The sequence below is a fragment of the Maylandia zebra genome, linkage group LG2 (assembly GCF_041146795.1).
Source record: "Maylandia zebra isolate NMK-2024a linkage group LG2, Mzebra_GT3a, whole genome shotgun sequence".
NCBI classification, from domain to species: Eukaryota; Metazoa; Chordata; class Actinopteri; order Cichliformes; family Cichlidae; genus Maylandia; species Maylandia zebra.
In genome coordinates this window covers 45,346,048-45,922,763 of record NC_135168.1, presented here as the reverse complement: position 1 = coordinate 45,922,763, position 576,716 = coordinate 45,346,048, and the positions used below count along the sequence as shown (strand labels likewise).

General features: G+C 40.0%; 21 protein-coding genes and 1 non-coding gene across 58 annotated transcripts; 14 read left to right on the top strand and 8 right to left on the bottom strand.

Moving 5' to 3' along the window:
• The first annotated feature begins 54,416 nt into the window (after window positions 1–54,416).
• On the top strand, window positions 54,417–75,264 carry xpnpep2 (X-prolyl aminopeptidase (aminopeptidase P) 2, membrane-bound). The gene is made up of 21 exons (XM_004545744.3): window positions 54,417–54,572; window positions 55,214–55,275; window positions 55,718–55,828; window positions 55,921–55,984; window positions 56,920–57,024; window positions 58,587–58,673; window positions 58,841–58,984; window positions 61,215–61,316; window positions 63,260–63,341; window positions 63,509–63,710; window positions 66,076–66,165; window positions 66,322–66,431; window positions 66,605–66,682; window positions 70,206–70,277; window positions 70,370–70,430; window positions 70,605–70,674; window positions 70,822–70,926; window positions 72,288–72,347; window positions 72,421–72,497; window positions 72,599–72,688; window positions 74,776–75,264. The coding sequence occupies exons 1-21, from the start codon at window positions 54,524–54,526 to the stop codon at window positions 74,974–74,976; spliced, it is 2,022 nt and encodes a 673-aa protein (XP_004545801.2). The 5' UTR covers window positions 54,417–54,523; the 3' UTR covers window positions 74,977–75,264.
• A 6,757-nt stretch (window positions 75,265–82,021) lies between these two features.
• sash3 (SAM and SH3 domain containing 3) lies at window positions 82,022–90,506 on the top strand. Its single transcript, XM_004545743.2, has 8 exons — window positions 82,022–82,243; window positions 83,730–83,825; window positions 85,965–86,099; window positions 86,744–86,879; window positions 87,906–88,063; window positions 88,509–88,721; window positions 88,807–88,951; window positions 89,789–90,506. The coding sequence occupies exons 1-8, from the start codon at window positions 82,187–82,189 to the stop codon at window positions 90,046–90,048; spliced, it is 1,200 nt and encodes a 399-aa protein (XP_004545800.1). The 5' UTR covers window positions 82,022–82,186; the 3' UTR covers window positions 90,049–90,506.
• Window positions 90,507–94,640: 4,134 nt separating this feature from the next.
• Window positions 94,641–128,102, bottom strand: zdhhc9 (zDHHC palmitoyltransferase 9). 2 transcript variants are annotated; one of them, XM_076875459.1, is made up of 9 exons: window positions 127,941–128,102; window positions 114,873–115,033; window positions 108,151–108,309; window positions 105,563–105,700; window positions 105,309–105,355; window positions 104,554–104,658; window positions 100,348–100,451; window positions 100,120–100,192; window positions 94,641–97,383 (listed from the first exon to the last, which is right to left on the bottom strand). In XM_076875459.1, exons 1-9 carry the CDS (start codon window positions 127,967–127,969, stop codon window positions 97,201–97,203), a joined length of 999 nt encoding a protein of 332 aa, XP_076731574.1. In that variant the 5' UTR covers window positions 127,970–128,102; the 3' UTR covers window positions 94,641–97,200. The 2 variants fall into 2 exon arrangements, with proteins under 2 accessions (XP_076731574.1, XP_076731573.1); XM_076875458.1 differs by lacking the exon at window positions 127,941–128,102 and adding an exon at window positions 123,753–124,597.
• A 49-nt stretch (window positions 128,103–128,151) lies between these two features.
• tyw2 (tRNA wybutosine-synthesizing protein 2) lies at window positions 128,152–133,348 on the top strand. 3 transcript variants are annotated; one of them, XM_076875457.1, is made up of 8 exons: window positions 128,152–128,348; window positions 128,484–128,652; window positions 128,755–128,953; window positions 129,052–129,202; window positions 129,291–129,400; window positions 129,665–129,822; window positions 130,214–130,583; window positions 132,572–133,348. In XM_076875457.1, the coding sequence occupies exons 1-7, from the start codon at window positions 128,296–128,298 to the stop codon at window positions 130,577–130,579; spliced, it is 1,206 nt and encodes a 401-aa protein (XP_076731572.1). In that variant the 5' UTR covers window positions 128,152–128,295; the 3' UTR covers window positions 130,580–130,583; window positions 132,572–133,348. The 3 variants fall into 3 exon arrangements, with proteins under 3 accessions (XP_076731572.1, XP_004545794.3, XP_004545793.3); XM_004545737.4 differs by lacking the exon at window positions 132,572–133,348 and adding an exon at window positions 131,535–131,650; XM_004545736.4 differs by lacking the exon at window positions 132,572–133,348 and having other exon boundaries at window positions 130,214–131,650.
• Window positions 133,349–133,520: 172 nt separating this feature from the next.
• On the top strand, window positions 133,521–149,450 carry sytl4 (synaptotagmin-like 4). 2 transcript variants are annotated; one of them, XM_004545738.5, is made up of 17 exons: window positions 133,521–133,768; window positions 134,967–135,156; window positions 137,889–138,104; window positions 139,974–140,083; window positions 140,214–140,325; window positions 140,411–140,596; window positions 141,439–141,553; window positions 141,629–141,719; window positions 141,834–141,928; window positions 142,803–142,895; window positions 143,359–143,537; window positions 143,912–144,014; window positions 144,757–144,918; window positions 146,638–146,743; window positions 146,818–146,926; window positions 147,040–147,248; window positions 148,761–149,450. In XM_004545738.5, the coding sequence occupies exons 2-17, from the start codon at window positions 135,038–135,040 to the stop codon at window positions 148,907–148,909; spliced, it is 2,154 nt and encodes a 717-aa protein (XP_004545795.2). In that variant the 5' UTR covers window positions 133,521–133,768; window positions 134,967–135,037; the 3' UTR covers window positions 148,910–149,450. The 2 variants fall into 2 exon arrangements, with proteins under 2 accessions (XP_004545795.2, XP_004545797.2); XM_004545740.6 differs by lacking the exon at window positions 133,521–133,768 and adding an exon at window positions 133,898–134,134.
• On the bottom strand, window positions 149,247–161,665 carry srpx2 (sushi-repeat containing protein X-linked 2). The gene is made up of 10 exons (XM_004545741.5): window positions 161,374–161,665; window positions 158,745–158,816; window positions 157,590–157,781; window positions 156,590–156,766; window positions 156,134–156,257; window positions 155,926–156,047; window positions 155,663–155,842; window positions 152,007–152,140; window positions 151,792–151,913; window positions 149,247–150,360 (listed from the first exon to the last, which is right to left on the bottom strand). Exons 1-10 carry the CDS (start codon window positions 161,417–161,419, stop codon window positions 150,180–150,182), a joined length of 1,350 nt encoding a protein of 449 aa, XP_004545798.1. The 5' UTR covers window positions 161,420–161,665; the 3' UTR covers window positions 149,247–150,179.
• A 2,972-nt stretch (window positions 161,666–164,637) lies between these two features.
• On the top strand, window positions 164,638–174,662 carry tspan6 (tetraspanin 6). Its single transcript, XM_014412539.3, has 9 exons — window positions 164,638–164,768; window positions 164,876–164,982; window positions 168,596–168,784; window positions 168,866–168,940; window positions 169,261–169,353; window positions 169,587–169,742; window positions 169,855–169,938; window positions 173,863–173,947; window positions 174,039–174,662. Exons 2-8 carry the CDS (start codon window positions 164,896–164,898, stop codon window positions 173,929–173,931), a joined length of 753 nt encoding a protein of 250 aa, XP_014268025.1. The 5' UTR covers window positions 164,638–164,768; window positions 164,876–164,895; the 3' UTR covers window positions 173,932–173,947; window positions 174,039–174,662.
• A 2,801-nt stretch (window positions 174,663–177,463) lies between these two features.
• On the top strand, window positions 177,464–179,192 carry mid1ip1l (MID1 interacting protein 1, like). The gene is made up of 2 exons (XM_004545735.5): window positions 177,464–177,621; window positions 177,957–179,192. Exon 2 carries the CDS (start codon window positions 178,029–178,031, stop codon window positions 178,503–178,505), a length of 477 nt encoding a protein of 158 aa, XP_004545792.1. The 5' UTR covers window positions 177,464–177,621; window positions 177,957–178,028; the 3' UTR covers window positions 178,506–179,192.
• Window positions 179,193–196,341: 17,149 nt separating this feature from the next.
• Window positions 196,342–230,896, bottom strand: bcorl1 (BCL6 corepressor-like 1). Of its 9 annotated transcripts, none has more exons than XR_013093679.1 (13): window positions 215,354–215,817; window positions 210,962–211,047; window positions 208,250–210,859; window positions 207,850–207,979; window positions 207,159–207,623; window positions 204,833–205,020; window positions 204,387–204,653; window positions 204,122–204,288; window positions 203,487–203,632; window positions 200,171–200,248; window positions 199,030–199,201; window positions 197,496–198,079; window positions 196,342–197,035 (listed from the first exon to the last, which is right to left on the bottom strand). XR_013093679.1 is itself a non-coding variant. In XM_076875371.1 (13 exons), the coding sequence occupies exons 3-13, from the start codon at window positions 210,965–210,967 to the stop codon at window positions 197,734–197,736; spliced, it is 4,575 nt and encodes a 1,524-aa protein (XP_076731486.1). In that variant the 5' UTR covers window positions 210,968–211,047; window positions 221,697–221,810; window positions 230,760–230,818; the 3' UTR covers window positions 196,342–197,733. The 9 variants fall into 9 exon arrangements, 8 of the variants coding, with proteins under 8 accessions (XP_076731486.1, XP_004545791.2, XP_023010605.2 ...); XM_076875371.1 differs by lacking the exon at window positions 215,354–215,817 and adding exons at window positions 221,697–221,810; window positions 230,760–230,818 and having other exon boundaries at window positions 196,342–198,079; XM_004545734.4 differs by lacking the exon at window positions 215,354–215,817 and adding an exon at window positions 230,760–230,896 and having other exon boundaries at window positions 196,342–198,079.
• trnav-uac (transfer RNA valine (anticodon UAC)) lies at window positions 226,963–227,035 on the top strand. The gene has a single exon. It is a non-coding gene; the product is annotated as a tRNA-Val (tRNA).
• Window positions 230,897–230,923: 27 nt separating the features above from the next.
• cstf2 (cleavage stimulation factor, 3' pre-RNA, subunit 2) lies at window positions 230,924–246,289 on the top strand. 4 transcript variants are annotated; one of them, XM_004545727.5, is made up of 14 exons: window positions 230,924–231,068; window positions 231,317–231,395; window positions 231,511–231,680; window positions 231,769–231,905; window positions 232,789–232,908; window positions 233,040–233,156; window positions 235,764–235,881; window positions 238,070–238,129; window positions 243,845–243,944; window positions 244,492–244,688; window positions 244,772–244,896; window positions 245,277–245,360; window positions 245,750–245,892; window positions 246,018–246,289. In XM_004545727.5, exons 1-13 carry the CDS (start codon window positions 230,972–230,974, stop codon window positions 245,873–245,875), a joined length of 1,530 nt encoding a protein of 509 aa, XP_004545784.1. In that variant the 5' UTR covers window positions 230,924–230,971; the 3' UTR covers window positions 245,876–245,892; window positions 246,018–246,289. The 4 variants fall into 4 exon arrangements, with proteins under 4 accessions (XP_004545784.1, XP_004545785.1, XP_004545783.1 ...); XM_004545728.5 differs by having other exon boundaries at window positions 245,750–245,902; XM_004545726.5 differs by having other exon boundaries at window positions 230,925–231,068; window positions 245,750–246,289.
• A 4-nt stretch (window positions 246,290–246,293) lies between these two features.
• On the bottom strand, window positions 246,294–254,894 carry nox1 (NADPH oxidase 1). 3 transcript variants are annotated; one of them, XM_004545723.3, is made up of 13 exons: window positions 254,660–254,894; window positions 254,068–254,163; window positions 253,049–253,159; window positions 252,290–252,374; window positions 251,412–251,557; window positions 250,835–251,028; window positions 250,619–250,745; window positions 250,446–250,538; window positions 250,125–250,366; window positions 248,547–248,709; window positions 248,109–248,255; window positions 247,869–247,993; window positions 246,294–247,244 (listed from the first exon to the last, which is right to left on the bottom strand). In XM_004545723.3, the coding sequence occupies exons 1-13, from the start codon at window positions 254,702–254,704 to the stop codon at window positions 247,118–247,120; spliced, it is 1,701 nt and encodes a 566-aa protein (XP_004545780.1). In that variant the 5' UTR covers window positions 254,705–254,894; the 3' UTR covers window positions 246,294–247,117. The 3 variants fall into 3 exon arrangements, with proteins under 3 accessions (XP_004545780.1, XP_076731508.1, XP_076731507.1); XM_076875393.1 differs by lacking the exon at window positions 254,660–254,894 and having other exon boundaries at window positions 253,049–253,139; window positions 254,068–254,086; XM_076875392.1 differs by lacking the exons at window positions 254,068–254,163; window positions 254,660–254,894 and adding an exon at window positions 253,271–253,297.
• A 176-nt stretch (window positions 254,895–255,070) lies between these two features.
• On the bottom strand, window positions 255,071–267,131 carry xkrx (XK related X-linked). Its single transcript, XM_004545719.6, has 3 exons — window positions 266,781–267,131; window positions 260,474–260,733; window positions 255,071–256,745 (listed from the first exon to the last, which is right to left on the bottom strand). The coding sequence occupies exons 1-3, from the start codon at window positions 267,128–267,130 to the stop codon at window positions 255,880–255,882; spliced, it is 1,476 nt and encodes a 491-aa protein (XP_004545776.3). The 5' UTR covers window position 267,131; the 3' UTR covers window positions 255,071–255,879.
• Window positions 267,132–267,571: 440 nt separating this feature from the next.
• On the top strand, window positions 267,572–285,448 carry arl13a (ADP-ribosylation factor-like 13A). Of its 3 annotated transcripts, none has more exons than XM_004545721.5 (10): window positions 267,572–267,707; window positions 282,417–282,533; window positions 282,709–282,779; window positions 282,866–283,118; window positions 283,252–283,357; window positions 283,485–283,690; window positions 283,767–283,875; window positions 284,394–284,661; window positions 284,749–284,865; window positions 284,979–285,448. In XM_004545721.5, the coding sequence occupies exons 2-10, from the start codon at window positions 282,475–282,477 to the stop codon at window positions 285,032–285,034; spliced, it is 1,245 nt and encodes a 414-aa protein (XP_004545778.2). In that variant the 5' UTR covers window positions 267,572–267,707; window positions 282,417–282,474; the 3' UTR covers window positions 285,035–285,448. The 3 variants fall into 3 exon arrangements, with proteins under 3 accessions (XP_004545778.2, XP_004545779.2, XP_004545777.2); XM_004545722.5 differs by lacking the exon at window positions 267,572–267,707 and adding an exon at window positions 274,598–275,699; XM_004545720.6 differs by lacking the exon at window positions 267,572–267,707 and adding an exon at window positions 279,272–279,885.
• Window positions 285,449–288,275: 2,827 nt separating this feature from the next.
• On the top strand, window positions 288,276–290,785 carry tmem35 (transmembrane protein 35). The gene is made up of 2 exons (XM_004545718.4): window positions 288,276–288,521; window positions 289,458–290,785. Exons 1-2 carry the CDS (start codon window positions 288,402–288,404, stop codon window positions 289,821–289,823), a joined length of 486 nt encoding a protein of 161 aa, XP_004545775.1. The 5' UTR covers window positions 288,276–288,401; the 3' UTR covers window positions 289,824–290,785.
• A 2,116-nt stretch (window positions 290,786–292,901) lies between these two features.
• cenpi (centromere protein I) lies at window positions 292,902–308,264 on the top strand. 2 transcript variants are annotated; one of them, XM_024805580.2, is made up of 20 exons: window positions 292,902–293,189; window positions 296,375–296,512; window positions 296,999–297,117; window positions 297,670–297,777; window positions 297,957–298,005; window positions 298,148–298,194; window positions 298,421–298,510; window positions 298,598–298,726; window positions 299,060–299,203; window positions 301,559–301,679; window positions 301,947–302,041; window positions 302,189–302,306; window positions 302,555–302,619; window positions 302,797–302,906; window positions 305,247–305,382; window positions 305,753–305,877; window positions 306,348–306,396; window positions 307,056–307,271; window positions 307,618–307,659; window positions 307,829–308,264. In XM_024805580.2, exons 1-20 carry the CDS (start codon window positions 293,027–293,029, stop codon window positions 307,961–307,963), a joined length of 2,199 nt encoding a protein of 732 aa, XP_024661348.2. In that variant the 5' UTR covers window positions 292,902–293,026; the 3' UTR covers window positions 307,964–308,264. The 2 variants fall into 2 exon arrangements, with proteins under 2 accessions (XP_024661348.2, XP_023010601.3); XM_023154833.3 differs by having other exon boundaries at window positions 307,053–307,271.
• A 1,376-nt stretch (window positions 308,265–309,640) lies between these two features.
• drp2 (dystrophin related protein 2) lies at window positions 309,641–483,008 on the top strand. 4 transcript variants are annotated; one of them, XM_014412664.3, is made up of 25 exons: window positions 309,645–310,091; window positions 370,873–371,044; window positions 409,443–409,617; window positions 428,945–429,101; window positions 436,959–437,079; window positions 437,645–437,756; window positions 440,968–441,124; window positions 443,357–443,503; window positions 449,780–449,858; window positions 451,685–451,745; window positions 454,032–454,093; window positions 454,606–454,680; window positions 456,007–456,208; window positions 459,367–459,452; window positions 461,226–461,383; window positions 463,378–463,544; window positions 464,771–464,882; window positions 465,729–465,865; window positions 467,070–467,135; window positions 472,883–472,948; window positions 474,772–474,918; window positions 476,854–477,106; window positions 479,071–479,188; window positions 479,359–479,445; window positions 479,884–483,008. In XM_014412664.3, the coding sequence occupies exons 3-25, from the start codon at window positions 409,571–409,573 to the stop codon at window positions 479,901–479,903; spliced, it is 2,637 nt and encodes an 878-aa protein (XP_014268150.1). In that variant the 5' UTR covers window positions 309,645–310,091; window positions 370,873–371,044; window positions 409,443–409,570; the 3' UTR covers window positions 479,904–483,008. The 4 variants fall into 4 exon arrangements, with proteins under 4 accessions (XP_076731471.1, XP_014268150.1, XP_014268148.1 ...); XM_014412662.3 differs by having other exon boundaries at window positions 479,068–479,188; XM_014412663.4 differs by lacking the exons at window positions 309,645–310,091; window positions 370,873–371,044 and adding an exon at window positions 404,406–404,584 and having other exon boundaries at window positions 479,068–479,188.
• A 121-nt stretch (window positions 483,009–483,129) lies between these two features.
• Window positions 483,130–495,459, bottom strand: LOC101472616 (uncharacterized). Its single transcript, XM_004545714.5, has 8 exons — window positions 495,251–495,459; window positions 492,591–492,770; window positions 492,032–492,220; window positions 491,231–491,407; window positions 489,862–490,003; window positions 485,761–486,371; window positions 484,934–485,075; window positions 483,130–484,327 (listed from the first exon to the last, which is right to left on the bottom strand). Exons 1-8 carry the CDS (start codon window positions 495,344–495,346, stop codon window positions 483,594–483,596), a joined length of 2,271 nt encoding a protein of 756 aa, XP_004545771.2. The 5' UTR covers window positions 495,347–495,459; the 3' UTR covers window positions 483,130–483,593.
• Window positions 495,460–501,058: 5,599 nt separating this feature from the next.
• On the bottom strand, window positions 501,059–510,768 carry taf7 (TAF7 RNA polymerase II, TATA box binding protein (TBP)-associated factor). Its single transcript, XM_004545713.6, has 12 exons — window positions 510,390–510,768; window positions 508,931–509,007; window positions 508,757–508,835; window positions 508,399–508,532; window positions 508,095–508,215; window positions 507,893–507,951; window positions 507,299–507,371; window positions 506,161–506,274; window positions 503,828–504,022; window positions 502,384–502,496; window positions 501,722–501,781; window positions 501,059–501,328 (listed from the first exon to the last, which is right to left on the bottom strand). Exons 1-12 carry the CDS (start codon window positions 510,406–510,408, stop codon window positions 501,284–501,286), a joined length of 1,089 nt encoding a protein of 362 aa, XP_004545770.1. The 5' UTR covers window positions 510,409–510,768; the 3' UTR covers window positions 501,059–501,283.
• Window positions 510,769–511,403: 635 nt separating this feature from the next.
• On the top strand, window positions 511,404–530,666 carry slc9a6a (solute carrier family 9 member A6a). 3 transcript variants are annotated; one of them, XR_013093648.1, is made up of 18 exons: window positions 511,404–511,834; window positions 513,161–513,354; window positions 514,541–514,618; window positions 514,817–514,893; window positions 515,072–515,184; window positions 516,162–516,267; window positions 519,908–520,049; window positions 521,137–521,242; window positions 521,454–521,542; window positions 521,907–522,020; window positions 522,468–522,579; window positions 522,721–522,874; window positions 523,209–523,239; window positions 523,341–523,426; window positions 523,800–523,905; window positions 524,198–526,922; window positions 528,911–528,955; window positions 530,577–530,656. XR_013093648.1 is itself a non-coding variant. In XM_004545711.3 (16 exons), exons 1-16 carry the CDS (start codon window positions 511,543–511,545, stop codon window positions 524,468–524,470), a joined length of 2,073 nt encoding a protein of 690 aa, XP_004545768.1. In that variant the 5' UTR covers window positions 511,404–511,542; the 3' UTR covers window positions 524,471–528,249. The 3 variants fall into 3 exon arrangements, 1 of the variants encoding a protein (XP_004545768.1); XR_013093649.1 differs by lacking the exon at window positions 528,911–528,955 and having other exon boundaries at window positions 530,577–530,666; XM_004545711.3 differs by lacking the exons at window positions 528,911–528,955; window positions 530,577–530,656 and having other exon boundaries at window positions 524,198–528,249.
• On the top strand, window positions 530,489–542,882 carry fhl1a (four and a half LIM domains 1a). Of its 2 annotated transcripts, none has more exons than XM_004545709.6 (6): window positions 530,489–530,670; window positions 539,280–539,461; window positions 540,420–540,597; window positions 540,930–541,099; window positions 541,186–541,372; window positions 542,262–542,882. In XM_004545709.6, the coding sequence occupies exons 2-6, from the start codon at window positions 539,306–539,308 to the stop codon at window positions 542,414–542,416; spliced, it is 846 nt and encodes a 281-aa protein (XP_004545766.1). In that variant the 5' UTR covers window positions 530,489–530,670; window positions 539,280–539,305; the 3' UTR covers window positions 542,417–542,882. The 2 variants fall into 2 exon arrangements, with proteins under 2 accessions (XP_004545766.1, XP_004545765.1); XM_004545708.5 differs by lacking the exon at window positions 530,489–530,670 and adding an exon at window positions 536,608–536,739.
• Window positions 542,883–543,230: 348 nt separating this feature from the next.
• On the bottom strand, window positions 543,231–571,471 carry map7d3 (MAP7 domain containing 3). 11 transcript variants are annotated; one of them, XM_004545696.3, is made up of 20 exons: window positions 571,338–571,471; window positions 561,179–561,280; window positions 560,763–560,843; window positions 560,199–560,362; window positions 559,821–559,932; window positions 559,295–559,378; window positions 556,857–556,964; window positions 556,019–556,120; window positions 555,496–555,594; window positions 553,609–553,734; window positions 551,683–551,822; window positions 549,595–549,722; window positions 549,283–549,500; window positions 547,776–547,905; window positions 547,176–547,461; window positions 546,920–546,973; window positions 546,755–546,824; window positions 546,420–546,567; window positions 545,767–546,053; window positions 543,231–545,680 (listed from the first exon to the last, which is right to left on the bottom strand). In XM_004545696.3, the coding sequence occupies exons 1-20, from the start codon at window positions 571,381–571,383 to the stop codon at window positions 545,673–545,675; spliced, it is 2,493 nt and encodes an 830-aa protein (XP_004545753.3). In that variant the 5' UTR covers window positions 571,384–571,471; the 3' UTR covers window positions 543,231–545,672. The 11 variants fall into 11 exon arrangements, with proteins under 11 accessions (XP_004545753.3, XP_004545754.3, XP_004545758.3 ...); XM_004545697.3 differs by having other exon boundaries at window positions 551,683–551,798; XM_004545701.3 differs by lacking the exon at window positions 553,609–553,734.
• Between the last annotated feature and the right edge of the window lie 5,245 nt (window positions 571,472–576,716).

Genomic DNA, 576,716 nt, shown 5'->3' with positions numbered 1-576,716 from the left:
TCGGTGTCATTTTCTGTCAGGTAGTCACACTGTCATGCCGTTTTGATGGCAAAGGCAAAAAAACGTTCCCTTATTGAATGTGGTCGGGTTGTGGAACTGCACGAGCAGGGTCTCTCGCAACGTGCCATCACTGCTGAGGTGGGACGCAGTAAGACAGTCATTTCTTAAATGATCCTGAGGGTTATGGAACAAAAGAGTCAAGTGGAAGACCCCCCAAAATTTCACCAGCACTAAGGGTCCATTTGGGTGTCTGTCAAGACACTGGATAATCCCTGACCCAAATTAAGGACGTTACTGGTGCTGACTGCAGCCCCATAACCATCAGAAGACATCTCAGACCGAAGGGCTTCAAAAACAAAGAACGTCTTCAAACGTCTCGTGTCCTTGAATGCCACTGAACTTTCCGTTTGGACTTTGCAAGAGAGCACCAAACATGGGACATTGAAAGGTAGAAGAAAGTTTAAATCTCCGATGAGAAAAAATTGAACCTTGATGGTCCTGATGGTTCAGGAGGTGCAGGGGCATTTAACAGCTGCTGGCTATGTCCAGATGTTGCATGACTGTTGCATCACCCTCGTCTGTGTGGTAACGGCTGGGTTTTTCAACAGGACAACGCTACAGTACACAATGGCCACAGGACAAGGGACTTCTTCCAGGACAATAACATCACTCTTTTGCACCATCCTGCGTGTTCCCCTGATCTAAATCCAAATAAATACCTTTGGGGATGGATGGACAACAGTTCCAGACAGTAGATGCCTGTCTTGGGGCCATCTTCCCCACTTGGAGAAATGTTCCCACTCACCTCATGGAAACACTTGCACTTTGAGAACACTTTTGTCAAAATCTGAAACACTTTGTTGCCGGGAGTTGCACCAGTGGGTGTAACAGGTGTATATGACTTCACTCAGTCGTAGCCAATAGGATGGCTTATTTAATTCGTGCGATTGAACTGTTGCTCCCAACTCATTATTTTTAAACTGTATTATGATTATAACTGTATTATAACTCTTATGAAGGGATATATGTTAACCTAAACCATGATGTTTTCATTAACCTAATCATGTAATTTTTGTACCTAAACCTAATCAGTAAGCGAAAGCAGGTTTTCAGCTGCTCCCTTATCTGCAAGGGTTTAAAAGTGAGCAAGTGAGAAAAAAAGCAAAAATAAACTGCAAAATACAAAATTACCAAAGGTCTCGAACCACAATAGCAATTTGTTAAAGCCACTAGGATGGCTAATTTACACAAGAACTATGTGCGTGTTGTAAAGCAGAGTGAACTGTGACTTCTAACACATCATTCGTCAGTGAGCAGGGTTACTGTTGTGTGACCCTAACCTTAACCTAGTTTTAAGCAGCACCTGAACCCAATAGACACTAAAAAATGAGCATATAGTATGTAAGTGCAAAACACAAAACTCCCAATGGGGCCTGAACCAGGATGTTCTGACTACCAACACTTGAAAGTGTGACACCATCACCTCAGCCTCTTCATGAGGACTTTGCACATTTGTCAGACATTGATGTTACCTGTCAGCGGCTAAAATATAGCTGCAGCTGAAGTGTTAGAGCACCTAACATGTTGGCTTAAAATCTGACAAAAATCTGGCACGTAAACAGTTCAAAATGTGTTTACACAAGAAGGAAAATACACTGAACATGTGCATGCGCATGCTTGTTCGTGAAGTATAACACAGTCTAATTCGGTGACCACTGAAAAAGCTTCCTAAAACTTATCCATAAACAACAGTTCAATTTAAACTCGCATCCATCACTGCTGGTAGAAATCTGCGCCGAAGTTTCCCTGCTCATTTCAAATCCTTGGCTTCTTTAGTGCTCAAGCAGGTATGGCATCACATGCTACAGCCCAAGGGCAAACAATGATGGGGGTGGGTGGACAGAACTTTGGTGTGGGCCATCTGTGTGCTATTTAGTCCAGTCCCAGCAGTCATGGTTGCTTAATTCAAAAACTGTCAGAGAGTTTCATTAGGTGCAGCCATTTAAAAGCTTCAGATTTCATTAGTCACAGGAAGGGCCACATTACCCTCAGGATTAATGTCAGGTTTTGCGGTTCAATGCTACATCAGCGGCTAGCATTAATCTGATTGGGTTGACCCTCTTGTTTAAATACACCCCAGCTCATTAAACATTATGTAGACTAAGAGCAGCGCTTGAGCAGTCAGTGAATTATAGACATGTTGTACAGGCAGCATTCCTTTTACACCTCAAAAATCTGAACAATCGCCCACCACTTCCTGCAAAGCTTAAGATTCGGTCTCTAAATCTTCAGCTGAGGGGAGTTACACACAGCCAAATGTTTTGTTTATACTCTTAAAGGCAGCGTTGCTCCCAGTGTTGCATCATCATGGCTGTTTCATAAGTTGTGCTTCCTGGTGTCTTGATGATGTGGGGTGGGGGTGGCGGTGACGCCATAGTTAACATGCCAGGATCTGTCGCATCAGGAAGCCTGAGCCACAAGCTCGCTATCTAGAGGAAAACATGGAGAGCTGAGTCATGCAATAGTGAAACGTCCAGAATATGATAACTCATTGAGGATAAACCGAGTCATCACTCTTCTTGCTTTAATTAGGTAAAACGGGCCCTTCGGCAGCCAGCGACTGTAGATGGGGAGTTGTGTTTGTCAGGCAGTGAAAGCGTCTTGAATTCCAGCAGCTCAGTTCTGTTTTCCTCAGTGTTACATCCAACATCCTTTGCTTAATAACAAACATGAAACTGTCAGCACTGGAAAAGCAAATAAGACTTAATCTAGCAATGTGCAACACTCTCTGCCGTTCTGCTACATTGTGTTGACATCTTTCCAAGGCTGAAGGTTTTGAAGGTAATGCATTCAGTCCTCCTGAGGGGGCGGCAGCACTGTTTGTTGTGGGGTCACGGAGCCTCTGTGTTTCATCACTCACCAATACATCACACTGTCACCCAAGCGCCTGCGTGTCAGGACTCTCAGCATGCCTTACCAGGTGTGAGAGGGCTCTGAATTCTGGGGGCTCCTAATCAGGAAATGATCACAACCAGCCGAGATGCACGGTGTGGTCTGGTTGTCATGCCATATATGCTGGGCTGCAGAAGCAGCATCTTAAGGTTGAAATTTACCGTGCGCTTACGGTCCTGGGAGCTTTACCTGCACCGACGGGATCAGTTTTCTCTGCAGAGCCGAGACCTGATCTCACTTTCCAGAGTTTTGACAGATCTCTAGAGGCAGAACAATATAAATGTTTGAAAAGCAGTTTGGATTCGATTCTCTTTCATCTTTTTTCCTTGACACAAAACCTGCAGACTGTTTTCTGTGTCAGCCAGAGGGGGTTAGACCTCTGTGGAGGAGTAGCAGGAGCACAGCCATACTGCTGACTTGGCAGTGAATCCATCTTTTGCAATTAACACGTTGTTTATGGTCCCACTTTGTTGCCCAGTAGGCTCTGAAGTAAGCACATAATCCTTAAAGTGGAAAAGGGGCATCACCGTTTAATGCCCTGTATTACTCAAGTGCTGCTCAGTCAGTAACCCCTCTGCAGCAGAGCATGTCAGACAAGTATGCAGTTGATGTTAAACTTTAAACACATCACTGTTATTTCCAAAGAAGTGGAAGTGGAAATAAACAGAATGGCAGGAATAATGTGTTTTTGGTTGCAAATGATTGTCCTCCTCTGTTTGATGTAAATGTGTATAAATGACTGTAGACTGGGGAAAAAACAATGCTGTGGCTTGAAAGAACCTTGACCCACTTTTAAAAAGACAAATCCCTGAAATAGGAAATGAATGAAGACACTTTTAAAATAGAGAAACAATGAAAGAAATACACCCAAAAGCAAACAATGCGAACGCTTCCTTACTTTTGCCTACGTGTTGGTGATGCCAACAAGTCTTGTACTGTTCACTAAAGTGGAAAAATCCTAATGATGACTACACTTAAGTGTGAAGAGCTTATTGAGTTTTCCCTGGGAAGCCTCCCCAGTGCATCGTTTGGAGCTGTGCTGTAGGCAGTCACTGCAGAGACTCCAATTACTGACCAAGTCCCACTTGGCTGCCTTCTAACTGTGACCAGCAAATTAGAAAGAGAGAGATAGAGAGAAATGGCATTTAAAAGGCAAGGTGAAAGTTTTTGGTTGCAGTGCGATAATGGGCAACAAGAAGCCAAAAACGACAAACGTCAAGCAGAGTTTAACAAGTGCATTGCCCGAGCAGAGGGAGAGATAGGCCGCTCTTTGTTCATGAGTTGGAAAAGCGCCAAATGCCTGCTTCTTAGGATGTTCTCCGATAATCCAGCAGCGAGCAGCTGATGTATGACCAGCATTAATGTTCTGCCTGAATTTCCTGAGCAGAATCTTCCAAAACACATGGAGAGCAAGTAAAATGACAACTAACCAGAATGTTTAACGTTTATTCAAAAGCATGGGTGTCGGTGCGTTAAGTAACACCTGGGGCAGTAAGTCAAAGTGAGATTCGAATGCTTCTTATTTTTTGTGAATATATAAAGGTTAGCAGTATAACAGCTTCTTTACACATTTTAATTTTCCTCAATTATGCATTTTTTTGGTGTGTTTTTGTTGTTATGTCATTTTAAGCTATGTCATGTCGAGTGATGTTACCATGTTGACCGACTGGTCCATCAAAGACTTCGATTTGGCCCACTGGGCAGCTTTGGAAAATGTGAAGAAGGGCATAAATTTGGGACTTTTAACTGTATTTTCGAACGTGTTACAGCTTCTCTTGCTGATAAAGACATTCACCTTGGCCATTCATGCTATAACAAAGTAATTAAGTAACAGATAAACAATAAATTGACACAAAACGCTGTTTTTTCACTACTACACAACACATATGTTTTTTTTTTAAAACTGACTCACATTAAAAATATATAATTATGGATTATCTACACAATGAGCTAACAGAACGTTTTATACATTTATTACATGTGTTACAACTTAACACCAAAGAGTTGTGCTGACAGAGTTTTTTCCACAGCATATATGTGCAAGTGTTGCAGTGTTGTGTCCTTACTTGCTGAAGCAGAAGAAAGACACGTACAAGCACAGGAAACACTAGTGCTGGAAGTGCTGGTATTATACCTCCTTGTAACATTGGTACTTGTTAATCAACTTTTCATAAAAAATAAAGGCTCTAAAGCCAATATATGTTATTGATTTAAAATTGCTTTTTAATGAAGGAGTTTGAGGGATCAACACACTGGGTAATTCCACATCAGCTACAAACGTTGTGCAGCCTTGTTGAAACCTCTGATCTATCTAAGAAAGCTGAACAAGGCGTCAGCACCATAAAATGAATATGAAAGATGGACATTAACATTTTTTTCTAATTTTGAATCTTCAGTGTTACCTTGTAGCTGCCACCATGTTGGTTTTTTGGAACCAGAGGTTAAGATATTTTGGAGGACAGACAAATCTGGTAATTAGTGCCCAGAATGACAAACTTCTTGGATGGTTTAGTTAAAAGAAGACATCAGTAAAACTTTTCGGGGGGCTTTTTGCCTTTATTAGACACTGCAGTGAGGGGAAGTCAGGAAAACAGGAGAGAAAGTGGGGAAAGACAAGCACCGGAAAATCTTACTTTGGGGTTGAACCAGGTCCACTGCATTGAGCCCTGCGGCATATGGGCACCTGCTCAATGCTCAACTTGGCGCTCAACATCTGTAAAACTTTTGACACTAGATCTCCAGCAGCAAACAAGGTTAGTTTTTATTCCTTTATTATGATGTATTTTCAGTGTATGGACGTTTTACGATTTTTAAAGCCCCTCCAGCTTATCAAAGCGAATTACATCATAATGTAACAGCTCACTCAGCACGTGAGGTATTTTTTGTGAAAGCGAGCAGGACCATCCCGTCTTAAGCCATGGCTTAGGACTAGATGGGAAACACAGTAGCAGGGTGTCTGTTAGAAATGTCTGCTCTTAGATATTAAAGCAGCCTGAATTTTATATCCTGCTTCCACAAATATAAGATTCTACGATTCTTTAAAGTACACAAATGTTTTTCCTTCCTCATATGAAAAGTGAAATTATAACTTCAGAACAGATTTATGCCTGCTGTAGTAATGACAGCAGGAGGTCAGTGTAAGATTTCACTCATTGACTACGTGCAGCTCAGTGCATGGTGTGGTGCACAGCCAAAACTAGGAGCCTGTGAGATAATACTTCCCGTCTGTTAAAACACCTCATGTGTTTGCAGCATGGAGTATTAAGCCACAGTTGTGGTGAAAAATTGGATGGAAGAATGATTCAGCCTCTGCAAGCAAAACCAATTATCTTGAGTTTCACGGGCCAAGACCAGCTGCCTGTTGTATTGTAAATGAAAGCAGAGGACTGTCATCCTTTTTTTGTGACACTGAGCACTTTCAAGGGATCCCAGGCTCTTTCAGCCTATAACTTATTTCTGTTTCTCCACTGTTTTGACGTGATATCATGTTTCCCAAGACAGGAGCTTGTACACTTGGGAGTGGAGGTGGATAAGAGTGGATGTGCTGCGTTTTGACACCGAAGTAAGATTACTCTGTTCTCTGCAAGCAGACACATTAACCAAGTGAGAGAGCAGGGGAGCAGAAAGACACATGAGAGGTAGATGTGTGCTTGTGCACTTCCACATTGGGCTTAAGAGGCAGAAAGGACAGCTGGTTCACTCATCCACGTTCCATCTAAAGTCCCCAGACGGATTGTTTCTACTACAAAACTGATGCGCAACTGTTTAAAAATGAAAAACACGATTTTCTATAGTACCTCAGGGGGTTTTCTATTTTGGTAGTAAAATGGTTTAATTAACAAAGTGATGTTAGCCTCAAGATGTTAATCATTACGTGTGTAGCTTGTGTGTGTATCTCAGCTGTGGGTGGGCTTAAAATTCCTTGTAATTTTTTAAATAAGACTTAAACTTTAGCAGATTTGATCAACTCTAACTGATAGCTGCATTTTGTTGTAGTTCTCTATCTTTCAAATAAAGAAATTGCAGTTGTTCTGGTATTATACTGTAGAGCTGGTATAGTACTTAGACAAGATAAACAAGTTTAACTTTATTTTAGGACAAAGTCAAATGCATATTGCAATAGATATAGAATAATGACATCATTAAAATTTAAAAGAGCAGGGTCTGTCTACCCCCAGCTATGAAACCTTCTGGGAGACCAGAGGTTTCACTGTGCAACTAACATGCAACAAGGTTACTGCTTTTGTTTTCCCTGGTATTAATGATAGCTTTCCCCAGCCACCTGAAGTGACGGACATGGAGTTTTTGTGGAAAGAGACTCTTTGTCAGAGGAAGCATTACAGCAGTGACGTAGTAGCTTACTTGGCCCATGATCCATCACAACTCACAGGTTATTCTAATGTGTGAAGTACACAATGAAAGTGATGGGTTTCGTCACTGTCTGACTGTATTGCACAAAATGATGAGGAATAAAATTCCATGAGAGTGACAAATATGACCTTGAACTTCTGCACAGTGAAGATGCTTTAAATAGTCATTGGATGAAAGTTTGACTAAAATCTGACTAATACTCCAGGGAGAAGCAGCATTTCTTGCGATTATTAAACTGCCTGTAAAATGCTAAATATGACTTTGACCTTGAGCACAATTCAGGTGACTAATACTGTCGGAGGTGTAGCAATTATTGTGACCTGTGGACGGATGGACGGATGACAGATGCCTCGCTATGGCATAAGCTCGCTAGTCCTTTGCCTGGATTAGCTAAAAATATATTCCCAGAGATAAAACAAAGACACTGAAACAGGATTTAAGGAAATAAAGGCATACAAAAGTGATGATGCTGCATTATCAAGCTGTCTGAATATTATTTTATATCACTTTATAGTTCCTGTTAGTCAAGAAAATGCAAACTGAATAAGTCTATGAAGGTGTGTCCAGTTTATTCAGCTCATTAGAGTCTAGCTAGCTGACTGCAGTAGGGACTAAGGCAGCTGGACAGCAAATGATACTGCTTATCGTGTGTGGAGTTCAACTTTAGTGAAGCATTGATTATAATCTTTAGTACATAATGCATTTCTGTTGTCTAACAGACCTTATAATGAACTCAGCCGTACCTTTTTAGAGGCTTACTAAAATAATTTCTAATTATGATGTTCTATATTGCTTTGTGTAAACTATGATTCTTCATAACTGCAAAATGCTTCAAACAAGTCTAAGTTTCATGAAAGCATTTTGGACGAAGGATGACATATTTTCATATTTCTCTTGCTTATATTCCACCTGCATCCACTCTTCGTGACAGCTTTAGTTTTTCACTCCCACATGATTTGTTGACACTTTGATGAATCTTTTGTTATCCCGCAGCAAATGTTTCACTCTCGTTTGAACCGCTGTTTACCTTTACTGTTACAGATAGCCTAAAAATCCCACGTTTTTCCATGGGAATACGTTTGGAAGAGCATCTTTGCTTTAGTGAGGTTAAAGAAGAGGAATAAATTTAGATTTTTTTTCTTGGATGTCTGCATCTTGGAGATTAAAACCGTGCTGCTTGCCAGGTACTGTATGTATGTGTTGAAAATCTGCTGTGAGCATTCAGAAAATCTCTTCGGGTTTTGTAACATTTTCAGCGACTATTTGAAGAGGAGCTGTGGGTATAGCAGATGAGTTTGACTGACCTGTTGAGGTTACCACTCTGTCTGTTGTCAGTGTACCTCTCCCAGTGATGAAAACATCCTATCGGCTCCTCACGCTTGGCCGGCTCAGACCCATCACAACAAGCCTGTCTCTCTCTGTGCCTGTCAGACGTAGTGTGTGTATGGGTGAGATGGCGTGGAAGACGAGGGAGTGATGGACCAGAAGTGACACATGACCCCTGAAACAGCCAAGGATTAATGGCCTCAATAGGCAGGCTCCTCTAGAAAGATGTGGATAATGAGGACTTCCACAAGCCACGCAGCATTCATACATCTGTTTTTCCGGATCCACGTTCTCCTGCTGCTGGAGCTTCCAGATGTGAAGCCACCTGCCATGGTGGCAGGGGAAGACTCCTCCAGAAAATCGGTCTGGACTTGACATTCCCCCGGTGGTTTCAGTACAGGGCATAGCATTTTTCAGTCAAGGGCACTTTTGGTGGTCTGGCGGTTCTTAGGTGAGGGCGACCTCACTTGTGGCGTGACAGCTCACACACACACAGGTTTAAGAGGGTGCAAAGTCTCCAGTCAAGGAAAATGAAAAATGGAGCCATTGGGGTATTCTGACACTTTGCACTATGAGTGAGTCTGAAAAGGTTCAAATGCCGACTGGGAAGTGAAAGCGGCAGGTATGAATATGAGTCACCTTCATGAGAAGGCATGCTATAACCCTTCAGAACTGTTCATGTATATATACATATTAATCAAAGGAAACTCACCAACGGCCCGTTTGGCAGCCTTAAATTTCGTCAGAGGTGTTATATTTAACTTTTTACTCTGTTGGTCAGAGGGGATGTATTTTACCATCCGGAGTTTGTTTTGTCTGATTTTGACCAAAAGTGGAACTTTGGAAATTCCTTCATTTCACAATATGAGTCAGTGTGCCCATATTGCGTGTGTGGTATCTTTTCATTAACCGGAAAACTTTTCTCTTACTTTTTACAGTTAAGAGTCTGTTCAGCCAACTCATACAGACACAACCACATTTCACATTCCTTTTCACTTAGAGTCAGTGATCATTCTTTGTGTTTTGTCTGCTGGTGTTTTTGAGACTTCTGATATCAGTTTTTGTCATTTGGTTGAAAACTGTTAACTTGGGACTTGTTTTTTACCTTTCTGGGAGAGAGTCCTGCCAGTTTATAAGTAAATTGGTCGTCATTTTGGATTGGGATGGAGAAGAATTCACAGTTAAGAAGATTGAGGGAGATAAGCTGTTGAAGAAATGGACTGAAAATCAGATGTTATTTTAACTGGAGAAAAAAAAACAGAACTCCTTGGACAAAAATTGTGTAGATTTGGTCCAAAATCTTCATTGATCTTGGCTAGTCCACTCAGTTAACTCCCGAAGATACTTGTGATTCTTTGACCCCTACTTGGCTAGAAGTGGACTTTGAATCCGAGCACTGCTTGGGCTGTGACATTTCACAAACCTGCAAGACAACAGCCCGTCACATTGTTCTTCAGAGTAGTCCATGTTTACCTGTTGACTCTGTGGCCTCAGACAAAAATCACAAGACAGGAGGCAGATGAATTTGTTTCCATAGGGCATTAAAAGTGCTAGGAGTGAAAAAATAAACACCTGCTGTTAAGATCTCCCACTGTCAAAACCAGCAGGAACACACAAGGTCAAATAGCCGGGGCAGCACTTCATGTCCGCTATTGGATTTTCAGATGCTCTGCTTTTCACCGAGATCAAATCACTTCCTGCCAACCTGATTAGAAATGCTGGTGGGGGGGTGAGGTGAGGGTTAATGGTCTGATATTAAAAAGGATCCATGCTGTTGCTTCTGTCTTTGAACGAGACAAAGCAACATTCAGGAAAGATGGTTTCCCAAACCTGTTCTGGAGAACATCTGACAGAGAAACTTTAATTATGGCTCCAGTTAAACTCAGTGTTGTGTCTGCTTCTTACTTGTTTGGTGCGAGACTTTGCTGGTACGTCTGGGGTCATTTTTACACTCATGGTCGAGCTTAGTAATCTCTTTACTGAGTGTTGTAATCTAAAGCCATTACACTACAAAAAATATGACAGGGACACTTCAAAGTGAGCTAGCTTACGATTACAATTAAAATTTAAGTTGTTTATAAAATGATTTATAACATATCTATTACTGATATAAAGAAATCAATCGGTGCATATTAGAAATAAAACGTATCACCTTTCTTGCAGTTAATCCAACTGATCTATCCACACCTTATCCACCAAGTCCAAAGATCACCCAAAAAAGAAGATATTTGCTTAAAATGATTATTTAGTCATCCAAATCATTTGTAAGATACCTTTTTACTCTTGCCATTTCTGAGGCTGTCTCTTGAATTGAAAGCACTCCCTCAGTTTTCTTTGCTTAATTATAGCATAGCAAATAACCCATTGGGTCTAGTATAACATAGACCATGTTATGCTACACGCATTTCAGCGTATGTTTAGTTTTTTCCTTCTAATTCCCTGTATCAAGGCATTTGAATCCCAAAAATATCAAAATGCAGACATGTAAAAACTTAAGCTATTCCATACCAGCATATGAGATCTTTACCAAGGTAAATTAGCCCGATATAAGCCAAATTACCAAATGTAAGGAGGCTTGTTTCAGTGTTAGAACGTCATGTTCTCTTTGTAATCTTTTTCTAATCTAAAGTGTTTTATCATTTCTGGTTAGTCTTTATCCTGGGACCAATTGATCCCTCTTAACTAGTTATTTATCTAATTGTTTTAAATCCAGACAGAGAGTAGGAAGACCCGAGTCTTCCTCCTTCAGCTCCTGAGGAGCTCACATGGGGTTATGGCTTATGCTCATTAGTCCCATTGTCCTAAATCCAAAACAACACCAACCAGCAGTAACCCTCAAACAGCACTGAGCAAACATACTCATAAAATAGAAGCTTATGTTTGGCTAGTGAGCTTCAGCTCTCCAGTCAGTTTCACTCATGTATATCTCCTAATGTGACGATGGGTCTGCGAGGATAACGGGCAGTGGGGGGGATTTCAAAGGCTATACAGACACACAGATAGCAAAGTGCATGGCCAAGGCCTGGCCCAGGATGTCAGTGTTCAGGGTGGGTGACAGTGTTATTCCCTGCCATCTGTTTCCCAGGCGGCGGTCCAGCAGCGCTATGTTGAATGCTCCGGCATGAGGGAATAGGGAGCAGCCCACCATGCCACACTACAGGCATTGCAGCATTTGATATTAACATAACTGTGTGTGCCGGCCTCCTATGTCTGTTTGTAGAGGAGAAATGGGTTCAAGCTGCACATAGATACATAAAAAAAGCTCCCTTACACTCAGACTGCCCATCTGTCTATCGTCTGTCTGTTTTTCATGTCTGTGACACTCTCTCATATCAAAGGAGGACTGGCACTGTCACAGTTTCCTCAACACTGCTGAGCTATAAAGTTACAAAATGCCCAGGGAGAATGCAGCAAATTGAGATTATTGAATTAGTCTTGTTTGTTTTATGTATACATCTCAGCTTAAAGCCATAAAGCTCTGTGAATTTCCCATGAAAATCCACTTTAGATGCGTAGGGATGGTGAACGGCATCAGTGTTTGGTGACACTGCAAATGGCGTAAATGGCGTATCGTTTTCTGTGTGGCTGTGTTACCCAAACACCAAAAGGAATGTTATGAGAGCAGTCAGGGTCTCATCACTCAACCTTTTATGAGAAGACCTCACAAAGGCCCGAATCAGTCTTCCTCTTCGTCTCCGCTGTCACCCTGAGGAAAAGTGAGAATGCCGTAAATCACTTTGGCAGCTCTGTGTTTTGAAGCGCGAGGCTGCCTGTAGCCGGCATCATTTTATAAGTTCTCCCTCTTCATGTTGTAGAGAGAAGGGCTCTGAAACCGCGTGATTTAAATGCTGATGTGTTTGCTTAAAGCGGTGTAAAAGGGTTAGGTCTAGGGTGGATGAATGAAGAGACATACACAGAGGCAGCCCGAAGTTCACCAAGGAACCTCAATCCAACCTTTGTCCAGAATCTGAACCTCGAGGAATTCAGCTAATGCTTTGACTATGGAAAGTAGAGGCTTTATTGCATTCTTTGAGGATGTCAACCTGAACGTATAAGTTAACTTGCATTAATGTGAGCTTTATGTACAATGAATTACATTGTGTGAGGCCTCAGGGGAGGAAGTTAGGGAGAAAACTGGGCTACCCACTAGGAGAGTGGCAAGGGCACATATCACGTGGGCACAAATGTCCTGAGTAGCTGATTCGATACATGTTCTTCCCCAACTAGCCCCCCCCAAAAATCAGTCTTAAAAATAAGAGACAAAACTGTAGATGATAGCACTAGCACAGTTTACAGATATCCTGTAAATACATAACTTACAGTCAAATATAAAGTTACTACTTTGAAAACACTACAGCTTTAAATCAGGTGAAATAAAAAATTCAGATGAGAGGTATATTTGAAACTTTCTGTTTATTTTTTTTGGTTTTTCATGAATATAATTCAGGATGGATGAGCCTGCCTGTGGACTTTGTGTTTATTATTTATTATCAGGATTGTCGTTATGGACGGGCCTCGATGGTCCAGGCCCTAGCTAAATTCCACTCATATACTTCAACTATGTGTTACACTGATTCATAATAAAGCAGATAAGTTATTGCAGTGCAAGCTCAGCTTAACTAATCAGTTCATAGTAATTTAAGGCTTTTGCAGCAATCATGTAAACAGCATGACACTGAGCAGATCGGCTTATGCAGGTCAGTCTTTGGGAAGTACCCTTTATCGCTCTTTCACACTTAAAATAGGTCATTCATTGATCAGCTTGTGCAGCTACTTTTAATCCACGAGGCTACTCAAAAATTGCAAAACAAATGAAAATGTGTTGAGGATATTGTGCACTCACAGTCGACTGCCCTAGTGTGTGGTGACTTCATTCATCCACTTCTGCTCCGAAATAAAATGTCTCCACTGTTTGTCTCCAGGTTTGCTTCTGCAACGTAAGACAAGTTCTTTTATGACTTTCGCCCATTGTGTCCGCTGTGTATGTTTGGTTGTAATTGTGAGTACTTATTTTAAAAATTGCAAAGTGACATGAGCCGAACTCCTGTCAGAGTTGGTCTGTTGCCGACCCTGTTAATTACTGACGTCAATGTAACATCCGTAGAGCAATTATGCATTTCAAATTTCAAATGGAGCTTAACCTTTGGATTTGCAATAATATAAACATTTATTTGAAATGAGATGTATTTCCACAGTACTCTCAGTTTCAACCTGCCATCTTGCAAGCAGATTGAAACTGGAACTGGAAAACTCGATGTGAAAACTTAAATATTTAATGTGAAATAATCTTAAAACGTCATAGAGGATGCTGTTAATCAAATACAAACAACGAAGTGGTACAGGAAGTTTGGGAATCTTTTCAGTCTCATGTGTTTACATTGTGAACTTAACATGTTACAACCATTGCTTGTCTTCTCCCAATATCAGCATCATAAACCTTGTGATGCTTGTTATTCAGTGTCAAGTCAGTTAGCTCCTAGCATAAGAAATGGTGTGACAGAGTGACATAGCCTGAGTCATCCCTGTGGAACATGCTTTTCATTCTTGCCACAATGTGCATCCTTGTTAGAACAAGAAGAGCACTGAACACATTCAAGAAGTTTGCTGCGCTGACGTTGAGTCTTGACCGTGCACTTTCTTTTTGGAACTGTTTTTCAATTAACAATTAGTCAACCTTGAGATGTTTTCTGGGTTCATCTGTTGCAAAGCCAACAAGCTGCGAGTATCTAATAAGATGCCTGCATCAAGGTTTTCCAGCCACAGGTAGCAGCCCAAGTGCATGACTATAATTCAGCAAGCTGATATTATCAGACATCCGACATCTACCATGTCTATTTATGGGCCCGGTCGCACAGGCATCGAGACTGGCAACTGCCTGGTAGCCATCGGTTGCTAGGGAAAAATCATATGCCCTGTATACTGGCTGGTGAACAGTTGTGGGAGGGGCTTGCTGCCCTTGGGTGAATTTGGTCGCAAAAAAGTGATGCACCAAAAAGCTCCTTCTGTTGCTAGTTGCTGCTGCACATTCCTGTAGTTTTGTATGGAAGACCCTTACTTGTCTGCAAGTGGCAGTGAAACTGAACATGCAAACTGCAACACCTTCAACCAATAGTCAAACCATTGGGGAATACATGTTTTTCTCCAGTAACTGGTGATTGTCAGGGTCACCAGTTGGTTTCAAGGCCTGTAGGATGGTTTTGTAAAGGTATATGAGCATCCACTGCCCTGAACCCTTTTAATTTTTCTTTCATTCATCTAGTAGTACTTACTTGCCGGAGAAAGTAATTTGTTAGTTAAATTACTTTCTCATTACTCTGACCTGAATCACATTTTCACATTATCACCAGTTAACATTATAAAACTGAGGCTACTGTAACCAAACTTACGAATTATTATTAAGAATGACCAAACTCCCACTAGCCAGTATCAGAAGATCTAGGATCGGCAGGAGCCCAAGGTATAAACACCAATAAGGAGAGACCACAGCACAATAGACTGTTCACAAATTTGTTATATTTGACACACAGCAGCTGCAACAATTGTAATGAAAGCAATAAAATAAAATACTAAATATTTCCCCCAAAATAACAAACTAAATAAAAGTGCGCGCATACAGCTTTCTCTGAGTCAATTGTATGAGTGATTAATGTCTGATAACTGAGGGATCGTTGGGGCCCGTTCAGTTTGTTTAATGTTTGTCCTACCACACTCCGATGAAGGAAGAAAGTTCGTAGTCCTGCAGGTATCTGAAGCTTCAATGGGAACGAAACTTTGGCTTCAATAAAACCTCGGCAAATCCTATTCAATTTTGGGTTGGCTCGCCATCCAGTTAACTGGAACTGTGGAATCACTGCTCCTCGATGGGGCTTGCTTCAGACTGGGTCCGTCTGTCGAGTCATCCTTTTACCAGATAACAAAAAAACCTGACCGATGACAGGGTGAAACTCTGAACGACCAAAAACAACTGCAGCAGACTTGCTTTTAACTCCTAGCGATTCGACTTCGGGAACATTAGTTTCTCTGGCACATGGCATTGTATGAACAGGAACGAAATGGCAACACAGGAAATCATGTGATCAAGGTCAACAGCAAGGGTCACTGGAAGCTCATTGCTGATTGGCCAAGTTAAATGACAACAGATAATCTTATTTGTCCACATCTTCCGTTAAACATAAAAGAAAAAGAAATGACTAAATTATTTACATCATACACGAAAAAAACTACTTTCCACTGCTCTTTTTTTCTAGCTGGGCTACACTACAGTCCCACACACCAACTCAAATCCCTATCCTATTGTACAGACATGCAGTCTTTGTTTTTTGTTTGTTTTTATGAATGAACAGAAAGCTAACAATACAAAGTAAAGCTAAAAAAAAACAGCCTACAGAGACTTCAAAGTGATCGGCGCAGTGATTAAGTTTAGCTCAATTTTATTAATATTTCACAACACCAGTCACCTCAAGGCAATTTATATTGTAAGGTAGAGATCTACAATAACTCTAATTCTACTTTAGAAGCATGAACAGGTAGAAATGGAGACTCATCGCTACCTGTTGAAGTTCAGGGTCTGGCTGCTGGGCTGGGGTTAGCACACACGTAGCTTCATCATCATTATGTGTTCTTGGCTGGATTTGTGTTAGCATGCAGTGTGTGCAGAAGAGCCAGACTTCTATTAGCAATACAGTATATATATACAGTTGTTTCTGTCCTGGATGCAGTTTGAACTTTACCATCGTGTTTTTGTCCTTTTGTACAATAAAAATTAAAGTAATGTGCACGAGAAGAAAAAAAAAACATATTAGATTTTTTTCCCTTCTTTCTATCTACCTGGTGTGCAGATAACTGAAGCACCTTTGTAATGCAAATAAAGTCTAAATTGTAGACTATTGAATTTAATACAAAAAATGTAATGTGACAGTAACAGCAACATCCAAGTGATGTTTAAGAAACACGTCTAAGAAATGAAGGCAATGTGATGTGTTTAAAGTTGGCATGATTTTTAATGGGCGCAGTATTATTGTAGTTTTTAATCTTTTAATAAGTTTTTTTATTTATTTATTTTTTATTTTACTTTTATTTTAGTGGAATAAGGGCCACAGTCAGTAAACAGGGCAAAATAGCATGTGAGTGCAGTCCCTAAATAGATGTGTGGTTAGTTTTACAAGTGATTTTCAAAAGTTGCGCTCTTTTCTAAACCGCATATTCTGAGAATGATAAAGAAAGATTACTGCACTCTGAAGTTAAAAATCCCTATTCTAATTTTCTCCATTTCTTTCACATGTGTGTAATGTATTGCTGTTTGATTTGTGTCCAAAACATTTCATCACTGAGATAAAGTGTCATAAATGCATGCATGCTTGCATGCATAAGTCTACAAAAATTCCAAAACACGCTGTTCAAAAGCTGCACTGAGAACAAGTCGGATCATTACTCCCTGATGCCCTTTGTTTGAAGAAAAAGGTGTTGACTGACAGCCGAGCTCCTAGACCCTACTCAGCCAGGGTTCAGTGCGGATGCCTGGCTAATGAGGTCGCCTACAGGGATTATAATCGGACAGGGAATATTAGTGTTCTCAAGTGTCAGTCACAATGACAAAACCTCCCAGTATTGCAGCGTGAAAGGGAGATTTTCAGCTTCCGATTGGTTCATATTCAGCATACAACAACACAGAGTCAAGTCGCAGACTCCCCAGGGTGGTTTTAAGACATTTTACGCCTATGACAGTTAATGGAGGAAGGAGTTATGGTGGGAAATCTCACCATGAGTCCAATTCTAGCCCCGTGGACAAATTATCTCCTGTTGGCTATTTGGCAATAAAATGTGGTGGTTTTAATCTTTAATCTCAAAATAATCAGATAGATAGTCCTCAAGCAGTGCCCGCTTTGCACTAAAATGTATTAATGGGCATCAGATTTGACCTTTTCCACCTTCGGAGGTGCTCACCTCTCCCTCCCTGATCAAGTGGTTTTAAAGAGCAAAACAGAGAAAGAGATGAGAGATGGAAAGAAAAACATTTAAAAAAACGCACCGGCTCAAAAGAGCGATGTGACATATGGAAGTCATCACAGGCCTGGACTCCCATCTGTGTCGGCAGTCGTGGCCTGCTGGCACCCAGCAGTCACTGCGCAGGATGGGAATAATCCAGGAGAGGATCCGTGGAATTGTGATAAGAGGAGTCAGAATCCCTTGAGTACAAGACTTCAGTGTCGGGGGGGGAAGGGAGGCAGGGTCCACGATTTGATGGTGTTATTGTGAGGTGCAAGAGATTTCTGCTGGTATTTGTTGGAAACAGGTGCCCTGGCAGCTCAGTGGGGTTCACCCGGGTTTAGTAGCGCTAAGTTTCTCACGTCTGTGCCCGCAGCAAATACCCCGAACATAACTGAAACAGCAACACTACCACCTCCTTGTTTCACATCAGTCTGTAGCAAACTGTAAATGTAAACGACACATTCCTTTACCATGAGACTGAAACAGTTTGTAGACTGTGGCGAATGCACTTCCTGCCCTGCAGTCGCAGAGATACATTTGATTTATTTCTCTTTGATTTGTGTTTAAATAACAGCAGCGTTTTTTTGGCAACTGTAACAAACTGAGAGAAAATGAAATGAAAAGCATAATTGGAAAAGGAAATTGGTTTCTCCTCTTAAATGTACATGTTTGCATTGTTGAATTAGCCCAGAGGAATGCTTTAAAAGCATGTTATTGTAAGCCTCTGCATTGAATGGAACAGTAATTTAGGAATCTCCTGACCACATTCCCTCAAGCTTTTTATCCTGGTTCACTGACGATGTAATCAGCAAGCCGAATTATATTTGCTCCCTCGAGCAATCTTCTGTTTTGATCTTCTTCTTCTTTAAATGGCAATACACACAAACAATCAATCAAGAGGTGATTTAAGTTCATGCATCACTGAAAAGATAATATTCAATTAATTCATTAATTAATTATCAATAATTCTAAAGAGTTGTTTTCTTAGGATTTGTAAATCCGCCCAGCATGAACATCTTCTTTCCTCGACCTCACTACCTGGCACATTCTAAGTTTGTTTGTTTTTTTCAGTGAAAAATTTATTGTACGGCGGTAAATTTTTTATCACCCCCATTTCAGAGGACCCCTGATGGTAGGCTGTGGAGCTGTATCAATCTTGAGAGTGAATGCCCTGTAGCATTTTCATGGGCATGCATCTCAGCGTACATTCAATACACAAGCTTCACGGCACTGTGAAGACCTGCATCCTGTGAAATGCCCGAGTCCTTACTTTAAATTTCAAACCCACAGAATAAATGCAACATGTGATCTGGTGTGACAGTGCAGTCGGCTCACATGGGTCCTCCACCCTGCGCTGCTCAGTGCTGCCCTGAGGGCATAGAGGGCAGGACCCTTCAGATTTAACACCTCACAGACATGAACACATGGGATTTATTAGTGAGAGAGAGCCAGTGTGGCTGCATGCAGATAAAAAGTCTTGGCCTTTGTTTCAGACAAAAAAAAAAGTTGCTACTCTCTTCCTGTTTCCTTTCTTCTTCTTTACCTGCATTTCATGTGCCTCCCTGCTGCTCATACATCTTCAGGGGTCTTGTGGGGAACAGGAGGAGTCTTTTCAAGCTTGACTAATATGGTCGAGATAGCGTGCAGGCTGACGATGGGGGTGCACCTTGATCTGGGCCATACTTTGTTTGTCGTTGCGCCTTTACCTCCACTCTCCTTTTTTCCACTCCTCGCTGGTGCTCTGCTTCAGCAATTCAGTCAAATGAAAGAGCAGCTGCCTGACCTCCTTTCATACTGGCTGCCGTGGTCTAGATCCTCAGGACAGAACGTCACACGAAGGCCATCTCCAGCAGGATGTAGGCCTTGTCATCGCTGTGGTCAACAACTCTTGCCTCATCTCCTGTCTGTTCCCTATTATTGAGGCTTCTCTTATCATCAGGAAGCATTTCTATAGGAGATATGTTTTGTTTGTTTTGCTGTTTTTGAACACATTTATTTCTTTCAATGCAAACAATAAGACAACATCCTAGGATGAGGAGGCAAACGTGGAGGGGCCGTGTGCAGCTGGAGGTGACACAGCATGCTCTGATACAGTAATAGAGTCATCCATCACCCAGGATCATTAAAACACCTTGACAAGCCAGCTGAGACCACTCCAGTGACCATGGTGACCAGTCTAAAGGTTGATGTTTGCTCTCAAACTGCAGCTTCAGGAATACTCTGTTTAAAGAAAACACAATTGAAGTGGAACTGGGAACTTGTGTGCTAACCTTTGTGTGACTAGTCCTCTTGTGTCACTATAACCAACTGAATATACTTAGCCAATATTTCTTTTTTCGGTTTCGGTGTGATCTTGCTTGCTCTACTTTGATATATACAAAAAATGACTTTTTGCCACTAAAATAAGACAAGAGTCCACTGACCATGAGTTTTCATATTTTTTTCCACAGTCCAGAGACATGCATTGGCTGTGGTATGTTTGTCTGTCTCTTCTTTTGTTAGCACTGCAATGGACTGGGGACTTGTCTAGTGTGTATTTTGCTTATTACCCTTCTGCCAGCTGGGATAGGTTCCAGTTTACCCATGAACCCAAGTTGACTCAGTGGTTAAAAAAATGGATTGTTGGGGGAAAAACAAAACCTTTATAAAACTATATGTATATGTATTTTTATGCAATGACACTAAGGGGACATCTATACAGTAAGAGGCTAAAAGCGATGTGGTAAACATACTGTAGGCCATGCACAGAATCAGTATTATCAGAGTCCGTTTTATTGACCAAGGATGTGTACACATACAAAGAATTAGACTCCAGCTATTTCAGTGTGTAGTATATGGAGTGTCAATGAAAATAACTCTTAGCAATCAAAGTTGAACTTAACTCAGAAGAAAACAATTGAAGCAATTACCCATAGTATTAAAGGATACCATGCATTACAATCTGAACGCATGGTAAATAATTAGATGGGCAAATATTTCCCAAGAGGCCACGGCAGAAGCTGGGACTTTTTTTGGAAGGCCAGACCAATAAGCTGATCTCATGTCTACTCACTGTTAATTGTATCTCTTTATGAACTACTACTAAAAGTATTTGTTACAATTAGGCAATAAACACAAGAAAGAGGCATAGTTAAAGTGTCAACATTTGCCCAAGCCACCTGAAACAAACGTGGTAGCCTCTGTCACCATGTTTAGTCTCCTGCTCCTTCAAAAGTACAACAAACTGTCTTCGACTCAATGTTCTGATGAAGTTTATTATTTTAGTTACATCAACAGCATGGTTGTTTTTTGTTGGTGTGCCACTTTGTCAAGCATACACTTACCTAAATGAATGAATGGTCCCTTTCACTGAGCAAATACCACCCAGGTCCTTCATAATCTCAAACTCTTTGTAATCTCATGTACAAAGATGAGTCACTGAGCTGTGTCATCACATACATCCATCATCACATCACAGCTCTCATTCAGAAATTTTCCATAGGGGAAACTGGTTTCCCACTCACAATAAACATCCCTGCATTTGCTTTGTAATGTAGCCATTCAGAATAATAAAAATCTTTAATATCTGTAAACAAAAGATTTCTTCAGTGCTCTCCAAAGTTACCCTACAGTTGTTCCATAACTGACAGAGTTATCACCTCTGTGTTAATGGTTATTAACAAAAAAGACTTTGTAAGAGTTGGTTGTGGTCACGTTTAAGGTTAGGAAAACATTGTGGTTAAAATAATGGACTCTAAGTCAAGCCCATTGACCTAAACAACACTGTAACAGTGTCACAATACATCTGGCTTAGCTACTGAGACAAGGCTGTCATTAATCGTTAAGAGAAAATGTAAACATGGCTGGTTTTAAAGGTTTGTTGATGCTGTAGTTTTTCTCTTGAGGACAGATTCAGATACCAGTAACAGATGCTGTTTATCCAGCAGGCACAGGGCGACTTACAAGTCCTATTCCATTTCTCTTTGGTGCAGGATGGCCAACTCAGATTTTATATTTTTCACCTTTAGCACTGGTTTGGTCTGCCAATTCTTGGAAAAATTAATAGGTATCTGAGTTTTCTAAACCTTTGGCTTTTTATACTAGTTTTTTCCCTTCACTTCAGTAATGAATAGTAGAATAATCAGCTCATATAAGCAGGTTTCCAGCTTTTATATATTTTATCTGTATAATTAGTAACTTTCCAGTTTAGGGTTTTATTTCACATCTGGTAAAAGCAAAAATATCATGTGTTTCTCAGGTCTGTAGCCTCAGATTATAATGAGCACAGCAACAGTCCTCATATATTAAACTGTTAGAACTCACTTGCATTCCGAGACAAAATTGCCTTTTTCGCCTTGTTCGTCGCTCTTTAAGAGCTTTTTGTTTGTTTCTTGCACTCTGAGCCCTCTGAGAATTCACTCACACTGAGCCGGAGCAATTATGTGCAATTTCAGCTCTCAAGCCCATCTTCAGCAATCACCATGGCAATATTTTAAATGTGGTTACAGTCAATCGAAACAGACACAGAAAGTAGAAATATATTCTCGTTCCTGATGACCATTTTTTGTTCTTTTTTGATGTTTCACCGGCTTATAAACAAATGCATCCTTCTTCAAATCCACATGGACAAAGGGATAAAGAGTTACCAGTTAGTGTGTTTATGCACGAGACAAACACTAAATCCTTAAAAGCCCTGGAGAGTTATTATTCCTACAGTTTATAGGTGTATTTTTATTAGGGCCCAGCTGATAAAAAGTCCCCGTGAGCCCCCAGCGTGTAAACTACCTGCAACAAGTGATCAAGATCCTATTCAGAGGACCCTATCTTCTCCATCTGTGGCATGTCGACAGGCATCCTCCTGCATTCCAGTCCTTTTGTTTGCGGAGGTAGGGGAAGGACATTAATGAGTCCACCATTGACTTTACATCCTTGGAAAGTCCGCCTTGGCCTCACACCTGCTGCCTGCACACTGCTGGAATCTCGGCTCCATCACTGCTGAGGATGTGCTGGCTGGAAAAAATGCGGGCCGCTCAACGGTCCGAAGGCAGCGCAGCATGCGTCGAGGAAACGTGAGGAATGTGAACCTGTGCATCACCTCCACATCCACCAGGACAGCCAAGAATGTGGCTATTGTTTAATGAAAATGGGCTCTTCAGCATTGATATTGAGCAGCTGTAGACTTAATATACTTTCAAGATTCATTGTGCTCTTGTTGTTGTTGTTTTGACTGGGATGTGGAGGCAAAGGTCAGAAGCCAGTTGTGTGAGGACAGAAGTGTGATTGATGATTTATTATTTATTAATGCACAGTGACAAATTATGTGTCTGTGAAGTTTGCCAAGATAAACATTCTTCTACAATTTTGACAAGTGGCATCCTGAAAGTGCAGCCTCATCCTGGCAATGACGCAAAATGTAAACATCCACAGGGTAACAAAACACCAGCTTCATGTGTTTCCATAGTTACTTTACAGGGAAGAAAACGGTTTATCCTCTCACCTTATTCCACCCAGGTTAAAGGAGTTCATCCATCCATCCACTGATGGATCGGTCTTGGGGACAGCAGTCTTCCTTCTAATTAGCCACTTCCTCCAGCTCTTCTGAGGGGATATCAAGGCATTCTCAAGCTAGCCGAGAAATGTAACCTCTGCAGTGTTTCCTGGGTCAGCCCCAGAGTCTTCTCCCAGTGGGACATGCCTGGAACACCTCACCTTGGAGGCACCCAGACGCCATCCTAGTCAGATGCCAAACCATCTCAACTGGCTCATTTTGATGTGAATGAGGAGCGGCTCTACTATGAATTGAAGCTCCTTTCCCTATCTCTAAGGCTGAGTCCAGACACCTTTTGGAGGAAGCTCATTTCTGCTCCTTGAATGTATGATCCCATCCTTTCAGTCCCTACGTGTGACAATAGGTGAGGGTTGAAAAAGATCAAAGGGTAAATTGACAGCTTCACTTTCACACTCAGATCTCTCTTTATCCCAACAGACTCATACAGCATCGCTGTAAGTACAAGCTTCAAATAGCTGGCACGCTAACTTGTAGGTGCTTTAAAGATGACATCATCATATCATGTGCTCAAACACCACAAATGATCATATGTGCATGTATAACATGCCTGATGCTTGAGGGTTGCAAAATGTTTTTTACGTTGCTGAAAATCCCCTGAAACAAAGCACTGTAACCTTTCAGCACGGCTCCGTTGTGGAGCTCCTTTGTCCTCTTGGAAACTTGAATTACTGTCTAAATAGGGTAAAAAGCAAAGTGGGGTTCAAATCCTATGTGAAGCCAAAGAGTACTTATGCAGTGAAGCATGTGCTTAATTGGTGGGAAGGAATTAGAAAAGGAAAGTGAGAGTTGCAGGACAAGGATTGTCCATTTAAAATTTTTAGTTTTGATTTATGTTTTGTCTAATAAATCTTGGTACATTTCTGCGGTGATTTCACAACTTTAATGACAGAACTGCAGCAGGTAAGAATTTCATATTCAACAATAACTGTATTTGTATTCATATCACAATCAGAACTTGTAATGAGAAATAGGGAAATAGTTTTCAACACTCCAGACATTAGATTTAGAGTGCCTCACCTGTGCTTCAGATAAAGATGTGCAGCTTTCTGCTTCCACTCTGAAAACATGCGTTTAAGCATTTGGGATGATGACAGTCAGATGACTGCCACTGTATTAGACTTTGATATGTAATGGCACCCATTCTAAACCCAAAATAAATGCTCATGTTTTATCCAAGCTACAACAGCTGCTACTGTACATCTGATCATCAGTGTAACTGACTTATCAGGCCTGGCAGAAGGATTACATTCTAACACTAAAGAGTCTTCTATTAAAGTGATACGGAGCATAAAATTTTAAAGCTATCAGCACTTAAATCCACACAGGCCTTAAGACAAGTGTTTAAAAATTGCATTAGAGTTTAAATGGCAATAACAGCTCCACAGACACCTGGTTCTGTGATCTGGAGCCAGTTTATGTTACGAGTCCAGATAGACTCATAAGGCATTCTCATGAAGACTCTGGCAGCTCTGTAAAGCTCGGGATATGGCTAATACCTGAAAAAAATGTTCTTGTGAATAGACAGACAGATATATCTCTTTACCAGTTTTTCAAGTCAAAACAAATACTTTATCACTTTCTCTGACAACATTTCCTTCACTTTGAACTTGCCTGTCTGTAACATGGTAGACATGCTTGCCCTGCGCTAAAAGCATGTTACACACTGCAGGCTGCCGCCAAAATTGCTGAAAGGTTATACATACAATCAGGAGATTCTCCATGATTGGTTGCAGAAGCTCAGCGGGGATTCGGACATCCTGCTGTTTCTGTGTCTTGGCTCTCTTTTTCCTCCATGACCTCCAAACCTAGAAGGTATCACCCTGCAGAACTGAAGGGATTCAAAGGATCTCAAAGGGCCTCCAGTAGATTTATGAGCGCCATACTCGTGTTTTGCCAAGGTGTCCCGTTTATTTTTGCTTTACTGTTAGAGACTTTAGGTTGAGCTAATGAATCAACAGACACACTGAAGTTACAGATCCACGGAGAGTTGCTCTTCACTGTTCACCTGGTTTCATGATTTTGTTCAGTTAGCTGTGAATTTGTTTTCATTTAGGAAGAACAGTTCTGCACAAAAGCTCAGATGAAATTTATAAAATTGATAAAAATTCTCTTATACTAAAAAAATCTCATGATTCAATATTTGATTTGGCATTGCTTTCGTTATAAAGAGTATATCTGCATCTCGAGATTGACCTAGTGAACAGTAAATTTTATTCATACACCTTCATTAATTTGCTCTCATGCTTTCTCAGTTTTAAGATATGCTGTCGGGATGGCTTTGGTATGACAATCCTAATAGCACGACAGTGCAACTTCATAACATTATTAACACTAAACAAATAGCAAATACAGAAAAAACATACATATTTACACAATTGTTAGGAAGCAAAGATGCATTTAACCATAATGCAAGAAAAAAAGAAATACTTGGCAACGGTTCCTCAGCAGCACTGATGGATAGTTGATTTAAGATTTTAAATAAATTACTATGTGACTGAAGTGCACACTTTAAACTTTAATACAAGGAAGTTTACAATTTTCCATTAACTGTTTAGGAATCACATAATTGTTTATACATTTTTATACACACTACACCATTTTAATACACTGGACAGACTAGCATCATTTTAAATATAAGGTTTGTTTTTAATACTTTGCTGAAAATCATTTGTATTCAATGACTGCCTGAACTCTAACTCCTGTTTTTGATTATTTGATTATTTGACATAGTCATGTAAAAAGCTGCTACAGAGGCAAAACTACAAAAATGTTGTCAACAAATCAAGAACCCAACTGTAACTTGTGTTGCTAAGACGATGAATTCATGAGACTTAATTCTTCATCCTTATCATGATGGAGTGTGATAACTTTGGTGATGTCTTCTCTTTCCATCTAAAATTAAAATTTGCCTCATACTTTCTTATATAATCAAATAACTTCTAACCTGTTGTGAGAATATCAGCAGATACTTGTTTTCTTTCTCTGGTTAAAAGATTGTTAAAATTTGACAAGCTGCCAAATCTGAGAGCTGATCCAAGACCTGAAAGTGAATGTTTGCCTTTTTGCTCTTCTCACTAGGCATTCGGGATCTATTTCTAATACACGATATGCATAGACTCACATGATTGGTACAGTGAGGGAAAAATCTGAGCTGCAGGCAATAATTGGTCCAATTTGGTTATCAGAGCTTTAGAACTTTCATGTTTTAAAGTTAGTTTACTGAAGAAGAAGAGGAAGAATGCAACCTTCTACACTTAATAAAAAAAATTAAAAGTGAATTTAAGATATTTTTGACTGTCCGATAAAGAAACACACTGTTGGAAAATAATCAAGAAATGCCAAACATTTGCAAGTTTCTCAAATAATATCATTTGATGGTTTTCTATGCCGTACAGTCCTGCAAAAAACTATTCAATAGCTTGTAGAACCACCTTCCTATACGACTTTATTAGCATCTCACGTTATTGACCCACTCTTCTTTAAAATGTTGCTTCAGTTCATTGAGTTTTGCAGTCACTCCTTTATGCACAGCTTGCTGGATCCTTTAAGGTGTCCAGGTACGGTGGCTACAAAACAAGTCCAAATCATCACCCCTCCAGCACCGTGCTTGACAGTCGGTAAAGCTGTTTGTGCTTTCTAAATGTGCTGTCATGAACTTTAACTGAGGCTTGTAGAGTCTAAGATGTAGCTCTTGGGATTTTTGCACTTAATATTCCATGATCTGACCTTGGGGGGAGTTTTCTGGGATGTCAACTCCTGGGAAGATTGTGCTACGCTCATAATTGATGATCATTATCTCAAGTGCATTTTATTCCGAGCACCTGGTTGCTGGTTGTTGGAAAAGAGTAAGGTTGTTTTTTTCATATGGCTGTACATCCTGCCAAATACACATGGGTAAACAGGATAGAGTAAATTTTCTTGATTTTAAGCCTGCTGTGCAGAAATAATCACGTTTAATCAAAAACACAGTGAATCTGTGACATTGCAACACAGTAACAGTTTTCAGCAATAACCTCTTTAGCCACTATTTTTCACTCCAGTCTTTGAGACTGTAGTTGGTGGTGGTGGTGTAGCATCAATGAAATGTATCCTGAGACACAATACATTCTCTGTTTCTTTCTTTCTCCTATATATTCGGTGTTATGCTTGGCTTGTCAGGCTGTCAGGGGTTGGCAGTTTTTAAAGGCTAGAATAACATTTGTTCACAGATAGAGCCTGGAAATGTGGGCTGTTTTAATCACTTTCAAATGCTAGATAAGGGTACAGTGAAAGGTATATCTCAGTAATAACACGGCTATTAATAGCATTTGCCATCTGAGCTGGGAGAAGAAGGTGTCTGAGCTAACAGGCAGGCTGGATGATATGTCGACTGAGGGTCAGCCTGTGTGTGTGTGTGTCTGCGTATGTGTGTGCACGCGCTTCATTTTTCCACTGGTCACTGCTGACACCCATAAAAGTCCTGCACATGACGGGGTTGCAGCAGCAGAGTCACAGCAGTTTGTTTTTTTATTCTCCTTCCAAGAGAGGCTTTAAAATCTCTCCTTTGGCCGTGACACGAACTGAATTTTATATGAATCGCATTTTTCGCTGAAACTGAGATGAAGTGCTCCTTTTGATTAAAACTTTTATAATGCACAGTATATGTCACTTAATATTAGATTTTTGATTGTAAATGATCCAACAGATTAAAACTGTGTTCTTTTCTGCTCCCAATTTATTCAGAAGCAAAATGTTATTTTTCTTTGAGAGACTGTGACTCATTCCTAACATTTCATTCTTACTTTTAGGTGATGCAGCTTTCTTTCCAACTTAGTCTCCAAGTTTGCTCATTATATTTTTCTTGTAACATAGCTGCTTCTATCGAGGGTAATAATGAGCGTTTCCTCTTTTCAAAAACACAAAAAAGAGAACTGGCATTATTGCTCCACCTAAAGTCTCCCCCTTCCTTTCAAATATGTCATTTCTGCATTAAAAAAAAAGTTGCCTATGGAGCTTGAAACTACATGTGACAGGAGCCTCAGCTCTGTTTCACTGTTTGCCAGAGCACAGCTTAACCCCCAGCAAAGTGTATATAATGGGCAGACCTGACTTGCAGGGTTTGACATGCAGTCCTCCTTTTGTAATGAGAGGTCAGCGCCTGCCACGATGGAGCCGTTTACAAGTGTCAGAGGCGAAGAAGCATCTGTGGGGACGAGGCAGAAGCCCCTGCAACTGAGACGTGGTTGTTTTTTTTCAGCTGCTGTCTGCACACAGTCGTGCAGGGGTCTTATTCAGAGGGGTCAAAAGGTCAAGTTAAGCATCGCACTAATCCCTTCACAAGCCTATTATGAGACTGAATGTGCAGACACAACATGTGCAATATTTTAAACTCTTAGTAAAGCTTGTGACATACTCCTGGTTTTCTTTTTAATTAAGTTCATTCTATTTAATGCATCCTTTGTTGCTATGTAAGATGGTAATGTTGGATATTCTCCATCTCCAAAGGATGAAAAGTCAGTCATACCCTGACTGTATTTTATAAAAATAAATATCAAAAACATCTATCAATGTAAAGTTATGGTATCTTTTCAGGGCGTGGCTAGTTTCTGACCAGTTTGATTGACAGGTTTCTACACTAGGGTTGACCATGGTGTTTTCATTTTCTCATGCACGACTAGCTTCTTTAGACGTTCTATAAAGTTACATGTTCAATGGTTTTCTATAAATATGGCTTTGGTTGAAAGTCTATTTTTCAAATCCAAGCTAGTATCGGACATAGATAGAACATGCTTATGCTCACCTGGATGTAATCTAGAAGCTCTACAGACATAAATACCTGTGGCACAAGCCTCATACTTTCTGTTCCTTTGTTGTGTTGTTTCATGCTGGCTCCGTATGCTCACCCTAGTCCTCACTTTTTAACTGGCTTTGATATTCAAAATATTTCATTGGAATTTATTTTAAAAGCAGAACTTCATGGTGTTTCAAAAATAATTTCCAAAAGCAATTTCTGACAGTATAGAATTTAAAAATACTGAATGCATTTTTAACCTTTGTAGCAGCATTTATAAGTCTAGCTAAATAACGAGCATTTTCCATTGTTTTCAATGAGCTGCTGTCTGTGATGACACACGTCCTAATTTCAAGTGTGAATCCACTGAAACATGTAGCCAGCAGCAACATTGTAGTGTAATAGTAGTGGCACAGCATTATATCCAGGGACACCAAGAATATATAAGTGTATAAGGCAAAATTTTCCTGGAAATTTTAAGTGAGGTGACTGCATAACAGTTCTGTTTGACAGTAACTAAAGTAACTTAACCTTTTAACTCTGCAGAACGCACAATACTGTCACAAAACAAAACTGAAAAATATTTTCTAACTGGGATCCAGTGTCTTGGGTTGATCTTTTTAAACCGCTGCTTAAAGCACTGCCTTTTCACTATCTAATTGCATCAGTAATTTCCATCCACTGTTTGCTCTTTCTTTTTTATGGGCAACTGACAATACTTGGTTAACTTGTTTACCTTTGGGACAGAGGGACAATAATGACAAGTACTAACATTAGAAAAACAGAAAGATCTAATTGCTACATGAGGTAACAACTGGTAAACCGAGGACTAACCAAAAATATTAATATAACAATTAATCCAAAACGTTTAAATGAAAACAGGAACAAAACTCATGTAAGTCATTGTAAGTCAAAACAAAAAAAAAACAAACCCCACCATGAGTTCAAAACTCAAAGCCTTGGGACCAAGACCCAGGAATCATAACAGTTTTAAGCTCAAGTGGTGAAACAAGTTTGTTGTTTACACGCTCAGCATGAACAGTTGTATTAGCTCCTTTATTTTGGTGCTAAATAGTCATTGGAGGCTAACACATGGCTCTTGCTCTCAGTCATGCCATAGTTTATCTCGTTCTGCACACTAGCAAATGTAAATGCATGGCATTGCTATAGATTTCATAATATGACACTTTTATATCACATAGAAATTAGCACAGCATTAGCACACAGCACAGCCCCAGTGTGAACAATCATTCTTTTTTTACTTGGAACAGGCTGGGTCCCTGGGTGCAAGTACCAACGAGACACTGTCTGGTATGGAAAAGGAAACATTGTGCTGGGATGATTGTTGATTATGTTTTCACTACTTGCAAACCAGGTTGATTTTTTGGAAACCAACAATAGCATAGCAGTCCATGTAATATGTAGTAGGATGCAGCTGGTTAAATCTGCAAAGAGTAAACCTCAAAGTCACAGCAGCAGCACAGGTCAGCTGATCTACAAAGAAAACAAGTCCACTGGAGCTCATGGTACAAATCAATTTTGGGAGTTATTTTGAGATGAATCATTTTTTCATCACTGCAGTGCTACACCCAATCTTAGGGTTCACCAACTGCAAAGTTGAACCTCTGGCTAAAGTTGTATTTTCTTTCCCCGTTTTAGTCTTTCACCCTGATGTGTATGTATATTTAACTATATTTAATTGAAGTACTTTACTATGTTCAACAGTCGTTGGGGCAGGTTGTGTGTGGTGGAGTTTTAAGGTCAGGTATTTTTTCTCTGAAAACAGTAGAAAACAATGCCAGAAGGAATGAACCTAAACATAAAAGTAGTGAGCCAGAAAATCCAAATAATGAGCTGAAAGTCCCTAAAATGCTTTGGGTGATCATTTTCTGCGTATCCATCATTTGGACTAAAGCCTTTGTATTACACATAGTAATTTGATCCTCTGTAATTATAAAGATATTGATTAGTTCAGTATTTTTGGCTCATTATCCTGGACACCACATGTTCCCACTGATTTCCCATTAAATTTTTCCTCATTTGCCTCCAACCTGCTGTCCCTAATTTGCTTAAAACTTATCCATGATTAGGGATTTGTTGGAAATATCCACTTCTAATCAAGCCACAGGAATTGAGCCATGTAATGTCTGCTGCAGGGGCACATGTGTTGGTGCGCGATCACGTGGTCACCCAAACAGATTAACACAATAGCATTCTTTCACACACACTAACATCCTATGTAATTAAAAAGGAGCAAATTCTGAAAGAGTGATGCCAATTATAGAGATCATTGAACAAACAAGCTGACACAATGACAGATTGACTGACTCGCACACATAAACACACACACACACAGGATGTCCGAAAGTAAGGAAGCAGTGTGTCAATAGGAAACAACACAGCGTGAGCCGGAGTGTGTCCTGTGTCCCTGAAGTCACCGTGCACTGGAACCAGGTGCCTTCCTCTGTGTATTTTCCTGTTTACCAACTCGCCCGCCTGCTTGTTTGGGTGTTTTCTTTTGCTCCCTGAAGTCAATATCTTCCTGTGGGCCATGTAGCTTTCCCCTAACTTCACTGCTCTTTTCTGGCCACCGGACGTCATTAGAAAAATGCTGCACATATCAGCCAAGGGAAGTCTGATGGAGTCCACTGTGCGGTGCATTGTTTTGAAATCATGCTGGTTTGAGCTTTAGCTATTTCTGGAGCCACAGAGCTGCCTCCTGCACATCATCTGCATTCAACTGTAAGAAGTAGTTATTTTCCACCTACGCCTTGATTGCCAAACAAAACAATGCCATTTCCAAGGACTTCCTTTAAGTATAAATTCATTTCCTCTCTGCGGACTGACAACTTTATTAGTCACTCAGATGCTGGAAATCTTTGTCAAACTGCTGTGTGAAATTCTCTGAATCGTTTTTCACACTTAAAATACAGTGAGTTTATTTCTTTAGAAATATTGACCAGTTATTGATGAATTATTGAGAATAAATGCCTGTCAGCATGTCTCTAATGCTGGTAGAGTGCAGTAAGACAGACCACAACTTTACTGTTCAGGAAATACTCTTAGAACGTGTTAGCAGGGCCTGCACAGCAGCAGACGCCTGTTCAGTAATGTTCTCCTGCAAATTAACATTATTTCTTATGTGGATGAAACTCATGCTTTTATTCTTTGGAGCTTGCAGTCGTTCTGCATTGCAAACTAAATGACTGACGATAAAATGGTTTCCTCTCTATTAAACGCATATTTCAACTAAAAATCTAGCTTCAATCAACCAGCACTACAAGGATTGTATCATACTGAATGTGTCTTGTAGCTGAAGCACAGCTTTACTGCAGCGCACTTCTTTGTTTTAGTTGTTTTGATGCAAGAACGATTTTGCTTTGAACACCCACTAATTCCTGTTCTCTGTCCTCAGTTTACTATCAGATTTGGGATTACGCTGAATCCCCCACAAATCCACAGACATTTCTAAACCCGAATCTTCACGACCTTTTTGACCTTATGTTTGAGATATTGCTCGCATGTGTTTTTCGCACCCTCAGTGTGAGCTTTGAGACTAAACAGTTTTGGGGACTCCCTAAATATAACTATGCACTGGGGTGGTCCTGCAAGAATTACATACTTTTAGGGGCTTTTTTTTCTCATTGCATTTGCACCACCAGTACGTGGTGTACATTGCACCAGTATGCAAAGTGATATGTTATCCAGCAGGCTACAATGACAACAAGAAGTTGGTGAGCACATAATTCAAGCTGTGTATTTGTTGTGTGGTCAAGGTCTCATGATAATAACAGAAAGCACCTATTATATGCTGTTTTAAGTAAATATGCAAGGAGCCACTAACTTTATACAGAGGCTTCCAAAAGCCTGACTAATTAAATCCTTGCTTGATTATAACAAAAACCATAATCATCATTATTTAGGCCAGTGATTAGATTGTACTTATCTTTTTTTTTTTTTATCAAGTTACAAGGAATTTTATTGTCCTTTAAATACAGTTTTTAAAAAGAATAAACCAAATAAATAGGAAAAAAAGACGTGCACATAGAGGATGATGCATGGTCATTAGGTGGGGAATTATACTACTAACCACAAAGCCTGTCCCACAATCCACTGCCTACTCACAACTAAGCCACAGACAGTCTCCACTGCAAGTTGTCACCCGGTGGAGGCTGCAGCATACGTGCTTGTACTCGCTCTTTTTGAGACACTGAGTAGCCACCTCAGTCACAAACCACACAAAGTGGACTGGGTAGGAAACCCTCTGAGACAAAGCTAGGAGTGACTCGTCTCACTTAAGAAAAACTTTCCGAACTTTTATTTCTTCTTGATACTTTTTTGATTGTTGACAAAAGGCATTCTTTCTGCCTTCTTGGCTCAAGCTGAGCTAAACTGTGTTAGGTACGTATACAATGTCAATTTATAAAATCCAACATCTATCCATGCAGTCTTGTTTTACATAATTTAGTGGAAGACTGGGTTATTTTAAAGAGCTCACTAATCTGAATGTAGTGATATAATAATAATTAGATAGTATTTGCTCAGCTGTAATTAAACAAAAGTTACTGTGGTCCAAAAAAACCTAGTATGTGTGTCAGTCACAGGTCCTTTACAATGACCTTTGCCTTAAACAGGTTTTCAGAGACAGCATAGACTGCACAAATACGCACTACTCTGTCTGTATTTGCAGTGTTACGCCCCAGATCTCTGCTGCTTTCATGCCAGCCAAAGACAAACTCTATGATAAGGAAGGATTAGCCGGTCTTGTGCTGAATTGCTCTGCTGACTCTTGACATATCATGCGCTTTCTCCAGCCTTTATCGGGCTACTCTACCACTCATCTACTGTACTCTCCACTGATATTTCTTCCCTCTCGCCTGCAACAAGTTTGGTTATTCCCTCATCGGTTTGGAATTTGAGACTCTGACAGACAAATGGAAGCGTAAGATGTGTCCCATGTTACCGTCCAGAGGCCTGCAGCTCTGGAACAAGCCTCTGTCACTTCACACCACACCAAGCACACACTGTTATCATCCTGTACTCTGCCAAATATGCCACCACCTCACCAGCTGCACTTGTATCAGCCAGCATTTTTTATCCTCTCTAAATGACAGCAGCTCATGCCCTTGAGAAAACCACCTCGGCAACAGAGAAAAACTACTTAAACTTCAGAACAGACCCAGTTCAGAGGTTTTCCATTTTACTTGAGTGGCTTTTGTAATTTTACACTGACCTCAGTCTGGGTCAAACAAAAGTCAGTCATAGCTCCCAAACTAAATCTTTCAATGTGGGTGTGATTATTGTCAAACTAATCCGAACATTATGTCTTAAATGTGATCTGACCAGGATGAAGCCGAGAGCTGAGCTGTTGTCTGTGGGTTACTCCAGGCTTTTTTTGGTTTTACGAGGTAATCTCAGGCTTCACTGACTTGAGGTGGTTTCACCAAATTAAATACCTTTCAAGTATTAATCCTTTTCACAAAACACCTTTAATGATCATGGATTCTTTTACCAAATACTTTCTGACATATTACGCCACCATGCTTCTACACTAGAGTATTTACACAGAAGGTATTCATGAGGGTCTGTGGTCTACGGAAAGGAGCAGATTGCATGTGATGGTCTTGTTAAGAAACATAACTCAACCGTGGCACAAAGTTCTGCAAATTGCTTTAACCATGCTATCTCATAACCTAAAAGTCGATTACATTATTGAAGACAGACCTGAGAAATTGCAGACTGTAGCCATTCGTTCCCCAGAGCCCTGCATGCTGCGTTACTGTAAAATGTGATACCTCTTCATTAATCCTGCTGATTGGAGCACAGCCCAGTAGGATGTATGCACTTTGAGACCTGACTGTACAGCTTGACTTTGTGTGTGTGGGCATGTGCACACATAAACTCACATCTGTTTTTTGCGAGTACATGCATGTATGTTCATTCACATCTGAGCACATGTGCGCATGGTAAGTGGAACACGGGTGCCTCGAGACTCCCATCTCTCCACCTCTGAGCGTGTTTGTGTGTGATTTGAGCACCAAAGGAGAAGTCTTGCATCCATCTCATCTGACAGCTCCTGACCTTCTGGTAATCCCAGTATTTCTCACTATCTCACTCCCTATTACCTCACACATAAATGAATATATGCATGGACAGAAGGCATGTGACCCACTGCAGCATCAAAGCCAGCCAGTTCATTCATCTGTAGCTGAATTTACATGCAGTCGCACTCAGTTCTCCAACGTCAGCGACTGGCCGAAATCTGCCGTTGTTCCATCTGCATTCCGGCTTTAAACTTTGGAGTCTTATTATGTCATCTCAATAGGCCGAATCTGAAGAGCACTTTCATTTGTCTTCAGTCACTGGAGAAATGAGAGAGTTCCCCATGATGGGATACAGTTTCTTCAGTGGTTTTGTTTTATGAGCCCAGCTAACAGCTTGTTTTGTTTGCCTGTCAGTGTGTTCACCAGTTTGGTTCAAACTGAAATATCTATGTCAAAAACAACTATCCCATGAAGTTATTCCGTGAAATTTGGCGCTCATTCTCTCACCCCCGATTGGTCACAGTAGATGGCTGTCCCTCCGTGAGCCAGTTTTCATTCCCACTGTTGCCAAATGTTTGCTCATAGGGGGTCTTTTTTATTGTTGGGGTTTTCTCTGTATCATTAGAGGATCTTTACAACATTAACAGCCTTGAGCCAACTATTGTTGTAATTTTGCACTATATAAACTATATAAAGAACATTGAATTGAATTGAATTGAATTATAGAAATTTGGGGTTCCTAAATTAACTCCAGCCAGCCAGCTAGCGATTGTCTTCTGCTTATCCAATTCTAGGTTGTGGGGGAGCTTCAGTCTAATAGGTATTCAATGCGTTAGCTTCAGTCCCCTAACCAACCACTTACAGGAATAATGAGACCCGTCTCATTTCCAGTATTCACACAGGTATGACGCTTGTTTGGGAAACACTGTTGTGACATGTAGTTGCACTGGATACTAGAGGTGGGAATTATCAGTATATCCTACAGTGGACAGTGTATTATCCTACAGTATATTATAGTGATATCATTACACATTTAAACATTTTGCAATATGCCGAGTATTGCAATTGACACATATTAAGGTATACTGTGATTTATCACAACTGCAACTTGTACCCAAAAGTCCCAAAAAGTTGATTCTGTTCATCTACACGTACATCCAGATAAGCAGAATCAACTTTTGGGATTTCCTTACCTGGATGATTGGGCATGCATCAAGACGAGCCCGTTTTCACTCCCGGGGCGTAGCATATCGACGTTTTGTCACGTCCCGCGGCGTTCGTGAGGAACGCGAAAGGTTATGGTACGCGCCGGGTAACCCTAACCGTATTCCTAATCTTAACCAGCACTGAAATGACGTAAAATAGCATTTTCCAAAGCGATTTGAAGAAAATGAACTAAAATGAGTGAGTCCAAACGGTTCTTATGTTTACTCATTTTTCCGATGTCGTTATTTAGGAATGTGTTGGGTACCCAAAAGTGTAAAATGTTGACGATTTGTCACCTAGCGTAAAATATTACGCTTAGGGAGTGAGAACGTGTTGTCAAGACATATATCCCAAAAGGTAACCTTTGTCATTATCTGTCTTAACTGTTTTATCAGTTTGCATTACAGTGTAGTCCAGCTTAACTGAACGCAAACATGTACGGACTAGTGTACTACTACGGGTATTTTGAATGCAAGATAGTACTTCCAAGTTCTCTATGAGATAATGAGCTGTCATGAATCCACAAGCTGTGATGTCAGTGCATCACAAGTTAATGCTATCCTTTCTGCTTTACTCAGCAGAACTCCCTTCTATGTGTCCGTGACTCAGGGTGTGACCCTGAGCGTGCATTTCAGCGTGCATTTTCAACATCTTTGCATGGATGCAGGTCTTTGCACATAAAGTAGGTGATGGATTACATTATTTAACTGGAAGATAGCCTTGTCAACCTAAGGGTGTCAGGGTTGGTTGTTTTTTTGGGTTGAGCTGATTTAATGTTAGCTTTACTGTCCTCAGGTTGCATTAACCCACATGGTGCATGAGATGGACCCTCATGTTTGTAGTGTTCCCACTGTAATGTTTTACTTCCCTATGAGATTCCATGCAAATCCCATTTATCAAACGCATCTCTTTTGTCCTAGCCTGATTTAAAAAATCCAAAAGAAGGTCACATATTTTATTTAACTGCAGATGTTGCTTTTCTGATTCCCTTTGTTCAGTTCACTGGTTTGATGTGCCCCTAGTTTTCTCAAACAGCTGGAAAAGTAATAACACTGTTAAAGAGATGGTGTACTGTTAGTGATCATCATATAGAAAATCCCCCTAAATGCTCCAATCTTGTTCCCTATGGTATGTGAAATGTGATTTGCCCTGTATTTTTCATGCACATAACTGTTTGTAAAAGGATATATCTGCATGTTCCAAAAACCAGATGTAGCTACAAAGCCAGTCCTATTAATACGTAACAGACTGAGCAGACAGAACTCAATTTGTTAATCACATCTGCACAAATACTTGACACGGATGAACAATAGTGGTTTTATTTCCTTTTATTGTCTAAAATTACCCACCCTTGAGTACAGCCTAACAGCTCCTATAGTTTTGTTCCTCTCTTGAATGTGATCATCACTCTAGGTTACGTTCAGAAACTTGCCCTGAAAGTGGTATATGGGGGAGCAATGAAAACATCACCAGGCCATTATACATTTTTACAGTAGAGATAACTCTCATAGTTGTTGCTACTGCAGGAAGGTGTTACTCCTGTTCTATATGTGAATCCCTGGCTGCAAAAGTTTGTCTCAGCGGTGCCTGATTTACTGCCCGTTATCTTCTGTTTCCTCTATCGCGCCGAACAATCTGGTTTCACTCGGGCTCCCAGCTCTATTCAAAAGCACTTTGTCAACACAATGAGAAGAGGCGGTATTCCTCCCAGCCAAAGCACCCAAAATTATGTATCGTCGTAAAGAGGAGGGAGAGAAAAAAATGGTAAGACTTGTTTTATAGAGCTGGTGCTGAAATTTCCTAATTTCTTCAAGATGTTGGGATCTTTTGTGGAGGAGATGAAAAGAAGTTGCATTTTTCCAAAAGCAGCATATGCTTGGGATCGCTGTTTGTCTCGTATAAATAAAAAAAAATATTTATCAAAAACGAATTGCTGAGGGTAAAAATACAACTCTAATTATGGTGATCTATTCTGCCTAAATAATACCCAGTGGAGCATTTCAACTGATTAAATGAACTAGTAAGATGGGTATAAGAACTGTAGTACAGAGAAGCTGGGTCTTTCATAAGTAAAAATGGGGAGGGGACTGGATGAGACTGAGGTTTTTAGAAATACTATTTGTCAATGTGATGTTGCAAAGGGCTTTGAGTTTCCAGCATGTGCATTAAATAATACACCTAAAAGGTTCAGAGAAACCTGAGACATGGCTGTTAAATGGTGATCTTGATGCCTGTGTTGGCTTTTGTTGTGGAAACTATTTTTATGCACTCAGAAAAGCTTCTGATAACTACCTCAGTCACTTCTTCCACAAATGCAAGTAAAAATTCCACCATGCAGAGAAAAGTAAAGACATATGACCAAAACCCAGAACCAACACAAGACCGAGATCATTTACGAAGCTCTCGGGCAAAGCGGAAAGCTCACTTCTAAAATGGAGTGGTACAGCCTAAAGATGATGGTTTGTTATCAGCACACAGTTCTAAAGCCAGCATCTTTGATAATATGACTGCTGCAAAAACAGCAATGCTAGCTGTCTCAAAGAAAATGGCAGAAGAAGTGGATAACACGAGAAGGTCAATGCAAATTAACCTTGAATTCTTTGAAGAGATCTGAATGCTGAGTTTGGTCAAAATCATCTTAATTATGTCAGACATCGTTTGTGTATTGCCATTTGCCACTCAGATATATACTCAGCTTTTACTGTCCTTCTTATCAACAAGTCAGGGCGGAGCTACTGACAAGAGGATGGACCAGAAAACCTGCAGGTGCATGTTGCCCGCCTTTACTTCTGAAATAATTGCAGCTTCAGTATATACGCTGCCTACGGTACCTACATACAGCACTAAAAAAAGAAAAGAAGCAAATATCGCTGTGTTGTCAGAATTTTATTATTGATAGACGTCATATACACCAGTTTCAATGAGATGTCTTCGCTAATGAGTGTGCAAAGTGATGACTGCCTTGTTAGACTAGTCAGTTATTACCTATAACTTCTATAGTTTGCACTACACCTCATTTTCTTTGGATTTGTTTTCTTTTTACCTTGAAGTGCTTCTACATAGATTTTTTCATCTTTATAATATAAAGTTACCTCTTTACAAAAGATAACTTTAGTAACGTGTATTTTCAGTGTCACTGTAGCATATTATGTATGTATATAGCACTATCTCTGCCAATGACAAGACGTAGTGTCCAGTAATCACTGTTCTCATCACACAGTAGTGTTATAAATCTAACTTTCTGCTCTTTGTTTTGATTTGGTAAATGGATTGGTACGTATAAAGCACTAAAGCACTTTTCTACTCAGTGGAGCACTCTACTACAAGTTTCATTCATTCACTTTTATCTAAGTCTAAGCACTTTTTGAAATTCGCACACTCTCCAACTCCAATGGATGCAATGCAGGCAATTCGGGCTCAGCGTTTTGCCCAAGGATACAACATCCTAACTGGAGTAGTCAGGGACCCACCGACGTTCCGAATGATTAGTGATTTATGAGTCTCTGTTAAGTTGGAGACAATACTCTGGCGGGGAAAGTGTTAATGGCTACTGTAACATTAAAAAGTCACAACCATCCACATAATGATGATATTTGTGTTTGTTTTTTTAATTAATAAGTAAAAATAAACCTATTTTAAGATTAGTCTGAAAACTTTCCAAAAGTTTTGCAACTCCGTCTTGTGTTTGAATTCACTCAATATTAATGTTTAATGTGAGATTTGAAGCCTTTAGTAACCAGCAAGAATATCTAGCGTTAGCCAACCTTGCTAGGTTTTCTATTATAATATTGACCTTTATAATATTGTTAACCATTGATTTTTTTTCTGCCCTTTTATTGATGTTGTTCTATTACTGGGAAACTGTGTTGCGGTTTATAAGGTCATAAAGCGGCACTTTGTACTTGGAGTCTGTTCACTCTGGGCAAATATGAAGTTGGACAATCTGAACGGAGCAGTGCAAAAAACAAAACATTAAACTGTAATATAGCTGTAATCTCTGGGAAGTGGCGAGATTTGTAATCAGCTTTGCCAGGCCTCTGCAGTAGAATGGCAAACAAAAGCAGCTCAAAGATTGGAAGTGAGTGACCCTAACTTGGAAGTTCGAGGTTTACTTTCTACAGCGACTGATGGCTGCATACTGGACTGTACTCTGTATACGTGACTGACATCACCTCTGATGTAACTGTGTGACAGGACAGGACTGCTTTTAATTAACTCTTTTCTCTTTAACTTATTCACAGTCTTTGCCTTTTTGAATGAGTTTCCTCATTATAATTCACTTTATTGTGAGCTATTGTCTAGACCACATAAGAAGTGCTAGCAGGGTTCTGGAGGATTTATATCCAGCTGGTAAATCTAAAAATCTATTGCAGCCATTATGGTCACTGTAAAAATACCATCCACTCCTCAGAGATACACGAGAATACTGTATGCATCACAACCCACAGCTCACACCAACCATCCCAACACAGGGGAACACCCATGCTGCATTTCCACCTTCATGTAGTTGAAATTCAAGCACTGCTGCATAACTCACCGAATGTAATTTCTTTGGTTTATAGTGACCAAAAACTAACAAACAGCTGAATCCCTCTGCACCAAAACCCCCAAATGAGTCCTCGGCTGTAAGCACTCATGTTAGAATCTTGATTTGATTAATTTTGCCTGTCCTCTTGTTCTGCGCAGATGTGACACTGGTTCATAGCCAGGTTTGTTGCTGGTTTTCAGAGAGCATCCGTGCTCGGCCACGGTGCCCTGCCTTCCCCTCTGCCTGAGCTTCTCTGACTCACACACTGAACACTGTTGCCAGGGCTACCATTTATTAATATTGGTCCATAACTTTAAGCCTCATCTCCAAGCTACAGCATGGCTGATGGCTGACAAAGGCACTAAACCCCCTGGCATATACACAGATCAATGAGCATGCAAACACAGGCACAGAAATGACTGAAGGTCTGATTGATGCAGATTGTGAATGAGAGCTCCCATAATGGAGCAAGCTTTCTGAAAAAACAAAACAAAACAAGAAGAAAAAAAAACAGGGTGTTCACTGAGGATGGAGAGAGAAGTGGGAATGCAGAACACTGAACACCAGTGACCCCCTGTGGTTATGTTCAGCAAAGTGATCAGTTTACCCTCACCATGCTGAGATCAGGTTTTTATATTGGACCTATATATGAAATACGTAGCCTTAGGTTCACAGTTAAATAATGTAATTCATCAGCTACTTTAAGTGCAAAGACCTGCTTCATACAAAGTTGTGGAAAATGCAATCTGAAATACTGGTATGTGACACGGTCGGAACATATTTTCACGGTCACACCCTGAGTCACAGACACAGAGAAGTGAGTTCTGCTGAGTAAAGGAGAAAGGATTGCATTAACTTGCAATGCAGTGACATCAGAGGCTGTGGAGTCATACAATATGGCATTATCTCACAGAGGACTGGAAAGTGCTATCTCATGTTCACAGTACCAGTAGTAGTATGTATGTATGTATAAGTTGTACGCATTTCTGCATGGCTGCTTTGTCTTTTCGTGAGCTTCTCTTACATATAGCATGTGTCCATTCAGACCTGTTAGCTGCCTAGATTGTATAGGTTTTTCATGAGTGCCAAATATTTTCGGTTTGCTATACATTGCTATACAGCAATGAAGGACTGCTAGGACTACCGCTCTGTATACTGTGCACTTCATCTCCAGGTTCAATCCCCTATCGCTCCATACTCTCTTTTAGAGTCTGCTACGCTTGCTTTAGCGATGCATTTGGATACCTCGATATTAAGACTTTCGGAAGCCAAAAGACTTCCACCAAGATAGGTGAAGTCAACATTATTAAGGTCTTTGCTGTCAGTCTTTATTTCAGGCATGTTTGCTGTTCATTCCTTTGCAGGCTGAAGACTTCAGTCTTCTTGGTGCTTATTGTGAGTCCAAAGTGTTTAGCGGCTACAGACAGAGAATCTGCATTTGAATGGGGTGTGGCGTTACAGCGCTAGGTGCTATGCACATAGGTAAGTTGCTTAAATCTGCAGTCGCCACCAAAGGGCGATACCTGTGGTTGCAGTACTATTAAATTTGGTGGGAAAACAGCTCTCTGTGACTTGAGCTCTCTAAACACTTTTGTGATGAAGGTATAGGCTCATTTACTCACTTTGTATCATCCATTCACTAAGTTTTGGTCATAGCCAATGAGTGTGTGGTTTCACAGTCAGACCTACCCCACTCTCATTACATTAGATGGCGTCTATGAAAGTGCATGTCTGTAAGCTAAAAGATCAGCTCTCATGCTACTATATATGCTCCATATAAGGTTGTTTGTTTGGTTTTTTACTTCAGTCTACTGCTGCTATGGCGGGTATAACGTGTTACAAAGCAAAGTCTGTAATCACTTTATATTTTTGTTATGATACTGTACTAAATTTACAACTTACAACTTTGCAGCTTTCATTTCTTCCTATGCCTTCTACTACAGAATCACAGTGCCCAAGATCTTTCTTTGAAGTGGTGTTTCTTCTGTTTTCCACCAACATTTTTGTTGGCTTTCTGCTAAAACTTGAACACTAAAATGCAGCGATCTGAGCAGATGTCCAATCAGCCAACAAAAAAACAAAATATAATGCCTTTGGGTGCCTTTAAATCTCTGAACAAAAACACCTTTTCCCATTTAAAATAAATTTTTGACGCTGTAATTCCAAAGATTCGGTTTTTGTAGGCATCAGTGAAAACAAGTCGTTTGTCTTTTTCTGACAGTGCAAATATATTAGTGTGCATTTCAACAAAAACACACACATTAAAACTTCACAGCCTGGAAGAAGGTTTGTTCGAGTTTGCAGAAACATCAAGAAACAACATGAAGCACTTATGCCCCCAAATGCTCATTTGAGTGTACTGCTAACAGAGCTTGTGTCAATATTCTCGGTCAACACCAAGGCCGTGAGAACAAGGGGTACTGCGAGTGCTGCAGCACCCCCTGTCGGAAAAGGCTAAAACAGCACCACCTGGCAAATAGAAAAAAAAAGGTTTAGAAACATTACAAACACTATCTGTCGGTATTTGTTTAAGAAAATTGTGATATTGTGAAAATTGTGATTTCAAAAGCAGTGATAAAAGCAAATATTCTTTGCTTTTCATCCCATATTACACACAATTAGGTAGAAGTGGAGCATTATTCAAAATGAGCTATCAGCCAATATCACAAGCTATCACAGTGGTATGAACATTAATTTCTAGTTTTTTTTAATGTACATATATATTTTGTTAACTACCGTGTTATAAAAAGAGTTGGAGAGATGTTTGTTTTATCACTTGGCAACACATATGTCCACGGATGTCTCCACAAAGAAACCTATTTAATTATTTATAAATGTAGGGCACTGAAGGAGGAAAAGAAAAGGTTATATGAATTTCTCTGGTGTAAGTTCTGTGAGTCACAGTGATGGCAAAAGCATATTATATATATATATATATATATATATATATATATGGTAATCGGAGCACTAGGTGCGGTGACTCCCAAGCTAGGCGAGTGGCTCCAGCAGATCCCAGGAACAACATCGGAGATCTCTGTCCAGAAGAGCGCAGTCCTGGGAACAGCTAAGATACTGCGCAGGACCCTCAAGCTCCCAGGCCTCTGGTAGAGGACCCGAGCTTGAAGGATAAACCGCCCACAGGGGCGTGCTGGGTGTTTTTATATATGTGTGTGTGTGTGTGTGTGTGTGTGTGTCTTTAAGTATGTATATTAATATATTAATATATTAATAAGACCTCACAGGATTACAGATTTCCTCATGGAGTATTGTCGTCACCCAGCCAGGTGGACAGGAGAACAGCTGGATGGGCGGTGTGGACACCCAACTGTGAGAACACGATAACGCTAGAATGAGGTGACATAGGATTTTCAAATTGATATCTTAAATGTATCTAAACACCAAGAACAGACCTGTAGCCACTGCAGCCAAAATTGAGGAGTTGGCAACTTGGCAACAATCGGCAACTTAGGATACGTGTCAATTTATTTTTCCACAGTCTTTGCATCTCAGTTGCTGAGGATTAAATTGGCATTTGTGTAATTTCATTTGAAATAAGGTGTCTGTACACTCTGACTACATCACGCCTTTTAAGCATGCGTCATCCTCAGCTCAGAAAAGATTAAGATGTGACAAAGTAAAACTTCCCCTGGGGGATTTTGGATTTATAGAGTGCAGACAGGTGTTGTGTACTCGATACTTTCACTGACATTCAAAAAAATGGTGCAGAGGATGAACTTATTAACACTGCAGCTGTCACACACTGAATTGATGGCATTATTTTAATGCATGCTGCAAATGTGTAGTATGATGGAGAGAGGTCATATGCTCTGAGAATGACAGCAACCCACTATGCAGAGCAGAGCTAGAAGAAAAATGTTCCCCTAAAAGAAATCCATGTACAGTTAATGCAAAAGTCTTTTACAGTTAATATGAATGCAAACAGCACATAGTTAACAGGCAACAAAGACTAATTCACTGTGCATATTAAGTGTACAAGAGAAACAAACTGCCAGGGCGTCAGCTTCAACAAGCGCTGTATCTTAATGATATCAAAGAGTAATCTCTGCAGATAACATTCAAAAAGTCATCACTTTGCCCCAGATACCAAATGCAGATGATCAAAGAAAACTTCTCTTTAGTGGGCCTGGAATCATTTAACAACACATGGCAATAATTGTTCTGTTTGTTCTGCCAGAATAGTTAAGCATGTTTTAGAAAACATCTGCAGTGATGGACAAAATATTATGGATATGGGTCATCCTCAAAAACATCTAAGATGATCTTGTTTTTTCCTATTTTCTATTATTTAAACAAATAGCAGAAATGACTCCATCCATACACTGACACATTCATTTATTCCTGGGGTCATAGAGGCATCAGAAGTGCAGAAATATCTTCTGCCTGTGCCCATTTTGGGGTTTTCTGGGTGGCACTGTGGTTCTCATCCAGGTTGGAGATTCCCCAAATTACCTGACCAGAAAGGCATCCAGGAGGCATCCTGTCACTCATGTAGGGCACTATCTCTATCACCTTTAACTTTAGTTAATGTCAAATTTAGTCACCTTTATTAAAAAGTTTAAATAAACCCTTGAATAGTTCGGCTTGCGCAAGCTGAAATGTTGCAGCAAGTATTTCTGAATGTCACAGCAAAACTTTGCCTAAAGATGATTACAGACTTTATGAAAGGAAAATAAAGCCGTGACTCATTTTTCAGCAGAAATACATGTCCTGAAGGACCGCTGAGGGTCTCTGGACACAGCGCACTGCCCATCAACAGTTTACAGGGTTCGAATAAAAGTTGCATAACCATTTTTACTGCTTGTTCATCCACCTCTCTGTGTTTTCCCTGTGTTATCAAGATATTATGCAAGCTAAACAAGCTTTATGGGCAATACTAGGTTTTATTGACCCATAAGCAGATTGCTATTACAATGCACAGTGACAGATGACAGCCAAACAGCTTTAGCTCAATTTACTTCTGTAATGGAGGATACTTTGGACCAAGGTCAAAACAGGATAGAGGCTACATTGAAGTCATCATTAAAAAGTGTATAGTTACAAAACTAAAGAACCCGAGACTTTTGTGGCTTACTTGGCAGTACCAGATTCAACTATTAGCAGATTTTTTTGCCAAGCCACAGCCCAGCTCTATATTACTTTAATTTACCTCAACCAGTAAGAGAACTAGGGTCATATTCAAACAGGGCTTCATTTACAGCTCATAAAAATGTCATTTTTAAAGTTCCTGTTTTCCTGTTTTCATTTGTTACTTATGAAAATTCAGAACTTTACATGTTTATAAATTCATGATGTAATAGAAGAAAAGTCCTTTCAAACTTGTCACTCTCCTTTAGTCCATACAGTGCAGTCCTGAGACAACCGTGATTTCAGAAAGTGTTCATCTGCTGTAGATAGTATTTTAAGCCTGTGACGTCTTCTTTCTGTCCTCCACTTGTCCAGTTTCCTCAGATTTTTTAAGGATGCACTGCGCAACATGCAGAGATATGCCAGGTTTTCAGCTAATAGTCTTTGGATGTCGTCGTCCTTGTTTCTGAGTTTTTTGGTCTTCTGATATCTTTTTCTTTTATTATTAGGATTTATGTCCACTTCTTGATTTCTTTATTGGTCACAATTTGAATTTTAGTTTTGACTAGCCTTTGCCTTTGTCTTTGTTTAGTTACTTCCTGTTTTATTTTGGAGTCCTGATCAATGGTCATGACAGTTATGTAAAAGTTAAAAATTGACCTCACAGCCCGTTGTTTGTCAGTGGTGCAGCTGAAGTCAGCTGAAACTGAAGAAGTCACTTGGATGAGTGATGAAGTATTTCTTCCACTGAAAATGCTACATGTGGATTTTGGTTTTCTTTTGGACTTTAAATCAGTCAAAATAAAACATTTTTGTTTTTCAGTATTATCTATATATCTATATCTATATATATATATATATATATATTATAGCCTTGTCTAGTCTTGAGTCCTCACCTTGCCGTTCATGACATTAGGAATAACCTTGTTAGTATAAAACAGTGATTTCATGTCTGTCAAACTGGGTTATTCTTGTCATTTTTCATAGATTCAGCTGAAGAAATGGGAACAAACTATTTATTTTTCAACAGGCTTCTAGTAACAAAAGTGCCTAAAAGTACTATTTAAAATCAGTTCTTTGCTACATTGTCTGTTACATGTTGCACTAGTTATTCCTGAATGATTCATAGGTTAGTATTGAGTGGCTTAACATACAAAAACAAAATGGCAAAAAAAAAAAAAAAACAACAGCTGCCAGATGCCAAAGAGCAAGGGACAAATTACCAGTCTGTAGCAAAAAGAAACACAACAAAAACATCAGTCTAAAAGTGGTCAGGAACAAGGACTGCACTGAGAATGAGAGTAAAAAAAAAACAGCTAATGTTCCAAGTAAAATTTTTAATAATCAAAACCACCAAAAAATAACAAGAAAGTCTGGCTCCGTGGAAGCAAAATATAAACGAAAAAGAGGGGTTGCTTAAGATCTTTCCCCAGTAGCAAATTAAGTGTTTGCTCATTCTTGACATTGCCAGATGTTAAATGTGATACAGCTTTGCTGCAGGAAATAGAGGGCAGGGCAGGAATTTGTGGTAATGTTTCACTGTGGGCAAAAGTCTCTACAAAAATGACCCAGAAACACTAATGTGGAGCTGCTCAAGCCCTTCAGGCTGATCTCTGTCACGTCATTGTCAAAGTCAGTCGAGCTTATGTCATAATATTAAATGCAATAAATACATATCGTCCTCTGTCTTCCTCATATTACAATGAAAGATTCAGTTTTTGTGTTTTTTGTCAGTATGGGATGTTAAACAAGAGCTACACTGAGTGGTGTGTAATTTGATTGAAAAACCCTCACAAACATCCTTGAATACCAACTCAGGCTTTTACACTGATTATAATCAGACGGTTTTCATGGCTCTTCACTGGATCAGATAATAAGACGTCCAACCTAATTTCTGGGTCACACGATCTAAAAATACTAGACAAGATGCTTTGAGTGTGACATTTAATTGTAATAGAGTCGGAAAGACTCGTTTTTCACAATGGATTTAAAAAATACTGTCAATAGAAAATTGTACTTAGTAGTCAGTATAATCTTTTAATAATATAAGTTTATATATGGTAGTGATAGGATGTGCGATCCTTAATAGTCTGCAAAAGCTTTGCGTGCATTCCAGAGTGCTCTGGCGTTCACACCCAGACCAGCAGGTTAAGGGAAGTCGGTTATGGGGTCACACTCTGACACACACACACACACATACATGTACACCTCCACATTCCAATGTAAGGAACAAACGCCCACTAAAGTATAAATAAAGACCAGGGCAGTCTCAGAGTTGCGAGTCTCTGAGCCTCACTCTTGTGCGAGCGCTCTGGTGGCTGCCCTTGCTAGCAAGAGAACTGTGTGTTTCTCCTCTCTGATTCTCAGCTGAAGAAGTGTTTTAGAATACATCTCTTAATGTTGAAGTAGCACATAAGCAGCATTCATGCAATCCATGTTTATTGGCTTTAGTTTCATTTATTTTTTTAGCAGAGAAACTGCTTGTTGCTTTAGCCATGATGAGAACAAGACTGACTCACAAAACAAATATTTTCAACTTCCCTCCTACACTGTCGGCAGGTTTACATGAGTGTCTTTCACTGAAATGTCTACACATTGGATGTATTTGTGTACACATTAAATGTTGTGCATGAATTATAATAATACATTTATTCATATAGCACCTTCAAAAACAGAGTTTGTTTGGCTATTTTGACGCACAAGCGAAAGCAGAAAATATCAACATAAAGCAAGATCACACTAAACAGCCAAGAAAGCCAATAATATATATACTGACCAGCCACTTTTCATTTGTTAAACCTGTAGTAAATGTCAAACCTAAATATCACCCATCTCAGTAAACGTAGGCATGCAGACATGTTCAAGACTAGCCTGCCAAAGAAATTGCTGATCTGCTGGGATTTGCCCTCACAACCAGAAACCATCGTTTACTGAGAATTATCCAGGGAGCAGCAGCTCTGTGGGTGATATTGCCTTGTTGATGTCAGAGGTCAGACATTGATGTTGTTTTGAGTTGATAGGAAGGCAACAATAAATTAAATAACTACTCATTACAATCAAGATTTGTAGAAGAGCATCTCTGAATGCACAACGCATTAAGCTTTGAAGCAGACAGGCTACAGCAGCAGAAGACCACACCAGCTGCCATCCCTGTCAACTGAGAACTAGAAACTGAGGCTATAATTTACACAGGTTCACCAAAATTGCAGAATAGAAGATGTTGCCTGACAGACGATTTTCTGCCACAGTCTTTGGTGGCATCAGTATTTGGCGTTCAGGTTGGTTTAATGGTGTAGGGGAAATTTTCTTGGAACACTTTGCACCATATCAGCTGAGTTTGCCTAATTCTGTTTTGCTGACCATGTAAGCCAATTTATCGCCAGAGTTTATGCATCTTCTGATGGGTGCCTTCAGCAGGATTACAAAGCTGTCATAGTCTGGGTCGTTGTGATGTTTGGAGTGTGTTTTTACCTGCCTCTGAGTCCAGATTGAGCTGGGTTCTCCTCTCTTTGGGGCAGAGCCAGCATCCAGCTCTTGCCAAACACACCTGTGCTCCATCAAGATGCAATTAAGCGCCTCCACTTGTCACCAGATTGTCTGCTACCTTCCAGTGGTAAAGTGACTCCCTGATGTTGTTGTTATCTTGATTTTTTTCAGCACTAAGCTTATTTTCCTGTTTTCAGTATACTCCGCCCAGGAATCAAAGTAACCCTGCTCTTCTGACCCCTAGTGAACCCCTGGTGCTTCTAATCCTTTTTTCTCAATGAAGTTCTTGTACAAAGTAAAGCGAGTCTGCATTTGAGTCCCGAATTTTGGTACAGCCAGCTCGGCCCCTGACAAAAGCTCAAAACTTCTGTTTTCCTGAACATCACAATGAGTTCATTGTACTGAAATGGCCTCAAGAGTCACAAGATCTCAATCCAATAGACCACCCACTGAATGTGGTGGAATGGGAGATTCATATCATGGATGTGCAGCCAACATATCTGCAGGAACAGTGTGATACTATCATTTCAACATGGAGCAACATCTCTGAGGAATGTTCCCATCACCCTGTCAAATGCATGCTGTGAAGAATTAAGGAAGTTCTGATGGTGAAATGAGGTCCCAGCTGATAAGGTGTAGTACTAACTTTATTACTGCATTAGGTAAACCTCCATCTAAGTGCTCATCAAGTTCAGGATCACAGGCTACACAAATGCAACAGTGCTGATCACTACACAGCTGTGTTGCCCTATTAAACCGTATACCTTCGACTCATCAAGCACAGCTTTGTAACCTTGGAGCAGCTAGCTATTCATTAAAATCACAGGAACCTTTGCTTTCATATTCTCTGATGTTCCAGCCTAAGAGACACTCTGTGATCCCTTTACATTACCCAGTGTTATATCATAGGCTTTTTCTTATTCCAGCACACTGTGCTCTGAATGTCTGTCAGGTTTTGAAGTCATGTTCAAAGCTAATGGATCCCAGAGCACCATAGAGGTGTTGCATCTCAAAAATATATTCACATCAGGTAGTTATAGTGTCAGTAAATCATGGCATTGGCTTGTTAAACAATCAGTAGCAGTGGGCAGTGAAGCACTATGTTATTGCGTTGTGTACTGACTACCCCCATATCTCATGAATGCCAGAGTCCTTCTGTCAACATGACAATGACAATCCTTCCAAAGGTGTGGTAATTGTTGGATGGCCAAGAAACACACGATTTTAGTTTCTCATTCAGTGAGTCAATAACGGTTTGGTTTACAGCAGTATGTTTCTGATAAACAGTCCAATGTGTGTGCTTGTCTGTGTGTTAAACTATGCAAAAATAACAGAATTGGATTTGTTGACAACCCGAGGTGATAAAAAATGTTTAAAAAGACAATGTAAAGAAACCTTTCACTCTATCAAATGAATACATTACTTTCACACTGACAGCCTGTTGAAAAAAATATATCAGCCTTCCTCATCTTGAATAGCATGCACTTGAACCTGCTGCACAGCTGGTAGAAATGACAGTCATGCCATTATTAATGGGTTTGTCTACATTTCAGTGCTAAATTATTAGCAAATTGCACATATACAAACCAATGTGTGACCCAATGACTGGGTCATTTTAACACCCTCTGTTGCAGATTTATGAGTATGCTTGGGATCATTTTCCTGTTTAATGTCCTACTTCTAGGCAAGCTTTAGCTGCTGGAAAGATGACCTCAGATTTGAATACTTTGGTATACAGATCTGTTCATGGTCAACTCAGTGAATGCAAGGTGCTGAAGTAATGTGGCTGCAAAACAAGCCAAACTCCTCTCTCCTTGGTATGAAATGTTATTGCTTCGTCTGGTTTTCATCAAACATTCAAACATCTCCACTTTGGCCTTGTTTATCCAACAGACATTGTTCTAGAGGTCTTGTTGTTTATCCAGATGTAACTTTGCCATATTTATTTTAGACAGAAGAGGCTTTCTTCTGGCAAGTCCTTCCAAAAGGCATGTCCTTACTTTCTATGGAAGCATTAATGGTGTACTGAGCAGTAAAAACTTTCTTTCTAATTAAGGCAGAAAACAGTAATTCTGTCAGGATCAGAGGGAGCGTCTGGCTTCCACTGCCTTCCTGTGTCTACCTCTGACCGCCTTCTGGGCGGAGCCCTGTTCCCTCAACTGCCCTACTTACCTCTCATCCATTGGCGACAATCAGAAAGGCTGTATTTAAGACCAGCGCAGTCTTCTATTCTCCACCAGTTTGTCAGCTAACTCGTGGTGGTTTTCATTGCTACTTGTTTTCGTGTTCATGCTCTGTACTTACCTTGATTTCCTTGTGCCTCCAGTTTCTTCATGATATCACTGCTTTACTCCCCTGCAGCTCAATAACCTGGTCTCCTTGGCAAGATTCTCCACACCTCTCTGCAACCCACTCACTGGAATTAAAACTGCTTTTACCTGCTTGTCCCCCTGCCTGTCATCTCTTCTGTATTATGAGGAAAACAAGGTTGGAACAAGAGTCACTCACTCACCTCTCGAATGCTCACTCGGCTGCCCTCCTCAGAGCCTCACAACCTCCGCCTGCAAGCCTGCAGAATCAGTATTCCTCTCTCCTCCCTGCATTAACTCCTCACTCTCATAACCTGACCTAGCTCTCGCTGTTCCAGTGCCTCCCCGATAGAGACTCCCCACTATGTGCCCTCATCTTGCCATTTCTAATCTGTGTTCACAACAAAGCTTGTTTAAATCTTATCGGTGTTCCACTTGGTGTCTGTATTTGGATCCACATCCATGTACCGGCCTCCAGTGACAAATTCACAATGTAAACCCATTACGATGGCATTTTCTGTGGTCATGAAGTTTACTTCATCTTCTTACAGTCTGATTTTTTACTGAAACCACAGACGTTACCTTTGATGTCGATTCAAAACAATACAGGGTTAAGGCACTTCCAGAAACAGATGCTGCATCCATCTTTTATTCATGTATCCTGAACATATTTTAGTTTGTCCTAAAGACAGACCGGAGGGACACATGTGGCCAGGCTCTGTCCAAAGGAAACATCCTCTCGACTGCAAGACCCAAGAAAGTCAATGTGCTCAACCCCTAAAAAATAATCCCCCTTTCAATTTCAGCTTTTGTGCAGCTTCATCAAATGAAACGTATGTTAATTAGTGAGCTATCCAAGTGTTGATAGGTGAATTTAGATGGTACCTTCATTTACAAACACACCATCTGTTTCCCTGTGGCTTTAATTTGATTATATTACATAACTCACAACAAGAAAGCCAATTTATGTCTTTGCATAAATATCAAACTATCTCTTCAAAATGAAAATGAAATATTTAAAAAAAATTGAGAAGCTAGAAAGATATTCGAAGACAACTTAATGTATTGCTGCTGTAATTATTCTCCTCATACATTTCCCTGCTCCTTTTACCTTCCTCTTCTTCCTCCTCCTTTCAGCTAAGTGGTATTATCTGTTTGGCATGAGTTCAACGATTTAAAAATACCAAAGGGGGTTTTTTTTGTTTGATTTTTATGGGAATCTCTGCAGAATTACAAGTAGTCTTGGTGTGCAGACACAAACACGACCGCATGTCTTTATTATCTGTCCTCAGATAAATACTGTCATGGTACGTCAGTCCTCGCCGGTCGATCTATTTTTGTTATGTTCTCTCCCAGTCCCCTGCTTCCTTCTATGTGGGTATGTGTGTGTGAGTGTGTGTGGCCTGTGTGCTGGTTTACAGGCAACACCAGGCCTAAGGAGTTCCCTCGCTGAAGCCAGCCATATCTTCCACCAATCAAGATTCACGAGCTGCAGCTGATGATCCTCGTCAGCAGTCTAACAGAGTGGCTGGACTTCAGTTGACGCTGGAGTGACATCGTCAGCACAGCCCCGGCTCTGAGGTGTCTTTATCCCTCGTCCTGGAGAAACGTTAATCTAATCGTCACATCTTGTTTTGTTAGGAACCTGGGAAAGAAAGTTTGGCGGGAGCAGAGCACACCTGTAAATATTGTGTGTGGGATTTCACCACATACCACTGACCAAGAGCACTGCACAGGAGTCAGGAGTAACCACGAACAGAGTCACGACTTTGGAACAGTTTGCTTTTCAAGTCTCACTGTTCTTTTCACTCTTTGTGGAAAAGAAAGTGTACAGACACTTTGTATATACTTGTATCGACTTCCGCTTACTAAACAAAATCACAGTTAAAAATAAGTACCCTCTGCCCTGTTGTCCTCAGCCTTGGAGTTACTGCAGGGGACACCATTTTCACCAAACTTGAGCTTTGCAACGCGTACCATCTGGTTGCTTACCATCTGGTTGCGGAGGTTTTCCAGGCTCCGGTGAACGACATTTTGAGGGACTTCATGAATCACTTTGTTTTTGTTTACCTTGGCAACTTTCTGATGTTTCCGAAGACCCTGTCCGGTCATGAGAATCCTGTTTGCTTTGTTCTTCAGTGGCTACTAGAGAAACCTCTGTTTGTAAAAGGTGAGAAATGCAAGTTCCACATTTGTTGGTTTCATTGTAGAACAGGAGCAGCTCCGGGCGGAGATGGCCGAGATTAAGGCTGTGGTGGAGTGGCCCGAACCCCAGATTGCAGATTGAGTAACCACAAACTGAGCCACAACTTTTTTGAACTGTTTATTTTTTACCCTTCACTTCTCACTGTAAATAAATTCACTGCCTCTAACCAGGAAGTCCTGTGTTTGGGTCCTGTTCTTGCCTTCCACCTGACAAATACTCTCCAATCACACAGTCACAGAATATAAGCAGCTTTATCCATGTTGTTCAGTGTAAGACTGCTTCTCTCTTCTTATATACACAATAACAATATCAGTAGTGTTCAAAAATGCACAAAAGTGGGAATTTCTAACCCACAGCCACTGAATTACATCATAATACAATCAAAACTGTTGAGTCAGATGCAAGGGAAACAAAAAAAACCCCACAAAACAAACAGGTGGGTGTTTTTCATGGATGGATGCATATTTTTGGTCAGGAATTTTTCCAAGTACTAAGATTCACTTCCAGTGCCACCACACAGGATTCCTATCAGGGAGATAATGAGTGGTGACAGTGGAGGAGGAGAGAGAGGGAGCGAGAGAGAGAGGGCAGTAATGCTTTTACGAGCAACACCCCCACACACTTTCACACATACGCTGCATGCAACATCAGATCCTCAGCCACTCCGTGTGTGGATCTGTTCGCAAAGGGCTCGGAGTGTCAAGATGCCTTCTTTCAGCTGGCTGCTGGCTCTGTATCTTGCAGCACTAACAGGTAAAAAAAAGTTCCTCTTTATCCTCTTTGATTAAGATCTGCTCTCTGTGTGAAGACTTTTATTGAGCCACTGTGGCGATCAATATTTCTCTTTGTTTACAGTACAGAAACTGTCAAGTGGCGAACAGCTCACATGTAGGAGCTGCTGTTATAGGGACAGTTACAGTCTGCATGTACATACACTGCATGATTTAAGCACTTAGACCATTTAAAGAAGACTTGCATTTAAAGAAGTATATGCATTCTCCTCTGTCTGTGCCGGGTGGTTTTACTTGTCTGTATTTCTTTGCACAAAATTTGACTGCATAAACTCTGCGGAGCGGTTTTTGATCAGCAGTAACTTGGACATGACAGAATGGAGTATCTTGATTGATTGCACTTCTCTTGCTGGATGAACTGTGGTTAATGGGATTGATATAAACTCTGTGTGTCCAGTCTGACTCTTGTCCTCAAAGCCTTGAGTCACTTTGGTCCCGCAGATTGCTGTGACCTTCAGATTGTCCGAATAGATTTGGTACAATAAGCCCCTTTTAAAGGGAAAGATTACTTTAGACTAATCCAAAAACGTGCCTGCATAGCTCAATTCAGTCACTTGTATCACTTTTCCAAGGTCTTTTACCTCTGTGTGCATGCAATTTCAGGAAACACTGATGGTGCTGTTGCACGAGAATCAACTGAGAGGAACTGCTCTTTGACCCCACCGGTAAGATTAGCTTGTCAACTGAATGTCTATATAAGGGGATACTGTTGATTTCTTTGCTAAAATTACACAAAGGAAGCTGAAAATAAAGCTGAAGTCAAAGATGTGACTGATCCATATGGAGGAGTAGAGGCAGGCTGAATAACAGACCAAACCAGGGTCCAAAATATCTGGAAGCTTGTTTTTCACACCAATAACAATTGAACAAATGATTTTACTCAGCAAAAACTAAACATCAACTTAAACACTAACTAAAACTTCCAATCCCAGAGATCAGGACATGTTGCATGAGATTTGTGCACGTAGTTAATGATTGCAGCACATGGACTGCAGTTAATGATTATGGAGGGAAATACAGAGATGGATGAATCAGCAGCTCCTCGAGTTTTTATTCAATCTGAAGATTTTTACTCTTGCTGTGTGTGTGTGTGTGTGTGTTTTGTAGTACCTCCCCAGCACAGCAGTAAACACCTCTCTCCAGCTGGAGGAGCTACGAGTGCAAATGCGTGCCATGAATATTTCTGCCTACATTATCCCTGCCACCGATGCTCACCTGGTACACATGCTGTCCATCATAATTATGTCATCTGAGATTAAAGCTCGTGTGTGTTTGTTGTGTTTGAGTTTGTGTATGCTTTTTTCCATTAGAGTGAATACATTGCACCACGTGACGCCAGGTTGGCCTTCATGACTGGTTTCACTGGTTCTGCAGGTACAATCCTTTTCTGTCTCGTCCTCCTCCTCCCCATGACTCACTCCCGACATCTTCGGTCACGCAGCTCCTCTGCTTTCATCCCACATCCTCGCCATACATCTCGCTCCTCATTCATTTGTTTTCCCTGCTTTCACTTGCTGCACGACAGCATGTCCTCAAATGTAGGCACTCGCCCTCGCAGTGGAACTTCCCTATGAAATGATGAGCTCTGTTTTCACGCTTTAACTGTGAAAGAATAAGAAATGGTAAATGGCCTGTATTTATATAGCGCTTTTACTAGTCCCTAAGGACCCCAAAGCACTTTACATATCCAGTCATCCACCCATTCACACACACATTCACACACTGGTGATGGCAAGCTACATTGTAGCCACAGCCACCCTGGGGCGCACTGACAGAGGCGAGGCTGCCGGACACTGGCGCCACCGGGCCCTCTGACCACCACCAGTAGGCGGGTGAAGTGTCTCGCCCAAGGACACAACGACCGAGACTGTCCAAGCCGGGGCTCGAACCGGCAACCTTCCGATTACAAGGCGAACTCCCAACTCTTGAGCCACGATCGCCACAGAAAGTGACAAGAAAGCAGATGACAGTTCAGTAGAGCGCTGATTACACTCCATCAAACCTATGTGAAACTCTATTATGAGAAGCCATATTGTCTGGGTTTTTATTAAGATTCATTGATGGGTATTTGTGATGTGAGGGTGCACCAGTGGAATGATAATGTAAACCCTGATTATATATCCGCACCACATTACCGGACTGTTATCACTGTTTCTTGCTCACCCTCTCATTCAATCACACATACATCTTTTAAATTCAGATTAGCTGTCCAGTCACACACTGAGTCAACTCTGACATTTATAGTCATTTGTAATTCACTGTTGCTGCTGCCCTCTCTATAACGCAGCTGTTTTCCTGCCTCTCCTCAGGCACTGCTGTAGTTACCCTGAACAAGGCCGCTCTGTGGACAGATAGCCGCTACTGGGTTCAAGCTGAGAGACAGATGGACTGCAACTGGGAGCTGGAAAAAGATGGTAGGAGTGGTCCTATTTTGCTTACTTGTTATGACAACACAGCAACCATTCGATTCCAGTTAAATGTTTCCTTTTTTAAAAACCATTATAGCAGATTTAATATCAATAAACATCGCTCATTAACAAAAATCTTTAACACCAAAGCAAAAATTAAGACACTGCAACTAATGGGACTTATTACTTTTTTTTATAGCTTTTCATGACAGCCAATGTCATTCAAGGATTGCAGAAAAAAGAGGCCTGTAAAGGGCCACATACACTCACCCACCACCAGCCACTTCATTAGGTACATCTGTTCATCAGTGCGTTAATGAAAATATCTAGTCATCCAATAACATGACACCATTGGCTTTAATCACCCAAGCATGGTCAAGACAACTTGATTCAAGTGACATTGAGTGTGGCATCGTTGTTGGTATCAGACAGGCTTGTGTTGGTATTTCAGAAAGTCCTGATCACACCAAACACATCAAAGCTTGAAGCAGATGAACTATAGTAGCAAAAGATCACACCAGCTGTTCACTCCTATGATCTGAGAACAAGAGACTGAGGCTCAGCAATTTACACCAGCTTCACAAAATTGGACAATGGATGATTGGAAAAATCTCTGTTGGTTTGCTGAGTCTCAACTTCTGCTAAGACATTCAGATGAATTGTTGTATCTGTTTCTCATATTACTTCTTTTCTTAAAAGGCTATGGTGGGGTTATGTGATATCTTCCTCTACTGCTGTGTATATGATACACATAATAAATATACTTACATTACAGCCATGTATGTATTAATCCACAGCTGCAAGTGCTCAGGATTTGCATTCCTGGTCGGGGAAACATTTGCTGAAACAGTTTTAGGAAATTACTGAGCAACAAATGCTTCTTAGGCTGCAACACAGAGAGAGGTAGGGGAGGCTGAAAAGTACTGTCAGGCAAATACGGGAAAACACATTAAATGCATGGCTCTGAATGTTGATCTGACCTCTGCTCTTCAGATAAGCAGCTTTAAAATTCAAATTCAGGAAGGATTTGCTAATATTAAGTATTACAATGAAAGGAGTTTATTCTTTACAGGAAAAATTCAGAAAACAATTCCTGCAGAGGTTCAAAGTTCAGGTGGGATTAAAAAAAAACAGCAACAAAAAAACCCAACAGCTGCAAAAACTGACCACTTTTTAGTGGGGTATTTCCAAATATCTGACTTGCATAGGCCCATCCACTGTTGCAAATGCTGTTAACCACATAATTCAATTGCACTGCAATAACTTAAGAGTGTTTTAAACATCATCATCAAGTCAAGTGAGCTTTCTAGATGGACCTTCACCCCAAAGAACCCCTTCTAACACCGACATTGAACCAGTTCGATTGGTCAAAGTTTGCTTTCAATGTTACAATGTATCATTTCATTGATAGAAACTGTATTTTCTGATTAACATTATTTGTGCTCATTTTATTTTATATTCTTTTATAAACCCAAAAGTTGGTTTTAAAATTGCTACAATGTTTTCCACCTTCTGCATCATTTTCTCAAATAACCTGACTGCGGTCTGTCATGTGTGATGCTCTGTAGTGTCCATCAGCAGTGTGGCAGAGTGGCTTATCTCAGAAGTGCCAAAGGGTGACGAGATCGGCTTTGATCCCTTCCTCTTCTCTCTCAGTGAGTCTCACGTTTCTTCCCCACCTGTCAGTCTGGCTTAACATCAATAAAGTGCTCACCTAAGTAGATGGGAAAATTATTGACAAAGCCTCCAGACGCCATGCAGACTGTTTACTTGTGATTGATTCGGTTCAGCGTGTGTAATCATCTGCAGTTTCCTCCATTAGAAACGCAGGGAGACTACAACATCAATCTGGACTCGAGCGATCGCAGCCTCAAGTCCATCACAGAGAACCTGGTCGACAAAGTGTGGAAGGAAAGACCGTCGGTCCCGCCTGACAACCTCACCCGCCTGCCTGACCGAGTCATACGTAGGTTTCCTTTATGTGAACGTGTGTTTACGATTGTACTGAGCACACATCTTTCAGTCTGTTGGTCTACCTGTGTGTGGTCCTTTTTATCTGTGTGCTGATAAATACCTGCAAACTGGACAGAGTGCAATAAGCCGCTCGCAAAACAGAGCCATAAATAGCATGTCGATGGTTTTACAATAGGCTGATGGATCAAATACCAACTTAGACTGGATGAGCATATTGTCCAGTTTATGGTCAGAATAGGCACATTGAATAAATGGAGAGCACCATAAACCTAATGGACTGTATGTGACTACAAGCTGCACAAAAAAGAAATCCATATAGCATGCAAATATTGTCTCATAGTTTAGACATGAAAGCTCGTTCTTCTGCTTGGCTAACTGTCTGGAAGAAGTCCATTAAGTAATGAGAAGCTTGCACGTCAGAGTAAAGGACCTATTTACTAGAAAGGCCTTGGAGTAGCCAAAGCATTATATTTGAAAGATCCATCAATCCATTTTCTTCCGTATTTCCAGCTTAGCATCACGGTTGAGCTGGAGGCATTCCCACCTGTCATAGGGTATGATGAGGGGTACACCCTGAACTGATCACCAATCTATCGCAAGATTAACAAATAGAGACAGGTGCTGCTGATCTACAATTCTAGTAAAACATTTAAGAGCTACAAGTGGAGCACTGAAAGCAATTTATTGATTTAAGATCATAGTAGTTAGTTGCTATAGGAAATAAAGTGAAGTTTTATGTCTGAAAAGCACAGAATACCTCATAAACCTTTGCTTTTGAGATCTGTTTAGAGTTACCAAAGATGCTGTTTCGCCATGAGACTGGTTACTCCCACAGATGGGTCACAATGTGTTGGATGCAACCCCATCAGTGGTATTCGGCCTAGATTCCGCAAGGTTTTGAAAAGACCAACAAGCCCCTGGATGATTTTGTAAAGAGAAATTGTCTACTTCTTCTAAACAGTGGAAACTGTTTGGATGGGATAGGATTTTTTTTCTCCCCATTCAGTGATTCAGTTTGTGTTGCTGTACCCTGGTTTAGTGCATCTGCATTTGTCCTTATTGACTTTGTCCAGCTCTCCACAAATTTCTCACCTTTCTGTGTAAGTCATTTCAAATGCTGTGCAAAGTAGACTTGAATTTCTGACAGAATTTCAGTAAGTTAGCAGGTCTTTTACGTCTGTTAACAAGACATTTTTGTCACTTACAAGCAGCGGAAGGAACTGCAAAAACAACTCTGGCATGCCATTAACTTCCTAATAGAGAAGGTGATCTGGTTAGCTGTTAGGTTTATATGGTTGATTGTCATTTATGCTTAGAAATATTCACTCATATATGCTTGGTTTTATTATCGATTGCATAATAATGGAGGTTTGATCCGTAGTAGTCTGTGGAGACTCTGTGCGCCTCCCAGAGCACTCTGGCATGCACACACAACTTAAGGTCAGGAGAAAGGTTATATCTTCTCTTACTGATTTATGGTATAGCAAACACAAGTATATCTGTTTTAGTCTAAGTGCCTTTTGTTTAGATGAACTGCTGGACTTCCAGACCAGCAGGATTAGGGAAGTCGTTTATGTGGTCACATCTTGACCCCCCCCCCCCCCCCCCCCCCCCCCCCCCCCCACACACACACACACACACACACACACACACACAGATTAAATTCTCATAGTAATAAACACCCAGATATTTACTGTGTGAACGAGCAGTGTGACGATAATCTGTATTGATTGTTTGACCTAAAAATGAAATACTGTTAAACTGTTAATAATCAAGAGTTGTGGTTAAAGACGTTCTGTTCGAACTATTTTGGCATTATTTGCTAATAATAACATTTGTTTTGTTTAAACCACATTATTTGTGAAGTGAAAATGTTAGAATCCCAGTATGAACAATTAAGTGTTATTTTTCTTCACATGCCCTACTCTCTACAAACTCACTTTGAGCAAAAAGCACTCAGACAAGTCCAAGTTAAAATTGTAGCAAGCAAGTGCTTTCTATATAACATTCAAACATATTCCTACTCCAGTGGATGCATCAGAGAGCGACGTGGGCTTAGTATCTTCTAGATTGAACCATCTACCTTCCAATTAGCAAACGGCCTGCTCTACCTCCTGAGCTACAGCCACTCTTCGAGGATGGACAAAAGCACACTGTACGACAAATTAGCATCAAATGTGTCTCACTGGATGCAAATGAAAATTAAATATGTATATTTGTAGAGAGGACCTGGCAGGAGAAAGTGGAGCACATACGAACTCAGATGGGGGACAATCCATACAAGCCCACAGGCCTCCTGCTTTCAGCGCTGGATGAAACGGCTTGTAAGTAACTGCAATCTTATATATCTTATAATTCTGTTCAGAAATGCCTTAGTTAATTGTGGTGCATATTTATATTGAGCTACAACTGGATCACTGAGAAAAGCACCTGAGGCATATCCTGCTCTAATGCATTCATTGCAGGTCTTAGACGCTCTTCACCACCACGAGGGCAGAATTTAAATTCCCCCCATTTGATTCAAGCTTATTTGAATGTCCAGAACTACATTCCCCTATTCAGCATGACAAGAAGGAAATATCAGTTCATTTTAAAGTCCCCCTGAATAGCTTTCCTTATTGCTCTTTTACTTGCCCAACATCCTGTCCCAACAAGCTACTCAGCTGCTGCATATAAATTAACCTGAAAATGTCTCAGATCTGTTTTAGATGTGTTTGTGGTCCTAACTGTTCAGTACCAGTAACAACATGCTGCCTACCAGTGACATGCAGCTGCACTGCATATTTGTTTGCTTCAGGCCTTGTTTTCTACAGTGTAACAGCACAGCAGTCAGTAGAAAACTGACTTTTTTTTTCTCATTTCTAATTAATTAATTTCTTTAATTTAAAAACCTATGAAACACTACTAATATCGTGATTAAAATAAGGGTTCACTAAAGATGATTTGATTGCATTTTAAGTAATATCCTTACCTTTAGAGGATCTACAAATATTAAAAAAGACACATAGCAAGGATACCTTTGTCTAAAAGTATTTAAATAAATAATAAATAATAATAAATAATTACTATAATAATAAATAATTACTGTTGCTAAATAAATGTATTTGTTTTTCTGTCACATTCGTAGACTCTAAAAAAGCTTTTTTCACTTCCATTAATGTTCTTAAAGTATTGCTAAAGTACAATAGTTTATTTTAGCAGTTTTTGTGTTTTAAATACTTAATCTTCCCGTATGAACTAATGGTGAAGAAGTTTTAAGTTCTAAGAAGTTTTAACTTGTCGGTGTATTGGGCTGATCAGATATCAACTGAAGTTAAACTAGGGCCAGGGCCTGTCTTTCACGTCATGACATGTACCAATATGAAGCAAGTCAGTGTAACCTTTATTGGATGGACAACCAGCCAAGTAATCCATCCATTAGGGCTGGGTGATATGACCACAAATCACTCAATGTACTGGCAGACCATTGGGATCTCAGGTAGCATGTCTACTTGCAGAGAGCACCTATTGCCTGATGGAGGCAGTGTCGAAAGTAAGCCGGCAACACGTTTTTGATTCTGGAGAACTCCAGTGTGGCTCTCTTTCCTGTTTCAATGGACACAAGCACAATAAAATACAGATGAGCTATTTTTGCCACTTGTTTCTCAATTATGACCCAAAATGAGTGACTGAGCACAAAACCTCATCAGGAGAGTCAGCTATCGCCCCCTGCTGGCAATCAAAAGAATGCAGTTTTAAGGTACATAAACTTTATTTTCCATCTTCCGATCTGGAAGCCATGTCCATCTTTTATACTGTCTAAAGCTACCACTGGGTACAAAATCTTCACCCCACTAATGAACATGTTAACTTTAAAGAAAGTAATTGCAAAAAAAGAATCCTTTAAGATAAAGAATATTAGGATTAAAAAAGAAATCACTTAGAAACGTATTCAAACAATTTCTCTATATGTCAGCCTAAAATCACTCCTCCAGCTCCATCACTCCACACAGGTTAAATGATGTGATTGAATCGGAAATAAGCAAGATTTCTGCAGACTGAATTATACAAAGGCAGTCTACCCACAAACCAACACAGGAAGGGTACCATTCGGAAGACTGTTCGTGACTCCTACTTGAATTAGAGCCTGTTTTGAAATAGCAGCTACACAGAGAGAGTCGCGTAAGTCTCACAATAGATGCAAAGAGCGCTTCATGGCCCAAATTGATCCCAGTGAGGAAATAAATGAACTTGCTGACAGTGAGATGTTTTCTTTGTTTGTTTTTAGGGCTTTTCAACATGCGTGGCAATGACATCCCGTACAACCCTTTCTTCTACTCCTACACTCTACTCACAATGGATGAGATCTGGTAGGTTCATTTTTTTAGACACTACACTTCACCGAATAAAAATCGTTTTGTATTTCCTTATTTCCTATAATTCCCATCACAAATACCAGCTGCAAACCTATTATCAGTGGTTTATATATTATGTAAAAGGATATGCAGTATTTATTTCCCTTCACGTCATGTAACAGGCTCTTTCTCCACGTGGAGCGGGTGACTGAAGAGTTGAAGGTGTACTTGAATGCCTCTTGTGAAGGGGCCCTCTGTGTGCAGCTAAAAGGTTATGATACCATCCTCGATCATCTGAAGAACTATGTGACCAGGCCTGGGGTTAAGGTGTGGATCGGTACAGAGTACACAAACTACGCTCTTTATGAGGTCATTACACCACAGGTATGCAGACCTTTTATTTCCTTTTATGTGTTGCACAGCATAATTATGCCCACCGTGATAGTTTTTTATTTATTTATTTTTTATGTCTAACAATCTGTTTGCACTGCTGTTCTCGATGGAAGAGCTGTTGTAAATTATAAAGCTGCACTAATCAATTCTTTGGATCAAATGACTGTTTGTCTAATGCGTAATATACTGAAGAGAACACAGATTCATATTTTCCCAGTAAAACTGTAAAAAATAAACTAATGCATCTATTTTATTTTTTATTTTTTTGTCTGCCTACACTTATGGTGTCAAGGGCTCAAACCTGTCACAGCTCAGATAGGATGATAGTCTGTGACAGGGCTCCTTCTAAATTTACAGTGTGCTTAACTGAAAATATTGGACAGATGACCTATAAAATAAAACTGCAAAGGTTTATTGCTTTATGCTCATTGTAAAGTTGATGGCCACAGACTTCAAGCTTTAAAAAGTTGAGGAAGGACTAGCACTTCCTGAGCTATGAGAATCAGAATCAGAATCAGAATCAGAATACTTTATTGATCCCTGGGGGAAATTATTTTTTGTTACAGTGCTCCATTTTAAACCAACATTAAGACAAGACAGACAATACGCTAACTAAGAATAGTACAATATATACATATATATATACATACATACATACATAAACATACATAAACATAAATGAGAAAGATAATGCTGCAGACATAGTGTCTAGTTTTCACACACAATGTGTTAGTGCGCACTCTTTGATGGATGATCATTTGAGCTCCTTCCCAGGACAGCTCCAGCCACTCTCACACTCTCAGCCATCTCAGACTCCTTTCCACACACCAGCGCACTACTGCGTAAAATATCCTCCTGAGAACCGAGGGGGAAATAAATCTTCCCATTGACGTTTTTTGTGATTTCTTTTCTCTTTGGAGCTAAAAGAGGCCACCCAAGAGGCCAACACATGCGATATCAATGGAAAGCCCAGGATGTCCTCTATTTAATACATCGGGACTTGGTAGAGTAGCTCAAATAAATCAAAAGATACAGACTAAAAACAAATATCCATGTTCTCATGACAATGACAATAAAGTTTCTGATTCTGATTCTGATTCTGATAGATGAATGGGCTTGTTCTCAGGACCTGATTAGATCATTGCTGTCAGCTGTCCTCACCTGGCACTGCCAGAGCCACGAACCACTTCCCGCCACCACGTAGCAAAATTGAATTAACCCAGGGAGCCGTATGGCTTAACCTACAGCCCCCCTCACGAATTAGAAAGGAAGTCAGCTCCAGCAATCTGCACCTCCCAACCTATGGACCACTACTAGGTGGTTACTAGCAGTTAATCCAAGCATTGGCATCTTTCATGTTATGAAACCACTGCAGTGGGGCGTGGAATGAGCAGAGGGTGAATGGGCATCCCAGGAGGTAATAACGAACAGAGTCAACCCCCCATTGGATTGCCAGGCACTCTTTTTTGGGGGTTGATGCCAATATATTCAAGTGGGACTTCTGTTAACAATGAGAGGCACAAAAGGCTTCCTTGTTTAAAAACTTTTGGAAAAGCAAAAAATACGTCTTTAGGGGGGAAAGAGGCACAAAGGGCACTGACATGCGAGTGCTGTGGCCTCGAACATGTTAAGCAAGAATTATTTGTCATGTTATTTGCATTGGCTGCATGGGCTGTGGGTCTGACATGGAGCGTTGGAGTAGTTGGTTGCCAGTGTAGCACTTCCTGGGCTATGGGAAACCCTATCAGAACACGACACACAAAGTGTTTGCTTTATTGCGAACACTTTGATAGGTGATCGCATTTGAGCTCTTTCCCTGGACCGCTCGAACCACTCTGCTGCTACCTCAAACTAATGTGGCAAAGGGTGAAGGCAGGATCCTATCCTTAAATTTAGTGACTCAGGAGCCATCAGAACAGTGACAACCACTTCCTTCGTCAGTCACGGACATACTTGAACTCCATCGCTTGGAGCAACCAGTTCCTGACCCTAGAGTAAGCCACTCCACCCTTTTCCAATTGAGAACCATGACTTCAGACTAGGAGGTGCCAATTATCATTCCAGCCATGTCACACACAGCTGCAAACCGGGCCTTCACAGATGTGAAAAATAACTATTCTCTGTGCAGTAACGCCCCCCTGATATCACATATCACTATGAAGATCCCCATGTTCTTTAGTCAGACCATGTGGATTACATGATTTGAAAAAATGACTGGTCAGGCTGAGTTTAAGTACCCCTGGGTCTTGTTTCCACCTTTTTAAACAAGGCCTTTCTACTAATAAATATGTAGAATTTTACAAAATGGGTAATAAAAAATAATAATTAATAATCATTATTTTTTTGCATCATGTAGGACAAACTATTGACAAGTTCCTACTCTCCCGTGCTGACGACAAAAGCTGTGAAAGATGAGACTGAGCAGCAGATTTTACGGGATGCTCACGTATGTCATCCACTCAGACACGCATAATGCCTCCAAAGGAGATACTGAGTAAACATACATCTGAGTAAATGCATTACCCCATTCAAAGGTGCCTTTCAACATGCCATATGCATTTTTAATCTGCATCATTTTCATTGTCACGGTGACTCTGTGCAGGTGAGGGATGCCATTGCTGTTATCCAGTTCCTGATGTGGCTGGAAAAGACCGTGCCAGAGGGGAATGCGACTGAACTGACCGCTGCAGAATACGTCGACAAGTGCCGCAGGTGGGTGGGAACAGGGACGGCTGACATGAAGTATTTGAAGCCAACTATTTAATTTGAAAATGTAAAGTTTAAAGGAGTTGTTACACATGAAAGATGAGAAATTTTAGAAATTATGAAACTCAAACTCAAATTTGTAACAGTATAATTAAAGAATTATGTGAACGTCATTCCAGCAAACAGAAGGACAGCAGAGGCCCAAGCTTTGCCACCATTTCTGCAAGTGGACCTAATGCTGCTCTTGCCCATTACAGGTGAGATTAATTTTCATCCCGACATCTTTATACTCATTTTTGCATTTTTAAGGATGCATTCAAAGAAGATTACAGTAAACTATCATGCTGGATGCCAAAAATGACCTAAATGTTTGCTGAATCTTTTTAAATCATTGTGAGGTGCTCAGATATTCAAGATTTCATTGGTGCACTTTTTTTTTAAATGGATTATAAGATAAAAAATCAATCGGAATTCAAGTGTAGGCTTTTCCATTATGACCCAAGATGTTCAAACCAAAAAAAAGAACACAAACTAAACAACAAGGTCCTTAAAAAGCATAAAAGTTTAAGGTTAAAAAAGTAACAAAAGATTTAATTATAGGTCCCTTTAGGACCTTATATGATTGTGTAAACCTGACATTACGCATCTGGATTTGTAATTGTCTGTAGTTCCACAACAAGGCAGCATTGTAACATTTTTGTGGTATCATTAACTTGTTGCCGCTTTTGTTGGTGGTTGTGGTGTACTCGCAGCAGTCTTAACCTTCTTAAATATTTCACAACCAACATGACTTTTCCAAGGCATTTATTAAATGAATATTGTACCTTAGTATTTTTGCATGATGTTCTGTAGTTCTCATAGCTGTAAAAATAGGATAACATTACTGGATTTTTTTAAAAAAAGAAGGGGAGAAAAAAAACACTTAAAGCCAAAACAGGAACTTGTTTTTGCTGGCATGCTAAATCTCTGGTAGAATATCCTAAATATACATCCAAAATCTTCTTTTTGCATGTTTTTTGACGGGATCTTTTTACTCCTAAAAGAACTACTTAGTTTTCCCAAATATACTGAAAGCTGGTTGAGCTAAGATTGTCACAAACTCAAGAAACACGTTTCCTGGAAACAGTCATGCAGAATCATCACCTTTCATTTTACAGCTCCTACAAATTATTTATAAACGTCCTCAGCTCACATGTCACATACTCGAGTTCTGATAATGCGTTCAGTTATATAAGGTGCCAGTCTACAATAACCATCATCTCAAGCCCCCCGCCCCGAATGTTATCAAATGAATACCCTACAATATTATAGAGAGAAACCTCTACAGTCAGATGATATGACAAACAGCAAAGCATTTTGTAGTAAACTGTGGCTTTATAATTTTAATTCAGTGTTTTGTTTAGTTTTTTTTAAGGGTCGAGTACAGGAAAAACACTGTCACAGAAGCTGATTCAGATTCACTGTACTGTGGGCAAGTCCCTTGATGGTGATGGTGATTGATTCGTAGTGTTAGACTGTTTGCAAGTCAAGCAGAATGAGCGGTTTTGTTAATCGTGAATTAAAAAATAAATAATAAATAAAACTAGAGTTAAACCAAATGACAGATTGTATCCAAGTAAGCCTAAACCTGCTCAACCACTGTGCATTGAAAAGTCTTGCTTTTTAAAACTGATATTGATGTCTGATTTGTATTGATGTTAAAAAGGGACTGAGTGTAGCACTTTTCAGTTTATGGGGAAATCTGGAGTAATAGTACAGTATGAGTAATTACACCAGAATACTGCCTCAGATCTTCCTGGAACAAGACTAACTGAATGAGGCTTGTATGCAGAAACTGAAAAAATGTTGGAGTGCTTAGACTGAACACGCAAACACATTCAATACACTCATTTAGTTTTTTTGCATTCAGACTGACATCAAAAGATGAGTCACTGTACTATGTGGACAGAATACCTGTACTTTACACCTGTCTGTGGGAAGTTTTGCCCATTTATCCACAAAAGTATCTTTGAGGTCCTGGCTCACAATTGCCATTCTAGTTCATCCAATCGGTGTTGAGCTTTGTGTGGACCCATCAAGTTCTAATCCAACCATGCCTCTGTGGGACTTGCTTTGTGCACTGAGGCAAAGACATGCTAGAAAAGGGTGTTCCTCAAAATGTTACCACACAGCTGAAAACAGAGAATTCAACAAACCCTGACCTGGTGTGGCATTAGACTGCCACACAGAGAAGTATGACTTGACACGCCACATAACTCAACTGCACCACTGTCCAGTAGCATCATGCTTTATTCCACCCCAGATGCTTACACAGGATTGTATAAGGCTTGTATGCAGCTGCTCAGCAATGGAAGCCCATTCATGAAGCTCCTCTCACACAGTTTTTGATGACAGAAAATGTTTAAAACTATGAGATTATCGCGTCGGCAGTAAGTTGGTGACTTCTACACACAGTTCCTTAGCTGTAACCTAGCTCTGTAAGTTTATGTGGTCTGCTACTTTGTGGCTGGGTTGTGGTGGTGGTTCGTTAACTGTAGTACCCCTTACAGTTGATTGTGTGACATCTAGGGGGGAAGAAATTTCACACATTGTTGCAGCAGTGGCATCCTATTATCGAACCGCACTCTTTAGAGTGACTCATTGTTTCACGTTTGTAAAGCAGACTGCATGGCTCTGCTGTGGCTTTATACACCTGTGGAAATGGGACTCAAAACACCTGAAATCAAATATTCAAAGGTGTGGCCATTTAGTGTAAATGTGCATATGTATTCTTAGGGGCTGTTTATAATAAATAGAATAGGTGTCAGGAGTCAGACACTAAACAGTCTTGTTTTTAAAAACTGATTCTGCTCTGTAATTGCAATCATCTGATTTGCATTGATTCGTAAAAAGGGACTAATTGTAGCCCTTTTCAGTTTATATGGTGAGCTAACATTATTATTAATGGGTAAGTACAGTATGAGTAACTACACTATGCCTCACAAATCTGACTGGAACAAGATCAAAGCTAACCAGTAGTCCCTGAATGAAGGCTTGCATGCAGAAATTGTTGGAGTATATAGAGTAAACTGTGGTGTTAGAATGAAGGCATTTTCCTTACAACTTATTTGTGGAGTTATTTTCTTTATGTTGCATTCAATCCTCACATCATAACCGTCATTCTCAGCACTCTTAGAAGTAGCAGATGCCCTTGATTTGAAGCAAATAGAAATGCATGCTCTCAGTCTTGTGTCAGGAATGCCTGGTTACACACAAGCATATATCACACAAATAGGTGGTGCGAGTGGTTTAGAGAGAGGTGCTGGTTCCAGTAAGGTTTTGATGAAAACATAAAATTATTTGACTGAAAGGTTTTTAGTCATTGGTTGCAGAGTTAAAGTGATCGAGTGGCTTTGCATGTGTTGACACTTTTTTGTCTTTTATAAAAATGAGTGTGTGTTGTGAGAGATGTTTTGAGAACTAAGCGTGAGGACGACTTTCCTGATGTGAGACCTGCATAAAAGGCATCGAGGAAAATCTGTAAAAGATGAGTAACTGAGAATATTTTTCTTTCCTCAACTTTTGTGCCTCACAAAATGAGGCCCGCACGGTCTCATTATAAACAGCCTGATTATATCTTTCTGAGCCTTAGAGCCCTGCGGTTATCACAAAATAACAATAACATTATTATGTTTTTGGATTTTTTGCATGAAGGCATTTTTTTTCTTTTGCTAATAGTTCAACACATTTGAAAAACACCAGCAAGCAGTGCTACTATCATTTCCTGTTTTTGTGCTACAGCCCTACAAAAGAAACAAACCGGAGGTTGACAGTTGATGAGATGTACCTGGTTGATTCTGGTGGCCAGTATCTGTGAGTAAAAATGATCTCTTCACACACTTCTGTAGTTTCATTTTATGTCACGAGCGTTTAAAATGAGTCACCGTGTCTCTCACTATTTTCAGAGATGGCACCACTGACATCACTCGGACGGTTCACTGGGGAAAGCCCACAGAAATGCAAAAGGTATTACTGATAGAGAAGATATGTTAATATTTCCTTATAATCAGTCTAATCAGTCATATAGTAATCAATCAACTTTGCTCCTTTCTATTTTTTTCAATATGCTAATTCTTTAATTCTTATTATTTTGTTCAAAACACAAGTTTCCTATCATTTACCACATGTCTTGCTTCACAGGAGGCCTTCACTCGAGTGCTGATGGGAAACATTGAGATATCCAGAACCATTTTTCCCTCCGGGACAAGAGGTGGGAATGAAAAATAAACACATCTTAAATGAAATCTTTCTGTTTCACCACTAGAGAGCCCCCTTCCTCCACCATAGACCATAGCTGTGAGTAGATGTAGCGTGTCTGGTACAGGATGTCTGACTGGAGGTTTTTGTTCATCAACAGGTGTGAACATGGAGATGCTGGGTCGCCGGGCATTGTGGGAGGTGGGCCTGAACTACGGCCATGGCACAGGTCACGGTGTTGGAAACTACTTCGGAGTTCATGAGTGTACGAACCTTTATTTGGAGATGACTTTGAGATGCCAAATATGCCGCGTGCTGTTTTTTGAACACTGTTTTATTTTTCAGTGCGTACACTTGCATCTATGCATCACAACAATATCTCAGAAAGGTTTCAGAAAATGGGCTACACTGCGAGAGAAAGGGTTTATGCATTTAATCTTTCCAGTAGTAGTTACTAAGTATCTATCTGTGGATGAGAGTCCATGTCAAATGTGTCCCAGGTGTACAAAAACTTCGAAAAAGCCACAAAGTACAAGAATTTCAAGGAAACGTATAATTTAATAAAAAAGAGAAGTGGCACCAAATCTTCCACTAAATCAACCATGTTGAAACTGAAACAATTTAACGGTTATCCCACTTTGTCTTCTGCATTATTACAGATGCAGAAGACAAAGTGGGATAAAAAAAAAACCTCTGAAAGCTTTACTTTTATTCCTTCCAGCCTCCGCAAAAAAGATGCTAGAGGGTATTAAAACACTTTGTTTAGTTATCACGCTTTGCTTACTTCTCTCCACCTTCTGAGTTAAAATGAATAAATAAATAAAATCATACAGTGTGTCAAGGATAAATAAAATTGGGCTGATTTTTAAGTGGCTGGTCCATTCTGTGCCCCAAATGGTGTTTAATTGTTTTTTAACAATATCAGGAGGAAATTATTCCTAATAGGGCTGAAGGTAACAATTATTTTCATCATCTCTCAACTGTTTAATATATAAAACATTGAAATGTCAGTCAAGAGTCTGTTGATCCATTTATCCATCCACTTTCTTCCACTTATCCAAATCAGAGTTGCAGTTTGGCTGGAGCCTGTCCCAGCAGTCATAAAACAGAGAGGCAACCATTCAAACTCACATTCACATTAATCTAACATGCATGTCTTTGGACTGTGGGTGGAAGCCCAGGTACCTGGACAGAGCATGCAAATCCACACAAAAGGTCCCCGGCCAGCTTACAGCCTTAGCTAAATGCCTGAGATTACTATATTATGGATATCCACAGCGACAGTAATGTATGACAGAGATACAAAAATCATAAAAGCTCGCCTTTAACTTTCCAGAAAACTATTCTCATCAGTCTCAGCTGTATGTTCCACCACATTAACAGGGTTAAAGAGTAAAAAAGCTGAAACTGAAGTCTGACATTTTGGCTCATGAATAATGACCTCTGATAATTCCTCTTTAATACTTGATATCCACTGACCAGCATGATCATGAAAATACACTTTAGGTTGCATGATGTTCACAAGCTTCCAATGTATATATTGTAGAGTAAATCATGGAGAGGTTTATTTGTTTTTCTGTAACGTAACTTGCATTTTAATCATGAGTTAATGTAATGTATCCCCAGGGCCTGTTGGCTTCCAAAGCAACAACATTGGCTTCAGAGCCGGCATGTTCACGTCTATCGGTGAGTTTTATTTTGTAAAGTTTTTCTGTGCAAAATGTCAAAATCCTGAAAAATCGCTTGATTTTGCTCATAGAACCTGGATATTATAAGGAGAATGACTTTGGGATCCGGATTGAAGATGTTGCAGTGGTCGTACCGGTTCAGACAAAGGTGAAAATTAAGTGGTGCCTTATTGATAATCTGGAATTATATCATTTTTTTTAATGTAACGTGAAGGTAACGTTATGTGGATTTTCTTTTCTGTCCTTCAGTATGGAAATAACTACCTGACCTTTGACACTGTATCACTGGTTCCATATGACAGAAAGCTGATTGACATGTCACTGCTCAGCTCAGAGCAGGTAAGAAATTGCATCTCATTGCATAATCAACTACAAGACATTTGCCTCCAATTTCTGAAAATGAGATACAAATATGTGCTGACGTGAAGGCATAAAATGAATGCTCGGCTGCACCTCGGTGTGAGTTTACTTCCCCAAAACTAATTTCTAGTTTTAATTTGTAAATACCTTTGGGTATACAAACCTGTCATATCAGAGGCTCTTTTGCCTGCAATACCAATGCTGGTTTCCTCTTAAAATCCCCCATTATACGCTTTAAGCTGCAGTTTGTCTACGGTTCACTGATCAAAACGCTCTGTAAAGAAAACAAAACCACGTGTGAAATCAACTTCTGTGTTTTGGCTCTTCTTTAGAAGTAGAAAATGTAAGAACTTGTTATGCTGCTTTTTTTTTTTTTTTTTTCAAATCAAGATGACATTAACTTTTGATAACCACAAACAGATGTTACTTTTGTAGAGTTCATGAACGTTTAAATCCTGGTATTATTTAAATCTAGTGTATTTTTGTGCACTTTAAAGCAAATATCCCATGAGCAGCAGTTCCCTGGTTAGAAATGTCTTGTTGATGTTAGAGAAGAATTGTAAAATATAACCACTACAACCAAGATATGCACAAGAGCATCTCTGAATGCGCTTTGAACCATAGAGCAGATGGTTTACAGGTGCAGACCACACAGAGTGCTTGCCAGGAGACGAAACTGAGGTTACAAGTCACACAGATTCACCAACATTGGATAATAGAAGATTAGACAAATGCTGTCTGGTCTCAATGTTTGCTGCAGCATTTGAATGAATGCATGAATCAGTCCTGTCTTGTATCACTAATTGAGTACACGGGATGGTGTAATAGTGTAGGGAATTGTTTGCATATGTATTCTTAGGGGCTGTTTATAATAAATAGAATAGGTGTCAGGAGTCAGACACTAAACAGTCTTGTTTTTAAAAACTGATTCTGCTCTGTAATTGCAATCGTCTGATTTGCATTGATTCGTAAAAAGGGACTAATTGTAGCCCTTTTCAGTTTATATGGTGAGCTAACATTATTATTAATGGGTAAGTACAGTATGAGTAACTACACTATGCCTCACAAATCTGACTGGAACAAGGTCAAAGCTAACCAGTAGTCCCTGAATGAAGGCTTGCATGCAGAAATTGTTGGAGTATATAGAGTAAACTGTGGTGTTAGAATGAAGGCATTTTCCTTACAACTTATTTGTGGAGTTATTTTCTTTATGTTGCAGTCAATCCTCACACCATGACCGTCATTCTCAGCACTCTTAATGCAGTTCTCAAATCAGGAATGGTTTTTGCCCACCCATCCCAAAAGCCTTCCTCATTTTGAATTGTTTCCGGGGCCCCACGGTATGAACTGAGCATCGTTTAAATCCAAAGCCTACCTAAGTATTGTTGCTCACCATGTTCATCCTTCTGTGGACCTTTATGACAGTGTCTCAAAATCTCTCACATGTTGCCAGATAGCAAGGCTCTGTACCTTTGAACAGCAGTGTTTTAAGTACAGTTTCTTGTGAAGCCCCTTAAAACTGGAGTGTACAGCACAGACATACAGCACGCAATCGATGGTTGCCCAATCGATGGTTTTGTAGATTGTTTTGCATTTTGCCACAGGAAGGATTGTTTTGTAAGTCCTTTAAAAATGGATCACGTCATTTGACTGGTTGTGCAAACTGAATTTCATCAGAGCCGGAAGTCTAAGTCGTCAGTTTCACAGACTTCTTACTGAAAATGATCTTTTCCAGAGTCCATAACACTCCAAAATGAAATAAAGTGGTTCATCTGAGGAGCAATGACGATACATTTTTTAAAATTTATAACGCTAAACATTTCTGCGTAATGACAATAGGCTGACTGTGAGGAAAACTGAGGAACCACAGGATGTTCATCATGTGTTGCATAAATGAATCATTACGTGCGAACACTTTCATAATGTGCATTTATTTCTTCACTAAAACAAAAAGGAAATTCTGTTTTATCCTTGTTAAGCAATTTTGGTTACTTTGGAATAAAGCTTATTAAATTCAGCTGGAATATTAAACAGTAAACATTCAGTAAATGTTCTTCTCTCACCAGCTTCACTGGCTGAATAAATACTACGAGACAATCCGGAGCCTGGTGGGTGCTGAGCTGGACAATCAGGGCCTTCATGAGGAGAAGGACTGGATGCTTAGAAACACGGAGCCTTTCGCTGAGATTGGCTCGTCTGCCTCCGTCTCTTCGTCCTCGCTGACCCTCATCGCTCTGGCTGTCGCTATGCTCCACAATATCGTCTGAGCATCTCCATCTCCACTGCACTTACTCCATTCGCAGCAGACTTGCACACTGTTACTCCTATGCAGTCTCAGTTGAGCAGCTATACCGGGTTGAGAGATGCAATTTAACTTCTTTTTTTTTTTATTGAAAGATGTATTTAATAATTGAATTATGTTGGTAAATGTTTGATGTGGAGTTTTAAATGATTTGTTGTGATAATTTAGAGGTTTTAAACTGGACATTTGTATGACCAGATAATATTGTTTCTATTTTATTAAAGTAAAGACTAAAAAAAAAAGGGTTTGTTAAGGAACTTGCAAAGTGGTTTTATTTGTTTCTCACCAGTCTACACTGAAAAAAGGGACCATGTTGGATTTACTTAATTCAATAGTGGACATTGGTTGCACACAAGTGTTTTTCTTTGGCAGAAACTTAAACAACTGAGTTCAATCAACACAACTTATTCATATTCAACAAACCCGTGCATTTTGTGTTGATAAAACGCGATTGAAACATGTTTAGATGAAGTAAGGTGAGTTCTTGGAATATTTTAATCCTTTGCAATTTTGTCATTTTATTTCAACACTATTGAATAGCTTTTACCCCAATACTACATGGTCACTTACATACTACTTAAATACTTAAATACTACATGTTGTCTTCATATTACATAATGTTCAACAAAGTCTAGAGTCTGGTTAACATAGGAATTGAATGGATCTAAAACGACTAACGGCCTCCTTGCTGCAGAATTTCCATTTTTATCCAGGTTGCAGGGGAGGTTTGGGCATAACCCAGAAGTGATAGGATAAGAGGCAGGGTACAGCCTGGACAGCTCACCAGTCTATCACGTAGAGACAAACAACCATTTGCACAATAAACACAATAAATAGCAATAGCATACACGTGGCGTGTGTGTAGTTGTCTGCCTCGTATAACTCCAGTGATTTTCCTGCAGTTTGAAATCTCCTGCGATTTTGTGAATTTCATGAGTCCAGCAACTAACCACTCTTACTAGATTGTATCATGTGATCTCAACAAGAACAAATTAAGTTGTTGAATTTCATACAGATCTTACATGATTTAATTACATTCAAGATAGAAATGTGAAGTTTTTGCATTCAAATTACAAGGTAGACTTTTTTAATGTAACAACCACCCACCGAAAAAAGTAGAGGCGGCTGCTCGACTTGACTGAGATGGATGCCTTCCTCAAATCACGATCACCCAGAGAATACAGCACAATGAGGCAGCAAAAACATGGAGTGTTCCTGTACTGAAATAATACACTGAAATATCCTATTTATATACTGCAAGTGTTCAGACCCTTTGTTATGACACTGAGCTCTGGTGTGACCTATTTCCATCAAAGGTCATTGATATGCTTTTACAACCTCCAGTGTCTAATTAAATTTAGTCAGCGCCAGCTCTAAGAGGGTTTGTGCCAAAGTAAAAAATGAGCTTTGAGGACAAGAAAATTGTCTCTAGATATAAGAGATGAGTTTGTCAAGGCACAGTTCTGGGGAAGGATGCTAGCATCAGCAGTATGTGGTCCAGGTAAAATAAGTAATTGGGACAGAGGGCCAATGCTGAACCCTGTGGTTACAGTTGATGAAATACAAGAAGAGGAGAGAGAAACCTCCAAAAGACAAGTGTGCAGAAGCATGATGGACACCACCAGATGTTAAAGTTAACAGGTTACCAGGATGTTTTTATTTTACAGAAGTAGTCAGCCTACCTTGCATATATTTTACATGTAAATGTTTTATTTAATATGAGTTTTTACTGATCAACAAACTGCAACAGTGACACAAAAAGAGTTGACTGGTGATTTCATACATGTTTGTCTCTAATTTAGAACATAACCAACTCTGGAGCAGCATAAGTTACCAGGTTGATATACCCAGGTAAGAGGTGATTTAGTTAGTAGAGAAACCCAAAGATTAACTGTAAAGCTACGCTGCTTTCTTGTCCAAACTGCTGATTGGTACCCAGGAAAATAAATAACAAAAACTTAAATGGACAAGTGGCACAGAGGTGAGTTTTTAACACACATTTTGGAGACAGTAGCTCATATTTGTAGTTATTTTAGGTTGCATTTGGCCTGAATTGGTAGCCCTGATGCAGTGTGAGTGCATAAACTTAGCCACAGGTCAACCTCATATGGGCCAAATGTCAGCTGTGCTGTTGTGTGTGTACCACATCTAGCCCACGTAATGTTTTTCAGATTCAAAACTGAGCTAAAAGTGAGATAAACAGCTCAAACTTTGCAACTAGAAGAGGTTCATCAACTGAATAAAGACATAAAAGAAGACTTTTATTTTGAGAAACGTGAATAACGAATGCAACAAAGTGACAACATGGTTTCTGAGTATCTGACTTCATGAAATCTCTGAATCTTTTTTGCCAAATGCCATTACCCTGGACACACAAACACGCACACACATGATTTCGTTGTTGTGGACTCTCCTCTGGGATGATGCGTGTTGGTGAAAATGCTCATATGAGTGCTTCACAACAAAACTAATCACGTGATGTGATAATGACTATGTCCACCTCTTTTTTTACTATGTAAATGTGCCATCTTAGCTCACTTCCCCTCCGTATAAGCCAACGTTCCTGTAACTGGCTGCCACTTGCAAACAGTATATATGCTGTGCTCATAAATATGGCTATGTGACAGGCATAACTGCATTAGGGAAAACCCCAAGGGATGTGCACGATATTCAAATATTTAAGTAGTCATTAAGTTATTTTTTTGTTTTTTTAAGTAACCATTTATGCAAATGTTTTTTGTTCTTAATGGTGCCTGGCAGACATTAGTTTGCTACTATCACACAAACATAACAGTAATGGACCAACAAGCTGTTGGGCAGCGACCAACAAAAATAAAACCAACAAAAATAGAGTTCAGCATGTGTGACATTGTGATGAAAGATATTTCTATAAATAGGAGAAAACACAAAGTCAAAGAATGAAAGCTGTCAAAAGTTTTTTGTGTGAAATCCTTCAAAGAAACCAACAAAAAATGAGGTCCAGTGTAAACGCAGGTGAAACATGACTTTCAAATACAGCTCTTTGGGAATTTAATCGATGACACAAAAATATAATTAATTAAACTGTTAAACTGGATGCCACTGACACTTTTCACAAATTCAAATAAAGAAATAGGAGTGCATGTTGTGTTTTGGTGACAGGTGTTGCATTGTGATTCGCTCATTTTTTTTATTCCACTATCCAATGGATGATCATCAGATCACTCTGAATTTTTCCAGAGAGTTGACTTGACTGTACCTCAGTTTTTCTAACCGCAGCATAAAAAGCTCTAATCCAGTTATTTAAAGATGTAGACTTATCTGCTTCTCATTAATCATCTTATTAATGAAGCTAAAGCTGTGCCTGTTTCTTTCACAGAAACTGTGATCACTAAAGGGAAAACCCCCAAAGTTGGAGATGTATGAAAAATGTACCACCATTTTTCCACACAAGTGTGAGAGGGCCTCAAAAAGTGTTGGCAGGGCCAAAACATGTGAGCTACAGTAGTAGTACCATCATGGTGTTGTAAAACTAACATAGGATGTGTTTTTTTTACATGTTTCTCACTTGAGCAGTATAAAAGGTGCAGTATTCTAATCTGAAATGCTGTACCTATTTCCAGTTTTTCTAGCAGAATACAAAGAAATGAGGAGGGACTTGAGACGTTTGCACAGTACTGTATTAAAATTAACTGATCATATAGGTGCACATTTAATGAAGTTACTTCTCCAGACAAAGGCACAGGAAAGTAAACAGTGGCTGTAAAATATATTAAATGAGAAATATGCATCTACAAAGAGAATCAGTATTTGACTCTGAAAAAGTCACAGAATAACTGATGCCAAAAAGGCTACTTAGGGCACACAAATTCCCAATGCATGAAGTTCTTCATTAAAAAATGACAACATCTGAAATCGAATCATAATCAAATTCAACCTGCAGCTTCACATAACTGGACTCGTGGTTCAGCAGCTTAGAGCCGCTCCTGCTGGTAGACTTGGGTTGCTGGGCAACTGTTCTGTCAGCGTGACTTGAAGGTGTGAAGACAAGCGTCGACACTTCGCACCCTGCATCTGCATCTCTGGTCATTAAAAGCACATGACGGAGCCTTTCAAAGACAGAGTCTGATTGCTCTCAGAAAAGGCGTTTTCATCCACTTTGGTGAGCTTGTGGTGAAAAGAAGAGAAGAGGAAGAAAAACTATGCGATCATTGTTCTCTATGATAGAAAGATCTTTTATGTTTACCATGTATTTACTGTTAAACACTCCCATATTAATTTAACACAAGTCTTCCGCTTATCACTACAATCCAAGTAGTGCTGCGTATTTAAGTTGAGGTACATACACACCTGTGGACTTTGATCTCTTAAATCTGACTATGAGTAGTTATTCACCTTCAAATAACCCGACCCTTTAGAAGAGCTCATCTTGGTGTAGTTCCAGACTAACTGTGATTCAGTGAAGGCGTATGCAGATGAAGTTATGTCAGGTTGAGGTGCAGATCTGAGCTACAGCCAAGCGTGGTCTGTAATCTGGAAACACTAAGAGTATAAAAGATGGATGTAGCCACCTCGATGTCACCCACTGCTTATTTATGTCTCTTTTCTAAGAGCATTTCCTTTGTTGCTGTCTTGGTGTTTTGGCTGATCTCAGTGTGGAAACAACCTGCTGTTAGCAAATGAGCATTATAATTTAATGTTTTAGTGAACAAATCTCATCAGTAAGCAGCCTGAATATTTGTAGATTTCACTTGGATTTCTCACTCTTTGAAAAAATGTTGGAAAAAAACTCATAATAGATGGACAGGCTTGTCCATTTTTTTTATGTGTGGAAGTAGAAAGTTGGCACTCAAGAACCAAACCCTAACCCTTGTTAAGGAAGAGAAATAGGGAGTATTTAAAACCAAACCAATTTATTTCTTAATTGTGATTTAACATAACATGATCTTCCATCCATCCATTATGGACCTGCAACCTATCCAGGTGCCACGTGCATCCTTATGTTTGAACATGGTGTTCATTATGGACAAACTGTTATTTGTACAAAAAAAAACTTCACAAAATTCAGGTTCAGATGAAGCAAGCCATTTCTCCAAATCACACCTGTTCTGTCATTGAAGTCTCCCAGTAGGACAATGGAGTCGCCAGATGGAGCATCCCCGAGCACCTGGGCCCCATGGACTAAGGCCTGACCACCAGGCGCTTTCCATCAAGTTCTTGGCTCCAGGCCTATCTCGGGCAGGGTACACAGGTCCCTTGCTCTTCTTGCCTGTCATTGGTCCATTGAATCGCTCGTTGTCTGCCTCCTCACTCAGGACCAATTTACCTTGGGAGACCCTTCAAGGAGGCAAAGGGATCGCTGGGGCACACAAAGCGCTCCACCATGTCACGGTGGTGATTCACAGAGGGGACAACAGCAACATGGCTTTCATTTTGTAAATTATCATCTCCATTGAAGTAACCAGTTCAATCGTTCGTTCCCTTTGGCTTATCCATATCTGCTCAGAGTAAATAAGATGATAAATCAGACTGCACTGCTACCAAATAAGAGAGTCCCATGGTTTCTCTGTCAGATCTGGTTGTCACTTGTTACACTTGGTTACAGAAAAAGCCAAAAAACAGGTGCTGCCCTAGTTCACTGTGGTTGAGCTAATAACTATTACGCTGGAAACCTGCAGGAGCCTGGATTCGATTCTTGGATCATTTCAAAGCTTTTTGATTTTCCCTTTTGCTTTCTGAAATGCTCTTACAAAAATGTCCAAAAAATTATTTAAAAAAGCATCTTCACGTGTCCGTGAGTGTAATCATAACAGCTGCGTCCGTAATAATGTTTTGTTGTTTTCTTTACACAAATTTCATTATGCATGAGTGTTTTTATTTTTTCGTTACGTTAAACATGTGCTAAGAGCTCTTATTTTGTTATCTCTGCAGCACTGTAGTCACCCAAACGTCTGAATGTTTCTGACACTACTATGTGTTAGTTTGCACTGTCCAAATCAGCTGTTGCTTGTTGTTTTCATCCCATTTGAGATCTTTTGCGAGATTGCTTGCCAACCTTTAACCGACTGACAGGAAACTAAAATAGGGCATCCTCTTATCATGTGGTCTCCCCCCCCCCCCCCCCCTCCCTCCAAAATAACAAACTAAACTTGACTTGCATCGTACTTCCCTCTTTACATTTACTGCCAGCCATTTACTTCGCCTTGTCCTGCCAGCTCAGTGCGCACTCACAAGCGCACACATTTCTGAGTCACACAAGTTGTTTTTGTCTCAATGCTCCATTTCTATCCTGTCAGGATGTGTCTGGCCGTTTTTGTTTTAACTCACTTGTCCCATAAACCACTTTGTGAGTAAATATGTGAGTTTTTGGGCAATCTGATCAGCAGTTTGTGATTTTTTGATTTTTTATGGCCTCCTGTAGCTGCAGCTGCAAAGCTGTTACTGAGTTGCTAAATATGTCAGCTCTAGCTGCCTTTCACTTCCACACTAAAACTGAAGCTAAACGACAGACTGCAAAATCAAAACCTTTTATTTGTCCTCAACATCGTGAGCACACAAAGGAGCCTGACAACACAGATGTTAAGATACACAAGAGAAGTTTTTACAGCCAGTAAATTTAACTGCAACTTTTTGCAGAAGTTCAAAGACGGTGCAGGGGTAGTAATGTTGTATAAGTGGCTGCGGGATGTCACTGCAGCTGTGACACTGCAGCAAAAGATCATCAACATCTTTTGCTGATTAATATTCCTCCAGCCAGCTTTTACTTGACTTAACTTTTATCTTTAAAACTTTTTTTAAAGATGATGAGAAACAGGTGATTTTGCACCATTTGATATGTGGTAACAGTCAACAGTGTTGTAATGAAATACTCATTAAGGTTGCATGTATCATGTTCAGTTTTGAGCCACAGAGAGCAAATAGCATGCGCTTGTGAGCAATACTTGTAACAAAACCACGAGTCTCCGTGCAGTCACCAAAAACAGGGTTTGCCTCTTCAGTTTCAGCATGGCCACGTGACTTCCTGCTGGCTTCTGCAGTTCACTCGGCAGCAACACAGCACACAACAGGCTTCCTCAGTTTTTTAATCAGACTCGGGCTGTGACCGCGCAGTCACAGAAATCCTCAGGTGATTAAAGCGGGTCCAACTTTCCCACAGCTTTCTGTCCGGGGAGATCTGAGGATCACAGAGGGACAAGATGTTGAGGCGAAGGCCATCAAATGCCTCAGAGAAGGAGCAGGTGCAGAAGAAGAAGGTGAGTTTTTTTGGTTGCTGTAATTCTTTGTTTTGATGTGTCTGTGCAGCTACACTTAGAAATGCTTATATTAAACAGAAAGTCATAGTTTTTATATTTGTTACTTTTTGTAGACTTTTGTTGCCACACACACTTGTTTGCACTTCGACATCAGCTGTCTTCTTTGTGTGCACATCTTTTCAACACAGGATGTCAGCTTAAGTTAGTTCAGACCTTTGCGGTTAAGCTGAACGCACACGAACACAGACAACACTTGAGGTTCAGCAGCAGCTTTTTGCCTAAAGCAGAATATTTCCTACCTTTTCTAACTACCGTTTTGGCTGCAGCCTCGGTACATTTTTAGAAAAGTAAAGTTCCTCTATTCTGGCAGGGTGAATCATTGCTGCAGATGTAGTTTGAGTCAGAGAAGGCTTTGTGGCTTCTGCTGACTTTGTCTTCAGCTGCTATCAAGATAGTGAACCTCCTACACTTGACACCAGTGCTCTTATTTTCCATCCAGCTCTCCACCCGCGGTCGTTTTCACGCCATGTCATTACACAACTCGCTGCGTTTGTTCTTCTCATGTCACTGCTGCGGTTGTCGGCTTTAATAGAAGATTGATTTAGCTGAAAGGTCTGTGGCTGTTAAATAAAAACTGAGGATGGGAAAAGAAACATTTGCCACCAGAACTTGTCATATTAAATGTCACTGAGGCCCAAGACTGCTGAAGGTTAAGCTTTGGTGGTTAAACTTTACAAGGTAGACCGTAAGCCACCGGTGCTGGCTGGATGTCTGCAATGATTGGCTGGCAGCAGTTGCTAAAGCTTTGCCAGTTTCCTGTGGTTTGAGCAGAGAAAGAAGGATGAGCTGCGATAAGATGTTGCACGGCGGCGTGGTTAAATGGAAAATTAGACAAAAAGTTTCCACAACAGCTACAAGAAAGTCTAAATCTGGAAAATATGCAAAAAAATGAGTCAAATTTGTCTCTTTTGCTCAAAATTACTAGAGCTTTGCCTTTCTGGTGTTTGAACTAAAAAAGAATAAAAAAAAACAATGTTGTTGCGAGGATGAAATCATGTTCTTGTATATATTTTAGCTTTGGTGCTCCTGTCCTTCCCCCAAGGTCTTGTGTATGCCACTTTTGAAAACACGAGCTATTTATTGCAGAAACCCTAATGAATCTAGCCGCACATCATTTCCTTTGTGTTTCCTGCTAAACAGCTGCAATACCTTTGTAAAACCTTATCAGATGCAGCCACATCACCGTGCAGACGTTCAATTAGCCGTGACTTCAACTTCGATAACAGTGTGTGGAGAAACACTGGCACACATTACTTCTAAGAAACCCCTTCTGTTCACAAATTTGAGGAGATAAGATCGTACTGTGTGCACGACCGCAAGTTCAGCATTATCAGTTATTCCACAGAAAACCACTGAACAACTGTGTGATCCTCTTTGCTGTTCATGAGTTCATGATATTTAAGTGCAATGCACATTTTGTTTGCAGCTCACCCTGCAGAGGTCCAGCAGCTTCAAGGATTTCATGAAGCCCAAGCCTACCTCTCCTGTTGTGTCAGAGAAGGAGTTCAGCTTGGAGGAGAATGTAAGTTTCTTCCCTGGGATTTGCCCAAAACAAGCAAAATATACAAAACATTAGTTTATAAAAGTAAAAATACCTATTTTATCTCTTCTTTTAACTTCCTGAATAGCAGTTCCTCCAGATATTTTGTTACATTGTTCCTCGTCTCTCGTACTGTGGCCTTCTCTAAATAACGCATCCACCACAGGTCAAGTGGAAGCTTTTTTTCAGTTATGACTGTTACAGAAGTGCCCAGTTGGTGCTTCCTGATTTACACGTGTGAACAAATGATAACACTTTTAAAATTAACAGAATATATTAATAATTTCCCAGCAACATTCAGGTTACTGAGTGGAAGTTAGAGAGAAATGATTACAGAGGAAGTAAGAATGAGAAGCATTGCACAGAGCCCCAGATGACAACAGCATGCAGACAGGATGTCCTCCGGTCTAGTCAAGCAGAGAGCCTCTCCGTCCGAAAATCATAAATGGTATTCCCCCGAAGAGTGTATCCATTTAAATTTGGCCTTATTATTTTTCATTTACGTCAACTCTGAGCTTAAAACTTTCTGCTGAGAATTCATCTGTTACACCCCTGTCAGCGGTCTCTGCAGACGTGGGTTTGCCATTGTCATTGTGGTTACTGAATGTTTACACTGCCAATAAACGGCAGCGTTTCTTCATGATAGTGTTTCATTAAGAATAAGTGCACGACAAGCTTTGAGGGCTTCTCCAGGGCCAAATTATTTCATATTTGTACCAAAATTGGCTTCAAATCAAGACATTTCTCACTGAATATGAGGGAATGGAGCTAAATGGACAAACTTGTGGTTAGTTTGCAAATCTAGTATTGATTTTTAAATCAGGGAAGCCAAGCTTGACCCCCCAAAATTCTGTTAATATCAGCTGACTAAAGTGTTGTATAGGTTATGCCAAATACAAAGATAATTACCAATCAGCACATCACTAATAAATACACTAAAGTCTGCAAAAATATCAAAACATCATCAAATAAACAATAATACAAATAAATAAGACCGCATGATAAAACCCAGGAAACCTGCTCAACTACTACACGACTCAACTTTGAGCGTGGATCTAGAAACTTCTAAAAGCAGCTGGTTTACAGACCAGGTTAAGTAGGATGGCACAAAACCACTCGGGCTCATGAAAGCAAATAGTAAAATTTTAAACTGGATCCTGCAATGGACTAGGAGCCAGTGCAGGGAGGCCAGTACAGGTGTGATGTGATCGCACTGTTTCTTTCCTGAGAAACGACGAGCTTCTGTGTTTTGTACACCCTGCAGGTGATAAAGTAACGATTGGTGAAGAAATAGAAATAATTACAACAGTTTAATCAGGAGGTAATGTGGACAGATGGTAGACTTCATTGAAAAAAGCTTGTCTTAATACGACATGCTTCAAAACTACACCTGAGTAGCAGAACCAAAACAGAAACCTGTGGGTATTATTAGTAGAAGGTTATGGTGGTTGAACGTGACCACTAACCAGGTGGGTGCTGTTAGGAATTCTCTGCTGCTGCTCTTCATAACTCACCTGACAAATCTATTTTACCTACAGCAATTTAAGGATAAAACTGCATCTGTTGTCTTGATGTATTCTGTCTATTTGGCACTCTTTTTAATACTTAATGTTAAGTTTTTGGGCTACAGCTCTTGACTAATTCACAAGCGCCCACTGTTGCTTTTTAGGATCTGCATGATACTAATAATCACTGTGATTAAGCTATGTGCCAGTCTCTGCTGTTAACTACCTCAAAAGCCTGAAAACTACATTTTTAGATGTCAGTAATAAGCACGCAATTTCACACAGTTTGTCTGCAGATGGAGTCTGGTAACACTCTCTAAAACTGTGCTTTCAAGCACCACAGTAGAGCGCTTGTGTGTCTGTGTGTTCGTGCTACAGAGAGACAGAGAAATACTTTGTGGATGGCAGTAACATGTGCGCACGCAAACCCCATTACCACAAACGCTCTTCTTAGTCTGTGAGAAAATTTTTATGACCTGGCTTCCATGCCACCGAGGAAATTCATGTCAGTGGCTTAGATTTGAATTTTTTTTTACTACTCTCAACCTTAATTCCAGTGACTTTAAATAACACTGAAAACTCATCTGGTGGTTTTCCCTTTTCTCCTTTTCTCCAGGTAGCAGATGGTGTGACTGCAGAGGAAGCAGTGAAAAGTGGCAGCAAACTGGGGAAGAAGTGGCGCAATGTCATTTCACGCACCATGACCCGCAAAACGTCCAAGATGGTGCAGAAGGCTTTAGCTGAAGAAGGGGTAAAGACTGTTTAAGTTTCACAAAGTAATCCAAAGGTTAACACGTGATGCATACCTAAAAAAAAAAAAAAAAAAGGAAAAAAAAAGTTCACACTACTACAAACTTGAATCTGTCTCCACCTTGTGGAGAAATCCATGTACTGCAGAGGGGTTTATTCTTTTACCTTGCACAAAAACTTGCATGCAACGTTTTCTAGATTTAACTAAAATACAGCATACTGCAGAATTTAATGTTACAGTTCAGCCAGTGCTGTGCACTCTTCTTGTAATCAAGTATTTTAGATTTGTGGGGATGCTGATGTTTGGGTAAAGAGCCTGAATAAACCCTCTTCCACTGCTTCTGCTTTTTCATGTCTATCTCCTACCAAAGTTTGGTATAATGCTCACTCAGTTCAGAGCTCTAAATTTAGCAGACTGCCACCAATCTGTCATTTAAAAATTAATGTCTGTTAGCACAAAGACAAGCCAGACCGTGTTTTTAAAGAAGAATTCACTTTTCTGCAAATCAATGACAGATGCCCAAAAGTATTTTCCAAGGTAATGAAACAAGTTTGAGACAAAGATAATGAGACACTTCTTTGACTTTTTTATTATGTATGGGAGGTAAATGTGAACTGACCTCTGACCTGCACTGTTGTCCCCAGGGGGAGAGTGGTGAAGAGCTGTCTCCTGTCCCTTCCGACTGGCTTCCAGATCTGAGTGCAGGCCAGAGGACGTCGGTGTGCTCCACAGGCTCGGAGGACACCATGCCCAGCCCCATCAGCCGCCAGCTCTCTGGCAGTAAGTGTGAAAAAAAATCACTACTTCAGGCTGTGTGAGAGGAACAGGAGGTCCGACTACACAGATGTGACAGACTGCGTGTGGCCCAAGGATACACTGAATACTTTTTTAGGGTGATATTAATTTTCTTTTAACAGCAAGACAATAATTATAATGATAAACTAGATTCTTGACTATCGAATTCTTTAAAGGAAGGATTTTTACTCAAGTAAAAACAGGAAAGGCTCTCCTCCCCTAAAAGTGTATTTTAATTTTAGATTTAAAGGAGGTCACTGACTCAGTCGACCTGATTTCCTCGGTCAGATGCATAGAGAGTCTTCGGCATTATAGCTGTTAAAACAGTGTTAAAATGTTAGACCAGGCTTAACTTTGCTGTTGGAGTAATTTAACAGAGGTAGAAAAGTTTCCCAAACAGGTGCTACTCAATCCCAAAGCTAAACTAAATTGTGAGTGCCACCGCTTTTCTTAATTTACACAATTTAAGGGATTTCATAATTACTTAACAAGCAAACGATGCCTAGTTTGATCCCAAGAGGCGAACCCAATCCTTATGAGGTTGCGTTAGGAAGGGTATAAAAAATCTGCCAAATCAAACATGCGGAGCTACCCGCTGTGGCAAAACCACAGGGAGCGACTGAAAGTAGCAAGTTGATAATTTTACAGATGACTGAGAAGGGAAGTTTTCCCAGTAAAATGTTCTTGTAACTGTTCAAGTCTTCAAAAGGCCGTGTTTCCCACTGGAGGAAAAGTGCTTTGACTTAATTATCCAGCATTCATAGTTAATAAGTCCAACCTAATATTATATATTTATGTTACAAATGCTATTTAGAGGTCTGACATCTTTGTAAAATGCCATACTACTTTAATAAAAGCCTGAAAACCCCTTTTATATTGTATAAAGGCCCAGTGTCCCATCAGCATGATTCCTGGAGTCATACAGGGATGTTTACAGTGTGTTTAAACCTCTGGGGCAGAGGCGAAGGCCTCAGGATGAATCTGACCCAGCTTCTTATCTGTCCTCCTCAGACAGCGACAGACAGAGCCTGGACAGTGGATATAGCCAGAGGGACAGCATGCGACTGGAGGAGAACGGCATTGCTTACAACGGCCCATTCTGCGGCCGCGCTGTGGTCCACACCGACTTCACCCCCAGCCCCTACGATGTGGATTCGCTAAAACTCCAAGTGAGTCTCGGAGGGGGGAGTCTTCCTCACTGGCTGCGATTTGGCCTCGTTTGCTGTCTCACTGAGGCGTCCTCCAGGGAGCTTGTTAGCTGTGTAAAAGAAGACCGGTCATTTTGATTATCATCCGTGAAGGAAGAGTTTAATCTACAAGACCCTCCATTACTGGTTACCCCCTTTGATAAAATATCATTTCAGTGCAGTTTATACAATGATGTGTGATCAGAAAAGTCTGCTTGACGGGGTTCTTAAAATATTTATAAACTCATATTTTCAAAGCTTTTACACTGGTGATCATTATCTTAAATCACTGGATAGATTTTTGATCAGATATTGAGCGAAACTTTGAGATGATCGTAGACTTTAATTTAAACTCATAATTCTGTCTTTTGTGAGTTTCTTTTATCTCCTGTCAGGCTGCCAGTATTAATGCTCTCTCTTTTCATAGAAAGGGGACATCATCCACATCATCGAGAAGCCCCCCGTGGGCACCTGGACCGGGAAGCTCAACAACAAGGTGGGCTCCTTTAAGTTCATTTATGTGAACCTCCTGCCCGACGAAAGCCCCCCGACCAGGAGGAAACGCTGCAGCAGAAAAGCCAACCGAGCCAAATCCAAACCCAAATCCCTGGAGGAAGTCCTGGACAGCATCGGCCTGATGGTGAGGGAAACTGCAGAGCAACTGTTGCGATGGTCACCTCTGTCTGATCGCAGAGATGTAAACCTTATTCTCTCTCATGTTGCAGGAGCTGAGTTCTTTGCTGTCCATGCATGGTTTCCAGACTCTGGAGGACTTTGCAGGGCTGAAGGAGTCTCACCTGAATGAGCTGAACATCACAGACCCAGAGCAGCGCTCCAAGATCCTGAACGCCACTGAGCTGTTGAGAGACTGTAAGTTTATACACTGTGATGCTGCAAAGCTCATAATATCTAATCAAAGGATGCTGATTTCAGGAGCACTTTGTCATTTTTTTATGCTTCAACTACACAATCAGGTGCACTTCATGGCTCACGTTGTGTTATCAGTGCTTCGTCTTAATATCTTGGCTCATCTTTGCTGCAGAAGGACAGTTTGTGAATTTAAACTTTCTTTAAAATTCACTCAAAACCATTTCATATGAATCAGTATCTACTTCCCCAAAACCGCAATAACCTTTATTTGTATTATTTTGACCACAGTGATGACTGTCCATGATTCCTTACTATTAGAGTTGTTGCTCATTGAAACCACTGAAAGTAATTTAACCTGCAGCATATTAATTTATTTTCATACATACTACAATAACTTTGGTGAGATGTGAACGGATGGAAGTGATTATCTGTGCTGAGAAACCTGCAAGTGTTTCTTGAATCTGCAGCTGTTTGAGCATTAAATACTAGTAGTTTTGTCTCTTTTTTTAGCCATCTGACCCACAGATTTACTGTTTTGGTTCACTCTGCTGTCCCACCGTATTTATGCACTAACACAGCAGCAAATAACAGTCAGCTGCCTGCATGTAGTGGATTTCCCTCAGGAGGTTTGAGAGAACATAAACAACGCTGAACAGGAGTGAGCTAGGGTTTAGATTCACCAGGTGGACACAAAGTGACTCCGGATGAATGATTGTGTTGTTCCTTTACTGCTGGATGCTGAGCGAGATGAAAGGACCTGTCAGAGTTCAGGAAGAATAAAAAGGATTGGCGTAAACCTCTATATATTAAACTGTGATTGTTTTTGTGCTTGTGTAGCTGAAGAAGAGTCAGAGCCAGAAGAGGAGGAGGGGGAGAAGGAGAAGGAGGAAACATCTGGGGAGGACGCCAAGGAGCCGCGGGATTCGGGTTGTTTTGAGAGCTCAGAGAATCTTGAGAGTGTACGCGAGGAGCCAAAGATGGAGGAAGAGGTAGAGAACCATGAGCCGGAGTCCGAGCAGCCACAAGAGAGCCAGACGGAGCAGCTGGAGAATGTGCAGGAGCAGCTGGAGGGGCTGACAGTGGACGAAGGATCCTGAGACGTGATGGACAACTTGTCAAACTTCTCTTACTCCTGGTCCTCTGGGTTTCTGTGGATGCAGATTTAATCCCACTGAAATATCTCTTCATGGTAGAAGAGCAGACTGTATGAACACAATAGTCACATAGCCATGGACTGTTGAGCAAGTGGCACAGTTTTGGTTGTTTCATCTGTCCTAGCTGGACACATTATTTTAAATGAATGTTTTTTTGTATTGTGTTGTTTGATTTATAAAGTTGTTTGTCATCATTTATCATAATGTATCTGAGCGTAATGGTACATATTAAAACCATTTTCATGGGACGTAGTCTCTGAGACTACGTCTAAGAATGTAAAATACTTAAATGTAACTTGAATACAACTGCTGCAAGTTATAATGTATATTACAGCAGTTTTTTCATGCTATTAGGATGCAGTGTTGTAAATATAAAAAAATTAAAGAAAATTTGTCATCAAGATGTGGATTCTGTAAGCTGTTAATTGCTACTGTTTCACATTTGTTTTCAATAGCTGTCTGTGAGTCTGTCAGCGCACACACTGTATCCAGAGGCTTTTGCAAAGTTATCATCATTTCATCATTTGTGAAGCAAATAGTTTCGCTTGCCATGTTTCAATTTAATTTTCAATTTTAATGTTTACTTTCTTTTTTTTAAAACATTTGGTTTTACTTTTAGTTATCCGATTAGTTTGTATTAGTTTTATTTTAATAGGCACTCACATAAAAGTACAAGTTTCAGGTTGGACTCTCTTTTGCTTTCAGAGCTGCTTTCATTCTTGAAGCCACAGATTCAGCAAAGTGTTGGAAACATTCGTCACAGGTTTTGATGCGTACTGACACGATAGCACCAGAGAGTTGCTGCAGATTTCCTGGCTGCACATCCATGATGCGAATCTCTTGTTCCACTACATCCCAAAGGTATTGTGTTGGATTGTGATCTTGTGACATCACCACCAGCAGCCTGAACCGTTGATGCGTGGCAGGATGGATGCATGCCTTCATGCTGTTCATGCGAAATGCTGATGCTGTCATCCAAACATTGCAGGAGAAATTGAAACTCGTCACCCAGGCAACATCTTGAGCCCATATGAATTGTAGTCTGATAAGAGTTACACCTGGTGTGGTCTTCTGCTGCTGGATCTCCTTCAACATGCTCACATTTTGGTTGAAACAACTGGTTGCAACTGATTATAGTTTTCTATCAACTATAAGCAGCGTGGCCAATCTTCTCTGGCATCAACAAACCCTTTTTAAGCTCAGAAAACTGACGCTTGTCTTTTTTCAGACCATTCTCTGTGAATCCTGGAGATGATTCTGAAATACTCGGACCAGCCTGACTGCTGCCAACAACCATGCAGCATTCAAAGTCACTCAAATCACATCTCTTCCTGATTCTGATGCAGCTTTTGAACTTATTTTCATGTGATTGAAACAGGTGTGCCTAATAATGTTGCTGGTGAGTCTATCTGAGTTATAGATGGTAGTATAATAGTATCCTGCAATATAGATTAGTATATAGATGGTATTTGTTTAATAAGTTGGACGATGGAGCAGCTACACTACTGATGCCTTTTATTTGTATTTCATTTATTCAAATTTATTTTCTCACCTTCAGTTTTACTTTTAGCTTAGGTTGAATTAACTGTGATAACCTTGATGCCCCCCCGTGCGGTTGTCATGACTTCCACAGTGGATATCTCCGTGACTCCAGCAGCTTCCAGATGTGGAAATAAACTGAGCGTGGGTTATCAACTTCCTCAGAGGTTTTATCTGTGCTGACAGAAGGTAGGATGTAGATGTTTGGACTTCAGGGCCATACTGCGAGGTGACAGTGAGGTCGGTTTCTTTTTTTAGCGCTCAGAACAGTTTTCGGATTTAAGCTTAGAGTTAAAATAAATCCACAATTCGCAGCAAACCCTGTCATTAGAACATGAGAGCCATGGCTTCTCTTTAGATGAGCGATTTGCCTGATCAGCAAATCATTTCTTGTGAATCACTGAATCTAAAAAATGCAAAGTGGAGACAATAATCCACCAAAACAGTGACGGCAAAGAGATGGTATGCAGTTGTTCAAAAAGGGCTGTTTTTGTAGAATATTTGTCCGTTTAATGAAAGTCTGCACAATTTCACCTCCCTGCAATGAATATTTTTTGTGTTACACACCTTAAATTATGTAGAGGAAGGCTGAAGATTTGCATCTCTTGATTTTAGCCGTCATAGCTAAAAAGTACATGGGATAGTCACATGAAATTCTATGGCTGCTAAAATTAGGACTATATCAGTTTTTCAGCAGTAAAACACGCCAAATTCAATGTTTATAATGTAATAGAGACACTTGTTTCTGTTTCTGCCCTCCATGTTTTATCCGTTTCGTGATAATTCAGTGAAAAAATATCTCAAAAAGTGTGATTTGGGTAAATCTTAAAGGATCATATCTGCCTGTGGGATAAACACGATTTATTTTTCCCACATTTTGGTCTTCTAGCTGTGAGTCCTTGTGTGAAAACCATTTTCTCGTATGTTTTATACATAGCATATACATCTGTGGGAGTTTACACCCACGCTGGCAGCTCTGTGCGGCTGCTCAGCTGAGGAAAAGGACAAAGTTTAATCTAGTCATGCTGTAGTTTGGTGTGCAGCACATCTGCTATTTGATCTTTATATGAAAAGTGAAACACTAGTTCTAAATGATGAGGACACAATTTAAACTGTGTATGAAGCAACAGATATTACCACACTGCATGTGAATAAGAAACTACAACATCTAAATATCTGTGTAGGTTCTCAGGCTGTCCAAATGGAAACGTGCACAGATGTATCTGTGGGACCATAAATTATGCTTGAGGACACAAAAAACATGAATAGCTTTTGCTCACATTTGTTATGTGTAATTATTTATTTACTCATTTATTACTTGTTATTTTCTAACTTGTGCCTGATTCTGATTGGCTGTTGTGTTTGTGCTCGTCCAGACTGATTTGTTCAGTTTAATTCAGGTTTATTTATATAGTGCCAAATCACGAAGGTTGCTTCAAAGTACTTTATATTGCTAGCTAAATGCCCTACAGTAATTTGAGCAAAGCTCGAGCAATCTGACGACTCCCTATGAGCAAGCATTTTGTGATGGTGGGAAGTAAAAACTCCCTTGTAAGAGGAACAAACCTCCAGCAGAACCAGGCTCAGGAAGGGATGGTCATCGGTTGTGACCAGTTTGGGGAAAGAGAAGAGAAAAGCACACAGGAAGATGGGACAAAACACCTACTGTTGCAGAAAGAAGACAGCATTTAACTATGTCATTAAATTTAAAATCAAATTAAATAAAAACCAATAACTGTGACACACTGCAGTGGCAGATAAACAGATGGGAAGTGAAAAGTGGTGAGTGGAGTCAGGGAGTCACATGAAGAGTCTATAGCATAACTAAGTGATGTTCAGGGTCACTTGATCCAGCCCTGACTGTTAGCCTCAAAGAGAAAAGTTTGTGTTTAACCTTTAAAGCAGAAACATGTCTGTCTCATGTCTGTTTGTTCAAAATCCAAACTGAGAGCTGGTTCCACAGTAGAGGGGCTGATAGCTGAAGCCTCTGACTCCTATTCTACTTTTACAAACTCTGGGAGACGTAAGTAAAGTAAGCATATTGGGATAAAGTACTTCATAAACAGTAAGCGTGGCGTAAATTCCAGATCATAAAAATGAAGCCACAAAGAGATGCAATAATCGCGCATTTTATCGGACAGGTCACTAGATGGCGATATCTTTGGTTCAGCTCTATAAATGATAACTTTCTGATTTGACCCCAACAACGTCAGCTAACAACTTCAATTAGAAGTCATTAGCCAATGAGTGGGAACAATGAGCAAGCTCTGGCCGGTCCTCCTCGTCACATCCTGTTTTTTTGAAACCAAGATGGCAAAGATGGAAACGCTGCTCTTGACTTTTCCAAACTGGCCTACTTTCATTTTTTATTATACCATCTGTGACTGCCAACAGCTTGCAGATTGCACTCTTCAATTCAATTCAGTTCAATTCAATTTTATTTATATAGCGCTAAATCACAACAAAAGTCGCCTCAAGGTGCTTCATAGGTACAGAGAAAAACCCAACAATCATATGACCCCCTATGAGCAAGCACTTTGGCGACAGTGGGAAGGAAAAACTCCCTTTTAACAGGAAGAAACCTCCAGCAGAACCAGGCCTCAGGGAGGGGCGGGTCCATCTGCTGTGATTGGTTAGAGTGAGAGAAGGAAGACAGGATAAAAGACATGCTGTGGACAAACGGTGCAACAATAACATTCACAGCAAGCTAAAATTTTGAATCATCTCAAAATGTATTAGTTAATAGTGAATTTTTTTTTTTTTTACATAAACTGAAATTATGACTTATGATGCCAATTTATTTATTTCAGTGATATAAACAAGCTTCCATGAAAGGGTGTTTTTCCCCATCTGTTCTCTTTTTTTGTGTTAACCGTTCTCTTCCATGATTCAGCGGTTTGTGATTACCCTGCATATCAAACAAATCTCCCGCTGAATGCTTTTTAAATAAGAACAACTGAGCAGCCTCCCACTGACAGAAGAAAACGTTAACAAAGTTATAATAAGACAACATGTTTTGTTTTTTTATTTACCAGACACAATGATCATGTAAAAAGAAGTGAATAAATTGAATGAAATACATATATCACAGTGTTGATAACAAACAAAGTGGACATAAATAAGTGTTCCATCAACGGTATAGTACTGTATCTGTATACATAATGCAATGTAATAATCAGATCAGAGCATTCACGTCTGATCCCGCTTTGAAAACAGGAATAAATACAAGAGCTCGGCCTCTCTGTGGTCTGCAGACTTTCAGCTAAACCTTAAATTTCATCCTCCCTTTGAACATCACGAGCTTCCCTTTTTTTTCCCCCCTTCTCAAAAATCGAACATCATACATTCTTGCTTCTCGGTGACAATTAAATACACCAAACTATCTTTAAATACTTTCCACAAGAAAGCCCACTAAGTTCAGCTTTAGTTGAAAACAAAGAAAAAAAAGTCTCGGTTTACTGTAAATTTTAGCATTTCTCTGAGTTTTCCAAACAAATACTCAGTAATTACACTTCTTTACACAACTACACACTTCACAGCATCCTCCAACAGAGACGTGTCAGGGATTACCTGAGAGCAGGTAGAAAGAATTCCTCAAGAGCTGAAACAGTTAGAGAATGAACGAGTTAATGAACCGACAAAATATTGGTTGAAAAAGTTTTAATGCTTTTACCCCATCAAGTTTTTAAAGCTGTAAAGTCTGACAGTTAAATAAAAATGATGGCATGCCCCGTCCTCAATTCACCCTAAACTTTATTCTCTACCCTTGATTTTAGAGTCTGATACGGTGCTAAAACTTCTACACAAGTGTATTTCACAAACACAAACTCTGTCTTGCATACGGCACAATCACTAACTCTCACTATCAGCTAACATCAATTAATACAAAGGATCTGCTTGACTCCTTCTCTGATTGGTCTTTGCACAGATGCTGTACCCTCAGGCGATCGTTGTGACCAAAGCAAAATAAAAGACACGTAGGGGGGTGAGGATAAAAGTTTGTTTTTTAAAAAAAAATTCTCTGCGATAATGAGCCTGACACAGCTGGTTGCAGCGAAAGCTGCGCCGGTCGTGGGCGTACTGTACAAAAAAAACTGTGCAAGTAAAAGGAGGAGAGGAGTAAGATATGAGACTTTTCTACAGAGGCAGAACACGGCAGGAAGAGAGAGGACTGGGAGGAAGATCAGGAGGAGCTCAAAGACTGAATAATTAACTCTGGCTACACACTTCGTTCTTTCATCCTCACCCAGCAGCTGAGTTTTCAGCACATCTATCGCTGCTGAAGCAACCTGCAGTTAAAAGATGGCTTTGCTTAGTTGTTTATTTCTCACAAGCTTTTTCAGTGACCTGCGATATTTTAAAACGCAGCAACATAAACTCACCACAGGGCTCTGTGATCCTTTCAGCTAAATAGTGATTATTCCTTCTCAGATTTGGAAAATTCACAGTTTGTCAACAACATAAAAATTGTAGTGTTAAGTAGAAGATTCATGCTTTTTCCTTTATATCACCTCCACAGGTTAGCACTGGATTAATGATTTGAAGGGCTCCTCTGTTGGTGAACCTCAGCTGCTACAGATGGATGCAACCGTTACATTAAGGCACTGGTACTACGAGTGTCTCTACGCTCATCAGGCCTTTTCTCACATATGAGACTTTAAATGTGCGTGACTCAGTGTCATCCGTTTCAGAGCGCCGATGGCACACTACATCCTTGATTAGATAAAAAAGAAAATAACGTAAAAAATGAAAGGACAGGCGTTGGTCTGGATGAGATCACTTTGTTAAGAAAAGATGCACATCAGTGACACCAGTACTTGAATGCAGCAGTATCAGAGTACAAGGTAGACTTTGCCTGGAAGGAGCCTTAAATGAATTTCTCAGCTAAGGATTCACACGTTCTCCTGCTGCCTGGACATCAGGAGCTCCGACTGAAAGGTGAAACCCTTTATCACCACACTCTTCTCAAAGCTGCTTCTCCAGCCTTCTTGTGGTTTGCATAGGGCGTGTAATATATGCACAACATAAACCGACTGTATGTATGAAGTTGTACACATGTCCAGAAGTGATAGCTTCTGTTTTTGCCAGAGACTTGCAAGGATATTTGAACTGGCCTCTTATAATAAATGTCATTACGCTATTTTAAATATAAACATACTTGAGTACTGACAGTCAGAGGAAGCCCACGGGCGAACTGAGGGGCTGTCGAGAGCTTGGGGAGTGTCTTTTCTGCGGCACCCCAGCAGCTTTTTCCCCCCTATGCGTTTTTTTTTTCCATGCAGTGTTCAGGAGACGGGAAGCTGCTGACTTTCCATTTAATTACTTCTCCTGCAGGAGTGAATGTCAATCAAACTCCTCTGCAGCTACCAGTGAGAAAAAGCAGGGAAGAGGAGGAGCTGCAGCAAAATCTCCGCTCTTCTGAGGGATTGATGGGCAGGAGTCGGAGAATAACTGAGTCCTCCTCACAGTAGTCAGACATTGATTATTAATACTTCAGTTCCTGACCAGGCAGGATGCTGGAGGAGCAGCCCCGATGAGAGCCGCCCTCTAATGCAGCTAATGGGCCCTTTCCTTGGCGATGGAAGTCTCTGCATCAGTCTCAGGTGAAGCCAGGGGTGGGACTTTCGTAGCTGCAGGGTGCTCCTCTTTCGGGGAGGCGTTCTTCTCCGCAGAGGCAGCAATGCTCGGCTTGGCATCATCAGGTGTGTGCTCGTTGGGGATGAGCGGAGCTGTGGTTTTCTGTAGGGAGAGGACAATGAACATGGTCACTGAAACTGTGGGGTTTATAGCAGTGCCAATATTGCTGCAATCAGTGGTATTATCAATGCTGTAATATTATTTTGAGTTAGAATAAAGTGAGACTTGCACTTGACTTGGGTGTGCAAAAGCCTGACTGCCACCGGTTTGACAGCAACCCCCCCAAAGAAACAAAAAAAAACAACAAAAAACCCAAACACGCCACTGCTATTAAAAGGAGCTGTTAGACTTGGGCGGCACACAGTTTTGATAGATTGAGCAATTTCGTACCAGCTATTAACTGGAATTGATGTGCAATTCTCTTCCCTAGAGGACAGCAAGCTGAAAAGATGCAGTAACGACAAACTGATCTGAATCAGATGATTAACAGGAAGAAGAACATAAAACAGGCGAATCTTTCTTTTGTTCCAGACTGGGTGGAGACAACACAGTCGCTCCTTTTATATTAGAAATTCATATACTATTATCACATTTACATTTTCTATATTAGGAAGAGATAGAGAGCTGCTAAATTAAAAAACAAAAAGATAAAACGGCGTGCTCTGAACTCATGGTTTGGACCCCACCCAACTCTGAATGCCGCCTTCATTTTGATCTGAGCTGCACACCTGCAGGTTTTGTGCCTGCATCTTGCTCAACTGTGATGCTGTGACATAAAAACACCCGCTAAAGCACTCAGAAGCCTTTGTGGTAAGACCGAGTACAACAGAGGTCGTTATTGCCATCACAACAGATTGTAATGAAGCAATAGCAGCGATACACTGAGTCATTCCATCAAAACATTGTCGGCTGACGCTCATTTCCAGTGGAAAAACGGCTAAAATCACCACTTATAGTTCAGCTCAGTGACGACAGAGTACTAAAAGGTCACGCGTTACTGATATTGTACTGACTTCCTTTGGCTCAGCTTTTAATTTTTTAAAGACTGAAGTCAAATTCAAAGTTGAAAGTTGTGTTGTTTTATTTTATTGGTACTACAGTAACAGCTTATTCTGGGCTTTGATGAACAAACGTGTGCCTCATCACATTTTCCGAACCCAGTTAAAATCAGTCAGATAATAAAATAAATGTAGAAATATCAATGTAAAACAATAAAACCTGAAAAAGCTCACAGAGAAGACACCTACCCAATGCCGTGAAGTGCTTGAGTACTGCTGGATCGTTTATTGGTTTACTTCAAGTGCAAGCTGTGGATTTCCTCTTTAGTACCATTTTTAAAACTATATAATTTATAAAAATCTCTTTGTGATTCTTCTTCCTTTGCTGGAACTAATTCCTTTATCAAAAACAATAACTTCAACAATCTTAACTTTGATTTTTGGTGTAATTTTGAATCCATCCCTCAAAGGGCTTGGTGATTTGGGTTTTCACTGACCGCTGTCTCATCATTTTGTATGCCAGTAAAGATTTTTCAACTTGAGTACTTCATCTAGATCTTTTTGAACACCATGTATTTGTTTCGATGTCCATTTTGAGATCTCAGAACACATTTATTATATAGTATACATGATTTCATATGCAGCAAAACACACTAATCATCCAAGTGCATATTCAATTCAGGGTCACAGGGAGGCTGGAGCCCATCTCATCTGTCACAGGACAACCTGGACAGGCTGCCAATCCACCACAGGGCTAGCACGGTGATGCAGACAACCAAATCATGTGTTTGGACTGTGCAAGAAAGCAGGAATGCCTGGAGAGAACCCATATAGGCACAGAAAAGATCCCAACACACCATTTAAAAGTAAGTGCACTTCCAAAAATGCAATTATTGTTTGCAGCACAACTAGAAAAGTATTAAACCACCATGGATGGACACAGCGACAGTTACAGGATTTTTCACTTGGGCAACTTTAACATTTCCAAGACTTAAATGCCTGCTCTGTATAGTGTTAGTTTAAGCAGGTGTACAGGACGCCGGTTTAGCCAACTGGATAGAGCAGGCGACCCATACGCCATAAGGTAAAAGCACCTCGAGGCCATTTGTTGTGCACCTTTCCCTGGTCTTTCCCATTTTCTCTCCACTGTCCTACATTATCAAAAAAAGCCTAAAAAGCCCACAAAATATATCTAAAAGTAAAAAGCAGATCTTGAAGTCAAGCTCAGCCTCAATCCCAGCTGATCACGTGATCTCAGTGAAAGCACATGTTAGCTAATAGTTCAGCTGATACCTGTCCACACATACAAACAACAAATCTTACACAGGCTGCGCTGTTTAAGTGGCTTTCACCGGTCCTCAGCTGCTGTGCATCTGCAAGCCACTTTGTGACCCACTTGCGCTTCATCTCCCCCTTTCATGCTGTATTTGGCTTAACCAGAACCAGTGTTCTATTCTGTGCAGGTCTTGCTGCTCCATTTTTGTACATAAAAGGGCGAGGAGGTCCCAGAACAGAGCTATAATACCCAATATAAATTACTGCAGATGGAAATAATCCTGACTAGTGGTCCTGTTCGCATTTAAAGCAGTGGAACAAACACAAGTGAATGCAAAACGCCAGCATCTGTATGCTAAGAAGAGGCACAAAATGGCCCTTCTTTGACACTGACACACACACACTTCCTTTCTTCTCTCAATTCTAAGTGGTTTCAACTGTTTTATGTCTGCTCTATATTCATTATTCTGTGCTTTGCAGCCTCCATCCACTCACGAATCGGTGTGTCTGAATGAGGAGACTACAATGAGAAAGAGTGCATGTGGGTGTGTTTGTGGGCACTCACCGTAGATTGTGGCACGGGGTTGCTGGAGGAAATGAGTGTATCCTCCTGCAGTAGTCCTCTTCTGTCCAAGACGCTGTAGGGTGAGACGAAGCAATCATTCTGCTCATTAGTCACCAAAACAAAGCAATGCCACCAAGCTCAGACAACAGTGCGGGAAACAGTCTTGCACTGACAAAATGACCAAAAAAAACCCAAAAACTGTGAGCCTAAGATACAATAAGCAGTTACCTCGGGTATGTCGGGCCACACAGCACCTCACAGCAGTTTTTGATGATGTTCTTGTGGCTGTAAGGGTTCTGGCCTCTGTTCTTTCCCGACCAGGATCCTTTAATCTATGCAAAACAAAATTCACCACAACAAAAATCAGTGAAGAAGCAAACCCTACCAAACTATCAATCGTCCGCAGTAGCACTCACTTTTCTTTCATGAAGATTTTCCCTGTGCTTATACCTTATTCAAAAGCATACTTCCATTTATAGAAGTTATCCCCACAGTGTTGGGTTTGACCCACTAAAATCTAGCTTGTCAGGAGTTAATGAATACTGATTTACTGGGAAATCTATGTGCTGATGGGTACAAACAGGCAGGGCAATGGAAGATTAGAACCACTTTATTCATTCATTAAAAATCTGAGTTCATACTAAGGTTTTCTTCTGCAATAAAACCACTACACAGCAGCTTTTTTGGGGCTTAAGGGGTTAAACGATTATTTTACTTATGCATATATGCTATGCTATGCATATATAGCTGTTTTTTTTTAATACAAATACAAATCTGTGCATCATTTTATTGACACCGCCTATAATTTTTTAGGATCTTTAGGAATATTTCCTGCAAAGACAGATTTTAAAACAAATTTCTTTTAAATACCTGAAAGAAGAAATCAAGGACACTGCTTTCATATATAAGAGAAACCTGGACCTTAATCATGCACAAGTTTATAGTCTATTTAGCTCCAAAATTAACATAATTTTCCATTAAATAAGACCTGAAACAAGCTATTAGATACTTTTAATACAGCTCATTTTTGGAACCAGAGGAATCACCCCCCTGCTGCATTTACTAACAAAAAGTGCAATGAGTGCAGATTTTTAAAAAAAATTCTCGTGTGAATAAATCTGGCACAGTTACACAACATCATAAAATAAAATACACAAAACAGAAAACAAATATTTCCATTATAATCCAATGACCTTCAATGTGGACAACAATTATTTGCAGATTTTGCATTAGAGCCACATTAGATTTGATTTTTTTAAAAACAGGAAACGTAGATAAAACAGACTCTGAATGCATCTGTGAGTGCATCTGTAATAGTTGTAAAGGCTCGTCTCTTTGTTCGCAGCAGAGCATGCACTCCCTGACCCTCCAGCAGGACGGACAAAAAGCTTTATTTTAGGCGTCATAGATGTAGGTCAGGAGCCTGCACACAAGGCGCCTCACACATGCCTCCGTGTGTCTGCATGTGTGACACACTTCATCGAGCATGCGTCGTCCTACGGGGAGACCAGAGCAACCATAACACTCAAGGTGCCTTCCTTCCCCTGTTCGCCTTCTCCTCCCTCTCTCCTCTCACTCCCCCTCCTCGTCTCTGCCACAGCAGTGTTTCTGGCGCCGTGCCCGGCCCCTGCAGGTATCGATGCATCTATTATTAGCCCAATCACAGATATTGAAACAGCTGGGCTGACAGCTATTGTTTCAACTCCTGAAGCAACGTTACACGTTTTAGGTGCACATTCCACTGCTTTATCACAGATTAAATGGGGAAAAAATGAGGCCAGCCATCCCACAGGAAAGAAGAAGGGGAATTATAAATTAATCATTACAACAAAGTATGAGTGCACTCTCTTGCTTTCAGCCATCTAGAACCTCCCACCACATCGCTGCTGCTGCTTCTCATCAGAGCCTCTGCAGTTAGATCTGGGCTAACAAAGCCTCCATTAAAGAACACGTGCTGTTTAATGTCAGTATATTTGCACAGACGCAACGCAAATTACTCCCTTTGTGAATTCATCCACCTGCATGTCCGCCGCTCATCATCTGCTTCGCATCAGCCTGACTCTGTGTTTCTGTGTGCAGTGACTAAATAACGACTCAGTGCTAATGTGGCCAACCAATCAATACTTTTTTCCTCCTCATTCAGCCGGAGAAGCTTTTTCTAAATGTAGTTGGCAAGCTGGGAGAAAGAGACCGGCGCGTCTGTTTTCGACTTATTTCAGCTTCATTTTGTCAGTGCTTTTATTAAGTACAGAAGCTTTTTGTGCATATTTTTAGATCATTACGCTCCATCAGCCTGCTGGTTGGCTGAGAGGAGTCCAACTGCAAACAATTTGTCGCATGGCTGAGAGTCTGAGCAGAATAAGCTGCTCCTGCTGGTGGTTTTCTGTCTCAGTCTTCCTGATTTAGATAAAAAATAAAGCATTAACCTTTACAGAAAAATAACAAACAAGCTGGTGAATTCTGTGTGTACAATCTCTTAAATGAGAGTGAGTTAATATCTCATTTTTTTATGTCTCTGTTTTCTTCCTGTTGGTCGTCAGACACTTTATTTGCTTTTCTTTTGTTTACAATATACCAACCTTGTTTTAACGAGCTACAGTTTACCAGCCCTCTGTCCTTCAGCACTGAACGAGGAGGAGCTGTTGTCAAGGTAACAGCTCTCTGGTCTTAGAAATTGTAGTGTTGGACCACGGTGATGCATGTTTATCTTTACAGCCACAGGAAGCCAATCTGCCCGATCACAATGTTGCTAAAACTGTGATTTATCCTAATTATGTATCCACCTGACCATTACCTTCAAGATATAAACCAAGACCTCACCAGAAAACACATCTAACCCATCACTCTTAAAAATCCGAGCATTACTGTAATATGTGCGTTTATCTTCATCTCTATTATTGGTCAGTGGGGTTGGACTTTGTTCAACCCCGAAGCATTTGAGTCCTCCTAATGGGGCATTAAAGAACTGAGAATAAACGCCTCTCCATATTCCCCTCGAGGGTTTCTGGCAGGTAACAAACAGCTTTAGCTGTATTATCGCCTTCCTCTGAGCTGAAATAGTCGTACACGTTCCTCCAAAAATGAGAAGGCTGCAAAGAAACACAGAGACGAGTAAATGTGTCTCTGTGTTAATCCAGATGCAGCTTGACCAGATGTGTTAAGCCACATGTGGATTTAATGAAATGTAAACGTAAACTGGTCTGAGCAGCGGTTCACTTGGACTAAAGTCTATGAAACCCACTCGAACACTAAACTGATGCTCCAAACACTGTGTAGGATCAGCTTGGCAAATGCAGCCTACAGAGTAGGCAGCTCACTGGATTCTGCCAAATATCGATTTCTGTTGTTATGTGACAAAAAATAAAGTTTGAAGAATCAGAGTATAGTTGCAGAAAACTTGGAAAAATAAAATAAATGAGATAATAGTCTGTCAAAGTGTAAGCAGAATAGACTGTACATAAAAGATGGACAAAGCTCAATCTGTATTCTTGTAATGACTTGCAGTGCGTCACTTCTTTGGTTCCAAAATAACTCAGATGTCTGCAGGATCGCCTCAGTAAACACTTTCCTAATGACTGTATGGCCTCAATAACCAACAAGTGTGAATGGAGTTAGTGGTCCAGTAGAGGTAATGAGTGACAGGAGAATGGTGGCTAAACTGTCATCACACGTTAAACAACACCTCCCACCCCATTCAAGTCACTCTGACAGCTATGAGCAACTCCTTCAGTGACAGTGTGAAGGTGAGATTTGGGAGGTGTTTTCACCCAGGTGCTGTCAGACTCACTAAAGGTACACATGTGTGATACTCAGTATTTGCTGCTATTAACATGCAGCCACTGCACTATGAAACATTCAATTTTTGCTGCTACGAGGCATCTAAAATGTCAGTTGTATTATTATTAATGCATATATTTCTTCTGCTTTTTAGAGCGTACATTTTTCTTCTAGTTGTTTTTATATAGTATTTCTGTTGTTAGATTATGCTACACCTATTTATTCCTGCTCTGTCCACTCTACTGCTGTGAATGTCCCAGACCATCTCGTCTCATCTTACATGATGTTAATTTGCAAATTACGGTCTCCATTCCAGTGAAAAAAGATGACAGAGCACGAGATGCTTTAGCTGGGACCTGCCTTGTAACTGAAATGTCGAACCATATGAGCATGCAGAGTTCCCAGTTTTCTCACTCTCAGTTGTTTTAGTCTTTTATGGGTACAGGGGAACCAATGTTGTATGTGCGCTCATAAAGCAATTGCTGCCTAATTATTTCAGGAGTTCATCTGTCATTTTCCATCTTCATTTTTTATGAAAACAATAAATAATAATAAATAATAAAGAATGGACTGACTGAGACTCGACTCGAACCAAAATGAACTGTAGACCTGAGCAGTTATTCAACAAAAAACAACAAGAATAAAAAAAGTACTTACATCCTCGTTGGTGGTCTGGTTGAGAGAAATCAGGTAGGTATGGAAGCCAGTCAGTCCCACCACTGACCACAGGGTGAAGAAACACACCAGCACCTCCAGCACAGTGAGCTCCAGTTAAGAAAACAGTAACAGATGTTTCTGGCTGACTCGAGGTTACTGATTAAACCGCAGACAGCGTAGCAAAAAAAATTATGTAACATGATTAAAGGCAGTGAATGTCAGTGGAAGAACACAGAGCGATGAAAGAAGCGGTTTTACCTTCTAACTGTGCAAAAAGGAGAAAAAATAAGACCATTTAGAAATAACTTAATTAAAACAACTTTAAAGATTTTTTTCCATTAAAATTTCTAATATTTCTGTAACATGAGAAAAGGCAGATAAACAGACACTTATTTCTTGCCTCTCATCAATGAATCTGCAGGTTTTAACGGGCTGTAGCTAGGTAACTACAAGCCTAAGATTATCCCAGTGTGTGGCCTGATGCCACAGTCTCAGGATGATTTTAGAGTGAATTATTTTATAATGAGAATCTTGCAGAAGGGTCTGTGCAAAATATGAGCAAGTTGTAATTTTTTTCTTTTTATTTGTCACAGTTTAGCGGCTTATCTTCAATTGCAGGATGAGTTTTTGTCATTCAAGTAATGAGAGTTCTGTTAACTTAGCTATGCTAAGGTTGGGCAAAGGCTGTACAGTTTTTGGTGTTCATGAAAATCCAGCAAACATATCACCCACACACTCAGTTTTAAAGGATATGTTCCAGGTGTTTCCTTCAAAGTGTTCAAAAAGCCACCATTCATTGAGCCTGTGGACAGGGAAACAGAAATTACAAGGTCATTATTGTTATTAAGGTAATAAACCCAGAGCTTATCATCCATATGAAGAAATACTCTTTCAGTTTGTCTGTCTCATCCTATGTTCAGTAAAAGAAGGAAGCAGGATGATGTGGTGTGGCTACAGATTAGGCTCATGTGTTCTCTCTGATTGGCCAGTTGAATGACAGGATACTTACGCATGACCACGTGGACGATGTCAAAGGTGAAGATATAAATGGTGAGCAGGGAGAGTGACAGGGTGAACAGGTAGAAGTATCTGTAGTTTCTCTTGCCCACGCAGTTGCCCACCCATGGACAGTGGTGATCAAAACGGTCTGAGGGAAAGAAGAAGAAAAAAAGAACAAAAGGGGAACTATAAATATGTAAAATGTTCCAGAACCTGAAAAACAAGCCTTCTTGGAGAGTAGACAATTTTGGGAATCAAAGGAATGTTAAAAATACACAAATTTCAATAACAGTCTTTCAGTCAAAGGCTGCTTTATGCCTCAGCTTCTGAATCTAAATATAGTGATCGCTTCCTCTTTGTGGCTGCTCCTCTATCAGTTGGAGGAGAGCCATATGAAAGCAGGGCAGGGTCAAATGGACAATGAAAGTAAACATCTTACTTTACACTTTCCTCCGCAGCCGACACCGCTGCAATCCCCAGATGAAGTTTCACAACAATATCAAGTAAACACGGAGGCAAACAGACAGGATGTGAACCGGTTTGTAGATTCAAGTGGACCCGTGGATGATTGTTATATTTAAGGAACACAATGCAAATGTTGACCCAAGATGACTATATTTGTATTCCAGCTGTTTTGGGATAAAGTAGTCGCTAAATGTAAAGCAACGAGCTGGAAAGGAATGATAGGAGTGTATAAAACGCATATGAGTAGCATGACTCTCACTGAAATGTCTTAACTCGTAATGGAGGGATAATCATGAAATTTAGTACAGACGCACAGAGGATGAAAGCTAATGTTTGTGGTGATCTCAAAACTTTCACTCTAGCACTTTTTTACCCACTAAAACCAAAACCCTCAGCTAATCTACGATGGTAAATAGTCTGTTACATTAGCACAAATCCTAAATCTCCCATTCCACCATATTCCAAAGGTGCTCTGTTGGATTGGCAGGATGGATCCATGCTTTCATGTCATTTAACCAAACTCTGACCATATCATCTAAATATCAAAGCAGAAATTGTGCCAATGTTTTTCCAGTCTTCTCCTGCCCAGTTTTGGTTTGCCTGTGCAAATTGTTGCCTGGGTATCCTGTTCGTAGCTGACAGGAGTAGCACCCAGTGTGTTCTTCTGCTGCTGTAGCCCGTCTGCTTCAAGGTTCAATGAGTTGTGTTTTCAGAGTTGTTCTTCTGCATACCTTGATTGTAATTATTAGTTATTTGAGTTACTGCTGCCTTCCTGTCAGCGTGAAACACTCTCCCCTGACATCTGGCAAGACTATAAGTCACTTATCCATAAGTCATTTATGCAAAGAGAACTTCTATATTTTCTCATTTTCTGACCTTAAATCGCCTTTATTCTTTGTTCTCATCTCAGTTTGAACCTCCACAGCTCATTTTGACCATTTTCTAATAGATGAAAGCATCGTGGTGCCGCCACGTGACAGGCTTATTTGATATTTATGTTAACAAGCAGTTGAACAGGTGTACCTAACAAACTGGCCAAAGTGATATATAGATGCATCCCTACTGAAACCCAAAGACAATATAAGCAGACAGAAAAGTAGCTCAGGTAAAAGATAGATTTTAGCAGTTATTGGGATGCAAACAAAACAGCAAACAAGTGTAAAAAGACCATTTCATATGGACAAACATCAGCTTCCATTTATGCATATTGTGTTTACTTTGATTGCCCCAGATTTGTAGGTTGCATATGGAGTGCAGCAGCATAACAATCATCCACACTGTTCACTCCATAATAAATCTATAAGCACTTAAACTTGATTAAAAGTCTCACATATTCTTTTTCTTTTTGCAGCGCGAGTCACTGAATAAAATATGTGCAGTTATTCAGAGACCAACACCTTCACCCCAGACTTTATGTGCAGGACTACAAAACTGTGCATTTGCATCTTATAATAGTGGAGTGGCTGTTTTCTCTCTGAGACTTCCATCAGTATGAGCAAAGTTAAGGTGAGGAGGGAACAAAAACCTCTGCAGTAAAAGAGGGTCACAGGAATGCAGTTGTGTAATGCTAGCGCTGGGAGTGTGTGCGTTTCTACAGCAGGTGGACACAGATGAACCAGTGTTCACAATGACTGAGCACTTATTTCCTCACTGAGCCTCCACTGTCTCCTCTCCCGTCGCCTGTGAGTCTACGCTCCCTTCAAACGCATTCTTCATTCATCGGCTACCAAATCACTGCTAATCTGCAGGGCTGTGAGATGACACAGCTACACACACGCGTCACGTCACAAAGCATCACAATGCACCACAAATTCACGGCCTTCAAAACTTAAAGGGCATTCTAAAAAATAAAAATAAATCCCCTCACGAATGTTTTTCTAAAACTTTTACATCCCGTCCGCTTCTGCGTATATTTATAAAGCTAACATTTCTTTTTTTCACCGTGACAAACGAATGCACGGAGGTAATTAAGGATGAGGCATCAGTAATCGCCATCATGTCAGCGAGCTATTTTTCTCCTTGCTCACCTTTCTATTTCTGCACGCCTGAAATAAACCCATCTCATCTTTCTCCTTTTGTGAAGCCTTTCTGAGCAGCGTAACAAACGACGGCAGATCAGATGAGACTTCTTACCGACGCAGTTGTCGCAGATGCTGCAGTGGGACGCTCGAGGTGGTCGGAAGATCTTGCACGTGTAGCAGTACTTGAGCTTGACGATCTGATTATTGATCTGAACGTTGCGGATTCGGGGCGGGGGTCGCTGCCCTGCGGGGACGTTCCCATTGGCAGCCTCTGTGGAAGCGAACAGAAAAACATTAAATCAATGTGGATGACATAATATAAATTACTCTAAGAGATCATATTTAATCACAGTCAGCACAACACAGCAACAAATGAAATCCTCAGACAGTGTTAAACATGATTTGTGCATTGGATTGCATTGGACAGGAGCTCTAATGTGAGAATTAGTGACATAAATCACGACAGCTGAACCTTGAGGATGTCATTCACCAAGAACTGTCGCTCAGTACAGTATAGGTGGGCTGTTTAACTGTCAATATTTTTATTTGCAACTATAAAGCACCATATCTTTCTCCATTTGGACAGCTTTCTATCACTGGAATGGCCATATTTCACAGTACAATCTTATGCCAAACAAATGAATTCTGACATACTATTTGCTTGTGACAATTTGGATGTTTCTGATTATCTTACACTCCGGGATCTGGAGATTATACGTGCAAGCCGATGATCACACAGTTGAATAACCCCGCAGAGTAGCTGCGAGGAAGAAATCTACCATTAACATGTCGCAGTGGACAGGCGTGAATGTGGAGTTAATGGAAAAGAGAAAGCGTACTTATTTGACTTCCTGGGGATTCATTAAGATTTTTTTTTTTTTAAAAGTGCTTTCTGTGGAAATGAAATTATCTGGGTTTTAGAAAGTGTTCAGAGATGCTAAGGGGCAAAAGCCTAAAATGCATACTTATCATTTGTATAGAGTCCTAAATGAAGATCTCTTAAGTAAAACAAAGCAGTTTCTGCACAAATAAATCAGTGAAACGAGCACATTTTCAGGCTTCTATTAAAAACATCCCTGGGACATAAATTCATAGATTGTGACAGCAACAAATACTTGGCATCATGCACCCACAGAATGTGGGATTTAGTGGCTTTCAGGATAAAGTAGTGAAGAATAAATTTATGAGTCACCACTCACAGGGAATGATGCCACTCCCTTGGGTAGCAAAGCTCAATCTGCTCGTGGCATTATATATTCCGAGAAGATGCCTCTCCTCGTATTAGCTTTCCCCCTGGGGACTGCTGCTAACAGGCAGAAGGGACAGAGCATCGGGGCTGCAGAGGCTTCTTTAACATCCCTGCTCGCTTGCTCAACTGGCTTTTAGCACTCCCACACTTACAACAGCCATCCTAACACATAAAAACTAGGGGTGCAACGATATTCGTATCGATATTGAACCGTTCGATACAGTGCTTTCGGTTCGGTACGCATATGTATCGAACAATACAACATTTGTAATTTATTTTATCAATTTTCCTTCTGACGATGCTGTCTGTGTGGAGCGCTCAGTGAATCTGCGTTCGACTACTCCGCCTAGGCTGCACTGTCGAGCGCAGATCCACTGAGCGCTCAACACAGACAGCATAGTCAGAAGGAAGAGCGAAGGGCAAGCTAGCAAGACAGAAGTTAAGCTCTCCTTGCAACAAGCAAATTGAACCTCATTCAGATCTGGCGTTTGGAATTATTTTGGTTTTCATGTGACGTATGACCCTGAAGGTAAGCGAGTCATGGACTAAAGTAAAACAGCATGTTGGATGTGCCATGCAATGCTCAATTACATTGGTGTGAACTAGTGTGTTAGCGCAGTTAGCTCGTTAACGTGTTGGCCGTCTAGCCCCATGCACAGAGCGATCCGCGGTAGCTCGTTAACGGAGATTTGCCGTGTTGTGGCGTTAAGGTCATTTCAACGAGATTAACCTGAAAGCACTAGTGGGAACACAACGAATATGACTGCACATTTACGCCGACATCATCCTAGTGCAAAGACAAAAACAACAAGCATGCTACTAACTTTAGCCGAGTCATTTAGACAGCTGTTAGCACATGATTCTCCTTATGCTGCTGAGAATATAGCCCAGAAGAAGCGGATAGTATAGCTTTTATTTTGGAAAGAGACATTTCTCTGTAATAAACTCTCTTTTCCAAAGATGATGTGATTCCTCAATCAGATACAGGGCTTGCAATATCGCTAGCCCGACGTCCCGGAGCTAGCGATTTTTTCAGTCGGGCTACCAAAATCTATCTCTTCCCTGCCCGTCGGGCTATTGTAGGAAGGAAAAATATATGTCAATGCTTTTGCATTCTTTCAGAAATGTAGCTGGGTAATTATGTCATTGGCATCGGTGAGCCACTGTCAATATGTGACATATTGAAGTCGCGTTTGAATTTGCGCTTGTTTTTTTGCTTTCACTTTGCAATCGTGCGAACTGTGTATAGAGAGCGACAGCACTGATCTGTGAGTGATGATAATTTGTGCACCAATTCCTCTGACATCGTCTTATTAATCGTTAGCTTACTATGCAAACATGACGAGTGAAATCTCCCGCAGCTTAAACATGTGAGAGGTTGATCGCGCAGAGAATCGCTGAGCTTATGTGAGTGCATGTGTAAAAGCATTTCAGTTCTGCTGAGCCAAATAAGACAGGTCAGGGTGAAGAAGTGACAGCCAAAGAAAAGCTTACCACAAAACGGAGAAGTTATGACAAATCAGACTATAAGGCAAAAAAGAAAGTGCAGCTTTATGGTTTCATGGACAAAAGAATCTCTGTGGCTGCGATATGACGAGCTAAATAACCAGGGGTGCACATAAGTGGTCCGCAGGTGCGCATTCGCTGTCAAAATAAAAAACACGCACAAGGGTTAGGGTTAAATTTAAAAACTGTACTTTTGAGTTAAAATATATATTTATAATTTTAATAAATGACAAATTAAAAATGCATGAACATTTTTTTGTATCGAAAAAATATCGAACCGTGACACCAAAGTATCGAACCGAACCGAACCGTGAATTTTGTGTATCGTTGCACCCCTAATAAAAACATACTGTTTAATATCTGAAGGTGTGGGCTGATGAAGTTGGTACCAAACTGCGTAATTTAAGCTGGCATAATGCGGTCATGTGACCTGCTTAAATAGTGTTTATGTCAATAACAGCTTCATATTTGAAGAAGGTTGCCGAGATGTCTTATGTGGAAAGGTACAAGGCTTTGGGAATGCTGTGAGAGGATACATACAAGGTCAAAGAAAACATAAAGCAAGTCTGCTGCAAAAGAGGGGATGTCCAGTGAGGTTATTTAAAGGTATAGATTTACCTTTTCGGAAGTACAGAAATTATTATTTTTTACCTCAGGTTAAAGAAAACTGACACTGCTGGCAGCATATTTGAAATGAAACTACCACAAACAGATGCTTAGTTTGTGGTACTATAAAGACTGAAACACAGGGTAGCAACTATCAACAACTCGAACGCCACATTCCTGCACCTCGAAAGCTCACTAATTAACATTTTATAACTTGTCTATTCAATCTGAAATGTAAAAATCACAATTGTTCACTGAGAGAGAGAAAAAAAAAGCTAATAAAAACTGAATATGAACCACCCAGTAAATTAGTTTGGTGTTTGTCACTCAAGACAAATTAAAGCGACGAAACATCAGAGGATCGATGTGGTATTGTTGCGTAAAGAAATGACTCAAATGAGTAATAGATCACTAAAATAGGCAGCGAATTTTCCATCCTTTGACTAATTGTTTCAGAGCTAACAGCACAAACATGCATGCGTTTCAGGTTCTCCATCAGCATCATCGAACGAGCACGATGAGTCACGGTCATGATGACAGCAGCACTTGATGCCAGCTAACCCAATCCCAGAGAGCCGAGTGCCCTAGCCTTTTTTTATAAGCCTAATCTGTCCTCAAAAGAGACCGGTCCACGCCCATGCTTCGTACACAGAGCGAGGGAACACGCATGCTGGCTGAAGGATGCTGTGAATCTTTAACAGAGACAAAGAACATTGAGCAGCCACACGGGGAGGGAGGGAGGCAAAGAGAGAGCACTGGATACTAAACAAATATAGCAGCATGAAAATACAAAAAAAAAAAAAAATCATAAAGAACAAAGGGCAATTTCTCTTTTCTAAGAGTGTTGTATGTTTTGGATACTGTGAAAAACTGTATTTTAAACTAAGCTCTACATTTGTGGATGAGCACACCCAACTTTTAGCAATCTAAAGTATAACAAGAATAAATAAACCAGCAGATTGAGGCTGTCTGCTCACTGTTTAGCAAACATATATAGTGAAATATTTTATCCCTCCTAAATACTTTAACTACTTCCACCTAGTTTGCAATCCACACCTCTGGGTGTCCTTTGACACACAGACACGCGCCGCTGTGTGCAACACCCTGGATGACAACGATGTAAAAGCACCTGAGCTGCAATAACCACTAGACACGTCGCTGACTAAACATTTAAATGTATCTAGATAAGAGACTTGTGACTATGGCATTATCAGCACTGATACTGAATAGCTCTGCTTACAAGGGCAGGCGCTGGACTGCCACACTTGGCAAGGTGAGGTCACATGCTACTTTTTACTATTTATTACTTTGAGGTTTTTTTAAATAATAAAAACTTTACAATCACGTAGCCACTGTATTTTTGAAATTTGTGTCAAAAGCCAAAGGTTTGAAAAGATACCAGAATACACCTGTTCAATTGCTCACTAATACAAATATCTAGTCAATCACACAGCAGGAACTCCAGTGCAGAGGGGTAGACCTGGTTACAAGGTCTAGCACCAGAATGGGTAAGTAAGATTTTTTTAAGTGACTTTGAAAGTGGCGTGGTCGTTGATACCAGAGTGGGCGCTCTGAGTATTTCAGAAACTGCTGATGTTCCTGTACGAACATCTGTACAACAAAGAAAGACCCCCTGAAAAAGAGCAGTTTTTCGGGCATAAATACCACATTTATGTCAGAGGACAATGGCCAGACTCCTTCAAGGTGATAGTAAGGCAACAGTAACTCAAATAACCATAAACATGCAGAAGACCATCTGTCAACACATTGATCCTTAAAGGCCCCAATCTGGTGCTAGCAACGTATAACTAACAAAGTGACTAATGAGTGTATTTCATGCAAATAAAGCCTCTTCAAACATTCCCAAAAATATAATTAAATCTGCAACTACACCTACAACTGGCACTAGCAACAAAAAACCTTGTTCGTTTCTTAATTAGCAACAATACTGTTCACATGGAGTCGTGCTTGTGTTTACCTGCCAAATGTAGGTCAGGTTCTTGCTCCTCTTTAGGCTCAGCCTTTAGTTTTCAGCTGTGCCTGAGGCTCTTTAGCTGCTAAATGCTACACAGCTAGTCACTGGTCGTGTCTCTCCATTGTTTGCTAGTGACAGGTAGTGCTCAAGATAACTTACTTGTAATAGTACAAATAAACCCAATTGCATAGCATGTGGTTTTGTCAGGCTGTTAAGGATTTGTCAAAGCTGCAATTTAAACTGGTATTTGAAAGACATAAACGCTGCTCTATCTTCTTGATCTAGAGTGTTGACATTCTTCTGTAGATGTAAACACTGTTTCCTTTAACAGTTTCCTGTGTTTGTGTTTATCCCTGAGCTCTTCTCAATTGTTAGAAGTGGGCAAAGCCATGTTGCAAACAATTTAGTCCAGACTGAGAAACATGTGGATAAGATAATGGTAATAATGGTGATATCGCTTTTAATCAAATGTGATCAAACAAAACTTTGACCGGGCTATTGCAACACCTTGATTTTTTATTTCTTCTTCAGCCATTCACTTGTAGATTTGCCGCTCTGCTTGGGATCTTTGTCCTGATGAAGGCCCCACTTTCAGCCCAGCTTTAGCTGTCAGGCATCACATTTGACTCCAGAATAACAATGATAATAATAAATGTATACTTTATTAATCCTTTAGGAAATTGTTTAGTCCTCTGCATTTAACCCATTCACTCATCGAAGGAGTACCAATCCAGCTTGCCTCAGGATAGCCGTTCAGTGGATTTCAACCCCCGACCTTCCAATCATGGGGCGAACACTCTACCTAATGAGCTATCCCTGTCCCCAATAATGGCAGCGGTGGGATTCGAACCCACGCCTCCAGAGAGACTAGCCTTAGACCGCTCAGCCACGCTACCCACAAGTGCCCAGCCCACAAATGGTATGAAGTGCTGGGTTTGGTCTTTGGCACTCTTTGCACTTTATGGCCAAACATCTCTATGTCGGTCACCTTAAAGGACATAGTTCTAGAGGTCTTGAGGTTTATGCTGATGCAAGCTAAAGCTGTGCTGCTGTGGTTTTAGTCAGAAGAAGCTAACTCTTGGCATCACTTCCAAACAAGCCATACTTCTTCAGTCTTTGTCTGATTGGGCTGTTATGAACTTTAATATCTAACTAAGGTGACTAAGGCCTGAGATGTAGCTCTTGGACTTTGTTTTGGGGTTTTTTTTAGTTTCTCTTAGCATTGCACAGTCTGACCTTGGAGCGAATTTGCTGCAAAGTCCACTACTGGGAGCATCGGCATTGTGTTAAAACACACACCTGAATTTTCCAGACCAGCAGACTTACAAATCTTGTGCTTTTACAGAGATACCCACACTTGCTGTTGATCATTTAATCACCTGCAGTAAGGGTGTACTTAATTTTTCATAGGACAGCATAGAGTCCTGTGAAAACCTTTTTCACATGAAGTTATAAGGGAAGCAGTGGAGAGTGTCTGTCCGCAAATCCTGTAACTTACCAATTTCCATCTCAATGAATGTAGCCTCTTCCGGAAGGGCCCTCGGTAGCACCCCGGGGTCACTGAAGCTGGTCCTCAACAGCATGGCCATAACGAAAAGGAACAGCAGGACAGCAAAAACTGGGATGGCGGGACAAAGATGAACAGCCAGGTACGGACATCTGCACAAGAAAAAGAAAAGTGTTTTTAAAATGATGTGCACACAACAGCTGCTTTCTTTTCTACATATTCGCATCTGCAAACTTGACATCATACAGGATTGAGGAAAAACATGTTTTTCTCACATTAATTAATTAAAGAAATCCTGTTCTACATTTCTCCATCATAGTAATACATGATAACTACGGATAATCTTAAGAGAAGCGGCAGAGCACTCTCAGGAAAGCCATGAGCACAGAGGACACAACAAAACAACACCACACATATTTTTAACTGGTGTTCAGAGCATAAGGTCACGAACCACAAGACCGAAGTCGTGGCCTTGAATAAATAACACGATGCTGCACTCCCTACACCTTCTGTACTAGTGGAGAAGCGTGGATCCATTTGCCAGGCCATTGAGATTAGAGCCAGCTGGGCTCCTCCAAAAGGGCCGGCTGCACAATCTGATAACAGATGTGAGCTGCAATGCAAAGTGCTGCAACAGAAGAGCGCAGCAGCAGCAAAAAGGCTTCCACACGCAGTTATTAATAGTTTAACTCTATGGCCTCATCGCTCTCCCTTGAGGCTGAAATCATATATTCATAATGTGACTCTAATGTTGCACTACAGGATTTTAAGGGACTGAGGAACACTAACTGTAGTTCAGCATGCCACGCATAAAACTGCCCACACACAAGATCACCAGACTACACTTTATTTACACAGTATTCTCTTTTGTTCCATTAAACAGCATCTGCATACAGTGCATCTGGAAAGTACCTCCACATTTTGTCATGTTACAGCCTCGCCTCAAAACTCTACATGCGATTCCCCATAAAGATAAAGTGAACAAACAGTTTGCTTGAAATTAACGCAGATTTATTAAAAATAAAAAACAAAACATGTACATAAGTGTTCACAGCCTTTGCTGCTAATTTGGCAAAAATTATCACTTAGAGAGAACATCAGAAGCACCAAGTGCTTTATGTTACAATAACATAAGAAACATATTTATCTCAAAAGTTAGGAAATTACTATTTTACAGCAGCCAAACCATAAAAAAACATCTTAAAACAATACAGCATAATAAAAATATAAAACAAGCGCCAAACATTACACTAAATTAAACAGAAAATGTAAAAAAGCCCACGATAAAGGAAAAAAATGGGGCTTAAAAATAAAATAAATGAAGGTGTTATTTTATTATCTTATTTTTCTTGCTAAACCAATAAAAAACCAATAAATAAATAAACCAATAAAAAAAGTGCGAGGAGGACTTTTCTGTTGGTTGCGACAGAACAGCAAGCTACTGTCTTGTGGTTTACTGCTAAGTCCTTTTCATCTAATATAAAATCCAGTGAATGGTTATACAAAGCGGCTGAATCTAGCAACAAATTTGCTAAGGTAGCAACAAAGAAATGAGGTGCAGGATGATTGCAGTGACAACAGCGAGGAGGACAAACTAAAAACAAATATCAGAATCTACAAACTGAAACTCAAATACAACACAAGAATATCCAAACAGTTAACATTTGGTTATAGCCAACACTCTATTGTAACAAAAACAAGTAGCCTATAACACATGAAAAATATGGAGGGTAAAACTCTTATTTTTCATACTGTGGACGGTTGTTGACTTAGTTCAAATTTTGCTGATCGGAGTTGCTCTTCTATACGATCCAATGCGCTCTAAGCCAATAACAGAAATCTGTACATAGGGGCACCATTGCACATCTGTGATCTCATAATTAAACCTGAAGTGGCTGCAGTTATATAACAAAAAGGGGAAAAGAGAGAGAAATCAGCAGCCATTAAAAAATAAATTGCTTTTGCCTGTTTTATTTAATTTGTTTAACACAGATAACCTCACACAGGTGGCCCGGATGTCAGCTACTCATCTACTACAGTGTTACCCACAGTTTTGCTTCATCATCATGGTCGGTTTTCTGTTCTCACTATGCAGACATACAGTTAAAAGTGAACAAAGCGGACTTGTTTAATGTCACCACGTACATGAACCCTGTCAGCATACCTGAGCTCTGACAAGACAACAAAGCAAACACACACACACACCTGCTTGACTTGTCTGAACAGTTTTCCGGCAGCGCATTTCAAACATTAATGGAAACAAGGAGCGGAGATCAAATCAATAGAAATTTCCACTGGCAGGCCTGCGAGGTGTGTTTCCCACAGCCGTTTGTGCAGAGGCCGCACAGAGCGGGATTCAGGCTGAGGGAATGCAGTCTGTCGATGAAGTGCAATTCCCGTAACCGTAAACTGGAACATATTCAAGGAAGGCTTCTCTATCATTGCTTCCCATCAAGCCCCCCTATCTTTCCTGGATGTGACAATTTCCTGTGCTGTGCAGGGTGGAGCTGTCACGGCACCACTCTGGTGACTCCGTGTTCACCAATCACCACAGAAGCAGCAGGAAAAACTGGATCGTCTACGAAGGGATATCTGTCAACTGACACGCACATGTTGCTAACAAACCCTCTTCCTTAACCAACTTACTTCATATTTATGAAATATCAGTTTACTATTCTAACAGCATGTCTTTGTGAAGGTGTGAAAACAACCTGTGTGGAAATTATTTCATGAACTTGAGAGGTGCTAGAAGGCAGATTTCCTTACCTTTGTACAGAGACAGGTATGCCACAATATCTAAATTTTATGCAAAGCTAAGCTTACCTACTGCTTTATATTTAGCAAAATAAACAGTAGTATAATTCATCTCATGTAATGCTCATCGAGAATACATTACAATACCTTCTATTACACTGAAATGCTACAAATACATGAACTACCTTTAGAGATAATACATTTGTAATAGAGTGCCTTTTTTTTTTGTTTTGTTTTTTAACCAACCAGGAAGTTAGAAAACACCTCGCCCTTGATACACAGTAGAATTTGTCTGTAGGCTTTTGGATTATTACAGAAAATAAGAAAAGAATAATGAAAAAAGGTCCTCGGCCAAGCTGGTCACCCCACTGTCTCGACTGAGAACCAAGGGTGATCACTCTTTTTCTGTTAGGAAACCCATTTTTCGTGATAATCATCCCGAGGAGATCAGATCACCAAGCTCACTTTTGTCTTTTAAATCCTTCTTAAAGACATATTTTTTCAAAGTAGGCTTTTTCTGTGCCTCCATTTGAAGTTTATTTCGATGTTGTCCACCTCAATTGTTTAATCGCCTTCTCCTAGTTATAATTTCAATCTACGTTCTACTAGCTTTTAATTACCTGTTGTTTTATTTTTAATTTTCTTTATTCCTCACTTTTTACCTCCTTGTGCTGCTAGTATTCCTAAGCCAAATGTTGAGTGACCTTTGCCTTCTCTTAGATGTTTTATTTGCTGTTTCTTATCTTATCTTGTTAAGCACTGTGTAACTTTGTTTTTGAAAGGTACTACATAAAGAAAATGCATTGCCATTACAATCCAAACAGACTGTGTTCTCATAGTTCTTAGCAAAATTGTCTTCTAATTAATGAGTTGCACACTTATCTGTGTGTGCTGCATAACAAAAGGCAAAATGTAACCAGATTACATTTGTTAACCTCACCCCTTATATGCGTATTAAACCATTCCTGCATTCTTCCAATTTATTAAAAATAATAATAACAACAACAACAAAGGAATTTAAATTGTGCCACTGCCAATTATATGAAGGTATGAGATGCTAAAACCTCTTGTTTCTACAGTGTTTATTTTTTTTGCACAAGTTGCAGTAGTTCATATTGGTTACTGATTGACCCAGAGGAGGCCTACATCACATTCAAAGGCTGTAATCTTATTAACCATGGCACAAAACTATTATCACAATTGAGTTTACCCCTTGACTTAATAGGCAAATAAAGCCTTGCTGTATGTTCTTTGGATTATTTATTGGCCCCTAATTAAATCTTAAACAAATATCACAGAGTGGGCATTAGACCCCGAGTTTTACCGAAGTTACACCGAATAAACTTTGTTTAATAAAAGGGAACTCGTTTAGGGAAAAACCTGGTGGTCATAAAAGACAATAAAGGCATTAAAATAAAACAATTAAATCTCATTACACAGGAGACAGATAAACTACCTACTGCTGCTCCTACTGTCATGTCTGTGCCTGGTGTGGGTGGGCATTAGATGCTTTAAGGCGAGTCTTCTGCAGACGTTTAGTTCCTTCTTAACTCAGAATGACACAAGCTCAGAGATGAAAAGCTCCTAAAGTAGTGATATCACCAAATTAGAATCACTTCAGCGTCTCAGCCACACCGCCCCTGAACCCGGGATTACGACGCCACACATAGTGACTCATGACATTTTACCTTTGTCGAACATTTCAAACCCTTCCGTTATTAATACTTAACAGCTGTAAGCTGTTGCAGGCCTGCTTGACTCATACTCCAAATGAATTATGCACTTGCTGTGCAGGCAGCTCAACAGTGGGCCTCAGTAACAGCCTTCTGTCATACAAACATCTGCAGACTGTGCCTGGCTGTTTCTAGGGCACTGCTGAGGGAAAAAAAACAAAAGCTCTCAACCTCTGCTTGCCCTCTCTCCTTTTTAAGATACAAGCAGGAAACAAGTCGATATCAGAAAAGCTTTCGTGGATCCTCGTGCTTTTCCCACAGCAATAAAACTGCTCATGCTATTCTCATAAATATTCAAAAAAACGAAAGCCTGACGAAATCCAAAAGCTCACTTAACATTTACTTCTTATCTAAGAATATTTCAAGAGTCATCCAAACGATGCAGATATCAGCACCTCATACATTAGTATGCGGTATCAAGCCGTGACTGAATTTCCTGCTTCAGGTAGACAAAGATGATACATGTCCTTGCTCTGATGTCATGGGAGCTTGCACCCCCTGAACCTGAAGCTCCAGACTACACTCACTATACTCTGATGCCAGGCTTAAATCAGTCGTCCTTGTTATGCAACATTTAAATACCAAACGAGAGAGATGAAACATTAGAGCCTGGGTCACGGAACGTTTAGTGGGATTAAAGTTAGGATCACAGATGTTGGGTCATATAATATTTAGCAAGTGAACTTGAGACTGATGAGAAATGTGTTTATTTAGCAGTATCTCTGTCACATTTTTGATAGCAGTGCATCTACTTCAACCCCACCCCAAGATTTATGCAAATATAATGTGGACTTTCCTTCCTTGCATGAAGCAGGCTCGCAGGCTGTGAGCTATAGATTTATAAAATCCACCCTCCACAGAGGAGCGGCTCTCTCCTTCTGATAGAGAAGCTTCCAGAGAACAAAGCCTTTAGATCATGGTTGCTGTAAATGGAGCGCGTACTCTGAGTAGGGTATAAATCATGTTATTGCTCATTTGGCCTTGGCCGGATGCCGCTTTCCGATTGGTTAACAGGGAGACAGGGTGGAGTTAGATGCTGAGAGAGGCTTGGGGGGGTTGACTACAAGAGCTCTTCTGACTGCAGCCACTCGCTCTGCAGGCTCATCCCTGTATACCTACTTCTCCTGCATCGCTCCCATTACTGCACACATACAGCACCGATACCCAGAAAAGAAGATCGTCATGCACATATGGTTTTCTGGCCTAGTGGCTAAGTGTCCTGTGGTGGACAGACAGATGACACACTGTCCTTATGTTCCAGTTTCTTGTTCCTTCCTCCAAAATCCATAGGTGGCAATCCGCATGCACATATGCACACACGTTGACAAAAAGCAGCAAATAGAAACCAAACCTGCAAACATCTATCTGCAAGTAAGCCTTCTGCAGATATGTACATGCTAAAGCCCTCTGTACACACACACACTGAATGCAATACCCAGTTTAATAGATATGCAAAAAGGATCAGCACAAATCCAATAAGGTAAGGATGTAAAGACTTAAAATTCTGCCCAGCAAGGGAAAAGAAAACTAAAAAGGCTGGGCCCATTTCTTCAGTGACTAATTTGTTTACTTGTCCCTAATGCATCTTTCCATTTGTGTACTCAGCCACTGGTTTCCGCAATTTAGCACAAATTAAAACACGGAGGGGTCTCCCTGCACATGATGCCGGTGGCTGATGATAAAAGTGAGATGTCTGCTCCCCTGGTCTTGGATATTAGCCAGCTCACGCCATGACATTGCCCTCCCTTGTTCTGCCATCAACGTCACGGTGCAGCACACTGCCCAACCTTAAGCTCACATGTGAGGAAGGAATTCTCAAAGATAAAGAAACAGCAAGACGTTGCCCTGACAGGCAGCTTAGCTGATTATACTGATGCAGCGTCACACAATCGACTGCAATACAGTCTTTAATGTGTTGCAAGCCTTTATACAAAAATTACATTTTTGATCACTGGTTTGTTTTTAGTGTTTTTAGTGTTTTAGAGCAGTGAAATTCAACAAATATTAGTTTTGCAGATTAACTGATAATTTATTGGCTTCTGTTTTATACCTTTTTTTCCCATTTTTAGCACAAAATGAGCCAGATAATCCTAACGTCAGCATACTGATTTATACTCACAATGACAAACCTAACAGATATTTATCCACTAGCGTGCCTTAGTTTAGCAGCTTAACACGATGACATTTCAAAAGAGAGCAGCAGCTGTTACAAATGTGATCAGTTTTGCAATGATTTAGTCAGAAATCAAATCACAGTGGTGGCTAGAACATCATCACGACATCATCCAGTGGGGGAAACTTAAGAGGCGTTTTCTGAGGGAGTGCTCAACGGTTCATGCCATTTGGTCTCCAACTATGAATGCAGATTATCTTAAAGCGGCTAGAAGAAAGTTGAGTCATCTTCAAAACATATCTTGAGACCTTGAAAGTGCAATTGAATGCACCTTTCTTTTGCTGTCCACGTGGTCTCTCTGCATGTCTTACACATGACTCCTCAATACCTGCCACACCAGGAAACCTCCATCACCAAAACTCTTGTCTTTGCCAACAGATTCTAGATATTCATATGCAAATATCTGTTTATAGAGATTCAAGATTTGGAGTTGGAGGATTACAATTGGTTTCTTTTGGGGAGCCTGAATGTCTGTGCTAAGTTTCATGATTATGCAATAGTTGTTATTTATTTATGGGTGACAAGCGATGGGAAGGTTTTTCAGTCGGGTTTTAAGATAAAATAAGTACTCTGAACAAGCAGTCTCAGACTCTGGAAAATGCAGAAAATGAACATAATCAACAGCAGATGCATTAATTATGAAAACAGCTGTTACTTACAGCGCTCGCACTAGCTGACAAATAATTCTACAATAGCAAAGAGCTTAGACTTGGTGTTTTAATGCTTCTATCACTAGTTAAATTGGCATTTTGTGAATGCATTATACCTCAGAGCCTTTCTGCTGATGGCTTTCACCCTGTCATAGCTTCAATGTATCAAGTTGCCATGTAACTGAATTTAGCAATTACCCCCATGTTGCTCGGGCCCAACTTCAGTAGCTGTCCCACCCAGAAAGATAATTATATTGTGCTGTAATATGAACATAGCAAGTTAACGACCCTCTAGCTATCAGTTATCATAACGCCTCCTCCCAGCTCTGGATGCTCAGCGTGAGCAGTATCATCCTTTTCCCTCTGTGCTCTGAGCCGGACAACAGCTCCTTCTGTGCAGACTCAGAGGAAAGCAAGAGGCCATTAACGTGCAGGCAGACAGAGACGGGAAGGGCCTGGCACTATGCAAGAGCAGCTACTTCTCCTCGCCACTATGCTCCAAATCCATTTGGCCTGGTAGCCGCATACACACCCACAGTCAACGGAGATTACTGTGTTACACAGCAGGATTTTGTGCCAAATCATTGTGTTCTGTGTGTCATTTAAAAACTACCAAGAAAGAAAAGAGGAAATAACAAGGACGTGGACAGAAAGTGTAAGCAGCACTGCTTTATGAGCCACGTCCATGTTCTTCATTTTATTAAAAGGCACTCCTCAGTACAGCATGAACTGATGAGATCTGGCTTCACCAGCAGCATCCGAGCAGGTCGACAGTGCTTGCCTGGATGATGAGTCCAATGGGTTGTGCAAGTAGTGGATTGGGACAGAACTGCTGAGACCAAAAAAAAAGGGCCGCAAAACCAAAGCTGAATGACTTGTGTCATTAAATATTGAACAACTCAGTATGTGGTCAGTCATAACCATCTTCTCTGTCAGGAAGAGAATTTAGATCAACAAGACACGAATACGAGGTTATCAAAGTGAAATTGTTGCCTGTTACAAAAGAAAACCATAAAAGGAGGTTACATTTACTGCTCACCACCGAGCCCAGGATCACATTACCATTACGTAGGTTTAGAAAGGTAACAAAAATCCAATACTCCCTTAAAGAAATCATTTTCAGATCAACTACACATGACTGAGATGAGGATAACAGTAAAAGCTTGATTTGGTGATTTAACCTAATCAAAGGTGAGGACTTTACGTTACTCTTTGTGATGCATTAGGATATTCAGCTAGTTCTGAGTTCTGAGAAGGTGGATACTGCTTTCCAGATCAATCAATCAAAATAAATTGTTAATGCATTTCATGATCAAATAACCTATATTCTCAGAGCGGACATCTCTAACACGTAAATTAAGCAGTGATGGATGTTTTTGATTGAAGCTAAAATATTTATTATGTGAGTTTATACTGATTTTATGCACCTCTAAAGTTGACAAATGTTGGATAAGGCTATAAGACGTGATATTTTGGCAACCGGAAAAGGCATAAGAAGCCTAAAGGGAGTTGGAAACACTTTTTGGAGCAGCTGATAACTTTGCCACGGGGTATGACTTACTCGAAAGCGAAGAAGAGGGCGCAGGTCCCGGTGATGAGGAAGAGGGTCAGGTAGAAGACGCCCTTCTGCCGGGCCATCATCACCCGTCCGTCGCAGCAGAAAGTGTTTTTCCCCGGGAGCTTCTCCCATTTTCGCACCTTTCGTGTTATCATCACCGCCGACATGGTGTCCTCTTCTCAGATCAGCAGTGTGCGCTTCTTTGGGTCAATACAAGTATTTATACTGCAAAGGGATTCAGACAATACGCCGATGGCTCGGGAGGGGATCTGCGCACATGTAGCCCCTTCCCAAAATACTATTTAGTCAAAAACAGTCCAGTTAATGAGTGATATTAAAGACTTGTGCGCTAAGTGGCGGCTGGGAAGCATTTTCTGACCATTCAAAGTGTCGCAGTCACATCATCGGCGTTTTCTAATCCATATTATTTCCCGTCTTTACTGCAGCATGTCATTCCCACAGTGAGCCTCCCTCTCCGCTCAAACAACCTCAATCCCTTCACGGTCCGGGCACCTCTGGAAATCAGGAGAAATTCATCCAAATGCGTGCAGCAGATGATTCCCACCAGAAACCTGAAAATCCAGCTTTTCGATCGGAAGAGCGGACCTTGACCGACTGACATTCATGTCATCTCGATAAATCATAAATGGTTTTACGGGCGAGCAGCTGCTGGGTCTTCACAAACAGGCTGTTAGACTGTGACTGCACTGCTGGTTCAACAGCCTTCATTTAAAGAAAAATAAAAATAAGAAAGAATCGCCAGTGTGTCCAGGAATATGTAAAGCTCTTGGATATGCCTTTCCCCCCCTACAGCCTGCCAGCTCTCGGTTTCAGTCAATGGTAGCAGGAAACACGCCTAGATTGAAATATCTAATCTTAAAGGGGCAGGACAGGTGAAAGAAAAGGGGAACAAAGGACACAGGAACAGGTCCTGTCTTGATCACATTAATATGCTAAATTGCTCGCCTATCGTATTGCCCAAGGGAGCAGAGCGTGAAGTGTTTTATTGGAGTTAATTGGTAATGGAAACCAGAGGGATTAATCCCCCACGAGAGCAGAGATAAGCAATGCAGAGGTCTTTTTTTGATCTTATTTCTTCTGCATCATACATGACAGTTTGACAGGCTAAAACAAACCGATACATTTTGAAGATTTGACCACATGAATTGTTGCACTGTGTACGTAAGCTATATTAGTAATACGCTTGCATTTCTAACACCATGTGTGCACAATGGTGTGAAAAACTCTTTGTCCCCGCCCTCATTTATTATTTTTGGCATATTTTTCACACTTACATGTTTCAAGCTAATTGCAAAGTATATAAGCATGCATATATATATATAAATCTATATATATATATATATAGATATATATATATAAACCCTCCACATGGAGGGTTTTCCAACATGAAGTGTTTAAGGTCACGCCAAAGCATCTAAGGTCAGACCTTGACTTGGCCACTCCATAACCTTCAGTTTTACTTATTTGTTTATTTATTTTAGTCATTCAGAGGTGGACTAGCTGTGTTTCAGATCATTTTTCTGATGCATAACCCAAGTACGCTAAGCTTCAGGGCACAAACTGACAGCTTGACATTCTCCTTCATGATTTTCTGGTAGAGAGCAGAATTCACGGTTCCATCAAGTAAAACAAGTCGAACAGGTCCTGAAGCAGAAAAGCAGCCTCAGACGATGGTCTGGCACTACCTCCACCGTGTCTGACTTTTGTTATGATGCTCTCTTTATGAAATTCTGTGCTACCTTTATGTCAGATGTAACAGGATGTAAACCTTCAAGAAAGTTAAACTTTTGTCTTAATAGACCACCGTTTATTTTCCCAACAGTCTTGGGGATCATCAAGATGTTTTTGGCATATGTGAGGTGAGCCTATATGTTCTTTTTGGTAAGTAGTGGTTTTTTTCCTTGGAGCTCTCCCATGGATGCAATTTTTCGCTCCGTCTCTTTCTGATTATGAAATCATTAACAGTTACAAGGTGTATCCATTTGTGGATTAAAGCTCTCGCTGTTTGCTGGAGTCCGAAGCCTTATAAGAGGCTTTGTAACCCTTTCCAGACTGATTAATGTCAATGACCTCTCTTCCTTGATTTAAGATTCAAGATTCAAGTAGTTTATTGTCATGTACACTGCAAAACACAAAAGGTTACGCAGAGTAATGAAATTCTTACTTTGCAGGTTCCCTTCACACAACTAAAAACACTAAAAAGAAAGTAGTAATAAGTAAAACAGTGTAGATCTTGTAGCTTATGTGTGGGTGTAATCAGAATTTAAAGTGCAAGTAGTTGCAACACTGTCACAGTGATAATATATACAGAGTATGCAATACTACAGCATATATGTAGAGATACGCACAAAAATTGCAAATCTACAGGTTAATATAAATGTGCAAAATTGCAAATTTACAGTTATGGATAATTATAGTTTGATAGAGTTTTTAAGTTTTGAATAGATGTTGTCGATTGTGCTCATAGACAGTCAGGAGAAGGACAGCATTTTCATTAGATGTGTATTTCTTCATAAGAATTATTAGTGTTTTATTTATATAACAAATGAATATTTATATAACAAATATATAACAATTTTTTAAATTATAGTATATATATCATATGTTACAATGCTACAATATTGCCTCAGTTCACTCATGCTGCTTTGATAACATCTCCAACACCTCATCAAACACAGAGATGATGGGTGATGTGTCAGATGTAGCATTGACCCACCCGCCCTCTCAAGTTCAAATGCACCCCCAGCTGCAGACAGCTTAAAGTCTGAATTTAAATTCAGATGACACGTTTCGTTAGATCTGTCAAACAGGGCCGATCTTTTTTAAGGGGAACGCTCAGTGGTGGCATGACTGATCTAACGTCATACACACTAATAGACAGATAACGTAATCTCGGAAGAAAAGGAAAATTGTCTGAGATAGGCATGCCAATACTGCCTCCATCTTTTGGGCACTAACAAACACATACTCCAAAAGGCTATTACAACTCATATCAAACTGCAGTTGTTTTTGGGACTGCAGCCCTGCTAATAGAAGAAATTTGGAATTCCTGGCCATTGGACATCTCACAGGTGCATACTATCATTTTCCTAAATTTGCAGTCAAATTTGTCCTTAAATTTGTTTAGCAAAAACTTAACTGCATTTAGGCGTGTAGACATGGTCCAGAAGACCTGCTGAAGTTCAAACCAAACATAAGAATGAGGAAGAAAGGTGGTTTAAGTGACTTTGAAGGTGGCATGGTTGTTGGTGCCAGATGGGTGATTTGAGTATTTCAGAAATTGAATTTTGCTGCAGAGCCATCTCTAGGGTTTACAGAGAATGGTCCGAAAAAGAAAAAAATATCCTGTCAGTGGCAGTTCACTGGTTTATGCCAGAGGTCAGAGGACAATGGCCAGACTGCTTCAAGCTAACAGAAAGGCAACATTAACTCAAATAACCATTCAAATAAACACTTGTTACCACGAAGCTTTGCATAAGAGGATCTCCAAACACAAGATGTTGAACAGCGAAGCAGATGGTTACAGCAGCAGAAGACCAAACTGGGTACCACTCCGATCAGAATAGAAAAGCAGGTGACATTTTGCAGGGACTTGCTAAAACTGGACAACAGAGCGGTTCCTGGTCCTTCAAATGACAGGATGAGGATTTGGCTTGAACAGCATGGAAGCATAGATCCATCCTGCCTTGTATCAATCATTCAGTCTGGTAATGGTGGTGTGGGGGGACATTTTCTTGGCACACTTTGGACCCTTTAGTACCAAGTGAGCGTCATTTAAATGCCACAGCCTATCATGAATGTGCAACCAATAAATCAACAGCAACTGTGTGACGCTATCATGTCAACATGAACTAAAATATCTGACAAATATTTCCTGCACCTTGGTGAATCTATGCCATGAAGGTTTGCAAAGGTCTGCGGGTACTAGTAAAGTGTACCTAATAAAGTGGCCTTTGAGTACACGTGTCTACTGATGCGTCTGTTGCATTTGTAAACGCCTACAAAATAACTTGACTATATTACACAAATACAACATAAATAAAGGCCCACTAAGAATAAACCCAAACAGTTGAATTTTTTTATATCTTATTATAGATATTAGTTTTAGATTGATTCTGGAGGATTTTTAGTCTGCTTTACATTAAAGTTGCTTTACCTTCCGCAACTTACCCTCTGATTTCTCTTCCTTTTGTCTCCATCTATTGGGCTCCGTGAGCAACTTCTCCAAAACTGGCTATCACTTAATGGTTTTTGGCCTCGTTTAATTGAGGAAAAGCTGTAGTTTTCTAGCAGTAAAAGAAATAGAGACAAAAATATTAAAAATGTGTTCGCCGGGTGCTGTTTTTGTTAATATATTTTTGGTTTATCAACTGCTTGTTTTCGGAGTTGTCCGTCCGGCATAACAGTCCGACTGGAAACACGGGTTGTGTGTAGTAGGGAAGCTTCTACCCGGTTGTTGACGTGCATCTGGTCTTTGTTTGCATCGTAATCTAAACGTAAATAGAGCTGATTTGTTTGTTTACAGATGGACAGTGTGCCATGCCTTCGTGTGCCTCAGTGTCAGGCTCAGAAGCTCAGGTAATCCACGATTTGGTCATTGCTATCAACGGCAGCTAGCAATTAGCATTAGATCAAAAGGAGCTGATTGATTTGAACAAACAGCCTGTTTGAAATAACTTTGACATTATATTTAACATGCATTTTATTTCACAGGAGGTCACTACAGTCCAAAGGGGCTCTGGACCTGAGTTTGAGTTTAGTGAAAGACTCAGATGGGACAGTCCTCCTGCCCATTTTAGCATCCTGTTTGTCCCAGCTCGATCTTCAGTCTTTCAGGACCACTGTGGCTTCAGATGATGATTTTGAAGTAGTTTGGAGTAAGGTAATTAAAGCTGAACGAATTATTATTAACAGCAAGCTTTAAAATGTAATAGCTGTTTTTTTTTCTGTGAATATTTTCATTTCTGTCCTGCTTTCATCACAGTCTGCACTGCAGTCAAAAAAAGAGAAAGGAAGGGCGAGTAGTAGTAAACTGGAGAAAGTCCTCCAGGAGCTGTTGGAGTCTCATGGTGAAAGATGGACAGAAGAGCTGAAGAGAGACATCCCTCGCAGTTTCCAGCGACATGGAGACCTAGTCCTGCTGGGAGACACTTGTTTTGTTCTGCCATTATGGGAAAACATGGGTAGCTACTGATCTCAAACTGCACCACGTTTTACTTTACCGCTAAATGTACAGAATAATTCATGAGGAGGCTCACTGGCTACTTTTTAACTCATTTAGATCAACAGCTTTGGAGCACAGTGGCCAGAGGACTGGGAGCAAAGCGCCTAGCAAAGATCAGGAGGATTTCAAGAGATGGATTTAGATCTCCTGAGGTGACGATGCTGCTAGGAGAGCACAGCTGGGTCAAACATGTAGACAATGGCATTAGGTAATAATCAGTCATAGATTTCAGCACTTGGGGACATGCTTATTAGACTAAAATGTGTGTGAAAATGTGTGCTTCACATTTGTTTCAGTTATGAGTTTGATGTTACCAAGTGCATGTTCTCGGCTGGAAACATAACAGAGAAGCTCCGGGTGGCTGGATTTGACTGCAGAGGGGAGACTGTAGTGGATTTATATGCAGGTAATAAAACTGGAAAATATATTATATGATTACAATAAAAGGAATCTGTGGTAAATGTAACTTTTTGAAGGTTAAAAGGACCCATTTTAGTAGATATGAAATAAAGTTACTGACTGATGTCGTTTCCTTGAATTCTGAATCAAATGGAGGTGCAGCTGAGTTCACTGCTCATGTACTATTGCTCTTACAGCTGTGTGCTACCTAAAAGCAACCGAGTTATGATGCATATTGTTGTTTAATTTTCCCATTTGTGCCTTACTTCAGGTATTGGATACTTCACTCTCCCATATCTGGTGCATACAAAGGCCAGTCACGTTCATGCTTGTGAGTGGAACCCCAATGCTGTCGAAGCTCTAAAGAAAAACCTCGAGGCAAACGGAGTGTCTGACCGCTGCACGATTCACCAAGGAGATAATCGCCAAGTAAAGTTCATCGATTCGTTATATCTTATGCCGCATGTGGTGTTTATATACTACAGTTTTAGATTGGTCCCTTGGGAAATGATTATTTCATCAGAGAAAGTCCACCTCTAATAAAAACTATATCTATTTTAACTATGAGATAGATTTCTCAGGACTGTGTGCCGTACCTACACCCTTACTTACCCTTAATTAAGAAGGCAAGTATCAGCCAGGCACTGCTAATTAAATCCTCTTGATTAAATGATCATCAGCAAGTGTGACCAGCAAGTTTCGTTTGAGTTTTTACCATTATTATAAAAATGTAATTGCCTTTTATTCCGCTTTAAGAAAAAAAGATACGCTATACAGGTTTTTGTAATCACCTCTTTTTGTCTAACTTTGGTTTTTCCAGCTCCAGCTGTGTGGCGTCGCTGACCGAGTGAACCTGGGTCTCATACCAAGCTCTGAGGACAGCTGGTCTGTCGCCTGTCGACTGCTCAGGAGAGCAACAGGAGGCGTTTTACATATACACCAGAACGTTACCTCACCAGTACAGCACAGTACAGCCGGCGATGCCCCCCAGAAGGTTTCTGGGAAAAAAGCAGACAGAGAGGTGTGGCAGGCCTGGGCCGAAGACACGGCAAAGCACTTCGCTTCTCTTTTAAAAGACTTCAATGGTACACAGTGGACAACAAATATCCAGCACATCGAGCACGTTAAGTCATATGCACCTCATGTTCACCATGTCGTGCTGGACTTGGAGTGCAGGCCTTCCTGAGAAAGTAATCATCACAAACACTAAACAGACACTGTGGTGTTAAACAAACAGACGTTTCTGACCAAACCCTACACAAGCTGGTTTAATCATTTGTCAGGCTGTGACAAACCAACCGCAACCATCATTTATCCAGAGGCCTGCACTACAAAGCAGGATTAGTGGCTTAGCAACGTAACTTTGGGGTTAACCCTGGGTCTCCAGTCTTGCAAAGGTGGTTCAGTTCTTACTCTGGGTGCGTTGCCAGGTTAAATTATGCTGCTGACCTTACCTTGTGGAAAAGCCCATGGACTCATGGACGTGCGCAGGTAGAAGGAAGGTCTAGTTTTTGTCTTTCCTCAGTGAGCACGATTAAGAAATGTAGATGCTCAGGAGAAACTGTAGTCATATGTTTTTGTTTCTGTTAGCTGAAAGCAGTTCTAAAGCGTTTTTTCTAATCCTTAATATTGTAATATAATCCTAGAACAGAGCAACAAAGCTTTGTACTTGATAAGCTCACATAAATTACAGGTTTAAATTGAATATGTTTGTGTAAGTTCTCAGTCATCCAGGACATGGTAGTCTTGAGTGCTTAGAAAGGAAACAACTGGGCGTCTTTAGGTTCATCAATACCGTTTGTCTCTCATCCAGGAAGCACCTTTAGTTCTAAAACAACTGCTATAGAATCCCAGGTATTTAACCCCTAGTTAGGATTATCCCCTTGGAGGCGGTCCTGAGAATCCTTGACCCAATCATGTGAAAAAGGGCCTGACTCACTGGGGCCAAAGTGTGAAAGACGCTGTCCCACTTAACTGTCACGTGAGCTACTGAGGTCACCTCAGACAATTTGTGAGTGGGGGTTGAAGCATCTGGGAACGGATCTCAAGATGCATTTTAGGTGGTTCTAGGTTTGTTGACAGTGGATGTAGATGCCTCCTTTAACACTGTGATCTTTAAAATACTGTCCTTTTTCCTTTAGGTGCAGATGTGCTGAGTTCTGATGAGGTGGCGCCATGCATTTGTGTAGTGATGAAAATGTCTGGGCACTAAGAAATCTATCTGCCTTCTTTTTAAACACTCAATCTTTAAATTGAATTTTTTTTTTTTGGTTTAAATTTTTTTTTTTATTTACTTACATTGAACTTGCTATGAAAGAAAGAATACGGTTTAAAATCATCTTGCACACATCAAACAGTAGGTGGTTAATTTAACAGAATATGCAGTTGTAGTCATGTGAGACTCTTGAATGTCCTGGAGCTTTAATATTGATTAATCTTTGAATTTACACATCTTGTAATACAGCACGTTCCTAATACAGCTGCTTTGCCTGCAGTGGCTGTATTACAAGACGCATTTGACTTCATCATATGTTTCTAATATTCTACCTTGCTCATCTTAAAATATGCACTCTTCTGGCATGTGAACATGCTTGTAGCTGGATTATGAGAAACACTGGGTTGACATGTTGAGTTTATAACCACCTTCGTAGGTTTGCCTCATCTTGTGGCTAATGTATGGAGATGTGAACTTGCTTTGAACGTAGTACAGGCCTCAGGTTTCCTGCCTCACTTTTATGCAAGGGACTTATGACCGGCGCTGGAAATTCCTCGTTCATGGGAATTAGTTGCAATCCCCAATCCCTTTCACGAGTGCACCAGAGTCACAGTGTCACAGTGCAAGCAGCTAAACAGTCAGGCTGTGCCTTGCTAAAGAGCAGCTCATTGTTGTGTTGTACTATTTCTCAGGTGTGTTTGATTACTAGTACCATTGAGGGTGGCTGCATTGGAAAGCAAATACACTATTATCACTGTTATTCTGCATTAGTCATAAATCTGCCATGATTGAAGATCCACAACCCTCCTTGTTGTTGTTTTTTGTTTGCTTTAAAGGGGGAATGTTTTACTACCATGACCTATATGCATGACATATTAAAGGAAAAGCCTGAATAAATGTCTGCAGAATGCAGTTTTCATACATTGAGAAGTTATGTGAATCATATGATTTGGCTTTTTGCAGGCACGTGGTCTGAATCCAGTTAAGTTGATACGAGAGATTTGAACCTTAATTGGGGGATATGTTCTGCACGGATGGATGGGTCCATCCTTCCTGGAGAAATCAATGCCCTGGGGCAATGAAGCTAATCTGGCTTGTGGTGCTCAAATGTGTCATTTATCCTTCTTTATCTGTCTGTTTCATCCTATTTCTCTTTATTTATGTATTTAAATGTGTTAATAATATTGAAGCACTTGACATGTATCAAAGTCATGGTCTAGTTAGAATAGCAAGGTAGCATAGCTTGTTTTAATCCTATAGATTTATTAGGTTTGCCTTAGATTGAGGTCACTACCACCGCCCAGTTATCAAACAGACATGAAAACAAACAGAACATTACATGTACTGAAAAACGTATTAACCTAAATAATAGTTTATGCAGGGATAAGTGGTGATAAATTCAATCTTATAATCAAAAATGCGTTTACTAAGTAAACATTTTTTGGGCTTTTACAGTAAAATAAGACATGAAACAACAGGAAGGGGAGGGGTTTTCTTCCAAAAAGGACTTTGAAAGTTTGTTGTTGTTGTTTTTATTTTATTTAAACGACATGTGTTTCAGGCTTAAAAGCTGCTGTCATTTTTTAAAACTCAGAAATCATTTTCTTTATGCTCTGCTCTCTTATGGCTGTGCCCTAACAACAAATAATAGCCCGGTATTACAACTATGTGTAACTATCTGCTGTGCTTCTCTCTCTCTCGTTTGCATATTGAATTTCACACATTTAGGTGCAAATTTTACTGAAAAGCGCATATGCATGCACTTTCTTTGTTCCAAGTTTCCAAGGATTAGAAAAAAAACAGCTTGGGGGGAGAAAGGAAACCAAGATATGGGCGAGATTTTCCACACCCAGCCCTCCTCCGGTAAATAGAGCAAAGGAAAAGCACCTGTCATGGAAAATGTGGAGAGAGAGAGAGGCGCTCCTGAGCGTCTCCTGCGAACTTTACTTATCTTCCGCCACAAAATCAGCAATTAAGGAGACTCGGGCACGGTTGTGTTTTAACCACGAAGCAGAGTACAGCTGTGTGTACCTACCCGGTGGTGTGATTGTGAGCGCGCGGTGAGCTCGCGTGCTGCTGGTATCACTTTTGCCTGTCTTTTCTCTCGGGAGTGAGTTGCGAGTCGTATAGTGGCTGTTCTCCGTGGACTTCTACCAACAGGTGTGTTTAATTTCCTTTAATGAGTCCGAGCCTTTTTTTAAATTATTTTTATTTAGTAAAATTCGCAGCAGTTGTAACGTGTAGAGTTTACAGACCGGTCTGTGCAGCAGGAAAAAGGGAAGTCTCAGGCGGTCTTTTGATGTAACGTTAGCGTTAATTAGACTTTCAGATAAGGCGCAGTTAGCGACTCATAGTCGAGTTCTTTTTTTAACTCTTCCAGTCTGTATTTAAATCTGTCAGCGTTGTTTATTGTTTTTAATGCTTTTACCTCCTTTATGTTTACGATTGGTAAAGAATTACGTGCTCACTAACTCAGAGTATTGACCGTTTCCTTGAAGCTTATTCTCTCACTAAGTTGCCCTGCAGGTATTCTTCAACCCTTCATCATAATAACAGGCTCCAGGCATTCAAACAATGAGGAAGAAGTTATCACGTTTTCCACGCGTGCTTAGAAACGGGAGCTTTCTCACAGCTTGCCTCATTTTGCTCCTGCCTAAATCACCCTGCGGGGAGTTTAAATGGAGCATAAAGTTTCAGATGGGGACATGACAGATGACAAGGCTGATGCTGGGTTTAAATTAATGTTTCAGCTCCTGAACTCCACCCTGCTCTCTGTATCCTTAGAGGGTGGGAACCATGCACCGTAGCCAAGTTCATGTTGTCTTTTGCTTTCACCGGGGCAGAGGCTTTCTGTGGGATTTTAAAATCCTCTCACATCCTGGTTCTTCTTTAGGTCATTTCAGCCAGAAACTTCCAGAGTCGTCTCTTGAAATAGAAAGTATTCCTGGTTGTTTTATCAGTATTCCCACCAGGCAAGCTTTGCTGTTGATGTTGGCATGAGATTTAAATAATCCAATGAGAAATCTCCAGCTGAGTTATGCAGGATGGCATACTGGCAGCAGCAACTTCCCTGTATGGAAGCCAACAGGAAGAAGGAAAGGTCACTCAGTCGTCTCCCAGTTATTTGATTAAAACCACATAAACACAACTGTTTCTGTCTGGCTGTATTGTCGTCACAGGGATTCGAGTCACTAAGTTCCTGTTTTCACTCAAGGGCTCTGGTGAGCTTGCATTACAGGAGATCATAGGAAAGCAGGTTGTCCTGTAGTAAAGTCAAGCATTAGTTGGAAGGTTTAATTAAAAAAAAAACACTTTATGCATAAACGCTCAACTCCTGATGTTCTTGCTTTGTCCTCAGTGACATCTCGATGTAAAAGTGACTCGATTGAGCCAGTTCACCTGCACTAAGGGTTCTTGGATACAGACGCCATGCCAGAGGCTGTTGACATGATAAACCTGGGCTTCCTGTCTGAATCCGAGCGGGAGCTGATCCTGGAGGTGCTGCGACGAGATGAGAAGCTGAGACAGGCTGAGGACCAGCGTGTGCGGTGAGAAGAGGCTCCTAATTTTTCCACACCTGTCAGTTAGTCACTTGTTATTTAGTTGTTAGAAGTACCAAAATCAACTCATATCTGCCGCTTATATATTTATTTTTTTACTGCACTTCTATTCTGTTTTATTTTTAGCCATTTTTACTTCACAAAAGTATTCCCATGCGTTATATTCAACTTTTCAGATAGTATTTTAATTATTTAGAAATTTGCCCAGTTGGCATTTGATACTTGTAGGGACTTGATATTTATTGTCAGGGTTCAACTAAGAGCTGGATGATAGTAGCTTAATCCAGTTAAAGTAATATTGGCATGGTGGCTTTGTGGTTTTCATAGATAAAAATAATAGACAAAAATAGGAGAACAAAAGATATAGATATTGTAATCTGATTTTATTTTTAAAGAAAAAAACAAAACAAAAACACTGTCAGTGTCACTGTTGTTAATGTGTTGGCTCTAGATACTTATTGCTGTCTCTTACAGTATTAGATGCATCTGGATTCATTGTTTGACTGTTGCTGATTGTTTTGTTTTTATTAGAATTCCATTTAGTTTTAACAAAATGCACATCTATTCAAAATATCAACGCTGCAAAAAGAAATGTAATGACAAAACTAATACAATAAAATAACAATAGCAATCAAAAACTGTAATGTGTCAGTTGCAACTGGATTAAAATTCCACAGATATTGCTTTAGTCGCTTTCTGAATGAGCCTCTGTTTTCATCTATTTAATATTGTTTGGAAACCTTGTCCATAGGTCCCCCGTCTTGCATCATTATGAAGAAAACACTATGTAATGTACTTGCAATGTAGTGCTTTTCCACACTTACTGTTCACTCAGAGTGCTTAAAACTAAAAATATATTTGTAGAGAACTTCATTCTATACATGTAAAGCGTTTTATCTTACATCAGCTGATTTCGAATCGCCAGTTAACCAAATGTGCATGTCTTTGGACTCTGAAAGGAAGTTGAACTACCTCGAGTAACAAATGCAGACATGGGGAGAACATGCAAACTCCCTCAAAGTAGGGACCCTGTTACCATGAGGCAACAGTGCACTGTGCAGTGCTAGATATCATTAAGTCATTCTGGAGCTATTGGCGCTTGACGAGCATCTTGAAAAGTATCTGAGACTGCTCACTTTTACTTCAACTCATATTTATCCATAGAGCACCAAATCACAGCAAGAGTCACCTCAAGGCACTTTTGTACTGTAAAGAGAAAAGAAGACCACAAATTTAGATGAGCTCCTATGAGCAAGCACTTGGTGACAGTGGGAAGAAAAAATCTCTCTTTAAACAGGACAAAACCTCCAGCAGGACACAGGGAGGGGCAGCCACCTACCATGACCCGGTTGTGAGGAAGGGGAGAAAGACAAACGTAAAACACTCTGTGGAAGAGAGCCAGAGATTATTAATGACTAATAAATACAAAGTGGTGTACATACGAACAGAGTGAAGAGGTGTGTAGAAGAAACACTCGGTGCATCATATGAAGCATGGAGTGTTTCTACTTCAAAGCTCCTTCTTTATAAAAGGAAAAAACAACAAAACTTTGCACTTATATTAAAGTATGATCTACATTAGCATTGATGTGGTCACCAGGACATTTTAAAAACTGCAACTGTATAAAATTAGCAGTCAAAAGAACCTGAAGAAGCTAAAGCTCCGGGAATACATACGGTTTGTTTATCTGATATGTTTCATGTTGTGGCCTTCATCTGGCCCATCATAAAACATATTATAGACAACATATTTTAAACAGTATAGGTGTTCGGTAAGGTTAAAAAAAATGCATGCATGTTCTGTTTGATGCAAGTGTTGTTGCAGTTTAAGTTCTTCTGTTAAAGAAAAAGAACTTAAAGCCTCGTCTGACTGTGCACTTTGGAAGCAGGCGAAGTCGTTCCAGAAACCTCTGCAGAGATTTCAGTGCAGGATTGTTAGACTGAGGACTCGGCTATAGAGAACTGAGGCCAATATTTTGACTGTATTGAGACACATTCAGTATTTTGCTAAGATGTTTAATTTCTAGTGTTTATAATGTTCAGTCTTCATTGCTTAAGTTTATTCTGTAATTTAAGATATTTAAGCCTTTTAGGCATTTGTCCTGCTTTTGTAAATCTTTTCTGTTGTTGTACACTGTAAGTCGTAAACATGTGTTGGGGTGGGTTGTACATTACAGATTAGAAATTTGTTCAAAACTGACAATTTACCAAATTGTCAGTTTTGCTTAATGCAGATGAATTTAATCCACCTGCCCTCTGAAGTTAACATATTTTGCTGAATTGAAGTATTGCAGTAAAGTCTAATCTTGTTATCAGCAACAATGTCTCATTTTATTTGCACAAGTATTTAAAAAAATTAAACAACATTCCGCCCAAGTTCTTTAATGCACAAGACAAATTTACACTAGAAGCTGAGTAACAAAGACACTGTACATATTATTTTAATTTCATAATTCTTGTCTCGCACTATTACTTCTTTATATCAGGCTTTACAGTAATTGAGTAATATTTATGGACTACACCTTGATAATGACCACAAGTTCTGAAATAAAATTATACTTTAACATTTACAAAAAGTATATGTTTAAAAACTTACTTCATGTACTGTTTGTTTTTGGGTTGTTTTGTTCTTTTAAAGAAATCCAGCAAAATGTTTACTTTGCCATATGACTGTTTAAGTGAAACTGACTATGTGGCATTTGTGTGGCGTGTTTGGCTCAGGAAGTTGAAGACAGAGCTGCAGGATGTTAAGAGGAAAGGGGCCAAACGTGCCAGTGAAAAATACAGTCAGCATAGCTGTGGCCGATGCCTGGAGCCTTTGAGCCGACTGACTGTTTTTTCCAGCCAGTGTAAGATGTGCAATCACGTCGTATGTCGCAACTGCCGGATGGTCCTGCCCGATGGATCCTGGCTGTGCAACGTGTGTGCCAAAGAATCGTAAGAAACGTTTTAAATGAAACAAATATTGTATCTTCAAAGAACAGGGTGTGTGGGGTTAGGTTGATGTTTTATATTTGAGAGATTTCCATCAAAGCCCAAGTAAGATTCCCATTCGTGCTTCTGAATATTTAAATACTTAAGCAGCCATTTCTCAAAGCAAACTGCCTTGACAATTTTCAGCTGTAGATTTTCTTCCACATTTTACACACAAACGAATATTTTTAGGACAATGTATAAGATTGGTTCAGAATAATTTAAGGTGCCCATTGTGGCTGAAAAGAAATATTTCATCCTTGTCCAAAATCCTCACCAACTTTGAGAGCAGGTTGTGTAGTTTTGAATGCAGATACTGACCAGAAAATTATAATGGTAATTTTTTAATCACATATTAAAGCAATTAAAACTCTATTGTCATTTTTCTCTTTGGTGATTTGAAGGGTAAAAGATTTTTATTGATATTTTTATTTAAATTGGCGAAACCAGTTTTTCCTGGTTAAGCCAATTCTTAACCAGGAAAAATTTGGTTTTGCCAATTCTTGAGTATGATAGCCCACTGAGCTTTAAAGTCTGCATTGCCTCAGAAATATGTGGCCTTTCAATTCATTTCTGCCCATTAATTAGCTCAGTTATGAATATAGCTCATCATTGATGCAGGTTTGCAGTGGCTTACAAAGATGCTATAGGATTGGTCCTTCAGGTTTCCAGGTGACACAGTGCCAGTCAGCTGTTTGTCTTCTTGGGTGTTCCTACATGTCAGGCACTTCTATGATACATGAACATTTTTGTGTAACTTGGATAGGTCAGCGGACAGCATCTGGGAGGTTTTGACTAGCCACTGGAAGAGCTGCTTTTGGTATTCATCCAAGTTCAACAGACACATGAATTGCTCTGTCACGTGAAGTGACAGCGCATGAATTGCTTTTGAGACTAATGATGATTTGCTAGGTTTTATTTTGCATTGTGTATAATACAAAGTGCCCCCAGCAGCCTAAACCTGTAACAGAATTACAAAATTATGGTTCAGGTTCATCTGATCTGGCTCTAAATATGAGCTTTATCAAAAAGTTGTAAACTGATCTTAAAAGTAGAGAGGGTGTTTCCTGAAGATGAACTGAGATCTGGTTCCAAAGGAGAAGGGATTGGTACCTGAAGTAAGCCTGCAGTCTGAGTTGTTTATAGGGATAATATGATACTAAGAGGTCTTTAAGATGTGATGGGACCTGACAAAGGAGAAATATGATCTCTCCTTCTAGCTCCTGTTAGTGCTTGTTGTGGTGTTTTTGGACCAAAGGCTTTCTATGAGCTTTTAGAATAACCTGATAATGGGTAATTACAATAGTCCAACTCTGGAGTAACAGAGTAATTAGATGTTATGTCATTTTTGGCCGTACTGAACAGATGAAAGAAGGCAGTCCTAAAGTTTTGTTTTATGTGTGCGTTAAAGGACATCCTGGTGAAAAATGACTCTAAACTTTCTCACAATATTATTGGTGCCATCCAGACAGAGTATCTGGTTTAACCCATTTGTTTTAGATTTTTACTGTATTTGTCAATATAGTAGTAATAAATAACCAAATATTTGTATGAAAAATCACTGTTGGTCTTGCAAACCACATCTGTTGATGATCAGCTATGCAGTGTGAAATGTATCTCACCACTCATCTCTTCCTCTCCTCGTTGTCTTGCAACATTTTTTGGGCATTAACAGAAACATCAATGAAAACCCAGAACTGCTTGTTTTCAGGATAATCACTATATATGTCGTGTTCTGCACTCTCACATATTGGTCACATACTGCTCACACCTTGTTGGATAACCATTAACAAATCTGTTAGTTAACTGATGAATATTTATATGGGATTCTAGTGATGTCAAGAAAAGAACGGGTGACTGGTTCTACAATCAGCGGGTCAACCGTTTCTCTACAACACCTGGGCATGACCTAGTGAGAGTCTCCCTGAGAAAGAAGCAGCCATGTGAGTACAGTTAACAGGAAGTAGAACTGTTGAGCTAGTTATGTAAACATCAGCCGGCCTGCAGTCAGAGCAGTGACGTTACAGTTCACTTTTTTTTTTTTCTTGTTTGTTTTTTGTTCTGTGTTTATAGCGAAGAAACGAGAGACAGCAGGTGAAGTCCTGTTGAGTAGTTCTGAAATAAATTCAGGTCCTCCTAAGTATCCGTCTCTGACGAAGCAGAAACTTCAGATGGTTGACAACAGGTGTGCTGTCACTCTTAACATCAGTTTTGTCTGGTTTTAAAAATGTTCATTAAACCACTTCTCAAACTCGCATTTTTGTTGACAGTAATTCAAGCAGTTATATTGGATCCATCACTTCAACGGCATCATTGGAATCAAAGGAGGAGGAAGAATTAAAGGTCCAATCAAACTCAAATCGCAGTGACACGGAGTCTGTAGAAAGTTCCAGTATAGCCAGCGTTAAAACTGAGACGGAGTCTGGCCGTGTGACCCCCGAGCCTGAGCAACCAAGGTAAACCCAGATGTAGCTGATCAAATAGCAATTTTTGAGACCGGAATAGCAGCATTTAGCTCTCTTCTACATGGTGTTTAGCTCCTAATTGAGTAGAGTATTTAGTCTGACACCGTTAAGATCAAAGTGGGGTCTGATCATAAAAGTTGAAAAACTCAGACTGTATTTTTAAACTAACAGATAATGATATTTATGTGACAGCGTTATGAGAAAGTAGAGCAATTAAAGCCATTTTAACCTACATTTGATTGTTATTAAGCCTGAAATGTTTGTGTACTAAAGAAAGAACTTATTACAATGTAAATATTCTCAAAAGTTCAGTGATGTTGCAGTATAGTAAAGCAGCATATTTAATCTCCTATATTCACCTAGTTGTTAATCATTTCTAAGTTGTGTTGGTACTTTAAAAAAATGAGAAACTATTGCAAAGTAAGGCCCTAGTATATCTAAACAAAGTTTCCATCATATCTGACCTTGGACTTCACACTTGTTCGTGTTACTGTCAGTATAATTATGTGTTGATTTGTGCTATATCCTTAGAAATGGGATCATGAACAGCATAATATCCCATCTAAATTAGGAAGCCCAGCTGGGGGCTTGTTTCTAATACAGTTTTCAGTTTGTATGCTAAGTAGGGTCACAGGCCTCAAATATCCACCAAAGTAGTTTTAATTAAAGTGCTCTCCCATTCTCGATTTCAGAACTGAGGTCACACAACTGAAATGAAACACAAATCTGAGGCTAATGGGACTTCTTTACAAAACGAAAAGTTTTTATTTGTATATTAGAACAAAAAAGGTCTTTATTGTAGTTGTTAAATGTCTGTTTCTTTTGCCAACCAGGAAGGAGAACAGCTTTGTTCGAACCAGCCCAGTAGGATCCAGTAATTCCAGTCTGACTGTCTCCATCAAAGCAGATACTGTCAGCAGTGAAACCACCAACGCAGAGATCAACACTGTAAGATAGTTTTCATTGTTTGAAATATTTTCGCCACCTTCTTCTCTGACTGCATCTTGTTTCTGGTCACTTTAGGCCCCAGAAGTAAAATCCTCCACTGTAAACCCAGAGCTGGATGTTGATAGACTCTTTAAGAAGAGCATCAAGCGAGGCACAAAACCTGCAGGTTTGTATTGTCTGTTAACATGTGCAGTGTTGTTCCCCGTAATCACAACAAAAATGTGTTTGGTTTTTTTTTCTGTATTCATTATATGTATTTAATTGCTGGTGTGTTCATTAGAGTATGCATCAACACTGGACCTGCGTAATGAACGTGACACATCAGAGGCATCACTGGGCAAAAGGAGCAGATCTGTACCAGGCTTGGATATACAGGCGAGTGTGTGTGTAGCTGCTTAGATTTTATAATGTCACATTAAAGTTAATTACCAAGGATAACATTGTTTCCATCAATGTAGCTATGTGAAAGAATCATCAAAAACGGATCCTGCAACCATTTTATTGCCTTCTTTTAATCCCCAGTGCTACCTTTCCAGTTTCAGAGGATGTTTAAGTATGTCTAAGGATGATTTTTGACAGCAGAGGTGATGACAAGGGCAGAAGAAGTGACATTCTGGGCTGTTAGATTTGATCAAAAGTAGTTGTTCTCGTGGTGGATATCAACAGCATTCAAGCCAGATTAACTTTCACAAGGTTGAGTGGCAAAGGCAGGCGAGAGGTGGCATTCTGTTATTTTAAAAGAGCAATAACTGTGAACATTTTCAAAGACGGTCCCTCCAGATGAAATCTTGTCTGTCTGTTAAGTGATGGAGGCGGTTGTGTAATAACTTGCATAAAGGTGGTGGTTGGGCATGCAACAGGAGGCTAACCCCTAAGCCTCTCACGTCTACATTGCTAGCCACTCACTTTGTGAAGTGAGTGTAAATTGGAAAGCTAGAGAAACTGTTGGGCACGCCCTTCATCCATCATTGGAGATCTTTTTTGCTGGAAAAGTGTGCATTGTGTTAGCAAAATCCAGGTCAATCCATTTGGTGATCAATAAATTTTGATATATTCTGCCCTTTAAATTAAAATGCCATTGGTTTGATCGGTAATTTGGTGGGTATTTAGTCAATAGCTAAATGGTTATTAAATCAACTTTTATTTTTCTGAAAACCTCAAATACCTTTTTGAAACTAGATGATTCTGCTGGGTCTCAAAGTCTGTGTGTGTATGATAAACTTGCTAAGTGTGTATTGTGGTGCCGCAGGAAGATGAAGAAGAGGAAGAAGATATCGACAGCTTGGTTAGCTTTCATAGAAGAACGATGAACTCAAATTCCTCCAGCCTGCGTGGCTCAAAGGTAAAGTAATGTCGAACTCGCATTAGGTCTCTCAAGTAGTTTTTGAAGTGCAGCTCATTACGTGTCTCATAACAGAGCTGATACTTACTTATCTGAACAAGGATCTTTAACCTCAGGAAATCCTCTAGCGCGTTAGGAAGTGCAAAACCGATAGTGCGAGTCCAGCAAAGTGTTTCTATAGTTACCAGAGCCTGAATAGAAGGCAAAGCTGTCACCAAGACGACTTTAATGCTATTAATATGGATTTACGAAACATCCTGACAATGCTTAACTCAATTTGTCCCTAACAATCTTTCTGTATCTTTGTAGAATTTTTCTCAATCTGTAGCTTCTTTGTTCCCTTGCTATTACTTTTTAAACTGAAGCACTGAGTCTGTTTCTCCACTTATTAACTAAAATTGAATATTTGTCATCAACTTGAAACAAATGCAGGCATCGTTAATGATCGTTTGTTATCATGCAGAGCACACTGGGCAGCATGATGAGCCTTTACAGTGAAGCTGGAGACTTTGACAGTGTGGAGGTGAAGGGAGATGTTGTGTTCTCTGTAAGTTACGACGAGAGCAGCCAGAGCCTCCAGGTCTTCATCAAGGAGTGTCATCAGCTGGCTTATGGCGATGCTGCACGGAGTGTCTGCAACCCGTAAGAGCTTTCACTACACTCCAAACCTACATCGATCTCCAACTGGCAGAATTTAAAATTAAAAGCGAAGTTTAGTCAAACTTTAACCTTCAGATTAAGCAGCACTATTGATTGTGCCTAAAAACTACACATTTTTCTACTGCGCACACACCCCTCAGTAATGTAAGCAAAGCTTTGATCAATGTCGATAAGAGGTTACTGTGTTTACTGAGTCTCAGTAAACACATCCCAGAGCTGATTAGTTGAGCTTCACAGGAAATTGAGTGTCAACAGACAAACATTTTTCTCAGCATTTAGTCAGGAGATACAACAGATGAGCAGTAATAATGACAGGGAGACTCATGATTTGACCTGCTTCTGTGTTTATGTTACAGCTATGTCAAATGTTATCTGCTCCCTGACAAATCTCGCCAGAGCAAAAAGAAAACCAGCACCAAGAGAAACATTATAAACCCAGTCTACAGTGAAACTTTAAAGGTGATGATTTATCATTTTTCTCATGCCTAACTGGACTCCAACTGTTGATCTTACCCTGTTGACTTAAAGACGCTCCCTTATTAGCGACCTTGCGCCATGTCTGCTGCAAATAATGACCGCACCTACGGAGACCTTAAGGTTGATATTGACTTTGCAGATTAGAGTAGCTGTTGTCAAATATTGATTTTAGTCCCAGCCTTCAGTATAGAGTCAGCTTAAGCAGAGTAGCAAACTGTTGACAGGGAAATTAACCAGAAAGATCCATCTCAACATGTTTTGTTTTTTTTGTTGTTAAATAATCTCAATTTTTCACGTCATAGTTTGTGTTCCTGTCTACTTTTAAAAGACTGAAATGTCCACATTTGGAGGTTGAAGCAGTAGCAGTGGTGTGAATTATTTCACCACCCACACCTGAGATCATATTGTTTAACCAGATTGTAAATTATAATTTGAAACTACAAAGCTGTTTCAGAAGCAGATCAGGGTTTGGCTTAAAATGGGCATTTTGGGTCAATCAGTTATGGGTCAATACATATTCAGTATAAAAAATAAAAAAAAAGGTTTTTTTTTTGTGAATATTGCACATTTCACTGAAAATGTGAGCGGCGAATAACTGTGTGGGTTGTGGCATCCTGGTGAGCTGACGAGATTCAACTATGGGCTAAAAAGCTCCTCAAAGCCACGCGTTGGAGAATTATCTACCAGGCTTTTGATCATCACGTCTCCTCTCTTCTTCTACCAGTACTCTATCAACCGCTCTCAGTTGTCCACTCGCTCCCTCTCGATATCAGTCTGGCATCATGGTCGCCTCAGCCGCAACGCCTTCTTGGGAGAGGTGGAGATCCCCTTGGACTGCAGAGACCTCGACTCCCCACAGGAGGAGCGCATGGCTCTCCTGGCAAAGGTAGAGCAGAGATTCTGTGCTCTTTAAGGAGTTTTCTTGTAGCTATGTTGAAACTCAACAAATGGCTTGTTTACCCATGAGGTCCGATGCAGAGTGTACATCTGCGTTGTGCTGAATAGGTGGAGTTTGCACACATTTTAAACTGCGTATCGGGGGCGTGCACTGATGCCCCACCCAGTTTAAGCACTGAAGGAAGCCTGAATGACTACCTCGACCATGTGACTAATACAAACAAAGCTGGACCATTTTAGATGAAACAGTTAACAAATTAAAATATTGATTTTAATTGGTTTATCTGCAAAATGCCAGCAGGTGTTTGCTGATAGATTCCTCTCTTAGTGACACTGTGACCTTTAAACCTCAATTACTTTAAAGTGAGGAGACCTCACACAGGCAATGTCTCCCTTCTATTTGAAACATTTACTCCTTCCTCACCACTCATCATCAGCTTACTGTTTTATCCAGAGCCATGTAACATTTTATGAATTAACTAGAATTTGAATGAAGGGTCTCTAAGCAAAGGAGAGCTGCACCAGGTAGCCCCTTCCTTTATCAGGCTGAAATAATAGCCTTTGTACTAATTTATAATTCTATCAACGCTGCTGTGAATGATGTCTCTTCCTTTATGAATTGCATCATACGGGTATCTACAACATGGACAATAAACTGCAGTTGTTTGGGTAAAGTCACATGATCTGTGAAAACCAGTAAAACCTAACTGCTGTGTTATCACAAGATCCAGTTTGAGCTGTTTACTGTAGAAATTACCTTTGGTTGAGCTGGCAGTTGCTGTCTGAGGTTTAATTATAGAAAGTTCAGTAAAGAAATCTTAATAAAGCTCATGTAACTTTAATTTGATCTCTAAAATATTGATCATACCATGGGAGTCTTTGTAAGCAGCACTGTAAAACCAGGTGAGGGCTGATTTAGATGAAGCGTTTGCGCTTGTGCTCTATTGCCCTGCATTTTTGCTGGATTTATTTTTCTTTATTACTTAGAGATAAAGCCACAGTGAACACGCTTTACACGTTGTCTGCATCCACACTAGCAGTCTTGCTCTGTGGACTGCTGCTTTTCATTGAGGGCATTTTAACACCTATAGTTTGTTAAATCTGGTCAGAATTCATTGATGAGTTTGTAGCTTTTCACTGTGATTTGATTTGTTTTTACACAAAGAAAAAATCCAAGTGCACTCCAAGCAAAACAAAATGCGTCACTAGATAGAGAGTAATCAGTCTGCTTATTGGCCTGATGTGTCTGTGGCAGAAGCAACAACAGTAAATGCAGAAAGGAGGTGTTGTGTTCTGGACTGTTGGAGAAGATGAAAAATTTATTTCACAGCTAGATGCTAGCCCGTACAGACCCTTGCCACAGAATACAAAGCATAAATGGACTAAACACTGCAGGTGGGAAAACGCCCTGAAACTTATTGACCTGTAGATCAGTGCATTTGGATGAAAGCAGTGGCTTTTGTGCAGGAGACTGGACAAAATGATGGCTTCAGCAAGCAGCAAGAATAATAAAAAGCACATTACAGACCAGAGTGAGCAGCCCAAATGTCAATCAATTTAAATCAAAGCAACAGTATTGATTAGCTATGAAGAAAAGAGCCTGGCTGTTACAGATGTTGTCTTATATATTTACAGGTTTGAGTTTCCATGTTGGTACATTGGCATGTGTACAAATTAACTTTTTTTTTCTTTTTGTCTTTTCAAACAGGCAGCCTCTGTTGTGCCACCTTCAGCTTTTGCTCAGTACAAAGGGGAATTGATTATCTCCTTGAAGTTTGTCACACCTAAAAAGCAAACAGCCGAGAAAACCAAAGGTAAAAAAAAAAAGTGGCTGTTTCTATCTCTGGCTTTGCTTCAAATTTCTGAGCTCGTCTGTTCTCCCGTTCAGACAAAAAAGCCAGGGTGGAGGAAGGAGGAGAGCTGCATGTCCTAATAAAGGAGGCAAAGAATTTGATGGCAATGAAGTCAGGAGGCACATCGGATAGCTTTGTGAAGGGGTTGGTGATCACCTGTCCAATTCTTAAACCAATAAAAAATAAATAAACTCACTCATGGTTTTTAAACGGGAATTTGTATTTTTTAAATTAGTTTGGTGTTTGTGGCTTTGCAGCTACCTGTTCCCAACTAAGGCAAAGAACTCAAAGAGGAAGACTCCAGTTATGAAGAAGAGCCTGAACCCCCACTACAATGAAACATTCGTGTACAAGGAGCTGACTCTGGAGCAGCTGAAGGAGATGTGTCTGGAGCTGACTGTGTGGGACAAAGAGTCCTTGCACAGCAATGAATTCCTGGGAGGTGTCCGCCTCAGCTCCGGAGAAGGTAAATGATCAAATCTATGAAGTCCTGGTGTCGTCTTTTTCACCTGGCTTTTAAAGCTCATATGTGAGATGGACTGTTTTTTGGGGGGGGGAGATAAACTAGACTATTTTTTTCTTTGCTGCTGTCTCCAGCAAGTGGAATAAATCATTAAACTACAAAGATTTTGAGGTTCGCAACCATTGTTACCCCTCACCTGTAAAAGGCTGATGGGGTATTTTCATCACAGCAACAGGCAGGCGCGCAACATGGACGCCCAAGTTTGTTAATGTGATAGTTTGAATCTCAGTTATTTCAACATCCAGGTCAGAAGTTTTCAGAAAAATCTTGGAATGTGATAACTCGAGAAGAAAGTCGCCTAGGATTTTCAAATTTGTACCATAGGCACATCCATTGAGAGACTGGGTGGTAGCTATAGCAGCTGCCAGTATTTTTTTTTTTTTTAATTATTTGTATTTTTATATATTTTTTTTAAGCAGTTTCCTCTTCCTTTAGTATTACCTGTATTTGTTAGGTACATTTTGTGGGTGTCTTTTAAAGTTGCATGGTTTTTGGGGGGGGGGGGGGGGGGTTTTGGGGGGGTTTTTTTTTATACAAAAGTCCCTCCAGTCCCCCTGCACTTCAACAAGGAAAAGCAAAGAGGAAAAACATCTCTGACTCTGGAATATATTTAAGTTTGAAGAACTTTTGAATGAAAAATGAGCACAATGAACGTCATCTCCCATTTCATGCACTTAAAACTGCACATGCACAAAGGGATGTGAGTCAGTATTTAAAAAAACAAAACAATCATCTTACAAAACATGAAACCATAACCTGTTAACAAACCAATTCATTTGTCAGATATTATTTATGGGCAATCGGACAGGAGTGACCACATGGTCCTTTATGTGGGCCTGCACAGCATTTTTATCTCTCGTCCCCCTCACCTCTCATACTGAGATACAAATTTTGTTTTCAGAAATCAACAATGTAAAACAAACTGTTCTAAGGTCTGGCTTTCATTGAAAGGCTACTTCCTCCTGCTAAGTAAAATGTTACCCTCTTTGTTCAAGCTACACCCAGCATTGGGAAATTTGACCACAATCACACGCTATGCAGAACTTTCTGGAATGTAATGGGAGAAAGATGTGCTGTTGATGGATGTATCCCCAGCAAAATCAAATGATTAAAAGACAAAACAACAGAAATAACATCCTTAAGACTAAGCTTTAGCTTCCTTGTGCTATATTTAGTAGCAAGGGGTTTGGGAAATTTGCATTCATATAAAATATATTTGTCCTTGAAACTCTTTGCTCTACATTTAGTTTGTTAACATTTGGTCAGCCTAAAAGCAAGCAATATGTCACAGTGGAGTAAAGATGACTTGAATTGAAATTCATGCCAATATAATGGGTTTTACAATTAAACAAAAATACAAAAATTAAGCATCTTTGAGAAAAAACAGTTGTAGAATTTACTATTATTAATGAGAAAAACAGATTCTGCAGTGACTGTGCAATCTTAACCCTGCAGGCACAGTAAAGGTGGGAAAAGAGGAGGTGGAGCTGGACTCGGTTGGAGAGGAGATTAGTCTCTGGCAGAAGATGATGCAGTACCCGGACTCATGGGCAGAGGGCACTCTTACACTGCGTTCCACTATGGGGAAGGCGAAGGGCAAATGAGGACAGTACACGCCTGAGATGATGAGAAGCTGTGTCCTGTGAGACTAACATGGGATTGTGGATTAATTTTATTTTCTCAAGCTTGTCACACCAGAGCAGGCCGGTCTCTTGAAGTGAGCGGTCACCCAGTTTGTTGTCGTGACACTCCACAGCTGCTCACACCTGCTCTCTCTGCACGGGGTTCATCTTTAACACGGCCCCCAAACTGCAGATGGGTGTTAACCTTTTGGAAGCGTGCCAAAGCATCACCACAACAGATTTATTTTGTTAAAGCAGTCACTTTTTTAAAAATTCAAACTGTATATATATTCTAGCTATTCAAAATCATGCACAGCACTTGGCAGTTTCTCACAGTTCTCTTTATTTGTGTCGAGATGCATACTGGTGTGGGAAAACAATTTGAAACAAACTGGTTATGCAGTATTTCAGCTGTCGCTTCTAAGAAATTCTGCTTTATTTAATCCATACCAGTGCATTTACATTACTATTTGTATAACTTGCATGAGAAGTTTTTCAATAAAGAACATTTTATCTTTGGTAACACTGTTTACCTCAATGCTCTCTCCACCAAAAAACAAAAATAAACTAAACTCAGACATTCTTTCGCTTTCTCCACTTTAAACTAAAGATAAAAGAGAGCAACACTACACACGCTACACTTTTTTTTCCGCTTTTTTTTTTTTTTTAAATGTTGGTAAAAAATATAACTTTTAGGAGATAAAGCTTTTATAACCTTTAGAGCAAAGTTGGCAGTAGATTATATTTATCAGATCTGACTTGTTATGCATGCAAGTTTATATCCTATTGAATTAAAGTTGATTTATATACTGCTTCAGACTAACTGCTCGGAAGCATTTCAGTGTATGGATGTGGTGAAAGATGCTTCTAGAAGGAATTTGGTTACATCTGAGTCCAGCTGGGAATTGTCTTTGATAATAAAGAAGCTCCATACAAATACATATCTACATTTCTATATGTGTGTATATACACATATTTGCTGGTGTGTTTTACTTCTAATCTTAAATGCTAGATATTCTGTGGCAAACGCTTTCTGCTGTCAGCACCCCTTTGGCTGATGATTTAATACAGAGCAAACAGTGCTTGCACTTCAGTGTTGTATAATCACATTTTAAAACAAGGAACTGCTGTCTTGTCTTTTTTTTCCCCGCTTCAAATGTTCCTCTGAACCTGGTTTCTGGTTGTTTGTCCTTACTGTGTGTTAGTAATACTGATGAGTGCATTGCTGTGGCAACGACAGAGGTTTATTAAATTAGTCACAGAAATCGCTGCGGAGCTCCAGTTTCTCCCGTTCCTCTTCGTCCAGCAGGAAACTGTCGATGTAGGAGAACAGCTCATCTGAACCCACGGGGGAAATGAAGCGCTCTCGGTCCAGACCGAGCTCATCCAGGAGCACCATGCTGAAGTAGCTTCTGGATATTCTGAATGCTTGCCTGTGGAGAAACCCAATAAGAGCCATTAACACATCCTCTACAGTGAAAATTACAAATAATTCATCCTTGTAATATTCTGGATAGCTGGATATTTATAATTGGCAAACGTTGCTTAAAAAAGTCAACTTTTTGCTTCAAGGTTTGCCTTCTCAAAGTAGTCACACATCATTCTTTAGGTGTTCAAAATGATCAGATTGGAGTATAAAAGCTGCATTATCTATTTTAGTTTTGACCACTTGATTCCTGAATTTAAAAACATCCATCCGTTATCTTCCACGTATCAAATTCTGAGTCCTGCAGGGCCTCCCAGCCTCTCACAGAATAACACCATATAAAATTGTTACAATAATGTCAGGCATGTTTTTTAGAGACTTGAGAAATTGATTCAAGCTTTACAGCTCTGAATGCCTCAGGGTGTTAGCATAGCAATAGACTAAGAAGCAGAGCATAGCAATAATAAACTCTTCACAGAAGTGCTCATATAATTAGCGCCAGGTTGCTTCCACCCCAAGAAACACTGTATGTGAACACAGATCCTAAAATATTTCTGGTTTGTGGTCTCAATCACTAGTTTCATGTCTTATTTAGTACAAAAAATAAGTGAATGATGATCCCATTTAAACTGGAATAACATTACTGCCTTGTGATGAATATATTCTCAGAATAAGCTGGTGACAGCCAAAATGTTCAAAACAAGTCTTCAAAATAGGATTTAGCGAACCAATGGGTTACAGCAAGGTAGTTACAGCCATCATTTATATACAGTCTATGGAGAGTGCACGATCACTGTATTAAAAAGAGTATTGTTCAGTGCAGCTTTATACTTGTTGGCTTTCAACTCATTGCTTTCAATTACAATTAGATGTATTTCCTTCCAACTCTAAGCTATGTTGAGATAAAACATGTCCCTTTATTGATGTCTGAATTCCCCTGATGATTTGTGCTCTGCTCACTCAGTTTACCTCAGTACTCTTTAGGATTTGTGTGTCTGCAGTGAGACCTTAGGTTAGGAAGAGTTTCCAGTCTGGAAAAACTGAGGAATGCTTCTTACTCAAATTGCACAGTTGTAGGAAAGAATCTTTATCGAGGCATTTCCTAAGATGAATTATTTTTTAATGTTTATTTTTACTGCAAAATTCTCAGCTTCAAAAGCATCGCAGTGCTTCTCAGGGAAACCAAAAGCCAGATGATTATTACTGATGTTTTGTCGGGTCTGTTGAAATCCCATCGAAGTGATTATTATGCTATATTTAGAAATGTTAATCTTTGAATGGAGACTCTCTTTTTATTAGGAGACTCCTGACATTTAAAGTTTGTGAAAATAACTCCTGACTGTTAAGTGAAATGGAAATTTTATAAAGTCATTTCAGGATGGATTTTTTAAAGTCCCCATAAAAGAACCATAAAACTGTTGAACAAATAAATTATTACCTTAAACCCTCTATGACTTGAGGCTGAAGAAGACTTTCTTTAATGCGGCCAGTCTCACGAGGAGGAGAGCCCAGAAGCTCGATCACGGTTACGTGCCGGAGGGCTAATCCACAATCTGCTTTCTGAATCAGGAAAAGGGGAAACACATGATTGGGTTCTTGTTACTTATTAAACGGCTTCAGAAGCTTTACTGGGCTGATCAAGTAAAGTCTCACTTGTGTCATGATGTTCTGGAGCTGGTAGTCAGGGTCCGACATGTTGGGTGCAGACACGATCAGCAGCCTCCGCTTTTCATAGAACTGATCCAGGAGAGCTGGCGCTGTCTTTACATCGGCTTTAATCTCAATTGCTACAAACAAAAGGTCATAGTTACATCCTCCACTTATACCCCTCCACATGTACATAAGCACATACAAAAGCATTCTGTTATGTATGCAGTGCACTCCATACTGTAATAATGTATAGATTTCAGATGTATTCTCTTCTATCTCATACTTTTTGCTGCCAGCATGGAGACTTTAACCAGATCCCCCACCTCTGGCTAAAATCTCCAAAAATTTAAATTTATTAATTTTTTCGCTGAAGCGTAAAATCGCACGAGCTGTTCAAGATTAAAGCAGCGCTGTTCAGCCTTTTCAGCTCTGACCTTCTTAAGAAGAAAGTGTGTAATCATCACTCCTCATCAACGCTTTTAGACACCATCAAAAATGTCCTGCCTCTGAATATCTGTCACAACATGTTAAGGATTTTTTACTGTTTTATTTGATTATGCTTCAAATGTTATGTTATGCTTATGTTCACATATTTCACCAGACACAGCTTTCTGAAGAAACAGGAAGCTGACCCTGTGACCCTGTGACATTTACCGCAAGAGATCAGCACAGAAATACACATCCGCAGAAGTTGACTTGCATTATCTTATTCTTAGAAATTGACTTGTAGCACACACACTTTGTGACACATACACACACAGCTTACACACAGACAGCATCAGGACCTGCGTAACAGGAAATGTGATTATATTTGCGATGTAACCTATAAAAATAAACGAATACTGCAGTTCGGTGTGTCTCTCTGTCTGAGATTCACCCGTGCTGCACGTTATCAGTAACAAGTGTCTCAGTGTTGTTTACTCACCTGACTGTTTGTTAACTGTAAATCTCTGACACAACATAAATAACAAAAGGACAGAGGAAACTGTAAAGTGGAACTTTTTATTCCTCTAATAATTATCTTTGTGGGGTGCCTTCCCCTTATGTCAGGAACCACTGGACTTTACTACCTCACTGTATATAAAATATTTGCTGGTTGATGCAAAACAGCCATGATAAACAACTGTTTATTAACTATACTAATATACTAGTGCAAAAAATGCAAGTATCCTGAAAAGTTACTTTCATATAGTCATTTGATGTGAAGTGAAATCTTACAAGCTTCATTTCTTTTGTTTGAATTTTGATGATTGTTGGTTACAGCTCACAAAATCAGAAGTGCAATATCTGGCATGGGCTCAAAATGTGGTCATAAATATTTTGTACTTGTAAATCAGTTTCGTATGTGTAAAAGGAATTTGTGTGTGCGTAAAAAAGATGTGTATGTGTAAAAAAGATTTGTGTGTGGACTTAGCCAAAAAAAACCCTGCAAGTTACAAGTACGAATTTTGACCCTATTTTTCTTCCTTTCATCTGATTGGTCAATGTCATGTCAATCACAAATGTAACAATCCAATCAGAGAACAGATGGGTTTGGCTGTCGGAGGGGCGCTTTTTTGAACTGCAGGTCCTTGAAGGGTGATACAGTTTGAAGCTGGAGGATCTCTATATAAATATCCGATAGCAGCTAGGTCCCCTAACTTTCAGCAGCTGTTGAAAGGATAAAGTTGTGGTATATCAGTGGTTAGAAATACCATTATTACTTTAGGATTAGTTTAACACAAAGTCAGGGCTGACCCGGGACCATTGCTGTGAGTCACAGTGTGCAGCATAAAAGTCCTTTCACATCGGACGCAGGATGTGGTGCTAATGCTAACTGCTAACTAAAAGCAAAGGATCCAGAATTTTTTGCGCTGGCTGCTGAGCTCTGTGGGTTTTTGCAGCAGCTCTACCTGTACTAGATGCACCTGCTCCGGAGCAGGTGCATCTTTTCTATCTCTGACTTTATGTCCTCTACAAGAGTTTCTGTTTTTATTTTGCTAGTTCTTCAAATGTTCAATAAAAACATGTATGCTAATTCATAACGAAGAAAGCTTTGTGATGAAGACTGTCATTTCCAAAACACTGCCCGCCCCACCCCACGGTCCGCAGCGCTGTTGAAAAGGCTGTGGAAGTCCCTGTATTAAACACGTAGACCTGTGACACAAAAATCACCAAACTCGGACGACCACAGACTGTTTTCCTTCGTGGTGATGAAGGAAAACGCTGGGTTGGCATGTAAAAGGGCATTTATTCCCTTCAAAGACCTGCAGTTCAAAAAAAAGCGCCCCTCCGACAGCCAAACCCATCTGTTCTCTGATTGGATTGTTACATTTGTGATTGACATGACATTGACCAATCAGATGAAAGGAAGAAAAATAGGGTCAAAATTCGTCCACACACAAATCTTTTTTACACATACAAATCCTGATTTACAAGTACAAAACCGATTTACAAGTACAAAATATTTATGACCACATTTTGAGCCCATATATCTGAAATGATTTGAAGATTTCATTTTGAGTTTGAATGAATGAATTTTCAAACATTATAAATACAATATACCTCTCAATCTAGTTTAGAACACACTACCACAACACTGCTGACTCGACAGTTGTCCAGATGACGATCATGGGGAGGGTAAGCCACAGAAACTTATGGCTGAAAAGGCTGGCTGTTCACAGAGTGCTGTATCGAAGCATTTTAATGGAAAGCTGACTGGATGGGAAAAGTGTGGTAGGAAAAGATGCAAAGGCAACAGGGACGACCGCAGCCTTGAGCAGACTGACAAGAAAAGTCGATTAAAGAATTTGGGAAAGCTTTACAAGGAGTGGAATGATGCTGGTGTCAAAGTATCAGGAGCCACCACCCACAGACGTCCTCAGGGAAAGAAGCAGTCTTAATATTAAGCTACTCCTGAACCAAAGACAACATCAGAAGGCCTCTCTTCAGATGAAGGTAATTTTTGCATTTCATTGGTAAATCTAAGTCCTAGTGTCTAGAGCAGGGGTCCCTAATCCCAGTCCACGAGGGCCGGTGTCCCTGCAGGTTTTAGATGTGTCCTTGATCCATCACAGCTGATTTAATTGGATAAATTATCTTCTCAACATGTCTTGAAGTTCTCCAGAGGCCTGGTAAAGAACTAATCATGTGATTCGGGTGTGTGGACCCAGGGTGAGACCTAAAACCTGCAGGGACACCGGCCCTCGTGGACTGGGATTGGGGACCGCTGGTCTAGAGGAACAATGGACAGATAGAGAATCCCCGGTGTGTGAAGTCCAGTGTAAAGTTTCTGCAGTCTGCGATTCATCTGCCGGTGTTGGTGGTGGTTGGAGCCTCAACTGAGTACTGACTGCAGTCTTTGGCTCTTTTCCACAGCATGTCTTTCTGTCTTCCTTCTCTCACCCCAACTGGTCACAGCAGGTGGCCCCGCCCCTCACTCTGCCAGAGGTTTCTTCCTGTTAAAAGGGAGTTTTTCCTTCCCACTGTCGCCAAAGTTCCTGCTCATACGGGGTCATATGATTGTTGGGTTTTTCTCTGTATGTATTATTCTAGGGTCTACCTTACAATATAAAAATGTTTTTTTTTACTCTATTTATTATATTGTTGTGTCAGTCTGGTACATTTGCCACTGTTATACAGTCATCTTAAAGTCACCTATTTGCAGACTCAGTACTCACGAACACACTCAGCAGGATCTCCGCCCCAGCTTCGGTTGAATTGGCAGACACGACTCGACACCCCCCTCCGTTCGTATCCTCCTTCGCAGTGGTATTCACACGTTGCACCATAGTTGTTCCCATCGGAGGAGCAGCTGAGGTAACTATGCAAGGGTGGAAAGAGTTCTGGACATCTTCTCACTGAATGTAAAACAAAATCATGTAAATAAAATACAACAGTGATAACAAAATAGTAACTCAAGAAATCCGGTTTGGCAGCTTACCCTCAACACGCACTATAAACTTGCAGGCAGCTCTGTTCCTGGCCTGATCGTACACTTTATATCGGATAATGTGAAGTCCCTCTTTAAAGTCAGTGCCTGGCTCCTGGCCCACTAATATCACACTGCAGAGAGACACAGTAGCCAACAAAATGTTCAAATCCATTTAAGAATGAACAGGAAAGGGAAATAAAGGAAGTCTGTGACATACTCGAGTGACTTGTGAGCAGTGTCTGTGGCTGTCGGAGGGTCCCAGGTCACCTTGGCGGTGAGCTTTCCAGGCTCAGCGACCTTGAGTCTAGATGGAGGACACTTTATCTTTGGAGGATCAGTATCTGAAATAATGGCAATGTAGCATTAGAGAAAGGAAGCAGGCATGTTGTCAGCATTGCCCAACTGCTACAGCTATAAAGAGCAGAATTTAATTCAGAAAGCAACAAGCCACAGTTTGGATTCAGTCCAGAGAACAGACGAGGAGGAAATATGCTTGTTTTTGTGAGACTGTAAAAGGAGCCAATCCTGTGAAGGAATGAAGGATAACCACACCAGAGCAGATGGCCTGATTTAAAGTCCATGTATGGCATTAAGTTAAAAAATATAGCTGACAGAATTTCCAAACATTTGGTCGGCTTCACTTGGATCTACACACTGAGACAGTGCTGCGTACCTGAACACACCGGCTGTACTCCGCTCCATGACCCCCTGTGCTGGCAGATGCGTGATGGTTCTCCTTCAATGCGATAGCCAGTGTCACAGGTAAAGTCACACCTGGAGTCCACCATAAAGCCCTGAGTGCAGGTGTACCTGCCATGGTAAATGAGGGGCAGCATGTGGCAGCGCATCTCTGATGGGCACACAGAGAGTATGTTAAATGGCCACAGTGGTGGCTGTTCATATTAAACATGGTCAAAATTGTAACTAATGAGCTCAGTGTATGTTCAAGTAAGAACCAGACTGCTCTAAACATTTAGTTTTAGATTATTTTATTCTCTTGGGTCTATATAACATCACTGACAGCAGATATCCTTAATATGGACACGTCAGCTTCACACTTTCCACTGTAAGCACAGAAGCCCCACCCATCTGCTTTTCAAACCTTCTGTATGGGAGGGGGCAATCAAAAGAAACTTTCCTTAAAGGTTAAAATTGTTAAGCAGTCTGCTTCAGAGTATTAAAAAAAGAACAATTCATTATTTTGAACTGTGAATCATAAAAAGCCACCCCAGGAAAGTCCAAGAATTAAAAGGTTTGGCTGGTGATTTTTTATTTTTAGTGTCAACAACACTAGCAGTGTGAGCACGTGTGAAGAAAATATCTAAAAACAGGATTTGATTTAACTCTCCGAGCTGTTAAAAAGGCTCAAACTGGGAACTGCATTTTTAAGCAACTATTACTCTCAAAGAGTAAAAAAAAGTGTAATTGGGGACTATTTTCAGCAGTGGATTAACACTTACATGTGGTGCCAGTGAATAAAATTAACAACTCCAGTGCTCATGGTAATAAGGGAACATGTGAACTGAACTGATTTTATAATTCCTGGCCAGTAAGAATGAGATGAATATTTTCAAATAACAGACACTCACCGTATTTGCTGATCGATTTTCTTGGTCAGAAAAACAAAGAGTGTCACCAAACTGATCACATGTTAAGTTAAAATCTCCACATACTGCGGCAGTAAGCAGTCCCAGACCAGCGGCGATTAGCGAGGCACATAATGGAGCGTCTTCCCAGCAGCTTGTACCCTCGATCGCAGCTCATCTGGCAACGCGTTCCCAATGTGCTCCTGTAGGCTCTGCCTCGAGGGGAGTGGCAGGTCACCTCACCGTTGGTCAGACCCGGAGGATGGCACCAGTAAGGGTCTGTTTTTAAAGAGCAGCCAGAATCAGATTTGTGTGATTCCTTTAGACTCTGAGTGTTGGACTCAGTGTTCGCTCATGGGAAAAGTGGGATTTCAGACTGTGCTTGTCTATATCAGTTAATCAGTCTTTATTATAGAGTTCAAAGATTCAAACTTCAGCAAGAAACCAGATGAAAAGCACCACAAAAATTATTATTAGAAAGAAGCATCTGAGCAAACCATAAGACTTCTGAAACAGTGCCCAGACAGAGGACACAAAAGTGGAAATGTTTGGCTGTGATGCACAGAATCACATTTGGAGAAAACCAAACACTGCATATCAGCATAAACAACTCATACCAAGTGTCAAACACGGTGATGGAAAGGTGATGGTGTGGGCTTGTTTTGCAGCCACAGGACCAGGACACCTAGCAGTCATTGAGTCGACCATGAGCTCCTATGTATAACAGAGTATTCTAGAGTCAAATATGAGGTCATCTGTCTGACAGACCTCAACACAATTAAAATGCTTTGTTGGGAATTTAAGAAAGCTGTGCCTAAACAAATGCCTCCAATCTTCAATGAACTGAAGCAACGTTGTGAAGAGGATTAAGCCAGACATCAAGGCAGCAAAGAATGAATAAATAAATAAATAATTACACAAGTTTTTTTTTCTAATGGCTTTAACAGCAGTGACTGACACAAAAATCAAAAAACCATTTCATCTGGATTGCATAACCCTGGATCCAAAGAAGTAAGCAGGCTATAAATATCTATATTCTCTTTATCATCTGGTTTCCTAGAAGAGTCTTTGAGCAAAAATCTAAAAGTTTACAGACTTTCTTACTAAGCTGCTTATTCTTGACACCAGATGTGTTAGCTACCGTCATATGAGCGACAGAGGCCAAATCTTTAATAGACACTGTTTGATGGTATGTTCTGACATATGGCCCAGCCCCAGTGAGTGTCTGTTGTCCATACGCACTTGTGTAGTCCAGTTGAGGAGTCGTATCTTCCTCTGTAAACTCATTTTCGTATACTGTAGTCCCAGAGCCAGCTGAAAAAACAACCAGACATGTCACATGTGTTTATGGTAGATAGACTGTCACTCAAATAGCACTTTTCTACTCTTTTTGAGCTTTCTTACTACAAGTATCATTCACACGTATTTAAAAAACCTAAGCACTTTTAACCTAACATTCACACACTCACATGGAAACATCAGGAGCAACCTAACCCCTGGACATGTATTTAAGCCAACATGTAGAAAAGCCTAGGGTTCGAACCCCAAACCTCCTGAGCATCAGCTGGGGTGAAATAATACGACTGAAGCACATATTATGTAGGTCACACAGAAGCAGGCAGACACAAACTTTTCTCACCGCGCACTCTCATTTCCACAACCTCCTTTCAGCTTCCTTTAGCACAACTCAAATAATATTCCACCTGGATTTCCAATCAGGAAATGGAAAATCCTGGGGCTCTTTGCTTTCTTGAGGTGATGCATGTAAATGGCCTTGGTTATGTTTTGAAACTTTCACTTTAACTCCACCACACATCAGGACAAACAGCATGTTTTCATTGCCCACTTGGCGATTGTGTCTCTTACTCACCAGTTTCCATGTTCTAACAGTTCTTGTACTGTACTTTCTGCACAATAAATCACTGTTACTCTTCTTTCTCTGCAGTGGTGGCTCAGGCACAGTATCCTGAAAATGACTCCGTGTTTAGAGCTGAGTGCCAAACTTTCCAGTCTGTCAATCCCCCACCCCCCATCCCAGCTCTCAGTTCCTGCTCTGCTTCCTTTGCTTCAGCTCAGCATTAAACTTAGTCTCAAGCTAATAAAGTCCACTTTAAAGCATTTTATTAGTAATGATACATTTAATTTCCCTACTCTGCTCCAGATTCTTCCTAAGACAAGCAGATTAAACCCACCGTCAGTGGGTTTTTTTGTTTGTTTTATTTTTCTTATAAAGAGCCCAATGTTCCACACAATACACTTCCCCAGGCTAATATTTCCCCTCACAGAGAATTAGTCACACAGGAAATAACAGGCTAATCACTGCAGTGTTCAAATATAGAAATGGACATTACTGCAAGTGGGGTGTACTATCATGCACATGGGAATTAAAATGATATGTGAGATTATACATGGATAAAATTGAAACGGAGGTTTTCTATAGACTTAAGCTGTTTTTCCTAATAGGCAAACATAACCTTGGAGATTAGACTTCTTGTTACTCATTCAGCTTTTGTGATAATATGTATGAAAATAGTCCCCTCATAACTTGTTCTCGGACCCAAAGAGAATCCATTTTTTCTCACGTATGACAAAGAAAGGCTTGCCCGACTGGTGCTTTTACTCAAACGCTGCTTCTGATGACTAAGGGGTGCAGAATACCCAGACACTGACACACATTAGGCAGATTTTACTGCAGAGACATGCACACTGCAGGCAGAGTGAGACCATGCAGCAGAAATGAGTCAGACCACAAAGAAGCTGCTGCTCATCTGACATTTCATGTCTCTAATGACAAAGCTGAGAGACCGAGCATCATCCTTTCAATCACTCCTCATCATCGCTGGAGTTCATATGTGCTGCCGAGGGGAATCTCAGGTCATGTCATTATCTTGCAGGATTAAATGAAGGCTTTAGCACGTTTGGCCCGGAGGGGGACTCCTCAGTAATTAACTGGAGCTGAGCCGTAATTAAACTGCTTGGTCAGCAAACGGGGAAGGAACACCTGAAGAGAAATGAAGCTCAGCTCATTTTTAAAGTCATCTTATCCTGGATTTTAGCCAGTTGCATGTTGGGAGATGTTGTGGAGGCACAAATGGAGCAGGAACCTCCATTTGTACTCATCGATTCACCTAAAAAATGCAGCACATCTGGATCTAATACCAGTGGCTTTACTGCAGAGGAGGTATTTCCCAGCTGCAGGGAAGATGAGTGACTTGAACCTTGGCCAACCATCTAATATATTACATATTCATGCAAATTTGTCTTAGTTGAGACTTGCAACAAAACCAATGCTTGAATTTATACTAAACTTAGACTAAATAACTTTTCCTTTAAAAGAAGATCACTGTCAGACAGATGTAGTTACTTTAGATTACTTTAGATAGCTAGATAGCTTTAGTCGAACAACTGATTGATTGAGCTAAAACAAAACAATCATTATTTTAAGTTAAAGTTATTCTTTACTTGCCAAAGATTTCATGGTTTCTCTCTCTTAATAAATATGAGAGCTTGCTGCTTCCCATTTTTTATCAGAGATGTCACTTACGCTTTGGAAATATGAGTTTTCATGGTTACTGTAGCTAAACAGAAGCAGCAGATTGCTCGTTAGTTTCAGCCTCTGTTTCAACTTCACCATCTAGTTTCTGCTAACAGAATATGCACTATCCAAAACCTTGGGAGCAAACGTTTTTGCATTGGGAACTTAAGGAGTAGTTTTACTTTGTTGATTCTGTACTTTTCCTTTGATCACAGGAAAGTACATCGTGCACTGTAATCACGTGGTACTTTGATGAAATCTAGCCCCTAACATTTGAATTGTTGTTTATTTTTGTTTTCTTGTCTCGTACACGCTAGGTTTGTCGCATGGACTCACCTGTGAAGAACAAGATGAAGACAGCAACAGAGCGGCTGAGGCGCATGTCAGAAACGCAGAGATGACACTCCTGGATGAGATCAAACTTTTTTTGTACAACTCCAAGAATCTCAGAGTCCAACACAGACCTACGAAGCTATAAAACTGAGGAAAGCTTTAAAAAAAAAAAAAGAGTTGTCTGAATAATCCCCACAGTCAACAACGAGCGCTCCTTTCACGCAGCAGCCTCCTCAGCTTTTGTTAAGGAAAGATTCTTCTAGTTCATCACAGAGACAAAAACCACTTGGTGGCACTAACGGGCTTCTAGTGTGTGTGTGTGTGTGTGTGTGTGTGTGTGTGTGTGTGTGTGTGTGTGTTTCCACCCATCGCTGCATTAAACATGATTAAAAATCTTTTATAAACTCCACCCTTCAACTCATGCAAGAAGTAGGCCTATACGCTAATTCACTTGCAGCAGCAGATTTTTTAGGCTGCCATCTGATATATACAATGGCACTGGAGTTATCAGCTGTTATGGATCTTTATTTCATAATCTCATAATATTATTTCAGTGACATCACGCCTGATGGGTTTTTGTTTTTTTCGTTTTGTTTTGTTTTAATGAAACGGGCTACTTTCAAAATAAACTTACAAAATGCTCCAAATATGTCCCCCCACAATACACAACACTTACAAAGAGCTCACGGTCTAGTAGTAATTAAATGTAGCACTATTTAATGCGACGCTTTGTTTTTTTAAAAGGATCATCACATGTAATTTGTTTAGAAAATCGCACGAGGAGAGCACGATGCAAGTAGAAATTCAATTTGGAGAACGAAAAAAAGCATCAGTCTTTGTGTTTATCTTCAACTAAGCGCATATTTACAAGGCTGCTCTGACTGCTGTGACGCGTGTGTCACATCCACATCAGCAGAAGGAAGCTAAGTATAAGGACTGTAAAGACCGACTGCAGGAGACAGGAAGTAGCGGTGCTACTGTCAAAATAAAAGCACGTGGACACAGCGCAGCCCTGACAAATGTGAAGCAAGCAGTGGTGTTATAGTGTGTAATAGCTTATTAATTAATAATTGAATAGCACTCTGTTCTGCAAGCCAGCAAATCTCTTCCAGTCTGCACCAGCCTGTCTGCACCTTTTTAAGCCCTTAACATTAAATGTGCAGTAAAATACTGGCTGCTGTTTGCAAACTGCAGGACCATGTCTTCAGGGGGCTGGTGATGTCATAGATTGATATACAATTTTCAGATTAATTTTTAAATTATTGATTCAAAATAAATGATTTATTGTTTCATACTGAGCTTCTAGTAAAGTGTATATTTGTTTCAATAATGCCTTAGTTATTCCAGGACGAAAACAATGAGCCATTGTCCTTCTACAACAAGGTCATACTCATGTGAACATACCTAGAAAACCAATCCAGTTTATAGGCCTCAGAAGAAAGCTGTGACTACTGAACTGTAAAATTGTAGCTGATCTCAAACCTTAACTCATAATATACCAAAGACAAAATAATCAACTTCCGGTGGTGTTTGAAATAAGATAAATGTGAGCTTTGTTGAAAAGGTTGAGCACTGCAAGGGTCGGGAAAAATAGTTGAAAAACAAACAAATTAACAAAAAACATGCTTGTCTGTAAACTTGTGGAACAGTCAGAACAGGAGAAAAATCTATATGCTAGTATTATAGTAAAACTGGGATTTCTTATTTATCAGTGAAAAATGTAAAGCAGCACCATCTCTGTAAAATCTGAACACCTGGTCTGGTCAAGTTCTTAGAGGCTGAAAAGCACTCAACAGATTCTTTAAAGACAAAAAAAGACATTTAGAATTAAGTTTATTAAAAAAAATGTCCTTATTAAATCTCTGGTCCAGCCTTCAATGAGTGATCCACACTTTGTGTCAAGATTGGCTGTGTGGCAGGCAGGCAGGCAGGAGTGGTGGACTCAAAATGCAGGACTCAGACACGGAAGTTAAACTTAAGCGCAGCTTTATTGCTGGGAAAAACCTCGTATTAACTAAACTCACCAAAAGACCAACAAAAGTCTGAACACAGGACGGGAACACTGGAAAAGAAATACTAAACTGGCGCAGGTGATTAAACACAGAAGCAGAACACACAGCTAGCTGAGGGTACGAGGCGACAGAGAACGCAGGAAAACACAGGGCTTATATACACAGGGGAGTAATCGGGGAATGGAAAACAGGAGGGAGACACAGCTGGGAGGGTTTGGGCTAACGAGACACGGGGAGCTAGACACACTGAGATGAGGCACAACCTTTCACAATAAAACGGGAAACAGGAAACAGACACTGAACTGAACTTATACTAAACGAGAGACACAACCTAAGAACTAATCCCTCACAAAGAATAACTGAAACATAGAATAATACTAATAAACAAAGCATGATAAAAGGATCAGAATACAAACCATAATACAAAGGAATATAAGAACTGAAAATGCTGGGTCAAAATGACCCAGGACCGTGACACTTTGCAAATTTGCCTCAGACCCAAACGCTACACAGCAAGTGGATAACTCAGTTGATCAAAATCACACTATAAACCCTGCACAGCCAAAAAGCCACAATCATGAATACCACAGCAAACTGGGACAACTGCAATTCTTGGAAGTCAGAACCATTTCTTATGGGGATGGGATGTAATTAGCCAGGAATTGCTAAATTTATGAGCTTCTGGGCTCATGCTGCAGCCTGTTTTACAAAAAACAAATGGCCTTATGAGATAACAAATGATTAAGAGATTAAACATACAATCATTAGAATAACTTGGTGACAGGTCTGTTGACAGGACTCCTCCACCCCTATGTGTGGGGTCTAAACACAGAAACAAATCCTAAAAAATGGTCTATCCTGGCAAGGAAAATGAAAACTACTGCTGCACAGGCAGAATCACTCACAGGTAAACAGCCATTCACTAACTCCCAGTCCCTCACTAAGTAAAGGAAGCACCCAGCCTCTCCTCCATGCGCAGGAACAGCTGGTAACACTAAAAGCTGTGAACATTTCCCACCGCTTGCACCTCCTTATGGTTCCATCAGCTGGTATTGGTCTAGAAATGCTTGCCATACAGTATCACTCCTGTGCAGGAAGGCTAACATCAGCAGAAAACAAGAAGAAATTAATTATATTGAAAAACTGAAGCAGTAAATGACTTCACATCAAACAGTCCGAGTGGGACCCTGTGGCGGCCCAATTCTGCCCCCGGACCGCATGTTGGACACCGTCTCCCTTAAAAAAAAACACACAAAAAAAACCGTCGCAGCTGGGCTTTTATTTTGATAGCTGTTTGCGCGTGTGGTGTTTTACCGCTGTCGCTGTTGCGGACTTGACGCTAGTCTGTCCAGCTGAGCTGTTTATCCTCCAGGAAAGTGAGTCTGGGTAAGTGACGACACTTCCCCCTCTCTCCTCAGATCCAGAACTTTTTTCCCTTCTTCTCTCTTCGTTTCTGGACGCTGGGAGGTGAAGTTTTTTCCTCTTTTTTTCAGTTAAAAAACTAAACTCCAACATGTCGCCACCGTCTCGCCGGCTTCAGACGAAGCCAGTGATTACCTGCCTGAAGACTTTCCTCATATCCTACAGCCTAATTTTCTGGGTGAGTCGCCGGACTTGCAAAAGGGAAGGGGAGTAGGGGGCTACAGGCTAACGAAGGAGCAACAATGGGCTCCGAGCAGCGGCTTTGCCAACGAGGCTCACGACACGGTTTCTTGAAATCACTGCACAAGTTAAATTTTCTGAAAAAAATGTCCACGAGTCAGAGTAGAGATAGTTTTATGTCGACGGTAATAACCACTTGTGGAAAAAAATCCACCCAGTGTTCGCCTTTATTACCCCTGGAAGTTGCCGTTAGCCGTTAAAGTACACTAATAAAGTCACTAATGCACTTCTCAAACCTCAGTGTCACATTTTATTTTGTTTGTTTGTTTTTGTTTTTTTAACGGATATTTAATAAAGTAAATACATTACATCTTATGTCTGACTGAAACTTAATTAAACTTAATGTTTAATTAACTACGAGGAAATTAATATTGTGACCCGATCCCAGGTGACTTGTGGAAGGCTTTTAATTTGACTGCATTCCTCCCGTTTCTCCGTTAAACTGTTAAAATTGTTGACCTTGTGCCACATTACTGCTAAACATTCGGGATGCATTCATATATCTACTTTGAGACCATTTTTTCTTGTGAGATAACATATCGTGACTTGTGTAAACTAGAGCCAGACAAAGTGTGGGACAAGGCACCTGGTCGCCTGTATAATCGGCTATAGTGGTTATTTTGCTCATTTACCAGTCCATCAGTAGAACTAGCAAACATTTTGGGCAGTAGTCGATGCCATTAGATGTATGTTGTTGGTTTACTTTGTTTTTGTTGCCACACTCTCATCACAGTGTCCTTTGACCTTTAGCCAGTGTAAAATTGGTGTTACACAGCAGATTGACCGTCATCACTCTGTGATCAGTTACCTTTGTTACACCCCTTGGCAGATAAATCAGTACACTGCTATTAATGTCTGATAAAAGAGTCTTGCAGTAACTCTGGGGAATAAAAACTCTCAGTTTGTGTTGCTGTTAACCTGTGCTGCCATATAGTGATCATCTCATCCTAGCATTTCATCTCATCTAGTTCTCAGTTTTTTGTTCCCCTTTTCTTTTTAATGCACAGCTGTTGTTCAAAACCTCTGCATACTTCTCAGATTAGAGGATTTGATGTACGGCTTCAACTAGTAATTTTTCTTCCACACAGTTTGCTGAAACTGTTATTTTTTTTATGAGTAGATGATTAATGGTTTTGTCTGAAAATGTCAGAGATAATTTGATGATTGCAGCTCAGTTTCATATCATGATAAGATGACATTTCATTGAAGCTGGGTTTTTATATACACGTGCAACAAGAATACTACATGAGATGATTTATGGAATAAAACCCAGATTGGAGTGCAGAATAACTCTTCAGATTTCTTGTTTACTCTAAACAAAACTGTTTAAAGCTCCACAGTTAATCATTTAATTTTGTACATAGATTATTTCATTTGATCTAGTGCTAATTTGCAGCTGTGGTTGGATGGTTTTCCTTAGGGAAGTACAAATGTTTAGAAGAAAAATGCAGTTTTTCATTTTTATTAATGAATTTATTTTTGGCTAGTTTATTTTGGGCCCCCCCTTTTTTTTTTTCTTTTTTTTTTTGTGGTGGGGCTAGTGAAAAAGTGCATTGGGCAACTTGTTGCCACTTCCTCTTTTTGTACCAGTGACTGTGTTTCCACCAGCCACTTCCCCTTTGAAGCAAACTTTTAAAGATGGTGATGTTTTTAGCTTCTCCAATCCAAGCCGGTTTGTTTTACACCGTGACAGCGAAGCTGAATTAGTAAGTGTTTAATTAAAGATGTGCGTGTGCAAACTGCAAGCTTAGACTCTCAGATATTTGGTTAAACTTTGCTGTAGGCTCACAGCAGTCAGCGTGTCTCCAGCAACAATAACAGCAGGGATGAGCCTACAGGGGCTCAAAGCTTACTTGTTTTTGTTTTTTTTGTTTGTTTGTTTTTAACTAGTGGTATATAAATTAACTGACTTTTGTGGGCCAATTTAAAAAAAATAAATAAATAAAAGGGCACAAAAGTCTGATATAGTGGCCTACAGAGGATCAACTATTCTGTTTACAATGCCTCATTTTAATATAATGACCCAACTTTCAGTTAACACACTGTCTGAAGAGTTAATCAGCCAAAACAGATCAAATTGATCTTCAGTGTCTTTCCTGCATTAGAAACATGTTGGCAACTCCAAATGACAATGTAATCTGATCATAATTAAAAACATTTAAATAGGGGTTTCATAAACTTATGCATAAAATATTTTTTTTACTAATCAGATTGCCAGAAGTTACAGCAAAATGCACTGTTTATCAGTAGGGGGGGTGATGACGTTGATCAAAAGTGGTTTTACTTTGATTTCCTGACTCAGGTTAAAACGTGTTTATCAGGAACAAGTAAATGCAACTACTTAATGTTGTTGCTTTAACTATACACAGGCTTATTTTGAAGTAGGAAAAACCCTGATCTAATTTGCACATTTTTAAAAAGCAGAGCAATTATCACCTGTTATCATCTTCAGGTAATATATCAGTGAAACCCTGCTTCCCTTTGTTATTTACAGGAGTAAAAAAACTGAATATATCTTCAAATTAGAGCTTGTGGTTTAAATTTCTGCAGTTGGGAAATAACATGTTTTATTATTTTCACAGTTTAATAACCAAAAATAAACGCAACAGTAATTTCTTGTTGCCGGACCCATTTACGCTTAAATCACGTTTCTTCACGAAACAAACACAAGCTTGTCTGTGGAGGAAAACAGATGCTTACAGTTGTTCTCAGTGTTAGTCTTTGCTCTGAGCAAACAGCCCTGTGAGGCTCCTGCTTCTGCTAACACAGAGTTCAGGGCTGTGCTTTTATCTGACAATTTATTGCTGCTGCCTGGCTGAGCCGATGCCTCCCCTCAGGCTAATGACTTGTGTGGGGGAGCGTTAAAGGAAAAGCTGCTGAGATTGAGATTAAATCACAGACTGAGGCTCGAATCCCAGGCGTGTTCTTACTAAAACACGCGAGGCGAGTAGATGAATAATCCACAGCATATTAAGCGTGTATTGTGAACGGAAAGGCTGTATCCTGTTTGCCTCAGATACAATCTACCCCCTGCCTCATCTACATTTGCTCCCCTGAGATCAGTGCAGATTTAATAAAGGAAGTCGCTAAGGGAAATTGTGTTTTCTCTGGATGCAGACCGACACGGTTCTCAAGTAAAAGTGAGATTCAAGGTAGATCACCAGTCTGTCAGAGTACATACACATGCAGAATAATAGATTTAAAATGTTTTTAAGTGTCTATAATTACCAAAAAATGGTTTTATTATCATATGTGACAAAAAAGAGATCTTTATATTTTGGAAGCTGAAGTCAGTAGATATTTCCCCCCCTGGTGATCCACAGATAAATTAATTAGCTTTCTCTTTCTTTAATTAAGCTGCTCATTGTTTATGATTTTCCCTAGAGCTACATAATAAATTGAAATGAAATGATTGTGTTCCTGAATGCTAACCACACTCTTAAGTAACTGGTTGGGCTTGACCCGTATCAGTCACAGGTCCTAAAAGCCTTCCTTGCGTTTCTCTGTTGATCTTTGATTCTTGAGCTGACTCGCTCTTCTGTTGTCTCCAGGTCACAGGCGTGATCCTGCTGGCCGTTGGCGTGTGGGGGAAGGTAAGCTTGGAGACCTATTTCTCCCTGGCTGCTGAGGAGAGCACCAACGCGCCATATGTCCTCATCGGGACCGGAGCCATCATCGTTATCTTCGGACTGTTCGGCTGCTTCGCCACATGCCGTGGCAGCCCGTGGATGCTCAAACTGGTCGGTGAAAGAGCAGTAGGAAACATTCCCAGTCTCAGAAATAACCTTACATGACTGTTTTTTGTCTTTTGTGTTTCTCAGTATGCCATGTTTTTGACCTTGGTCTTCCTGGCTGAGCTCGTGGCTGGAGTTTCAGGCTTCATCTTCAGGCATGAGGTGAGGAAATGGAAATATTTTTTGACATGAGGTGGGTTAAACTTACAGTTGGTACGCTTGAATCAAAATGAAACTGTAACATGACACTGAGGGAATGTTTGTCATTTATTTTCATGGGTGAAAGTTTCTTGAAACAGGTTAAAACAAGTTCAACATCACAAACGGTGAAGTCGTGCAATCACATGAGCGTGTGCAGCGTCTGCAGCGAAAAGATGAATACCACTATTGTGATACCCGTTATCTCTGTCAGGTTTCAGCTAGCACAACTCAAAGTCAACCCCTCTGTTATGTATGTGACGCCTTTATTTTGAACTCATCAGATCAAAGCCACACTGAACAACGGCTATAAAAACGCAGTGATAAAGTACAACGGCACGGAGAGCAAGAATCCAGTGGACACCATCCAGAGGAATGTAAGTGGGAGATTTTCCATCACCCTAGTGGCGTTGCATTTATCTGACTTTGTTTCTCTGTACACACCAGAGGGCTCTTGTTTATATGAACATTTTAAAGGTCAACTCAACACTGAACGCACAGGAGCACTCTCCTTGAACCATGTTGCTCTCATCACTGTCTTCTCAAAGGGAGAATCCACAACATAGCTTTGTTTTCTTTTCTTTTTTTTGTTGTGACTCTTTGCTTTTAGTTGCACTGCTGCGGGGTGTATAATTACACAGACTGGAACAATACAAAGTACTTTCAAGAGAAAGGCATCCCGGTCAGCTGCTGTAAAGACAGCGATAACTGCTCACCAGAAACACTGAAGGATCTTGCCAAGGCTGAGAATGTGGTGTACACAACGGTGAGTTTGGAACAAGCAGTTCATCTCAAAGATGGTCAGCTGTATTTGTAAAAGGTTTTGGTTCAATATAACTTTGTTTAATTCTGAGGGGTTTTTTTTTCCTGTTGTGAAGGGCTGCTTTGTGCTGGTAAGCACCACAATGGAGAACAACCTGGGAATAATTGCTGGGATTTCTTTTGGAATTGCCTTCTTTCAGGTATGTCTAATATTCTGTTATATGGAAACCGTTTGTGGCTACAAACCAAAGAAAAGCTGAACAATTGAAGCCGGATGTAGGAACCAATTAGTATTGTTTTTCTTGAAGTAATAACCAACCTATGTTAATTCAGTTAAATGTGATTTATGTAGTGCCAATTCACAGCGGTCACCCCAAGCCACTTTATATTATAACGTGAAGACCCTAAAATGTTAGAGAGAGAGCCCAACAACCAAATTATCCTATGAGCAAGGACTTGGTGACTGTGGGAAGAAAGAACGCCCAGCAAAACCACCCTCGGGGAGAGGCAACCACAGAGAGGCGAGGACAGAACACAAACTGTGGGAGAGTAGACAAAAGTTTGTGACGTGCAGTATTGGCATGTAAACACGTCAGGATTGAAAAGAGGAGTGGAGAAAAATCCTCACTGTATTAATGTGACTATGGGAATGTTTCAGGCTCACCTGATCCTGCTTTAACAAAAAGGAATGTTTTAAGCCTAAGGAATCGCAGCAGTCTGCCTCAAAGTAATAAGTATAAGAAAAGGTTTTTCATCGTCACTTTGAGACAGGATGTTTCTACTCTCTGTTCTATTAATGAAAAAGCTCAGTTTTCACCACGTTAGGATGAAAATAAAAGGACGGGCAGATCAGCTGGAGGGTTTGTCTTGAATTTTTTTTTTTTTTTTTGCTGTGACCCACCTCTACTAACCAACAAACAGGAACACAGCAGGAAATGATTTCCAACAGTGAGAGAAAATCTAGTTGAAATGTGGCAACATAAGCTTGTTTGTGTGATGTGTTCTCCAGCTGTTCTCAAGACTGCACCAAGGGGGACGTAGCATGGAGACCTAGAGCAGAGCCACAGCGGCTGTGCATCTTGGCTCTGATTCAGCAGTTATTCCCCTCATACAGTCTACATTCTGATATCAGACTCAAGTTTATTGAGCCACGTTGCCCAGTGTGCATTGCTAAAATCACTTGTACAGTGGGGCAAAAAAGTATTTAGTCAGCCACCGATTGTGCAAGTTCCCCCACTTAAAATGATGACAGAGGTCAGTAATTTGCACCAGAGGTACACTTCAACTGTGAGAGACAGAATGTGGAAAAAAAAAAATCCATGAATCCACATGGTAGGATTTGTAAAGAATTTATTGGTAAATCAGGGTGGAAAATAAGTATTTGGTCAATAACAAAAATACAACTCAATACTTTGTAACATAACCTTTGTTGGCAATAACAGAGGTCAAACGTTTACTATAGGTCTTTACCAGGTTTGCACACACAGTAGCTGGTATTTTGGCCCATTCCTCCATGCAGATCTTCTCGAGAGCAGTGATGTTTTGGGGCTGTCGCCGAGCAACACGGACTTTCAACTCCCGCCACAGATTTTCTATGGGGTTGAGGTCTGGAGACTGACTAGGCCACTCCAGGACTTTCAAATGCTTCTTACGGAGCCACTCCTTTGTTGCCCGGGCGGTGTGTTTTGGATCATTGTCATGTTGGAAGACCCAGCCTCGTTTCATCTTCAAAGTTCTCACTGATGGAAGGAGGTTTTGGCTCAAAATCTCACGATACATGGCCCCATTCATTCTGTCCTTAACACGGATCAGTCGTCCTGTCCCCTTGGCAGGAAAACAGCCCCATAGCATGATGTTTCCACCCCCATGCTTCACAGTAGGTATGGTGTTCTTGGGATGCAACTCAGTATTCTTCTTCCTCCAAACACGACGAGTTGAGTTTATACCAAAAAGTTCTACTTTGGTTTCATCTGACCACATGACATTCTCCCAATCCTCTGCTGTATCATCCATGTGCTCTCTGGCAAACTTCAGACGGGCCTGGACATGCACTGGCTTCAGCAGCGGAACACGTCTGGCACTGCGGGATTTGATTCCCTGCCGTTGTAGTGTGTTACTGATGGTGACCTTTGTTACTTTGGTCCCAGCTCTCTGCAGGTCATTCACCAGGTCCCCCCGTGTGGTTCTGGGATCTTTGCTCACCGTTCTCATGATCATTTTGACCCCACGGGATGAGATCTTGCGTGGAGCCCCAGATCGAGGGAGATTATCAGTGGTCTTGTATGTCTTCCATTTTCTGATGATTGCTCCCGCAGTTGATTTTTTCACACCAAGCTGCTTGCCTATTGTAGATTCACTCTTCCCAGTCTGGTGCAGGTCTACAATACTTTTCCTGGTGTCCTTCGAAAGCTCTTTGGTCTTGGCCATGGCGGAGTTTGGAGTCTGACTGTTTGAGGCTGTGGACAGGTGTCTTTTATACAGATGATGAGTTCAAACAGGTGCCATTCATACAGGTAACGAGTGGGGGACAGAAAAGCTTCTTACAGAAGACGTTACAGGTCTGTGAGAGCCAGAGATTTTCCTTGTTTGAGGTGACCAAATACTTATTTTCCACCCTGATTTACGAATGAATTCTTTACAAATCCTACCATGTGGATTCATGGATTTTTTTTTTTTTTTTTTTTTTTTCCACATTCTGTCTCTCACAGTTGAAGTGTACCTCTGGTGCAAATTACTGACCTCTGTCATCATTTTAAGTGGGGGAACTTGCACAATCGGTGGCTGACTAAATACTTTTTTGCCCCACTGTAGGTCATTTTTGCACAAAGCAGCAACAGGAATTACCCCAAATTCTTTTCATACCTCCACTTAATAATGATCTTTCACAGATGCTATATTATCGACTGGTTCTTTGTCATGCTGAAGTTTTTGTATACTTCTTTTCCACCATTGTAGCACAGGTGTGGAGAAGGATCTTCCTAGTTCTTTCAGAGTGACTCACAGTGTAGTTAATGTTTACAGTTACTTGTAGCCTGTCTGAGCATTAGTGTGGCTGCTCCATGCAAAGCTCTGACTTAGAGTAAGTGAAGGTTATAAGTGGAAAACTGTGCAACTTGTGGTTCTGCGGTATAGCCACAGTTTTCCAGTCATACGAGAAGTCAAGTCACTTTTATTTAAGTAGACTTGACCCAAGTGCTTTCCAGTTAAGACAAATGTAAAATCTTTCCAAGTCTCCAGAAACCAACACAAAACCTGAGTAAACAAACAACATTGCTACAGTAATGGTGAAAGTCATTTAAATACCCAGTTTAAACAGCCCCTAAATCAAATGGGTCACTATAATCACCCATGTTTTAAATTTATTTCAAACATGAGCCATAAGGAAAGAATAGTTAGAAAACATGTTTAAATTACCGTAACATTGTCTGATTATTCATCTAGTAATTTTTTTTTGTCACTGACCTTGGTTGTCGGGGCAGGAGTCTAAGCATAGACACCCAGACATCTTCTCCAGCTCCTCACAGAAGTGTTCTCAAACCAGCTGAGAGACAGTATCTGTCAAACATGTCCTGGGTCTGCCCCCTGGCCTCCTCCCAATTGAAAGTGCTTGAAACACCTCACATAGGAGGCGTCCCAGGAGGCATTTCTAATTCCTGTCTCTTATATCCACGATGCCCACAGCTCGTGGACATTAGTGAGAGCAGGAACGCAGATCGACGGGTAACTGAACAGCTTTGCTTTTACATTCAGCTCTCTTCTCCTCAGCAGATCAGTACAGCTGCCACGTTATCCAGCATCCATCCACACAAAAATATCAAAACCCAGGAATTAACAAAGTATAAGAAAGAGAATCATTTAAACGTTGACTTAAAAAAAAAAAAAACTAAAAATGGGACAAAAGAACAGAATAATTTAATGCAGATGTCATGCGTCTTGCTAATGAATACAAGATGTAAGTAAATCTGTGAAAACACAAAAAAGGAAGTAATTGTTGCTTGTTTTGTTTTTGTTTTTTTTGTTATGTTTTGTTTTTTAAGTAATTTAAGGTTTCAGGAAGCCATAGAAAAAAAATTTTCAGATGTCAGTTTGGGCCACAGATTGAAATTTGTGTACTGTGGTTTCAGCTCATTGGGATGTTCCTGGCCTGCTGCTTGTCTCGATACATCACCAACAACCAGTATGAGATGGTCTAACAGTCACCTGCCACAGGTATGTCTTTTATGAGGGAGTTATCATAACAGCAAGTCATACAGATTGTTCTGAGGAGGATTTGTAATGGTCTTTCTGCTTCTATTTGCAGGTCACTGATGAGCCGGTCCTGGTGCGAACTGAGTTGGGATTTTAATATTTTGTCTTTGTGTTTCTTATCATGTAATTTTAGAGATGGAAGACACTCACCGCTTTTTCTTTTATTCAATCTCACCAATGCACAAGGGAATCATGTCTGCGGAGCATCAAAAAGGGAGAATACTCGGAACTTGGTGTGACCAAAGATAAAACATTTCACAGGTCATTTGTTATTCTGGGAGTAAATTAGGGAAATTACATTTAGTGTTTATGTTGTGTATTAGTGTCACTTTTTTATTTGAGTTAATTTGACAGCAACATTTTCATTTCTTGTTTCGCAGTTGCCTTGTGTTATAATTTTTTCGCTAGTAGTCTGTAGCTGAGCAGATGAAATGTAGACAATAAGCTGTTAATGTTAAACGTCTGTATCTTTATGTGTGAAGCCTTTATAAGCCCTGGAAATGGACAGGTCACCTTCCTGAAATCAAGTACAAATGATTTATAGGAGCTGTGTGGGAAAGCCAGCCCTACCAATTATGTGTGCCAACTACACCTGACTTCTTACCACAGTTTTCAGTGTTAGTGTTATTCTTGTGTGGATGCATGTGAAATACTTGAAAATAAAAGATGAAATCCAGTGTCTCTGACAGTGTGCGTTCTTAGCAACTGTCTGTACAGCTGTTTGCTCACAAAAAAAGAAAGAAACACAAATATTCTGGCAGCAGGTGATTTTTGGCAGACAAACATGCCCTGGATATTTGGGGCCTTTAGAAGAATGCTAATAAACTTCAAGATATGAAAGCATCTCTGTTTTTCAGTGGAAGACAACTTTATGGATTTAAATAGCATGTTTGATGTGCGATTAAAGTAACTGCACATAAAAATACTAAAAATGCCTGAATGATCAAATAAGAATTTACCATCCACTTTGTCAAGATTCCCTTTTTTTTTTTTTTTTTCCCATAATGCACTCGAATTGCATCTGTAACGTAAAGACCTGTCACACAGTTACACTATTAAACTACACACTAAAAACACAGTGCGGCCTTGAACTTTCATCCATGGCTGTGGCTGACAGCCAGGAAAACCAGACTCCCCTTCATTACCTAACTTCTATAATTTGCAGGGGTGAAGTTAAAGGGTGAACACCACATTGTTCTTCACTTCTACCACTCAGCATAGTAAAAGATGTAAACGGCTGTAACAAGGCTACACGCTGTCAGCTCGATCACCTCGTTGTTGAATCTCGTGCTTCACTGCAGCTGTTGTATTTTCTCTGGCTAGTCGTTTCTCCTGATGTGTATGAAGGTGGTAGGTCTTTGCACAATGGTTTGATATTTCATTCAAATAAACCTTTTTTCGTTCTAAAAAGCCTTGGGGGAAAAAATTATTATTGTGGCCAAAGAATAAAAGCACAACCTACGTCTCTTTAATTTCAGGTTTAACTGTTTGCACAGCAAACGAAACAGTCACTGGGTGTAGCTGACATGATGTGCATGTGCAGGAGGTATAACCACCAGTTATACCTCTGTGCTTTGGTAATATGCCGTTGTTGACAAAATAAATATCAACACAGTCTATGCTGATTGAACTCTAAACTTCTACAAAGGCCTGAGAGATGTTGCTCATTTGCAGTTTGTTAAATAAAGTTTCCTTAGACTTGGTGCGTAGTGCTGTTAATCCTACAGCGTCACTGAGTTAGATGAGCAGTAGTGGAATGTAACTTAGTACATTTAAACTGTGTTTCTGAACTCTGATACTTGACACTGCTTGTTTTATGTTTTCTGGTGCTCGCTTGCTACAACTTGCTTAATTGCATCATTTAATACTTGCATGAACTCATGTTAACTTACAGGATATGAGCACATAAATATTTTATGGGAGAAAAGAATGTGTTTGGGTATTTGGGCCCCATTCCTTCAACAAGGAGAGTGAATTTGAAGACAGTAAGTGTTTCATGAAGTTCCAGAGAATAGTTATCAATGATAGGCACACTCGGACACACGGAACCATACAATCACACATTAAATGCTTCTAAGAAAATTTAGTTGATGTTCATTAAAATAAAAATGAGCATATGTAGAAAACTGTGACATTTTAGTGCCCTTATAGCGCTTTATTGCCCTGAGGTAACCAGTTTCTGGTGGGGTCAAATTTGATTTGCATGATGTTTGACGCAAGGACACAGACCATTTCTGTAGCTTTGCCTCTGTACACCAACACATTAGACTGTAAATAAATAATTGAATTCATGCTGATGAATACAAGCAGGCTTCTATAAATATGTATAAGCTTTGGCTATTGCTCACAGCTTAGACACAGGCAACTTGTGCCATGCTTTTCAAAGCACTGACTGCTGGTTTTACTCAGGAAAATTGCAGGTGAAACTAATCCAATAATGCAGGGATGTCAAACTCATTTTACATGACGCACCAAATGCAGCTCCACTTTGATCCTTAGTGTGGCAAATGAATGAAACTCTGCCCTTTGTCAGTGTAAAGAAGTTTCAACTTCACATTTAATCCCTTAGATATCTTAATATAAGAAAAATTTGTGCAATTTCAACAGTTTTTCTACAAGATAAAGAAATGCTGCTGTAGTAAATAAAAAAAGTCCGCCAGCATGACTCTTTGGGCTTAAATTGGAAGAAATAAGTGTGTAAATTCACAGTAAATTATCCTGTAATTATAAAACAGAAAATTGTTATTTTACAGAAAATGTCCTTTTTTGTTTGGATCTTTTTTTCTTCTTTTACTGTGGACCTAAACAAAACAGAAATGTCTACTTTTCTGTGATTTTATTGTTTATTTATTAATTAAATTAACTGCTGCACTAAGATTGGCATCGAGGGAGATCTTTATCAGTGGGGAAAGCTGTAAAACTCGTGAAAATACAGCTAAAAGCCTGAAATTTATGCCAGACTTTTAGGGACACCCGTGACACAGTGGATGCTCCACCTGGTGACACGTGCTGCTCCTGGGGTCATGTGTCGTTTGGATGAGTGTATTGCATCAGCGAGGACGCTTCAGTTGAACCGACACAACTTAACCGCCAGGCGGCAGTGCTGTTCAAGATATATACAAACCAATAAAGGACGGAGAGTGAGCGTGTGTGGGGGGATGGGGGGGATCACACTATGCTTAGTTGAATCTTAAACCATCTATGAGTTCAACTCTTGACAAACCCGACGTGCAAAGAGCTGCACGGAGACTTACACCAGTGTTGCCTTCAGGGGACAAACGGCCCGGAAAAGATGAGCAGTAAACAGGGTGCAGCTAATCGCAGGCGAGCCCAGAACAAACATGTTTGAGTGGCTGCTGCCAGATCTCATTTCATTGGTCAATTTTGGATCAGACGCTGCAGAAGCCCCGCCTGCAGTTGTCATGCAGCCCAACTGGCTCTGCAGTAAAACCCAAAGAGGCCGGACTTTCAGTCCTTCCTACCGCCCAACCCGGCTGCTGGGTATAAAAACAGCGCTTATCTGTCAGTCAGCTGAAGAAATTTTTATTTTTCTTCCCAGCGGGTGCTGTACGCTGCCTGAGAAAACTTGAGTTAACCAACCAGGACACCAGGCAAGCTTTCCCTCAGGTTTCCAGGTCAGTCTTTTACTCAGTGCCTCTCTAACTGAAGGGATGCTTGAATTTCAGCAGCAGGAAATCGAGGTCATAGTGATGCGCTTCGGGCATGATGGTATAGATTGGAAGCATACGGAAGTCTTATTCATCTGTTTTCTATTAGAGATGTCAGCTCGCGGTGTCGGTCCCCTGCAGCCAGGCTTTAGTCCGGCGTGCTGCAGGTGTTTTATTGTCCGTGCTGATTATGTAAAGCTGTCTCAGAGGGATTTGCCCTTGCTGTGCTGCATTTCTGCAGAGTCTGCTCAATCTCCCTGCACCTTTCCTGCATCCTAATCATCCCTCCCTTCATCTTGCAGATCACCAGCCAAACAGCTCTGCCTTTAAAGATCCACCCGTCTGCGCTACACTGTAACCTTACAGCCTTCAAAATGATGCAGATCAGCAGCGACTCCGTCGGCAACAAGCACTCCCTCATTAACGTCATGCACCGCTTCATAGCGGCCACCAACAACATGGACGAGACCATCATGGTGCCGAGCCTGCTGCGAGACATGCCGCTGGACGAGCAGCAGGCTAACAACAACAACGAACCGCCGTGCAGCAACAAGCAGAGGGACATGTACGAGCATTACCTGCTGCTCAAGTCCATAAAGAACGACATGGAGTGGGGCCTGCTGAAGAGGGAGGTGAGCAGCGGTGCCAGCTTCCTAGAGATGGCGGTGAAGCAGGAAGAGCAGCAGGCGGTGAAGGGAGACATACACGTGGATGACAACGCTGACCTGCAGCATCAGTTTCATTATCACCTCAGAGGACTGTTTGGCGTGCTGTCCAAGCTGACCATGCAGGCAGACCACCTCACCAACAGGTACAAGAGGGAAATTGGAGGAGGAAACTTCATGAGATAGAAGTAACTGCATCTGTTTTCCTCGCCCTTTTCTCCTCAAACTGACTTGAAATAGTGAGGTGTTTTGTGATGGGTCAGATCTCTTCCAAAACTCTCAGATGGACAGTAAACTGACCAGGGCAACCACTCCTGGCTTCTCCTGCTACTGAATAACACTCAAACTTCCATCCTGCTCCTCCGCCCCCTCCCATCAAATGAATAAAATAAATAAATAAACCAGTGATCCCTGCGCATGTCGTCAGCCTGCCTCTTCTGGAGAGGCTGGCATGTTCGTGCTTGGTGGAGGTTTACTGAATCAAGTCCTGATGAAGCACAGCTCTGATTTTAGGCAGAACGTTTTCCCTCACGTGATCTGCATTTCAAATTTACATGAATTTCAAGTTGAAGTGAATAAAGTTTCTGCCCATAGGAGATATTGAATGCTGGCTATTCTGTCCCTCCTTGTAAAAATGGTCATTTTATTAAAGCTGAGCTGAAGGGTTCCTGCCTGCAGAGGTTTTAAAGCGTTCCACTCAATGCTACAACAAGGTGTGCCTTGACTTTTTGTACCATACCATGTTCAATTCCTTCCCACATTGTCACTGTAAGTTGTTCATTATATAGCTTAAATGTTTGTCTATGGAAACTTAATTTGAAAATCCAATTTTATATTGATGCAATAAAATGGAAATAAACATGAAGCTAATAATGTTTGTCTTGTCTGTCATTAGTAACAGGAAGGATGTTCAGACTCTCTCAAGTAGCCTGCCTATAAATAGATGTTTACCTCAATCTCTGCTCAGATGTAAACTAGTCTCTGATGTGACATTCCTGGCGAAAGATGATACTTTAGCTAAACTTCTGAGGGGAAACCCTTAAAACGTATAGATGTTGGTCCGGCCTGTGCAATGTTAATATTTTAACATGAGTATGCGGATGTTGCAAGATAATTCTAGAAGGGTTTTAGCTGGGCGTGGCAATTTTGGCACTAAATGAGTAAGCAGTGCTGGGATCTCAACACCATTTAATCTTGTATCTGATGCAACTTGCCTGGAGTCTGTTTTAAGCACTTCAGTATATCATCTAAAGTACATGGGCACAAGTTTATATTTTTTTAAAAGTGTAATTGGACTCTTACCTCAATGCATATTCAGGCCAAGTTGCTTAAATCTTAAACTAGGCAATTAAATCCTTAAAGTTGACTTGGCTGAAATCAAAATGCCAACAATCGGTTTCAGAATGTTAAACCCTAAACTTTCCCATCAGAACTGAATAATCCTGAAACAAAGTTCAAATCTCACACTGTACAAATGGTAGCTGCAAGAGGACAAGTGGCAGTAAAGCAAACTGAGCCATCACGGTTGATAAGACTTTATTTGGGTGAGACAAATTTGATAAATAATAAAACAGCAAATGGTGACAGAGAACATGGTCTGAACCTCAAGTAGTTTTGGAAGATTTGCTTCATCACATTTAGTTGATCTAAATGTTAAGTTGCTCCAACCAGAAGCCCATCCATCCATCAATCCATCCATCGCTGAGTAAAGCCCTCCCCTTAGCAACAGCTCCACCAAGAGCAGCCAATCCAGTTGCAGAGACTCCCTCCCCCTCCCTCTTTTCTCTCTCAAAGGCACAGCAGTGATTAAGAGATTGTAATGTGGTGAGGGCCATCCAGGAAGCAATGGGTCCAACACACTGGCGCTCCTCTGGCGAGCAGCAGCGAGGACGCTGGGGTCAGGGAGTTTGCATGGAAAGTGCTGTGGCGAGAGGCTGCAGTTCTCCTCTGTCTCCTCTCACAATGGGCCTCACAGATGGCTGCGAATCAAAATGGCTGTGCTGGTCAGTGTGCCTCAGCCCACTCAGATAAACTGGGTTAACCCAACTGGTGACAGCTGGCCACATGGGGAATTAAAAAAAAAGAAATGCAACCTTTACACTGATCTAATTTATAACTAAGAAATAAATCCATGGGCATGTTTGCCTGTCTGTTCATTTATTTTTATTCTATTTCTAACTTTGCTTTAATTTGATGCTTGTAAAAATCCACTGTACACACCATCAAATGATTAGAGATTAGCTTTTAATATAATGGAGTTCTTAGCTGGTACACAGTAAACAGCTGGTGGAGACCGAAAACTGAGCTTTAAGAGTAGATATTGGAATTACAATGTCCAGTTATATACAGTTAGGTCCATAATTTGTTGGACAAAGACACAGTTTTCATAGTTTTACCTTTGTAACCCAAATCTGGAGGTTTTGCAAATGTTTTGAATTAACTGTTCAGGAGTTATTGCACAGCACTCCATTTTTAGAGGCTCAAAATTAATTGGACAAACTAATATATTAAATATGAGGACTGGTTTTAATTCTTGGATGAAAATCATTTGCAGACAATGACTACCCAATGTTTGAAATCCATGGACATGACCAATTGCTGTGCTTCCTCCATTGAGGTGCTCCTTTTCCTCTGCCCGGCTTCAGTTGTTGCTTGAATTTGGGTCTCTCGGCATTCACTTTTGTATTTAATGACTGAAAAGCTGTTCTACTGGCCTCAGATCAGGTGAGTGACTTAACTATTGAGTATTATCCCAGTTCTTTAATTGAAAAATTCCTGTTTTGCTCCGTGTGCTCCTGTGGTGGTGAACAGTAGCACCAACAAATTGGTGTCTTTTGCCTGGCAACAAATTAGTGATCTAACTGTGCAAACACAGCTACAGTAATGTTGCTCTGTGCCCATGCAGACTTCTGAATGTCTATATAAGCAAATGTTTGCTCAGAAGTTTGCTTGTTTTAACAGCTTTGCATGTGGCTACAAAACAAGTGTTGCAGGTTTACACTATGCCGGCCACTTGGTTATGGTGTTCCATGTATGCCCTGCCTGCTAGCATCTTGCACCCTGCGGTTATGTGCAGGATTGTCTCAGGGGCATCTTTACACAGCCTGCACCTGGGGTCTTGCATCGTGTGGTAGACCCCAGCCTCTATGGATCTTGTCTTCAGAGCTTGTTCCTGTGCTGTCTTTGAGTCCAGCTCTGTCCAGCCACTGGTACATTGAAGATATTTATATTTAACCCACCCTCCATCATCCATCCTTTTAACCATTTATCTACTTATCCTGTTGTGGACAAGAGGCAGGGTACATCCTGGACATCACAGATTTTTCAGATTTTAAGGATTTAGCTTGTGAAATATTTTAATCTCTTAGGTAGGAGCAGGTCTTAAGTAACCTCTGACACCAGGGAAACTATCTTTTAGCACTCAAACTGTCTGAAACATATTCTATTTTACAAAATCAAGGGTTTACTACACTAAATTATTTGTTTAGTCAGACATTTCTTCCTGTAAACTAGTGAAATCCTTGTAATGTTGTTTTCCAGCCAAACAAATCTCCAATGGTCTGAACCATGACACTGATATTCTGTAATACAGCTCGGACTGCAAAAGTCTCCCAGGTCACGTTAATGTCTTGAGAAACCCGAGAGCAAATGGTTGTGACCGCTGAGTACACTGCAGATTTCAAGATGCTCCACAGCGGTGATGAGGAAGTGCTGTTTCACCAGGCGGTGACACTTTATGCTTCACTGGCTGGGTTATATTTCAAATGTTAGATGGCTCTTTGTGTTATATAATCTGTTTTAATTCATCATAGTTGTGTCTATAAAAAGGAACCCCAGTGTAAATGTTCTTCAGATATCTGATATTTTTGGCACAGGTGGGGTGTTCCAACGTGTTTTTGGCAACGTGACCGGCAGACCTAGGGACATGGCAGTCATTTGGTGTTGAAAGGACTGCTTGGATGGCAGATCTCTGCCCAGCTCCGCTTGCCAGCATGAGGCTGCGTGACTGGAGACGTGGCAGCGGCTGCTGTCACTTCTCCCAGGAGCAATTTCTATTGCTCAACAGCTGTAAAACTCCAGTCTGACGCAGATAAAGAGCCAGACAGAGCAGGTCAATTTAACCTCACACAGGCACAGGAGCACCAATGATCACAAATATAGCCTTAGATCTGCTCTTACAGTACCATTATATACAATATCTCCCTGGCGCACCTACAACATGTTTGCTCTTATCACTTCCTTACCTGCATGTTGACGTTTTTATGGTGACAACATTGCTCCCTGAGCAAACACCTTAGCACATTCACTGTAATGTTTGCTTTAATAGGCCAGCACGTTTCAAAACCTCTGAGTTCTCACCAAGGAAGCATTTATTTAAGTCAAAGAAAAGGCCTCACACAGGCTCTCACCTTTCTATCAATGGTGGAAGAAACATTGTGATTTGCTCAAAAAGAACCCACGCTGTAGTTTTATTCTTCATGGGGTTTTTTTGTAATATATATGCAACTCTATTTTTAATTTTGCAATATGACCCACAGCATGCAGCTTCAAATGAACATAAAATAAAATAAAAGGCTGTAAAAATACGAGATGCAGATATGAAAATAAGTACGAGGTATCAAAGTATAAATATGAATCACACAAAATATCTTCACAATACAAGTATATTTACAATTATTACAAGCTTTTGAACCCCAAGTTAATCACACATCATTACTTTGAGTGCTCAGTAAGATTAGAAAAAGCACAATATAAATGCAATTATGTCACCAGGAGAAACTAACGAGAGGTTAAAAGCAGTGTTACCAGCATCTACAAATACTCTGCCGTTCAGGTTTGAACTCAGGTAGACGTACAAAAAGTACAGAAAGTAAAAGTGTTCATCAGACAGCAGAAGGTGCGAGATTACTGCCGCTGAGACTTCAAGCTGAAATCAGTGTATTTATTGTTCCAGCAGGTTATAGGTTAACCTGCATCACGCCAGCTGATCTTGCACGTAACCCTGCAATAAAAAGGCAATCTCGGCGGCTATATCTACTGTCAGCATGTGACCCACGTCACAAACCTCGCTAAGATATCCACGAGGACATATTTTAACTCTGAGTTTAAAACATCAATGATAAATAAATGTGTGAAAAAGTGTTCAAATTAAAATTAAAGTGCGTATGCTGCACCTTAACTCAGGTGCTTGAGTCATTGAGACTACATTTGAAGAAGCCCTCCAGCATGTTTGCAGCTGGTCCCAAAGGTAACAGTTGCTTGTTATCCAAACAAGTTGGCTGTTGTTGATGCGATGCGGTTGTATGTTGCCTGCATGCAGCAGAATTACGGTTGCTAGGCATTGCCCTGACGTAAAATCGTCTCATGTGAAGCCCGCGTCGAGACCTACAATGCTCTGCCTTGTGCTGCAGAGATAATGTGAACCGGCACGTTCACTGATGTCATTAACATTTCTGCGTGTGCGACTTCTGCCTGACTGCACAAGAGGAGCGTGGTCGGAGAAAACATCCACGAGGGGGGAAAGCGGGCATCTCTAAAAAGTAACATTGTTCATAACTCACGACAGCGCTCTTGATCAAGTTTGCACGATGTTGAGCAAAAAGGAAGTTACCACAGTCGCAGTCGGTCAGTCATTCAAGGAGGTTTGTATGAAAGTGCAGCTTTGGAACCAGGCCACAGTCAACACTGTAACCACAGAACTGATTAAAATGCACAAGGTGATGAAAAAACGTGACTTCTGTTGTTTACCTTTATGTTATCTTTGAACTGTTGTTAATTAGGATATCAGTGTTTTAATGTCTGAATATATTCACCTTCAGTTAATGGCTACGGCTTGTAGGCTCAAGACTATTTTCAGTTATATATTAGGCCCTGGTGCATTCAGGGACATTATTACTGGTTACACTGTTTGTTCAGCATCATGAATTTATGTCAAATGGAGACATCGGAGTTCCTCTGTAGTTGTTTTTTGTTGTTTGAAGACATTTTGTGTAACTTTGTGATCATTTTTCTGTGTTTTTGTGGATATGTGTGGCTGTTTTGTGTGTCATGGAAATCATTTTATGTCTATAGTTATAATACGTATTTTTTATTGTCATTTCACTTCTCTTTGTTGTTGTTTTTTTCATGTATCTTTAAAGTTATGTGTTGCTTTGTGGTTGCTCTATGTCACTTTAAGACATTTTGTGTCCCTATGTGGTTCTGTGTAACTTTGTTGCACATTTGTGTCTTATTTGTAGTCATTTTTGCGTAACCCTGCGGTTGTTTTTTCTCTTTGTGTTCCTTTTTTTTTTTAATAAAGTCATCATTTCACGATATTTTTTTTCTTTTTGTGGTCACTTTACATATTTTTTGAAGCTTTTTTCACATTTTTTCTGGCTGTAAAGTCAAAGTTGAAGTTTGTCGTTGTTTTCTGTAACTTTATGGTAGATTTGTTTGTCTGTTAAAAGGTTTTGTCTAACTTTGAAGTTATTTTGTGTCATGTGAAGTGGTTTTGCGTTTGTGGGTTTTTTGGGGGTCTCTTTGTGGTCATTTTTGGTGTTTTTTATTTTGTAAAGTCATTTTGTTGGTTGTGGTTGTTTTGTGTTTTTTGTGGGGATTTTTGTCTGTATAAAATCCTTTTCTGGTCTTTTTTGTGTAACTTTATGGGAGCCTTGTGTGTCCTTGAATAAGCTTTGAGTCACTTTTGTGGTTTTGTTTAATTTTGTGGTCAATTTCTTTAACTTTGTGGACGCTTTGTGTCTCTTTGAAGCCTTTTTGCTTTACTTTGGAGTCGTTTTGTATCTTTGAGGTCAGTTTTTGTGTCTGTGAACCTAGTGTGTCTTTTTGTGTCATACTGTGTGAATAACTTACAGAAATACTGGTTTTAGCAGTCTGTTCACGCAGACGTTTGGTCCAGAGACCTTTGGCCTAAACCCAAAAGCCCTGTTTAACAATCCATGCACAATGCTATCAAGACAGTTCTGGGAGAGGGTCACTGGGGACACGCTCTGATCCCAGTCCACACTAAATGAGATGAATTCAGTAAAATGGTGCTTTCACAGCCATCAGGTAACAAGATGGGTTAGGCAGGTTTACATTAGAAATGTATGGAGCCAAATGTACAAAACATGGCCACAAAATGGCAAATTGATGGTGTGATGCTCAAAAAGAGACGGGATGTGGGAACGCTGGAGCTGAAGCTTGTAGCCAGAGGCCTGAGGTGAAATAAGGACAGAGGACTGAGGATGGTGGCAGGCAGAGAGTTAGGGGAAGTGTGAATGGTAGACGGAAAGCTCACACTGATGAACCACAGAGCATGTTTATGACTCACATACACAAAAACAAAACAAGGCAAAAAGAGGACCACAAGATTCACAAGGAGGAGATGTGAAGTGTGTAAGACATTACAAACATTAACCACAGCTCTCTGATTTGTCAGCATGGGGAAGCAGCTGTGACGTTGGGAACACCATGTTCTTTAGGCGGAGGCTTACAGAAGTACCATCCACTTCCTGTTTTTTTCTTCAGCTGCATCGAAACCCTTGCGGTTGATCTGGTTAGATGCGTTTGCCGATTTGTAGGGCAAAATATCAACCTTTGTGTTGTTTGGGTTACGAACGCTGCTGCTGCTGGTGAAACTGACACACGAAGTGAAAATTCCTTAGAGCAGGTTAAAGATTGTTTTAGTTTTACTCGGAATACAGCTCTCATGGTGCTGCACTGCTAAACCACATAGTAGACGCCACTCTGCCTTTTATCACTGATTCCCACAACATGATTAGTATGTGCCAGCCCTGCACAGAACACACTGGGAAGGATCGTATGAGGTTACATAAGAGCCAAGTGGGTGGGTGTCGAGTCCAGCTGGAGCAGCTTACAGCCTGACACAGAGTGTCTCTGTGAGTGAACAATCCCCTCCACCCGGCCGTGTCTGCTGCTCATACACGCTTATTACTCTGTCGCTTTATATGCTGCTTATGTAGGTCAATACAGGCTTCTGTCGTGCATATATGCATGTAATATCAGAAAACGTTTGCCAGCTTCCGTGTATCAGGCAGGTTTTAAGATGCTCTGGATGCTGTAGTAAGCTTCCTGTGATAGAATCAGACTGCGATATCAGTCAGATATCACAAACCACAGAAGCATAATCAGCAGAAATGTACTTAAGCATTTAAAAATAAAGCATTCGCTGGGCAAAATGTCCCTGTTTGTCTGTTCTGCATGAGACGTTTTATTCTGTGCAGCTATCAGATAAATGTAGAGAACTAAGTAAAAAGCAAAAAGTTCAGTATGTGCTTGTTTCAATGTGGTCAAGTAGAAGTGAAGAGAAGAAATGGAAAAACTACAGTGGGAAGGCTTTTTCCAGCTTTTGTCCGGTGCTCTGTTAAACAAAGAGTAGCTGAATGGATGGCTTAGCTTTGTACAAAAGGAGTTGAATGAGTGGGAAAAGAACTCCTCCTTACGCCCTTGAGTGTTTTACTTTGAAAGTCTTTGTATGCTTTCTGTAGATGATAAAGGTTTAACCATCAAGTGACTAAGCTAGGTCATTCATGATTCACATAAAGAGTCATATACTATTTTCATTTTGTGATTGCAAATATACTGCACCTTGCATTTTTTTTTTAATTAATTAATTTCACAGGAATAAACTCAGTGGTGTGGAAAGGATCATGGAAAGCTGTATGACCCTTGAAATATTAATAACATTTTCCATTACACTGTCATGTTTTATTGTGAAATATGGCTAGAGTACATGTCAGGGTAACATGGTGTTGTAGAAACTTTGAGGGGGACCCAAAATGCCCCAAAACACTTCAGTTGACAGAATCAGGTTAACCTGTTTTCCATAACAATGATTGAAAAGCAGAATTATTTCCCATTAGGTGTGAAAAAGACAAAGAAGTATTCCTCTGTCATTTTAGTCTCTTTAGTTACTAAATTAAATATATAAAATATAAAATATATAAAAGAGACAGTTACAGTAAATACAGCTGAGGAGTACAGTTTAGTCAGTCATAAAGGGCAGCGATAAGATTAAAGCTGCCACTTTATCCACCAATCAGAACTGCTCCAAGTCTAATCAGTTAATCAGAACGATCAGTATTTTAATAAATGTTACAGACTCTCATAGTGTGTGAGTCTCTAAACTGACCACCTAATGACTCCTGAGCAAAGCTGCACTAAAGCAGTATTCAACAGTTTAAACGTTTTAGCTTCAACTTTGGCTATGCACTCAAAAAACTGGACTTTGTGCTGCAATGTAGAAAATAGAGGCAGTTAACCTCTTAACCTCCATCAGGACATCACTGCCCTGTTTACAAATGCAGGACTTGTGGTACCAGGTCTGCGGTTGTCTGTATATACATTTAAAAAGAAGGATTCTGGGTAATCAGCCTAATCAGACTGCCACTAAAAAAGCGGTTTAAAACAGTTAAAAACAGCTAGTCTATGGGCTCCTCTTTCTTGTGCTGTTATAAGAGCAAAGTTCTAACAAAAATCTGAAACCACTGTCTGCGCGTATCATGTTGTGTTCTTTGATTTCTGATGTTTCTCCTGTTTGTGATCAAATCCACTGTAGCTCCTATTTGCATTCCTGTCCATTTTTTGAACCAATCAGCACTTGTCCTATAGTGTCAGCCACTCTGAGCTATGTGCCGCTGGGTTTTTGGACTACACAGACGCACAAGAGCATGTTTACCTAAGCTGAAGACCCCTTTCCATTGGCTCTGTATGAGCAAATAGCGATCGCAGTGCTTTATGTTAAGCAGCAGTCAAGTGCTAACAGGTTAAAACGTGGGCATAAACAGGAAAAGGAGCGACAGCTGAGTTCACCCATGAGACATCTTTTCAGAGCTTTCACATTGTGTATGATTTCACCACATAGAGAGACATGTGCAAAAAATAAATACAAAAATACAAAAAAACCCCAACAAATATTAAAAAGGAAGCATGCAAAACACAGACAGTGATTGTACCTGTTATTGGTGTTAACACTGCCGGCTGTTCCCTATATTTGGGACAATGGCTCCTGATCACAGTAACACACCTCTTATCCTTTATATAACATTCAGATCCTTTTCATCTTCATGGTTTTCCCAAATTGAAACCACAGCACTCTAAGAGACAAAAGTTCTTTCAGTTTTTCACAAACAACCTCAAGGCTAAACATTACTCTTGTTACTCTTCCGAGGGTTTTTGCTCAAAAGGTGTCAATATGTCTGCTTAGAGGGTTGCCCTCTGACAAAAGACACATTTTAATGGCTATGGTGGAAAATAGTGAAAAGAGTCTATCCTTGCAAATTCCTCCTCACGGTCAGCACTGAGCATTTAATTTTGAAGATAGTTTCAATGCTCAAACCATTTGTTTGGTTTGGCAAATTTTTTTATACCATCTTGATTCAGCCCTTCTTTGAACTGAAGACCTCACATATTAAGAAAATATCAGTATCTATTATCTATTACTCAAAGTAAAGATATATTCTACAGTTATTGAGTCTTTCTCATGTCTCCAGTTTACTCTAATTATAAGTTAGGCAGGTGATAGCAATCCTGCCAGTGAGCTAAAAGAGCTGAGTTCTGTGGAGGTTGTGCATCCATCGCTGGTTCTTCTGAATTAAACTGGGGGTGGGACAACAGCATGGCTGTTTGTGTGAGTGTATTCACTGACATGAAGGCATCTATTGTCAGTGGAGCCGGTGCAAACCCATACATACCTCAGAAAACCCATGATCAGATTTCAAACATCAGTGTTTGTAACATGTGGCTGTTTTAAGCCAAAATTTTTCAGAATCTCAGCTGCTTTTGTTTTCTACAGAGAAACGTGACGTCAAATATGATGCAAACAACAGAAGTGCCTTTGTGTATTGAATTCATTTAAACTTGTAGCTATGAATACAGCGTGCAGTCTCTCAGGTTTACTCGGATGGCACTTTAGTTAGTTTTGAGATTGGTAAAATTAAATTAAGGGTTTTTATGAGTTAAAATAAGGAACGTCATCCAAGTGCAAGCAATATACAGTGTAACCCATTTGAAGTTTTTTCTGTTCTATTATAGGCTCTTCTGGTAACCTTTGTCTTCTATTTGTACTTTTGTCTTGCCAGTATGTGACTGTATTCTAATTTCCCTTTATAATGACACCTTCTGTACTGTTTCTAACAGCCTGTGGATTTATTTCCATGTAAAATCCGGAGGATGTTTGGTTTATACTCACCTCAGAGCCCCTTGTCTCAGTGCTTCTCTTTCACTCCCCCACAGGGCCTCAAGCAATACTAGCATACATGTCACTGATGGACTCCAACCCAAACTTAAGGACAGAGAACAAAAACCTGATCTGGCTTCAAAGAGTATTATGCTTGCTGAACAAAGGAAACTAAGGTCAGCTTCTATATTACGTATGAGGACTGCATTTAAAAGATGGACATCACCCGCTGGTTTGTGAAGTCCTACTTTTGAAACTCAAGCTGAGCATTTGGGCTGTCGCCATGACCATTTTTTAAAATCAGGTAAACCAAGGACACGTCACACATGTATGGTTTTCATAAACAAGCTAACCTGACCGAAATGATACCCTGCTTTGGTGATAGTTTTTACACTACTGTGTACCATAATTTACTAAATGAATGTGTTGTATTAAACATGATGAAGACCATAAAATAAACAGGTAAGTGTTTACTGTAGCATGGATCAAGGCAGCAGTATTTTCATATATTTCTAGCTAATGTTACTGCTAGCAAAATGTATATGCTAATTGGTTAGCTTGCTAAATAACTTCAAAACTTATAACTCAACTAGCTTACCAACTTATTTTTTACTGTATGCCAAACAGTTTGTATTTAGCCAACATTAATTATGTAAAGGTACCAATAAAAGGTATAATCACTGCAGCTCTCTATAGTGCAAGTGGAAAGATCCCATCTAGCTGTAACCTGTATACCATGTTTTTGTCATTGTCATTAGCTTTATTGTCATTTTACTAAATACATGTCTGGTGGAAAAAAAGAAAGTTCCAACCCTCATTTAATTGAATAAATATAAAATTAAAATCAATATGTTTGGTCTGGCATCAGGTTACTTAATGTTAACTAATACAGCGAGAAGGTTCTCATTTCTTTAACAACCATCTCGCAGGACATATCGAGTGGCTGTTCAAAAGATGGTAATCCATGGGTTGGAAGGATAGTGGTAAATCACCATCTCCGAGGAAAAAATGTGGTTGTAAAAAAAATCTTGATTGATTGTGATTGGAGATTGCTTAATCAACATCTGAACTTGTGACTAATAATAAAAGTTAAAATATTTCCACTTGAACAGTGATGCACCCATCATAAATGTGGGGGCAGTGTTGTGATCTGGAGTCACTCCAGTTGGTCAGGCGTAGGTTCAACGTTATGTGCCTGAAAAAATTAAGAATACCTGAATATACTGAATGTCCAGGTTTTCCATCAGTGGATTTCTTCTTCTCTAATAGACGTATTCCAGGGTGACAATGCCAGGATTTATTGGGCTCAGTTTGTGAAAGTGTGTTTCAACATCACTTTTCCATATGGATTGCCCATCACAGTCCAGAGCTTAAACCCATTAGAAATCCTAGGAATGTGCTGTCGAAGACTTTACGCTGGGATCCGACTCTTCCATCATCAATATAAGATCATGCTGTCGTCAAATCTGAAGGAAGTCCAATGGCTTTGTTAGGTGAGGCAGTGTACTTGGATATATATACTACATTGGCCTCACAGTCATAGCGCAACATATATGGCATACAGCACAAGTAATACTGCAGCAGTACAGCACAGTATTGCAGATGTCTCAGTGCTTGCTCACGTAATGGTCACAGTGATTGTGATGTCGAGTTCATTTGTGGAGATTTGAGACTACCATTATCTACCATAAAACCACTGGACTGGCCAAATGATTGCCAGTACTCAATAAAATGCACGATAGCTCACTGGGAGTTTGCCAAAAGGTTTCTGAACTAATCTGATCTGATGAAATAAAGGATGAACTTTGTCCAACTTTTCAATGCTGTAAGAGACAGGGCAATAAGATGGACTCAGCAATACCGTCTACAGTCAAGCGAGGTGGTGGCGGCATCATGCTGTGAACATGTTTTACTCTGAACGGGCCTGAAAGAGTAGTCAGGACTATTAGTCACAGAGCAATTCCAAGTGGAAACCTTTACCACCATGCTGCGGATTTCAGGCTCAGGCTGAGATTAACATTTCAATAAGCTAACGACCTGAAGCATACCACCAAAAAGTACAGGTGTGGTTTTTGAAAAGCTCCTGGTTCATTCCTGATATTATTCTGTGTCTGGGGTGATAAGACTGCTGGTCATCCAAACCAGTACACCTACATAGGTCCTACTACCATCACCAAGTCACTAGGTGCAATAAACTTCATGTTAAATCCACACCTGTGGCCTACAACTCCACAAGAAATTAAATACAAAGAATACCTAGTAAAATATATTACATTCTTCTTACATCCAGTGACTTTGCGCACCTCCAGTATAAAAACATTCAACATTTACGATGCAGGAATTGACAGATCACATTTTATTTCATACTTTAGTCCTCGTTTCACAAGATGGAGAAATCTAGGCAGCGGTAAACTACCCTCTACTAACTAAAACTTTTGCAATGACTGTGCACTAACACTATTCTGACATAACTTCCAGAAGAAATGTGTGCCAAACTTGTATTAAGATTCCCAAGAAGACTCAATGCACTGCTGACAAAGGTGCTTTCACTGAGTTCCAAGTGAAGAGTCTGAATACAGATGTAGATTGCATAACTCTAAGGATTTATTCCTAACAAATCTGATGAAGAATTGTCTTATTTTAGTCTGTTGTCTACAGACTGAAAGACAAACACATTTTTTTGTATTTTAAGATGAATCTGAAACATAAACTGGGCAAAATGTGACACAATATTCAGGATGAGTCACCACACTGTAGTCTCCTGGCTTATTTGACCTTTATGTAGCTAAAAGTTCAAAGTTCATGGTTTCTAAATTGTAACCATATTTCATTAATACGTCTGGGTGACTGTGTTCCAGACGTGCATGCAGCCTGAAGTGTTGGCTGCATGCAGAAGCAGACTCAGATATCTGGACAAGGTCAATCTCTTTGCAACACAGCAAAGGGGCAATGCACGACAGTGCTATTTTCCCCATTGGATTATATTTAGAACCGCAGGGGTCAAAGCACTGAGTCGGGAATTAAACACCACTGGATGTCTTCACATCAGCGCACAGGACATTTAACACCTGTTCTTAGAGAGTCGTTTCAAAATAGGCCTACTACAATTTATCAGTACGCTTCAACACGGCCATATACAGACACACGGAGAAGACTCAGACTGCAGACAGTGAACACGTTAATTTAAATCCTACTGATCATAACAAAAGGCCTGGCTGTGCAGTCTCACGGGATGAAAGCAGGTTTGATCTGTCTTGAACACTAAAACAATCGCTAGATAATCAAAGCACCACTTGGACAGATTAAAACATTTATTCCTGCACCTTTAAGATTCTGGTCAGCAGTTTTGTTTTGTTTTGTTTTTTAAAGCAATCTTTTAAGGAACCTATTTCAATGGGGACCGAGAGAAAAGGAAGTATCGAGACAGAGCCTTACATGCAGACTCATTGAGAAGGACTTCCCTCTTGTGCCTTTTTGAAAGAGGGCTGTTACATAACCTGATGGAGGCACTGTTAACAGACAACAGATGTCCTCAGTGAACCCAAAGGGAGGCAAGACACTTTCATGGGAACTCATTTTCATTACAAATAATACACAGGAGGGCAAAATAATCACCAACCTGAAAAGGGGCATGCTGGCAGAAGGATCATGCTGTAATTTAAATTAAATAGAAAGACCACCCAGCCCCCTGACATTCACACAGTTAACTCGTAATCATGTACCTTTTCTGTCATGTCCCTTTGTGTTTCCATGTATAAACCTGGCCTTGCTTCCACTTTCCATGTTTGTGAGTAGGTCTTGTCCTGACTTGCCCTCTTTTTTTATCCAATCAGTTTGCTGGTGCACAACGGGAGCCCAATGAGCATTAGGGGCATGGCAGGGGCTTGGTGAAGAAGGCGGACCTGAGGAGAGGCAGCTCCAGCATGATGCAAGGAGGCCTGATTTACAAGATTCCCCAATACTCCAGAAAGGCTCTGTGAAAGGATCACTTGGAATGCAGTGAGTCATCCAGATAAAGTTTCCATGACGTGACAAGTAAAACGGTTAAAAAGTCTAAATTCTGAAACTTCAATTTCAAACCCACAAAGCATTTTCTTTTCACTGGTGTCAGATTTCAGTCTTCATTTTTAAAAAGAACATTACCAGAAAAAACTTATAGTTATGAACGCACACAGAACGTGCTGTAAGTCTGGCAGCCGCCACATGCTGTCACTGCTGGGAGATAAAGCCCAGTCGCAGCAGTATTTGAACTACAGTAACCCTGTACAGGACTGTACAGGTTACAGTGCAGTTAGGACCATCTGTACCCAGAGGCCCTGCAAGGGGCTGCAACTGGCACGCTGAATATCAGTATAATAAAATATATCTGCACCGAGACTTGAAACGGAGTCCCATATGCTCCAGGCAAACATTCAGTTGCTGTATTATATTAGTTCTGATATTCTAATATTCCTATCAGTGCTGTAGCAAGAATAAATATGGCCCTTATTAACTAACCTTTGATTTCCATTCTTTCATTTTATGCAGATTTTTAAGAGTAAGTAGCTGTAATCTCATAAAGATTAAAGTGATGACTTGGATTAAATTAGATTTAATGGCTCTTTTATGTCAGTTTTAAGCATTTTTGCTGCTGCTTTTCAGTACTGCAGGGCTGATAATAGAAACATGTGCCCACTCCCTTATGGAAATGGAAGTTGTTGTTAGATCCATTTTATCTGGAGTTCAGTGACCCAGTGCAGGCGTTCCCATCATGAACAGCTACCCTACAGGCTAAGCAGGAGTTGTGGCACGTCTCGCACGATGCCACCTTCTGGTATTTTGGCTCAGCTGCGTCATAGCACAAGCACCACCATGTCCTCAAAAGCAGCGTTAGAAGAGATAAGATGTGGTTTAAAGAAGTTTCTGTCTGAAATGTACTGTTTTCATATGGTCCTGTGATCATGCTGAATGAGGAGGGAGCACAGACGTCGGCAGGATGGTTGTTTTCACAAAGGCTTCTTTTTGCTGTTGTGGTCTTAAGTTTGCATTCACTGATCATTTTTTTAAACAGTTTTTAGCTTTTTTCCGGGTGGAATGATTGTACAGCCGATATTGGGAAAACCAAGCTTGAAGGTGTTGATTTTGTAGCAGGAGCATCTTTCTTTGTCAGCACCTTCTCAGTACACAGATGTAAAACTTGCTTCACTCTGGACAGTGACGCTGGTGATCCAGCAATTTCCACTTCCAATTTCCTCTAATCCGAGGGTGACAGTTTGGGACGTCTTTCCAGATATTGGGAAAGTGATGACACATCAGAATAAAATGTACTTACGTACAATTGCTTGAACTGATGATCTTGGAATCTGCAGTTGTTTAGAAAGGTCTCCAAGAGATCTTCAATTCTCCAAGAGAATTAATCAATCAACCAATTGATTCCTAATTCAAAAACTTCTCAGAGCTTCACAGAGGCCTTGTCGAATTAAAAGACAGTGGTGCTGAGGGTTCTACTATAATTAAAACATTTAAATGGGTTTATGTAACATTTGAACCTCTGTTGATGTGAGAAAAGCCCAAATAAAGTCAAACCTGTGCACCCAATCATTCCACCTTGATAAAAGAGCATTTAAAATAAATCTTTAAAAGCTCAAAGTCCCACGATATTCATGCCCCTGATGACTGTTTGACAACTGCATCTAAGCCCTATGATTAAAAAACAAAGAAAAAAACACAACATATGCACACAAATCATAAAGTGCTAGTCAATCGAAATCTTACATTTAAATGTATTACTGGGAACAGCTTTAAGAGACAGTAGATTGCTGCTTTCAGCTTTAGTACTGACAGACTTGCTGACATTTGTTTATCAGCATCAAATGACTAAACCTGCAGCTCTGTTACAGACCAGGAATACTATTACAGCAACAGATCACCAGCAGGGTGACAAAGTCTTTCTACAAGCAAGTCAAAACAACCCCGGGAAATTATTCTGATCAGTTATCCAGTTAGATTTAGTTTTTAAAAGATTATTATTCGCCCCTGGAAGTTATACATCAACCGCTGTGTAAAAACCAAACAGCTTTTACACATTTTTCCATATTCTTTACTGTGATGTTGTTAATTTTTGGTGAAACATAGCTATAAATTGGTTGCCATATAGCATATACTGTATAAACAGAATAGGTGTATCCACACCTTTTTAGTCAATAATTTATTCTTTCCACCTAATTAAATTCTTTGTTGTCAGTTATTTATTTTTATGAGCATTTTTAAGTTGTTGTTGTTGTTGCAAAAACCTGTTAATAGCCAGAAAAAAAAAATCATGATCACTGCAGCCCACAATGATGGGAACAACCATCACTGGACGGGTCAAAGAGCAGCCTGCTAGAAAGCATGCAGTCACTTATCCCTTCCCACACTGACACTTGTAAACAGAAGTTACCAGAACAAACTGAAGCTGAGGTCAGCTGAGTGGTTTACAGCTTTGAAACTATCCCTCACCGTTTGCTCAGCTGTCATTAAACTGTAAACTTGTTCATGATTTTGAGCACACAAATGACTTTTTAACAACTTAAAAGGTGACAATACAACAATTCAGCTACAGGATAATCTTAGGTGCAATAAATAAATACAAATGCTATATTAAGATACTACGAGGGCAGGCAGGGCTTTATTGTTTGCTGAACAAAGGGAGGAAAAGATTACCGAGCTAAACTCAACTGTAAAGCAGTTGAAGCCCCTTTCTTGACTCAAAATTCTTATTAATATTGGTATTATTATCATTATTATTAGTCGCACCAGGAAATATGTCAAAATTGGACTTTATACATAAATTTGACATAAAAGACATTAAGTTGTGATTCACAATCATGCTTTATTCTTGTTTATTTCTTATAAAAGAATCAAATAAAAGGCTCTCTGAAGATCTCACACTTGTTGTATCCCATTTTCTTTAACTAAACTATACTTTTCTTTACACCTTAAGTCTCTTCATCTTAAATATCTTTTGTTAGTTTGTGACTTCAAACCAAAACTTCATTGATTGTCAACACAAAATCTAGTGTAGCACCAGTACAATAAAACTGTACTTTTGCTTTTTTTCTCTCTCTTTTTTTTCTCCTTTGTTTTTGAAATACTGTTTTTGAATGAAGGAGGGAAATCTCAGAATAAAGGGATCCTAATAATAAGTACATTTCAGAATGAAGCACCAACCATAGAAAGTATTTTTCATAGATAGGGTTGTCAGATACACAAGAGATCAAATATATTAATGACTATTAAATTAAGCACAACAAACAGTGTAAATAAAACACTGCAACACAAAGCACTCTGGGAGCTGGAAACACCATATTGGGAAGTTGGGGGACCGTCGTGGCTCCTCTGGACTCCAGAGATGGTAGAAAGTTTCCTCTGAGAGAGATCCACAGGATTCTGTATTAGGACGCGTAGAGAAGACTACTGTCTGTCCAGTTCTGTAAACAAACTCTGCGCCTCAATGTCCGAAACAGCCTTATTTGATACTGCAACCAGGGACCGGAACAGCTTTCGCGGGCCTGCCTCACTATGTGAAATGCACAGGAAAAAAAATCAACACTTTAAATTATCAGGTCCATTCAGAAATGATCTCGAGGACACCGGAAGTGAAAAATGGAAAGGAGGCTCTGAGCAGGTGATTAGGTCTGAATGTTATGTGCCACGATCTCTTCTCTGCAGGTCTCCAGATCTCTCAGGTTGACAGAGAAACCATCTGGGCCAATGGCCTCCCTGACTTAAGCGTCTTAGCTGTACGCAAGACTTCACCAAGATAAAAGCCTTGGATTATCTCCCGTCGAAAAATATCGCTTTCCCTCAGGAACAAACTAAAACAAAAAAGTCCTAAACATTATCCGTCCTCTGCCACAAGAATACATTTATAGAATCAAATGTGTTTACCCTGATGGCAAGATATACATATACACTACCATGTACATACATAATTAATAAAAAGGTTTACTCAATAGTTCTCATGTATTCAAATATACCTATAGATAGGAACCTGAAAGCTGCTATCCAGCATCGACAACTCCTGTGTGCAGGTCCTTCAGATGACTTCTGCCAAAGGTCAGAGGTCATCGGTGGAGTGTCAGTCGTTACTGTAGCTGGAGATAAAATCTTTGACCCTCGTTACAACGGACGGAGAGGTTTCCACTGAGCTGCTGCCTGGAGGGAAGGCTGACAAAATGACAGTTTGCGTGGTGCTGGGGCGCAGCTCAAGAGAGGCTATCGGCTGTGAGGCTTCCCTGTGTTTGTCACTACCGCTTCCTCTTCCTCCTCCTCGTCCTCTTGTAGGATGTGAATCGAGGAACCCAGTAGTCTCTGGAGCTCCGGTACACAACGCACCAGATCCACAAGTCCGTCTTCGTCCTCCTCTTCTTTCTCTTCCTCCTTAGTTTTGCTTTTGTAGGGAGAAACCAAAGCGGAGCTCACCTGGCTGACCGATACCTGCCTCCAGAGCTCAGCGTGCGACAAACTCACCACCTCCAAGTGTGGATACCGCGCCCGGAAAATCCGCGCAGACATCTTCAGGCGCTTCAGGACATCCGTCAGCAGGAACCAGTTGCAAAAACTGCAAAAGCAAAACATCAGACATCAGCTGAAGGTGGCATGCACAACACGAGAGCTGGCAGTTTAGGTGTAAGCGTCGTCAAATGAACAAACATGAAACTACAGTCCAGTTTTTTGTCCAGACAGACAACAAAAGCAACAATATATTAATGCACCACAGAGACACTTATTAAGTATCATATCGTTTCAAGTGTCACAAAGCAGTGGCATAACCTGAAAAAAATATGGTTGCCCCAAAATGATGGGAAATATCCAACTTTGCCCGCTTGCACACTGGTTAAGAATCCTTCCAAAAAGTCCTGGATCCAGATCAGCTTCAAAACCAAATCATTACTAAGCTGGGCCAAGCCCCAACTCTGGTAAATGCCCCATGTAAATCCCTCAAATTTCTGAGTAATCCTACAAAAATGCAACAAACTGAACTAAACCCATAACCTATTTGCCAAAGGTAACACATGCTGAGGCAATGACCTGATCTATTAAGGTTTTCTTTGCAGAAATAACATCTCCCCATACTAGCATCACCATCTGATAGTAATTAAAGTACCTGACCAATGAAACTGAAGCTTAAATATTGTGTTTTTGAAGACAAAAAAGCAGAAATATTTCTCATCATCCTGTACTTGTTCCCCTTTACACGCAGGAACAATAACAACTCATGACATTAAAGATGTTGGGTTGGAACATCATGCAGATATCTTTAGTACATTTCCAATAAATGTTTATGTACCAGAAGCTGAAGCAACTGCTGTTTACTTATAAGTCTTAACCATCAGTATCTGCTATCATCATAGCCTATCTGCCCTAAATTGCTGTAATTCTTAGGCATATTGCAGAGCGGTGACCAAATTTAGATGACATTTGAGTGGCCTGATATTGTATCACCCCCCAAAAATCTGATTTATTACCGTGTGGTTTGTCGCCAGTAAACTCTCATCGTTATGAACTTACCCCTGTGTTAATGACACCTGCACGTGATAGCAGGGTAGCAGAGGCTCCGAGGAGAACTCGAACATAAGACAATCTTTGTCCGACTCTTGCTCGGTCTTCCCCGTTACATTCTCCTCCAACTCCTGGTTCTGCTCAGACAGCAGGAAGTCCCAGCACGGCTCCTGGTCAGTCTCTGTGAAGGGAAGAGTTCACTGAGGTGAGAAAGGGAGGAAGAGCGGACAAGCTGGCTGTTACTGTACTAATGAACGAGGTCTGCATGCCCTCTAGTGGGCAGTATATACCAACAGTTGCACACATACAACTGGTGACATATAAAAATACACATAAACACACTTCATGGTGTCAGTCACAGCTTCAAATATAAAAGCAGATGAAAAAAAAAGAAGAAAAAAAAATTATATATATATATATATATATATATATATATATATATATATATATATATATATATATACACACACACACACACACACACACACACACACACACATATATACGCGCCAGTTAGAAGACAGTTGGCTTAAAGGGAGAGGCAGGATGAAGCACATGTTCAGTCAATGAATAGAAACACTGAACTGGAAATGAACATAAAAGTCTCCTTTAAACCTGTATGGAAACAAAATACAAACCTCTACAGTGGATATATAAAGTGCACAATGACAACTATAATATCCATGCTGCCATTGACTGGCAGATTTTGATAAAATGACTGAAATAGCTGGCATTACTCAATGAAAAACAAAAAAAACTAAAAGTTAACAAACCGCTGCAGTTATAAAACCTGATTATCTTTTGTGACTCAGACTGTTCAGAAGCTGTAGACCACTTTGTCTTTAGTCTCCTTCAGTCCTTCCATGCAACTCTAATCCTGCTTTCCTTCCACTAGATAACAGGCTCCCTGTGGCTGTTTACAACAAAACACGGATGCTAATACTCAAAGCTAACACCCCCTCCACGTGCCAGTGGTCAAGCTGGAGCCCAGTCTATAAACTGGCTTCCATTCCCTGTGACTCAGGAGCAGCATAGGAATGCAATTTCAATTACTTTTATGCCACCATGCTTACAAATTAAAGCTGGGTATTTGATTGATCAATGGGCTGACATTCAGCAGACTGACAGGTTCAGCGTGAAGGTTACTCACCGAACAGCGAGCTGCTGTAGAAATCCCAGGGTAAACTAGGATCCTGTTCATTGCGGCCTTCCAGGTCTGTGAAATATTCTGGAGAAAAGAAAAAATACGTGGTATTATTTTTTTTTTATGACTCTGGCTGTTTGCATGTTATGACTTCTACGTGGAAATATGTAGATGAAGGCTGATGCTAGTGCTTGTTCTGGACCAAGCAAAACGTACAATGGTATAAGGGTGAAAGAAAAGTGGACTAAATTAAGACCATCAGCAAAGAAAACAAAGTTAGAGCTTGTGCATGTGATACGGTCCATTGTGTAGCTCTGTGCAGCTACCAGTGCAAGGAGAAAACAGGCCATCAGAGCTGCATGTCTGTCTTTCTGTACCAACTACTGAGCCTTCATCTCTCTGTTTATCTGTAGCCACTTTCACACATGCACTGCAGCAGAGCTGCTTGATTATGGCAAATATAAACACAGTTATTTTAGTCAAAACTGAGATCACAATTATTTAACACCACTAGTCACAGACTTACAGAAAAAACTCAATAAAAATAACCAAGTTGTCTTCTTTACTGTGGCTTTCATTAAATTTTAACACGAATTCTACAAAAAATTATTTGATAAAACACAACGAAAGAGATATGAGCTGAACTAAACAAGCCACAGCCTGGTGGAGTGTAATTGTGAGCTCGTAGAGAGCAACAAAATTAAAAGTTTGGCGAACTGAAAGACGAAACAAAGACGGGGACCTCTAACTTCACTGTGAAATAGAATGCAAACAATTTACCCTGATTATTTTTAATAATTGTGAGAACCCAAAATTGTAAGTAATCTTGTGTCTATGACAATCAAAGTGCCCTAATAAATGAGATCGGACAGTAAATGGTGTTTGCTCGGTAGGCAGGGGTGATGTCTGACAGTCTGAATTCACAGCGAGTGAAAATGCGTCATGTGGCCTGCCTCGTGCATGCTCATCTGAGCTGCCACCCTTCACCTCAACCAGACAGTACAGTGAGAACATGGCTGACATCATCCATCTCCTGTTGTGTGGTGCAACTCTGGATAATATCCGCACTCTATTCTCTCAACACTGTTGATGTGTAAAAACTGCCTGGAGATGCACGTACGACGTGAGACTAATATGCTACCCAGATTCAGCAGCAAGCAAACACTGACTTATGTGAATTATTTATTGTTTAACCTGGCAAAGTGCTGAAAAGACACCTTTAGCATTGCATGAAAGTGGTCATGTTTATTAGGGGTGCAACAATACTCGTATCGATATTGAACCGTTCGATACTGTGCTTTCGGTTCGGTACGCATATGTATGAACAATACAACATTTTTTATTTATTTTATCAACTTACGATGCTGTCTGTGTTGAGCGCTCAGTGGATCTGCGTTCGACTACTCCGCCTAGGCTGCACTGTCGAGTGCAGATCCACTGAGCGCAGCGCAAGCTGGCAAGACAGAAGCTAAGCTCGTTGCAACATGGCAACTGCCTCAACGCTACCCGAAATTGAACCTCCCCCACCCTCATTTAGATCTGGCGTTTGGAACTATCTTGGTTTTCATGTGAAGCATGACCCTGATGGTAAGCGAGTCATGGACTAAAGTAAAACAGTATGTCGGATGTGCCACGCAATGCTCAATTTGTGGGAACTAGTGCGTCAGCGCAGTTAGCTTGTGTTGACACCGTCCAACCCCCCACGGTAACTTCTTAACGGAGATTTGCCGCGTTATGGCGTTAATGTCATTTCAACGGGATTAACGCTGACGGCACTAGTGGGAACACAACGAATATGACTGCACATTTACTCCGACATCATCCTAGTGCAAAGACAAGTGGAAGCAGACAAAAACAACAAGCAAGCATGCTACAAACTTTGCCCGACTCATTTAGACAGCCGTTAGCACAGGATTCTCCTTATGGGGACCTGATATGTTTAATATGCTGCTGAGAATATAGCCCAGAAGAAGCGTATAGTATAGCTTTTATTTTGGAAAGAGCCATTTCTCTGTAATAAACTCTCTTTTCCAAAGATGAGTGATTCCTCAATCAGATTTCAGCAGCATTAAATTTAAAAACTGTACTTTTGAGTTAAAATATATATTTATAATTTTAATAAATGATAAATTAAAAAGGCATGAACATTTTTTGTATCGAAAAAAATATCGAACCGTGACACCAAAGTATCGAACTGAACCGAACCGTGAATTTTGTGTATCGTTGCACCCCTAATGTTTATAACAAGCTGGCTTTGGGGTTTTTTCTTGCAGCCACACAAAGCAGTAACTTTGGATGGGGAACAGTTTCTGAGGAAAGCAGATTTTAACTGATTCCAGGGAGGCAACTTACAGCAATCATATGTCATCCTTCCAAATGCTTATTTATAAAAATGAATTAAAAGCTTACGGCACAAAAAATGATTTGTTCAGAAAAGTTTTTCTTCTGTTTTTACAGAACAGCAATCTATTAAAAAGTCCTTCCAAATTTAACAGACATGTCAGAGCTCATCACCGCAGCTTTTTACTTAAATTCTCCTTGTTACTTAAAAAAACAACAACAAAAAAACCCCTAAGGATCCTGGTTCTTATAACAAACACACAGTGATGTCTCCTAATTGTTTTCTAACATCCAAACACACAAACACTCTCTTGGATGTGTTGTGGTTCAGCATCTTGCCCAAGGATACTTCAGCACATTACCAGGAAAAGTCAGGCAGGCATCTGTCCACAGGTTTGTAGATGACCCACTCAGCCACCTGAGCCACAGCCACACCCATATGTTGCTGATTTTCTCCAACTCACAAGTGCACTGGACTGTTATCTAATGTCATATCTGCTTTGTGTGATATCAGTTGACAAACCATTCCTAACAGGATTAAGCATAAATCAATCAACACCTAATCAGTCACAAGACATATTTGATGAGCTCAGTTTGTTTCAGTTTAGTAGTACACAACCAAATTCAACTGGAAGACAACAAAAACAATGATTTAAACAACTGTCAGGCTCTTTGTGGATGTGGAAGAAGATTTGACTGAAATTCTTATGTATTCTTCATGTAACCTGTATTGTTCAATTCTCAAAAGCGATGCAGTGGGAGTGGGCGCAGAGTTTACTAATGTGTTGACACACTGCTTGATGGATGACTGTAAAGTTACAACTTCAATGATTTATTTTCCCGTCTCATTCTAAATAGCTTTATGAAAGCATTTGCTGTGTCACCAAATGTTTGTTGATGATTAAAAAAAATGAATTTAACAAAGAATAAACTGTTAATCTCTTGTCCAGTGGTGTAAAGGTGAATATGAAGGGTGAACTACCTGTGAGGAACTTCTTCATGCTTGCACTATGTGCCAATTTGACTGGTGTATGTCCAGAGTAGGTCGCCAGAGTTGGGTCTGCACCGTGGTTCAGAAGCAACCAGACTATTGGTAAGTTATCACTTGCTACTGCATCGTGAAGTGGGCTGAGGGGAAGAACAGACAAAACACAAAAGACTTTTAGCATTTGCACAACTTTACATTACACAGAAAATATTGAAGACTGTAGGACAATGACATCTAACTTTAGTTATACATGCTGTTTCCAGGGGTCATGCTTAGATTTATTACAAAGGTTACACATATGACAAGTAACTCAAGAAGAGTCCTGCTAGAAGAAACTTTTGCAATGAAAGACCTCTGGGCAGATATTTTGAAGCATTATCTAAATAGTTTAACTTCAATGGTCATGAGGACATAAAAATGTCATGTAGACAATCCCCAGTTTAATCTTAAAAAATTACTAATATGCCCCAAATGAAGTCTTTAAAAAGCTTATCTTTAAATAGGTTTTTAAGAAACTTCCACCACCATCTTTTCTGTGGTTGAATCTCATTTCAAGATTTTTCAAGTAACACATCTCTCTGTTATAAAGTCTCTGATGAAAGCCACTGTCATGCTGCCTGAAGCCTCACCGTGTTCCATCCTGAGCACTACAATTGACATCTGCACCATTGTTCAGCAGCATCTGGACAATCTGAGTCCAGCCCCGGGAGGACGCCTCATGGAGAGCTGTGTAACCGGCATTATCACGCCGATTGACCTCCCGGATGTCCTTTTCAAGACAATACTGGACTACGTCCTGCAGAACACCGGAAGGAAAGATAAACTGTCAGATTATCATGCATTTTTTCCACTGATGTCAAAATTCCTGTTACCAGTAAACGTGTCGGGTTGTACCTGATAGCCCAAGCGCGCAGCACGTTGCAGCAACGTCTCCCCTGCATTTTTATTGACAATCAGCCGGCGAACCTCTGGCGGAACGGGCCTTTTGGTCAGAGAATCTGGACCGCTGCTTCGTCCTGACGAGCTTTTCTTTTTAGATGGAGAGGATGGCAAACTTTTTGGAGCTGGTGATGGGCTAACTGGTACTTTTGCATCAGCTCCATCATCATCCAAGGTGAGGGAGGCGCTACTCTTGCCCAAACTGCAGCGTTTGGTCTTATTCTAAAACACAGATTTACTGATTAGAGAACTTCCAGCTGCCATCACAAACATGAGAAACATAGATTTCAATCAGGCCACAGGGGGGCACTGTAAGCTTGTATATCCATTGTACCTTGTTTCTATCAACTATGCATGATCTGTGATGGGCTATCCTCCCACAAGCAGCATCGGCAGCTTACCTTCGGCTCATCACTGTCACATAGGTGTTTGCTTTTGCACTTCCTCTTCCCTGAAGGCTTATCATTGCACTCTGGAGATTCTTCACTCTCCTGGTAGCGAACCGATCCTGAGCGAGTGACTGACGGTCTCTTGGGAAGAGGCTCTGGACTGGGGGCAGCGGGACTCGGACAATGTTCCACCTGTGGAACTGTAATGGCAAATTAGACCTGCCGTTATACTGAGTGGTAGACAGGAGATACACCAACAATCCTAATCTTTACACACCACTCATTTATCAACACTGCACTGATGCAGCTTTGTGCTCATCCCCATCTGCCAAGCCTAACATGGAGAATGGAATAATTTAGGTGCTGATATCAGACTGTCTGGTACTTCCGGAAGCTTAGCCATCTTATCCACGTAAACAAGAAAACTGCTGTTTGCCAGCTACTCTACCCTGATTTTACAATCTTATGCTCAAATCTGCCATGTCCTAGCTTTTTCTCTACATATACACTCACGATGCATGTCATTTCCACACTAACAGATAGATGATGTGGATCTTCTGAGAGAAATATATAGATATAGACAGACAGACCCCAAGCTGGTCTCTGTATTATTGTGAGGTTTTACCTTACAATATAATATAAAACACCTTGATTTGGTGCTATAGATAAAACTGAATTTAATTGAATAGAACATATATTAAACATAGGAAAAATTTAAAATAATGACATCTGTAAATACATAAATAAATAATACCTGTGAGTCAAAATCTCAAGATTCAGACAGTCTTTTCTACTTTTTCCTCAGTGGGACAGAGCTGCTCGATGAAGTTCAACTTTTTAACCATAATTTATTTGTGTAATTTCTTCAGAAAAACCAAACCAAGGTGATTCCTAACAGCTGATGGTTTTGCTACTCACCAAAGCCTCTCTTTCCATCATCTTGCCTGGAGCTGAACTAAACATGCCACAGATTAATTGCACAGTCCTACTGTATCATGTCAGCGAGAGGGAATATCATTATTAACATCATCCTCCCAGGCGCTCAGCTGTAGCTGTGAGCACAGATTCTCACCCTCACCTGCCTGCTCTCTACATCTTTGGTTTTCGAGGGGCAGCCAATCAGAAGAAAGTTATTGCAAAGGTAGCGGAGCTAAAACATCTTATTACTGCGAAAAAACAGCCAGAGACGCAATGTGAGCGGGTCCCAAGCAAAACCTTTGTGAACCTAAGTACTGAAGTGACTACCTATCACAGGGTATTAAATACGTTAGACGGTTACCTTGGCAACCGTAGACTGGAATGTCTGCTAGCGACCAGCTGTCAGCGACAACGCAGTGCGCAGCAAGCATGGACACAGCTTGAGTCTCCAAGCTAAGTGACAGTTTGGAGTCATTCATTCTTAAATTCATTAAACAGAAATTTCTTTCATGAACAATCTCAGAACTCAGGGAAAACCAGCATCGTCACCTGTGAGTAACTAAGTTATCTACGAATATGTGTATTTTATTTAACATTTACCTTAAATGCCATAACATCTGGAGGATTTTGGCTTTTTAAAGCTTTACTCAGCTCTATTTTGACCAAATAAATATGGAATTATAATGGAAGAAAAACATCAAAGCAACATGAATTGGTCATTTTTGTTACTTCTGTACTAAAACCAACCATCAGAAAAGATTAAAGTGAATACACAGCAAACTAGTTTTTTGTTGCTAAATTTATATGTATATGTATACTGACTACTTCACAGAGTAGAACAGAGCTTTACATTATTGTCTGTACCGATTCATTCATCAGATTTTTTTTTTTTAAAGAATGAATAATCACTTAGTCTATGAAACGTCAGAAAAGATGACAAATACTCGTCACGAGCCAACAGAGCCAAATGTTTTGTCGCTTTTTATGGTCAGCAGCCAAAAAAGGATTAATGTATAATGGTATTAAAAGAGAATGATTCAGGCTTTTTTGTGAGGCTGTTTCTAACTAATGTTTGATGTGCTTGAAGGACTAAAAAACAAGTAACAATAATTTTTATTTTCAATTACACTTCTGACTATTTTCACTGATGTTTTTGAAAAATAAATGAATTAAAACAATTAATAATTTAAATAGCTGAAAATAATTTTTTAGCAATTAAGTAGTCAGTTGATTAACTGATTAGATGCCTACTTACTACCGGTCATTTAGTGAGCTTTGGATTGCATAAAAATATTCAACAGCTGCTGTATTCAAATGTTGAACTTCATTGATTCTCAAGTCATTCTCTTTTAATACTGTAATATGTGAATCTTTTTCTTTTTTAACCTTCTGACCAGGATAACTTTTAACTGATCTCTACCTTCTGGGACTCCAGCATCCTTTATCAGAGAGTTAGATTCTTCGAGGTGTTCTCCATCTTCCAGCTTGTCTTTCTCTGTGATGTAGTCCCCAGTCTGATACTTCTTATTACGACATCGCCGACGTTTCTTACGAGATGGCGTATCGCCCTCAGCGCCAGATGTTTTTCCCTTGCCCTGTAGCGTACGTTCCGGCAGAGGATTTGATCGAGGCCTCCCTCTCGGACGGCGAACAGGTTGGGGCAGAGTCAGAGAGGGCGAAGGGGATATTGGGGGAGGAGGCATTGGCGGGGGTGGAGGGGAGGGCGTCGCAAAGCCCCAGAGGTCAAGTCGAGCGTCATCAACTCGCCGCCGCCTTCGCCTCAGTCTTGGGAAGGAGCACTCTGTGGCTTCGGCCTCCTTGGTGGATACGGCGGGACTAATGAGAGACGCTGAAGTCTCCAAAGTCTGAGGACTGCTATCTGGAACTGATTAAATCACATCTGATTGTTACATTCACACCAGACTCTATGCTGAGAGTAAGACTGAGACACTGACTGCAGGTTACTTAGCTCTAAAACTGAAACTGAACCCAGAGTAATCAAACCATATACTACAACAAAACTTTTTTTAACTAAATAAAAGTATCATTAAATTTACATTTTTGTAAAAAATGTAAAAGCTATAGGATTAAGGAAGAAACAAAGACTCTACCTGATTTGTTGCAGGTTTGCTGCTCGGCCTTGCTGGGACTGATCTTTTCCCTTGGAATCGCCTCTTTAGTTGGAGGGGAAGGTTTTCCCGCTGACAGACTCTGCTCCAGCACAGGTGCACATTGTTTCTTCTGCAGAAACAATGGGGAAACACAGGGGACAGAGTGAGCACGCTCTATTGGAGGTTATTGATCATGAGCCTCTCGTGGTGACAGAGAGGATGCAAGAGACTCACAATAAGCCCTCGAAAGTGAAACCATCAGTCATAACTTAATAATATGAAAGGGAGCTCTGAATAGCCTTTTCGCTCTTTAAACTCTTAAAAGACGATTGCTACCTTAAATATTTCTTCAAATTTAACCAAAGAGAAATAATGAGAGTAATAGGAATTAATAATTTACCTTCTTTTTAGGGGACACTTTGGTTGGAGTATTTTCTGTCTCTTGCTTTTTCCTTCTTGCAGCCTTCTGTAATGCATCTGTTGGAGATTTCTCTTTTGCTGGCTTCTTAGGACTGTTCTTCTTTTGTTTGACGGCAGCAGCTTTTGCTTTGGTTGGCGACTCCTCTTTGGTTCCGTTTGTTTTCTTCTCAAACTTGTCGCCTCCCCCTGCACACTGGCCTGTAAGAATAGATGCAGCCATGCCCTCCAATTTGTCACCAGGAGGACTGTCTGACGGCCCACTTTCTTTCCTCAATATCTCCCCCTCTAACACCTGGGCTAGTTTACTCTCCATCCTGTTCCCATTTGTTGATGCACTGCTCCCGTAGAGATGAGACTGGCCTGCGGGCTTTGAGGAGCCTTGCTTCACCTGAAGTCCCATGTGCTCTCCCTGACTGGTGTGCATGTCAGTGTTATTCTCCAAAAGCTCAGCGGCATTTGCCTTGTCATGTCTTTTCATAGCTTGAGTGAAATCCCCTTGAGATGGTGCACTAGGCCACTTTTCCACAGACCAGCATGGTGGGTATTCAAAAGTAGAGGTATGCTTAGATTGTATGTCTTGATTTCCCGTGAGTGTATTCAGACCATCAGCTTTTCGTGATGCAACAGGCGATGCTTGGGAATTACCTTCATCCGTCAGTGTTGTTGTATCAAGAGCTTGCTGCTTTACAATGGACGCAAGGTTAGACAGAGGAGACTTCATTCTCTCCCACTTATCATCCTCAGGTTTGGACGGGCTGTGATGGGCACTTGGAAACTTACAACTGTCTGTAACTGCGGTGCCCTTAGTCTTTGGAGATCCTTGTGTGATTTTTCGATGATTAGAAGAAGCTTGATGTGATGATGTGAGATGAGATGCCTGCTGCCAAGCTGGACTAACAAGGGGAGCAGAGTATGGTACCGCTGTTTTGCCAGGCCCACATTTCTGAGGAATTTGAGCATTGGTTGAGCTTAACAACGCAGTGGTTAGGGCTCCTTTTGAGGGACAGTTCTTAGTTATGGTTGTGCTGGTGTTTTTAACATGCTTGACACTGTGAGTGTGTTGGTTACCCTTCATCAGACAGGATGGCTTCTTTCCTCCTGTGGCCAGATGTTCTCCCTGGTCAATTATAGATATAAACTCCTGCTTTGCAAAACTCTGAAATTCATCCACAAACGTCCCTTTTCCATCTTTGCCCCTTAGAGTAGAAGCCAATATTGGACTAGCAACTCCCACATATGTACCAGGGATGTTTTTTATTGAATCTTGTGAAGATCCCTTACCCCAGGCTGGTTTGACCTCTGGGATCTGGTGATTCTGAGACCTATTTAATTGCTTTTGATGAGATCCATTTCGGTGGGTGTTTGGTAAGATGGGGTATTGCAGAGCGGAGCCGTAATTTGCAGAATGAGTCTTCTTTGAATTCAGAAATTCTCTCTGATTTGACTCATTATTGTGGGATTCCATCATAGTAACAGGAGGGTCATTTAAGCATTTAGGGCGTTTTGATTTGGCGGACAAATCAAGAGGTACATCTCTTGATTCAACTGAGCAGACTGTGTGGTCGTCTGTTGCAGGAGGTGTGGTTTTTAGAGAGCCCATGGTTGTCTTATCTATGCTGTTGCTTTTCTCTACATGGTTCAGCATTCTGCTCTGTGAGGCGATGTTGGCCAGAGCAGAGCCACAGCAAATGGCAGCAGTCGGAGACAAGGTGTAGTGAGTGGGTGCAGCTGAAGTTAATGATGGATGTTGCAATGGTAGGGCAATAGCTGGTGAGGCTACCACAGAAGCTAAAGATTTATGTTCTCCAACAGATTTAGCATTCTTACTTGATGCGTGGTTAGATCTGAGTTTTGAGGTCGACGTGCCCGTCTTTTTCTCTGCAGCCGGAGTCCGGGCCACAGACAACGGGTAGGGATAGGTCCGCATGAGAGGTGGCCCAGCAACACCTGAGCTTTGAGGCTGGCTTTCTTTCTGAAACTGCGTGGCTGGGGCTTCTCTCAATGCTGCAATCTGACCTAATGCTGGTGGAAGATTCATTTTACAAAGTGGAGAGGAAAAATTTGCTGTGGGAAGGAAGGCAACAGGCTGGGCTGGTTTAAACATGGCAGAGCACTGAAACCCAGGTGGGACACTTTGCACAGATTGTGTTTGTGAATGGGATTTCTTATTGGATGTCACATTGCTGTGACAGGGGCTGAGTGAATCCTCCTGGCTAACTTTTACACCACTCGACCACTGAGGAGTGGGGAAGACCCCAGAACCATCAGCTTTGAGCTTAGAGGTTTCTGCTCTTTTGTCTGTTCTCTTTTCTGAGCTGGTGAGGACCAAGCCGGACATTGGTGCATTGTTGGGCAGTTGCGGTGGAGAAAGTTCGGGGCTGTGGTTGTAGTTGTCCGGGCAGGCTTTTACAGTCTTACAGTCTTTTGTTGGAGTTGTCTTATTTTGCTGACTGAGAGCAACATCTCCTCTGAACTCAGGGGGGAGCGTCTGGGGGGGATTTCCCACCATGCTAGCAGACGCTTTATTTGGAGCACTGATCTCTCTGCTCACCGTGCCTCCATCCCCTACATTCATTAGTGTGGGATCCACCTGAGTAATAAGAAAAGTTCATGAGGCTGGTGTTAATTAGATAAGAGGACAGGATGCGCTATTCAAGCAATACAACTTCAGCAGAAAAAAAAAGCCAATTACCTGCATAGGTGTTTCTTTAGCACAACATGCCTTAGGGGGTATCTGCGTCAGTCAGGTGAGAGTTCTCCTTCAAATACAGTGATATGCTGCAAAACACACAAGAGAAAAAACATAAAACCACTTGCTGTGATTACTTTAGCACCGTTCTCCTTTCAGCTACAGAAAATATCTGTTCGACTAAACCTTCGAGAAGAAGAAATAAGTAACTAACTTTGGGCAACTGAAAACTTCCTTTCTTTAAGATATGCTTGGAGTTCAGCTGTGTTACAATTTCCTAAGAACAAGGAGACAATCTAGAGCAGCAGAGAGAAGTGTGGTAAACTGATGGCACGTATTCGTTGTGTTATTCCCTTTGATTTTATTTTGTTGCACATAGGGGATGTGGAAAGCTGCCAGTGCTCATCCATTTGAAATGTGAACTCTCTTCACTAAAAGAACATTGTACATTCACTGCGTAAAATTAGATCTAATGCATTAATTGAAGCATAGAAGGATTAGGATCCAATGAACCCTTGGCAGAGACACGTAAGAAACTACCACAAATGATGTCTTGATGCATTCTCGATCATCCAGGAAAGTAAATCTCCAAAAGTTGATTCTGTTCATCTGGACGTAGCGTTTTGTGGGAGAAACGTTTCGTCACTCATCCAAGTGACGTCAAAATCAAATTCTCCCGACCATTGATCAACAACCACTGACCAAAACCCACTGATCAAAGACCACTGATCAAAGACCATAAGTACCATTCACAGAGAGTTGGGGAATGGCTGGGCCAGGACTCTGCAGTCTATTTACACCTACAGGCCAGTGGACACTCTTTCAATGATGAGGATGTTCACATCCTGGACAGGGAGGAACGCTGGTTTGAGTGCGGAATCAAGGAGGCCATTTACGTGAAAAGGGAAAGACCATCTCTGAATCGAGGAGGGGGCCTGAGGGTACATCTTTCATCATCTTACAATGATGTGATTGAAGCCATTCCCCAACTCTCGGTGAATGGTACTCATGGCCATTGATCAGTGGTCTTTGATCAGTGGGTTTTGGTCAGTGGTTGTTGATCAATGGTCATGAGAATTTGCATAATTATGATTAAGGAACTGACCTCTCAGCCCATTGTTCCTTCAGTGGGCTGGTTTCAGTCATTATGCAAATGTACTGTTTATAAGGCTGGGGAAACCTGCAGTCAGCTGAGACTGAAGAAGTCACTTGGATGAGTGACGAAACGTTTCTCCCACTGAAAACGCTACGTCCAGATGAACAGAATCAACTTTTGGAGGAGTACCACAAATGATCACCTCTTTCATGTTCCATTTCATTTCTGCAAGTTAACCTTAAATATGATGTACTCCTGAAACTTTTTATGTTGGAAATTAAAGGAGATGGTTTTAATCCTTCTGACAACCTCCCTGCCACAGAGTCCATATCATACAAAATATCACATCATACAAAAAAGAAAATTATGAGAAACCATCAAAGTTTTTTTGAGCCAAAAAGTTGAATCGTGTTCAAATAATTATTACTGTCTTCAGTAATAAAAATGGGCATAACAATTTCTACGTCTACATGTTCACTGGAGGTTCTCGCTCAAGCTTGTGACTTTACAAAATCGTCCTGGTTGAACACAGAGGAGGTTTCCCCTTCAGCAGGTGTACACAATAGGAACAATAATACCGAGCCACATCTCTCAGGTGTTTTCAGTCTCATTGCCACAAAACCAAGCACCTCGCCATGCAAACTGCCTTTACAAACATTTGTCAAAAAATAGGTTGTTCTAAAGAGTTCAATTAATTTGAGAGTGGTACTGTAATAGGATGCCATCACTGCAACGAATGTGAAATTTCTTCCCTCCTAGTCAATTCACAGTCAACTGTAAGTGGTATTATTGCAAAGTGCAACTCGGCCACCATGTACAACTACACTATGCAATATGTCATCAACACTCTACTCACTCAGTAACTGCAGAGCTCAAAACCTCCTTATTTGACATTAACATCAGCACAAAAACTGTGCCAGAAGCTTCATTAATAAGCAAAAATATCTATTACACTTGAGAACATCAAGGGACAATTAGCAAAAAAAGCGAAAATTATGTAGGATAACATGTGCTAACTTTAATGCAGCCTGGGCATACACGCGCATTAGGGGAAAATGTGCAAAAAATAAATATCAATGCTAGATTAGACCTGGAATCAGCAGAATCTCAATATTACAAGATTGGGATAAAAAAAAAAAAACATGAATGGGATACCCCTAGTTTTTACTGCAGGAGCCCAGTGAGAAATGCTTTTAACAGTCACTTCAAATAGAGGCTCTTCCTAAGGCGACCCAGGGCCTGTCCCCAGCAGGCTCATTCAGTAATCCATGAGGCAATCAGCTGTTACTGCTCAAATGATCTTTTGTTAGAGCCAACATCAGTGTGTGTGTTTTGTGTTGATTAAGTCATGCACACCCGCGAGTGACAAGAAACGAGCAAAGGTTTTTGCATGTGCGCATATAGTTAATGATTATGCATAACTGGACCAGTTACTGGCATGCAGCCTTAAATGCTCAACAGCCAGATTTAATGACCAGACAATCCCACTCACTGCTTTTCTATTGAAAACTCGCACAAGACAAGTTAAAAAGCACTGATGGCCATACACACGATTAGGAATTATAATTAAAGCGTGAATCAACTTCATATCATATAAGTACACAGCTTACACTGGGGACACACGCTGGAACTGACCCTAGTATTTACTGTAGATAGAGGTGAGCGCAGACGAGCGCATCTGCAAGCAAATGAGACGACTACAAAAGGGACTGTGCAACAAGAAAATCTGTGCCAAAGCTTTGGGGGGAAATGCTTCACCCTTGAATCAGTGAAACATAACGAAGATGATGCACATAATGACTGACAAGCCAATCTCTGCTGGAATCTGCGAGCACGACTGAAAAAAGGGAAATCCAGCGATGCAGATGCCGCTGTGTGCAGCGACGGTCTGCATACATTACCGTACAACAGTTGCTTACAGCTACTTTGTCTTTGTGCTGCGATCGCGGTCGACTCCGCCACTAAACATTTGAATTCATCCGCTCTGATGTAGGCCAGTAAATATATGCAGCAGTCCGCGCATACGCACACAGACAGCCTCACACATACACCGTGGACAACACAAAGTCGAGCCTGGGAGAAAAGAGAGAAAGAAAGAAAAAGCCTTTGAGGAAAAACAGCCGCGAAGAAGCCAAATTGTTCCGATGTAGCCTACTTCCACCCGGTCAGCTCGCTGCCCAGCCCACGTACACGGCACAAAAGACACACGTTCCCAATGTCACATCTGAAAAGTGCACAATAACAACACATGCCCACTGAAGCGTTAGGGAACCCAGAAAACAACACGTTTACCTCTGCTATAATTATCAGCAAGAAAAAACTCTGGAGAGCTCCGGGTCGCTCCCTCCTCTCTCTCTCGCTGGAGATGGCGAGCAGTCACCATAATGAGAGAATGGCAACTGGCTCTCAGGTGATCGGTCCATCCGCACAAAAACACGGGCGCAAACTGAGCAGACAGGCTGTCTGCGTCTCTGAACCTCGTCTAAATAACACGGAGAGGATGGGATGGAAAGGTCCAGAGATGAAAGACAGATGTTTGAGGAAAATATAGCAAAGTGACACGAGAGATTCCGCTCCTGTCTAGTGGCTGCCTGGGCTACGACGTAGGAGCACACAATGTGTCACATCTCCCCCTGATAAGGTAAGTGAACATCAATGCGAAGACGCGGGGAGAACAACGGGAGAGCCAAACAAACTAAACTCCTGGCCCGTTTCATCAGCCTACAAAGTAACCCTGCCGGTAGACGTTTTTACAAACAAATAATCCGTTTCTGCCGCTGATAGCACAGAAAACTGGAGGCGCAGACTTACTGGCAGATAAGTGTGTGTGGGGGGGAAGAAAAGTAACCAGCAGGAGAACGACCATAGGGGTGGGTGGCACAACTTATTGTGCGGCTGGAGTGGCCATGAAAAGGGGGCAAACAATATAGTTAACTCCGCTGACCACCACTACCACCACCACCTCCAGCAACGTTAGGTTTCCAGCTTCCCTGCGCAGCGGATTCTCCGCGAAGCCCTCGCAGCTCTCCCGGCGGTTTGCATGTTGAGGCAAGCTACTGTTATTTATCCCCGACCTAATGCGAAGTGCTCCCGTCCCTCTTATCGGCCCTTTAGCGGACCGACTGAGCCACTTCGGCGTGGAAAGGCATTCATCAGAGCCCCCGACCCACCGAGCCTGTCCTCTGCTCTCCTCTCCGGCCCCTTTCGGGCTTTCTCTTTCTACGCAAAATACTGAATAGTCCCCAAGACAATCAGCTGTAGGGATAAAAAGATTTCTAATGACACAAACAGTTACGAACCTGCTCGTCCAGATGGCATGTGAACCACCGTGCAGGCACGACTGTGATACGGCCGTGTCCAGCCTTTCGCCTCTACAGTCCGCGGCTGCTCACTGATCTCGACGGTTTTCGGTCCTAAAAGTCCGAGGGGCTGGGGGAGGGAGGAGGGGAGGGTAGGAGAGGGGGGGTCGCCAAGACGGTCCGTTCCGTATCTCCAGTCTCCAGTCTGGTGTGAGAGAGAGCGAGAGAGGGGGTGGGGGGGAGCAGAAGGGTGCACGGTGACAGCATGGGAGATGTAGTGCTCGGCTATCCACGCCCAGGATTAAACGCTGGAGAGGCAGGGAGCGGTGAGGACTGCAGGTACCGGCATGCAACGCGAGCTCCAGCCGCTCAAGGGGAATGGGGGGGATCGCGACCAAAAGAGTGTAACGGTGCGCTAAACTGAAAAGGCTTATCGGGGTAACGAAGTAATAAACCTCGTTTAAAAAACAAAAACATTTTATTCAAACCCACAACAACAACAAATTTAGCCCCGAGTATCGCTGGATGTCCGTGCGCGCCTGGGTGTCAGCGGGTCAATTAACAGTCAGCTGTGGGTGATGGTTTCTAAACGGCCACAATATGAATTAAAAAAAAGAGTGGGAGAGGTTTGGGTCCGTTGCAGGGGAATTAACGCGAGGAAGAAAGACTCCGGGGTGTTGGAGGCTCTCCAGTTACATGCTGTAGGCTGCAGACTGGCGGACTATAGCTGGGAGAAGATGTGGAGGGGAAAGCTTTACTTTTTTCCTTTTTTATTTTACTGGATTCTTTTGAAATAGATACGCATGAAACCTATGATCCTCACATACATTTTTTCGTTATTTGTGACGATACCATGCATCCAACCTTACCAGTGAATGAGATTAAGCTTCCAGCACTGACCTCTGTCAGCTCAGCTCAAACCCAACTTTTTCTTGCAAGCTCTTTTGGAAATTTTACACCTGTGTTTTCATCGTGTTTAATCGAACTGATTTTAAACTATCTGCATAACTATTTTCACATTGCTTTACAAACCAAAAGTGATGTTATTAAAGTGCTGAGTTAGGATTATTCACATCAACAATTTGCTCGCAGATGCTTGCTCTCTTTCATAGAAAACACCAAGAACACAACTCATCATTCTTCTTTGCAAATTTACTTCCTTTTTGCCATGCACAGTCACCACATGTATTATGCTGAAAACATCCCAACTGAAGCATGTGATTTTTATTATTATTAATATTTTATGTGACACTTGGAATGAGCCAGTCCAGGCCTCATGCTGTGAAGCAATTCTATAAACACGGCCGCTAATAAACATTTATAATGAATATATGAACAAACAGAGTGCCATTCCCTCAGCGGTGCCTCTTCAGTTCCCTGTCATTCACCTCTTGCAGTGCTGTGTGTCAAAATCACATTTCCTGTTACTATCAGGTCAGCTCAGGTTTTAACTGGATAGAGAGAAGTGGTTTTAAGACAAGTTCAAGGCATAACTACAATATGGATGAGGCTTGGGTTTTGAATGTTAATGTTAGCCCTCAGATTTCTTCTCTGTATAAAAATCCAGACAGCTGACCCAATGCACAAGGACAAGAGCCTACAACCTACTGACAACAATCCAAACATGCTTAATATAGAAGCCACACTGTGTTTAACACAACCGAAGAGGGTCAGGATACAAAACAAGACACGTTATTGCAAAGGTAATATCATCTACAACCTTCTCTAGAAGGTTGTGTGCCTCATTTGTAATAGAACAAAATCCCCATTCGTTTACAACCATTTGTAGCCTGTTGTGAATTGGAACAAGTTCACACTGAAACATGAGCAGCCTCCTCCTTCTCTGACTGCAGGGAGCTGGATATCTGTCGACCACCAGCTCATGTGTGCAGTTATGAAGTGAATGACAACACATCTGCAGCTTCCATTCAAACAAAGGCAAACAAACAAACAAACAAAAAAAACCTTAAAGTTTCAACCCAGCCTGTGGAGCAGGAGGTTTACACTTGGTCCTGCCCGATTCTCTCCCCTCAAAAGATAAACAACCACAGGATATTTAGCCCTCTCACTCCATAATCACATTTTGGCTCAGTAGTTAAGCGGTACAGGTTACCCTGCTGTAATTAGGCCACTTGTCTTACCTGAATCCTGAAAGCAGCGCAGGCCTGCTGTTTACAAGGGTATCCGCTCCTTTAGGCCAACAAATTTCCTACTTTTCTCAATACTTGCGATGGTGAGGAAATAACCGTGCACGCATACACACGGGGGGACCCTGACATCGTCGCGCCACTGAAAAAGAGTTTGTTTACTACCATGCACGATCTGTGTCGGATCCTGACCAGCACGGCGGTGCAGGACAAACGATCGCGTCCATCCGCCGAGAGCACCGCGAGCAGAAACTACTTCGCTGCTGCTCTCCTATCGCGGAGTGGATCGGTGTGTGAGAGCCTCTAACATGCCCTTCGCCATTCGCTCAGTAATGGCTGCGTGCAGGCAGCCAAATCGTTGACAGATGGCCAAACGTGAAATTGGGAAACAAAAAAAAACGCCGATCAGTAAAAAAGAAAGAAGGAAAAACGGAGGAAGAACGCCGAAGAGGACCGAGCATAAAGCACGAGTATCACAAAGTCGCCTGCTGACACATCGCATTGTGTCTGAGTCGGGGTAACCCGGAGACCTCAACGACCGCGCAAGAGCTATCCCGGTAGTGGCCGGCCGCTCGGCGCTTCACCAATTATAGACGAGTTTGGTTCACGGGCTGCACATCGGACATCTGAGGGCTTCAAAAAAAAAACAAACTTGTTATACGTGCATTTGTAAATCAGTCGAGCAGGGATGTAGCAGTCCGCACATGCACTATGACAACTGCGATATAGATGAAGGCACGTTGTTTATATCGAAGGCCCGATCTCTTTTTATGAAAGAATACACCGTCTTCAAAGTGGGCATTCACAGTCATCTATCTGTGAGTCATATTGGAGATTATCGACCCTACCTATTTAGGCCGCCATGCTCTCCAGCAGCGACGAGGATGTCCCGTCTGAGTTGGTGGTTCACCTGGTCAGTGTTGAATGTCGAGGCTGGGAGGATGGAAGAATAACGCGCTTGAGTGAAAATCAAGCGCATTATTCTTCCATCTTGGTCTAAGTAATGAATTATTCCACAGCGAACGAAAGGAGGAAGGCAGCCGATCACAGAAACAGTCAGGGTGATGTTCTTATTTTCCAGGTTAATGGATGGCCCGATGCGCCGTCCACATCGCCTTTTAAATCTGCCTGAAATTAAAACATATCTCTTTGCCTTCAGTTACCGTGTCCGCGTTTGGGTAACCGACTGCATCCACTGCCGGCACGCTTGGACTGCACACTCAGATGTCATCTCGACACACAAGTTGGCTTGTCCATAGGCTACATGTGACACGATCCTACATAATGCCGTGGGATAACAGCGAAACATCTCCGCAACTACAGGCTCCGGTAGCGGCTCCCGCAAGACAGCGACAACTAGAAAATGCAGATATCCAGGTCAAAGTTTGGCAGAGTTTTGCTCGCCCTCAATAGCATTGTGCAATGCCCCCTTTAATGCCCCCTGCTCGCCCGTAACGCCTTTGTTATTAGTAATCGCATGGTATTGCACCGTCTTACCTTGCGCTCCGAGCCGTCTACAGCCACAAAGCCTTCACACACAGCGCAACAAGCTATTGTTGTCTCCACGGTGGCTTCGCTGCGGGTCCGGGGATGTGATTTTGAAGTAGAATGAATACAGTATGTAATTTTGGCTTGTCCTCGCGATCTTCCCTTATTGCCAGTTTTCGGTCTGCAGCAGCTGGAGATGAAAATCGCGCACCCTGGGTCCTAGCGCCGGGTAAAGCCCTACAGGTGAATAACAAACACGCTGGGTGCTCGGTGGGCTTGAATCTTTAAATGAACGATCCTCGGCGAGTCAGACATACAGTCCTTATAAAGCAGCTTCTCACAGCAGATTTAGATGTTCTGCTTAGAGGTCACTTAAAAAAAGAAAAGAAAAAGGTGTGATCTAAATTTTGATTAAGCGTGTCTTCAAGTCCAATTAAGCTGCCCACGCATTACTTTAACATTCTAATGATGGTTTAGCGTCAGACCCGTGCAGCCCAATTAATCACGGCACGCTGCAGTCTCCTACGAGGCCATCCAGCTCACTGCAGATGTGCAAAAAGAAGTAAAAAGCCAAAAATCAAAGTGACCAGTTTTCACTGTAAAGGTTCATTCATTGTTTGTTAAAACGTAGCCACTTACATGAAGTGTAAATACATTTTCTTTGCCACTGCTGCACAGTTTACCCAATAAGTTTTTACATGTTTAGCAGTGGAGACAAAATGGTTAGAAACTACCTTTACTGGTGGGCTTTATATTTGCTGATATTAGCTCACAGCAGATATACCGCAACTGCAATTTCAGATGCTAAATACTGAATACTGTTTATGTCGTGTCACTGTTTCATGGTCTGTCCATCATTTAAAACATCCTATATTGCTCGGGCTGTAGCTTTACCATTCTGTGTGGTGCTGTAAAATAAAGGTATTGAGTAATACCTTTTCTAGAGCGGGTGTTAATATGAATCTGCTAAGGCAGGAAGCTTTGGACACGAGTTAGACAGCCTATATATATTTCCTGTGTGAATGAAATATCGTAGTTCAGATGCAGTCTCTAAACAACAGCACTTGAGGGCAGTGAGTGTTATGATGAATCTGCAAACTGATACAGCATAATACTAAAAAGGTTAAGGGCATACCATATTATTCTAACTGTAACTGTTTAACTCCACGCTGGGTGGCATTTGTTGCATGCCACACCTCCCTCTCTCTGCCAGTTCACTGTCTCTGGATTGTGAACAGATGAAGTAACAAAACCAAAAAAAAAAAGAACCAAAATATGCACAAGCAAGATGGAGGGCCTGTGTCCTAAATGTCACCCACACAGGCTAATAAAGAGTCTGACATCATCTGTAGATATGACGGCCAAAGGTTTTGCTTTACAAACCAAACCTGTGGATAAATATATTGTTGAGTTACTAATGAATCACTTTAAAAGTCTTGAAAGAAGCTCACAGAGGCTAATTAAAAACAGAAATAGCTTGTTCTCTTGGCAACATGACAGACAAGACAGAATAAATATTACAACAGCACAAATATAGATGTTAGAAAAATAAAGTTTAAAAAGCAAGTGAGTGAGATTCACATAACACAATGTCTATTTTATTTCAGTTAACAAATTCATTTTAGTTAAATTCAAGCATTTTGCTGCATTGCTATGCCTGGACCTCCCAAAGGGCCAGAAAGGTCGGGACACCCAGGCAACTTATTAGAGGCTGTAAAAGTAGCTTAAGTCAGTGAACAAATCATCACTGCTGTTAAAGTACCACATTTTCCAGGATACAAACCTTCAACGGATCAAAACTTAACCAGTAGGTAAAGCAAACACAAGCGAAAATGGATGGATTGAATGTGTGTTAGTGGAAGTTTATGATATAGGGCCCGTGGTCTATTTGCCAAATGAGGCTTGTCTGCAGATTTAGGGAGGAGACATACTTCTTTTTCTTGAAGAGAGGAACTGGGGAGCAGTACCTGAGATCTTTCATAAAGGATCTGACCGAGCAAAACTGTCAGAGATGCTATAAAAGCCTCATCAGACAACTGCTACACACACTGCACAGTAGGACAGCTGTCTGTGCCAGTAATGGCCACTGCTTCCACTGAATTCATGTTCACACAATTATCTATTTAGGGGACTGACTGCAGGCTAACCTGAGCTGGTTATTTTTTAGACACCATCATATCGGTTAAATTGTAAGCCCAAATACAAAATGACATACATGCTTACTGCACATGAAAGCTTTAGGATTTCACAGTTTAGATTTTATCTGCCCAGATTTTGAGATATCTGACTGATAATGGACAGTCTGGATGATCTAAAGACCTTGCTGTGAGCAGTTGTCACTGAAAATACACAACTTCACACTGATGGACAGAGTCTATGGAAACTGCTGACAGTGACATCTAAGAATTATCCAGAGTAAGTGGGACACTGCAGCTGATTTTTTAAAAACACATTTTATATTAATATGCATCATTTTGGGATGGGGGACCTAAAACTTAACAAGAAACACTAGCACAACATCCGCAACCCACAACACTAGGGCTAAATGAAATGTTCTTGAGCAATTCTGACAACCAGCCAGATGTTCATGTGGCATGTGATCAATTTAAGGTGTTTCATGAGGAGAAAAGACAAATAGACAAGAACATAAAAGGAAGATGATTCAGAATGAGAAAACCGTAGATGTCGCTTATAGATATGGCACAAACCTTCGACTGAGACATAGACGGCTCTGCAGGTCACACTCTCCAGGGCTCCGGGTCTACAGTCACTGGAATCATGCGTAAGTCCGAGAAGATGACCATCAAAATGGCCACAGGCATCTAACAGCAAATGACATTGCTTGTAAAACTGGGAACACGCTGCAGAGATTAAAGTCCAACTGAAACAGCAATTTAGTTCCAGTGACTGATTTTCAAGATGGTACAACATCTGCATTGGTCTGCACCAAATCAGGCCGTCTACTCTTGATGGCGGGTACACATTATTGTGTAGAAGAAGATTAGGAGTAAATTCTTTCACCCACTTGAAGCTTACATTTTTCTAATCAGTTATGATTGACTCAAAGCATCACAAACCTTTTATACAAGACAGCTGTCACTCTGTTAACAGACCGGTCTGCAGCGTAGCACTACACGCTTCGCTATAAATCACACAAGTGCACTGCATCAAATAATTATCAGTTTCAGTTTCACCTCTATGTGTCCACATTCTCTCTGTTTATCACAAGTGCATTTGTGATTTCAGTTTTTTATGGCCGGCCTCTTTCTGTTGTTAGAACACATCATCATAAAGGAAGAGCTTCATCCACACATCCATGCATTCTCCTAACTATTTATCCAATTCAGGGTCACTGGGAAGCTGTAGCCTATACCAGCTGTCACTGGGAGAGAGGTGAGGTATACCAAGGTCACATCACCAGTCTATCATAGGGCTAACATAGAGACAGATAATCATTCATGCTCACATTCCGACCTACAATAATCACCAAGTATGTGGACTTTGTGAGGAAGCCGGAGTCCATAACAGAACCCACACAGACAGAAGATACTCTCCCCAGAAAGGAAGGCTCTATATAGCTGCCAGATTCAAGCCTAGGACCTTGTTGCTGTAAGGGGGGGGAGAATAGTTTCATTGCCATGCTGTCTTCAATACAAATATATCCAAAATGCATTGTTTTCAGTCCTGTGTTAAAGGCATGCTTTGGAATATTTGACCACAAGTGACACTACGGAGCAATATTCCACAACAAGACGCCCTGTGGAGATTTCTTGTAAACAAACAAAATATATATTTTTTTACATTTAACATTAACACTAAGCCAATTTTAAAGCATTTCAAATCGAGCACTGTTTTGATCCATATCTGCTCACTGGCAAACATATTCCAATCTTTTGTTTATTTCAGGACTCAGATTGCTCTCTCGCTTTGTACTAAGGCCCCTGGTTTGAACCTTATGGTCGGCTGCGGCCTTTGTGTGTGAAGTTTGCATGCTTTTCCTGTGGCAATGTGGGTTTCCCCTGGGTATTCTGGTTTCCACTCACTGTGAAAGTGTTTTTACCTGTCTCTGATCTAGCCCAAAGTCAGATAGGATAAGGTCCAGCCAGTCATCCTTGTCCTAAGTGCTTGAGAAAAAAGCTACTGGCCTTCTTTTTATAACGTTCATGAAGACATTCTGATCTGAAAGGCTTCTTTAGTTCTAAAAGGTGATATGATTCCCAGGTATTTAACCTTAACTGAAGTTGTCACCTTGGAGGTGATACTGACCCACCCAGTCATCCAGTGAGTCTTTAGGGTGACATGAGCCAAGGTGTGAATTCTCTGTGAGACAGTGCCACAACCTGCCATTGTGTGAGTCATTAAGGTCACATGGGTCAAGGTGTGAATGGGAGTTGAATTGCCTCGGAAGGGATCGTAAGACTGCATTATAAAAGGGCTGATAGTTTGTGGCATCGGTCAGTTTCAGACATATGCAGATAGCCCCCTTTACCTCTCACTCCCGCTGTTTGTCTTCTCTGCCCAGAATTTGAACATTTGTATCCTGAAAGGAGCGTCCCTAACAGGGGTTTCCTTGGCAGAGAGTACTGATGATTTAAACCTTCTCTTACTGTGATCACATTACTTGTAAATATAAATCTAAAATTACAACACAGACCTTACTTTTAACTTCTGTGTATCTTAATTTATTTATTTTTAGAAAATTTTGCTGGTGCAACTCTCGGCAATAATCCAATTTTTTTTTTTTTAAGTTGCAGTTTATTACAAGTCCAAGAAATGGCATTTGGAACTGCCTAGCATCAATAGTGGACATGTAAGTACATGCAGATATGTCCTCATTTGACAAAAAACTTGGTCCCAAACCTTGATCCTGTTTCATTCCACGCACTATTAAGGTGATTGACAGCTGGTGAAGTTAAAATTCAAGCCAAAAAAGAAGCAATTTTAAATAATCTTTACAAATGTGCTACAAAGAAAACAATGCTTTCAGTATCTCTGTTTGACACCAGAAACACAAAATGTCCTTTAAAATGAACATAGCTCTAAGATAATTCAATCTGATCTATAAATGGAAATTAATATAAGACTTAATTTCAAAATTGTACATAGGTGAGATAAGCCAATTCCTATATACAGAGTACATAGGAAATGGCTTAGCTGACCCTTTTGCCCAGCATTTTAAACATCTGTAACTGCTTAAGTAGAGGACATATCCACATAAAATTTTCAGGGATGACTAACACATTTGACGTCTGTTAAAAACTGAAACCAAATCTGTTTGACGACAATTTCGTCCTATGAATAACTATGAGCATCGATTCCACTAGATACATTATAGCTTCAATAACAAAACTGCATCAATTGAATGTTCATGGTCCAGAGTAACAGAGCCCAGCAATGGTGCCCTGGATGTTCTACCACTTGAGAAAACTTTGAAAAGTGCATCATATAATGTGGGATAAATAGCTATAACAACTCACAGCATTTTTTAACAGTCATGAATTTGGAGCCTCTGGTGTACTTCTAGGGTCTTTGACTCAGAAAGTATGCATATTGTGAAGGTAAAAATTTGGATTAATTCAGTAAATTAAATCATTCCGAAGCACGGTACTGTGAAAGAATGTTTGTGGGGTCTAAACACTGAGTAAAGCTGTTTTAATGCATCCATTTAACTCGCTGATGAATTTTAGCATCGCTATTGCCCCAGTTAGAGTCAACACACTTTCTGGATTCCTCCATCAGCTGATGAGGAGGTCATCCAAATGAGTGAAGATGTAGTGAATGGCTACGGATAGTTAATGGATCCTCACCACCTTCTGCAGCACTTGTTGGACACGCAGCTGAACACTTTCTCTGTTGCACTCTGCTGCCACAAGGACACGTACAAAAGGTCTTCACCAAATCATCAGATTTAAGGCACTTATTATATTATATTTACATTTATTGAGCTCTTAACTTATTGTTTTTTCTATTTAAAACTTTTCAAGCTATTTTCTTTTGTGATACTGTACACATGTTACTGAGCTAAGTTGCTTTTCATGTTTTAGCTGCTTTAACACAGTGATTTCTCATTTGGGGGATAAAGATTTTTTTTTTTTAAATCTTACATACATACTTTAAAAAAAACCCTGCTCATTGTAAAGAGGTCAGGTAGGAAATTGTGTAGAAAATTAATATTTATAAGACTGAAATTGTTTGAAAATGACTATTTAAAAACTGTTAAATAGTCTAGGCTACAAGGTGTTTAGATGAATAACTCTATTTACTTTACAAGAGAGTTTAAACATAAAAAAACAATTTTTATTAAAAAGTTCTTTTATGAAAGGTAATTCTGCTATCTTATTTGAGTTTTGTGTCATACTTTAAGTTTCTATCAGACAAAGATAATACACTGGGATTCAGGGAACTGAGCAGAAAATGTAAGCAATTTAAGCTTTTCAGTGTTTTTAACAAAATAATTTAAAATATCTCCTTAGCAATTTAACTTTTAACTTCCAAGTTTACTTTGTGATACTGTATGGCCTGTCTAGCGTCATACACAGATACCATTTGGTCAAATGAAGTCTGTGGCACAGATCTAGCATGTCTTGCATTTTGATCCTGCCCACATATGAATCTATATGATTAATTCTGGCCTGCTGTGTTGGATCAGTGAGAATACAAGCTCTGGCTGGCTCTCAAGGTGTGCTATTGTACCCCACATGATAAACAGACGCAGCTGTCATCCCCACGTTGTTCAGCCAGCCTGACTCCCCTTCCCTCATTGGCACCGAAGAAAGCTGGAGTCAAAACAGCTAAAAATGGAAGAATGAGATGCTGAGGCGATTTCAAGAGGCCAGCGAAAGGAAAACCTCTGGAACAAATAACTTATAGTGTGCATGATTGAAGATCAAGTCATTGCAAAGAACATAAATATGAATACATATTTCAGACCCCACAGGAGCATAAAAAAAACAGGAGGGACCGGCCATTTGAACAGAAGCCTGATTGAGGAGCCTCACCAATCAGCAGCAAACACACTTATCACAATTTAGCAAGAGGATGAGAGCGCTTAGGAATTTATATTTGAACCCTCTGATGGGCACCTCTGGAGCTCTTGAGATGAATAATGCACAATAGATACAACAGATACAGATAAGCAGGACAGCGTTAAAAAAGCTAGACTGCTTCTGCTGGACATGTTTAAATACCCTGCTTGTTGCTGCTCTCTGCCTCGTTATTCTGCTTGTCTAAATGTCACATACAGCCATGTGTAATGATTAAACCTGCTAAGTAGTGTAAATATTACAGCATTAAATGTGTGTTTTTAACACATGGCCAAGGTAAATAATAACTTTCAGTGTGTCTGGCTATCAGTTAGTCTTTGATCTAACATCGTGCCTGCTTCCTCTTTTCACAATACACTGAAGTACAGTTACAGTGTTCAGCTATGTGGCAAAAGAGGTTTTCAAGACTGGAATCACATGTTTGAGCAACAAACACACTTGAGCCATGCTAGCCGGATAAGCCAAGAGTGCTTCCTAAGCTAGAAACGCTAATCCTGACTTGGTATGTTGTTAGTTCATGCAGTCGGAAGGCTGGACACACGGACAAATGGAGGCGACTCGCCCCGCTCGATTATTTCCAGCTCACAAGTAGCACCTCGGTGCTAGCTACCATAACGTGTGATCGGTCAAACAAGCAAAAAGAAAAGGGGGGCTCCACTGGCGCTGGAACTAAAAACAGCAGCAGCTAGGTTAGATTAGGACGTAGTTAGGTTAGTATCCGAGCGAGATGACTTACTGGGAGAGACTGACACTCATCGTCACTTTGTCTAAAAAGCAGCGAAGCACAGGGAACCGCTTGAAAGAGCAGCGAATACCAGCGGACTCTCGAAGCGGCTTTCCTACATCATATTGGAAAAACAAGCAATTATTAGCCACGTTAGATGTATCGCGTATTCTTTATTATGCTACACTTCGGAAAGGACAATCAGCTGGTTCCATAGTGTAGCGGTTATCACGTCTGCTTTACACGCAGAAGGTCCTGGGTTCGAGCCCCAGTGGAACCAGGAATAATTTTCTGCTTCGAAACTGAGTGGAAGCCTCTGCAGTAGGTAGGTTACTATGCTGATAAATTATTAAAATGAAACTAATGTACACTTACTCTATACTTCTAAAACTTTGCAAATATACAAACTTCAGGCTGGACTCCACTTAAAAATACATAGCAATATTCTCTGAATGGCAAAAAAGCATATATGAAGCAAGGGTAACAGGACAACCTGTCTAAAGACTAACAGGTTGTCCTGTTACTCTTTGAAAACAGGTAGATCTTCTATACGTCTGTCATTCTGGCCTAATGTGTCCACTTGTTGGCCGTGATATGACCGAGTTGAGTGTGTAAGTTTCTTGTTGGTGTGAGATTATTTACACTCTAATGGTGAAAAATACTGGTTTGAAAGGCTACCTGTAAATTTTCTTTTTAAGGCCCCAACAGGCCCAACAGAAATATGATTCTGCAGTGTCTGGATGAATAAGTGATGGGCAAGAGGAAGCTACACACCACTAGTGGATGGTTTTGTGCCGTGGTCTAACAAGAATCATGTTTCTAAATGTAAATAACAGCAGAAAGCTGGGGATCAACTTCAGAAGGAAGATGAAGACTACATGGCCTGTGTCTATCCTGGGGTAAGATGTTGGCGTGGTGGACGACTACAAGTAACACATCGACAACAGGCTGAACTAGAAGAGGCTGTATACAAGAAGAGGGTGAGCAGGCACTGGCTGGAAGGTGGACACTTCTAAAACTGCGGTGGACAGGAGGTCACTTAACAAACTGCTTTCTATCTGGGATAATTCTAACCACCCTCTACAAGACTTACTGGAGAACCTTCTCTACCAGACCAATTCAGCTCTGCTGCCACGAGGACAGAAATGGAAAACCCTTCATACCGCAGGCAATAACTACAGTACAACACGTGTAAAGCAGAAAATCATCTGAATGTTCTGTATGCTCATTTAGACATTTTATTTGAATCCTATGTGGTAACAAAACTTTATTTACTGAATTTTAGAATTTTACTTTTGCTTTGTTGATTCTGAAATGCTTAATTATTATAATTTTTAATGCTATTATCATTGTTGCTGTTTTTATTATTGAAGTGGTGTAACAAAAGAATTTCCCACACCTGAGATAAATATAGTATATTTTATCTTATTGTTATCTTTTAACAGCATTAATTTAGTAATTAGTATTGTGATTCTGCAAACACATACCTACAAAAACTCCCATTAACTCCCATTTCTCAAGACCATATTTTCAGTGTCCTAAACTGAATCAATCATCCTTTTGGCAAAACAAGTTTCACCTACTTAGACACAATTTGCAGATCCTATTTAACTGTATTTCAAAATGATAAACATGCGATCACTCCCTAAACACATTTTTCCACAGTGATTCGCATGCAATGCATAACTTCTAATAACACGAGGCAGAAGTAGATATCAATACAGCACAGACGTCATTTATCAAACACAACGCAAAATTTTTCTGAGGTAATTAAACTGCAACAAGACAGTTTAGAGGACTCAGAAAGCAAGCGAGAGCTGAAGGTTGATACCAATAACTGGTGAAAGCAATGTGACGTAAAGGAGGAAGAAGTAGGACGATGCGGAAGAACAATATCAAAAATAGTAATTTAAGTAGAACTGTGAGACCATGGTTTGACATTAAATGACAGCCCATATGAAAAGAAACTTCTAGACTTCATTAGACTTCCACTCACATCATTAGGTACAACGTTTCAGCTGTTCGTTAACACAAATATTTAACTGGCAAATCATATGACACCAACTCTTTGCAAATCAAAACAACCTGCTGAAGTTCAAACAAAGTATCAGAATGGGGAAGTAAAGTGCTTTAAGTGACTCTGATTGTAACTCTGACACTCTGGTTGTTGGTGCCAGACAGGCTTTTCCTTCAGAAACTGCTAATCCACTGGGATTTTTCCACAGAATATATCTACAGAGTTTACAGAGAATGATCCAATAGAGAGGAAATACCCAGTGAGTGGCAGTTCTCTAAGTGATGTTGATGCCAGACGTCACAGGAGAGTGACCCGGCAGCATTAGGCTGATAGGAAGGCAACAGCAACTCAAATAACCACTCATTACAATCCAGGTATGCAGAAGAGCATCTATGAAAGTTTTTCCATATTTCCCACACTTACAGGTTTTAAATCATCAAACAAATTTTAAAATTAGACAAAGATAACCTGAGTAAATACAGACATTTAATGATGATTTCATGTATTTAAAAAAAAAAGCTATCCAAACCTAAGTGGCCCTACGTGAAAAGTAATTGCTTGTTAAACCACTTGACAGTAACAACTGCAATCAAGCATTTGCAATAACTGGCGATGAGTCTTTTACATCGCTGTGGAGGAATTTTGGCCCTATCTTATTTGCAGAATTGTTTTAATTCAGTGACACTGGAGTTTTGAGCATTACTGGGCTGTTCACAGTCATGTCAAAGCATCTCAATGTGATTGGATAGCCAGACCTTGATAAGGTGACTTCAAAATCTTAATTTAGCTTCTTTTTTTTTGAGCCACTCAGAGGTGGAGGTGTGCTTGAGGTTCAGGGCACAAACCGACTGCAGGACATTTTCCTTCAGGATTTTCTGTTACAGAGATGAATTCATCGCTCCATCAATTACAGCATCCTGAAGCAGCAAAGTGGCTCCAGACCATCACTTTAACAGCACCAAAAAAGTTCAACTTTTGTTGTCTTTTGGCAGCCTTTGTGTTCTTTTTGGTCATTAATGGTCTTTCCTATTGTTGAATCATGAACACCGACCTTAACTGAGGCAAGTGATGCCTGCAATTCTTTACATGTTTTTCTGGGTTCTTTTGTGATCTCTGGGATGAGTCAACAATGTGCTCTTGGAGTAAATTTGGTAGGTTGCTCTGGTTAAGGTTCACCACTGTTCCAAGTTGTCTCCATTTGTGGGTAATGGCTGTCACTGTAGTTTGCTGGATCCTGAATCCCTAGAAACTAGTTTGCAACATCTTTGTAATAGATGCCAATGACTTTGTTTCCCTTCAGTTCTTGAGTTTCTTTAGATTGTGGCATGATGTGTTGCTTTTTGAGATCCTTTAGCTTCTTTCGCTTTATCAGACAGCTTCTATATAAGTGACTTCTTCATTCAACAGGTCTGGGAGTAATAAGGACTGTGTGTGAACTAGTGTAATTGAACTCAGGTTTAAAAAAAGAAATGTGGCTATTTACAGTTCATTCATGATTTCACAGGAAGTGCAGTACCTTTTTCACACAGAGGCAGGTAGGTTTGGGTAGTTTACCCCTCCCCCCAACAACAATGGCTTGTCTCCCACGCTGGGAGTTTTGTTTTTCTCTGGGTTGTTGCACTTATTACTATTTTAATTATACTTTTTAATTAATGAAATAACAGGATAAAAATAATATTCAACAGTTTAAAGTATCTAAGGCTGCTTTTGCATTCTCTTACTGTAACCCATTAATTAATAATAACAATTAATAATGGCAACAGGTGTGTGATTATCCAGGTGCACCAGAAATTATACGTTACGACAGTTTTACTACATAAAATAAAATGGAAATAAAACAAAATAAAATAGTTGAACAAATAATAATTAATAATCGCTGACAATAAAGCCTCGCTATTCAGTTAGCCAGGTGTTGCCAGTTTACTATCAACAGTCCTATAATAACCCTCAACCGTTATAAAGTAAGCAGTTTTTAAGAATCACTCACCAAACCTCCTTCTTCTTTGCCTACAAACAAGTGCTAATACTTATAAATAAAAACCTTTTTCAATACGTTAGGAATGGTTGCGCTGCTGGGATTTTAATTTGGCCTTTCCCCCACCCACCGCCCTGCCCCCCTTTTTTTCTTTCTTTTTTTTTTTTATGAACGGATGTTGTCTCCTTCTAGTTTCCGGTGTAACATTAAATTCTGTCCCCAAAATGGCGAACGTATCTGTTGCCAACGCCGCTGCTGCGGCCGCAGCTGCAGCCGCGAATAGAGACCCAGCCGTTGACCGGTCACTACGATCGGTGTTCGGTAAGTTTGTTGCTTTTAGGTCGCTGTGTTTGGGTAAGTTTATCCTCTGGGTGCTCAGGAAGAATGTAAGGAAGCGGGTTGTGAATCAAAACTTGCTAACATGGATGTCAGGCTAGTGTTGCTGTTAGCTGAACACCGCGCGAGGGAAAGTTAAAAAGAAATAGCAAGCAAAGGAGCCTCGAATTACAAATCCTTCTTCTGTTTATTGTCATACTAACACTAAATATTGTGTGTATTAATTGTTTTAGTGGGAAATATTCCGTATGAAGCCACAGAAGAACAGCTGAAAGACATCTTCTCTGAAGTCGGACTTGTTGTCAGTTTCAGGTGAGTGAAGGAACGCGCTAGACCTGGTCCTCTCTGAACTAAGATGTTTTATAGGGTTTTAATAAGTCCTTTTAGACAGTCTTAAATGTGGATTGTTCCCTTTTCTTGTACTCAGGTTAGTGTATGACAGGGAGACAGGAAAGCCAAAGGGATATGGTTTCTGTGAATACCAAGACCAGGAGACTGCCCTCAGTGCCATGCGAAACTTGAATGGGAGAGAGTTTAGTGGTCGGGCTCTCCGTGTTGACAACGCAGCCAGTGAGAAGAACAAGGAAGAGCTGAAAAGTAAGTTTTTAATTTCCTCTCGAGTTTGTTTAGGTAAGCTTCTGGTCATAATCTGTTTCAATACCCAAGCTATTTTTGTCTTGCACAGGTTTGGGAACAGGAGCCCCCATTATTGAGTCTCCTTATGGAGACAGCATCCAGCCAGAGGAGGCCCCAGAGTCCATCAGCAGAGCAGTAGCCAGTCTGCCACCTGAGCAGATGTTTGAACTCATGAAACAAATGAAGGTAGGGTGTGTCCCCCCCCCATATACACTTATAACCATCTCCAGAGAGGTGATTGAGGTTTCTTTACTGTACTCTCGGTGAGAGGTGAACTTATCAATAGTAGAATCATCTGCCAAATGGGTAGTCTGTGGTGCATTTAAGAATTAATTTGATGACTTTATGTTCAGCTCTATGTAAAACGTTATGGTCTCCTGTACACAGCCAAATTTAATAAAACCTCTCGCGTTTGAGCGTTTAATAAATGCATGAAACAACAGTGAGTCTTTTAAAGTAAAAAATTAGTTTTCCCAAATGACATCATCTAAAACTGTATGTATGAGGCTCCTTACTCTTTTTTTTTTTTTTTTTTTTTTTTATTGTCAGTAGTAAGGATGGTGACAAATGTTTCACACAGTCTGAATCACCTCCAGCTTAACTGTATGCAGATGCTCCACCTTCCCTTTCATTAACAGAGGCTGTGCTGTGCAGCCTGCCACTCTCAGCTCTGCCAGTGAAGCCTCATCTTTGTACAGCTGGTAGTCTGCTTCATTAAGCCCAAAGAAACGCCACACTGCAGACGTCTTTTGCTTTACTCAGAAAGTCATTTGTTTCACCAAAAGCTTGTGTCAGTAGGAACGCTCCAGATGCTGATTGGAGTCAGTGGCTCCAGATTTAATAGTAGTGGTATTTCTGCAGATTGTGGTCTAATGCCTGTTTGTTAGGGAGTTATGTCTGAGTCATGAGTGGGTAGTAAAAAGTGGTGGTGGGATTAAAAACTAGAGTGTTTTTTCTTTGTTTGTTTGTTTTTTTAAGTCTTTTAGGATGTAGTCAGAGATTTTTCTAGTAGTTTCTAAAATCAGATCCCTTTGGTTTCAAAAAATTTTTTTTCTCTCTCTCCCTCCAGCTGTGTGTGCAGAACAGTCCTCAGGAGGCACGGAACATGCTGCTGCAGAACCCTCAGCTGGCCTACGCTCTGCTGCAGGCCCAAGTGGTCATGCGGATTGTTGATCCTGAGATAGCCTTGGTGAGAATGAAGAGATGAGTCACAGTCAGAAGACAGTTGTTCTCGACTCAGTAAATGTTTATTCTGTCCTGCATTTTAAAGCCAAAGCAAGCAGTATTTTTTTTTTTATGTTCCCCTCACTCCTTGTATAGAAAATGCTCCATCGTCAAACAACAGTCCAGCCTCTGATTCCCAGTGGACAGGGCGGAGGAGCACCGACAGTCACTTCTCCACCTACACAGCCGACCATGCCCGTGTCTCAACCTGTGGTAAGCAGAACATATCTTTTGTCATATTACTGTGTATTCTCTTCAACAAAATGTTCCCATTGTGTGTCCTGAAAAATGTGCACGCATGCAAGGGTTGCTGGGATGGCTGTAGCCCAGGAGGTAGAGCAGGTCATCTACTAATCAAAAGGTTAGAAGTTCAGTCTGGCTTCTCCAGTCTCCAGCCTGCATGGCTAGTATCCTCTGGCAAGATACTGAGCCACAAGTTGGTCTCTGATGCATTCATTGATGTATGAATGTGTGAATGTTAGATAGAAAGCAATTAGGTGTTGAAAAAGTGCTTGTATGAATGGGCAAATAAGGCATGTTGTATAAAGTGCTTTGCCTAGAAAAGCATTGTATATGAACCAGTTAATTTACCATGGAGTGAATAAATACTGGTGAAAGGATCACAAAGTCTGGCCCACCAAAAGTCTTGGTCTGGCTTCAGGAAGTGTTAAAATGTGCGGGGTGAAAAGTTTAAAATATTTCTAGATCTCAACAAGTAGTTTGCTTGAGGTGTTTAAGTCTGTCCCAGCTGAGAGTGGGTGATAGGCCGGGTACATCCCGGACACGCACCAAGTCTATCACCGGGCTAACACAGAAAGACCATAATTCACGCTCACACTAACACCTACAGCCAGTTTAGAATCATCAGTTAACCTACGATACAATTCATTTTGCTTATGAAGTTTCCAAACTGAGGAACGTAGTCCGTGGTGATCCGAATTCTCAAAATGATAAGGAACGGCTTCAGTGCTTCTTTTATTACCCCCTTTAGTAGATCATACGCTGAAGCAACCTTTATGAAAGGAAAGTAGATCAATTTTATCTCATAAGTCATAGCGAAGGACCATCTGAGCGTTCCTGAAAAACGATCAACATAACTGATAAAGTAGGCCTGATCATGCAAATGTTATTTGTAAGTGCATTTTCCATTTCCATAACCTGATGATATGTTTTTAATTTTTCTGTTAAACCCACTGGTTGTCTGTGAATAGGAGTTGGTTTGCATGAGAAGTGCAGATTTATATGTTCTCTAAATCCTGATCATACGCTGCATTAATTGATCTCAGTGCATTTGTTGTTTTGCCAGCTTTTAGGATTATCATCAATGAATTTTCTCTTAGAGCCACCTTGGATAAGTGCTGGATACAGGGAATTTCATAGAAATCCTAAACAAGGAGGAGGGGATGAGTTGGATCAGTCTCCAGTAGGAAAAATAAGAAAATAAGATGCTTTTCATTTTATAGGCTTTAAAGTTCCAGCACCTGTAATGATATGATGTTTTTTCCCAGTGGTTCTTCTTCAACAATATAAGAACACTCTGGGGTGAAGTAAAATGTGCATTTTTAATACATCTTTTGGACATTGTAGTTTCAACACTGCACCATCACATTGTTAAAGAGCCTAATGTATGTGCATTTGGATTCTCTGAGCACCACGCTTCTCTATTTCTAAGTCCTTATAACTTCCCCTTCACACCTCGTAGCGTTTTCACCGAGGTTAGAGAAAGGTGATTAGGAAAAGGACACAGGAGGTTATATGAGGGGATGTGGGAGGAAACAAGAGAAACCGTGCAGGGAGAACACAGAAACTCCACACAGAAAGGCCCCAGATGACTTGAAGGTTTGAACCAAGCATCTTATTGTTGTGAGGCAACCGTGGCAACGTCTGCACCACCATGTGGCATGGCAGTTTGTGGGTTAGTCCATTAATACATTTTAGAACAAGAATTTTCTGCTTTGGTTTAAAAAGAAAGTCACATCCACACAAGCGCTGTATTGAAAAAAACAAAACAAAACCAGTGTCCATTACTGTCAAGCAGCAGACGGCGATATAACCATTAACCGTGTAGAAATGTTGGCCAATCAGATGCCTTGGGGCAACAATAACACAGGGTAGATTATGATACCAAAAAGGAGATAAAGGCATACACCTTTGACGGTGCAAGAGAAGATTTTTGGTTTCCTTGTTTACGCAGAAACTGAGATTTGTTTGAGATTTGTTAATTTTTCAGTGACCTAAAATGGCTCTATGTGTGGGGAAACGCCCAAAGCGCATAGAAAAAGCTACGTTTTTATAAAATACCTGTGTCGGTGTGGTCAGGGTGGAATTATAGAAAGGTACATGTAAAGTTGTTGTTCCTTTGTAGATCCACTGTGAGCTGTAAATTTTAATAGCAGCAGTCTAACTCTGAAAACACCAATATCAATAAATGTGACTATACGTTGTGCTGTAGGAGAGGAGGTCCGGCCCATTTGTTGTCAAGCAGTGTGAACATGGCCCATTAACTAAAATGAGTTTGACACCCCTGCTGTAAGCAGTGCCTGATGGCAATGCTACTGCTTGTAGATTGGATGTTTTGCTACAAGGTTTGTCCAGAGCTGGCAGGAGTTCCAGCTCCATGCTTGAATTCATTCGTCTGATCTCAAACGACTTTGAAATGGCGCAAACATGCAGACAGAAATGCAACATAAATGTCACTTAACATGTTTTTGTCCTCAATGAGGGGATCAAGCACCATATGTTCTCTTCTTTATAGATACAGTTTCAGGAGATATTATTTCCATTCATTTCTTAATCATTTTTATTTTGTTATGTCCTCAGCCTGGAATGCATGTCAATGGAGCGCCCCAGATGATGCAGCCCCCTAACATGGGAGTTGTCCCTGGACCCATGCCTGTACCAGGACCTGGGCCTGGACCGGGACCAGTTGGACCTCCAGGTAATCATCAGACCACATGCACGCTTGAAATGGCAAAAGTTGTGAAATTGGTTGTGGTAGTGTGACTCTGGCCACTTGTAGTATAAAGTTACACAAACAAACCATAAATACAGGGCAGGTATCTATCTCTAAGACATTAACTTTATAAAATCATTAAACATTCGATAATCTAGAATTGTTACAAATGTTCCAAGCATGTAAATGAATAAGCTGCATGAAGGCATGTCTTAAATTTGAAAACCTGTCATATTTTATTAGCTGTTTTCTTTGGCGTATAAAACAATCACCAATAATGCTAATGTTTGTCGGTAGACAGCAGTAATTGAAAAGCAGTTTTTCAGTGCAGTGTTTCCAATTAGACAAAAGTGGATTCAAAAAGTATTTACCCCCTTTCTGTTTTTGCATACATTTTAATTTAAAGTGGATACAATTAGCATTATTTCTAGATTGGTCTTTGTAAAACGGTAATCTCAAAAGCTGAGATCTGTCGTTTATATTAGTTATCGCATGATTACTGTGGCAGTCATACTGTAGCCGGTAATTACTATTACCACACATCCACATGTGAATACGTAGAATGTGAAGAATTTTGGTACCCAAAGCTTTCTGGTGTCCAGTTGTTATTAGAGGGTTTTTGTTCAGTCACCACTCCATGTGGTGAGTAGATTGGTTCAGGATTCAGAGGAGCACTCTGTGTGCCTCATGATGATTTAGCCTTATATTTGCTTTTTAAAATTCATCTCCATTCATAATCTGACACAGCCAGCACATGTAATGGGAAGTCGTGGCCTGGATATCTGTTATCTCGAGATCAGCTGGCTAATCCGGAAGCCTGAAACATTGACCCCAGACATTAGCTGATGGGTTCCCAGATTCTGTGCGTCTTATTTGCTTTAATTATTCTTGAGGTGTGTCTTTTTCTGTGTTTTTTAAAGTGGTTCGTTTTCATGTGTTTTGGCCTTCGTCCACATGCAAACACAGTTTTTGGTCTGAAAGTGACCTTTGGGAAATGCCTTCCTTTGTTTCATTGATGCGCAGAGTTTTTGGCACGTGATGTCAGAGACTGTGGTCTTACCTTTTTTATTTACATTAATTAAAAAAAGGACATTTACGTTTATTTACACATGAAGTGTCCAACAGGTTCTCACTGGCCAAAGTTTGTGGCCCACAAACTCTGGGGCAGGGACCGCTGGTGGGGCTTAGAGCCACCACAGATAGAGCATGCACGACCAAGGGCAAAATATAAACTGGAGTTAACTTTAGGTTGAGTTTGTTGATTGTGAAATGCTGGCCATGTTTTTTTTTTGTTAATAGCAATTCACCAAATTCAAAAATATCTACAAAATCTAAAAATTGTGAAACTGCACAGTGAGGACTTTTTTCCCACCTTCTGAAGTGGGGCAGCCAAAACTGTGTTGTGTTTACATGCTTTTGACAGCACCCAAACACATTTACATGTGGCCTGCGTCTAGAACTTGATTTGAAGTCCATCTATAGCATGGATTAGAAAGGCACACCTGTTTTTACTGGATCCTGAAATCCAAACTGTTTGCTAGGATGAGGGGAAAAAAAGATAAGACATGAGGTCGATTTAACTCTCTATAGACCACTGTGATAAAATTGTTCCAAGGCATTGATTGAAAACAGGGGTTTCTTCTGTGTAACACAACAAGAAGAGCCTCATTATTTGAGGTGACCACGAACCCAACAATCAGTTTGCATTTCCGCCCAGAGAGTTCAGGTTTTGTCTCATCAGACCAGAAAATCTTTTCCTTCATGCTGATGGAGTCCTTTTAAATGCAGTTCCATGCAACTCTAGTGGAAGATTAAATCTACATGACAATTTCTTGCAAAAAAGGAAGGGGATCCGAATACTTACAGAATCCACTTGCGTCCAAACTTTGCACGTGTCATGGCTCATTTGGATCAGCAGGTGTCACCACAGTCATATAAATAGTGGAGGTTTATCCACAACGATATACGCCATGTGTCCTCGTTATCGTCTTCTCTTTTTGTGTTTTATCTTAAATCTTGGATGTATGCCATCTTGATGATTTTGTAAAAGTTCCCTCTTCTTCACCCTTCTGTACCTTTATTTGTGCATGAGATGATTTCACGAGCGTGCTAAAATGGTGCTTTGCCCTCTTGAGTCTTGTCTCCTGTTCTTCTCACTTTAATGCTGGCTCAGGAAACCTTCAGCATTCTCCCACAGGATCGTCTGGTCAAGCTGCTATCGAGCGGCCTCAAGGTATCACTGTACCTCCTCGGTTCTCCAGTCAGGTCGCAGCCCTGCTAAGCAGTGACACTTTTCAAATATACAGCATATATTTTTGACAGCATTTCCGCTGTAAATAAAAATGACTCATCACACATGCAGCCTTTAGAGAAGTTCATAAGTCTGTGTATATAATTATTACAATCTCAGAGCACTACCACAGCTACACAGGAATATACCAGGTCATGAGTACAATCAATGTTTAGTTTTTTGTTGTTGTAAAGATATGCACAGTTGGGCTGATCAGCTCCAGATAGCAGCTGGGGCCAGTTTGTGCAGATGGTGCAGGTGTTCAGCCTTCAGCCTACTTGTCAGCCTGCACGGGGGAGCTTGATGGATATCATGACAAGGAGTACTGATGCGATTTCATGGAGCGTTTATGTGATACAAAAGGAAGTTTAGACCGCCTCATAGTGACCTGCAGGTGCATCTGACGTCCCAGTTTATTGTTCCTACAACCATGTAATTAATGTTGTTCCAGGATCGTCATCACAGCCGCTTCAAAGTGTAAAATGCAACATTGTACGTGTAAAGAGGAGACTGGGGCGGATCAGTGGATCCATCTCACTTGGGATACCTGGGTTTATGTGCTGTTTGAATTTTTTATGAGTTATTATATTTATTTATTTATTTAATCTCTCTCTCTCTGTTGTAGTTTGGTTACTTTTAGGCACCAGAACAGTGCTGAAAGTTTCAGTAAAAGTTGTTTGGGTTACATTTTCACTAACTATAAAAATCTGCAGAAACCCCTGAAGACAAATGTGTCAACAAATCCTAGTTGACAGCTTTGTGACACACCCCGCCCACATTATGTGAATTGTTTTTTTTTATTCTTTTTGTCTGCTTCCTGGAAGCCTAACTTAAACTAATGACGTCACGGCAGTGTAATGGGGAATTTATATTTGTAGTCCTCGAGCAACATTAATCATGATGTTGTAGGAACAACAGTAACATGGGAATATCAGATAGCGGTACAAGTTCAGGTGTAATTGCAAGGCGGGTCATCTGAGTTTGGATCTAAACACTGGTCAGACAGGGTACACGGCCAGGTAATGGCTACAGAGTAAGACCTTGAATCCTAAAGGGTGTTATCTGATTTCCACAGAACTGCAGCTTCTTCTGTACTTCTTGTCCTCGACATGTTTTTAGCTAGTTTTATATGTCTCCTTCGTTTTTCTGCTTCTCTGTTCGAAATTTAACAGAATACAAATGAAGTTAAAACCTTTCAGTCACTACTTTATTTGGGCGATTACAGAGTGATCAGCAGATTCTGCTGTTTGAGATTTGGCAAAGTTGGAAGGAGACTTGAGCTCCCGTTGATCCAGACTGATGGATGTCAGAGGAGATCTCCTGCTCGACACTTGCGCGATCTTAGTTTTTGAGGGGGTGGCGGGACATTTTTCTTTTCTTCCCAAAAGGCCCGCTTATTCTAATTTTCTCTATTTATGTTACATTTTTAGCCGTGGCGCTGTTGCTATGGCAGTGTGGGTAAATTTGGGTCAGCGAGCCAGTGGCGTGGTGTTTCTCATCCATACACCTGTGTGCTTGCAGATATCTGACAAAAATGATTTGATTTTAATTATCAAACGAGATCTGTTTCTAAAATTGTAATAAATGATATTCACTGACTGCTGACTTTTACAGAGCTACCACTCGTTTCTGTAGAGTTGAGCCTGAAGGGTAACGAGTTCAGATGTGAGATGTTTATTATTGATAGAGACGGTTTATGGATGTTGCTAAAGATGAAAGCGGTGAAATATCTCATACAGTGAGAGCTCTCTGTGTTAGCAGCATTCATTATTTGAAAAGGCACGTGTCATTTGCACTAATGGAAAGAGACTACTTGGCCTTCTTTTTACTCCAGGATCAGCTTAGTCACTTGATAATGACATGAAATTGCTGGCTTTGCTTTCAAGCTGGACGGTACGGTATAACAATGAAGCTGCTTTGCTACTCTCTTGATTGGCTTTTGTTTGTGTTTGTCAGCATCACTTATGAAGTGAGGCTGAAGCCAGTTCAGTTTAAAAAAACAAACCAAAAATCCACATTTTTAACAGGCTGTGCTGTAGTTTATAGCTTTTACTGCACTGGAGAGTGACTGGAGTGATGTCACCATTTGTATCCCAACGATACAAAGAGACACGCTTCCATGCAGTCTTCCAAGAATCCTCACTGCATGTCTCTGGAACCAGATGATGTAAGCAACTGGCGAATATTGATTGGCTGACAAGTGGGCGTAATAGAGAAGGGAACAATAGTGGAGTTGATCTAGAATGGGAGAATGACGAAATTTAAAAAACTTCAAAGATCCAGGAAATAAAGCATGATAAGCACAGGCGATGGTTGATTTGGACACTCTTCATTGGTTTTAACTACCTGTTTTACTTCAGCTCCTTGAATGTTGGTCAGTCAGATGTAGCGCAGAGCTCAGTTCAAACATACAAGTACCCTCAGACCGGTTGTAGCACATACTTTGTACACTGCCTCCATCTGAGAACAGAGCTCACTGCAGGCAAAGGGGCAGCACCTGGAGTGGAGCAGACGGCATACACGCCACCTTTGCAAGACCATAAATTCTGCTTGAGACGATTCGAGCCCCAGCTGGGGCCTTTCTGTGTTGCATGTCCTCTCTGTGCCTCTGGGTGCTCCAGGCACGGTCCAAAAGCATGCATCGGCTGTAGAAGTGAAGTAGATAAAGAGCTTTACATGTATAGAATAAAGTGTTTTATTAACATATAGTTATGCATGATTCATAGTCTGCTGTACTTGGTCAGTTAGACTAGAAAATTTATAAATACAATTAAACTGGATTACATTACAAGCGCACCCTTGTGTGCGCACCTCCCCCTTCACACATCAAGCACGGTTTAGTCGAAATATGAGAACTGCTCATTCAAACCAGCGCAGACACGGCGTTGCTCTTACTCGGGTGCCCAGCAATAATCTTGACATGTTTGAAGGTGAATATATGACCAGTTGCTGTTGTTCTATATAATATAAACACATTACATACGTGTATACAGAGCTTCACAGTTAACAATGCTGTATGTGAGGAACTAGTTGGCAGAGGTGGGACCAAGTCATTGTTTTGCAAGTCTCAAGTAAGTCTCAAGTCTTTATCCTCAAGTCTCAAGTCAAGTCTCAAGTAATGTCAGGCAAGTCAGAGTCGAGTCTCAAGTCACTGGTGTAAAAGTCCGAGTCAAGTCACAAGTCTGAAACTTTGAATTTCAAGTCCTTTCGAGTCTTTAAAAAAAACAAAACGAAAAAATAATGTTGCAGTTATGCTAAATGTAAATATTAGACCATGTAATTTTAAAATCTGTGTTTTTCTCAACACATGACAAAATAGTGAACTTAGAAAATATACACAAATTGTGAAATTGCACCTCTTTAAAATGCAGCTCAATTAAACCTAGCTCCAAGAATAATTTTCACCGACAGTTCTGAGATAAGCTGCATGTTATTCTTGGATGCGGTTGTAGGACCAGCTTTAAAACCGCATGACAAAAATATCATACACATTAAAAAAAACTGTATCACCAACGTAGCCTGGACAACATTTGCTAGTTAGATGAAGTCAGCTATCTCATCGTAGCATATTTATATGCATATTTATAATTATACGGTTCTTGGAGTGAGTGCATACACTCATGAAGTTTACTAACTTCAGGTCACTGCAACAAGCCCAGGTACAGTTTACCGACGGATGGGTGCAGGACCTTGAAATGCACCGTGTAGAAAGTAAAGACCATCGTACGTATCATAAGTTTACCAGTCTCACAAATTGTCGTCATAAATACACATTCCTTAACAGTTTATTAATAGGACCTTTGAGCTCAACGGTAATTAATTAGTAGTGGAAATAATTTCTGGTAGCATCACAGAAATGTAGCAGTGACAATAATATTGTATGCTGTAATCGTACTGGGCAATTAGTGATACAAAAAACCTGTTTTATCCTGTGAATAAAAGTATATGTTTTGGTCAATGTACCATAATAACAGAAGCGAAACGCAATATTGTGTCAGGACAATTCACTATTTATGCACAATAAATAAAGGAGCATAGCGCGACAATTTCTGTTCAGCGCCAGACTTGCTTGTAACCTATATCACTAATTATGTTATGAAAATGACGTATTAACTACTAAAAAACACTGACCTTCGTGTAAATGCTTGGAGCAGACTAACCTGTGAGCTGGAGTGTTCTGGGACGTTATATTTGATCTTTGAATGGCTGCAATCCAGGCCATCCGTCGCGTCTTTGTTACTTCGGAAACATGGCTCGAACAATTTCTCTTCAACGACGTAATCCGATAACAACCGATCTCTTTACCCGTCGGCTTCCCGTGGCTGTCATGCGACCGGCTATTGCAGTTAATAATACAACAGCTTCTTGACATTTTTGTGTTTCTTTTTATCGCTGTATAACTGATTTCAATTGAAAGCCTGCGTGCGCTAGTACCGCTTGCCACGAGTTCCCAGAATCCTTTGCGGTTCTACCCGTGAATGACGTCACATTTTCAATCTCTATATAATATGCATGTTAAATTTTATATTTGGGGTAAAATATCAAGTCTTTTCAAGTAAACCGGTTCAAGTCCAATTCAAGTCCCAAGTCATTGGTGTAAAAGTCCAAGTCAAGTCACAAGTCTTAGAACATTTTTTCAAGTCAAGTCTAAAGTCATAAAATTAATGACTCGAGTCTGACTCGAGTCCAAGTCATGTGACTCGAGTCCACACCTCTGCTAGTTGGCACTGCTTGACATCTGGAATACCATCTGCTTAGCTGTCATGACACTCTTCTACAAGTGCCACTGAGAGGACTGTAAACAATGGAGTTGGTGCTGCTCTGCTGCACAAACACAGTAGCGTTACACTGACAAGGAGCCCAGATGATCTTTATCTTATCAGTTTCTTCTAAATTCGTTTTCCTTAGAGTAAATCAGAAGACGTTAACTTTCCCAGATCAACAGAAAAAGATCTATTCATTTGTGATGAATATATTTCTGCTTAAGTGCAGTAAATTAGCCTAATTTGCACTGAGCTAACTGATGGCATCATTATAGGTTGTTGCCTTAATGCTGTAACGCCGTATAAATGGAATATGAGACATCCATTGTTCTTGATCTTTTCTATGCATGCCTCTGTTCGCCATGCTTTCATGGCCAAATAATGTCAGACTTAGAAGACACAAGTAGGCGAACACTCTCAAATCAGCTTTGTGTATACGTGTGGGAGCAGAGTTTTTCTTCTTCTTGTTTTGTGTTTATATAAATTTGCTTTCAAATCTTTAGATCTGCATATTAATGCTGATGAGACCACAATGCTCTACCCTTCCTCCTCTTTGTGTGTGTGTGTGTGTGTGTCCCTGATGTATCTGTGTGTTGTGACCTTGTTCTGTGGCAGTTTGCTGTGGCCTTTGTGCAGTTTGAGCTAACTGTGTAGGTTTTTTTCTTCTAAGCAAACACTCATCTTTTTAGGAGTGTGCGTGGTTCTTCTTAACTGGAATTTCAGCTTTGAAAGTCATTTGATATGATGACACATCTCCATTTCTTTTCACTAATTAACTGGCAGATGTTTCGTGTATCATCTGTAGTGTGTGTGTGTGTGTGTGTGTGTGTGTGTGTGTGTGTGTGTGTGTGTGTGTGTGTGTGTGGTGGTTAAATTTATGAATTCTTCCTCTAAGGACCAGGTGGTATCCCCCCAAGAGGCCTGCTGGGAGATGGTCCCAATGACCCCAGAGGAGGAACTCTGCTGTCTGTCACTGGAGAGGTCATAGACCCCAAGTAAGACATCCCATTTTACCTTAACGATACATTTGGGTGTGACTTTTAGGAGTGTCTGTTCCAGTCATTGATGTTGCAAGACTAAAGTCTTTATTTTGTCCTGGCTGATTTGGGGGAAATGTAATGTTAAAGAAAGGTAAACAACAACTGAAACGCAAGTCTGGTCTCTGGCTGCACAAAACAGCAGGACATGGAAGATGGATGTGTCAGCTTGTCAACAGAGATGCTCACTGCTGTGTCTGCTGCCGTCTGCTTTAATAATTCCCCAGGTGGAAAAATATAAATTAAAAGATGTATATTTTGTTGGTTTCTTTTTCACGATTCACTAACAAATGCATCTAATTTCCTGTGACTGGTTTTCTGATGATAAAGCCCTACTCTACTCTACTACTGACCAGAAATACTACTATATAGTAAAATCTTTGCTTAATATCGTTTGAGTTTTAATGCTAGACTATATCAAAGACCACTTTATGGTCTAAAAACTATGACTTGTGCTGCGTTAGTTTTAAAAATGTTTAACTTCTCTTATTTTGTGTGCGTTTAGCCGGGGTTACATGGGACCTCCACCCCCCCACCAAGTTCCGCCTGTACACATGCCACAGTTGGGAGTTGCACCCCCTCCAGATATGAGGCCTCCAATGGACATGAGAGGCCCACCCATGGGTGAACCACGGAACATGATGGTTGACCCCAGGGCGGCCCCCATGATGGAGCCACGGGGACCCCCTATGGAAGCCAGAGGTACCTGCCCCTATGAGGCGTCATAGTTTGCGAAAGTCTCGTACTTTGAGGGTAAATTCATCTAATTATGTGTCCTTACACAGGCCGTGATCCAAGGGCAATGGATGCTCGTGTTCCAGTTACGGGTCAGAGGGTTCCCATAGCACCAGGAATGCAAGGCCCTGTCCCTCATGCAATGGGTCCGAATGCTCCGCCACCTGCAAGACCGGTACGTTTGCATCTCTGCATGTCTGTGTCAGCTGTGTGTTTTGGTTTAACTGGAATTGGCCAGGATAGGCATGGTTAGAAGTCAGAGGGTTAGCTCAGGTTTTTGGAGCGTTTTGGAGACAAACTTAAAGAGACAGGGCTGAGATATTGTTATGACATCAGTTGTACGATTTGCGTTACTTCATTCTTATTTTAAATTTTTTCCATGTTTTCATCTATACTTCAGGGCATTCAGGGAGTCAGAATGCTCTAAATTGTTTCATGGGCAGCTTTTACAAAAGCACGAAAATCTGCAAAATACAAGAGAAATCTGTGCTGTCTGGATAATCATTGATGGGTGAAGAACTGTGATCTTACAGTAACACTGTATTTGATCTGCAGGGTGCTGGTATTTCTGGGGTTCCTCCATCAGGAGGAGGCTTCAGTCCAGGTCAGAATCAGGTTTCCACACAGGATCAAGAGAAGGTGAGTGTCACTCTTTGTCACTGCTGCATTTTTATCAGTCAGGATGATGAGTCGGTTAAAAATATCTCGGTATAATTACTTCTGAAGTATTTTATACCAACCGAGTTGCAGGTACATGCAGGTAACATGTAAAATGACCTGTTTTTATTATCAGCTTGCTGAAAGCCTCCTTTCTGCATTCCTGATCATTGATTGCCTTACCTGAGAACAGTAACTATTGTTATTCTGGAACAATAGCTGGCAAAGTATAAACGCTTTTGGCAAAGCTGTATGATTTCTGTGTTATCGAACACTATCATTAGACTGTTGTTCTAGACTGTTCTGTTCAGCTTGTTGGCCAGAAAAACACGTTTAACATCCTCAGCAACATTTTCATTTTCCTCTTTCAGGCTGCCCTCATCATGCAGGTCTTGCAGTTGACTCCAGAACAGATCGCAATGTTGCCGCCGGAGCAGCGGCAGAGCATCCTTATCCTCAAAGAGCAGATTCAGAAGACGGCGAGTGGGGCCCCTTGATGGTCTGACTGATTAAAGTACTGAAAAGTCAGAGCTTCTTTCTTTCCAGTCGCAAATAAAACCTTAGCGCTAGAGTCAAAGGTTTTTGAAATGTTGTGACATCCTCCTTTTTTTTTCCCCCCCCCCCATTTCATCATGTCAGAATTTCCTGTCTGCCCCACTCGGACCAGGCTGCAAAGTGTGAACAGATCTGAAGATATCCCATCTTAGTCTGGAATATTGTACCTGTTCTTTTTGTTTTAAATCATAATGTTTGTTTTGTGTAACATTGATTCACGTGGAGGCAAGAAAAAGTCACTTTCTATGGTGAATGTTGAACTTGAATAAAAGCTCGAGCAAGAATGTCACGTTTTTCCCCTAGAAAAGCCAACTGTTATGTTGTAGCTGTTTTGTGAATAAAACAACAAAAACACACCAATTGCCTTTATTTTCTTTTATTCATGAGAAATTATTTACAAGAAAAACAGCAGGTGAATTGTTTTCTTCCACATCTTTAGAGGATCATTGACCACTAACTTTAATGACTGGCATGGTTTTATCTTTCACGTTTTTCTGATAAGGAAACGCTCGAATACAGGAGGTCGTAATTGCGCCTCATATTTTTCCAGTAAACCTGTTTCCTGGTAAACTCCTGCCAAGAAAAATAATTTTTTTTGTGTCCTGTTACATGCATGCATTCAAACAATGGGTTATATACAGTAGAAACCGTGCATCAGCCGTGTAATCAGTTGTCTTGAGTGGAAGATAAACGATTATAAGATCATAATGAATAGTAAATATACTCCATTTGTGAGTATTTTGTAAAGTAAAAGTTTTTCACGTTCTGTCAACACCTTCATATTCAGTAGATCTAAGAACCAAGGTCCTCATCTTAATAACAGCATAAATCGTCCCTGTAACTTTAGTCAAGTACTACAATAATGCAGCCTAATATGACACAAATATATACATATATATATATAATATATATATGTAGCCTCAGTGATTCCTTACTTCACAATGGTAAAAATGGGGCAAATCCCTGAGCACCACTGATTAAAATGACCCAACATGCCTCTGTACTCCCTTCAGAGTAGATGGAGGAAGGTCTGTAAACACTCGTCCTGTCACGCTGGTTTTCCTCGATGTTTTGACATTTCTCTTCTGAAGCGAGACAAAGTTCCAACTGATTGTTATCCTTTGAATATGTAAACGTGCGCTTCCTGTTTTTCTCTCGTTTGCTTATTTTTTTTTTTTTTTTGCTCAGAAGTTCTCCTTGTTGAAGTAAAATCTGGTCTTGCGAGGATCCACGTCTGAGTATTTGGCACATTTCTTCTCCAGGACTTTCCCCAGAGCTTCAGGGCCGCACAAGAAAGTTCCCACAATGGACCTAAAACACACAGAAAAATAAAACAAAGCTGCTTTATCATTCAAACTTTTATTCCATTCATTTATTTTACAGCTATGAAAACGTGCTCGTTTTCAGATTCTACATGCTGTTACAATCAATAAAACACACAGTGGATTCAGCCTCCTGCAGTTTTTGTGTAGTTGAGGTTGTAGGCTTTATATTTAAGCAGTTTAAAAGGTCAAAGTCTATTAATTCAGACTTAATAATCCATAATGACAAAATTAAACTTTTTTAGTCTTTCCCTCAAGTGTAATGCACAATATATTAAATATTATTTCATTATTAAGATGACATTTGAGACAATATCATCTTTACATTAATATTATTAGACCCAACATATTGAAATAAGCAGATTTCACTGTGCGAGAATTTATAAAATCATTATCTTTATTATCAGTGAAATGAAAAAGTAGGTAGTTCAGGCCATATAAATGCAACAGAGTTGAGCTATTTTAGTTAACTGGAGAAATATACAGAACTAATGGCATTTTCGCTCTGAAATATTTAAATTTTCAAAGCTTTAAGGTAACTTTTGAAAAGTTCTTGTTCTTCTGAGTCTTTTTAAGCACTTGTTTGAATCCAGAGAATTTTTTTTAAGCTTACGTGGGGTTCTCTTTGCGGACTTGTTCAAACTCCTTGTCCCAGATGGGCCGGCCATAGTGAGTCTTCTGTTTGAGCCCAGTGACTACATCAGTGTCCTTATCAAAGTGAACCATAACGTGAGTAGCCTGTGGAGGGAGAGAAAAAAAAACCCCACTGAGCTTGAGATGAAATGACATCAAACTGCTGTTGTGGACTTTGGTCTGAGGGTGGAGTAGGTTGATGACTGATTCACACACGTACGTGACTCTGATCCCATCCAGTCAAGTAGAGTTTATAGGTGAGGAAATCCCCCATGCCTCTCTCCTCCATCTCTTTCTCCAGCACCTGTAGAAGGTCGGCAAACCACTCAAAGGCGTGCGTTTCCCGACAGAGCCAGTAGAAATAAATCTGAAACCAGGAAGCAAATGCATGTTAAACAATGACTCATCCTCTGGCATGGGTGTGCTGTTTCAAACACAAGCGTCTTTATTTACAGGACAATTGAAGGCCCTGTGTTAGGTTTGAATAGAAGAAGTGAGCTGGTTTGATCTCACACAAACATAAGGTCAAAAGCATTTAGTAACTAACACTAAGGTTATTGTTGTCCCAACCTTGGGGATAAAGAAATAATCTTTATATGAATTGGTTTCATCCATTTCATAATAAACAGGCTGATGGGGAGCAGTTGGGTTAAGTTACCTTCCTGGTGCGCAGTTTAGGATCAGAGTCTTTGAACTTGTACCAGATGGACTTGAGGATGGAGGCAAATGGAGTGACGCCGATGCCAGCACCGATCAGCATGCTGACCTCGTAGTCGAACACATCCTCGCTGGCTGTGCCAAAAGGTCCATCCACGCCCAACCTGAGGGCAAAAAGAATTTTTTTTAACAAGAAAAATAAACTACAGGTTTTGAGACGTCTTCAAAGAGCTAGTTGTAGGTCGTCAAGAAACGAGTTGCTGGATGTGACTTTGGACGTCAGTATCAGTTTGTAAAGGTTTTGATTTTTTTGCAGTTTCCTGTGGCGCACTCCAAGGCTCCCACTTAGGCTTGTTATAGTTTAAATATACATGTATTGTTGCTTATTGCTACGCTATAATCTTCAGTTTTTGTTTGTTTGTTTGGAGGATGTACTATTTTGAATGGCAACACAATTTTTCCAGTTACATAACAGAATGGCAATTTTTTTTCAGCAATAATCAAAAACAATTAAAGTACTAGTAGTACTCGTTAAACCAACTCTTTGGTGTAACTAGGGAATTTGTCTGAAACATGAGTGTCATTTATGACTGTGTCAAAATTCACAAATTCATTTGCAATATGCATTTATTAGCATTTGTCTTTGTTATATTAGCTAACTAACATGACAATCATAGCCATAAGTGAGCCTTGCAACACACGAGTCATGTCAGACTTAGCAGTCCCATTTAATTAAAGCCCTTTATTTCAGACCAAATTTAATTGTAAAGTTGATGTTGCTATGTCGTGCACTTATTGTGCATTTTTGTGGGCGACTCTGTCCGTCTCACCTAAGTTTCAAACTGCATTCCTGAACTTTGGAGACGACTGCTGGGAAATCTGTTTTTAAATTTGTATAAGTAGGTAATCTGGATAAATGCCACATACCAATCCACACCCTTTTTAACCTCAGCTAAATTGCAGTGGCTGTTTCTTTTTATGCATGCACAATACTCATTCATACAAAGAGTGAAACTGTAATCTCACTGCAAAGATTTCAAAAATACCGTTTGATCCTTGGCTCTAAAAGACAACACTGTAACAAAGTGCAAACTGGAATCTGGTACAATAAAAACCCTTGAAAAAAGCTGCAATGTTGATCTTGTGAGAAAACTTAGTTACCATGGATCTCATTACAGTGAATAAACGTTCCATATATGTGGGTTAGTTGGCTTAACAGCCTCCATTAAAGTATCTGGAAACATGAAATTTGATTTCTCCTAAAAATGTTTAATAATGGCATCAGTCCGGATACTTTGTACACAGTTATGCACGCTTACACTGTATACAAGTTGAAGCTGGGATCACCTGATGCAATCCGAGTTTGTTATCTTGCTCAGAGATGCTTTGACATTTGGACTCTTTCTTCAGAGTCACGTATTTGCGTGTTGTTACAGTTTTAGACAAAAACAATAGTTTTGATTTTACCCAGAAAAATTAGAAGCTTAAAAAAAACAAAACAAATTACAGGTAGCAATAGTTACCTCCTCATGAAACATCTACAGTAACAGATTGGATAAGGTCAGATTGTTTGACTCACTTGGGTCCCTCTGCTCCCTCTGGTACCTTCTTCATGATTTCAATGAGTTTGTCGGTCCAGTCGCCTGCGGAGCGGATGTGGACGCTGAAGAAATCCTCCTCGGGCGCAGACGTCATGGTGAACGGGTGCCACTCCAGCTGTGAGATGGCTGGGCAGTTGACGAAGACATACTGACCCACCTCCATTTTGAAACCATTCTTTATCAGCTGCAGCTCCAGCACTTTAGAGGGTCGCATGACAATCTGAAGACAAAGCACATGGATTAGGATCACATGCAAAAAAAGTGGAAGAAGCAGCAGGTGAAATGTGAGTCTAGCATACCTTCTTGTATTGTACTCTCTGCATGTAACGAATGAAACGAACCAGGCGCTCACAGAGATAAATAACCATCGGGCCAATCACATACATCCAGGTCTGAAAAAAACCAAGAAGAGGTTAACGAGGTTTCACTGATGAAGGTTTTAATTTACTACTCTCTGTACAAAAGGACAAACCTGTGGAAACCCTCCTGCAAACTGAGGGATGGGACACTCAGGAATCTGTCCCCAGTCATCAGGGTGATCTTTACAGAAAGTTGTGTTGTGTGGTGGATTTGTCCTCTGCTGGCTCCTCACAATGCGCCTGCAGGTGCAAATTGCACAAATGAAACCTGCTTGCAAAAATAACAACACGCAAGCCAAAGTCAACAAAGGCTGAAGCCTGTCTCGTACCCGGCTCCGTGGAAGACGAGACCAGCGAAGAAGATGATGAAGAGGTGGTGCGTGTACCAGAACACTTCAAAGTAGCTGCGTCTGATGACCTCCATGGAGGAGGTGATGATGAGGATGAGCGCGAGAGTGATGACGACACCAGTGAGGCCGGCGATGGTGGTGAAGGCAAAGTAGGTGGGAATCTGCTGAGGATCCTGAGACACAAGCAGACGCGTGAGCTTTCAGGTCTTGGTCACAGTGTTCACATGTCCAGCTGATCCATTAGCAGAGCAGAACTCCCCTTTAAGTTTGCAAGCGGCACATTTATAAGTTGCTTTATTTAAATTGTATTATTATTTTGTCTTCATTAGACACAGTAAAAGGGTCTCAGGTCAAAAATGAACCTGGGTTACCTACATTTAAGTCATGAGACACGCGGTCATCTGCTCCACCTGTGAGCGAAAGCGGCACCCCCACATTTTGCAGTTTGATAAATGATAAGTATGAGTCCTGTTATTTGTTTTATGCAAAGCTCTGTATTTGTTGAGAGATGCGTTTCATTTCATGTCAGTTTCGGAGCAATCCGTAGATGACTTACAAGGTTGGTTATACGGACTGGATTCAGGTAGGTGGTGTTTTCTGTGTCAGCCAGATCGGACAGAGCGGTGCTGAGCTCGTCGTCAAGACCTTGTCTACTGTTGTTGTACCGCTCCAGGTTGAACAAGTGAGCGATCGTATGAACAGCTGTGACAAGACACAGAGGAGACACGTCACGGCTGCTTTATGTAGTTTTGTATTTGTTTGCAAAAAAAAAAAAAAGTGTTTTTAACAAGTTGATCAAAGGAAACAGTTCAAGCTTTCTGAGTTTCAAATATTTGCAGTCGTTCGTTTGAGAAAAGGTTTTTGTTATCATATGTTCTTAGTCATTTCCCTGTAACTTGTCTTGCCAAAATTAATTCCAGATCTTTACATATCACTTGTTGACTTGTTGTGTGTGTTGTGTGTGTGGCTGCGTGATTGAGGGAAGGAAGGGAGAAAAATTAATCTTTCTGTCAGTTTTACTGTAACTTCACAATAGACTGAGATACGTGTTACTGTGAGACTTGAGTAAACATGTGCTTATCACTCATGTAGGCACATTTGCAGAGTGTGGCGAATAGTTAACCACACCCATGCACGGGTGTCATTTTCTTTTCAAAAACACATTTTTGAAAAGAAAATGAGAAGTTTGTCTCTTTGTCTTTTATTGTTGGAGCATAATTCATGTCGCTATGACTATAGCACAACTATAGCACCTGAAAAACAAAACAAAAATAGACAGAAACAACATTGAAATGTCATCTTTAAACGGAAGAATATTGCCAGATTTTATTCCAATATCTACTTAAAAGAGACATAAGATACATGAGGAGGAACAGACGCACAATTTCACCTTACATTGCGTTTACTATATAAATTAAATTCACCATTACATACCTGTCATCAGAGCGATCATGTATGCCACCAGCTTGTGGAAAGTCAAATTCTTGTCCAATTGTTTCCTCATTGTTCTGCTGCAACGCTGAAAAGACAAAGAAAGAAAGGGAGTGAATGGCAAAACATGGGAGTGACATTATTACAAAACAGAAAGCTACTCAACCTGATGAGTTATCCTTTCTCTGTAATAATCTCAGCGAGCAGTAAAAAGTAACTTAAGCTCTAAGCACAAAGCAAATTGAACCTTACATAGTTTGACAGCATGAGAAACCTGCACAAGCATGCAGAGAACATGCAAACTCATCACAAAACAGACATGAGATGTCAGGGGTTTGATTCCAGGACGCCTTACGAGTGCACCACATTGTTATGCTGGTTAATGGTGTCTGAGGTTGTGGGTGGCCACCTGACCAGTTTTGGGGGTTTATTTTTGCAGCCAGCACAGATGGTACCTTCCCAAAGAAAAACGTACTATAGCCTAAGAACTATTAGACTTAATCGTTACTATATACAATAATGGACTTCTATACATTTTACATCAGATGAAAACTTTGGTTGTTAGATTCAGATAATTATTTATTAAAAGCTAGACATGAGAATAACAAAAAAAAAAAAAGAGTATTTCTTTGTACCCCCCCTTCCCTGTTAATGCAGATTACATTTTTACATAGCCGATCCAGTAATTTAGGTCAGTATCGGACCGATGTCGATACATAATATCGGATCGGTCCATCCTTAATGAAAGCATGAGGAACTTACCACAAAAGAGCCTCGGAGCAGAGACAGCAGGTTCCTGCACACTGGGAGGAGGATGAGCATGCAGTTAAAGTTGAGAACAGCTGCAGGAGCTCTGGCCCAAGGCAAAGCAGACTAAAATAAAAAGCATCTTCATATGAGCATCATTTCACAAAAATCACAGAGGGTAATAGTCATTGCATTTTTTAATATACTTAAGTTCCTATTTCCATTTAAAGGCGTTACCCTCCACCACATTTGCCTTATTGCTGGACCTGGCCTCTCACTGTTGCTAAAAAAAAAAAGTCTGCTGTCAGTTAGAGAAATTTCCCCCTTAAATTTTACACATTGCTTATTTAAATAACCATTTGGGGTCCAACGATATTGAATTTTTAATATGGCAACATTCTAAGAAGTACTTCTGTGTGATTGCATGGGGCTTGAACACATCAAGTTGCAGTTTACATGAATTAAAATACATTCGGTGTGTAATAAAGACATTTATGCAAAAAGAAGAATATTTTGCCTCCACATCTCACAACTTATGGGCAGATCAAGGTACATGCTTCTGAGTCATATGGGGTTTTAATTAATACACTGTATTTAAAAATCAGTTGAGATCGAAGTTACAAACAAACGTACTTTTATTGCTATATTATATGTTTCTCTGACAGTTTAGCTTAATCTCTTGGAGATGAACGGTTGAAGACACGTTCAAAAACCATCATCTTTACAAGAATGGGACAGACAACACTCTCCAAACGACGCACTATACATAAAGGGGAAAACATATATATACAAATAGTCTATGTGTGACTTAAAGTCGCTTTTCTTCTATATTATTGCAATTCGTACTTGTCAGGGTTGATGCAGTTTAACATAGTTTCGACACAGAGCATTTAAGTTAAAAGCTCAACACCATTGCTGTTCTCAGCTATTTACATCCCCGTTCGTCTGAACTTAAGTTCACTTAAAGAAGAGAAGCAGTAATTGTTTTTGGTAAAAGTAATGAACCGAGCATCATAACAAAGATCTTTACTCACCCCTAAAAGATGACGCGTGTAGAAGAACTGCGGCCCCAAGTCGTAGAAGAAATAAAAATACACAAAAAGGAAGATGTTGATGGCCATCCACACAAACTGCAAACATAACCAGAACAATGTTTCCATCACACAATGGTTGCAAGCATTGAAAAAGGGGCGATCGTGGCTCAAGAGTTGGGAGTTCGCCTTGTAATCGGAAGGTTGCCGGTTCGAGCCCCGGCTTGGACAGTCTCGGTCGTTGTGTCCTTGGGCAAGACACTTCACCCGTTGCCTACTGGTGGTGGTCAGAGGGCCCGGTGGCGCCAGTGTTCAGCAGCCTCGCCTCTGTCAGTGCGCCCCAGGGTGGCTGTGGCTACATTGTAGCTTGCCATCACCAGTGTGTGAATGGGTGGATGACAGGTTGTGTAAAGCGCTTTGGGGTCCTTAGGGACTAGAAAAGCGCTATACAAATACAGGCCATTTACCATTTTACCATTTATTTGAAATACGTGACTTTGCGCGCAAAAGCTGTGCGTAAATGTCCCACATCTGCGTTTACAAAACCCCTCCGTTGAAAACTGAAATCGCAAACGTGTGAATATGAAAAACTTACCAGTATGAAGGCTGAAAAGCCGTAGTTGACAATGCAGTTCGCCATGTTCAGCTCTTTATCTCGACTCGAGCAGCTTCACTGCATCCTTTAAGCTGCTGGCACTTTTATTTCATCCCTGCTTGTCTGGACTCCTCCTTCATTTACAGGTGTGTGATGGTGACGAGACAAGGAAACAAAAGCAGCAGAGGCTGAAATTGCGCTGTTCAGGAAGTTTTCCTGAGTCTTGCTGATCGCATTCCTACCTCCCGGAAACTGGGTCAACTGTCATGGATGGCAGGAATGAGGAAGTATATGTTGCACAATACGATATATCTCACTTCGCTGATCGGCTATGCAAGTTGTTCTATGGCAAGAAAAGGTGTACTGCTGTATATGTAAATGTAATAAAAGAAAAATAAACAAAAGCAAGCCTGAATATTCAGATATAATTTTATTTATTGTTCAAGTAACACAGTAGTAGCAGTGAAGGCACTGTTTTAACAGGACAAAACATTAAAAAATAAGAATGACTTTTAAAGCACTTCAATAAAATAGAAGCTCATCAGTGTCAGTCTCCTTAATGCAACATCAAAAATAAGGCTAGTTCTCAGTTTCCTGTGTGTTACACAAGACACAAAAATATTCTCATAGGCTTTTAGACATTTGTAATTTTCTGTTTCACAACACAAAGCCCCCCCTTTTCTTTTTAAACAAAAGCCAGCCACAGTGGACAATGAACAAGACGAGGCATTCATCACAGCAGTTGGTATGAGGAAGATAAATTCATCTTCTGACCTTTACTTGTCATCCTCCTGTTAGTGTGTTTTTACTTTTTTCCCTGTTAATAAGTCTCCTACTTCAGATGCAAACCTGTGCAAAAGGGCCTTCATGCTATGAAAACCCTGAGATTAAGTAAACAGTGTGGTCTCCTGGTCGATGTTTGGGACACTCCACTTGGCACGTTTCCCCTCACACCTGGCTCAGGCGGCCCTCTCAACAGCGGCCTTTGTGTGTCGCTGCATATCTCGGCACGCTACATTATTTCGTGTACCGACCTTTGTGGGGCCCTCAGTGTATGGGACACCAGGAGTCACCCTAAATACCTTACAGAACGAGAAGTTTGAACTGAAGAGAAAAAGGCAAAAGTTTGTTCTCTGACATGCCACCTCACTTTCTCTGAAAAAACACACATATTAGCTACTCCAGACTTTGTTCAGCGATGCACCTTTATATTAGATTACTTAGGCCGCCTCCATCATATCGTCAACAATAGCCGTCTCCCGCTCTCCAAGCTGGCTGGTGAGGTCAGGAGGTTGTGAACCCTGAGTGTCCAGCAGCTCCACCGGCTCCTCCGCCCCAACCACCATGGTGGCTGACGTAGAGTACGAGTGTGCCGGCTTCCCTCGACTCCCCTGCTCTCCACGCCTTTTTTTATGGCAGCAGACGCAGTGCAGGCAGTCGTGGACGTTGTACTTGAAGAGGCATCTGAAAGGGTGGAAAAACTGGTAGAAGAGCAGCATGAAGAGCACAGCCAGGCTGTAGCAGACCAGCAGCTGGACCACCAACAGCGGGGCGCACACATACTCATAAAAGTCTGACTTGAAGAAGTACCAGAGCGTGATGAGGAGGAAGTTCTCAATAAAGCGCCCACAGTAGTACATGGCCAGGCGGCCCCATTGCTGCCTTTTCTCGATGAGCTCTTGATGGGTGAGGTCAAGCTGCACCGCCGACCAGCAGAAGATGTTTATGCAGGCGTACAGCAACGTGAACATGCACAGCACCACCACAGTGTCCAGCTTAGAAAAGTTGTTCTCCACATTCTCAGTTAGAGAGCCTTTCCTGGCCCAGAACTCAACCCAGGGGAGGAAGAAGAAGAAAAGAAGGTTAACCATGCCGACAAGGATCGTCCAATGAGTGAGTGCCGTGCTGAAGAGGACCAGCGCCGTGACCCGGGTAGCAATCTCCAAGCCTCTCCAGACAATCATGCACAGGTAAGCACAGGGGCGCAGCTGTAATTTGTAGTCATCGAATCTGATCTGGATGGCCAGAACGCTGCACACGAGGGCCCCGTAGGTGATGGAGATCAGGGTGATGACCATCAGCACCACTGGAAACACAGACACAAGTGACCTGTTAGACTTCTCAAAAATCACAAGAAACTATAAACTGTTACAAAGTAGGTTTATTAACAGTTTGGGCACAGAGAACATGATTTATTCACTTAAAAGGATCAGAATTTAACAGACGGGGGTCTGACACCGCATCAAAATTTCATGTCAACCTGGAAATTCTCAGGAAGTTCATTGACACGAAAATAAGAAATATACTGCAGAGTCTGCAGTGCAATAACTAGAGCATTGCAAAGAGGGAAGCATCAGGTGTTAGAACTAAGTGAAGGTGTCAGAGATCGATCGGTTATTGCAAGGAAAGAGGGGCTCAGCATTAATCTAGTCTTTGTAGGAGCTGAATTTGTTGGCTCCAAATCGAAAGTGTTCACACCATCACTGAAAAAAAAAAAGCACAAGAGCGCCTTCATCAGAAAAACATCTCAACAAAGAAAAACTTCAATCAGTAAAAGTTCATTGGAGAAATGCTCTCTGATACTGCTCTCTGAGACGAGCAGCATCAAGATGGGAAACCAAATCTAATGGTCAGCTGAGACAAAGCAGCATTTCATTGTGAATGATGGAGAAAAGTTCATGCTGCTGATAAAATGTGAGATTTGTTGAAGTAGCAGAAAAAGAACCGGAGAATGGTGGTGAAACATGATGGGGTAAAGCCTTCACTGGATTTAGGGAGATCAACACCAGTCTTTCAAGCAGACATCCATTCATCAGAGACCTGCTTCATTCTCTCGAATGCATTTTTTGGGGAAAGGATTCCCACTGAAGCAGGATAATGAGCACAAAACTTTGAAGGACTACTTGAAATCACTGTTAAGTCACTTGACTTGAACTCCCTCAGAATATTTATGGGACACTAAGAGTGAAAAAGGCAACTTTTCCAGAAATATCCAGATGGATTATCAGGTTTTCCAGAAATGTGTCAAGTCCAAGAAACAACTAAGAAGCACTTATATATTCTGAAGGTCACGATGTAGCTTGCAATTCTGCCAATTCAACAAGATGATATTAGCATTTGAGTTAAAAACAAACAAACTGTTCTTTAACTGCACCAGCAGCATGGCAGGAGGGGAGGAGAAGTTGGGCTGTTGGCCTGGGTATCATTCTCTTCCACTCTGAACAATCTCAACTACTTTTAGATGGACAGAGGGAAAAAAAGTCTTTCCTCTAGTGCCATCATCAGGTCAAAATTTCAAGTTGTCCTAAAAGCAGTGCAAAGACTGACGTGTTAACAAGCTAAACAGTGAGAATGTGCTTTCTTACATGCTCCGTAGACCTTCTGTGTTGTCTGTCTGTGGCTTATTTACTGCTCTTGCACATAATATACCTCCTACTTCCAGAACATCATGAAAAAAATGTTTTAATTGCAAAACAGGTTGAATTTTAGTTATTTTTAGTTTGTTAATTTTAGCCACAGGACATCTATACTTTGCCACACATACCTAAAAATAATGTTTAATAAAACAAAATTAAATTTTATTATTTTTTTTAGTCACTATTCTTTGGTAAAGGGCAAAATAATATAATCATGTCCAGATGTTTTGGCAGAGGCAGATGAGAAACTGGGACTACTGTGGACGGCTGCACAAGTTAAGGACGTCCACAACAGTCCCAATTTCTCGTGTGGCCCCTCAGGAGCAACGTGGTGACAATCTGAACACTTTCCAACATGATAGTGATGTCTAAAGGGCTCAGAGATGATCAATTAACATTCTGAATTAATGACTAGTAACCTCCCCACATCTTCATCTGCTTAAGAATCCATGGTCGTTTCTTAAAAAGCAAGTGGAAAGGCAGACGCCTACAAATTGATCAGCTCTCAGTCCTGATAAAACTTGAATAGGAATCAATTAGAATTTAGCACAGAAGCTTAAATCCACCATGCAAAAGAGAACTGCATAAATTGTAAAGAAGGACCAACATTGACTCTTTGCATAAATGTAGAAGTCTACAAACCTATGACTTGCTTATGAATGTTCTTCACTTTATTATAAAATCATGTAAAAATAAAAATGGAAACGGCAAAGTGTCAAAAAAGAAGAAACGAGCACAGACAACAGACTGCACACCTCCAGCTTCTCAGCAGCTTTACATTTGCCGTTTTTACGCTTAAGCAGTGTGCAGAAAAAAATCTAGATCTCAATTATTCACAGAAAACAAACAACAACATTTATGCCTGAAAACATGCCTGAAGCTGTAAATAAAAAAAACCCAGAACACCAGTTTGCTTTGGGTCCCAGGAGTTCTTTAAAAACTATTACACCACATCTGCTTGTAAGCACAGATGTCACCAAGCTTAAAGTTAGAGTTTTATATTAGCATATTTTCAATTGTGTAAAATTAGAAAGTAAAAAAAGTTTAAATATACATTGTTAAGAATACATGCCCCAAAGCAACAAAAGTCAGTACACGTTTGAACTATTGCGGTTTAAATCTTGTTTTTTTCCGCCCCCTCCACACTTCTCATCTCTACCTTTTACTTTTTAATGCAAACCCCGTCCTGCTTGGCGTGGAAGTGTAGTTCTTTAACACCGATTTCTATTATTTATCAGGCAATGTTGTTTCCAGTTTGTGTTTTTCTGTCATTTTAGTTTGAAAAACCCAAAATGTTTTCTAAACTTAAGCCAGACAACGCGTCCGGGTCAAAGTTTGACTTGACAATTTTTTCAAGGTGCTTTGGATCACTGTCATGCCTGATCCTTCTCCTTCTGCCAGATTTGTTTTAAAAATGGCAGCAATCCTGTGAGCCAGCATTTTTACACATTCACAGACATTTACGGCGCCATCCATGAATATCATTAACGTAACATCTTTTGCACTTTAACGGCTCCTTACCGTCCAACACCCACCTCTGTGGGTTGACAGCCGACACGATAAGCTAAAATCTGAGCCTAACAAATCCATCTTAACCTCATCTGACAAAAGAACGCACTCTCAATATTCTGCAGACATCAGTTCAGATTATTTTGCAAAGTTTTCCAATAATAGTTTGTGTCAAAATGCAAGCAACGGGCATTTTGTGCATAAAAGGTCGACTCTTTGTGGTTTCTTTCACCACGTCTGAGCTGTCACAGAAACTCAGATTTACACAGAGCTTTTGCTTTTTTGAAATCTCAGAGACAGACTGCACCACTCTCAAGATTCATCCAAGTATTTCCAGAAACACAGCCAACGTGTATCAGATTACTCATGCCATGACTGGTTCTATGCGGTTTGATTCATTTATCCATTTATTTTTAGCTGCTAAACAAACTTCCTGCATGTTTCTCTCTCTTTATGAAGTCGTACAACAACTTTTTTTCAAACTCTGCTGGCATCCTCCTCCGCAGGGTGTCTGCACAGGCGTCTTCCTCAAGGAGCTCAGTTACAACACACACTGAATTACAAAGTCTTGGCTGGCTTGGGAACACCTTGCCATACTCGACAACTTATCTACAGATATTGTAATTACTAAAGGTGATACAACTGTTAACAATGTGACATTTAAATAACATTTTATAGCTCTGCTGTAAATCTCCCAGTATTTGTGGACTGCATTTACATAAACTAACACTGGCAGTTTCTTTGATACACTATCAAATCAAAGTGATGACTCATAGTTATAAAGAGCTGCCAACCTGAATGATTTTCATCATTTTAATATTATTAAGATTTTCTTTTAAAGATACCCTCATACTGGAATAATCATCTGAAACCCCCCCGTGATTCTTACTTCTTGTAGGGAGGATGTATTTCTCCTGGATGGTGGCGTACAGCTGGAGCGTCAGCTGCGGCGTGGAGCCCAGAAAAGCCTGGATGACCGCGGTGCGTTTGAAGGCATTCCTGTGCGTGGCCAGGATGCGCTCCGTTTGGCCAATTTCCCACTCCATCTCTGTCCCCGTTCCCTTCTTCAGCTTGATCTTTCTGGAGATGGTGACATAAGGCTCTTCCTTTTTACCTGCCTTAAAATAGATCACCAGAGCCTCAAAACACCTGAGGAAGAGAGAGAGGCGTGTGTGAGAGTGAGCGAAGTAATGTTTTCACACCAACAGAGGGCAGTGCGATGTTGGGTTTAACTTAGAGGACGCCACGCTGGTATGTTGTGATGTCTGTGTTGTGGAATCAGCACATGAGAGTGTGAGCGCTGAAGGGCAGCAGAGGATCCAAATCAGACGTGTGAGAGGAAAGAAGGGAAAGGATTGGGGCTCATGTGTCGGGAATTTGTTTTTAAAGGTTGGGACATTACGGCACTGACACAACACTGCTCTTATGCATGTCACAGAAGAATGAGCAAGCCTTTGTATGCAAATCACAGCTATAAATGCACACAGCACTGAGAGTCCAGCAGGGGGCACTCAGCAGGAGGACTACCCTGCTCCACAAGGCCTGGATGGATTACCAGAAAGTCTCAGGGTGTGGTTCCCTTAAGGTTTGCAAGGTAAATGCTCTCAGTGTTTGGTCACAGAGGGGGGAAAAAAGCAGTATTCATAAAGAGGGGAAAACAGGTTTTGCACTGAAAAGGATTTCTGTGGAAAATGTATAGCTGCTTGCTTCAAATAAAGCCTCTGAATGCTCAACAAACGTCATGAAAAGGAAAAATAAACTGAATGTGGACTTAGGTGATATAGCCAAAGTGCAAGTATGCCAACACTGTAATAATATTCATTTGAAATAACCAGGAACGGACAGCGCTGTACATCTGTATTCAAAACACAGCCCTCTGAGTATTCCCACCGGAGCACTAAATCTCACATCACTCTATTGGAATGCCTTTTCCGACACTGTTGCTTCAGCTGCTTTTTTCTAGGAAAGCTGTAGTGTTTATGTGATCCACTGTTCAATGCCTGAACTGTGTTTGACCCACACTTAGATGGCAAGTAGGAAAAAAGATCGCATAGTCACTCAGCCTCACACAAGCACACGCATACTTTATTCTTTATGCTGGCAGTCACAGGAAAGCCACTTGACTTTCATGTACAGGATTTGCCACAGCGTTACGGAGAAGACACAATCTGATATCATTTCCTGGAACTCTGGCAGTACAGTAGACTCGGGATGCAAAATGATGGCACTGAACCTGAGCCAGTCTCCACTTAGGAGTCTGTAAAACGACCAAGAGGCAGGCTGAATTTCACTTAGAGAAAGGAAAAAAACAACAACAGCATGACATACAAATGAACCTGCAAAGAGGATCAATACCCCGACTTCAACAGAAGCATCTTATAGATTTATAGAAGGAAACATTGGTTGCTGCTCTGTATTTGCAGTCTAAACATGCAATCTGTCCCCTCAGTGTACAAATACAGCAGCACTGCGGGCCACATACCCCACGAAAGAAGAGGAACTGCCTTTAAAAAACACAAGGTCGAGCAACTCAAGAAATGCTGACATTCCTGACTATATAGGGAAGAAGAGCATTCAGGAAGTTCTTTCAGTAAGTCTTTAGCAACATCCTCCTGTTTTGGTCACTTGGGATTATGCCATCAGCTTCAGTGGCAAAGCCTCCTCAGACTGTTAAGGTTGAGACACATAAGACGCTCAGCATGTTTCAACTAGTCCTGGTTGACAAAAAAGCAATTATGTGTTGTGTATCCCTGGTTTGGTTTCATACACTTAAAGAGACAAGTCAAGACAAGTTTCTCATTAGATAACGTCTTTGTTTTACGTTGACTGTCAGAGTATTTTCAGATGCATGCACCAGTAATACAAGGCTCTGAAAAAAATGGACCATCTATACAGTTATCTGTGAACATCAAGGGTTGAGATTCCTCTCTTGACAGCAGATATGGTATGTCTGACGGTGTGGCCACGAGATCAGCAATTACGCCATCCCTAAGTCACACAGGAAGCCTCCCATCTGAGCCAAGAAGCACCAGAGGTGATTTATTCACAGCAGCGCGGTCCATAATGATGCAGAACAGGATGAGCTGTACTGCAGAAACAATCATGGTGTCTGTTTTCCGGCCTCACTGCTGCACTACCGGCAGGCATCAGATACACAATGGATGATAACTGAAAAGCATTAGACATGCAGTCAGCAGAAAACTGCTTCAAAGGCCATTTTGAATCACTGGCATGAGCAAAGCTTTTTTAGGTGGAGGTGAGATGTGTGCTGGATAGACAGCAACTTATACAGCTGACAGACCCAGCTGTTTTTTGTTAAGATCGGCAGCAGGACCATCCTTGATATTTTCTCCTTTTAATCAGTCACTCTAAGCTCCTTTAAAACACAATCTGAAACTGTTAACATGATCAGGACCCATTTATTAAAGCGCCAAATGTGAAATTATCTATGCCTATTAATTAGAAGGTCCCAATCATGGTTTTTCCCCCTTTTATGTTTTATGCGTACAGTCTACTATAACTTTTGTGCATAACTCACAGTTCTAATATCCTTTAGATGTAATACTTTAAACCGGATTGTTATTTAAAACAATGTCTTCTTCTGATTGGTTCCTTTCATAATCCAGCTACAGGGGTGTTTGAAGTTATTTAGCTGTGACGTGGAAGCAACAACAAACACTTCCTGGCCACTTTGCTAGGTACACCTGTTCAACTGCTTTAAAAATGCAAATGCAAAAACACACAAGGCAGCAGCTCAGTGCATTTAGGAATGTAGATATGACCAGGATGACCTGCTGAAGTTCAAACCAAGCATCAGAATGTGAAAGAAAGGTGATTTAAGTGACTTTGAATGTGGCATGGTTGTTGGTGCCAGGCAGGCTGGTCTGAGTATCTCGGAAACTGCTGATCTACTGGAATTTTCCCCAAACAAACATCTCTAGGGTTTACAGAGGATTGTCTGAAGAAGAGAAAATATGCAGTAAGCATCAGTTCTCTCGCCAAAAAGCCTTTGCTGATTCCAGACAACAGGGGACAATGGCGAGACTGCTTTAAGCTAACAGGAAGGCAGCAGTAACTCAAATTCAACAAAAGGAATGCAGAAGAACATCTCTGAACATGAATCAGATAGGCTACAGCAGCAGAAGACCACACTGGGTGCCGCTTCTGCCAGCTAAGAACCGAAAGTTGAGGCTAGCGTTCACACAGGCTTAACAAAAATCAGACAAGAGAAGATTAGAAAAAGTCTGTCTGGTCCGACCAGTCTGATCATGTCTGCAGCGCCTTTTCAGATGGCAGGGTCAGAATTTGGTGTTAACAACATGAAAGCATCAATCCATCCGACCTTGTGTTATAGTTCAGGCTTCTGCTGCTGCTGGTGGTGATGCAATGGTGTGGGGGATAATGTTTTGGCAGACTTTGGGACTCTTAGTGCCAACTGAGCATCAAGCAAACCAACAGCCTGACTCTGTACTAGTGCTGACCACAGCTACTCCGTTCTGGACACAGTGTGCCCGTCTTCTGATAGCAGCCTCCATAATGGAGGCTTCTCTATCGTCCAGCTCACTCAAGAGAATCAATAAGTCATTAATTAAGATTGTTTTGTCAGGTTACTAAAGCTTGAGTTCATCACCAAGACTCAAAAACACCACATTTGGAGACACATAGTGTGTTGACTGTTTGTCTTAAAGACAGTGTAAAGTTTTTTGTGCAACTTGTAAAAAGTACAGTACTTGAGTAAATGTAGTTAAATTTTTACCAATGTTAAGTTGTGCTTCCTGCTGCTAACATCTCCCAATATCATTCTGTATTACTCTTTCGTGTGGCTTTATCTCTTATATATGTTAATAATTAGATACTAGTGGCTGGATGCCAGATACTGTGGCCTTACTTCATTTACAGTAAGAACCACTGCTCTATTTTGCAATCCAGCATGCAAGTAGATACTCTTTATATGTCGCTGCTACATTGTTATGATTTGCGATGCAATTTTCACTTACTAAAACTGGTAAAACAGGAACAACGTGAGTCTTGAATTCTTTTACCATATTTGAACACTACACTACATAATATAAGCTTAGATCAATAGTGTTGTCTCAGCACTTGAGATTTCCTGACTTTTGATTGGCATTACAAAGCATTGCCTGTGACTGTCATTTATTTATAATTTAATCACAATCTGTTTTTAAATATGTAAATTATGCTCAAATATATTTAAACTGGGATTTTTTTAGGCTTTGCTGAAAGCTGAGCCATAAATTAAGGCAACTTTTAGCCGTGCCTCCTTCTGCAAACTGTTCTTTCCAGGGCACCTAATCTGCAACAGAAGACAAAAGGGTACACGCCCTATAGTTTCACTGTAAATGCACGTCATTACGTCTGAGCACTCCAGAGACAAATCAAAGTTCAGGGAGAGAAACAGGGACGGAAGCATAGGTTTGAAGTTCATGCATGTTTCCTTTCATACATGGTACGCCTCCACCTGTGTTTTCTTACATCAGTCAACATGTGCCAAACAGGTATCTCAGCTCAGATCAACGGACATGGAAGTGCAAGCTGAGCATATTTAAACAGAACTCCTCCCTCTAAAAACGAACTAGCTTTATCAAAGCTAGCATACACTCATTGTTGCTTGACTGAAATGTATGCACTGGTGTTATTTTTTCCTAGATGTGCTCATTTGTCTCACCTACAAGAATAGAATAAAGCATGCGTTATTTCAAGAAACCTTTGCAGCAACATCCAAAACCCCTTTCCTCTTTCTCTTGCCTGACTGGTCTGCAGCACAGAGACCTTTGGATGCCATTAACATAAGATGAGGTCATACTATCGAGTGGCATCAAGTCATAAGTGTGAAACATGTGCTACAAAGGCATGAGTAAGTGTTGTGCAGTCATTTGACAGAGTGACCACAACCGTCGAGCGGTTGGCCATCAGGGAGACTTTCATTTAAAAAAGGCGACGGATATCATCGGACAAGCTGTTTGTTCTGAAGTCTATTACTAGTCAACACACTGAAGGATGTGGGAGGTTGTGATGTTCACTCATCTAGCCTCTTCGTCACAATGGACGCGCTTTCCATCTGGAGTGTGATTCGGTTACCAAACCTGCAAATCTTTATTCAGTGCAAAAACACTGGTTCAACCATAGTGCTGCAAGAGTGAACAGCAAGGGACTGACATCAGTGGATGTGGATATATTTAAGCGTGGCCAAATTAGAGTTCATTACAGCTTTGCAGAGTCAAAGATGACTTCCTGTCGTGTTTGATGAAATGTCAAAAAACAGATATTACAAGAAAAAAGGCAGCTTAAACTCATCTGAGAGGGTAGATTATGAGAATATCTGCCTTACAACCACAGGAGATTATGAGCTATCAAAAATGACTGATAGTCCTATGCAGTTTTCAGTTTACTGGGTACGCGAGCAAAAGCTAATGAAATTTTCCAACGTTTGCAACTGTTAGACTTGTTAGATTTAATTAAAGTGGCAGTTTGTTTGTAGTTCATGAAGGTACTGAACCCTAACCGGTGTTACTTTTCATTTATATCATGCATCTTACGTCTTTAAGCAACTTGTCTCCATAGTTTTCTCCTGCTGCAGAGTCATTCCAGCTCTCAGAGGTTGCTGCCAGGCTTTAATGCATTCTGCAGAACTTGTCAATTTGTAGACCATTAACTGTCCTGCACTGTTCATGGAAACTGGAAGTTGCATGCCCACTTAGGACTTAAGGAGAACTAATGAGATTCAACATGCAAGTTTTCTCTGTTAACTGCTTTGTCTCGAACATGTCAGCAATCAGTGAAAAACCGCTCTTGTTTTTTCAGTTTTAAAAGTCGTACGGTGTTTATATACTGCACTGCAGATAAAGAAACATCAAGTCTGTAAAAATCTGTAACATTATTGCTAAAACATATATTTAACTGTCTGTTTATGTGCTACTTGTCACCGTTTCATGCAGTCAGCAGTGGCTGACATCTAGTGAACTTCCCTACAGTGTAAAATCAAAACTGGAATGACTGGAAATTAAACTGGATTCATGGGTACTGGGGATGTTTTCTTCTGCTTTTAAATGCCCCTAAAATGGTAATTTATCACAGACGAACCTTATTATTGTGGGTAAAAAGGTGTAATAACAAAAATGACAAGCAGTAAAGTATCCTGATTTCAAGCGCACACACTGGCCACGTTTCCCAATTACCTGATAACCGGGCCCAGCAGCAGCAGGTGCAGGAAGAGGACCAGAGGACGGTCCCGACCCAGGTCTCTGTGGATGAAAGTTAAGGCTAGCTGAATGAGCACAGCGGGCACCAGCATGAAGACGATGGTGAAGCTCATCCAGATCACATCCTCGGTGTGATGGTACATGCTGCAGAGCACGGCGGCCGTGATGAACTCAGCGCAGTAGAGCACGGTGGCCAGCACGACGCTGAGGGGAGGACGGGCCCGGCTGTGATTGACCACCAACATGACCCCGTTCTCCGCCACAGAGGAGCACTGCTCCACGTCCGAGATCTCCCCGTCCTGCTCCCCCATGGCCACTTCGCACATAGTAATTTTGATGTTTACGCCACTGAAGTCAGAGTGCCACTTTAATAGGAACCTGCCTCCAAAATATTTCCTTTGATGCGCTGTCCCTCCAAACTTTCCTCATTACGTATAACTTGACTATCCGACTGCAGGCATTCACTCATCCCCGACTCCCCCCGGAGGCTTTTGTATTCTGTTTTCCTGTCGTCGTCGTCGTCGTCTTATATTGCGTTTCGGTGTCTCCGCGTTTGGCCAAATGGAAATCACCTCACTGTCCGTTTGTGCAGCGTCAGTGTGCAGGATTGGCAAAGTTCAGCCCAGTCATACACCCTCACAATAACTCCAACCGCCCGACGATCGTCTAAACTCGGCGGTGATCTGAAGCGTTCCGATCGCTCGTACTTGTTCCTGGTTAAACAGAGAGGACTTGGCTCCGGGCTGGAGGTTTTTTGAGTGCCTCCGTGTTGGCGTGTGGCTGTTGTCGGGTCATGTTTTCAGTGTTTCATGCAACAGCTGCGTGAAGTCAGGCCGAAACTCAGAGAGACACCGGAAATGATGGGTGGCAGCTTTCAAAATAAATAAGACGAGCTCATTGAAGGTAAGATGGGGTTATAGGTAAACTGCCCCAAATATGGGCAATACACGGGTACAAGGAAGACTATTCAACATGCTGAGTGTGTGCACAAATGAGTACACGAGGTGGAAGGAAAGGAAATGAGAAGTGGTGACATATACTCATATTAAAAACAGTGTTGGGGAGTAACGGAATACATGTACCGCCTTACGTATTTAAAATACAAAATATGAGTAACTGTATTCCGTTACAGTTACCGTTTAAAAAGGTGGTATTTAGAATACAGTTACTTTGTTGAAATAAATGAGTTACACACTTGTGTCAAGCCAGCCTCCAATTCGAGACTTGCAGTCAAGCCAGCCTCCAGTTGATTTTACGTTCCCTGTGTATTCAAAGTATTACGGGAATGGATGTGGAAACCGGATTTCAAAATAAAAGCCAACTTCGAGTGAATTAACAGATATGTTAAGAACATAATAACATATAATTTAGGCTTTTGTTTTTTATTTTTTAGAAACTCTAATGTTACATCTACATGACACAGCCTTGTACCCTAATTGTGCCCTGTCCCTATCAAGGCCATCTTATTTTGGATTTCAAAGTAAAAGCCCTGTGAATCTTCATTTTTGAACTACTCTTTCAATGAATTCATAATGCTCTTAAAAGCAAAAGTCGTATTTCCAAATACTATTTGAACTTTGTATCAACACTTTCCAACCGCAGTCTTTTTCACAGTAATACCATATCAAATAAATTCTTTCTGATTTTGCTTTTCATAGTAATGGCCCTTTGAAATTGCCGATATTTGACTTAATCTTCTAACGATTCAAAATGCTCTAAAATGAAAAATTCTTGTTTCCACAGGGTAATTCCACTTTAGATCAACAGTATACAACCCCGCAGTGATACCATATCAATATCAAGTCATTCTGATTTTGCTTTCAAAAATAAAAGCCCTTTCAAATTGTCCATAATTGACCTAACTTTCAGTGATTTCAAAATGCTCTAAAATGAAAAATTCCTGTTTCCACAGGGTAATTCCACCTTAGATCAACAGTATACAACCCCGCAGTGACACCATATCAATATCAAGTCATTCTGATTATGCCTTCCAAAATAAAATACTTTTCAAATTGTCCATAGTTGACCTACCTTTCAGTGATTTCAAAATGCTCTAAAATAGAATTTTGCTGTTTCCACAGGGTAATTCCACTTTAGATCAACAGTATACAACCCCACAGTGATACCATATCAATATCAAGTCATTCTGATTTTGTTTTCAAAAATAAAAGCCCTTTCAAATTGTCCACAATTGACCTAACTTTCAGTGATTTCAAAATGCTCTAAAATAGAATTTTGCTGTTTCCACAGGGTAATTCCACTTTAGATCAACAGTATACAACCTCACAGTGATACCATATCAATATCAAGTCATTCTGATTTTGCTTTTCATAGTAATGGCCCTTTGAAATTGCCGATATTTGACTTAATCTCCTAACGATTCAAAATGCTCTAAAATGAAAAATTCTTGTTTCCACAGGGTAATTCCACTTTAGATCAACAGTATACAACCCCGCAGTGATACCATGTCAATATCAAGTCATTCTGATTTTGCTTTCAAAAATAAAAGCCTTTTCAAATTGTCCATAATTGACCTACCTTTCAGTGATTTCAAAATGCTCTAAGATGGAAAATTGCTGTTTCCACAGCATAATTCCACTTTAGATCAATAGTATCCAACCCCACAGTGATACCATATCAATATCAAATCAGTCTGATGTTGCCTTCCAAAATAAAAGACTTTTCAAATTGCCGATATACGACCTACTCTTTTAAAGAATTCAGAACGCTCTAAAAATGAAACTTGCTCTTTCCACAGGATGAATCCATGTTAGATCAAAAGTGTACATCCACACCATGGTACTACTTCAATTTCAAGTCATTCTGATTTTGCCTTCCAAAATAATGGCCTGTTGAAAATGCCAATAACTTACCTAACTTTCAGTGATTTCGGAATGCTCTAAAAAGGAAATTTTCTGTTTCCACAGAATAATTTCACTTTAAATCAACAGTATACAACCCCACAGAGATACGATGTTAAGATCAAGTCACTCTGATTTTGCCTTCCAAAATAAAAGTATTTTCAAATTGCCCATAGACGACCTACTCGTTTAACGATTTCAAAATGCTCTTAAATTGAAAGATGCTGTTTCCACAGGATAATTCCACTTTAGATCAACAGTATCCAACCCGACAGTAAAACCATGTAAATTTTATGTTGGTCTGATTTCGCCTTTCAAATTAATGGCCCGTCGAATTTGTCCATATGTGATATACTCTTTCAATTATTTCAGAATGTTTTAAAAATGAAAATTGCTGTTTCAACACATATTGGGTTTTCATTTTGAAAAGCAAAATCAGACTCAATTGATTATGACAGAATTGAATCATAAAGATGATGTAAAAGGAAGCTGAAATTGCCACTAGGTTGTAATTGATAGTACGTTTATATTTTAAGTCTGTGGAAAGATGTCATGGTTGGTTTGCAAGCTGTTTTGTAATTTCTTTATTTAGAATGACATCTTTCCACAGACTTAAAATATAAACGTACTATCAATTACAACCTAGTGGCAATTTCAGCTTCCTTTTACATCATCTTTATGATTCAATTCTGTCATAATCAATTGAGTCTGATTTTGCTTTTCAAAATGAAAACCCAATATGTGTTGAAACAGCAATTTTCATTTTTAAAACATTCTGAAATAATTGAAAGAGTATATCACATATGGACAAATTCGACGGGCCATTAATTTGAAAGGCGAAATCAGACCAACATAAAATTTACATGGTTTTACTGTCGGGTTGGATACTGTTGATCTAAAGTGGAATTATCCTGTGGAAACAGCATCTTTCAATTTAAGAGCATTTTGAAATCGTTAAACGAGTAGGTCGTCTATGGGCAATTTGAAAATACTTTTATTTTGGAAGGCAAAATCAGAGTGACTTGATCTTAACATCGTATCTCTGTGGGGTTGTATACTGTTGATTTAAAGTGAAATTATTCTGTGGAAACAGAAAATTTCCTTTTTAGAGCATTCCGAAATCACTGAAAGTTAGGTAAGTTATTGGCATTTTCAACAGGCCATTATTTTGGAAGGCAAAATCAGAATGACTTGAAATTGAAGTAGTACCATGGTGTGGATGTACACTTTTGATCTAACATGGATTCATCCTGTGGAAAGAGCAAGTTTCATTTTTAGAGCGTTCTGAATTCTTTAAAAGAGTAGGTCGTATATCGGCAATTTGAAAAGTCTTTTATTTTGGAAGGCAACATCAGACTGATTTGATATTGATATGGTATCACTGTGGGGTTGGATACTATTGATCTAAAGTGGAATTATGCTGTGGAAACAGCAATTTTCCATCTTAGAGCATTTTGAATTCGCTCCAAGAGTAAGTCATATATGGGCAAATTGAAAAGCTTTTATTTTGAAAAGCAAAATCAGACTGACTTGAAATTGACATGGTAACATCGTGAGGTTGTATACTGTTGATTTAAAGTGAAATTATTCTGTGGAAACAGAAAATTTCCTTTTTAGAGCATTCCGAAATCACTGAAAGTTAGGTAAATTATGGGCATTTTCAACAGGCCATTATTTTGGAAGGCATAATCAGAATTACTTGAAATTGATATGGTAACATCGTGAGGTTGTATACTGTTGACCTAAAGTGAAATTATCCTGTGGAAACAGGAATTTTCCATTTTAGAGCATTTTGAAATCACTGAAAGTTAGGTCAATTGTGGACAATTTGAAAGGGCTTTTATTTTTGAAAACAAAATCAGAATGACTTGATATTGATATGGTATCACTGTGGGGCTGTATACTGTTGATCTAAGGTGGAATTACCCTGTGGAAACAGGAATTTTCCATTTTAGAGCATTTTGAAATTGTTCCAGGATCAAGTCAGATATGGGCATTTTGAAAAGTCTTTTATTTTTGAAAGCAAAAACAGAATGACTTGATATTGATGTGGTAACATCGTCCGGTTGTATACTGTTGACCTAAAGTGAAATTATCCTGTGGAAACAGCAATTTTCACTTTTAGAGCATTTTGAAATCTTTAAAAGAGTAGGTCGTATCTTGGCAATTTGAAAAGTCTTTTATTTTGGAAGGCATAATCAGAATGACTTGATATTGATATGGTAACATCGTGAGGTTGTATACTGTTGACCTAAAGTGAAATTATCCTGTGGAAACAGCAAAATTATTTTTAAGAACATTTTGAAATCGTTAAAAAAGTAGGTCGTATATATGCTCAATTTGAAAGGGCTTTTATTTTGGAAGGCATAATCAGAATGACTTGATATTGATATGGTATCACTGTGGGGTTGTATACTGTTGATCTAAAGTGGAATTACCCTGTGGAAACAGCAAAATTCTATTTTAGAGCATTTTGAAATCACTGAAAGTTAGGTCAATTGTGGACAATTTGAAAGGGCTTTTATTTTTGAAAGCAAAATCAGAATGACTTGATATTGATATGGTATCACTGTGAGGTTGTATACTATTGATCTAAGGTGGAATTACCCTGTGGAAACAAGAATTTTTCATTTTAGAGCATTTTGAAATCACTGAAAGTTAGGTCAATTATGGACAATTTGAAAAGTCTTTTATTTTGGAAGGCATAATCAGAATGACTTGATATTGATATGGTGTCACTGTGGGGTTGTATACTGTTGATCTAAGGTGGAATTACCCTGTGGAAACAAGAATTTTTCATTTTAGAGCATTTTGAAATAACTGAAAGTTAGGTCAATTATGGACAATTTGAAAAGGCTTTTATTTTTGAAAGCAAAATCAGAATGACTTGATATTGATATGGTATCACTGTGGGGCTGTATACTGTAAATACAGAGTGGAATTATCCTGTGGAAACAGGAATTTTCCATTTTAGAGCATTTTGAAATCACTGAAAGTTAGGTCAATTGTGGACAATTTGAAAGGGCTTTTATTTTTGAAAACAAAATCAGAATGACTTGATATTGATATGGTATCACTGTGGGGTTGTATACTGTTGATCTAAGGTGGAATTACCCTGTGGAAACAAGAATTTTTCATTTTAGAGCATTTTGAATCGTTAGAAGATTAAGTCAAATATCGGCAATTTCAAAGGGCCATTACTATGAAAAGCAAAATCAGAATGACTTGATATTGATATGGTATCACCGTGGGGTTGTATACTGTTGATCTAAAGTGGAATTACCCTGTGGAAACAGGAATTTTCCATTTTAGAGCATTTTGAAATCACTGAAAGGTAGGTCAACTATGGACAATTTGAAAAGTCTTTTATTTTGGAAGGCATAATCAGAATGACTTGATATTGATATGGTGTCACTGTGGGGTTGTATACTGTTGATCTAAGGTGGAATTACCCTGTGGAAACAAGAATTTTTCATTTTAGAGCATTTTGAAATAACTGAAAGTTAGGTCAATTATGGACAATTTGAAAAGGCTTTTATTTTTGAAAGCAAAATCAGAATGACTTGATATTGATATGGTATCACTGTGGGGTTGTATACTGTTGATCTAAAGTGGAATTACCCTGTGGAAACAGGAATTTTCCATTTTAGAGCATTTTGAAATCACTGAAAGTTAGGTCAATTGTGGACAATTTGAAAGGGCTTTTATTTTTGAAAACAAAATCAGAATGACTTGATATTGATATGGTATCACTGTGGGGTTGTATACTGTTGATCTAAAGTGGAATTACCCTGTGGAAACAGCAAAATTCTATTTAAGAGCATTTTGAAATCACTGAAAGTTAGGTCAATTATGGACAATTTGAAAAGGCTTTTATTTTTGAAAGCAAAATCAGAATGACTTGATATTGATATGGTATCACTGTGAGGTTGTATACTGTTGATCTAAAGTGGAATTACCCTGTGGAAACAGGAATTTTCCATTTTAGAGCATTTTGAAATCACTGAAAGGTAGGTCAACTATGGACAATTTGAAAAGTATTTTATTTTGGAAGGCATAATCAGAATGACTTGATATTGATATGGTGTCACTGCGGGGTTGTATACTGTTGATCTAAGGTGGAATTACCCTGTGGAAACAGGAATTTTTCATTTTAGAGCATTTTGAAATCACTGAAAGTTAGGTCAATTATGGACAATTTGAAAGGGCTTTTATTTTTGAAAGCAAAATCAGAATGACTTGATATTGATATGGTATCACTGCGGGGTTGTATACTGTTGATCTAAAGTGGAATTACCCTGTGGAAACAAGAATTTTTCATTTTAGAGCATTTTGAATCGTTAGAAGATTAAGTCAAATATCGGCAATTTCAAAGGGCCATTACTATGAAAAGCAAAATCAGAAAGAATTTATTTGATATGGTATTACTGTGAAAAAGACTGCGGTTGGAAAGTGTTGATACAAAGTTCAAATAGTATTTGGAAATACGACTTTTGCTTTTAAGAGCATTATGAATTCATTGAAAGAGTAGTTCAAAAATGAAGATTCACAGGGCTTTTACTTTGAAATCCAAAATAAGATGGCCTTGATAGGGACAGGGCACAATTAGGGTACAAGGCTGTGTCATGTAGATGTAACATTAGAGTTTCTAAAAAATAAAAAACAAAAGCCTAAATTATATGTTATTATGTTCTTAACATATCTGTTAATTCACTCGAAGTTGGCTTTTATTTTGAAATCCGGTTTCCACATCCATTCCCGTAATACTTTGAATACACAGGGAACGTAAAATCAACTGGAGGCTGGCTTGACTGCAAGTCTCGAATTGGAGGCTGGCTTGACACCAGTGATTACACGGTGGTATTTTCCTGTTTCATATTGTTGCGGGTCAGGACTGTTTGGGTTTTGTTTGACAGTTATGTGCCGTTGTTCCAGGCAGGGCGGCAGCGTTATGGTTGCCGTGGTTACAGGGTGACGCTCTCTCTGCGACTGTGTGTTTCCTGGGTGAGAGAGGCCTTTTTGTTGTTGTTGTTGTTGTTGTTGTTGTTGTTGTTGTGCTAAGCTAATAGGCAGAATGCTACAGGCATAGCCCTAAAGAATGTAGCCTCGTGGGCAGTGTAGTCCGTGTTGCAGGGAGAATGGACTGCGACACGTTATGTGTCTGTGAGTGCGAGGACGAAGAAGACGGAGAGTGGAAAAGTATGAGCTGTCATCGAGCAGAAACGGGAGCTGGAAGCATGTAAATATAATAATAACCACTGCAGCCAAGAAGAGAGCCTGACGAGCCCAGTTGTAAGTAAGCTATTAAGACTCGACTGTACGCTGTGTTCGTGTTTTCCTCTGAAACAATAAGTTCCGTTGGAGCAGCCTTTCAACGCCTCTCTCTGTCTCTGGCTAGAAAAGTTGACCCAGACAACAAAGTAAAGCTAGTTTTCGGCTACTAGCCCAACTCGAACCGAGTATTAGCCAGAAGTCCTTTACTACGGTTCGGAGCCGCGGACCTTCAGTAATAGTAATAAATCACACAGCAATAGTACATTCATGTAGTTGTAAAAAGCATGAAAATATAGTATGTAATCCAAAGTATTCAGAATACATTACTCTCATTGAGTAACGTAATGGAATACGTTACAAAATACATTTTGGGGCATGTAATCTGTAATCTGTAGTGGAATACATTTTAAAAGTAACCTTCCCAACACTGTTAAAAAATATAGGCTACACACACACAATATGGGAATATTATAAAGATTATTTGTAATTGTTAAAGTGCAGTTTACTCTGTCAATGAAATACAGTATGGTTCACGATTAATCAAACGAGTATGTACCTAATTAGTAGATATCAGAGATAAGAAACTTTTAATGATAGTCAGCCTTTGTTTAAAATATAGCAAAACAAAGGAGATAGAAGTTTTAAAAAGTGTTTAAGGTTTAATTTCAGTGGGCAAACATGTGGCTGGCTGCATAGGAAAACTCCCACTGGCACTAGAGCTACTACAACTGAAGGAGGAGTGCATCAGTGTTCATCTTCAGTAAGTACTAATAATCTGTTAGAAAATGTTATACAAACCCTAACAATCGTTGTGTTTTATTCTCAGACTAACCTCTCCTCTCTCACACACAGAGGTAAAACAGTGAGAAACAGCACTACACTTTTATTGCATAGAGTATACAAATGGAAAAACACTGTGAGGGCGAGAGCACAGAGATCATTTTCACTTCCATTTTTAGTTGCCACATGCAGGCCGGGCTTGGTTCTATTGTAGTAACCTTCAGGCCTGAGAGTGGAGCAGGCACACAAACAGCTGCAGGGAACTCCTAAAACTGCACTCAGTCTCACAGAGATATTTCCCCCCTATGTAACTGTTAGTTAGAAGGGCACTCATTAGTCAGTGCGCTCTGCAGTACAAGTGGGAACCATTTGGTTGTTTGCTCATCTATTCACGCAAACAAGGGTTATCACTGTTCAAGGAGCATGAGAAAGCCACAAGCTGGAGTGAACTGCCTGACACCTCCACTCAACCACACATTTAGGTTTCAGTGTGGGGGTTCATTTCAGTTAGTATCTGAGCCTTTTTCTGGGATTTTCACCTTTTCTGATCAATTAGATTAAAAAGCTGGTGGACCAAAAGCTTTTAAATAAGCCCCCACCCTCCTTTTTTATTTTGCTGAACTAGAAAAGAAAAGAAGCTCAGTTTACACCATTGTGGTTATAGCATTGTGCCATAATTTCCTCTTCTCTACAAAAAAAACAAACAAAAAACCAGAGGAAGTTTTTCCAGTTTTTCAACACAGCTCACCCAAACGTGACCTCTTCTCGTCTAATCAGCTGCCCTGTAACTAATCATGCCTGGCATTGCGAAAGGGACCTAACATTACATTACCGTGTTATTGGTCAGTCAGGTCAGGAAAAGGGTGCGCTGGTTGTCTGTTTACAGTTTTTTAACAGTCACCCTGGGTCTGTCCAAATGTGTACATAAGAAAGAGCAATGCAATCCCAAGCATACATTCATTAATACACTGATTACTTTCCAAAATATCTAACAGTTCACTCGACAGTTTTTCAAACCAGAATGTGAAAAGCAGCCTAATGTAAGCTGAGAAGCAGTAGCAATATTGGAAGTTGGGGGTCTTTGAAACATGATAGCAGTGTGGACAACAGGAGGAGATAGGGGTGTGGTGCTGAACTGCTGCTGTTTATCACTGTGTGTGCGTGTGTGTATGTGTGTGTCAGCTGACGCAGGGCTGTGGTCAGAGCTTTGGATGAGTTTACTCAGCAGAGGGAGGCAGTGGCTGATTGGAAGTCGGTTTAATGACATAATGAGATAAAGCTCTCACAGAAGCCACTGATCCCAGTCTCTGAAAGAAGCCATTACATATTTATTTGCTCACAAATTAAATCATGGCTGCAGAAACCCCACCTCTTTCACTCACCCTTAACTATGTGTGGGTTTTTCGCTGAGCATCGGGCTTTGGGGGAATCTTTAAGGTGACTTGTTTTGAGATTAATTTATAGTATTGAAGGGTTTTACCTGCACTGAGGAATTTTTCATAACTAATTCCGCCAAAGAGTTTTATCTACTAAAGACAAAGAACAAAATTTGGTTGTCATTTACTCATTCACACTTTTGTTTACAAATGGTCAGAAACAGCAAGAAAATATATCGATTTGATTAAAACAAGACAACACAGACTAACAGCCTTTAATATACTCGGAGTGATTGTGCTTGTGTGGATTCTGAGCCAATGCTAAGCCAGGAAAAACTCTGGATTTAGATTGTATGGTGCACAGCAGTCACAGGCAACAATAATAGATCCGGTGTCTATGACGCCATCTAGCGGATGATGTTACACACAAACTGTATCGGGCGGCTTAATTAGGGTATTAATACCATTATGTAATATATTCAGATGATGCTTTCCTAATGTTAGAATGAATGGCTGTTACATAAATAAATATGTAAACAAACTTGACTTTGCTTTTTTTTAAAAAGAAAAAAAAACATAAATAAAATAACACGTTATTTATTTCCTCCTAATTATTCACACTCAATACATTTTTTATCTTTATCTGTTTGCTGTTGTTGTGCTCTTTGAGAAATGGAATAAATTAAGACAAAAAGATCTCAAAAGTCACAAGTAATATCCCAGCCGACATGGTAAAAAGTCACCCTAAAAATAAAAGAAAGAAAATGAAAAACAAAATCATATGCACAATATTATGCACACAGATATGCATAAAGGAGCATACATCCGCTAATAATTGTTGCATTTTTTTTCATTATCCAGCCTCATCTACAGTTCCCCTTTAATTCCCTAGAATATTTTCCAATGTATTCCTTTTATAAATAGAATCATGGTCACTATAATTTGGCTTTAAAAAGTAGAAAAAATCCCTCTTTAATGTCAAAGTAAAAAGAAAGACTTCTACATTAATTTCACTTAAAATAACATTTATCATGTAAAGTAACTGGCTGCAGAAATATTCACCCCTTTCCAGTATAGCCATATTTTTCCACAATAGAAGCATTAACCTCACACGTGTGAACGCCAGTTTTGCTCTATTTTTGCATGGGGATCAGGTGTGAACAACTCTTTTTGATTTGATTGAAAACATTCATCTTGTTGTTTTTAAACCATTTCTGCATAGCTGTGTAGCTTTTGCTGAATAAAAGCTAATGATTCTTAGTTCCCTCGGAGACTCAATCAGACGGTCCTCCAGGATTTCCCTCTACTTTTACAAGCCTTTGAATGCCTGCTGCTGCCACCGCCCTGTTTCACAGTGGAGATGGTGTGCATGGCTTGATGTGCACCAAAACATAGCATCTAGTCTGAAGGCTAAACAACCTTCTTCCAGTCAACAGCGGAGTCTCCCACATGCCCTTGGATGAATGCGAGATTTGGGTCTTTCTTTGCAACGAAGAGATTTTTCTACCTTTTTTTTAAGCACTAGCAAATAATTTTCTAGGCACTTCTGACTGGTCATAGGTGTCCTGTCTTGGTGGCCTCCCTCACCACTCTTCTTCTTGCACAGTCACTCAGTTTTAGGAGGATGACCTGCTCTAGGCTGACTTACACATGTGCCGCTTTACATTTCCATTACCTGAGCTCCAGGGAATGTTCAGTGACTTGGATTTTTTTTGTACCCATTCCTTGAATTATACTTTTCAATAACTTTTTCTTTGAGTTGCTTTAGGTCTTCTTTTATGTTCATGGTGTAACTGTAGCCAGAAATATTGATTAACCAGTGACTGGACCTTCCAGACATGGGTGCCTTTGTACTAAAATCACTTGAGACACATTCACTGCACTTAGGTGATATCCATTTCACAAATTGTGCAGTTGCTGCAACCATCTGGCTGGACCGCTTTTGAATTAGATCGGTCACTTTAAAAGAGGGGAAATATTTATGCAGTAACTTATTTTACATGATATATTTTTATTTCATTGTATAAATCTGTTTTTACTTTCACATTAAAGAGAATTTTTTTCATGTAAGTTCTTGTCATAAAAGCTAAAAGATATCAAAGGAGAGCCAAAAAAGGAGAAAACATCCAAATGGCATTTTATGTTTTCCTGATAAACCTTCAGTAGGGTTCCCAAGGATGTTATTTTTACAAGACCCAAGCAATAAAAACATTGCTGCCTATAAAGCACCCTCTCCTAGTGCACTTGCACCCCCAATAGCTGCCTATCCCACTAGGACACCCCCAGGCATCCTCTGTCCAAGCACTGATGGGTCTGATCTGCTCTCAAGCCACAAGGAGGCACAACACAATATTAGGTGGCTGTAATCTTTCTGTTTTAATTGTAAATTCAGTGTGACACTAAACGGCCCTCATAGTGTCATTATCTCACTGAGAGACTGAGATTGTGCAGCCTAAATCCATCTCTGCTACCACTTTCTGTCTTGACCAAGAAAAGGAGATCACAGCACGCCACAGATCACACCACTCGACAAATTTAGTTTTCCGGGGGTGGATATAAGCGCCTTCATTTGGTCGAGTTCCAGAAGGACCACGCCATCCAATGGGATTAGAAGTTGGTTCAGAGAGCTCTGGGATTGGTTGAAAAGCCAATACAACATTTTCCAGATTGCACCTCCCACATGGGGTGACCAAAGGCTTAGTGTGAGCCTGATTAGTTCTGTAGCCGATGGGTACAAGATGTCAGTGAAGACGAGCACCCAAACAAATGCATGGACATAGACATACTTCTGTGAGTATTCATTGAGCAGAAGGCTAAATCTTTCAAATTTGCAACTTTTATATGTAGTGGTGTCAGCTAATAGCTCCTGCTGAATTTAAAATGCTTTTCTGTGAGTTATAGAGTCACTGCATTTTACCAGGCATGTGACACTGTTGGTGTTTGTATGAAAAATGATTTTTTTCAGGGCAGTTTTTCCCATGTAGAAAAAATATCAGTCATAACTGCTGCTTTGTTTTAGTGGGGAATCCAAATTGATTAACTGTTCTTTTATGGTAGATTAAAAGTTTTCATAAAAAGTTGTTTTTTTTTTATCTTTTGTTCTGATTATTTGGGATTTTTATCAAATTAGATAAAACTGTTTCTTATTTTCCATTGTTAGTAGTCCAGTTTCTTCTTTATTTATGCCTCTTAAAATGATAAAACTTAACTGATGTTTTGTATTTTATAAACAATTTAATGTTATGTTTTGTGCGCTACATGGGTGTGATGCCTAAAATGTACTGAAGTCATTGAAGTTAATACATGCAACATGCACATTTAGTACCCTGGATTGGTGATTCCCTTGTGTTTCAAAACTACTCATGACTAACTAATCTGGTTTAAATGTCTAAAACAATGAGATATGAAAACCAGTCCTCTTTACACCATAGCAGAAACAGGGGCGGCCTCTTCTACAGCCAGTACAAACATGGGGCAGCTTGTTAACAACACTGTAAAAGCAGGCCATTCTAAACTGGCTTTAGCAGATTACAGGACCTGAACAGATGCACTTGACAAAGGAAGATCTGCTTGTGTGTGTGTTTTTAGCACATGCCCTACCTCAGATGCACCTGCTGTGTGTTTATTGGGAAGTTTCAGGATGACTGGATGACTGCTCATGCATCCAATGACATGTTAGAGAGCTTCTATGAGGCAAACACACATTCAGTGGCATAAAGACAATATCAAGAGAAGTTACTGAGAAACATCATGCAATACTTGCTTGTAATGGCCTATCTCAGGGGTACTTGGAGAGGCTTGAGCCCATATGTTAGATATGTTAGCAATTAAGAAAGTATTTGTGAAGAGTGTGGCTGTTGAGAAATCAAATCAAATCAAATCAAATCACTTTTATTGTCACATCACATGTGCAGGCACACTGGCACAGCACATGCGAGTGAAATTCTTGTGTGTGAGCCCCACAAGCAACAGAGATGTGCAAACACAACAACACAAACGAGCAAAATACAAGAATGGCCAACCTGAAACTAATAAATATATGTACAATATATAATAGTGTATGCATTTCTGGATGTGTATACTAAATATTTTCCTACGTGTGTGTGTGTGTGTGTGTGTGTGTGTGTGTGTGTGTGTATACACATTTTTACAAATTAAATAGTAAAAAAAAAAAAATAATAAAAAAATAAAATAATAATAATAATAATAAAATATATAAAATATACAGAGTTGAATATGTGCAAAACAAGTGGCATTTATATACAGTGTGGAGTGCATAATGTTGAAGTTCCAGTAGTGAAGCTGAGGTGTCTATGACGTGTTCAGCAGTCTGATGGCCTGGTGGAAGAAGCTGTCTCTCAGTCTGCTGGTACGGGACCGGATGCTGCAGAACCTCCTTCCTGATGGAAGCAGTCTGAACAGTTTATGGCTGGGGTGACTGGAGTCCTTGATGATCCTCCCCGCTTTCCTCAGGCAGCGCTTCCTGTAGATGTCTTGGAGGGAGGGAAGCTCACCTCCAATTATCCGTTCAGAGCACCGCACTACTCGCTGGAGAGCTTTGCAGTTGTAGGCGGTGCTGTTGCCATACCAGGTGGTGATGCATCCAGTGAGGATGCTCTCAATGGCACAGTGATAGAAGGTCCTGAGGATGCGGGGGCTCATGCCGAATCTTTCTTGATGTAGTTCTGATAGATCATCGGTTCCAGAAGGAAAAGAAAAAAAAAGCTTTCAAAATTAGATTAGCTATTATGGTGGACTAACTGGTGTTAGTGGTGGGATTCTCAGAACTGTGATGCCCAGGAGGCTAAATGAGAGGACGACATGGATAAGTTGCATCATAATGGACATTTTAGTTGGAGTAGAGAGCATGGTGTTTCATGTTTTCAATTATGACTTGGTTTACGGTTGTTTACCTGTTAATGAGGGGGCTGTTATATGTCTTCACATCAAATTTAGGAAATTTTATCTGCTTCAGTGGACAGAAGAGTTTATGTTAAAGACAAATGTGCCTGCAGTCTTGCTTTTTGCAACTATCATGCATAGACATGAACTGTTTAAAGTAGTGTATTCTTTCCTTCTCATGAAGGGCCATATAAAATTCCAATGAGGGCTTCTACTGGCCCGGAAGCCGTGCCCTGGATAACCCTGGGCAGTGAATGCACTGTCGCGAGTGACCATCTGTAAACGTCTCCTAAGTCCACAGGAGACAGACACAAAGCATCTTTGCGATGGATCTGGCCTCGTTCCCAAGTGACTCAACCTTCCAGCCTTATCTGCGTATGTGTGTGTGAGTCACACTGAGATTTACCATCTGTCTGCAGGTACCAGTTCCAGAAAAGATGGTGGCCACTGTGCACACCTTGCTCACCTCAAGTAAACATGTTCAACCTGATGAGCAACTGCTGCAACTGGGTCTCCAAAATACAGGAGCCAATCAGGTACAGATATTACACTTTCGCAATCTTCCTGCTGAACTTACTAAAAATAAAACGCTTCCTCTCTCAATCACTCGAGGAGATTATTTTTAGACATTCTTGTAGCATCAGCTCATTGACTGTTCCTAAAATCCACAGAAGTCATCTTAAGCTAATATCAATATGCATTCGTCTGCAGGAAAGTGACCATTCTTGTGGTTGGTCTTGACAAAGCGGGAAAAACATCCTCCATCAGAGGCATGCTAAGAGGTATGCATGTGGCTTTACCAAGGGTTCAACCTCAAGTGTTTATTTCAGAAATACAACAAGTAACCACCTGTGTTTCCCCCCTTCAGTCGCCAATGTTGTCGAATCAGGATCCACACATGGCTGCATTAGACATGAGCTGAGGGTGGAGAATTACCTGGTCACACTCTTGGATGTTGGAGGATCAGCAGAGTCCCGTGGCACCTGGAGGGAGCTCTATGGAGAGGCTCATGGCATCATCTTTGTTGTGGACTCTGGTGACAGGCAGAGGATAAAGGAAGTCAGGGAGGTTCTTTCGGACCTGTTGAAGCAGCCGAGGGTAGCAGGAAAACCTCTACTAGTGTAATTACACTCTGTTTTATATGTCTGAATTTTACATCAGATCTCAAATCATGTGCAAACAATGCCCCCTGGTGGCTCACATGTAAAAATACAGAACAAAATATTAATTGTGACACTTCTCTTTTGCTTTCAGATTGGCCAACAAACAGGATAAAATGAATGCTTTGCTGGGTAGTGAATTGATTGAGATATTGTCTTTAGAGAAGTTGGTCAACCAGAGCCGCTCTCTGTGCCATATTGTAAGTAATATTTCAAAATGATCTAATCAGGCTTAAATCTTATTTAATAAAATATAGACAGCGCTGCATTAAAGGGGGACTCCTTAGATGTGCAAAGAAACTGAGCTTTCTTTCTGTTTCCACTCAGGAGCCTTGTTCAGCCTTAATGGACCTGCGGCGCTGGTCAGACAGAAAGACTCTGCGAGGTCTTCGCTGGTTGCTGCGAGCTGTTTGTCTGGATTATCCAGAGCTGTGTGCTCGTGTAGCTCAGGACAGCAAAAGGCCTCTGGAGCCAAGAGAGAGGGAGAGGAATGGAAAAGCAGAGAAAGTGCAAAGAAAAACCAAGGTCGAACGGTAAGAAAGGCCTTCAGAGCTCAAATATTGCAGATAAAGGCATTAATGTTTTAACATGAATTTGTTATTACCTCAGAATAAGATCCAGCAAGTCAGATCTGCGCAAGGTTCATCGGCCCAAAGACAAGGAGAAAAAATCCAAGAGCGAAGGAAAGCTGCAACCCATTCGGAATATGCTGCAAAAGGTCAGAAAAATGTCTTGCATTCTTTATAAAACCTTATAAAATGTAATGCGATCAGCAGCTAGGCCATAAATTCTTCATAGAATAATGATGGTACCATCGCAAATAATGATGGTGATTCTCAAAGAAACACACTAAAACTTGTATAAGCAAAAACTCCTAAATCCTAAATTTGTTTCTGTGGCATATCTGTTGTATTGGGTTGTATTAAACCGCACATGTAGATGCTGTCTGTCTTCATGTGTTTGCTCTACTATGATTTTATCTGTTGCATTAAATGTTCTGTTTTAAATTCATTTCAATAGGGCTACGATTAATGATTAATCTGCCAATTCTATTGATGATAAGTCTAAATGTCGGGATGCACAATTCGTTTAATAGTCTGCATTTTCAGAAATACAGAAAAATGCCCACCTCAGCTTTGGAGAACAAATTCTCCCATTCTCTTCTTTTGAATTTTCATTTTGGTGATGTGGCAGGTGTATAAACTGCACTTTGCTTTAAATTAAATCTATTTCCAGGACACTTCGCTGAAAAAGAAGCTAAAGACAAAGAAGAAGAAGAAGACAGTTAAGGTGAAGGAAGGTGAAAAAGATGAGGGACCGCCGAACGAAGAGGAAGAGGACGGTGACGCCAATGAAGGAGAGCAAGATAACTCTGGTCACAGAGACAAAGCCAGCAGTGCTCTGATCCCTCCAAAAAAGGACAAACTTAAACGCAAAACAAAGGTGAAAGAAGAGACGCTGGATGTGCCAGAATCACCAGAGAATGACGAGAAACCACTGAAAGGTTCCCAAAAGCAGTGATTGGATTACACTCAGTTTTAGTGGTTAGCTGTTTAAGAATCTCAAATCTACTTTTTTGTCTTCTGTCTAGTTAAAGGAGAAAAGAAGAAGAAGAAGAGAGTTGTGAAAGTGAAAAGAAAAAACAAGATCAACACAGAGGAGATGCCAGCAGCTTATTCGCAGCCCGTGGACCTTTCTGCAACCTTTGGTGAGCCTCATCCACTTCTTCCACCCAACAATAAAACACACTAACCACACTTTGGACTCTGACAGCATGAAATCGCAGTTTTAATATTATAAGTTCAACCTGTCTCCTGACAGATCTTTACCGGAAAGCAATACTAGCTCTGAAAGAGCGTCAGGATCAGGGACAGTGAGAGTGAATCGTGCGTGTGTCCTGCCACCTGAGTGTGAGGATGTGGGTCCACAGCAGACGTACACAACACATTGCATCCCTTCACACACACACTACTATTTCTGTATCTCTTTCCATATTGTAGACTTTCAACCTGATTCCTGAACCTTTGGAGGGAATTTGCAGACTCCGAAGTGTAGTGAAGGGCAGGTCTGAAGAGTTGTGCTTTGATAAAATAATATCACATTGTAAAAATAAAATGTGTTAAATATAAACTTGTGTACACGGCCAATACATCTAAGAGGATTTTGTTTATATACATTTTTGCAGTTTTGAATGAAAAGAAAACTGGATTTTTAAACTGTTTGTCTGTTTTGTTTTTTGTAATTATTGTTTAAACATTTTCCCATAATAAACAGTGTACTGGGGAACGTTCTGCATATTGTTGAGTGGATCACTTGCATAATACACTAGTATATATTATATAATAAACATTTGTTAATACATTTGCATAATTTCAGGAAACTGGCTCGTGCTGGGCAGCGGCTGCACAATCCTCCTCTGTTTTCTCCCACAGTCCAGAAACATTCACGTGATGTTAACTGGTGTGAAGATAAGGTGGTTGAACGGCTTAAATGTAGTATAAGGTGCTGAATCTGTACTTTTAGGTGTCGTTTGATAATTAGTCATGCATTTTTCCACCTTTCTTCCATCTGGAGAAACTGTTTACCAGATTGCTCGACAGATTTGAGACTTAGCTCTGCAGTTTCTGGCTTTGGCAGAATGATTTGTGAGTTTCATCCATATCAGCTGCACTTCAATAGCTTTCAGCAAAACCTACTAAAGGAACAAAAGATGTAGATAATTGTGATTTGTTCGGTGGTCCTGATCATCAGTTATGATGAAGCTTGTGGTTTCTTCATTTCTTACTGATAAATTTTGGACCTTTTCATATTAAACTGGTGAAAGTGCTGTCCTAAAATATGTCACAGCATTATTACTGCAAGGAGAAAAGTATAATAAATCCAATCAAATATGATGAAATAAGCTGAACAGCTCTCATAGAAATATGGGTGTTCGCTTAAGGAGTGGTTGAATGGTAAATTAAATACATTATAGACTCACATTTTACAATAAACAGATATTTCTTTTGTCTTTTATAAAAACCTGCTCAATTTGTAAGAGAAACTAGTGACTATATAAAAGGGATATTTAGGGAAGCTTTTCTTTTTAGGATCCTAAAATACCACCCGGTGCTCTGATCATCAAATGCCAAAGTCTGGCGACATTAGCAACATATGCTTTATTTTTCATTTAATTGTAACTCAATCTTTAAAATCTACAAAAATCCTATTTCTAAAGCTGTGCAGACAAAAGAAAATTGCCAATTAACGCAGGAGGAAATGGCTGCAAAATCCACTTAATAAGTGAAAGAGCTGTGTCAACATTTCATGTCTAATTTCTTTAACATGTGCAAATATGATGTGTGAAAACATGAATTTGCATTAGCAGCCATGTCCTCCACAGGAGGCAGGACTGTCGCGCTTCCACAGCTGCTCGCAGTTTGCGGATCGCTGAGTGCAGCTTTCACTGACAGCCTGTCAATGGTTCACTCACTGAAAGCTGATGTTAAACCAATCATCAGATTGCAATGATACCACATTTTCATAGTGGAATTTATTTTCCTTTTGTCTGGTGGTGGGGGGTGGGGGCAGTATCAGAGATGCCAGTGGCGTCAACAAACTAATACACAAGGGTGGATTCATTATTGCCCAGAATCCGGAGGCATTTCAGTCAGTGAGCGACAGGAGGTCACTCGACAAACTGCTCTCCATCATGGACTCATCTCATCTCGTTCCATACTACAGAAGGGAGCAGAGCACCTTCTCGCACAGACTCATTCAACCCTGCTGCCTTAGTTCCTACTACTCCCTATGAAACTCTACAACTGCTCTCCTTTTTGTCCGTTGTGTGACCAGTGATCCCCGTTTTTGCTCTTTACACCCATGACTGCAGTCCAGCCTATACCAGTAACACCATCAGCACATTACCAAATGATAACACAGTTTGTGGACACATCTCAGATAGTGACAAGTCTACCAAAAGAGATAAGATCCTGAAATTGTTAGTTTGGATTTCAGCAAACAACCTGACACTGAACACCAGGAAAACAAAGCAAATCATCTTTGACATCGGGAAGATGTCAGTGCAGACCAGCTCCCTGTCTACATCAGTGGTGACTGTGAGGGCTTATGCTGGTCTGTCCTGGACTACAAAGACCTCAGCAGTCACCAAAAAGATGTACAATTGTATAAGTCCTTTAGATGTGACCTTCACCAAGGTCAGGAAGAATATCTGGCACCCAGATATGAGAGAAAATTTGTCAGGATATTCAGGAGCAACCCAGCGACCAGCAAGGCTCAAGCCTGTTATGAAATGGAAATTGCTGGAACACCAGTGTCACTATTGACAGTGAAGCAAGGTTTTCTTCACCATGGGCTGAGAGGGTGCCAACCATGAAAGAAGCCCCTGCTACATCTTCAAGCTCGACTGAAATTTGGAGGATGGATTTGGAATGGATAAAGCAGGCCAACTTTAAGCTTCTCAACCTGAACCCTGTTAAACCCTACTGAATTTGTGGACTGCACTTATAAGCTGGGCCCATGCCAGGAAACCCACCAATTTAAATAAACTTCAAATTCTCCCAAGAGGAGTGGTCAAATATCCAACCAGAACTATGTCAGAGGCTAGTTGATGGCTCCCACAAGCATCTAGTTGAGGTGCAACTTATTAAGGGACATTCAAGCAAATATCAGTGGTGATGCAGATTTACATTTGAGCCACTTCAAATCTGTGCACCCATTTGTTGTTTTTTAAAATCATTAAAGGCGCATGCTGCATAACCATTCACACTCTGGAAATAATTGAAAGCACAAAATTACCATGTCATTCATGCCCATGATAATGCATGCAAACATTTATCTCAGCATATAGCACAGAAGTGGGTTTTATATGTTACCTCTTTTCGTTAAAATCGCAGAGAGGCACAAAACTCATATATAAAGTTGTTGTTAAGCAACTTGAACCCAGAGCTTTTATCTTGGCTGTGAGCTAATGCCATAATTCAGCACTATGAGTGTTTCACGTAGGATGCGTGTCCCTTCCCTTTAATCTTATTCTTAAACTAAGATGAGAAGTAGGTCTTCTGCCTGCTCCGCATCCAGCAGCTCCCTTCCTGCTGCTGCTGGATGCGGAGCAGGCAGGGACCCCGGTCGCCATTTTTATGGTAGATCCAGAAGCCCATCCCCCTCGCGCATCTTCACTGGGAAACGTTCCGACTTTCATTCAGCTCAGCGGGAAGCGCCCGGCCGCATGCACGGTACTGAAAAATGGCTTCACCAAGGACAATAACCATTGTGGCTCTTTCTTTTGCTCTGGGTTTATTTTTCGTGTTTATGGGGACCATTAAGCTCACCCCGAGACTAAGCAAAGATGCATACGACGAAATGGTGAGTAGCGTTGAGTCTTACCCGTGAAGTGTCCGCATCTTTGGGGGGGGGGGTAAAGGCCATTGTTCTGCGGTGACTACAGACTCAATGTGTAGGGAAGCTGACCTAAATAGTAAAAGGACGGGAAAATGAGTGTTTTAGATGCTGGGTTGCTCTTTTAATAGGCCTGTCTGTTGCTTGTTTTCCCAGTGGAGAGTCCTGTACGGTTATACAAATGACCTGCTATTATTGCCTGCAACAATACTTTTAGCACGCATGCTAAGCCACCGTGTTTTAGGATAAGACTCAAATTATTTTAGCAGTCATCCCTGTAAACAGATAGCATACATAAAATAGTTTAAAACGGGCCTATCCTTAGCTGAATATGGATGAATAATGAATGAATGAAAGCCCTTCCTTTTTCTTTCTTCTTAAAACATGCTGTAATTCAGCTTAAAGATACAAAGAAGCATGCGGGATAATTAACAGTTTTGGAAGTGAGAGATTGGCCTTTATAACCTAAAATGTCTTGTAGCTCCCATGGATGGATGGATAGATAAGATAGATAGAGAAGCAACTTAGCAGTTGGAGAGCAATGGTGGCGCATTCGAGCAATTTCTGTGAGATGCACCTGCGGGTGCTGATGTTGAACTATCCTGTGGAAGATCATCGATGGCATGCCTGTTGGTTTAATTACTGCATTCCCAAGCTCACTGAATATCATAATTGGATGAGTTTGCAGGTTTTCTTGAGCAGTGAGCAATAGTGAGCAATAGGCTGGAGAGTCATTGTGCAGCCACAGTGATGATAAACTGTCATCTAGATGTTGTACCTGCTGACCTGAGTGTGGTGACTCCACCTGGTCCTTACATGGCCTCACTAAAGGACATTCATAGCAGCCTGTAGGCCAAAGTTACACACTATAGGTATTCATGAAGATTTCTTTTTTCTTTCTAGAAAAGGGCATACAAGAGTTATGCCAAAGCATTGCCGGGCCTGAAGAAGATCGGGATCAGCTCAGTCCTGCTACGTAAGATCATTGGCTCTCTGGAGGTGGGCTGTGGGGTGGTTCTCACCCTTGTACCAGGCCGGCCAAAGGACGTAGCCAACTTCTTGCTGCTGCTTGTCATGCTGGCTGTGCTCTTCTTTCACCAGCTAGTAGGAGACCCCCTGAAACGGTACGCCCACGCTCTAGTCTTTGGTATTCTGCTCACCTGCCGATTGCTCATTGCTCGCCAGAGTGATGACCGGCCAGAAAGAGAGGACAGCAGAGAGGAACAGCACATCAACGATCAGGAAAAGAACAAGGTCAAGCAGTCTTAAGGTCTTTCCTCTTGGTCTATGGATTGTAGTCATTCAAATTTTGAAGGAAACATTCACTCCTAGTAATAATACTACACACACACACATCCTCTGTCCCATCCAGCTGCTGACTGATGACTCTCACCTACTCCTCTACACTCTTACTGTGAAACTGAGAACTCCTGACCCATCCATCCTCTACATAACCGTGGACAATCGTACCTTTGGAAACTGATGAGCTCAGCTCATTGTCACGTTTATCCATCCCTGTTTCCCTATTTATTTCAGTCCTACACTGTGTTCAATGTTTTACTCTACTAAGAATCTCTGTTATGTTTTAGGTTGATTTGAGAATGCTGTTTTTCATTGAAGAATCTTTGTTGTTTTTCTTTCTAATTTGTTTTTATATTGTAGGTAGGAGAGGTTAATGATGAATTTCAAGCATGTTTAATTTGGTCAAATTTACAGAGTTTAAACTAAAAAAGGCACTGATAAGGGGAATTTTGGACTTGCTGTACTTTTTTAATTCGTCTTACATATCCAGGTCTGATGTTGATGCAGTGTTACCCAGTGACTCCTTCAGTTAAAAAAACAACCTATAAATCCTTTTTCATTTTTCATCTCAGTAGACTTTTGCAGAAGTACGCATGAAATCTTCTCAAAGTAAAATAAGCTGAATATCATCCTTTCAGTTCTGTTATTACACTGAAGTTGTTTAGCTGGGAATGATGGTGCTCGCTGCCTCAGACGTCGGCAGCCTGCTTGTACTGCAGAACACAACCAAATCAGAAGAGTATTTTCTCATTGAAACTCAATTTTACCATTTGTAATTCACAGTTGGAAGTCTTAAATTCTAATCACGGGTTTGTTTCTTCTTCTCTAAAGATATGAAAATAATTCCTACTGCGGTTGAAAATACTGTCAATTTTGAGACTCACAATATTTCTGTAAATGATATACTTAAAATAAAGAATTGGAGCTCAGCCTGACTAGTGCATTTCATTCCATTAAAGTTAACTAAAAATACCTTAAATATGAATCACGAGCTGCCCCCCCCCCCGCCTTGTTATATAACTTCAGCCAGTCCCTGTCAAAGTAATTCCTTCATATTAGCACATATCCTACATACTACCTAGAAAAGTACTGTGTGCAACAGCTCTGCAAGAGAAGTCTTGGTCATTTTATTCTGTCCATTGCACATAGATTGGTTTATTATAAAATGCTGCTTAACTCAGGCTGGCATTAAGTTATTATTGTCAGAAGGGACTGACTTTCGCACCTTTTTTTGTTTATGTGAATTTTCTCATAAGATGACTCCTGATGGCCTAAACTCAAAGCTGTGTCTGACACAGCAAAAAAAAAAAAAGCCCTCATATGAGCAACAATCAAACAGGCTCACTGTACTGACTGGCTCTGATGGTTGTTTGTCTTAAGCCACTTTTCCTCCTGCTGAGCATGAAAGCTGGATGGGATATTTGTTACAGTTTGGATGAAAGTTATAAGAAGAAGACACGCTTTAAAAATCATGCATTATGCATTCCCCAAAGGGCAAATTATGACAGATGTTTGCAGAACAGCTTTGTCCACATGAAAAGAGAAATTTGTTTGTGAGTTGTAGCTGAGATTTCTGGCATACTGAAGAAAATATTAGGTAAATGAAATATAATATGATCTCTGGAAAACTAATTCAATCCCTGCAAAATGGCATAGGCATCTTAGATCCTTTGCCCTGCGTGTTCTTAGATATGGACATGTCTTTTACAGGCATATTTACTAACATAGATACATATAACTATGGAAAAAAAAAATTCAGGATAGACATAGCATTTTGGGTTTTGCTGCTGAATTACAGGAGGGCATTATTTTCTCTTGCAAAAGATGTTTTTCTAAAGGGGATAAATAAGGAGGCACTGAAGCACCACACTTTCGCAAGCTGTTATCGTGGTTGCCACATTGATATTTTGGGATGAGCTACAATCTTTGTTCCAAAAGTTCATACGAAGTCCCACTTGATGTTTGTCGACTGTGCTTTTGATTTAAATTGTAAATGACAGATTTAAAAAAAAAAATCCACCTGACAAGGCTGATTTCTGCAAGGCTTGATCTGAAGATTTTCTGTGCCAGTTTTGGAAAAGACTGGAAAAAGGGCGAGTTATCAAAAATATTCTAACCAATCCATAAAGTCCAATATGGCTGTTACATTAATTAGTTAAGCATCAATATTCCATGGAAATTATGCCACAGAATATATGTGAGATGATCTATAGTGTAATGGTTTACAGATTTGCCTAAAACAATCAAAAGATGCCAAGTTTGATACAGGGAGGAGAAATAAATCCCTCTGGAGTTGAGTCAAGAAGGGCATTAAAATAGCTTTGTTCTACAAAAAAAAAAAGATTGTATACATCTGGGATATTGTCCTCCCACTGTAGACTGCATTCGACTAAGGATCTGGCGTCTATATGTAGGAAGACTCAGAAGTGTTGGTATTTAATTTTGGACAAAGCGTTTGAAGGCTACAGGATTCAAGAATGGCTGGCAAGATATGAGGTGCTAAAATGTAACTTCATTAATGAAGTGAAATTTTTTGCTGTGAGCACCAAAGTAAATTAAAAGACTGATATAGCCTATATATCAGCTATTTCTAGGTTGATATGAAGGCTTCTAACCCTCCTTAAGTTCATTATCTGTAATTAATCTGTAATTTGTAGTTCTTTATAAGTGCATTTTCACAAAAAATGTGCTTTACAAACATATAACGGATTGAAAACAGAGTGAGCAGTAGTGGCTTGCTATGCATACAGTTAGGGTAAACACACAGCATTATTTTTGCTTTCTCAAAATAGGGTCCAGTTTTTTTAGGCCTGCGGCTCTTAAATAAATGCAACCCATAGATACCTGAGTAATTTTAGAGTGTCAGCTTCTTTGTTCACAGAGTGTTTAAGATATCTGACCGGTCCCTTTGTATTCTGTTCATCACTTTATTAAAAATGTAAAACATTTATTATGAAGAACAAATCTACACCAGTGACTATGAGGCACAGAATAACGATGGGCACTCAGCGAGGTGGAAGACGAAAGGACTACAACTCCCGCGAAGCAACAGAACGGGAAGCCCAGACTGCGCAAGCGCAGGGCAAACGGTCGCGCGGATGATTTGAGTTTTGTTTGAATGGCCGAAGACGAAGGGGGTTACCGTGTTTTTAAGTTTTGGCAATGTAGAGATGGCAGCAACGCAAAATCTGTCGGATTCAGACCAATCGTCTGTAAGCGACCAATCTGCGTCCAGTCGGAGCGGTAACAGAAGTATAAGAGTTGCAGAAAAGGAGAGGAGGAAGAACGAGGCGGAGGACCCGTTTGTTTTAGCTCTGAAATACTTCTCTGACGGTACGTCTAAATATAAACCTCCGCCCAACAACAGGCTGTGGCGTTACTGTTACTAACTATACAGTGTTTAACCTCAGCAGAAAACAGATGGAGAAAATCCAACGAGGCCTGAAAAAAAAAGTGTATGATTTCGTTACTTTTGTATTTAATGTGGCGTGTAACGCAGCTAGCTAGCATACGCCTCCCCTGTATTAGCATTGGGACCCCGGGGAAGCCAAAATACCAGCGTCTTTGGCTATTAGGTAACAGGCATTGTGTCGTGCCAAAACACAAAGGGGTCAGCAAGCTCGCTTAAACCTCTCACTTGATTGCATGGATATTCTTTTAAAACAAGAAAGAATGAGGAAAATACTCTAATACGTCTGTGGGACTCGTATTATCTCGAAGCTCTACTTCAAGCAATTTTAAGTCAGTCATAGTCGTTGTGAGCTAAACAAATTAAAATATGTATTTCACTGGATTTGATTAAAGTCTCTACTCATCACCCAAAGTTTGTTACTGTATGTTTTGCAGTAATATAATCTAATCTTTTATTTTGAAAAAACGTCTTCCCACTTCCCCTAAGCAGGTTTTGGTTCGGTGTAGTTATGCCATATTTAGAAGTTAATTGACTGCTGCTCATGTCAATGAAGATGGCCTTGATGTTTATATGTGGTGCACATATAGTTCTTTATTAGGGTACGCGTGTTGTCTAATCAGGTAATACAGCTCTGGAATATTTTCCACTTTTATGAATCTCCTGCAGTTCAGTTTTTAAGGAGGTTGCCAGAAAGCTGATTGTCTTACTTACTGGGATCACAGTGGGCTTTGGAATTCTGCATATTTTAAAGCGCTTCTAATATTTTATGTTAACATATGTAAAAGGGAGCATTTGGAGTAGAGCTTTAGGATTTTTGAAGCGACTTGGATTCATCCTGAAATCATGGACGAAAAGTTGATACATGACCTGAGAGGTTTCGCTGAATTGAGATGGAAAAATAGTCACTCTTACTATCCATCTCATCCAATCATTTCCTTAACAACTTGCCCCTTTCCGTGTCATAGCTGACAGCGAGTGAGTCACAACTGTATCACAGGGCTATTATTCTTACATTCTCAGTGAAAACATAGATTAATTTGTTCTAAAAGATTTATGTGGTTAAACCAACCATCCATCGGGGCATCTATCGATTTATCGTCTGCTTACCCAATTCATTGTCACGGGGCCTGAAGCCTATCCCTGGTGTCATAAGGTGACAGGTGTGGTACACCCTGGACAGACCACCAGTTTGCTACAGGGTTAATGCATTAAATCAATAACCCAGACAAATATAGTAGATTGATAGCTTTCTTTTGAACTAAGTATTTCAAAATCTGTTGACTTATGTGGAGGATTTCCTTCAAATAGGTGGTTAGAAGAGTCTTATAGTAATTTTAAACAACCTAAGATGTAAATATTCAACTAAAATATCACTTGCAGCCAATGGAGTGGTGATGTAACTTGTAGTTACTGACGGGTAATCATCATTATTTTTAAACAAGCAGGTAAGCAATCTTCTGTCAGACCTAGTATTAAGCCAGCATTGAAAACACAAACATTCCAGTATTTACATGAACAGGAAAGTATAGACCTACGGCAGTCACAAGTAACTTTAACTGGGTAAAAAGGCTTTCAACACACTACATTATGCTTTACTACATGTCAGAAATTTGATTAACTTCATCATTTTTAATAATTGAGCACAACCTTTATTATAGTCTTTTAGCCGATTAGACATTAGTGTAGCATTTCTTAACCAGAAAGAATATGTGGAGCTGCAGTTCTTTCCAGTACAAGTGGATTTCCCATGATTTGGTTTTTGCATGACTTTGAACATTTGTGGTGCATGACAACAGGACTGAAAAACTGTGTTGTATTGAATTTTGAACCATCTCATGTGATTTTCAAGAGTCTTTATATTTCTTTAATTGTGCTCTTTTGACTCTTTGCTTTATTTTTCCCTCCAGAAATTAGTATCTCTCATAAATATTTAGATATGAGTTAATTATTCATCCAGGATTCTCTTCCATATCTTCACCATCTGTGTTCTTATTCTTGTTATTTTATGTTAGTTCTATTTAGTGCTAGTGATGAAGTGGTTAAAGGCACTGTTAGTGATGCATTCCTGAATTACTTGCCTACAGTGACCCTGGTTCCTGCAACTTATTAAACATCTTAAAAGGCATTGGATGCATTAATTAATTAACTTGGCATAAAAGGATTCAAGGATGAAATGATTCAAGAGACTGACATCACTTGGATGTTTTATTTTAGATCATTTTAGTTGTTTTTGTCTTCACATTTTTAATGTATTTTTTGTTATTTTCTTGAAAATGCAGAAAAAGGAATGTACCACACACCTTCTGATTAAATACTTTAGCATGTAAGCAATAAAGCATCAAACATTGTCTAGCATCAGCCAACTAATTTGTTATTACTTTTAACTAATCTGACAAATATTTTCACCCTGGAGCTGTGTTGTATCTAAATAACCCCCAATGTCCTTGTAACCAGGAAAAGTCTAAATTATTTCTGTGATTTGATTCTAGATGACAGCAGCGCTGTGGTGTGTTTTTGTTATTCTTAATGAGAAGCCAGCAAATGCGTGAATATTTGATGATGGATTTAACACTGAGCTAAATTGCGAAAACAGACAGTTTTTATGTCGCAGTGAGTAAACATGTAATAAACTGTTTTTCTGGGGGGTCTGATGAAGCAAACTGTTTATATCAGCTCATACCCTGTCATCCGATATCAAAGTTGCTGACTTATTCTAGTGTGTGAAACTGTTTTGTTTATGTTTTTGTTTTGTTTTGTTTGCTTCTCAGCTCATTAACACATTCCATTTTAAGGCCCTGCAAGTCACTTCTTTACATAAAACTGTTTACATCCATCTATCCATTCTCTTCCGCTGGTCCTTATGAGGGTAGGCTGGAGCCTATCCCAGCTACCATAGGGCGAGAGGCAGGGTACACCCTGGACAGATTGACAGTCTGTCGCATGGCTAACTCATCGAGACGGACAACCTTTCATACTCACATTCATACTTATGGGCAATTTAGAATCATGTCTTTCCTGAAGTCTTTTAGGAAATATCAGTGTAAGTGTTTTTTCCATTTATATAAATGTACACACTTTAATACAATGTCACCTCTCCTCCGTGTAGTTGAAGCAGGGACTCCTGTTCTAGGGAATGATGAGCTGGAGAAGAACCTGGTGCAAGTGGAAAAGGTGGCCTATAGTCAGGGACTTCCCCCAGAAGCAGTTTCTATTATGCTGGAGTTTGCCATGAGCCTCCGTATGGGTAAGACTGTCTTTGCATCAGCCTCAAACTGGGTAAATTGGGGAATTTCCAGCAGGGAGGATGGGCTTGTGTAACAGAATTATAGAGAGCAGGAGTCTGTCAGATTGAGGACCTAGCAAATGTACTTTTGGTTACACTTTTCACACTTAACTGAAGACACACTTAATTGAAAACAACAATTCACCAAGGCTGCCAGTCTTTGTACTGTCAATAGAAAAAGAGAGCATAAGCACAACAGATCTATTGTAGTCTTCCACAATGTAATATTGTGAAGGTTAATTGAAAAGATCTATATAGTAATATAATATTAATTGTATAGTTTATAAAGAATTATTATTTCTAATCGATGTGATGTGAGTTTCATTCTTTTAATTGTACAGTCATTTGGACAGTGTGAAAAAATGTGTGGTAATGTCTTTGATATTACGTCGTTCTGCACTCTTTAAGGCTTCTTTTGATAAATTTTGCTCTGAATTTTCTGTGCAGGGACTTCTCCATGTGTCCGGGTGCTCAAGTGTCTGATTCCTGCCTCTGTGGTGCCACAGGAGGCTGTTGTTCGAGCAGTGGTTTGGCTCAGCGTTGGCAAGATGCCCATCAGCACTCAAGTAAGTGCACGTAAAATATTTGCACTAAAGGAAATATTATAACTTCCAATCCTTCTTTAGGGATTCAGTTAACTTTTGGGGCAGTAAAACTTTGTTTGATGTGCCTAAAGCTTCTTCTCATTTTCTGTTCATTAATTATTGTCTGGAGGAATATTTGTCCAGGGAACGCGTGAGTCTGGCTGTGTTGCAGCTCTGTTTGAGCTCCAGTCGTGTCTGTTTAGTATAATGATTGTAAATCCACCAAGTCCAACTTTTCAGCTCTGCCACACTAAAATTAGCACAAGGTATATTTTGGGATTCCAAAGAGCAGCTGAAAAGCGCAGGAAGTGAGATGTAGGAGCAGTTAAGAGATACCAGCCAATTTTCAAAATAAAATGCAACTCAGGCTCAAATACTCCACTTCTGAAGTTCTTCTGGTGTGTTTTGAAGTTCAGACTTGTTTAGTTTTATGCCTTGTTTATTCCTGGGGTCACACTGAAGACATAATTTCATTGTTCTATTTGATAAGAGTGTGACATTAACGACCATCAAACTTACTTCTCTTCCATGCAGGTTCTTTTCATAAAGTGGGTATTGACTGTATTTGATATGATTGATGCAAAGGACCAGCTACGAGCAATTTATGGCTTCATCTTCAACTTTGTCACAGATGAAAATCTGGTAAGTGCTGGCGATCTTTATAATAATGGGTTGAAATGACTGTTTAGACAAATCCGATGGCATTTACACATGTCAGGCACGCTTTTCACTAAGCTGGACTGTGTTTTTAACAGCTGGCAAGATAAATAGTTATGTTTTAAAGGTGTGAATTGATTAATCATGTTGTCAAAATTTTTCAGTGTCCTTTCATCTGCCATCTCTTGTACCTTTTGACCCGAAAGGAAAGCGGTAAGCCAAATACTTTTATCCTTGAAATCAGATCCCTATACTATGAAAATACTATTCTCCCTTTTTTCAGTTTACTTCTTTGTTTCACCTTTTTCCTCATCACTTTTCTGAGGTTTTTTAACATCTCATTTTGTCGCGGTAGTGCGAGTCTTCAGAGTCAGGAAGCTACTGGAACTACAATCTAAACTGGTAAGCATCCTGCAGTTTTGATGTCGTCATTAATCAAGTGAATTTCATTATTTCCTTCCTCAGTGTGAGAATCATTTTGGAATTTAATTGCAGAAATGCAACGGCACAATTTTCCCATAAACAGTTACCCTCCAGTTGCCCATGTCGCGCATCTCATTATGAAAGAAACAAAAAATGTGATGCAGAGTACAAAGATGGGACTGATTGTTTATTGTTTTCTTCTCAGGGAAGACAGCCTTTCCTCCTGCACCTACTGTCACTTTACAAAGTGTTTTGCCCTGAACTGGTGACACTCTCCATTCCATCACGGATGAAGGTTTGTACCTAAAACATACTTGCTCTTGGAATACGACCATTCTCTGGAAAACAAAGCAAACATGGTGGTTTTCATCTTTTGTTGCAGAGTGGGTTTAGGAACCACATTTCTCCCTGGCAATCAGCATTGATTGCTGTCCAGAAGAGGAACGGTTTGCAAGGCGCTTCCAGCATGAGTCTGGTCACAAACAAGGATAAAACCAACCCAAGAAAAAGGGTATGCATCTTTTAATTGGGTTTGTAGCCAACCGTCAGCTACTGCTGCTGCCTGACAGTACCTTCCCAGCTTTTCATTTGTTGGAGGTTCACATTAGTGTGTACTTTATTTGTGCCAGCAAAAAAAATTGGCATATTTTCATTCAGATGTACACTGCAGATCATTTTCTTGATTACTTTGTACATTTTCTTGTGCTGCCTGATGCTTTTTTCCCTTCCGTTCATTATCATTGTGTTTTGAACTGTTAGTCAAAGGAGATACATAATTATTTGTATTCAAGCAGTTTATCATGATTTTAACTCCTTTGCTTTTTACTTTCTGCTTCTTTCTTAGAAACACTGCCACCTGGAATTTCCTGCTTTGATTCCTGCACTGAACAAAGAAGCTCAGTCTGAGCAGTCCTCCAGCAGAAGGATGGTCCCACTGGTGGAGCTCCACTCTTTTGCTCAGCTGTTGGAAAATATGCATCGTATAGAGGTAATTTCTCCTGTGATAAATCTCAGAGTTCTGCATCTGTCAAGTGCCGACACTGGGGAGGCATCTTGATCTTTCGCTGTGTTGCTTCCTCTTATCTAGTTCAATTTTACAGATCAGCTGTAAATCATTTCAGCAACAGAATATAATGTATTCTAGTTGGCCACTGAAGTGTCCCAGTAAATCAGATGCAGCAGGAAAATGAGAATCCCTTCTTCCTAACTACCAAGAAACACCAGCAGTGATGACAGCTGTCAAAGGAACACTGCGGTCTCAGGATGGACTAATAGTGAAGCAAAAGACAAATCTATGATCTAAACTACTAACATGGAATTAAGAGAAAAGAGAATATATAATGAAAATTACTTTTTCACTTTTAGAACAAGTACACTGGCTACTTGAATGGATGGCAAGAACTTGTGGCTTAAACGGGTTTTATACGTTTTGTGTCTGCTTGGGTCCCTATCATGTAAATTTCGTCATTGAAGAGTGAGTGCAAGGAACTCACCTGTGGAGAACTGATATTATAACTCGTCAACTATGCATGCGCCCAGGCAGCAAGTTTAAAGTGGACTTGGACGAAGTAAAACAGGAGAGAATACTCTGTCGTGAGGACTCCAGCTGTCTGTGGCTTTAAACAGGCTTTTTCATAAGGAATATATATGTAAAGATGCAGCATCTCATACTGAGCCCCCACAGCAGGTTCACAAGAAAGGCAAAAGAGAAGGAGAAGTCCTTTTAAGGGGTCTCATAACAGGCGTATAACAAAAATACCAACTTCCTCAGGTGACTACTTACATTACAGAAGTTTTTTTTTGTATTAGGAATTTTCTTTTATGTTTAAATATGCAAACTGGGCATTGCCAGTTAAATTATGCGTGTAAATTGGCAAGAAATCCCGATCTTGGATCAAATCACATTTAAGTCACCAGTTCAGCAGGCTTTGAGTGACTCAGTAAAAACTTTGGGCGCATGGATATCAAATTGGAAAGTTTGGATATGCTACTGAAGTGAGGATTTTTGGATCAGAGTACAAGTATTTATAGAATGTTATACAATTATAATGTACTAGTAAAATAAATTCTTTACTTAAACATACACTTGAAGCGTCACCATTTGATTACATACACAAAATCCAACATTATTACTTTGCTTAAACAGCAGAGAAAGTGCAGTAAAAATATCTAAATGTGTATTTTGGGCTTTTATTTTCACAAGTGGGAAAGAAGACATGTTATTGATGCAAAATGGCACAACACCTCAAGTCTGACTGGTCCATAAGAATTTTTTTCCCTTTAGTAGCTGTGTTTAAATTGTGATATATCCTCTGGGCCACAGGGTGGCGCTGTGTTACTGTTGTATTTGTATGAGTTTATTGTGCTTGGCCATTAAAAACTTTGACCTAGAGAAACCACAGCGTAAGTGGCCTGTGGCTGTTTATTATATTAGAGCACAAACTGACTTCATGAGCAGAGTGCTTGTCATTTGTTTTTTAAACAGGCTGTTGCTTTTTTATTTTTACAGATATCATCAGCGTGTTATTTGTCCTTTATGAGTAATGAAAGCAAGGGATGTTAGTGGAGATGTGTCCGAGTAATGCATTGGACAAAGTTGCAAAGGAGAGGCCTCTCCATAAATGTCTATTTGCCCTGCAGATTCAGTGACCTGATAAACCAATGTAAGTCATTTTAAAAGGATTGCAGGGTTTTATGCGTCATGCTACATAAATTCACCTCTTTCACTGCCCACAAAGCAAACGTGGACAATAAGGCTTGGAGGGCGTTGGTGCCAAATGTGTTTATGGCAGGGAGAGTGGTGCTTTGCCAGGAAAGACAGATGAGTACAATCAATTTCCCTCATAAAACTATTCGGTTACGGCATTGACAAAGGATCATTGATTATTTCCCTCACGGCCGGCGTTCTTGTTGTCAAAAGCAGAATGGTGCTTTTTCAGTTTAACGATACAGTTGCTCCATAATTACTGAAGAGCTGAGTTGTGTCCATTTACAGTCTGTCTTTCTCTCATTCTAATTCGTGTATTAAATTGACAAAGTCCCCATATTGAGAGGCAGCTGTTCAGCCACAATAAGGGACTGTATAAACTATCCAGTGTGGTGGAAGAAGTGTCCCAGTACTGCCATTATGGGGATTACCAGATACCGAGGAACTGGCTTAAAATTAGATTGGTGGCCAACCCTGTGATAAGGACACGATCATCTGTTGGTTCTTACACTCTTATTTATTTCAGCTTCTGTGTTTGTTTATTTGTTTTTTGCTTCTGTGTACCTGTTGTCTTTATGTGTCTTTCTGGTTATTTTAGTTTCTTAATCATAATTTTGCTTTATGTGTTTCCACCAGCTGCCTGCTCAGATGGGCTCGCTGCTGGGTTCCAGTCTGGCGCTGCAGTACCTGGACTGTGTGCAGGATGAGTCTGCCCTCCTTCGCCTCAATTTCTGGTTAGGCTACGCTTTTCACGAAGGTAAGTCGGGAACGCACACTACACACTACATAACTGCTGTGACATGTTCTTTCTAGAAGTTAGAGGAAAAGCAGAGCTGACCTTGAGCTGAACCCCAACATAACTTTGTTGCCATGTTAAAGGGATTCTTTTACAGAAGGGTTTAAAGACATATGAGAATATGTCTCCGTGTGAAGATGCAGTGCATCTGAAATCTCCTGCTGTCCTCTTTGTAGTGCTCTGAATTTTTCACGCAGTAAATACCCTTTTTGACTGTATTTTTTAAAGAGTTTTTATTCTGTGGCGATGGAGGACCCAGTCAGACTTCAGAAGAAGCTCTCCAGTTTTTGAACAAGTTGCTGTCTGCACAGCACTTTCTGCAGGTGAGCCCCTGATAGCGACGTCCACAGCTCACTGACATCGTCATTATTTCTGATGCTCATTAACCTGGCGCCACACGCGTACCTGATACGTGCTGTGTACCAACGCTGAGCCAAAGATTTATTTCACATCATAATTTTCTCCAACAGGAGGGCTTTTCCAGTTCAGAGGTTTTCCTCTATAAATTTCTGAATGTTTGGGACGGCTCACTACTCCGTCCGCAGATCCTCGGCCTGCTGAGCAACATTCCGGTTGTTCCAAGTTCCCGTGAGTGTTACCTCCACAGATCACTGCTTTCTATGACCGTCTTTCTTCACAGCTCAATTTTCTCTCCTTATGTCTGTCAACGTACACTTACATAACACAGGTTTTCTCTCTGATCTTGTCGTGCACTTGAATAAAATCACAGTCATGTTCTCATCTTAGCAAGCTGTCATTTTGTCCTTTATGTAGGGAACTGTAACGCATTGAATTGTACGTCAGGTACAATAGTGACCTTTTGTCTCCCCCTTCAGAGATCAGAAGGCTTCTGTTTGAGCCTCTCATGCAGCTTTTCTTCACATCCTCGCTGTTTTTCAAGGTAGGCTTTTCTTTCGCAGACACAAACAGATCAAACTTGCTCCCATTACTGTTCAAAGTTATTAGGAAAAAAAAATGCAGTAGTGAAAAACAGCGCAACAAAGCCCTTGAGTAGTTCAGTGTTTAACATGCTGCATAATTGGTTCTTTTTCTCTCTTTCGTGTTTGTATCTCTGCAGTGTGGACTGATGGAGTGTCTTAACAATATGCTGTTGAAGTGGTTGACCTGGCACTCCATTTATGCTCTGGAAGACGACCTGGACATCAGCCTCAACAGCCACACGTCCATGTGAGTTTCACATCTGTTCAGTTATATTTAGTTCCATGTATATAGCGTGTTTTCTGAGCAATAGTCACTTCAAGGGAAGTAAACCTGGATGATTTAGCAATCTGACGTTAGCATGCAGTAGAAAGTAGGGAGGAAGACAGAGTCCTGCAGCAGAATCGGGCTCAGGGAGGGACAGCCACTTGATTTATTCCAAAATCTGAGATATGTTGAATAGAAAATCCAAAAAACCGTGAAGACCCCAATAAATGGAAATCTAATACGATTCCCTAAGGAGAGCATTGTGGTATGCAGAGGTAAAAATCCTCCCTGGTTTCAGATATTATAGAACGTGTTCAGCTGCATAACCAGTAAGCGATGCAGAGGTCACGATCCATTAATTATCAACATCCATTTAACACATCCTCAGTCATTTGGATGACCTCTGCATCAGCTGATGGAGGAAACAAACAGTGTGTTGATTCAGACAGCAGACATCAGTAATGACAAATTCCCTACGCAAGTGAAATGGACACCTTCCAACAGCGAGTGGTTCATTACTCAAGCCAGATAAACATTCCTGTGCAGTAACATGTGCAGGACTACTCCCCTTTTCAATCACTAGTTCAACCCTTCCACATTTCTTCTTACCTTGGAGATAAATGTCCCTGAAAAATCCTGAATCCAGGTACAGTCACACTGTGGTCGGGGATGTATGAGTGTGTCAGTGCCTCGCTGCAACACTCCATGAAGCACATCAAACTCCACTCTCTGTGTTCCCCCGTGGGGCTCAGTCAGCTCACCGCGCTCATCCATAGTACTGTCCAAACACCTCACATTCTCCACGATGATCGCTGGAACAGCTCCTGCTCTGAGACCCCGTTGTTTTCTCCGTAGCTTCTCCAGGATTACAGGCTTTGCTCGTGGAAGTAAAAACTGTCAGCACGACCAACAGCTGAAGACAAGGCAGAGGAAAATACAAACACCAGGAACAGCAAACAGAACAAAACACAAACTACAGGAGAGTGCAGACAGAAGTTAATGGCTTACAATAGTGAGAAATTCGTAGAGGAAAGAAAAGAGAGGTATCGAAACAAAACACTCAGTACATCATGGGAGGTTCCGCCTGAGCCTGTAGGAGTATAAGCAGTGGATGGTTCGGTTTAAACCATAACTATAGGCTTTATCAGAAAGGAAAGTTCGAAATTATTAAGAGGTCTTTAAAATATGATGATGTAATTTGATCATTCAAGGCTTTGTATGTAAATGATTTTGAATGTAATCCTAGATTTGGAAAGCCTTTAGAACAACCTGATGATATGGAATTATAGATTTTCAGCCTAGAAGTTAAAAAAAAAAATCCATGATATAGTTTTTCACTGTTGCTTTGAGATGGGATTTTTTGAATATTGGTAGAACTGTAAAGAGAAAGAAGCCAGACCTCAAGCTTAAGTTTATTAGGCAGTGAATGACACATCCTGCAGGCCAAGTAATGTAATACATAGCGGATATCTGGTTAGACACCCATGTTCTGAGAACTTAAAGTGCCAAATATGATAACCTAATTATAAAATTACATCTGCTTCCTGCTTTCTTGATGCTTGAAACTTGTACTTTGTGTCACGAAATGCTTTCTCATAGAAGTTGGCTTTTTATTTATTGTGCCTTAATTGACTAATTACTTTTCCCCAAGGACAAAACAGTAGTTTTAATTTTGATTATTGGCAAATTAAGTTAAATGTCAAGTCTCTTGTTGCAACTTTTTTTTTTTTTTAATTTTTGATTACGTTAAATCTTGAAAGACAACTGACATTTGTATATGTTGCAACTATTTATCTTGAATTGAATCCATCTGTTATCCACTGGCAGCTAAAGCAAATCAGTCTTTATTGTATGTTTTCCCTTTGGGTTTTGAGCTCGTTTATACAAGTCCTTTATTTGAAATTTGTTTGGGAACAAGTGGCACCTTAATATTCCAGGGAAACGATTTTCTAGCTTCCAAATTGAAGGGTGGCGTACGAGTCAATTATGTTTAAATGCCTGAGCTTCATCACTTGTTTAATCCTGCAATAAATGCCTTCAGTCAGTGGAAAGATCCATTTTACTCAGTGCCATTTCCAAGTTCACCTGTGGTATTTACCCAGTGTACAACTCATTGAAGAAATCATTGATCACGCATTGTGTTTGTATCTGTTTGATTCAGTGTTTGTCATTTGTGTTTGCAGTGAGCTGCTTTGGATAGATTCCTGTGTTTTTATATGAAAAACTGCAACAAAGTTTCAAAGGACATGAGTTAAAGGCTGTCACAGGTGTCATTTAACATCCGTTTTGGGTAAAGTGACTCTCTTTTGCCCTGTGTTCCAGAAACATGACTCTGTCGGGGTTTAAGGATTCGGTGATGGAGCTGATTCACTTTGTGGGTCGACTGGCCTCTGTGGGCCTTCAGCTTGAAGGCTGTCACTGTCTCCTCCTCAGCTTCGTCCTGGACTTCTATGAGACGGTAAAAAAGAAGAAGAAGCTGGAGTTAATGATTTTATCTGTTTTGTCATAATCTGTGTTTGCGATTTGTTATTGTCTCTATATAGTGACACAAAAAATAAAACATCCTCGAGATGTTTCACCACCCCTACCTTGCAGAATGATGGTATTTGTAGGGTCTGACACCTTAAAAACACAAGCCCAGTCTTATTTAGCAAAATGCAAGTAGAGGGAGAGAACATGAGATTCCCTGAACAGCTTTAAAGATCAACTTGTAGCAGAGCACACTCTTTCTAAAAGGTTCAGCGGGGATGCATATTCTATGTCTGAGCCTCTGCTTTAACGTTTTTAATCTCTGTGGGTGTTTGTTACATGTTTTTCTCCTCCCGCAGGTTTGTGACACATTTCTGAAGTATGGCCTCCCTCTCATAGTGATGCCTCCAGCTGGAGTCTTTTACCCAGCCCTGTTTGCCACTGACCCCGTCAGCGTGGACCGACTGGCCTACATCATGCACAGGTGGGTGCTCAGCACCTCTATGGGAAGCTGCCATAAGCTTATCTTAATGCATACATTAGCAATGCCCTAAATGTAGTATGTCATATGCTGCTTATACATATTTGATAAAGGGACTGAATTGGAATCAAATGGCTTAATTGAACTTGCATGTTAAGGCATTATTAATGATGGAGGCCAGGGGGCAATACCCTAAAGCCCAGATTCTTTCCTTACGTGGAATTCTAGTATCATTTATAACTCCAGGCTTTAATAACACACATCCTTATAGCCTAACTAATTGAGTACACCCTGGGGTTTTAAAATAATTTTACCAAAGCTAAGAGTAAAAAGCCGTGACTCCAAAATTAAAACGTAATTGCACGGTGTGTTTTGACTGACCATAGAGAACTGGCTGTTGTGCAGTGATTTATGATCACAGAGGCCACTGGTCCATTGCTTTTATTTATTTATTTTTCTTCTATTTTCATCAGGTACAAAGTGAACTTGACATCAGCCAAGAGCCAAGAGAAAGTGACAGAGGTAAAGATTGATGCTTATTGTTTTTGTTATGTGAAAATGAACATGTGAACAATATTATACATTAATTTTCTGCTTTAATGTTTTAGTCGATGCTCTCTCTGTGTTTTGCCCCTTCATTCACTTTCGTAGATTTAATAGTAAAGCTCCTTAGGAGTCTACAAGCATCTACTTAAACCTGGTGACTTTAATATCTTCTCAGATGTGAACTTAAAGTTGTCCTTTATTACAGCAGTCACTGAGAGCTGCGAATTTGAAAGTACATGTCAGTCAAGCCAGTATGTGTGCCTGAAAATGTCATTGGCAGCCTTTATTAAGTAAAACAGCCTTGGTAAATTATTGTACATTATTGTACTTTATTGAGCCCCGTGGGGAAATTGCTCTCTGCATTTAACCCATTCACTCAGTGAAGCAGTGGGCAGCCATTGGGCGCCCGGGGAGCAGTGTGTAGGGACGGTACCTTGCTCAGGGGTACCTCAGGGTAGCTGTTAAGGGGAATCGAACCCCCGACCTTCCGATCATGGGGCAACCACTCTACCTACTGAGCTATCCCTGCCCTCATGGTATTCAGATTAATCATCACAGCATCAGATCTCTGTAGTTCGGCTATACTCTTACTCCACTTTCTTAGTTTCTCCTTTTGGAAATGTGCTTCTCAGCAGGCCTTTCACATCAGCCGCCAGACTTTCCGTGAGTTCAACCACTACGTCGTCATCATGGTCAACTGCCTGTGGAACTCCAGAATGTTTTATCCAGGGATGGGCGTACAGCTGGGAGAGGAGCTGCTTCTCAAGAGTAACGTGCCACAGTACGGGTCGAGCTTCGACCTCGTCCACCATCCTGCCTTCATGAGCTACGCGGTCAACTTTCACCAGAAGGTGAGTGCGCGTCATTTGTCTTGATTTGGATTGAATCCTACATGCTACAGTAAAACCCATGCTTATTTTCATACTGCACAGGGAATTTGAATCAGCAGGCAGCGCGGTTATTCATCTTACAGACCAGCTAAATGTGGTGTTAATGTATCTTTCACAGATGATGCATTAATACAGAAGGAGATTTTATTATTAATGAGTGCAGCGTGAGATGGGGTTTTTCATCAAGTTTAATAATATCCGCACCTTTTTTATTTTTTGGTTGGGTCCAACTGCATCATCCAGCAGTGATCCTGTGAGATTCGCGAAGGCTGGCTGTCGATAAATATTAATGTTCTCTTTTCATCAGTGTTGGCCGGGGAAAAAGGACATGGACCTCAATTCCATAAAGGTATGAGAGGTTCCTTTTCATTTCCCTGCATTTATAATAAAGTTCAGGTGTAGTTTGATGTGCATCGGTCATGTTTCATAGATTAATAGAGACATCTTTGATCACACAAATCTTCAGATGTCTGCAATCTGACCTGACATGTTTCTGTGTGTGTGTGTGTGTGTTTCAGCACTCCAAGCCATGGAATTGGTACCTGGAGTATTTGTTCACTCAGGGCTATGACGGCCTTAAACATTTTGTTCAGAGTAACATCAGCTGGCAGCTGAAAGCAGACGATGGTCAGGTTGACGCACAGCGGAGGTAGAAGCTGAACCCGGCAGAGAAGAAAAAAAGCGCCAACTCGCTTCTTATATCCCCCCTTTTTAAAAAAGACTTGTACATATTTTTCCCCTCGCCTCTTCCAAGTGTGCGAGTCGTTTTTATGTAAATACATTTATCTGTCCTTATTGTCTTGTACATTTAACAATGATGGCATAATGTGTTTTTTTTTTTCCCCTTGTACAGCTTGTCAGCTGCAAACCTATTAATTGCACTCTTGAAAAATAAATAAGTGTAAGACTTTTCCTTTTTTATGCAAATAAATAACACCTGTTGTTTCTAAAGAACACAGCACTCACAGTTCATAGTTTATTTTAAAATAATTTAAATCCCTGAGTTTTGCTTCTTTCTCGTGAATTCTAGTCCACCATTATAAAATGGTATTTGTCTAATTTCGGTGCGAGCCAACCTGGATCATACCCTACTTGTATTTTTTTTAAATGCTTTAAAACAAAACAAAAGCACTACGTGGACTTGAAGTTTCTTCTTTTTTTATTTTATCCTAAGTCAGAATCTTGAATGTTTAACTTCTGTTGTGCACGTGTGTGTATATTGTCCACATTTCTTCATTTCAGGATAATTTTGAAGTTTATTGAAGAAAATACTTTCTAAAAGCAATTGAAAAAAACTCCCACATACTCAGTGCTGAATTCTTTTTTTTTTTCTTTTTATTTCAGTTTTTTGGTTATACCCTATGAAGGTTGGATAGAACCCAGTTTGCAGGATAATTTAAAAGATTCAGAGAACTGCCTGAGCTCAAGTGGACCCTTGGGAAAATTTTTTTCGAACTGAGCACAGTGTATCTTGGTTATGCAACAAATTATTAATTTCATCATTTGTTGAGGAAATGAAAGCTCACTGACTCAAACCCCATGGTTGCATCCTTGGAGTGCTGTGCATGGTGCAGTGTGTTGCGCTCTCCAGTACTTTATATTTTCTTTCATTTTTTTCTTGTACCTTTACAGACCACACACTGATATAAACATGGCCAAAGTTTTGAATAATAAGGTCAGTTTATATGAAAATAATCCCTAAATGCTAAGTTTATCTATGGTTTGTTCTACAGAATGTTTAGAGAGGAATACCCTTTTTTAAGGTAGATTCTTGGCCTTTATTGCAATAACATAAAAAAATCTGGGCAAAGGATCGAGCAAGGTAAATTCAAACCAGGTGTCCGAATTAGCCTTTGCCATATGGGTCACCTGCGCTACCAAATGAGCTAAACCGGCATCCAAGTGGGGATATATTTACTGTGACCCTCTCAGGCACACAGCAAACTCCAACTACAGAAGCCCCGCCCACCTGCTGTTCAAATCTTCTGTTTGACAGGGGCAGCCAATCAGAGAAAAGTTGGTTTAAAGGGTGACTAGCGTTTATTTTGAACTGTTGATCATGCAAAGCTAATCTGTTGGTTTCCAAGAATAAAATATAAGGCTGGAAATGAGCATAGTAGTTCTCCATTAATGTTAGAAGTGCGCCATCCTTTCCGTACTTATGGACCTATAACAGAAAGGTTTATGCTCATTGTTTGCTGATATTTTGTGGCTGACATAACCCAGAACTGGGTTGGAAGGAAAAACCGAAAGTCGGAATTTTGTTTCACATCTTCCAGGCTTGACTGAAGTTTTGGGTTTGCTGTAAAATGATGAAGAGTTGCGGAGCTGTGCGCGCTCTCTCTCAACCTTGAGCTAAATGACTTGCTGAGCTCTCTTTGGACGGCTCCCATTCAGCTCCCACCGATCCCCCACCTCAGCTCCAACAACGCAAGTTTTCTATTACAGTTTCATTTTATTCGCAGCTTATAATCTTTACTGCGATAGTTAAACCGGGCGCCTGGAAGCCTCCCCGCGTGTGCCGTGTCGCTGATGTGAACGAGCGGAGCCACCTTAAAGCAGCCCTCTGATGTCAGCGTCAGAGGCACAGTCTCCGCCGCCGGTACAGCGCTGCGCTGCTCCGCCGTTTCAAATCTTCTGCGCTGCTGCTCTCCTCACTTTCTTCAGCTCATGTCGCGGCTGCATCCACCGGAGTAGCTCATTTATTTCAGCGTCTTCTTCGCCAGCAGCTGAGCCGTGTCAGTCCAAGCTGAGCCAAATCCTCGCTCCAGGGAGAGAAAGGTAAGATTGTTGTTCAAGGGTTCTTCTTCTTCTTAAGTGATTACTGCAGGAAATGTGTTCAACCGGTTACCCTCACATTCAGAGCAAACAGAGGAACGCGGTGTTGACAGTAACTGGCTTCTTAAATTGCCTTTGGGTTACTCTTGTGCGTGTTGAGATGGAAACTGGCTGTGCTGCTGCAGTTGAGTACTGGCCATCGTCCTGGTCGCAGTCTGCCAGATGTATTTTTAAAACCAGACATCTGTGTGATGGATGAGGTTTGCCGGATGAGCTTCAGGGCTACAACCTGTGTATGCACAGTGTACGCGCTCTTCTGACCGGTGGAGCTGCCAGATCAAAAGGTGTCGGGCGTTTAGGCAACCTCTACTGTTCTTTCGACTTTTCTCGCCTCTTCTTCTTTTGAATGAATGAATGAATGAGGCTGTGCACAGACCACATTTTTATCAATTCATTAACTGCGAAGGAAAGGAAGTAATTTCAAAGACAGTGATTAAGTGTGCGCTCAGCGCTTGTTTTGTGGAGCTCACAGGAAAAGAGCCTGTCAGATCCCTCTCCTCTTCCCCTGCAAGTTGCCTCTCGAGTGTCGCTTTCTGCAGGGAAAAAGAAAGAAAGAAAAATTTATAGGGCTTTTCTGCCTCATCAGTTTGTATGGGTGGAGACTGACGTGTGATGGCAGGCTGAGGTGTTGAGCCGGATTTGAACTCTGGATGTCGCGAGTAATTATGGTTACAATTACACGGTGTGCGTCTTAAGCCCCGAGACTCCTTTCAGGGCCCCAGAATGCAACACAGTGTGGGATAATTTAGGGAATATATTTGGAGGAGAGGAAGGTAATCCTGTGCGCTTCCGTGGACGTGACAGCAGCAGCAGCAGCCTATATTTAAACCCAAATGTCAACCAAATGAAATCCCCACTAACTAAATGACATCTGAACCCGCTCTTACTCCCGAGCTGACTGACAGGTGTCAACACAAACTACGCTAAAGTTTATTTTTTCGATTTTATGACACGTTTGGCATATTTTGGCCTCAATTTTAGTTTTCATTTATGGATATTCTGCATTATTACTGACTGACATTGCCTCAAAAATCTGCCATATTATCACTGCTCCTGTGTCCACATTCTGGCTGTGATGGCTATTCTAAGAATCAGTTAAATATAAAAAAAAGAATCTTGGTTTTCAACATCAAAAGCCTTGCTCTCCCTCATTCTTACAAGGCCGGTGATATTTTCTTTTATTCCTTTCCTTTCATCTGTGATCATAAAGCCCGGTAACTCTTATTCATGGCCCAGTCCAGGTTGAAACTGAATGTCTCTCTGAGCTTTAAATGGTTTATTTTGCTGGTAAAGAAAAAGAGCCGCACAATATTTCTCTCCCAAAAGGGCTTGGAGTGACGTCCTATCTCAAAGAGGAATTTCATCTTAAAATGGCTTTAATGTTGTCATTCTGCAGGACCTTCCAGCTATATCAATCTGCATTCACTTGGAGCATTTTTATGGTCAGTAACCTTCCTGTACTTACACTGAAAGAGCATTTTCCTCCAAGCACAAAGGCTATCAGAAGCCCATCAGATGTTTTTTTTCTTTCCCGAAATCCAATTTGATTTGATGACAGGATTGCACAGCTTTTGATCTTGAGCACAGCTGCAAAACATCTGTAATATTAAAAATAAATCCACGTAGCGGGTTTAATAATGGTAGCATGTGCCCTAGCAGCTCACATATCGTGTGCTTCTCTTTTGTAGTCAGATTTGGCAGAACTCTTAAGGCTCCACGCAGTGATGAGCTATAATTGTGAAAGACTCTAAAAGGACTATGAGCGTGTTCTATTTTCAGCGCCTTTCTTCTTCTACATGCCTGCTGGTCATGTTTCATGTTATGCATTTTCCACACTCTCCCTCAAGCTGTTTTCAGCGGAATATAGATGAAATCATTCAGCGTCTTCCTGTTTTAATGTCATTTATTCATTCTGGAGAGGACGGCGCCACTGCCGCTGTGTCAGATAATGTAAAGGTTGGGGTTCCCAACCTTTTATGTCTGCTACGCACTCGCAGCCCTGTCAGCTGAAGTACTTCTGAAGTACCTCTTCCCTGACACCAGCCGTCATGTTGCATGCAAATATGTGGATTTGAATTCATGTCAAACAATTGGTTTGGCCACATTTACAACCGCTTGGCTGTACAGTCTCTTGGAAAGCTATCTTATTCAATCAGTGAATCACGACTGTTACAGTTGTTAATCCATTTGGGATGCTTTTAGTAGCGTTTAGAAACATTTATGCATTCGTTTTTAGACATCAAACAGAAACAATTTTCATTACTTTTGGGGAATTTTTTGAGACATTTGACTTTTATCCTTTTTAGAAGTCTACATTAACAGGTTTGGTAAATGGCCTGCATTTGTATAGCGCTTTTCTAGTCCATAGGACCCCAAAGCGCTTTACACTACATTCAGTCATTCACCCATTCACACACACATTCACACACTGGCGATAGCAAGCTACATTGTAGCCACAGCTGCCCTGGGGCGCACTGACAGAGGCGAGGCTGCCGGACACAGGCGCCACCGGGTCCTCTGACCACCACCAGGTTTGACACTCTCAACAGCATGTGATGGATAAATTGTAAAAGGTTGTAAATTCTTTTATTTCCATACATCCATGCTCAGTAGCACACCAACCCTGGCTGGGAATTAGCATTTTTCCCTTCTGATTTGTACAACTTTTCACAGTTTTGGGAGGGTGCAAGGTTAATCCAAAATCAAAGTGGAAAGCTGATGCCTTTCATGGTTTGTTTAAATCTCCTCTCATGAATCCTAAGAATGCATTTCGGGATTGCATTATTTATAATGTTATGTAGGAAGCAAACTGTGTTAAAGATTGTCTCGGGCGTGTTTTTTTATTCTCTCTCCTTTTTTAATTCAGGAGAGTGATCTGAAAATGTCATCCTCTGTTAAAGTCTGCCCCGGGTCTCCAGTAACTCTAGCAGAGCGTTAAGAATTAGCAACCTACCAAGTGCTGTAGTGACATTGCATATTCTTATCCAGAAGATTTTTCTTTGTTTACAATGAACAAGGGACTGTAGGTCAGATTCAGATGCTGTGATCATGAATAATCAGTCTGGTCTCGTATTTTCTTCCTACAAAGAGGAACATTGAGATGAATTTACAGGTTGAGACCTCAATAGTACCTCGTGGAGTTGAATTGGACAGAGTGCTTTTGTGATTTTATTAGCACTGACCACATTTCTGACCTTATTGATATCACCTTGCTCTCCAGTGGGCAAGATGAGGACCTCAGTGATTTGTTTTCCATGCAGCCAGACTGAATATCTTTAGCAATGGCACTTTTGTGACTAAATTTTTCAGTATTTAAAGTGACATTAATGTGGGCTGCCTTTCATTTTTACATAAGTATAATTAGCAATAATGTACTGTAATCCCATTGGAATCTGCACACAGATACCATAGCTGCAGACATAAGGGCTCATTTTCCTCCAGTCAGATGAAACCATTTCATACTACTCCTTCTTGCACAGCATGAAAAACAGCTTTGACTAAACAACAAAAATCCATTCAGTTTGCAGTTTGTAAATTACATTTGTGTCTTCTTTTTTCAGTTTAAGGTTTTCGTTTGCATGCGGAGAACATGTGAGACTATCTGACTGGAAGAGATGTCATCTGTGACAGTATAGAAGAAGAAGAAGGCGAATATACTCAGTAAGAAGTGGCACCTTGATCGCCACTTCTGCGTCTTCTTCTTTAGGGCAGCTTTGTTAGCTGACAGCACTGTTAAAATTAAGTGCAGTGAAATTGTAGTACATTCCTACAATGAAAATGCAAATCCAACACTGAACTGATCCTAACAACAATAACTGTCTGTGTAGCTGAGTCTTAGTCGTAGACTTGCAACAGTTGCCAGGCTCCTGTCTATTGAGTGTTAAGTTAATTAATCATTGATCATTGTTTTTGACTGAATACTTTGAATGCCGTGCTAAACTTCCTTAGTGGTTGGATACCACAGCATGACCAAAATTTCTGTGACTGTGGGCAATGAATTTGGTGTGTCTCCTGCCACCCTCAGACACTGTGCAAACGAGCTGGCCCCAGTGTTTTCTGGCATTTTCAACTTCTCACTGCAGGCATGTCATGTGCCTGCCTGCTTCAAGTCCTCCACCATAATCCCTGTCCCCAAGAAACCTAGGATCACTGGACTAAATGACTACAGACCCGTGGCTCTGACATCTGTGGTCATGAAGTCATTTGAGCGCCTAGTTCTCTCCCATCTCAAGACCCTCACGGCCCCCCTCCTGGACCCCCTGCAGTTTGCATATAGAGCCAACAGGTCTGTAGACGACGCCATCAACATGGCCCTACACTTCATCCTGCAGCATCTGGACTCCCCAGGAACCTACGCCAGGATCCTGTTTGTGGACTTCAGCTCTGCCTTCAACACCATCCTTCCAGACCATCTCCGAGGCAAGCTTTCCCAGATGAATGTGCCTGATCCCATCTGCCGGTGGATCACTGACTTCCTGACGGACAGGAAGCAGCATGTGAGGCTGGGAAAGAATGTCTCGGACTCCCGGACCATCAGCACCGGCTCCCCTCAGGGCTGTGTTCTTTCTCCTCTGCTCTTCTCCCTGTACACCAACTGCTGCACCTCCACCCACCAGTCTGTCAAGCTAATCAAGTTTGCAGATGACACCACCGTTATCGGACTCATCTCGGACGGGGATGAGTCTGCCTACAGGAGGGAGGTTGAACGTCTGGTGTCCTGGTGCAGCCACAACAACCTGGTGCTGAATGCCCAGAAGACAGTGGAGATTATTGTGGACTTCAGGAAGCACACAGCTCCACTCCCCCCCATCATCCTGACTGACACCCCCATCACCTCTGTGGACTCATTCCGCTTCCTGGGTACCACCATCACCCAGGACCTGAAGTGGGAGCCCACCATCACTTCCGTCATTAAGAAAGCCCAGCAGAGGATGTACTTCCTGAGGCAGCTGAAGAAATTCAACCTGCCAACACGGACGATGATGCAATTCTACACTGCAATCATCGAGTCCATCCTCACCTCCTCCATCACCGTGTGGTACGCTGGAGCCACTATCAGGGACAAACAGAGACTGCAGCGTGTTGTGCGCTCTGCTGAGAAGGTGATTGGCTGCAGACTCCCATCTCTGCAGGACCTGTACACCTCCAGGACACTGCGGCGTGCAGCTCGGATCTCAGCTGACCCTTCTCACCCTGGACACAGTCTGTTTGACCTGCTCCCCTCAGGCAGGAGGCTCCGGTCCATTCGCACCAGAACCTCTCGCCATAAGAACAGTTTCTTCCCCTCTGCTGTTGGACACATGAACAATAACCACATGACTGTCCCCGCCACTAACACATGACCCTACGCTGTGTCACTGCATCATTCTATGTTTGGCACTGATCACCACCTGCACTCATGTATATATCTTTCTACGTAGCACTTTTAATTCTTATTCTTATTTTTATATTTTTATGACAGTATGTTTGCACTGAAGCACCGCAGCAATTTCCTAATGTTGTAAACCTGCTCAACATTTGGCAATAAAACCCTTTCTGATTCTGATTCTGATTCTGATTCTGATTTGCAGCCTTGGTTTCCTTGAAAAGGGGAGACCAGATCTGCAACCTTCAAAGTAACTTTGGTGCGTCTAGGCGACGATGAAATGGTGATAAGTTTGATGTCATTTTGCAATTACATGACATCTTTTTGTAATAATGTAATAATTGGAATACATGAGTCTACTATTGCAAAGAGACATGTCACAGGTAAGTTGTACTAATCCGTGCAGACCGACTTGGAAATGATTGCAGTTTGTTGCTTTGATATGTTACATGTCAGTATTTTGCAAACCTTTGTCAACCTGTCTGAGAGCGACTGCCGTCGGTTCAAGTCAGATTGCGATTGGAGACAGGTTTCCTCCTACCGGGCGACCTGTGCTATCTCCTTGCGATTGAAAGTGGACGCTCAGAGGTTGAGGTTGTCGCACAATCAATTTTTGGGTGACTGAACCTTGTCCTTCACTGTCAAAATGAAGGAGAAGTTGATTATTATGGTGAGCAACCATCCTTGTTGTGACAGAGGCAAAGTTACCCCCTAAATGTCGGGCACACCCACCGTTTGTTTTAGCACAATATGCACATGTGAACGCTGCTTAAATGCATCTGACAGTGATTTCACAAAGTATTGAATCTCACTGCAACAAGGTAAGAAAAAAGGATTTTCAGCAGGTGTTAAGATCTCAAAGACAGCAGGATGCCAAAGACAGGGTGGAGAAGTCAGAAAGTATTAAGAGACAGACTGACATGTTTTTGCCTCTGATGTTTGTATGATATTTGTTGACAGTAAAGGAACTGAAAATAGTCTATTGGCACCACATCGCTTCTTTTTTTTGTGACACTGTAAAGTAAAAACAAAGAAACAGGTGTAATTCTATTTTTCAGACATTTAATTAGGTAGAAAATTGCAAAATAACAGACAGATCCATCATCAGTCTTTAAAACCTTCAATAAACAGTTGAAAATGACATTTATTGGGCTCACATAACAATGCCAAGCATATTCAAATTGAGCAGTGTGTATACACAATTCTTGTCCAAGAAATAAAAGTGCCAGCAGTCACACTGAAACACCTCAGGCCCTGCTGGAATAAAAATATCTCAGCAGCCTGTCAAGTGGCTGTCTCTCCTGAGACCCAGACGGAATGATAGCTGTTGTACACCTAGGAGCATCATCATCCCGAGCTATGTGGCCGTAGGACAGGTGTGCTCAGTCAGGCAGGCTGCAGCAGTCCCGTCATCTCCCTGCACTGCTCCATCATTCCCGTCCTGCGCTGAGAGATGGCAAAACGGACAAATGGGGAAGAATGGGGATAGAAAAGCAATTTGCTGACTCCATAAATTCCTGCGCCTGTGGTAACTATCCTTGGCCATGGTGACTGCGAGCTATTATTTAGAATCTGGTAACCGATGCTTTCCTATTAACATTAAATGGGTTGGTGTCTGTGGGGTGTCTCCCATGACACGTTTATGCTGGTTATTTACTGCCTGCCACTGCAGGCCTTGCTCTTGGAGCTGCTTTGAGGGCCAGCTCACAGCCAGGCCCCGTGTGGCAAGTCATCTGTAATATGGCACGATGGGTGAGGGAGGGAATGGCCGACCAGTTGCTTCATTTAATTTGCAGAGAATGTTGTGCCGGATTTTTCAATTTGCATAGGTGCAATATTGTGCGAGCTGATAAATTTCTCTCTGTGGTATTCTGGTTTATGCCATCCTGGTGGCAAGGCTGCAGGGGCAGCAGTGTAAGTCAGTCACTTTGTTATAGTCTGAAATATCTTGACACATTCTGGATGTATTGAATGAAATTTGGAATCGAGAATCTCTGACTTATTATCCAGTTACGCTGCAGGTTAAATTTGTCACACACCCTGTGAGATATCGTAAAATGTGCTTGATGGATTGGCACAAAATTGAATGCAGACATCTGTGGTTCTCAGATGATACATCTAGTTACTCTAACTCTAGCATATACAGTATGTGCTATGTAGTGGTGTTTTTCCTTGAAACTGGATTAGCTTCTTTTTTTAAAGGAAATTATACAAAAAATAATTTTCAGTTATTTTACTTTACGACCAAATTACTGCAAACTAAACTAGATCTTATGTTGCAGTTGCATTTTGATGTCAGCTGCAAACATGTTTTGTGCCTGCAGCTTGCATGGTTATAGCTCTACTGCACAGGAAATATCACAGGCAGATGGTACAAACCCCTGAAAACATACTCAGAACTACCCATGTGGTAATTCCTTCTACAATAGGTGTCCACTGATACCTGGTGAGGCTGCCTGTCTGCTATGCAGGCTTGTGCCAAAATTCCCTTGGGTACACACAACCCCAAGTTGCTTCCAAGTTGCTCCCAGTGGCACTCTGCGTGGCACAGCTGCCAGAACTGAGTGTATGACATGATATAAATGATGCAGTTCTCTCAGCTGCACAGCTAGTTTGCACACCCGAAGCCCCGAGTCATCTCTTATGAGGAGCTCAATTATGTAGCGAGGAGTTTTTTGCAGGAGTTTGTGAATAGGTGACTGCAAAACAAACTGTAAAGCGCCTTGTAGGACCTAGTTGAGGTTTAAAGACACTATACAAGCGCACGCAATTTAAGATTTAGGCTCCGCACAGACAGACCGACTAGGAAATAAAGTATTAAAAACAGCAAAGCTTGCATAGTCAGAAAATGTTATATGTGAATGAAACAAATAATAATACGTCATATTACAAAAAAGATTCCGCCTGTGTGTCGTGTTGTGTGTCAGCATCATTATTGAGAGGATGCTGGGAATCTCTATTCAATGCACAGCTTTAGAGTCGCCTCGCTCACTAGCTTCAGACTTGCGTTTAATACATTTCATGGTAAATTTACAGTGAAAAATCCACATTGTTAAAAGATAATTAAACAGTTTTGGGAGAGTTCAAAATGCGAAGGTGACATCTTAATCTTTTCAGCCTTTCCACCAGAGATGCTGGCTTTGGTTATCCCGCTTTTTATATGCATTTGTCAGCGTGCAGGGCAGGAGTTTGTTGTTTGTTGCCCAGCGACAACTCAAATGATTTAATGATCTTTTCCTGCTAAAGTGTATCATTTAAATGCAAAGCTCCATCTAATCTTTTTCAAAAAGACTGAAATAACAGCTCTTCAGGATGGATCTTCAGACTGTAGTAGACACTCTGGTCAATAACATAACTTCAGCAGTCTCCTCCAGCTGCTACCCTCTAATTGGAGTTAATGGCTCCTGCACTGAGTGCAACATACTTCTTGTGGCTGCTGCAGAGTGTGCTTCGCCACTTGCAGCTTCTTTCCCAAGCTGTGTTAAATAACTTATGTGCTTCCTTACAGTTTCCAGTAAATTTTATTCTCAGGTGGAGTGATCACTCTTGTGTCAGCTCTGGTTAGGGTAACGTGGCGCCGCCGCTCGTCTGGTCACACTTCATATTCTGCTTATGCGCTTCTAATTGGAGCCGACAAGTTCTGATGTTCTGATCGGTGCTTGGCAGTGTGACACTCTTTTGGGCTTTATTCTCTTCTGCAACCCATGTTGGCTTCCCTCAGCTCACTCCAGAACATTCACGGAGGGCATGAATGGGGATGCATTATGGGTGTGTGTTGGGTATTCTGGCACTGACGGCCACTACATCAAATTTGAAACACGCACACTGTGACTTGCAGAAATAGATCATCTTCGCCTGTGTTAATTTTAGCACTTTTCACTCATCAAAAGAAACATAATACTTGTGACTCATGCAACAGCACTGGAGGCAGATTTATCTGCAATTTGTCAGTGAAACTGGATGCCATTTGCAATTTGCATGTGAGTAGTTTGTTTGTGAAACAGGCCCCTGGCCTACACCTCAATCGGGTCTGGTATTTTTTATTTTTTTTTTATCCCTTATTTTTAGATTCAGGAAATAGGATTGACTGAGCTGGGTGACAGTCATTTCATGTCATTTTGCAGACATAATGGCATATTTATGGCAATTTGAAAACCCTCTTTACCATACACAAGGTGGTGAACTCATTCGAAATGACTCATGATGTTCGCCCTCCTTAGTCTAACCTTCAGGCTGTGAAAAGGAGGGAAAACGTAGTGCTAGAGATGATTCTTATTCAGTTCTTCCACTCCGTCTTTTCACTGCATGTTTTCTATGTGTTGTTCTCAGGTAGCTTATGTTCAATATACCGAATGAGCTCACAGTCTGAAGAAATTAAACATTATGAGGCGTTTTTCTTCAAAAGGTTTGACATTTATTTTATTTTGTTTTAATCTGTGAATTTATATTTATCTGTATAAGTATTAGAGGGAATATATTTCTTCATTTCTTTCAGTAAACCTCTGTTTAAATGTTTTTTTTATCACTTTGTTGTGACAACATTTTTACTCTCCTCCATCACATAATTACTGTGCAAAAAGTCTTGAGTCGCCCTTCATTTCTTCTTATTTCTCAAGAAAAATTGGAAATACCTGCAGCAATTTACTGTAACATATGCAAACATGCATGGAAATAAAGCAAAGAATGCAATTATTTTTTACAGTTAACTTGAGCTTGAAATTGAATATTCGGTATGAACACCTTTATTCTTTAACACAGTCTGAACTGTCTTCGGCAAACTTTACTGTAATTTCTTTAAGTAGTCTTTAAATAATAGTGCTCCAGGTTTCTTGAAGGACATTCAAAGCTCTTCTTTGGATGTTGGCTGCTTTTTGTTCTATTCTCTGTAAAGATGATCCCACACTGCTTCAACAGTCTGGGCTCTGGCGAGGTCAGTCCATGACTGATAGTGTAGCAGGCATGCTTTTACTGCACTGGCTCTTCGATTGGGATCATCGTCATGCTGAAAAATTAAGCTGTTGGCAATAAGAATCTTTCCAGATGGTAGATCGACATCTGACAATACTTTTCTTTGTTCATAATTTCAACAATTTAGAAAATATCCCCATCACCACTGACTCTAACGAAGACTCAAATGACGACTGTTTCAATATACCTTTCATCTACGTAGATGCTTTTTCAGGCCTGACACTTTTTTCTCAGTATTTATTTTTAAGGAGACACTGCACATCATTCTGAAACATGGAAAGTTTTTGGCTAATAGCACTTTGTTGGTGCAACAATACTATTTTATGCTATATTTATATGTTATCTTTGATATCTTTAATAGATTCAGATTCAAAACATGGGAACAAATGATGTGTTTTTGCAACAGGCTGCTAGTTACAAAGTGCCTGCAGATACAATTTAAAATAGTTTCTTTGCTAAGGTATGTATAGATGCAGCACTGGTTCAGCCCTGGAGTTCGGTGTCTTTTTTATGCTTGAATCATTTATAGATTGATGTTAAGTGGCTAAACAAAACGAAAAACACATTCCTCTGAAAATGGTCAGGTACAAAGACTGTAGCAAAATATTCATTGTCCAAAGAAAAGCTTTGAAACCCTTCATAAAGCCTGTTTCTTAAGACCGTTTTAAAAAAAGCACCAGAAAGTCTGGCTCTTTAGAAACAAAATATAAAGAAATAAAAATGTGGCTGAAGACTTTTGTTAATCATGTGGGCCAAGCCCCCCTTATCAGTGATGCTCTCTCCTTTTCAATCAGCTACAGGGTCTCCTCAAGTACACGCAGGAATCGCTCATTTGATTGTGTTGCATTGATGTTTAAATATCATTAAAATGAAATGTCTAAGATTTCTTAGTTGTCTGCTCTGCGTCATGAGGAGCATTTAACGCAGAGGTGAGTCACACACAGTAAAGCAGTGCATTCTGCCGAATGTGATCACTAGTTCATTCTGACTGCTGAAATGGAAATTGAGCAGCAACGCATCTGAGAACTTTACCGTCATTTTCATTTGCTGGTGGAAACTCATCAGCGTAATGAGGCTGAAAGACAAACCGCATGGTGTAACTGGACAAACTGAGGGAATCATTTTTAGAATGTGCAAATTGTAATTATGCTAGTCGTAAAGGTTTTCAAAGAGTGAGGCCTGGTTGTAACGGGGGAAAAAACGAGCCCAGAAATGTTCACGTGAAACTCGTGAGACTGATTTATTTATTTAAAATCAGCCTTTAACAAAGAAAAAGAAGATCCAGGTGAGTTAAAGTGAAATAAAGGTGATCATGATACCCCTTCCCTTCAGAATAAAATCAAAATAAATCCCAAAATGAAAAGTCAAAGCTGTTGATGTCATCGATAAAGCCTCGGCAGGGAATACAGTTTAAAATTACCAGTGTGGTACATGTGCAAGTTGAGCCTATTTTCACATTACCTCGGCGCAGATTTCCCCTCAAAGAGGTAAACGATTGCATAACCCAAAAATCCATACTTTTCTCTTTTGTAGTCTTTTCACTTCCACCCCACCAGCAGACAGCCTTCTGTTTTTGTGCTGAGTTCCACCTGTTTGTTTATTATTGTATTCCAGGAACATGTAATAACACGAGTTTTTATGTTTATTCTAACACTCCGCTGAGATAATTAATCATTTTTTCAAGACACCAAAGGCCGATGCAGACACGCTCAGCTGTAAGGCGGCTCCTTCATCATGGATCAGTGTGTGCATTTGGAGGAAAAAAAACACATTGCGTGTACGTTCTACTCGAATATAATGACAGTGCTATGAATCTGTGCAGAGCTGAGCTTTGATGGAGTGACACGGCTGCTCAGATTTTATACAATACAGATTCATATTGTACAGAAGGTAATAGATAATAGAGCAAAAACTACTTTGTGTACATGATGAAATCCCCCAGAAATCACCCTTGACTCTTTAAACTTGCGTTTCACCTTGAAAATAATTACTCTTCTCTAAAACTGTGCTTACCTGATTAGTTAAAAGTGTTGTCTTGGCTCTGACTCGTCTCCCATTTTTGAAATTTTTATTTAAAAGCTACAGATTTAAAAAAAAAAAAGAAAAAGTCGGAAGAGTTCGGGAAGTTCAAAAGCCTCTGTGTCTCGAAAAGCCAATGAAATGTGGTTTCCTCTTAAAATGGATCAGAAAATAACCTAATGACTGTCTACATTATGCACAGTCCAGAGACTAGTGTGGCTCCTGCTGTTGAAGTTTAATTGAGCGCCTTGGGAATGCTTCCCTTTACTAAATGATGAAACAGGAATTTGACTTCTTCTCAGACAATAAAGCACCAGTGTCTCTATCCCATTTCAAGTGAGTAGGATAGGGTACTACAAATTTTGCATGCAAGCGTGGGTGTGTTCTGTATGTGTGCTTCAAGCACAGAGTGGCCGGTCGATACCGCTTTGGATCCTGAGAATTTGAGATCATTTCTCAAACCTGCGTATTTTCCCTCTATAAGACTAATGGCAGTCTCTTAGGCTTTATGATTTATCAAACAGAAAAGGTCACTACAGCGAGCTGCAATTAATTCTGTCTGCTTTTATTTGGAGTGCTCGCTCCTGTAGTGACAGATATCATTACATGGGCTGTCTTCAGGGTGAGGCTTCAGGAAGGGATGGCAGGTATATAAAGACAGCGCAGTTCTATATTGGGCCTAAGCGACTGCATATGTTCAGTTCTATGTTCAACTGAAATTACATTTTTCAACAATAATAAAGCAAAAAAGAAGAACGTAAAGAAACTGCTTTGAAGAAAAGTTACAGTGTTCGTGTTTACCATTAGAATCTGGTGTACTAATATAAGCAGGCTACAGCTGTGGTGAGCTGGGATTTTATTCGTTTTACTGGAGGTTGTTCAAATATTAGACCTGATGGTGGAACTAGAGAACAAGTTGTTCTAAGAATTCATCATAAGGACATAAATATGCATGCAGAACTGGACCAAAATAACATTATATACCACTTTTACATTAATACAGTTCTTCCTCTGTGGCTTTTTGATAACCAGCCCACATTTCAGGTAATAATGAAAGTTGCACAATGATGCTAGCAGTTGGCATAATTTCCGTAGGAAGTACTGCATGCATCTGCAGGCTGCATATCTTTTGTGTTTTTCTTGCAGTACCCTCTCTCATAGTTGAAATCAGTGGCTTTAACTTTGGCTCCAACAAGTTGTGCCATGTCATCGCTGTGGGAAATTTCCTTTTTTTGATAGAAGAGCATTGAACTGGTTCTACTGTGGATTGGATACATCATTGGAAAAAGGATATCCTTTCGTGCCTGGCACCATACCATTATATGGCATAGCCTTTGGGAACCATAAAGGACTGCAATATTGATCTCTGTAAGACTTGTTGAGATATGTTGGTTAAGACTACAATGGTGGGCTGTTCCTAAAGTTATGTCACCAGCATGGATGAACATTGAATTTTACATATGACAAATGGTAAAATAAGTATATATTTGTGCATGCAAAATAACAAAAACAAAACAAACAAAAAAACACGGAAGAGTTGAGCTTACCTAAAACACAGAATACGTCTTGAGTGTGAATGTTCATTATTAAAAGTTAAGTCAATTAAATGCCTGTTGTGGATTTTCTCCCCTCGGCAAATCCAGCAGCTTCTTTTCCTTTTGCAGTTCTGTTTTCGGAAAAGGTTTTCCATCTCAGATTAGGCACCTTGCCTTAGGCAGTGTTTATTTTTGTGATATTTATACTGCATTATGGCAAAATTTCAAGATTTTCCAACATGTTTCATAAAATGGTTTATAATCCTTCTTAATCAGTTCCCAAATCATTTTGTTTGCCTTTTTTTGGTTCTGTTTTGAACATCAGTACTCTTTCTCATGCACTTAAAAATGTCTCACCAATCTGTCTTATGTGCTGATAGCTGTATCACACAGTTCCTATGGAAACTGCAGTGTTAAGAGTTCACTCTTATTGGTATGCAAAACAATCCAATAGGCAGAGAAATCTTGCAAAGCTGCAGAACTCTTTGCCCGGGCAGAAAATTCTTCTTCATGACAAACCTTGCTTTTTTGGCACAAGGCAGCAGGGCATTGAACTGAAGGTAGCTAGTCTTTTAAAGCTTTTTTCCCCTTTTGTGCTTTTTTCTTCAAGATCCAGCAGCTTTGGAACAAACTTTGACTAAACTACAGTAATTTGGATATCTGATCATTTTACTGGCTTGACCTTTCAAATTTCCTCCAATCATGTTGACCTTTCCATGTGCCAGCACAAGCCTCTCGTCTTATCATATTAAATGCTGACATATACTCCAAACATCCTTGTTCATGTCACCAAATTTGCACCAAAATTATTTTGTGACTATGTCTGTGAAATTAGCATGCACTCCTACTACCTTGCTTTTTTTTTAACCCCAGTTTGACTGGTTCAGTACCAGGACAAGATGTATAGAATGAGAGGAAATGCTGATAGTGCCTCTTTATTTTTAGATTCAGTCTCCCGTTGATGCTCACTGTTAGCAAGGAAGCAGTGAGTCATGCTAAAACCAATGGATGTGAACTGCCAAGCCACAGGGGCTTGGCAGTATATATTGTTTGGTAGCATTAAAACCGCTGTTTACCCCACCAGATACAATATGTCGTTCTGATCAGTAAACATCCAGCTGGCGGATCCTTTGCCGGTGTTTTGCCGTGGTGTGACTCTGGTTGGCTTCGTTTGGCTTTCTGCATCACAGATTAGTTGGAGCAGGATGTTCGCTAAACACTTCATACACCCACTCAGTCATCAAAGCAGTACATTCTTATTTCTCACGGTGAAGCATATTTTCTGCTTACCAACCAGGAGTCTGGAGACATGCATGTATTGCTGATGCATTTGAACACCCAAAATGCAAATTTTAGTGAACCTATGTTTTGAGCTTTTACTGTCCTCTGATTTTATTGGGTCATTCTTAGGCTTTTTTTTCTTTACCGGTGCTGGGCGGGTCCATGTGTCTGCTCAGGGCTGCTGGAGTCATGAAGAACAACGATGTGCTATATACCGAAAGTGCTGATTGGTCAATACCATGTGCAGTTTGCTGTATATTTTCTTTGACTTATGAGTTGCGTATTTGCTAGTCTTGTGTTGAGTATTGTTAATTTGAAGTAACTATTTAACTGTTTTTTTTTCTTTTTTCAACCTGGTCTGACAACCAGTATTTAAAGTCACCTTTGTTTGTTGTGTGTTAGATCAGTTTTATGTTGTTCAGCAGTTAGCTTGGAGTTCTGTTAAGTTGCAATTTGGCTTCTGATCAAAGTCGCGTATTGTTCATTTTTTTTGTATATTTTTGCATCTTTGGGTAAATAAAACCCACTTTTCTCAAAATCCCCACCGTGTCCTCATGTCTTACCAGTCCCTCACATATCTCTTAGTTTTAATTATTGTAACTCAAGCTAATTTTGTAAATTCTTTGTGGGCCAAACTTGCACAAACTTGTGTTTCCAGGTAAAAAAGGTGCACATGTGCACCACTTCCAGAGTTTTCAGTGAATAGTACTGTTGTCTCACAGCAGGAAGGGTCTGGTTTTGAACCTGCCTTTGTTCTCCCATTGCCTGGTGGACATACAGTAGGTACAGATGTAGATGGAGAGTAAGATGGGAAAAGCACTCTGCATATCCTAGCCCATTTTCAAGTCTATGATTTATAAAAAATATATAAATAATATTCAGCACTCAATGATTAATGTAGATAATTGTTGTCACAGGTTCAGGACCACTTACCGTTGGGTAAACCATAAGGGTAGAAATAAGGCTCATCTGTCAAGTAGGATCTCCAAGGAACAAATGCACCTCTAAGGGTACGATAGGGCACGTTATTTTAAAACAATATGGCTAAAATATGAAAAAAAATACTTATTCCAACTGTGTGAGTAAAGTTTCTCCATATGTTATATGACTCTCAGTTAAACCTGAAAGTCACTTGGGTAATCATCAGTGCAAAATATATTTAGCACTGCGTTATCTGCTTCTTTGAAGCTACTAAGTATGCCTCCCAATGCTCCAGTCACCAAGCTTTATATTCTGTGTAATGCAGTTACAAGTGTGTAGGAGCTGAAGATGGTGGTGAACACAGTGTGCAGCATAAATCAATAGAAAGATTAAATTCTGGTGTAATTGTTTGTGAATTCACAAGTATCATGTATTTTGTTGTCAGCAACAGTCGAATTTACGTCCCTGCCCAACCTCTTCTCGTGTCTAGAATGGCCAAAGCTTATGGTTAGCAGTCTGAGCTTTAAGCTCTACTAAAATGACAAAACAGGATTTCTTAGAAATTGCCCCACGTGTCAGTAAAGGAGAATAGAGAACTTAACTGCACTTGTGGAGAAAAATGAAGTAGGTGGACTTTTTTTTTTTGTTTAATGACAGTTCAAATAGACAAGTGAGAAACCAGCTCAAAGGAGCAAAAAAGAAACTTTGTGGGGTGAGGGAGACAGCTAGGTCATAACACAGGAAGGACGACAGGAAAAAGGTGGGAACAGGAACTGGTTACAGGCAGGAAGGCTAGAGCGTTATGACAAGCTGGCGTCACTGACAGTGTGGCGATGTGGCAGGGAGCAGGTGGAAATGGGTGGTATAAATACTGAAGAGGTGATTGGGGAATGAGGAACAGATGAGCAGGTGGGTGGAAATCAGGTGAGTGAGACTGGCCAGGGAGAGCCAGAGACAGAGACAGCCATGCACCAGAAACAAAAGCTGAAATAATTAAATGTGCAACAGAGTAAGAATAACTCTTTTGAGCTTGAGCTTCGCTGTTCATACCTGCAGTGGCCAAAACGTAGAAAAAAACGTGCATACGCTGGTGGATTCAGATGTAAATAACATTACAGAAGAAGAATGAGGAGGTAAGGGTCGTGGTTTCCGGTTACTGTGCAGGAATGGTTGCCAGACTTTATTGCCTTCAGATCATCATCTTCTTCTGTGTGAATTAGTTATGTAACAGCTAGATTGCCACTTATTTAAAATGTGGAATCTCTGTAAAGATCCAACACATCACTGCCAAAATATTCTGGGCTTTAGGGAGATTCTGATTACTTTGTAGTCTTTCAAGTCTGAAAGTTAAACAAAATTTTCATCCCAGAAATAATTCCAACATGAAGAGGCAGAATGAACAAAGAAAGTTTGCTGGACAACTTAAATTAAACTCTAGATAAACTTACAAAAGATTACTCCTCCAGAGATGTAGTCTGCAGAATCTATTATTAAATATTCAAAATATATTCACTATCTTTAAGTTCGAGACCGCTGACATCGGAAGAAATATCTGCAAGCTAATTTCCAATTTTCAAATATTTGTCTGCGGTCTAAACAAACTCCCCACAGACTGCTTTTTACTTGCTGGAGTGATTAACGTATTAATCTGAGCTAGTTATGCAACAATTTGTCATCACTGATTGAAATTACATGGAGCAATCAGAAAACACTCCACAGTCTCTGGTAATTATGTAGCCACCTCAGCGAGAAAGATGTGTGTGTGTGTATGTGTGTGTGTTTCCTTTTAAGCCTTGGCTTATGATAGAAAATGCCTTGGTTACACTTCTGGATGAAATTGGATTTGAAGAATGCATGCAATGAAAGAAGTTTCGAAGTTTTGGACTAGAGAATAATTTCCAAAAGAAAAAACTACTCCAGTGTTATGAGTCACATACAAGAATAATGAAAAAAAGACAAGGTATTTAAAGGCATTTTCTGAAGAGTATTGAATAATGAGAGCATGCTTATTTTTCAGTTGGAGGAGAATAGCATCATGCTGTGTCCTATGTAAAGACTATTTATAATTAGATAATGTAGCTATTTGTTAGTGCTAAGTTGTTTTAAAAGTATTCCCATTGTACAAGCTGCTCAGTTTACACAACACTGTTCAAATATCTTGAGCCAAATCTAATTTCTTTATATTTTGCTTCCAAGGAGACAGACTTTTATTGTAATTTTTTAAAATATAAAGAAAGCAGTAGCAGTAGGTCACTAAAAAGGCATCTAACTCCAGGGATGAACCAGTGTTGAGGCTACATATAACAGACGACTTAGCAAAGACACACCTTTAACTCATACATTTGGGCATTGTTGCAAAAACATAACATTTTTTCCTATTTCTTTGCTGTTTATCCTGAGGAAAAAACTGCATTTTTGCACCAACAAGGTAAGTCCCAAAGAGCTGTTAGCTGAAAATTTGTCGAGTGATGATTTCAAATTTTGAATCTTTTCTTTGAATCATCATTAATATTTACAGAAGAGGTCAGGAGAGAGGGTCAACTTGAGTGCCTACAGCAATCTGTAAAACACACTGGAGTTTCTGTTGTGGTTTGGGGCTGTTGGAGATCTGGTCAGAATTGACTGAATTATTTTTTTGAATTGAAATTGAAATTTTTTTTAAATTTTATTTCAGTCAACAACAACAACAGATTATAACATGAATGCACAGAAGTATCTTCAGCTCTTTATATAAAATTTTTAGCATGACAAGCATCCCAAACACAATGCCAATGCAATAAAAGCACACCACACAATCAAACACTATCAATCATCAGCTGGCCTCTGAAAATCCAGACTGTCAACATTTTTAAGCAGTGCAGAATAATCATCTTGGAAGAGAATGAAACAAAAGGAGGCCAACATCCAAATAAGAGTTGTGAATGTCCTTCAAGAAGCCCAACAAACAGTTTTTGAAGACTAAAAGAAATGGCAGGAAAGCTTGTCTAAGAGAGTTCAGGTTGTGCTGAAGATTAAAGGGGGTCATACCAAATACCGACTGTCAAATTTAAGTATACTGTTTCCCCAAGCATGTTTGTGCATGACAGCACTTTGCCTATTTCCCATTTTCCTTTTAAAATATACAGAAATGACAGTTGCAGAGTACCATACATTCTTGTGTGAAAGACAGTCGATTGTCCTTAAAATACCTGTCTACTTTTTATAAATGCTCAGTAGAGGCACTAAAGGTGTTGTTTTTTTTTAGCTTAATCGCTAACACCTCTTGGCGGTACTTTGGCACTTGACAGACAGATATGTGGTATTGATCCTCTCACCTAACCCTCTACAAGAACACAAATGGCTGCATTTGAAAACTGTCACACTGTGTAACCACAAAGTCGACCTAGTTCATCACCTGAAAAGAAATGAACCAGCAAAGAGTGGCAGAGAAGAACCGAGGACAAAAAGGCATCCTTGGATTTGTCTTTAAGTTAATGTGGTGTCACAAGCTTTTCTCCAGTTTTTTAAAGCGTCTATTCTAACGCAACTCATCAAAAAAAGCAAACGTTTTATTTATGAGACTAATTTCTGAACACCTTGTAGTCTAAGTCTTTCAGAAGATTTAATTTGAAACACTGTTTTCGTTAGTAAACTGATACAAAAATCCATCTCTTACCTTGCACTGCAGCATCAGCCCACGGAGGTTGACTACCATAAGTCTAATAACCATCCTTCCAATCAAATACAGACACAAGGTAGTGGCTTTTAGCTACAATGCTGCACAGATCCAGAATAAATGTTCAGAAAATGTCACACAGGACTGACCTATTAATCTTTTTAACTTTTAATTAAAAAGCAACATTTAAACATTCCCATCAGTCTTCTTTCTGTTGTTTGACTTTTACCTGTCATTTAATAAAATTCATACCTGTAACTTTCTAGTTGCCAAGTCTTATGCAAATAAATGTGGTGCATATGTGCCTCATCTTGCCTTGTGTGAGGAACTTGAGTACCCCTGCAAACTATGAGATTTGTGCACAGTTAGACCTGGCCCAGGAGCTTCTTCTTGTGAGGCAGTAGTGTTATTTCAGTCCAGTTACTGGTTAAGATAAAGTATTCAAAGTTTCAACTCTCTGTCTAATAGATTGGCAGAACTAAGCGAGTGCTTCAAAGAGTCATTTGTTCTTAGAGCTCAGTCTATATGCAAATGAGCCTGAAGAATAAAAGACACGGACTTTAGATTGCTGCAAAGATCAATCAGCAGTGTTTAATCAGCTGAGTAGTGCAGGGCTGCAGATAGATGCATAGATGACAGACTGAAGCAGGTGCTGAGCTAGAAGGACACTGACCTCCATTGGAACTGACTGTTTATCTAAGGCTGTCTTGACTGCTATTATTCTGAATGCCAGACTTGTGTTTGCTGTGTACTCCAGAGCCTGATTTCGTCTTCCATAGATACAGCCTTAACATCAAAACTTATCTGTGGAATTCAGACTGACAGTCCTTATCCCTGTACTCTTTCATGCCGTTATTCAAAACACAAGAGATTTGGTGAGGCTTGTTTCATTCTAGCTCTTTAATATGGTTCTGAGAGGAAATTCAAAGAATCAGGCTAGTGTCTTTTTTTTTTTCATCATTTTGAGTAAGGGTTAGTTTTTCATCTGTAGAGAGGGAACAAAAAGAAAAGGATACAAAGAAAAGACAGAGGGACAACCCTGGAATTATGCTTCTTGGGAGATGAGACGGCGTTTGGTTCTGCCTGTGGGACTGTGTGTGCTACATCTCGTTAGTCTAAAATGCAGCTGGGAGTTTGCAAATGTTGTCATGGGAAAACTCAAGTGCATCGTGGGAAGCCTTAGGCGGTCCAGGTGAAAGATAAAGTGCAAAATAAGGACATCCAGGAGGTGAAATTAAAAGGAATTCCACAGTTGACCGTGTTAGTTATTATTATTATTACATTCAGCATACACATTTATAAACTTTTAATTACATTTGGATTAGTTCCACACTTCAGAGAACAGCTGAAAAACACAATGCCACTTTTCATTATTATGGAAATTGTTATTTGGATCCATATCTCACAGTCTGGTGGAGGGAGGATTTTGTGGAAATGAATGCAGCAAATGAAGAACAATGCTGTAGCTGGTGTTCAGTTTTTAAAGTTTTCATGGTCTCATACACCTACTGGAAATAATGCCTCAGTATTAACACAAAGAGCATAAGTAGTAATATATATATATATATATATATATATATATATATATATATATATATAATATATGGTATATTTTTGTTTATCACTCAGAGTAAAAAAAAAGAAGGAAAAAAAAAACCTTTGACCTTTTGTGACTCTACCAGATACTCAAACAACCCGAGAAAAGAACAGGTCATGAAGGGTGGCAGTTATGCGCACTTGTGGAAGGAAATTATGCATCCCTCCAGGAACAGTAGCATTTTACTGGAATCACCCTGTAAAAATCTCTTTTGAAAAGCTGATGCCAGAGGGATGATAACTGATGGGCTCCAGCCAGTTTTCCAATTCAGATTCAGATGGAAAAATGCTAATTTCATTATTTCATGTAGTACACTTGAGCAGACCTTTCCTCTTGCTCTCAGATTGTCATGGAAAATTCTTAATCTGGTTCATCTAATTTATCTTTGTTTTGGAGTTCATGCAGCTGTTCCCAACAAGCTCAAGAGTAAATGACATGTTTGCCTTTCGTCTCTACAATGACTCCAGACTGAATCTCTCCTGTTTGCTGATAACACTGTTTTTAAAGCTTTTTATTAGTAGAAGCTCTGATTAGGATCTGCAGTGTGACACTATGACGTCATAAACACTTCAGTAGAGGTTGAAGGTGAGAAGTTAATAGGGTTTACAAAATGAGAAGAGATGATTGAATCTTTGGACTGTTGGGGGAGGGGCAGCGTACAACCTGAATAGAAAGAAAGCAATCATTCATGCTCACATACAGGTCATTTAAAACCATCAATAAACCAAGCATGCATGTCTTTGGTATGGTAACAGCTTTATTGCTTACATTTCTCGAGAAGCATTAAAAAAACAAAAACAAAACAAAAAAAAAAACGGGCACTAGCTAGTCTATGTCTCACAAAAGAAACCAGGAGGACGCAGTTATGATGGAGAACACAACAAGAACACGAGCAAACTGAGGGGTTAAATACTCAAGAGGAAATGAGGCCAGAATGGAGACACCTGGGGAGAAACACAGTGAACTGAACCCAACTAATGAGGCAAGGGAAGCAAAACTGAACATAATGCACATGAGATAAGAGACTATCAAAATAGAACAGGAAGCATAAACACTAAGAGACAAAGACTAGAAGACTAAACAATGTAAACTAGAAGGCAATCATAATAACTCAGAACTGGATAGATAAACAGGAGAAAAAAACTTGGAACCACGACGGACATATTACAAAGAGCATTTCATTCGAAACTGTAATAATCTGAGTAACATAACTTTTTAACGTATGCACAAAAGGCATTGTAGGAGCCTAGATGCAGTTTGTGGAGTTTATATGATTCAAACTATAAAGTTATGGCTCACTTGCTTAGTGTTGTATTATATTGGACGTAATACTTACAGATTGACATATTACGAATAATGGAATAAGTTTCAAGTTTGATTTCTTGTGCTTAAAATGTATACTTTTATTTTGATAGTCTGGCAGAGCCAGGAAGTTAGGCGAGAGGAGAGTGGAGCCACACAGATTTTTGACCTCTCAATCTCAATGCGTCCGTTTTGAACTGAACTGAAGTTTTGATCACTCTGGCTTCAGTTACTGTGTACCTGTTTGGACATTCGTAAGTAAATATTTAAAAACTGTACCAAGGACTCTTGTCGATTTTTGGAAAAAAGGAAAAGAGCGACTAAGTGGAGCGTCGAGCTAAGGCTTCATTCACTGGAAAGCTATGGGCATTATGTTATTCACTCAATATTTTTATTATATTATAGTGAGATTGTGACCTTACCTTATTTAAAGTCTATATTGCATTATCTACAGCTGTGACGTTAACCTTTTAGTTGCGATATTGCTGTTGAGAGCCTCAGCGCCCTTTATTACTGTTCCAAAGTGAACAGCAGCATCAAAATGGATTAATTGAAAATCTAAATTTTAAATTTGATCTTGTAAACAGGTGTTCTTCAACCACATTGAAGAGGAAAACCCTTATCTCTAATCTCCTAAAAAGTGTGTTTCCAGTTAACTAAAATGTTGCTACATTTCTCTCAAAAATATTACCTTACGTTTAGCCATTATTTAGACCAACATAAGACGCACATGCTATCCTTAGGAAATTGCACATAAGACTACCATAAACAAGTGTAGGGTTCTACTCCGATTTGGGAATATGTCTATTAGAGCTTTTGTCTTTTATCACGTTGCACGTGATTTTCGACCTCTGAACACCTTTGTTACACCGACATTTGTGTGGTTCCATCCACACGTCTGTCTGACAGCCTCAAATGGAGAGAGCAGTGTTATTATTATCGCAGAGTCCTGTAAAATTTAAAGGTCGTCCCCTGCACTGCAGTTACAAATTAAATTTCATTTAGTGGTTTCTGGTATATCTCTTTCATATCCCATTCCCTTTGTGTTTACCTCTTTATCACACAAAGAGGGACTAAACACAGAGAAGTGTTTTTTTTTATAATCCTGTAATCTCCAAAGCAGATATGTCAAGAAATGACAAAATAGGCAGAATCAGAGGTTTTTATTTTATTTTATTTTATTTTATTTTTTGTACAAAGCAACGGGATGCACCACACATCTTTTCAACTCGGTGTAGAGGAGGTGGAGCACAGTTGAGAGTGAACTGCTTGACCCAACAGGCATTTCTTGGGCGGTGAATGAAATGAAAACTGTCAGAGAAAAAGGTGTTATTTAGGTATTTGTATTCCCAGTGAATACAATAGCAGAATGAGCTCTTGCCTGCAGTATTTGAGATTTTAACCCACAAGTCAAAAATGCACACACATCTCAATTTTGAGCTGCTGGCTGTTATTTCTTCTTCTTTTTTTTTCTCTTTTACTTCAGTTCTGGTTCAGAATGAAACAGGCACAACTCTTTTGTTCGGTTAGTTGCTTTTAGAACAAGCATTTGTCAGAGTGACTGTAATTAAATGAACTCAAACCTTTTTCTGGGTCTGATTATTAAGCATTGTGCTTAACCTGTTAGCAATCAGCCATACTGTTCACTAATAATAACCACCCTGATGAAAGCTTCAACAACTGAATAATATGTGATGCCTTCCAGTGAATTTGTTTTTCTTACCTTTTCTAATCACATATCTCGGTGACAACCACTTCATCATCAAGGTAAGAAGATGCTTTCAGTTAACCTTAACATTTTTTCTTGCTTAGTCTTCATGTAAATGCTTGAAGAAAGTGTTGAGTGTGGGAGGCATAAAGGAACAGGAGGAGGTTGATGCAAGGTCACGAGGGGGGTGCGTGTGCCCTTATCAAAGTCTTGTCTCATACCTGGGTAGAACTGTAGAGATGAAGCTTCGATTGTGGTGAGTGCTTCCCATGTGGCCTTTTCATCCCCCCACCGCGTCTTTTCCCCATTTCCTCCTCCCAGTGGTCTGTGATAAAATAGCCTTAGGCAGGGCTGGCTAATTAGACCTGACATCGCACCATAACTTACTCTCACGGCTCCTCTGGACACTTTTTACTCATGCAGATATTCATAGACAGAAACACACAGACTTAAAACACGGACACGCGGCTGTCTTAAGAGGTTGTTTGTGTACACGCACGCTCACACGAACAAACACCTTCCCGTGTTTCCGTGAGGCTGTCAGGCCCCATGCTGCACTCATCTGAGTGTTAAACCTGCGAACGTCCCCATTTTCACTCCCTTATCTGTCGTTAAGTCTTATGACATACAGAGAGGGCCATGGGTGGGAACGAGGGGGTGAATGTCAGATCTCTAACCTCAGAGGCAGCACGGCATGTCTCAAGGCGCGGATGTACTAAAAAAGAACTAGTTTGAAATGAGATCAACTAATTTGCTGTCCAACTAAGCGAGAAAACACACTAAAGGTTTAAAGGTTTCCTAAACACCCACATTTGAGAACAGGGTGAGATTCAAAGATCATGTAGGGGAATTGTGTTGTTCCTTTTGCACTGGGTTGTTGACATTAAGAGAAAAGAAATAGCCGTGTAAAGAACATAATTTCTTTCTTGCATCTACACATCCATAGTGAATGTTAGACTGTCAATCACAGTTGCAGCAGTCACAGTTCTGACTTTGGTGACTGTGTAAGAGAGAGGCTGAGATAATGCTGAAGTATCTGATCAGTGTGTTGGAAGGACTGACGTCTGTGAAGCGTTATACACATTATATACATCCAATGACAGTTGGATACTTTTTCATCAATAAAATAGTGAATTAATTCATTAGTTATTGTCATTGTCTAAATATTATTTTAATGAGTTCAGCTGGTTATAATTTGCACTTTTGTTGAGAATTATAATAACATCCAAAAGATGAAAATCAGTCACGTTATCTGATGTTTCTGTTTTTCTGTCACCCCTCTCTTTTACCTTCAGAGCTACTTTTGTGTCATAGATTCAACAAAGTTTTGGAAACTTTCCTCAGAGATTTTGGTCAGTGTTGACATGATAACATCACACAGTTGCTGCAGATCTGTGATGTGAATGTCCTGTTCCATTACCTCCCAAAGGTGCACTGTTGGATTGAAACCTGGTGGCTGTGGATGCCATTTGTGTATAGAAAAGTGAATATCCTGTTAAAGAAGCCAGAGGTGATCTGAGCTTTGTGATATAGCAGGTGTGGTCATATAGAACATGGTCAGCAACAATATTCAGGTGGACTGTGGCATTTCAACAATGTTCAGTTCACTAATCAGACCAGGAAATGTTTTTGCACTGTTCTGTTGTCACATTTTAGTGAGCCCCTGCAAACTGTGCCCTCGTGATCTTAGCTGACCGAGCGTGTTCTTCTGCTGCTGTAGCCCATCTGATTTAAGACTGGAGATGTTGTGCAGTTGTTGGTGTGACCATTCTCTGTGACATCTATAAAGCATTTTCCGTCCAGAGAACTACCAAGCACAGGATATTTTCTGCTTTTACAACAATTTTCTGTAAACCCTAGAGATGGTTGTGTGAATATCTGAAATACTCGCTCCAGCCCATCAATACCAACAACATTCAACCGCATTCAAAGTCACTTAAATCCACTTTATTGCCTATTATGATCCTCACTTCTTCAGGTCGTCTTGACCATGTCTACTTGTGCAGTTGACCAGGTGTACAGAGAGAGTACAGTTCACTATAAATCTGAAAGTGGAATTAATTAATTAATTGTAGTTTTGTTGAAGAATCCCATAGCTGACTGCAAAAGTATCAGTGGTATGTATATAATTTCTTTTTTCTGTATTGTATTCGAGCATGAGACTAAAATATAATACTAGTTATTGTTTTTTAACTTAATGATAGGTAGTCGCAGTGAAATTGACCTGCCTTAAACTGTCTTCAGTGCCTTGTCTTTAACATTTTTAAATCTAGTATCATTTATGCGGTAATTCAGATATTGAAAACGAGCCAGAAGGTGTCTGCAGATATCAATTTAAGGTTATTACAATTAGGAAGGGAAACCTATGTGAAAGTTGATCTATAGAGTAGCTGTCACGGCTTCTCAGTCCTCCTGTGTGGCTCTGCCAGTTTCTGTCTTGCTCTCTCTCTTTTGATCTGTTGTTTCTCCAGCGTGATTTGAAAGATAGCTCATGCTACATATCACGTAACAAGAATAATTACTCGTTCCATAAATATATTTTGTGAATGCCGACGAAGTGGATAATTGCTATATAAAGTAAGAGACCAGCTGGGTTAGAAGTGAACAGAGGCTCACTCTTATGTTAGTTTGTGTGTGGGCGAGAGGTAACTGAAATGTTCGGCCTGTAGCGATGAGGGCAGAGTTGTTGTGACAGGCCGTGTGGAGGACTGAAGTTTATTTGAATCAGCCACTGTGGGGAGGGCTGTGTATTTGTGTGTGTGTGTGATACTGCAGGGACTTACCATACCGTAAATATTATCATCACTGCGTGCGACTGCTTGAGTTAGGTGATGTTCTTTTAAAACATGACTAGGTTTTCTTGTTGTCATTGACACTAATGGCTTCTGATTTGCGTAGTAAGGAGGTGGATGATCCACAGCAGTGCTTTGATACGCACCCGCCCTGCTGTGTCTCCTGCTATGTTTATATTTCAGATTCCAGTATAGCTAGGATTATTGTGGATTATAAAGAAACCGAGAAAGCGTAATTAACGTAGTATTTAAATCTATTAAATAGTAATACTGAATTAAGTCTAGTTTTTTCCCCAAAATCATTTAAATCTTAATTAAGAAGGTAATTCATGCTTTTTTGGAAATGCTCTGAAATATTTTGGACTCGTACACCTTTTAAGTGACACTCCGCTGAGTGCTCTACAGTATTTTAAGGCCACACTTTGCTACTTGAACACAGGGCCGGGCAACACTTTTTCCTGAGGGCCATACCGACTTAGATAACACTGGCAATACTGGTTACATAAAAGGGAAATCCACCTAACTGCTTTACGGACATTTAATTTAACCCACTTCTTAACAATTGTCTAGCACACATTTTATTTTTAAATTCAATTAAGTAGCAGTGTAGACACTATAGTCATGCCCCTTGAGATTATTTAGCATAATTCTCTCTCTCATGGATTGAGAGGTCTACTATTTTTCCCATGTGTGACTAATTGGACTGGAATAAGTGAGCCCGTGGTGGGAATCAACGTGTTTATGATTGTTTCAAATGGCCAATGAAGACTGAAAAGCAGACTGACCCAGAAAAGGAGGGCGATTAGTATTGTTTAAATATGGGAAAGCACGTTGTGCCGACTCAGCACATGATGAGGTACACTGCCCAAGTTTCACTTTATGAACCAGTATATCTTTTAAATACGAAAATTGCTACAAATTTCCGTCTTTTAAGCTATTTTATCAGCAACATTCATCTTAGACTTCTGGGTTTTGCTGCTATTTCTTGCTACATCAAGACAGTATACACACTCAGTAAGACATCAAATGCACTCAGAAAATGCCAAAGCAGCAGGAGTGCTGCTGGAATTAGTAAATGTAATGTAATAACTGAATTTTAAATTATATTCCTTCAGGCTACTGAAAACATAATCACATTTTACAGATTATTGTGTTACTAACCAGCACTGACCATGAAACATCCCCTTTGCAGTACATCAACAAACATTTAAAGCATTTAAAAGTTTTTAAAACTTTTCTTCAAACTGGCATTTAAAGCACTCTATGATTAAATAAAAACATGACACATGGCAATCAACTTGGTTTTGGCTTCTTGTTAGTCAACCATACATAACATTATCTCTTTTTATATATGAACTGAGTCAGTCTTTGCTAGACTTGCTTCTAAACAGTTATTGTGAAAACAGTTATTTGGTCCTATTTCTGCTCAGCAAATGTTAAGCAGCCATGTCTAAGCGGCGCATAATAAGGCGCTGGAGCGTTGTATATTCTTGCATGACAAAAAACCCTCTTCATAATATCTGTGACCTCTCTTCTGCCAGCTGCCAATGCGTCAGTGCTATAGCTATTGATTTGTAAAGCACAGGGTAAATCACTGCAAAAAATGCTTTTCAGCATTGATTTTTAACTGCGCCACAACTAGTATCTGCAAAAATACTGTCACTTATTACAGTTACAGTTACTAACTCATAGCCTAAAGACAATGGAAGCCAAATAGGCCAAAAAAGCAAGTGTGTGAGAGTATGATTGTTCTATGAGCGTTTGGGGTAAATTTGCTGTATTGAGGACCGGCAGTGCCGTCCGTTCTTTCATCATAGCAGGATACCTAATGAGTGTGACAGTGGGCATGCCATTGATTCCTGCTGCGCTAGCTTCAAAGCCCCAATCAAGACAACAAGGGGGAGAGTAAAGAAGACACCTACGGCACCATCTGCCGCTGCAGGATGCCGAGAGGCAACAAAGGAGGCAGGGAGGTTGCTACAGACAAGGAGAAAGGGGAGAGAGTGGGGGTGGCTTCTGCTCCCAGTGATAAAGGTGCATCTCCTGTGGTCTGTATCTGTGCAGGAGGCTGACACCTGATTGAATAATGTGCTTGCTTGTTGCCGCTCGGTGGAGGTGCTGGCTGCCTGAGCTTGAGGCTGTGTATACATGTGTTTGCATATTTGTATGTATATACAGGAGAAAAATGATAAAGTGGTATTCTCCTGCTCACGCTTGTTTGCAGTTTTGCTTCTCTCTGTGTGAGTGTGCTTGTGTTTGTGAGGTCACTATGCAAATTTACACCAGTCTGAAGGATTTCCAAGCACAGCTCAGCCATGGTCATCTCTATAGCAACTCTGTTCATGGCAGGACTTCCCGATATGCTGAATAGAATTAAACTGTGGCATGTAGGGGGGGGAGAAAAAAAATTCAAGTGTTTTTAAATGAAACTAAATGTTCTAATTACATCTTATGCTTTTAAATACAACAGTGGGGATTTAATTAGAGGGAGAGACGTCCCAGTCTGTGCCATCCACAGGGAATGCTCCGTAGAACTTGAAAGCAATTTGTTCCTCCTTCCTTCATTCCACAACCCTGAAATGGCTTTGATAGTGCAGTGAAATTAATGTTTGGAATAAATGTTGGTAGAATTGAATAAAGGCACCCCTCCACCCCCACTTCCCCCCGCCCCGTTGTCCATTTTCCTCTCTTACACACACTTTTCCATTTGTATGACTTCACCCCCCCCCCCCCCCCCCCCCCCCCCCCCCCCCACACACACACACACACCTTCCCCTCCTCATTCGGTCAATACATCAAAATGTGTCATTAGGTTTGTGGATGCCTGCTCTCCTTCGCAGATTAGTCTCTGCTGTGTGAAAATGACAAGGCATTGTTCAGCATTTTTTTGGCCTGGGGTGAAGATGAGTTTGGAGTTCAATTTTCATAAGCGCCAAACCCTGACATCTCACAGAGCTGTGAATGAGCAATAGCAGCCTATGGGGAGTTGCCAGGCAATGAGGGGCTGCAGTCTGCTCGGTGCAGTGCTTCCTATTTACAAAAAAGCTCCTTTCTTATTGAGACCTTTGAAGTGAGATATACTGGCTCATCAAATATGAATGTCATACCCCTGCTGCAGTAGAATTGCATTTGTCATTAGGAAATTAAACTTAATTTACAGCTTGCTCATTTGCTCTGCTGGGATGTGACTTTGGGATTCACTCCAGGAGAAGCGATCAATTGGCAAACATCTTGAACAGGGAATAGAAAAGAAACAAAAGATAATCTGCACATGGCTGCAGGGTGAAGCAGAAATACACAGCAAATAAAATGTTCATGTTGTCTTAATGCAATTACTTCACTGAATATTCTACCCACCCTAAAGCTATCAAGGCTCAGTTCATTTCAGTTACTCTACATTATACATTCACATCATTTCATTATGCAGGACTATTTAAATATACAGTTATGTGAAAAAGAAAGTACAGCTTCTTTCGGTTGCAACTTCATGCGTTAGGAAATAGTAATAGCAGCTAGGTGCTGCTAATCAAATGCACTTGATTAACTGTTCATCAGCATGCGTGAGCACCACTGGAAAAGCAGATGTTTTATGAGTGTTGCGGTCTGGAATGTTCAGATGTGTTTTAACACAATGCCAAGACTGCTAAAAACCCCAAGAGCTACATCTCATGCCTCAGTTAGCATGTTAAATGTTAAAGTTCATGACAATACAAATAGAACAGGAGTAAACAAGTTTGGCTTCGTTGGAAGTTTTCTTCTCTTTAAAAAAGGAACATAGCAGCATGGCTTGTTTGCCACGTTGCATCTGGACAAACCACAAGACTTGGAAAAAGACACAGCATGTCAACGCAACCCAATACTAACAGTCAAACACAATAGTGGAGGGGTGATGATTTGGCCTGAACACTGCCCTTTGTCCTGCTGCTGGAATAGGCTCTAGGCGCCCACAACCCTGAACCAGATAAGCAAACAAAAATGGCTCATACAAAAAACCTTATGAGCCATTTTTAAAAGGTGTACTTTCTTTTTCATGTGACTATAATATAAAAATGAATCATCACCTCATAGTATGCATACCCAATCTGGCAAAACTTCACTGCAAATGCAAGTACATTTTTCTTATTTTATATATAGAATTTGGGTTTTCTTTTCTCACTTTGCTTCCATAACGTCTCGCGCATTTTACAAAGTGTTACTCCATAATGATCATCACTTGCATCTACTCTTTGCAAAAGTGCCAGATCATTATATAACAATGCTTTGTGTATATTCTCAACATTGATACGACTGTGAAAAGACTAAAAGTGAAACAAAAATAATGAAACAAAAATAATGACTACACTAAATTCCTTGTGACTGTTTCTGTCAAGGTTTAAAGAATGTGATTTTCTTTTAAAGTTTCCCTCTGGCTCAATAAATAACACATTAAATGGACTGGAGACGGGATGAGATCTGTTCCAGAGGCTGTTTGCTTTCCTGACAGGATAAGTCATGAAAGTGTGATCTTTATTCTCTTGAAGGGTCATGCACTAGCCTTTTGATACCATATTTCGTTCTTTTCCCAACCTCCCCACAGAAGGCTTGGGCCAGTTTTCTTTTTTTGTTTGAAAGTCTTATTTCTGACAAAGTCAAGCTTCATACCATCAAGAAATGTATGAACCATGACTGCGCTATCAAAGGAAACTAGAAGGACTTGCTTGATGGTCTGTCTTTGCTTGCACTCCTGCTAAAAATGGTTCCTTGTGAATAAAATGACATATCCTTGGCCTTTATCCCATCCTCCCTCTAAAGAATCAAGATGTTCTCCACAGGGTTGCAAGGAGAGCCTGCCGTGCAAGCTAATTCATCAGATGCTGTAACTGTGTTGACTAAAAATGTCGCCTTGTATGTTCTGGCATTCTCTCTCCACTCAGCACGTTATGGCACCATAAGCTGCCACTAATGAGCGATTCACTGACTTGTGTGCAGTGCGCCACACAAAACAACAATAATGGAATAATGAGAAATAAAAGAAGAGTGTGTGTGGGGGGATGGTAATGCCGGAGGCTGTGAAAATGGAAGTTAAGTGCTGACCTTGGTGGCCTAATGGCTCTAAATAGCATCTGAATGTCAGTGTGGTCCAGGGAAGGGCAGCTCTTGCCCAAGGGTAATGGGTAAGGTGGAGCTTTAAAGTTGTCAAAGGGAAGCAAGGCGCTGTTAGATGGATTAGGAAGATGGGATAGCTGCATGGCGATGGTGTGGTAATGCTCTTGTTCCCCATGAGAGTAACTAGATCACTATTCAGTCTCAGCAAAGAACATGAAGCTGGCAGAAATCTAGAATTTCCCTGAGTGAATGTAAAATGAGATGTGGGCTACAAAGTGCTGTTAATGTATAATCTCTTTTGGGTTGGGGATAGACGGATGTGTCAGGTTTATGTTGGGTTCTTGGTTCTTTACACAGACAAGACATCGTTGTTGTTTTTTTATTAGTTTCTTTGTTTCTTTGTCTCAATAAGGAGAGATCATTTGAAGGAAATGAACATGATTTATTGATATACAGAATTCAATTATGCTATTTGGTGATAGGAATTAGAGCAAGACCCCCCTGAATCTAGGCACTGGTGGTGGGGAAGATGGAGACTTTGATGAAGTGATTTGCGTGAGGCGGTGGTGGGTTGCATGAAGGAGTCTGCAAGGGACAATGACAGATGAGCAGTGTGATTTAAAGTACACAGATTCGGAGCTTAATTGGTTTGATGAAGGCTGGCAGAAAGATGATAGACTATAGCAATGACGTCAGCATTGAGTTTTACACTGTGGGGAAGTGTTGTACTGAATAGACTAGCAGCCAAGCACTTGAAAGCAGACAGATGAGGGAAGGAGTGAACATATGCATGAGCTTTGTTAAAAACAGCAGATGCAGGAAAAGGTCTTTTTTGGCAAATACCAGTTTCTGTAGGATATAGAGTACAATGCACAGTGATGTCAGCGTCTAGCTGGACTTGTTTTTTCTTTTGTAGGATACATGTTCTCAAGTTTAGCTTTAAGTACTAACAAATATAGTGTCAGTTTCTTTTTAACTCTTTTAACTGCTTCTTTCTTTTTTTACTCTTTTCATTTTCAGATACCATATTTGCTTTGCTCTAGACTCTAGACTTTGAATTTGCTCTATATTTTTGAGTAATATAGAAAATCATTATAGAGTGATTTTTGAAAAAATGAGACGGAAAAAGGGCAATGGGAAAAGGTCTGCCGAAAGTGAGCAGACGTGCCTAATGCTGTTATCAAACTGTTTTTAAGAAATGTCAAGCTGTGTGGTGGAACCATAATAATGGTGGTGCCGTGTATCCAGTGCTGCCTGACCCCACTCTTAAAATCTGAACAAAATCAGTGCGTTGGCATGACTTTGTATCAGTGTTGACTTAAAATGACAAAGATTCACTCGAGCTGCTTGGAACAAATTGGTTAGGCCCTGCCCAACAGAAATCATGGAGGCAATGGCTGATTGAAGATGAATACTAAGTGCATGCCTGGATCATCAAGTTAAAAACCCCTAGGCACTCACCAGCCCGGATACATATACACACAACACCTTTACAAGGATACCATGTTTAATGTGTACATACTCTCCCTGACAATCTTCTACTTTTCCACCTTTCAGTGTCACTTGTCAGTACCACTTCTCTCCCTCTATCTGTTGCACCCGTTCACAACCTCAAGTGTTGTAACAATATATGATTGTTGGAAAAATAATTAATGTGCAAGTAGAGCTTGGAGAGCTTTTCTCAGGAAAAGTACTCTTTCTGAATGTATCTACTTAGAAAAGGAATCCATTTTTTTAATCCAATAAAAAAGCTATTTTGTGCTTTTCATTTGGCAACCCTGTTTCTGTTATAAATTGCATGTCGCACACCTAAATGGAGATTTCTTTAACAAAAACGCGTTTGTTGAGGTGAAGCAAATAATCCAAAAGCTGACAAAGAACATAAATTTACAGAATGAACACACGAGGAAAAGGAAACAGAAAACAGAAGATGATGCAACAAAGATTGAAAGCAAACTGAGGCTTTAAATAGACTCATTATGTAATCAGGGAGATGGGAAACACTACAGTAAGATTTTGTAGCTGAAATTAATTAAGGCAACAAAGGAAGTATAAGTAAAAGCAAATCACAAGAGACAGAGAAGTAACAAAAGAAAACAGGAAGACTTAACAAGATATAATATTGTGCTATAACACTGTTATGATCATATATGGTTTCAAAATCAAAGGTTTTAGGGAATTAAATTGTGTTTTTTTTTGCTATTTTTTTTCTCATTTACTTCTTGGGTGGGCCTCCAACTGTGTGTGAGCCTCTTGGCACATGCTCAGGCTGCCCATTGGATAATCTGGCCCGCTGATAACCCTGTCTGATAAAATAGTCTTAATTAAGTGGCTGACTTACTCAGTGACTTAATAGACTCATCCAGCTTACATTTCTCTTCATAGTTTTTTTTAATTTTTTTATTTATCTACTTTTTTACAATAACAAAATTATTTTGAACATTGTTATAAACCCAGCAACCTACTACACCCATGGTGTCACAGCGTCACTAATCTCATGTGAAGGTTATTTAAAAGCAGCTAGATGGTAATAAATATGGATCAGCTAAAAATATTTGTTCCCCCTTCTTTGGTAGCTACACCACAGGGTTATGTAGGAGATGAAGCTTCTATAAAAGTAGTAATATTGAAAGCTTCATTTCTTTCCTCATACCTAATTCCTTTAAAAAATACTCGAACACTCGTACTTGAACAACAGATCCAGGGTGATTAATTCTTCATTCTTTATATTTTTGTTGTTTAAGACTGTTTAAGAATCACAAATGGCACATAAAGGACATATTACATACTCCAGAGACAGTCCATGAATATTCATATCCAAACTTCAAGATGTACACACCTATGGTTATTACACTTTCGCTTTTTAGGGAGTTTAGTGAACATTGTGAGGCTCATAAAAACAGTTTCCTCATATCATTGCTGTTTTTACTGAACTGCCTGCCTGTCTTAATGAGCCACTGGGTGCCGAGGTACTGGATGAGGGTGGCATGAAAAGCAGTTGGGACTCTGAGGCAACTTTTCAAAGTGCCCTTTAATTTAGCAATCTTTTCTTTTGGTCCCCAGAAAGGCTGCCAAGGGATGAGGTCTACCAACCAGGGTTTGTGAATTCATTCTGTGCTCGGCTGGTGGAATTGATGACACTGGATACACCACGAAGCTTCCAGATGTGAGCTCTTAATCAAAATGAAAGCTCACAAGATCAGTAAAACTCAATGAGGTGGAGGCCTGTGATTCACACTAAATAATCCATCTCATTTTCCCATGCATGAGGCTATAAAAGCAAGCATTTATTTGCCAGTGATGTCTTTTTATTCATCAATAAAGAGCATGAGTGGAACATGGAAATGAAGTGAGCTACATTCATTGACAGAAATTGAGTGGGGTGTGGATGAGAGGGCGACAGGTGCGGGGCTCTAGTGCCATTGTGTCAGATCCTCTTCACACGCCTAATAGACCTAATCAGTAGCATTTAGAGCAGTGATGTGCCCACAGCTTGAATCATTCAATAACCAAAACATGATCAGATTTTTAGCAGGACTGCTTCAGCCACACATGCCAGGCAATTTGTTTGAAGTGTGTGTGTGTGGGTGTTCGATGCCGGAGTTTTTGTTGGCTATTTCTGTTCCACTGTTCAGTTAGGCTTGGTTGTATTTGGGACATTGATGAAAAGGATGGGGACAAAACGTGGCTTTTTCCTATCTGAAGGCATTGTCTGTGTCATTAGGCTTTCGGAGTGTTTTATCAGCAGAGCACAAAATGGTTGTGTGAAATTTGCTGCGCAGGCTTTAGTAAATTGGCAGTAGAAGAAGTCCATTCTTCTCAAGATGTATAGCTCACGGGCCTGGAATTTCCTTCATTCTTACTTTGCTGGCTACGTATTTCTTATTTAAATTAAAGAGGACTATTGATGTGGATCTTATTGAGCCTTTGGTCACAGAAGGGGTTTTTCATGCTTTATGTCTGTCTTTCTTCTCTCTGATACTAGATGACTTTGAAGTGTGACATTAAAATGAAAATCTTCCACCGGAATCTCACTTTTAAGCACAATATTGTCTCATCTTAAATATGATGGCTAATTTATTGCTTAGATGATCTGTTAGGCACATATATGTTGAAATAGGGTTAGTGCAGTTTAGCTATTTTTTAATGATTAAGAAATATAAATGACTGGAAACAGTTCCTCGCTTCTTTGGATACTACGCATTTATCTGCCCCCCCCACTCCCATTTCTGCTTTCAAGGAGTCAGACTTTCTTGAATGTTTTAAAGGAGTCTTGAGCAATAGTTTTGCAGGCTTACTGACATAGACATTGGCTGTTTTTTTTCAGTCTGAACTTGACCATTTTCAGAGGAATTATTATTAGTACTATTATTATTATTATTTTGCTAAGCCTCTTGGCAACACTAACCTATGAAGCACTGAGGCAAAACTGAAGTGAAAGTCAGGCTGTCACAAAATCATGATTTGTTTCAATTTCTTTGTTGAATCTACAAAAAAAAACAAAAAACAAATAGTATTTTTCACACCAATAATGTGATTCCCAAATTGGTGAATGAGCTGTCACAGCTCAAAAACTTTAGAGAAATAGGAAGTGGCACGACTAAAAAATAAACTATCTACAGAAGATTAGTAGTATCTATAAGTAATTTAGTTAAGAAACAGGAAAAAATCCAGCAAAGACCTGACAGAGGACCTGAGAGATGCATCTGGTTCAGTTGGTCCATCTACTGTGGATCTACTCATCAGAAATGGTCTCAGTGGAAGGGTGGTTGTCACGAGGTCATTCTTGAGGAAGGGAAACAAAAGGGAAAAAAGGCTGAGGTATGCCAAACTATACAACGGACTGATGTCTACAGAGTCCAGACCTCAGCATTATTTAGATGGTTTAGGATCATCTTGAAATGAAAAAGCAACCAACCTCCAAAAGAAGAGCTTCGAAATGTCTTTCATGAAGTCTGGAGAAATATTCCTTCAGTCTATAATTAAAGACAGTTTTGCCTAAGAGAGTTCAGGTTGTGTTGGAGAATAAAGGTTGTCACAAATGCACAAACTGTTTTTGTCTTCTTTTCTGTGTTACATTCATATCTTTGTACATTTAAGACATTTTTTGCAGTTATTTCTATTGTTCCTAGATGAGTAGCTCAAGACTCTTCTGCAGTAAAGTATGACAGCAATGCCAGGTGGCTCTTTATCTGCGAACAAATTTTATTACAAAATACACTCTCATAACTATGTCTAGGTTGGATTGTGATGGGGCTAATTTAACTGATTCAAATATTTCTATGTGCTCATATAATAGTTAGAATAATTACCATTTAGCAATATAAATATTAGGCTACAGAACCACACACCAACACGAAGCCCTATCCTAATGAAGACATACAAACAATATTTTTTTTTCAGTTTTTACATATGAACACAAAGCAAAGAAGCAGTTGTTTCTATCCTGGATATAGTTTACACTTTACTTTTATTTTTATTGCAAGGAAGGACACAAGGACATTTATCTCCTCCTGCACATGACTTGTAATCAGCTGACTGTGTTAATAAAACATGGACCCAACACTGCTAATAAGCAAAGTTACACTGCAGCGGAAATGGTTCACTGCACCCTGCTGCGAACAATATGCCAATATCATATTGGCATACGCTAAAAGGAACAAAAGTATTAGGCCACCTGTGTACTAATACCTTTGCCAGTATAATGTATCAAAGTTTCTATTGGCCCAGAGATAATGTTTGAAGGAGTTATAGAAATCATATTCTTGTTGCATTGGTATAAATGTCCCCATCTGTATAGACGCACTTTTTAATGATACAACACAAATTTACAAGCTTGTTTGTGGCCCCCTTGGCTATGACTACAAGGCCCACTTTGAGAACCTGTTTCCCCTTGTTTCTGCTTATTATGTGAAGCTAAGCTGTCCCCTGATTTTTAACTTAACTATATTTGTCAGTCATCTGTTATATCCATCCATAGAGTTTTGAATTCTTTGTTGATGTTGCGCTTCTTACATCTCATTACACAGGTGTAAAAGCAGTGTACAGAGGACATAAAGACTGACAAGGACAGGTAGCAATTTTCCAGTGGTTGAGCTTGTTGCTTACCAGGTGACAGATGAATTGTGTTTTTCTGCAGCAGGCGTGATGACTTGAGGGTTCAAGTAAAATGCTGAACTGTCATAGAAGATATGAACTTAATAAAATGCTTGCAAGAAAGGTTAGGGTTTTTTTTTTTTTTTTTTTTGCTGCAAAGATTCTGGTTAAGCGGCATTCTTTATTCTGACTGATGCATTTTTTTTAAGTAAAAATAAAAGCTCAGTAATGTAGTATTGTTACAGTGCATGAAGGCAGATACACTGCTCTGTGTTGTGGGCTCCCTTGTTTATGGCCTTTTTTTTTTATTACTCCAAATTGATCTCTGCATAGTTGCTTTCTGCCTGAAAATCAATGCCCTGATTGGACTTGCTTTTCTTTCATTAACCTTGGCTAATTTCATTTCTCAAAATAAAGCTCCTAAATATCATTCATCTTGAAATGTCACCTTGTTTTGTAGGGAGGTGTCGGGGATGCTGGAGGGTTTTGAGGTAACAGAGGGAGCCATGTTTCTGTCAACATAACTCAGCCACATTAAGCTTAGCGCTGCCACGGTTTGCCACTGAACTCTGGCATTTCAAGGACCTAAGCAAGGAATGGGAAGCGTTGGTAAACATATGATGGACGTCAGGAGACAACAACCTTGTGATTTGTGGAAGTCAGCCCCCAGGAAGTCTCGTAACATCAGTGCTTTAGTGGCAACTAGCACAGTTAGCACAAGGACAAGGTTAGCTGAGATCTGTTTGTCCTCGTGACAGGTTCAGGCAGGAGGTGGTGGAAAGGGAGTGCAGCATCCTGATAAGGAGCAGCTCTTTTCAAATTCAGCATGACAGCCATGGTTGGATTTAAACATTAGAAAGTAAACACAAGAGATGGATTGTGGAACCCACATAGCAGGAAATCTGTGTGATTTTTTTTTTTTAAAAGAAAAGTGTGTATGTGTGTGTAGCTGTCCAAAAATTTACATTTTAAGATTGCCCCAATTTTATAATCTCTGTGTGTTGACTGTACAGTGTACTTTGTACACTCACTGGGCACATCATTAGGTACAGTAGTGCGGTGCTCTGAACGGATAATTGGAGGTGAGCTTCCCTCCCTCCAAGACATCTACAGGAAGCGCTGCCTGAGGAAAGCGGGGAGGATCATCAAGGACTCCAGTCACCCCAGCCATAAACTGTTCAGACTGCTTCCATCAGGAAGGAGGTTCTGCAGCATCCGGTCCCGTACCAGCAGACTGAGAGACAGCTTCTTCCATCAGGCCATCAGACTGCTGAACACGTCATAGACACCTCAGCTTCACTACTGGAACTTCAACATTATGCACTCCACACTGTATATAAATGCCACTTGTTTTGCACATATTCAACTCTGTATATTCTATATATTTTATTATTATTATTATTATTATTATTATTATTATTTTTACTATTTACTATTTAATTTGTAAAAATGTGTATATACACACACACACACACACACACACACACACACACACACACACACGTAGGAAAATATTTAGTATACACATCCAGAAATGCATACACTATTATATATTGTACATATATTTATTAGTTTCAGGTTGGCCATTCTTGTATTTTGCTCGTTTGTGTTTTTGTGTTTGCACATTTCTGTTGCTTGTGGGGCTCGCACACAAGAATTTCACTCGCATGTGCTGTGCCAGTGTGCCTGCACATGTGATGTGACAATAAAAGTGATTTGATTTGATTTGATTTGACACCTTGCTAGTACTGCATTGGACCAACTTTAATTTTTAGAATTGCCTTAATTCCTTGTGGCATAGTTTCAACAAGCTGCTGTAAATGTTGCATTATTGAATTGAATCTGGTGACTGTGGAGGCCACAGTGAACTCATAGTCATGTTCAAGAAAAGAGTTTGAGATGAGTGAGCTTTGTGACGAGGTTTGTTATGGACATGGTCAGCAGCAGCAATACGCAGGTAGGGTGTGGTGTTAAAATGATGCTCACTTGGTACTAAGAAGCCCTGTGCATGCCAAGAAAATGTCCCCACCCATCACGCCTGAAGCATTGATACGGTGCAGGATAGATACATGTTTTTGTGTAGTTTATGCCAAATTCTGACCCATCCATCCAAATTCTGCAGCAGAAATTGAAACTCATCAGACCAGAAAAGAGTTTTTGCCTGCTATTGTAAAATTTTTGTGAGCTCGTGTGAATTGGAGACTAAATTTTCTGCTCTTAGTTGACAGGAGTGTTGCCTGGTGTGCTCTTCTGCTGCTGTAACTCGTCTGCTTCAATGCTGGATGTTTTGTACACTCACAGATGCTTTATTGCATACTTTGGTTTTAATGAGTGGCTATTTAAGTTACTGTTGCCTTCCTGGTAGCCTGAAGTGTACTGGCCATTCTCCTCTGATCTCTGGCATCAACACAGCGTTTTCACCTAGAAAGCTGCAGCTCAATGGATATTTTCACCTCTTTAGTTAATTCTGTACAAAACTTAGAGATAGATATGTGGAAAACATGTAACAAATATACCACAAAACCATTTAAATCACCTTTCTTCCACAATTTGATGCTTGGTTTGAACTTCAGCAGGGCATCTTGAACATCTGTGTCTACTTGTGCAGTTAAACAGATGTGCTGAGTGTTGAATTTTTGGATGGATCGATGGATTTCTCTTGCTGACTGCAATAATATTCATGGCATACATGCAACGTTTTGGTTTTGTATCCCAAAAAAGTTATGTGAAAAGGACCGCAACTTATTAAAGAATGAAACTAAAATATAATACCGGTTACTTTTTCCTGAAAGATTGGTAGGTAGTGAACATCCCCTTCTTAAAATTGTCTTCACTGCTTTGTCTTTATCTGATTTAAAAAAAAAAATAGTTATAAAAATTAGCTATAAGCTAAAAATAAAATATTGAAAAGGATCCAGAAAAGTGTAATATGTATGTAACCTGATCTGTTAAGTACCTGCTGCTTGTTGTTAAACGCCTTCCTCAGAGGCAACTGTGATAGTAAAAAGGAGTCAATTTAACATATTAACATTTTTATTACTTTGCCCTCTTCTTAGACTATGAGGGATATTCAACAATGTTCAGAGGGACCATACTGATGTATGAAAGAAGGGGCTACAATGACAAAAATTATCCTGGTTTTTAATTTTAGCATCCCATTTCTAAAAGAAAAAGACTTGAAGGGCATAATAAGTGGTGCGTGTCTCTGTATGTGCGTGTGTGTCAGCGGGAGTTATTTACTCACCAAATCAAGTTGTAAAAGGGCCTCCTACTTGTCTGGGCTAAATCTCGGTAAGACGAAAGTTAGAAAAATGACTGCAAAGTATTCCTCTGTGCTTGTTTTGAGGCTGTTTTAGTTCAACAGTTTTGCTAACAATTAGATCAGTTTATTTTGCATCCCCCTCTCTGCCCTTCACTGATGAGGAGGAGGCTCTCTCTGGCCTGCATTAATCTGACACATAGTATAACACCACTCCTCTTAGATCATTTTCACTCATTTTATTGCAAACTGTGGAGGAGGAAGATGACTGATATTCGACAACTAATTCCTGGAATCTGGACAAGCACTTCACACTTGCTTGTTTTCTCTCTCTGGGGTTGCGGAGGCTTTCTCTGGCCTGCATAAATCAAGCTCTTCTTGTTATTATATTGTGACCACGAGTATAAATTAAGATTGCTTGCTCTTGCACAGCAAACATGAACAGAAGACACAGAAAGGGAGCTTAATTTCACTTGCAAGGATAATTAACATTAATAATAAGTGGTTTACTGACATATTTCTCCTGCATATGTGGGTGATGTGGCTACTGTGGAGTGGTGCTAAAATCAAGTGTGAAAAATAAGAACAGTGCAGATGGTTTGGCATTTGCACTTGATTTCTATTTTACACATATCAAGTGGTGAATATTTGCATTTTTGAGCTACTGTTTAAGGTTGTAACACTTAGCACTTAAAGTAATATATTAAATTAAAAAGATCTGATTGTGTTTGTTTATTTATTTTTTTTGCCTTTTGGGTTCATCATAAACTATCCATATATACCTAAGATCTTAGTGACAATATCAATAATGTTTAATATTTTATCTTAACCATGTCTGTGTGATGCACAGTATGCAAATGACAACTGTAGTATGAACTGGAGCCAAACAGACTTCCTTTGCAAACATTTGTGAAACAATGGGTCATTTTAACAAACTCGCTGAATTCGAGTGCGGTATTGTGACAGGATGCCGCTGTTGCAGAAAGCCAGTTTGTGATGATTGCAAAGTGGAATCAATGAGGAACCACAACAACCCTGAAGTTACAGAGCAGGTCACTGAGCGTTGAGGCACATTTTGTGTAAAAGTCTCTGCTGACTCAATAACCGCACAGCTCCAAACCTCCTCTGGCATTAAAATCAACAGAAAAACTCTGTGCTCAGAGCCTAACGGCATTGGTCTCCATGGCCAGGCAGCTCCTGTAAATTTAGCAGGTGATCAATCCTTTGGTCGTCTTCATATTCACACAATCACAATTACAGCAGAATGGGCCTATCATATCCCCTCGTACAAACCTAGAAATAATGATCATAGCACTTCTACAAAAATTAAAATTCATTTGTCTTCATTTCATTGTGACCATTAGAATCAGACAGATGCAATGCGCCACAGTTATCAGGCGTCCATTTATTAAAATATAAAACACATTTATGCTATTTACTTGTAAATGATTATCCTGACTTGTTGGATGTTGGGATTAATTGATTGGGTTCTCTGTTCCTTTACGCTTCCAGTATAAACACCCTAAACCTGTGCTATATTAAAGAGTTCCCTTTGTGTCATGCTTGGTCATCTGAGTACCAGATAACCAAGCATGTTTGTGTAGGTCCTCAGTCATCCAGGTCATGGAAGTCTAGATAACTCATAGATAACTAGAAAAAGAGGGCAACTGGTCTTCTTTAAGTTCTAAATCAGGGGTCCCCAATCCCAGTCCACGAGGGCCGGTGTCCCTGCAGGTTTTAGATCTCACCCTGGGTCAACACACCTGAATCACATGATTAGTTCATTACCAGGCCTCTGGAGAACTTCAAGACATGTTGAGGAGGTCATTTATCCATTGAAATCAGCTGTGATGGATCAAGGAGACATCTAAAACCTGCAGGGACACCGGCCCTCGTGGACTGGGATTGGGGACCCCTGTTCTAAATCAACCTAAATAAGTACCTACTGTAAATCAGGTATTTAACTCCTTGTTGAAGTCGTCCCTTTGGGCGCGCTGCTGATCATGTGAGTCATCACATGAGCCAAGGTGTGAAAAAAATCTGTGGTTCATTACCATAAGTGTAGTGACGTGACCTATTGAGCTCATCTGATTTGTTTTTAGATCTGATCTCTTGGATTTCTCCACAAACTTAAAGAAGTCCAGTTGCTTTCTTCTTTCCAGCCAACTGTAGTTACAATATCTAAAAAGTTTCTCTCTGCTATTTTAGAAGATGGCAGTGATCGGCAGTAGTAATGTCAAGAACCTTTTGAGAAGACTTGATCCTGACACATATCAAAACTATACTGAAGGATGTGGTATGGAGGATAAACTTAAGTAAATCACCTGATGTTGACAACATTGCAGCAGAACTTTAAAAAAAAACTGAGAAAAAAATTCCTTGTGCATCTGGCAAGTTATAGAAAACTACACAATGTTCTACGAATCGAAAACTGTAGTTAACTATCATTGTCCTAAAGAAAAAGAAATTTAAGACTTTGCCAGAATTGCAGATTAATCAGCTTTATCTGTGATGCAGAGTAATTCTTTGGATTATCCTGAGTAGGCTGAAGAAGGTAGATTTAATTCTTTCAGAAGAACAGCCAAATTTAGACCAAAACAGAGGTATCACTAAGCAGATTCCCAGCATCTTTCTTGGAAAATATTGGAAAAAAGGAGATGTGACACGAAAAGATATTCATTGCCTCTTAACTTCTTTTAATTTTATTTAATTTAATAACGTTTTTGGTAACTATTGTCCTTGATGTAAATATGTACAAATTGTGTATGTTTCTGTTCTGTGTCTTGTGTACTGTTTGTTTGTATATGTGTCTTTCTTGCTGCTGTTACACCCAAATTTCCCCTTGCGGGACAATTAAAGGATTAATCTATTCTATTCTATTTCACCAATTCTCCATTGGAAGATTACCCATATGCAGCCTATTCCTCACTGATAACGCTGACATTATGGGAATAAATAGAATAAAACTTACTACCAGGCTGCAAAAGGTAGTTAGTGTGTATGGAATAAAGCCAAAGGCAAAAACAACTGATTTTAGTCAAAAGCCAAAATAAATAGGAACCATCAGTCATCTGGTTAAATGTGCAGAAACTGGAAGAGATGTAGGACAGGGTTGTGTTTAATAAAAACACAAATTTTAATTGTCTGTCTTTCATGTTAGGTTAATGCCTCTCTTGTGAATGAAAGTCCGGCGTTCTGTGTCAGGGGTGGTTAATACCTTTTCACAACCTTGAAGTTAACACCCTTACCTTTGGCCTTGCTAAATTAAGGTCACCAACCCTTCAGTGATAGCACTCAACCTTGAAAATGGACGTAAGTCATGAGGTGAAAAATCACCTAATATGGATGTAATTCTCGCGGATACTTGGCTGAGTTGACAGAAACTGCAGAGTGGGGTGATAACTCCCTGTGGGTTCATTCACAATAAGCAACATATTATAACATAATTTAAGTAATATTCATTTGTGCAATTATGATTGTTCTAAGATGAAAGCGTGAAGCATTGCACAATAGTGTTTTAGCTTTATGCATAAGGAAGAGAGTCACTATTAAAGGTTTCTGGAAGGAGCTACAATATATTTTTTATATGTTTTGTTTTGGGGTTTTTAATGGGTCAACTTAGCAGATGTGTTCCCTGTGGTGTCCCTGTTTCCTGCAGCTTGGGACATGGGTGGAAGATAATAGCAATGGTGAAGTAATGTTGTGCTTGTCTTGGGATTATGGCAAGGTTGCTGTGGATGGTTTTTATTCTATGGAAATTGTTAATTTTTCTTAGTCCACGTGCACCTAAAATTCAATATTAACCCCATCCATGATGGTCAATATGGCCTAAAGATACCATGTTGTAATCAATCGGTGAGAACATGATAACAATCTACCAGAGTCAACAGAAAGCCTATTACAGCATGTTGGATGATTGTAAAACCAGATAACAACTTGCAGAGAAAGGAGTGATTATCTGGATGTGGCATGATGCTAACCTGCAGGGTAATAGACCTGGATGACCCTTCCAGGACTGTAAGATAACCTCTCATGAAGCCAGGGACATCCCCTGAAAATGAAAGCCCTCTCATTGATTAAACAATGGAAGCTTCTATGGGCTCTTCATAAAAAATGCAATTATATCTAATGGCTTTTACTGTGCAGTAGTGAATAATGCCGATGTAAGAGGCTCGACTGTGCCAGGATTTGTGTGATACAATGTTAGAACTCACCTTAAAACCTTTTTTATCCCAATAAATGTGGAGGAAGGTTATGGATGCGATGAATGGTTGGTTAATGGAGGGATGGAGGGTGAATGCGTGTATGAGCTGATACCAGAACAGTGCCCGAGGGGAACAGTTTCCAGAAGCTTGCAATAAGAGAGGAATTCTAAATAGGGCAAATTCACAAGTTATAGAGAATAATAAACATTCTTCATGTGGAAATCGCTTGAAGAATTGTCTTTTAAACCACACTTTTTTTGGTCCAAGAGAGAGTTACAAGCAGAGTTCATGAGTGGGGTTCACTGGATGTATGTGTCAAGCTTGCATGGTTGCTCAGTAAAATTGCTATTCTGTCTCTGTTTATACAGGGCACTGTTAATGCAGATGAAAACAGATGTAATGGTCATATTTGTTGGCCATTTCAATGAAGACGAGTGCTACAACATAAGGTATCATCATAATTATTCATAAGTAGCTGTAAAGTTTTGTGGTTGTGTCTCCCAAGTGCAGGAAAAAAAAGTTATTTAAGATGGGCAGTCACCATGAGGGAGCTTGTTATGGCCGCTGTGCCCCTTCAGCTACATCTTGGTACCGCGACAGGGTTCATTACCAGAGAAGATGGCGTGCAAGTAATCTCAACACTTAGCCCTCAAGAGAGCCCCATTCACTAGAAACTCAGGGGCACAAATTTCACATCTGACTGGATACATGGGTACTGTATAATGCCCTCCCATTCGGAAACTGAAATCATTCAAAGTGTAGTTTTGCAGTGGAGCCAGGGCCCGGTCAACATATTCCCAAAGGCTTGCTGAAAAGAGGCGACAACTGAAGTAATAACTGCACATGTGAAATATTACTACAAGCTGTACTGCACAACCAACCTCTAGATGCTACATGCTAGTTCATAACACAGAATAATTTATCCATGATTGGTGTTGTTGCAATACTTAAATCTTTGCTTAATAGATCTTTGCCCCAAAATTGAGGTATAATTCTGCGGTTTTCTCATATTTTTTTACTGAATTAGCTCTTCATCACATATTAATTTTCAGATACTAAGTTTATGATAATTGCATTTTTAAAATAACACTAATCAAACACAGCAGTGTGCCTGTTCGCCATATTAAAAAGCTATGCTGTTACGAACAGACTTTTTTTTTATTGTTAAATGAGAAACAGATTAAAACGAGAACTTATTACCAAGGAAAACCTATTGAAGCACAGCAGGACCGCCAGCTTACTGGAGCTGCAGATGGTTGGAAACACACATTCAGTCCTGCTGCCTCTTTGTCGTCACTGTTGTCTTTATATAAAAGATGGCCATTGCCTCTGAGGCTGAAAGGTAAAGCCATTGTGGAAGTGCTATAAACGTGCAGTCTTTCTCAAGGTAAGCATGGCACGACTCTACAGCTCACTTGACTGATGACCTTTAAGGGTGTGGCTACATTATGGTTGATTTTGGTGCTGTGTGATCATGCAGCGTCTCCTGGTTTCTCATTTGTAGGGTCTGGTTTCAAAAACCCAAGATGGTAAGGACTTCAAATGGTCATGTCTGTTGTTTATATACAGTCTATGATGCTTACAGTTTCCGCATATGTTGTCTTGTGCAGTTTTGCATTCCATAGAAATATTTTTCTGGCACTACATAGAACATAGTTTTGCATTTTAAGATGACTGACTGCAGCGCTGCAATCACGGTATGCTTGAGTAACTGTATCACAGCTGGAATAAACTTTCTGCTGGGGATCCAGCGGCTCAGTGTGTTAAGCACAACCTGACACTCTAAGGGTTATGATTCTGATTCATGCCGCAGCCAGCCATGCTGAAGTGTGTGCACCATACTGCCATTATTCATCAGCTTATGTACCTCGGGGACAAGCCCCTGCAGCACTTACACTAAAGTATGCGGCTCCAGCAGAATTAAGAAACTCTGAGACTTTCTTGCCTTTACCTTTAGCCAAGTCTTGGTCATTCTTGAGCATGAATAATGGAGTGTGAGCAAAGTGAGAGTGAGGTGGTAGCAAGGGCACAGAAATGGAGAGGACACACTCATAGATGGCCTCTCTTTGTGTTTGTGCTTCCTCTACTGGGCACCAAGCTGTTGCTCTGGGGTGGGCAGATACTGTATTTATTCCACCTGTATTCCACTTTTAAAGCTCTGTTAAAGACGAGTAAGAACGGGCAGAGGTGATCTCTTTAAAGAAATCCCGTACATGTCAATAAAGTGCTACATCATGTCTGTTTGAAATGTGAAAATTTCAGGTGTTGTGGTTGTGTTGTGAAAGGCTGATTGCGTAGGCGGATCCAGCCACATGCAGTGGGGTTTTGCTTTCTCTTATTGCTCTTCATTTCTGTTGCCTGGCAAGACTGACAACTTGGCAACTACAGAAATTGATTGAAGTTGAAGCTGGAGAGGTAATTTTCACACTTCGGTGCCACATGGAAACAAAAGAGCACAATTCTGGGAGCTCTACTTAAGCACACTGCAGACACAGGTGTTTACTATGCTCACAATTTTACTCGCAACTAAACTAAAATGGGACTGCAGGAAATGTCATGTGCAGCCACTTGATTGTATAGCCACAAGTATCTGATTACACATGCACACACTGAGTGAATGTTGAACATCTATTTCCAGACCTATGGGCAGTAAGATTCTGCTATAACTGCAGCCACAGATGGAAGGATTTGTTCCCCTTCAAATTCAAAAGCATTGGCCCGACACTGATTCTGGATGGTTCAGGTATTGAACTGGTGCTGAAAACCTTGACTGGCCAGCACAGAAATAAAAAAATAATCTTTATGGACCTTCTTTATGGTGCCAGCAAGTTGGAAACATCTTTTTTTAATGGAATTACTTAGAAGAGCCATAAAACTTTCCTTGACTGAAACAAAAAGGGCCAGATCAAGAAAAAAGACCACAAGACTGCTTTGATGGCTATTTTAGTGCATCTTTCTATTCTTATTGCTTATAAGTTCGTTGCAGTTGTTGTAGTTTTGGGTTTTTGTACTCTGCTTTATTTACTCTTTTTATCAAGTCGAAGGAGAGGATTGCACAGCAGTTCTCAATACTCTAAAAGAAACTATTTAACTGCCCTGCTAGGGATGAATACAGTTAACTGCAGTTCAATAAATGTAGTTCACTTAAACTGGAAAAAAAAAGCTTTGGAAAAACGATAATGTTTTCAAGCCATGATCCAGAAGACAAACCTGCACTGCTGGCACTATTAAGTTTAGCTCAGCAGAAAAAAAGTTAGTTGGCAATAATGTTATCTTAACTATACATTATAGTGAAGCTACAGTCATTACAATACAGTAGACTTGGAGGTCAGCTAAGTGGCTCCGTTTTTATTGTTTTTGGCTGGTCTGTGTGCAGTGTAACTGTAATACAACATAGCTCTAGACTAGTAAGTATGCAGAGATTACGTTACCATTTTCACACATGAACTTCAGGCAATTTCAGGAGAATCTGGTGAGGACATTGTCCCAGTTACCCTTCCTCACATGCAGTACCCAACGTAAGATTGTGCTCCTCAGACAGGTTCTCACTGCTAGAAATACTCCACTTGTAGGTTTGCAGGTGTAAGAACTCATAACATGCACTGGCTCGCTTTGAATTCAGCAGAAAATTACATTCACCATGCTCACACAGACTTTGTTGCTGGGAATTGGAAGGGTGAAGACTGTTTAATATCTGATTTGACTGAGTCAGACATTTGCATACTTGCATATAGCTCCTCTGATCAGTGTTTAGAGAAATTCTGCACTATGGTGTGTGTGAAAGTGACCCTTTTGATCTATATATTGGTAAGGATATCTTTTTTCCCTCCAAATTCTGACTGCAGGGACATGCTATGGGAATACTGACATGCTTGTAAATGAGTGTGAATGACAGTCAGTCCTCCCAGCTTTTCATATCTCATTCCACCCACTTGATGGGAAATATTGGACTAAAACTCCTGCTGTGCTCTTGGGATGTCTTGTTGAGTGTTTTCAGTGTTTATCTGTCTTACTCTCTGTCTCAGCATAAAGGATATCTGGCTTATTCATCTGTCATTCAGTTTTTCCTCTGATTCTACATTTTGTAGTTCAATATTCCTGTATTTTTGTCCACCGGCCCAATACTTCATAAAAGAAAGGTTTTATCTTTCTTCTTTCTTTCTCCCCCCCTGTATTATGCTGTACCGTGTTTACATGTATAAACATCCCATTCTCCTTGTTGAAAGGCACTGTGTTATTGCTGGTGACCAAAAAAACAGATTTTAATTAAGTTTGATATAATTAGTTCCATCCATGTGGACATCTCAACATTTACGTTCATCTCTCTCAAACATGAATGCAACATTTGAAGGGTGCACAATTATTTCCAATCAAAAATCCCTCGTTGTCCAACTAGCATGATGAATGGGTGAATAAAACTGTAGATCGTAAACTGTGTCAAATTCTAAGGTTGAATTCCACTTCACTGTCCTATTTATATTGACAAGCAGCCACTGAAGCTACACTACTAAACACTCATGCCCCTATATTGGTAAGGGCAAGCTGGCAGGAGCATGTGTGAAAATGGCCCAAGGCAGTGAGTGCCCCTTACCCACCTTGAAGAGTGAGACGCTTTGACAACTCGAAGGCCTGAACGCACTGAATCCCCTTTGAAATGTTGTTGTTTGAGGCGGCTAAACGCTGAGGGTCAGTGGGGTGGCCACAGGGGAAGTGAAGAAGAAACAGAAAGGGAATGTTAGTATTCAGTAACACATCGTGTTAGTGTCAGCGCTGTACTTCTGTGAATGAGTGACAGAGCTGCGCTTAAGGTCTAACTATCACTCTGTCTGGCTGTCTGTTTATCTAGCTCGCTGTCAGTACGTATCCGTCATTGACACGAGATTTGGCTCGACCACTTTCATGACGCAAAAAATATCTGGAGTACAGGAAACATACACTTACAGGCAGAGATGGGCAGTAATCTGATTACTTTTTTCAGGTAACGAGTAAAGTAAGGGATTACTGTTGCAAAAACGGTAATTAGATTACCGCTACTTTCCCGTAGGAACGCTGCGTTACTGCGTTACTAAAACTGTGATTTTTTTGCGAGAATGTGTCATGACAGTGACGTTAGCAAGTGCAACGTTCGTGACAACAGCTGTGTGCAGATCAACAGTGGATCATATATCGATTGTGGGAGAGAGTATGAGCGTGCAGCGTTTAAAGCGTGGAAGTACTGACCTTACTTTGAGTTTGATTCCATAAAAAGTGACAAAAACATTAGTGTCCGCTGTGCGTGGGAAGAAAACTTCTTTTTACAGCGAAAAAACCCCTAAACTTCCAAGCAAGCACTGAGTGCGCAATGACGTGATGGGAAACTCACAGAGAAACTCGCGGATTCTTCCACTGACCGCCGCGGCACACCTGCACCAGGGTAAACCTCCGCCTACGCCACTCCTGCTTTACAGGTGAAAATAGAGCAACAGGACTGCTAGTCCTTTGATGTTATTTATTTTCTGCTGTGTTTTACTTGCATCTATTTGAAAGACTGAGTGTAAACACAAAAAATATATATATATTTTATGTGCTGGAATGTGCAGAAAATAGGTTTAAATGTTAAACAAATTTCTTCCAGTCAGAGAATGTTGCATATAATTACATTTTTGCTTGATGCATAAAGTTAAAAGGTTAAAACTGATAAAACAAGATTTAAAAAGAGACTTTTCCATTTGATTACATTTTGTATGATGGATTATGTAGAAAAAGTAGAATTGGGCTGAAAGATCTATCGCTTTATCACCTATTCAGGTTGTAAATCATGTTTTTAAAAAGTAACTAAGTAACTAAGTAATTAATTACTTTTGAAAATAAGTAATCAGTAAAGTAACAGGATTACTTTTTTGGGGGAGTAATCGGTAATTAGTTACTGATTACTTTTTTCAAGTAACTTGACCAACACTGCTTACAGGACAGTTTTCAAAGGAGCTGGCATGCGAAAGGTGGGGCCAGGTTTCACAATGAGCTCACTCGAAACTCTGGCTGATTGGGACCCACACCCAGTTTCACACCTTGGCTCAGGCGATTAGAGGATCATCAGGAGGTCCTTTTGTCCCTCTGTGGGGGAAACTCCCACTAGGTTTAAATCTGGGACTCCCCACCATTTGACCTTAGAACTGAAGAAGCTTCTCGGATGAGAGGTGAAACGTCTTCAAGCAACTTAAAGAAGTCCAGACGCTTTTCTTTGCAAGCTCCTTTGACTACAATGACCTGGATGACTGAGAACCTTCACAGACATACAGGACAGTTTGTTAGGTGTACCTATTCAGCTGCTCATTAACATGGAATTCTCATCAACCAATCATGTGGCAGCAAGTAGACATGGTCATGAAAACTTGAAGTTCAAACTGAGCATCAGAATGGGGAAGAAAAGGTGATTTAAAGAGACCTTGAATGTGGCGTGGTCGTTAATGCCAGACGGTTTATCTTAGCAAACAAACACAATGATGGCTAACATTATTATAAAGCTTAACAGTGTAACTTTAAGCCCCTCTATGGTTCTATAAGAGAACTAAGTGTTCTACCCACCAAAGATAAGATGCTTTATGGAATTATAAGATAGGGCAGGTTGCCATTTTGCAAAGAACCTCTTCATGCTACTTTTAACTGTATGTGTAATCTTTTCCGTTTTTAAAAAAAGACAGAACATCTCTGAGCCACTGAATTTTCTGGATTTCCAATAGCAGAACATGTCTCGCCAACAATGAAGTAATTGATAAAATAAATCAATGTTTATTTGTCCACTGGGAGCCCAACTATTGGAATCTGAGGAGAAATTGAAGAGTTAGTTGTAGTAGGCGTGTGGTCTTCTGGGCATTTTTGCGACATAGCTCTCTCAAAATAGAAATAAAACACAAGTAAAGTTACAGAAAGGAGCACTACACTTGTCAAATACATGAATATTGTTTCTAACCATGTCGATTTAATTCAATTTTATTTATATAGTGCCGATTCAAGTTCAAATAATCTTGTTTCTTTAACATGACAGTACGTCCACTACTCACATGGCCTCCACAGGCACCAGATTTCAATCCAACAGAGTACATTTGGATGTGTCAAAATGGGAGATTCACATCATGGATGTGTAGCATATGTGGGATGTTATCATTATCAATATGGACCAGAGTGTTTTCCAGTTTGAAGACAAAAGTGGGTCCAACTTGATACTAACAAAGTGTACCTGTAACAAAGTAGCTGCTAAATCTATGAATGCTTTTATATCGGTCTGTTCTACTGTTTTAAGTGTCATTGTTGATTTTGAGGTTTTTATCACATTTTTTGTTTTTAAATAAGTTTGAAAAAGTCAAATTCAAATGCAATCATGATTCCACACATCTCTGTTTCTGCAAATGTTAAGAACTGGGGCGCTAAAGAAGAAGTCTAACAGTTTTGGGAAGTCTGCAGTTTTCTCAGTATGCTGCACAGATCTGATGTTTTTGTCTGCCAGTGTTTTTGCAGAATATGATCAATTGGAACTGAAAACATTTAACTATATGGATCACAATACACACGACTTGGAATATGAAATAGATCCAGACAACAACTTTTTCTCATCTAACAATAACAATTGCTGCTACTATACAAATAAAGACTACAATCAGAGGATTAAAACTGAGAATAAATTATCAATTATCCACTTTAACTGTAGAAGTCTCTATGCTAATTTTAGTCATATCAAAGAATATCTTAACCAGTTTTCACATCCATTTAATGTCATTGCCTTATCAGAAACTTGGATCAATATGGAAAAAGGAACAGACTTTGAACTGGAGGGTTATGAATTCACATTTATAACTAGGCGAAACAAAGGAGGAGGAGGAGTGGCCTTGTATGTGGACAAATCCTTGAAATTTAATGTGGTGGAAAAGATGACGATGGTGATTGATAATGTACTAGAATGTATTACAGTTGAAATTTGTAAAGAAAAAAGTAAAAATGTAATCATTAGCTGTATATACAGAGCTCCAGGTAGTAGTATTGAGACATTTAAAGACTGGATAGAAGAAACATTTATTGAAATAGCTCGCAAAAAAGTTTTCATTTGTGGAGACTTCAATATTGATTTGCTAAACCCAAATAAACATAAAACCACTGAGGAATTTATAAACACAATGCACTGTATGAATCTATTCCCTAAAATTACTAGACCTACCAGGATTACATCACATTGTGCAACTCTCATAGACAACATTTTTGCAAATGACATTGAAAATAAGACTGTAAGTGGACTCCTGATTAACGACATAAGTGACCATCTTCCAATTTTTACAATCTATGATAGGAATTACAAGATCAATAAAATGGACAGTAAAAAAGAGTACAGACGAGTAAGAACAGAAGAAAGAATGAATGCATTTAAAAAAGATTTATTGAAGGAAAACTGGGGTGAAGTATATCAGGAACAGGACGTTAATAGTGCTTATAATAAATTCCTTAGAATATTTACATTACTGTACAATACCAACTGTCCAATAAAGCAATATAGTAGGAAACAGAAATATATGGACTGTCCATGGATAACAAAAGGTCTGCAAAATGCATGTATAAAGAAAAATGCTCTATACAGAGAGTTCTTAAGAACGAGAACTAAAGATGCTGAAATCAGATACAAAAGATATAAAAATAGGTTAACTAATATACTTAGATTTAGTAAAAAGGAATACTATAAGAAGCAATTAGATATAAATAGAAATAATAATAAAAGATTATGGGAAATCCTGAACAGTGTTATAAAATGTGGGACTGGACAAAAGAACTATCCCAAGTATTTCATTTGTAATGACCATGAAGAATACAATATGGATGTTGTGGCAAATAGTCTCAATGAATTCTTTGTAACTGCTGGACCAAATTTAGCAAGAACAATCACTCATCCTGGGAAAGCACAGGAAAAACCCGATACACTGATTGACAGAAATCCATATTCTATGTTTCTCACAGCCGTTGATGAAAATGAAGTTCTTGAAATTGTCAAGAAATGTAAAAATCACAAATCTTTGGATTGTAATGATATTGATATGATAGTGGTTAAAAGAGTCATTGAGGCTATTATAAAACCATTTACATACATCTGTAATTTATCATTTCAAACTGGTCGATTTCCAGACAGAATGAAAATAGCAAAAGTTATACCTCTATACAAATCTGGAAACAAACACCATTTCACAAACTACAGGCCTGTCTCTTTACTACCTCAATTCTCAAAAGTTCTTGAAAAACTGTTTAAAAACAGACTGGAAAAATTTATAGATAAACATAAACTACTCACTGAGAGTCAGTACGGATTCAGATCAAGCAGATCAACATCATCGGCACTATTAGATTCAATAGAATACATCACAAATTCCATAGACAAAAAGCAATATGTGGCTGGGTTATTCATAGACTTGACAAAGGCATTTGACACCATAGATCAGGATATATTAATAAGAAAACTGGAACGTTATGGTGTCAGAGGGGTAGTTTTAGATTGGGTCCGGAGTTATTTAAGTGACAGAAAGCAGTTTGTGAAAATAAATGGTGGTTGCTCCTTATGTATGGACATTGCTTGTGGTGTACCCCAAGGGTCAGTTTTGGGTCCAAAATTCTTCAACTTGTACATTAACGACATCTGTAAAGTGTCCAAAGTATTAAAAATGGTTCTCTTTGCTGACGATACAAACATTTTTTGCTCTGGTGATGATCTGCAGAATTTATTGGAGGATATGACTAATGAAATAAGTAAAGTGAAGTTCTGGCTTGATAAAAACAAATTATCATTAAATTTGAATAAATCTAAACTTATGTTATTTGGAAATAGTAGTTTAAATACAAATGCAAAGATTCAAATAAATGGTGTTGATATTGAAAGAGTCAGTGAAAATAAATTTCTGGGGTAATAATAGATGAAAAACTTAACTGGAGAGCTCACGTAAGATATATTCATTCCAAAGTATCACGAAGCATTGCAGTACTAAACAAGGCAAAGCAGGTATTCGACTGAACATCACTTCATATTCTCTACTGTTCACTGGTTTCACCATACTTAAGCTATTGTGCAGAGGTCTGGGGCAATAACTATAAAACCACATTACATTCACTTTTTACTCTTCAAAAGAAAGCAATTCGAATCATCCACAATGCAGGTTATAGGGAACATACAAACTCACTATTTTTGCAGTCTGAAATATTGAAAATTGACGATATAGTGAAATTCCAAACAGCACAAATTCTATTCAAAGCAAAAAATAAAGAACTGCCAGGTAATATTCAGAGTATGTTTTTTTTGAAAGAAGGAAGTTATAATTTAAGGGGTTTTTGTAACTTCAAAAACAATGAAGGTACGTACTACAAGAAAAGGCTTTTGTGTTTCTGTTCATGGAGTGAAACTATGGAACAAACTGAATATGGAATTAAAGCAATGTCCAAACATAAAACTGTTCAAAAAGAGTTATAAAAACATGATCTTCTCGATCTATAAAGAAAAGGAAAATATTTAAATTAAGTGAATGTCTCTATTTAAAAACAAACAAACAAAAAATTCATGATGTGATATTATAGTATATAGTATATCAGAAATCTGTTCACTATTTTTATTACAAATTATATCAGTAAGGAAGCTGACTAAATATTCACTGATAATTTATGGGACAGGGGTGGGATTAAATAAGTGTATACTTCTTCCCACTCCCTTTCAACATGTAAATTAATCAGAATGTTTTTTTGTATGTAATTTGTATAGTATATTTTTTTTCTCTCATTTCTTTTCTAAATGTACTTGTATATTGTTCACATGTTGAAATAAATTACCAATCAATCAATCAAGTGGGAGTGTGAGTGACAGATAAATCATATGCTTCATGTATGTCCACATTAATTTTCAATGTCTGTTTCCATTGCACTTTTTCACATTTTGTTTTTATTGCTAAACCAACTTACCCACCTCTGCCAAGTGAAAAAGCTGCCGTATTTTCATGATTGGATACTGGACTTTGCTGTGGGCTGAAAAAGCTGTGTACAGTCTTTCTGCCCCGAGCCAAGCGTTTGCTCTCAATAGCTCAAAAAGGACTCAGGACTGTTCTACTATGAAAATGGCAGGTGCTTCAGGACTGTTTCTCAGGTCGCTCCACATAAATTTCTCTGTTGTTTATGCATCGAATGATCTTATTTACATACCACTCTTGACTCTTTTTAAAAATAAATAAAGTTAATGTCCAAACCTGCTAAAAAGATTAGCACATGCATATGCAAGAAATAAAGAGATATGCAGAGGTTCCCTTTGAAAATTGACTCAATTGACTGGAAAAATTAAAAAAATATATTTTTAAAGTATGCAGCTGCTGGCACCAAAGTGCTGTTGAGAGAAAGCTAGTAATTACATACAGGTCATGGTGATGAAAAAGTCTATCAAAAAATACATGAATAAATACATACATATACTGCAAATATCTTTTGCTGTCTAAATTTGTACACGATATCTTTCCAGCAGCCTTCTTATTGGGTTTGTAGGACACGCATTTTATGAATGAAAGGGTTAGTCAGCCACATGGGGTTTTTATCCACAATCGTAAATAGCTGTCTAGTTACAGCAATAGATTAAAAAAAAGATCTCTAAAGGCTGTGATCTGGGTTATGATCTGCTGCCCTAGTTCTTGTCCGAGTCCTATTAAATATTTTACAGATTATATATAGTTGATACTGTTTCCATTCCATACTCTAAGAAAAATACCCTATTATTTGGTCACCAGCTGTGTTAAATTAAGTGGCTGGTTGAAAAATCAGATGGTAATTTAAAGTAACACATGGATGAACAGGAAATGTATTATTGGTTGACCTGGACATGATCAAACATAGTGATTCAAACATGGTGAACGTTGAAACAAAAGGCAATGACAATATTTTCTTTTGCTAATTTTCCAACACTGCGGTGATGGGTAGCTGATAGTGTCGACCTTCCAGAGTGCTTTTGTAACAGCATGGTGGCTGTATTTGCTTAGCAACAAAGGTTAGCTCAGTTTAAAAAAATATATAAATGCTTATTTATATTTTTATTTTAAAGAACACTGGGTCAAAGTGGCACTTCTGCACAGCACAATGCCTACTATGGTTACTCTCTCACTGTGAGAAGCGAGAATGGCATCAGGGAATTTATTTTCCATGTCCAGCATGAAGAGAAAGTGCTGTAGGCCATACCAGCATTAGCTCACAGAACCATGGTAAACCTTGTGGTGAATGACCAAGCCTACCCTAAAAGCTATCAGCTAAAGAGGTGTAATTGTATTAAGTCATGACATTTGCTTTTTTTATGTTTAGCTTTTCAAGCGTATTTACCAATAACAAGAATAAGATGTCTAATGAGGTGCATTAGGTAAATTAAGTTTTTAGATAAAAGTTCCTTATCTATGTGTCCACTAAGGCTGTTGGGAGGGTGGCATTCATCCTGGATGCATCGCTTGTCTATTGTAGGGCATACAGAGAGGGAGACAACCATCCACACTCATATCTATGTGCAATTTAAAATCACCAGTTAACCTAAGAAACACAGGCTCCATTGTGTGGTGGTTTACACATTTGCCTTACCAGCAAAAGATCCCTAGAATGGCATCTGCCAAATCAAATATGCAGCGCTACCTTCTGTGGCGTCTGTTTGTGATAAAGGGAGCAGCAGAAAGGTTAACGAAAAAACAAAAGATACTAATATGGATGCCTTTGGATTGTGGGGGGGACTGAAGCACCCGGAGAAAACAGATAAACTCTACCAGCTCCAGCCGACTGATTGTTTTCCTTGCTGTGAGGTGCCAGTGTTTACCACTCAATGGTAAAAATAAATAAATAAAAATTATACACAAAAACATGTGAAAATTGCCTCAAGGCATAGGTCTGGCAGAGGGTCAACTAAATCAGGCAACCCACTGAGCTTGAAACCCTGCATTTCTTTATATGGAGTTTCTCTATTTTCATTGTTTGGTTTTGTTTTTGTATTTTTATATAGGAAGGATGAAGCAAAATAAAACTTACTTTTACTTATGCTGCTTACAAAATCTATCATGTGCAGTATTAGCACTGTTTTCCATCTCCAGTATTAAGAAGGCTCAGTGATTTCTTATGGTTTATAGTTCTAATTCATAAAGTGATTATTTGTTGTGAGGGGTCTGTTTTTGCCATTTATGCTGTTATGGTTTCATGGCTTCGTTTTTTATTCAGTTAAAAGTGGCACAGGTGTTGTTATCCAGGCTTTTTCTCAGTGGCAAAAGCAGATGTCCTTGTAGATTTAGCTGCATAATATGTGGATGTCTGTGTGTATCTTATATCTCTGTAGTTCGAGATATTTGACATTTTCAGATCTGATTAACCTTTCTCTCTTTTTGCTGTTGTCTTTACATTTCATTAACATTTAACAGTTTCACAGTTGAGGAGAGGAATACTGCGGTAATAGCTCGGTATAGTTTTAAATGCTGTATTGTCAGGGTTTATTTGTGCACACATGGATGCATTTATCGAACATTTTATTTATTCCACGCTGTGTTTATTCTGTCTAGCTGGTCCTGCTGTAACTACATGGATATCCGTGACACTGTTTAATCGTATTAATATCCCCACGTTATTGCATTTCTTTATTAGCAAACAAAGATAGTTAATTTATTGAGATTCAGAGTCTGATGTAGCCGTTGTGCTGGATTATGGCTGTCTTATTGGAAAATGAAAACTGTCTCTCACATTGTCTCTAGCAGTTGTTGGTGCACTTATTTCATGTAGCTTTCATTTTGACACCCTCCAGGATGCTGCGCAGAAATTTAGCATATTGAGTCTATTAAACCAATGAAATATTCTGTCACTCAAGCGAATATAAACAAACACGCCTTCCTACACAAACACATAGTGGCTACAGTGCAGCCATCAATGCTGTAGATGTACTACAGGCACAGAAACAGTCTAAAGGAATATTCTGCTTCCTCATATAAAACTATAATGTGAATTATGAATGCCACTTACTTCTTTGAAAATAGTTCAGCTCATTCCCTTTCTGCCTGCTGCTTGCTTCCAGCTTGGAATTAAACTTTCATATCTGTTTTGAACTGTTAGGGAGTGCGCTCTTTCTTCTGCCAACCTCTGCACTGAACCCTCGCTAGATTTATTGGAAATGTGACACACCTCTAAGGCAACCTGTTTGCTGACAAAATTTCTCAAAATGTGTTCCTGTTATTTTTTTTCTTTTTCTTTTTTGGTGAAGCTGCTTCTATGTCTCTCTGTACTCAGTCAAACGGGTAAAGCAAACTAATGTGGTGTTTATTGCTAGTCACTATATGAGGCTCAGAATTAGAGAAAATACTACAGTTAATGTTAACACTCCTATCTAACCTGAGGCCATGATAGAGTTCCTTTGCAGGGTAGTTTTGTGGCAGAGTCGAAAATGAAATCTCTTGGAAGAGAGGGGATACTTATTGGCATTCCGTGTGCAACGCCTTGCTCCCTGTTTCTTGCCAGTGGCCAGCACCCAGTGTCACAGTAGTCCTATATTCCAGACCCGAGTGTGCTCTCTGCCGATAATAAACAACCGAACAACCACGCTGGAGTCATAGAGGTTTACTGACTTACAATCCGACCACCTTGCTCTGTCTATCTCGCTCAACGGTTGGGTGCAACCTTTGCTTTATGTTCAGTGTTGACATGTTTTAAAACCCCTGCTGTTTCTGCTTTGCTCCCAGGTCTGAATGTCATTGGGCTTGTTTAAAAAAAAAAAGAGAGGGGGGTGGGACTGGTTAGACTGAGGGAGGGACGGGATCTTTGGCATTTGGCCCAATGTCAATAAAGGATTAAACTCCAAAAGACATCTGTTAAATGATGTGTCTTTTTTCAGCTTCTTATCAAATCTCCTTCTGTCCACTGGGGAGCAGTTTCTGACCCTGTCTCATGTATTGTAGGTTTCACCCGTGTGAGGAGATTGCTGCTGCTGCTGCTGCTTCTGTCCTTCCTCCACACCCAGGCCTCCCCCCCTCCTCCCTCTTCACCAGAGCAGGGCAGCCACGGAAGGCTTGGCTCGATTTCAGGGAGGCTCAGATCCTGCAGCCACGTCAATCACGTCTTCACCGCTGGGTAACTATCAAGCATGCTATGAAACTACTGCTGCCTTTGAATTTTTCTGGCATGAGAAGCACAGACATTTGAGATTATGTAGTCTTGTTTTTGGAATTGTTTTTTATGCTTGTTTGTTACTTCTGGAGTCGGTCATGTGTGCATTTCTCATGTAAAGAGGCATTTTCTCCATCCAAGCGTGCAATAAACACACACACTTGCTCTCAACCGCACAAACAGAGATGCCAGAGGGTACAGGAGATATCTTTAGGCGGTTGATAATTTATTTATTTGTTTTTTTTTATTTAATCCTATTGACTAGTTTGACGGGGTGCCATGGTGATGCACTGTCACAGCAACAAGGTTCTGGGTTTAAGCCTGATGGTTAACTGGGCCTTTTTGTGTGGACTTTCTATGTTCTTCTTGTGTTTTTTCAGGGTACTCTGGCTTCTTCCTGCAGTACAGAGGTGCATAGTAGGTAGGTTAACTGGTAATTCTGAATTGGCCGTAAATGTGAGCGTGAGCCTACAGGTTAGGCTGTGTCCTTGTGTTACAGTAGCTCTGGGAGGGACTGGCACTTTGTCTAGGGGTTACATTGCCTCTTGCCCAACGGCAGCTGGCACAGGCTTTAGGTGCTTGCAACCCTCTACAGCAGGGTTATTAACCATGCAGCACACTGAATAGCTTTCCAAAGTGTAACAATTGTAAAGAAGAAGGGAGAAGCCTTGGAATATTTCACTGTATTTTGCAAAAGGTAGCACTATTTTGCCAGTTGTCAAGAGTGGTTGTCTGAATTGTTGATTTCATGTAGGCCAGAGGTTTGAATCATTGTCAATTTAACAACCTTCTGTCCAGCCGGTACCTCATAGGTTTAAAACAGAAATTCTTCTATAGATACTGAAGTTGTTGCTGCAGGGCAGTGATTTAACTGAAAAATGACATAGGCACTAAACAACCTTGCTTTTCTACAGGAATATAACAAGAATGCAACTAGTTGGCAACCATTTGTGTCGTGTCCCCTGTTTCTGTCGTATTTCAATCTCGTGTGACTAAATAATTAGTAAAATTGCTCATGGCCTGCCATGCCACACCAAAGTTAGATTACTAAACCAAGAGCTTTGTGCAACCATTAATTTGATAGATGACAGCAGTATTTGTCCGTGATTATAGAAAACTGACACTTACGAATGTTTTATAGGTTATTATATGGGTGGCTGTAGCTCAGGTGGCAGAGCAGGTCAGCCACTAACCAGAAGGTCGGTGGTTCGATCCCAGGCTGCCTCCTAGCTGCATGCCAAATATCCTTGGGCAAGATACTAACCCCGTGTTTGCCTACTGGTGGTGGTCAGGCAGCCTCGCCGGACAACTGTCAGTGTGCCCCAGGGCAGCTGTGGCTACCATGTAGCTGCCATCACCAGTGTGTGAATGTGTGTGGGTGAATGACTGAATGTAGTGTAAAGCACTTTGGGGTCCTTAGGGACTGAGTAAAGCGCTATACAAATGCAGGCCATTTATTATGCAGTGGTGGCCATAGACTACTACAGTCGTCACATTGTCTTTGGACAATATATTAGTGCTCTGTTTATAGCTTGCTCTGTTAGAAAAAAAAATTTGGATACATATTTATGTCACAGTTATACTTTAGTAATTTTCGGCTAGTGTCCACTGAGTTCTGAGGTCTGCTGGTGACCTCGCTACCCTGTCTCAGTTGACACGTTGAACTAGTTCTGCATAATACGTCTCTAAACTTCCATTTTTGCCCATTATTTTAACTTTCTAAATTCAGATTTGTACATATTCTACTGAATTCTTCAGGTAAATAGTGAAAAAAAAAAGACAAATGAATGCACATTTCCAATGTGTGGTGTTATGCAAATGTTGGGTGCATCAAGACGAACAGCTGGCTGAGCTAATTCTCCAGGTGGGTGCCGTTAAACCATTATACACAAATTAAATGTAGTTAAAAAAAGAAGATGAATGGACATGGAGTTTGTTAATAGTTTAATGCATCTGTTCTCATCTCCTTTTTTGTTTCCATTTCCCCCTTTTTCATCACAGTTTTTAAAATTTTGTTGCCTTCTCCTCAACTCCAGAAAACCTTTAAATTACCTGAGTGAAATTATGTACCTGTAGGTTTAGCCTACTTACTACACATAAATTGGACTCACACTAGAAACATGTAATCTATGCATCCTTTTATTTTCCTTCTTGCTTTCCACGAAGCTCTACTATATGCATTTGATAACCGTGTCCACCTACACTCAGTTATTGAAGGCCCATCGTTCCAGACTTAAATAAATGGGTCTTAGGTTTCTGCCGTGCAGTCACCCTCCAGAGCCAGTTCAATCACTGTCTAACCAGGAGTTACATCCTTTCCCTGCCCTTATCTCTAACTCCAAATTACGGAGTTTCAGCCCAGTTGTCACATCAGAGAGTCACAGGAGGACGTCAGGGAACCAGGGGCCAGCTTAGACAAGGTTATAAAAGACAGAAAAAAGGCAGAAGGTGGTTTGTAAATACACAATGAGGATTATGCGGACGTAGCGCCAGCCCACTGCCCTGCCTTGGCAGGGAAATAGTTCACTCAGTCATCCAACTGGTGTGCCATGAGGGAATATTGCCTTGCTTTGGCTGCTGCACATAAGAGATGTGGTTTTAGAGTTACAGCCTGCTATCTTGCTAAAAGACATTTGAGAAAGGGTTTACTGCTATACTTTGTCAGCGATGGAAATTTTGCTCGCTTTTTCTCCCCCCCTCTCTTATCTGCGGGCTGCTGCATTATAGTCTGAGTCCATGATTGGCATTCTGCAAGTGTGGTCCGCTACTTTGATTAAAAAAAAGAAGTAAAATAAAAATATGTCAGCTATACATATAAGCTTCTGTCCCAACGTGTCAGCTGCTGAAATTACCCTGTCTCCACGTTTCTGCTCTCTTGTGTCACATTGTGCATAAAAATGAGCTAATGGGGGAGCACCCAGACTGCTCTATCCCGATGCTAATGAACAACAAAGTAGCATGAACAGTAGTCATCAACATGTTTTCCTGAGGTTTACACCTGAAATTCCAATATTTTCCCACCTACTACCACATTACCCATTGTTGTATAATTTTCTTTTTCATATCAAGATAATAAACCAAAAGCATAGGATTCTTCCTCTTTAATGGGCTAAAGAGGTCACATTAGTGCTTTAAGGGTTTTAAAATAACAGCGTAACCACAGATAAGCACCCGAAGCAGCACTACAGAGCTCAGTGTTAACATCACATACTGTTGCTGTGGCTCCCTGCTAATCTATGTTCAAGGCAGCTTAGCCTATTTGCCACCATGAATGTCCCAGAGTGTGTCACAGTCTCAAAGACCCACCACACTGGCTTCTGGGAGCATCGCGTTCCCTTTTCTTTTTTTCCACCTTTCCACTCTCCATCACTCTTTAATTCCACTCTTCTTCTCCCCTGTCACAGTTTGATCTTCTTATCTTTACTTTGATTCAAATCTTCTGCGGCCCTCTTTCATTTTCTTGTTCTCAGCCCTTTCTTAAGGTCCTGCATGTTGTGATGAGCCTGAGGCTGCTGGGCGTCTGTGGTGTCCTCCAGAGGCATGGCTCCTGAGCAGAGGAGCAGGTTTGAGGATGAGTGAATGTGGCACTCCGCTATCATCCTCTCCCTCTTCTCACTAGTCTCCCTTTTGCTGTCACATCTCCCACTCCTCCTCTTCACTCCTTTATTTCCCATTTCACTTAGCATGTACTATCTCTCCCTGACTCTCTTTGCCTGTCGCCTCTGAGAATGATGCGTATGAGGGTGGCGGAGAAACAGATATAGCTTCCCGACAGAATTGTCTTTACTTGTTCTTCTGGTGCGTGTATGTGTTTGTAAGTTGTACTGAATTGTAAATGGGTAAATGGGTGGTTGTTCATCTTAATGCTGGTATGGGAATATGTGGGAGGGAAGGGTATGCTGTTTATGTTTACTGCATCTCAGCATTCCCATTCCAGGAACAAAGAATTGCTGTGTGTAAACTGGGTGGAAGGGTGGGTGGGTGGTGAGGTGTGGGTCATTGTCTGTGAAGAAGATGCTTTACACACACGCACCTTATGGTGGCCCAGAGTGCACACCACAACAAGTTTGACAAAACAGGATAACAAGATGTAAGAAACCACAGCAAAAATGATCAGAATGAAAATGCATTTAACAAAACACATCAACACGCAGCAAAAACTGAAAATGCAAAAATCACACAGAGAGAGAACAAAACAGTAAAACAGAAAGTACAACAAAGATAACCCACTTCTTTTAGAGAATAGTAGAAATGTACCATTTAAAAAATTAAAAGGGAAACTGTTAATTAAACTAATTAAATTAAACACATAGCACCATATGAATATGCCAAATCTATAGACAAGGGACCAGATTAGCTGCACCCAGACCTTTCAGGTTTCTGTTTGTACTCTGCTTATAATCTAAGTTCTATTGACCACTAATATTTGAGCAGGCTTTGGTTGGGTAGAGGTAAACAGTGTAGGTTTAAAAATTTGACAATCTCAAAATCGTCAGCTGTCAGTGATTTATCTTCTTGTTAGCTGTTTTGTGCATTAGTAAACAATAATCAGTGGCTGGAACAAGGAGTCTTGATCCAGATATTTGCTGGCTACACTGAAAGCCCCTAAAACATGGACCTTTGCCACAAGGGGCTAAGTCAGCAGATTAACATACAAACATACATTCTAATTTGTTAATATTCTCTCACCAGTCAGTTAGCTACAACTTGCTACTATTGGGTTGGGGCCTCTTTAATATTTAGAAGACCCTTCGTTGTCTGTGAAGGTTCTCAGTCATCCAGGTCATCGTAGTCTAAGGAGCTTGGAAAGAAAAGCGTCTGGACTTCTTTAGGTTTCTTGAAGACATTTCACCTCTCATCCAAGAAGCTTTTTCAGTTATAAGAGCAATTGGTGGAGAATCCCACATTTTAAGCCCTATGGGAGTGTCCCCAAGAGGGTCATGGACCCCCTACTGATCCTCTACCTCATACGAGCCAAGGTGTGGCCCAGGATGTGAGTGGGCGTTAAAGCATCTGGGAAGGGATCTCAAAACTGGATTAAAGATGGCAGACAGTTGGTGTCGTTGGTGTCCCGGGCATCCTGGGCCATTTGACCTCAGTCAATCACATGATAGGGTGGGGCTAGGTTTCACAAGGGGCTCATGCGAAACCTTGGCTGATTGTGACCCACAACCGTTTTCACACCTGATTAGATAGAGGATCAATAGGGGGTCCGTCACCCTCTTGGGGAAAAACTGCAGACAGATGACTGAAAAACTCAGTGTCATGTTCCCCGTGTCTGCCCGGCTGACTCAGGTTGGCTACATACGTTTCTTGTTTACATCTACCTCTCTCACGCTTGCCGTGTCTTGCCGGGGCGGAGCTCATTGTGGGCTCCATTTCCCTTGGAGCCCTGGGTGTGCAAGGTTGCTGGTGTGCTGTGTTTTGTGAAGTCCCTCGTGTGTGAAGAGCTCCTTTTCCGGATTCCCCTGTGCCCTGGATTCCCCCTGCCCTCTCACTTGTATATATTCGCAGCTGGTGTTGTATAGCAATAAACGGAACTTTTAGCTGCCTCGTCTGCGCCTGAGTCCATCCCACATCGTGACACAGAGAATTCAACTCAGTCGCATCAACAACCATGCCACCTTTCTACCCCTTTCTGATACTCAGTTTAAAATTGGGCAGGTCATCTTGACCTTTGTGTCTACATGTCTACATATGTTGGGTTTCTGTTAGATGAGTTGCTAATTAAATATTTCGATTAATGAGCACCGTACCTAATAAAATGGCCAGTGAGTGAATGTTCTGAATGTTGTGCTTTTACTCGTATTTTTGTCTTATCCCTTTTTTTATTGCTTAGTTTAGCACTTTTAAGTTAAACTGCAATTATATCTGAAAGTGTGTGTGTGTGTGTGTGTGTGTGTGTGTGTGTGTGTACAGTCTGCCTGGTGTGCACTCACACAAGCTAGCAGACATGCACTTGTGTAAAATTAAATCCACGTCAGCAGGCAGCCATTCAGATAAGATTAACAGGACCTGACGTTTTCTTCGTTGGAGACATATGCTTGCTCCAATTCCCTCAGAATATTTCCCCTTGCCTTCGTCTTCAGTCCAAATTGCATTTCATCTCAGTTCGAGGACATTTCTCCCCACTTACCCTGTCTGCCCACAGCAAGACCTGTTCTCACTATTAATTTGATTTCTGATATTGTTATTACAGGGCAGCATGATTAGGAGTGCATGAGTTAGATAAAAGCCTTGTTTTATGCCATATTGAAGCCAATTAGCATTAGTGTACACTTTCACCTCAGCAGACAGATGACTGTAAATGCTGATTTTATGAATGCAGACTAGCTCGCTGCTAGGGACATTGTGTAAAGGAAAAGGCTGTTTGTTTGCCATTCCAGGTTCAATGTTTACGACCCCTCTTTTAAAAAAAAATTCTATCATGCTAGAGGAAATTAAAAATTCATCTGCCTCCTGTGTGATGGATTTCTCTAAGAATCACAGGCTGCTGTGTCAATTAACTCTTAAACTACAATATTATGACTTGAGCCTTGAGTAAAGAATTGCACACAAGTGTTAAATTAACGTCAGTTTGAGCAGGCATTATACATGTAATGCTGCACATAGTTGAAGAAAGGGATTTATATAAAAGTGAGGAATGAGGGGCCGTGTTATGGGTTAGTGAGTAACACCTACATAGATGTGAACATCATTTATACATAAGCGCAGAGGCTGTCACATGGATGTCACTGAGGGCTATAGTGAGGAAATGTGATTATCATTTATGCATAAGCACCATTATTGTGTGGGAACAGTGCACTGCAGAAAGTAATAACATCGGTATCTTAAAGCAGCCGAAGCAGGTAGAGCTGTTTCATCCGTCTTCTGCCAGGGCTGCTTTAAAGCAAACTGCCTCACTAGTTGGCTAGCATGTTTGTGTGGTCTTGAGCTAAATGTATAGCTTTAGTAGAAAGAGACAGTGTGTTGGAAAATAAAGTTCTGGCTGAAGAGATTTAATGCACTTGTAGTTAAGCATTTTCCCCCACTATATTATATGGGGAAAACTAGTTTTTGTTCACTGCATTTAAATGCTCTTATTATAGTAGTTACTTTTTAAGATTTACATTTACACACAAAAATAATTAATTAAGTCGAACCCTTTCAGAAAAAAAGCTGTATTTTCTTGTCGTTGTCACAAAGGCCTTTTCATGCCTGTGGTTATTAGCTGTTGCATCAAAGAGGCTTTCTGTATAAAGTCATCAAATGGTTTTATTCACTTTCAACTGGCGATGCCTTTTAGCAGCTGTTATAAAGATGTGATTAAACAAGGTGTGAGGTGATGTAAACAACAAGGAAGGGTTCAGATTGAAAAACAGATTTAAACATAGATTATGATGCTTCCTGTTGCCCTGTTTAAATGTTGGAATTTTTAATGCTTAGAGAAACTCTAGGTGCCTAATCTTTAATTCAGTTAGGACCACAGTCAAAGGAAGATGAAAAAGAAGAAGTTATTTTATTTGCTAAATTTTATATTCTCCATTGGCAAATGTAGAACACATATGATGATACATGGAGAGGTTGAGTATCCTCTACAGAACAGATCAGGCATCAAGTACAACAGATGGGACACTCATTAAATCAAGTTACATTAAAGCAACTTAACTACTGTACCCTACATGTGGATGAGTTTATTGCAACTGGGGCTGCGCTTGACTCTGAACTGATGCTGTGGCCATTTCATATGGTCATTGTTGAAGACATTATGACATTGTGACAAAGTACCTTTAACATATTCTAGTTTTTCTTAAATTCATTTAAATTGTTTTAAGTATAATTTAATCTTAAATAACAAAAATCATTTGATTTGACTTTAAAAAAATCTCGGTGTTATTCTGGAGTGCAGATATGCTATATTTTAATATATCCTTTGGAACATTAGTTGACGCTAGTGAACCTCATTAATCTTCTCAAGCCCCTTAGGTTTCTCTTTTGACTTTTTGAATGGACTTAGCCCTCAGCTGGGAACTACAGAGCTAAACATGACAATCCTATAAAGCATTTAAAACAACCTTTTACTTAACAGACAGAATCCTTGGCTTAGTTTAATGCTTGCCGATGTGGTAAATTTGCTTTTGTAAGACCTATCAATGCTGTCGTCACACTGACAGGAATTAATTATGGTATCCCATAATTTATCCATGTAGCAGATGGGGAAGCAACACATATTGAATCTTGGCTTTCATACAGGCACGACCATTACTGTGTGAGCTGTGTGAGACAGAGTGGAGGTAACTGAGAAGTAGCTGAGTGTTGTGTGTTTGTGATGCTGTCACTCTGATGTGTTATAAGCCATTAGCAGAGCTACGAAACGGTAGCTCAGAGGAACAAGTCATTGATCTTTTGTGTCTGCATTTGTTGATTGTGTGCACCTGTAAAATGTAGCTTCAACTTTGGTAGATGTCAGGTAATATGATTGCGGGTGGTGGTTCATACTTGCACGTGTTTGTGTGCAAACTGTGCTGTGCAGCACAGCCTTCATTTAGGATTCTGCAGACATATTCACAACTTTCCTGCTAATCCCGGAGCACTGTAATTGTCAGGGTGAGGGATGTAAGGTCTTCATGTTGGCATCTATTGGTCCTAATACAGCACTGAATTGCCCTTCATTAGGAGGAAGTTAATCCCTGCTTATAGTGGTGGAGATGGACACTAAGAGCACGCCGCAGAAGTCGATACATTCATTACTTTATAGCCCCTCTGCTGTGGAAGGGCATTTGTATGAGCCGACGAGGACACATAATTTGTTTTTAACTAAAGTGTAATAGAGAAGTGACATATTTATAAGACGCCATGATTTTTGCTATATAGAGTCATATAGAATATATGTGTATTTTGTCTTTTCATTTACTAATAAATATTAATAAATGAGTCCAACATGCACTCAGGTTAAAGAAACCTCAACATGATATTCACAATCATCGGATGCATGTGGGTATTCTATAAACCTGAGAAAACATTAAAGATTTAGGTGTAGCAGACATACAGAGGTCACACAAATCACCACAGGATTGCATATCTGTGTCCATTAAAGAGAGAACATGTATATTTTTAAATGATTTGTAAAATATATGTTACTGTTACTAGTAAAAACATCACAATTTTGGCTTTTTAAGCGTCATCAGCCTGACGACGGATAGGTTGAAATGCCTAATATCATTAGATTGGTTTACAGTTTACAGTTAAACAACACATAAAAGCTTCTGTAGCTACACTTTACATCGTTATGAAGCCATCTGTCTAATTTTCTATACATTTTCATTCCTGTATAGTAATGCTGGCATCGCGCCACCTCACCAGGAATAGAAGTGCATGCTATTAAGAAATGTAGCAATTCATAACTTCACTCTCATTTTCACACTTTGCAGAGTGACCCATTACATAGTCCGGCATATGACCAGCTCTTAATAAGAGCTTTTCCAGTTCAACCATGTGTCAGAACATGAAGAAGCATCTCCAAAGGCTGAGGAGAATAAGGCTGTCACCTCGTTGAACAGGAGGCAACGATGGACCAAAGTTCCATTCATTATTATATCATCATATTCCACATATTCAAGTTTCATACCATATATACAGGATTTTAGCGCATACGTTCAAGGCTTTTAAGGACATCATGATATTAAATACAGTTAAAATATTTGTAGTGGAGTGAGGATGATGAGTTCAGTGTCTCAGTTCAGCTCAGCCTGAGGAAAGCGTTGAAGTGTGGCAGTACACAGCAGATACTTGTGTATTGCTTGCCAGGCTGGAGCAGGGTTTTAGCATTATCTTTCAGCATCCTCTTGGCTCTACACAATGCCCTCTCACCAGTATCACTAATGCTCAATAGATGGGTGCCAATGATGTTCAGGGCAGTTTTATTAATCTACAGCAGATCCTTTGATCTCGGGCGGTATGCTTCCCTTAACTTTGTTTGATGTTTTCAACTATGAACCTTCCTATTGTTCCTCTTTAGAAGTTCAAAAGAACTTGGCAGTTAGTGTCTCAAGTTTCCTTAGTACATAACAATAACTATATTGATCATATCAGAAATATTGTAATATTTTAAAAGTTTTTAATAGACGTTAGCCTTTGAGGCTTATGAGGGGTCTGAAAATTATATTAGCACCAGTTCTATTTAATTTTCACCAGTGGAAAAGGAGCATTTTCTACATAAAAAAGACAGTTTTGTATTCTGTAGTAAAAAATTTTTGTCTGTTTTTTTTGTGTTTTTTTTTTGTTTTCAGTTGTTAAAGTCTTAATCTGGTTTGTAAAGTAAACATCTCATCTCTCGCAAGAGCGTTATGAAATGCAACTAAAAATATATTTAATTAAATATATTCATAAGTAAATAAATATAGCGCTTTCACATCATTTGAGGGCTTCATTTGATTATATATATACATGTTAAAGTGCTTGTCTAATTCCCACACAGTGACTGGCAAGAATGGGAAAAGATGATCAGCAATGTCTGAACGTATGTGTATATCCTGCAGGAATCTGAAAGACTCTAGTTTCTGCTAAAGCTGAGTATCAGGTGGAAGAAAGAGACACATGTTTCATCACTAATTAATTTGCATGAGATTTTCTCCTCAAACTGACAGAATATTTTTACTCTCGTTCGGTTCCAGCACTCTCACCATTCATTAACTCCACATTTGAATTCCACTTGTACACAAATTTTATCCACTGCATTTCGCCTACAGTCACACACAAGGTAGCTCTAAAATTCAGCTGAGAGTACCAAGCCAAAGGAAGTGTCCCTATCCAGATTATCTACTTACAAAGCATAAGGGTAGCTTAATGCCATCTTACTGAAAGTGCACTTAAAGATGCCATCAAAGAATAATTACAGAAGGTATAGTTGTTGTTTTTTTCAGACTTCACTGAGCAGCCTTGGATTTGCCACCCTGTAAGGTAATGCGTCAAGGATCTGAGTGGCATCACACTGTGGACAAATGGCTCAGATGTGGCAGACCTTACTCACATTATCAAAAAGGCAGAGTCATAAATAACACCACATTTGGCGGATGACGGCTCAGCTTGACTCCCTCTAATGTCTGACTGAGCGGTGGATGCGGGGCACCGGGGCGGCAGTGAAAGATCACATGTATCTATCAAATGCAGTAAAATTAGGTAAATAGCTTTGCAGGCCACTTTTCACTTTGCCAGTGGAAAGATGTGCCACTAGAATTTTTACTCGTCCCCATGAAGGATGACAGGAAGCATCTGAGCAGCAGAGTGGAAAAACGCATCCTGGCTCACAGGCTCACGCCATTTTAAGAAGTTCTGTGTTGGTGCGTGTGATGGCAGCAGGAGTTATGTGGCTCTGTGAAATAGAACAAACAAGTTAATAAAATTCCCCTGGCTATCTTTTATACAGCAGTGTGCTGAAGTTGACAGGCATGAGCTGATATGTGTGGCGTTGGCTGTTGTTGGTGTCGGGGGTATCTTAGAGCCCCTGTGGATTCCATCTACTCCCAGCTGTGGACCTGCTTCCACTGCTGAACTGAGGTGGACCATGGGTTGCTGTGTCACGGTGGGGTCAGGTGAGCAGACGGCGTGGGTGCCTGTGATTGAGAGCTCTGTCACAGCACCTGCAGTCACCGCCTCTGACAAACCTCCCGGGGCATGAATAATGTTGGCCTGAGTGATGGTTTGTGTAATAATGGCAGGCAGAATGGCGTGACCAGAAACCCCAGTAATGGCCAATGTCTTAACCAGCCTGCCAGCCAACATACACACGCTTACCTACCACGGGGGAGATGTATTTAATTTACAGTCTGCTGTTGGAGGGTCTCCTGAGTGCTGCTTTTTTTTTAGAATGAAACTGTTTTGCTTTCCTTTAAAATTTTAATTTTTTATGTAGGTTTCGAAACATAACCACATTGCTCAGGTGAATTGGATCTTACACACTTATTACATTTAATGAAGTGAAGCCCAAAAACAGACTCCTGGGACATGGCAGATTTAGGAAAGGCTTGCTTTACTCAAATGCCATTCAGCACATGTGAATGCATCTTTTGGGAGCTATGTACCTCGTGCAGTATTCTCAAAAGAAAGGGGTTTCATACAAGTCTTACGGCATCTAACGTGGTTATAGCTGTGCAGCTGCACAGGAGGTAAAAAGCCTGCACTCACAGTAGGGACAAGAAACAGTGAAGACAAGGATCAGAGTCTGTCCTTAAAGCCATTTATGGTGTTTCAGTTACTTCACCTCTTCAAAAACTTCTCACACACACACAGTAGTGACATATGTCGCTTCACTTTCCCCCCCAACTTTCATAATGAACAGTGTTGTGTTTTAAAACAAATGAGCCTTTATTCTAGTATTATGTCTTCTCCTTTTACAAAGCAGACATTTTGGCTCGTCACTAAGGCAAAGGTGTTATAAAAGACGCCTCTCATTGTCCCAAATGTCCATGACAGTGTGACAATGTTGAACATTCGCTGCAGCAATTAAATTAAAGTTAAGTTCAATTGAATCCTATTTTTATTCTGTTAATTCACTACAATACTCGCTGTACGCCGCTTTATAGTGTAAGGTAAAATCTTTACTATGTAGAGAGAAATTCAGTGATTCCTTTTGAGCGGCGACTATGTGACAGTTGAGAGAGCGAGAGAAAAAAATCCTTTTCACAGGAAGATATCAGGGTCAGGCAGAGTGGCCCTCTGCCTTTTACTGATGAGGGGAAAAATGAAGATGGAGCAGAAGGTCATAGAGGGATAACAAACAAGAATGAAGCCATTATTCATATCATTATTTACACTGAACCTGAGTACATGTACCTTTTTCACATCAGATATTTTAACTTGGCAAATTAGGAAGAGCACAGGTTTAATTAATGAGAAAAACTAAGGCTTCTATTTTAGTATTGCAGCTGAGGGATTTTATCCTATTCACCCTTTAAAGTCTAAACCATTAAATAATTGCCAGGAAATTCTAATCTTTTGAAAATAGAGCCATTACTGTGAACCTTCTGATGAAATTACATTTTAATTTTCATTTATTAGTTTTAATTTGTATCATATTTGCTATATCTGGCTTTTTTTTGTAATTTATTTTTAAAAAATGTACTGTTTGTTTGTGTTTTGAGAACACTGATGATATAGCAGTCTAAAAAAACTCTATCGATCAAATATGCTTTTAAAGGGTTAAAAAAAAGCGAATTTATGTTCAAAGTTGTGTTTGCTTACACTCATCATGGGCATGAATGTCATGATAATTTGGGGCTTTTAATGATTTCTTTGAAGTGTTCCTTTTCCACAATAAAATGATTGTACATCTTTAATGACTAGCCTATTAACTTCTCGCTGATCATGATTGACTACAACTGGTAGTTTTTCTTCCCCAGCATAAAAACGATTTGTTTGACAGCACTCGCTCTATGGACCACAACTCAGAACAATTGGAAAATCCAAATATTTCAGCAAAGACATAAAAAGGAAACGAGTTTAGTTCAGGAGACAGAAACCTGATCTACTTTTTTTGCTTAGTTTTGTTGCTGTAGAGACTGCTGGGGACTTCCTGTGATGTACTAAGCATTTCTTTTTCACTCACCTCTTTTTACTCTCTATGTTTATAAACCATTTTCCATATAATTGTTAGTTATTAATAAACTCTGGCTCTCTTCCACAGTGTTTCTTTTGTCGAAGTCTCATTTTACTTTTCATTTTCTTTGCTTCCTTTCACCCCCAACCACCGCAGCAGATGGCGGCCCACCCCAATCCTGGTTCTGATGGAGGTTTCTTCCTGTTGAAAGAGAGTTTTTCCTTCCTACTGTTGCCAAGTGCTTGCTCACGGGAGTCCTATGATTGATTTTCTGATTTACATTATAAAGCTGCGTGAGGTGACTGCTGTTGTGCTTTGACGCTAAATAAATACAAATTTAAAAATTGAAATCGAATGCTTAAAAGCCAATTTAAATGAACTCTATCAATTCTGCTAAGAAGAGTGGTTAAATATCCAGCCAAAAGCTTGTTGCTTACTATCAAACACATCTTGCTAAAGGATATTTAACTAAATTTTAGTGGAGATGTATGCATATATATATATCAGCCTATATGTATAATGTTGACCCTATATGGATTAAAATACATTAAAACTTGTGCACCCAATTCTTATTTTTTAAAGTAATTAAAGATGCTGTACATTTATTCAACCCTGGAAAAAGAACAGTTCAAAGAAATTATTAAAAGCAAAATTACTATGACATTCATACCCATGATGAGTGCATACAAATTTGTTTCCACAACCGTAGCTGCAATTTATAATTTATAATTTTAAATTGCTTGAAGGCAAATATAACAATATCACTTACTTTGTAAGGGAGCAGTTGTGTATGTATGTATGTAGCTGCTTATCTACAGAAGGGAAAAACTTACAAGTGAGCCGCTCTGTGCTGCTGCAAAGGTATAGTGTGGTGTAGTGGTAATAAATTCTGTGAAACACCCAGACAATAACAGCAAAACCGAGTGTCTGTGTCAGAGCAAGAGGGAGATAGAGAGCAATGTGAGTCACACAGTCAAGCGGTATGCTTCACTGATGTGAACAATGACCCTAAAAACAATATTAAGAGACTGGAAACAGCCAGTGCATTGACTCCAGAACACTCTGTTGTTGTGTCTGGGGTGAAGGTGTGGTTCAGGTGTGGTTTGAAGTTTCCTTTATTCTTGCTGTCACCAGTACAGTGTTTGAGGAGAGGTTCAGAACTGTTGCACTGAGGTTGCAACATAGATTTTGCTAGTTGAATATGAAGTGCCTTGCATTGCCTGGTTTTCTTTTCACTCTCCTCCTTTATCTATTGTCTTTAAAAGAGTCTTTATCTAACTGAGCTGTTTTCCTGGAAGCGTTCATCTGTTTCTTCAGAGAATGTGCATCCTCCGTTGGGGCTTGCCCTCCTTGATTACTGCTAAACTGTTTCCCTGCTCAAATCCCCATCTCAAATCCACTATTTTCTTGTTGTTTTCCTCCCTGCTTTCTCATCGACTCCCCTATGTACCTCATCACCTGTCACTCATTGTCCTATCACTTTTCCGTCTTTATATTTCCTCTCTGGGTAGCAAGCAGTTGTGTAGGTGTCAGGTAGTTGTGACAACTTCAGGCTAATGGGAATAAAAAGGAAAAGAGAGAGACAAGAAAACACAGCCATCCTCCTAACATCACCAGTTTTTTCCTGATATTGAATAAAAGAGTAGGAGGTAACGAGGGAGAAGAAAAAGGAAGTTGCACAGATTACTGGAAAAAGGGAGCGTCTTTTTCTAGGGTGCGGATGGGGTACCAAACACCGACTTGATGGCAGCACTGTGATCTTCAAAGCTTTTCTCCCCCAGTCTCTTCTCACTCCCTTGCTACCATGTTTTCTCACTTGAGAGAGGGTATACACTGGCTGGGGGCAGGCATGAAGCTATTGCAGCATCAAAGTTTTGTTCGTATATCTCAGGACTACAAACTCATTCTATATGCTGTACTCTGTTGCAAACGATATCCCCTGCCCCTGCACTTAAATAACCACTTCTGTCATTACTATATTAGCAAAAGAGAATTTTTACCCATTTTCTGTGAATGGCATGATGGGGACGGTTTATCCATAGGTTGATTCATAAAAGTGTACAATAGCCACACTACATCTCTTTCACTTCTTCATGGCTCAAACCTGTCTCCCTCAGGCCAGTCTATACGCCGAGTCGCTCTTCACTTCCATTTCACCCATGTTTGGTCCATAAAAGCTTGACATGGCGCAGTGAACAATGCTCACGTCTGAAGCAGGACCACTACTGCGATTTTTCCGAGAGGGGACTTGCTTTGATGGGGTTTTGCTATTTTTGTGCTCCACAAATACCTTCCATGTCCTGTTTTCTGCTTTTGAAAATCCCTTCAATTTAATCCAGTTACTACTCTCTGCAGGGGGAAAAATGGGGGGAAAAATGACACAGCATTTCTCATGGTGGTGTCGCTCAATATTTATTTAATCAAGATGAAACATTGTTCTGGGCCTGAATACAAATGTTAATTACATGCGTGTGGTAATATCTTAATTCACGATCATGACAGAGTGATGGTATTGTTTACCCAGCAAGGTGCCTAAGGGAGGCCTTTCAGGATGGTTTATGAGTCTGGTTAGACACTTGATGAAAGACTTGCTTTCCACTGGGGCTCAATCCTCACTCGAGCACAAAAAAAGGCACAGTGAGCTCTAAGTCTTACTTCCATCATCTCTGGCTGCAGTATGTGTGGCACTTCAAATATTTATAAGGCTCAAATTAGGCTGAAGGAATATGAAAATGCAGGTTTTACAAATACAACATTCCTGGCACATTTATTCATTGATTATAGGTTGACTTGCAGGCAGAGAAACTGGTAAAAGCACACTGAAGCTGAAAAATGTTTACAGGGCAGCACCTGTGCTGCTGAAACTATTCGAGCAACTCAGAAAAGTCATCAACCTGTCATTTCTCCTAGCTCAACAGCACTTAATCTGCTCCAATAGCTGTCACACAAGAAACTTTAATGAGCGTTTTGAATACAAAAATCAAACAGAAACTGCATGTTCATATGTGGAGCGTTTCTCCTAATGGAATCAGTTGCCACTGTTATATATTGCATAAAAAGCTGGAGTGGATAAAGAGAAGCTACCTCAGTGGACGCCATGTCCCATGTGAGTTTTTTGTTCAGGTTGCACTTGGAAGCAGACCATTATTATTTCATGAGATCTTGTCAGTGTCAACCCCAATGCTCTCTGTGTGTTCTGATTTCAGGGTGAGCTGAAACTAAGAGGGCAAAGTGTGCTGCTCAGAGAAGAGCAGCAAATGTATACAGACATTTTGACAAGTGATTGGATCTGCAGTGTCAGGCTGTAGATCAAATGTGTCCCTGTGCCATGTGTGCTATAGACTGGTGGGAGGTATAGATGAAAGCTGGCACCTCAGTGCTGCTTCAGTCATCCAGGCAGGATACCGCAAATTCAGCAGTGGCTTTCTATTTATCAGCCCCACTGATTGATCACAACGTTTTCATATAAAATCATCATCTAGTCAGATGTCAGATTTTTAATATAGTTTGCTGAATGCAAATTTCCACAGATCAAAACAAGAGCAAAGTAAATTTGACGAATCAGCCAAGCAAGATGAATGGCTCTACAGGTGACTGTAAGAGTAGGTACACCACTTTAGAGCGGACTGATATATGCCGTCAACAATTAAGGTGCACATGCACATACCTCTTCAAAAATTTCCTTTCCTCATTCACTTTTCTTACACATCCATTAAAGATTTAAAATCTTTCAAAATGCAACTATGAGGGTGGCTGAGCAATACAGTCAGAAATAACAGGCTGTTCAAAGGATCGCCAGCCCGGTCTCTTTTTATTCCCTTTTCCTCACAGCAGTGGATTATTGTACCACATTTACAGTGCAGATTGTTTGGCCAAACTGCAAAAAAACAAACAAACAAAAAACAAACAAAAACAAACAAACAAAACAAAACAAAAAACTATGAAAATATTTTTTCTAGGGTTAAAAAAGTATCTCCAAAACTAACTCAACTTTTAAGGAACAATTGCACACTGGGCTAAACTCCATTTCAATAAGGAGAGATCAGGAAGGAAGTGCACATGATTTATTGATATAGAGAATTCCGTTAAGCTACATGACGAATAGACTCCGATGGCACATCGCGGCAGAACGGAATCAGTCGGTGATAAAAAATTAGGGCAGGACCCCCCAGAGTCAATGCTGGTGGTGGAAATAAAGATGGAGCCATAGATGGAACTTGAGTAACATGGGAGAGGCGGAGATGGCGAAGAGTTGGGTTGCACAAAGGCATCCGCCAGGGAGAATGACAGATGCACAGTGAGATTTAGAAAATGTGAAGTGGAGGCTGTTTGGCCTGAAGAACGTAAGCAAAAAGATGAATGGACTAGACCTGTGATGTCAGCAATGAGCTCGACAGTGTGGGAAAATGATCTAAAGCATACTTTCACCACCGAACACCAAGGAAGCAGAAAGATGTGTGATTATCTTCCTTACTGAATGTAAGCATAAACTTCATTTCAGTGGGCCCCTTTCAGTGCAGTCGCTGTAGTCCGCTCACCATCATGGCCTTACACAATGATGTTCAAGAAGAGCTGCATTTACTGTCTACATGGCCATTAACTCTTCCCACTCCAAGGCATAACAATTACAACAACAGCTCAGTCTATTATTCAAAGAAAATGGTAATAAGTTAACACAGAGAAAATAAGCTTAGCTATATTTAGGGAAGTGTGATAGATTGGTGACCTGCACAAGGTGTGCCCCGCCTCTCGCCCTATGGTAGCTGGGATAGGCTTCTTCCCAACCCTGACCATAAAAAGGACTAGTTTGGCAAAAACCGTGTCCCAATTGGATGGAGGCCAAGTGCCGTCTTGAAAAGAGGTGAGAAACAAACAAATTAATCAGATACTAATGTTCAAACCAGCATCTTCAGTCACACTCTCTTTAGGATTTCATGACTGATGTGACAGCAGTATCCATTAGTCATGAAGTTAAAAGCTCTGTGTAGTTTGTTTAGAGGTCATATGCCTTTCCATGACCACGACTGTATGATTCGAATGATGAAAAGTCTGTGACAAGTCCGATTAATAAGACTTATCAATAATGTCTAAAACTGGTAAATCCCAAATTAAAGTTCACTTCCAGCTATTTGCAATTTTTTTTAAAATCCAGAGATTATTACCTGTAGCATCAGATAGTAGAAGAATCCACCCACAAGCATTTCCAAAGTGAGAGATGAACAGATAAAGCAGCTTTAATTAGCTGTTATTAATTGGCCCCTAAACTAATTGGCGATTTTAAACTGACTGTAGGTGTGAAAGTGAGTGTAAATGGTTGCCTGTCTCTATGCGTAACCAGGTGACAGACTGGAAACATCTCCCCCTCCTCTCACCCAATGACAGCTGAGACGGGGCATTAACCCCCTGTGAATAAGAGACGGAGGGCTGGATAGATGCATACCCCCACCAAGGGGATTAATCCGTCCCATAATAATTAATAAAAAAAATCAGTTATTCATTAAAATAACAAAAACAGAAAAAGCAAAACACAGAACATATGTTTTCATAACTGAATAAAAAGTTTCAAAATGAAATGTCAGTTGATTTTCATTTGAGTTTCCACGTTCTCTTTGTGCCTGCATGGGTTGTGTCTATGGCTACTCCAGCTTCCTCTCACGGTCTGCATGGGATTAGTGATGATCCCTAAACTGGCCGTAGGTGTGAATGTGGAAATAAATGGTTGTCTTTCTCTCTGTTAGCCCTGTGTTAGACTGGGGATCTGTCTAGGAGGTACCTCGATTCAGCTCTCTGCATCTCTGAACTGGATAAGCAGAAGAAGATGGATGAATGTTTAATAATTTGACTACAGTGGGTTTTGTCATCTCAAATTATCAAAGCAGCTATGAAAATGTAACCGCTTGATGTATCGTCATTTCTTGCACAATACATAATACTAATGTACTGAGTACTTATTCTGTCAATACTGTGGGAGTGTCTTAATGAATGAACCTACTTGTGAAGCCAGCAGAATGAATTTCATAGTATAACAGACTGCTGCAGCACAACAGGGAGTACAGAGATGGTTTGATACAGCGAGTGAGAAAGACAGACCAAAAACTCTCAGGAAGAACAAATAAACCCAGGTGGCACACATTAGGGTGAAGCAAGTAATCACACAAGGGCAGGATGTGGAGGAGCTGAGAAGAGAGACGTGAGTGCTAACATATTACAGAAAAATAAAATAAAATGTTTCATAACTCATTTAAAAATGAAAAACAATTACACATATTGTAAAGTTTTACGCAAGATGGTATTTTTTTTTACCGAACCACCCAATTAGTGTTAATTGGACAGAAAGGATTGAGATATAATCTATTTCCTCCATTAGTGAGATCGAACATCCATCAGCATGTGAAAAAAGCAGCTTAATGACATGTTTATCTTGTCTCATATTTAGGTTGGTGGAAAGGCTTCATTAGCAATGTGTGTGTGTGTGTGTGTGTGTGTGTGTCTGCCAGCCTGACATCTGACACCTTTGAGATTTTACTCTCCCCTAGTTGTAGCAGAAACTGGTTGTATGTGCAGTTTATCATTATAACAAAACGTAGGACAAAGGGCTCATTCAGTGTTACCTTTCTTTTTTTTATGTGACTGTATCATCGCTAGCCTTAAAGGTCAGTCCAGTTCTTTCCATCCAGCTCGCTGCCTACTGACCCTCACTGAAAGGACAGAGTGTTTGGGAATGTGTTTGTTCGGCCTACTCGTGCTTTTCTTTTCCAACCTTTTTTGCATTCCTATCCGGTGTGTAATGAAGATGTTGTGTGCGTCTAAAACAGGATTCAGTCTCCTGGGTAGAATCGCTGAAATAATCAAAGAAGGTCTTTATGAGGAGACCTTGAATTAAGGGCATCAGAAACGTAAAAAGAAAGTGGGGGTATGTTAATACAGGTCTCAAAGTTTCACAGCAGATGAGTGCTACCTGAATATTTTAAAATCTCTCCTATCATTAGCTCTTTGTTAGTCCATTGAAATCCACCCTAGATTCAACTAATGGAGACACACTGCACTCTCTTTTTCTTTTCTCCCACCCTACTTACCTCTAATCAGCGCCATACAGTGCCTGGTTATTGATTTTACTCACATCTGACTTGCGATTTAGGTTAGATTTAGGTTAGATTTAGGTTAGGTTTTGAGGAACTGAAATGTTCAGTTACTCATTTAAGTTAAGCTCTTGGCTCTTTCTTTGTCACTCGTTCTGTATCCCAATCTCATTCCACAGTTTTCCTTTTAGTCTGTCCTGTTTTGGAGCATGTAAATGATTCTCGAAACACATTTTTAAAATAAGTTTATTTGTGTTCAGTGAGAAGAAAACAAACATGGCCCTGTTTACGCAAACAGCTGCTTTCATACTGGATTCACGCCTGTCCCAATTACATAGTTAGTCAGCCGCAGAGTTTATGTCCCAGTGTTGTGTCACACAGGCGAAACATCAGTGCTGCATTTTCTATTTCTGTTGTAATGTTTGTTAAATCTGAATGTCTCCTGTCTGCTCTGTGTCTCCTCCTCTGTTTGGCAAAGTATTCTGCTGCTCCTTCACAGCTGAACTGTTATAGTCTATACTGCAGATATTCAGTGGAATTCATTGTCACCTTTTTAATGGACAGAGAGCTGTCAAAAGGATTTCAGTCTCCATAGCTCCCTTGGCAAAAAAAGAAGTGACAAGGTTGACAGGCCAGTGACTGTGGACAGTTGAGCAGAGAGCCAAACGTCACACAGAACCTGTCAAAAGCCATTTCCTGCTGTTATAATGAGATTCATGCATTCAAATTAGCCTCAGTGGAGTTCTGAATCCATTAAACCTCATTCCCTGTTGATATGTGCTTTCTACTGCCTTTATTACTGCGGATGTTCATCATTAGCACAGTTATTCACATTGGCACAGGTGCTGTTAATATTCAGTAATTATACCTCCTGATATATACAAAAAAGAGAACTTTTTTAGCATAAAAAAAAAACAAATTCATGATTCTGGCTTGAAACTCGATCTTTTATACCTTATATCTACATCTACATTTAAGATAAACACAGATTCAATAAGATAATCATGAAACTGAAAATAAGTTTGTGAAAAAAAAATATTTTGTATGAATTCTTTAGAACAAAAACAAGCTTAATGCCAGTTTTGACAAGTTAAATCCTCAATAATGATAGAAAAGCACAGTGCAAACATTCACACATGCTTGTAACCTGCAACCTGGTAACCACAGACTTTAATACCTAAACATATTTGTACTTTAGTGCTTCAAGTACGTTTACCTCTTAATGAAAGATCAATTTCAACAGTATTCAGAAATATTAACCATTCAACAACTCATATAACATTCTGGAAAGAGCAAATCATCTATGTGACCATTTGCAAAGGAATGGTGTGTGTATAAAGATTTTCAGTCAGGATTTTAGGATTTACCACAGAAGTAGCACTGGTTACTATACTTCTTACCTTCTTGATCTAACTTTTTAACCCATTATTGTAGTGTACCTAACTTCATGTATTTGTAGGCAAATATGTAGCAGCGCGCAGACCTTTGGCTGGGAATGGAACAGGACCAGTTGGGGTGGAGACCTCTGGTGAAGCAGTAGCCAGAGGTCTCCCAGCCTGCTCTGGATGCTGTGCCTGCGGCTGTGCAGGGTGCTCAGCTGCCTCCACTAGCAGTTGGGGCTGGTGAAGAGCCCTGGATGGGGTTCAGGTACTGGCTGAACACCAGCTGTCTCCACCCGAGGGACCAACAAGTGATGGTGCTGACATCACCAAACTCACTCTCAGATTTCGTATATGGGAAAAAAAAGTTTTTTTCCTGAGTCAATAGTCTAGAAAACACAAGGCTCAGGGTTAAACTGGGAAGACTTAGAAACACAAAATTCAACTTCATCTCGAGTTAGCTTGGCAACAAGTGGAATATCTGTGGCAGCCTCAACAGGCTGAGACGGCCGTCAGTGTAGTGCTCCCTGTGCGGGGATGGAGGTTCAAAGCTGAGAAGTCTTTTTGCCAGGTTGCAATAAGTTTGCATACCAAACTGCAGATCTTTTGCCTTAATTTCTCCTTCTCCCCCTCATGAAAAGGGATCAGCCACCGCCCATTAAAATTAGCAGCTGGTTCTGAAACTCTTCAAAATTCACAAAAACAAAGTCTGTGTATTCTCTGTATTCCATTCTGGTCAGAGTCTACTGTCAAGATCTATGGCTGCAGATCGTGGGAGGTGAAAAGAGGCTCCAATTCAGACGACACAGGAGAACAGGAAATAGTTAACACAAAGCGAGCCGTTTATTTAATCTGAACATAAAGATACGAAATAAACTAAAATGCAACAAATAACCTAAACTGAAAAAACTGGGAAACAAGAGTTGATGAGCAGAGACTCAGATGAGGGACAAGGGAAAGCTGGGATCACATATATACAAGGGGAGGAATAGAGGGGTGGAGACCACTGGGAAACACAGCGGGAACAAATAAGACATAAAGAAGTAAGGGAACAAACCTGAATGTAATGTGAGAGAGAAAGGATTATCAAAATAAACAGAAAGTAGCACAAACATGCGAACTTGACACTAATATGGAAATAAGCAAACATGGGAACACACGACAGACTGGGGAGACGAGGATGAAACACAAAGAGAGGAACATGGAAACCGGTAAGGGAGACAAAACACGGGGACATGACTAAGACAGAGTGAGAGATACAGGAGAGAGGGAGAGCAGGGGACACGGAGAGAGAGGGAGCGCACGACACAAGAAGATACATGGAGACAAGACGGTGAGGACAAGATAGAAAGAGAACCATTGTAGGAAACTAAACAACCTAAAATAACCAGAACTCCACAAGACAAAGCACCGGTTCAAAAACCTAGAACTCTGACACTGTCATTTTTTACATACTTCCCTTATGCAATATTATTAGGAAAAACTGCATACATTCCCACTACTATGTACACGATACTCAGTTATATTTATCAGATGACTGTGATAAATTAACGTTCACATTCACACCTGCATACAGTTTCAAATCACTGGAGTAACAGAAAAAAGAAACAATCCACGCCTCGGTCGTCCGGTTATTGAACCCAGGACTCTATTGCTGTGAGGCAACAGTACCAAACACCATCCATCCCTTCAACTTGCATAAATGTATAGGACTGCTTTCAGCTACGCTTTTGCTAAATTGAGAAAAACCCTGTCACAGAGCAATGCTGAAAATGTAGTTCATAAATGTGTTACTTTCAGGATAGAATGACTTATTATCAGATTGTCCTTAAAGCTAAAACAAGAGAGAAAAATGTCCAACTGAAGGAAGAAGAATCCTTCCTTCTTCTTACATGCTTAAGTTTTTTCTTAACTTTTGTCTAATTATTCCCATATTTTGTACATGGTCAATTAAAAAATCCTCTTTAGCATCACACTGATCTGGTACATTGTTTAAACCTCTATGAGCCTGGTTCTAGTGGGTTTCTCTTCCCATTAAAAATGAAGTTCTTCTTTTACACTGCCACAAAATTCTTGTTTATAAGGGATCATCTTAATCTTTGGGTTTTTTCTTTAATGTTGTAATACAATACAAAACACATGCCTGTAAAAGGTATATGCCTCCTAATAATCAGTAGTGCACACAATCCTCCACAATGTCACAGCAACACGGTTTTGTGACTATATAAAAAGAAGATTGAAATATTCCATTTACGTACTTTAAGTATTTAAATCCTTGTTATGACACTGACATTGTACCTCTGCTTAATTTTAAAAACTGTCTTTGATGTGCTGGATTGGAGGAGTGTATCAAAGTAAATCAGGCCAGAAGACTCAGTCAAACAGGTTACCAAGTACCAGCGGGATTAATGAGATTCAGAATTTAATTCTGGTCATGAAGGAGCCTTACAGAAGAAGAACCACTAGTGCAGCTCTCCATTAATCAGGCTTTTATAATAGACTGGCTAGACAGGAGTCATTCTTCACTAAAAGGCACATGCCGACTGGTCGGGAGTTTGCCAAAAGGCACCTGAACAGCTCTCAGACCATGAGAAACACAACCCTTTATAGCCGGGGTGGGTAATTAATTTTCCCCACAGGCCCACACAAGAAACTGGGACTGTTGTGGAGGACCACATCAATAAACAAACTCAGTTTGGTGCAATATGAATTTTCTCTCTTTATCAGGTTATTTGTGTGGCCCTCCTCAGCAGTCCCAGTTTCTCACATTTCTCTTTTGGGAAAATTAATTGGCCACCACTCATCTGGACTCATGAAAGGGCAATCTATTGTCAGCGAGGACTCGTGCTGTGGGGATTTTTTCTTTTCTTTTGACTGAGACTGAAATATTAGTCAGGAGAAGATCTGCACTTGACTTTTTGCTTGCTTTCGAAGGTCAGCTTACATTTGATTTGCAAATAAATATAAATATAAAGCAAAACATAAAAAACAAAATCAGAATAAGCGGATTCTTGGAATTCCCATTTATAATGTGCTTTGTGATAGACTTCACTGCTTTCTGGAACAATCCTACTAAGAACTGCCCTGCATTTTACTTATGCCAAAATGGCCATAGAGTCAAGAGCTGATGGTGATGCAAAATAATGATAATAAAAGAACAACTGAAGAACCTCTGGAAAGGTCTCAAACTGAATGTGACAGTGAATTTCTATTTCTGTATATGCATATTTTAAAACTTTGATTCTGAACTTAGACTATCGTGAATTTGGCTTTTTGGATCTTTGCATGAATGCGCGTCATTTGAAATGATTTTGTTGAACAAACAGAGGAGAAGATGAGGAGCACGGGGAATGAGTCAAACAGAATAAAACAACTGTTGGCCTAAGTGTCTTGGCACTAATACAGAAAAAAGAAATACAATATTCAGACCCTCTCAGCTCGATCCACTTACTGGGTGTAATGAGAAACATGTCAGAATAGATAAAAGGAAATACTTCTTTGTTAAGTGACATATTTGAACAAGAGCCCAGCTTGTATTAAACCGAATAAAAAGTCGTTATTGGTAAAATGAGGAGTGCAAATGCATCACTTGGGACCAAAATAATGCAAAATCAGATTAGTCAAGGTCAGCGGTACCCACCTTGTGAAAACACAATTAAAATTTGTATTTTGATAGTAATTTTGTTTGGAATGTTTCTGCTTTTTGCGTTATTCTAATTATGTAAAACTAGATACCTTAGTTTAAGAAAATTCCAGTTAAATCCAGAAACCTTGACATTTATTTTGCTTTATTTTTAAGCTGTTGTTTGCTGCTGTGCGAGAAGAAAAGAGAATAAATGGATGGAGGACATAATAGAAATGTATTACCAGGTAGCAGCTGAGATAAGACGTATATTCTGTATAAACAGTATGTACAGTATTTTATATTAGCAGTAAAGGAGCAGTGATATATGTTTTTAAAACAGAAAACTTTGACATGCGAGCATTTTGCTTTATGTTTCAGCTTCCTCTGTTTCTATGGATTTTCTTGCAATAGATTATTTTCTCTCACAGTGGAAGAAACTCATCTTAATTAGCGGGGATTTCATTTGGGGTTTGCTAAATTACCTCCTTTCTGAACCAGGCGTTGCCTCTCCACACATCACTGCATGGTGGGAAGCAATGACGGGGTTGACTTTTAATCAGCTTTGCTTACACAGTAATTGTAAGGCAGTACAAGAACTGCGTTGTGGTAATTTCCTTTGATTAAGTCTAAACACAGCAGATGCACTTGTTAAAGAATGGGTATTTCTAACGCTGCCTTAATTTATTGACTTTTTTTTGGGCACAAAACTCCTAACTTACAGCTGGGGACAAAATGTGATGGAATGATTTAATGTCTTGGCTAAATGCTTTTTGACATTATTATAAATTGGCTGACTATAGGATTTTTCTAAAATACTGTCTGACATGTTCTAAATCTCTTTAGGGACACTCAACTTTACTGCTTTGTTTCCCTGCAATGCATCTTGTCATACAGTATTAATCTCCATAAAGTAGATGTAGTAGTACGGATGCATATGCAGTTTCTGTTTTTTATAGTCCACATGGCCAATCATGTTTGAGCACAGTTGTTTGCTTTAACATAAAAAGTACAGGTGGAGAGCAAAATAATCATAACTGCCACCCTAATGTAGTCTTTTGTCTTGTTTTAAAGTAATTATTTGTGAACAATGACTTGTGAACAAACATGGAGATCTAAGCCTGGATATCCACTGGCTGCACCAGCATCCCTGAAAAATTGTCCCTTAGTTTGCATGGAGAACACAGACTTGTCTGCAAGCACTTGCCATTTTCTCTCTGTACTGTATTGAACTGGGAAGTTTGCCTTCAAAGTAAAATCTTTGCCTTTTGAAATGTGTTGGCTGCAGCTATAATGGCCCAACTTTTACTTTGAAGGCAAATATTCTCTGTGTCTGATTGGGTTGCGCTTTTCATAGTTTCATTGCTGCTCGGTGAGTTTTTGAATGCTCTCATGACCGTCATGCTTACTGCTGGTGACTGAATCAATCTTCTACAGACCAGCGCAATTGCAAGTAATGGTTAAAAACCACTGAATCGTCTTTAGCCCTGTGTGAATGGTGTTTTAGTAATTAATTTCACCACACTTGCAACCGGTTGGGGAATACACATTTTTCCCTTGAGATCAGTGGTTGCTAGATGATTGCTGACTCCTCTCTAGGATTGTGTGACAGGTCTAAAGCTTAATTAAATCCTAATGCTTTGTATTTAAACTGGCTTTTGTTTTTACATCTGTCTGCTTGGTCTAAAAGCTGTTCTTCTGCTCTTTTAGCCACTGTAACAGTGTAATCACTTTAGTTTGCCAAAGGTGCGCTTGAAGTAATTTACGAGGATAAAATATTCAAACCTCTTAAGTTAATCACCATTTATGGTTTTGCTTAAGTAATGAGCTCTAACATCCATAAAATGAAGTCAAGTCCACTTTCTAAATCCTTCACCTATGATTTCAAACCCTGTGGCCCTCTGTTTTTAATTGCTAACTTTGATTTATAACTGCTTGTCATTTTCTGAAAAAGGAGCTAAAGTCTTTGTTTGATAGAGGATGACATATCTCAGCTGTCACCCCCATCTTTACAATAGACCCGAGACTTAAATCTTAACGTTATTACACTCGATCATAAACATAATTGAACAGATGAATCTCAAGTTGGATATTTGCATGAAATGTGCGCACAGATTGGAGTGAAATGAACCGTATGTGAAATTGCATATGGTTTTTCAGGTTTCATTAAAGGTTACACAGCTTTAAATACAATTTTCTTGGAAAAAGAGCAGGAGAAGCAACAATGATTGTATAAAAAAACAAAGGCCTTCACAGTGTGCTCATTAAGAATGCTGTCAGTGGAATCAGGAAAAGAGCTGAGTAAAGTGGACATTTGCTTCTGATCTATTTCTTGCTGGTGTAGCTGTTTGAAGTTGAGGCCACTCTGGGCACACAGCGAAAATAACTCAATCACTTCCAATAAGTTTTGTTTGCTATTGAGATGTCTCGTTCTCAAAAGAGGACTCAAAAGCATAATGATATGTCAATTATTTTAGTAAGTTTCCAAAACAAATCAAATTCTGAAATGTGCGGTAACATCTTAAAAGAAGATAAAATAGAGTCACGGGGGTTTTGAAGGAAGTCTTTTTGTTTGTTTGTTTGCTTGTTTTTGTTTTTTGCTGGTAGTCTTTCTAATCATTAGATGGGCATGAAACTCTCTTTGTTAAATCATCAGTAAGAGATCTGCTTTGATGAAAAGTCAAAAGTTCTAGGCTCCTTACATGCAGACTTCTAAGAGTATTGTCTGCTTGTAATGTGAACGCCTTTGCTCATTGTTGAAACTACAGAGACTCATCATCAGTGGATTCTGCAGATGTATAATGCCTCTCAGTGCATTCTTTTGTTTAATGGCTCACAGTGTAGTTTCTAGACAAATTCAACTATTTTCAGCAGAAAGCTTTGATAAACACACGGTACTTATGAGCACCTAACAACAAACAGACTGAACTGGAAAATACAATAATAGTAACAATAAAAAATTACTTTGTTATAACTTATAATAAATCTTACATGCTCAGAAGGTAAACTGAAAGAGAAAAGCAATAAGAGAGAAAAAGAATAAATAGGAATAAATTAAGATAAAGTGGAGAAAGCAAAACACAAGTTGGCAGTAAACATAATAATTTCCAACATAAGAAGAGAAACAGCTACAATAAAAATATCTATAATAGAAACAACAAACAAGACAGCTGGACAATGATAAACAGACAACAAAAGAGTATAATATACAACATGACATAAAGGCAAGTTTATATATACACTGTATGTGTTTTCAGAGGTCATTCAAGTGAAGTTTCTAATTCTAGCTCATAGAGACCATCGTGGTAAATGTATAAACACTTTTTAAATTCAAGCCTTAACTGTGGACTTACCAGAAAGACTGCATATGAACATCTAAAACAGAACATAAGGTTAATGTCTTTTTAGACAACAGGGCCAGAAACACAAATCACACCAAATACTAATTGGTGGGAATTTGTCCACACTAGTTTTCCTAATATGGCTTCTGTGTTGATGAGCCTGCAGCACTTCAAATAAACCTTACTGTTTTGCATTTGTGTGGTGCCAAAACAAAAAGCAATAATAAATAGCGCTTAGATCCATCCATCAATCTATTTTCTTCCATTTATCCAATTCAGGGAGTTTTGGAGTCTATCTCAGCCGTCACAGGATGAAAGGCAGGTTACACCCTGAAGAGCAGCAGGAGTATGCAGCCACCCATGGGGAAAACATGCAAACTCCACAGAGAAAGACCCCGGCTGGCTGTTGGATTCAAACTTAGGACCCTCTTGCTGTGAGGAAACAGGACAAACCACTGCACCACTATGCTTCCCTAGCTTGTGCTTGATTTTTATATTTTTATACCTTGTATTTTACTGACAATAGAACAAAAGAAACTTATTCAATTTTAATTTCAAACTTTGAAATGGAGAGATGTTGTTTTCTTGGAAAACAGGTGCTCGTTTTGAATCTTATGCTAGCAACACCTAGATCACCTCTTAGACTGCCATCCACTAAAAATCCAATATCAGAGTGATATTTCAGATATTCATTTGGCACTCTAGGAGCACTTCAGTCACCACATACAAATAAATGAAAACCATCATCACCTGATGTTACAGTCGACAAAATAAGCATCTTGTAAAGTGCTCGAATGATACTTTCCCTCTTCCGCCTTCAGTAATAATGATGTTAATGTCCCTAGCCCCTAGTATTTTTCACTGCCAAACTCTTGCTTCAAATCCATCTTGAAAGGACAAAGAAAGCAATGGCACCATGTAAATATAATTAAGTGTGTTGATGGCATGTTTGCTCCAGGGGGAAATTACTTTGTCATTGAAAAGATAATAAAGTACGAAGGGTAATGAAATATCTGGTTAGAGGGCAAAACACTGCTAGCATGACAATGTGTAGTCATGATGGGCCAAAGCAGGAAGGCGGCAGGAGGAGGGCAAGTGAAAGTCTTTTTTGCTCCTGCTGTTCTTCTGGTTTGCTTCCAATCACAAATCACTGTGCCACATGTCTGCAGACAAAAAAGAGTCAAGCCTGGAAAGAGTGTGATGATGTATCATGGGGAAAGGTGGTAATTTTACTCAGGCCTGTGATCATGAAGGGTATAGTTAATGTAGTTGGAAGTCTTCTGTGTGTGTGTGGATGTAGACAAAATGCAATAGTGAATTTGTGATTGTGTGTTTGCTGTGTCACTGGAGCTCCTCCAGTGTCTCCAGCAGTGTGTGACGAGCAGCTGTGAGGAGAAGCTCAACTCGCCCCTCCTGCTTCACCAGCAGAGAGGGACTGAGAGCTGGAAGGTTTGTGTGTTTGTGTGTGTGTGTGTGTGTGTCCTCCGCTTTCTTCTAACTGGTAGCTGTTGAGGGGCTGTGGGACAGCGGGGCAGAGCAGCAGGGAGGCAGTGGTCCAACCTCCACTAACCCCCATCAGGCACAAAGCCAAGAGCCTGCAACTGAAACAAGTCAAGACACACATCAACATGCATCTGCGCACACACTCACAGAAATGCACATGTAGTCTTGCATCCACTCGTATTTGCATGCTATTTAGCAGCAAGACTCCCGGACACTGATACTCTGAGTTATTGTTGGCTTGGCATTTATTTGTTGAAGTTAAATCAGTGCTCGGCACATTTAGTGAAGCCACAGCCACAGAGTTCTGGGTGTCTGTATCAGCTTTTGCCAGGTCTTTTGGATAGTGCATAATGGCTTTATCACTTCTGTTAAGTGTCGTAATTGTGGGTGTGAAAGCGTTGGAAATCGTTGTTGGCTTTAGCCTGCTGACAGAAGGATATGTTCACAACTACAGTACAAAACTAGTTCCACTTCAGTACAATCCATCTGTCACAGCTGAGGTATATTTTAATATGAATAATTTCTCATTTCTAAGAACGAAACCTTAATGGTGCTCTGGTTAGACCTTAGTCTCACTGCATGAGTCTGGAGAGATTTAAATTGCAGACTGGTTGGTTTTCAGATGTTTTATACCTTCTATCCTCACTGCTTTTTTCCTGAAATATTGGACCTCTTCAAGCTTTTATAAATGCTTAAGCAGAAGCAATCGGAAAAGGAAACAAATTTTGCACAACTTCAAGACCAAGGCAATGGTTATCAACTTTAGCAACACAGCTGACATCCCAGCTAGAAAATCCAAAGCAGCTGGAGCGATAAAGTACCCAGCTGACTTTATATGGAAGATAAAAAAGCGTTTTATGCTGCATAAATCCTCAAATATACACTGCCTTTGTTGTGTCTTCTATAGTACAGAAGTCAGGTCTCTGCTTTGCGATAGATGAAAAGCTGAGCACGGGAAACAGGGTATGCTACAGCAAATAAGAGTATAGTGGAGGTATCCAAGAAATGTTTCTGATACTCAAGATAAAAAGAAACTCAGTTCTTAGAGGAAGGCTTGCAGTCTGAACACGAAGTAATAGATGGTGAGGACAAACACAGATTAAAACTCATCTGGCTTTTCCCCGAGGAAAAGAAGAGGTGATGATTTTAGTTAGTTAGCATGTCAATGGATGATTCTTGTGGTCACTTTAAGGAAAATTTAGAGACAAAAAACATTTATGTACAGAAAATAATGCCCCACTCAACACATGCTCATGGCTGCAGCAAAATTTGCTCTTTGCAGATAACACTGATTCATCCAGAGGAACTGTGATTTTATCACAAGCATGTAGCTTAAAACCTATAGGCATGCACTGTGATTGAAATCTCACAAGAATCCAGCTACCTTATAAAGTAACAGCTCTTAATCCTGATGTGTCAGTAGTGCTCGTGCATGAACTGTCACACCTAGAAAGAGGTAACAAATATTCAGCACTGCAGGTTTGACTGTACTACACCAATATTTCAGACAGATTTCTTTATTACAAGAGATAAAATACCTTGAGACTTCCATGTTAAATTAATGAAGTAAACTGGTGACAGTAATGTTCAGCAAGACTTATATTCTATTGCAGGGGTGTCAGACTTGTTTTAGTGTGTTCAGCCTTTTACAAAACAGCCTGGAAAATAAGTCCAGTTTCAACGTGCATCAGTTTTATGGATTTAGTCATTCTAATATCAAAGAAATGCTACTGCTGTGAATCAATGAAGCGCATTTGCATACTGTAGCTTCTCGGATTTACCACCTTACACACAATACAAAGCTTTGACCATTTGGCCGACCCATTTCCATACCTTTGACAGTCCTGGTCTACAGCTCTGCTAGTAGCTCTGCGAGGCTGCACTCAAACTTACTGGTGCTTTGAGCTAATTGCTTGCATGCTAAAATGCTGATTTTTAGATTGTGACATATTTATGTTTAATGTCTAACATTTTCTCATATGCAGTAAATTTAAATTACAGCTGAGGCTGATAGTAAAATTAGGCTGTTGTTAGTTTGGCTGATGTTACGTCATAAACCATGTTAATGGTACGAGAGTGACTTGATGATGTGCTAAATGAAAAGTCAGGTCATCAGTGTGAACAAAATTCATTTTGAGAGAAACATGACCACACTATATGGCAATCTATGCAATATTTGTCTAGGCCTATTATGCAAAACATAAACTATTAACAGCAAACCAACATTAATGCTTAATTGAAACTTGAAAAAAAAAGTTATTATGCTGGCGAGCAAACATTTCACGACTCTCAGCCTAGTTGTTGAGATGTTGCTTGCTCCGAAGCCACGGCACTACCTTGGCTAAGGATCCAAACAAAGAAAAGCAACATCAAAAGCTTCAGAATTAAAAATTTATGAAAAAGTTTTATGAAATATTTACCTTTACTTGCTCTTCATCTTCATTCTCTGTATGTGCTAATATTTCTTCTTGTATTTTTCCTTTTCGTTGTGCCACAAAAGTCCCTGTTTTAGTTCCTTTGACCCTTGATCTTTATTACAAACTAAGAAATGCAAGTCTCGGCTGTTGGAATTTTATTTAAATTTTTCTCTGACTACAAACTGTTCCCCTAACTACTAGTGCATGTTTTTGTGCAGTGATCAGAGTGTGTGTGGGTCGAAGGACATCAGGCAGATGGCCTTTTCTTCCTGTTGGTGGTGAGCAGTGGGGGCTATGTAGGTGTAAGAAGGAATGTGCAAGGACAGAGACGTCTTTGACCAGGACCACAGTTTCTGCTTATTAGTTCACACATCTCTCCCCATGCCTGTGCCTCTCTCCTTGTTTTCCTACCTCCAGTTCTCTTCCTGGATCTTTCTTTCATCTGCATCCCAAACTTATCTCTGCACTCTCTGCCATGCCAACCAACAGACTGGGTAAATAATGTCAATGCTCGGTTATCCGTGGTGGCGGGTTTAACAACGTGAATCTGAGCCTTCATTTAGAACCACGCAGGAAGTCATATTATTCAGGTAGGTGCTGCACATTGTTAAAGAACTGTATTAATTGGCAAAGCTCCAGTAATGAAAGTAAATCCTTGTTATCTTATTGCTTCTCTGGCATATCTGAACTAAGTCTTGATTCCTTCAGATTAATATCAACATGTAGACTTGGTGTAGCAGCACAGTGGCTTTGATCCTCTCAAGCTTTATCTGCACAGTTGAACTGTCTTTTCTCCTTTGCTTTGTGAAATCCAGCAAAGCTTTGTGTGCTATCTTTTATCATCTTCAGCTCCTTTGATTTTGCATTCACATATTGTCTGGAAAATGTTATTACAGGTTGGCTCGGCTTGAGTGGTCAGAGAAAAGAACAAAAGGCAGATATGCTGTCTGTACTGTTAACATAATTGGGGCAGTTTTTAAAGCGTTGAGATGTGATTGCTGTTGGAAACGGTCATGAAACGAAAAAAGAGAGAGATGAGTGTTGTAGCCATAGCAGCAAGACGAATATTGTTTGTGTCACTTTGTGGCATGTCAGTGAAATCTCAGCTGGTTTTTCAGCATCTTAGGAAAACATGCAGTACATATGCTTGACTGAGCAACGCCACATCCAATCAAGGCCATAAATAATGCATGTTTAAAGCTTGACTCATGTTTTTGAAGTTTAAAGCGAGAGACAGAACCACCTAATGTCTTGCACTGTGGGCTGATACATGCCTGCCTAATGCAAATGTGTGCCTATGAGACTGAAATAACATAGATATTTGCATTAAATGACTTATGTAGACATTACTTATCTTTTGTTGTCATTTATAATTTAATTTGCTGCAGAAAAAAAACGATAAACTTGCTTAAAAATAATATGTAATACATTTTGTAAATAGAATATTCCAGGTGCAATGATGCATGACCTTATGTCTTTATATGATCCTGGCAGCTGCATGAGAAAAGGCTGCAGAAGAGAGAACTGAGGTCCCCGTCTGTCACTCAGTTTGTGCCTCACTCCTGAACCAAACCTCTCTCAGAGCTATCTTTCACCCTTGGGGTATTCCCTTGATGTCTGCAGTGGCGTGGTTGATGGCCGTCATTGTTCAACTCCATTTCACATTTTGACAATTCAGCTTTCCAAGGCAAACAAACAACCATGTTTCTCTTCTGCAACGTGTGTCTTCTGTTTACTCATTTGCATTCATTTTTATTCACAAATGGTGAAGTGAAGTGAATCAAATCTGTCTGTAGAATAGAAAGGCTTTATTATGTGTTCTTATTTTTAAAAGGTGCGCTGGAGATCCTAGTGGGGTCTTTGCAGTGCAAACACTATATGCAAAGTCACACGTGACCCCTGATTACCAGCAAAGGGAAAGAGACACTGAGCCAGGAGGGAGTGGGAGAGATGTGCCGGGTAGTGCTGATTCACACAAGTTTCACCTACACTAACGGGAGCTGTCTGAGGAAAGAAAAGGAAGGGAAGGAAGTGGAGAGATAACAGGAGACGGTAGTGAGGATGAGATGGTTATTATGATTCATATGAAATAGGAAAAAAAACCTACAGCCAATATGAAGTTGGATGGCCTGCCGAACAGACTGGAAAGGTAGAGAGAAGAGTATATCTGCAGAGGATAGAAAGGAGAATAAATATGCAGGCAGAGGAGTGTAAGGATAAAGAAAGGAGATGAGTGGGCTGAAAGCAAGTCTATTCTTCCGTCTCACCGGGGAGTCATTCACTGAAATGTTGAAAGTGCAGCAAAAGTTCCTTCCTGGTTCATACTGGGCTCAATTAAGCTTGAAAGAGAAATGCTCTGCAACCCGGGATGCAACTCCACCGCTGACCGCCACCTAAACCACAAGGCACTGGTCCTAAGGGCACATGGAGCCCCATGTTTCTCTTTCAAATTGCGCCTGGCCGGGCCCCATGTGCCAAGCTCCAGTCACCAGGTGTTTTCCCTCGAGCCTAGCTGAGGTAGATTAGGCATTTAGCTAGGCCTTCTGGGCGCCTCCTGGTGAGGTGTTTTGTGTATGTCTACCTAGAAGGAGGCCCCAGAGCAGACCCAGTACTAAAGGAGAGATTACTTCTATGGGCTAGTTTGGGAACACCCCAGTGTCCCCCCAGAAGTGGCCGGGGAGAAAGAGGTCTGGGTATCTCTGCTTAGACTGCAGCCGCTGCAGCAGAGAGGAATGGGTAGACACTCGAAAGGAAGCAACGATAAGGACTAACAAATAGTTTTTTTCTTTTTAAATATCTTAATTCTTTTGAATATTAATAACGATTATAAATCTTAAACAGTTGTCCTTGAATGAGGACAACTATTTAATATAAGCTGTTTAAACATGCTTTCACACAAAAGAGCAGGAGAATAATTTCACAACACTGTCTGAGGTTATCCTTTCTCACATAGAAAGGTTTGGGCGAGGGAGTAGCCTGGCTAAAGTGTGCAGGAGGCAGGAGACAGGAGACAGCCACTCACAAGCTGGGAATTCACCAAGACTATAACCTTGGTTTTTCTGACACCGATGCAATCAAACATTACATCGACCTCGTACTCTGGAGCTGGCAGGTTAATGTTAGAGACGACTGGATTGGACTTTTGTGTTCTCACTTGCATCTCTGCAGAATAATCTTTAGAAAAGGGTCATCGTGCAGTGAATATATGACATGGGACAGATTTATTGATTCTCTGAGTCTCTGTAATGTAGTAGAGGGATGAAACACCATTCTTTCAAAATAAATTCCCTAATTTGATGTTTTGATGGTAGTGTAAGAGAGCATTTGTCACAGGTGTTCTGCTGTGTTGAGAGTTGGTGACTGTGAAGGCCTTAGCATATGATTCACACCATTTTCACACTCATCAGACCATTCAGAGACCACTTGAGACCTGGGGATGCTCAAAGAGACCATTCCCATCAGGACAGAGATGTCTCATCACAGGATAAAGGTGATCACCCAGAAAAACTTTGTATTGACACAGCAATCCTTCTTTCCAAGCTTTCGAATAGACCAATTTTATCATCAACATCACGGGAGGTTCTGAGCTTAATTTCTTGATTACTTTGTCTCTACTTTGTACACTTATATTTAGAATAAAAGCATGCATTGACTTTTTTCCTATAAATTGAGATGAATAACCTTTGAAATTTCATGAATCATCCATAAAATATCAGAAAATAATGGAATTACCAACTCCATTATCAGTTTCAAATGTCTTGTCTTACAAACTTTGACAAAATCCCCCCAAAAGGGAAAATGAAACAAGCCAACAGTAAAAACAAAAAAACAAATGATTCAGTTATTAAAAATAACAATAAATGATCTTTTTTTTTTTTTAATATGTCAAACACAAGAACTAAAGCTCAATATAAATAAATGAATACAAGACCAAAGATTGGACCTGGCAGGCCAGCATGCAGACCAAGAATCACCTGTGTCGTCTGAAGTCTTTTATGTGTTGTTTTTACAGTCTTTACAGTCCCAGCTAGTTTCAAAAGTAGACATGGTGATAGCTTAATCTGCTTGAGTCGACCACTGAACCTTTAGTGGTTTAAGACTTATTTTGATAGGTGCATATTTGTGTGAGTACTGAGTGCAGTATTTTGTCCCTTTGCTGCTTTAGATGGATGGCTGACTGCTCCAGTGAGTGTTAAAGGTTGGGTTCTTCTGTGGGAGAGATATGATCAACCAGTTTCAAAACAATCTGATAAGAGCCTTCTGACCAACACAGGGGACGCTGCCGGTCATGGTGTGTGAGCATGTATTTCTGTGTGTGTTATAAAGGCTGAGGGTGTAAGCTCAGATGCCCAGCTGCTGCAAAGGTAAATGTTGTGAAATGAACACAAGAGACAGGAAGCCTCAGACAGCCCAGTGACCGAACATGAGATTTATCATGACCTGCGAACCTGGAAAAGCTTGTCCTGCTCCGAATGCCACTTATTACTCTGTGTGTGTGTGTGTATTTGTCCGTATGATAGGCCGTGTGTGCTTGTGTGTGTGGACTAACTCCTTGATATTTTTCCCCCTAGCTCCATCAAGAGGATTGCACCTCTTCATATCTAGCCTTGAATACCCCCTCACTCTAAAAGTCTGTGAAAAAGAGGCTTTTTGTCTACGTTTGTTTCCTGAGTTTAATGGATTGGAATAATGGGATAAAACTGCTGGTGTCTCATGAATCAGGTTTTCTGTCTCACAGACCGGACAGGGTTATTGCATATGGCCCCGATTTGTTGACCATGCTTTTGTGTGTGTCGTGCTTCGCATTTTGGGATATTGTTTATTAATGGGTACATAGTCCTTACTGCTTTTAACGATGATGCGCCCTATAATTTCTAGACTTTATGTGGTCGTGATTGAATAGCATGCAATTGCTGCTTGGCAGATAGTTTGACAAATCTGCTCTCAACAGTCGACATTTTTTGTCTTGGATTCATTATTCACTTTCATGTTAAGAATTAATGTGTCTTGTCTTAGAAGTGACAAAACTCTGTGATTTTATTCCGATAGATTTTATTTTTTAAGACCGTCAAAAAATGGTTGGGAATTGGGTTTATAGCTTTAAAAACATGTTTTTATAGGTTGCTGTGTCTGTATATATGGCTTTCATGTTTGTGAAACAGATCCAGGCTTGTCAGACTCCAAAACATATCAGTTTAATATTGTGAAGAAAGAATTTAACGCATTGGAAAGCCATCACTGTAGCACCGAATCTTTTATCTTTTGTTTCTTTCTCAACTAGTGTTATGTCACAACAAAAGTTTAGGGTTTAGTTTTTTTGGGGTTTTTTTTTTTTTTACCTCAATGGTTTTAAATATAAGAGCAGAACACCATCTATCAGCAATCAATTCAAATTTGTCCAAACTGTAATACTCACCTGTGTGTGTCTTGCTGTGTGTGTGTTTTTAGCTGCGGGGCGGCCTTCGTGGCCGGGATGCCACTGTGTGCCATGCCAGTCCACAGTGGACGGTGAGGGGCAGGAGGAGGGCACTGAGTGTAGGAGACTGAGAGGGGGTGGCCCGAATCAAACAGGAGAAATGAACCTCTGCTGGAATGAGATCAAACGCAAATCGCACAATATCCGGTAAGTTAGCACTCACGCTGGTTTTCACAGAGGTCAAAGCCATTTGGAAAAGCCTGGAACCATCTGTATGGATGATTGTCTCAAAGAAGCATGCCGTATGTACCTGGGAACAGAGGCTGACTGCAGACTTTTTGGGTGAAATGAACCCGTCTTGATTGCTCGCAGTTGACATTCTCAGCTCTATGGTAACAAAATTGCTGATTGCCCTTCTGTATCTGCTAGTTTTTCTCAAAAGATATAAACATGCTTTTTTCAAGGCGCAGATGATTGTAAGCTGCATCCAATCAGCTTTTTTTTTATGGAACTGTTTCACCATCATCACAGTCCAAACACATCTTGGCATGCTGAGATTCACTCAGTTTAACTTAATGTTTCTAAAGCCAGTTATTTCTATTGAAGCACTGATGGAAAGAACGAAAAAGGCAAAGCTTATTCCTGTCCTCTTTATAAGCACTTTAGAGATGCACACTGAAGTAATAATGTAATGTTGGAGTGGCTTTTGGCTTTACAACATCTATACATAGAATTTGTTTGTGCAGCATCTATTAATAATAACCCAGAGTTTTAAAGTCGCACCCTTATTTATGGCTGTTGTCATTTTGTGGTTATATCCCTGTGGGGAAAACAACAAGTTCACATGCAGCCCGTCACACAGTAGCACCGGAGCTAATGTGATATCCATTTACACTGTTCTTTGCTTGTTTCCCATTTTCCACCTAATGATTCTTCATGTTGCTATTCACTGTGTTCAGGTAATTAAAAGCATTGTCTGATAATGTGCTGTCACACAATAACACATTTCACGTCTCTTTCCAGTCAGCTTATTAATTATTCATATAATATAGGTTAATGCTGTCCGGGCTTGCTGTATGATTTTTATATCTTCCATTCAACTGGCATCCTGTTTAGACAATTGGCCCCTTAATTGCTTACTTGACCCTGATGTATCTAAGAAGGGGGAGGGGGAGGTTAAGGAAGGATAGTTGTTAAATTGGGTAGGACAGTTTCCCCTGCAGTCCTGTGTAATGAGATCACTATGGATGGCCTGCAGTGGCTGTTTATATCCGAGCAACACTCTGACTTCATCAGGCTGAGAGAGGAAGAGAGGAATACAGGACGACGTCGATGCGGGGAGGAGGAGAGAGATAGAGAACGGGTATTAAATCTTCACACGAGAGAGATGCTATGTAGGAAAAGGGGAGTGGCAAGAGGGAAAGAATGAATGAATGAGGAAGAGCTTTGCCGAAGAGCTGTCTAACCTTGAGGGTGAGTGCTGTCCAGATGAAACGCCTGACTGCGTTCAGTGCCAGCGGCTGGACAAGAGCAGACAACTGGCTTTATAATGGCCTGTCTGGCACTGATTGACAGGTGGTTGAGGCTTTGTTCTAATAAAGTCACGAGAGCTTCCTTCTTTTGTTTAAAGTCTCCTGCATTATCCTTTATAGTGTACCTAGACTGAACTAATTGAAACTTTCCCTGTTGTACTGCAGTATTATTTTCTGAAGTCTGGCTAACAGCTCAGTGAGGTTGTAATTAAGCACTGTAGTGCTTTGAGCTAAGTGCTCTCAGTGACAAATGTGCGCCTTTGCAGTTGAGGTAAGCAGGTGGAAGGTTAACAGGTTTTCCAAAGTAAGCATACTGGCCTTTCCTTCCTTCCATTGGAGAAAATACATTTAAACATGTCTAAAATGCCATATAGGCGCATTTCCAGTTAAAAGGAACGACAGAGTCTGTATTACGTGAGACTGCGTTTGTACAAACACAGCTGGCTTTTGAACAGGATGCTGGGATTTGAATCTCATCACAGATCAGGTTTCAGCTTGAATCATTTCCACTCACTGTGTGGTAAGGATTATGAAATGATTATGATTTTGATTAAAATACGTCTTTTTAAAACTTTGAGGGTGGTAGACAACTCTTTTTTTTCACCCATGATTTCTAAGATGCCGATGTCTCTAAAGATGATACTGCCAGTACACATATTATTCTATTTTTATATTTCACACGCAGCATCTGCGTTGGCCAACTTGTTGATAACAGCTTGAGGTTACAACCTTTTCCTTGGAAGGGAGGTTATTTCTTGTGAATCACTGGATCTGTTGTGCTTCACTTTGCCTTTGTTGTTACTGCTTCTTTTTATTGCTTTTCCTTTCGGGTATGTTCTTTTCCTTGTCTTTCTTTCTTTGTCTGTTTTCCCTCCGTTGTCTCCCTCACTCGCATTAGCATTGCCTGTTTAGTTCTGTGTTCAGTTTCGTCCAGCTGCTCTCCTCGTGTTCTTTTCAGTCCATCCTTTTTGCTTGCCTATGTGCATCTCCGGTGCTCCTAGTTTTCTGTTTTGCTTTCCTTTGCAGCTCCTTCTAGGTTTTCATATTTGGATTTGTGTGCATTAACTAACCTTTTCTTCTGTGTTTGAGTCCCTAAACTTTGTGACACAGGAAAGTAAATTCGCTGCTTATAGAAATTGAAAATGGCATTGCTATCCAGGTATTTGAAGTGATGGTAGAGCTACTTGATTGACAGTAGATGACTTCAGTTCATTCTCGTCAAACCATTTAATACATTTTGAGATATTTCTGTTAGATCAAAGTCAACACCTGACCAACACAGACACCCTTACAGCGATGCCCCAAACTCCTGAGTAGACGGGGAAAAGCAGCTTTTCAAAATTTGCTGATTGCCCTGTATGCTCAGAGAATTAAACAAATTAAGATAAGGAGTAAACAGTGTAACAAAATGCATTCTCTAACAGACGGCAGTGGCACTGTGAATTTATCAGCATGACACAGTGTCGCTCAGCTAATTGGACTCAGTGCTGATAACAGAAGGTTAGGGGTTTGATCACTTTTTTGGCGTCTTACATAGAAAATTGGCAAAATCATTACACCATGAGCCACTCCACTCACACTCACCCTCACCAGCTGTGTAGCATGTGCTATTGACTACAAAATAGCACTTTGATGCCTTTGGCAAAATATGTAGACATGCTGTTTTTATTGCTTATATCAAGTTGTGGTTTAATGTCTTATGCAGCACTGAGATAATAGCCCCAAACAAGTGGACCACAGCATTGTATTGCACTGTGTCTATCATAATCACTGCTAACTGATTATGAATACATATATAAAAGAGACATTTATTACTCCAACCATATTGGTGAGACTATTCAGCCATCTGTAACTATTATATAAGAAAATACAGTATGAGAGTGTAGGAGGTTTCAGTGAATTTATGCTATTTTTCTCAGACTGGTTTATAAAGGGATCAGTTGTTCTTTTAGCTCTTTTGTAATTTATTCAGTGGACAATCAGAGAATTATCTTTGATTCCTTTTTCATTTCTCAGTTGTGTCCATTCGACTGGATGCCTTTAATAAATTTGAAAAATCGAGAAAAGGGGGCTTATTTTGCCTTTATTGAGCCATGATATCGCTGAATGAAGCATCTTTTAAAACTGTGAGAGAGAAAAAATGCTAGGCTTGTGCAGCTGTCACATTCCATCTGTCTTTGTAGTTGAACGATCCATTTCAAAGTGAAAATTAATCCAACTAATCCGTGTGTGTTTCTGAAGCTATTATGTCTGTTTGTGATGGTGCTTCTACAGCACTTTGAAAGAAATGGTAATAATGGGCATGTGTGTAATTGACTGACTCTCCTTATATCTTATACTTTATCAGGGTTCTCAGAGGATGAATCTGACTGGCTTTTGGCTTTTACTCTATGCCACTATCCTGTTTATAGCTGTTAGTGAGTGCAGTTCTATTCAGTCCCATTAAACCTGGTTCAGACATCCATGTTTGATTCAGACTATTTACAGACGATAAAATGGGTTGCTAGAATAGCTGTATACTTTGAATGATTGCTTTTTGTCTATTTAAAACCTGTTAGTCTTACTCATCTGCCCCACTGCAAGATTGCTGGCAATCTGACCAAGGCAACAAGTCCTCCAAGTAAACAGTCTTATTAGTTTTTGTTCCTACCATTGAGTGGAGTGTTTCCATTTAATAGAGTGTACACAGTTTACCTTAAAAGGCTGTTGAAATAGAGGTGGAACAAAACAACACCCAACTTTTGATTAGGTTTGAGTTTCATCTCACAGCCCTTGCTGTTCACGTATGTTTTCACCAATTGTTTGGATAAATTTAGACCTGAAATCCACTCGATTATCGGATTAGGGTTGGAGAAGTTGGAGAGTCAAAGAAACTGAATTGCTGGTTAAATCAGGATTGGATGTTGAACTGCTGACCTTATGAGAAAAGACAATGGGCTTAACAATCTTAGCCATGAACAGTGACAATTTCTAATGATTCTTTCAGAACAGGAACAAAATAATGTGTAATGTGACACGGCACTAAGAATCTCCTCAGCCGTGGCATTTATCAATTTAAATGTCATTAGGTGGCACATCAGCCTTTTTCCCTTATCAAGATTTTTGTAAAGAGTGAAAAAGATTCATGGATTTAACAGTTTTGGAAAACAAAGGAAGCTTAACATTTAAATGTTCTGCCCATTTTATGTTTGTGTGATTTATTTTACCTAAAATCTTAGAGTTTGTGCAAAGGTCACTGGTTTAAATAGAATTATTTAACATGGCTTCTAGAAGCATCTTAACTATACCACATAACCCCTTCTGTAGAACCAGCTCCCAGTTTGGATTTGGGAGACAGACACCCTCTCTACTTTTAACATTAAAGGCTTAAAGTGTTCCTTTTTGATACAGCATATAGTTAGGGCCGGATCAGGTGACCCTGGACCCTCCCTTAGTTGCACTGCAATAGACACAGGCTGCTGGAGGCTTCCCATAATGGACTGAGTGTTCTTTCTTCACTCACCTTTTTTCACTCTCTGTGTTTATACACCACTCTGCATTAAATCTTAAGTTCTTATTAGTCTCTGGCTCTCTTCCACAATGTGTCTTTTGTCTTGTTTTCCTGCCCTCACCTCATTCTAGTTGTGGCAGATGACTGCGCCTCCCTGAGCCTGGTTACTGTTTCTTCCTGGTAGGAGGGAGTTTTTACTTTTACTACGCCCTCTCTATTGAGTTCAACTGAAAAGTGTAATAACAATTAAATAACACCTGTTTTCGTGAACAAACTAGTTGGTCATTTTAGTGTGGGAGGACAGTTTCAATCATGGCGTTTTTCCAGTGAGGCTGGAGCTACCGCGTCCTATTTTTGCATACTGTTGTAGTCAGACAAAAATAGGCTGTTGCTGAATCATCACAGTTCACTTGCAGGTATGACTTTGCTTCCTCCAAACAGACTTTCTGCCATAGTTTAGTTGATTAGTGTTAACCATATTGATAACAATAACAAGCATTGTTAAGGTTCAGGCTGTGGCACGTAGGGACATGCCCACTGTTATTCACTGCAGGGAATGCCCACAGGGGTTCGTGTGGGTAGCTCAGTGGCATGCTATGAATTTATTTGCCGCATGGCTCAGATAACTGCAGAGAGCCAACCACCTACGCTCAGCGTCTGTCTGAGGGCAAAGGGAGACCTCTGAGTCTGTTTTTGTCTTCATCTTTGTTATTATGATAACACCTCTATCTCTATTCACATCTATCACGTCTACCAGTGTCCTCCTAATTCAAGATATCTTTTATTTCCATTTACTTTGAATTTTTGTACATTTTCCTCTTGCAGATCTCACCTTGTTCTGCTGGTGCTATATTTTTTCTTGTACTATCCTCCACCTCCACATCATCCTATGCTTACTAGCAATTCTAGAGACGGTCCGCCTTTGGTTATTTGTGCCCCACTTTTCCTACATCACCCACAGGAAAAGCTACAGTATGATCCCCGCAGGGCTTATTTAGCTCCAATTACATGTTAATGATAATTAAATTGTTCAAGGCTGGGTGAAAACCTATTCTTCTGTAGTTGCTAGTGACAGGGCCTGATGTATGTGGCACTCTTTTGGGAATTTTAGCCATCAATCATTTAGTCACTCGAAGGAGTGGATTTTGTTTTTACTGCTGCCTGAGAATCATATTGAGATCTAGGAGTTTATTTCAAGAAAAGGCTGCATTCTTCTAAAGTGCTTTGTATATATTTGCTCAGACTCACTATGTCCTTGTAATACTGATGGATGAGGTTTAAGCCACGAGGCTAACTGCTGTAAATGTGGCCCAGATTTCAGGGGTTTTAATTTTACTATTTGTAAGCCTTTTCCGTGTCTTAATCAATTACTAAATCAATTCTATAATAATTTAAAGAGTCCTAACACACTCCTTCCCTCTCTTTCCTTGAGAGACTCCCATTGATGTCACGCATATCATGCTGCTCAAAGCGTATCTGGTGGCAAGGCTGAAAAAACAAACTTTGATACACTTTAATGATAAAACAAATCATTGGGGAAATGGGATCCCCATGAATAATATGGCAAGTTACCACATAGTGTGTGTGTGTGTGTGTGTGTAGGTGTGTGTGTGTGTGTGTGTGTGTACAAACATTAATCCCAAGCTGTAAACAGCTTCAAATTAAGCAAGAGTGAGTAGAGCACGGAACTATATCTTCTCACCAGTCATTTGATGCAGAACAAATCAGAAGTGTTTTGTGCAGATTAGAGACAATGTTGGACATTTTGGACCGCTGCAGTGTTTGACTAGCTGTAAAAATAATGAGGCTTTGTGCTCACCCTGTACAGAGGTAAGCTGAATGGTTTATATGAAGCAAATCAAATCCACAAATTGGGAGAAACACCGTCTTTGGGAGTTAGAAGACAATGAGGGATTTGGATGTGTATTTATTTATTTTTACATTAGCCCTGGTTGCATTCATTCTCCCATAGTAAGAGCTGCTTTGGGGTCAAATGTGGATCAGCGAGCTAAAGATTTTTCTATTACACCAAAAAAAAAAATAAAAATAATAATTGTTGTAATTATAGCAGTTGGATACAAATTATAAATATAGCTAAGAATTTAGGTTCTTATAAAGTAGTTACTGTTTCCTACTGGAGTGCAAATGGAAGAAATGATTAATATCAGAAATAAGAGTTTGGCTTTTTAGAGGAGGGAAGAAATAAATGATGATGTAGTCAAAGCAATAATATGACATACGTCTATTCACTCTTAAATTCCACAAAACAGTAAAGTTTTGGTCACATCTTTCCCAAAGTTTGCTTGTAACAAATGTATTGTCAGTTATTCATATCACCTGATAAATCCCATCCACTGTAATATAATGACTGCAAGCTTTTTTGGGGACTTCCCATGTAAGCAGTGGAAATCTAGATATTTGACACTCAACTGCAGAACTATATTTTAATTTACCAGTGAAGGGAGCGTTTTCATCTGCATGATCTTTTGGGTGTCTGTGGATATCTACTAATTGGAAGGTTGGTGGTTCAATCCCCGGTTTCTGCAGTCTGCATGTCAAAGTATCCTTGGGTAAGATACTGAACCCCAAGCTGCTGTCAAATGAGCTCATCGGAGTGTGAATGTTAGATAGAAAGCACTTAGGCATAGAAAAAATGGTTGTATATGAATGGATGAATGAGAAATGTTGTATAAAGCGCTTTGAATGCTTGAATAGAGTAGAAAAGTGCTATATAGGAACCGGTCCATTTAAACATTTACTTTAAAAATTCAAGTATAACTAAACATGAGCAGATGCATATGAGAATCATTTTAAATGTTGGATACACGTTTTACTGTCACTGACCACACTTATTGTGGGTGCTGTCACTCTTTCTGTAACATTCAACTTACCAAATACTTGATCTTGTCCACTGTAAGAACAATGAGAAAGGCAGTTGATTCTAGGTGTCACCAAAACATAACAAGTGTGGCTTGTATTTTAAATCATATCACCTCTCTGTAGTGTCTTTTCTTCTTCCTTATGGATCTAGTTTAAGCTTTGTTGTTGTGCACAATCATTTGTTTAAAACAACTAATTACCTCATATTTTAGCTTCTAAAGGATTAAAAAAATGAATATACAGCATGCATTCATTTAGTTTGTCATTACCTTGCTTAGTGAAAAATAAAAAGCTGTTAGTTGAGTAAGTTTCACTGTATGATCTAATTTTTCTTTCTTTTGTCATCTTAGACTGCATTGAGTACTGTGATGAATTAGGACTCAGTAATACCAGGAAAAAAAAAATAAAGGTGTTGCTTTACTGTAACAACTAGAAACCATGAGCTATCCTTGCAAGTGCGCTGTTTAGTTTAAAATTTAGTTGTCTAACGTACTGCTTTGATGTATAAAAGTATAATAGTAAAAGTATTTGCTTTAAAAGTTCATACCAGTTTTGACTCTTTATCTTCATTTAAAAGGTCTGGAAACTGCAAAGAGAGGCAAGTGACAGAGCAGGTATCTTCTACACTCTTTAGAAATATGGAAATATAGAAATTAGTAGAGGCCAGTTGAGTACAGTGAAGTCAGTGTCATGTTCAAGAAACCAATTTGAGATGGTAAATTAGTAGTTTCCGAAGTACTCATACCAACCAGTCTGTGTACAACCATGCCATGCCAAAGTCACGTATATAACCTTTCTTTCCCATCCTGATGCTGAACTTTAGCAGATACCATGTCTTCGTCACAAAATATATTGTTCCTGCCATGTGATTGGCTAAAGATATTTGTCTACAAATAGTTGAATAGGTGTACCTAATGAAGTAGCCAGTGAGTTTTTATGACAGTTGTAATGTTCCACATATTGGGCACTTTTAAAGAAGACCTACTTTTTTATCTACCTTCCTAAAACACTGAAAAACAAACAAAACATTAATAAACACAGTTTCTCATTACGAAAGGTAACAACACAAACACAAATTCTTCTAGTGTCCCTGCAGCAGGACAATATTAGTAAAAATGGTTGTAATGATTATTATTATTTGCTGAAGGAGGTGTTTATTTAAGTGGCTATGTCATACCAGCTTTTCTGATATGGCTCTGCAGCTTCCCAAACGTTATTAGTTTGATTCAGCAGAGACACCAGCAATACACTGACTGCACAGTGCTTTAGCGAGGCAGTGTGATGAATGGCTGATGACTACCCCCTCTTCAGTCCTACTCTTAGAATGTTTCTAAAGCAGATAATGTAGTTGTTTAAATCTCTGAGTATTGAAAGTTCCATAATTTGCTACTTTACTAAAATATGTTAACAGTTTCGCACTTCTGTCAGCTTCTTGTTCTGCTTGCTCTTCCGCAACAAGCTATCTATATTGAATGAAAGGGGAAGTAGTGATATTTAGGCAATGCAACTAACCAACGAAGGACGGATCCACTCTGGAGTCCCAGCACCTCTCCATGTGGCTTATTGTTAAAATTTAACAGATTAAAAACAGGAAGAAAAAAAAATTCCGCAGAGTCTCATAAGCATAAAATAGTGATAAGTATGCTGATCCATGTCTGGATGAATGAACATAAACACATTAACTTCCACAATCAGTAAAACGAAATAATGTTTCTGGGGGAAAACATCTGCTCTGCAGGCTCACACCAATATGCACAGAATAAATCTGGAAAATATATCACTGGTTTTCCTTTTTGTCTTGACACTGAACATATACACTCAGGTGTTAAAGAGGAGTGGGATTGTATGACCATTTCAGCAGTGATCTCTTGTGCTTCTTATTTGTCATCTTTTATTTCTTTCAAGTGTCTCAGCTTCTCCTAACACCTTTTACACCTTCCCTACTCTGTGCTGTGCTAATGATACATCCTGGGTATCTGCTGGGGGGAAAAAGCAACCTTATTTGTATTCATATGTACCCACTCAACCCTTGTCTGTATATCCATGTCTTTGCATTTGCATTGAAATTCCGCCCGGTTTTCATTCACATCTTTACATACCAGTGCAATGTCAAATTGCTCTCTGTAATATGCGAAGCATTATAGCAAGATACATTTATAATACCATATCTTTGTCTACTGTACATATTGTAGGCATCTAGCAGAACCCACTGAGACTATATTGACATATTGTATTATAATTATGATGTGGAAATGTGCATGATTCATATAGGACATTCTGAATGTAGATAATTATAGCAGTGAGTCACTGATTAAGATGGTTTAGTTTCTGTTCTTAAAGGTAAAGAAGGAAAAGAAAGTAGAGAAAACTATCTTCTCTGTTGAAGTAACCAAATAGATTGCTTTATATGTCTAAATATTCCTCAAGTTGAGAATTGCTACTAAGGAACAGCGTCAGTATTTTTGGTTTCTTTTCTCTTTTTTATTAATGTTTGTTTTGTCGCTCAGAGCTCGAAGCATGCACAGTTTCCTCTATTAACTCATGCCGCTGTGAGGAATTTGTTACAGGAATGTGTTCCCCATGGCTGTTATATTTTTTATATATTCAAATGCATACAGTATTTCCAATTGTGGAAAATGGCTTCAGTAGGTGCTCTGCTCATGTCATTCGTCACGTCTGTTCCCCACAAATATCAGTAAGATTGCTCTTGGAAGAAATCCTTTAGGCTAGGAATCAGTAAAACTCCTCCGCCACAGGAGGAGTCTCTGAATGCATCATGCATGACACGATCTACCCCTACAGAGCACAAAATCAAAAAGGGAAAGAGGAGGGAGAAGCTTGGGAAAAGCTGGTAAACATGAACATGCTGTTAGCAGTGTACTTTTATGACAGCATATAATTTATTGATATTGACAGTCACAACTTTAAATTACCTACTGTTGTGATTTTCAAATGCTTTGCAGTGTGAGAAACTTATTTTTGTGCTCAAAATAGGCTCTATGCCAGTATGGTAATCCAGCTCCAAAGATTTTGGTCTATGGATTACACTGGGATATGTGCACATGTGTGTCTCTATATAGTTCATAAAATATATGGAGACACACTAGTTCTTATTTGTTTACATAAAATTACAACTAGTGTGTCTCTATATGGAATAGGTTTTTATCCAAATTTTCCCAAAGGGTTTTTTAACACAGCAAGACATTGTCAGCGGGCTGGGTCTGTGATCCAGCATTCTGAGTTTATTTTGTATTTTTGATTGTTAAATTGAAATCATGTGAAGTTCTTCTGTTATTATTTTAGTTTACGTTTAGTCGAGTTTTGGTCCAGTTATGTTTCTTCTATGTCTCCTTGTGTCTTTTGAGTCTCCCCGTGTATTTCATGTCTGCATGTTGCATGTTCTATTTGTCAAGCTCATGTTGTCTTGTCTACGTCCCTTTTCTTGTTCCTGTTTTATTGTGAAGAGTCTGATGTTCCATGTTCAGTGTGTTTAGTTGTACTTCCCCTGTGGCGTTCAGGTTCATTTGTGTCAGCTGTTTTCCCCAGGTGTTCTCACTTCCCTCATTACCCTCCTGTGTATTCAAGTCATCTGTCTCCCTTTGTTCATTGTCGGTTCGTCTGTTTTTCTCCCTCTACGTCACGTCAGGTCTCTCGTGATTCTGTTCATGTTCAGGTCCATGTTCATGTTTTCTCGTCATAGTTTCTCGCATGCACCTGCTCAGGTTCGTGTTCATGTTTCTCCTGTCATAGTTGTTCATAGTTATTTCCAGTTTAGGTTTTAGTTCTTGCTCCTGTTTGCCTTGCTTTTCTTTTGTTTTCATGTTTTTACAGCCAAATAAATGGCTCCCTTTTTGTTTAAACTTCACTGCCATCTCTCCCTTGTCTGCTTTTTGGGTCCACACTGCAAATATATCAGCTGCTCAGCCGTGACAGAGGTTTTCAACAAATAATTTGTAAACATGCAAAAATTGTTGTTGTTTTTTTTTAAAAAAGCACAAATTGTACATTGTATTTTCATAGAATAACATTGTTTTTCCAGAAAAAACAAAAATTAACAGCGTTAATATTATTCACCCCCTATTCAGCAGAAACCACTGCTCTCCAAAAGTATACTTTAACTTCATTTAGTTTAAAGCTAGTAAAATCAAGATAAAACTTAGGGTTATCTTCCAATTTATGCACAGTCTAAAAACTTCAAGGATTTGAGCCATCACTTGAAAAAACATTGTGCTGAAAATAAAATTGTCAGATTTAGTAAGCTATGGTTTTTAGGACTCAAGTGCAGGATCCAGAAGAACCCTTGGTCCAAGAAGAGGCTGACCGTGGGCAGGCAGGTGATCTAGGAGCACTTCTGGAAAACAGTGAATTGTGATCCAAGGCAGCAGGAAATAAGCAGCGTCCTCATGTAAGTGCACATGAGACTAACGGCAGTTAATTGCATCTGATGATTTGCAGGAGATCCCAAGAGGAGAGACAACCTCTAGCTCCACCTCAACAGGTGGAGGATAATAGCTGCTTTCCAAAAACAAACTGCAAACCCACGGAACCAGGCCTCATATGAAAATACATCAGTTTAGGCTTGAGGAAAATGAATGCTGATGCTCACAAAGCAGGAGATGAATATACAAAGTTATCACAGCATTTATAAGTGTCAAGAACTGGAGTGAAAACGTCATCAAGAAATTCTTAGAGTGTCACAAAGTACAGAACATAGAAGCCTGGCAGAGAAAGAAAGCAAAAGATTTCAAAGACTCTGGAGTGAAAACCAGTGAGAGATGTGTCCAAAGACCCCAGAACAACTGCCAAGACACTCATGGATGCCTTAGCCAAGTTGGGAACTGTGGTCTCAAAGAAGACAATCACTAGAATCGTGCACAGTAATATATAGTGAGGTTACAGACCAAGAAAAACTTTTGCAGAACAGACAATGGAGAAAGATTATGGATACTGGAAGTGAGTTCTGTAGTCAGATGAGACTAAACTAAAGCTCTTTGGCCACAGAGATGCTGCTTATGGTTGAAGCAAGAAGGGAGAGGCACATAACCCAAAGAAGACTGTCTCAACAGTGAAACATGGCGGTGGGAGTATTATGCTGTGGGATGCTTCAGTGCAACTAGAACTGGGAATCTCATTAAAGTGCAAAGGATGAAGAAAGAAGCTTATGTGAAGATTTTAAAAGAAAACCTCCAGCAGTCAGCAGATAACTGTTAGCAAAAAGAATATAGAATTGACTATTAGCATCAGGAGGGGCTAACAATTTTGGCTCTGCCAGGATATATATATAAAAAAAAAGACAATATGACATGTTAAAAAACCCCACACTGGCATAACTATGCTCACTGTACATTTACTTATTTGAGACAGGTTGCATTTTATTGCAAATGTCGGCAACAAAACATGCTACAAGATTTAGTCTAAAAACATAGCCTACTATTTTTAAAATATGTGCACTTTTCTGAGGAAAGACAATTAGAGACTGCAATTGGAGGCAAAAAGTAGTTGAACAGCAAGAAAGTAGTTTCTGCTCCAACAGGAGGAAAATTAATTTTAAATGTTAGCAATAGACCATTAGAGTTCTGTTCAAATCCATTTTTGTACTAATGATATGAAAGAGCCCCAGCCATTTATTGCTGCTTCTTGAATTACTTATCCAAATGTTGCAATGTCTTTTATCTGAACATTTAATTTTTCATTAATTTCTTATAGTTGTGTTTTGGCTTTTCATTCCACAAAGACATGAAGATTGGAAAAACAAACAAGCAAAAAAAAAAGACAAACCATAAGTTCTGATTGGTCATTTTAGTGATCCTTCTCATTTTTCTTGATCAGGTCATAAATTTATATTTTGCTAATGTGACAGATTGAGCCACTTACCAGCCAAAGGTTTTGTGTAGTTAGATATATGGGAGTGGCTTAAGAGTTGGGAGTTTGCCTTGTAATCGGAAGGTTGCCAGTTCGAGCCCCGGCTTGGACAGTCTCGGTCGTTGTGTCCTTGGGCAAGACACTTCACCCGTTGCCTACTGGTGGTGGTCAGAGGGCCCGGTGGCGCCAGTGTCCGGCAGCCTTGCCTCTGTCAGTGCGCCCCAGGGTCGCTGTGGCTACAATGTAGCTGCCATCACCAGTGTGTGAGGCACCAGCGCTTTGGGGTCCTTAGGGACTAGAAAAGCGCTATACGTTGTGTTGTGATGTGTCATATCGTGTCGTGTTGTGTTATATGTAGTGCCGACGTAGGACAGTTTTCCAATTTAATTGTACTACTGTACTATGTATGACTGTGCAATGACAATAAAGAGTTATCTTATCTTATCATACAAATACAGGCCATTTACCATTTGAAACATTCAAAGACTCACTTTTTTTGGCAGCAAACTGAAAGTACCCAAAGGACGACTTGGTTCGTTGGTGGAAAGCTTTCTAATGTGCTGATTATCTGCAACATTTAATTATGACAGAGTGGGTTGAAAACAAAAAGAAGGTTAATCCTTTATTGTATGAAGGTAAAAACAATCAAATTGAGTATAAAGCAGAATTCAAAACCAAAAGGAGATTTGGGGAAAAAAAAATAATTCTTTATACATAATTGAACAAAATGCAGTGGTTGTATCAACAGGGCTCATCCCATTGGCAGCTCTCTTGCAATGTCTTTGCAATTGAGAAAGAATGAGATGAGGGGGCTGCGCTCAAAGCTTCTCTGGGCCCCGAGGCAACACGCTAGCACGCTACTCTCTTCTAAATCAGGAGAAACACTGAGCATATCCTCCTATGCATGAATTAATCATCAAACCAAGCACTATGTTTCTCTCTGTAATCTTTCTCACCGATTAGGGAATTGGAGTTTTGTTTGACCATATTATTTACTTTCGATGCTAAATCTCAATAAATATTCACACACACCATTAATTTTCATGTAACACATTATTTCACCTGGTAGAACACTGACTTACACTGAAAGGTTAACCAAGGAGCAATGCAATCTTATATTTACACCCAGAACATTGTGATTGGCATTCTTCTCCAGAGCCACCACAGCGATGAGCTGATAATGATGCAGTGTCGTTTTCAAGGACACGGGGATGTTGATTGTTACCTCAGCTGCTGTAGCAAGAATCTGTTTATTCATATTCACAACAAAGATCAGTCTCTCTAATGTTGGGTGGCATATTTTATCTCTTATGAATCCATCGCATGACGCTAATCCAGGAAATGAAAAGGTCTGCATTCTTCACTATGACAATATCTGGTATTTTGAGTACCAGTCTCAATTCAGACCAGAGTATCTCATCGTGTGTGCTCGTGCAACTGGCTGCCTTTCAATCATTAGACTGTTGTTTGTGATGCCAGCAGATGACTCTGTACGTTGAGCGTGTGCCGTGTCAAGGGCAGACACAGGAAGCAGTCTGCCATGCACTCAAGCATTGCCATTAGCCCATTTGTATCGATTATTTCTGGCATTGCCATCAAGCCTGTTGGCTATTTTTGAGCAGCTTGAGACAGGCATAGATACAGGCCTATGCACAGCACAAACACGAACAGACCCACAGAATGTTTTTGTTTTTGGTTAATTTTCTCCCTTTGTTCTTCAATGTGAAAAAAAGTTTTCTCTGCGCAATCCTGTAGGAAACTAGGTGCACGCCTACTGCTTCCTTAGGAATTTAGAGGGTACTACTACTGGCAGCCAGATGCTACTAAGGGAAAAAATGTGACCACTTCTGCAAAAGCAGACGTTTTAGGCAGTTTGCTGGTCTCAGCCATTCAGGTGTGTGTTGATTGAATGCCGCAATCTTCCCAGGAGTAGACATCTCAACAAAAGCTTTCCCCACATACAATGGTCAGACAAATTACAAACAAAAGAAAACAAATGAGCAAATACTAAACACCGCATATCACCACAAAGATGCCATATCGTCTATCAAAACCTAGACTGAATAAGTTTGGATAAAGTAAGAAGAGCTCACCCACCAAACCTTTTCCTCTTTTGGTCCTTTCTTCCCTCTTTTTGGACACATACAGGCAAAATCCCTGGCATCTCCTTATCCAGTGCAGCAGAGGCTGACCCATAAAAAAACCTAAATGAATATCATGATGTTTCCAGTTGAGATAAAATAACTTCAGTCAGCCTCACATACTGGCAAACCTTAAGCCTGGGCTCCCTGTAGCTTAGCAGGGCAGGAGTTGTTCTTGGCAGCCCTCACCATGTGACAGCGATTACATTCCAGCAGAGCGCTCTATTTGTTTCACCCTCGGTGTGTGTAATGGAAAGCAGTGATCAGCGAATGCGCTCTGAGCTGTGTATGTGCGTGTTTCTTCGTGCCTGTTCTGATTGCTTGTGTGAATGTCTGCTGCATAGTTCGAAGCATTTTGAAGCTTCTCTGCAAAAGTGTCAGGGTCATCTTTTGATGGATGACCTTACTTAGATATATCCGAGGCCCTGGTTTGCTCTTACTTGAAACAGAAAACTCATTCCATTCATGCTGAGTGATTGTATGTGTGTATTTTTGGTATGGTTGTGTGTGTGTCCTCACGCCTGTTATGGACTGACAGCCTCTTCTGCAGGGGCCATGGAAAAACAGCTCCTCTCTGATTCAATTACCACAGCGAGTACAGCTGGAGGGGCAACAAGAGGCTAGGGGACATCATGGTCTGGTTCACACAGGTTTTCTGACACAGGGTTGAACAAAGAGGCCTATCAGTTCTGAAACGTGCACTTACAAGCTTGATTTCACCTTTCTGTCTTTTTCTCCTTAAAGTCTCGAAGCTTTCCCCACATGCGATTTCTGAAACTGCCATCGCTGACCTGACACCTAATCCCTTATGTGTCAGAGCCCATCTATGCTGAATTCAATTTGGATAATATTGCCTTACAGTCCTTTTTTCAGTCAGTAATATGGAATCGGCGATGGTGGCATGCTGTTGGTTCAGGTTGAAAGATTATAGATAAGTATTTGCTTAAACTCCATTTAGCAGCATGTAATTAACTAACTTTGTGTCTTGCAGAAGTTCATCTCTGGTGGTTTTCTATTTAATTGCAGCTAAAATCTTAAAGATTTTGCTTTGATTTCACATAAATTGTCATCTGAATCAAGTTAGGTTTTTGCAAAGTCCTCTCTCATTTACAGATGTGAGCAGTAACACGTCTTTTTCACTCTTGCTTTCGCTCCCACTCATCATCTTTGATGTGACAGTGCTGGCAAATTGTGATGTGCAGGAATAATGATATTTGAGTGCTGGCTTCTGGTGTGTAATTGAAACACGAGGAAGCTTTCACATTGCCCCCACACTGCCGGCGCCAACTGTGCTACAAAAGCAGTACTTCCCTCAGATATCTCTTATGCTGCTGGCAGGTGGCGAACAGATAACTTCCTTCTGTCATGTGAACCTAGTTCACTTCAGCCTGGAAAATAAGTACCTCGGGCTGTGGGTGGACAATAAACTGGACTGGTCATGCAACACAGAGCACCTGTATAAAAAAGCCCAAAGCCGACTGTACTTCCTCAGGAGGCTGAGGTCTTTTAACATCTGCAGGAAGCTCCTGAGGATGTTTTACCAGTCGGTGGTTGCTGGAGTACTTTTCTATGCTGTGGTGTGCTGGGGGAGCAGCACAGCAAAGAGGGACTCATCCAGGCTGGAGAAACTGATCAGGAGGGCTAGCTCTGTGGTCGGCATGAAGCTGGACACTCTGGTGACAGTGGCAGAGAAAAGGACATTAAAGAAACTGATGGACATTATGGACAATGCTGGGCATCCTCTGCACACGGCCATAAACAATCAGAAGAGTCTGTTCAGTGACAGGTTGCTTCTCCCCAAGACAAGAACTAACAGACTTAAAAACTCCTTTGTCCCACACGCCATCAGACTGTTTAACTCCTCTCTGGAGGGGAGAGGGAGGGGAAACAGGAGGACAAAGGAGGGGGGAACAACTAAGCTGCAGTGCCTCTGCACCTCACTGTACAATACCTTGTGCAATACTTTTTGTAAATAGTCAACAGTGCAATAAACTCAATACTTGAAATGTGCAATTCACTTGTATTTTTATTTTTTATTCCTATTTATTCTATTTATCCCCTTTGTATATTTTATTTATATTTGTCTCTGTATTTATATATGTGTGTGTGTGTGTGTGTGTGTGTGTGTGTGTGTGTGTGTGTGTGTGTGTGTGTGTGTGTATATATATATATAACAGTTCTGTAACTGTAACTTCGGTCGTTGCTGTGCTTTTTTTGGAAGTCGAATTTCCCAGAGGAACCCACCCGAGGGATTAATAAAGTTCTATCTTATCTTATCTTATTAAAAGACTGCAAAAAAAGAACAAAAGTATTTATATTTAGCAAATATAATAAAGAAAATGTAGCATTGTACTGTCATTTCACCATCACCCTGTCCATGGATCCAGTAATGCTGTCATTGTACTTGAAATTAAGGCATTCATTTATACAGATTTTTTGTGTGTTCACGTTGGAAGTACAGTGTTACATATAGTGCTACTCTATACTCGATCATATGTGTCTACCAATATGTTTAAAGTCTCTTTCTCTTTCTTGCTGATAAACACTTAAAAGGTGCTAAAGTATTTTAACTCTGCATTTTTATGTCCATGTTTTCCTGGTGGCAGTCTTTCCTCCTGGCCTTTTGCAGGCAAGATGCTTCACACCTTGGCATATTGTTGCTACCTCTGTGTATAAGTTGTCTTTTAAATTATCACATGCTACCTCTCTCTAGCTTAGATAACCAAACATTACCATCTGAAGCTTACTTCAGAATTGATAAACCCAAGCTGTTAACAAAAGATGCCCGTGTTAAATCTTTAGATTATGAATAATTCAAGATTGTTTAAAGGTATGTTGTCTGAGCTTGTTTTAGAATTAAGTAAGTTTTTGACTTATTCATCATCTAAACACAGTTTTGACTCTCGTTCTCGAATAAAAATTAAACATAGAGCAACACATTTGTGGGAACATTCTTTGACCTTTTTTAACCTCTCCGCTTCACACCAAACCAGAATGAGTGCCATTTAAGACCTACCACTTAGTTCTTTTATTCAAATGTTAGTGGGTTGTTATCTTGCTGTAGGATGTACACCTGACCAACCAGTCTGTCTTCCTTTATTACTTGCCCTTTGCTCACCATTCTCGTAGCTATAAAAAGTACTTCCTGCAGTATTGTCCTGATAATGTATTCCATCTGGTGGGAACAACAAAATAATCAGCATAAATTGGGCCATCTGTGGGAACTGTTTGAAAACCTTTTAAGGATTAATTCATATCACTGCTGCAAAAAAGCTACAATTTTCTTTATCCTTGAAAAAGCAAATTTCTCATGAAATATATTTTCATTTCACCTTGGACAGTGTGCTACTTACCTTTAGACTCTTAAGGTTGGACTTCAAATGGAAAAATACCTGGGTGACTACTGGAAAAATAACATGGCATGCAGGTGATATTAAGAGTCATTACTGAACTGCAAATTCAAGTGACACTGCTAATGAGTGGTTTAGAAGTTATCTAAGAAAACATGTAAACATGTTGCTATTGTGCAAAATAGGCTGCAGTGACCAACTGTCATCTGCAGCATTTATTTGGTGAGTTGGAAAATCCTACTGTTTGCTAAAGCAATGTGTTGCTGTGTGTGCTGGCAGGGTGCGGCTAGAGGCTTTCTCCGACAACAGCGGGAAGCTGCAGCTCTCCCTGCAGGAGATCATAGAATGGCTGACGGCCAAGGACGAGGAGCTGTCGGAGCAGCTGCCCATAGGAGGTGATGTGGGAGCTGTCCAGCACCAGAGGGAGTTCCACCAGGTAACGTGGATAATTCCTTTTCAGTACCCAGTTTACAAGATGTGGTTATTCTCAAAAGGAAAATTAGATACACAGCTTATTCATACTGAAAAATTAGCCAAAGAAAACCATATATGTATATAAAATACAACAGAAACTAAAATGCATAAATGCATTCTTTGATTATATGTGATAGAGGGGATAAGATTCTTGCTATATTAAAGGATTTTCTTCTCAATTTTAAAAGCCATATATCTATGTCCATATTAGACAATATGAAATTATACTGTGAGCATGCTCGAGGTCATGTGCTGATAGTTCATTAACCAAAAAGTCTCCATGCTGATGTTGCCTCATGTAGAACACTAAACCCCCCAAATGCCCCTGTTGTGTCAGTATGGATAAATCACTTTGATCAGTATAAAGTTTAGAAAACGCCTAAATAAATGCAGCCCATTTACCTGTGTGATGTGTGGTTTTTGAGGCAGTGTCTGCACTTTTTTCTTTTACTTGATAAAAGCTAAAATAGTCCAGATTTGAATCAGGGGAATATTCTGGATTTGAATCTTCAGCAGAGCAGTAATAAAAGCACAAGGATAAGCATGCTTGGAGTTTGCAGATAACAAGTCTCTATTCTGCCAGCTTTTGCAGATATCCGAGATATCGATCAAACCGGCATCTATTGTCCAGTTTGAATCAATACTAGATAACTGAAACTTTCTCCAAGTTTAGCTGTCGTTGATACTATTGATGGAGGCATTGATGGAGTACACTGCAGGATGCTCGGATCTCCAAAAGACAGCTGGCGAATACACAAAGAAACGGGTTTACTAACTAAGTGAAATAATAATGAAAGAAATTCAAACTTTGAAACCCTCCAATCAAATGCAAGCTATACCAGCTCACTTTTTTTTGGTTCACTCAGGAACAGCTTAAACAAACTGCTCCAACTAACCAGGTTAATCTAAGGAATGAGCCTGCTCTTTTTCAACTTGACTGAACCACAGCCGCAACTACTATGTTTTTGTAACACACAAATGATATGATATGATTCCTGACATCCACACATATGTATGTGAAACAAGTAAAAGTACCTAATTATAATATTTTTAAAGCTGGAACCTTTACAATTTTGATGTTGTTGCTTAAAAATCAAACTGAGATGGTTAATTAATTACATAGATTGAACAATAGAGCTCAAGCTATTTAGAGGTTTTGTGACTTGTGTGTTTGTCCATCTTTAAGTCATGTTCACAATTCCAGATCACAAATTACATCCACGGCTGGGATTCAGGGGATTAATTGTAGCAGGACAAAGCGCTGCACTTTAAAACCATGATTTTAAAAGATTTTAGAGACTTTTGGGCAAATAAACAGATTCATTAACACTGAGCCACCTAAGGATTAGGCCTCATTCTTTGTGGGTTATGTGTACCACTTAATGGTGATGTGTTTGTTGAATACAAGCAACAAACAAGCATTACCAGTTTAAAGCTGATGGAATTGGTAGCTAATTTAAGTTTTCTTTTTGTCAGTAACAAAGTTTAAGGCTTTAGGGAACATTGACAACATGTCGTCCTCTCAGATAATTCTCTCACGGTTCAGTGATTTGAACTGGCCTGTAAATCTTTCAAGGTCTTGTGTGGAAAGAGGGCCAAAAAACCCAGGAGCTAACAGAATTATAAGTGATCAATTGAACAAGTCAGTTTAGACCAGTGAATGTTTTCATACTTGTACTGAATGTAAAGATGCTCATAATTTAACTTTGGCTATTGGCTGAAAACTGATTCTGCAGGACTCAGGAGCTCTTGTGACAGGAGTTAAGCTAATTAGAGTGCAGTATGATTATATAAGCTTAATTTGTCGTGTATAGCTTTACATCTTCCCAGGTCATGTACAGTATCTGTCCAGCTACTTTTGTTCATATATGTATATGTGTGTGTGTATATATATATATGTATATATATATATATATATATATATATATATATATATATATATACACACATATACATATATATATATATATATATATATATATATATATATATACTATTTCCTCCTCAGAAGGGAAATTAAAAATGATATAGGAAGTTATCGAGCAATGTACAATGATCGCTCCCTTTAAAAGAGTCTATTCTTATAGAGGAGTGAAAAAAGGACCACTTCCAAAGAACTGTGGCTGAGATCTCATTAGCCATTTCTTCTCAGGCCTCTTACCCATCTTCATCACCATCTAAAGACACATGGGAATGAGGTGCTTTAATCTAATTGGCTACTCCATTTCTCTTTTAAGGCCCTGCACACCCACTTAGTGGTCTTTTTCAAGGAAGAAGTTAGGTTGGTTATAGCCTATAACATCTCATCACATCTCGTCATAACCTAACCTATAACTTATAGGTTAGGTTATGATGAGATGTTGTCAAAGTTAGTCCACCATAGAACTTTGCAGCAAAACTAGGAGAACTGCTGTTTTAATCAATCAGTGTTCAGATCTGATAACAGCATTCAGAATAGGAAGTCTGATTCATACATTGAGAATTCAATTACTTCCAAGAAATTTGTGCTATCATTAGATTTTCCCGCAGTAGTGAGGTAAATCTGCCGAAATTTGTGTGTGACTTTAATGAGCAGTCATCCGGTGACTTTCTCAGTTTTCCATAAACTTGCTGGCGCTCACTGCCCTGTGTGTGTCTGTTTCACACAGCAACAGTTAACACGTGCAGCAATATTTCTGGCCAGTGTATGTCCTTGCCTCACCCTGCACAAAACATGTACTCTGACTCTTAAGGTTATCGCTCTTAGATGTATATGCAGTTATTTAAAACACAGCATCATACATCTACATTTATGTTTCTGTCAGGTTGTCACGCTGTCATTTATGTTACTTAATTACCTATAATTGGAAAGCTGGGTCTGTAATTATAGTGCATTAGATTTACCACTAAGTGCATTTCTCTTAACCAACAAAGTTTTAACTGTGATGCTGATCAAAGACAACCTTCCAACATATAAGTGGTGATTAAATATATTATTTAGAAAATACATCAAAAGGAAGAGAAATTTCACATGCATTAAATCTCTTTCAGCTCAGGGTTGCAGAGGGTGATGGACCCACTTGACTTTGGGTGAGAGGCAGGGTATTTGCAGGACAAGCCATCACAACATCACTGATCTAAAACAGAGATTATTAAAAGGTGAAGTTGCTGCACGTTATCACACCTGCAACAACTGAAAATCATCAGTTAACATAACACATATGTGGTATGTCTTTGAGTGCGTATGCATTTCATGTTTGATGGTGTTAGCATAAAAAGGTACTTCACCATAATATCTTAACAGCTGATTTGGACTTTTACAAACAAATCAAGTATAATAAGTTGAATTTCTGTGTTTAGACTACATTGTTGCCATACTTACCATACATGCATCCAGTTTCCAAGCTCTATTACATCAGACTTGTTCGATTTAACAAGCCAGCATAATGAGTGCAAGTTTCAATATTTTGTCAGTGAATTTTTATTGACAAGATCAAAAGAAAAAATGGATTTCCTGTGTGTTAATGATACCCACTGGTGGCACAACCATAGAAATCCCAGGATGTCTTTAAGGGAGGGAAATCTTTCAACTGAAATCTTTTTAACTTGACATGTCTTATAGCCCTGTGTGCAGTGTGTTAGTGGAAACTCATAAAGTTGGTACAGACAGGAACTGCCTAGCAGGCAGCTCTCCCTTTCTTTCTTTCTCCCTCCCTGTGTGTGTGTGTGTGTGTGTGTGTGTGTGTGTCATCCATTAGAACAAAATGATTTTGATTATTATTTAAGTCAAATAATGCAATCAAATATTCAAGGCTTTATAATATACTTTAAGGAGTGTGTGTGGAGGGTATAAAACCATTCATTTTTACTCTCTTCGGATTTCTTTGTGATAGCAAGTATTTGGAAAAACATCAACTATGATCTCCTGGATATTTTTTTTCATTTCCCACTAAATCGCCTTAGCCCTTACTCGGCAGTGATATATCTTGTGAAGTGGTAGTGATGTAGCCACATGCACACATACACGCAGACACCTACAGTAGCCTCCGCTCGCACAAACTTGTAATTGGTTCTGTAACTACAGCATAGTTTCCCATTCCACCCTTTTTCCAATTTTCCATGCTGCCAGTTTGTGCAGTGCGTCTGAAAGGCCACTTGACATAGGTTTGTGGCTCCTGCTTCACACCACTTCAACTCCCATCTCAACTGGTACACTGTGAAATCAGACTCCCAATTAGCAGGCCGGCAATAACAATAAAAAACAAAACAAAAGACACCTTTAAACTCCACATTTATCTGTGCTATGCTCTCCCCCGGGTTTCTCTTCATTCTCTTTTCTCCCTGTCCCTTTTCTTAGTCACTCTTATGTGTATTTTCTCCTACCCCTCGACAGGTTTTTATAACCCCAACTGTATTTTTTTCTCTTTCTTTAATTACCACTTACATGGGGGTTTATACCCATAAGGAAAATAAAGCTTTTGCATTTTCTCGAACAAATTGCATGTTTATGTGATTTATAATTAATTCTTATAATTGTGTTACATCAGAAAAAGCTAAAAGGGTCATGTTGGGTTCATGTCTCATGAATAAATCATGAGACATGGGAGATCCATCTCTTATAAGACATACATTACAATTACAATATATTACAACATTGTAAAATACAACATTTACTATAATCTATTTTTAGTATATCCTTACTAGGATGTAATGTACAATTTTTCCTTTCCTCTCCTCTCCTTTCTGCTCCTCTCCTCTCTCCTCGAATGTCCCATTTTCAGCACAGCATGCCTTTATAATCTGTGATGCCTCCGCTTCCCGAGCGTCTGGTCGTTCTAAAACTTTTCCGACAAAGCAGAGAGGGAAATTGCATTTCGGTTTTCTATAGAGAATTAAAGCGTTTTAAGAAATGTGAATTATTGATCTTAAGTGGATTTATTCTGATGTTGTTGTGTGTGAGTGGAGTTCTCACTGTATTACACTTGTGTATGTGTGTCTCTACATCTGCATGAGCCCTGGCTTGGGAGCATATTTGCTGTGTGTATATTTGGGGCAGTGACAGAGGGGTAAGATACGTATTGGGGGAAATAGTGTATGGCTGTGCGTGCTTCGGTGTTGGAACGACTGAGCAATTTGGCATTGGAAAGGATTTTGTGTGTCTGCAGCAGCTGCAAAAGGAAAATGAAATGAAAATTCATCTACTTCTGTGTTGTCAGAAGCACATAGAAAAGGAGCATCCGGGATGAGTAAAGGGAGTCAAAATGTTTAGACCAAGTCAATGAAGTTATTTCCTCCCCCTGACTTTTTCTCCGCCATGCATTATGTATCTTAATCTGATCTGAAGGCTTCGCTCTTAATGTTCCTTCAACCAAAGATGAAGCCTCTGAGTGTGAAATTTAGCTGGAATTAAAGTTTTAACATGACAGCTGGCTCAGGGAATCCATGGCTCAGCTCCTCTTTGGGCAGCAAAGCAGCTAAAGAGACGACGGAAAGAATAGAGAGCTAGAGAGGATGAAAAGTGGGTAAAGGAAAGGAAGGAGGCGAGGCGAGAATGAAAGGTTAAGGAGGGAATTTGCGCTTGGAGAAAGAGTGTGAGAGAGGAAGAGGAAAAAGACAGAAAGCAGGTTTTCTTCAAGACTGTTGCACTGGGAATCTTATCTCTTGCTGCAGCTCCCCGTCGTGCCACACTTTTGCATGTTTGCATGGTGGCGGCCGGTGTTTGCTGGTGTTTCATTTGGGGCTCTCTGTTTCACTCTACTCGCTGCCTGTTATCAGGCCTGCCGGGCTCTGGTCCTGGGGATTTTCATAGACACTGAAACACTGTCCCTGCAGTGGCTCACAGCACTGCTAATTCCAGCTAGTAATGTAGATTTTTAGCTGAAAATGTAATCTCTTTATACCGTAAGAGGATTGAGAACATTGGCTTCACCTAAATAAATTACTCTGAAGAGAGGAAATATCCCTGGCATTAATTCTCACACCTGCGCTATGTTTTAAACAGAACAAAGATTAGTGCAGAAGAATGGAGAAGGTTGACACGTTGGCTTTCTTTGAGGCCCCAGGAAGGCTCTGGCTATCTCCTCAGTAATAGTGAAGGTGTGTATATGTGTTTGCGCTTTCTTACACACTGGACTCCTTGTCTGTAATTTGCATAGTGAGTACTGTTGAATGTGACCCAGTGGAGCTGAGCTCTTGAGCTAATTGGCTCTTCTGTGCTTGAAGGGCAGATGACCAGTGCACCCAGTAGAGTCCTATGCGCCCTGGGCTCTCATCACAAGCAGAGAGCCGTGTAACTTCACTGGAACGTGTGTGTGTGTGTATGTGTGTTTATGTGTGTTTAGTGATTGTGTTAAGTAACCCATGCATTTGAGCAAGTTAATTTTATGTACGCCATTTAGTGTTTCTTAAATAGGTTAGCTAAACAATCTGTGTGGCATGTTGTAATCTATAAGGAAGGTTATGCAATCTCTGAAGGAAAAAATAAAATATTTATTCTCACCAAGTGAAAAATTCATAGACGTCAAACACACCCTTGCTCTAACCAGTATACTCAGAGGGTTTCTTGCTACATTTTTACTTGTTCCACTGGTGATTTCACAGAGAGAAACTTTCATAAAGTCTTATCTCTAGCATCCAGATTTCAGATATGTTTAAATAACTTTGCTCATAGTTACCCTGTTATTGAGTATCTTAAGTAAATCCAAATGAATTTGATTTAAAATAAATAAATAGAGTCGGTTTTGCTGATATTTTGATATTAGGCTTGGGTAGACTTGTCAGCTGGTGATTATTACTATGTAAACTTCTTTCTATTTTGTGGTTTGGATGATTTTTATGGCATATAAAAGTTGTTTGACTCAGTCCTCGGTCTGGTATTACTAATAGATTATAGTTACTTAAGGATAGTGCTGTGTACCTCGACTAGTTTTCTATGTTACTTTTTCCACACACTGGAAGGCACAACCAAGTGACTGAGATAGTGTACAGGAACATTTGTGGTGCATGTGTTTTAGAAGTCCCCAATTCCCAATGGGAGACCATGAAAGTGATTGCGTACAACAGGGCGAAGGTCCTGTGGGACTTCAAGGTCCAGACAGACAAGCAGCTGTTGGCCAGTGAACCAGACATAGAAGTGGTTGACAATGAGAAGAAGACTGCAGTTGTAAGAGACGCAATTGTAGCTGACAGCAACATGAGAAAGAAGGAGCACGAGAAAATAGAGAAGTACCAGGAGCTGAAGGAGCAACTAGACTGACTACACTGGTTGTATTTCAGATCAAAGTGAGAGACATTAGGGTACAAACTGCTGTCATTTACAGCCACAGTAGATTCTCCCTTTTCCTCCTCACACTAGTGAAATAATAATTAATGGCACTGACAACAACACAGTATACAGTATTACTGTAAGTGTGGTAAAAGCTTACCAACAACTGTTACACTAAACCAGTGATCTTCTAGCTCCTCGGGTAAAATCTATGAGTGAACATGATGAAAGTGAAAGTAAATCAACAACCATTGTCATCGCTGGATGTTTTTGAGTCATGTCAATTCACTCTGATCACAGTTTAAAGTTTAAGTAAAAACCATTCGCAAAGATAGAAAACTGTGATACACCTCTAAACCGCCTGCTGTTTGCTTCCTTGATGCTAGCTCTGCTGAGAGCAGCTACTGTCACATGGCAAAGTAAACACAGAACAACATAGACCTGAACTGAACAGATGAACCATGCATCTGCTCATTGTCTCTGATGCCTAACACCACTGGACCAATATCCAATCTATCTCTACTTTTTACTAAGCCAGAAAAAGTTTGACATTACAACTTCTCTGTATCCCTGCAGGCATTCATGGAGGATGTCAAGTCCCGTGGGCCATTTATCTACTCTGTCTTGGAGTCTGCCCAGGCATTTCTGGCTCAGCACCCCTTCCAGGAGCCCGAGGAGACCCTGACCGATGGAAAAGGTCTGCTCCCTCCATCGGCTGTGCCAACTGCTGCTCCAGCCAAAATGTCATACTCATACACCCCCCCTTAGTTGAGTTCCTTTGGTAGGACCCATGCAGGTGAAACGTTCCATTAGTAGTTATTAGCAGTGATCCGTCCTCTCGTGTCACACTGAGTTTAGGGAAAATGTGTGGGTCAGGACCAATTAGCTCTAGTTCACCACCTCTAAAGTACCATCTGCTCAGATCAATAATACAGCATGCTCCTCTGGTTCTCCACGGTTACATCCTCTTTGTAGTGTTTGGCTCTCACCTCTGGCTGCTCATTGAGGGAATACTCTAGCAATCAACCTTACTGTGTTCCCCAACATGAGCGGCCCCCTGCCTTTCTCTTTCCCTGTTTCTATTCATCGAGTTGATATGCCATCCTTCTTAAATCATTACTCTTCTCTTGGCTGACTTCTAACCCCCCGTTCTTCTCTTCACCCTGTTATTTCTCCGTATGCTCCCGTTTATTACTTCTTCTTTTGCACCTTTATGCTGTTACCTCCGCATGACCCCATCAAACCTCTTCCATCTTCCACAGAGGTGTCTCCACGCCGGCGGATCTTGAATGTGAGCCGCTCTGTGTGGAAGCAGGCGAACGTAGCCAGTGACCTGTGGGAAAAACTGACAGCACGTTGTGTGGACCGCCACAGGTCAGACTCTTTTATTTGTAATATATATATAAAATATCTTGTTCTGATAAAGGGTGGTTTCTGAACTGGTGAAAAGAAACCATACTCGGATTGTTTACTATAGTTTATCAGGATTATTTAATTGCGAATTTGAAATACTTGTGCTTTAGTATTCCCACTGGATGGCACCTTCTGCTTCCACCAAAATCCAGGGTAAAATTTACTTTACTGCATTTATCTGACAGCTTGTCATATTTCAGATATCTAGGAGTTGCTAGAAAATTTACCAAAGATACATTTAGTCTCTGAACTTAGTTCTGTTTAAATAATTGATTAAGCCCCCCAAGAGATTAAAGAAAGATTAGAGGAATTCAAGATAGCGTAGTAGAACTGTTTTTTTGTGGTTTTTTTGGGGTTTTTTTGTGGGGTTTTTTTGGCTTAATCCTTACCCGATACAGTAGTAAAAGCCTTCTTACACATTCCATAATTCAATCAATATAATGTTGCTCACAATGGCCAGTTTTTAGTATGAAGAGCACATTTTGCTGATAATTCATATATACTTCTATTCAAGTACGCTGTAGATTTACTGGGTTATTATCCGTCCCTTCATTTATTCCACCACTGGGACTCTGTACTCTTTGTCTGTCATAATTTTTAATCAAGTTGAGTACAAGGAAAATTATTTTTAGATCTTTCTTCAGAATATAAGTATTTGTGTCCTCTGCAGGCCTTGCCAATACAATTTTAGTAATTAGTGTTTTTAAATTAAACTAGTAATGACAAAACATCAGTAAATAAAACAAATTCTGTGGTCTCTGTGCCTGTGAAACTATTGGACAACTTGTTATTCATTACTTTATTTTTCTTTTAGTCATGAAGAGTGACTAAAGCTCGCTTATGATTAAATATAAGAGGTGTGGCATATGTGATTATTCTTTTTGCTTTTGTGAGTCCGTGCAGTATACTCTGTAGTCTATGTATAATGAACAAGACAGATAAAGACAGAGATAATGGAATGGAGTTAATGGGAAAAGGAAAAAGAAATGCATATTTGTCATAATTATATTACAGTTTCTCAGAATTACTTAAGCAGATTGGTTGAAACCATTTCCTATTTCTCAAATAATCAAAAAAAAAACAATTTTCAAACTACATTCACAAAACCTCCGACACTTCTGGGAACACCAAACATCAAATAATAAAATTGTTTCATTAAAAAAACAAAGCAAAACAAACAAAAAACAAAACCAAAAGAGATAAAAGAGAAGTAGATATCATGTAGTGCAAGTATTACCACAGAAAACTGAGTGATATGTTAAGTTTATTTTTCAAGCAAATTGGCATAAACTCTAAGTCTTAATCAGGGTCCACAGACCATATCTAGCAAGTGTTCTTGGCTTTTGTTTTTTGTCATCATAGCCATGAGGCAATTACTTTCTTTCTTTTTTTAAAAATAATTTAATCGATGCTGAAAACAATAGTCTGTAAAAACAGCATGGAACATTCATTACAATACATTGTTCAGGGCATACTGTGCAATCTGCAAAAATACAATCTACATGTAATATACAGCAAATATTCGAGATTGTGATAGTTGAAGATTGTTAGTACACTTCATCTGAACCGCCTCTTTAACTGCTTATTAATGCACTTAACTGAGTGTATTTGGACATGGTCAAGATAACCTTCAGAAATTTAATTTAAGCATCAGAGGAAATGGGGAAGAGAGGTGATTTAAGTGATCTGGCACCAGATCTGGTGGTCTTAGTATTTTAGAAACTGCTGATCTACTGTGATTTTCCCACACAACCATCTCTAGTGTTTACAAAGAATCATTAGAAAAAGATAAGTTGTTTTGTTGATTACAGAGGTCAGAAGAGAATGGACAGACTGGCTTAAATTGAGTGGAAGGCAATAATAACTCAAATAGCCATTTGTTATAACCAAGCTATGCAGAACATTTCCTTTAGGACCGTACTGTAAACGTCTTCTGATGTTAAACATAGCACGTTACACCCAGTGCTGGTAACTAATGAATTGGCCTGTGAGTATATAATTGTATGGAGTTTTAAATATGAAATATAAACATGGAAAAGGAAAAATTAATTTTTCAAGACGGTTTTTTCCACATTTTTCTTCCTTTCGTCTTAGATGATTTCTACCCATTCTTGGTGTCAATTTACTCTGCTATTGGGTAAATTAGATCATTTCTGAATTTCTGAATCATGTTTAAGAAATTAAATCTGTCTTGTATTTGTGGTTAACCTTTGTCAGCTGTTAAAGATGAACGTTTTAGAAAATTACTGTGTTTAGAAATTTAGCAATAAGAGAAAATGAGCTCTACAAATTAAGTTGAAGTAGGTAAAAAATGAAAATGGAAAAGGTTCAAAGAGCAATTAAATTGGTAAATGGATTGATTCTTATATAGCGCTTTTCTACTCTCACGGAGTACTCAAAGCGCTCTATACAACATGCCTCATTCACCCAATCACACCCATTCTCACAAGCACTTTATCTACACTTAGTGCTTTCTAACGACATTCATACACATTCATACTCCGATGGATGCATCGGAGAGCAAGTTGGGGTTAGTATCTTGCCCAAGGATACTTGACTGGAGGAGCCAGGGATCAAACCACCAACCTTCTGATCAGTAGGTGATCTGCTCTACCTCCTGAGCTACAGCCACTGTGTTTGTTTAAAAGAATGAGATTGTGGTGTATATTTATAATAAAACTTTTTTATTTTATCAAAAAATAAGATCATACATCCATACAAGAGAACAATGCCTGTGTGTGTTTTATGGTTTTAAAGCCAAGAGTTGTTTCTTCCCATGACTGTGTGTGTGTGCCTCCACAGCAGGTTTATGTAGCAATATATTTCATGTAATACAATTACCATAACCTGATTACAAAATGTGGCAGCTATAATCCATTACAGAAACAATTATGAAAACACATTTATCAAGGTTTGAAGTCGTGAAAATTCAGAGCTCACTTTTCTCTATATCGAAACTTGTTTTTGCACAAAATCCATTTAGAACTGGTGGAATGAAATATATATTTATATACACTGCCTTATTGAAATGACAGCCTGTAAATTTGGATAAATGGGTTGTTTCACTGCATGCTCCATGGATTTTGATTGATTTATTTCCTCACACTGATTCCAGATTTTAATTGATCGGGTAGTTAACTTTAAAAAGTTGCATTTTCTACAAAACCTCCAGACATATGGAAAGGACTTTGGAGCGTCTTCTTCAGATCCAGGCTGCAATGGAAGAGCTTGCAGGGGCCTTGGAGCAGGCAGAGGGGGTGAGGGATGCCTGGGAGCCTGTTGGAGACCTCTTCATTGACTCTCTACAGGACCACATAGATGCTACCAAGGTACCGATCTGCAGTACACTCTCGGCTCTTTTTTTTCTCTTATCTCTCCCTCACTAATCTAAATTGGGTTTACCTGTAGAGTAAACTAATTGTCTCCTTCGAGATTATCGCCTCTGGCTATCTCTGAAAAAGCACACATTGCAACATGTCTCAAACAAACATCAAAAAAATGACATCCAGCTTTTTTTTTTTTTTTCTCAATTCTAAAAACCACAATTATGCGATCCTCCTGCATAAACAGGTGATCTGTTTCAAGCTGTGTTCCTTTAAAGTGATTGTTTTTTGTTGCCTGCATGCACATTCCTGCCAGAAAGGCTGTAATCTGACAGATGATGACAAGGCCCTTCAAAATGACACTGCGATGTGGCAGGAGTTACAAATCTCAGCTGAATAGATGTTGTTAAACAAATGACAGGTCATTGGTTCTGTTGCCGCTGCCTGTAATTGTGCGGCGCTATTCATTAGAAGCGAGGGCACTTCACAATAATCATGTCACTGTTTGGACTCCTGTCACAGCCAGCACATGTTCAGCTCAGTCTTTAGGGCAGGCTTGTCAGTTGGCGTCATCTGTACTCCTTTACTCCCTTGTGCTTACACATGGGTGCATGCATATACAAAAACAGACACATGGATGCACACAGGATGCAATTATAAAAGTACACTAGACACTTTTGCATTCAAATGTAGAGTAGATCTGCAGCATCTACTCTACATTCCACACATCCTAAAGTTACATTTTTGTTTCATCTGATCAACACTCAAAATCCAAATATAACTTTTATATTATATACAGACTAACTGATAAAAAGATTTTAATAACTCTTCTTGCATGAAAAAGAAATACTTACATAATTTGTAAAAGTAAAAATAAAATATCAGATTTTATTTATGTATTTATTTATTTATTTTTTTACTGTTTTTCATATTTCCAATGATTTTTATTAACTCTTCATTTTTGCTGGGGTAGCATATTTTGAGAGGTTCAGGGATTAATTTTCTGACATCAAAAGAAGCAATTGAGCGCATTCTGCATGAGAAATGATTGGTCAACAAAATAAAAACACTGGCTTGTGAGCAGATTGCCCATAGTTTTCATGGAAGGTATTGACTTGTCTGCAAATGTGAAGAAACTGTGAGGGTGAAGAAAACTGAAAATGAACCATTTCCCTTCAAAGTAAAAGTTTAACTTACAGCTGCAATCACCATGTTTCACTGTGAAAAGTGACGAGTGCTTGTAGACAAGTAGTTGTACTTCAGAGAGGCAAAGAACACGCGGATAGTGGTGAAAATGATGTTTCAGTTATTACTCGCGTTGATCTTCAGCATTAGCTAACTTTCACAGGTTTAGTGTTCATCATTATTGTTACTGTAGCAGAATGATTCCATTTGACTGAATACATTCATCCCACTGAAATATGATAAATGAATTATTTTATTGCAGTTGGGGAAAAAAATAAATGAAGCAAATGTGAACTATGAAAATGCCTGGACTATTTTGTTTATATAGCACATTGAAAACAACAGAAGTTGACCCAAAGTACTTTCTGGCCAAGTTTATTTCCACTCCAGAGCTACAAAAAACAGTGTTTCAAAACACGTGAAAAAGTGTGAAATGTGTGCTTTATTGTTTTAACTAATTAACGGTGGAAAGCAACAATCATGGTCATGAAAATGTATTGGGATTTAGAAAATTAATGGTGCTTTCGTTTCATTTGCTCTGCTCTCCCCTATGTAAGCTACCTTTAGGATAGTGGCCTTGTATCTACTTGGTATCATATCAAAACCAGATTTTGAAATATTGCACAGTACTGCGACCAACAATGCAAAATGCACGGGACACTGGCATGCATATACTCACATTCCATCTTAGTTATTTTACAAATTTTCTGGTTTTCTCAGTTTACACACTATAAAAAGGGGCTGGTTCAGTTTCAGTACTGTTCTCTCGTCTGATCTTAAGACATTCAAACATGGCTTTCTGCCAAATTCTTTCTAAAACAGACCAGAAAGCTATAACGGATCAACTTTCCATTGATTTTTTTTTAAATTTAATTTAAATGTAGTTGGTCCAGACTGGATGTTTCTGGATTGCGCTATAATTCTATCTATGTCTGATGTTGTTCAATATTTTGTATTTAATCTGTTTCCCCCCTCTCTTTTCCCACTACTCCTGTTTACGTCCAACTCCCTGTGGTCCTCTGTTTTTCTTGTCCTTGCTCATGCTCCATCCAGTTATTTAAGGAGGAACTGACCCAGGTGAAAGAGGGCATGAAGCACATCAATGATCTAGCCCACCAGCTGGCAATCTCCAACGTCCATTTATCGATGGAGAATGCCCGTGCTCTGGAGCATCTCAACAGCAGATGGAAAGTGCTTCAGGTAGAGTTCTGGGTCCATAGTGCCTGTTTGACTCTGTCAGCAGCAGGTTGTGCAGCAGTCACATTCAAGAGGACATAAGAGAGTGATTCCATGTGCAATGTTTGGACTTTTAATGGTGTCTATACTTCTGGCTTCCAACTGTTTTATGTTTTACACATCTTTTGAGCACAGCGGTGTGCTTTTGGACATTGATGAGGGGCCGTGTGCGTGATGAAGAGTTTTCATACCATTTAAGAGGAAGATCAGAGTATGTTTGCAGGCTGAAAGATCAATGATGTATCTCTCACTTAACTCACAGAACGGTTGAAGCCACTGGATAACAACATCACAAGATTGGTAATTTTAAAGAAAGAGTATAAAATTTTAGAACATATGTTTGTTTGGGAAAATTTATCAGATTAGATCAAACCTAAGTGAAAAAACTGGATAGAGAAATATAGCTATTTGATTAGTTAAAAAATCCACAGCCAGAGTACAGTGTCATTATACATTACTGTTTGTGTGTGAGTCTCATAGAAAAGTTGCCTTAAAATTATTAAGCTGGTTGGATGTGTTGGTAAATGTATTTTGAGCTTTAGAGGCAGTCTATTTAGCTGTTTTCACCATCTGTATACAAAGTTATGGCTTATTGCTTATAAATCTCAGGGAAAATAAAACATTCTTAAGGTCAAAATGTAGAATATTTATAGAATGTGTTAAATGAAACCAAGTTGCGCTTGAAGTTTTGATTTCTTCTTCGTTATTTTTGCAGTGACGTTGGTTTTTGTCTTTTCTTTTCCCACAGAATAAAAATCAGTTTCAAAACTCGTACTAATAGTATAGAAACTTGGCTGAGTGAATGTTGGATTTGCATTGGGAGCATGTAAATGTATCAAATCCCAGCAGCCTTGACATACTAATCACAATATTAACCTGCTTTATGAACATCTGTTGTTTTTCCAATGGCATTTCATTCCTGTGATGAACTCGTTTTTTCATTGTTTCCCTCTCTTTCTCTTTTTAAGGGAGCTCAAACTAAGGAAATGAGCAGGAATGTAGATACATTTGTTATTAAATATGTTTAATGGTCACAGTTATTTAGAGTCATTCCTAACCTTCATAAGCTTAAGAGCCCTAAACCATTACAATTGAAGACATAACAATAGGAAAAAAGTAATGAGTGCCTCCTACCCACTTGGAGGAGGTTAAAAAACCTTAAGAAGCTTTAAAACCTTAGGGGGACTTCATAAAACATGTATTGTTTCTTTCATTTTTAGTGTACAATTTTTTCATTAACAGTGACTTTGTGTGAAATCAATCATAAAACAAGAAGAAGAAAAAAAGTAAAACAACACTCCTGCTGTAAAATACTGACTAATTTGTGGAGTTGTTTCTCCTCTCCGTTTCCTGTTTTATATATTATTCCTTTCTTGTTGAAATACAGCCTTTTTTTTAATCACAGGTTTCATATCTTGTATTTTTTTATATTAATTATATAGCAGCCAGGTGTTGCTAATCAAAAGCACATGATTAGCAGCACTTCATGAAATGTGACCACCTCTATAACAGCAGAGGTTTTGACAGTTTCCTGGTCTGTGGCGCTCCTGTGCGTGTTAACTAAATGCCAGAGGTGGGCATCCCAGCACTACCAGTCCAAGCTCAGTACCTGGGCGCCTTGCAGGCACTGAGTTGCATATGACCTCCTCTGTATAGCCAAGGATTCTTGAGTCAAATGTGTCAAAATCATGTCATGCAGCAGGACAATGTTCCCAAGAACAGCAGCAAATTTGCATTACCGTGATTTTTAATCATTTTCATCCATTCTTTTGCATAAGCCCAGTCAAAGTCCAGACCTCGACCTGATTGAGATGCTGTGCTTAAAGGAGCTGTGCATAAACAAATACCTGCAAACTTAAATGAACTGAAACGACATTATAAGGAAGAATGTAAAACAATACGGAACATTTCTGTTTTTAAATTATATATTTTACCAGACTTTTGTCCTCACTTGATCGCAAATATTTGCCGCGATTTTCACATTTGGAGAAATCTATAATTTTATTCACTCTAATGCTCCATTTCACTCTAGCTGTCTGTCAGTGGTGTCACAGCCTTTACCCAAGCCAGCCATCAAGCTAATGTGTACTAATGGTATTCTATATTATTATAACAATATTCTGCATGGTTATAGTTATTTTAGTGCCATTGTGGTAGAATGGATTCATAGCATAAATCTGCAGAATATAATGTGATAAAATCACGTCAGTGTAGGGCACAATTGGTAAGAAATGTACCAATGACAACAGAGTCTGTCTTGACTGCATACAACAGCTTTATCCATCTGGTGGTGTTTCTAATAGGAAAAGTGTGCAGTGAGTGTACATCAGTGCACCAATGAGATGAACATATATTTAAACCCATGCACTTAAATGAAGAGGGTAATTCATCAGTGCCATGAAAGCACTTACTCTTAACCCCCTTTAAAAAATTGAACTGAACTTGGCTTCCTCTCAGTGCTTAGCAGAATGCTTAGTTGATGCATTATCTACTGTGCATTACTTTAACTGCAGTGTTTTTCAAGCACAGGCTTTACCCACCATCAGTAACCTAGTAACACTCCTGCAAGCACAACAAAACTCTCAGCCTTCACTGCATCTCTTGTGAGAACATCCCCTTCCCATTAGATAACTGTCATGGCACCTCTTCCACACCCTGACATGATGATTGCCACTCCAGCCTTGTTTCCTCGTGAGGTGTCTCCACTCTGAGCATGATGATTTTCAGTGTCTGTTAAACTATTCTTAGAAGTTAATTCCTAGCACCCACTTTGCACGCTCGCTGTGACTTGTCTCAGTGTGACTTTCAGATTGCGTCCGTAGCTCTGAGCACTTCATGGACAGAACAAAACAAAACAGAACAGACCACTATAGAGAAGCCGTGCCTTTGATTTGTCAGCAAGAGATTTTTTTTTCCAGGCTCTCTGTGGGACTGAAAGAAATAACAAATAAACAATAATAATGCAGCCCTGTAAGAATCATGTGTCAGTGCTTTCTAAAGATTTTCTCAATAACTAGCCTGAAAACTTGTAGGTAGATGCTCTATGGCAATAGTTGTCTGTCAGTTAGTCCACCCACCATGTTGGTACAGAAATATCTCGTCAAAATAAGTTCAACTTCCATGATTTTTTTTCTCTTTTATTGTACAGTAATATAGGGTGAATATGATTTTTCTGAATGATTTTTTTCCCTTTCATGCACCTTAATGTAGCATTTCCACAACTACTCAATGGTTTTCCACTTGTTTAAATGATGCTTACAATACTATAGACTGTCACTGAAATGCTTTCAAGCAACCCCCTATTCTAATTCTAAGCATGTAATCCTAAATATGGTTAAATTTTAAATGTGTTATCAGTGAACAATGAGACTCAGAACCAAACTGATTAGGTGGGTAGATGACACAACAAAGCTTCAAAAATAGCTCTCCGGAAAAATGTGAACTTCTTTGCAGAAATGTTTTAATGTAGAGAATATACTCCCTAGAATCAGTAATACAAGCAGTGGATGTGTGGGTGTAAGACAAAGCTTGTACTTTGTTATCGGGTACCATGTCATTGTGATATGTCTTTTTAGTGGTGAACTAATTAAGTTCACTGGCCTTTGCTTGCAAACCAGTAAGATACTCCCACAGAGTCTTTATTTCTATACATTAGTAACCTACACCACTTCTGCTGTAGATGTATTTTTCTTTGATAAGAGTTAATGAGAGAAATTTAGATGATTGTTTAAAACATTCACACGTGCTGAAAACCCCAGTCATCCATTGTCACAGCTAGCATTAGCCTAGTGACAGGAATAAAACAAGCGGCTAAAGGGAGAGATGAGGTCCACACAAAGCAGCTTTTTTCACCCTCAATAAACATGCAAAAAACATGCTGAAAGTGCTAACTCTGACAGGCGGCATTAGATTGCAGCAGTGCCCAGTACTGTTAACTCACAACCATTTACAGACTATTGATGGTTTACCCTCCAGCCGCGCTATTCAGATTGGGTTGCCTAATCTACAAAAGCAATTAAATATTCACATTATACTGCTTTATGCCGCATCACTGCAAATGCTTTACCAGTCTGTTTGACAATTACCCACATCAGTCTACCCCTACTCATAAACACCATCCCTAGATACCAGAACTCTTCCACAAAATCCCTCCCTTTCCCACTTAGAGGTGCTAATTCTCATCACTCATCACCAATCACTTTCCACTTGGCTCCAAACTGTCCCAGTACAAGTGGGAGGTTATGGCTTGATGAAGCTGACAGGAACCACAACATGTACAAAAATTAAAGATGGTGTGAGACCACTGGGAATCTTCAAATCCTGCTCAGACCCAAAGAGAAAGTCGTCATAACCAGAATTTAAACACCAGCAGTTTAATTAATTGCTTACACTGAGATTTTACAGTTAAAAAAAAATTAAGTTTCCCCCTGCTGGCACAGCCAAACCTAACAAGCTTACTCCAGAACCAACCATCAATAATCATACCTAAGTGTATGTAGCCATTTCTTAAACATGGTGTTCAAAAATGACCAAAAAGTACAAAATCAAATGCAAATCTACAATGTGTTTCCTCTCTACTCATTTAAGAAGCATTGTTGAGTATTATTGCATTCTTATATTAGATTCTTACATTACATTACATTCTTATTCAATTTGGTATATGAAGAAAGAGCAGGGTTTGGCTTATCTTGCTCCTAATTTATGTCCATAAATTGTAAAAGGAGTCTCCATGCAAAAGTTCTTTCACAGCAACTATTCCTGCTACGTATATCTTTGAAGCAGCTATGTGCCGCACAGTTTGTGTGCCCTCTGGTCTTTGATTTAGGTGGTAAATGAAGGTAGATGAAAGCTTATCTGATGTACAGTGTGGTAAACAGGTTTTGAGTATCCATAGACACCAGCAGATATTCATCTCCCAGATTTTAGATTTCCTTCAGATTTTCTGTGATTGTAGTAGGGCCCAAGCAACATTTGAAGAGAGAGATGTTAAAAATGAGAGAAAATCATTTCAATCTTGTTTGAGCTGCCTAGCTTGTACTTTAGTTGATCTGCTGTCTTTCTGCATTCACAGTATAAAAATAAGGGAGTTGAGATGCGCAGATGTGGTATCTTGGTGAGGACTAACAATCCTGCAGGGTCTTTAGCGAACAATATAAAGTACCTATTCATGTGATTTGGTGCTTTAAAAATAAAAACGGAATTCAATTCAATTAATTTGAAATGAATGGAGAAACCTCCTCCTTTGTCTCGCTCTCTGGAGTCACGTTTTGCTGTCTTAATTAAAATGATAAATTTTTAATCCCAGCAACATCCTGTACCCTGTTTATTTTGGCTGGACTGACGCTAGCAAAATTTGATTTGCTAATATTTGTCGATCATGGATAATTTAGTCATTTGTCTTCCTTATGGCAACCCAAATTGCCTGTACAGCAAATAGATTTTACAACACAGAACAGTTGGCAGTTGTATCTCTTCGGCACATTGACAGTGCTCTATATTAGTCCCAACCAATTTAAATCACACAGGGGAGCAATGATATGTGTACATATCACCGGGAGATGTTAACTTAATATATATCTATCTTTACAAATTATATCCCACTGCAGGTGCATCTTTTTGGAGTCTAACAGTCTCCCACTCGTTTCTTTTTCTCAATTTATCTGTCTACCTCACACAGAGTGGATTACCTCCCATTGTTTGAGGATGCGTTTCAACATCCAGCTGACAACGATTCAAGTGCCAAATCCAATATATTTCAAGTAAACCAGGATTAGGCAGACTAAATCCCATTTGGTGGGGAACATAACTGATGAAATGTTTTTACAAAGGCAGTGGCAAACTTAATTTTGTCAACTCCACGGTCTCCGTGATTATTTACCCAGCACACGTGAGCTCTTGCACCCATCTATCTCTCTCACTCATGTCATCCTCTTTTCCTCCTTTTCCCCCCAGCTGCACTGACACTGCATCCAGAAGCTACTGCTCTTGTTTCAACAAAACATATTATTTTCTAATATCAGTCTACATTTCCTACCTCGTGCTCTTCAAAGGCTCTCAAAGTCCTTCAAGAGGAGCAGCAGATAAAAAAAGACATAATTTATATTCCGCGGTTAACTAATGGAGGAGAAGCAGGTGGTCTGTGTGTGTGCGTTTCTATTGTGGGGATTTTGTGGTGCAGGGACGAACAGCACGGTTCCCTTTGATTTGACTTTGCATGTGTGTGTTTGCGTGTGTCCTCAGGGTTCCATAGAGGAGCGGCTGAAGCAGCTCCAGGATGCACATAGAGACTTTGGCCCCGGATCGCAGCACTTCCTTTCCAGTAAGAGCCATTTTCTGCTATTTGAAGTTGGTGCTTCATGTTGCACCATTCTGTACCACCCTGTGCCGAGGCAGAGAAAAGAAGCCTAGGTGTATTACAGTTTAATGGTGATAAGACTATTAATTGCTGTGTTTGTGTGTGTGCCCGCACTGGGCTGTGTGTGCATTTGGGTTAGAGGTGGAGCTGGGAGGCTTTTGTGCATCTGTCTTTATCATCTCTAGCACGCTGCTGTGACGAGCATTCCCGGTGAAGCTCATCACAAGAGTCATTGCTCTCATTTGAGCAGGGATACATATTTGTGAATTCTGTCTTTTCTTTTACCTACTGCTCTTCAAAGACTACAAAGGAGTAGCAGGAAGGTAGGGGTGGGGGTGGGGCTGTAGGGGGCTGAAAAATTGGATTTACCTTGCCTAGTTTAAACTGATGAAGTGAAGAGGCTGAATGATGCAGGGATCTCTCTGTGCAAGTGCATCTGAAGTGTTGGCATGTACTTGTGTGTCTCCAGTGTCCTCACCAACCCCATCCAGATTTACTGCTGTCACGCTGGATCAGAGATGCCACACTGGGGCTTATATAGCACTACTTCACTGCCAGCTCAGCCCACTATGCCCTGCAGAGATGTCTGGGTTTATGTCTATGTGGTTTTATGCACCAACATGCCTATATTTCAGCTTGTTTCATATTCCATATAGGACATGGATATGCATATATATGCACACAATTTCTATTGACACAAAACTGTTAAGTATTAAGAATATTCAAAATAATTTACTTTGTGATTCTGAAGAAAAAAGCTGTATTGTATCTAGTAGAGTCACTTAATATATTTTAGTTGCTAGCAGTACGACCCAATTTCTGAAGTGGTGTGATACACGAATAAGTGAAACTTTCCCCAAAAGCAGATATTTGAAAAAATAGGTTTGGCGAATAATGATGTAATATTTACACTTATGTCAAGACGAGTATATTTAGTCTTCATAGTACGATTAGGCCCTATAGTGGAATATTTATAGTCTGATATTAGTACTTTTACTTCAGCTGTGGTGTGTATCTGTGTGTAAAACCACCTGCCTGGTGTAGTTCCCCCCTGTGCTGCCAAAAACGGCTCTGACGCACTGAGGCGTGGACTCAGTCCTGAGATGTGTCTGGCATGGAGAAGTTGGCAGTGAGTCCTTTGGGTCTTTTAAGGTGCAGGTGCTGCCTCCGTGTATCAGGCCTGTTCTAGCGATTACAATGTGATCTGGGAAGCTTTGAGATGGAAGCCGTTCAAAAGTTTTGCAGGTTGTTAGGAGCACTGCTACTGTGCTGTTGCTTTGGAAGGGTTGTTAGGGTGAGTGGTAGATGTCCAACTAACTACCAAGATGATAAATTATTGACTTCACCTATGTGCTAGTGTTTTTAATGTGATTTTAATGTTTGGTGTGTTTTATAGATACAGAGCACACAGGTCTGCATTGTCCCATGTCATTAAACAGTGATGGGCAGTGACATGGAGTGTAATTTGGTATTGTCTTTGCACCCTCTTTGATTCTTTGCTGAATCTCCTGTGGTTCAGTTTGGGGGGACCGTTAAATGCTACAGTCATCCCGTGTCACCGTCTTCTCTACCTCCAGTATTCTATTACGCCGTGCCAAACAAACCAATACTCTGTGGAAATCCCACACAATAGACTTGTCTCTTTGGCTGTACTGTGCCTGTTTAGCTCTGTTAAGAAGGCCTGAATGGATATGGTGTCTGGACATGCTGACAGGGACACTGTGCACAATGGCTGTTCATGCATGACATCCCTATTTCAAAATTGATTTTGTCTCTCTGTATTTGTACAGGTTCGGTGCAGATACCATGGGAGCGTGCTATCTCCCCAAACAAAGTGCCCTACTACATCAAGTAAGTGCAACTTCACGGTCAGTGTCTGTGTTGTCGGAGCAAATGTACTTTTTCCACGGCAGATTAAGTCGTTAGGTCAAAATTGGGCTCATTTGCTATTTTTCAAAGCTGGTAGACATATTGCATTTTTACCTGTGGTGCAGTATTTTTACGTCTGGTCTTATAGGTATGGCCAAATGTTCTGTGCTCACTTTTTACAGAACACTAATCACAGAAGCCTTAGTCAGTGCTGTCTATTTACAGTGCTAGAGGAGTTTATTAAAGCAAGATGAATGCATCGTCAGACAAAAACAGACAAAGGCTTTGCAATTCTATTGACAAGAGAAAGTTAGAAAGAAAAAATATGGAGACACTTGCAGATCAAATGTCATTCACTATTATGTAGAGACAAGGCATTAAATATATCTCTAACAATGGCAGAACATGCTTTTTGCAGTTTCTGGTGATAATTTCTTAAGAATAGTTGACCAAAGACTCTTACATGGCAGGAATACACAGGTTTACACACTGATCCCTCAGTCCATAGCCAGGGACTGGGAATCACCCAAACTGCATCTCAAACTACAACTAATCTGGTAGAAAATAATTGTAGCATTAAGTTATTTAACATTTGGTGTCTCGAAGTAAACTGTTTCTATATAAAGCCCCTGTTACTGGATGTTCTTTGCTTTGTATCTTCTTATTTTTTATAGTTGAGATCTCACAGTGAGAGAAAGGGCAGTTGAATATGTAGTAGCAAACTGTAGTAGCAGATGTAGCAAACTAATAAAGTCTGTGAAACATGGAGTACCTGCATCATAGTTCAATGATTGCACTGAATTTTCATACTGATTTTATTTCCATTATCGTGCTCATGTTAGATGTTTCCTTTAATGGACGTTTTTTTGTTTTTGTTGATGTTGGGTTTTTGTTTTTTGCTTGTTTCAGTTGTATCTGCTCCAGCTACATCAGTGTCAGTCAACATGAAAGCTGCAATAGAAAATCACTTAATGCTTGTCATGTCAATCACATGCTCAAGCTATGCCTATCTCCTCTTCACTTGTCATTATTTTTGTGGTAGAGAAATAAGCTGGGGGGAAAAAAGCCATCGGCCATACGCCCAGACCCAGGCCCCTTTGAATCACTGAAGGAAATAGAGAGATGTGGGCGGCATTAAGAGGTCTTAACTGCAAAAACCAACCAATGCCTAGAGATTTTTTTCCTATAATAAACTCTCTTATAACACACAGTGTTCCTCTTGAGAACGATTGCAGAGAGAGAAACTAGTTTTTCTGCGTCAATTTGGGAAAATGTATCCATTGTACAAGCAAATCCATCACGTGGAGTATAATAAACCTTCATTAGATTAGAAACAAATGCTTCCCATTAGCCAAATATTTGTTAAAGAGTGGATCAACTCTAAATGATTAAGACGAAATTCTGTTGTGCCACTGGGAGCCCTGTTTGCCTAAGAACTCATTTATCTGTTTACCTCATCAATACTGTTTATCTTTGGAGCGTTATAGATTTCATAATTGAACCGTGGATATGTTTGTTCAGGAGTGTGTTCATACACTATTGTATATGTGTTGCAAACATTGGTACAGTTTGTTCTCCTAAAAGTATTTGTCTTCTTAATCATTTGAAACAAAGCTTCATGGGTTTTGCTTTAGTTCACTAGTCAGTTCTTTATGGGCTATATTACTATTCCAGTGGGAGTGGAAGTAGCATCTGAGTAGCACTCCACTGGGTACCAATCAGTGAGTGCTCGCACAGGTAAAACGATGAGCACTGCCCTAAAAGCCTCCTGGGTCCTGGGCTGGCAGGCTTCCTCATTTGGAGTTTCCCATTTATATTCCTGTGCTTGTTCTTTCTATTGAATCTCTTTTATAGATGCTAAATTTTCAACATTTAAATGTTCCCATCGAGCTAGTCTTGGGAGAGAAAAGTGTAAATGTATTTTCTTTATGCAGATATGAGTTGGATTTTATATTGTTTTTCTGAGGAAAGTCTTTAAAGCTACTGTGATTGGGTCTCCATGAGAGCTGTAGTGTAACAAAACTTTTGATGTCTGCTCTTTCCAATCCTACAATCTTTTGTCTTATCCTAAATAATGGTCACTGTATTCTGCCCTCTGTTTCTCCTCTTTATCTCTTACTTATTACTCGTTCATCTCACTCCTTTTGCTGTCTGCCACACCTGCCAGACTCTACCCCTTTGGCTCATTTGTGCTCCATTTTTACCTCTCTGGCCTGAAAATGAGTACCTCGATTCTTTGCCTTCCTAATGAAATCTTCTTTCCATCAGCCATCAGGCCCAGACGACATGCTGGGACCATCCAAAGATGACAGAACTGTATCAAGCGTTGGGTGAGTAAGGAGACAATTAAAACACCCTCTTGCTCATTCGTCCAGGAACCCCACTGGGCTGCAGCAGAACCAGTAACACGGCACCACCAGGCTTCAGCTTTGAAGGTCCTGTCATATAGCTCATTAAGGGACCTTTATTTCAAACACCTTAGGGACTACATCTCTACTGTCATTAACCTGCGAGGCCCAATTTGCCAGCTCTGTGATTGCTTCTTGCTTAGCCTTTAATTAATTGTGATTAAACGACATCATGTATTTTACCATTAATCTGATGTGACACGGCGAGCTTGCAGGGGAGATAGGCCCGCTGTCAGATACACGTGTTCAGCTTAGAAAAAGGCATGCATGCACACAGACAGATAATAATATTATCACAGTAAACTACTAATGATTTCTGCAGTGGTGTGATAAACAGGGGGGACACATGATGTCTAATTTCTCAATGGTATAGCGGAGTCATGCAGGATGAGTTTGTTTTCTCTAATCTTTCTATCCATCTCTCCTTCTATTAGCGGATCTGAACAACATCAAATTCTCAGCATACAGAACAGCAATGAAGCTGCGGCGGGTTCAGAAAGCTCTGAGACGTACGTACAGTATTTCATCGACGCTATTTTCTGTCTGCTGTGCTGAAATGGCTGGTTAAGTGATATACAGTTATCCTGCACCATCACTAATCCACCGTGACAAGCTCTCTTCAGGAATGAGATATAATGATTAGCTGCGGCATGTTTCTTTATTCGGTTGTCGAAAGCATCAGCGCTCTTTTGTACCCTACATAGAAATGTGGTTGAAAATATTCTTTGCATTTTCCTATACTGTCAGCAATGCAGCAATTAAAAGTACTGAAAAACTCAAGAGCCACAAGAAGAACTACTCTACTGCCAGATTCCTTCCTCATTTTCATCACGACCTGAATCGTTAGCATTCTGGGTAATTAGCTATTAATTGGTCCATTTGAGTTACATAATAGGAGGCAATTAGTTTTTGCTGCATGGTTGAAGCTTGATTGTATGCCACTTCAGGGTCAATACCTCCAACATGGCCTTTCTTTCTTGCTTTCTTTTTCTTCTTCCCTACATCTCATCCATTTCCAGCATTGGTGTAGTACTCGAACTCCCCTGACCACAGACCTTCTCGTATTTGGTATCCCTAAAAGTGCCCAGTTTCACACCTATTCAGTTATTCATGTTCAGCCTGTTTCTCTACCTTCTCTACCTTCATTTACCACTCCCTTTCAACCTTCTTTCCCTTCTAGATCCCACGTTCCTGTAATAAGAACTCACCATGCATGGAGCACTCTAAAAACCCCCTTTCAGTCACGTTCCCGCTTCCTTTCTCTTGCCTGCTCTCTTATCTCTCACTCCTCGGGTCTACTAGTTGATATCGTTACAGAACTTAATTGCCAGGCTGCACTGATAACTGCAGAATTCTCGCTCTTTTTTCTCTCTGCACACGTCTTGAATGATTGAGTAGTGCTGCATAAGAAATACATTTTAAGCTGATTCCCTCCCAACCTTTAAAATACTACTGTTATCTCACTCTGTTCTACCACATTACTGTGCTATCCAATTATACCTGGCATCAACGGACACCCTTTTAACTCCACTCTTAGGGATGGGCCATCAAATTAGTTTAGAAGAGCGAAATCAAATTTGTGTCACTGCTCTTGAAACATCTGGTAGGGCTTAAGTGGGCAAAAAGGGTGAATAAGCACTGCTGTCACCCATGCTCTCGTTTGCTGAGGTGTGGATGATGATCCCGCTGTGACTGTATGTGTGTTTGAAAGTGAATGTGGGGTCATGTGTCGTTATATGTGGATGTTTAGGCTTTAGCTCATGTACACATGCTTGTAAACATAACACAATATTGTGCCATATTTATGTCTCTAAATAAATATGTGTTCTTTTTAGTGGATTTAGTGGCACTGAGTAGCCTTGTGGAGATGTTCCGGGAGCAGGAGCTGCAGCAGGCAGATCATGTGATGGATGTGGTTGAGGTGATTCATGGCCTGACAGCTTTGTATGAGAAGCTGGAGGAAGAGAGGTCCGTCCTGGTTAACATTCCACTTTGTGTTGATATGTGTCTTAACTGGCTGCTCAACGTCTATGACAGGTGAGTAGGTTGAAAAAATCAAAAGTGAAATATATATTAAAACTTACTTGTGTTAAGAACTGCAGCAGGTATCTGTGTCTGTATTTCAGCTTCGCTCTTATAAACCAGTGGCTTATCAAGTAGACACAACCAGCAGACATACTTTGTAGTTGGACAAGTTTAAATCCAGCATTAATCTGCCTTTAATGTTTTATCACTGATTTCTATTTCTCTGTTATATTTATACTGATTAATCTGAGTAAAGGGTTTTATAGGGTTGTCTCCGGTTCTGTTCATAATTTTTATGGACAGGATTTCTAGGCGCAGCCAAGTGGCGGAGGGCTTTCACTTTGGTGGCCTCAGAATCTCATCTCTGCTTTTTGCGGATGATGTGGTTCTGTTGGCTTCATCGGGTGGTGGCCTCCAGCTCGCACTGGAACGGTTCGCAGCCGAGTGTGAAGCAGCGGGAATGAGGATCAGCACCTCCAAATCTGAGGCCATGGTTCTCAGCCGGAAAAGGGTGGAGTGCCCACTCCGGGTCGGGGATGAGTTCCTGCCCCAAGTGGAGGAGTTCAAGTATCTCGGGGCCTTGTTCGCGAGTGATGGGAGAAGGGAGCCAGAGATCGACAGACGGATTGGGGCTGCAGCTGCAGTAATGCGGACGCTGCACCGGTCCGTCGTGGTGAAGAGGGAGCTGAGTGTAAAAGCGAAGCTCTCAATTTACCGGTCGATCTACGTCCCTACCCTCACCTATGGCCACGAGCTGTGGGTAGTGACCGAAAGAACGAGATCGCGGATACAAGCGGCAGAAATGAGCTTCCTCCGAAGGGTGGCTGGCCTCTCCCTTAGAGATAGGGTGAGAAGTTCGGCCATCCGGGAGGGGCTCAGAGTAGAGCAGCTGCTGCTCCACATCGAAAGGAGCCAGCTGAGGTGGTTCGGGCATTTGACAAGGATGCCTCCTGGGCGAGGTGTTCGGGGCATGTCCCACCGGGAGGAGGCCCCGGGGCAGACCCAGGACACGCTGGAGAGATTATATCTCTCGGCTGGCCTGGGAACGCCTTGGTGTTCCCCCGGATAAGCTAGAGGAGGTGGCTAGGGAGAGGGAGGTCTGGGCCTCTTTGCTTAGGCTGTTGCCCCCGCGACCCGGCCCGGATAAAGCGGATGAAGATGGATGGATGGAAGGTGGATATCAGGGATTTCAAAGAGAAACTGCCCAATTTGAAAGCATTAATGAAAATATAATTTTTTTAAAAAGTTCTTAGGAATGGAGTTAAAAGAAGTGAGCTTACAAAACGAATACGAGACCACACCTGACTCTCCAACCAAACTGTCAGTAGTGCCGCTGCCTCGTGGGTAATGCTGGTAGCAGGTATTAACAAGGAAGAATAATGTATGGAGGGAAAAGGTCAGTATTCATGCAGTGTAAAGCCAAAGCAGTGCAGCATTTTTATTATAAATGACACATTCATTTCTGTCATATAATGCTCATAAAGTTTCATATTATACCCACAGTTCAGGATATTTTAAGTCAGTGCCAAGCTCATATAAACAAAACATCAACAGTGAAGTATCAGTATCCTTACAATATAGGCACTGGTTGCTCGAAGCACAATGTTGCTGAATGTCCGTGAATGAGGCAAAACTGTGGCTTTTATATTGACTATATGGGGCTCTATGGATTTAATTCACATAGCAACTGTAAATCACTTAGATTGTTGAATGTTTTTTATTTTCCATCTGGAATATCAGCTGCTCTCTAGTGAATCCTTGCTTACAACTACTTGATGCTTTATGTAATTCTTAATGAGTAGGATAGTATTAAAGGCTTGAAATGGGTCTAGGATGACCATAATATCAGGATTTTGCAGAACCAGGTCTCATTCAGCACTACTGTTATTGCATCAGGTCACTAGACTTAATAACATTGATCAAATTAAATAAATATGGTACACACTGCATGCACAGTCACTGTTTGTGATGTCATAACTTACTAAAAAATCTATTTTGAACAATTTGTCATTGTCATAAACAAGAGTCTGTTTGCACATTGATGTAACCACAGACATCTGTAAACAGCTACATCGTGACAAAGCCTCCAATAACACTGTCCAGGCAGAGAGCCATTCATCTCCTCTGAGACACAGTCGAAACAAATCCTCTTTGACACAAACACTCACCCATCTTTGTTCCTGATTGACCATTTTCTGCTGTTCTCCGAAGAGAAACCCCTTAGAGCAGCCTCTGAAATCCAGGGATAACCCCACGAGGACTGTAAATGCAGTCTGTAGCTCTTAACTACTTGCTGCTAATGAGAGACAATCAGGGACTTTACCTTCTGAATAAATTCCGGTAATTGCTTTTTGTTTTCCAATAGATAGCAGCGGGGAATGTGAATGAGGTGTGTGTGTGTTTGCGTGACCATTTTTACAGCCGTTTTCTTTCAGTGAAATGTGTCCTACAGTATATCGCAGCATACATGTGTCCTCTAGAGACATGCCGCACTAGCAAGGTGAGTAGGAGTGAAGTGTCGCCTGAAGAGCAGCGCTGGGGTACATATTGAAGATGGCATGTGGTACACAGCAGAAAATGTGTGAGAGGAGTTGACAGCCAGTTGTACCCATGTGCTCTAATTTCAGCCCTCAATCTAATAGGGGAATGAATACTCCATTTGACTGTAGTGGTCTAGCCTGAAAAAATCTCTCTACCTCACATTTTGACCCGTTGGTGAATTAGAAGCTTAGTCCCGTGTCTGTACCTGTTTCTAGCACATCTATAGCATCAATGTTTACTTCTGAGAATACTCCATTCTTGATTCAATTTCATACATCATTGATTTGAAGTTCTCCGATGAATTTGATGTTCTTGATTTCTCACTTAGCGTTTCAAATGTTAATTTGATAAGCCCGGTTTGTGCCAATGGTGCTCAGCTCGGCACTAAATTCTTTCCGGCTGCGAACAGTGTTACTCTGATTATGTTCTAATACAATTTCACACTACTGCACTGACCTACACTCCACTTCTTTTGACCCGTGTAATTCCTCCACACTTTGTCCCTCCCAGCAGGGCTCAAGCAACGTATGAATTTATTATCATGACCCAGTGCGCCATGATTTGAGATTATTCACCATTCAGAAACTGTCACATTTGAACACTTTTTTTTTTCGCTTTCCTTTCTGCAGTGCTCGAAATGGCAAAATGCGAGTTCTCAGCTTCAAGATGGGATTGGTGACCTTGTGCAATGCAGACGTCCAAGAGAAGTACAAATGTAAGTCTGATGCTCGCTCATGTGCCTAATGCATCTCCTCAACTGCAAACAATGAGCCAAAACAAAACCGGCCTGATTGCCAGTATTACATAAAGACATCCACTTACTCTAATGGAGGAAATGACTCTGCTTCCATTATGGAGAAGGCATTTTTACTTGTACAAAGTACATCAGGAGCCTTAAAAGGATTGCTGGCCAAAGACACCATTCATGCACACTCTCATGGCTCTCATTCATTTTTTCACAGGTCAATTAGGAAAGATCTTAGGATTTTTCTGCATCTTTTTTTTTTTTTTACCATAAATTAAGCTGTAATATTTTATTAGTGCAGGTCAGGAGGTAGAGCAGGTCATCTGCTAATCAGACGGTTGGTTATCTATAGATAGGTAGGTAGGTAGATAGATAGATACTGAAACTGTTAGTTAACCTTTACGTATTGGTAAAATAGTGAGGGAGCATTTGAACTAACAATGGTTGGAACTGGAGCAGCTTGTAGTTGATACATGATTTGAAAAAAAAAATGCTCACACTCTCCTATGCCAAGATTATTTATGCCTGGCATACCATCTGTGTCAGGTCTAAGACTGAAAGATAACAGATTTTCCTTCAGTGGTCCCAGAGGTGAGTTAGGCCCCCCTTTTCTTGGTTAAAGGGGTTCAACCAGTCCATATTTGTCACTAAATTCCTATTTTCAAAATAATTGATAGATAATCAATTATTATCAATAGTAAATATAAATAAATAATAAATACAAATTCCATCAACCTTGACAAATAAATTCTGGAAAGCATCCTACTTGTGATTACTACTGAGTCCTCAACCTTCTAGTAACAGAAATACAACTTTATTGTACTTTTTCAGCATTCTTAAGTGTTATGTTTAATTTATGTTACCTCGATTATGTCCTTTGACATTTGTATCAGTGTAAAAAACAAAAATCAAAGGTCAGGAAATACAGCATCAAAAGTACAGACGCTGGCTGCAGTGGACACTTTTTCATTGTTTTTACCCCTGATCTGTAAAACCTAATGGGGTGCTGTCATCAGCCATCTTTGTCCCATGCAGCAAACCCAGTTTTACTACAAAGTTTGCAACATTTGCAGGCTGCACACTTAATATCCTGTATTCTCTATAAATCATGTAAAAAATAAAACAAACAAACTCTTTTTTCATTAAACAGCTCAGTGTTTGACTTTGACTTCAACACACCAGAGTTCTAATTATGAGGGTGTACATGGTGCTGGCTGTTTAACATGTGCCTTTATTTAGTCCTCTTGCCCAGGTGTTATGGGCAAGAGGACTAAATAAGAGCACAGAGAGAGGGATGCATGGAACGCCTGTACTGGCATTGTGCCTGTCAGCATTCATCTCCTCAGCGACAGGCTGACTTTCAGCTAGTTTCGTAAAGATCTCATTCAAAACCCTGGCAGGACTCTACTTATGTAGGTCTTTCATCTCCAAGCTGACCAGCCAGGCCACTAATACCAATTCTGTCTCTCTCTGTATGTCATGAAAATAAACATTATTCCATAGTGCTTGGTTTGGAAACCTTATATCTGAAATGTGTGAAATGTGAGGTCCATTGGTAATAAAGTTTTTCATCTATTCCATATTTTATTGCTCAGCGTGTATGCTCTCATTTTAAATGAAGTATGCCATTTCTTTTAATTACCCTAATGTGCTTTCATTTGAGATTTAATTCATAATTTACATTTTGAGACAGCGCTGCTGTATAATCAGTTTAAATAATTCTAATTAATAAACATTTTGCAGACTTATTCCGCCAGGTGTCTGCTCCAGGAGGTTTAACAGACCAGCGTCACCTCAGCCTGCTGCTCCACGAAGCCATTCAGATCCCCCGCCAGTTGGGTGAAGTTGCTGCTTTTGGGGGCAGCAATGTGGAGCCAAGTGTCCGTAGCTGCTTCCGCATGGTGAGGACACGCTCGCATGCATGCACGCTCAAGGAAATCCAGAGAAAAGCAACAAAGCATGCACAGTTTGCTGATACATAAACATGTGTTGGAGGAGATGTCAATTCAAATCCTGCTGCTGTGGCCTTTGTGTGGATAATTTTTTGTTCATACCTCAACATATTCACACACTGTAACATAAGTGCTAGTTTCAATTTTTGAAACAATACCTTAATTGCTACCATGAGGAATTTGAAAGACACCTTGAAAACTTAATTGTAATGCAATTATTTTTTAAAACCACTTATTAATCTCCAGGAAAATAATTAAAGACCTCTAATTATTCCGAATTGAATTTGTCTACACCAAAGCAGCATTACAAATAGAGAAAAATGAATGCCAAAATTAAACATTTGCTGGTGGATGAGTTCCATAAAAACCCACATATAAAAATAAAACCGTGTCACAACTCACATCAGAAGCTGCCAGATTTGCAAAGTTGTGTTTTACTGACATTAGCACATTTTTAATTCCTACAAAGAAAAAAGATTCTCCGTGCACATCTATAGTAAGTAGACACATTAATCTGCTGTGCCGAAAAAAGCCAGAAACTACACCAAACACATTATTACAGGGTTAGACAATACGTGATGTGACTAGCACATCAAGTAGCAAGAAGATGCTTTGTGTCTTTTACATGTTCTAAATTTGTCTGAATTTGCATACGTGGTGTAGGTTTCAAGAGCTTTAAGGCATGACATTCAATTTGGGACCTCAGGTAATTACTGAGTTATTAGGAAGAGGACAGTTTTTGTTTTTTTTCCTGAATGATGGCCTTTTAATTCCCTCATTTTCAAAGCAGGTTCTAATTATACACGCTCTATTCTGGCCCATGCTTGCTGTATCAGCTACGGCTGATTAAAATCAATTCCTTTCTCTACTTGCTCCATGCCAAGACATTTAGTTGTAGCTAAAATATGAATTTAATGTGAATTTGGGGGTGACCCATTTGCCTGTTTACCACTTGACTTTGAAAGTGAGGTAGATCACTTTGTGGGGCATCACTTTTCGTATATAAACACAGGCTTCTACACAATAGAAGTGTTTGCTGAAGGTGTTACTTTATGTGTAAGTTTATGGGAAAAACTCTTTCCGTAACAATTTTCATATCCTGCCAAAAGTGATGTATTGTAGAAGTCCATGTTGTTTAATTGCCACATTGTGAGGCGTTCTCGTGGATAACTGGATGTTTATCACTCTATTTTCCCTGCTGGTATTTAAAACATCCCATCTGCTGTGTGCCTCTTTGCGATGCAGCGGCATGCACAGCATAGTCAGCGCCAGTTCCAGGTGTTCGGTATGCAAGGGGCTGCTATTTGACCTCCCACATGGAGCAAAGCTGGCTACTAACAGAGAGAAGCTCCTTCATCCCCTGGAGACTCTACACCTCTGTACACCTCACAGTCTGTGTGATCAGTGCACATACACGCACACATTTATTATGTTACCCTGCCTGAGCAGTGGAGGGAGCCCCAGGGAAATCAACCTCTTAATGCATCTCTGATGCAGACTTAATGAGAATTTAGCACATCATGGATTTTAAGCGCTTGGCGAGTCATTCTTTTATTAGGTTGACTTCCTTTTTATCCCACTTTCTGGAATTCCCAACAAGCTATCTGCTGGAGAGACAGAGAACCCACAAACATGCAGTGTACACAGAAACTAAATTTATGTCTCTTTTACTGTGGCTCTATAACTGTTTAGGTTGTTGCATAAAAGCGAAAGATATCTCAAAGCGGTTTACCTTTTCTTTCATGCTCTTTGTCCCGCTCTTATCTTTTCTATTCTCTTTGAGTCCTTATTTTCAGCAAAACAATACTCCTTGTGCGAGTAGGTTAGCAAAGGAAACATACTTTCTTCTTTAATTACTTTACATATCTCACTTGCTGCTGGTCTATATTTGGATTGTTTACAGTCTTCTGCGCTTCTTTCCTCCCCTAATCTTCCTTTTTCAGGCCCCAGGGAAACCCGCTATTGAGGTGTCTCACTTCCTGGAGTGGATGAGCCTTGAGCCGCAGTCCATGGTTTGGCTGCCTGTGCTTCACCGAGTGGCTGCTGCAGAGTCAACAAAGCACCAGGCCAAATGCTACGTCTGCAAGCAATGTCCCATAAAGGGCTTCAGGTAGGCAAGTGTTATGTGCAAAGATGTACTGCATAAAATGATAAATATGGATCTGAAGTGATATGGGCTAATTAAAAGGAAATCAAAATCAATCAGTCAACTGCAGCATAGCAATGAGAAACATACAGCGCATGCTATAAGACAAATAGTCAACCAACAATCCAAATAATAAGTAGGAAACATAAAGCAAAGACTCAAGAATGAACCTGGTTCTGCTAGAGCGCATCATATCGACCACCTTATACATTATTTAGAAAGAGCTGTTTTTCAGCTGCCTATGAAAAACTAGGATATAAGCAGTAAACTGTGCGACGGCCCACCATCTACACTTCCTGCTTCTCGCAGTTTACTTCCAGCAGCAGCCTGGGTGGGTTGTCAGAGAAGTGGCTGCACCTGAGAAGTGGGAGTATCCAAGTGCTCTTCCAGTCTTTGTCTGTGCAGCTTCCGCTTCTTCATGATGTTCCTGATTTGATAGGATATGTTGGTTCTAGCATCCTTGCCCAACAACCTGTGCAACAACCATACACCACCGACACCAAAAACTTTAACACCAAACTATATTGAACTCTGCTTTGTGAGCCTGCATGTGCCTCTGATATATCTAAAATAATCACCCTAGGATCTTTTTGCACTTTATTACCTACAAATTCTAAACTTGAGTTTATTACAGAATTAAAAGTCCATTTCAGAATGGAAATGCTGGAAAATCTAGTTTATAATAAAAATGATGAGCGATAATGAGGAAAAGCTGCACACTCCATTGCAGATACTATAGTATTAGCATCACGCTTGAAGGTTTCTGAACAAAACTGGCCCAAAAAATTAATATAATGCAGGATGTCGTTTGAAGTCTCTCTGAGTATTAATATTGTTTATTTTCATCAAATGTTGTGAAGAATATAAGTGATGTATGTGCACGTCTATATGTAATAATAGCAGTTACTATTTCACATTCATACACAAAGCACAAAACTGAAAGCAATTTGAATGCGTCATTCGTCTTATTTAGATAAGATTAGACACACAAACCATTATTTTCTCTGCACTCGTTTTTTGGGGTTTTTTTGTCACTTTGAAGAAAAACCCCAAAAGGTCTCAGCGTGACGGTGTAAACAGATTTATGTCCCAACAGCAGGATAACACAACTACACACACTGAGCCACTCTACTCTGTCTGGTTCTCTTGCAAACATCAGTTGAGCCTCTCTTTTATATTGATCTTGACAGGTATCGCAGTCTGAAGCAGTTCAATGTGGACATCTGCCAGACATGTTTTCTAACCGGGCGCACAACCAAGGGAAAGAAGCTGCACTACCCCATCATGGAGTACTATACACCAGTAAGACAAACATTAGCTAGTGCTCTTACGGAATACAAATTCAAGTTCCTAGTGATGGATAGAGCCCAGCTGTACTCCAACGAAAAGGGAAAAAAATGTACTCCTGTCTCCTGATTTCTGCTGCCAGACATGGATTAGGCACCGTTCCACTGTACGGACTCTATCATCTATAATACTGTTACATATCCTTATAGTTATCTGTAGTATGCAGAGACTGAGCACTACTCAGCAGCAATATCCTTTTGACTTGAACGGTGCACATAAAGTGGGATTTGGAGCACAAAACTCCAATAAGACCAAAGTCTTAAACAAGTGCATGTACATTGTCCAAAGTCGAGTTCATTCTAAATGAGTAGCTGTTGCACTGTTGCTGGAGTGCTGGAGTGTACTGAGATGGTGCCAGATTAAATCTTTAATCAATTCCAAGCTGCAAAATATGGCAAAGGGCCATCCGTACAATGTGTTTTTTTTCTCAGTGGACAATATTTTATGTTTGCTAGCTGCAGTTTTTTCCCCACCAGCTAGGCAGGCAGGCGCCCATAGATTTCTACACTGATTGAGAGAGTAGGAAAGAGAATCAGAGAGGGGGGAAAAAAGAGGCGAGAGTTTAGACAAAATATAAAGGATCGACAGAGAACAGCAGTAGAAACTGAATGAAAAAGCACAGTGTGGAAAAAAGTTGGTAAAGTCAAAACAAACCGGCTTCAAGGCAGACTGGATACATTTTAAATGAGGTAATGTTGGAGAACGCAACATTTCCAAGAAAACTAAAGTTGTATAAATTGTCTCCCACCCATCACCTCAACTTTACCCACTTACCCCATGTGCACCTAAATCACACTACAGACAACCTCAGGAGAAAAGATGAGGGACTTTGCCAAGACTCTGAAGAACAAGTTCAGATCAAAGCAGTACTTCACGAAGCACCCGCAGAGAGGTTACCTGCCAGTGCAGTCAGTGCTGGAAGCTGATACCTCAGAGACGTGAGTCCTGCACATAAACACACACAGAACACAGTCATCTCTCTCCTGTCATCTGTCCCTCACTGACTCACTGTTACACCCATACATACTCCTGCTGTTGCAGGCTAATTATCATGCTGACTCACTCAGATGGGTTAAAGAGAAAGCTCTGTGTTCAGGATTAAAATAATGTTAGTCCTGTGATCTCATTCTGGCTCGGGAGCACTGTTCACATGACTGAGTCTCATTTAAAGTGGGAAACAGGCAATGAGACTAGCATCCATTAGATCATCGTGAAGCATTGCTTCAGGCTACGATGTACCCAGGATGATTTACACAATTATGGGTCCAGGTTTTGGCCCATTTTTATGGTCATCTTTTATGACTATTTTATAAATGTCCAACAAATAAGGATAAAGGAATATCTGTCCTGCCAACTAACAATGAGCTAGAGCTAAAGATTCAGTATATGGTTATAATAGGAGCTTATTAAAAAGGTATGGTCCTGACCTTGCGACATTAAGCCTGCCCTCGTCAGACAAAGTGAAGACCATTAAATTGCCTTTTTCCAGCTAAGATCTCAGTCATATGATAAAGTGCTTTTGGTTGAAGATTACATCTCGGCAATGTCATTTTGCAGCAGCATATAATTATAATACATAAAAACATACTAATCCATAAATTTGCCTAGGGCACAAAATGGAAAAATAATTGGAAACAATGCTTGACCTTCATATTTAGAGATGAAATATATTCAACGAATAAATGCAGCAGCTTTCATTACGTGTCAGGAGGGGCTTTTTTTCTGTACCCCTCAATTTAGGGCAGCATTATGATCAACATCATGCTGTGCCTTCACATACTCAAGATTCTTAGTGCATAAAGCCATTTTGTTAAAAAGAGCTTACTATACAGATGTCCTCGCTCCTAATCTTCTGATCAACTCATTACTTATGCAGCCCACTCACAAGCCAGAGATGATGGCTTTCAAAACCATCACACATTCTTCCTGTAAAATCACCGGACCTCTGTCAGAATCCCTTTGTGCTTCCCTAAATAAAGTTTTTCCTGAAGTCTCTTTGGTTTGTTGCAGTGGTAGTAGTAGTAGTAGTAGTAGTAGAATGCTAATTTTTCAGTTTTGCTTTTCTGCAGCCACACATTCATGTTTTGAAAGAGTTAAAAATTGCATCTGTGAAGTATTGACGGTGGCGCCTTTTGTTCCCAGACCGTGCTCCTCGCCCAAGCTGCCCCATGCAGACACACACAGCAGGATTGAACATTATGCCAGCAGGTATGTGGCTTTCTGCACTGTGCTATCTATCAAATCATTACTACAGAGTCTTCTTTCCATTCTCCAAATCAACCACCCCCTTCCCGCCCACCCCCTTACATACATTCACTCCACCCCACTTTTCCCTCTTCTTCTCCCCTTTCTGTTCTCTCACCCTTTAGTCTTTGCCATACTCTAATTGAGGTATTGATTTGTCTGCGTTGTGCACTGTACTCCAGCTAGGATAGAGGCTGTATTACCCAGCGGTTTCCTTCACTCTTATGCGCCACACAAACACAGTGAAGTTTGTGACCATTGTGTGTACGTGTGTGTGTGTACGTGTGTGTAGAGGTCAGCAGGGCTCAGCGTGCCTAGCAGCTTGTCACTTACTGGGGCAGTGAGCCCATTGGTCACCTGGGAGCTGTCGGTGTGGCTTAGTGTCTGTTTGACAGCATACAGGGCACACCACTGGACTCCCACTCTCCTGGCAGCTCTGCCCACAGTGCAGTGTGCATGCACGTGTGTTTTTCTTTACCCCCTTTATCTCTTCCCTTTTCCCTCCTCCTATATCTTCTTTGCCCCTTTTTTTCCTTTTGCTATCTGCAATCTCTCTCTTCTTTTGTCTCCCACCCTATTTTGCTGCTTTTTATAGGTATCTAACCCCTTTTCTCTTATTCTTTAACATATTTTCTATTTTGTCATCTTGGATTCAATAATTTGTTTTCAGTCATGCTACAATTTTCTGAAAAGGCTGTTCAGTCATATTGGTCTCAAGTAGTTTCATTCTGTAATTGTAGCTGCCACTATCACAGAAATAAACAACAAATAAAGAAAGTGGGAAAAGCGGTCATGTACCTCAGACAACAATCTAATTTGGTAAAAGTAAGACACATTTATTTGCAAATTTTCAATCTCCTGAGAATATTTTAGAAAAATGTGCACAGTTGGAAACATTTTCTCAGAAGCAAACATTGTTTCATTGTACCATAATAATTTCGCATGTCTTTAAACTATATATGTTTCTCATGTCTGTTTTCTGCATATAAAATAATGACTTTGGGCTCCTCACCAGCAATGGAGTCCCAAAATAGTTAAATGATTTATCTTTCAAATTAATAAATGGTGTCTCATATTGATGAGACACTATAATGTGGTTCAGTAGTACACAACGCACATTGTCTCCATACTTACTTAATCATTTTGTGGCAAATATTCAGCAAGGAAACATTCTTCAGTGATTTTGATCCATATTGACATGATAGGATCACACGTCACCAGCTCTACCACACCCCTAAGATGATCTATGACTGAGATCTGGTGGCTGTGAAGGTCATTTGAGTACAGTGAACTCATTGTCAGCAGTACTAAGATAATACCTAGTATGGTTGTGTGTAACTAGCAGTTCTTTAGAGTTATTGCTGTCTTTATAACATCTCAAAGAGGTCTATTCATTCTTCTCTGACCTCTGATATCAACAAGGCATGTTTGCCCAGAGAGCTGCCACTCACTGGATATTTTTCTTACTTTCAGACCATTCTCTTTAAACCCTAGAGATGGTTGCGTGGGGAAAATCCAAGTATATCAGCAGTTTCTGCAATACTTACACCAGCCTATCTGGCATCAACAACCATACCACGTTCAAAGTCACTTAAATCACCTTTCATCCCCATTGTGGTGCTTGGTTTCAGCACAGAGGCACTAAAAGCTGCATAACACTTTCAATACATGTGCAACACTCATTACTAGCATCAATTTGTTTATTTGCAATAGTAAAACAAAAACCTTTCTACAAATTATTCCTAAATGTGTTCAACAGTGAATACAATTCTTTACACAGATGTTTATATGTCTAACTCTATATCCACACAAATGGGTCAAGCTGTTATGGTGTTATCATTATCTTATCAACCATTTAATATTACACACCAGGTGTTTTTCAGTGTTGTAACATGAACGTTTTAAGTGTAGGTTTATTGGTAAGCACTAAAAAACTGATTGCTGTATAGCTTTGTACAATTTAGTTTTACTGAGTTCAAATCCGAGAGGTGTTTTTGCCCAACTTGCCATCTCGAGCCCTTTGTTAGCTCTGGTGAATTACATACTAATGCGGGGGGTTTTCAGCTTTTTCCATCCACATGTATTGATGGGATCTGAGCAAGAAAAATGAACCCCAAACTGTTTTAAAGGTCTCCTGTTATGTTTTTGTCTGTGCATGAGTGAATGGGCAAAAGGAAAAAATGAATGAATTATAAGGGATGATAAACGCTTCTAAATCGATGGTGCTACAGTTCGACAGAAGAAAAAAGACAGCAGTGAGCTGACTCATATGTTCTCACTGAGAACTATCAAAAAAAAACAAGTAGACAGAACTTATGTATGGCAATAGTGACTGTTTTATTCATACATTAGCAACAAGATTGCTCCTTTCCTTCTCCTTTCTTTCTACCTGTAAATAATATATAAGGCAGGTGTGTTGGGAGTGATATACATGGTAATTCATGCCATGCACGTATACAGATGTCTTCAGCAAGACGAGCAACGGCAACGCCAGTGGTTTCAATGCTCAGGCCATTGCATTCACTGCATATGTTTGGGACTGTGCATGAATGAATGGGCAAATGAGAATGCAATGAATTATAAAGAATTGCAAATGGCTCTAAATGAGAATAGGCAGTCGCACATTTATTCACAAAAAGGAGAACTGTGTAAGCCCACTCGTATGTTCCAGCATCATCTGAGCACCATCATAATAAGAGTAGACACGCTTTATTGTGGTGGTGTTATTTTATTTGTACTCTGGCAGCAAGAGGAGATCTTTATTTCATTCTCCGTTACCTTTTTTTTTACTTCCTTCCTTACTTTTACTGTCAGTTAATGTAAGATAAAAGGGGGAAATTGTTCTTATTTGAGTTCTTTGAATTTTCAGTTTCAAGTTTGGATAAAATCTCTGTCAGTTCAGTTTGTCTAATATTTTTCCTTTATGATGGCATATTGTGTGTGTGTGTGGGGGGGGGATTGGGTTTATCTAGGCACAAACCCTGCTGGAACACAAAACCACCAACTGCACGGCAAAACAAGACAAGAGTGCGCTCTTTCATCAGCATATAAATGATTATATGTTTCTAAGCACAAATGACAACCTTAAAAACATGGCCAGGGACTGCAGATGAAGATTTGCCCATGGCTTACTCTACTACAATAAACATAGAAATAAACAAAATTCTGAAAAAAAGCAAAATGATAAAAACACAATCTATGCCGCATATTCTACAGTCATCTCAGAGGAAGAGTACTTGAAGTTTCAGGTTAGAACAGTCAGTAAAAAACACAGTGCATCTGCTTCCTCCTCTCGCACGTCCTCTCTCACTCTCAATTCAATTTCATGCAATTTCATAGCACAGGAAAGTGCAATAAACAATATGAACAGTAATATAACAATATGAATGTTAATATAAGATTAAGATTTCAATATTAGTGCATATCTTGTGTATGAGTGTGTGGAGGCGTGGATTGCCATTCAGTTCCCCTCTGGTTGTAACTCGTTTTTACATACTGTGCAACAGACATGAGGTCTGTCGCTTTCGCTAAGGATTATTTCTAGTTTTCAGTAGTTATTAAACTGTTAAAATCTGTTAATATTGATATGAGGACTTTATTTCTTTCATTATCGCCACTGCTGTGATGAAAGCAGTGGGATCTTTAATTAAAAAAAAACTTGTTACATTAAAAAAAGAAAGTAAGATAAGATTTTTCTAAACCATAGTATCCCTCTTCTCCAGCCCTTGGCCCTTTGCTCACATTTCTTATTTCTTATTTTTTTACATTAATTCATGAGGCTAGAACACATGTAAGCGCAAGAAACTTGAACAATACTGTCTCCTATTTCTTTTTGCTCTTTCTTGTCTCCTTTGCTGCTGTTCCTGACTGAAGCTTGAGGTCTGCGGCGGTTTTGTGATGAATAGTGTTGCGGGCTGAATTACGAGCGGTCGGGTTCACAGGCTGGGCCTCCTGTAACAGGCCATGGATAAATCCTGCATTTCTCAGTATTATGGTCTCATAGAAAACTGGAGAGAAATGGAATCTTATGTGGATGCACCTGACAACCTCTACATCATTCATCCCCACTTCTACCATCCCTCACTCCTTCACCTGACCACACACTGCGAAAGATGACTCAGCATGTAGCGTGTCGGTGTGTGAAGAAGACTATTTTAATGTGGCAAATCTGTGTGTATTTATGTGGGCAGGCACAAGACTCGTAGCACATTTGCATCAGTGGGCTGCTTCTTCATGATGATTAATATCCTGACTTGAAGGACAAAGCTAAAGAGGTTAAAGCTGCAGCGACGCTTGCGGTGCAAATAACAACTTTGTTGTTTGACCGCCGATTTCAACCCACCCTTTAATCATGGATCGCTATTATAAGTCATTACCCTCTGATATTCAGCAGACTGCAGCTGCTTGTGATGAATTGACTTTCTGGTGTTTCCACTTTCATGCAGCCAGCCAGCGCATCTTATTTATATCACATCTTCCTACATATTTTATAATGTATGGGAAAGAGTGAATACAATTGTATTTTAAAGTGTGTGCTGCTTGTAAGAGATGAAGATGGGGCACAAAGCACCTATTTTTTGTTAATTTTTTGAGCTACTTATTTTCTTATGCTGATGTGTACAATATGGAACATTAATAAACCATTTAAAAATTATTGATTGTTGTAAATGTGTTATGGAAGGCAAGAAGTCATTTTTATAAACGTTTCTATGCAGTACTATAGGTGTATATTAAAAATAGTATCACACTGAGCTTACAGTAAACATTCTATCTATCAATGATGTTTTTGGTATTATTAATTTTCTAAGCAGAATGCATGTTAACCATTATATTTTAATTATTGATTTCAATCAACGACATATAGCGATGGTAGCAACCTGTCATGCACAGTCCTGCTCTTTCTTTTTCCCCAGAAAATGCTGTTCAGAATCTTGCAGTACTCAAAGACATGTTAGCCTGTTAATTGCACAGTAGGTACACTCACCTACCTGTTGGGTCTACCTGCCCCTGCCTTGTCCATCTTGCTGTGATTTCTGTAGGACCCAATTTTCTTATGTATTCCATTAAAAATAAGAAAACTAATTTTCTTTTCTTTTCATTTTTTGCCCTGCCACAACACATTTTATTTGGTGTTGTAGTAAAACAGCTTACAGAGCAGCATGTACAGTGTAGCTGACAGTCAGCAGGATATAATGCAGAAGGGAAGCGCTGTCCTTGGTGCTGAAAAACCACAGAGCACCTGACACACTGTGGCCTTACACACACCGCTGATGCTGTCTGTGGTGCTGGACAGTAGCACGTTTCTAAAAGGTTTTTTTATTGCCTGTATGCGAGTAGACAATGTACAATAAAGTTTTATGCATGCTCCTTGTGGATATTTTTATAGCTTTTACTCTACTCTATTTTTGCCACTCTGCAGTCTTGTTAGTCAAATGCCCCTGCGCACCTTACTATCCAGGCTAGAGGTCCCACATGCACAGCTTAAAATAAGTTTTGATTATTTGTTTAAAGCTTGTGTTTGATGAAATATATTTTTTCTCAGTGTGTGTGGCAATAAACATAATGTCTTGCTTTTCCTTTTTCATTAAGTTTACTGATCTCACTCAATATTTCTCTTTTGGGTGTTTGTGTACCTGTGTCAACTGCGTGTATATTTGACATCCTGTCCTTGGTGTGCGTGTGTGTGCGTTTGTGTGTTTGTATACATACAGATTGGCGGAAATGGAGAGCCAGAATTGTTCATTCTTCACGGATAGTCTGTCTCCTGATGAAAGCCTGTGAGTATGCCACCACCCCCACCCTACAAACCCTGTCGTTACAAGCACAGCCTTTCACAGGGATTATGTGTGCGTTTTGTGTGTACACTCTTTTCTCGCGATGCTTCGACTGTCTCTGCGTTTGTTTGTGTGCACAGACTTGTACATGTATGTTCAGCTCTTTGGGTAAAATTGGGTAACCGCATAAATAGTCAGCCACATAATGAAAATGACCCACAGCAAGCAGTGTGCACACACTTTCTATTCATCATACACATGCCCGCTGCGATTAAGGTCTGTGGCTGTGTGTAGATACACAAAGCGTATGTGTGAGTGCCTGCAGAAGCTGGCTGAGTGGCTGGCAGTGGCGGGGTTACAGCAGTGAGAGGAATAAGGATGTTTGATGTGAATGAGGCAGCCAGTCCTCATTGTGGAAAGCTGAGAAAGTGCCACATGGAGAGAGTGGTTAGGGTTGTTTGAGATCATGATTTTCTGTGTGTCCATGTCTTATTTTGTTGACATCGCTGTGGGCTGTCAGCCATTTCCTCCTTCTCTGAGATGGTTCTGCTTTAAAGTTAAGGTTGTAGCTTTGCCACATACACACTTTAGAGGTCTGTGTAATGTGTGTGAGTGCAGTGTGAAGTGTGCTTATTGTACCTTTCCACATGTGTTTTGTGTTAGTCTGCTCTCAGAGAGTGATGTGACTGATGATACATTAAGAGCTTGTTTTAAACTCAGAGAGAAGTAAAAGACTTGGAAGCCAAAAACTTTTCAGTACTGATATTTCTGCTTATCAAACCTGCGTTCATTGTCTTTGTTGCTATGTGCATGCATCTAGTGTGTTGCTTGGATGGAGCTGTGTCACACAAATGTATATACATGCATATAGTTTTTGCATCTACACTCTGTCTCTGGATTATTCTGTGCCTGTGTGTTTGTATGCATGGCATTTCACTTCTTCCCCTTATGTGCAGCTGTGTTGCTTCCAGCTTTTGTGCCCTTGTATCTTCTTGTTCTTATTCTGCACACCCGTCCTTCTGTCTGTCAATGCTTCATTTTTTTTTTTTTACTTTTTTCCTGCTGCACGGCTCTGTGCTATCGGTGCTTCCAGCTGGTGTGTGCTTGGCATCCTGCTGTTTACTGTCCTGAACCACCGTTCCTGCATGCTCGGCCTTTACCTCCACCTGTATATATTAATCGCAGTTTAATGTTGTCAGGTAACAGGCATGCAAGTCAACTAAGCCCAAGCACATATGAGTTGGGTCATTTAGACCCACATTGTCTCATCAATGCACCTGAAGGTTAAGTATCAGAGTATCAGAGTAACTCAGCTCAGGCGTCATGTCTTTCCTTGATATGAATGCCTCTCATTTAACTTTGGCTGTACAAAGTGGTTTGCCTGGGCAATAGCATTATTGCAACATAAACTGACAACAACACATATCCATTTATCGTTTAATAGCCCTAGGTATGTTATCATAGATTTGAACATTACGTTTTTGTTCCAGTGTCAATAAAATGTTATTGGACATTAATATCTGAGCAATATATTGTGCAGCTTAAGATGTACCTTCCATTTTTAATAAATGTGAGTAGGTGTTAAATGGTCTGGTGAGCAAGTTTTATTGCAGAACATTTAATGTTTGGACTGGGAACCTGGCACACTGCTCCAAGCTGCTGTATCCTGTCTGGTTTCATTGTGTCTCGTCCTGTTATGCCTTCCTGTCTTGCTTGCCTTGCTTTGCTTTGGCCTGTCTGCTCTCCCATGCTCTTGGTTCTGCTTTGTGCTGCTGGTGGCTGTGTGCTGGTGGCTCAGTGTGCTGTCTCCTGTGTGGGGGACTCAGGGATGAAGATCAGTACCTCCTGCGTCACTCCAGCCCAGCCCTGGACCATGACTCACCCTGTGGACAGCACATGCTGCTGGCACATTTGGAACACCAGGATAAGGAGCAGCTCCAGTGCACCCTGGCCCGCCTGGAGAACGAGAACAGGTCTGTAGCCAGGAAATAAAGCTGTTAGAACTTTCTCGTCATACTTTAGAATTCATGTGTTTTCAAGCACAATAAATCCTCCAGAATCCCATCTTTTAGACATATTTCAACACCAGTTGCATCACATCCAAACACAGAATTTTAAACATTTGAAACGGTGTTTGATCTGATTTGCTTTTAGATATGATCGAGGCTAAGATAAAAAATAATGTTTGCTGCAGAAACCTTAAAGTTTGGCTTAACGTTCAGTGTTTATAAGTAAAGCTCCCCAGAAGCATTTTACACAAGTATGTTTGCGTGTTTATTTAGAGGTATTACACTCGGTTCAGTATGTCTGCTGTCATTTGCAAACCTCCTGCAGTGAATAAACACATTCATACTCTAAATCCTTTGAACTGCCTGAAGAAAACGAAAAAAAGCAGCATTTTCTGTGCGCATACCTGAGCGTTAAGCTTGTAAAACCGCATATTGGTAACATGGAACCACTCATATGTCAACCTTCAGTTTGTCCTGCACAAGAAAAACAAAGAGTCTATTATGAATTGTTTGGCTTTAAGTGTAAAACATATCTAAAACACAAGATGTTAATGCTTTTGAATTAGATTTTAGTTACTACAGGGGCAGATATTTTCCATAAATGAAGCAAATTAATTATTCCTTTCCACTTAATTGGTTACCAGAGGCATCCTTTAGTTGAATGACTCATATGAATACATTTCCCTTGTCCTCAGTTTGGTTGTGACCTTTCTAGACACACAGCAAAACACAGCTACACACACACTTGTGCCCTTTGGGTGTCTGAAACCTTGACCTAGTTCAGTTTTTGTGTCTCTTGTTATAGTGTGCTCTGTTGTCCTTATTAATGACTAAAGTGGTTGCTTTAGCTTATTTTATAGGCTGTTTAGTGGTTTTTCTGATGCTTAAAACAGAACAATAAATTAGCAAAAAAAATTAAGAACTTATTTTAGGTCTCTTTAACCCAAAAAAACCCCAACCTTTTTTTAGCTTTATAAAGAGATGGACATGTGCTTGTATCTAATATAATATAGAATTTACCTGAAATTTTATGATTTTTAATGTAGTGGTACAACCACCTATATTCAAGAACCATCACTTAAATGATCAATTCAGTTCAGTTCAGTTCTGTTTTATTTATATAGTGCCAAAAGTAAAGACCCTACAAGAATACAAAGGAAAACAGAAAAACCCAAGCACTTCCCACTGGCGATAGTGGGAAGAAAAAACATCCTTTTTAACAGGAAGATTTAATATGTATGAAAACATGAATTTCATTAAATGACTGTGAATCAGTTTTTGAAAAAAAAAATACAAAATTGCATTTACATGTAATTCAGTGATAGCCTGTAAAATATGAAATATGTTTCATATACCTTATCTGGGTATATGAATGCCATGGCGAGCTGCTCAACCTCTGACCATCCACCATTCATTAGAACAGCTACCCTGACTTTCTGGTTTTTGTTTTTATTTTATGTATTTATTACATTTTCTTTTCCAAAGAGATAGTTACAGATAATTCTGCAATTAAATAGACCAGTATGTTGTGACGATCATTTTCCAGCAGCCAAATCAATTAACAATGCATCACAAGTCTATAAACAGTTTTAATAGCGAATCACCACACAAAGCCACTGAATATTCACAGCACCATACAAATATGTGATATGAAAGGCTTCTATTAAAAATGAAGATTGCACTCCATGTGGTTAGTCATCAATAATACATTAGGATCCTGCAGTACTGATTGTTTAATGTGTTGGTATTTAGTAAATCATTCAAATTATTTGTCTCATAAATACAAATGTCAGGTTATAATGCGTTTCTGTTTGTGTCAGTATAATTCTCTAAGTTGATGTTTTGCTTGCTGCACCAACAAGTTGCCTTGACTGTTCTCCTCCATCTGTTGGTCCTCAGGGTGCTGCAGAGCGAGTACAGGCGGCTTAAGTGGAAACACGAAGAGGCGGCATCAGTTCCCATGTTGACTGAGGCTGGAGAAGGAGGTCTCGGTTCACCTACAGCGGAAGGGCAGCAGGACGAGGAGCTCTTGGCTGAAGCACGGGTCCTCCGGCAACACAAGACTCGCCTGGAGACCCGTATGCAGATCCTGGAGGACCACAACAAACAGCTCGAGTCCCAGCTGCGCCGGCTCAGGGAGCTACTGCTACAGGTCAGCGGTACACCTCTGAGGGAGACCTGGAAAGGACATGAACAGTTCCTACAATGGATTTTATTTATTTAAAAACAATACTTGTATGTTTTTATGTGTACTTCTAAGTCTACCAACTAGGTTTTACAGGCAAATACTTTAGGTGCAGATCTTTAAAAAAAAAAATTATATTAGACAAAGATTATCGCTGTAAATGTAAAATAAATTAATTTAGAAAAAAAGCTATTCAAACCTACCAGGCCACACGTGAAAAACAAATTGCCCTCCTTAAATCAAGAATTAATTGTGATTAACCACATTTTTTGGAAAGCTGCGCTCAGTTGAACTATAGCCACGCCCAGGTCTCATTACTGACAGACCTGTTGAATCACAAAAAGCTTAAACAGAATCTGTCTAACAGACTGAAGTGAAGATCTTTGGGAACATATTCTGTGTGCTGATGAGACAAAAGCTGAATTTTGTGGAAGGCCCGGGAATTCTGTTCTCTACCAGAAAATCCCAGAAGAGAATGTCCTGCCAGCTCAAGTTCAGTTGGGTTATGTAGCAGGATAATAATCAGAAACACACTAACAAGTCCACATCTGAATGGTTAAAAAAGAAAAATTGAAGGTTTTGGAGTGGACTTGTCAAATTCCCAACTTAAATCAGACTAAGATGTTTGGCATGATCTCAAACAGGCCGTTCATGCTTGAAAATCCTCCAGCGTGTGTGAATTAAAACAAATCTGCAAAGACGAGTGGTTTGCAGCGATGTGAAAGACTCATTGCCAGGTATCACCAGCACTTGATTGCAGTTCTTGCTGCCAAGAGTGGCACAACCAGTTATTAGGTTTAGGGGACAATTAGGTAGGTTTGGATATTTTGGATAGAGGACAAATATTTTGGCACAGCACTGTATAGTTCTTGCAGATTTCTGTAGCTGCAGTTTAAAAAAAGGGGCACAGAGGGAAATTTAACCTCACCAGTTTTCAATATTTGTATTCCTCACAGACAGCACAGATAGCAAAGTTCTTGAAATACACTTATAAAAGTACAAAAAGGCACACAGTGTTCATTTAAAAGAAGGAATGGGAGTACAAAGAAGTACAGTATGGAAGGAGTTAAGAAAGAGGATAAGCCTTAATACACTCTGGAGCATCATATAAAAGGATTTACTGCGGTGTAAAGGAAAGGTGTGGCAAAGAGATAGGCGAGTGGGAGCTGACACTCACAGTTACTGGTTACTATAATGGCAATGTGTAAATTGTTGTTAGTGGGAGTATCTAAACTGCACACTCAGGCCACAGAATAAAGAGAAAATGAAGGGAATAAATGACAGTAGGAGAAAGAACAAGAACGGGATCTGCATCTTCAGGTTAAAGAGAGCAAGAGGCACATATTCCTGGGTTAAAAACATAAAGGGAGGGAAAAAAGCTATTTGAATTCTTTTCTCTGTGGACCTATATCACAGTTTCATTTCCTCAGAAAATAAAATCTGTAGAATCTGCAGTCTGTAGTCTCTAGAAGTATATGTATGAATCCCTCCCAGTCTCTACAGAGACTCCTGTTTTGCAGCAGCTACTGAACTTACTCACCTCTGGAGTATTGCCACAGTGTTGCTAAAAACAATACGAACCATGGGAATGTTGCATATAAGATCTTCGAGAGTTACACTATCCCCCTTTGATTCTGAATTGAGGCATCCATTGTGGTGTCAGTCTGTTTTCTGCAATGCTTGTCTGTGCAGTGCAACTCCCTTTGGCTTTTACCTACCTATCAAAGCACAAATCACAGTAACCTGATGAACAGCTGTTGGGCAAAATTGCCTTTTTAAATATTTTTTCTCTGAGTTCTCATTTGAGGACTGCCGGCTGCCATTAAACATCACATTCATTGCTATCTGAAAGGCAAAATGACTCTGTCTGAAATATGATAGATATGAGGGGTTATTTAGAAAGAATGGTAATAAGTCTCTCCCAAAAGCAGCCCAAAGATGATTCAGAGGCCAATGGATCAGAACCATCAACCCTGTCTTCTCCTGTGTCTGGAGGAGGACACCATGGGGAGCCAGCTAGCAGAGAGACTACAGACACTGAAGCAGCAGGTCAGTGGCATGCAGCCAGGCTAAGATGAGGGCTTGACATATGCATGCATGCTAAATGTAAAACTTTATCTTTTCACTGAGAAGTAACATTTTCTGTGGCGGCTTGAATCCGTGTGTGTGTGTGTGTGTGTGTGTGTGTGTGTGTGTGTGTGTGTGTGTGTGTGTGGCAGGAGATGATTTGGAGCATGAGCAGGACACGGTGCTGCAGCTCCAGGAGGTCATTGAGCAGCTGAGAAACGTCTTCCCTTCAGAACCTGGTGAGTTTGTTTCGGCTACATGGATCTTTGCTGCTGTAGCACTCCACACTTCAGAGACAGCTTCTTTGCTCCCCCCATGGCCCTTGGGACCATGAGAGATGGAGAGGAGAGCAAATATGTACTAGTGTGGATCGATAGAAGGGGAGGGGGTAGGGATGGAAAGATTGAATGGCAGAGAGGAGAAGTAAGATAAGAGGGCGACTGCAGCAGAGAAAGACAGAGCGTGTCACTGTCACACACTTTGCCACAGTGCCCCACTGCATTTAAAATGCAATTTGCTGGGCAATCCAAAGCCTGCAATTTGAACAAAGGAAGGGATTATAATAATTATAGCCTTCTTAGTTATAACCAAGAACATTTCCTTGGTCCTTTGCATGTGCTCCTAAACTTGTTAACCCTTTTCTTTTCTTTAAATTCTCTTTTATATCCTAATTTCAGGCACCACATCACACATCTAACCCTGAGTGTGCCTGGAGGAGCAGAAAGAAAGCCTGAAAGAATGCCTGATGGCAGAGGGAGGAGCTCTATGCAGCTGAGGTCAGGCCACAGTACACCAGGCCATGTGACCACTGCAGCGGCAATGATACTTAGAGCTAACCCTCTACTGGAATTTTGTGCACTAAAAGCCTTTTTCATGCAAACTGCTAAAGGCTCACGCTGATGTCCTTTTGGCCAGGCTGTGCTTCATAGCTTCAGTGGCGCAGCCTGACACCATGTTAACGAGCCAAAGGAAACTAATGTTAGCAGCAGGTCAGGGAGAGACTAAAGTGATGGAAAATGCCCAGCCAAGACACTGTGTTTACCAGTATTTGTGTAGTCATTCAGAGGTGGGAAGCTTTATATCAGTCTGCAGCACAAATCAGACCTTCCGTGAAAAGAACCTCAAAAAAATGCAAAAAGGGAAAAGGAAGGACATCCATTGTTTCTATCAAAATGCCTGTATCTTCAGTGTGTGTTTCCCCCCCCTCCTGAATGTGTTGTCATGGTTGTTATTTTTGTATTTTGAAACAAGGAGGTGAGCTAAAGCTTAACCGTGTAAGCTAGATCAGGGCTGGGCTGACGACATTTTATGTGGCTGCGTGGTGCAGACTGTCAAGGAGCTGACAGCACCCACAACGGGCTTATTTACTTTTTCAGAATGACACATTATCAGTTAAATCCATGACTTATTTGAGACAGCCAAAGTGCCCGCTAGCACAGCGCCTCTGTATGCACACACTGTGTTCCTCTAATCCTGTCTCACTGCTTGTCGCACTCATTGCTTGCCTCTCCTAAGTGAGCCCTTTACACCCATAGAGCACTAACTGCACTCAGTGTATGTGCACACACGTATGCTGCTACACACGCACCCCTATTTGCAATAGCCCCCACGCATCCACCCACATTATGCACAAATAACCAAATGGCTCCCTGCATGATCGATAACATGTGCTGTGATGTATCGCCAGAAATACACCATAGGCCAATTTCATAAAAATGGAGATCTATTTCATCTTGAAGGATATAAACAAGTTCTCAGTGGTAAGCCAATTTGTTTTGTGAATGGGATTGTGTTTTGTTTAGGAAATGTCTGTTGATAAATATCAGCATGCATGCCACTGCTCTGAGATCTTAGGGTTCTCCTGCTATGTGCAGACAGAAGGAAGGAGCTCCTAAAAGTTAAAGCTCCCCCACCCCTCGATATGCTAATTCAAAAACTACAGGGGGGGTATAAGGCACACCAAGATAACTCAGTCCCACACCAGCTCCGTTCTTAATAATCCCTTCATTCCATGTAGATTTGAAAAGAACAGTAGCTACTGACTCTGCATGTGTCATTTCCCCTCATGTTAATGCATACTTAATTGCTTTTAGATTTACAAAAGGATGTGTCGTTGATATAGTTTCACCCTCATCGTATCAAGCTCATAGGGTGCATTTTGTTCTAAACATAGCACAGTCAATTAATGCCTTAAAACCGAGCTGAATCCATAAAAGACAAGAGTTAGTCTTTCTCCACGTTTTCTTTCTTTTTTCATTATGCTTTAAATTCAGGGAAGGAGGTTGCGTCAGGAGTGTGTTTGTGCACTAGTGTCTGTCAGTCCCGGACAGACCTGTGGTTGATTGGAAGTGACAGCTGGAATGGAAAAGTGTGGATCACAGCATGTGAGCATCCATAGGGTGAAACCGGTTAAATAAGGCTTGTATGAGTGAACCCATGGTGCCGGGTATGCTTGGAGGGAGTAAAGATCTAAGAGACAAGAGAGGAAAGGCATAAAAAAAACAATCCATTTATTGCTTGAGGGCTGGTGGGAGAGATCCACTTTGATGTGCCTGCCACAGCAAAATCTCCAGAAGCAGGACTAAAGTTTGCCTGAAACAATGAAGCTGTGGTTCTGTGTGTTTCTCCGTACTCAAACCACCCCATTCTCATATACATTGAAGAATCCATGCTAAACTTTAAAAATATCATTCTGACCCCACATACATGAGTTTAAAACCCATGTGCTGCATTCATTATGGGATCTTCCTCCAGGCACATAGCACTCACATTTGACACCATCCTCCTCAGCACTCGTTGCCTGTTAGTTTTGATACCGTTGCTAGGGAACTGCCCCCAAGGACAAAGCTCCACAGGTTTGCAAGTTGGAAACGTGATGTGCCATTCATAATACAAATGCTAATAGCCTTAAGGGAAGCAAGAGAGGCCCTTGGTTCCCAAACACAGCTCTCCTTTTCTTCACGTCCACCTCCACTGAAGCCTGCCACTGTTAAGCTGCTGAAGATAGTCATTACTATTTGTTGAACCCATCTCTGCATCAGCACTGCTTGAGAATTTGTTTTGTTAAAGCTCTCGCAACTCAGAACAAAGAGCAGCTGCACAGCTCGTGGGAGAAAAAAAAAAAGCCATGACAAGCGATGTTTATTCATAGACATTTATCTATTGGTATTTACACATCTCATTACACAGTGATGATTATCCATTGCTCTCAGTTGCTCCATACGTTTCTATGTGGGTACACAAGATGATGGCGCAGTGACAGGTTGTGAAAAAGAAGGGGAGACAACCCCCCCAGTAGGACTGCACATCAACAGTTGTCATGTTTATTTTAACACCATATAGTGGCGAAAGAATGACACAAACATATACGCACATAGACTAGGTAGTTATACTACAGGGTTACATTGCAATTCACAGTTTGTCCCGACATTTCACTCTGCTGCTGCTCGACACCGCCATCCAAATAAATGATGATGTGTGACTGTGTGATCATCTGAGGTCTCATCCGTGTGCACATTTCTTTACTCCTAGTGGCTTCCTGTTTTGCCCCACACACACTAACACACACTGCTCCCTGTGGCATGACTGAAGCCGGGTGAAAAAAGGTTCTCTACATAAGCCGGAGTCACCCCCAGAGGACACCGCTATCACTGCTCAGACTTCTGTTACTGCATGTAGCTTGCCAACATGCTCCACGGGCCCTGTCATTAATCTGCCGCCTCAGTGTCAGACCCTCCCTCCTGTGTTTACCAACACGCATCTAAATATGTAACAAGGACACATGCGCTTGTATGTCACGCAACATATATAAGTTTGTTACTCTAACACACTCGGGTTTTTTTCTGATGAAATGAGGTTTCTTTTCTTCTTTGTGTGTTCTTTTAAATCACCATTAATATACCTCATTAATCATAATGTTTGACTTCTTTAACACTTTTGATTTCCTGTTTTATTGTCCAGAACTCAAAACACTTCTTTTCGTCTTTTCTCTGGAGTTTTTAATCTGTATTAAAAAAAAAAAGGGTTTCTGAAGAAAGGCTTTTTACTGTAATAACAAGTGGGTTACTGGCTGCTTTCTACTCTTTGTGTACAGAAATAAAAGTTTGTATTTGGCAAACTCCTTGTCTGCTCGTGTTATTGTTTTTTTTGTTTATTTCATGTGACTGCAGTTATCCCTTTGAGATTTGAATAATGAAAGTTAACTCAGAATGGTGCCAAATACAGGCTGTTTTATATTAATTTTTCTTTTTGTGTTTATATTTGGATTTGTGTATGTCCCATTGTGAGGCTTGTGTGCTTGTCATTTTTTTTCTGACTCTGTTATTCAGTCTGCCCTCGACTTCTACCTTAAACCTTTGCTTCAGCGCAGAAAAAACGGCTCATTGGTCTATTCTGATGCAGTGCCACCCTTTTCTGTTTTAGCCCTGTTGGCTTTGTTCCCTGAGTTTGTTCTCTTTGGCTGTGGTGCAGCACTTGATTGACATTTTACCTTCTTTCTCGCCTTATCGCGCACTGATCTCTTGCTCGCTGCATTATCTTTGCCGGAGCTGGCGGGCGCAGGATCTCTATCTTTATCTATTGCTTGATTATCTGGTACACCCAGCCCAGCTTCATGAACCACGGCCTTCTCTATACTTTCATTATCTAACCCCTCTCCACTCGCTCTCCCACGCTCTGGCTCTTTATTACCCTGCTCTGCTTTCACATCTGGATTTTTCCCTGTTTCTGCACCATCCACCCCCTCTGTCTCGACAGGGGTGCATTTCTCTGAGCTTTCCATCTCCTGGCTCTTAGTGTCTTCAGTCTTCTTATCTACATTAATATCTGCTTTAGCTTTTCCTTCTGTGGCTTTTGGAGGAAATTTGACGTTCTTCTTTCTGGCTGCACTCGTGGGCTTGGTCCCACCAGGCTCCCACTTCTCCTGTGTTGTATCCCAGTAAGTCTTGTTCTGACTGGCATGCATAGAACGCATGCTCTGGCCCAGCTTCCTCAGTTCCTGCTGCACAAAGGGTTTAAACTTCTGGTCCAGTTTCTCCACCGTATCAAAGTCTCTTCGAGCTTCATCCTCATTGCACAAAGCAGCATGAGCCCGAGCCCTCTGGTACACTGCCTTGAAATTACCTATTGAGAAAAGAGAGCGAATAAGTATAAATGGCAATACTATTGACTCGTAAACACCACAAGAGGCAACAGGAGGTAAGAATGATTGGTAGGCCGGCAAGAGTAAAACTGGAAAGCCGTAAAAGTTGAAGATAAAATGAATACCACAGGAGTTAACTACACTGAATGCCAGCGGTGAGACAGGAGATGTAGTAGGAGGTGAACGCACGAGAGGAGTAAATGAACGGGAAAGAAACGCATAAAACAACCTTTTCAGATCGCCCTAACTGTTAATAATTCATCATAGCACAAACAAAAAGAAAACAATGAATTCATTTTTGACTGTGATGTCCATGGGTGGGAGCTGAGGGAACAAAAGATAGACACAGCTTTGCGGTTGTGAATGTTTGCTTTCTTCTTTCCCTGGTAAACACAAAGATCAAGGCTTGTTGCACTGTGAAGGCGAGTGTTTGCTGAGGGCTGGCAGGAGAACTTGAAATTTTTTAGCTTAAAAATGATAGGTTTTTTGGGGTTGTTTTTTTTTTTTCTGTACGCACTAAACCGGCGTATATTTATATACTCAAGTATCTATTTCTATACCAAACTCAATTTTCACTCTAATATTACCTTTGTGTTTCTTCAGCAGCTTGGTGTTGAGCTCCACAACTTGCTGGTATTGTTTTAGCTCCAGCATGCACTGGCTGAAATTAAGAGTCAAAGGAAGACGCACTTTCTCCAGCGAATCCCAGTCCTCACCCTGTTGATCCACCTGCAGAGAAAAGAGAGTGGACATGAAAGCCGGGTAGGTGGGAGGGTGAGGGCAAAGGAGGTGGTAGTGATAGATGGCGAGAGAAATGTTGAAAAGATGAAACAAAGGTAGGGGCAAATATATAAAGCGTTGGGAGGCACGACGAAAAAGCTCGGATGTGGAAAATGATACCGGGAGGAGGCAGAGGAATTTAGAATGAGGAGAAATAAAGATGGAAGTGGGTGGGTTGAGGACAGCGGAGAGTTTGTTGTGTGTGAAAGGCATGAGGGAGTTAGACACAGAGGTGTGGCAGAAAGGAGAGTTTAAGAAAGAGAAAAGAAGAGCAGGCAAGCAGTGTGACAGTGATATCTCTGTGGATAGCTGTTATTTTCAGAGCACTTTCTCTGCTCTTCACTTTGCCAGCGTACCTACAATGCCACAGCTGCTCTTCAGTAAAAAAGCAACAATGACAGATGATTACAGTTTACAAGCCACAGTGAGTCGCGGTCCTTTAGCAAGACTACTCTCTGGCATGTTCGACTATTCATCACACTGAGTGGATTGAACCGGTGGCTGTTAATGTGGTATGTCCATCTGGGTACTGTCATCGCAACAAAAAGCTCTATTTTACATTCAATTGCCTGGAAAAGACAACACAATTACTTGAACGCTTTTACAAACCCTCACTTAATCACCAATTACTTACTTTATTTTGAAGGCAGTCCACATATTCTATAGCCTCCTTGAACTTTCCAGAAGCTTCTTGAAAGTGGTTCTCTTTAATGAGGAAATTCCCCTCATTCTGCAGCAACATGACCAGTCGTAACATCTGCTGCCAGTCCTTGCCTTCTGTTTTATTGCAAGTGTTTAAATTCACTGCTTCTTCTTTGGTAACTGTTCCCTCAGTCAGTGCAACCTTATTTTCCCCGAGGTTCTCTTTGTGAACTTCTGCATATTCAGGGGGAGATTCTTTGGAACCACCTCCCACTTTATCATTTGCCGCTGTTGTCACACTTTCGAGATGTTCTTGTTTTCCCTCTTCTATCTCTCCTGTCTGCTTCTCCTCCTCCTCATCATTCCTCTCTGCCTCCCCCACTTCTTTTGCGTTTTCATTTTTCTCTAGCTTGTTCCAGTATTGCTCCTTCTCCTCCCAATATTTCTCCTTCATGCGCTCCGACAGGGCCTTCAGCTCTCGATGGATGAGGGACGCCAAAGTGATGTCAAGTTGAGCCACCATGTTGAAGTCTCTCCGGGCCTCCTTTTCATTCCACACAGCAGTGTGGGCTTTGGCTCTTTTGTAGTAGCCTTTGACACAGTCTACGAAACAGAAAAGGCAAGAAACAACAACACAGTGAAATAATAACTGCAAAAAAACGTAAATCAATCTGATATGCACGTTGAAGCACAGGTGGCTATTTATAAGCTTTTAGGACAGAGAGTAGGTGTGACCTGTTAGTTCTCATCTAAACTAAATCTGCAAAACTCTAATAAACCCTAAAAAAAAAATAATTCTGGAAAGCTTATTTGCTTTCCAGAGTTGAATGAGATATGGTGCAACTAATGAAAAGCTGAAGCTACATCTAGTGGGTTAGCTGAGCTTCATACAAAGACTAGAAACAGAGAAAAACAGCAAGCTTGGCTCTGCCCCATCCACTTCTACAGCTCACTAACAACCCCATTGTGTATTTGTGAGAAAAAAGACTAAAAAATGTAGTTTTATTAGATCAAACAACCAAAATACAGCGCATTAATTAGGTAGCTTTAGAAATGACTGTGGAGTGACCTTTGAATCGAGTCAGGCTAAATGTTTCCCCCTTATTAGAGTGTTTGTGCTAAACTAGCTGGCTGTACGTTTTATTTAAAGAACCTCGTCTATGAAAATCATATTTTTGAAAGTCAGTATGGCTTCCCCAGAACTGCAGTGTTCCAATGACAAACTCAAAAACAGAGATTCAGAATGTACTGCGCATTTGCTGCTCATCCTTTGCACCCTTGTAAGTTGTTCTTTTTATAACACTAATAGTTTTAACATTTGATACTTATATGTTAAACTTCTCTTTCAGTCTTTTTCAGAGTGTCATGCTCCATGTGAGGCTGACCTTGTGTAATTTACGAAATGCTTCAATCTTGTGTGTTGAGGCAGTGTTTCATAAATAGCAAACAGCGGAATCCAATCTTGGTGGGTCTAAGAGTTTGGTAGCGTGAAAGCTAATGTTGTCAGTGTAGACTTATTTCATTTAAGCTCAGTGTAGCTGCTGCTGTGCAGCATTGCCATGTTAGGAGGATGTCAAGATGCTGAAAATTGTTGTACTTTAGGGGAAAATAATCATCCACGTAATATCTAAAAGGACAAATAGGCATGGAAGTGTAAACACAGGCCTGTTATTTTACTCTCCTTTGATATTCTCTAGACTGAGTACACCTAAAAATCTCAGACTTACAAAGCATCATTATGAGACCTTACTATAAGTGCACTAAAAGCTTCCCAGCGAGTATTAAATTGCCTAAATTATTTGTTTTGTTTAGTTTTTAAAACCTAGCACCTAGTCTTTGTTTTCTATGCTTGAGGTTGTGTGTGTGTGTGTGTGTGTGTGTGTGTGTGTGTGTGTGTGTGTGTGTGTGTGTGTGTGTGTGTGTGTGTTTTCCAGGAATTTTTCTCTCCCCTGACCCAGCAGAGCAGCAGCCTCACTGTACAGCATATCTCCTGCTTTACAAATTGAACACTGGGTTTTTCCTCCTGTGCTTTTTTTTCAAGCATTTAATTAAAGACCACAAAGTGAATAACTGCATTTCCCAAATTGGAAAGTGCAGACATGTGGAAACACCATGCGAACACATTGCAATGCCCCTGTTTGTGTTTAGTTTAGATAGACACATATAATTGAATTTTCCTGTTTCTCTGCATTTAATTTCCCTCTACGCTAAATCTTCGTTCAGCCAGCAGTTAAACAGATTTCACTGTCGCCTCTGGCAAAGCAGAGACAGTGCAGTGATCCTTTTCTAAAGAACAAATGGGTTGAAGGGATGAATCAGCAGCCGAGTGGCTGACAGGAACTCATGCAGACAACGTGATACTGATGACAGGAGGAACAACAACAGCACGAAGAATGCAAGCAGAGTGGTGAGCAAAAGGAGACGGAAGTGTGAAATGAAACTAAGACACAGCTAGAAAAGGACTGGAGAAATGAAACTGAGGACAATAAGAGAGGAGAAGAGTAGAAGAAGGTGTATCAATGCTTGTGTGGGGGCTACATGCTTCTAAGCTTCATAAAGAGCCCTGCAGCTTTGTGACAAGTGCTCAAACTGGGTCGGGAAGCCCAGAAAATCCTGCCCACCATATCCATGCTAAACTTTTGTGCTCAGTTTACACATCTCCTTCTATTGCCCCACATAGTGTTGTGTTTGCATCATTTCAAAAGACATTACATTGCATACACTACTTTCCAAAAGACTTACAGTATCTTTTCCTTACAACCTAGTCTTCTCCTTACACCATGAGTACTTTTTTTGTCCTTAAAGGAAAGGTAAGTCACCATAATGTGATAAACAGATTTATAGCCCCACATCACAAATAATGCAAAAGTCAAATACACAACACTGGGGAAGTGGAAACCCCAGACTGGGGAGAAGAGAGTAAAATAAAGACTGCCTCAACATGGGCATAATTCATGAGGCTCTGAAGTGAAGGCTGTGCCAGCATAAGAGGCTCCTCTAGGATTTTGAGCAGCCATGGGTATGACACTGCAATTCCCGGGACTGCTGCAGCTTTAAAATTGTCATTAACAAGAAACAGTTGCAACATGCAGTAAAACCAGTGCAGGCATCAGATTCTCACCTGGCAGCTTTTTACAAGATTTTGAAATGACTGTTTTTGTTAAGCCTGAATCGAGAGGTGCAAATTAAACTGATAATGATGACGGTTATAAAGAGTGAATTGATATTATCCCAACTTAGTTTATGAGACTAAAAAAATAACACCAGGAGGGATCTATGTGAAGGCCATCTGGGTTTCCTTCAGATTTAAAATTCATGCATCAGAGTGGCATCAATCTTCCTCTGTCTTGTCAAGAAAGCAAATAGCCAAATGTATCAAAATGTCAAAATTCCTATAAGTCAGTTACAAACGAAAATGTTAATTATTTCTAGAAAAGTCAAGAATACAATAATGCGTGCAGTTATGTCGATGTTATAGGACATTCTCGAGGATATTCTGGTCAAGCTTGCTCTGAATCACTTTGCATGAATGACACTTAGACTTGCAGGTAGAATTTTTATAAAGAAAACAAACCTCTTCACTGACATGTATACGCAAAAACAGCTCTAAAGTCTTAAAAATAGAAAAAGATTTCTGTCAAATGTAAGATTTCTTTATTTTTACAGCTCTGGAAAGAATAAAAGATTTGGAATCATTTTAAATAGTAATGGCTCTCATGCGTAAATTATGCTAGCCCAGCTAACAAAGGCTGATGATAGCAAGAATTGGAGCTTATCCCTCCCCCTTTCAAAGTTTGGGCACAGCAGTACCCTGGAGGTTAGAGAACTATGAGCATATGGTATCATTGCTGGTTCAAATCTCTGGAGGGAAAGAGTGAATAACAGCCGTGCACTGCTGAACTACTTCTGTGCACAGGATTAAGCTTGCTGATGCAACCGTGCAAATGTGAATCTAGGTGACAGGAAATATATAAAAGTGTGCCCTGTTGATTCTCCTGAAAAAAGTCAAATTAAAGATGTTTCTTAACCAGAAATGATGAGAATAATCAGAATAAACCCTCACAATTCTTCTTTCTCCAGCATGTTTCTTTACCTTTGTGTTTCTGCAGCAGCTCATCCATGTGCTCTATGACTTCATAGTACTCCTCCAGCTCCAGCATACACTGGCAGTAGTTCAGCTCCAGGGGGACAATCATTCGACCTAGGTTAATGTAGTCTATATCACCTGGCATCTCCTACACAAGAATGCAGATTTAAAAGAAAAACAACATGTTCATTCAACACTTGCTTAGTAGTTATACGGTGCACATGAAAAGTATTCTCAGTTCTCCACTTGTTCCACATTTTGTCATGTTACAGCCTTATTCAAAAATCAATTGAATTTATTTCTCACCTAAAAATTCTACACACAATAACTCATAACGACAAAGGGAAAACCTTTACTTGAAATTCTTGCAAGTTTATTAAAAATAAAAAACAAAAATACAAAATGCACATAAGTATTCACAGCCTTTGCTCAATACTTTGTTGAAGCGCCTTTGGCAGCAGATACAGCCTCAGGTCCTGTTGAGTAGCTTGACACTCCTCTTTTTGGGTAGTTCTTCCCTGCAGGATCTCTCAAGCTCCATCAGGTTGGATGGGGAACATCACTGAACAGTCATTTTCAGCTCTCTGAGAGATTGTCACGGTGTTTCTAGTTTTCTTATGTTCTCGTTTTACTATTGTTTAGTTTCGTTCTTCCTGGTTTAATCATTTGTATTTCTGTTGTGTGTTGTTGTTCATTTAGTCTGTTCTCATTTGTGCCTCCCTGCGTAGTCTATCGTGTATGTTTAGTTCTGTCTCCGTGGTCATTCTTCTTCCATGTTTATCAGTTTGTTACTCTTGTCTCTGTGCTCCGGGTTCGTGCTTCCCTTGCGTTTCCCCAGTTAGTCATGTCTCAGTGTCAAGTCTGTGTCTGTGAGTGTCTCTTGTTTTGCTGTTTTAATAATTATAAGAATTCAGTACATTTAATTATCATTTTTACTTTACCAAGCGTTTAAGGCCAGCTATCTGTAAGCCACAACATGAAACCTTCAAATATGTCTAAAACTGTTGTGTGTTCACTTTAACATAACTTTTCTTCTCCCTAGAGCATTGCGCTATCCTCACACCCCACCACCCACCTTCTCTGCTCTTATCTAAGACAGGTCTCCTTTTTTTTTCTGCTGCCTGCCTCCCACCCGGCTGCATGTAATCAGGGACACCATGAAGCAGAGCAAAACAGGAAAACAGGAATGTCCCACTGGAAAAGAAGGAGCTGCATGTCCCAAAAACCCCAAATCCTGAAGAGACCTCAGAATTCACAAGCTTCCCCAGTACTCATTTTGCATGCCCCTCCCCACACAAACACACAGACAGATTCACACAAACAACACACACACCCTGCCTACATCCCACCTTTCTTCCAACCGCTCTTCACTCACCCTAGACTGGACAGTTTTTAGCAGCAGGACAGCTTCTTTGTACTTGCTGGCAGCATCTCTGTATTTCTTCTGTTGGACCAGAGCATTGCCCTGCATGTGGAGAACTGGCACTGTCTGCAGCTTTTCATCCTTTTCCATCATCCACGACTCTCTGTGGTAGGACATGGGGTCTCCTACCTGCATAGGAGAAGAAGATAAATGATGCAAGTGAATTTTAAACAGGTACTAAGCATGCGTGATAAATTTGTCTATTTTATTACAGTTATTTAAAGCTACAGTTAGTAGTTATTTCAGTCCACCAATAGCAATAATAATTGTTTAACTTTAAACTTTGCTTATATACTTTCAATTTGTGATAATGAAACTTTTACTTAGGTAAAGGATCCATTTTTGGAGACTGAAGAAGTCATTTTGATGAGTTGCAAAACATTTCTCCCACTGAAACGCTAGGTCCAGATAAATAGAATCAACTTTTTGGAATTTCTTTACTTGGATCATTGAGCATGCATCAAGACATTTCATAAAGTATCTACATTTTTCCACTGCTGAAGATTTGTCAGCTGATGTGAAACAGAAATAATGTTAATGCACTGCCAGCAATACTGGACTCGCTAATTAGTCTCAAGCTTGTTTGGGAAAATATAATATTTCAAAGCTGAATGTTTTAGACAGAGAGGCACTTTAGTCAGTGCTGTCAGTAAATTTTAGAAAAGCGTAAGCTGGTGTAGCGTAAGCTAAAAAGTGGGAGAAGCTGTTCATTCTCTTCTTCCGCTATTCACTGTCACTGTCACAGATGCTTACCTGCAGCAGCTCCATAATAAATATGAGCGGCTGAGGAGTCCGCATCAGCTCATCCAGCTCCGGGAAACCCGTGGAGTGATAGTGGAACAGGTTTCCCATTCCGCACATGTGTCTCTGACCCTCCAGAGGGTCTTTCCCTTGAGCGATCAGTCTCATTCCCTTGGACACAATGGGGTACAAGCCTGTGTGCTGTGAAATTAGCACATCAACAAAATCATGCACGCAACATCTAGAATAAAACACAGAAGCACTTAATCATGCTAACCCTCTGGTTCTGGCAGCCCGTGCCAATCAGCCGTACAAGAAAAAACACAAGAAGTCGCACAATTTTACTTGCAAATTACATTTTCCTCCAGAAGGAAAAACAGAAAAAAATTGCACAAAGAGATTGCTTTGTTTATGTTTATATTACTGAGCATGTTGGAGGCTACAGAACGTTGATTCATGTGCATTATAATGAGGAGTAAAAGCTTCCCTTTCCCAGTCATGAACACTTATTACATCCTCTCAGGGGCCGGATATCTCAGAATGTGTGCGTGCGGTTTGTAATCCAACTCACAATGGCATCACACCAGAACTCAGCCACCTCTCCAACACGCATGGACGTCAACAGGGTCTCCCAGACTTCCATCTTAAACATCTTTCCGACAAAGATCTCTGCCGGTCTGCCAGCTAGTCGGCTGTCATCAATGACTGTCCTCTCGAAGTTGTCCAACAGTGTCTGGAAGTGGAAAACCAGCTTGGAAAGTGGGAACAGGGAGAGTACAAGAGATTAATGGCACAAACTACAGTCAGTGGAGACTTCACTAGACATATAAAGTGGCCACTGATTTTTCAACAAAATATTTAATATACAGTGTGGTGAAAAACATTTAGCCCTTCCCTGATTTCTTAGCTTTTTGCATTTTTGTAACATTTGCATATTTCATGAAAAATCAAGTTGTTTACAAAACAAGACAAAGATAAGCTGCTTGAGTATAAAATACAGTTTTGATGATGATTTTATTTATTAAAGGGGTAAAAGCTATCTAAACTTAACTGGGTGGAAAATTAATTGTCCTCTCTTGTTAAATCAGGAATTAGTTCCGATTAACTTTTTTTTTCCACTTTCACACCCAGCCTGACTGCTGCCTTTTGAATTGAGAAATAGAAGCAATCTGACAAAGTAAAAAAGTCGAAAAGAGCCCAAAAACGTAAGAACAGACGAAAAACAAAGTCCCTGACATCTAAGTCATTTCTAACGCTTTGAGACTCCACAATGGGAGCCATTATCCACAAATAGAGAAAACTTGGAACAGAGGTGAACCTTTAAGCAGTGGCCAGCCTACAGAAATTACTTCAAGAGCATCAACTAATCCAGGAGCTCATAAAAGAACCCAGAACAACATCTGAAGGACTGCAGGCCTCACTTGCCACAGTTAAAGTGTTCATGATTCAACAATAAGAAAGACGGGGGAACAATGGCATCCATGGGAGAGTTTCAAGGTGAAAACCATTGCTGACCAGAAAGAACACGAAGGCTCGTCTCACCATTTGCTATAAAACTTCTTAACTGAAGACATCCTGAAGACTTTTATAAATATATTATGTCCCATTGCACCTGGATGACTTGCTGTAATTCATTGAACCATACATTTTTTTCTCTTTCAGAAAATCTTAAAGGAGAATGTCCAGCCATCATTTTGTCCCAAGCAAACATGGGTTATCCAGCAGGACAATGAGGAATTCCACCTCTGAATGGCTCAATAACAACAATATGAAGGTTTTTGAGAGACCATAAGTTAACTCATTCACTGCCATTGACGTCTATAGACGTCAATGGCAGTCAACGTAAGTTGAACTGAAGCCCACCAGCAGTAAAAGTAGACCTGCAAGGAGGTGCAGGGTTTGCACACGTAAGGGATTGCGCAGTGAGACAAAAATGTGGTGCAAGTCTTGTTGTGTTTCACTGCCAGCCATTTGAAAATGGCTGGCAGTGAATGAGTTAAGACATAAATCCATACTTTGAGATGACCTCAGAACACCTCTAATGTGGCTGAATTACAACAGTTCTGCAAAGAAGAGTGGGACAGAAATTCTCCACAGAGATATGAAAGACTCATTGCCAGTTGTCACAAACGCTTGGTTACAATTCTTGCTGCCAACCAATTTCTAGTTTTAGGGGGCAATTACTTTTCCACATAAGCCTAGGTTTGGATACGTTTTTTCTCTTGACAAACTGAATCATCATTTAAAAACAATATTAAAATTAATTTGACCACCTGAAACATGTAAATGTGACAAATATGTAAAAATTATATATATATCAGAAATACGTTTTCACAGCACTATACAGAAATAATAATTTTAAAAAATATCTTTGTCTGCAAATACTTACATCACCACCTAAATCTTGAAAGTTTTCTTAAATAATTTCCTGCAGTCAATATAAAGGATCTACCACATCTTCTCAAAGCCTATTGATTGTCCTTTTCTAGTGAATGTTAATTTGTTCCATTGATTGCAAGCTTTAAAAGCCCATTAAATCAGTGGCTAAAACAAAAATAGTTTTGAATTACAACAAGAAAACTAAAAAGCCCCCTTTGTCATTTCCAAATAAAAACAAAATCCAATTTAACTTGAAAATTATTTTCTTGTATATTTTGTAAATATAATTTACAGTAAGTACTTTTAAACTGAATGACATACATGATATAGTTCAGACATCATCTTTTTGCGTGCATCTAAGAGTCGTCAAGGTTTTAGCATCACCCTGACTTAAAAATAATGTTGGATCTGTGTAACCTTATTTATAGCCTGACAGATTGCGTGTAATCGCAACAGTCTGATAACTGTGTGAACAAATGGGAATCACCTCACTGGGGAGGGAACGCACACATCCACACACGCGCGCACAGGTAAATGGAAATTCATGCTGGCATTGTCATGGAAAATATTTGTCACAGTGTCCAGGCTCGGTGCCATATGGCTGGATGTGACTAGGAAGGGAAAAAGTCGGAAACCAGCAGATCAGTGGAAGCACAGAAACAAAGATACAGTGCCAAAAAACATGTTGCAATTTGGTTGACCAAATGTTTGCTCTGTGTGCATGAGCCAGATACAGAATAAATTTTCTAACTTCATGAATAATTCAACAGAATCTAATTGAAGTGGGCATTGCAACACACAGCTAAAAATAGCTAACGATTAGGTTATCACGTTAACTGCAATTTAGAATACCTTTGTCCCAGGTGGAAAGTGAGGCAACGGTCCACTGCCTCCTGCCAGAATTTTCTTCCTGACACCTGGATAGTTGAGAAGGTATGTCTCCTCCATTGCCACGCTGGGAAACAGAAAAGTGTGTTTTCGAAATGTCTTTCTCCCTCTAGCTGTGTTCTTTTGACTTTCTGATTAGCCTAGTGGCAAGAGTCTTGGCTAGTTTGCTGCTCTCTGACAGATGGTAGGATTAGACAGGGTTTGGAGATGGCCACTTTAATCTGAGGAGCTAATCCCTTGCCTACTCCGGTGATTGGTGGGGGCAATCCCTGTTGGAAGGAGAAGGGAGAGGCGGGGATGACCGCTGAATCATGTGGATGAGAAAGGCCGAGATCGGTCTGGAACAAGTAAAGATCATTCTGGAGGAAGAGTGCTCTGATGACGCAGTGATGTCCTAAAGATGCAGCTGTCCCTCAGCTGGGAGGCAGAGGGTGTAGAGAGAGCATCCTTCCAACTAAATCTGGCCTTAGGCTCCAAAGTATTTAAATACTTTTATTGTTAATCAAACTTTTTTTTTTTTAGATTAGATTGTTCTGCTACTTTTATTTATATTTATATTTAACTTCATTATCATTTATTTATCTGGGCAAAAGTCTAATTGAGATCAAAATCTCTTTGCCAAGAGAGACCATGAGAGCACAGGAAATTACAACCAGTACAACACATAAACATGTAACAAAGAAACAAATACAATATTTTGCACAGACAAGTGCAAAATATTGCACTTGTCTGTGCAATATTCTGTTCTAAATTTGGGGACAAACGTTTTTATATTACTGTAAGAGTGTATGACGTATTGGTTGAGGTTGAGGTTTTTACACATATAGAAACGCAGATAAGAAGGCACCAGTCCAAGCAGAGATTTATAGATAAAAGCCAACCAATGGGAAAGTCTGCAGATATAAAGAGATGGCTATTTAGTTGCCCCGGTGTGGGCGATTGTGGCTCAAGAGTTGGGAGTTCACCTTGTAATTGGAAGGTTGCTGGTTCGAGCCCCGGCTTGGACAGTCTCGGTCGTTGTGTCCTTGGGCAAGACACTTCACGTGTTGCCTACTGGTGGTGGTCAGAGGGCCCGGTGGCGCCAGTGTTTGGCAGCCTCACCTCTGTCAGTGCGCCCCAGGGTGGCTGTGGCTACAATGTAGCTGCCATCACCAGTGTGTGTGAATGGGTGGATGACTGGATATGCAAAGCGCTTTGGGGTCCTTAGGGACTAGTAAAGCGCTATATAAATACAGGCCATTTACCAAACAGATAACAGTGATGTAAATGATTTCCACAGCCAGTGCAGTATTTAAGCTCTTCGGGTACTGGTCAGGTGCAATCATAAAAAGAAGATCACCACAACATAATAAAGGTAAAAAGATGTAAAATGTTGCATAAATCACTTTAGGTTTCATCTTGGACGCAAACCTTTAAATGCGAGTAGTAAATGCTCATTTCTGATCTTTAATGATACCTGGAGACTTGTAAGATGTGGCCATTTCACTTTGAGCCCCTTGAATGTTTTGATCTTTAGGGTAGAAAACAACTCCGTCCATCCACTTCTCCTTTTCAGGGTCATGGGGGTCACTGGAGCCTATCCCAGCTATCTAAAGGTGAGAGGCAGGGTACATCCTGGACTGGTCACGAGTCTGTAACAAGGCTAACACACAGAGAGACAGACAACCATTTACACTCACCTTTTCACACCTATGGGCAATTTAGATTTTTCAATTAACACATGGTATTGAACTCAGGACCTTCTTACTGTGAGGCAACAGTGCTAACCACCATGCTACCACGCTCTTTAAGCTTAAAATACATTAAAGTGTGTGACATAGTACTGATTCTGAGCCAATAAACAAAACTTGTAGCTGAGATAGACTATTCACGCACATATATAGGACATCTATTTCAAGGACACTTAAAATAACATTCTGTAGTACACTCTTGAGTCAGATGAAAACCAAGCCCCTATTGTTGCTCATAACCGGTAGTTTCACCCTCTTACTTGAGCAAACCTGTCTCAGGCTTGATTGGTACCTTCTCCCAGTGAAGAGGTTCAGCTCTTTCAACAGATGTTCAGTGGGATTAAAACTGGGATTCATAGCAGGGCACCACATAAAGGTCACCTTCTCAACCCGTGTGGAGAGCTTTTAAATGTATACTTTGGGTCTTTTATACGATTGGAGGAGCCATGACCTGCAAGTGAGACCGAGCTTTGACAATAGATATGTTCCACCTTGATACTTGATGCACTGTGCCGTGCAATGTTCGATGTGATTTGTGCACAAGCCCGTAACATGTCTTTTACTAAAAAGGAGGCAAGGTTTCATTTTTCATAGTGAAGATTGTGTCCTTTTCATGAAACTTCATTTCAGATTCTGTTTTCCCTCTGTGAACCCAGAGCTGATGTAACTTACCAAAAAGCTCTTAATCATGTTTCATCTGTAAAATGACTTTCAGAAATACTGGCTTGTCAACATGAGCTTTTCTGTTTTCTCTTTTAAAAGCGGGGTCATCGTGGGTCTCTCCCCATACACCTGCTTTGATCTCGCCGGCTTGTTATATGTGTTTCGACTCTGACTTTATTTGGTTCTTCTTCCTTTTTGTTAACATGTTAAATCTTTCAGTTGATTTTTGTCTGTTGTGGTCGTTTCTCATGAGGTTAGCAATGGTCCCGCAGACGTTGAGCCTCCGAATAATATTACAAATTGTTATCATAAAAACATCAATATGCCTTGAGATGGCCATGCAGCCTTTACCTCGATTTCTTATGGTGCACACAACACCGAAAAACATCCATTTGGAGACTTGAACTATTCTGTTAAACACAGTCCCAGATAGCCTGTATTAAACCTGCACTTGTATTGGCTTTTGCTACGGGTTAAAGTTAGGCCAGTCTGGTGTGCTGACAGGCAGCTTTGTTAAAAAAAAAAAGAGAGTTGTCAGACACATAATATATATGTGAAGATCTACAGGAAGATATTTGTGTTCACCCTCCCTTCACTTCCAGCTCCAACAACTTTTGTCAACGTGCTGCAGTGGAAGATTTGTGATCTTGTGATTTATGAATAATTACGCACACCCCACTTTTCAGTTATTTATTTGTAAAAAATGTTTGGAATCATGTATGATTTCTGTTCCACTTCTCACGTGTACACCACTTTGTGTTGGTCTTTCACGTGGAATTCCAATAAAATTGATTCATGTTTGTGGCTGTAATGTGACAAAATGTGTGAAAGTTCAAGGGGGACGTTCAAATCCTTGTTAGCCCATATCACATGAAAAGAAAAAGGCCCAGATATCCTAAACTAGACTTTATATATATTATGTAAGGTGTGGATATATAAATATATGTACATATACTCTGTATATATGTTTATGGACAGGTATGCAATGTAGTGACAACTAATATTGCATAATACTGCACATAAAAGCTACTACTAATATGGTGTATTGTAGGCTGCAGGTACCGTACTTTGTTGTTGAGTCTGACAACGATTGGAAGGAAAGACCTTCTCCTGGTTCTCTCCTGTCTCCTGAATCTCTCCTGGTTGGGGGTTGGCGGAGGGTATGTTTGCACAACAAAAGCAGGAGAACAATGGAGCTGTAGGCCTCTCAGCGGGGTGCTAGGAGGTGTTAGGTTCAGGGGAATTTACGCAAATTTACGCAGGGTCAGTAAATCTAGTAGTAGGGACTTACACCAGGAAAAAAAAGGGTCAGTAATTCTAGTGTTAAAGGTACTTTACAACAAAAAAGCTCAAATTTAGCAGTCAAAGTCTTTGCTACTTCTATATCTACGTCCATGAAAATATAAACACAAACAAATTTTAAAGAAGAAAACCAATTCCAGTGACATTAAAGGTATACGTAAACTATCCTGGCATGACTTAAACCCAAATCCCTCAGTGGAAAGTACAGTGGGGCAAAAAAGTATTTAGTCAGCCACCGATTGTGCAAGTTCCCCCACCTAAAATGATGACAGAGGTCAGTAATTTGCACCAGAGGTACACTTCAACTGTGAGAGACAGAATGTGAAAAAAAAATCCATGAATCCACATGGTAGGATTTGTAAAGAATTTATTCGTAAATTAGGGTGGAAAATAAGTATTTGGTCACCTCAAACAAGGAAAATCTCTGGCTCTCACAGACCTGTAACGTCTTCTGTAAGAAGCTTTTCTGTCCCCCACTCGTTACCTGTATGAATGGCACCTGTTTGAACTCATCATCTGTATAAAAGACACCTGTCCACAGCCTCAAACAGTCAGACTCCAAACTCCGCCATGGCCAGGACCAAAGAGCTTTCGAAGGACACCAGGAAAAGTATTGTAGACCTGCACCAGACTGGGAAGAGTGAATCTACAATAGGCAAGCAGCTTGGTGTGAAAAAATCAACTGTGGGAGCAATCATCAGAAAATGGAAGACATACAAGACCACTGATAATCTCCCTCGATCTGGGGCTCCACGCAAGATCTCATCCCGTGGGGTCAAAATGATCATGAGAACGGTGAGCAAAGATCCCAGAACCACACGGGGGGACCTGGTGAATGACCTGCAGAGAGCTGGGACCAAAGTAACAAAGGTCACCATCAGTAACACACTACAACGGCAGGGAATCAAATCCCGCAGTGCCAGACGTGTTCCGCTGCTGAAGCCAGTGCATGTCCAGGCCCGTCTGAAGTTTGCCAGAGAGCACATGGATGATACAGCAGAGGATTGGGAGAATGTCATGTGGTCAGATGAAACCAAAGTAGAACTTTTTGGTATAAACTCAACTCGTCGTGTTTGGAGGAAGAAGAATACTGAGTTGCATCCCAAGAACACCATACCTACTGTGAAGCATGGGGGTGGAAACATCATGCTATGGGGCTGTTTTTCTGCCAAGGGGACAGGACGACTGATCCGTGTTAAGGACAGAATGAATGGGGCCATGTATCGTGAGATTTTGAGCCAAAACCTCCTTCCATCAGTGAGAACTTTGAAGATGAAACGAGGCTGGGTCTTCCAACATGACAATGATCCAAAACACACCGCCCGGGCAACAAAGGAGTGGCTCCGTAAGAAGCATTTGAAAGTCCTGGAGTGGCCTAGCCAGTCTCCAGACCTCAACCCCATAGAAAATCTGTGGCGGGAGTTGAAAGTCCGTGTTGCTCGGCGACAGCCCCAAAACATCACTGCTCTCGAGAAGATCTGCATGGAGGAATGGGCCAAAATACCAGCTACTGTGTGTGCAAACCTGGTAAAGACCTATAGTAAACGTTTGACCTCTGTTATTGCCAACAAAGGTTATGTTACAAAGTATTGAGTTGTATTTTTGTTATTGACCAAATACTTATTTTCCACCCTGATTCACGAATAAATTCTTTACAAATCCTACCATGTGAATTCATGGATTTTTTTTTTCACATTCTGTCTCTCACAGTTGAAGTGTACCTCTGGTGCAAATTACTGACCTCTGTCATCATTTTAGGTGGGGGAACTTGCACAATCGGTGGCTGACTAAATACTTTTTTGCCCCACTGTATATTACATAAAGGTTAAGCAGTAAGAGCTGTTTGCAGTAGAGCTCCAAACAGCTCTAAGCTGCCAAATCAGGTGTGTTTGAACCAAAATCCACCACGACCATGCTGATCATTAGTACCAATGATGTAGGAATATATAAACAAAAATAAATACATTTTGTAACTTTATTTTTCTGACGGGTAATAAAATAAATGTTGACCTGCAGTAAACATTGGCTAGAGACAATTTGTCTTTAAGACAATAAACACCCAGACAACATTAACCACTGAGGTGGAACAGTTTAATCACACAGTAACTACAAACGCATTTTGTCAACTTAAAAACACAAACTTTGAGTGAACCAATCTGTGTGCTGTGTAATAGGAAAATCACAAATTTAAAGGAATGACACAGCAACTTCCAATAAAAATTCTCTTCTCCCTGGATGAAGGCTTTTCTCCTCCTTGTCTTTCCTGTATGCCAGAAGATGACATGTGACTGCCCCCTGGTGGTCACTTCTCTATCAGTGAGTCCAGCTGCTCCTGCAGGGAGGCCAGCTGTTGGAGCAGAAAATAGAGGGCGTGATTGATGCCCAGCAGCACCGTGGTGTAATTGAAGGGTAAGTGGATGATGATTAACATGTCTTTTCACATTAATTTGCTGCAGTCATTTGTCAATACAAACAACGACCCTAGACAGTGGGTGGCCACTATGCCATAGCTACAAAAAGGACTCCCCTGGTAGCTGCTGTCAAATTAAATTGCGCTTGATTGGTTTTCAACTTTGCTATTAGGCATGAAAAATGTTGGGTTGAAAAAGAATAGCAAACACAACACCATCCGCCGACATGATATTTGACATTCATTCAAGAGAAATTCATGCAAAGTGCTGATGGCTGTAGAAAGCTCACAGTGAGCACTGATCCTTGGCTTTTACAAAAAGGTTCTTACCTGCTCCATCTCCCGCTCCTCCTGCTGAATAATCTCATCCAACAAGGCTTGGAAACGGTTCTGTAAGAGCAGAGAGGCAAACAAGGTTTGTTTGAGTCGACATGCTGAGCCTCATTAAATTGTGATGGCTTTAAATGTGTGTCGGCCTGGGCTGCTCGTGTCAGTATCTCCTCTCTGACAGAAAGGCCACTTGGAATGCCAGTCAGAGGCAGCTGACCTTTTCCATGTGACTGTGATAATAACAACTGGAGATGGGGCTCTGACGGTCCCAAAACACTGAGCAATGAGAGCGTTAAATGGCAACGTAGGAAGGGCTGTGTCTGCTCATGTTTCACTCATTGTAAATTCTCCACTAAAGAGTGCTGGGCATAAGAATGAACTTTCAGCTCCTTTTTTGTGCATGGAAAAACCTACAGAGAAAAAGGCTAGCAGCAGAGATGCAAGATTCTGGGTTTTAAAATAACCATTTAAAAAAATAATGTCCTCCAACAATGTGTGAAATCAGCTGTTATTTAGGTTTCCCGCCACCTTTGAGAGAATTTATGCTGCATGAACAATTTTGCCTCCAAGCTCATCTGCATGTTCTTGTTTACGTCTCTGTACATGCAGACCTAGTTTTTGGATGAACGGGTGAAAAAAGTGTGAGTGTTTTCAGTGCTTACTTTGAGGGCCTGGTTTTCCACTTTCATGATGAGCTCCTCCTGCTGTTTCTTGCGGGCACGAGTTTCCTGAAGCTTGGCCTTAATGTTGTTGATCTGCACCTGGTACTCCATAACTGCAGGACACAGTGGGAGGTTCATGTGTGAGGGCTGTCATAAAAACACTTATGTGCTGCAAAGAGGAGGCAAAAAAGGTTGGAGGGCGAAGATGATGTGACATAATTTGAGACACTACACTTGCCACGGGGACAAGATATGCAGCTTAGCTTGCTGAACCATAAGGATGCTTCCAGTTCAGTTTGACAAATTATCCATAATGGGAACAATCAGTTGACTTAAAAGGACACGAATCAGCAGGATGCAGTTCTATAAAGACACAACTAAATCAGTCTGCTTTGTGCACCACACAGAGTTCTCATCAAATCCACCATGTCTCCACCACCAATCAACCATCTTATAACTAATTGTATCCATTCACCGTTTTCCCCTGGCTCCAAATTCTGACAAAGCTGTTGTAATGCAGACTATCTAACAATAAGGAGGCCATGTGAATCCATTCATTCAACTTTTACAGCTATGCATGGATGCCATCATCATGCATGGCCTGGCTCCAACATATTGAGAAGGGCTCCGCCAAGATGCTACAGTTGAGCTGGCCAGAAGTGCTGCCTGACTGACAGTTCTATGTATCTAGCTAAGGAGGTATTGTGCTGTCAAACTGGACAGCTCCCTGAGCCTCCTGCTGAGCCACAACACCTGTCAGACTGGTTAGTTGAAGAGGAGAGCTGAGAGCTGTCAGAATGAGCATCTCTGTGGGTGAGGGCGCAGCACGTGTATTTAAGTAAGGCTATTTATTTGAATGTGTGTGATGAGCTAGAAAATTCCACTTCGATTAAAAGTTCAGACACCTTGCTCAGGTTATTTTTGACCTCTACTTCGACAAGTATCTCTGGGCAGCCAAGCCCACTTTCTTGGCTGTGACTGCTGCAACTGAAAAATGAACAACTGTTGGTATACAGAGGAAGTCGGCTAAGAGAAAGAGAATTATCTCTGTGGTGTAAACTGCAAGCACGGCATGAAAGATTGCATAATTCTAATGCGGCACTTACTTCACATCCACCTGGGTGCACACACACACACACACACACACACACACACACACACACACACACACACACACACACACACACACACACACTCTCTTTACTGCATAATGTATAAAGAATCACATATAATAATCACATCTATCTCTCCTGTGTTTAGTTGTTAAGTTGTTTTCATAAAATAAAAAAAATAAAAAATCTGATTAGGGATGCTGGTGAGAGATTTTTAACAACAAAATGTAATTTATATCAGTTGGACTGCAGCTAGTGATGATTTTATTTATGAGTTAATGCAGCAATGAAAACTATATACGATGACTTGTATATAGTTTTCTGCCTCATACCTATCTGGTTGTTTCTATCACTTTCATTCTGTGCAGAATCGGACTCATTAAGTTTGTCCTGGAGCTGCTGGACCAGATCATCCTCTGTGTCCATGATATTCAGGTCCTCATCTTCATGCCGGTCCCCTTCGTCCTCCTCGTCCTCACTTGAACTGCTGATGTCATTGAAGATCTCCCTCAGTTCATCATGCTGGACTGGTGATGCAGAAAGCACATTAGCGTTAGAAACGCAAACACAAAGATGGAAACAGCGAGATTTTAGAGCACTTGCTCTGGGATCACAGAGCCAACAGTCTACTGGAGCTTTAAAACTGGGCTTATATGACAGGAAGGAATAAATGTGGAGTCCAAACAACCAGCCTGCTCTTCTCTTACATGGCAAAAATAACTCTGCTCCAACACTTGGCAGTACAGTAGAAGTCACTCAAGCATGAACCACTAGATAGTTTAGCCACATACCTCAAGGTATGGGAAGGAATGAAAGGAGGAAATAAAATGAAATGAGGTAAAAAGGTTAGGGAAATGTTTTGTTCATAATTGCTTGTTACAGCAGCACTAATTTGTTCATGACTGTTTTATGGACAATCTGATTAGCTTTATGGATAGATCATTTCGTATGCATGTGTAGGGCTGTTCGATATAACGATATATATCGGATGACGATATAAAAACATCTATCGTTTCATTTTACGCTATCGTTTGTTTCGTGGTGTCGCAAAATAAACTGTTTACGGCAATATTTTTTCATCGTTTTGATGTTACTGTAGTGGCTATATTCATTTCTTAAAGTTCTCTCTTTCTCTTAAGCTGGGCAGACACTGTGCGATTTTTTTCAGTCGCGTTATTCAGCTCCTGCTCAAACTGTACGATTGACTTGCAGGGGTTAGAAGTTGGTAGGTCATGATGCAGGGTGTCACACTATACAGCCGATGCTGTGATGCGACCCGAGTGCTCACACTGTGCGTCCATAAAAATGAAGGTTATAACAGAAAATCTGACGCTCGCTCTCCCTCTCCGTCTTTCACTCACACAAACACGCACAGCACCACCATCAACTTTGCTAAATTGCTAATGAAAAACATTGATCAGGCAGCTGTGATTGAGCAGCGATGTCCATCCAACTATTTTCATGGTTGTTGTGGTTATGATCATTTTGTGAGGCCATAGTTCTACAAGTTGTGCCTCCATCGCTTGTGTCCAGATCACACGCTGCACTGCTGTGCTACTCCGTCTTTTTCACCAACATTTATGTGTTTGCGCGTGCACAGTGTGAGCAGCTACGGCGACACCCTCACGACGGTCGTGAGGATTTCAAAGAGGTTTGAAATCCTCACGACCAAGCGATTGATGATCGGGAGCTGGTCGTGAGGTGTTAATCGCTTCTCGTTATCCCACGTATACTACACGATGCACGATGAAGGGCCAAAATCGGGGCGATCACTAAAACGGTCGCACGACTGAAAAATCGGCTCAAAATGGGCCAAAAATCGCACAGTGTGAGCCCAGCTTTATATTTAATATAACCACACCACGAACGATTTTATGCGTTGTCGTTAGCAACAACGACAGTAAAACCATCGCGTGTCCGCTTGTTTATTTTCCACATAAACCTTTCACAATAAAGCTCAAGATCCTGTTGAGACTTTTCAAAATAAACCGAATCACGTGAAAGAGTATGCAGTGTTTACGAATGGGAAGCAAAAAAGAGCCGCCAGGTGCTAAAAAACAAACAAACCTTAGACTCAAACGTTAGAACAGGCTTTTCCCCGCAGCACGCTGTGTAATAAATACAAAGAAAACGGCGACCGTTACAACTTATGTCTAAAAATGTATAATTTCATGCATCGGTTAAAACACTCGACTCCAGGTACACGAGCTGGAAACACTTCACGCAAGTCGAGCTGCCCGAGATTCACAGAATTTACAGAAACTGTTACATTTTTGTGATTTATATCATTATCGGGACGATACATGTCTTATATCGGGATATGAGATTTTGGTCATATTGCACAGCCCTATGCATGTGTACATATGTCTCTTCCAGAGTAAAGAAAAGTTTAGGAATTGCATCCTAATTACACGATGTGTTCACTAGTATTCTGAGTCTTAATGATTCAGATAACCATTTTTAAATGTTCATCCCAATTATAATGCTATTATTAAAAAAACTAAATCAATCAAGCTTTATTGCACGTGTTCATATAGGTCAGCTAAAAGGCCTGGGTAGCAGAACATGTTCTCTTTTTTAGCTGAATTGAGAAGCTGGCTGAGCATTATAACAGAGTGTACCACATCTTATTTCACACGACTTTTTAAAATTAAGTTTTATTTACCAGAGGACCCATGACCCATCTTGTGTCCTGAGGTCCCAGGTGAGGAATCCAGGTTGGCCAGAGAGCTGTGTTGATCTGCTTCCTTGGACTCATCCTCTGCGATAACCTCCCATCCTGATAACTAGGTTAAGGGTTGGCACACCTTCTGCAGATTCCTTTAACCTTCAGAGGGCCTAAACTAAAGTAAAAGACTTGTGGTCTTTTGAATAATCCTACTTCAAAAAAAGACCTGAAGGGTCAAATTAGATGCAGAGAAACTGTCTCAGTTTTAACATTCATTAGTGCCATGTTTATCTCCCCAGCTGTATGCAAGCACTAAAATTAAAATAAGAATCTTTGCTTCACTGTGACCAACTAAGCAATGATAATCATCAGTCCATCTCAATTAACACACAGCAAGCAACCACTCAAGGCAGCCTCGCTATGCTCTTATTCTGTCAGGCAAGTTTAGGGTTTCATTAAAGCACTAATAGCTTCCTCGCACAGTGCATATCTCTCGCAAAGGCATCAGGGAAAGTCAAATCAGGTGAACCATGTAACCATGCAGGAGTCAGGAAAGCCACTTGGGCCTAACTTCAACATATTTTACATGGTAAATTAAACAGAGATTATGTTTGACCTAAAAGACAAAGAGTGGTAATTATGTGACGCTTCTGAAAAACTGACTAGATTTCACGTTACAAGTAATGGCCAGCTGATTCTGCCTTACTCTGAAGTACTTTTAAAGATGTAATACACACTATTGTTTTGATGGTTTATATACACCATAGGTGTCAAACTCTGGCCCGCGGGCCAAATCTGGCCCGCAGCCTAATTACATTTGGCCCGCAAAGCCATGCCAAATTACTATTAGAGCTGGCCTACTGGTATTATACAGCTAATATATATATTGTTTAGTATTAAGCTTTGCTTGTTCCATATTCAGTTTTTCAGCAAAATGTGTTTGAGTCCATAAGAAAAGATTAATTCTTATATCTGGAGGAATAAATATATTTCAATAAATATTAACGTTAGCCCGCGACTTTGTTCCAGTTTTGAATTTTGGCCCACTGTGTATTTGAGTTTGACACCCCTGATATACACCGTTACTATTGTCCTAAGATGGACGTGCAGAATGTTTAGGTGTCAAAAAGGATACGGACGCTGACAGCGTCAGCATCTGTGCTCAGCAATCTCTTCACTTCCTTTTCCACATCAGGAGATTCAATGTACTGCAAGAGACAGAGAGATCGAGTTACTTGTAGTATTAGCTGCATCTCTCTTGCCTTATCTTACACACACACACACACACACACACACACACACACACACACACACACACACACACACACACACACACACACCAAGGTAGCAGCTGGCCACATGCCAGGAAGTACATTAGCGATTAAAAACAGAAGGGGCCAAATCAATATGGCTCAGCTCTGCACCTTCAGGAAGATTTATTCAGAAGACAAAGTAGACAAAGTGTAGTGCTCCAGCTCCACTCGCTTTCACTTTGATCAAAGCAATAGTGAAATAGCTTTTTTGCATGCCTTTGGGGGAAACTAAGATGGAAAGGCTTTATTTATATGTAAATCTTAGTTTTCACTTTTACCATAGTTCCTGTTTTATGAAATGTAAATGTCTTGTTGGAAGAGAGCCTAGGAAAAAGATGGATCATCAAACGAGATGCTAAGGAGATGGATGGGACACGGGAGGGGATTGCTGTAGGGAAAATGAAAAATGTCAGAACCTTTTTTTTCGCAGTCTTCCGAAATCTCCTCTTGCGCGTGTTCTTCAGAGGGCAGGTGACTAAAGAGCAAAACAATGGGATTAGCGAAGCCAAAAATCAGTCCACTACCCAAGGAGGGGACATTATGTTTCCTGAACTGCTGATATGCCAAGTTTTCAATATAAACAAGTCAAAAAGCTGCTGTCTGTATATAATTACTTACTGCCGTGATTCCAAACAAATTTCTTGTCCTTGTCTTTATCCTTCTTTTTGGTCTTGGGGTCAGTGCCAGTTGGCTCTTCCAAAGGGGGGTAAAGGTCTCCATCTAGTGTACACACGAGCATCTAACCCGTGGATGGGAAAAATGAATGCAAAATACCATGCTGATTAATCTGTACTGCACTGCACTGTAACTGGGGAAAATAAATTTACATAACACGTATCTAAAATCCAAAATGTACTTTTATTTTAAACCAATAAAATAATGGAAAACTGTAAAAATTATTTATTTCCAGTCTCTTGCTTACCTGGCAGACATCTGCGGTCTTGTAAAACGTCTTCTTGTCCACCGTTTTGAGTGACTCAATCATGCAGGGGAGATCAACCAGTTTGCAGGCCAAAGGAACACGGTCTACTCTAACTATGCCATGACGGCCATCAGCTACAAATAAGAGGGACAAATGACTGTTAAGGGGACATGTGGGTGACAATTCTTTAACTAGATCCATTAGTATGCTACAATCATTGTTACATTTAAATAACAAAAAGAATGAAACTGGTATAGAAATATGTACAACGTTCAAAATTCTGGACCCGACTGTAAATGAATAACAAGACAGGGAGACAGCGTTAATTAAACCAGTGCCAAGATTGTGAGCAGCTTACGGTGCAACTCAATGGTGAGTCTGTCCTTCATGTTCATACTGCTAGACTGTGCAATCCTTCTTACTGTTGAGGCATACTCCTGCAAAAGAAAGAAAAATGAAGCCAGATCATATTGGTGGTGATAAAACTGAATTTCCATCAAACAATGAATTTCTGCAAGTGCAAAAGTCTCACCGAAGGAAGCCTGAGGACAAACTGGCTCTCCAGCTCATAAGGGGCATCCTCCTTACTCTTGGAACCGACCTTCCCAACTAAAATCAAAACACATCACCATAATGAAAGTGTTAAAATATGTCTTGCTTGCTATATGCTGACAAACTACAAAGTTTGTCATTCTACTTTAACATTAAAATATACAGTACATTATGGAACTCATTTTTCCTATTTTGAAGTAAGAAGTAATATAGTATCTAATATCTTAATCTCTGGCTCTCTTCCACTGTCTTTTTTTCACAGTGTCAGATGGACGCCACTCCTGAAGCCTGATTCTGCTGGAGGTTTCTTCCTGTTAAAAAGGAGTTTTTCCTTTGTCTTCTCACTGAATGCTTACTCATAGCATTCCGTTTGATTGCTGTGGGTTTCTCTGTATTATTGTAGGGTCTTTACCTTACAATATAAAACTCCTTGAGGCAACTGTTGTTGTGATTTGGCGCTATACAAATGAAAGTCAGTTCAATTGAATCATTGGCTGGACGGACTCGTCTGTGGACCATTTAAAGCATTTTCAGTACCTTAGCTGGGCATTTTCTCTTACATACATTATATCTCAGGGGCAAAAACTACACTCCACCACATTTTTTGACAGCTTTAATTACTGATCACTTTATAGTCTTTCATGTTCTTCCCGTGGAAAGAAATCTCCAAGTTTGGTGATTTTATATGCATTATTTTACTTTGAGTGTTCTTTGTTTTGCTTTTTTTTAAACTTGTGGAAAATTGTCTTTAATGGTGTGAGGTTTTCACTGGGCAGCAACACTAGAAATACACACTAGTGTACAAACACTCGTATATAAACACTAACTACTATCTTAAGTACCTACAACAGTAAAGTTTATTTCAGTGCTGACAAAAAAGGAAATTATAATGTAATAAGCTAAAAATGTAAATAGCCAAACCATTTTTATTTCTCACAGTGCGTATATGCAAACCAACAAACGTTATTATTAGTTCAATATAACATTTAGTTTATTATATTATACTATGAATGAATAAATGAACGAAAAAATAACCAACGTTCCAACCAAATGTACTCTGAATCTCTTTTCAAATTCTATCACGAATGTCTTTACATCAAAAGTAAAACACAGATAATTACAGCTAATTAAGGTTACTTGTGCATCTTACATTAATGACGTCTACCACACTGTGGAACAATAACACTATAGGAGATTATACACAATGTTCAAAAGACAGGAACGATAAACGCTAATTTGCGAACACAGTTGTTAAAATTTGCCACCGACAACATGTTTTGTTTCATCATCACCATTATTGTTACTATCATTGAGTTATATCAGCTTCATCTTAATAACCGACAACGAAAAGTGTTTCCTTACCTCGCAAAAGTGGAGGCTACGAGGCTAACAGCTAGTTATCTTTAGCATAAGGATAAGGGCAGAGGATTTTAACGTACCTTTCAGTTTAGATGTCATCGTCGTTTAGAAGTTTAGATGGTGCAGCTGTATAAATATATTTCAATGCTAAACACGCATAAACATGACGATTCTGACTGACAAAAACGAGACTTCTTAGCTACACAGTGATAGCATAATCACGAGCGAAAACAAGAGTGTTGCTTAGGGCTTTGCCACTTTCAATACCTCCTCGGAAATTTGTGTTTTCTTAATCTTGGCTGTACAACTCGTATGTCTGAGCATTAAATTACAAATTATAGGCATATTTCAGTTAATAATTAAGTAATTATAATATATATGTGTGCATATTTTTGTACTGCCATGTTATTAAATAAGGACTAACAGTGAAAGTTAGTTAGTTTGTTTTTCAGCGCGACAGTAAAATATAAAAATTCCGATAATTTGGAACGTCCCACGCGACCATCTGTATCACGAGACTTGTCAATCGTACTTTTAAAAAAACAAAAAAATAACGAATATTCTTTATCCAATATAGTTAAATGTATCTATAAATATTTAAAATTATTATTTGATGTTCGTATCGTTACGCTAAATGGTCTGTCAGTAAAAGAGTAGGAAGGAAGTAGGAAAGAGGAAATACCACAGGAAATATGCGGCTATTTTTTATTTAAAGTTATTCTATTAAGAATTAAACTGTAATTAAACCGTAATCTAAAATAAACGCTAAGTTCGTTATTATATTTGGTTTACTATTATTATTATTTATTTATTTTTTAATACGACACAACTCGATAGCCTAAAGGACTGTTGGACTCACTTCCCGGTAAACACGCTATCGTCAAATATTTCATAATAAAAGATTTCGGGGAAAACTATCAGCGCTAATAAGAAGCAAACTTCAAAGAAAACTGCCAGATAGACATTTTTATTTATCTAGAAGGTTTTCTTTTTGCGGTATTAAATTTTTCCACTGGCGTTGATTTTAGCCATCCACGGTACGGTGGTGTGCTTTTAATTTGAAACATAAAATTACACTTTCTGGAAAAATTACTTTTCCCTTCCGGGCCGGAATTGGTTTCTCTTTTGCTGTCGTCTTTCTGTTGTCCACTCCCCTTCGTTTATGAATAATATTTGCACAAGTTTATTTTTTACCTTCGGCGACGTTGCAGCATTTGGCCGCCGAAAGCCGAAATGGTGTTTAAAGTGACTGTCAGCAGTGCCCGGAGGGCAACAAGGACGCTGTGGCTGCTCGCGCTAGTAAGCCTGCCTGTTTGCATCAGTGTTTGCCGAGCATCATCACCTCAGGAAGACAGTGCCATGGAGAACATCGTTACTGAGAAAAAGGCTGAGGAGAGCCACAGACAAGACAGCGCTGACCTGCTGATCTTTATCCTGCTCCTCACCCTCACCATCCTGACCATCTGGTTGTTCAAACATCGGCGGTTCAGGTTTCTCCACGAAACCGGGCTGGCAATGATTTATGGTAAGATGGTCCATCGTGACAGAGAGACGTCATCCGAGCTGTTACACTCATTGTGTCCTAATAGTTAGATTTCGAACAGACGAATGTCAACACCAGGCTTGATAAGTTCGCCCCTTTTAACACATTTATGCTGCAGGACTGTTCCGGTTTATGTTGTGATTGAGCAAGCGTAATTTAACGACAGTGGACGCCTCTTTTACACTGCTTAATCTTAGAAATTACATCTCAGCACCTAAGCAGTTTCGACAAATACTGTCTTATGAATCTTACTGAATTTTAGTTCTTAAATAACTTGTTTTTGCTTTTGCTTTTTCGTGCAAGTCACAAGTGATTATTTGGACAAATGCCAATCATGAGTGTGTAACTGGACTTTGCTTCCACTTCTGTATATTGAATTTCAGGAGTATTGTTAGAAATCTTCCAACCTGTAGAAGAGGAAGTGGTCGTGTCACCGTAGAATCATTTACATTTTGCCTCACAACCCAGCTGCTTCACATCTAACAGATAATTAATAACTTCTGCTTGGCTGTGCAGAGCTTTTAGAGTCTAGACATTCACAAATTACTCATTTTTAGTTTTTATGAAGGCTCCATAGGGCGGATAGTAACATTATGCTATTATTTTTGCTGTGACATTACTGTCTACTACATGGTTACCAAACCATGCATTACTACCAATAGTAACAGATGTTTGATCTGAGCATTTTAGGTCAAGATCAGATCACAAATCCAAAATTTGATCAAAATAGCTGGAAAGATGATTGTCATCCTGCCTCCATTTTCTCTCCATGAGATATTTAAAGAGTCTGTGATAAAGAAGGGACGGAAAATCACTACAGATATAAATCCCATCTTTTATAAAGAATATGAGTCCTCTGGAAAAAAGGTACAGGATACCAGACATGTTGTGATTTTTGTGTTATTTTGTGTGACATATTCCCCTCGGTTGTCCAAGACAAATTTCTCCCACTGGAGACAATATGGCCTAATCTAATCTAAACTAATTGAAATTCTAATTTGCTGGTACAGTATCTGATAGGGTAATTTATTTTCACATGGATGTGTTAAGACTTTAATTTGAGATCCAGAGCTGTTAGGTACGTGTGTGATGTTCAGAGTAGACCTTTGTTTAAAAATATTTTTTTGTACAAATGAATCCCACTGAAACATTTAATACCATCTGTAGTATCAGGTAGCCTGAAACTACACTCGCCATCCGTTTCTGTGGCGACGTGCCATAAACTGTTAAAAATCCTGTATTAATCAACTCTTCTCTCTCTCCTGTTTTTTTTTTTTTTGTCTTTCGTTTTTATGAATTTTTCCCCAGGCTTAATTGTTGGAGTGATTTTGCGTTATGGCATCATTCATGTTCCTCTGGATGTTGGCAACATCACCTTGAATTGCCAGGTCAATGCCAGCCCTGCCACTCTGCTGGTCAATGTAAGCGGCAAGTTCTACGAGTACACATTGAAAGGGGAGATCAGTGGCAACGACATGAAGGATAATGAGATGCTGCGCAAGGTATACTGTGTCGTGTTATTATTTGAATTTGATGTCTACATACAAGCAGTTGTGTTACAGAGATGGGTAATTATTTTCCTAAGGGACTATGTAAAACTGGGACTGTTGTGGAGGACGGTGCCAGTAAATTGAACTCAGTATTAATTTTATCTGTGTATAAGTTATTGGTACAGCCCTCCACAAGAGTCCCAGTTTCTCCTGTATCCCCTTGAGAAGCTTCATTGCCCACCCCTGAGCTGGAGCAATCAGATGATTTAATCATCAGCAAAGACATAATTATCAGTTATTTTACACTGAAATGATAGCAGATGTTTAAATCTGCAAGCACCGATGATCAAAACCAGCTACCCTTCTGATATTTTAAATAAAACATAACTAACCAATGCAAGAGAGAAATCATAGGTTAATTTGTAATGGGATTAAATGGTGGTTTTAGTTTTTTGTAAGCTGAATGATTTGTATTTCTCTTTATGTAATACAAATTCTTTATTATCAATATTAAGTAGCTATTTCAATTTTAAAACAATAGCTCTACATCTAGATCAAATCAGTTTGAAGACTATTAAACAGGGCCTGAAATGTTCTGTTAAAATAACTGGCAGAATGCCTTTATTAGTGATACAGAATGTAAAAGAAACCATAAAAGTACTTGTTTTACGGTTGTCATGTGCTGGGGTGTGTTTGTCACTTTGTACTTTGTCAGTTAAACAGCTGCACAATTACATACAAGCAGTATTCTTGACGCTATTCTAACCACCAAACAAGTAAACAATCTGCTGAACAGGTTTAATCTATTTAAGTCATAATCTCATGCTCAGAAATTGAGGATTGTTTTCCAAACATGAATACATCTAATCCATTGTCAGAGATTGAATCCACATACTGATTTTAATGTAGCACTGCTCTAGATTTAGCATCTAAAAATGGCATTAGCCTTAGTGTGTGTATATGTATGTGGCTAGAAGCTGTCCTCGTTCTGTAACATGCCATTTTACTATTATAGTAGTTTTTTTGTTTATTGTCCTGGAAGCTGTGTCATGATGCCCCATATGGGTCATTTTTGATTAACTGATATTTTAGTCAATCCAAAAATGCAACAGCATAGAAAGAAATATTAATGAAAACAACTTGTTAATTTTCTTTTGATGCAGATCTGTAATTTTGTTCTGTGTTTTGTATAACTCAGGTGACCTTTGACCCTGAAGTGTTCTTCAATATTCTTCTACCACCTATCATCTTCCATGCTGGCTACAGCTTAAAAAGGGTACAGTATATCATATAAAAAGTCAACATTTATTAAATACATATTTTCAGTATGTATTTGGCTCTTAATTAAATAACTTCATGTCCATTTGTGGTCTCTTTATAGACCGCAGGGGTTTACGTATTCATCAAGATGAATAATTAATTTTATAGTATTTATGCATTTGATTGCTGATCTGGTAACTCTTCTGTCTTTCAGAGACATTTTTTTCGGAACATGGGATCCATCCTGGCTTACGCCTTTCTCGGGACAGTCATTTCCTGTTTTATTATTGGGTAAGAGACTTAATTTGCAATTATTACAAAAAATATTTTATTATTAAAAAAAAAAAGCAAAAACATGAAAGCCATTCGTCCTTGTGATTTTACAACCCTTGTGCAACTATGCACATTTAAAGTTATTGTTGTTTATGATGATGGACAAAACCACCTGCTCTTCCTTTTCTTCCATCAGGTTGCTGATGTATGGCTGTGTGACGCTAATGAAGCAGGTGGGCCAGCTGAATGGAGACTTTTTCTTCACGGATTGCCTGTTTTTTGGGGCCATTGTCTCTGCCACAGACCCTGGTACATATGATTTTTCTCAGATTTAAAAGTTTTCTTCTACTAACTCAAAGCACATTGTTACATATATTAACTAAAGTAGTGTGCAAAAGGCCTTTCTACCACCACACCGCATCCAGTAAAAGTGACATTTTCAGCTGAAAGTTTTTATGTTTGTTCAGCACCTTGAGACTGAGCCATGAATAAGTAAAGTAAAAAATGTATGTAATTCAAAGAATGAACCGGTTTTGTGTCGACATTACTTAACAAGGAGTCCACATACTGTTATTCAAAGCCTCATAAGAAATGGTAGGGGAATAGAGATAAAAGTTGAGGCATGCCAACTGGACTGAAATCATTACCAAAAAAGTCTTATTGGGTGATGAATTCAGATTTGAATTTTTTTAAGTTGTAGCCATTGTCAGTCTGTATGGAGGAGGTCAGGAGAGAGGTGCAAAAGTGAGTGAGTCTGATCTGTCTGATTGGCCAGGACTTAATTTTTCAGCATAACATGGATCACAAGCACACTGCCAGTGCTGTACAAGCATACTTGGATAGAAAAACTCACAATAGAACACTGTCATGGATTAACCTCCCCAGAGCCAGAACCTCAACATTATTGAGGCAGTGTGGCATCATCTTTTCAGAGAATTGAACAAAATCAACCAACATCCAAAAGAAGAGCTTTAAATATCCTTCAGGAAACCTGGAGAAGTTTTCTTGAAGACTGTTTAGAGAAAAGAAAGAAGGCTTTGCCTAAGAGAGTTCAAGCTTTAAATAATAAAGTTGGTCTTACCAATTAAAGCTCATTAAAATTGTACAAAATCTGTTTTTTCCCTTATATACCATATTTCCATGTATGTTTGTAGATGTTGCAATAAATTGCTGCACCCATATTCCAAGCAAAATGTAAAGAAATAAAGGTGGCTCAAGACTTTTGCACAACATTGTATAGCAGCGTTTGGAAGTGAATTTTGACGTATGTTCTCTGTGCCTCACAGTGACAGTCCTGGCCATCTTTAATGAGCTGCAGGTGGACGTGGATCTCTACGCATTACTGTTTGGAGAGAGTGTGCTTAACGATGCCGTGGCCGTGGTTCTGTCCTCGTAAGTTGTCTCCCTTTTTTTTTCTTTTTTCGTTTCTTTTTTTGTTGATGGACCTGTGACCTTTTACTAACCTGGTATCAGCTCCCAATAACACCTTGTTAAATGTGAAACAGGTTTGTTAAACTAACACTTGACTTGGTTTTTGTCCCCCGCCACATGGAACTGCTGTAATTTCCACAGAATTGTAAATTTAAAGCGCAGGCAGACTGGAGGGGCCCGGCCCTGTGGAGACACTCAGACCGGCCCGTTGAACGGGTGCACTAAGTAGAGCATGGCATTGTGTGCTTTTGCAGTGCCTTGAGATAAACATGACAAATCACTGGCCATTTGTTTTTAAGACTCTGGCTATTCAACCAGAGATGCAGAACATTGCATTATTTATTCTTTTTTTTCTGTTATTGGTTAAATGTTTTTGATGTTATGAGTCAGCTAAGAGCACATTCCTATTTTCTTTGAAGATACTGTGGGAGCCAAGGGAAAGGCAGAAAGCCAGAATGCTTATAGACAAAATGCCTGGTGATTTGTTCTGCGAGTGTGGGGGCTGTGAAGAGAGAGGGTGAACAAATGTTATTTTACTGCGACACTTGGTTCAAATAGCTATTTATTATACAGCTATTTATTCAAAGATCTGAATCTCTTATTTGGAAATAAACGTTTGCCAAGTTCAGCACATTTGAGCACAAAACTACTTCAGCATAATGTTAAAAAATATATATGTGTATATTAGGGGTGCAATGATACTCGTATCGATATTGAACCGTTCGATACAGTGCTTTCGGTTCGGTACGCATATGTATTGAACAATACAAAATTTGTAATTTATTTTATCAACTTTCCTTCTGACGATGCTGTCTGTGTTGAGCGCTCAGTGAATCTGCGTTCGACTACTCCGCCTAGGCTGCACTGTCGAGCGCAGATCCACTGAGCGCTCAACACAGACAGCATCGTCAGAAGGAAGAGCGCAGGGCAAGCTAGCAAGACAGAAGTTAAGCTCTCCTTGCAACATGGCAAAATGAACCTCCCCCACCCTCATTCAGATCTGGCGTTTGGAATTATTTTGGTTTTCGTATGACCCTGAAGGTAAGCGCGTCATGGACTAAAGTAAAACAGTATGTTGGATGTGCCACGCAATGCTCAATTACATGGGTGGGAACTAGTGTGTTAGCACAGTTAGCTCGTTAACGTGTTGGCCGTCTAGCCCCATGCACGGGGCGATCAGGGGTAGCTCATTAACGGAGATTTGCCGTGTCGTAGCGTTAAGGTCATTTCAACGAGATTAACGCTGACAGCACTATTGGGAACACAACGAATATGACTGCACGTTTACGCTGACATCATCCTAGTGCAAAGACAAGTGGAAGCAGACAAAAGCAACAAGCATGCATGCTACAAACTTTACCCGAGTCATTTAGACAGCCGTTAGCACATGATTCTCCTTATGGGGACCTGATATGTTTAATATTGTGGCGAGCTCAGACAAGGAGGAGACGGAGGTGTCGTTTGGTCTTGCTTCCCGTGAGCTAGCCAGGGAGCACAGCCGTTTATTGACATTGCCGCTAGCTAACTGCTCAGCGTGGCAAGCGCACAGCAACAACAACAACACACAGGGCGCCCTCTGACCCCGGAAGGACACACCGTCGCAGCGAGAGGGCGTCACCCGTTACTATGGCAACATAAACAAAACATAACTGTACAAACAGAACCCCGAACAGCCCTGACCCGCTACATAGCCCCCACCTAAGGGGTCAGTCGTCCCCGATGACCCGATTACCCCACACAAAGTCCTGCAAATGTCCAGGTGCCTTCTTTTGGCGCACCGGCCGGTCACGACCGGCGGGGGAAAAGTCACTCGGGTCAGAACATGGGGTGCCACCATCATCCCACTTCTGACACGATTGTGGCGAGCTCAGACAAGGAGGAGACGGAGGTGTCGTTTGGTCTTGCTTCCCGTGAGCTAGCCAGGGAGCACAGCCGTTTATTGACATCTGCAGAAGAACACTGCCGCTAGCTAACTGCTCAGCGCGGCAACCGCACAGCAACAACAACAACACACAGGGCGCCCTCTGACCCCGGAAGGACACACCGGCGCAGCGAGAGGGCGTCACCCGTTACTATGGCAACATAAACAAAACATAACTGTACAAACAGAACCCCGAACAGCCCTGACCCGCTACAATATGCTGTTGAGAATATAGCCCAGAAGAAGCGTATAGTATAGCTTTTATTTTGGAAAGAGACATTTCTCTGTAATAAACTCTCTTTTCCAAAGATGAGTGATTCCTCAATCAGATACAGGGCTCGCAAAATCGCTAGCCCGACGTCCTGGGGCTAGCGATCTTTCCAGTCGGGCTACCAAAATCTATCTCTGCCCTGCCCGTCGGGCTATCATAGGAAGGAAAAATATATGTCAATGCTTTTGCATTCTTTCGGAAATGTAGCTGGGTAATTATGTCATTGGCATCGATGAGCCACTGTCAACATGTGACATATTGAAATCGCGTTTGAATTTGCGCTTGTTTTTTGCTTTCACTTTGCAATCGCGCGAACTGTGTATAGAGAGCGACAGCATTGATTGGTGAGTGATGATAATTTGCGCACCAATTCCTCTGACATCGTCTTATTAATCGTTAGCTTACTATGCAAACATGACAAGTGAAATCTCCCGCAGCAAGCTTAAACATGTGAGAGGTTGATCGCCTTTTATATGGACGCAAACGCGCGTTGCAACTTCTTATCTGGTGTGCGTCTTTTATTTTGACAGCGAATGCGGACCACTTATGTGCACCTGTGTAAATAACATAATGTTCTGCCGGGTGTGTTGTTGGTTTTCTCTCGATTTCTGAGTCGACAAGCGCCTTTGTTACTGGGACCAGTCATTTTAAGAAAGGCCCCCATTAGAACCCATGAGAAATGCAAGAAATGCATTGCTCAGTCTGCAATATGTTTCCCAGAACAAACACCAATTGCAAATAACATACTAAAAACAAACCTGAAAATCTGTTTAAAACAGCGTACTATGTTGCAAAGAGTGAACTACCACTGGCACAATTTAGCAGTCTTTGCAAACTTCAAAAAGCAAATGGACTCGATCTTGGTTCCACTTGCCTCTTACCCGTGACTTCAGTGGAAATTTCAAATTCAGGATCTGACACAGACTGATCCATGTCCTACACAGTTCTTACAAGTTCATAGAAATTTCTGTTCAATTAGAACCAAGTATTTGAGTTGATGATTGTAATTTTTATACAATGTTGTAATTTGTTTTTCAACAATTTTTTGATTAATGTTTTGTTTCCTTTACAATATTATACTTTAATGTATAATATTGTAAAGGAAACAAAACATCAATCAAAAAATTGCTCTCTTTTTTTATTCGGGCTACTTAAATTTATTTTGGGCTACCAAAAACTGAAGAGTCCCTGCCCGAAGGGCTACCAGGGATTTTGAAATTTTGAGAGCCCTGAGAGATATTTATTTTTTTAATTACTTTTGTTTCAGCAACATTAAATTTAAATTTACACTACCCTGTGTTGTGGTGACTAATGCAGGCATTAACTTGTATATGGTACACTTATAAATATTTGCCCTGCCATTGCATAAATACTTGCCATTAAATGTTTGTATTTTGTGTTCATATCAGCTCTATAGTAGCATATCAACCAGAAGGAGACAACAGCCACACCTTTGAGGTTATGGCGATGTTGAAGTCTTTTGGGATTTTCCTGGGAGTTTTCAGCGGCTCATTTGCACTAGGAGTCGCCACTGGAATCGTCACCGCTCTCATATCTTTTTTCGTTTGTTTGGTTGTAGCATTTATTTAGATAAGTTACATGTTGTTGTAGCAGTGCTTAAACAGCAAACAGACTCTTAATGAGCATACGCACATGTGCCATAAATATCAAGAAACTCCTAATAGTGTATTTCATTCAAACCAAGTACATAAAAAGTGCAATCAAATTCAGTTCCAAAATACAAAAAGGGACATGAAGGTTCTTTCAATTTATTTTGGCATTTTAAACTCAACCTGTAAAGTTTTTGTTCAGACCGGACCTTTGTCCTTTGGAATAAAGCATCAATATTTTATCACTTCATTCTGTTTGTTCCCTTGCTAAAGTTAGCGTATGAATTTTGTGTCACAGCCAAAGACTTGTTTTATAAGGTCACAGTCACCATTAACCAAAGAAATTTATTCTCGTGTCCATTTTATTAAGGACATAAAGGGGAAGATTTAACTACACCAAAGCCTTAGTGTTAGCTGGCCAGCATCTATGTCATTTTTTTTACATTCTGAGCGGGGCTACATGAATGTTTTTGTGATAGTCTACGTCAGGGTAGGGGAACTCCAGACCTCAAGGGCCAGTGTCCTGCAGGTTTTAGATATCACCCTGGGTCAACACACCTGAATCAAATGACTAGTTCATTACCAGGCCTCTGGGAGGAGGAATTTAGCCATTTAAATCAGCTGTGTTGGCTCAAGGACACAGCCTGCAGGACACCGGCCCTCGAGGCCTGGAGTTCTCCACCCCGGTCTACATGTTTTCAATTCTAAAATGGTTAGCTTCTTAACACTGAAACATTATCATCAGTATCTCAGTTATACCATGCACTAAATTAGTTTGTGTGAAATACTATATGAAAATGTAGAATAAATGCAAAAAAAGCTGATTAAAATGATTGTGTAACGTTATTCTGACATTAACCTCATTAGAAGCCAACAGTTTCAGACTTCAAATGGAAAGCAGAACTTTATTGGTTCTCTTATTTGTTTTTTTTTAATGTCTTAGAATTGAATTATTTGTAAAAAGGTCAACATGAATGGATTTAGCAATATCTGAGTATGTCGTTAAATTCTTTGACTGTGGTGTCCACGTGACTAAATTTACCAAGCTGCGAGACTTCCAGCTGTTGGAAACAGCTCTGTTCTTTCTCATGTCATGGAGCACATTCTTACTGGCTGAGGCTTGTGGTTTCACAGGTAACACACACACAGATCCACACATTCTACGTGTATGGCATACTGTAATTACCAGAATATCAAAAACAAAAAATGAGATTAGTAATTTAGATAATACCGTAATAGTAATTGTGTCCAGCTGGAAGCTTTATGCATCAGAGCATATAGAAATCAGTGCGTATTGATCCCATCTTTATTCTGTGTGTCTCCGTCCCCCTTTGGTGTGCTGCAGGTGTGGTAGCAGTACTCTTCTGTGGAATCACTCAGGCCCATTACACCTACAACAATCTGTCTCCTGAGTCTCAGGACAGAACCAAACAGGTCACTACTTATTCAGTTCTTTTTTTAGATGCTTTAAGTATTGCGTTTTCCTTGTTTTGTTTTGTTTTATGGTGAAGTAGGGTGATGGAGACTCAAAATTAAACAAAAACTGCAGATTGCTTTATCAGTTATCTGCTATTGTAGGTTTGTTGAACAGGTAAAGACACAAAAATCAAAACTTTTCTATGTCTTTATGACATAGCGAATAAAAAAGCGGCATTTTAAGTTTAATTACAATCACAGTCATGCAATCCAAGTTTAACAGCATTTATTGGAAACTCTAGCTTTTTCTTTTATTGTATACATCTATCTATACTTGGATATCAGCTGTCATGTAAAGCATGCTGTTTCTTTTCTTTTGCAGCTGTTTGAACTTTTAAATTTCCTGGCAGAGAACTTCATTTTCTCCTACATGGGATTGACCCTTTTCACGTTCCAAAACCATGTCTTCAATCCGATGTTCATCGTTGGAGCTTTTGTATCTTTTTACATGGCCCTGCCAAGTTCACATAAGCCATGTTAATCCTTGGCTTGAAGCATTATCTACAGCAGTGGGAGACAGATGGAAAGGTGACCATGCAAGGAGTAGCGAGAGTGCAGGCAGATGAGTTTATATAGCATCACAGTGGACAAGACAGGTGAAGAAGAGAGTGTAGGCAGGGTGGAGTGGCTGGAGACTAGCGTCCAGGGTGATTTGAGACAGAAGGATAGACCGATCTCAGAGGAGGTTAATGGATGAAGTGAAGGAGGACATGCAGAGGGTTGGTATAACAGAAGAAAATGCTAGGGATAGGGTAAGATTGAGGCAGATGATTCACTCCCTAAAGGGAACAAAAGAAGTTTATTACAACTAACCACCAAGTAGTAAATAGGCAGGAGACAGCACACCTCATTTGCTTTTGTCCTTAACCATGTTCTTACCCAGGTAGCATTATTCATAGGAAGAGCCGCTAACATTTACCCTCTCTCCTTCCTTCTTAATCTGGGACGACGCAACAAGATCAGATCCAACTTCCAGCACATGATGATGTTTGCAGGTTAGTGGTGTACGGATAAGGATGTTTATTATGTGCCGTCTTAAGCAAAGCGCTTTCCTTTATTAACAGAGTGAAATATAACCAACAGAGATGCTTATTATCTCATCTTGTATACAACATTCTCCATGCTCTGCTTTTTAGGCCTGCGAGGTGCAATGACCTTTGCACTGTCCATCAGGGACACTGCAACATATGCTCGTCAGATGATGTTTTCCACCACTCTGCTCGTGGTCTTCTTCACTGTATGGATTTGTGGGGGTGGTACCACTCAGATGCTGTCCTGCCAGCGCATACGGTATGCCTATCCTTCCTCTGCAAAGTCCAGACTGGATTTGCAGTTAGCATTTGTTTTAACAGTGGGGAAATTTCACAAATAAGTCTGATGCTTGTCTATAAATATTTTGACTTTATGATGCCGGGTGTTTAACTCATCTAGTTATCCTGTCAGGCAAGTATTCGAACAATTATTGAACGTCTTGAAGAATGTGCTGCTCTGTCTTGTCTTTTTTTAATAAGCAGATTTCCTGCTGGTGAACTTGTAAAACGGGGGAAACATGCTTCACAGCACTGTTCTGCTCTGACAGCTTACGACTGCAGCTGATTTACACGTGTTTCTTTTTCTTTAACAGTGTGGGAGTGGACTCGGATCAAGATAACTCTGTGAGTGTGGCACTTATAAACGTGTTGTAGTTATGTAATTGGTGGAAAGTAACTGTAAAGGAAACCAAGACACCTAAACAGTGTTGTCTGTCTTTGTCCAGATGAGTGTTGGTGAAGGTTCAGAGAGAAGGAGCACCAAACAAGAAAGTGCCTGGCTTTTCAGAATTTGGTACAACTTCGACCACAAGTATCCTTTGCTTAATTAGTGTTATTATTTATCAAGAAATAATTTTCAAATAAACCATACATGTAGTGTTTTGAATATGTGATAACTCATTAATGACTTCACTTCAACTTACCAGCAGCAGAGGGAGCCCCACTTACAGACTTAACTTCACATTAGGTCATCTTTTGGCTCTGAAATATGAAGGTCAGACTGTTCTATGCATTTAAAATAAATTACCTTATGAAATTACTTTAATTTGGAACATTTTCTTCTGAGGACTGGGATTCATTAAGCATTCATCACACCGTACCAGGAGCTTTCTTTTTGTGTCTAATAGCGGTCTTTTAGTGCTTATTTCACGCGCATTATGTCCTTGACTCGAGCCTCCCTCCAGCTACCTGAAGCCCATCCTGACTCACAGCGGCCCCCCTCTCACAGCCACGCTGCCTCCCTGCTGCGGCCCCCTCGCTCGCTTCCTCACCAGCCCTCAGGCCTTTGAGGTCAGACGCTGGTTTATACAAGAGCTATTTCTGACTGAACTGTGTTGTTTTTTTGTTTTTTTTAAATCCCATATTACCAGATGGAAAACGGTCATGAATCAACGGTTCAGTTTTCATTTTCAATTTTCATTGTCTCATTGGATGGATAAGGAAACACAAAGCATGGGACAAAATTATAATTGTATTGGTTGAACACAATTTCATCCAATAGCTATGGAGTGCTAAAGTCACATCCTTTTTTCCCCAAATTTGTTGTGTTTCTTTGAACAATTTGTGTTTCTTCTTCCTGCAGAACGAATGCCAGCTGAAGGATGACGACTCTGACCTCATCCTGAGAGACGGTGACATCAACCTAACATATGGCGACATCACAGTCAGTACAGACGCCAGTGGCGCCCACACTAGCGGCGGCCCGGCCTTTGCTGGCGCTGCCACCTCTGATGACTTGGACAGAGAGTTAGCATACGGAGATCACGAGCTGGTGATGAGAGGCACGCGCCTGGTGCTGCCCATGGACGACTCGGAGCCGCCCTTCACAGAGCCCCACCACCGCATGCGGATGTGAAAGTAGTCTTTGAATACAGACCCAGACAACCGTCCGACGCACCCTGACCCGAGCCATTGAGCAAAAGACCAGTACCTGAGTCTCCTCCTATCACCTCTCTCTGCTTTTTTTCCCTTTTCTCTAGCACTTTTGTTCCATCCTTCTTGCCACATTTTCTCACATATTCTATGGGGCAAATCATCGTCTCTACCTCATTGTCTTTCTGCTTATTTCCACACCTTTCTGCCATTACTGTAATATAGTCATATTTATTTGCAGTTTTTTTCTTCATAAATCAGTTTTAAATCATTTCAGCTTAAATTTCTGTGTCACCTTACTGTAGCATTGCACAGAGATCTAGCAGCATGTGTCAGTGTGTAAATGCAACCACTAGCTAACTTGTCGGTGTAAAGTATATCCCAAGAGTACTATAACTTTTATATGCATGCTGAGGATGCTAGTTGTTTTCTTAGTTTGGGAGATTGAGGGCTTTTGTGTTGAATGTTGCTGCCTTCTCTCTGTGGGTCAGAGGCAAGCTGACCCAGTGGACAACGTTACTGTAAATTTGGTTACAATCAAGTGCCTGGGAATTGTAGTTTTTGGCAGCCCAGTACTGGATTAGTTCTGTTAAGCAGAGCTGATTCAATATGGTCAGTCATTCACTTTTCCATTGTTAAAAAAAAAAGATAAAAAAATGCTCAACATAAAACAAAGACCTCTGTCCATAAGGTAGCAATATACTTAGTGCGTGTTTGGGCTGTCAGTCTGTGTGCTATTTGCTTGTAAATAGTGTGTAACAATGTGATGCCAGTGTTGCAGTGTAACCAGGCAGTGAACATGTGGATCTCTCCCAATGACCTTTGACTGTGACATAGAGGGAGACTTTACACCTTATTTTAGAGGCTGCTGTCGTTCATGGCAGGACGAAGGGCTGTTGTTTCGAGATCCAAATGAGATGAGGCGAGAACGCTTAGTGCCATTTCTGTCCTGCATTTTTACATTTTATGAAATCTGAATGCAGATGACCTTAAAGTGTTTTGTATTCTTTTTGCAACAGAGGTTTGTGAGCTGAATCACCTTTTTCATATCCATTTTCTAGTCTATATTTTCTCATTCAATGAACCTGAACAACACATCTAGATACATGAATCTGAGACTAAATTATCTGCTACAGTGGTATTAAGAGCGTACAACTGATATTGTGCTTAATGAGAACTATCTATCTGCTTTTGGTAGGGCTGCGAACAGCAATTCATTCATCTGCCAGCAGTTGTTTAATAAATTATTTGGTGTAAAAAAAATTTTAAAAAAATGAGAGTAGTGAACAATGCGCATCAGAGTTGCACAGACCTTAAAGAGTGTTTCAGGAAAAAATATGATTTAGGTAAATTTTTTATTCATGAAGATCAATGTGATGTGAGTTGCCCATTTTTTTTTTGAATAATGAGCCGTAAAGATTAAAGATATCTGCCTTCTGTCAAATATAACCAAACACAATTCTAGTCTTGTGGTGTCCAAAACATCGAGAAACACAGAAATGCTCCTTTTACATCATTACTTGAAATTAAATCTACAAACTGTCTTTGAGCTGTTTAATTTAGGATGTATTTTAATTAAACTACATCCAGGCACGAGCCTCTAGTAACAGGTAAATGCACTCCTCCTTTAGTTAAGTACATGAAACTGTCCACAATGCAGTTTTCTTTTTTAAAGCTGGTCATGATTTCCAGAAAGAGACGTGCTTCTGAGTTTTGAGCAGTTTAGTTTCATTATATAAGAGAGAAGGTGCACCTCTCTAAATCTGGGCTACTGACACCCCAAAAAGTCGAGGTGTCACTACAAGCCAGAAGAAAAACTATAATTATTTGATTTTTTTTTTTGGACAAATTACATCTTTCTACTTATTTCATTTGTGTTTTTTTTTGTCTGATTATCTGATTAAAAATGTAACGCAAGTCTTCAGAATCTGTAGATAACATTACCTTTGTTCAACAGCACGACTTAGATCATTCATTTGGTATTAAAATGAATGCGGTACAATTATTTTATTTACTGGCAGAACAGTTAATCAATCAACCGTTGCAGCTGTGAATTTATCGATTGTGTTGTATGAAATTATTTTCAAAAGACAAGCCCACAGGATTAATCAGTCCGTCCACATGTCAGCAGATATTTTCAGTGGCACTGTGGTAGTTTGTTATTATGCAGACTGCCAGAACAGAGCAACAATAGCTGTTTAAATGCTGGATGTTTCTGTCTGCTGTACACAGTAGAGTTTTTGATGTGTAATGGTTGACCATGAACACAGAGGCACATAACATGCAGTGTATCAAAGGTACTCCTGGCCGGATGTGTTACATTTGACTTTGTAGCCTTGTGTCAGTGTTCGCTGTTGGGGCTATTTCAGTGCGTGGACAAGAAGAACGGAAGGTGTCGTCAGCTCCTTTGGGTGCGGAGTACAGCAGCTGTTAATGTGAGTTTAACAGGAAGTGTTGATAGCACATCACCGTGGCAACACTGTGTTGATGCAGACTGAAGCTAGACAACATTTGGTGACTTGAAGCAATCATGGCGTTTTTTCTTTTTCTTTTTTTTTTTTTCTCAAAGTTCTTGTTTTGGCCTCCTAGTGATCCAAAGAGAAAAAAATACTGTGTGTATGCAAAATGGATCTTTGAGGAGGATGATGTGGTTAAAGAGTGAGAAGAAGGGGTGACTGGGGGGCTTGTTAGGCTCTTGTTGTTGAGCGTTCATGTGTTGGGATGATACGGAGGTACAAGGAAGAGAAGGCATGCTAGATATCGCTTTTCCTTCCACAGTTATCTTCTGCTGTGCAGGAACTTCTTATTTCTTCTTTTTTTATCAGTTATGTCTCTAAACTCCACATTTTCTAATATATGATTTGTTGATCTCACAGTTTTGTTTTGTTTTGTTTTTTATATGTGTAAGTGTGTTTCTGAATATTTTTTTTTTCTGAAAAAGGGACACAGTGAATAAAAAAGAATGATTTGCACTTATTACAAATGTTGCGCTGTTCTATTCTGTTTATTTTTTTCTACTCTTGTTTTTATCTTAGTTACTTTTATATTACTTACACTGAAAGGTTGTGGGATTTGCAAATTCATGTCAGTGAATTCATCTTAAGTTGTTTTCTGTGCTACTTTATGAAGGAATATTCCCACATTGCTCCATCTTATTGCTTCGCCATTCAGGTACTTTGTGTGTAAGTTGCTGCTTGAATGCCGTTGCCATGACTTGTGCACAGGCATGATTCATTTATCCTCTGCTGTTATGGACTCTTTGGCGTAGTGGGAACCAAAAGTGAAAAATTATACAAGGAATATTGTGATCCACTGTTCTTTGAGACATTAAAAGATGTGAAATCTGCAAAAAGTAAAAGAGGTTTTGGTGTTTTCCTACTGCTCTGCCAGTACGTGTTCTGTCTCTGCTCTCTGAATGGTGACCTGTGATATGCTTTGATCATTGGAAATCTTGTCTGAAGTAGCTGACCAAAGAAGCCTGCTGTGCTCCGTGTTCTCAGACAGTCCACTCTATCTTTCTACCGCAAACTCTCTGTGTGTGAATGTGTCTGTGTGTGTGTGTGTGTGTGTGTCTGTCACTGCCTGCATGTGGATGAGGATTTGAATGTGTGGGTATATGTGCAAGAGAGAGACAGGAGAGAGGCATTGTGATCTCTCCTGTCTGTGTTGCAGGTACTGACTGTTTACATCTGTGTAAATATACTCTCACCTGTTCATTTGCGTGCAACGGTCAATAAACAGAAGCCTGTGCTTTTGATTAAAGCCCTCACTGTAATGGCCTCCTCTTTTACTGTTCATTTATTTATTGTGGATGTCTGGGCTTTAAAAGAATGAAGCCGTGAACTCTTGAGATCATCCCATCCTGAGAAACATGAAATGAGTTTAGTGCCAGAAGTGATTTCATTTGAGTTGAATGAATCAGAGAAGGGATTTTCTTACAGTGTAATAATCGGTTTATAATATTAATTACGTTAGAAGTCTGACAGGTAGTCTGAGCTGGCATCCAATGTTATTTCAGATATTTTAGAGAGGAATAAAATTTGGCTTCAAGCTGACTTAATAATCCACATTTTAAAACATTATGTAGTTTGCATTCCCAACTCTAGAGTCAGGGTTGCAAGATGGTAGAAAAATATGCATTGTTTTAGTTTTCTTGCCTCTGGACGTTATTAAAAAATAACTTAAGAGTACAGGAATCTACTGCTTACAGCTTGTAGACATACACAGCCTCTTACAAGGAGACAACTCTATTTTAAGCAACTATAATTTAAAAGTTTGAAGAGCACATTAATTATTTCCTTAAACCCAAATCTGGGGTAAATTAAAGGGTTGGATTTTATACTGAGCCTTAGTTAAAAGCCTCCTTAACCTTTAATCCAGTGTGATACTATCCATCAAATTCTCTTTTGCTTATCCCATTCAGGGTTGTGGGGGTGCTGGAGCCTACCAAGGCCCAACCTGGAAGATGGTAAATTCATACCCAGGCAACAGTGAGGCGACAGAGCTAACCATCATGCCACCGCTGCCAGTGTGATATTAAGTTTCTGAGATGGGCTTTAAAATCCAGGTCACCTTCATGTTCTTGTTCAATGATCTCCATTTTTTTTCCAGTTTGATCATATTTTGATATTCATTACATGTAACTGATGACCTGTATTGATTCATTAGTCTTAGGTAGGATAGAGCTAAAGGCAAAAAACAAAACAAAATACTAACAATTTTTTAAAGAAAAGTGGTGTGAGTGTAAAGTCTGGATCTTAACCTGCCAGGAATGATGGCGTTTAACTCTCCTGGGGCATGATTTGTGCCAGATATCAGGTAACGTGCTCCTAATATGGGAACAACTCCCTCCAGTGTGCTCAAGAATGTCTGTACCCTGGATTTACACTCCACAGAGGAAATGGTAATTTTACAGGACCACTTTGGTTCAGGCTTGACTTGAGTGCTGTTTACATTTCACACATTCCTCACATGAGTCGGCGTATTTGATTTTTGAAGACAAATAACTGCAAATTACTATTCTTTTATTTTATTTAAAAAATCATAGTAAATTATATAACAATATCAGAGAAAGTTTGATGCTCTGCAGAAGACATTTTTTCTCCCTGTGCACCATTGAATTCATACATTTATGACAAGGTTTGCAAGGACCTGCACAACCTGAACACATGGCTCTGATCAATGTTGTAGCTCTTGTGTCACAACAGTTGCTGTGTGCTTACAGTAATGTGACGTGTTTGCAGTTAGCGGCTTATTATTAAGTAGGCACGCATGCAGATGCATATGGCTGGAAATAAATAGATATAATGGGTTTTTTGGCGTCGGCAATGAGCTGAATGAACGAATCTGTATTTATGCCAGGTGTTTGACTAACCATGACAGCCATTAAAACGACAAGTAGGACCTTCTGACCATTAAGTCCTTCCGCCAAATCTTCGCCGACTTTACAAACAAATGGATCATCAGTCATCTTTTTCACAGGCCTGGTGTTTCTCAGTGGATGGATATGGATGAAGTTCAAGCGATGATTGGCGGTTACGGCTATAAAAGGTGCCATCTGTGTTACATAAGAGCAGCACCTTTTCAGCATTTAATCATCACTTTGTAATTGTGCTGGAAGAACCTTGGGGCTTAAGCTTGCAAGCTGCAAGTATTTACTTTGAGTTTTAGAATGAGTCATCTTGATGTTATTCGTCTATTCGTTACCAAAGAAGGAGGCAAGTGAGACCAGCACAGAAGTGGGACAAAAAGTGTGTGAAGTTAACAAGTCAGGCTATTTTTATTTTATTTTTTATTTTTTTTGTAGGATGAAAAAATGAAAATAAATGTAGCGAGCGTTAATAATTTCATACCACAGGTTTCCTGTAGCGCAGACCTGCCGTGACACTCACTAATGAATGTAAAAGTGTCAGTGCTCGTTGATGCAGATAAATGATAAACGATTCGTTTGTCTTGACTGCAGTACCGACGAGAACTTCGCTAAGAGGGCTTGTAAATTCCTGGCTGAGGTCATTGTTTATGAGCGCTTACAGAGGTTTGGCTGATGTCCTCAAGCTTTTTTTCTTCCTTTGCTCCCCCTGTCTTTAAAGCCTCGTCGCCTCAGCAGATTTCACCTCTCGGCCAAACCCACTGGACGCACTGCTGGCGTAGAGTGAAAGGCGCTCATCTTTACGCGTTGCAAAGGTGAGTCCAAACCGCAGCACATTATTAGGTAGCTGCTAAAGTTCGCTTTAGTTTATGTGAAACAAGGAGCGATTTATCACAAGGATGTTTGTGCCAAAAACTTACTTACTTAAAATGCGTAATTGTTACTTTTCTTCCTTATCGGACGGACATTTCAGACATTTAAGTTAATGACGCAAAGGGTCGGTGTGGAAATAGGTAACATGCTTGAATTACTCTGAAATCAGCTCCTTAATTTCACGCACTATGACACGCAACAGGTGATGCGCTTTGTTTGGGGCGTCAGTCCGCATATATTTAAATGAAGAAGAAAATGTTCTTTTATGTATGCCGTATGTTTATAGATATATGCTTATGCTTACTTTTATTAGCAAATTAACTAATTCTAAGGTAATCTGTGAGGAACTCTTATATACTATATAATATCTGGATATAACTCATTTACACTAATAAGAATAGTTGCAAGAATATTGCTTTGGATTGGAAATCTAGTAGCAGTTTGTACTGACATATATGTGCTACAGATAAGTTTTTGTTTGTATAATGAAGAGCAAAACCCAAAGGTATGATGTGTGGCCATAAACTGTTACAACATAAACCAGCTTACCATCTCCTCCCTTCCCGTTTGGGCAGCTGCCAAACCAAATGCATGATGTCATTAAAGAGACCTGGAGATTACAGCTTTTTCTTTGGAACACTGGACCTTTTTGTGTTTCCAGTATGACTTCACCATCCTTCAAAATCCATAAAAACGTTGTACTTAGATGGGACATAAATTAACCCAGTTTCAAACTGAAAAGACTTTTTCACATGGTTATATGTTCCTCCTGTCTAAGTCTTTTTTCTTTTTTTTAACTTTTAGTAAAATCAGCATAAAAGCAGTGTACACATCCAAGCAGAGAGTGACAGATTATTCATTTATAAAGCCTGATATGTGATATATGATTGATATACATTTAAAGTGCTATGTCTCAGTGCCTCTGAGGGTACCTTTCCATCAACATCTGCCACACTTAGACAACTGGGGTGGGGGGTGGGGGCATTAAGCCAGCAGTTTATCCTGACAGAGACATACTTTAGTTAAGAGGGAAGTTCCATCATTTCTTTCAGACAGAGTGAAGAGAGAGACAAACAAAGAGGTTGTGCCTGAGTGCCGATGACTAAGTTGTTGAAACGCATGAAACGGCGCTCTCACCAGCCCAGAACCTAAATAGGCAATGCTGCTTGTTTATCTGTGTGGGCCGACCCCGCTGAGAGGAAGTAATATCCTCTCTGTGCTCTGTGTAGATGTACTAGTCCTCCTTTATTTTCCCTCTTTAGCCACACAAAAAACAAACAGAAAATCGCTGAGAAAAATATGATTGGGATTCTTTATCATTTAGAAAGGACAGATCATGTTGTTATACGGTCTTTTATATACAAGTTCTTTTTTTTGTTGTTGTTGTTTTTTTGTTTTTTTTTTTTAAATATTATCCATACAAAACAGTTCATGATTTAAAAAAACATTGAAATGTATGCATGATTTGCATGCCTTTAAATAAATAATTTAACATTTTTGAATTCTTTTATATACAAGTTCAATATCAACACAAAAAGAGCAAATTTGCACTGCTTGATATTAAAGTTATGTGCAATTAAGTGCACGAGTGTGCAAAATGTGCCAGTTTACAGTCATTACACAAGCATGATGTGGGACTGAGTTCAGCAGATTCAAATAGCTATATTTATGTTCTGTATATGCTTTTATACAACTGCTATAGCCGTCGGTTAAATGCAGCTGAGTGAAAAGTCGTGCACTTTGGAAAGTATGACTTTAGTTCATGTTAATTCAGCAATCATTATCATTCAACAAATAATTATGATGACATACATCATGGTGTGATTTGGCCTGTAGAAGTAGGTTAAAGACTATGAAATTTAAAAAATAAATGGTACCCTTTCACTCTTTGACATTATTTTGTACATACAAGTATAACATTGTTTTACTCTGACAACCAGAACGCTGACCGAACCACAGAAACTGACAGGGGATATTTCACCTTTACTTTTTATCATTAATTAAATATTGAATCCATTGTCAAGTACACAACTGGATTTCTTCTTCTCTGTAAACTATCGCTCCTTGCATCAGCAGAAAGAAATAAGTTCTTTATGTTTAGAGGCTTGAGCCATGTGAGAGCAATGAGCACCAGGGAAACGAACTTTTAGCTTTAGTCTGAAAGTTATAGTGCGTGACTGTGTGCGTGTTAGCAACACTCACATCTAAGATGTATTAGTTTAACGGGTGTTACTGTGTTGATCGACCGTCCCTTGTGGCCTTTTCGTTAGAATATATTTGACCTCGGCGTGTTTGGGTCTTGCAGTCTCATCCTGACCTTATGTCCATCTTGTAACACGGCTCCGTACATGAACAAATGGTTGGTGTGCTATGTCGCTGTGTGTGTGTTTCTGTGTGTGTGTTTGGTGATTCACTGTTCCCCTGACAAAGATAGTGTGGCTCAGGCTGTCTGCCCACTAACCAGATTTGGAGGGTGACTGAGACACTGAGATGTCCAGGACACGAGGTCATGTTGAGAAATGAGCTCTCAGACAAATAGACAAGGGTTTTGTTGCTGTTGGTAACAATGAGAATGAGGGTGGCTGCCTATGTCAGTCACCCCAAATGACTTGCTATTATTCAGGAAGTACAGGCCAGATTTCCTGTTTCTCAGCGCTGCCAGCTTAGAGAGGTGTTAGATAATGAGCTTGAAACCTCCACCTAAAAATTCATCAAATTCATTGCGTCTTACAACAGGAGCAGTTTCAAAAGTACACACACTGTGTGAGAGGGCATATTACTGCCTGGATTACTGTCTGTTTCCATTAGCATTGTGAATGACTTTACAGCCTCTGTCCTCCTTTTTTCTCTAAATATAAAAATGGCAAATTTATTACATCACCAACCAGGATTTTCTTATTTGGAACATATTTTAGTGAGTCAGCTGACCAGGGGTTGTTTGGGTTTCCCAAAAAAGGATAAGTAGCAGCCAGGTACTTGAATCAAATGCACTTGAATCACTGATCGTCAGTAAATGTGAGCACATCTATAACAGCAGAGATTTTGGTAGTTTGCTGTTCTGGAGCGTTCAGTTGTGTCTTAATGGAATGCCTAGGAGGAAAGACATCAGCAATGATCTCAAAGAAGCAATTGTTACTGCCTGTCAGTCTAGGAAGGGTTACGGGGTCATTTCCATACTGCCAGGCTTTGGGATGCTCAGAGAAACTGCAAAAAAACACCAAAAACCGAAGTGCTACACCTCAGATGCTGTTAGCATGTTAGGTTTGAAAAGCTGAATCTGAACAGGCTACAAGACTTATAGAACAATGCCCTTTGGACAGGCGGTACTAAATTGGAGATGTGTGGCCATAATGCAGAACACCATGTCTGGAGGAAACCAAAAAGCATGTCAGCACAAATACCTCATACCAACTGTCGAGCAAGGTGGCAGAGGGTGACGTTTTAGGTTGTCAGCCATCTGTCTGACAGCTGACTTTTGACCTAAATGGGGGCAGGCAGCAGGCCAACGATCCCAAGCAGAGGAACAAATATGCAGCCGAATGACTGAAAAACAAAAGAATCATGGTGTTGCAAAAGCCTAGTCAAAGTCCAGACCTCAACCGGACTGAAATGCTGCGGCGAGACCTTAAAAGACCTGCAAATGAACTGAAGCAACGTTGTACAGAAAAGTGGGACAAAATTCCTCCACAATGATGTGAGAGATTGATAAAGTCATGCAGAAAACAATTACTTTAACTTATTGCAGGCAGTTCTGCAAGTTAATGAAACGTGGATGTACACTGTGTCATGTGTTGTTCTTCATTTGAGGTTTTACCTATGTAAGGAAATTTAAATTTTAATATCTGGATGAGGTAATTTTTCTATTATGTCCTGATGTATAAAACCTTCTAAATGACAGAGTGTGTACCTTAATATTGGACCTCTACTGGTTAAAAAATAATAAGAGAAAGACAAAAAAAGAAAAATCCACCGTTTACCACGCCATCATAATTACTCCATTATCAGTTATCCAGTTTATCAAACTGTTAGACTGTGACCTTTCCAGTTTGCCCCACCCCTTATGATCAAAATTCACATGAAGTCAAGGCAACGATGAGAGGAATGCATCGCAGTGCAGACAAAGAGATAAAGACCAAGATAGATGATCCAAACAAACTAAAGGAGAAAAAGGATGTGGGGCAAAATTATCTGGTTACAGACATAATAATCTGAAACAAGACTTAAAGTTAAGTATGCAAACAAACTGAGAAGTAACAGATTTCCTGAGCAGACCATCTCCTGGAGATTTTTATAGGCTGGAGAGTCATGGCGCCTCTCGACATATTGATTAGTCTTTGTGGGTTTGCAGTAATTGCGTGACAGATTATAAAAGAGAACAAATGTAATATTGTGTTCTATGGTAACGGACCAAATCGAATCTGTAATTACAACCAGATGCCCTTTAAACAGTGTGGCACAAGCACACAGACACACACTCACTAGTTTGTGTGTATATTTAGATGTGTTTTGTGAGCAACATAGGACATTTTCTTTTCTATACACTAGTTAGGGAGTAAATAGAGAGTTTTATGGTTCCCAACTCATTAGATTTTACTTTCTGTTAGTCTGTGGGCTTTCAGTTTCCTTTAATTTTCATCGTGGTCTCATATTTCTGGCTTTAAACTTGTCTGAGTCTAAAAGCTTGAATGAATCAGAAGAAAGTGCTCTCTGTAGTTCTGCATTTGAGCTGACAAGATGATGAGAAAACAAGATGATGGTGACCATAATGTTTCTGGTATTAGTAGAAACAGTGGAAGTTAACTGAATGTAAGGAAGCTTATTTCCTACATAACATTAGGTCAAACGCTAGAACACAACTTTACTGTTTTAATTTACTCATAATGCTTTTATATCTTTGTTTTAGGAAACAGCATACAGGTAGTTTCTTTAAAATTGTTATAAAAATATGTTGTAGACGACCTGCAAAACAACGGGCTAACATAGTGGAACATTTTGATACAGGTATTTACCTCAAGGAGTTTTCATAGACCATATCAGAGCTAAAGTAATGTGAACATATTAGTTATATTTGATATACTGATTGATCCGGTGGTCAAATAGCTCCAAATAAATGATAATGTTGTTCCATATCTGCTGTTTGCTAACCAGAAAGGGGTTTTTTCTACTCATGACTTGGGAACCTGTCTGTTGTTCCTGTAAAATAATATCTAATCATTTTGGCCTCATGTTTTGTTAATAATAACAAATGTTTCTGTTTCAGTTGTTGGTCTGGGTTAAGTATTGTAACTGCATGAGGAGAATTTGTTTTTGGCAAGAGTATTAGTGAGGAATGTGTGGGTGTTTCCTCTGGATTTAAATACAATATTCTTTCCTGAAATCTGAATCAACGAGATAACAGAGAAAGAATTCAGCACTCTTGGCTTCATTTTTTTTCTATTCTTCAAACTCCACTAGTTTTTTCCATAGTATCCACTCATGAATATATAAGAGGAGATCTTTATATAACTCTCCACTAAACAGCTGCCCTCCTCATCTCAATCAATATCAACTTGTTCCTCTTGTGAGTCATCCCTTTGAATTATCCCACATATCAGCTGTACATCTTCTGAAGAGTCTTACAAAACATTTAAAGTCAGGGCAGTGGGAGTATCTGTTATCCCTCACGGTCATCATTCAAACCCCCCAGGCTGTGTTTTCCTTTTTTTTTCACCTGCTGATGTTACAGCAGAGGAATCCAATCTGCATCACCTAATCTCTGCATCATACTCTCTCTCTCTCTCATCCATCTATTCTCTAATGCATTCCCTAAAAAGGACAGGAGGGGTGAAGGTTGGATTTGGATTTGGGGTCGGGTCACAAAGGGGTATATACAGCCCCCATTTCTTAACAAGATGTGTGGTCTCCAGGTTCGACCCTCTGTGGATGCTACTGACCCTGTTTTGTCTTTCTTTTCTTTTCTTGTTCTTCTTTTCGGCCTTTCTGGAACGCAAACATGACATACAGACACTCAGGTAAAAACTTTTTGCCTGTTTTTTTGGTTTTTCTAATCTGATGCAAAATGTTTTTGTAACAGGTAAGAAGAACAGGTCTGTTTTCAAATAATGAAGTCAGTGTGTTTTCTTCTGATTGTTTTCAGAAAAACGGAGCAGGTCCACTGAGATTTTCTCGATGTGTGAAACAACCTCACCTGTAATATGAATACGGGCTATTTTTAAATGATCAGTTTTAACATCTTCAGGTGGTTTAATGAAAAACTTCACTGACGTTCTGATACAGATATAACATGTATAAAAAAAACAAAACAACTTGAATTCAAGGAACTTTTTTTCACTTCAGAAGGTGGATGAGTAAATTAACACCACAATTAAAGCTAAGAAATTTTCCCTGTACTTTATTTACTTTAGATGAAATGTTAAAAAAAAAATATATATATATCCACAGAAAAAGCATTTAATAAATGTTAGTCAATTGTACTATGTGATAAGTATGCCAGTTTATTTTACCTGAAGCTGATGCAGATGAACACAACAGCCTGCAATGAATTTTACCTTCTGCATGAATATAATATTCAGTATTTATTGAAACAGTGTTTAAAAGGCCATGATTCAACTCACAATGCTCATTTTAGAGGACGGGTTCGTGATTGTTAAATAGCTTATCTATCTATCTATCTATCTATCTATCTATCTATCTATCTGTCTATCTGTCTGTCTGTCTGTCTGTCTGTCTGTCTGTCTGTCTGTCTGTCTGTCTATATATAATTTTGTATTTTTCTGCAGTAAAATAACTTAATAGACCCAATAACTCCTCATTATATTGTATCATCATGAAAAGGCCATGTTGTACTATGGATTTGTGGTTTAATATTACAATGTGTGGATGTTCAATTATGTAGTGACTGTTTAAAAGTGTTCAGGGGCCTATTTTGAAATTTTGGAAATTGTTATTGCCATGCACCTTTACCTCTATAACACTTTCACATGAAGATGGGAACACTTTCAGTTTTCTTTAAGGAATGTTAAAGAACAGAACACTTCAACAGATATTATTTCGGCTGATATTCAGTCTGTCCACTTCTTGAAGTGATCTCACTGTGACCTTTCCCACTAAAGAAGACTCCTCCCCGAAGGGAGCACAGTGGTATACACCTCTCCCACCACAGCTGAGCATCATTGTACATCACGGCTGTTTGACAGGGGGCAGCTGTCACGCTGTTTGCAACAGCAGATTAAAGTACTGGGAATGTGTCAGCTGGAGCCACAATAGCTGCATAGTCCCAGCAGTCATCAGTCTCCATCCATCTACATTTGTCCACTTTGGAAGGTCAATGGACTTTAAATAGAGTGTCCAAGTCTAAAATAGATCTCCGGGCTTGCTGGGCTTAGTAATGTGTACTGTGTGTGATTTGACAAGGTTGACTGTGTTGGACTGAAGGGGGTTTTGCCATGAAATGCTACAAGGGGGTGAGTTTAGGTGGAGTAAGGCGTGTCACTGCTCAGTCCCCAGTCCAGTCTTTATCCCTTGAGCACAGCTGCAGAACAGAGCACACCACATACCTCGCATCGCTTTCACGTGGCTTTTATTTTTATTTTTTTAACCACATCTTACTTAAATAGCTCCCTGCATAAATGTTTTCTTTGCTCCTATGGTTACTGGGACAATTGTCATACCCTGCATTGTTTCCTCCATAGCTGCTGTTGCATCGGATTAAAATGATATCTGTGTATCCAAATAAATCAATTTTTCTAAAGTTCACAGACTGTTCAGCTACCCTTTCTGGCTTCCAGATAAGCTTTTAAAGTGATCTAGATAGTGCTTATTTGTCCACACTATGCATAACTATTTATTCCAGAAAATTACTCACGCTGGATGTCAACTGTGACAGGAATGCAGGAATGTTGACCGATAAAGTAGCAAAGCCACTCTGACACAAAGTTTACAATATCATCTAATAAAGTGATCTGACCAAAACGCAAGACAAAAGATCGAATGTGGGCCGGGGCTCTGGGGAGACAGCTTTGAGGTGGAGGGGGTGAAGGGAATGCGTCTAAAAATAAGCTTTCCAGGGAGAGCTTGATAAAAAAAAGTCTACAGGCCAGGAAACCTGCAATCAACAAGTAGACATCTGTGGGCTGCTTTTTTACCTCACTCACACTTCTCTCATCAGTTTGGTATGCTGCTGTTAGAGCCACATGTCATAGTGTCTCAATGGGAAAGCAGAAAAAACATATACATCTTTCCACTGAAGACTAAATATAAATTCAGCATCTATTTTTTTAGGTTAAGAGGTCAGATGTATATATGCATATATGTGGGTGGAATTTATTGTTGCTTATATTCAACCTGTCAATATAAGCAACTTCAAACTTTCTGAGCTGCAACTATAAGGGGTTCAGAATGCTTCATATGTTGATTCCATGCTGTAGAAAATGCAACAGTGCCCCCTGCTGGTGCTACAAGGAAACATCCAGCCATGTAGGCAGACCTAAACGTGGAGAGCAGATTCTCTGTACACATTCAGTGACACTCTCCTCCTCTCGTCTCCTCACAGGTCCCAGGAGTTATCTAACCTCCACCATGACTGATCGCTTTGACTGCTACTACTGCCGTGACAATCTGCATGGCAAGAAGTATGTGAAGAAGGATGACAAGCACGTGTGCACCAAGTGCTTTGATAAGCTCTGCGCCAATACGTGCGCAGAGTGCAAACGCCCCATTGGTGCTGACTCCAAGGTGAAAATAGTGTGGATGGAAAAGAATGATTTTTTTTTTTTGTTTAAGCTTTGAGTGTAATGTAAAGATTTCTTACACAAATTAATATATCCTAAATGCTATTATACTTAATACTTTTATTTGGTTAAGTGCAAAGATCCTAAAATGGATTAGGGTTTCGGAAGCTTTCTAGATATTCCTCGCAGATTCCAAGGACAAAATAAAAACATTTTAAAGGTCATTTTGTAGAGAAAGGAGACTTCTGATCTGCGTATAGGCCATTTTCACATCAGCCATGCTGAGTAGACCCTGGGTGGCAGCTATCTAAATTTTAAAATGCCTTTTGTAGATGTAAATCGTCATTGAGGCTTTTGAATAAACGTGACTGAAGTGCAGACTGTCAGCTTTAATTCAAGGCTTTTAACTAAATTATAAACAGTTTAGGTGTAACAGCCAATTTTATTCACAGGGTCTTAAAGTAACTGGACAAACTAAAATAACCTGACATACGGGATTGTTCCTAATAACTTCCTCAAAATCCTTTGAAGGCAATATTTGCTTGACGTTGCTGCTTGTCCAAATAATTGTGGACCTAACTGTATGTACTATATGTTCAGAGTGCTCTCTGGCTGTAACTTGAGGTCTGGCTATTATAAAGCACCGACTTCTGCCTTGAAAATGCTCTTAGTACTCGGTCACAGGCAGTTAACTGTGTGAAAAGATGTGTCATTCCTAATAATGGAGCTTATATACCTCATTGTGCATTTCCACCCTCTCAGACCTCTAACTCCTTCATGGCTCACCACATCCTACTTCACTTCATTACCACTTTTATGCCAGTCACATAGGTTTGTTCTCTATTCGGCCCCTGAGCCTCAGTCCACATGATGAGTAAACAAACTCCATTTTAATGAGGTCTGCATCAGGACTTAGTGAGGGCACCTCTGCTCACCTCCCCACCCCTGCTTTTCCCCCTCAGGAGCTGCACCACAAGAACCGCTACTGGCATGAGGACTGTTTCCGCTGTGCCAAGTGCTACAAGTCACTGGCCAGTGAGGCATTCAGCGCTCGGGATGATGGGAAGATAATGTGTGGCAAGTGTGGCTCCCGAGAGGATGGCAATCGCTGCCAGGGCTGCTACAAGGTGGTCATGCCAGGTGGGTTTGCACCATATACACACCTTTTCTCTCTGAAAAGTTTTCATGACATTATTTCTGTGGGTAATAATTTTTCTATAGAACATTATTTTGCGCATACAACAACAACACTTTAATAAACACGGCAAAAGTTATAGGATGTAATGAATTCTTTCATTTTAAAAATTCCCTCGGATACAACAAGGTAGCATGAACCTTGATAGTAATGATAGTACATATGATAATATCAGACAGGGCACTGATATATATATATATACATAATGTCCCTCCTCGTTATAGACTAAGCAAATTTTCAGCCCAGATAATTCGTTTTCAATCATCTTGTTATTCAGGATCTCAGAACGTGGAGTACAAGAACAAGGTGTGGCATGAGGAATGCTTCACCTGCATTGAGTGCAAGCAGCCAATCCGCACACAGAGTTTCCTGGCCAAGGGTGAGGACATCTACTGTTCTCCCTGCCACGAAAAGAAGTTTGCCAAGAAATGCTTCCACTGCAAGCAGGTACAAGCACAGACTTTATCATTCTCTACATTTAGTTATCATCCCGTTGTGTTTGACATCACAATCAAAATATCTGCCTTTCCAAGCCCATCACCTCTGGAGGGATCAGCTACCAGGACCAGCCATGGCACTCCGAGTGTTTCGTGTGCAAAACCTGCCATAAATCTCTGGCAGGAACTCGCTTCACTTCTCATGAGGACAACATTTACTGCGTGGACTGCTACAAGACTGATGTGGCCAAGAAGTGCCATGGCTGCAAGAACCCAATAACAGGTCAGGGAAGCATCATCATTTGTTTTGTTGTCTACATAATGTGCGCTGGGATTCATTTTAAAAAAATGATCTAAAATGTTTTGCGTACTTTCTTCGTGTTGTTTCTCACTCATTTAAGACCAACGTTGTTTGGAGTAAGGTTTAGAAGTACTGTGTTATATAGTTAGACATTTATTGTATCTGAGAGCAAGAAAAGGGCAACACTTTGTTTTCATCTCTGGCAGACAACCATTTAAATTACTTCCAATAAACTTTCAGCACAACTTCAATTTGTTCAGGCAGCACACAGCAGGTCAGCTGAACAAGCAAAAATATTACAATTTGTCTTGTGGCAGGCATAATAAATGACTAATGCATGAATAAGCACTTGGATTTAAATGGAGATTAGTGCCAATGATAGGGAGCTTTTCCCTCCTTACGCAATTTCCCCTTTTAAATTTAATCCTTTAGCTCTTACATGTTGTTTTGGTCTCAAACGGTAAGATCATGTATTACATGTTTTGGCCTTTATGCTTTATGTCAGGGGTGTCAAACTCAAATACACAGTGGGCCAAAATTCAAAACTGGAACAAAGTCGCGGGCTAACGTTAATATTTATTGAAATATATTTATTCCTCCAGATATAAGAATGAATCTTTTCTTATGGACTCAAACACATTTTGCTAAAAAACTGAATATGGAACAAGCAAAGCTTAATACTAAACAATATATATATTAGCTGTATAATACCAGTAGGCCAGCTCTGATAGTAATTTGGTATGGCTTCGCGGGCCAAATGTAATTAGGCTGCGGGCCAAATTTGGCCCGCGGGCCAGAGTTTGACACCTATGCTTTATGTTAACATCCTTTTTTTTTGTATTAAAAAACACCCTCGTGTGTCTCTGTGCAGGGTTTGGCCACGGCACCAATGTGGTCAACTATGAGGGATTGTCCTGGCATGAGTACTGCTTCAACTGCAAGAAGTGCTCCCTCTCCTTGGCCAACAAGCGCTTTGTCATCAATGGAGAGCACATTTATTGCCCCGACTGTGCTAAGAAGCTGTAAAATGTGCAAACTGTTGTGCATCTGAGAATTTGATGATGTGGAGTTAACACCTAAACTGACTTTTTGACAAAAATTTGCAAGGTTGCTAAACTACAGGCTGTGTCAATTAACTTGCATTTATCTATGTAAACATAACTGCAGCTTGTTTCAGAGTCAGGGATTGGATACTAACATGACGTATTTTCTTTGTGGGTTTGTGATGTGCACTATATATCTAATACAGGATTTTGTAGAGCCTATTGAGACAAAAGTCTTTTCAGTGGCTTACTGGAATCTTTTGGGGGGGAAAATGCTTTTAATATGCTTCCTGCTGCTAATACATACCAGCTTTGATTAATAGTCTGTTACATCTCTGAATGCACAAATAGAAAACGAGAAAACTGTTTAGATGAACCCATACTGAAATATAAAGTGCTCATGTATTCTTAATGAGTGACATTAAATGCAAAACATGAATAAAAACAAACTGATATGAAGCCCCATTTTTCCTCTTCACAGCAAGAAATGGAAACATATTTTTTCAAGGCTTTATTGTTTTAACAGTCAGTATCTCAGTAAACTTTAGATATATTTACAGTACAAATGTAATATGTGGACAGGGCATTGTTAGTAAAACGTCTAGAGAAATATTCATATTCACAAAGTTGCCCTTGTTGAGTAGAATGATTGTCGAGGCCGAGGTAAGGAGAAGCTTTCTTAGTTGACTGTGAAACAATAAAAAAAAACCAAAACAAACAACCCACACTAAATCTTAATCTAAGGCACCGTTCTAACCTAACATTATAGATGATGTTGAGGACTACGTGCTGTGAGCTCTGCATCCATACCCTGTAACATGCAGACACCGTATGTGTTCAAGCAGCAACTATAACCACTCCTTAGGTGTATTCAGGAAAGCAAAGTGGAGTATGAAAGATCTAAGGCTCAGGTTATGAATGAGGCTAAAACATCTGGATGGGAATAAGTGACAGAACTACATAAATGACTTTTTCTTTATGAAAGTTTACACAGCTCCCCCAGGAGTCTGTAAAGTCCTCAGATACGTGCTTTGTTTAAAGAAGGGTAACTTGTGACAGTGCAAAAAGTCTCATGCGTCCTAGAAGAATAACATAAGATGGCTAAAAGCGCGTAAGCTCAGAGACGTGGTAAATATTGCAGGACGGTTTATGGAGTCTGTTACATTCTTTGAGCTTATTAATCAAAGCTGAAAAGCTAAAAAGCTCAGACTCCTCATATGTACAGAGAGAGTTTAGTAAGCCAGCAGAGAAAAAGGCAAAAGTTCAAGGTCTCAAACCTCGTGCTTGGACTTTTCAAGCATCAAGAAATTCAACATTTCATGAATAACAAAGAACCAGACAACCAGCCTGACCCACGTCAGGTTTTGTCGGGTGGAAGTGCCCTCCTTATTCTACAGTAGAACAATTGAATCCTGAGCAGACGCACCTGCAACGACCAATCAACACCCCTACATCCTTTTGCGTGACATTAATTGCATTTTGATGACAGTAAAAGCACTGAGAGGCACATCTATGACTCATATCATGGGTTTAGATGTGTTTGTAAGGACAAAAATGGCTCTGTCTGTCATCCAAATCTCAACTGGTTTAGTCTTTTTTGTAGGCAAAATTTAGAATTAGCGCTTGCAGATACAGAGCTGAAACTTAGGAAACAAAGTAGATTGCCACCCAGTTTTGTTGAGCTCTTGTGAAAGGGGACATAAAGGTTGCCAGGTAGGCCAAACAGAACCTGGCAACCCCGTCACACGGCACCAGTCAAACTGAAACCGAATAGTCATTTACACAGACTCTTGAATTCTCCACAACCTGAGCCACTCCATCCTAAACATGGCTTCATTTGCCTAATACTGATTATTTACACAATATAATAACACTTAAATATATGTAGAAATGCATTTTCATATAGAAACCAACAGCCAAAATTGTATACTACAAAAATAGTTGAAATGCATTTTGTCATATGTAGCAGCTAGTTTGACAGGATATTTAGATGGTGGTTAGTTGGAAAGAAGTGGAACTGATGATGAAGCACACAGAAGAATGAATCACAAAGCGGGAACTAAAGCTCAAGTTAAAACCGGATCATTGAAAGCCTGATTCCTAGTTTCAGTTTAGTAACAAACACCATGTCAAGAAGCTCAGAAGCAGCTAAAAATAAACTACTGGATTTCACCTCTGTCTTGTGACAGTCTGTTACAGGTATGGTTATTCAAACAGTTGGAGGAGTCGCCACAAATGACACTAAAACCGGACCCAGCTAGGACTCTTGTAAAGTACAATATTAGTAAACTTGTATTCTATATACAAATGCAAAAAAAAAAGAAAAAAAAAGGAAAACCTAAACCAACCGTGAGCTTCAAACAAGTGCAAAAAGTTTACTGAACATGTGGATCTACACATGGTTCGCCTTCAAATGCAACTGCTGTGCTGCTGAAGCCCTCTAGTGGCTAAAGAAGGAAAGGGGGGGAAAAAATCAAGGAGGGGGATGAAATGGCAAAAGCCCAGTCAAGTAATGTATTAACACAGCCAATCCCGAGGTTAGCAGGGACTGCTAACCTGTGCATGCAAGAAAAAAAAAATTGTTTTAAAAAATTAGAAAGGAGGGAAAAAAAATTGTAAGGCCATGTTGCTGCAAAAAGTAGACTGTCAAGTAAATTTAGATCAGTCACATGGAGAACCTGTGATGCCACCTCCACCAACACAAACGTATAACAATTTCTTCCATTAATTAAGAATAATTCACAAAATCTATTGTGCATGTGTCCTGGAATATTCTCACAAGAAGAAAAAAAAGACTAAACATTTGATAACAATAATTACAATATCAAAGAAGCCAAAATTAATAAATTATAACAACGCACCCCTGACAAAAGCAAACACTTTAAAAAAAAAAAAAAATCATCAAAACTGAACAAAATTGAGAAAAAAAAAAAAATCTGGAGAACTAAAAACCACAAGAGGAAGAGGAAAAAGACCCAGGGTAAGCATGTGGAAAGAACAGACAGCATTTCCCTGAAGCACAATTATTAATATATACTTTCAATACATAGTTTCCTCATCATGTAGGGTGCAAACGTAGCACTTGGGTGGTCTTTCCACTTCACCTTGTGCTCCTCCCTCTGGAAAAGGAGGCGAAAGGGGAGAAAGCTGCTTGGAATTGACAGAATTTTTAAGGAGGTCAACTGGACAGGAACTTTAGGAGTGCAGCAATAAGAGGCTTCTCAGCGACGCCGCAGACGTCAAATCTCTGGAGGGACATAAAACACGAGAGTTCTTGTCAGTTGTTAAGTTAGACAATGGCAGCATCGGAGTCATCAGCGACTGACAGCTCACCTGGCAGGGCTTCTATGGGTTGACTGGAGGAATGCAGCGTGCTGATGGGGGTTTCATTGTCTTCAAAGGCTACTCTGGTTCCATCTGAGCTCCCGTCACAATTGATCAAGACATTGTTACAGTCCCCCGCCTCAAGGAGGGGTCGAGACTTGGAGTGGCCGTTAAGATCAATGAGCTCCTCAAAGCTCCATTGGTTGGATTTTCCATTGACTGTGGAGACCAACTTGGTAGAGTCTTGCTCATTCGTGAACTCAGAACCCTCGACAAGGCGACCCTCAGGTACTGGACTGAAGAAGGGGAACCAAGGGAGAGTAAGAGATTATTATAGGTGTTTGTATTTTAATAGAAATACATCTGAACTAAAATCTGATTCTTAAGAGAGAAAAAAAGATCTGAAATGTAATGTATTTTATGTATTTCTCTGTAAAATGTTAGAAGCCAAACTGTAAAATATGAGATGGGAGTCTTTGGCTTCACTAACATACCAAAACAGTTTAATAATGTGAGAAAATCTTGTCCCACCTCTGACATGTTAGCTAACTTGTAATACCGAGGTATTTTGTGAGGAAGAAAAGTGCCAACTATTTGAGGCAGTTTTAGATGACTAAACGTAACTCAGTTTGTGGGTTTTGTTGGTTTCTCTACAGTTGTACCTTTCTGCCTGAGTCTCATCTGTGCTTGTGCCATTGTTATTCTCCTTGTCTGTCTCTGATGTCTCGTCCGTGTGGCCCAGAGGCTCTTCTCGCTCTGTTGCAGGCTCACCGGAGGACAGACAGCTCTCATCTTTGTCAATCTCCGTTACTGTATTAGGGCGACAATGAAAACACAGATTAGATATGTCACAAGTCGCATAGAAATATATGTAATTTTACACAAGCAATATGTAAGTACATTGAAAGTAAGAAGATACATTCGCAGTTACAGACAAATAATGAAAGCTGCTCAGCATATTTAGATTCTTAGCTGAAAAAGACTGGAGAACTCTTACTTTTAGTTTCATAGTTTATCTGGTCCATTTCCTCATCTTCATTCTCCTGTGTGCATTTATCATCATCTCTCTACACAGGAGACAAATGTTAACCGACCTTGATTGTGAAGGAATTTTCCAAAAATCACAAATACGACCAAATGGGTTGACTGAATGTGAGCTCACCTTTAAATCATTTTGGTCCCCTTTTCTAGTTCTCTTCATTATTTCTTCAATTCTCTGTAACAGAAAGAAGTTAGGTTAGAAATTAATTTCTAGTAATTACTTTGCCAATGTGATCTGGACTCTTGGGTAAAGGAGAGACTGATGGTTAAAAAACTGACTCTCGATGTAACTTCTTGTCAAAACAAAATTATTTAATGACACGTCGATGAATCAAGGCCCAAAACAAAAATTTAAAAAGTTGATGCACCCATCATACCTTCTTCCTCTCCATACGCTCCTGTTGGTTCTGCTGCATAATGCGGTCTCTCTCCTGACGAACTCTTTCTGCCTCCTCCTGGGCTTTGGCCTCGGCCTCCTCGCGTTCCCTTTGGAGCTCAGCCTGCCTTTGTGCTTCCTCCTCTGCCAGCCTAATCCGTTCCTCCTCTGCTAGGCGAGCCTCTTCCTCTTCCCTAAGTTTTCTCTCCTCTGCAAGCTGCTTTTCCTCCTCCAGACGTTTCAATCGAGCCTCTTCTGCTAATCGTGCCTCTTCTTCTTTTCTCAACCTAAGATAGTCAAAAATGGCACCTCTTAATTTAACGTATCCTGACAAATGAAAATTATTCGTATTCATTACCAGTATGCCTCAGCCTGTTTCATTAGCTAAAACAATGCAAATCGCACATGTGGCTATAAAATACAAGCAGCTCCAAACTACTGTTGTTATTAAACAACTTTGTTGTCAATGGTATTACGCTGTGGTCATAAATGAGGTTACTCTGTCATATATAGACAAACAACACACAATAAAAACAATAATTTATGATGATAACTTGTGGAACAAACAAGAACACAGTTCCAGCAGCTCAAATAACCTTACCTCTCCTCTTCCTCCTTCTGTAGCCTAAGCTTCTCCTCTCTCTCTTTCTGCTCTCGCATCAGTCTACGGTTTTCTGCCAGGATCTTGGCAGCCTCAGCAGCCGAGTTGGTGCCTGACGTAGCCTTTGAGTCTGACAGGTGGAAAAGACAAATGCAGAGGTTGAGGACTTTCTGTCAGCTACTTTGTCAATGCTGTACGGGCCTGATTTACCTCAACTTTAACCTTTCTTCTCAAATCAAGCTCTGGCAGCACATCATCCCTACCATCACCGACCTTCATCAGCACATGGTAAAGTCCCATCCCCTCATCAGGTATACCTTTGCCCTCAAGTATCAGACCATGTCCATTATCATACCCCTGATTCATACTGGATGCCTTTTGAGGCCTGGACTACACTCTTGAATACTCTCTCAGCGAGGATTCGCACTGCTACTTCTATTGTGACTTCCAGACAGTCCTGAAAACCAGCAGCTCACAAAGCTCACAAAGAATTTGTCATCACAGAAAAGACAGAAGCAGAACAGTGAAGAAAGTGTCTTGATAAAGTTCAACTTGAATCCCAGAGTATCCCTTTGCTTTGAGTGAAGTACTCTCCTCAGGAATTCATACATGAGGTTAGACAACAAAGGTTAACACATCAAGCCATTTATCCATTTATGTTTTGGGTGTATTGGGTGTGTTAAGCCATAGTAAGCAATGTGACAAATCTATCAGCTGGACTGTTGAATAAACCCATCCTTCCATTTTCTTAACTGCTCATAAAACAGCCATTGGGGAGCCTATCTCAGCAGACACAGGGTAAACGCCGTTCATACACTCCTAAAAATAAATGTGCAACCTAAACTGGACCATGCTTTTAGAGCTTTTAACACACAGTGGATATCTGGTTGCATGTAAATCCATATGAAAACGATTTTCCCTGCCAGGAGGTGGCAGAAGAAACAGCAAATCCAAATGTCTAAAGCATGCGACTCCAGGTGATAAACGCTACCTTTTCTGCTTCACCGAGATTTATTGCAATATGTAAACACAATCCCAATAATGGTGTGTCTACTAAAATAAAATGACATGTTATAAAACCATGTTCAGTGATTGTGATTCCCTTGTGCTTAAAGCACAAATTCTGTTTGCAGTTTCCTCTGAATGCAGTCAATGAAGCATGTGCCAATAACTACGTGCAGGACAAACAGTCTTTTTGCAGAAGCAACATTTTTGAAAAAAAGGGATATGTCATTATGACCTGGAGGTAATCACCTGGAACTAGACGTGCTGCAGTACATTAGCCGAAAACACTTTAACTTAGTGACTTAAGACTTAGCTTGGTTTACAAAGATATCATCTTGTCCTGCTTTACTGGCTGAAATGAAATGTATGTCTGAATACAGTGAACAAACATCCTGGTTTGCAGGATAATGAACAGTCTTGGCAAATACTGCTACCGACTGCCAGGTGACAATAGCTGTTAAGTCACAGTACATAAAGCAATCTTTCTCTGTTAACTGCTCACCATCTTTGTCTTTGGTCTTGCTGGAATCAGAGGACTGTTGAGCCACAGCTTGAACAGGACATAGATCTTTGGACTTGGAGTTCCTCTTTCGTAAGGTTGGTGGTCCTGCTGGAGCGAGAGGCTTCTGGATGGGTGGGGGTTTGGTTGATGCAGGCTGAGGAGACGGTGGGCGTTGTTTCATTGCGCCTGGAGAGGCTGGGCGCATCTTAGGGCTTTGCCTGCAGAAGAAATTGTGTGTGCCATCTTATTTTCTGACTTAAAACCAAATGAAAATGCATGTGTTTCATAACAAATCCTGTGCAGGAGTCTTACTTGGGTGCTGAAGGCGAAGGAGTCCTCTTCGGACCTGGACTGGGGGCAGGCGATGGCGAACGGTGCCGACCTGGAGTGGATGGGGAGGCAGGACGTTGCCCCACAGGTGATGTTAACTTCTTATCTTTCTGTAATTTCACAAAAAAAAAAGGACACAAGTGGAGACAGTATTAATGAAACCACTCTCAAATAGGGTTATTCCAAGAACGTAAAACCAATTCCCACAAAATCCTTTGTGTATTATGAAATATTTATAGAACATATTGAAAAACAAAGCACTTTAGTGATGAATTTAACTGATTCCCCCCCAAAAAAGCTTTTACTTTGTAACAAACTCCTCACCGTATTCTTTCACTACAAATCTTTGTAGATTACTTTTGCTGCAGGTCTTGAAAATTAACTTTAAAACAATTACTGGTTTGTATTGAGATGTAATACAAATAGAAGTCTTTGAATTCCAATTATCCACATTATCCATTCAGTACATCTTAAGGAGAGATGATAACATGATGGTGAGAAAAGTCAGAGGCTTCTGACATTGGGTCCCACGGTCTGGGTGGGGTCTGCTTTGCATGGCCTGATTTGTCCATAATCGGGCCACTGTGAATCCCTTTGTTTCATACTATGACAATGAAGCCCTTCACAACCACAGCGAAGGCGGAAGAAAGCCAGGTTGAGAAAGAACCAGGCACGGCAGACCAACAAGTGAGACCATACAGATAAGACCCTCAAGCATCAGCAGTATGAAATTTTGCCCATGTTTAAATGAGTGACCAGCAAAGTCCAAAGAGCAGCTGCATGAGTAACATTTCCCTATGGTTAGCATCCTGCAGAAGTACTTTGACAGGCAAATGTAGCAGGATATATGCATATACAGTGACATGAAAAAGCATTTTTTGCATATTTGTCTTACTTAAATGTTTTAGATCAAACAAATTCTAATACTAGACAGAGATCACTGGTTAGTTATCCAAACCTAACTGGCTCTATGTGGAAAAAGTAACCCACCCTCCTTTAAATGATGAGATGACTGTAATTAATCACATTTATGGAAACCTGAGTTTATTTTCTCTAACTACACCCAGGCATGCTTAATGTCAGAGCTGCTGAACCAAGAAATCATTTAAATAGAAACTGTCTAACAAAATAAAGTGGGCTAATAAATTTCGAAAAGCAACACACAGTGCTGCGATCTAAAGAAACAGCCGAGAAAGAAAGTTATTGACAACTATCAGTCTGGAAAGGGTTGCAAAGTCATTTCTAAGGCTTTGGGACTCCGGTGAACCACAGCAAGAGCCATTATCCACAAATAAAGAAACCTCTACACCTTCCCAAGAGTGTGCGACCTATCACAAATACTCCAAATGTGCATTGACGACTCACTAATACATCAGGAAGGGGGCAATTTATTTCCCATGCCACTCTGTTTGTTGCACAAATTTTAATGTAGGAAAGTTTTCATTTTCTGTCAACTCCCTGCAGCTTCTGGATACAACATGAACAAATATGAACACCAAGCACAGCACAGACTACATAAAACCTACCACCACCACAGTAGAACAAACACTGACACTGCACACACAAATATCACACAGATTTATTAGTACACTAAACACACAGTCACTGTAGATAGCACTACTTGCTGTGCTCCCTCTTGCTACAATGCTACTAAAAAAAAGTAAGCTACTGAAACTTTTTCTGTCCATGATTTCCAAACAAAATTTAACAACTTTCCCACAGAAATAAAACCGTAGCTTTGCTACACATGTTTTTTTTAATTATGTAATATAATCAAAACTCCATTAAATTATTTCAAGCACATCTTCTATGAGCAGAATAACATACTCTGTCGTTCTTATAGTCACAACCAAATGCGTAACCTAAATGTGTCTATGATCACTCGGAAATTTCGATATGGATTAGGAGATGCCAGCTAAAGCCCTACATCCAGGTTACTCCATCAGCAAATCCAAAGTGATACTAAACAAATCGAACATTATTTTTCAGTTTTCTGACATGAGAACATTTTTAAAATTGAGATCAACGATTAAAAGCTAAGTTCAGTTATTAAAACGAAGGTGTTCATACCATCGAAGGGTCCAGGGCTCCATCGGCTGACACAGATGTGGTCATGCTGCTCTTCTGTCGGTCGCTGCTGCGGCTGCGCACTGGACCACGGGGTGGGTGCAATGGGCTGGCAGAGGCTGAGCGAGGACACAGGTGACACTCTGGTAAAGGACACAGTCATCGCAGGACCATGGGAGCACAACCAATGGGAGGAGTGATAAGCGACCAAATTGGGCAGCAAAGCAGCAAAAAGCAAAAGGAGTGAATGATTAAGAAAAGAGGGGGAATACAGAGGTAAGGTTGGGGAAAGAAGGAATGAGGAAGGGAGAATGATGGATGGAAGAAATGAAAGGTTTTTGTAAGGAGAGAGAGCACAAAAAAACAAAAAAGCCACTTGTTAGATATAGCTCATTACGCAGGGAATAGCTTAATTTCTGAAACTCCGGACGGGCTGGAAATTACTGGAGACACATAACAAGCAGGGAGCAACAATGTGGCGAAAAACCCAAACACCCTGCAGCTTCTGGATACAACATGAACAAATCTAAACACCGGGCACCATAAGCACAGCACAAGACACATTATGTAAAACCTACCACCACCAAAGTAGAACACACACTGACACTGCACACACACAAAAATCACACAGATTTATTAGTATGTTAAACACATAGTGAATGTAAATAGCACTGCTTGCTGTGTTCGAGTACAGTAACTAGAGTATGAGTAATGAGTAATATGTCTTTCTTTTGTCATGCTGTAACTGTTCCTAATCAGAGAGAGACCGACCTTTCAAGTTTCAGGACAGGACTGAGAAATAACTATAACACTGTAATGGCAAAGGCTCTAACACACTGTCTTTAGCAATTAGGTTAAGTCTAGCCTGCAGTTAGAAGAGGAAATGGTGCTGTGCACTAGCTTGCTGTGTCAGATTGAGGGATTAACCATCATAATCCCAAGACCCAAAGAACTCTCCCTGCCACAGCCTGTTCACTAAATTCATTCAGAGTTTATACTGCGCCGCAGCAATGACTATGAAACCTACCCTGTAATGAGCTGCTGCTAATGTGGATGAGTCATGCTTCTACTGGGGCTATACTTAGCAGAGGATCTATACCTTCTAACAGGTTTGTAATGGCCACTCAATACTCAATAAACGCCACAGCCTAAAACCAACACTAGAAATGCAGCTGCAGCTTTGAAGTGCTTTACAGTACACTCCCCTTCCTACCTATAAAAACACACAGTCAACCAGGGCAAAAGAGGTATTCATTACTGTGGTTGTATGTTAATCATTGCAGGCTGTCAACCACTATAGAGCAATTGATCATTACCACCACAGCAAAAAACTTATTCACATTAAGGCATGTCAGTCATCGAGGGCGACATAAAAACCCACACAGGATGCTTTTAAAGCATCCACAATATCAACACATATTATGCCTCACTATGAGAACTCATGGAAAGGCACAACAGACCTACTTTGATGTAACAAGAACCAATAGGTAAGCAGCTTAGAGTAAATCTCCTAGTGTGGACCCTGAAGCTACTCTGAGGCAGAGAAATGCTCCTGACCAAGACTGCCCTGCACAGCCCAGCTCAGCACACAACAACTGATTGTATCAGATTTGGAAATGCATGTAAACTAAACGTGTGTGTGAGTATGTCAGTTTATTTGTTAGAATGTAAATACACTTTCTCATGCTATTTATTATAATTAATTACTGTGCACAAGTTAACATTTGATCACTACAACTGCAGTCAAAACTCTGAAGCGACCAATCACTTTGAAAAGTCCAAAAGTGCATCTGGGCAGTGGAATGAAATTATCTAGTTAACTGATAATGGGAATACCTAGGTTGACTTTTTACTGATGAAACGAGAGGGTAACCAGGTCTGTCCCTGGCCAACTTTCCTCTCTTTCAGGGTCTCCTAAGCGGAGGTTACCTGGGGCATCTGTTCCTTCAGCGGACAGGGCGGCAGCGCTCTTGCTCCTAGCTAGTGAGGCCTGGGTGGGTGTGAGCAGGCGACTAAGGACCCCTCCATCCACAGTAGTGGCCAGTGGCCTGCGAGCTACACGTCCGAAAAAAACAGATCACCGGAAAAAAGCAAGAGAATGTAAAGGCCAAGATAGAAAGAGTGGATGAGAATGGGGAATAAAAGTAAAGAAACAAAGTTCACCATGTGATTTAACAAGAGAATCAACATACAGAACCAAAGGTAATGGCTCTCGTCTTAGATAGGTTCCTTATAAACTGTCTTTATACTTTCATAAATATAGAGTTAAAGAAGGATACTCAATAAAAGACAGTACATAAGGTGACCGTGGAAAAGTACTGAGACTGATAAAAGAGTTTGCCTGGTAGGTGATTAGTGAAAAGCTCATCAAAGTAATGGTTCCTTAGGATTTGCTGAAGGGAAAAACAAATTATGAAATGACTTTAAAGCAATCAGAAGAATAATACTGGGTAAGAAGAAGAGAAGAATAAACAAAAGAACAGTGACCATGTCTATTACAGTGCTACATCTAATGCTGTGCAATGTTCTCTATTGTGGAAAGAGAAAAAACGGTCCAAATTATTCCTGCAAAGAAAGAGGATGACTACAGCCCTTCTAAAAGCACACTAGCTAAGACACTAAGAAAATTCCCCATTAAGGCTGCTGCTGATACTTTAAAAAAAAAAAAAAAAAAAAAAATGCAACTGAGAAATATTTGGAGCTTATAATAGGTTGTTTCTGCTACATGTACCTAAATGTTAGCTCTTCAAAAGGAGATTCTAGATTCTCACTTCCTTTTATAGCCCCTTCCTGAGGAGACATGTGTTGTTGACAGACCTGATTTTTGTTAATCATTTAGTGGCTGCCCGTTGGGGCTGGCGACATGACTTCCTGCCGTTTCCTACTCTATATCCAGGTCATAATTTCTGTAGTTATTTTTGTAATAAGGGTAGAATTATGAAAAAAAAAAAACCTATTTAAACTCAAAAATGCTGATTCAGTATGGAAGACAGCTTATGTGTTGTGCTACTGCTCAGATTAAACACACAGAACATACATGAATAGAGGACAAGAGCGTTTTTCTTTAGTTTCATACATACAAAGAGACTGGTTTGGCTACGGAACAAATAAAAGCACTGGTTGTTAATAGCAACACACAGAGTACAGTGATTTGCTTAGGTCATTTGTGTGCTCTGTGGCTGCTATGTTGGGATGGCACGGACACACACCGCAATGAAGCACGAGTGACTTAAATCCACCTATGACGTCATGTCGGAGGGAGAAAACAATCAACACTTTGTGACAACAAAACAATACACAGTGTTAGTCCAAGCAGAGCACACAACAGACACTTCCTTAGTGAACACTTGAAAAAATGAAAAGATAAAAAAATAAAATACAAAGGGGGTTAAAACAAGATTCACTTCCAGTGAGAAATGTGACGTAGAGCAGCATCAGCTAGGTCAAGACAGCAAAAAGGTTAAAGGACTGATGGAACAAGCATAACATTCCCAGAAAATCAAAGACAACTGGCAGTGTAGAGAAAACTGCATCTGACATGGGTGTAAATGAGCATTTAGGTAAATGAGAACATGAATGGAAAAAAAGGCCATATGCAGCAAGAAGATCCAGCATAAAAAAAAAACCTTGAACTTCATAAGTCTGAAAGGAGATAAATGAGATTTATTATCCCTAAAAGCTCTTAGCAGCAGTCAGCGTTGTTAAGGATTTAAAAATACAAGAGGATTCAGAATGATGAAGTAGCATCAGAGCCACATGCTTATTATTTAAAGAAAGATGCATGAGTGTTGCATGCTGATTGTTCATGCTAGCCACCTTGATCATCCGTTGTCCCCTTATCAGGCTTTGCAGGGGTCTGTGCTCTGCCCAGACTTACTCGCGTAAGGGAGGAACTTCTCTTCTTCACAGAACGGCCTGGGAACATGAGAGTGGAGTTATAGCCAAGCAGGCACTGGGGGAGTCAACAAGGAAACCCTTAAGAAAGTCTACAAGTCATGTGCACTTTGTTTTGCTTTATGTGAGTCACCGGGTTAAGGCTGACAGCAGCTGATGCCCCAGTTTAAGAGATGAAGCCTTGATACAAAGACGAGCTTCAACTTTTCCATCTGATCACACTAGCTCATTCTCCCTAAATCAGAGCTGACTATTGTAATACTACTTTTAGCCTCTTTAAGTGTTTCAACAAAATAACAAGCAATAAGCAAATCTTCAGTGTGCGTGTCATGCATAAGACACAGCTGAGTATTTAATAAATAATGCATTATTTCGACAAATTGTGTATTTAACACAATATTGGTTATTAAAGTATCATGCGAGATGAAGAGGGGATCTTTTGCACCTGTCTGTTCCACCTGAAGCTTTTTGTCGTCTTCCTTACTGGCCTGATCAGCATTGGCATTGCTAGGTAACCGGTTACAAGATGAACTCCTTGGCTTAACACCTGAGGGACAATGATGAAATAACCCAAAGGTGAAATAACGAGACTAGCTTGTAACTGGTACACAACATTTTGGAATTAATTCATATATTGTATTCAGAGTGGTGGCATAATTTATTATGAAACAAGCTGAGAAGTAAAGAGAAACCAGTTATGCTGAAAAGGAAAATAAAAATGACACTGTCAGCCTGAAGAGGCTGTGAAGAGATGTGATTCACCCATCTGCATTGATTGTTTCCTGTAGAAATCAAATACCCGTTTCATGACTTTTTTTTGTACACTTCTACTATATTCTATGTGAATCAAAACAGGATTGAGTATATTGTAACAGAAGAGTGACAGCTCTCTATAATACAAGAGAATATTCATGAACATCATCGTTTGGTGCTCAGCAGCCCTTAAAACTATTTACTGATTAATGAATCCGAAGAGATGCAGTGAATGTATGCAGAAGAACTGGGCAGTATCTGGAATCAGGAATGAGAAACAGATTAAAGCAGTTTTACCAATCCCTCTCTGCATCAGTGAGTCTGTTAAACCCTGGATATGAAAAAGGAGAGGTGTCAGAGTTCATTCAGTTTGTTCCATTTCAGAAATGGTACAATACCTGAAAAAGCTCATTCATAAATATTCTCACACACACACACAAAAACAAAACACTTTTGTTGGTTAAGTTGCAGCACTGGGTAGGATGGAAGCAGGGAGGAAGGAGGGGAGGGAGGGAGGCGAGGAGACTTACGTTTGTCAGGTGATTTGAGGAGGGTGGCAGATGAGGAGGATAGGCGTTTGCTCATGCCAGCCTCAGGCGGCTGTTTCAGGTTTGTGGTGGATGTGGAGCGCTTGTCCACTAAGAGGGAGGAGGAAAGACAGACAAGGGAGGCGGGATTTAAACCGGAGGCAAAAGGGAGGGAATTTAGGTTTACAAAAGGGAGTAAAATGATCTGCTGTATTTCAATACCTCCAACAGGCAAAGGGCTATAAGTTAATACACCTGAAATAAAAGGACACAAACTATATTTGTCTTTGGGGATGAATTTTCCTATTAACTTAATTGATCATGCTATCGTGGTACTAACAAAATGGGCATTCAGCAACACACCGAATCGACAACAGTACATGCCATAAGCATAAATATCAAAACACAGCCACTGTGATTTGAGAATCAGGCATTGCTGTTAGTTAGTAAACAAAAAATGTTTATGTTGAATCCCTCCAAGAGCAGAGCATAAACATATTGTCTGTGCCAGATACAATAGTGCTTTCTTGGAATACCATTCAAAGAGAAATTATTGCAAAGTCACCCATGTGATCTTGAAATGCACAACAATAGGAATGAGCAATTACAGCCAGAATTCAGGAATAAAATGGCTTTTACATTTAAAATCCTTAAATATTAAAAACGATTTGCATTCATGTCCTTACTTCAGGCTAGAGCTGGGCGATAGAACGATAACGATATGTATCGCGATATAACTTTTACTCGATAGAGAAATTAAGCTATCGCGATAGACCTCACCGCTCTTGTCCTCTTAAAAAAAAAAAAAAAAAAAAAAAAAAAAGGTCAGCCAATCCAAATTCAGTAGCGCAGAGCCGAACCAATCACAGCCGCAGCGTCACGTCGCGTGACTTGTTAGGTACAGCACAAGTGCCAAGCCGCACGTGTGTTTGTTTGGGAAGCAGCCAGCGGGTAATGGAGGAAATGAGTGTGCCGACTAGAAAAATCAACCGAGCGTGACCGAAGAGAAAACAGATGATGGTTCCAATGCCGGAGAGATTGTCGAACGGAAGAGCCATAGAAGTTCCGTAGGGTGGAGGTATTTCGGCTATTTCAAGTCTGACAAAAAACAGAGTAGCGTGCACTGTAAATTGTGCCGAAAGCAAGTCTGGAAATACAATAAACTGGTGCATGCGTCACACTGTGCGCCACGTTATTGTTTCGGTGAAATGAATTTCTACAAGACTGTTACTGTTAATTCTACTCTCTGCAGTGTTTAAATGCTTACATATACACACAGTTACTGTCCCTCCACACATACGACTCGGTTCTGCTTCTATGCCCCAGCTTTGTTTACTTTTTCCCACCGAGGCTTCTAGACTTCTGATTGGCCAACATTTCTGCACGGTTAGGAATCTAGCGCCACCTGCTGCTTTGGCATGTTCATAGCAGCGTTTTCCTTCATTTCTGCCTTTATGTGTGTACAGGATTTTTTTTTAAAACGAAAACAGAAAATCTCCGTTTTCAAAAATACGTGTGGACGTAGCCTCAGTCTCTGACTGGAAGCGCTAATTCGTCATTCGGCTTTTGTCAGACTAAAGTAACTGTTAAAACTGTTTGAAAAGCTAAGCTATACAACAAGGAGAGATTGAGAATTTCCTTTTAGTTCTCAGTTTATTTGATATTGACAAAAGTTAGTCAGTTTTGTCTGTTCTTCTGTAAAACAAACTAAGATTTATTTTTAGAATTAATACTTTGTTTCTAAGTGGAATTGACAATTTAGTCTGTTTCGTTTGTTCTATTTTGAAACTTAAACGCTTTAGCGGCTGCCTTTTGTGTAGTTTGCAATATTTGCCTTTATTTATCTGAAAAAGTCTCATGTTCCTTAAGTACATCTACCCTGTTGAACTTATTATGGGAAATAAATATTTAAATAAAAACAAGCTGCTGATTATTTCACATTTTACTTGTGAGCAACGGCACATTTAAATCTTACAAATATAGTTATTTGGCTTATATCGTGATAGATATCGTTATCGCCTGAAATGAAAAAAACATATCGTGATATGAAAAAAATCTCATATCGCCCAGCTCTACTTCAGGCCTGTGGGGTTTTTTTTAAAATATAGATATTCTAGTTCTTATGATTATAAGCTGTGTCCTTAAGGCAGCTTCAGAGCATTAAGGATAGGTTGACTGCCTTTGCAAAAAATGTATTGGGTATATAAAAATTTGTTGATTAGTTACAATGTCAAAAACAACAATGGAAAAAGTGACCAGTAACCAAACCTATAGCTCAAAGGCTCTAAAGAAAAAAATATTAGTAAAATAACAAACAAAAAACTGCATGAGGTTGGTGGAAACAAAGGTGTTGGGAGGAAGCATTGCCAGTGCATTTGGAGAGCCAGTGACTACCCATGCTGTGAAGCTACACCAGTGAATTAAATATTAACAAACAAAACCTTGATGACTCCTTGGTGGCTTTTCTGGTGAGGGAGAGGAGATAACTATAGTTACTGGAGATGAGGCACTGGCATCAGAATCTCCTGTGGGAAAAGACAGCTCTCAGGAAAGAGCGATAAAACATATGACATCATGACATATCCTTCAAATAAGTGAAAGAGATGAAGGTTAGAAATGGCTGATAGTCATCATCCTTCACTTGACACCCACTGTTCAGATTATCATCTGAACACCAGACTATCATCACATACACCGGACTGGTTTGATTTTCTGGCGGACACGGTAAAATGAGGGCTGAGAGGCTGTCTGAGAGGGCTTTGATCAGACAACAAGCAAGAATGCTGTGATGTGGGTAAACTAACTGCCTACGACTCAACTGGTTTTATCTGTTGTTTGCATTAGCTGCTGGAAAATAAATAAATAAATAAAACTGCAATGAACAGCTTTCAGATTTAGGCCAAATTTCATCCCAGCTGTGGTGTAGCACACAATACACTGTGAACTATCAAGGACGAACTAAAGTACCTGTTCGTCCATCTGAGTCTGTGGACAGTCCTCCCCAAGACCATCTTTTCTGCCTCTGCTCGACTTGCTGACTACGCTCCAACGTCCGCCTCATCACTGCCTCATAGTGCTCCTGAGGAGGGAAAAAATGCAAGTCATTTGCAGCTGACTAACATTTGAGCCTAAAACAAAACAAACAGAAGATGATCTGTAGCTTTCATAACTGTATTACAATTCATGGGCAACTGCGCGGTGATGGTCCTTTAAAAATATGAAGAAAAACAGTGTAAGCTGTGTTCTTATGTAAATTAGATTATTTTAGTCACAAATGTCAGCTGAGCAGCAGTGAGCGCTGCTGAGTAGATCACATTACTCTGCTTCCACCCGTGTTGAAGCTACCTTTTCTTCTTCCTGTTTCTGCTTCCTCTTCTGCTCCACAGCCAATCTTTTCTGCTCCTCCTTCCTTCGCTGTTCCTCAACCTTTTTCTGACGCTCTTCCATCTGACGCTCCACTTGCAGCTTGGCCTTGCGCTCCCGCTCCATGATCTGAGATTCTCGTAAAGCTGGCAATATGAGCATGCAGTACAAAGAAATCACTCGTCAGTATGTTGTTGTTTTTTTGTTTGTTTGTTTTTTGTAGCTTGCCTCCACCAGTGTGTGAATGCGAGTGAATGAATAGTGGCATTGTAAAGCGCTTTGGGTGCCTTGAAAAGCGCTATATAAATCCAATCCATTATTATTATTATTTGTACTGAATTAACATATTAGTAAGACCAAACTAAGTAAATGAAAGATTTCTATTGGTGGGTTGCAGCTAACAGCTATATCCAATTGTTAGGTATTTTTGTTTAAAATGAATAAAACCATTGCTCATTTAATAAACTCAATATCAGATTATTTGAGTATTTACTATAGTTCTTTGGCTAAAATATCTTAATCCCAAAACTGGGGTTATCCTCTTACCCTGTTGTCTCTCTGCCTCCTCACGTCTCTCTTTTGCCACCCGCAGTCTGTCGTCTGTTCTAAGTGTGGCACCGTCAAGTACTGCAGGCACACGTGCATATGTGGTTTATAGGTAAAGCATGTGCATGAATACTTACACATATAACTTGATGGTGGATTACAATGCAGCATAGCGTAACAAAGGCTTTGTATCAGGCAGGCAGATGTGTGCATGTGACTCATTAATGAGCTTTGTCAACTGTTACGGTAATAAGGTGATGACTAAGATTTACCTGCATTAAGCCACACTGAGAGGATGGCAGAAAAGCATTGGGAGTTGCATCTAATGTTTCAGATTATGGACGACAATAACCTCACGAGAGGGTAATATCTGTAATAACCAGTTTGATTCTGTGTCAAGATGTAGTGTCATTTACCTGGCCTGCACCCCTGAGGTTTAGCTGGTGTGTTATTTGTAGGTCCTGGGCTGTTTCCCGCCAAGCTGCGCCTTTCCTCGGCTTGTGCCTGTGCAGCTGCAGCTGAATGAGAGAACAAACAAGTCCTTTTACACAGCTTGTTCAAGGCAGGAATAATGTGCCACTATTTTGCCTATTCTGCATAAAGTGTATGCAAGGCAGAAAGAGGTAGCAATGCAACACTGTTGCGCTTTTAAAGCCAACAGTAGACACAGTAACAGCACCAATCTGATGTCTGCATAAAAGGTAGACTCACAATGTCGTGCTATACTTCCACCATCTCTGATTCCACATTGAGAATTGTGGGAGAATTATGCTGGTGTGGTGAGATTTGGACCGAATAAGTGCATCGTTCACTACCATTTTAAAGATGGCCTTTTACAAAAGGGAGTGGCCACTTTTAATCTGTCAATTCCAGTTTGGATCATGGATATAAAAACTCCAGATTCAGAAATTCAAATGATTTGATTTGTATCAATTAGGGCTGCCACGATTAGTCGACTAGTCACGATTACATTGACTATCAAAATCGTCGACGACTGATTTAATAGTTGACGCGTTGTTTGAAGCTTTGTAAGATCATAAAAGACGCAGGAATAAGTAGCAGGATTTAACAGTGTAATAACGGACTGAAACAGAAGATGGCAGCACTGCATGTACAAGGATGCCAGCTGCTGTTAAACCCCAAAGAAGAAGAAGCTCTGTCCCAGAATTCATAGCGCAGCCCAGCTCAGTTTCCAACAATGGCGGCAGCTGGTTAGTTTTAATATTACTCTTATTATTCTTTCTGGGTCACAAAATAAACTTTTAACATATTTTCAGGCGAGAATGTAGCTGTGTAAACCTCAAATATCTGCTCAGTTTATCAAGACACCGCATATTTTCAAAAGCGCGCCGACGTTTTCGGAGATGTCTGTTACCCACTAGCTCAATAGCTAGCTGGGGGCAAAGTCACTAGAGCCGTGAGAACACCGGACTCCCGTCAAATCGTTTTCAAACCCACCGCCGTCTTTCGCTACTCAGGTTAAATATATATAAGTCACTTAGATAACTTCAAAATGTCATTATTTGGCTTTTTTTAGTATTTTATTTGTTCCTGAGTAAATCGGTTTGGCTGAGATTAAAGTTATAGTTTTTGCACAGCTGAATAAACGTCAAGAAGACAACTGGTTATCAGAAGTGTGAGATGCTCGAGAATATACTCCGGTGTCCTGTTATATTTTAGATAGCAAGGAGTTTATTAAACTTCACCGAAACAATCTGCAAATTTCATTAAAATGTAATAAACTATCATCTTGTCTTTATGTTTAGTTAGCACATACCTTAAACACTTAAAGCTGTAAGCTAATGATAGTTATATAAGAGCAGATGCTGCCGGTGCAATAAGCTGTACGTTTTACTCCAATGGATGATGATCTGATTAGTCGACTAATCGCAAAAATAATCGGTGACTAGTCGACTATCAAAATAATCGTTTGTGGCAGCCCAGTATCAATTAAAAGACAGTGTGATGAGGGACCAAAAGACTAATGTTATACAAATTGTATTTGTTTCCACGACACACACAAAGAAAACAAACAAACAAAAAAAAAAAAAACCCACACTTGTATTCCTAATCACTTATCCAGCAACAGGAAACTCTGGACATGTCAGCAGTACCTTGCAGGGAATACGGCTTCCACTGGTAAACATCCAAATGTTTGTTAAATACCAGTTACGTTTTGGCTAAGATTTGGCACTTATCTCTCAAAAGATGTTCAAATAACAGAACAGTTTTTGGTTGCTTTGTCTTAGTCTGTTCGGAGGTCTATTTTAGATAGCAAAGGGTCCTTGGCCAAGACACTGATCTAAAAGTTGAGCTTGATGGCATGCAAGCACCTTACAAGGGGGCAATACTAAGGCCCAAAGCACAGCAAGTACAGTCTGTTTAAACCATTAGTTCAAACCAAAACAATTTGAATAAGTTGTTTTTTGTTCTGTTTTGTTTGCTTTCCATATGAATGGTAAATCTGGAGAGATCTAATAGATCTGAAGCTATACAACAATCCAGTTATTCAACCATGTTTGTGGTCAGCTGTGTAGTTATTCATACAGTGCTTTCTGTGACAAGCTTCAATGATAAAGTAGAATAAAGCCCTTGTTAGCTTCCTGGTATACAGCATGTGCGCCCAAAGGTGTACAAAATTTCATAAGTATAAAAATATCCAGAAAACATAAAACCAACTGATGACTAATTTCCACATGTACCCAAAAACACAATCATTGCTTTAACAGTTGATGTGCGTGCAGTCTGTCCTATAAAAAGTCTAACTCCAAGAGAAGATCAGCTCTCCCATCAAACTATCGCAGGGTCAATAGTCCTTTCTTCAGCCAAAACTATTCATAAAAAAAAAAAAAGTATGGTTAAAGGACAGAAAGTCAGGAAGGAAGCACATGAAGGACATGATCAAGCTTTATGAGCTGTGGTATCAGTTACCAGTTTCTTCCCTTCTTGTTGGCATTATATAAATGCTGACAAAGAGCAAAATGATAGTCCTGTGACTGTGAAAGCATCTCACCGTCTCCATTGCAACTAAGCAATCCTATTGTTAATCTTAAAAATATATATTTTCTATTATGAAAACAACTTTTCATATGCTTTTTAAAAAAGATCCAGAAAAGACTCTCTCTCCAGGTTTTAACACAAGCAATTTATCTCATATGACTAATGTCATAATAAAGTTAAAATGCTGGAGATATTAGGAAAGCTCTGGAGATTTCTTGTTGCAAAGGAGCTCCTTAAGTACTAACAAACTGGGACCTTATAAAAATGATTGTCCAAGTGGTGCAATAGGATAAATAGAGCCAATAATTGTTTAAGGAAGCAACACTGTTGTCGCACAAAGGTATTCTAAGTGACTGAAGAAAAAATGTTCTTGATCTTGTTAGACTGCTCATGCGAAAAGCATAGTACTTTTTCTTTGAATTAAAAAAACAAAAAACAAAAAAACAATGATACCATCAAGCAAATCCAGTATTTATTTTCCCATGTTAACATGAATCATGTGTCCTTATTCTAAATCTATTTTCATTTAGTTGGTGGATAAAGCAAGATGCTGGTCTTTACCGTCTTCTATGTATTACAAATAGTAATTTAAAAGCACAATTTTTCAATTAACTGCCGGCTGCTACCCAGATGAATGCATGGGTTAAGGAACCCATTGTCAAGTTTAATGCTACTCAGATTGCTTCACACTCAAAACCTCCATGACTGAATCACTGGGATGTTTGTAAACAGCTGTTACAAGATGCACTGCCCGTCCTACACAGAGCTTTGCAAACCTACGTCTACATGCTGTAGCTATCATGTGGCGTACTGTCAAAATACTTGGAACAACCGGTAATGTGGGCTACTCTCAGTTGTCTTTGTGCTGTTGTTGGCCCTGTTGTTTAACCCTATGCTGCTGAGAAGACAGAAGTCATAAGATACAATGAACTATTCGGTACTGATACTGAAGTAAAACTGGTTGTTAAAAAAGAATGAAAACTGTCCCCTGCATGCATTATCTGTGCTTTCCATGTGTTTTTTATCTTTGATGTGTTTTTGCTTTTCTTCCTCTTTGTGATCAACTCAGCTATTATTCTCTTTCCAGTTTTAGACAACTTTTGAACCAATCAGTATTTGAGCTATGCAAAGCATCATCATGACAGGCCACGCACCAGCACCTCAAACAGTCTATGCTCACTGAATTCTCACAACCCTCATAATCCCACATTATTTGCCACCAGGGTAACATATACTATAGACAGCTTTAAAAGAAGCAGCCCCAGAGAGATTGAATTTAAGAAAACAAAGCTTTTCACCAGGTTGCTATGAGCAAACCACTCACCCACCATAGACACTGAATGGTTTTCCGAGTGTAGCATGTTCTCCTTGTATAGAAATCAACTCTACAAGTATTACCTTACTCTGTAAGGCAGAGAAGACAATGGACCCTTCTTACACAATGCAACAGTGCCAAATTTAGCAGTAAGAACTGTTGACTTACTAGAAATTGTTTACCCCAGTGAAGCAAAGGAAATTAGACCTGTCAGGTTAACTATTCATGCACCAATTATCCAAACGGCAACCTCAATGCTCTCCAGTCAGAGACGTTTATGAAGGGTCGAAGTGTACAGCTGGATGTTTACAAGTCACTTCACTTTTGTACTCAGACTCTCCTCTTCATTCCATTTGGAGAAATCAATAAATGACGAAAGATTTGACTGCACTTTAAACAGTTTTGCTGTCACACAACACGTAGCAGATTACTCGTAAATAGACAGAGGATTCATAAATTACTTATCAGTCACTATTTTTTTGTCATTAGGCAACAAATACTTGGCAATCATACAATTCCACAAGGAATACAGTAATAGAAAATCTTTATTAAAGTTATAGGAGTTTACATTATATGTTTGGTTACTAGTGTCTAAAATATGGATGACTGGACACTGATGAAACCTCTATAACTCTACAATCAACATATTTTTCCCTATTAGAGTGAAAAATCAGAAAAAAACAATGGGGTACACCGTCACAAGATAAGATAGATATTAAGTTACAGACAGCAAGGACAGGTGAAGTGCTTCTCATTCATGCTTATGCCTGTATCAAGGATCGTACTGACTCAGAAATTAGATGAGTCATAGCTACAACAAAGAGAAACAAACCAAGCCTGAAGACTCACTCAGGACTCAGTGTCAAATCATATCAAATTTGTAATTTGCAATTTAAAGTGTTTTTATTAACAGTTAATGAAATGGTGGTGATATAACAAACAGCAGCAGAATAAGGATACGTTTATAAAGCGGGTGATGAAATGCTATATTTATATAAAACAATGTAAACAATTTAGCTGCTAATCCAAGCATGAAGTTTGACCTTGGTCATTCTGTAGTAGGTTTCATACTTCAAGATTGTAATTTCAGGAAACTGTACTGTCTGCAAAGAGGGAAGTATGACAGAAAGTGCAAACTGAGGAGGCAGCAGCTGTTAAGCTAAAAAAAAAAAAAAAAAAAAAAGTCTACTAGTGTGCAGCATAATCACCTGTAAAATAAATTTTTACTGGGTTTTTGGCTTCCACAGTCACAGTAGTAGTGACTGTAGTTTTAAGGAATAAGCAAAATATATATAAATACATCCAAGCAAGAGATGCATCTTGGAATAAAATGAGACAAATCTCTGCTATCAGACACATTCATGTGTTGATTAAAGTGCTTTCATGAGATTGCGAGAAGAGACACTGTTTTCCCAACAGACCTCAAGAGAGCCAGGTGTGCTCATAGAAATGAAAAGAGCCAATCAGAGGCACTCACTCATCCCTCCATCACTATGGAGATTTGCACACATTAACATACATCATCCCTGCTACACCACGATTCAGCAAAACCTTAAAGACATGAGACGGAGCATGTTTTTTTTCCTCGCTCAGAGGCAGTAAAAGCAGTCGCCCCGTGACGAGTCTGCATTGGGTTACAGAAATATTTGCATGATATTTCTGAACCCATCTAAATGGATGGCACATAAATCCTACATAACCAAGTAAGCTACTGGACTCATCTTTAGCATTCATTGTCAAAGTATAACTATCATCATTATTATCATTATTATTATCATCATTCTTATTATTGTAATACATGAGTATTGATGGCAATCAACAAACATGTAAACAACTTGATTAAAATATTTTTGGAGTCCTTCTTGTAAGTTTAAACTTTTCTAACAGTCACCGGGGAAGCATTTTAAACATATCGAATCTTGTGAGCCAGGGTTTACAAGCTCATTTAGTCATAGATTCACTTACTTTAATGCAAAGTATGTGTATATATATATATATATATATATATATTTTTTTTTTTTATACACAATCCTCTTTACACTATCTGAAATGCTTTGTTGTAACTCTTTGAACTTTCAAATCTCTTTGCAATTTGAGAGTTCAAATGTTGATAATGTATCAGTGTTTTCTGGGATGACCATTATCAGGCCAAAACCAGAAGAATGCTGATGAGCTGTCTCAAACGGCACATGCAAGAGATAAAAGCTGTGGATGACTGCTTGTTCAAACTCTGTTTGATAGATTATATATTTTCAGAGTGATGTTTTCCTCAATTGTTTGGAGAGGAATTGATAACTGCAGATGTTCTGAGCAAGAATCACCGGTAGCTGAAAATGTGGGACAAAAAAACAAAACAAAACAAAAAAAACAACCAACAAGCAAAAAAACTGCAGATAATATTCAATCTCCAAAAACAGCAATCATAAAGTCTAAAGTTGTGAATTTTAGCTGGTAATTAATCTAACGCTTAACACTTAGGGGGTGGGGGGATAGAGCCTATCCCAGCTGTCAGAAGCAGGATATGCCCTGGATAGATCACCAATCTGTTGCCGGGTTAACACAGACAACCACTCACACTCACACCAGTTAACCGATCCCTATGCATGTCTTTAGGCTGTGGGAGAACATGCAAACTCCACACAGAAAGACAACATGCTGGCTTCAAACCTTGCTGTAACATAACACTACCAGCCACCACTCCACTGCACTGCCTACTCTGTAACATATTACAAACATTTAATATAAATCTGCACTTCTGTTGTGATGCTGAATCTCTAGCATTAGAAAGAGCAGATATACTTGTCGACTGAATATGATTTGCCTTCTTCTGATGGATTATTGTGGCATCAGTAAAGACCACCAGGGGGGCTGATAATGACCCAGCTCTGCAGCCCAAACAAAACATGAAACAGGAAACAGGCCAGTCAGCCTTGTATCATAACAGTCAGAGGCAAATGCTAGTTCTCTTAACAACAAGAATACTCATAAGACGTTTTTACAACTTCCATCACATATTAGTATAGTGGACACACAAGAGTCAGATCAGTGGATCAGGGTTTTCTTTCCATGGTTCCTTTCAACTGCACTCTTTATTGTGCCCTGCAGCATGGTGCAACTAAATAGCTTGCTGCACAGGAAGTGCCTACGTTGCTAAATATAAGGGTGGATTAACATTTGATATTGACTACATGGCCTTGTAATTCCAATTGATCACTATCAGATGCAAATATGCAGGCAAACATGAACCTGAACCACTGATTACTTTATTTTTTTCAATTAATTTTATTTTTTCACAAATTCAGAAAATTATCATATTTGACTGAAAGGTTACCAACACAATGAGCCAACCAACACAAAATTTCAGGATGGATGACACAGCTGATAGATGCCTAAGAAACACGCACGCACAAACACACTAAATCTTCTATGGGATTACCAAGACCTACTCATGTAAAGGTAAGCCCAGGCTATTTGTAGTACCAGCAGGATGATGATGACAACTTTCCAAGAGAGTCTCCTGCTCTAAGTGGACCATTTTGTCTTGCACAGAAAAAATAAACATCAACAAATGTAATCATTCTCACATCCACTATTTTTAATAATTATATACTGCTCATATCCTATAGTGTTGTGTTATTTTTCAGTCCTATAGGGTTAAGCTAAAAAAAAAAAAAAAAAAAAAAAAAAAAAAAAAGCAGAAAATATAAATATATACATTCTCTAGATTTCTAATTAAACCCCAAGAAGTACAGCCAAGTCGACCACACTTTAAACTATACAGTTTAGAAGACTTATTGAACCAAAACATTCTTGGTGCCAAGAGTGTGGAACTAATCTTCATGACTATTTGAGGAGTGACTATCCACATCCGCACCATTGATGTGCAGACATTGAAAGCAAAGAGCATGTGTTAGCTTTTTGAAGTCTATACATTTTGTTATTTTTCCTCCTTTGATAAGCAAAAATATGTTTATTATTAGATAAATTAATCCATGACTTTTTGTAATTTTTCTGTGGTGGAAGAGCCAAAATCCCTGAATATCTGACATTTACTTGTTGTGTAACATCTCTTGAACCCATTATTCATGCATTTGGTCTTTGTTGCTGTGTGAAGGTCGAGAACCATGTTGAAATAAGCTCTGACATGTTGCCCAAAGACACAAAAACTTTCTATTCAAAGACTTTCAAGAGGGGACAATTTGGAAATTTGTCCGTAAGCTATCCCAGCTCACCAAAGCTGGTAGAGAATCTGTCTTTGTGGAGATGGAAATATTAGTGTTAGATAACATAAAATGAAGTACCAACGATATATAAACATACAAACTAACGCCTCATGAACTAAACTACCCTGGGGTTAGTCTAAGGTTAGTTATAGTCTACACAAATTAGCATGTTTTGCTATTCAAATCATTTGGTACGTGCATACATGAGTGTGGAAAATGTAACACATCCTCTCAATCATTTTAAGAGGTAAAAATCAAAAGATGGGGCACTTCTGCTACACAACCAGAGTTAAGTGTACAAATCCAAGAAGCTACACATCAAAATTGAGGGTGGTTCATTTCCTCCTTTGGTTAAATCTAACCCAGTTCAGAAATACTTCTCATGCTTTTAATTCTGCTGCAGCATGTGTTAAGCCAGGATCCGGACAACCTTGCAGTGTTACTTGCAGCAGTGTGATCTCGCTTCATAATAGCAGGGTACTTTTCTCCTTTCTCACATTCTTGTGGAAATGACCATGTACATGAGCTAGATTCCTAGCATTATTTTATTATTGTCAGTCCTCCACTTTGACTGAAAGCTGAAGGACTTTTGCTGAAGACATGTTTTAACTCCTCATAAAGCCTAGGACACAAACGCATACCTCTAAACTTGGTAGAAATATTCATTAAAAGAAAAAAAAAAAACAACCAAAAAAACCCACCACAGAACTGAGGGCCAGACTGAAAACACTGAATGGAAAAATGAAAGAAAACAGGAAGAAGAACGGCACTAGAATGTGATCCATTTGTTGCCAGGAGTAAAACATGCCTACACCCAATCTGGGTATGTAGAAAATCCATTTTTACGCTAAAACAGTTTGGTTTTTTTTAAACAGGAAAAAAAAAGGCTTGACTGCTCAGCCAGCCATAACAAACCATGCATTGATACAGGCAGATACAAACACAGTAAACATCCACGTCCAAATCTGGATGGCCCCACTGATAGACTTCAGCTTGTACATAGTGCAATCTCCAAAAGGCCAATGTGCATTTTGCTTAACAGAACAGTGGGCGACACATGGCTGCTGGTCCAACCAAAACTATAGTATCAGTGCATCTAAGCATTTAAGGAAAAACAGCTACACAGTCCTGAGAGAGCTCAGGGCTCAGCGTTTGACAGTGCAGCTTTATCTGAAATTCAGGTCAGACATTGTTATAGTTGCCCTCCCTGGAGCGCTAAGGGGGTTATGCCATATGTCAGCAAATAAGCATGAATGTGGGACAATGAATGTGGGAGAGGGAAGAGATCACTTAACATAAGATAAGATGAGTTTCAAGCAGGAAGCTACAAAACTGCTGATACACTATGAACCGCCTGATCCACGGGTGGAGAAAATAAATTGCCTGCTGGTTTCTGTACTGGGCATCAAATCAGCTCGCCGCTATTAGAAAATGCATGACCCGATCAGAAAAAGCTTCCTGACAAAGATCAACAGAAGACCACGTTTGACAGGATTCTCGGAGCGAAGAGCAACGACATCCAAACCAGTACTATTTTTACCAGTTACACAGAAGCTAGCTTAGTTTACAAAGAATTTAGAGGACGCCTATCTACTCCGATAAACTCACATAAAACCACTTTCCTGTACAACGTTATTAATTTGCGTGAAAGGTGACAATGCAGAAGTAGTGGCATATCAACCGGGTCTCAGGCTGCAAGACGTATAGTTGCAGCTTTAGCTGAACGTTAACTGCACGCATTTAACTTACAGCGAGTTAGAACAGTCCATTTGCTTCCCTTAAAAGTTATCAGCACAACCATCAGCTAACAAAATCAACCAAACGTGTAACTTTTAATGTGGGAAGAAGTTGCAGATATTTTCCGCGTCCATACTCGGCTCATAACCGGGCAGCGAGCTAACGTTACTAGCTAGAAAAGCTGACCGCTCAAACAACCCGGTCAGAGGCGGCAGTTGACTGCAAATGTTAGAAAGTGAGTGCAACACCTTAAGACACAAGCGGTTCACAAATAGACACAACTGCCAACATATTTCTTACCCATTTGGGCTCTCAAGCCCTTGAGAGTCGAAGCACCCTCCGCCATTTCTATGAAGTTTTCCTTCTGTCTGTTTTTTTTTTTTTTTCTAAAGCAAAGGCGCGTAACCCAGCGCAGCCGGTAGGACTCGGACACCACGGGGACGTGGACATCAAAGATAGGGCGAACAAATCAGGATATCTCACTTTGAACAGAGTCGTAACAAAAAGTGACTTCCGATGTAGTCAGCGATATGCAAGTATCTTTACCACTCTACGTTATTCTACCTACAAGATAATGAATCTAGTCCTGTTGTTCACTTTGAATATCGTTATGGACCCTATAATATATTTGTTTTAACTCCAACTGCCCTCTTGGCCAAAAAAACCAAACTTTTTTTTAATGTCAATGAAAAATTTTAGTGTCAGTGAGACGTTTTACCTGGATAAATGAAGGATATATAAAACTCACTTTGGCAAAAAAACTGATTACAGGTTCTACCCTGAGACAGGATTGTTGCTTGTGGTTCAGAATAACTTGATATAATTCATGACAGATAGTTTGGACATATCTTTCATAGATTATAGGCCAACACCTCATTTACAACCGTTTAAATACATACTCTAATGAATAATATCAAGTCAGTTTGAGTCAGAAACAACATTTCTGTTGCAAGATAAAAGCTGAAGTATACAGGTAAAAAGTCGCATTGAAGATAAAAAGGTATTTTTTAAGACAAATCCAGAGGACATCAGAGACTGCAACACATATAACATCACAGTTCTATCCACATCATTGAAATGGGGCAAACTGTTTACCAAACAAAGCTATTAGACGTATAAAGATAATTAAAAAAAACAGAGAGAGAAACATCGGAAATCACTTGTTGGCACAACAGAACCAACAAAAGAAGAAGGGACACGATATTAAAAATGCTCTGGTAAGGACAACCAATGAGATTGGACGGTAACTTTATAACGTTGATGGTTTTAGAGTTTATTTTAAAAAATAATATTTAGTGCCTCATCTTTTCACCAGACGATCGTGGTGTGGAGGCGGGGGCTGTGGGGCGCCAATACTTATAGATTACGTTTCCAATTACAGATGCGAGGACGTCACCTAGCGTTCGTATGGGTACTTGCTGCATGCTGATAAATGTAAAGTTTATCCACAAGAGCTGGTGAGAATTCCAAGGTATTCAGGTATTAGGTTTTAGAGGCAATAACTAAAATAGCGACCAATTGAATGAAAGAGAAAAAGTCCCCGTTAAGCATAGTTTGTTAATGATGTAGAATATTTTATCCAGATTTTGGAGTTTCTTGTTGTTTTCAGATTAGAAAAAAAAGACTTCAAACTTGACTGAAGTTGTGTTTACCATTTGCTTTTGAGATGGATTTGGAGAGTAGTGATGGAAAAGATTGAATACTCACCCAAACTAATGCTCCGAAGACTCTGAAGATCTAGAGATCTGGGAAGCTGGTAAGTTGGCAAACTTCTCCCAGTGAGCGAATAACACAATTTCTCAGGGCTCTCAGTTCTTTCACTTACCGTGAACACTGCATCCTCTGTCCTGGTCTGTCTCACATGCTTTAGCCAGAGGGCTGCTCATCATTTTACATGGTAAACAGGAAATAACACTGCACGTAGGGTGCCTTTGCAGTGACCTGGATATCTAACACTCAACTGAGAAATAAATACTTTTCTCACTGCGTTGTTACAGTACATGATCTATTAAATATATATATTCGACTGAAGACGAGAACCTCAGAAAAGTCGGTAATCTGGTATAATTTTATTCCCATTAATACATCAATGCATCATTTCACTCAAAAAATGTTCCTTTAATTAAATGTCATGCTTTTATGTCTCAATGGTAGGTGTTAGATTGACTGAATGATCTGGTGAGAGTCCTGCAAAAAAGAGCAGAAAGTCTCTACAACACTTGCCACCCTCTGGATCTTTAAGACATTATTGTTTTACCACAGCTCTGTGTATCCTCTTGACAACTTCAGAATTAGGCAAGAGTGCAGCAGCCTGGGCCAACTGGGGCAGCAATGTGTAGGTGGAGGTCCGCAGGTACTGAAAAAGTTCCTGGAAGCCTTGGATATGAGGGATGATCTGCGGTGGAACACCCAAAGACTGTGCCAATCTCCTTAGAGCTTTGATGTTGTCAGCAGAGTCAAGCAGGATAGACAAGTCCTGAACTGAGTCGTAGTCGAGCATCTCAATCCTCTGTCCTGCACAACATCAGCACAGTACAAGTAAAATCAGTGGCGTACCATACTGAACTCATCCTGATAGAAAACTTTAAAAACTTTTTAAAAAGGACCCTTTTTCAAATACATATATACATCCCCCTCTTGACCCTGCAGCAGTCTTTAGCCTTCAAGCTCAGGTCCTGAGACCTGGGAGCTTGAGTGTCCTGTGCAGTATCTTTGCTGTTCCTAGGACTGTGTTCTTCTGGACAGAGATCTCAGTTGTTGTTCCCTGGATGTGCTAAAGCCACTTGCCTTGCTTGGGAGTCACTGCAACAAGTGCTCCGATTACCACTGGGGCCATTGTTGCCATCACCCTCCACATCTTCTCTGGATTGTCTCAGGGGTATCTTTACACAGCCTTCATCTGGAGTCTTGCCTGGTGTGATAGACCCTAGCCTTTTTGGATGTTTTGCTGAGAGCTTGTTCCTGTGCTGCCATGATTAGTGTCTCTATGCTGTCTTTCAGTCCAGCTTTGTCCAGTTACTGATACGATTTCTGGATGTCAGCCACTTCCTCTATCTGCCGGTGGTACGTACAGTGCAGGGCCCTGTCTTTCCACTATGGTTCTTCTCCTTTCTCTTCTGATTTCTCAGGTTTCTGCTGCCTGAGGTATTCACTATCCTGTTCGTTGTGGCCATCTTCCTGATGGACTCATGGATGTTTGTTGTCTGATCCTGGACAGTGGTTCTGACACTCACCAGTCCTCAGCAGCCTTCCTTTTGCTTAGAGACAATCCAGTACATAACAGCAGGGTGCAAGATGCTAACAGGCATGGCATTCATGGAACGCCATAACCAAGTGGCTGGCATAGTATACAGAAACATCTGTGCCGAGTATGGCCTTTAAGTCCCGAGGTCAAAATGGGACACACACCCTTGGGTGGTCACGAATGTCCAAGCTAAGATCCTGTGGGACTTCCAGATATAGATGGAGAAACTGGTGATGGCTAACTGTCCAGACACAGTAATGGTGGACAAACAGAGGAAGATGTCCACAGTAATAGATGTAGCTATACTGAATGATAGCAATATCAGGAAGAAGGAACACGAGAGGTTTAAAAAACCCTAAGAGCTGAGAGAAGAATTCAAGAAGATGTGGGGGGTGAAGTGGTAATCGGAGCACTCAGTGCATTAACTGCTCCAGCAGATCCCAGGAACAACAGGGAATTAAAAAATAAACAAATAAAATAAAATATATAAAATATATATATGCAGCTGTAATGGCTGGTTTGGGACGTACATACCTTCAGCGATCTCCCATATGTCCTGCAATTGTCGTTCCATCTGATAGTGACATAATAAAAGCGACAGAGTAGAAAAGTAGTAATGTGATAGTCACCCAATTTATACATGTGTGAAATACATTGACATATAACTCTGTTTTATTACTGAAATGTTTTGAATGAATAAAAAAGGAGCATCAATCTTTGTTGTCATTATCAAGTAAGAAAAAAAATAAAGTGTTAGCCAGATGTTTGTGTTTTTCTGTTTTACATCATTATAAATTCAATCATTTGGATTGTGAGATTCTGAGTCAATATACTGAATTCAATCAAACTTTAATCTCAAAGTGATTAACTGACAGTGTCAGTCTTGATTACTGTATGTGTCATTATACTGTGTTTCTCTTGCATATATCATGCAGTGGTATTATACATACACAAAGCTGTGATTCTCTGTTAATGGGTCCTGATCTGCTCATTAACCTGCTATCATTACTATTTGGAATATTTTATTTTAAAGGCATTTTTTTTTTTAATCTTCTGGGAAATTGTTTGCAGTATCTTAGGCTTTGGTTCCAGAAAAGAAAAAAAGTCATTTCTGGTAAGTAATTTTCTGTGTCTTGTTCTTTATTTCTTGGAAGAAGAAAGAAGTCCCCGTGGCATAAATCTCAGTAAATCAGGAAACAAAACCAAAGTTTTCTTCATGGTTAGATAACACTTTGACTATCAAAAAACTAAACTAAACTAAACTAAAAAAAATGATTTTGTACATGAAATATACATAAAATATATAGTATATAACTTCCTACATTTCAAGTTCCTATAGTTTGGCATTGCTAAAGGTGGACTCTAGGTGTGATAGTGATGTAGCTATAGGTATAAACTGTACCTCCTGTGTGATGAGGCTTTGTTGTTCCTGTGTAATACTGTCTGTATTCTGACTGGAAGGCTTGATGTTGGTGGTGACATTAATCACAATAGAAGTAGGATGCACCCAATTCTCATGGCTCACGGAGTACAGACCTCTAGGTTTATAATAAACAATGACAACAATGATTATATCTGGACTGATACAGATAAATGAAAGGCATGGATGTTATAATATTCACAAAGCACCTTGTTGGATTTTCAGCTGAAACTATCTGTGAGGGCGCCTCTTCTGGCTGTGCTGCTCTGTCTGTATGGGTGAACAAAGGTGTGTGCTGAAGGTCGGCAGCAGATAATATTCCTTCAGGCTTGGAAGCGTATACAGGAACTTGCTCTAAAAATTGCAACAAGTGCATATGATCCCATGTTAGTTGAGTAAACAAGAGATAGGTGGGGAGAAGTAGCAGAAACCCGAAACATGATCTGGCTTACTGAATTTTTCAGCAGTCAGGTGTAAACCCCAAAGAAGCAAAGCAAGAAGGAAAATCAAGGAAGCTGTTGCTGAAACAATCAGGACCACTGAAAACGTTTCTTCTTTGACTCCTTAGGGGGAAAAAAGGCAGTCAGGTAAAAGTGACTACAAGACTAATAAAAAAGTTATTCATGATATGAAGTAACTCACTCTTCTCTTCTGGGTCTCTGAAATGTTCTTTAGGTGAGTTGGTGGTGCTCTCTGTAAAAGAACCACAGATAACCTTTCCTTAACCATATCTCTGAACAATCACCACTCAACAAAACTGTTAACATATACTGCTATGCTGTCTGTTTCGGGACCTTACCTGCTTTAAAACCTTTCGATGTCAATAGCAAACACTCTGTATGGATTGTGTCATGACTATAACAAGGTAAGCACAGCAGCTCCACTTCCCCAGTCATGCTCCTGAGTTCATAATACCTGCACAAACAACCCAATGATATGCTTAACACAATATCTAATTTGACTTATGTTTATTTTGATACTGTGCGAATAATTCACCCCGGGAGGCAGTGTCCAC

What these genes read in the sequence shown, in the direction of transcription:
- xpnpep2 (XM_004545744.3), top strand. Translation starts at nt 54,524, where the DNA reads ATGCCTTCTTTCAGCTGGCTGCTGGCTCTGTATCTTGCAGCACTAACA. An exon ending in CCTGCCTGACCGAGTCATAC is followed by an intron (nt 58,985 to 61,214) that starts GTAGGTTTCCTT and finishes GTATATTTGTAG; the next exon opens with AGAGGACCTGGCAGGAGAAA. An exon ending in AGCCCACAGAAATGCAAAAG is followed by an intron (nt 70,431 to 70,604) that starts GTATTACTGATA and finishes CTTGCTTCACAG; the next exon opens with GAGGCCTTCACTCGAGTGCT.
- sash3 (XM_004545743.2), top strand. Translation starts at nt 82,187, where the DNA reads ATGTTGAGGCGAAGGCCATCAAATGCCTCAGAGAAGGAGCAGGTGCAG. An exon ending in CAGCCGCCAGCTCTCTGGCA is followed by an intron (nt 86,880 to 87,905) that starts GTAAGTGTGAAA and finishes TGTCCTCCTCAG; the next exon opens with ACAGCGACAGACAGAGCCTG. An exon ending in TGGACAGCATCGGCCTGATG is followed by an intron (nt 88,722 to 88,806) that starts GTGAGGGAAACT and finishes CTCATGTTGCAG; the next exon opens with GAGCTGAGTTCTTTGCTGTC.
- zdhhc9 (XM_076875458.1), bottom strand. Translation starts at nt 123,916, where the DNA reads ATGTCGGCGGTGATGATAACACGAAAGGTGCGAAAATGGGAGAAGCTC. An exon ending in CTTTGAAGGAAACACCTGGA is followed by an intron (nt 104,659 to 105,308) that starts ACATATCCTTTA and finishes TAACTGGAGCTC; the next exon opens with ACTGTGCTGGAGGTGCTGGT. An exon ending in ACCCCGTGCCACAATCTACG is followed by an intron (nt 97,384 to 100,119) that starts GTGAGTGCCCAC and finishes CTCTCCCTACAG; the next exon opens with AAAACCACAGCTCCGCTCAT.
- tyw2 (XM_076875457.1), top strand. Translation starts at nt 128,296, where the DNA reads ATGGACAGTGTGCCATGCCTTCGTGTGCCTCAGTGTCAGGCTCAGAAG. An exon ending in TTGAAGTAGTTTGGAGTAAG is followed by an intron (nt 128,653 to 128,754) that starts GTAATTAAAGCT and finishes CTTTCATCACAG; the next exon opens with TCTGCACTGCAGTCAAAAAA. An exon ending in ACCAAGGAGATAATCGCCAA is followed by an intron (nt 129,823 to 130,213) that starts GTAAAGTTCATC and finishes TGGTTTTTCCAG; the next exon opens with CTCCAGCTGTGTGGCGTCGC.
- sytl4 (XM_004545738.5), top strand. Translation starts at nt 135,038, where the DNA reads ATGCCAGAGGCTGTTGACATGATAAACCTGGGCTTCCTGTCTGAATCC. An exon ending in AACAGCCGAGAAAACCAAAG is followed by an intron (nt 146,744 to 146,817) that starts GTAAAAAAAAAA and finishes TCTCCCGTTCAG; the next exon opens with ACAAAAAAGCCAGGGTGGAG. An exon ending in TCGGATAGCTTTGTGAAGGG is followed by an intron (nt 146,927 to 147,039) that starts GTTGGTGATCAC and finishes GTGGCTTTGCAG; the next exon opens with CTACCTGTTCCCAACTAAGG.
- srpx2 (XM_004545741.5), bottom strand. Translation starts at nt 161,419, where the DNA reads ATGCGCCTCAGCCGCTCTGTTGCTGTCTTCATCTTGTTCTTCACAG. An exon ending in CTTCATCTTGTTCTTCACAG is followed by an intron (nt 158,817 to 161,373) that starts GTGAGTCCATGC and finishes TTGTTTTTTCAG; the next exon opens with CTGGCTCTGGGACTACAGTA. An exon ending in CAAGTCATAGAGGGTTTAAG is followed by an intron (nt 150,361 to 151,791) that starts GTAATAATTTAT and finishes GTTTCTCCACAG; the next exon opens with GCAAGCATTCAGAATATCCA.
- tspan6 (XM_014412539.3), top strand. Translation starts at nt 164,896, where the DNA reads ATGTCGCCACCGTCTCGCCGGCTTCAGACGAAGCCAGTGATTACCTGC. An exon ending in GCCCGTGGATGCTCAAACTG is followed by an intron (nt 168,785 to 168,865) that starts GTCGGTGAAAGA and finishes TGTGTTTCTCAG; the next exon opens with TATGCCATGTTTTTGACCTT. An exon ending in AGAATGTGGTGTACACAACG is followed by an intron (nt 169,743 to 169,854) that starts GTGAGTTTGGAA and finishes CCTGTTGTGAAG; the next exon opens with GGCTGCTTTGTGCTGGTAAG.
- mid1ip1l (XM_004545735.5), top strand. Translation starts at nt 178,029, where the DNA reads ATGATGCAGATCAGCAGCGACTCCGTCGGCAACAAGCACTCCCTCATT.
- bcorl1 (XM_004545734.4), bottom strand. An exon ending in CATGAAGAAGTTCCTCACAG is followed by an intron (nt 200,249 to 203,486) that starts GTAGTTCACCCT and finishes TCTTTTCTCCAG; the next exon opens with AATATTTCACAGACCTGGAA. An exon ending in CTACAGCAGCTCGCTGTTCG is followed by an intron (nt 199,202 to 200,170) that starts GTGAGTAACCTT and finishes TTCCCTTCACAG; the next exon opens with AGACTGACCAGGAGCCGTGC.
- cstf2 (XM_004545727.5), top strand. Translation starts at nt 230,972, where the DNA reads ATGGCGAACGTATCTGTTGCCAACGCCGCTGCTGCGGCCGCAGCTGCA. An exon ending in TTGATCCTGAGATAGCCTTG is followed by an intron (nt 232,909 to 233,039) that starts GTGAGAATGAAG and finishes CTCCTTGTATAG; the next exon opens with AAAATGCTCCATCGTCAAAC. An exon ending in TGCTATCGAGCGGCCTCAAG is followed by an intron (nt 238,130 to 243,844) that starts GTATCACTGTAC and finishes TCTTCCTCTAAG; the next exon opens with GACCAGGTGGTATCCCCCCA.
- nox1 (XM_004545723.3), bottom strand. Translation starts at nt 254,704, where the DNA reads ATGGCGAACTGCATTGTCAACTACGGCTTTTCAGCCTTCATACTG. An exon ending in ACACGCGTCATCTTTTAGGG is followed by an intron (nt 253,160 to 254,067) that starts GTGAGTAAAGAT and finishes TTTTTATTTTAG; the next exon opens with TCTGCTTTGCCTTGGGCCAG. An exon ending in CTCGTCTTCCACGGAGCCGG is followed by an intron (nt 250,746 to 250,834) that starts GTACGAGACAGG and finishes TTGCACCTGCAG; the next exon opens with GCGCATTGTGAGGAGCCAGC.
- xkrx (XM_004545719.6), bottom strand. Translation starts at nt 267,130, where the DNA reads ATGTGCGAAGTGGCCATGGGGGAGCAGGACGGGGAGATCTCGGACGTG. An exon ending in CTGCTGGGCCCGGTTATCAG is followed by an intron (nt 260,734 to 266,780) that starts GTAATTGGGAAA and finishes TCTCTTCCTCAG; the next exon opens with GTGTTTTGAGGCTCTGGTGA. An exon ending in ATACATCCTCCCTACAAGAA is followed by an intron (nt 256,746 to 260,473) that starts GTAAGAATCACG and finishes CTGTGTTTCCAG; the next exon opens with TGGTGCTGATGGTCATCACC.
- arl13a (XM_004545720.6), top strand. Translation starts at nt 279,866, where the DNA reads ATGGACATAGACATACTTCT. An exon ending in TTCGGAATATGCTGCAAAAG is followed by an intron (nt 283,876 to 284,393) that starts GTCAGAAAAATG and finishes ATCTATTTCCAG; the next exon opens with GACACTTCGCTGAAAAAGAA. An exon ending in GGACCTTTCTGCAACCTTTG is followed by an intron (nt 284,866 to 284,978) that starts GTGAGCCTCATC and finishes GTCTCCTGACAG; the next exon opens with ATCTTTACCGGAAAGCAATA.
- tmem35 (XM_004545718.4), top strand. Translation starts at nt 288,402, where the DNA reads ATGGCTTCACCAAGGACAATAACCATTGTGGCTCTTTCTTTTGCTCTG. An exon ending in AAGATGCATACGACGAAATG is followed by an intron (nt 288,522 to 289,457) that starts GTGAGTAGCGTT and finishes TTTTCTTTCTAG; the next exon opens with AAAAGGGCATACAAGAGTTA.
- cenpi (XM_023154833.3), top strand. Translation starts at nt 293,027, where the DNA reads ATGGCAGCAACGCAAAATCTGTCGGATTCAGACCAATCGTCTGTAAGC. An exon ending in AGGCTACGCTTTTCACGAAG is followed by an intron (nt 301,680 to 301,946) that starts GTAAGTCGGGAA and finishes TATTTTTTAAAG; the next exon opens with AGTTTTTATTCTGTGGCGAT. An exon ending in TGGACCTCAATTCCATAAAG is followed by an intron (nt 307,660 to 307,828) that starts GTATGAGAGGTT and finishes TGTGTGTTTCAG; the next exon opens with CACTCCAAGCCATGGAATTG.
- drp2 (XM_014412662.3), top strand. Translation starts at nt 409,571, where the DNA reads ATGAACCTCTGCTGGAATGAGATCAAACGCAAATCGCACAATATCCG. An exon ending in AAAGTGCCCTACTACATCAA is followed by an intron (nt 451,746 to 454,031) that starts GTAAGTGCAACT and finishes TCTTTCCATCAG; the next exon opens with CCATCAGGCCCAGACGACAT. An exon ending in CGTCTTCCCTTCAGAACCTG is followed by an intron (nt 479,446 to 479,883) that starts GTGAGTTTGTTT and finishes TCCTAATTTCAG; the next exon opens with GCACCACATCACACATCTAA.
- LOC101472616 (XM_004545714.5), bottom strand. Translation starts at nt 495,346, where the DNA reads ATGGAGGAGACATACCTTCTCAACTATCCAGGTGTCAGGAAGAAAATT. An exon ending in TAAAAACTGTCCAGTCTAGG is followed by an intron (nt 490,004 to 491,230) that starts GTGAGTGAAGAG and finishes ATTCTTGTGTAG; the next exon opens with GAGATGCCAGGTGATATAGA. An exon ending in TGGACTGCCTTCAAAATAAA is followed by an intron (nt 485,076 to 485,760) that starts GTAAGTAATTGG and finishes TTTTCTCTGCAG; the next exon opens with GTGGATCAACAGGGTGAGGA.
- taf7 (XM_004545713.6), bottom strand. An exon ending in TGCTGACGCTGTCAGCGTCC is followed by an intron (nt 506,275 to 507,298) that starts GTATCCTTTTTG and finishes CCTAGTTATCAG; the next exon opens with GATGGGAGGTTATCGCAGAG. An exon ending in TGGAAAACCAGGCCCTCAAA is followed by an intron (nt 501,782 to 502,383) that starts GTAAGCACTGAA and finishes CTGCTCTTACAG; the next exon opens with AACCGTTTCCAAGCCTTGTT.
- slc9a6a (XM_004545711.3), top strand. Translation starts at nt 511,543, where the DNA reads ATGGTGTTTAAAGTGACTGTCAGCAGTGCCCGGAGGGCAACAAGGACG. An exon ending in CTCAGGACAGAACCAAACAG is followed by an intron (nt 521,543 to 521,906) that starts GTCACTACTTAT and finishes TTTCTTTTGCAG; the next exon opens with CTGTTTGAACTTTTAAATTT. An exon ending in TGGTACAACTTCGACCACAA is followed by an intron (nt 523,427 to 523,799) that starts GTATCCTTTGCT and finishes GCCTCCCTCCAG; the next exon opens with CTACCTGAAGCCCATCCTGA.
- fhl1a (XM_004545708.5), top strand. An exon ending in CTACAAGGTGGTCATGCCAG is followed by an intron (nt 540,598 to 540,929) that starts GTGGGTTTGCAC and finishes CTTGTTATTCAG; the next exon opens with GATCTCAGAACGTGGAGTAC. An exon ending in CTGCAAGAACCCAATAACAG is followed by an intron (nt 541,373 to 542,261) that starts GTCAGGGAAGCA and finishes GTCTCTGTGCAG; the next exon opens with GGTTTGGCCACGGCACCAAT.
- map7d3 (XM_004545696.3), bottom strand. Translation starts at nt 571,383, where the DNA reads ATGGCGGAGGGTGCTTCGACTCTCAAGGGCTTGAGAGCCCAAATGG. An exon ending in GGAGGCAGAGAGACAACAGG is followed by an intron (nt 560,363 to 560,762) that starts GTAAGAGGATAA and finishes TCATATTGCCAG; the next exon opens with CTTTACGAGAATCTCAGATC. An exon ending in GCCACCAAGGAGTCATCAAG is followed by an intron (nt 556,965 to 559,294) that starts GTTTTGTTTGTT and finishes CCTCCCTCTTAG; the next exon opens with TGGACAAGCGCTCCACATCC.